Below are 549172 nucleotides of genomic sequence, written 5' to 3'. Positions count from 1 at the left end.
TACATGATTTAAGGTACTGATTTCCATCATCCTCTCTTTATATTTCACCCATGATGGGTGGAAAACATGAAAGCTGTCACAGATAACCATCTAGTCCTCCAACTGCCAGTGGTCTGTGGAAAGATGAGCTGCTCTTATCAGCTCCCTCTGTGTGCAGCCTTCACCTCTGCCTTATACAAACCGGTATCTGCCTTTTGTCAAATAGCTACCCTTATTTTATGGCTTTACCACCCTTTGTGTATGTCTCTTCACCTGTGACAGCGTTCAAAGGTGCATCCACCTAGAGATAACAGTTTACAGTAGTTAATTGGTAATTAAACGAATAGATGTCCTTGTAAAATGTCGCTACCTGCGCTGTGGTGTTTAAAAAAAGGTTTTGAAAGATGTAAAGATTTTCATTGCGTTTTAAAAGGACTTTTGTTTGTTTTGAGGTTGTTTATGGGCTAGTAAACAGTGATACAAAACACTGTAAAAATAAATGTCACGATATGATATATTGGACCTCTTAAGAGTACACAGCGTCAAGAAGAATGACTTTATTACTCTATTTAGAACCTCAAGTGAAATCTCCAAAGTTATAGTGTGGAGTTATATAATAGTGTGGAGATTTTGGTATTTTTGATAATTGTGGAGCTGCAACAAACAACCTTTTTTTAAATAATCAATTAATCAGTTCAGTTCAATTGTTTTTGATGAATTGATAAATCAGATTTTTACAGCACAATAGAGAATTTTGTTTTCAACATTTTACAGTATTCTCAAAATAGAAACCTCAAACAAGTTTGCTACACATGTATTAATGTTTTCTCTCTGATGACATTTAAACAGCTCTTTTAAGTTTTATTACTTTAAAAAATGAGCTTGTTTATTAGAATTTCACACTTAAAGCAAAAGTGAGTGGCACATTAACCCTAATAAAGAGACATGCTTTCAGACATGCACTTGAACATTGCTAGACATTACCCTGGTGATCTTGATGTAAACATGCAAATGTCCAAGGAACATGGACCAGTCATTACCAGGAATCTTCTCATGTGAGCTCCTTTGTAAAAAGTCTGCGTAGTGTTGGACATTTCCCATTGGCTTGTGGGTCATTTGGCCTGCCGTGGACATTCAACTTGTCCAGCGATAACATAGCAGCAGGAAAGGTTAATGGACTCTCGCATTTTCACTGCGATGCTGAAACAGACGTGATTACATCTCTCTGCAACGCACATAGCAACCATAGTGCATAGCAACTGTCCACCTGGTTGTTCACCAATACTGTTTGCATTTATATAGTGACCTAGGATGGAGTCAAATTCTTGGCCTGAATCAATGTTTCAGTCTGCTCTGGTGTGAGCTGCGTTGTGTCTCTGGCTGTGTGCTTCATCCAGCTGTCTCTGGATGTGTGATGGCATTGTTGTGAGTTTATATTTGAAAACTGTAACATTTAATTTACAATGACTCTGACCTCATCAGAATCACCAGGTTTGATTGTTGTCTTACTATTAAATAGGCATTTTCAGCGTATGTCAGTCCTATTTATATAGGTCAGTAGGTCCCTACTCACCTACTGGGACCTACTGGTAGGTTCAGTAGGTTGTTTTTATCCCATAGATCTTCATTGTCGTCATTACGTAAGTTACGTCCTTAAGTTTAAGCACAACAACTAGTCAGTTATATTTAGACATTAAAACATGTTGGTTAGGTTTAGGCAATAAAACGAACAATACTAATGCTAATCGCCATTGACTCGGATTGTCTCCAGTTGGTGAGTAGGCTCCGAACGACCTATATAAATAGGACTGATGTATGCTGATAACACCTATTCAATAGTAAGACAACAGTCAAATCACCTGTCAGAATAGTGGCGTGTCTGTTTTCACTGTACTGACATACTGCCAGAGGAAGTGACAGGTCTCATGCCTGTGTCAGAGTCAGTGTGGACTGACTGAGAACTGCAAACATTTTACTGGATAACTGATTATATGACCACATAACACAAAAACTAGAATAAGAAGGCACCACCACTATCCACATAACAGTATAAAAAGTATTTTCTGTTGAAAAAAAATGTGTGAAAAAACACTTCTCCGCTTCTGCTGTTTTTAACATGTGCTGTTGAAAACAGCTACATCACTAGACCTAATCATTAAATTCATTCATTGCCAACTATTTTAAAAATCCATTTTTGTAGATTGGTTGTTGTAAGTTTTAATTGGAAGTTTAATATAACTAATATACCTATATCTATCAACGGCTGCAGCTTGTTAGCTTAGCACAAAGTGAAAACAGAGGGAAGAACCGGTTCTGTCCAACAGTAAAAAAATCCGCCAAACTCTTTAAAGCACACTAATGTTATAACTTGTTTGTTTAATTGCCAATTGGCTGTTTTATGGGGTTAATGTGGAGAGACTCCATGCAGTTAATGCTCTCAACCAAGAAATAGTCACATCACCCTGTGTAAAACAGTAATTTGTCATTTTTTTGTTAAATAAACAAAAAAAAACATGTTAATTTTACTGTGCTGGAAGGTGGATTTTTATTGTTGATCAGTGACAAGCAAGCTGTTTATGCTAAGCTCCGCTTGCTTAATATTTAATAGACAGATAGGGGAGCCGTTATCTAAGTCTGCCCCAGAAAGAAAATTAGCAAAGTTCCCAAACTGTCACACTATTTCTTGAAAACTCTAGAATAACTTGATGAAGCTCATGGAGCCTGGAGCTCTTTCTTTCTTTCCACTTCCTTTTAAATGGTCAGCAGTGACATGATACTAATCTTCTCATCCACAGCACAGCTCCCTCCTGCTGTCATTTTCAGAGGCAGACTGATTTTACACTAGGAACAGATCTGCCAATGTGAGATTAGCAGCCACCCCAGTCTCAGCCAAAGCTCTAAACCCATGTAATTACACTTTAAGCAGCGTTGGCTGGTTGAAATACCTCAAGTAATTAGTTTTGTTTTTCCACTCTTCTTATAATCTTCTTCTTTTGTGTGAAGGTTTGGACCATGAGCCGGAGAGCGAGAACAGTACGAGTCGGTAGGTAACATGGAATGAATTAAAATAAATCTGACGTATTTAGATGTGAGAATAGAATGACCCCCTCCGTCCCCCTCACCCACACAGTCACACAGACCACCTGAAATGTGTTTTGGTTGTTTCCTTTGATTAAGAGTGTTATGGGAGTGTTGTACAAATATAAAAGCTGTCCAGACAGTTTTACAGTGTTTATTTGTGGTACCACCTGTGTTTCCATACAGAAGAATGAGCTTGTGATGGTGATGAGGAACATGGAGTGGAAAGGAAGTACAGTCTGTGCCATGCTGCAAGTTCGACCTGCCATCCAAGAGCCAAAAACATGTTAGAAAGTGCATCTTAATCTGTTCCTGCTTTGAAGAGACCAGCAGCTCCTCAGCTTGGCATGCCTTCTGTTAGAAATCTCTAAATCTCTGTTGTCACTGGGCTTTCAGAAGGTCCCCGAGACACCCGTGCCACCCCACTGGCCCTGAATGACATGTTTCCTGTCTTTTCCTTTCTTCTCATTTCTCCCTTATCTGTCGAATATTTATAGCTGATGGTAGATAAAAGTATTTCAGTGTCAGACCTGTCAGTGCCAGCTGCTGCAAACCTTTGCTCACAATAAACCCTATGATGCATTTTCAGGCAGAGGGAAGATTTTGTTTTATTTGGAGCTCACCCTTTAGGTGCAGTGTTAGTGTAGGTGCAGAAAAGCAGGAAACCGTATGATTTCCTGGCACAGTGCATCATTTACTCTTAAGGTTTTTTTTTGTTTTAAAGACACACGGGGGCAGAGGCAGTTGGCTTTGACCCTTCTTTGATGATGTTACGAGGGTGAAAAACACAAAATCTTCTGTTGTATCAAGAGGAAGTGGTCAGCAGTAGCCCGAGTGCCAGATTTTTATAATTTCTTCTTTAGCGCGAGATATTTTTGGAGACATATGATGATGATGACTTGCAGAGTGTATGTTCAAGCTGACCACAGCATATTAAAGAACATTCCAAGAAAGACCTGATTCATAATTCAACTAGGATACCTTCTTTTTGTAGCTGTTCGTTAGAAACTATTTGCCGTGACTGTAAACATCATTAAATGAGCTGATGTTTGTCTATTTTGCAGTTTCCTAAAACAGGAAATGTTATTATGGGTTTAGACATGAAGTGGGACACAGTTTGAATGTATTTTTTTATACGTGTACATTTGTCAGAGTGAATCCGTGTCAGCGTCTCTTTATGTAAGGGATAAATCAGTGTGATGAAATGCCAAGGCTAATCCAGCTGAACACACTACAACCTGTCATAGTTGGACAGCGAGTGGTCTCCTAGCCAGTCAGCTCGTGAATGGAAAATTAATCTTGTTTAATAAAATCAAACACCAGCTGGGCTTTGCGGTTAGAATTGTTACAATATGTGAAAAAAGTTGTCCCAAAAAAGTTTTATTAACCTCCAGGAACCCCAGAATTTGTGAGGCTGCGCAAACAGTTTGGAAGCACATACTGCGGCAGACATAGAAAAGAAAATGATAGTGTCATTTCATTAAGATGGCTTTCAGCTGTGAGCAAATGCCATAAAACAAGAGCATGAAACTCTCCAGTGCATCTTCAGTGTGTACAGCACAGTCAGCATAGTGATTTCTAATCATATCTTAGAATTTTATTCTTTACTTGTCCTCAACCAGAGTTCATGCAGATAATAGCTGCATATCAGCAAGTTCAGAAGCAATGTGAGGTAATATGTGGGTGTTGGTGTTGTCAGTCTTATCACCTGTTAAGGGCTGACAGCCCAATGCGACAACACAAACGTACACAAAAGGGTCCAAGACAGAGTTCTCTTAGTTTTACCAGCAACTGAAAAGGCGGTTGACAAACTTTGGCCTAATTCTCAGTTGTTCTCTTATTTGCTGCATATCAGTCTTTATTGTTGACATGTTTAGAGGACAAACAACAGCAGGGGTGCCCTCTAATGGTGAATATGTCTAAAAGCAAACAAACATGAAGCACTGTGGTGTTATCAGGGCTACTGTTTTATTTATTTCTTGGAATGATTCTGAACTCTTTTTTTCACTCAGGCTTCCTGAATAAATGTCTCTTGCATTCATCCATATCTTCGAAATAATGTCTTTTATCAGTTTCAAGCCAGTATATTGTTTTATTACTGTTATTAGATTTACCCTAAGGATTGTAAAATTCCCAGAAGTACCTGCAACGCTCCATTGAAGACTTTACGGTGTGCCTAATTTATATAATGCCTTTTTTATCCAATTCCCATCTACATATTGTTTGTATTTATTTTACATGCTAGTTCATACATACTATTACATATTAGGCCCTTTAATGTAATTAATTATTTTTGAGGTTCTTGCAGTGTGTACTTTTGGATTTCTTCATTAATAAACAGTCACACACTCAGGTAGAGTAGAGGATATAACAAAGATTATCAAGTTATGAGCAGATGGTATTGGAGTTTATTAATGTAGGCTGTAAAAAGATTCCACATCAAAAGAGATCCTATCGATCTCAATCTCAAAAATGTTCAATGCATTTAAAAAATATAACTTGTTACATACGAATCCACAAACTATTCCTGTACACAGAAAACAGAGCTAATTCAATAGCTGTGCTGTGTCAATAGAGACAGAACCTATATGACTCCTTCCTGTTACAGAATTACTGTGTGTATGATTTTATGTTGGTGGAGTTTATAACATCCACACAGTTTCTCTTGCAGACTGGAGCCAGCCATTTACCCTCACTGTCTGCAGCTTGTTGACTCTTCTTATACATCTACACTCTCACCAGACAGTGTAAGAGTGTGACAGCGTTTATATGCTTGTGTTTGTATATGTGCAGCTGCTTGTCTACGAGCACATGTTGGTAGGTGATATGGATTTTTTTCCCCCCAATATACGTATGTCAGAGTGATGGACATATACTCAGCATTTGATGATGACATCACCATATGATGTCTGTCATTATGACCTTTCAAAGAGCAATGGCTGGAAGCATAAAAATGAGCTGACTGTGGGCCAAGCAGGACAACACATCCTCTGTGTGAGCAGATGCCTGTGATAAGATAATGATAAGGCTGCTATCTGACCTCCATATCAATGTGCTGACCATATCATAGTTACCATCTAGTATGTGTCCCCTGTGGCCGATGGTTCAGTGTTGATGGCACAATAGCTAACAGGTCCATTAGAGCAATGAGGCCTGCCAGAAAAGTGAGTGGTGGGCAAACAGGGTTCAGAATATAAAGTGCACCTGTTTAACTACTCTTCAGTGTAGCTGAAGCTATATAATATTGATTGTGATGTGATAAGGATGGGCTGTCATGTCAATAAACAGTCTCTCCTTAATCCTCTGCATGCCAGTGACTGCTGTACCAAGGAAGGGTTTTTCCATATTGCTGTGCACATTAACCTTCATTTATTATTCCAAAAGCAATCTTTAATATCAACTGCTCATTGAAAATGAGTCTTGTGCTACTTTGTTTATCTTAGCGATATAGTATACGTAAGCACAGCATGTACTGCTGCTCTATGTTCTTCCTATCCCACTCTCATTTCTGCATGTGCCATCACCAATACTCCCAGTGTCTGCTCAGTCCAAAGGTTAAGTTTATTGCTGCTATTCTCCAACTTCTGGAAGTCACAGACTGCTACAAAATGAAGGCATTACTTATGATTTTTTCAAATGTAGCCCAGGATCCTGATTACGGCTGAATGATTAATTGCATTGTCACTAATAATATAATATGATGAAACAACGTTTTCTAACTGCAGAGTGCGATTACACTCTGGTCACATAACTTATGCGTTATGAGTGTAGACCAATTGGCAGAGGAAGAATTAGTGTGGCACACCAGACTGTACATTGACCCGTTGTACAATGACCTCTGGCTTGACAGGACCTGACACTATGGAAACTTTAGAGTCACAGAGGAACAATTCATCATTTCAGTGGAACTATTTTGGCTTTAAAAGGAGATGCTGCTGTGTCAGGTATTGTACAAAAACTGCCTTGCTAACGTTTCTGCCTCACGGGGCAACACAACAACCTGCGTCAGCACTTACAAAATAAACAAATAAATAAAACACCACAATAAAACACCACAGTACTTGGCTGAAACGCCAAGCACCGGTGTGCCAAGTAAGCCAAATATCACCTGACAGGGATCCCTGCCCGAAATGTTTGAAAAGGATAACTCATATGAACATAATTCATAATGACACATGGAAATACAATAGAAAAGATAAGGAGCTTTAAAAAATAATTTGCCAGTGCCAAACCTGTGTGGTTCACAGCATTAACACTTATCTTTATACACATGTTCATGTGTTCTTTGCTCAGTTTTTATCAGCGTGATCACATGCTCACAATGTCACTTGCAACTTCAAATTTACAACTGACGATGGTGCTGGATGCAAAGTCAGAAGATCAAAGTGTTTAGAAATCTTTCTGAGCACATGAAAGTCTGCTCCCCTGAGAGCATGAGTGCCTGTACAAAACTGTATCTGATATCACATAATTCACCGAACACAAAAAATGTCAATCTGCTGGTGGCACTAAAGGGAAAAGTCAGTAAACATCAGTAAACAAGTAAACATCCTTCTCTGGGGACTATGGATGTCTGTGACAAATCATCCAATAGTATTTTAGTTTAGACCAATAGTCTGTTCCACCCCTAAACATGAAATACATTTAACTAATAACAAAATAAAATGAAACTATCATGGTCAATAGTGTTTTATTCACAAGCGTAAACATATTTTGGGCATGACTGAAAACTCACACTCACATATTGAAAATGATACCTTCTCTGAATCAGTATTTGAAAAGCAGCCAAAAAAACCACACTCCTCAACTACATTCTTATTTTAGAGTGCATTTGGAGAGAAATTCAGATTAATATTATATTAATATTATATTTTAAAGAAAAACAAAAACGTCACTTGCATCATACAGTAATTGTAACAACTACTTTTAATCTGTTTAGAAGGTGAAGCTTGAGCCTGGCGTGTGTGCCTGCTTGGTTAACAACCACAGTTGCTCTGCTGTCACTGAGGGTCACTTCACCCTCAGTCCTTGAGCCTCTGTTTGTGTTCTGGCTAGACATTGTCTATAATGAGCACTGATTAGTTAACTTGCTTAAATGCCTCTGCTATTTCAGTCTCCACTGCCTAGACATCCATCCACCCATCCATCTATCCAGGCCCAGCCCTGCCACCCTCCCACATGGGTGAGATTCTTTAGAGGTGTCTGAGCCAGAGTTAGAGGCTACTGCTATGCCAAAGGGAGCAGCCGTGGAGTTCATGTTCAAAGTCATGTAGCATACAACTTATGCAAATGAAAATACGAGTTTGATGCAGTAACCACGTTTGTCATTAGAAATGAGCTATTCATGTTGTCTTGTCCTCTTGTCTTACTTTGTCCCCCAACTTCCTCCTGAATCCCTTTATATTCTGACAGTTTACAGATGTGAGGTGGCGGTGGTGTGGCCCTACAGTCACCCTCCTGAAGCCATCTACACCAACTGCACCTCACCCTCAGCATGTTTTTCTTTCCACTGGGGAGGTGCATAAATGTTAGGGGGGGGGGGCTTGTCTTGGCCTCTGCCGTCTGGGTCTGTGATGCTGAGTGGTGTTTATTTGCCATGTTCACCTCGTCTTTCCCTTCCATCCAGCGGAACCAAAAATGTCAGCGACAGAGTGGCCAGAGATTAGTCTATTTTTGAAACGAGTGAACTGCTGTTCACCTAGAACTTGTGTAATGGGTCATGTGCCGGCAGTCTGGACTGAAGTCAAGGTTATGACCCTCCAGTGGACTTTTTTTTAACACAGTACAAGTTTGCAAATGCTGGTAGGGCATGTAATAGCATCACCTAAATGTCCAATGTCCACTGACAAGAGCACTAAATCTAATGACTTCAATACAAAGCAATCTGAGGTTAGGTTTACAACATTACAAGAAGCAGGGAACCTTATCTTCTCTAGTTCTCCCAGGTTTAGCTGTAGTGTTTTTCTTTTGAGCAAGGCAAGTGTTCTTTGAGCTCTTGCCTACAAGTGTGTTCTCCAGCACACAGTGCTCTGCTGTAACCGCTGCCTCCTTGGTGTTTGTACGCAGAATAAATAGGTTTTATCTGATGGATGGAGGTACGTGTTGGCTAGTGCAGGGAGGTGGATGGGGGCCCGCCTCCAGAGAGGCTTTAAGCAGGCCAAAGATAAAGACTCAGAAGTGATGGACTCTCTGTGATGCCCTTTTGTGGGAGGAAATTTAATGGAAGTGGCTACATTGGTAGCAGATGGAGCAGTTTCCTGGATCTAAGTCACGGTAGAAATATTAGACTGCCCCACACACACGCAAACACAAGCTTAAAAATGCACACACCCCACCCCTTTAAATTTACTCACCAGATTTACAGTGCGATAGAGATGGAGGGATTGAACGAAGAAGTGTTTATTTGCCTGGGACCTCAGGCACCAAAGGGTCATATTTTTCTGCACTTTTTTCTGTCTTCTCCTTGTCTCTTTCTCTGTTTTGTTTACTCATGTGTGTGTCTCTCATACCCTCCTTTTTCTCTATTTTTCTTTCTGGCAGCATGTTTTCAGGTTTCCCACAGTCTCCTGGTATATCCTATGGACATTAGAGCTGCATGTTGACAAATTTGATGATTTGTTGAAGAAAGGTGCTGGTAAAGTTTAAGCTTTTACAGGCGTGTGTGTGTGTGTGTGTATGCCTGACCATGTTTGTATGTCCATATGGATGTGTGTGCACTGCAGGGGAATGAGCATGAATCTGTATGTGTATGTGTATGTGTGCAGAACAATGAGAGAGTAGTAATTTGTCTTCTTGTGCATGTACATGCATGTGTGGGAGGACCTGTATGGGTATGTGCGTGGGGGTCGGCTGTGTGTGGGTGGTTCAGCTGAGGGTTGAGTGAGAAGACAGCGATGAGTTCATTCTGATTGCATCATCAATCACATCTACCGATGAGGACTTTAGCTGACAGACGTCGGAGGCCTTGTTCCGCTGCAACAACCCGACTCATTCTGCACAACAGCAGCTAACTGAGCAGTGACTATCTGTCAACTGCGTGGTGTATTTGGCCACATAAGAACAAGTGATACCACACTGAGGTATCTATTACCCCCCCCTGGGGTCCTCCCTCTCAATCTGAATTAAGTCTGAGGTTTCAAGTTGAGGGCCGACACATAGCACAGCTTACCCTGCCCAGTGCCAGAAGCTGAAAATAAAGTCAATGTTGTCATTGGAAAAAAAGTTTCTTTAATGAAATTGCATGCAAATTTGGTGTGCTGAAGGCAACAACCATGGGGTTTGTATAAGTCATGGTAACGATAAGCGAGATGCAGTTTCCCCCTGCTGCAGTGCCTTTGTTTATACTACGGGAACGGGGCTTGCCAACAAAATCCAGCTCTGAGTATTTGCTGATGAAGATGATTAAGCTGAAGAAATTAATTGTGGTATTTTTTGATGAATATGAAATAATGGAACAAACTCAAAGAAAGAGTGAGCCACGGAGCTGATTTGCTCTGACAGTTTGTGCGCTGTTGGGCTGATAGTTGAAGTTGTTTGCCCTGACGTGGGCGAATTCCACTGTGTTCAGCACAGAGCTGCAGTTTAGCCCCAGTTGATTTTGGCTAATTAAGCCAGACTCCTGAATGTTTTGATGTAAGTCAGTGATTAGAGAGCTTTGAGAAGGTTTTGAAATTAAAGCCAAACAGTTGTGCCCCTGTGCTCCCTCTGCAGTAATGCGTGGACTTTGGTTTAAGCTCTAGAAAAGGTGCATTTCACAGATCATTGCAGGAACTGGGCACCATAGTTAAGCATGTCAGAAGGACAATAAAAAAACTCCCATGTTTAAAAAAAATGGATGATCTTATTTGCATTGCATTTTCAAGCATTAATTGAATTGCACTTCTCTTTTATCAGAATTAGGTCAGAATGAGGTTACTCTTCATTAGTTAGATACAAGATCTGCTGTTGCAGGAATAGAACATTAACCACAGTTTTAGTAATGAAACTTAACTTGTACACGCTGAAACTAAAAACACCTGCCATGTGTCTGTGAAACTTCCATCAAAGGTCAAAATGTGGCAGTCATAACCGGGTTAGTGCTGTGATATATGGCAGACACTTAGGGCAATTTCTTATCACATTTTTAAGGTGGGCCTCCATTTTATTGACTCCTGCTTTCAGGCATTTGACCAACAGCCATCAGCACTCCTCTCCCACTCGCTATCTTTCCTTCTCCCCTCTTTCTCATTTGTTCTTCCTCACTCCCCTAACCCCCCACTCCTCCTCCTCCTCCCTCCCCCGTTCCTTCTACCTCGTCACTGGAGGGAATGCCAAACGTGTAACCCTGTGATGACCTCTCAGGGAGGTTATAAATTTACTGATGAAAGATAGTAGGAGCAAAGATGTGGAGGAATGAAAAGATGGTAGCTTGGTGATTTATCAAGTTCTTGCTCTTGTAAAAACGTCCAGCTGCCAACCACTTCACTGACACAGCTGAAAAGGTGAGGAATTAATTTAAATAAATGCTTTTCTACCGTGTCACAATAATTAATCCTACGAATTTTGGTGTCACCATTCATTAATATACAGCATACTACACATCAGTATTCATATACCAGATTAAATAAAGTTGGCAGTATGTTTCCTGCCAGTGATTTAAAAGAATCGTCACTTATGTCTTCTCCTTATTGATGTTCACTTCACTGTTCCAGAGAGATCCACTGCTTTGCTCAACTCACCTCATCAGATGAACTCACTGGCCCAAGCACGTATTATGAATAATTTGACTGCCTGTTGTGTATTTGAGAGTGCTGATAACTTTAGACAGTGTAACAGTCTGAAAATGCAGCCAGGCCTGTACGTAACACAGTGGCTGGCCAACTCCACAGCAGAGTCCAACCATTTCAGCCCCTATACATCACAACCCAGCACGTTCCCTGTTTGCTCCCAGATAATGCTATCAGAGCTGATAACTGGCCCTGACCCTCCTCCTCACTTTGGACCCCGTGGCATCCCCCATATGCTTCCAGCATCAGCTGGAATTCACTGGGGTGAAGGAAAGAGCAATGCCTGTCCCCCGTCATCTGATCCCCGTCCATCCCATCCTTTAACACCTATGTCTGTCCGAGCTGGCCAGACTTGCAGAACAGATAAACCACAGTATTAAAACTCATTGCTGCCACACCCTGACTTAATCAGCCACTGTTGGTCAGAAAGAACCCCCAGGACACTCTTCATTTCCCCTCCCCTGTCTTGTTTGGATAGCTGCTGATGTCATTCCATACATTTTTTTACAAATTAGGAGGCTGAAATTATGGGGCCGCCTCGCCTTGCCATGTTGTGCCAGCCAGACAGGAGCTTAATCTCTAATATCAAAGTTTGGCTGTTGGCTTTGAGCGTTACAGAATAAGGTGACCTCTGTCCCAACTCATCTGCCCACCCGGCTGGTATTTGAAGTGACAGAAAGTTGAGTCTGCGTTCCAGCAGCAATGATCTGTAAGGTTGTTACAAATCACCAAATTGTAGAAAAGCATTTTGGGAGGGTGGGTCAAAGACAACAGCGTTTCGGGGATGTCAGCTCTGGTCAGCTGCTTTTTTTTTTCAGGGGAAAAGGATATAATGATAGGAGATGATAGGATTACCAGGGGTTAGTGGTAGCTGCAGTGGTGGTGGGGGTGAAAAGGGGCGGAGGTATCTGGAGGCTTGGCATTTGTCATGGGGGAAAGCCCTTGGTTGCCTGGAAACCAATGGGAAACATATGTAAATATAGCCATCGTGCATTCTAGATCCTGCTGCTGATAACAGCCTATTTACAGTACGTGAATGGTTTTCACTATGTGGAGAACGAACTTCAACTATGGAGATAGAAATGATGAAACAGAGGACAAAAAAAAAAAAAAAAAAAAAAGGCTGAAAAGCGACAGGCATATGTTCTAATTAAACAAACATTTGGTAACTTTTTAGTTGGGGATTGAACCCTAATAAACAGCATGACAGAAATGTTCACTGCACACATTCAGACACACTTCTCAGGAAGACCAATGGCTCCTAGGGCCCCTGAAAGCCTGTAATTGCGGTCATCTTTGATATTGACTTTGTCATTTTTACAGCTTCTCTGGATGGTTCTCATGAGCACTTTGCCAAGAGAGCCTCATTGGAGGCACTGCAGTTAATAGTTTTAGACATTTACTCTCAGTGCCCTGCTACAATGTCAATGCCAGAGCTGTCTCTGTCTATTGTGAGCATGTCTGTGTGTGATGTGTGTATGTTGGAAATGACTGGCTATAGTTATTATCAGGGTAATCCTGAAATTGGAGACAGCATTAGAGCTGGGCATGTCATTTAAGGGTGGGATCCTGCCTGTGTATTGACTACCGTCGCATCCAATTAGACAAAACATTTCCTCAAAGCCTTGCAGATCGAAGGGACTACCACACTCCTCTTTGAATGTTCACAGGCTAAATGGGCTCTCTCTGTAATTCAGAATACAGCTTTGTCCTTCCTAACCTCCATTCTCCTCCCTGCACTCCTCTTTTCCCTCCTTACTCATCCTCACCTTTGGCCCCAGCGGTTGTTTTCCCATGAATCCATGTGTAATAGGTGTGGATATTAGACTGGTCGGAAAAGTGTCAAGTGACAGTGCACTCAGCTTTGGGCTGTATGAGACTGCAGGTCTGTCACTGCAGCCGCTCTAGACGCTGCTGATGGAGTAATTTGTTTTTGCACATTAATTCAATTCTGTCCCCAGACCAGGGTCGGACACCTGCTTTCCATTGCGGCGGAGCAGTGGGAGGAAGGGAGAGGGGATGGGGTGGGCAAAGGGCTAGCTGGGCCACCTGCCGATGTTATTACAGTAGAGCAGCACGCAGAAGGACACACACATGCATGCATGTACGCACGCTAGTTATTAATTTTATTGTTCTAAAGTTTGTAATGAACTACACAAAACTGCTTGTGTGCTCATATTGTGTATATATTACATAACCTGAGATATCCATTAAGACCTGTGTAATGTGTGACTGTTCTAAACAAGCTGTCTCAGCTCACACATGTTTAGGTAACCTTTTAAATCACTGTACAACACTGTAACTTTGAGAAGTAGATGGATTTTACTGTTACAGAGCACGGAGGCTGCCTCACTCAGCACTCTGCCAGTTGTAGAAATTCCGTCAGTGATTTCCGCTGGTGGAGGTGAGGAGAGCTCTGGCTCTAACACTAACAGTCAGTCTATTGTTAGACCTGCTCACCCAGGTGGAGCGTTATGGACCGTGTGGGCTGGTTCAACCCTACAGTACACTGCCCCCCAGTGCTCGACACATCCTTGTGCCAGTAAAAGATGACTGAAATCAGATTCAACTACCGTTCACCGATTCACTGACTATTTGGCAACCTTGTATTTTTCTGGAGTCACTCACAAACACACCAAAGTGAAGCACGTAAACACAAAGACACTTGCAAAACACTCAAAACACATGCCTCTGTGCTTGCGGTGTTAGATGCAAATTCACACAAAGATACACATATACAACCAAAACAGAAACACACATGCATGCCCAGGTAAACACACACTGAGGAGGCACAGGAATTACACATTAGAGTCTATTAGATATGGATCTGCTCATCACCAGTAACCTGCAGCTAGAAATTCAATAGCCAGTTATATGATTGAAATCTGGCAGTGCTTAGCAGTCTGATCCAAGCTGCCCAACGTAGATGTGTGTGTATGTGCATACTTTTGCACATGTGCTGCAGTGGATATATCTCTGTTAAATATTACTGTATAATAAGGTCCTTTGCATGAAATATCCTCAGGTTAGGCAGAGCAAAAGGTGTGAAATAGAGATCTATGTTTTTAATCAGGTCCTGCAGAGGTGTAAAATAAAGATAGTCATGGATCAAGTTTAAGGTTAAATGTCCTCACAGTATGAGTGTGGATAAAGTATTCCCAGGTTCCTCCACTACATTTGTATGTCTGAGGGAAGGAACAGATTTTTTTTTTTTTTGTATACCTGTTGTATATGCCTGCAATCAACAGATGGTTATACAGGCAAGTAAACTGTGGTAAGCCAAGAGTTATACAGAGTTTCCCCATTACAAAATACTCCACTGTGAAGAGCTGTTCTGTTCAGACTTTACTTTAGGGGGCCCTCACCCTATAATTAGTAGCATCAGTGAATTGTGTAGTTTCACATTCAAGGACACTGTAATTGAAATGTTCAGCCTGTCTGCCTCCCCATTCACTTTGAAGCTGCTACAGTATATACCTTTCTCTTCTGACATAAGGTAAATAGGAAACTAAAAGCCGATGTAACGTGTTGCCCACCCTGCAATCAGCCCACTTACTACTGGGACAAACTCCAATCAAAGCCTGCCTGTCGGCCCGCCTGCCGCCCAGATGTAGCCTTTGTCTTAAGCCCCTGCTTGTTTAAGAAAGCCTTGTCCTGGAAGTAGGTTTTGCAAACCAATGTTTCCCCTGGAAATGACCAATTAGGGCGTAATATGGACCTGGTTTCCTCCATGCCAGTTTGAATCGGTGTGCTGGCGCTATAATGTGATATGATCTGAGAGATACATGGATGGAAGTGGTTTGGAGTAGCATGAAATGGTTCCTCTGCCCTCCATCCCACCACACCCCACCCTTTCCACCCTCCAGGAGTAAATTGGAGTACATAATTACTGCAATACCATGTGAGCCTAATTGATTACTGCTCCCCCTTGGCCATTGGCAGTGGATTGCGTGTCTGAACAAATCTTTAGTGACCACACATCCAGTTAAGGCTGCGCTGATCTGCCTAGGATGTAATTTCAGTACCTCTGTTTCTTTCTCAAGTACATTCTTGCTTCAGTTTAGCTACAATGCAGCAGATACTTTGGCCTGTTGTCCAAATAAAACTGAGGTCAAAATAAACAATCATGACCTCATTTAAATACTTTTTAAAAGAAGAGTACATGGTACAAAAGATTGAACTGTATTTTTGTGAATCAATTTTAAGATCATAACGATGATTTCCGTAACAAATTGTATTATTAAAAACATCCAAAGACTGGTTCAACATTTTTGTACTAGTATCACATGTCAAGGTGTACTACAGCATGTCTGCGTACATGATGGAAGATGACGGGAAGAAGAAACGTGGTTTTAGCCCTTGCCACCAGTCTTCATGAATGTGTCAGGCATCTGTTCAGACAGCTGTCCAGTCAGGACGACAGATTCCAGGCCCCCTGCACCCAGTGTTGAGCCCAGCACAGGGGGAATCCAGCCGGTGACGAAGCTAATGAGCCGAATCTCCTACCTCCATCTCTGTTGCACTTATACAGTCATGACACATATAATGGTGCATGCATGATTACACACAGGCATAAGTCTGTGTGTATTGTACAGTAAATACACACACATATACACACATGAGAGAGTTGTGGAGTAGCTTCAGCTGTTATAATGGGTGGATGAATGCATGGGAGCTGTGGGATTTTATTATCCCTAAGGTATATTAATAAAAAATTTTGACTTATGATGGATTGCTGTAGCTTCCTGTAACAAGAGCAAGGTTTGAATCTGTAGCCTCAAACAGTGACTGTTACCATGACAATGACATCATCAGACCTGTGCTCTCATCCCTGAAGGAGTGAAAAGAGCTCTACTTTGTGAATCTCATCAACCTAGCTGCATGCAGTCCAGCCAGCATTACCCACCCCATCCCAGTCCGTTCTTCCCCACTCAGTAGAGCCTCAGCCAGATTATCTCCACTCAAGTTAGCTCAGTCCAAAACAAACATAGCTGCCTTAGCGCTTTCATCCAAAAAAAAATGCCTGCTCATTAACCCCAGACTGCCTGTTTTAGTGTGGATCATTCTAGTCCAGCTCATCTCACCATTAAACCCACCTTGATTACCACATTTCAGGTCAGGTTTACAATGTTGAGCCTGGGACAACAAACCCAGCCAACAATAAATACCTCCCACCACCTGCGTCAACCACAAGTTGCAGTATGTTTACAAGGGTGACCCTCACAACTCGCTTGCCATCATTCTCAAATAGAACCAGACTTCAAGCAATAGTGAACAGTGCGAGCTGCTTGCGCAGCCTTTTCACACCCTGATTGAGTTTCCATTTAAAGTCAGCTCCAAACTGCCTAATGGCCTTTAAATGTTTTTTTTCCTAAACACAGCAGCAGTAGCAGTTGCATCAGAGCAACTTCAAATAGCTGTAGGCAGAGCCACGCTGTCAGTATTCAGGAGAGTAAAAATCCCCATGCCCTGAGATGACATTGTGATTCAGCACTGTGGCTTCTGTAGGAAATAGAAAAATTAAGGGCCAGTGTGGATGTTGCTGGCCCGTCTTCATCCTCTAGTTAGCACAAATAACGATGCTCATACTGACCACTGCTGCCTGGATGAGGATAGGCTTGAATCTGAGCTAAATGACATTACCATAAGCATTCAATCTGTAGAAATAGAAAAGCAAGTCTGACAAAACAAGAAATAGATATGTAACAGCTGATGCTTGAGAGACTAAATGAACTTATGGGTGAAAAAAAAAAGAGAAGATGAAGCGACTGATGCCACCAGTCAACGTTTTAGAATTGTCTTGTATGCAGGAAATTAACTTCAGATCACAATTCTTCTGCAGAAATCACTCACAGAAACATACAGAGTAAAAAGCAGAACAAACTTGACAATGTTGGATTAAACGCTGCAAAATGGAGAAGCAGTTACTTGGATGAGACAGAGTTTGGCGACACTGGTTAGAAATGATGACTTAGAGGAAAGTAGACCTTGAACAATTTTACGAGTCAGCACAAATACGTAGAGGGACTGGCCATGTTATGAACTTATTTTGGAATATCCCAAAGTAGAGGAGCCAGGGGTCAAGACAGGCAGACACAGTTAGCCTTCATAAAGAGTCATGGAAAAGTCACCGCTGCCTTTCCATGGCTCATTGGACCTACAGTATGATGAAGTGATTCTAAATAGCTGCTTTATTCCTGTGGAAGTCATCATCTTGTTCTGGGCATGATGGGTGCTTATAGAAGCTCAGACAGTGGAAGGGCAATTGGGAGGTTTGTTCATTTCATGCTCATGATTCAACAATGTGTGCACAGGATTGGTTGCATGATATTTTTAGGTGCAATTTAACTCTCCACCATTAGATGTAAGTGTTGCACCAGCTGTTTCCAAAATCCTCCTCTCCAGCTTTCCCTCTGGCCCCTGGAAGTCTAGATAGAATGAGTTTTACCTTTTCAAAATGACTGTGATTGACCGCCATAGGTGTCTTGACAGCTGTCTGTGAAGTGGCTGATGTGATTTAAAAAAAAAAAAAAATTCTGTGGAAAACAGAGAGAAAAGGCAGGGATGTGTGAGTGGGAGAGAAAGCACAGCCTGATGAAGGTGACAGTGGGCCGCAGAAGAGAGGAAGAGTGCATAAGAGGGAAAAGCCAGTGAGAAAAAGCAAGGGTGGGAAACATTTCATCTGTCTTCAAATCATTGCTGCTTTTCCTTTGTTCTTTGCCTGTTGGCCCACAACTGCTGGCACTGTGGGCGTTTCATGACAGCTGTGTGTTAAGAGTTCCTATTAAATGTTAAATGTGTAGTAGAGTGTTTGTTTGCACCAGGTGTAAATGACCCACTTGGGTAATCAGTGTGTCCTCTTAAGTATGACAACATGATTACTTCACCTACCACCTCTCATTTAAGAAAACAAAAGTTACCTCATTTTTCAAAAATACCACCCACATCCATGCTGTCAAGTACACTGGTTTGCATAATGAAACTGCATAGTTTGGAGCACAATGATTTAATTGTCTTCTTTGATTGGGTAAAGAACTAAAGTTAGATGATGAGTGACAGCATGACAAGCAATGGAAGATATTCTTTTACATCTGAAAGACTTGTGTGAGAGCCTTGGCTGTGTCTAGGCTTCTTAGAAAGAGGTGGAAGTCTTCCAGCAGATCTAGTCTGGCCTCTGATAAGAAGGTGATCTCTACACAGCAGCTTTATCAGTTTGAGAGAAATGGACAGTGACAAACTGTTGGGGGTTGACAGTGCGACTGGGTTTTCTTCAGAACTGCTCTGTCTTCTGGGAATTTTGCAGGAAAAACAACCTTTCCTTTAACATGCCTAAGCTGCTGTAAACTTTCCATTGGTAGTTTCCAAAAGTATAATAGTTAAAGTTAACTGGGTTGGTCGAGGTCAAGAGACAGATTACACTATAAAAAGAATGTGTATGTAAAACGATCTCTTCGGATCTATGCAACCATTCAAAAATGATTTGATGAACACTTTAGGAAATCTTTCTTAAACTGAAATGGAGGACAGATTCTGCATGCAAAATGGGATCTGTGGCAACCAGTGAGAACGCCTCCTACAGCCTCATGCACCATGTGGAGGAGTAGGATGCCAAGTGGGACAGATATATTAATCATCACAGGCTTCCCCCTAACTAATTATTTTGGGTTATGTTATCAAGCTGTAAGTCTTTGAAATGTTACAATGAAACAATGAAAAAGTTACAAGACATTTCACTCTAAGTCACGAATGTTAACATTGTGGTGTTGCCAGAGGAAATGTCAGGGAAACACCAGTGTTTTTAGGACACATCATCTTGGAACCATAAATGTCTGTGCAAAGATTTATTCCTGTCCATAACTTAGCTGGTGCAGTGTTTAACTGGAATAAATTAACCTGCTGTAAATACGAGAATGGCGAGGGAATGGCCAAAGTTACAGTAATTCATCCTCTGTGCACCATAAATTTTTTGTGCCAAATGTAATTTTTACCAGATTTCATGGGAATCCATACAATAGCCGGTATGTCAGCCTGAACCACAGTGGGGCACTGACCGACAGATTGCCATCCATAGAGCCATGATGCCAGCATGGACTATAAATAACCAGAAGGACAGAGTAGATATAAACAACACATTTTTATGAAAAGACTATACTTCCTTTCATCTTCAGTCCACTCACAAAAAGCTGCCTGAGAAAACGATGAATCATTCATGGGTAACATCACAGGAGACTAATCTACCTGCAATTTTCTCTGTCAAGCACGTCAGCTTGGATCCACCTGGTCTCTCTCTGTCAGAGTCCATCCATGGGGACAGGAAGACGTCTCTGAGATCTCAGGCCCATTACATCCATGTGAGGGACTCTCAGGCTTTCATAAGCATCGCAGGCCTTGTTAAAGCCACTCGACTCTGCACTGTGCTGATACAGAAGGAAGCTCAAGGCCTCTGAACGGATTACCAGCTGGACAATAAGAACGAGGATCCTGTTGTATGGCAGATATTTTGGCTTATGAGACTGCAGTTTCATTTATATTATATGCTTTTGTTTTATTTTGGGCATGTTCCATGTTTATGTTCCAGCGATGTGAAATGCACTTTAAAACTGTGGTTAGCTTATTGTTGAAATAAAAAGTTGATTTACAGAGAGTAAAATCAGATTATGCTCAACTGAGAGCAAAATGACTGTCAACGGTCATTTTGCTGTCCACACTGCAAATTCAGACAACATTTAGTTTAGGATTTTTATCACACTGTTGATATAAATACCCTACACCTTATTTACAACAGCCCTGCAGACATGGTAGTGCATTATTTACTGTATACTGAGTGCCTGAGTGTGAATAAGACACTGATCTGATTTACACCTTGTGTGTAGGTAAGTGAATGAGTCTGCATGTGTTGATACATCCATGGTATCAGTGCCTCTCCCCCTGTAGGTTTGAGTCACCGTTTAAAGTGCTTGTGCCAGCTGGCTAAGGAAATGATGTAAATGTTCATCCCAGAACAGTTTGATGGCCTGTCCAAGCTAACACCTTACGTACAGAAGTGATATACAGACTCTGGCAACTCACACACTGTCAAATCACCACTATTACGCAGCAATCAGGAGAGCTTCACCTCAAAGTCACATTATCGCCATCAGATTGGCATGGGCCCAGGAACATGACTCAGAGAAACAGAAATGGTTTGAGCGATGGTTGGAAGGTAGGAGAAGGAACAGCTTGGGAGAAAGCTCTGATCAGAAGTGGGCTTATTCCTCTGATGCAGTATATGCATAGATAAATTACGTATTGATTTTCTCTGACACACACACACAATACCACTGTTTTAAATCTCACTTGAAGAGCAATTAGCTGGCACAGCTCAATAGAAGAAAGTCAAGGTAAGAAATGGTAGACAAAGTGACTTTTATACACATACACCATCTATTATGCAGTATGATGTCGACAAAAGTGCCAAATGTGCTTATGGACAAGCATCTTATGAGTTGCTCTCCAGCACCAATATGAAAACCAAGGTCAGAAGCATTCTGGATGAAGAATTGCTCTGTACTCCTGAGCATAAAGGAGAAGAGCTGACAACTGATTTTTATTGCAGAGCAGAGATTTACCCAGGTATTAGAAAATACTGTATCTGTAAAAACTGAGACCTTATTTAAAAAGGTTTGTTTATTTTGTCCTGTTATCAACCTGTACTATGTGCAGTTTTCCATTTGTATTATTATTTGTTTATTTTGTTAGTGCTCAACAACTGATTCCTCCTTATAAAGTTATAACCTCCCCTTTACAAAAAGTCAGCAGCATACATTCAAAAACTACAATTTCAAGAAGTAGTACATAACCTACACACCATAATTGTTTTACATTTTGTTAGTTAAAAATGTAAAGTTGTTTTTTTTTAACAAAACTAATGAGGATGTGGTTTAAAGTGAAGAAGATAAACAATTCCATAAACAGTCCGCAGAGTGTGGACTGGTTAATAGCGATTCTACGGTTTGGATCTTTGGGTGACAAACATAGCAACCATAGTGCATAGCAACTGTCCGCTTGCTTGTCCACCAATAACATTTGCGTTTACAGAGTGGCCTGGGATGTAGTCCCAGGCTTGAATTATTGGACTTTCTCCTAGGACAATCTCCCACTGTGTGCTACATGTGTTAGAATGACAACTCCAGACTATCTCTTGAATAAATGGATGCGATTCTAACAACACTGTCGGGAGCTTATGTGTAAAAAAAATATTTAATCCACACCAACTCCGACCTGCGTTCAGTGTAAGTGTGGAACGAGACCAGATAAAGCAGAAGTCTGTCTGCTCAGTGAGATCACCAAGGTACTGTGTCAATCGGCCTGAAAACCATAAACATTTTACTGGATGACTGATTATCTGATCAAATGACAGAAGACCTAAAACAACAATGGACCACCACTATCCACATAACTGTATGGAAAACGGGACTTTCACTCTTCTTCTCTTCCACAATTGCTCATGTCACTATGTGCTATGGCAAACTGCTTCATCACTTTTTACTTTTTAAAATAATTTGTTATTACAGCCCTACATTATACATATAATACACCTATGCAGTGGCTGTCACAAAGTGGAAGATTGTTACAAAGTGTGACATTCAAGTCCATTTTTCTTTCTATGTCACAGTGTGATGCTGGGTAAAACTGCATGTATCAACAAACTGTCAAGTTTTCTAGAAGAGAAATAGCTTTGTTTTAAGCTAGACAACTATCCCTTTTGGGCTCTGCAGGTTTTTCAACAAATATTTTTATCTGACAGCCTTGAACATGTATCTCTATATTTTGTTTACACTCACACTGTTCACTTTGATCAACATCTTCCCATAAGGTTCGTTGGGAGGTGGCGCAGTGGTGAGTGAGAGTGAAAGTTTCTGACTGAAAGAAAACAAGATTCCAGACAAATCAAATCAAATAAAGTGGGATGTTCAGAGAGAAGGGAGAGAGGGATCGAGAGGGAATGAGCAGAGAAATGAAAACAGGCATCTGAGGTGAAAACTAGGAAACAAAGTAAGCCAGAGGGGTGGAGGGATTAATGTAGAAACAGGTGAGCCACTATATTCCTTCTCTAACCTCATCTATTGAAAAAGGTGTAAAGAGCAACCATCTCTCAAAAGACAAAAGCTATTTCACACAAACAAAACAAACAAACTTTAAAACCAGGTCAAACAGTAGACAGGATGTGATATGGGAGTAGGAGCCTATTATATATTGTATATTCCCTTGAAAAGATCTGAAACTGCACCTTCAATGACATCCAACCATGCCCAGAACATACTTTCATGCTATTTTATAATTGGACAGAGGAACATACGAAACAGGTATTTTTACCCCAAGCTGTTAACACTCTTCATATCCTCTGAGAAACATTCAACACACTCTCAAGATCCACATACTATAAACTTGGTAGGATTCTCTTTTGTGTGTAGAAAACTCTAAACTAGCATCGATTTAAGACAGTGGTGGAAAACTTCCACAAATTTGTACTGCTGCACATATCCCACTTTAATCATAGCAGTTCTTAGGTAGAGATCTAAAGATTGAGCATGAATTTGGAGGCAATTAGTCTCTGTATTCATTCTCTTGACCATTATCTGTTATGCTGGCATGAAAATCTCATCAGATCACCTGTATTCTGAGAAGCTTTAGATCAGTTGGTCTGAAAACTATTATATCCCTAGAGAATTGCATGCTGAGATCTATGGCGCATTGTTTATATGGTTATTGAACCCCATCACTCCTGAGCTAGAAGTGTGCTCACACCGCCTTTCTTATCTAAATTAGTTTAGTACATGACACAGCCTTAAAATAAAGCAAAGCGTATTCTTACAGAAATCTCATGCAAAAAGGATGACATCAATGAGGAGGTAAGCAATTTTCTCTGAGGCTTAGCTGTAAATGATTTTTTCATGGTGATACTGTGCAATAGGAGAAACGTACGACTGAGCAGCCAAAGTGCTGTGCAATACCAAAAATTAGAAACAGAACACACATGAGGCAAATTTCTAGGACACAGTATAACCACATGAAGTGAAACCACCCAAGTTAATGTTATGGGAAGTAGAAAGAAAGCAGATGAATGCATCAGTCCTTTCACCAGTAAGGTACTGATTGGTGGCACATTATTGCTGATGTGGACAAAAACATAATTCTAGTCCCAACACTAGAAACTCCTTTAAATTTTGTCAAGCATATTTGCCTAGATGTGTTTTGCTGCAAGTCCTGCTAATAGGTTAAAGGCATTCACATAAATTAAAAATTAAGGCAAAGCTTGCTGTAGATTGGCCAACATTTGTATAGCTATAGGAAATTATTCTGTGGGCATACAGTAAGACCCTCACTATTAGGTAAAGAGCCGACTTCAATGGTCCAAAGATAATTCTCTTCAATTCTTACAGCTGGAAGTTTGCAGAAGCAGGAAGCTAATCAGAAAGCTGAGCAGGGGCTATCATGCACGCTCAAACATATTAATCATCCCTTTTCTGACATGCATCAATAATTCAACTGCTGAAATATAAGTTGTGTTTTCATTACGGGTTTACCGAATGTTTCTTGAATGATTAATATATATATTAATAATGGTGAGCTGCTGACAAAGAGGCTTTATGTAATATGTCCTGTCAGAGAGTCTGGTCAAAATGAGAGTTTCCACATATGTATGAAAGGTTTCCTCAACATTGGAGCAATGACATTACAAATTTATGTGTCCACAGGTTCTCTGCAGGTTGCACGTGATAACTAAGTCAGATGCACAAACCATTATTTCATGAACAGTATTTCCATATAGGTAGCTTAACACCTGCTACAATTTATGTTGCCTCTGGTTCATATATCCTCAACGCTCACTATCGTGCTCCTGTTTTGTAGTGAGTAGGCAGTGTGAAATGGGGGGTGTATGTGGGTTTTGGCGGTTAGTATAGTGAGGCTGACTGAAGGCCTAGTAAAAAAAGCATTCTTATTGTTCATGAGTTGATACAACCTATTAAGGAATTTATCTCAGAAAATGTCATTGCATTTGGTAAATAATATCTTGGTATGGCACTTAGTAAGGGAAAATTTAGTTTAAGCTTTTGTTTTTATTTGTATGATGTACCTAGGACACAATGCTGTGATCAACATGAAGCTCTGCAGCAAATAGGGAACATTTTTTATGTATGTATTTTTTTTTGTCTCTAGTAACATTGCTTTTTATGGACCACCCTCACTTTCATGTAATGTAATGTCCTTTTGTGTCATAGGATCTCATGACAGCAGTGTGAAACACAGCAAATACCACAAGATATGGCACTTTTGTTATTTGTTGGACAATATGCTTAAGTATAATTAATATATTTGCTTTGATTGAATTGAATATTTGCTTTGATTGAATTGAAACCGATTACCTTTGTGTAAAAAAAGTGAACTAATTAAATTTAGCACTCTTGTGCAGCATATTTGCCACTGACATGCAAAGATTGTTGTGCCGAGGAGATTTCAACTAGAGATGGGCCCAATATAGGTATTGGGTCTGATATTTATGCCATTTGCTCATCAGACAGACAGGGCCACTTCTCTTACTGATCCATATTCCAATCCGCAGCTTGCCCTGCACTGAGAACCCACTGTAATGTAACATGAGTTGCATTTCTAATTATACTAATTATAGGCTAAATTAGCCCATGTCTTTCATGGTGTGCATTACCAAATTCATTCATCTGTGTCAAGTAACGTAACTCCGCCAGCATCAAGATGGAGGGAAGAAGAAACAGCGTGTCCTCCTCCTCTCTCAGGTTGCCTGAATTGCGACACTCACTCCAAACTTAGTTTGAGCTGCAGACTTTATTACCTGCACTGTGAAGTCTGCAGTGATGCTTTTTCTTTATGGCAGCATTTTCATATGTGTTACACTAATTAAGAGTTTAGAGTGAACATAAGCGTTCTTACTTTTTCAGAGGTATAATATTATCTTCAATTGAGTCAAGAGTGTCACCTAATGCATGTGAGTCACTTTGCTATAGAAGTCACAAGACAAGTCAGAGGAGTAAAAAAAAAGTGTGACTTATAGTCCAGAAAATACAGTACTAAAATACCTGCTGCTGAAATTTCATGTGTAAAAGTACCAGGAGTTCATGCTAGCCAACAGACAAGACACCAAAAGGCAGCAGACTCTTGCTGATGCTTGCCAGAAACACAGTGAATGTAAAACCAAAGGCTAACTAAAGGGATTACAGAAGTTGTCTAATTTCAATATATTTGATAACCAATCACTATCTATAGTGAAAACTGTTGGATTTCAATGCCTATTGGACGATTAGGGGCGACACACATTTCAGAGACTGTATATATATAGACAGACTATATCTGTATATAGCTATACAACCAAGCATCATTCACAGTTAGCAGGGCAGTTATCTAGATGTTAGCGCTGAATACCACACTTCAATAAGAAGTATTTTGTGGTTTATTTCAGCATAATGATATAAATTTAAGAACATTACTAACAACAATACTAAAGAGGCTCTTGTATTAGAATCAGTATTGGCATCAGCGGTTCTGTATATGAATTGGATGAGAACTAAAAATTGGGATTGGCCCATCTCTGAATACAACAAATGAAGCCTTCATTTCTCGAAAAAAGGAAGGTCGCCTTTGTCGGCCGCATCGGAAGAAGCCTAAAAAAAAGGTGGCAGCCAATTTATCAGCTGGCTGATCAATCAGGCCAATTTCTGCCATTTTTAACTAGGCGTGTGAACATTTTCGTAAATGAGATCTTTTATTTTGGGATATTTTTGAGGTGTGTACATGTGTGCACCTTTTCCACATAAGGGCCTAATGTTTGCCTACTACCCAGGCTGCAAATTACAGCATGCCCAAGGGGTCCATGGGTGAGATACTGCTGAGATATTGGCAAAGTTGGAAAGATTCTAAGTTCCTGGATCAATGAGTCATTAGTAAATCACTGTTATAACCCACATGTTGATTTTACAACCATCATAAGGCAAATGAGCTACAGGCCAAATTTCATTAGAACAAGATGTCCTCACACTGGAGAATGTCCCGTGCACTCATCTCACAGCCGGCTGAACATAAAGACCAGTTTGTCCTGCACCAGTGACGGCTTGATTTGATAAAGTTTAAATTGTAGCTTGTCATCTGTCTTACTACAGGTGGAACGTGAATATTTTTCTAACTTTACTACAGTGCTGCAGAACTAAAGTGCACAGTCAATGATAATCACTGAAACCACACAGTTCTCTGATATGGTAGCACTCCCACCTAGCAGTGCAGTGCTTTTAAAGATGAAGGTGCTGGTAAAATCTTTAACATTTCACTCAGTCACTCGCTTTGCTTCTGGTCTGAAAAGACAAAGACACATGTACTAGGACTGGCCACATCTACCACATGGCTGGATGGAGTATCGATATTAGGGGCAAGAATGTCAATATTGTAATGTTTCAAAAAAATATATCGATGCATATCTATATATCAGTTTTTTCTCTCCCACTGCCTTACTGATGTGTTCTTTCATAAATGGAGGTACTTTTTTTTTCTCCAATGAAAACAACCAGTTTCAGGTGAAAAAGAAAGGTTAAAATGACATTACCTCATAGGACTGCCCATAGCAACCCAGTAATTAGAATAGTGCTTTGAATTAATATGGATGAATTTATATGTTTTACTAGATTACAGATTCTGTGACTGGATGTAACATTTGCTATGTGTTTGACCACAGACAGAGGAAGAGAGGAGGACTGAGAGGAGAGAAGGGGAGAAAGCAGGAGGGTGTCCACAGAAAGAGCACTGGGCGTAAGGTCCTGTATAAATGTTACTTTCTGCTTAAGAGCTGACCACCCCTAAAAGGCTGATACTAGAATCGCCCCTGACTTTAAGACAGAAAATGTGTATACTGAGCAAAAGAAAATTGGCCTAATATATAGGCCAAAAAAAAGTTGGCATCATCAGTCATTGGCTGCCCTGATTTCTAAAAAGAGGCAAAACCATAGGAAAACCCACATCGGTCAACTTTTAAAACTTGTCAAAACGTTGTTAGGCAATCAGGCTTCAAACGCAGCCTTTGAAAAATTCAGACCGTGAACTGGGACACAGCCCTTGTGCTGCACTGCATCATGCCTGACTCTTTTGTATCAAGTCATTTAAATTTAACAAAACTGTCTCATATTTTGTATTTATCCTGTTTTCTTGCTTAAAGTTAGATGAGAAGATTGATATGTGCCACTTTTGATTCTCTACGGTAAATATGAAGCTGGAGCCTCCTGCTTGTTAACTTAACTGTTAATCTCACTGTAATAACAAGAGGTCACTCTGCTTCTTAAATTTTTGCACAATGTTATATGTTGTTTATTGTTATTGTTCTTTTCTCTCTCCTCTATCCACTCACCCCAACTGGGTGAGGCAGTTCTGATTGTCTAAACACACCTGATTCGGTAATGGGCAGTAAGTAGGGCAATCATAACTGGAAAACAAGCAGGACAGTTGGCCTAGAGGACCTATTGGTGACCCACTCAGTAGATATATAAATACGATAGAGTGCATGGAAAAAGTAAAAGCTGTTTAATGACACTGGTCAGAGACGTCACAGCCTCAGTGGTAAATGTGGAGGAAAGTGGGGTGACTATGCAACCCACATCTTCATATCTCAGCAGTTAAGAGAAAGAAGGGGTATGAGAAAAACATCTGTGCTCTACTTTTCACTTAACTGGGGGTCTGCACTGATTAAATGTAATACAGCTGCTGTATAGATGTTTACTTCTCATCAAGCAAATCCAAAACCAAATTACACTGCCATTTGTCAAAATACATGACATTTTTATTCTGTTGATAAAGAACATAGTTACTTCCTAACTCTAATTTCCTCTGCTTTATGTGAACATTTAGCAGAGCAGAACATCATCTGCAGCAGTGAGTCATAGATCATTCACCTGCTGCTTTTGAAAACATTGAAATAAACCACACAAAATGTGAAATACTACTAAACCTTTGATCTACTCAAAGTTTCCCTGGTAACAGAGAGGAAAAAAAGATTCAAGTATTTAATTAATTATAAATGTCTGTATTATATTACAATCTTTTAATTGTTTGTGGATCCCAATCAGAAGCCTAATTAAACATCAAAGCCAAATGATAATGAATTTATCCTCAGCACATTAGCCAGTTCTGCCCCGGTGGGGATGTGCAGGTACAGCAGAAGTTCTTCCAGACACAGTGTCTGTTCACCAGCTTATCCCATGTTATCCTTGTCTGTGTGCACCTATGTGTGTATATGTATGCACACTGTGTTTTTGTTCTTGTATTTCTATATAGTACATAAGAGGATGAATTACAAAAATGTGTTTTTATTTGTCATGCTCACAGCATGTGAAAAGGTTCATTTAAAAATCTTCAGCAGCAAAATATTTCTGAAACAGCGTCATTGTCACTCTTAATAATAGCGTACAGTTTTCACTGCAATACAATTGCCAGACTGTAATTATGGTATTAAATAATTCTACAAAACCCTGAAATGAGTTCAGTGACTAGGTTCTTTAAAATTCTTGGTACAATACCAGTTCCTGGCAGCTGCAGTATGGCTAAAGTTTTGGGAAATCTCAAGAATGGCAGATAAACTCCGGTTAAAATTAAACAAAAGCGGCATCTGGAATCAGGTTTTAATGGAAAGATCAGTGTTGTCATTAAAATAATAAGGAAAAACATTGACTGCCAGTCTGTGACAGGACATAAATGAGTCTTGTGAAACATTTCACATGCTACACCAGTTAGACCTCCACATCCTTCCATTCTGCCTCAATACATAAAGGCACAATTCTTCATTCATTGGCACTAAAAACCAGAATCGGATGTATACCGTGAGTAATAAAATTACAATATATTTATAATGTTATTTATTTTTTGCATCACAAAATTCTCCTTTGTGTTAGTGTGAAAATTTCACAGTACACTTCCCAAAACTGTGATTGCAGAGTCAAAAGCTTTGGCCGCCAAATGAAGCAAATGAACTAAACAAGAGCCTGTGTGAGGCTAGTTAAAAGCTACTTGATTAACTGGGAAACAAGAAGGAGCTGTGTCTATGAACTTCTCAAACTGGGAACAAGTATCTACTGGCAGGTTAAGTGTTCTTATAAGATGATGCTCCTAATCTTCTCTACTCTCCTCTCATGCTCTCTCATCTGCAGGTCACTCATCTCATCTCCACACTGCTTGCAATGATTTTAGAGGACTAACACCCTGAGCACTTACCCCGGATCTCTTCATTATCTCTGGCCTCTTGTGCGCACATGCTCATTCTGTCAACCTACAATGAGCCTCCCACAAACTAATCAGCAGCACTAGAGAGAGAGTTAAAGGGTGATGGAGCAGTCCTGGCTTAGTGTCTTAGTGCCCTAGGGAGCCTTTTATTTATTTTTGACTTTAATTTTTAATTAATGTTAACTTTTTTTTTTTTTTTAAACTGTTTTGTCACTACTTTTGTCCAGTTGGGGGAGACAATCGGACTCACGGTCAGTACTCTAAGTTGATAAGGTTAGGAATCTTCGATCTAAAGCCAATTGGGTCAGGGACTCAGGGGTCAGGAACCCAGGCGCTTTAGTGTTATCCTTAGAATATGGGTCTAAACAGCTGTAGACTTAAATAAGGGGTTTGGAACCTCCAGCTCCAGATAGTCTGTGTTGAGGTACTTTTAGTCCATCAGGGATGGGACAAACTGAAAGTAGGGGACCCACAAATATGGGTCAGTGTGGTCCGATAGTCGATATCATAAGGGGCAAATATGGTGACAAAGCAGTGGCATGCCTTTTATTTTTATTCTTGCTTATGTATTTTTAACCTGTGTTTTATTTCTGTAAAGCACTTTGAATTACTCTGTGTATGAATTGTGCTATATAAATAAACTTGCCTTGCCTTGCCTTCAGTTAGATACAACCACATTTATCAGTATTTTATAAATGAGTTTTACTGCCTTACTGTATATTTCTTTAGCTCTGACCTCTGTGCCTTGTGTAAATGCAGCAGTGAAATGTCATTGTAAAATATAATTTTAAGGGAGCTGCATGAGAGGCAGATAGGACAGCAGATGGACACACTGTTATCAGTATTCATGGAAAAATGTTTGAAGAGCGATTCAAGCAAGATCACTTGAGTTAAGTCAGGTCCAAGTGTGAGTCAAGACGAGTCCAAAAGTAGTCCGAGTTAAGATCACAACTCTACCACTGATAACGGCAAGGTCACGTTGCGTCATATGTGGAAGGCTTGGACACCATTGTGCTGGAAAAATATTTAGAAAACATAGCTGATAATTTGAAAAGTCTCATCTGTCCACAGGTTAAGTATTCCAAATGAAAAGGACAATCAGACACAAAAGATGAGCTTGCAAACATTTCATAATTGATGCTGTCATTTATTCGTTTTACCACCCACCTTCTTATCTCCTTGGGCATTTCACGATTCTGTGCCTCTGTTTTACACTACAGAGTCGAGGCACTGTACATACACCTCTTATAAACTAACAAACTGAATCCCAATTTGCTTATTTTTATCATTCCTCAGTCAACCCTGAAGCAGTTTTTATTACATAATATATTAAGTAGGTGAAACGTTCCCAACCAACAGCTGCCTTTCTCTCATCAAAGAAAATATAAACCCAGTGCAATCATGACTTAACCTCTGATCATTTCAGTTGCTAAAATCCCCAGAGTGTGAGTCCAGTAAGGGATACTGGACTCCCTCTTTGTTGTTTTCTGGAGCACCAAATGCTATATTTTACTGCAGTAACAAAAGCCTTGAACACAACTGACTGTAATCTTCTGTGCATGAGCTGAGGCTCAAGGCACTTTTTTCATGTTAATGAATTTGAATGTAAGAACACTGAAATGCACTTCATTTTCATCCTGTGTGAGAATTATGTGCTGAATCTTCAATATATTGGATGATTAAAATAGTTTGTCAAGTCAATCACCAATACACTCTCGATGTGCCTGCATATTATTAGATTATATCAGTGGTACACAGCAAGTTGTATTATTAACACTATTTTTTAAAATTTGTGGTAATAGATGTTGAGTATTGGCATGTATACGGCATTACTTATATTTATATATATATATATATCATATTGAATCCTATTGTACTGCATTGTATTGAATCTCGTATCATGACTCATGCATCGAGGTGCATATCTTATCGTGATAAACTTACTGATACTCAGCTCTGTTATCCCAACCTGGCAAAACAGTGCTGTTGATCTCTGCACAGGTAGACATGGGAAGTTGAATCAAGTATCACACATTAAAAGGCCACAAGCATGTATTATCGGAGCTCCTTTTGGTGCTGGGTGTGTTTTGAGTTGCTACCATGTTTGTGAGGCAAAGTACGCAACATCTGGTTGCCGATGTTTTCCGGGGTGCTAGGTCTCATTGGCAATTGAGGGCATTCCACTGAAGCCTCCCTGACAAGTGATCAGCTCAGACCTGATCAGGAGCAGTAAAATAATCATGTTGACACCACACGTGAGGATTGTTTAGACAAATAATCAGTCGTGACAAGCCTCAAATCAGGCCACACCCCAATGATCACTGGAGGGGACAAATCAGCCATAAAAAAAAAAAAAAAATCATACAAAAAAATGTGTGGCCAGTCCTAATACACAGAGGACATTGTTGTTTTCAAATGGTTTTTTAGGAATGTGAAATTGCAGTGTGGGTGACTCAGAGCTCACTCTCAGGGATTTTATTTAGAGAATCCTCTTCTACCAAGATCAGTCCCTATGGTGTCCCAGGCCTTGGTTGGCAAGACACTTCAAAAGCTGACAGTCTGTAAGAGCATTTCACAAAGTTTAATATCTGATGAAACAGGAGGAAACTGTATGATGCTGGTTATATGTAAGTCATTATGAACGCATTGCTAATTTGCAAGATTTCATTATACAGCATGAATTAAAGCTCAGAGAGAAGAAAAAAAAAAAATCAGCAGAGGATGAGTCTTCATCAAATCAAAGAACAGCTTCCAAAGCAAAGAGAAGAAAATATGACAAGGCATATATCGCACTCAGCTTCATCAGTACAACAGTGGGTAACGAGGGTCGGCCACAGTGTGTGGTATGTCTGAAAATACTAACATTAGCTTCTGACAGTTTGAGAGTGAACAAGGCCTTTACACACCAGAGAGAAATTTCCTGAGTGATTTTTTCACGGGAATAATATTTTTTGAGCTTGTCACTGGACCATTTCACAACAACGATGGAAGTTCATTGTGGATTTGTTTTTTTCACTCCTAGGTCGGTTTGTCCAACTTTCTGCTGGTGACAGGAACACCTCAAGACCGATCACAATGCAGCTTGTTGGAACATAACTTAAAAACATTCAATCTGCCAGACCGTCTTAACTCTCTTTAACTAAGAAACATTCAACCTGTTCTGTCATACTGTCTTCTTCTCCAAAGGACCAGGAAAATCTTCAAAGACCACCTGTAGTGCTCGCTAACACAGCAATACAAATATCATCATGCGCTTAACCAGATTTTCTATATCATATATCATATAGCTAAAAACACTGAAACCCCTACCACTGCCTGGTCCCTGAACCAGTAGCCTACTACCTATGAGCCATAATTCAATTCAATTCAATTCAATTTTATTTGTATAGCGCCAAATCACAATACAAATCATCTCAAGGCACTTTACAAAAACAAAAAACCCAACAAATCCCTTATGAGCAAGCACTTGGCGACAGTGGAGAGGAAAAACTCCCTTTAACGGAAGAAAAAAACCTCCAACAGAACCAGGCTCAGTTTGGGCAGCCATCTGCCTCAACCGGTTGGGGTGAGTAAATCTTGGTAAACATCAACACAGCATTTGCTGCCACAACCCCCTTTTGAGAAATCCAGTAGTCTTATGAAGAGTCCATTAGCACAACACAAATCAGTAGCAGGGCCAGCAGACTGTTTATGTGGATTCAATTCTAAGGCATTAAATGACATCCAGGGTGCACAGTATTACACAAAAGACCTCCAGCACACTTGTTTAAACCCTGCTGTTTTCATAACAAATTATTTATTCATTTATTCACTGACAGATGAAATAGACTGGCATGTAGAAAAATGAGCAACACTGCACATGTACTGTGGATGGGATCTTTGGGAGGATGTTGCGCAACTTCCAGGTGTCACCAATAAATTAAGACAATAGCTTGATGACATCCTTTCTGCACAATATGAAAAAATGAGACTACACAGGGAAAACACAAGCATAACATTTACACATAGAGAGTAAAGCAACAAACAGAAGAAGAGAAAGGGGGAGACACAAGGACAAAATGAACACAGGGAGGGAGCGAGAGACAGAAAAAGAGGGTGGGACTCCTGGGAGATAAAAACCCAGACATCTGGAACGAGGTACCAACAGCCATGGGAGAGAGAGAGAGATCCCAGGAAGGCCAAAGGTCCAGCACAGACAGTCTGAATGAAATGAGAGCAGATGGAAGAGAGAAGAAAGAGAAACAGGCACAGGGTGGAGATATATTTTGTAAAAAGTTATCTTGCTGGCCAAATAATTCCATATTTGACTTATGTACAGTGATTTTTCACAACTCTTCAAGTGTCAGTGTTTCCCCTTGCATTCATTTGCCACCCTGCCAAAAAAAAAAAAGAAAGAAAAAAGAAAAGCACAAAGCAGGCACATCGTACATGCATTTCATCGTTCAACACTGTGACTGTCATTCTCTTATGTTCCCACAATGGCGTGGCTTATCCAAGACAAGCATGAAGGTTGATTGATAGTAACGCTAGCTGGAGACATGCATACAGCACCTTGATTCAAAGCTGATATGAAGCGCAGAAGAAAAACTGAGCCTAAATATCAACATTTTTCAGGTCCATTAACCTAGGGACAACAACGCAGTATCATAATACCAAATTCTTACGCTTCTCCTGTCTCCCCTGAAACATGATCTATTTTAAATATATTTATATTTTTAGACATACAGCACAATAAAAGGTAGAAGCAATGAAGGAACAGTATTTCTTTTATACTTGAAAACTTATCACAGTTACCAGTGGAGTGGAATCTGCTTAAGGGAACATATCAGATAGTAAGACCTGCGTACTGTTGAGTGATTGAATGTGTGTGACATATGCAGCCGCACTGATGGATTAACTGTGTCTTATGAGGCTTTTCTAATTTTTAATGGAATAATTGATCACTGTAATTTAATTCCTCAGGGAACAGTGAAAGATAAGCATACTAAAGGATAATCCCTGAAAATGTAGGACACAGCTGGAAATCATTTTAGTTACCAATCTGATTATCATGAGCTCATATAGATGACATATTCACAGTCAATACAATGTATTCTAACATTTTGAAAGTCTTACTGTTGAACTGTTATTTTTCCTCTGCTGAAATGCTCAATATCTGGGTCATTACGTATGAACACCAAAAGTCCAAATTCAAGGGTAAAACTTTTTTTTTTTTTTTTTTAAACTGTAGGAGTTGGCTGCCTTTGAGAGTTAGCTGTCATTATGAAAGGCTTTCTCATTTTTATGCAAAGTAGCTAGTTCACCTTCATGCAGTTTTTTTTTTTTTTTTTTGCTGAGCATAGTGAAAACAAAGAAAAGGTCATCCTCAACATGATAAGAATCGTACAGTCATCTGATAAAAGAAGACATCAATTTGCAGCATGTCATCTGAATTCTATCAATTTGTAATGCAGATGGTAAATCATGCTTTTTTCTTCTAAAAACTAAACATGCCCACACACAAAAAAATTAGAATTTCCTCAATATGTAGCCTAACCTTAACCACCACATGCCTAACCCATATCCTAAACTTAACCCATGATGCCACACTAAAATTGAATATTTTGCATTTGGGAACTTGCCTTTTGTTCCCATAAAGATGTCAACTCACCACATAACTGAGATTTACTGCCCAAACACCATGAAAACATAAACACAGGAACACTAATGACAATACTGTTTATAAAATTATAGCCCTACTTGACGTTGTTTTACGCAGGTGCTATAAAACAATAAATCAAATACTTCAACAATCAAATACTTCATTCAAAATCACACCTGTTAATCAACTTCCCTGCTGATACAAAACATAATTTTAATATCAATTTTTCTGTCAAAATTTAAAATCAAGGATAAACACAGCAGAAGCAATAAAACAGAACTACTGTGGTTTTCCCTTACTCGAATCAAACAATCTAAATGTTAGAAGTATAGGCAAGGCCATAATTTATCTGTATATTCATACACAAAGTAATTCAAAGTGTCTTACAGAAATAAAAGACAAGTTAAAAGTACATAGGCAAGAATTACAATAAAAAATAGTAAAATATAGACTTTAAATAGAATACATCCATCCATTTTGACTTTAAATAGAATAAAAATTTTAATTGAAATAAAATTAAAGGAGAATGAGTGCAGATAAAACACTTTTAGTTGTCATATGCAGAGCTAAAAAGAAAACTTTTTAGATTGGACTTAAACATTGCCAGAGTTGAGGTTTGTCTAACATCATTAGGAAGACTTTTCCAGATTTTAGCTGCATGAAACTGAAACGCTGTTCTCCCTCTGGGCACGAGCAGAAGGCCTGTCCCTGATGTTCTAAGAGTCCAAGATAGTTTGTATGGCACTAACATGTCAGAGATGTACTGTGGTGCTGAGCCATGAAGAGACTTATACACAAGCAGTGCTGTTTTAAAGACTATTCTCTCAGCGACAGGAAGCCAGTGCAGAGATCTGAGAACATGAGTAATGTGGTTGTACTTCCTGGTTCTAGTAGGTACCCAAGCAGCAACGTTCTGAATGTACTGAATGTGAATGTACTGCAGCTGCCTTACAGCTCGTTTTGAGAGCCCATGAGCAGGCCATTACAATAATCTAACTTGCTGAAGATAAATGCATTGATGAGTCTCTTCAAGTCTTGTTTAGACATGATCCCTTTGATGCTTCTGAGATGGTAAAATGTTGATGGTGTAACTGATTAAATGTAGCTGTTAAAATTCAAATCTGAGTCCATAATTATCCCTAAATTTCTAACCTTTTTAGATTTTAGAAAAACAGACTCAAAGTGACTGTTGACACTTACTCTGTTTCTATGGCCCAAAGATTATTACTTCAGTCTTGTTGTTTTGCATCCACACAGTGATCTGTTCAGTGCAGTGACATAGTGTATAGACTGGCCTATGTTCACCTGCTGTGAGTGAAATGTAAACGTGAGTGTCATCTGCGTAGTTATGGTAGTTACTGGTAGTTATGGTATGGTAGTTACTGCTGCGTATTAACTGGCCTAGAGGAAACGCAGATTGTACAAAAGGGGTCCCAAGATGGAGGCCTGGGGGACCCCACATGTCAAGGCCATTTAGTCTGAGACACAGTTACTAATTTCAACAAAGTACTTCCTATCTTCAAGATAGGACTTAAACCCTTTAAAGGGCAGTACCAGGGATGCCTACCCAGTCCTCTAACTTTTGTAACAGGATCGCATGGTCCACTCGGTCAAAAGCATCACTCAGATCTACCAGTACCAAGACAGACAGTCTACCAGCATCGTTGTTCAGATGAATTTCACGTGTCACCTTGATGAGTGCAGTCTTAGTGCTGTGATGGGGCCTAAAACTTGACTGAAAATCATCAAAGCAGTTGTTTAGCAGGAGAAAGTAAGTTGTTGGTATACAACTTTTTCAAGGACTTTAGCTAAAGTGGCAGTTTTCAAGACCCTTGGAAATATTCCAGACTGTAATAAGTCATTAACTAAACGAGTGAGTTGTGGTAACAAACTGGTTAGTACTGATTTCAGAAATCTAGTGGGTAAAACATCGAGGCAGCAGGTGGATGAACTCTGGAGATGATTCTGTGATGCTTTGGTTTGGCACTAAGTTTATGCCAGATGGCTTCATCCTGATCAATTCCCACTTCAGAATGTTTTGGGAAAGACACAGTATCCATATCTAGAGCAGCATTTTGGTCATTCAACAGCATTCATTACTGATAGTTGGTTTTGCCTTTTTACCGCTGGGTCTGAACAGGAATGTGTTAAGTGCTTTTTCAGTCGAGAGTGAAAATCTTCACTTGTAATACACTGATTTCCTGACAATATATCCTGCAGTTTTTGGCACAATAAATTCCTTCCTTTTCTTTCCCAGACATGTTGAAAAATAAACAATGGCTGCAGTCATCCCTCACTAAAATCTCAAGTCCGGTTAAAAGAGGGTAAAAATGATGTTGAAAAATTTATTATAAGCTCATTGGGTAAAAATAAAAATGAATAAAATCAAAAGTAAAGCTGACAGAAGCAGGAGCAAGCAGAAAAGTCTGCAGTCTTCAGTGGCATGGAGGTGTTTTATGAAGAAGAGAATGATGATAGAAAAGAGCCTTCAATATTTTATTGTTGGAATATGATTTATTTGATCCACTAGTGAAGAAATTAATTTTATTCAATTCATGTGTCCAGGGAGCCAAGAGCAGCTGAGACACTTGGCACAAGTTGGCTGGAGAAACATGCAATGATGTCACCAACTAATTGACAATTAAAATCTTTGGCAACTAATTTTTTTTTTATCAATTTTAGTCAACCACATTGATTTGTTGCTCCCCTAACTGACAATGATACACCTGACACCTGCTTGTCAAACTGTGTCACAATGAACTGGAAGCATGTTACTGAAATTAACATATTTACTTAATTATACTGACATACTCAAAAGCACTTTATTACTGCAGCCACTGGCTGCATTCATCATCAGCTCTTGCATTTTGTCAAACCAGTGTTATAAAAGTGTATGTTGCTGCTTTGTATTAAGTTTTTTATAGTGGCACCAAAAACCAAAACACACACAAACACGCAAAAAAAAAGAAGAAAAAAGAAATGGCCTCCTAATTCAGCCAAGCTACAGACACTAAACTGAAAGCTCAGTCATTGAGACAAATGGTCCTCAAAAAATTGCATCAAATGCTAAAGCATAAAGTAAAAAGTAAAAATGCTAAACATATTGCATAAATGTGTGTTCTGATTTGTGTGCCTGGAAAGACTTAGACAAAGGCAGAGACAGAGAGAATGAGAGAGAAAGAGCTGAAGTCTGTCAGGAGAGCTCTGCCAGAGTCAGATAAGACATGGATGTATAATCCTGCTGCTGTTAACTCAGCAGTCACTCTGTCTACATGCCAGACAAAGTGCATGGAGCAGCCACTCTGTAACTTGACATGATATAAACTGCTTTTACATTCAAATCTTAAAGTCTGATTTGCAGGCCTAAATGCATCGACATGATTCCTGTGCAAATTCATGCAAGTCAGGGGAAGTAAAGACATGCGGCTAGATGATTAGGAAAAAAAAAAAATCTTATCACAATAATTGTTTTCATATCAGTCGAAATCGATATATAGCACAATATAAATCAAAGCTCTATTTCAGTCAAACTTAAAGCTTCTTTTGTTGATCCTAAATGACATGTAAAGATATAAGGTTAATTTTGATTTAAATATTTTTTTAACTGAACATGGCAAACAGTACATTATAAAAATGTATTTCAAATAAATAAAAGTTATGTGTCAAAAGCCTGCTACAGAACACACTTACTCTAGTCAACTCCAAATGAAAAAAATCTTAATTCATAAATCTTCAATCTACAACTAAAATATTAACATTTTCGCATTTTGTAGAAGAGAAACTAAATTCTTTGGTCACTTCCAAATAAACAATCTCAGTCTGTTGTGCAGAAGGTGTCATCCTTGTTTTAAGGCACCACCAACACTTGCCTGGGGGTCTGGGACTGTAAAAAGGTCAGTGGTATTACCTGTTTTTAGTGAAACATTTGTATATTATTGTCATATATACATCCATGATTTGCAGTGCGTCTGTGTGTGAGCAACCAACCCTGGATGTTTTCTTTCCTTTCACACAAATTTATGCCACTTTAAACCTCAGCCCATCAAGACCAGGATGAGAATGAATTTGTGCTGGGAAAAGAAAGAGAAGAGCCATATAATTACTGTTGCATTTTGTTTGTGCCATGATATAATTACAAGTTTCTCTAGGAGATGCCAGCTTACAGGCGGATTGGCCAGGTGCAGTGCACAAATGCCAGCTGACCATGCACATTCTTACAGCAGTTTCTGGCAGCCCGGCTTAGTGAGCCAGTGCTAGGTCGGCAACAGGAAGTTGTGTCAGCCAGTTGTTCAGTCAAGCAGGGGCACAGTTGGGCAGAGGTGGGCGAGGGCAGGTTTTAATAGCATATTGATTCCACAGACCTCATCAAGCTGCTCTCTACTGGTGCTTGTTTTCACTCTTAATTTGTTTGGAAATGAGGTGATCAGAGTGACTCATCGAGACAGGCATACTTCAGCATCTGGTAGAAGAGAGCCAACAGTTCTGTAATCCCCATCACTTTCCATTCATTTCAACCCCCCAACCAGTCTTCCTCTCCATTTCTTAATGACTAAAACTATGTGGCATTTATGCTGTTAAGATCAATAGTCAAGAGTTCTACAACTATTGTATATCCACTCTTCTAAACATGCTGCACTCCACCTACCCTGTAATTTTAACACTTGAGGTGGATTTATAGTAGATGAAGTTACAGAGAGTTTTCGGATAGAGCTGTCGATCTATCATTATTCATATCAGTATTATGTGAACACAAAAAAGAAACAATTTTTAAAAATGTTGGTCACTAATTAGGTCCATGCTCTTTGTGCCTGAAAATTGACCTTGCATGCTCATATTTTCATCATCTTCATACTCCTCTAACCCTCAGGGAAAGGGGCTTCTCTACCTGGCAATATTAAATCTTCTCAATTATATGGTTGGGCTGCTGCCAGCTGCTAACCTTGGATAGAGCCTATTGTTTTGATGAAAAATGTAATCAAGATATTCTCTCTCATGCTCAGCAGTTGCCTCTTGGCACATCCCTTTGGAGAAACGGTGAGATAAGAGAGGTAGCTGATTAACTGCCTGTCTGCTCCCACTGACTCTTACTGCTCAGTTCACATACACACATACAGTAGAAATTGCATATAATGAGTTTTTAGAGTTAATTGTAATGTATAAATATTGTACAGGTTTAATCTTTAATCTTTAATCAGCTGATGAGGAACAGGGGCTCTGGATTATGTTTCTATTAGTTTAAGCTTTAGGCTGTCCAGGGTTGCAGCTAACTGAAGGTCTTGAGCCTAGTACTGTGATTGAAGTTTTTCTTCCTTGTTTTGAAGATTTTCTGTCTCATTATTGACAATTATATGAAAATGGTCCTTTGTCAGCTAACAGTTTCAAACCACACAGCACCAGCTCTCACACGAGTTGCAAAAGAATTTCAATTCAATTCCAATTATTTGTATACGGGTTGTGATAATGTATAAAAGTATATGTGTACACACTGGCCACATCATATCAGGCAACAATCCACTTGTCCTAAATGCTTTTCAAATGCTTGTTATAACAAGATCCTTTTCTTGTTTTATGAAATATGATTTTTTTCTCATTATTCCCACATACTTTATTTTCTCCTTAATGACATTTTCTCATAATGTGAGCCCTGCACAGACTGCGCCGCATGTAATCACTTTGAGCTCAGCAGCCTCTCTCCCAAAACCTATATTTTCCAGTGACCAGTGTTGTGCTAAGGACATCCTGGAGAATTGCTGATCTGACATTTAAATCCACACACAATAATTAGTTCACAAAGTAACACAAATGCAACTCATGAGCCTAAGTGCAAAAAACGTCCTGGATATTAGTAATGTTAATCTTTCGGCACTTAACTGTTGAATCTATTGACATGACAGTTGTCAGTATTATGGTTTTTACTAGAGAATTATGAGGCAGACTCCTCTGTCAAATTTCTTGCTGCCTCACCCTGATATTTGGTGGCTGTTTAAACAGGTTTCAATGAATGTTCCCTAATTAAATGTTACATCCTCTCTTAGTAATAATTTCACCTTTGGAGATATGGACTGCAAGAAAGGAGTCAAGGTGAGGGCATTCAGTTACCAAGTCAGGAATGTATTAACACAAATCCAACAATTGCATGATTTATATGTCACTATTTATTTATTTATTTTTATTTATTTATTTAATTATTTTTTTTTACACAGAGCAAATGGCTTTGACCCAAAATCGCCTGGCTCAGACATTATACAGCCAAAATTGTTACCCATGATAAGAGACTGCTGCCTGCCTTGTTAATGTATAGTCTGCAATGTATGTCAACTTACATTCTTTTAACCATTTAAGTACATGATTGTAAACTAAAAATTCCACATAATTCAGGTTAAGTAGTCTGACCTACTTACTTCTCTGCTCCTCGGTCAGTGCCAACACCAAATATGCCACATCACTGATGAACTAGTGGAGATCACTGGCCAAATTTATGGATGACCAGTAGGAGGCAGAGTTGTAAAATTCCCAAGTGTGGAGTTTAATGGTTGATGAGATTATTGACATTTGCAGAAGGGAGTACCATACCACATCAATTACACCAAGACCGCTGGATCAATCTTCTGGTTCTACCAGTCCTACAACAACAGAGCCTATTTGCACTTCAAGAGTGGAAGTCAAATAAGGAAGCAACAGAAGTAATGCACCTAATCCTGCCTGTTCTCACTGTAGACCTCTCATTCCCAGACTGGAAGCAAACAAGCAAACAACTCAAGAACTGTAATCCTTTGTAAAGGATGAGCTCTTCCCCTCTGCCGTGTGCCTAAGGTAACTTGTGCATGAGAAGGTCCACTGGCAGCTTTTCGTTTTTCCACATGTGAAACCTTTATTTTTCTCTCAGGTGGAACACGAGGAATGACATCAATAGCACTATCTTTGGTTTTCCTGTCAAGTGAATAATATTCCTACCTGAGCTCTCATAGTTGACCTCAGGTCACCAATGCTTAAGACATCCCTGACACAGCTGAGAAACAGTTGGTTGAAATCCCTGTACACTTGAAAAAAATAAATCAATCAATCAATCTTTGCACTGAGAGCCAATACCCAAATATTTGCAGTTTGTTTGTGTTTACTGTGTTATTCCCCCAAATAAGATTCTGACAAACTCTGCAGAATATACTGACAGAGTAGCTCTCAACATTGAGTGTCTGACCTAAATGCTCCTATAGTATAATACTCTCCGATAGAGAGAGTAAGAAGTCCAGATCTGAAGTGTTATATATCAGATACACTAACTCCACCACCACCACTACCAAACGGTTAAAAAAAATATCTCTGTTCTCACTTTGCTCTACTTCAGATGAAATCCCTGAAGGAGTTGCTTCTGTGGCTTCTATGTTCAGAATCCTCTGAGCTGTATCCCATACTGAGCCTTGTTGATGCAGTCGCCCTCATGGTTCCAAATAGCACATATGGAGAGTCTATTTTCTGCAGTCAAGATTGTTATATATGCATGAAAATTCATCATTCATATCTGTATCGAAATAATGCAGACTTTTTAGTTCATGATTGGACTTTTAAAAAGTAACAAAAAAATCTTTGCACAACAGGCTACAAGAGGTCACTTGGGTGTGTGTTGCAAAGTAATGATCAATGAGCCAGACCAGGCATTGGACTGCAAGGAGTCCATGAAAAAAAGGAGCCTGAAATGTTCTGCCTCTGGTTGTGGTTGCTTTAATGCAATATTCAGCTACCCTGTCAAGGTAACATCTTGCTGGTTGTGAAATGTTTAAATGAAAGAAAAGGCTTGTATGTGGTATTTATGTTCAACTACCCTGCAAGAGCGCCCCTGTGAACTGGTAAATGTAAAAATGAACACACTGTTTTTAAGTTGTTTAATTAAATCTTGAATAGGCACTTAATGTTTTTTAAATATACTTTAAAGCCTGCTCTTAGCATTCTGAACTGCAACGCTACTAAATATGATGCTGTTTAAAGGGTTAATCCTGCTCAGAGCAATTAGCCTGGCATGTTGTACTGTGATCAGAGTTTGTGGAAATGTTGGACAAGTGACAGTCACTTCCCTCTGTGTTCTAGCTGTAGTCCATGAATGGCTGACCAGTCAGACAGCTGAAACCAAATATCAATCTTCAAAAATCCTCCTCTGTGGATACCACTGCAGCCCATTAAAGCCAGAGAGCAGACATCCATCCAGCTGCAGACAGTGTGTCGATAGCCATGGCACAGCAGTGACAGACTGTGCCAATTTTAGGTCAATAATGCTTTAGGTCTTTATGGATTCCCAATGATCAACTGCTGCACATTTGTCCCTTAATGAGCCTCAGTGTGTGTGTGCGTAGTTTGAGCCTGGGTCTGTTGGTCTGTCTGATCGCACAAGTATGTGTCGCCCTTTTCAGCTGTGTGTCTTACAGTCTTAATTTAAATTCTTGTATACATTCTGCAACATTTAGAGACTAGTTAATAAAGATTTCTAGGCCATGACCTCTATTAACAAGCTCAAAATAACTTCATGACCCCAGCAATCACTGAGCCATCAAGCTGTCATGTATATTTCCACTTTCAAAGGCATATTCAGCAGCTTAAAAAACATCTCAAATTATATAAACCAAATATCACAATGAGATTTAGTAATCTTCAGTGATCCCATCTGCATATGAACCCAAGTAGGGTCTGGACCCTAAGGTTAATTAACTCTGTATGCAGTGTAATGATGGTTGAAATTCCTGTAAAAACAAACACTCTGTTACACATTAGTGATTGGACTTTGAAGTAGGTCTTGCATTTAATAACTGACAGGGCTTGCCAGAGAAAAACCTAATCTGACTTAAATATCTCCAAAAGAAGAGTGTGGTTACTATGAGCAAGGTCAGAAAAGATTCAAAGTCAGACCACTCAGAACCGGCCACAGTGTTTTAAGTAAGCTCTAAATTAAGCAGAGGAAAATGTTACAGCAAAGACTACAAAATAAAAAAGTGACACCATGATTGTAAAATGGCTCAATAGCTCATTACTTCAGTGATGTAAATGCTGAGCCTACAAAGCTGATGTCTATGCTGAGCATTAGTGCTGCTTGCATGAACCCTAGAAACTTCAAATCCACTGCACTCTACAACTGTAGAAGTCTTGAGAGCCAACTACAGCATCATACTCTGTCAGTAAGTGTATATATGTGTCATGATTATTTGTGCCATACCTAAGCAGTCTGACCCTTTTGATCCCCACTGACCTAAGCGTCTTCTTTCATGTAGGTTTAAAGAGCATATGGGGTAGTTTCTAATCGGCTGTATTGATTATATGAGTGTGGATGATGTTCTGTCCTACATGATAAGAATCCAATTATTCTCAGTGCCCTTCAGCTAAGAATTAGCATTGATGTGTTGACTTAGTATGTTAATGACCACATTGTCTAGAGGGACTGTACAAGTTGTTCACTCAGGTTTGTTACTTTATCACCATTTATTATTATTTATTTAGTCAGCCAAACTGTCAATGTTTTGTGTTGTCATGATACCAAAACTATGATTTTAATACCAACACCTGCCCAGGTACTAGATACCAATATACTAACAATATCCTAGCCAGTGAGGTGCTTTGTCAAGTTGGACTGGTTGGCTCCATTTGTGTGTGTAGGTTATCTTTTACAGACAGGCTTTGCAGTGTCAATGGGTTTGTCCTGATTGTCAACTACATAAGTGAAATGATGCCATATTTCATTTTATGCATCTGCTTTGCCTACAAGCTACAGACTGTAGGGCTGAGCAATATGGAAAAATAAATCTTATCACGACAATTGTTTTTATATCAGTTGATATGGATATAAATCAAAGGTCTATTTCAGTCAAACATAAAGGTTCCTTTTTACTCCTAAACAATATGTAAAAATATAAGGTTAAATTTAAAGATTAGATTTAAATATTTTTTTTAACTGAACATGGCAAACATAGTACATTATACTAATGTATTAAAAAAAAATAAAAGAGTTTTAATAAATTAAATAAATCCGTATTCTGAACAGTCAAAACCCTGCTATAGGAGAACACACTTAATTTGGTCAACTCCAAATGAAAAAAAAAAAATCTTCATTCATAAATCTTCAATCTACAACTAAAACATTAAAACTTTCACATTTTACAGGAGAAGAGAAACTAAATTCTTTGGTCACTTCCAAATGAACAAACTCAGTCTGTTGTGCAGCAGGTGTCACTCTTGTTTTAAGGGACCACCAACATTTGCTCGGGTCTGGGACTGTAAAGTCCTGCATTTTATGCGCTCTAGTGGATGGCACTGCTTTAAATGGTAAAAAAATCAGTGGTATTAGCTGTTTTTAGTGTAACATTTGTATATTATTGTCATATATACATCTATGTTTTGCAATGCATGATACTCTGATTCTTGTCCAACTTTAAATATCTGAAATGTCTCCACACTACTAAAGTCCTCAGACCCTTGCTCTCAACAATGCTCTCGTCTTTTGAGCCCTGGGCTGTGTCTATTTGGTTTTCAACATTAACTCTGCTCTTCCACGCTCTGTGCTGCGTGTCAACTTAACTGACATGCTCTAACTCTCATGCTCAGTCTTATATTCCTGCTGCATGACTGGCTGGAAGATCTGTCCATACTAAATAAAACAAAAATGGCCATCTCATATCATTAAGATCGACCTCAATCTTATCACAACGCAACATAAACTTCAATATTTGGCACACCCCTAGTTGATGGTCATGAAGAGAAGATTTTCAATTTTAGTCCTTTAGCACCAATTCTCTTCCTCCACGTTGTACAGAGAGGGTGACCATCTTTAACAAAATTTTACTTTAGTCTTATAACAAAAAAAAAAAAAAAAAAAAAAAAACCATATCATATTCCACACCTCAAACTTTGTTATCTCAGAAGCCTGAAAAATCCCCAGATGTCTTCAAAGCCTTCTGCAATGTTTTCTCTGACGCAAAACAAACCCATGCCGTCTTCTTGCCTGCGTCTGGTAGACAGCTGCCAACTTTGATTCATAATAGCAGTAAAAAACTCTTAAATGAGGAGTTTTTAAAGGAAAATGCTTCAGTTAGCATCAAGCGACTACCACAAAACTTTAAAAAGTATCGTTAATATAATGGGTTTTAAACTCACAGTTTGTTTAGGGTCCACACGCACCCTTTAAAATACACCCAAACTAAAGCAGGCCTAGATAGCTTGGCTACAGTGTGAACGACAATGGAAAAACTTACTTACAGTTTAGTCTGCGGACATTAAAAACATTAACACATTTCAAAGGTACGACAGAGAAAACCATTAAGAAAAATAGATTTTCAATAAAGTAGAAATGTCGAGAATACAGCTGAAAATGCTATTTCAAAAATAAGGTTACCGCTGCATTTCAGCTCTGTCCATTTCTACCTTCTGACTTTCTGACTTTATTCTGAAAATTGTATGTCATTTTATTCTCTGCATTGATAGCTATTTATAGCCTTCCTTAGTTAATCTAAATAGGTTCTAGATTTTCTCAGCCTTACTAAAATATTTTCATCCTGATCTATTATTAGAACCTAAATTGTTTTAATCCCTTTTTTGAATTCCCTCACCAGGGCTACAACCCTTGTATTATTCTACTGGCTTTATACAAAGCTACAATAATTTTTAAGTACATTTCTTTGTTGTATCATCCAACCCTCCGTTTTCATTAAGAGGTTGTGTTATTACCTTGACTGATTTGTTAATTTTGATTGCAGGTTAAGTGTCCGTAACCTATTCTTATTGATTAGGGTACAACCCCATACACTGCAAACCACTGATTTAGAAAGAAAATATATTACATTTTATTCTGTGTCAACAAGCTTTCATCAGTAATTTTACGCCTTCGCAATGAATCTCAACATGGACATTGAATTTATAATTGCAAATCAAAGATAAGCATGGGCTGTCAGAGGCAGGAAGTTGTAATTGGTACCAAAAAGAGACATAATTTGATTTAAAAAAAATAAAACTGCCTCTCACAGAGAGGTCTAGCTTATTTAGACTATCTCAGCCTTACCTTTTGCTGATTAAGTGGATAAGGTGCGTTCAGTTAGTCAAAAGATGGAAGATACCATCTCAGATGAAGGTTGAAATGGATTAAGACTAATCTTTCATTTTATGATTGGCTGAACACATCTGTCACCCCTTAGCAAGAAGGTTCTGGGTTTGAATCCCATTCAACCCAGGGTCTTCCTGTGCCTTCTCAAGCCCAGATGTAATAGTAGACATACTGGACATCAGGACTTCACCCTGCCCTGATGGAAACCCCACTGTCCCTTCAGCTTCTGGCACTGTGAGTAATTGAAATGGACTGCTTGCAGGAGGCCAACAACAGTGGGTTGAAGCCTGGCACCCGATGTGCTCCACAGCACAGGAGGGATACTCCACTCCACAGTTGCGTTCGTCTACCAATGTTCACAGCTACAATGCTATTTTAGACAATTGGTCCACCTCTTTGGGCCAGAGAGTAATATCTCAAGCTTCTGTTGGATAGATTACCATGACTTTTCCATGTTTAATTCCCATGGTGCACTTTAATAATACTACCCTAGAATCTTTATTGCCATGTTTTTCATTTGGTTATTTTTCCAATATTGCAAACCTTCCTGCAGAATTCCTAATTAAGAATAAGCGAGTATCGATTATGGATGGATGAATAATGGCTAAAGCAGGATTGGTGTACAAATAAATACTTAATGTATTAACAGAATGCCATACTATTAGTGAAAGCTCAAAGAGACAGTAATAATTATTGCAATTCTTTTAAATGAGACTATTCTAAATGATAAGTGCACAGCATTTTTACTAAAATTATTGTATAACGCAACAACCATTGTTGCAATTGTGTGAGAAGCTGTCCTATTCTGATTGAAACGAGGCCATAATATTGGGTCTTAGAAACAATGCAGCACAGTGCTATTCAAGTTGTTATCTGTTTCTATTTTGGCAGGTTTTTGACATTAATTAATTAATTTTATTTTGAGCATGAATATCAAAAATCCCTCATCCATTCACCATCAACCATATCCCATGTTTGAAAAGGAACTGGATGAAGAAAATCTTATGTTAACCAAAACAAAAATCAAAACATTATATAAAAATATATCTCCAAAAATATCTCCAATCATAATGGACAATCAAATTTTCAATAAACATTTTTTATACATTTTTTAAACTGATAAATACGTTATTCTTTTTAAATCCTTATTTAAGGAATTTTTCCAAGAACAGTTTTTAACAAAAAAATTTTCAAGTATTTTAGAAAATTGTGGTAGCAGTGATACTGCTCTATAATCTTAATGTTCCATTTTTCTCCTGCTTTAAATATTGATATAACCTTTGCTATTGTGTGAGAAGCCATACAAAATGAAAGATTGAAAATATAAGTCAAAAGTTCAAGTATACAGTCAATTGTTTTCTTTACTACTGTCATATCTAATCCATCACTGTCCGTTGATGTTTTATTTTTCATTTTTTCAACAATTTATCTTATTTCATTCATTTATTCATAATCTGTAGAATAACATCTTGCCTTATGGGCAATTTCCAATTTTAGTCAAACAGCATTTTGTGAATTATTTTCATATATCCACAGAAAATTACTGTATGAATTATGTTAAAAAGGAGCAAAAAGATTTACAGATAAGGAGAGAGGAATGAAAAAAACTTTTATGATTATTGTGAGTGAGGGCCAGCCAGAGAGGATGGAATTATCACAATGGAGCAATATCCTTGGTATATTTGCTTTTAGATAAAGTTTGTGGGGCAGATGAATCCTTGGTGTGGTCTACACCATACCATGTCTACAAGATACAAGCACTGTTCTCTTTGTCTTTGTTTTTTTTTTTTTTTGTAATTTATTCTTGATTGTTCTTTCAAAAATAAAAGTACAATCCAATATGATAAAGAATAGAAATAGAGTAAACTGTAACTGGTAGCCTGATACAATCTTTTCCTATCCCTGGTTTTCCAATACAAGTTTCAGAAGACCATAAAAAAGAAAGTATTAGTACATAAAATTAACAAAATAGCATAAACTTTGTAAATATAAAGAACATCATAGCATTGAACCAGGGTGTAAAACCATTTATCTCCTGTCAGAATCCAACAAGAATATTACATCCATAATTCTTCTTATATATATTTAAATATGTATATACATTCACGTATAATATACATGTACTCACACACATTCCTCATACATATATTATACTATACAGCTTGGATAACAAGCACTAATCTCACACAAATTCAGGTCTCAGTTGCCATATATATTTTAACAATCCTTTCCAAATAGCATTGAATCTGTCCAGTCCCAATCTGAGTCATAATGTCAAATACTCAGCATAGCTTCCACTCCTTGACTTTAGGCACTCGTCCGCTTTTCCATGTCCTGGTAATCACCTTTTTGCTAGCTACCACTGATCCTGAGCATTTTATAGTCCTCACTTCTCCTTAGATTAATCCCCAAATACATAGTTTTAAATCTCCAGGACAGCATCTATGCGTTTTTTAAATCTCTGTCCAGTAATGCTCTGTTGTCTTAAGAGCACAGTGGCACCCCCATACAGAAAAAAATGGATTCATCCTTCTGTAACAAGAAAATCAGATTCCTGGCTGACTGCCCTTTCCTGGAATCCACAACAGAATGAGCTTTCTACAGAAATATCAACCATCCATCACCATCTCCACAACTTTGAGAAGCTTAATTAATAGTGACCCCACGAATGAACGTGTGAGAGTCCTCTCTTGCACTCAGAAATGATGTGTGTGCATGTTGTGTGTTGAGAAGTGTCAATGAAAAAGTAATGAGCTCTTTCTAATGAGGCTTTAGTCCCCCGTGGTTCTAAGAGATACGAGAGGATCTGGTCCTTCACACAAGGCTTATTGGTGTGGCATTTTACCAGAAAGCAATCGTCACAATCTGTTTCACTAAGGTAGTGTTTCTTCCTCCTGCCCCCATAGGAGCGTAGGCGAGAGCATCATGGGAGTCCTCATAATATAACAAAAGTATGCCTCTTTCTAACCTGTCCGGTGTCCATTTAGTTCACTTTGCTACAGGTGGACTCCAAGCATGCTGTAGACACGTCTCATGGGAAATTAAATGCAACTAACCATAATTTGGAAGTGATTCACAGGTAATGAGCATCACTGGTAGAAATGGGAGGAGAAGACTCAGATGGTGCTCAGGCAAAACAAACAAACATCCACATTTACAAACAAGTACACCTAAGACTTTATTCTCATATCTCAAAGTCAAAGTGGCAATGACTTTAACAAAGTGTGTCGCATATATTGTGATATTGGAAAAAGTGGGAAAAATGACACATTAAATCACAGACGGGCAAAAACTGTGTTACAGACAGAAAGTTTATGTTTTAAAATTTCTAATAACAATAAAAAGTAAGAGCAAAGAAACATAACGCTACGTGTTATTGTCATATAACGCTCTGGTGGCAGAGCTGGTTTTGGACCTAGTGAAAACGCTGTCAAGTATTTTTATACTGGCTGTGAGGAGGTCAAGCGTACTCAGTAGCGGCGACCTTAAGGCCAATTTGTCTGACGCAGTCATTTCTAAGGTTCTGGACATCAGAGACCATGTTGAGTGTGAACGTGCACAGCAGCTGATTGAGTTGATTTATGTGGAGGCTATAGAAAATGTCAATTCTGCCTTGTCCTCTGCTGTGCCCTTTACTGAACCTGTAATTAGTCGTTTTACTCCCACCCACAGACTTAATAACATGATTAGACATGGCTTTGATCTGCTCAAGACTTTCATGGCTAAGATGAAAAGTCTATACCCGCTTATTCCTAACCAGGGTCACAGGGATCTGCTGGAGCCTATCCCAGCTCTCTTTGGGTGGAAGGCAGGGGTACACCCTGGACAGGTCACCAGTCCATCACAGGGCCACATAGAGACAAACAACCTCACACACTCACACTCACTACTATGGGCAATTTAGAGTCACCAATCAACCTGACATACATGTTTTTGGACTGTGGAGTAAACCGGAGTACCTGGAGTAAACCCACGCAAGCACAGGCAGAACATGCAAACTCCACACGGAAAGGCCAGGTTATGAACCCAGGACCATCTTGCTGAGAGGTAACAGTGCTAACCACTCACTGATGATGATGAACACCGGCTGAAATTAGCAGAGGAGATCTTTGAGAGGATGGTCACTGCTGTTGTGGAGGACATTCTTAGCAAGGAAGTGGAGAGACTCACCAAACTACTTCTTTTGGATGGTGTGCCAGACTCCGATTATGAGCTGCTACAATCTGAAACTTCTATGAAGACTAAGGTTTTTGCAGATGCCATTTTTGCAGATGCCATTTCTCAGTTAATTGTTGAAGATGCTTGTAATTTGAGAAAGGCAGATCATGCAGGACCAAGTTCCAAACCTAATCAGAGGTCCAAACGTACTTGGAAAGGCATTCAGAACAGGATAAAGAATTTTTTTGCGAAGCAGTTTGCCAAAACATCGTCTAGTGGCACAAGTAAAGACAAGATTCCACCAGGACTGAAAGTTCTGAAAGCAGGGAGTCAGTCCAGTCACTCATGGCTGGTATTGACTCTCTACTTCTCAAACTATGGTCAAGAAATTCAAAAACATTTCAACTTCCAATACTGTGGTATTCGCACAAGAACTTACTGATCTCCTCTAAAGTCACATCACAGATAAGAGGATGAAGAATATTTCAGAACCATCAGAACCATTTGAAAAGAAGACAACTTGCAGAAGTGCGTCTGTCCCTCAGTCACATGCTGCTGTGTATGCTGACATAAGAGAGAAAGCACTTCAATTCCTGCAACTGATGAGCTGGTGGCTGAAAAGTCACGCTCGCAGTCAATGTGAAAGGGTGACACATCTTTTAATTGGCACAGACTCACTGGCAACAAAACAGGTCCCAGAGTCTATCGCTGTGGAGGAGACAGCAGCTTTGGCACTGCAGGCAGATGAAAACAAAGTAATAGTCATGTTCCTCGTGAACAAACTTATTTTACAGATTTCAGAAAAGGCAAAACCATATGAAATTATAATCCCAGTGACCATCAGTGAACATCTGTTTGAAAAAATATGGACAAAAGTTCAGAACATTGAAATTCCTATCACTCAAGGCTTCTATGAAAACCTCACAAACATAATCAACAAAGACCTGTGTAAGAGGTGGTGCTGTCCAGAGCATTTGCTTTTTTCCATGTGCTCAAAGTGTCCTGACCTAGAAGAATGCATTCTCTCTTTTGTCAACGATTATGTGACAGCACCAAAGCTGAGCACCATGTCCATGTTCTTCTCCTCTGTGGACAAATCCATTTCCAAGTTTTTCACCTTCAAATAAAACAGTATAAATAGGAACTCTTAAGGCCACCTCAGCAATTAAAAGTGTAATCTAATGGCTAAAAGGTGAAGGGTCATTTAATAAACAGTCCTGAGCCTTTCTGTCTTGGTGTGGTGGCATGGGTTTACTCCAGATGTTCTGGTTTCTTCCTACATTTCTGAATAATCAGCATTTGGCCATACAAATTTAAATAAAATATATTTCAATCAGATTTAAATTGTGCAGTAGTGTTTGTCTACAATCTACAATGCTATGTCAGGCAATTGGTCCACCTCTTTGGTCCACCTCTTTGGTCCACCTCTTTGGTCCACCTCTTTGGTCCACCTCTTTGGTCCACCTCTTTGGTCCACCTCTTTGGTCCAGAGAGAAATATCTCAAGCTCCTGTTGGATGGATTACCATACATTTGGCACAGAAGTCCACAGAGGATCATTTTTAGTGATTTACGATCCCCTGACTTTTCTACTAATGCCCATGGTGCACTTTAATAATACTATCCTAGAATCTTTACTGCCATGTTTTTCACCTGTTTATGTTGTCAATATTGCCATAAGATAGGTATGGTTATGGTATATTTAAGTATAATAATCACCTCAACCTCATTTGAAGATACAGTAATGGTACTTTTTGCATTAGCATGAGTATCTGGATTAATGTTTATATACAGATTTTTGATGTCTTGGACATAACCTGTAGAATAACAGTACTTGCCTTATGGGCAATTTCCAATTTGGGTCAAACGGCAGTTTGTGAATTATTTTCACATATGGAGAGAAAAGGGGTTTTTCTTGAATTATGTTAAAAAGGAGCAATAGCTGGAGTGATTCACAGGTAAGGGAAGAGGAATGACAAAAAACCTTTATGGTTATTGTGAGTGAAGTCCAGACAGGATGGAATTATCGTGATGGAGCAATATCCTTGCTATATTTGCTTTCAGATCAGGTTTGTTGGGGAAATGAATACTTGTTGTGGTCTACAATATATAAGCAGTGAAAGAATGTCATTAATTCCACACCCCCCCAGACACTATTTTCTTTGTTGTCTTAAGAGTGCAGTGCCCCCCCCCCCCGGATAGAAACAAATGGAATCATCCGACTGAACACAAGAAAATCAGATTCCTGGCTGACTGCCCTTTCCTGGCATCCACAACAGAATGAGCTTTCTGCAGAAATATCAATCATCCATCACCATCTCCACAACTTTGAGAAGCTTAATTAATGGTGACCTCATGTGTGAGAGTCCTCTCCTGCACTGGAAAATTTTGTGTGTGCATGTTGTGTGCTGAGAAGTGTCAGTGAAAAAGTAATGAGCTCTTCCTAATGAGGCTTTCGTCCCCCATGGTTCGACGAGCTACAAGAGGATCCAGTCCCTTATTCAAGGCATATTAGCGTGGCATTTTACCAGAAAGCAATTGTCACAATCTGCTTTCACTAAGGTAGTGTTGCTTCATCCTGCCACCACAGGAGCGTAGGCGAGAGCATCATGAAAGTCCTCCTAAAGGCAGACTGTGATGGCCCTGTTGTGTGTCTTCACTCCACTGCAGTCTCCATAAGCCTTGGCACAGCCTGGGGTGTAGGTGCTTGTTTGGTGCATTGCTGTGCATGTGTCTGGAATCTAAATAGGGTGTTAGGATAGACACCTCATCAAAAAGCAGAACATGAATATTCAAATGTGTGCACATGGATGCACCAGCTGAGCAGCATTGGTGTTTACAGGACACTGTGCGTCTTGTTTAGTTGAGTCTACTTGGTTGGAGCTGACATGTAAACCCAGACTAATTCTTCAGAAATGTCCAGGGTGAATACATTTGTCTGCTTCTTTCCCTCCATTGCTCTTTTCTACTTGATTCTACTTTATACAATGCACCCTCACTGCTAAGGAGACTATAATTTTAGTTAAATATGACTATTGCTCCCCTGCCCTTCACCCAAAAGAGAGCTGGGATAGGCTCCAGCAGATCGCTGTGACCCTGGTTAAGGAATAAGCAGGTATAGATAATGGATGGATGGATGACTATTACTCCTATGTTTCAATTGCACATTTGATAATAATGTGTGTTACAGGTTTAGCTTGATATTAAACTGCCTCAGTATTTATGAACAACCATATAAAGCCACTTTAGCAACTGTTACAACCTTTATAGGTATTGACTAAACATAACAAAAAAAAAACGACACTTATACATTGTGACACACTCACATTAGCAGAAATGTGGCCCAGAGGAAGCTATAATGATCCATAATGGGATGTCATCTATCTATATACTTCAGTTGTTTTCTAAGATGCTTGTTGCCTCCAGTGGGGTAATAATGAATTAGAGGCAGTGTCTCCCAGCTGGTCCCTCTTTTATCTTGGTTAGTGAATCACCCTAAATCCCCTTGGAAAATGCTCCCAGTAAGTGAATCTCATTAGATGAACTGAACATTTTTTTTCACCTTTAATTTCTATCAACATAATCACTTTCTCACACTGGCATTTGCTCTTTTTGTCCAATCATCCAGTTCTCTTACTTGACCATGCTTTGCTCTTTTCCTACTTCTGTGTCTCTCAAATAAACCCAACATCTCTCTATGTGCATTTGGTCATTCGTCCTATTTCGTGGTAGCAGAACAGTGTGGTGTAGAAGCAAATTTAGATGTGTTCACCCCTCAAATCATAAGCTGATTGTTACACTGAGCTGCAATAAAGCTAATAGCCAAAAACAGACATCATAAAGACAATAAAAAGTAATATGTTCAGTGTGTTTTCACTGCAATATGTCATGTAATACAATGTTATTAGTGGCAGTGCTTATAAGAAGAAAGGCTCCTTATTGTGGTGAAAGCAACATGGGAGGTGCTGAATTAGTTTCTGTGAATGAATTAGTTTCTATTTGACTCCCAAATAGGCTGATTAAGCAGTGAAAACATAATAGCAATTAGCTTTACACTTTTGTAAAACTTTTGCTGCCTAAAACTCAATCAAACAGCAGCTGGCTAATACTGTTTTGCAATAGCAAAGAAACACAGAGACTGTCAGTCACCCATAGAGATTTACGTTGTTGTAAGGAACAGCAGGCCCCCTTACAAACTGCCTGCACCTGAAGGTGCCCTGAGATTAGCTATAATGAAAAACACAGGACCCCTCCACTAAGTGCAGAGAACCAGACCAAAGCTCGGTTTGTTTCCATAATCAGATTCACTTAGACCGTGCATTCTCCCTAGAGTGGCTGCAGTACTTTGCACAGTATAATTCTAAAACCAGGTGGATTTCAAAGGCAATTAATCCTACCAGACAAGGCACAACACTGTAATCATAACAAATTAGGCAATTATCACCGTTCCCTAAAACTATACAGGGAATGCAGTCTATGGCATCTAGGGAACTGATGATCAGGGAAGATTGATGAAGCAAAAAGGGTAAAGGGGCTGAGGTTCTAAGAAACAGAAATAGACTCATTATGCTATTATATGCACATGCTTTTTTCACAATATGTAATCACAGCCTCTGCTAGTTCCAGGAATTTGCTTTTCACCTAAAGTTCCTCCCAACAGCTGATTTTTTTTTAAATCCAACCTCTATATTCTGGTGCTTTTTGTGCTTGGTCTTCACTTCAATAGAATACAAGTATATATTTCTATCTAGCCTGTGGCACTGAGGGATGTACGTTAGTTAACCTTTTTTTTTGTCTTTCCTTCATTATTACCTTTATTACCAGAAGTTTTTCATCACACTTGGGAGTGTCACAATCTTTATGTTTGAAGGCAGCTCAATAGTCCTCCACCTTCGATCATTTTTCTTGATTTATTGCCACAGAATCTTCCACGAAATAGTGCACTTTTTTTTTTTTTTTTTTGAGATATTATTGACATCATTCCATTGGGCTCAGGTGGATTGCCGCCAAGGCTCTCAGACACACTCCTGTTTGAGCTTTATAAATCAAACTGTCTGCACCACTGTCCTTGGCACATCCTCGAGGAAATTGATTCCGAAAGGAAGTGAGCATGCACACACTCACCCTTTCTGCACCCCCCCATCACACACACACACAGACTGCATATACATGCAAATACATATCTGTACCACCATATCACACACAAAGATAAATGGCGATGTGTGTGTGTCTGTGTATCTCGCAACCAATTCTCCTCTCGCTTTGAAGTTAGGAGAAGTGTGTGTCCTCCTACCTCGACCCCCTGCCACCCATCCAAGTGCAGTAATGGCTCCAATCTGGGTCTGTCTGGTTTTTTGTATCACCTGTGGGTGTAGAGATGTCTGAGAAATAGTTGTAGTTGAATTCCCTCTCAAGCTATGTATGTGTGGTGGTGTGTGTAAGTATCTATGGTTCTTAACTTTCAGTGAGTTTGCAAGTGAGGCGGTGGGGGTGGTGGGTAGCTTGGCCCAACTGCTAGGAAAGTATGTTTAGAGTGGATAGTAAATCCTCTGCACAGTTGAAAATATCCAGGCAGATCAAATGAACAGAAATTGCTTCCCTTTCTTTTGGCAATGATGTCAAACTACCCTTGACTAAGCCAGTAACACCTGAGCAACATCACTGAAACTCCAGAAAACCCTGCAAAGCCCTGCTTTTTTCAAGTCCAGCTGCCACAGTCAAGTATAAAATTCAACAGCTGAAGTAAGGGTTAACAAAGCCCAGCTCTGCTCCTCTGCTTACACTTGGAAAGTCCTAAAATACAGGCTTATAGAATTAATTTTTTTTTCTCTTCCTGCTGTCCAAGTGAAACAGCCAAAGTACACCATTACGCTTCTTGGCTGTTGAGAACAAAAATGCATTTCCAGCCTTTTATGCACTTTAAACGGGACTTGATGTAAAGTTACAATACAAATCTGGGAATTGATTTTCATAAAAGTCATTGGTAAAAGGTAGAAGAGTGCTCACGCAATCTTCTTTGGGAACAGTACTGTGATTTATATCCAAAGACTTCTACTTCTGTCGATGAGTCACTTAATGGTGCTATTTGTCCTTCAGAAATTCTTTGATTAGTGAGTGACGGTAGAGGGTTTTTTTTTGTATGGCAGGCCAAGGCCAACTTTAAATGATGCAAGTTTCTTTCAGGGTGACAGTTTTTATACTACACTATAGGATAGGATACTATACTATAGGATATTTGATTCATTTGAAATGTTCTGATTTTAATACATTTAACACAAGAGAAATAAATAAAATGAGTCACAGCAATAGGAATGGCAATGTCATTCTGTTGGTCAACTTCTCAACTTCTACTAGATACGTTGGAACAAAAACGTGTGCAGACATTCCTGATTCTCAGAAGATTAATCCTAATCCTAATCCTAATCCTAATCCCTTTTCATGTAACTCCTCCTGATATTCACATTTTGGTTTATAACCAAACATTTGCAAAATTAATTCCCATGAGCCTCACCTGAACTTCTGTATAAGATTAATTAGCAAACATTATGGTAAATAAGGTAAATGCTATACCTGAGATGGCGAAAAGGGTAAACATACCTGCTTACTGTCAGTTCATGCACGTTAATATGCTGATTTTAGCATTTTGCTCAAAGCACCACTGTGCTTATGTACAGTCTCATAAGGCTTCTAGCATGACCTTTGCTCTGCCAGTCCTTTGCTCTGTCAACATAATATCCCATGCAATTTTCACCGTGGCAGTATTTTACCATCACAGACGTCTACTTGGACTTCATAAAATAAAGAGAAACCCATTAGACCCAAATTATTAACTCCAAACAAATATGCCAATGTGGCAAAAAATAGAAAAAGCCAAATTAAAAAAAACAAAACAAGTATGTCCTGATTTTACTCCATAAACCAGAGTAGCTTCTAATCATGGCATAAAGCAATGTGATCATCCATCCTTGTTCAGCATTACCTGCATTCTGCATTTGCGTCAGATCTGTAGGTGATAATTAGCTATGCCATGATCCATGTAATGAGAGGTTATTTTTGGAGATGTTCACACATCAGACATGGTGGGAAGATGCAGAAAAAGGGGAGTGGGGGGGACAAACAAGCACACTGAAATGATCAAATCTTCCCACACAGTTTAGAGCAAAGAGATAGTAGCAGATGGTAATGTGCAACAACACAGAACGCCTGCTTAGTAACAGAGTTTTATACCACCAATATAGAGCAGACTGGAGATGATGCTTGTGCTGCCAGCTTCAATAAGTTTCCCATTAGACACGCTGTCTGGTACAGTATGTTTGTGTACAGTATGTTTGCGCGCGCACACACACGCGCGCGCACACACACACACACACACACACACACACACACACACACACACACACATACACACAGGCAAAGTGCATACACCGTTTAATTTTTACTGCCTGTCAGCTCTGCATTAATAATCTGGGTATTTTTCCCTATATTTTCATGCACTTCCTCTTTTCTCTTTGTTTTTCGCAAATGTGAAAAGAACCAAAGGCTTTTTCAGCTTTACAGGAAGCCGTTTTTGCATCAGAAAACATTTGGATCAAAAGGAATTCTTGTGATTTGTTAATTCATCATCCAAATGAAATCATTTACTGTGATTATCAAGTAAACCTGTGAAAGCTTTGATGATTAAATGTAACACAAACTGAAAAAAAGTCCCAATGTGCCTTTTTTTCTCTCTGCATGAGTCACAAATGTGAGTGTTGCCAATCCAAAGAAACATTTGGACTGGGTTTAAATCTTGCTGTTTGCAGGTTAGGAGGAAATTACACTTTTGCCCTGGCCTTCCGTTAACAACATGAGCTACCATCTGTACTTAGCTGCGTGCCAGGCAGGCCCTGGGCCTTCGTTTCATCCATCACCACAGTCAAAGGGTAATGATACAGGTGACCCAAGGGAAGGCAGCAGAGAGGCCAGACATCTCCATTTTCATCCTCACAAGTCACAGTGACCTACACACAAATATGCACAGAGAAATTCCTGGTATTTGTCCAAATCTGCTAATCCAAACCCTACATTTTGATCTCCGTCCCAATTCTATAATTCACTTAATTTTCTTTCTCTAAAATGGAAAAGATCGACTACTGTTTCATTTTTCTTTTGGTATGCCACTGTTGATAGGTTGAAATGTCACCTGCTGTCACTATGAACTCACTGATTTTCCCATACTGGTTTGGCACTGCCTTGGTGATTTGGATTTGCTGCCCTGGGAAAGGCCTTTAAAGGTTTAGGAGTCAACAAAAGCAGTCTAGTATAATTGGCCTCTGAGGGTAAATATTTTTTCAAATGAGCTCCCCAGAAATACAACAATTTCTCATTAAGGCTTTCCAAGGGAGCAATACCTTGTTGCTGAATTACATTGAAATTACCTCTGTGCCACTCAGTTCATCTCCTATCATCTCTGGACTGAATCAAAACTCAGTATTAGTGCTCTTTGGATTTTATACATATATAGCTATTCTTTTTCTGGGCTTATTCTTACAAAGTAATCAAACATGACCTCTGACAGTCTGTAGCTTTGTGTGCTCAAACTAAACTGTTGTGAATATTAATATACATGATACTTTCTCCTACCTACACATAATAATCTGGAGTCAATGAATCTCAAATTATCCCTTGACCACTGGAGCAGATTAGTTCGATTTTTCAAGTTATTTAAATATGCATAAATATATCAGTTATTTGTAACTGGAAAAGATGTTGCTGTCCTGTTTTTCCGATCACTGCGATCTTAATGAGAAGACTTGAGTCAAAATAATAATAATAATAATTTTTAGTCATGGTTTTCAGAACTGGCTTGCTGGAATGCTCTTTAACTTAAACGTTGAAATCAATGTAGCTAACTGTACAGAAATATGAGATGACAGAAGAATTGACTTTTCAGAGCAGGAGCCCAGTTGTATCAAATAACTCTTCATCCTTTAAACTGAAATCAATCCCACCAAGTGAAGGTTCTCTTGAACGGCAGCGACTGCTACTCTATCCCCTCACAGAGTAGTCTATTGCAATGCTAATCAGAAGCCAGCAGAGGGGTACAAAAGCTTCGCTCGGTCCCAGTAACAAAACATATTTTATCCAGATACCTTGAGAAAAATAAGTCCTGCGCAGTTTTTTTTTTTTTTTTCTCCTGGTATTCATCTTCTAAGCTCACTGGTTGGACACAAGGAGGCAAACTGCTTGCAGAGTAGGAGATTTAAAAGTAATTAAACATTGAGAAAAACAAGGACTACACCTCTGTACTCTCAGTAAGCAGCGGTTACGACACGTTACATCTGCATTTATTCCTTCAAAAACTGGGAAAGGATGTGCACAAAACGAGCATGTAAATATGACATTTTCCTTTGACCCATAGTTTGTTTTTGCTACCAATATGATAGCAATGACTATACCTGTCAGTTTAATAATTAACAACAAACTGTTCTGCCAACCAAAATGGTGATGCAACCAAATAAACAAATAAATAAATAAAAATACTGAGAATAACTTTATTCAACGTGTCAGCTGTGAATGGTTGTTGCTATGTCTGTCAAACTGTTTTAAATATTGTGTCACTCATCATATAAATCCCTTTTTCCCCCTTCAGGCTTACATGTATCATGTATCACTTCACTTAGTAACCCACACTTTGGAAGACAGCGAGACCCTGGCTCTGTACATTAAAAACAAGGAAGGGTGTTCTGTATTCTTTTTTAATAGGATTTGCTTTGACCACACAGCTGAAGTAAACTTGTTGCAACACTACAATTACACATCAACACTCTTTCAATAAGGATACATCTGGAGCTACTTGCAGACATATTTGATCACAACAAGTATAGCTGGAGGGCACAGGGTACAGAGACTACAGAGTGCCACGGTCTAGGACTGTAAACAACATGAGCATTCTCTGTCTTTTTTTTTTTTTAATCTGATTTGGTCAAATTCTGTTTGTTTAGGGGGCCATACTTATGCACAGTGAGATAATATATTCAGGTCGCCCTGTACATTTGCTTGCTTTTTTCATTGTGACTGGCACATAGATGAACACATTATTGCACTGAGCTACAAAGAGGCAAACACACATCGGTGGAAGGAAGTGGGCTTTTTGGGCCAGAGTTTTTCAGCACCCCGGACAGCTCCTCATGCAGCCACGCTGAACGGACAGCGTCACCCACCCTGACAGGTGTCCTTCAGAAAACTGTTTCAGTGTACGGATTCATTCAGACTGTGTTCACTGGGTGAACTACGACTCATGTTTGATAAGCTCGCCATGAGGGATTTGACTTTGTGTGCGTAATAGTTCCTCAGGTTGACCGAGGGCACTTCTTTTATCCCTTCGTCGAAGTCACAGCTTCTCATTGCGATCTCCAGCTGTTTTTGTCTCTTGTAGAACAGGGAGAATTTATTGAAAATGAGCGTAATCGGAAGGACAACTACTAAAATTCCTGCCAGGATACACGCCGAGGCCGTCAGCTTGCCCGCTATGGACACTGGCACCACGTCTCCGTAACCAACGGTGGTCATGCTGACGGTGGCCCACCACCAGCACGCCGGGATGGTGGAGAGGTCCTCGCTGTCCTCTTTTTCCACCGTGTAAGCAATGACGGAGAAAAACGAGACGCCCACGGCCAGGTAGAGAAGCAGAAGGCCCACCTCTTTGTAGCTGTTCCTGAGCGTGGCCCCCAGGGAGCGTAGCCCCGTGGAGTGACGGGCCAGCTTCAGGATGCGGAAAATCCTCATAAGCCTCAGCACTTGTGCAACACGTCCCAGGTTGGCCAGCGCCGGGCTGCTTTCTACCACCAGATTTATTAGGAGTGTCAAGTAAAATGGGAGTATGGACACCAGGTCTATCATGTTTAATGGGTGTTCGAAGAAATGCAGGAGATCTGGCGCAACTATGAACCTGGCAACTAACTCCAGAGTGAACCAGCCGATGCCAAAGTGCTCCACAGTCTCGAAACGGGGGTCCTCTCTGGGTTGCCCCTCGCTGTCCATCAGGCTGTACTCGCTCATGCTGTTCATGCACATAGTAGCGATGGAGCCAAGGACCACCAGGATGGAGAGGATGCTGATGATGCGACTGGCCACGGAGTAGCCGGGGTTATCCAGCATCAACCAGATGCGCCTCCGTGCGCTCCCGAGCAGCTGTTTGTCGAACTTGGTCGCGTCGTTATAAAACTCCAAGAGCTCATCAAAAGATGAAGTGGTGCTTCCCTCTTCGCTCCTGTCATCCCAGTCCTCCCGGCACTGGTCCATTTTCCTACAATGGTAGGCGCTGCTGCAGCAAGAGTCAATGAAGAACTCGTTGATGCCCCAGTACTCGATCTCCTGGCTGAAGGAGAAGATGCACAGCTCGGCCATGACGTGTAGCCTCCCCGTATTGTAGAAGTTCAACACGTAGGGGAAGAGAGTCGGGTTTCTGTCGAAGTAAAATTCTTTCTCTGTGTCGTCGTAGTCATCGCACAGCTCCAGTATGGACTCTTTGGACTGACACTGGAGTAGACGCGCGAGCCTCGTCTCGGGGAACCGGGAGAGAGTATCGGACTGGAGACGCTTCTTGAAGCCGCCCACGTTGATGCGGATGGCGGCGTTGTCGTCCATGCGAGCACCGGCGCCCGGTTCCCCCAGGATCTGACCGGTCATGTCTTCAGAGAGGGGACAGAGGCAGACGCACAGCGCACAGAAAGACACAATTAACACATCAAGTGTCACAGCGGCACAAAGAGAACAGAGAGAGAGAGAGCGAGAGAGGGAGTGAGAGAGAGAGAGACAGCACAAAGAGACATAAAGCGCACAACCAAGGAGAAGAGCAAAAAAAAAAAAGAAGGAAGCTATTTTAAACTGGAAATAATAACCAGATTTGATCCTTTCAAATGAAGCCACTGCCACAGACAAAACTAATGCCCATTTGTGTTTTCTCCAAAATAAAGCCTGTTCAGAGCCGTGCATGCAGCCTCGGCCTCACTGAAACAAAGACACATGTATGAACTTACTTCACAGCGCTGCCACTTCACCGAGTCCTCCTACAATAAGACTCTGCATTTCAACTCCAGTAATGACACATTACAGTCTGTGGAGCAGCGGTGGCCCTATAATGAAGACAGAGACCCCTGTCCCCCTGGAGTCCAGACAGACGCGTCTCTGTCAGCTTGATTTTCACAGCTCAGGCAGAAGAGAAGGAAGCCTCTTTCAAATACGATTATGCCTCCAGACAGAAATAAACTGGCGTTGCCCGAAGGCTTGTTGTAGCTTGTAGTCCTTACATCTTTTGTTCACCTCCATCAGCTACAGGTATCTGTTACGTCTGTTACAGTGAATCTGGGAACCCTAGGAACTGATACACGCCCTGGCGGCCGCTTCTGTTTGTGCGAGGGAATTCCTCTCTCCCGCTTTCTCCCTTTCTCACCGTGTCTCTCCATCTCTTCTTTCTATCTGTTGCTGCGCAGCAACATGTAGCTCTCCCTCTGCACCGCCCTCCTGGAGTGATCTCAGCATCATGGTGCTGAGGGGCGAGGCACCAGCTCCGGGAGGAGAGGGAGTCATCGCCAAACGAACGCGCGGACAGCATCCAGACAGCGGGAGACAGGGGTTGGACTGACACCCCTTATCGAGTGAAAATAAACTGTGACACGTTTCCGCACTCACGGGAAAAATAATGACTCGGTGCTAGAAACTTTAACACAATAAGCGTGATTGTAGGAGCCACTCTGTTGGGTTTACATGCATGTTGTAGCAGAGAAACGGTATAAGTCCCCAGAGAAGCATTAGAGTGAAAATGCCGTTGTTTTTCCATACGTGTGTTTGTGTGACCCATGATTTCATGATTGTTGAGTCTGTGGTCATTGATCAAACACATTCAGTGTTTTCTCATCTGAAAATCCTGTTTACTACAGACAGAGTAGATGGAAAGCTATGCTGTGTGAGTCCAAGAGCGTTAAACACTGAACCCCCAGCACCATCTCCACCACCTGAGTCTCCTGTCACTTCAGAGGCGACATCATTGACAGCCCAGTCTGGCAGACATAAAGCCACTGTTAAAGCTGTGGCCTTGCAGAGCTGCTTTGCTTCTATTGATTAAGTGCTGAAGGTTTTTTTTTTTTTTTTTCCAAACACAACCCAGTGTGTCTAATGAAGGAGACAGCAGACAAAAGCTGCCTTATGAGAAGCCTCCTGGGTGCAGGCTTGTGAGGATGTCATCAGTTCGCTCAGTCAAAAGTCAAACTGTTGATTACAACCTATGAGTTCATGGCTAATATAGTGTTCATGCAGTGGGAAAACATTAGTGTACTATTTTCTGTGCCATTTGAGCATTTGGCCTATTTACAGTTCCAACACACACTTCTTAAGCAGCTATGATAAATGTTACAGCATTACCACTTCACCTCATATTGTTGAATGAGAAGGTTTAAAGTCAGGGCTATAATAGCAGCTATTGCTCCCTCAGGTTGTTCCACTGTGATTGTTTGTCTCACTTCTCACTGGTATCATTTACTGGAGCCCCCCCTGTTTAAGATACCAGCTTTAGCTGCAGTGGGAAATACAATTAGGATCAATGGAAGCAATTTCATATTCACTATACTGCGTTGCAATACTTGTTAGGAGAGTTAACCCAAGGATCCAGTCTGCACTGGAACAATTTATCCCAAAATAAAATTGTTCACTTCCAGATTTTTACTCCCTGCCAGTACATTAATATTTCATCACTACTTTCCCTCCCAGCAGTGCCTATAAGCCCATGAGATTGCCTGTTTCCGAAGGGGTCTTTACAGTTGTATTCACACTCACCGCATCCTCATTCTGGATGGTTTAAGGGGTTTAATAAAAACTCAAATCTATGCTCTTCAGGTACTCCCAATATGATGGTATTATAGACCATCCCACAGGCCTCAATACAGATTGTCTGCACTGTCACACTGCAGAATTGGAGGATTTGGGAAGCTTAAGCAAAGCCTTAAAAAGCACAAACAACCACTCTTTGCTTATTACAATATGGTGAAATTACAGATTATTAAAGATTCTCTCTTGTGGGATCCATTTGTGGTTGTATGGGAATTGTGTTATGACTATAATCCTATGTAGTTTACTTATTATTTTTGATGTCCAGCAGGGTCATACTGGCTACTTCTGCCTCCGTAATTGTTTGCAATCTGTATTATTCTGATCCTGTTTATCAACGTATTTCCACTCCCTATAGGAATCTTATAATCCCATGTAGGCAACAATATCCCTTTTCTATGGCACATCTGAATAGTATTTAAATGTTAGAGCTCTTTAGATTAGGTGACAGTTTGTCTTTATCCTTCACCTGCTGCAAAATGCAAAATTTTTGTGTAGGAGATCTGACATAGGTGAAAATAATGGGTTTCTTCTCACTCTGCAAGCTCCATCAGTCCTGAATGGTATCTCTCTCTAATGGCATGCAGCCACACACACATGCATGCACATACTCACACACACACCTCCTCAGATTTCATTAGTGTAGGTGAAAAAGCTTGATGTTTCTAACACGACTCATCAAGACTTTGTTCAGGATTACTGAGGTGGTTCTTTCTCAATTATTTGTGCTAGCCAGACTATCATCAGCAGATTATTCACTTTCTGATTTCCATTAAACTTGGCTGCTTTTTGATTCATTCTTCTCTTACAAGCTTGAGTTTAATGTGCTAAAGGAGAAACGGCGCCTCATCGCTTACTCTTCAACAGGTCTCCTTCGATCTGGGCCTCACTTTGCAATGAAATCACTTTATCGTGGAAAGTTTGCTATATCATAGCATTATAATGAATAACAGAAGATGTATTCAGATCCTTCATGTAAAAATACAGTGCAAATAAAATTACAATTGAGTTATTGCTATGTCATGTTTAGGGAAAAATGTGGTTTGAGTTAAAATAACAGCTTCCTTGAGGATTCAGGACCGTCATCATTATGGCTACAATAATAAACATGCAGTTACAGTCATGAATTAAAGGAGTACTTAGTTCCTTTCACAGTACTCTAAACAGCACTGGAATTTTAAGAGCAACACAGAGCCTCCAATTTTTTCACTTTTTCTAATCTGCTGTTCACAGGCTAAAATCAACGATGTGGTAGGCTTTTACATTCCTGGCAGGTTTTGAGAAGAAAGAACTAGGACAGAGAAAACACTTTCATAAAACGCCAGAATTTTAAATCACTATCATTTATACTCTGCACATTCCTGGTTGACTTTTATTCACACTTCATTTGTTTTGATCTGCACAACAACCATATAAATTTAATCATAAAACAACAGACAGCTTTATTGTTGTTTCTCAGCTCTGACAGCTGAACAGTAGATAAAGTGAATAAAATGCCTGTATCAACATAAAAATGATCCATGGCTTGGACTATGCGTCTTAAATTATAAGAACCAAACTTTTGTGTTTTAAATTAATTGTACATTTTCAGTCTCAAACAGTTAAGTTTCAATGTCTACCACATATATTTTAGTTCAAATGATTTCCAGAGGAACTTTAAGGGGATTTATAGGGGGTGTTATAAGATAGGGATACATAATAGAGGTTTGACAACTGTTCTTGGTTTGAAAGTAGAAACCCACTGTAGATTTTTAAATATTCTGTAATCAAAAATATTTTGGAATCATACCACACGGTATGAGACAGTCAAGTGTCTGTTCCCGCAGAGAGTCAAGATGACATTTTCTTCAGCCTTTTAATAATTGAGTGATATGACAGAAATAGAGAAAGGGGTAGATAAAGGGTGGATGGAGAGAAAAGAATGTGAAAGAGACAGAGAAGAAGTTAGTAGAAAAAGATGTGGATAGCGCTCCTTTCTCTTCCAAAGCCTGAGGTGTAGGCTCAAGTAAGAGCGTGTAGGAGTTTTTGTGCCGACTAAATCTGCTGCTCACTATCTTTTGCTCAGCTACCTTTATCTGTCTCTCTCCTTCTTTAGCATTCTTCCCCCTCCTTCCCCTCTATCTTTGTGTGCCTCTTTTAACGTTTTGTATCCACTCTTCTTCCTCTCTTCTTTCTCTTTTATTCTTCACTCCATTTACTGTCCAGCATCTCTCTCCATTAGAGGTCAATGTTCAAAATCTTAATCCTTGACTGAAAACATCAGGGTATCATCTGAAGCATCTCTAGGGAGTCTGTAACAGGGGGGAAATGCCGCAGGCCTCTAACCATGACAAAGGCTGCCAGTCAGAGCCCTCTGTAAATGCCTGCCAGCACTGATGGATGGACCAGCAGTCTCCAGAGGGATTTATAAGAAAGAGTAAAAGAAAGAGAAATCTGTTTAATTGCATTGTTCCACCATGTGAAATAATATGCGCTTAACGTTCATCTGCACTCTTCCTCTTCACGTCAGAGTAATCACATAAAATGGGTCTTGATTATTATGGCAGAGAAAGCATGCTGGCTCAGGACAGAGCACAGGCACAAATGGAGCAGAATGAATACAGATGGAAACTGGAGACGCAGATTTCTCCAGTTTCCAGCTGAGCGTCAGACTGAGTCTCTGTGCAGTAATAATACATGCAGCGCATTAACAAAATATCACTCACATGTCCATCTGACTGGAGAGTATGTGCTCGCCATGCTGAGTCCTAATTGGCTCTCATGTCAAGCAATATTGTGTAACAGTTAAACAAGGTGACCTAAATACAGAGGCAGCTCCATGACAATAATTGGAACAATATGATCTGAAGGTGGAGATGGCACTGCATTGCATGGCTACTTGCAATTTATTTCTCCACTTCTTCTACTCCTGACAGGCGTTTTTTTAAACCTGGGCCACTGTGTCCTTCACATTTACTAGTGAAAACTCAGAACTATGCTGTGACTGACACTCTGGGGATGGAAAACGTTCTTGGACAGGGAGGACACTGATCTCCCCCTTTCCACCTTCTTCTTTAATCTGAAGTGATGTTGTTCATCACAGTTATCTGGCTGCTGCACCCCTGGCTGAGTGAGAAGCTGACAGGTCCTTGGCTTGCCTCTGTAAGTGACTGTTACTGGCAAGTCAATCAAATGACCACAAAGAGACACAAAAGAGCTACAAAGATGAAATGTGAATGAAGAGACTCACAAAACACGCAAAATGGCTATGCAGACATGCAGTATTTCCACAGGCAGACACATAGCAACCACAAACAGATGCAACAGGTGCAGCCTTGGCATCTTAAGCCATATCATCATCATCGTCCAATAGCTGCAGGCTGTTTGAAATTGCAAAATTGATATTCTGGTTTTGTTTTAATAGTCTATTATGCTGAATAAATAATATACTATTCACATACTGTTCACTTTGTTATTGAAGCTAATGGGTAATCTCATTTTGACTTACTCTTACTTACCTCAGGCTATATTGGTGTATCAAATAAATATATACAGTCAATCAGAGCCTTTTAAAGTCTGAGGCCTGTTTGAAATGCTTACTGTGTGAAGAGCCAAGCGTTCTTTTCTTTGGAATATGAAATAGTAATGCGACTGTTGGCGTGTGGCCCTTATTGCCAGTGTGTGTTTGTTAAGCGTACTGGTGTCATGAATGGCTGTTTAAAGATAATTTGGTTTAATGCTGAGCACAGCGGAACAAACAGGCGTTCATCTACTGACAGGCAGGAAGCAGGATCAGTGGGATCCCATGAAAAACAGCGCAACAACGTAGCTCGCTTCATCCCTTTGCGGACACATCCGCAGCTGGAGATCAGATGCGGCCCTTCTGATGCCTTGTTTGTTATGGTGATTCGTTTTCCACCTCCCTTTCAGCTGTTGATGAGGTTTCTCAAAAAGCGACGAGATGAAAAAAATAAGCAGAAACACCCACATGAAACACCTGTGCTTTGTAGGTGAGAATATCATCAGTCTAACAAGTGGGACATCATTACTCAGATTTCCCTGCCATCTTTGTTGTGTGCAGCCGGTGGCAACTCGGGCACAGGCCAATTCACGTTTCATTTCAGACCAAACATTATAAAACTTGTAGCCAAGTAGCTCTTTCCTCTGACCTCCAGTCAGAAGCCACAAACAGACCCAGCATTCTAACCAGCTGATTAGTATTCTGCTCCTTTCTAGTCAACATCGCTCAATAACCAAACAAGTGCTGCATCAAAATGATTGTTCAGTTCATTACGTGCCCGGTGCACTGCAGGAGTCCACTATATATCCACAACAGCAGCCGCACCTGCTCCGACATGCTGCCTTCAATTACACCGTGGAATGTTGTACATCAGAGAACCTGATCGCAAGTGAATATAAACAGTGTGCGAATGGAAACAAAGTAATTACACTTAGAATCTTTTTTTTTTTTAATCACAGCAGGCCCTCTTATATATTAATAACTTAACAAAATGACCTAGTGAACATAAACACACCAATACATTAATATAAGTCAGCGTCGTTAGAATCACTTTTTTTCCCGAACGCAATTGAAAGCGTCACAAACTCCAGATCCGCTTTCCAAGAATGAGGAACTTTTCCCTCTGAAGCGGAGGCGACGTGGGATGGATGGGACGGGATGCGGTGCAAAAACAGCTAACATGTGAAGAGAGGGAGAGTTGTAATCTAGGAAGAACACTGGCTCCTTAATATACGATACAGGAAAAAAAAAAAAAAACATGGCGAATTCAAGTTCTTCATTTGCGGCTTCTCGTATGACCACCGCTCTGGCTCACCAGGCTGAGATCATGGAAAACCCGCTCCGGGTGAGTTTATTTAAGTTGCATATCAGCCCAGATGTTCGGTGGGATTTTTAACTTTGAAGAACTTCCCTCACAAACTTTCATTTGGAGCAGGAAGTTACACACTAATGCACAACAGGAGATAAAGTTAGACTGTAAAAAAAAAAAAAAAAAGTCTTGGAAGTCAAACTACAGCTCTTTAGGTAATGAGCACTCTGTGGATGAGGAAGCCAGACAGCACAGAGATCTATCGCTCTTGGCACCTGTCAAAAACTATTTCCTAAAGTGAATGTGACTAAATCATTGTGGGGACAGGCTTTTCTTTCCTATGAACTTTTAACTTTGCAAAGTGGAGTCTGGATCATTAAGGTGAGTGTACAGTGTGTGCCATCTATTGGTGTAACCTATAATAAAATCTTTATTTTTCAGTATGCGCAAGTGTACAAATCTGTGTGTGTATGTGTGTGTGTGTGTGTGTGTGTCAGTCCTTGTTCTATGCAGAGAAACATTCTCCTCATGCTCATCTTCCCCTGTCAGTGTGTTTCTCCTTTTCTGCAATGTTTCCCCTGTGACATTACCAGTGGGGGGCAGAGAGAGATAGACGGAGACAGAGGAGGGAGAGGCGTGAGTAATGAGTAATGGCACATGGGTGGGCTGTGAGAGAATAGAGCTACTGTAAGTGTCCTGAACAACTGGCTAATGGTCCCAGCTCCCTGCTCTGTCCAACGCTACCCACTATCCCAGAGAACATCTTGACATCCAGGAGACAATCTGTGTCTGTTTCACACTTCACTGCCTTCTACAGCTGAAAATGTTTTCCTCGGTGTGACTGCAAATGTAGATGTTACACAAGTACTTAGTGTTTTTCAGAGTTTATGCCATTGGTTACCTACTATCAATAGATAACTGGTTCTGGTAATCATATATTATTAGAGTTCAACTGATATTGGTTTTTCTATGGCCAATATTGATACCAGTCTTTATAAATGCCTGGTAATTGGCTTAATATGCTTAGCTGTCGACCACTGGTAATTTTAAAAATAGCTAAAATTATCCAGGTCGACCTCTATAGATGTTACCTGACAGTATGTTTTCTAACAACGTATGTTGTCTAGGCATTTTTGGCCACAGCATGCATTTATTGGGCAGAGTACAGTGGATAGATGACTAACAATGAAGGGAGGGTCAGAAGGAGAGTGACAAGTATCAGAGGTTCCCCAGATCTGGAGACATAGCAGTTCTTTGAAACATGCACCATGTAGCGTTATCTTAATATGTGACAAATTAAACCTGAAGCAGTTTAAAAGTCAGTCTGAAAATTATTTAGGAAAGTTAAAGTACTAATACAATAAGGTAAAAAATAAACAGGAAAACAAGTGCAAGTACGTTACATTACAAATCCTGCATTCAAAATCTTACTCTGGTTACTGGCTCTGTAGAAAAATACCACTGTGAGTGTTACATCATTATATGCTGTACTATTTGATTGTTAATATTGATGCATCAATGTGGAAACAGCAATACTATTGTGTACATTTAGACAGTTTAGTCAGGTTTTCCCAAACCACAGGCTCTTGTTTCTTGTCTTCATGTCTGAGAGGCTTTTTGTAGCTCACTGCTTAAATGTGAGCTGAGTTTGCTGCAAGAGCTCCTGCACTACTAAAGGCAACACCGCTAGTTTCCATAGGGAGTGAAGGAGGTGGGTGATGGGAGACTGTAAAGCTAAAAATAACTGTTTAGCAGAAACACTTCTGCAACAAACTTGGCCACAGTACTATGCCTCATCCTTTTCTGATAAGAGCAGGACCTGAGGATGGTGATGATGGTCAGTCTGACGCTCTCACACTTTGGCCCAGTGTAAGTAATATATATAATTAATGACAGCAGACAGTCATAGTACACAGAGGATGAGAGCAAACATGTTGATTGTACTCATGGTGCCAACATCAGGCCAGACTATATATGTTGTACACTAGATATATGAATTAAATGGAGATTCAGTTATTTGCTGAGTATGCTGCTGCTCCCAGGGTAATAAATCATTTTAATACTAATGATGGCTTTGCACTGATTACTGTGAGTATACAAAATGGTACATTAAATAAGTTTTTCTCCAGTTGGTCTTGACCGTAATTATAGTCTCGACCGTACTTCAGTCAACATGTCGGTTGAGGTAAAGTGATAGCGTGGTTGCTATCATAAATAGTCCTCATAGTCGTCTGTCTCTGCGCTGACTCTACTCATGTCCATGCTTTTTCTGTACCCACCACCTCTGAGCAGAAACTGAAGGGCTTCATCCAGAAGTCAGCCCATCCCAGAGACAGACAGATCCCCATTGTCACTGGACACAAAGGGCAATGCTGTCCGTGTCTCTGTCCCTGGGTCAGTGTGTTAGTGAGGAGGAGGACGAGGATCAGTGCTGTTGGTCTCTCTGTCAGCTATCAAGGCCATTCAGCTTCTATCTCTTCAGCTCTAGTTTCGACTTATTCAGGCAGGAGATTCAGACATGAAGTTGGGAGCAGTTGAACATGCCCTGCAGGTGGACTAAAGTTTTGGTGGCCTGTTCTAGTAGTTATAGTTCACTTTGTGTACGAATTTACACAGTGCACTAACTGCATTTGAATTGAAGACATGCAGCACTAGAGTAATTCAGTAAACTTAGAAACACTGTGTTGAACAAAATCTGACACCACCGATTGTGTCTGGATGATGAATATGCTGACGCAGTGTAGACTTTGTGCTAGCTTTTGCTTTTCTTCATATAAATATTCAAACTCACTCGACTGGTGCAGTAGGGTTGATTTTGTTGCTCTGACTTTTGAGCACAGGCTTGAAGAAACACAGAGCTTTCTTTGATCTGTTGCCTAGTTTCCTCAATCTATACCAGTGGCAGGTTAAAGAATCTAATTACCTTCTCAGATTTTTATAGTGACTTTACTGACTATAGCAGTGGCATATATAAGACTATAGCAGTGGCATTAAAAATGTACCTACATGGTTATATATTTTTATTGTTCTCTTAATTTGCAACCCATGTTACAACCTATAAGTCCTGCATTCAAATTTTACTCTGTAAACGTAAAGAATGATCGGTAAAATATATTGAAGTATCAGAGCTAAATGTGCTCATAATGCGCAATGACTGTCCTTTAAAAAATTTTTTTTAAACTTTCTTTTTTTACAACATGAAATCTAACAGAAATGCAAAACAAAAACATTAGGATGAGGATGGGTCATTAACACAGGCTGGCACACAGGTACAGTTCATTACACAGGAACAAGTAGGAGAAACAGTGAACAGTGCTTTTTTTTTTTTAAAAAAAAAAAAAAAAAAAGGCATCAATCTGTGTTTCCCCAGAGCAACAATTCCATTTTATGTATTCAGTATTTCTCACTTTAGTATTTTTGCAATCAAACAGTGTAAGTCATCGTTTTCATAACAATACTGGTATAAAAGGTCACTCAAGCTGGCAAATTTACTATTTTCACCTTTTTTTTAGCTGCAACCATTAATCAACCCTTGATTCTCTAATCAGAATACTTTTTCATTCTATAAGGACGACCCATCACCGTGTAGTGAAGTTTAACAGTATATTCAGTCTAGGGAGTCTCGTGTTATAATATCTCTTACTTTTGTTGCTATAATGTTTTGTGGCGTGTAATGTTTGCAAAGCAAGCCAACAAGCCAGAGGCACTCCCAGTGAACCGGCCTCGCCTGTCTCAACTGCTCTGTTTGTTTTTCCTGTGACCGGAAAACCGTCTAACACTCACTCTCACTCTCACTCTCACTCTCTCTCTCTCTCTCTCTCTCTCTCTCTCTCCCCCCCGTTTCCTTTTCCTCACACCGTCCTGAGTGGAGTTGTCTCCCTCACTGAGTTGAGAATTATGCTCCTGCTGTGTGGGTGAGGTGCTTGATTCCTGCTGTGACCACCTGTACTGCAAATGCATGCGCTGTCTCTTTTCACCAACACAGAGACAACATAGAAAAAAAAAAAAAAAACAAAAGAATAATTTACTGTAATTTGGCTGAAGTCACTTGCTGCTAAGCTCAATTTGACATGTATGAATAAAAGCTGAGATGAAACACTCCTTACACTTCGAATTGCTACATCTCCTGTGTGAAGTCTGAAGGGTCCTCAGACTGAACATCTTTCTCTTTCTCTCTCTCTCTCACACACACACACACAGTCAAACACCTTATTCTGCCCTTGGCTCCTCTCAGTATTAACCAGCAGCCTCCTCCTGGGCTCAGTAACAGCAAAGCAGCCGACCACTTACACTCTGTCCTGTAAAGCTTGACGAGGTTATTGATCTTGGTTTAGTGAACAGAGCGCATCTGGCCTGAAAGATGACACCGTGTGTCTGATCATGAATTACCACAGAGCTGTAGTCATCTCTTATGCAGGCAGCCCAGCACACACTCTCTCGCTCTGTCTGTCTGCTTCAGTGTTCGAGTCTATCACTGCACTCCCACACACACGCACTTTTTTACCTTGATGTCCCATCAGTCCCCTAGGAATCTCATCATCAAGCCGCCCATCTGCTCCCCACTACAACCTAGCTCCTGTTTACCTCCGATAAACTGAAATCATCACATACATACAGATAAACACACACACTGAAGACATAATCCTGTTTACCTTTGCGTGGTATCTCCCTGCTGGAGATTTGTTAGAGGTCAGTGGATTCATCAGACTTAGTGTCAAGGTGCATGTGCAGAAAATAGAGGCAGATTGTGAAATGGAGCAGAGGACTGGACTGTATGTGGTGGTTTTAAATTTAAAATCACCCATAAATCCACTTGGCTTAAATTCTTTATTATTATGGCAAGGAGGAGAGTTGTGTTGTGCAACAAAGGATAGTGGCTTCACGGTCAAGTGCTGTTTAATCAAGTTATACTGGGTGTTGATTGAGTAGGTGAAAGTTAATTCAGGATAGTAGGTTAGTATATTAAGGAGAAAGTGACAGCTATATTTTCCCTTAGTTTTGTACTGTTTTTAGAAGAGGGGAAAGTTTGTTTTGGTGCATAACAGATTGTTTGGCAGCAGATGTAGATGTGTTACAACCATCACTACATCAGTGCCACTATTAAGTTGAGCTTTGTAGTTTAGAATGAAGTATCTTAACAGATTTCATACACACATTCGTAGCTCACATTCATTCAGAGGGAATGCTAACACTGAATCCTGTAGCACCATCATAGAGTCACAGTTTCAATTTACTTTTGTTTGGTTTATGAGTAAAATACCTAAAAACTAATGACATTCCCATCAGCCTCAGTGGTTATTAGCAAATGTTAGCATGCTAACATTTTATAGATTATTTCACCTAATAGTGAACTGTAATTTGTGCGGTTTTCATCTAGGTAGTAGATGTTGTACTGCTACCCCTGCCTTTCACCCAAAGAGAGCATGAATAGGGGCTACAGCAGATCCCCATGACCCTAAATAGGAATAAGCGGGTATGGATGGATGGATGGATGGATGGATGGATGGATGGATGGATGGATGGATGGATGGATGGATGGATGGATGGATGGATGGATGGATGGATGGATGGATGGATGGATGGATGGATGGATGGATGGATGGATGGATGGATGGATGGATGGATGGAATATGTTGCACAGTTTATCACACAGCGCAGTGAAACATAGTTAGCTGGCAACCTTGGAGGTACAGAAGAAGTGCAAATGTGGTTGGTGAGTCATGGCACGGCCTGTTGAAAATCAAGGTTTATGCCAAACAATTTCTATGTCTAAATGAAGGAAGCAGGTAATGGTTTGTGTGACCTATGTAACCCAGTGCGAACAAAATACTTCTGTATCTGTCAGATATTTGATTTTACATCTTAGACTTCATGCATACCCTTCCAATTTCATATTTCACCTCTGTGATAAAACATGGCCTCAGATGAGGACATGCTGGTCTCATTAAAAGAATGGCTATTAAATTGTGTAGACGTGTACCATCATTACTTTGTGTGGTGCTGCTCTATACACTTCACTGTAGTTTCTGAGGAGAATCGGCTTTTCCATACCGACTTGAAGACTAAGCCATAACGACAGTGTGAAGAACTGTTTTTTGTTATTTCTACTGTTTATGTGTAATAATGTGTTCAGACAGAGCGAAAGATGACCTCTGGATTATATGATAGTGATCAGCTGTTGTGTTGGAGACCAGACGAATTAATTTACCACAGTGCCGTTATCTCACTGTGAACTGTATGGATGTTATTGACAAAAACACAGTGCTAGTCTTATCTTTCAGAATGGCCCACTTAACCTGCACACTGAATGCCTCTACTCTGTGTAACTACACCTTCTTTCCCACCTTTCCCTTAATCCTAGCTCCTCCTGCTCACTGTTTCACTTTGCTTCATATCCCTTTGTTTTACCTCCCATCTCTGTTCTCTTTCTCACCACCCTATAATGTTCTTTCAAGGGATAAACACTTGGATGGGCTTGGCTCTTCGTTTCTCCCTATACAGTGATTGAGTTTCTTTTTTTAGCGTTTTATAATTCACATTCCGCCCCCACTGGGTGCTCTTCCATTTCTTTATAAACTTTGTCAGCCCACAGCCACAGGTATGTTTATAAGCCAAAATGAAATTTCCTCTTGGCAATCATTTTCCTAGTATAAGGAAGAAAGCAGCCTCACATATTTTTGGAAACACTTAAATCAAATGGATCCTATTTCTCCTTCCATCATTTGAACACCAATTATTCATTCCCCCTGAGAGTTGTTTTCAAAGAGAGGACCACATGAGTTTTCCTGGTATTAGACACCCTGTTTTCAAACATGAGACAATAAGAGTCCTATGATACAAGGCGTTTATGATAGGGCAGCATTTTTCAAGAGCTGAACATACTGTCATCATGGACTAGCAGCGTCTGGCAGTTGGTCCTCCAATATAGTTTATTAAATATGGTTTATGGCCAAATACCAGCAGAACTAAGAGATTCTCATCAGCCTCAGTCGAACTTTGTGTAGGAAATGTTGGCATGCTAACACAACGAGCCAACATACTGAAAACTAAACATTGACCTGCCACCCATTACTAGGTTTGTGATTTCAGCTTCATTCATCATGCAAAAATGTTTAAATAAACTTAGTGAAGCGTGAGCATTTCACCACTGTCACTGATAGCATGTTGCTGTTGTCACCCTCATGTATCATGGTGAGGGTATTTATGTGTCTTTATGTATTCTCCTTCAGGAATTCTATATCATGGGAAAGTTGGGGGATGGGGGGTGTTTTTGCATACATGTGTTAAATGTCTGTGTTTGTGTTTGGGCATATTTGTGAGAATGTGAGAATTTGATCATTCTGAAACCTTAGTAGTAGTAAACCTTAAGGGGAATTTCCTTGAGACTTAGTCTAACCTTAATGATAATTACTACTTATCAAACCCTAACCTTAAGCTAAGTCCAAGTCTAGACACACACTGAACAGAGCACTAATGGGGAACATTGTTCTCTGTGGTTGTCATGGAAATGACAGATGTGACAGATGGAGGGTGGACTTGCTGGGAGTATTGGGATGTTGGGATGTTTAGAACTGTTGTGTGAGAACTGGAGCATCACCTAAACTTCTGTCTGTTTGCTGTCTGTTTCTACAGTCCTATCTCCTGGGAATCATCATCTCTATATGTGGCAATATCCTCATCAGCATTTCACTCAACATACAGGTAGAAAGCCCTGGAATCCAGCTGTGCAGCACACACTCAGCACAGAACTGGCACTTAATGCCTGCAAAGATGCAATTTTCACCACTTACTACACAGCCATTACACTTATGTACAGTACACTTAGGTGCTGACTGACTGAGCGTCTTTCTAATAAAGTGGTTCTGAATTAAAAATTATAGTAAGAATAAGTGTAAACATAAGAAATAAACATATAAAGAAATAAAGCTTTAGAGACTATGTAAGTGTCTGTCTAAAATGATCATTGGGTTTTTTTTTCTATTGCAGGAATAACCGATTTCCCAAAATACCCAAAAAATGTCTGTTTTTTGATCAGATGCAAAAACTGCAAAAGGGACTATTCTGGCAGCGGCATGCACAATGTGTCAGACAGATTTAGAGGCTGAGACAGCTTCAACTAAACATGAAAAAGTGCTGGAAAAGGGTGATGTTTATTAGGCATTGCAAACTGACAGTGATCGAACTGGTAATGACTCTGAAGTATACATCTGCATATACCTTGTACAGCATCCCATCTCATTGATTTGCTTAATTGGTGTCATCCCTCTTTTGAGATCAAATGCTAATCAGCAGAGAATATTGGAATTTAATGCTGTGCAACAGCCACTGTTATAATGGCTGGTGGCAGCAGTATTATCTCATAAATTGCACCTTATTTTTCAAGCATTGTGTATTTGACTGCATTAGCATAGTTAATATCCATCTTATCCTGTTGCCAGGTCCACTTAATCTAAGGTCCCTCTCTCCCTGACAGAAATATGCCCATGTCCGTCAGTCTCAGCGTGGCTCCAAGCCCTACTATACCTCTGTGATATGGTGGTGTGGTGTGGTTCTCATGGGTATTGGGGAACTGGGGAACTTTGCGGCCTACGGCTTTGCCCCAGCCTCACTTATAGCCCCACTGGGCTGTGTGTCTGTCATAGGTAAGTGCAACCATTGTTCACTTATTCATCACACTGGTCTCCAAATTTTGGGAAATTATTGACCTCTGAGATAAAATGTGACAATTCTTGCATATTTTAATTAAATGAATTCCAAAACAGGTGATAAAGGTGCTGGTTGGCTAAAGTTTTCAAGATATTTCACGATAAAGACTTATAATTATCTATGTACAGGTAAGTATGTTTGCGTACAAGGGAGAAGGGTGTCTGGGAATCATGATGCCTTAGTTATGGTGTATAATTGCACCACTATTAATGCAATTTTGACCTGACCTGATCTTGGAAACTGGAGGCAATTAACACTCAGAACTTAATTTTCCTTTATTAGTGACCCAATTCTGGTCAAACTTAGCTACTTTCATTTCCGTGGCTTTCTCCTTGTAAACCAGTGTTACCATGCATGAAAGCAGGAGAGGTTGCTTACACAGGAAACAACAGCCCGTGTTGCCATGTGAAGCATGCTCTTGCAGTATCAATAAATAATGAGAGATATATGGTATAGCCATGATCCATCGATCCAGCATCTGTTCAGTTTATTCCTATCAGAAATCAGATTCCAGCTGACATTGGGTGAGAAGTGGGGTACACCTCGGATGGAACACCAGTCTATCACAACAAAACTCACTATTCAGTTATCACTTAAATTGTTTTCATCAGTTGTTTTCTGACATCTCTACCTGCTCCTGATTCATGTAAAGCAACAATTGCAAAAACAACTCTTGAAACAATAGTGGTTATTGCTCTAACTCAACTCTTAAATGCTTTGAATATCTGTGCATTTCCAGCACAATACCTTGCACAAATAAAAGGGCAAGAAAAAACGTTTTTTCATTTCTATGTATCACAACTACACAAATGCCAGCACTGGTGAATAGGTCTTAACCTCATTTAAATGGGGTCTCTCATTAAATGAGATCTTGGGCTGGCGTCAGTGGCAGTGGTATTTGTATCCACTGCTAGTATACTACTGCACTTAAATCCAGGAGATGAGTATGCACATTTTCACATTTCAAATTTTATAGATGCTTTGAGAAGTCAAATTACTCTTGACATGATAAATACAACAGCCCTCTCCGGAAATGGTCATTTTCACAGCCCACAGCATGAACTAAGCCAGATTCATTAGCCAATAAAAACAAAGCTGTTTGGTTGCTACAGCTGGCAGCCTCTCAGTGCAAACACTCTACACGCAGGTTAAATATTGAACAGGTTCCTTTCTTTCTTCCTGCCACCCATTGCTCAGTGCACTGGAGGTGGTGGCGAGTCATGGATATTAATGACAGCTATTACTCTGACGTGTCAAACGATTTTCCTGTAGTCACCACAAATCTTGTTCAAAAGGCCTTGTCTTGTTCATGGTAGTTTTGTGTGGTCTTGTACTTGTTTCGGTGAGCAATTACTTCATAAAATGCTTTTACCACAATAAACAGGCCTTCAGTGCTGTGTTCTACTGAAAGCAGCAACGTCTCACTGCTGTTTCAGTGTGTGTAAACCTGCCATTTACATGGGAGATTTATGTCGCATTGAGGTGTGCTTTAATAACAATTATTAAGGATGAAGCCAGAGATGAAGAGGTGAAAAGAAAATAAAGGAGAGAAAGGTGCGACATGGTCTGTCCTCCTCAGAGCTAACAAGTGGAGCTGAGGGGATAATGTGCAGGTTGCTGTCTGTCACTGTGACTCCACCTCTCACCTCACACTGACTCACACTATATGCAAATGAGAAAACACACACACACACACACGCACACAAATGCTTGTGTAACTGTAGTGGTGTGTAAAAACACCCAGGTCTAGCAGATTGTCTTAACCAGATATGCACTGTAGACTAACACACATACATACCCCTGTGGCTCTTCTATGCCCATTGTTTTTGCACACAAGAGCTGTGTAGGCTCACTGCAAGAGAGGGGGCAGACAGCAGGAGGCCGTGGGTGAGCAAACATGAGAGAAGCAAGTGGATTGGTGGGTAGAGGTGGATAAAAATGAGGTTGCATGCTGAGAAGCGAGTGAGGTGAGAGTAGAAAAAGAATATGAATGAGATAGCACAACAGGCAGAGATACGCAGTACAGCATACAGGGTGGGCAGCAGAAGCAGAGAAACGGGATCAGGAGAGCTGATGATGCTGCTGTCATCCGCCTATCCGAGCATGTCTCAGTGGCGCTCTGACGCTCCATGGAGAGCAATTACTACTGTCCCTCATCCACGGAGTCCACCGGTCTCTATTAAAAACGACAGCATCATTCCAAATGCTGTTGTATAGAGCAAAGAATCAGCACTCCCTGTTAGATGCAATGTCATCACATGCAAAATAAGAAGACTGGTGGGAATAAACACATACCTGATTCACATACTGCATCCGCATCACTTGCAGATGTCAGACCTGCAGCACTGTAGCTCTCACTAATATGTGTTGTTTAGCAGTCAGGTAGATCCAGTAGATCGTTGTTTTTAATTGATAAAGGGAAATGGAACATTTTTGAAAAAGACGTTACACCACAGTCCTTATGGTATTTCTCGAAGTCATTCAGACTCAGAACGTTACATTTTAAACGTCTAAATATTACAAATATTACAAATCTCAAAACTCCTGTGCAGCACCTATAATACATCTACCCATCAGCTATAGCTGCTTATCTTTCAGGGGGTTGCTGGAACCAATCCCAGCTGACACAAGGAGAGCATGTAAACACCACGCAGGAAGGCCCCGGCTGGTCGGCAGGTTTAAACGCAGACCTTACTTGCTGCAGGCAACAGTGTTAAACACTGACATTCACATTGACAGCTCACTACATTCTTTCATTTGTGACACTGTGGCCATACAATATGTGCGGTGTAGTAAGAGTTCTTACACTGGTGCTTCTCTGGCAGCCAGATATTTATTTTATTCATGTCAGATCTGTGTGGTGAAGCGATGTTTGATGTGTCGTGTTTTTCCACAGGGACATTCTCATTACCACACATCTGAGAACACGCATATAGAGGGCAGTACTGATCTGATGCACACACACACACACACACACACACGCACGCGCCTCCATAAAAATGCAGAGGCAGTGACAGAACTGTGTACCCCAGAGGTTCTTCTTGCCACATTTTTCATTTTATCAAGCCGTGTGAATCTCACTTTGTATGGAGTTGCTATGGTTACTTGTTGGATCCAGCTGGTCCCAGTGGCAAAGGAGTCCTAAATGTGTATAAGAACATGCTTGCAGAATGAAATATTTAACAACTGTTTCATCAGAATTCCAGCAAGACTCATACAACAAGACTTATAAATTTCCATGTTTCCTAGTGAAGACACACTATTGGCATCATGCTGTATATAGTTACAGCCAATGGTAGAGTCATGGTTGTTTGTAGTAAATCTTTTCATGGCTTGGACGAGTGCTACCTGCTAACATGTGTGAAACCATACCGCAGTTGAGCTGTGCAGTCAGTGTAACATCCTGAGAGCCTGCCAGTCATGCCACCACACCACAGTAATCCCAGGCGTGACATACTGCGTCTCTGACAAATTCATCTGTTTATACTCTGCAGCTAATCTCGTTATTCTGGCGGGAGATCCTGTACACAACCTCAAACTGCCTGTCTGTTTTTTTTTTTTTCCTGTATTTTACACCAATTTTACTATTCAATAATTGTGTGTGTCTGAGTGGCATCACCTGCATGCCTGTCTGGCTGACTGGCAGTGGCTCACTGTAGTTGAGTCCAAGCAAACACATCTGCTACAGCTGTCTGTGCTGAACTATTGGTGACATAGCATCAATCCAATAATTGAAGTGAACTGAGCTACTGTGCAAAGTCATTTGAGTGGTAAGGACCTCCACCATGTCTGCCATGTTGTGTTGTGTAAACTGACCTCCTCTCTGTGACAGGCACTGTCACTTGCATCTCTGTTTGCCCCCCCTGTCAGCCTGTCTGCTGCCTGTTTGTTTTCTGTCTCAGGCAGTTAGTCCGCCTGTGTAGCCATCCATCTGCATGTCTGCCTGTTTATCAGCATGTCTCTGTATTCATGCATGTGTCTCAGTGACAAACCAAATGCTGTATGTTTATGCATCTCCCTCAGTGTATATCCTGGGGAAACATTAAGAAGACTAATCTGAGGCTTAGCTCATGTGACACTGATTGCTTTTCAGTGTTGCAGTTTTTGACAATAATATTGATGCATGGCTTCATGAAAAACGTGGGCATGGAACAGCACCTCGCTGTAATGTGATGCTGGTGTTGAAGTCCTTAAGAGTTCCATTTGTCTAAGATTTTATCATCCTGATCAATACAAACATGGCGAGCATTGTGTGTGAAGCAAGTGGACATGTATTTATAGTATCACTCTGTGCACATGTGAATCGCTGAGTCCTTGTGTACATATAATACTAAATATAATATATATGCACATTTAAATGAGGAACAACAGGGACTATCTCACACTGCATACTACCCAGTAAAATCAGATTAATGCTCCTCCAATCACAGTACACAGCAGTGAAGTCTGTTTGTAATTATTTTTAACAAGTCAGTATTCAGTCAAGTATCAGACCTTGCTGCTGATTAAAAGTAAAATAAATCATCCAGAATATGAGGTCATCTGAACAACAATTATGTATTTATAGTCATGAGATATGCACCGATTGTGATGTTATTTGGATAAACAAGTTGCTTTCATGCTACAGTTTAAATTGTATTATGCCTAGGTTATGTTAAATGAAACATGATTGTGTTAAAAAGAGACTAGACTGCAGCAGTTGTGACTGGCAGTTAAACTAACGGGCATATATTTTCACTCTCCAGCCAGTGCAGTCATATCTGTGGTTTTCCTCAAGGAGACGGTCCGGCCCTCTGACATTGTTGGTAAGCAAATACTTAGTTTGAGTCCGCTCAGATTGCTGCTTTGAATTCAGACATAACGTTTAGATTTCCCAAACTAACCCCACAGATGATTCTCAATGTGGAAAAAGACAAAACAAATCAAGCATACTTGAGTTTCGCTAAGATCGAAATCAAACATTTTATTCACAGGCATTCAAAAGCCCAAATCCATTCAACACACCGACCCTGCTGTATTGTTTTATGGAAAGCTATTGTCATAATTTGTGGAGTCTCCTCCTAAATGACGTGCCTGTGATGGTCATCACAGTAATGATCATTACAGCTTCTTGATTGGAAATTTATATAAGCACCACACAGCTCTACATATTATTGTATGAATGTTTTATTTATAAAGGTGGGAATTACTAACAGCAAGCTCTGTTTATTTAGTGCCCTGCTTATACACCAACAATAAAATATAATTAAAATGACAAAAAGAAAACATACTAGATTGAATCGAGAAACAGGATTATCACATTTACCAGCAGCAGTAGCTCAAATGTTAGGTGGTTATTTTTCACTACAGTCTCACAGCTTTCTACTCTTTCTTCCTTAGGTGGCACCTTGGCAATAACAGGAACCTATGTCCTGGTGACCTTTGCCCCCCACACTTCCACGCACATCACTGCTCACCTGGTCCAGTATTTTGCCATCAGCTGGCACTTCCTGCTTTACATTGTATGTCAATCTTTAAAACACTTCCGAGTTCTTGTATCCATAGGGCCGGAAAATGACGAAATTAGTCCATGCACCCCTGACAGATCTGGTTCTGACTTGTGTTGTAGCTCATATTGTATGTAAGACCTCACTTGTTTTTGCACTCAGTATTAAAATACTGCCCCCAGCTCGTGGTCTGCAACTGCATTAACACTAACCAGTGTCCTCTCCTACTCCATTTACGCCTCAGGGAGGACTGCCATAAACATAGCCGTTACCATAGTTACACATCTGAAGCAAAGCACAGAGCTGAAACAAAGTGTTTTTCTCAAAACCTACTCATCACAAAAATGTAAATGTTAGCTCCAAATGTGAACACTAGTGTTGGTCGTAAGCCCACCTTAGATCTTTGAAGGAAGATTTTTGCAGCTTGAGGTCATATCCTGCTATTTTTCTAGCTCTCCCATGACAGCAGTAAAGTAGCACAGGCAGCTTTGTGTTTTCTACCTTTCAGGTTAAACTGCTCTGGCAGAAATGCAATGCTTTGAATATTCAAGTGCCGAAACCCACTGTTTTGTAATAGAAAGCATGACACCTCCGATTTGTTATTCATGAAACTACTGGTAGAAGTCTTGAATGCCACAGAGAAAATCTAGCATATTGCATTCATGACATGCATATATATTTTTGCATTTATTCTCTATTCAGGTATAAAATCTTGCCTAAAAAAGAAGATCCTATAAAACATATATTGATTTTGTTGAGACTAATCAGAGAGGTGCTGATTTACTCTCTTTCAAAACCTTGAATATTCTGATAACCTGCACATAATCCATCAAAAAAAAAAAAAAAAAAAAAAAAAAAAAGCAGAGACAAACCTACTAGGATAACAGCTAGCAGCTCATAAGGGGTGCTAGACAGTGGTGTAAACAATGACTTTGTGTCCGGGTAGCAGTGCCATCATTATTCAGGGCACAACATTTCTCTCAACCTTATTTCCCCATTCTATGATCAATCTAGTTCTGTTTGTGCAACAGATGCAAACACATTCAGAGACAAGAGCAGTTATTGGATGAAAAATGTTCCAGCAGATATAAGGAAAATACAGCTGGAGAGACAGACACATTTTTTCAGTCTGTCTGCCTCTGGCTGCAGTAATGGATGATGCGTAAAATACCATGCTGTTTTCCATTTCTGGAAATACATTGTGAATACGGCTCAACTTGCCAAGGAACAACCTTCATCAAGTCTGGGATTAACTCTAGGTGGTGATTAATCAGGTGAAAATGAAATATCCATCACTGTCGTCTCCTAATTTCCAGAGGTCATATTATCAAATCATTTTATCTAGAAAGGCTGCGTGTCGTTCACAGTGTGCGCTGTGTTAAATGGAAGCCTGTCTTTCTAACAAGAATAATGAAATGTCACAATAAGCTCTCTGTTTAACATACTTATAGAGACACTTAAAGGTCAGCTTACCCTTTTTTTCCCTTAATTCCATTCTGTACTTCCCTCTTATTCTCCCACCATTAGTGCTGTGTCGTGTTAAATCAGAGGCCTTTTAAACTGTTGAATGCTGTTGGACTCACACAGACAGCCCCAAGCCCTTCTCATTACAGACCAGCATTTCATTTCATTTCTCTGCCACGGCCGTTTGTTTCAATTAAAGTGTGCCGCTCCCTGCCCGCGTACACCACAGTGTGATGCAGACGAGATGATCAGTAAAAGTGCAATCTAACACCTATTCACACTTTAATTTTCTGTGCAAAGTTTGAGGAAATGGAGTCTCTGTTAATGACTCTCTCACGCTCTCTCAACAGCTTATTGAGGTCATCATCTTTTGTATCCTGCTCTACCTGTACAAGAGGAGAAATGTGAAGCACATCGTCATTGTGATGCTGCTGGTGGCCCTGCTCGGTATGAACAAGTGGAAGCTGCCTGACTAAGTGTAGAAGTTATAGATTGAACCGTTTTAGGATGTCAGAGGTTGCTTTGTTGCCTGGCTACCAAAAATGGAACCATGCTTTTATCATTCCTATGAAGAGCTGATGCTCTGGGTAGAGCATGATGGAAGAAAATAATTTGCTGTAACTCACTGAGAGACAATTAACAGCCTCCACAAATCAGCATGAGCCAGTGAGAAAGTTCTTCTTTGCTCCAGGGTGAAGTGATTTTTTTGCTTCTGTGTTGCTGCAGCCTCCGTGACAGTCATCTCAGTCAAAGCTGTGTCAGGGATGATCACAGAGTCGATAAAAGGCCAGCTACAGCTCATCTATCCCATCTTCTACGTCATGCTCGTCGTCATGGTCGCCTCCTGCGCCTTCCAGATCAAGTTAGTTAAAGTTTTCTGTCTCTACTTCTGTTCGTCTTCTCTTCTTTCACTTTTTAGACTTTTATTATTGCTGAAATCCCACATGTTCGCCACAACCTACATTCAGTTTTGCCCTTCCGATTCCTGAACAAACTAAAGAAAATAACATATTCTACATGGTGACAGTGTACAACACACCTAGAGGATTGTGATGGATACTGTAAATAAACTGCTACGTAGTGCCACTGTAATCAAGGTCACTCTATTCACTGCATCTCTCAAGACCCCTTTTCTCTTTTCTCTCCACAGATTTCTCAATCAGGCAATGAAAATGTTTGATGCCACAGAGGTTGTTCCTATCAACTTTGTGTTTTTCACTGCAAGCGCCATTGTTGCAGGTATGCCACCAATAACACTGCTTTTTGTTTATCAGCTTAAGGTATAGGGCAATGCATACATCTCGATTGTAAGTTAAACTCCTGAGGATCCATCCTGCAAAACTCTGCATTATGTAATTTCACCAACCCACCAGTGGTGGGGACCAATCAGTATCATTTAGGGGTGGGACAAAGGTCTGTGGTGAGGACAGCCAGAAGTGACTGTTTCAAACAGTGGCAGCAACAACAATGCACAGTGTTTAATAACATGAATATTTGACTTACGAAAAACAACACAAGTCATAAACCGACATGTTCACTAATAATGGTAGCAACCCATGGCCCCTCAGCAATTTGTTGGTCTTAATCTTTGGCGCAGTTACTATGTTAGTGACTTGTTGCTTTAATTAGCTGAAATTAATTACTGTTGGCAGGGTGACTGACAGATGGCTTACCCAATCGCCTGCCAAATAATTGTTTGAAAGCACCTGCCCTTTCCAAAAGGTGTCTTAGGGTGTCCTCCTACCTGATTCTGTGTGACAAACCATCTGGTGTGTCCGGCTAACCAAATTCCACTACTACTACTACTACTGGTAGTTCCTGTGTAACCTCATATAGCTTACTAATAGCCAAAAATAATTAGAAATGTCCAAAAACACTTAAAAAAACATCAGTGGCCCACATTTTTGCACTGGGTGGGTTGTTTAACCCTTTAACATTCAGATCAACCATTTGGTAGAGCACATTCTTGTTGAGAAAATCTGTCGAACACAGGACCCATACAAACAAAATGTGGGGTCTAAAAAAAAAAAACCCACTGATTATTTGTTGTTTTTACTGATTGTTATTATTTCCCTATGGAGATAGAAAAACAACAACATTGTTTTTCTTAGTGGGGATAGTGTTTGTTTTGTAAACAACCACAGCTGCACTTGCCTGTTAGGAGGAATGTTTGCCATGATCAACATCCTCAGCATCTTATTAGCAGCAAACACAAAGTGCAGCTGAGGGGAACGTCTTTGGTTTTGCATGTTTGTGGCTATAAGCCAAAGTAGGTCTAGTTCCTAAATTATCATGTGTTTAAAATATTTAGTCTGGACCCAAGTGGTCTAAAAGAAAAAGAGTTATGTATTTCAGGTATAGTACAAATTGCACAAGAAATATAAAAACAGTGTTCAACTGTTTGATTCACCAAAAATATATCATGTATAAGGTATGCAGACTGCAATTACATAAATTCTTCTAAAACTCAGCAGCAGGGGAAAGCACAGTAGAGCATCACTGCTTAATGGATTCATTCATGTATAAGTGCGGATCAGCAGGGCACGCTGAGGGTAAAAATAAAAACAGGTCCATACCTTTGATGAGCTCTCTCAATGGAAGTAAACATAATGTCTTTTGTGCGCGTTGAACCTTTTCATTAGTCCTTCCATTCATTCTTGAAATTGTGACTCAGACCAGGGGCGGTTCCAGGATCAGACTTTTAGGGGTGCTCAGCTCCTCAGCAGAACTTGACGTTTATTCGGTTCCTTATACCCAGTGCTCTTTCTGCCTCCTCTCTCCTGGACACTGCTTTGGACAGTGTCATTTTATAGAAGCCCGTTTCCGTCACTGGGATGAAAAATAAAACGACCCCCTGAGTCAGAAATACTTTCTCGACATTCTCACTTAGAACTCACAAATAACGAGAACTCGCGGGATCAAACGTCACTTCGTTACGCACTCCTTTTCATTGTCGGTCCTATTGTAGTAACGTTATGTCTTACACAATACGTTAAAAGACACTCATGTTGTTGGCGTAATTCAACAAGCTTGTCTTCAATGAGCCCTTTGGCGCGGGTTAGTTTTAATTTGCTACCGTGAGGCGGAAAGGTACACGACATCCGGTTGGTGACGTTTTCAGGAATGCTCCCTCTCATTGGCTACTGGGGGCATTCTGTTGGCGCGTTCCCCGATCAGCAATAATAAATATATTATTTCTATTTATGATCGCGGCTCCTATACGGAGCATTAAAATATTCATGTTGACACAATGCTTAGTTTAATCATAAAAAGGATATGGGACCAATATTATAAACATCCATCTACTTTTATTGCTTTTTTTGCACTTTAACATATTTTATAATAATGTCTCACACAAAATAGGGATGTTTTTGTTTCATTTTTACTATAAATCATTTAATGTGAAGTGTATTTGGGGGACAACCCCCCAAAGTCTGCTAGTATATATTGCTCATTTCAATATATGATTTTAACACTGCTGCTGAAATACAGTAAATTAAAATAACACCAGCCTTATATGTTAAAAATTGTGTGCTGGAATAGGTAATTCATGACACAACACAGTGGACCATGATAAATGTGACGATTCACTGCTATAGTGCAAATAGGAACCACACAAGACTCCTTACTCAACGAAAGGCTCCTGGATAGTGTGCCATCAAGAGATGTCATTTTGAGCCATTTTCAGTGCTGCTGCTCCAGCACTCCTAAACATCAACAGAAAATAGCAGCTTTTTGTGTCAGTCTCTTAGAGTGATAAAACAACAGCTTCTTTCCACCATTTTGCACTGATGTACCATACAGAAAGACATTTATCAGAGGGAGGATGAAGCCACAAGGCGTGTGACATTTTAAGTTACTCACCTTGTGAAATTCCCGTTCTCCTGTATTACTACTGCTTTCTCTGCCTACACATATAACCCACAACTGACTGCTTTGAACAACAAATTGTTGATGCATTATGTCTGGCAGTATGAAAACATCTGGAGGTGGACTTCTGCAAGATTAGCTTTGTTCCACTTTGAAGAAAATAACTGTTTTGGTACTAACCTGGTCATAGCAGCAGACTTGCAGACAGTAAACAGAAAAAGTGAAGATGCGGAATGTTCTTTGCCGAGTGAGATGGTCATGGAGAAGAAAATAATTTGGATGAGGAGTCATCAGTGATCCTAAAATACTTCTGAACTGCACCATTCAGTAAATAATAACACTGTTTCACCCCATTGCTAAGTTTGCTCAACATTTTCAATGGAGCGTTTCACAAAAACAAAGCACTACAGATACATATTCTGTTACTCTGAGTGAAATGAAGTGCGCTTTAATAGACTTTTTCATTTTGCAGGGATAGTATTTTACCAGGAATTTGAAGGCTTGGCTTTACTTAACATTTTTATGTTCCTGTTTGGGTAAGTATCCCAAAACACAGCGGTAATTCATTTTGAAATGGAATAATTATTTTATGATGACATCACTTCTCCCTAATTCTGTTTTCCAGTTGTCTTCTCTCTTTCATTGGAGTGTTCCTGATAGCACGAAACAGGCCTAAAATAAAACAACAAGACCGCAATTTCATCGCGATGGACAGGATCCCTGGTAACAACTTTTAATCAGCTCTCTTCATAACAAACTATGTTGCATTCTGACCTATTGGTATTAGGTACAGTGCATTGATTAGCCAGCAGAGACAATATGAATCTGCTGGCAGTGACCCTTTATTTATCTGACCGCTGCAGCCCCAGCAGCAGGGTCCATCGAATGAGCTGTGCTGTTTGTGTTCACAGGGAGAAGGCACACAGACAAAGTGCAGCCTGAGGCAAAGACTCCAACATACGGATCGCTGGCAGCCAAACTCATGTGCAACAGAGCTGGCCAAACAGACGATTCATAGGACCAACTCCATCTGCAGGGACTGTAATTTTGGTGGATTTGTGTATTTGTGTATGCCTCCTGGGCACTTTAAAACCATCTCTATCTATAGAAATAAATAGTCACCAGCTCAAACCAGTGTCAGTAAAGCATCAGAATTCTTGACAACATTGGTGTGAAATTTGATGCCAAAAACGACAAGTACTGTATGTCTCTCAAAGAAGCTCTATTGACCCTAAAAAAAACCAAAACATTTTGTCAGTATTTCCAAATGAGTACTCAGTAGTATGCAAAAAAATATGCTATGGATCAAATTGCACGATCAGATGCCTCACAAATGAATGATGTAAACTAAATCAATTTATCAGTATCAGTAAACAAGGTCGTGGTAGTCCAGTAGTCTAAAGATTTCAATTCATAAAGAAAAATAAGTGCTCTACCGCCCTCTAATGGTCAGGGAAACTCAAAGGTGACCACCCAATTATAAATCAAGTAAATCTGAGATGATGTAAATTTAATTTCAGTGAAATGACAAAACAGCACAATATTAGCTTTATAAACCATTCTTCACTGTCCATCAGTTACATTTGCTCACTTTTGTATGGAAACTTTGAAGAACAACTTATACAATACAAATCATCTAAAAAGCATTAATTTGTGGCCTGCCTGTCCATCTTCACCTTAAATAAACCTTAAACTACATACTCCACTGAACTGCTACCAAACTTTAGTGTTGCCAAGCAACAAAACTCTTATCTGCCACCTACCCATTATGGGATGTGTGGGAAACCACTGTTCATGCCAGTGTAACTATAAAAAGTATGAATCAGCTTTTCAGTGCATTTACTATAATAGCCAGGCTATAATGTGTAGTTTTACAGGGATTAAAGTGACAGTAATTACACAGATGACATATTCCATCGAGTGCGGTACTGGAATTTTATTAGCTTATGTTCAAACAAAACCTTTTCAGTGGTGTGGCATTTTTTTTAAAACAGAGGCAGACACATCTCTCCAAATCAAACAATTATTTTTTTTTAATTAGCATGACACCAAGATAAACACTCTTGGCATCATTAAGTCTGAACATGGCATAAAATAATCCGTAAGTGACTTTCTTTTAGAAACTGAGTTGATAAAGGGCAGTAACTAATCTTTCCAAACAAAACTAAGGCTTTCATTCAGTTCCAGTATTTAAGTGATTCCTTCCTGGAGCACTCCTGACAAAGGCATCCATATGAAAATAAGAACACAAAAACAACCTCGTTCAGCTGAAACAATAAGGATGTCAAAGTCAGACAACTAAAAGTTGCCTTTTCAACGTCAGTCACTCAGAGCCCTGCCAATTTCAGGAAAATAAATCTTCAGCCAACACTGCAGAGTAAATGATGGCACCATACAAGCAGTTACCAAGGCATGATCCTGTCAGATCACTAAGTTAATGAAGTGTACTGCATATAATATAATAGTAGGCATCAGGTTTTATCTTTTTTGATTCATGTGGAACTCAGGATTTTTTGGAAATCAAGTTCTTCATATGTACAGATGTTTGAATCAGACCTCTATGTTAATTTTAGCAAAGCGGTAATGCAGGGAGATGGGGTTGCGCAACAGCACCATTCCCCTGTGTTCCACTGGCTGGCTGAGGAGGGTGTTGAGGAGACCAGCAACACTGACAAACCCAAGAGCCTCTCCACAGCCAGCAGATAAGGAGAAGTCACCCTGCGTAACCCAGCCCAGGGTCACTCGGGAGCAGTGAGAGGTGATGCTTGGCAGAGGATCTGGCCACAGCCCAAAGATCAGATCTGAAGAAGACTGAGAGTGTAACTTGAGATCTTCAGCAGTAGTGAACTGTGGTTCAGAGGCAGGTGGAAGGTTTGACCCTTTAGCCTCAGTCGTACCAGAGGACATAGCCACTTTCTTCGTGCCCTTCTTACTGCGTTTAATTCTGCTTTTAAAATGGTTTCTGTGTGGTGGCTCCTGGGGGCCGCAGCGGCCGGATTCTCTGCTCAGCATATTCAGGTCCTCTGTGTTCGGCACACACACCATGGCATGGAGCTCGGGCTTGCCTTTCGACAGCAGCGACACACGCACCCACACCAGAGTCATCCCATGCTCTTTGAGAATCTGAAGCACAGCTGAAGAGTTAAGAGGCGTCATGTCGCCAGCACGACACGACCTCTGACCTTTAGACGTGGTGGGTCTGCACCAACCAGAGAGCAGCCTCAGACATTTTCTGTTCCTAGAAATGACAAATACCCATTTAGGAGAAGAGGTTAGTTTTCAAAGGAATAGCTGCACTGGGTGCCCTGAGGAACATAAAATATTGTTGAAGGACGTAATTTAATTCCTAGTGTTAAAAACAAAAAAGGAAGTGGGTGATGAAAATCAATCAATTTTTTCTTCATAAAGTCAGTCATTACTCAAAGCTTGTGTGATGGTTTTATGGGTACAGATGCAACTCTTCCCCTCTACTAATCTCTGTGATGTATTACAGCAATCTACAGTGGGATGTATTTGAGGTATTCTCATCAGAGATATTATGATGAAAGGGGGTGGACTGGAGAAGCGCCATGCATTAAGCCTGTCAAAAGCTGCACTCGGGTAGGAAGGAAGAAAGAAGTGAGTGATGATTGCAGTTCAAAACCCTCAAAACAGTGCATATTTCTGCTCAAGAGACCTTTAAAAGTCCACTGCATTAATATTGTTAGAAGTGTGATTTAGATGTACAGGATGTTAAATGCCTCAAGGGACCTCAATGTAGACCTGCAGTTCGTGTTTACTTTCAGTCAAAACTGATGAGTTCCTTTTTTACTATGAGTAAAAGAACACAACAAAAGGAATAAATCTTTCATATAAATCAAAACCAAGACTATAAAATTAAGACAAAGCATTTACCTCAGCACAATGAAGCGGCTCTGAGGTTTCGTTACAGTGATATCTGGATGTAATGTCATCTCTTCCTCTGTAACCTTGTCAGTGTCTGTTGTGGCTTGGGTCTGGCTGTCTCCTTTCCTCTCCTCTCTTCTTTCCTCTGTGATAAGCTCCCACTCCTCAACCAGCTGTTGCCATGGGCAACGGAACGGAGCCAGACAGCCATGTTTAATGAAATTGGTCCTTTTGGCAGGCGGACGCCTACAGAAGAGGTCAGAAGGTCAAACCCTTGTCAAACTGTTGGGGCAACAATGCCAATTTATGTAACAAATCATGCCTGCAGAGCAGCAGATAGGAGGGGATGAGCAGCACGCAGCCTTATTACCATCTCATCAGCATGGCAGAAAGATCTGCATAATGCAAACTAACTGGGGTCAGAGCTGTGGAGTGCTTCCCTCTGTCAAAACCTCTAATCCACTGTAGGCTAAATAATGTTGTCTTTTCATTGCAGATGAATGTACGGTTGGCAACAAACCATGAAAAAACAGATCACATCAACTTATTTTACATTTACCTAACTGAAATGTTTCCTCAGACTCTACACTATACATTTAAGTTTGCTAATGGATGATTAAAATATATTGCAGAAATATGTCCATCTGTAAAATGGGCAAGTTCTTAAGGATCTGTTTTGCATCAATCAACCCTCATTACATGGTAGATAAATAAAAAGGCCTAGCAGTCCCAGATGTCTGCACTGAAAGCTGTTACCATGTTTTTGATATGAATCACAACATACTAACTGCCATTTTGGTTCCTTCAGTTTTTGGCTGACCTCTTGAACTTGTCCAGGAGCTCAGCCTCCTGCTCCTCCTGAAAGCCAATGCCTGCAGGGCAGTCTGGGTAATCATTGGGGAAGTGGGGAGCTCCTTTATTCTGAGAGTGTTTCAGGCTCATATTCAGGCCCCCAATGCGAACTCCTCTGTACACCTGGCAGAGGGAGGAATAAGTGAACATTGTTTTATTTTTTGTTTGTTTGGTTTTTTTTGCAACTTGACAAATGAAGCAAACCTGATGGCTTCCAGGCTTCCTTTAAATTTCAAGGTATGGTTACCATTTTCACAGTGCTTTAACAAACAAAACACAACCTGAATGAGGCACCTACATAATGAAAACATATTTCATTGAGCGTTCCATGCTGACATCCACAGTATTATATTAGTGTATACGTGTGTCATTACAGCAAAACAAAGTAAAATAATTCTAAAGCACACACGTCGCAGGTTGTAATAAAATCCATCTGACCTGGGTCTTCATTTGAATTCTTACAACTTTTGGATGACATATACTAGACAATGAATCAAACTGTATAATTCTGACAAAAGGACAATGCAATCTCATCTGGACACTAATGTTTGCAAGCTGAGAAGATTTAAAAAAGAAAAAAAAAAAATTTAAATACAACATCTTGTTGACACAGCAAAACTGCTACATCTGCTAAAACTACAGAAAGAGTCAAAGCGCTGTCCATGCTACCTACCAGTGGGACCCAAAAGGCCATGCCCCAGCCTTTAGGAAGCAGCAGGTCCCATCCTGCACCCCAGGAGCTCATCTCATGTCCCACCTGCTTGCCAGGCTGATGAACCAGCAGGATGGGGACTCGTCCCTGTGGGGGAGTGGGGCTCAGCTTGGAGCCTGGCACCAGTACCTCGCTCCTCATACGGTTCAGCTCCTGTTGTCAAACACAGAAAAGCTAAAGGTTAAACTGATATCTAAGGTTTCAAAAATAAGAAATACTGGCAAAAGGTGTAGAAGAAAAAAAAAACTGTAAATACAGATAGCAAAGACAGCACTTTTCACTATAAACAACAACAGCTGAAGGTTACTGTGACAGGTGGTGAGACAATAAGTTACCTGCTCTGATATCTTGTTATCAGTCACATTGTCCCGAACAGACTGTTCCCAGAGGGAACTCTGACAGCAGTGTTCTGGTACTCCTTGCAACATCAGCTCCCTTCTCTTCTCCTCATCCACCTCTGCAACAAGCACACAGCACAAACGCATGGCACGCTCCTGTATGACAAGCACTAGTCTAGTCCCCTACTTTCAATTTATAACCCAAAATCCCTATGAGGTGTGAGTTTATCCCTGAGTATTAAACTCACCTATAGCCCTAAATACAATGCAGAATTTTTTTTATTTTTTAAAAATCAGCCATGTTTGCTCGGTTTCATAATGAAAATTGGCCTAAATGAAGCCTGTAGTGTCCAACCACCCACTCATCTTTTAATATATCAACATAATCAATCTCCAGTCACCTCAAAGCATCCATACCCTTTCACTTTTTTGTATTTTTTGCATTGTGTATTTAATTTTACATCCCATTTTGCAAACTGATGAAGAAAAAAAATGCAACTATATCCACTTAAAATGAAATTAGTACTAAAGCATAAAGTGTGTATTTATATTCTGACTTGAAACTGCAGTTCTTTGAAATGACCTTTCTCAGTTTTCACTCAAAACCAGAAAAACCATCTGTAAACCAGAAATGTGCAAAGTGCCAAAAGGCAGCAACAGGAAATAATATTTTCAAAAAAACTGATTATGATGGAAAAACAAAAGGCTTTGATTGAAAGCCGTATTTCCTAATCGCCAGTAAATCAGCTGTTATTAGTCACTGAGGGTGTGCTTGGAGTACAGGGTCCTGCCAGGATTCGAACCTGGAACATCTGCATGGCCAGGCAGAGGCCCCCTGGAGCACAGAACCAGATGTGTACTCACGGAAACAACCTCAGGACACACAACAGACTGATCCTATGCTTAATGGCAGACATGTCTCATTTAATGGTCAGGATTGTGCTGGCATGTACGGTATGAAAAGGATTTTAATTTCCACCTTGGGTGCACACAAAGAAACAGAGGCAATGACACGATGACCATGACTGAAGGATTCACATCTGGAGCAATAATAATCTTTTAACCATCTCTCTCTGTAAACAAACTGCCTGTTCCTTCCTGTTAGTCCGACAGGTCAGACTTTACCTTGTGCCTGCTTTACACAGGGCAAAGCTTTAACCTTCTTTGTTGGTAAAGTCATTCTGGGGTCATCTACAGTCAGACCCAGCACTGTGCCTGAGGGGAGCTCTCCAGTTGAAAAGATGCCTGGATAAATTAAAGGTTGTGGTTAGATGAACATGCATATCACACGGTACAAAGAAATAATAGGCTAATTAACACTGTTAATGAAGAAACAATCAAACCTTTCAATATGTGAAAGATGTCAGCCTGTTGTTGATGCAGATTCATCTTGCTCTCATCTTTGCAGTGCTCAGGCCACCAAAGGGGAGATGGCTGGGATTCCTTCACAAAAAAAAAAAAAAAAAGAAAAAAAAAAAAAGAGAATTTTATTCAGTGTGACATCTCAGAGGCTCTCTGCTTTTGATGGGGATAATGCTACAATTCTTACATCACAGCGTGTAGCAGCTTCCAAAGTTTCAGCCAGAACAGAATGGGACTGTGGTCCAATCAGGCGATAGCGTACAATCTCCATTGTGAGGTCACTGCAACAGTCAAAACACAAACACTGCAAATAACACAACCACCACCAGTTGCATTAAAAATATTCATCAAAGCCATACATTTACTCAGTCTGTATCTCAATTACACTTGGAAACTAAACGAACTTTATAACTATCCCAGTTGAACTGGACTTCCAGGTGACAGGGGTGGTAGGAGATCTGGTTCCATCTCCCAGGATCTTCTTAGCAGGAGGTCCACTGACATCCTTACAGCTCTGCTTTCTCTTTGTCCCAGAGATTTGTACGGTGACAGGGGTCTTTTGAGGCTTATGTTGGGTCTCTGGGGTAGAAGCTGTCTCTGCAGGTCTGACCACAGGTTCAACTGGTGGGACTACAGCCTCGCAACACTGGCACACATTTTGTAATTCTGAGAGAAGGTCCTGGAAAGAATGTACATTAGCTGGAGTTAACCATTTGCTGACTTTGTTTCTGTAATTATTTTTAAGGTTATGCATCAGCTAACAACAACCAGGCGGACACTTAACACTCAGCATACCTTTTTAATAGTGGGATGAACCCAGATCCACAGCTGTCTGAAAGCTGAGCCCTGTGTACGGGGTCTCCATAGAAAGGTGACAGGGCCCAGGGGCTGCAAGGGGTAGTTTCCGGCTCTGTACACCACCACACTGCCCTGTCTTCGCCCTGATACACACAGTGCTGCAGCAAATGTGGGACCTGAAAACACAGTATGCATATTTTTCTCAACTACTCAAACTAGACCAGTACGTGCAACTTGCCAGACTGTGCGATTCAGTAAACAGGCTCCAGCAGAATTACTCTGAAAGTTAAAAATGCCACCTCCTATTAAAGAAGAAGGACACATGAGGCAAAACCTCCTGATACTTTTGAGTATAAAAGCATGTATTTGTTGTCGAGTTCAGGAATCTTCTTACCAGCCTCCTTGCTGGTCAGTTGTGACAAAGAAGCCAGCAGCTTGTCCTCCTCTCCTTGTAACTCTATGCAGCAGTAGTATGAAAGATCCTGAGAGGAAGGAACCAGAAGAGTTTTATTAATACTGAAATCCCCTTCAATAGCAACCTAAACCTGTGAAGTGAAACACATTCTGTGTGGTTACCTGCAGCAAACAGTGGGTGCTCATGGCTCTGTAGCAGGGGCGATAACATTTGTATGTGGGTCTGTCACCGAGACAGTAGCCCCACTTTTTAACCATATGGAAGCGCTTGGCGTGCCAAATGTGGGTCTCTAGCCAAATATTCTTCCTCTGACGCCGGTTGAACTCCAGCAGCAGGTTTCCGTGCCGACGGCGGGCCTTGCGACTCTTGCTTTTTGCCTGTTCCTTCTTTTTGGCGCCTGACTGGAGGCTCTTCTCCCGCTATGGGGAGGAAGGGAAGAGAAATGTCACTGTACATGTTATAGGTATTGTAAGTGAGGCATTAGGTGTTAAACGTAACATGCTGTGAATTTTACCATTCTGTTGGCCACGTCTCTCAGCCTGCGAGGGAGGCGCTTAGTGTTGTGGCTCATAGCGCGTCTCCTCATGTGTTTGGGCAGGGCTCCAAACACATGGCAGCTGCCTGTTGTCTTGGTGACAGCTTTCAACATAGCGCTCACCTCTGCTGCCCTGGCCCGAGCAAAAGCTCCACCTGGATAGGAATGGGAGTGAGGGAAAACTTCATTTAAAGCTGCACCACATTGGTGGGTGGATGGATGGATTTTAAAAAAGGGCTAATCAGGCTAATCATTTTTTATGGCTTGGCTTATAACAGATGAACACTTACACAAGGAGGTTAGGCTATTGCACAATAACAGTAACAGACATGCAAATTGGCAGAAGCAGTAATTCATCTTTACCAGAGATGTACTTGGGCATATCCTTAGTGTAGCCTCCACCATCTTTCTGGTGTCCACGGACCCATCCACCTCTTTGGTGAGGGGCCTTTGGCCTTCCTGCAGATGGATGGACATCGGATGGACAAGCACCACTGCCTTCGCCTTTGTGAAGATAATCATTTTATCATTTCACCATCATCACAGGCAACGACAAGGACGTGTTCAGTGCAGGATTGCCAACCTGGCATAAGAGACAACTGCCCTGGGCCTCCAAACCCTCAGCGGAGTCTTTTAAAACTTGTTTGGTAATGAAGAAAAGCATTGGGCAGCACCAAATCCATCTCTTTGTTTTTGTCTTGACTCATCTCATCCTTCACTATGTATTATTAAAGCTGTCTAGGCCTCCAGAGCCTTTCATGAGTCAAACACTCCCAGTAAATGAGCAGGAATAACACTGGCTGTAATGACTGTAAGGCCACATAAATAAAATAAATGTCTTCCATCAATGTAGTTTACAGCAGGAGAGTAAAACATTGAAATGGCCTACACATAATAAGCACTGTTATTGTTGAAGATGTCTATCCTGAACCCACAACAGAGAAACAGTGAAGACAGAGACACAGACACAGAGCGACAGACAGAGAGAGAGAGAGAGACAGAAACAGAAACAGAGAGAGAGAGAGACAGAAACAGAGAGAGAGAGAGAGACAGAAACAGAGAGAGAGACACAGACAGACAGACAGACAGACAGACAGAAACATACAAACAGAAACATACAAACAGAGACAGACAGACAGACAGACAGACAGACAGAAACATACAAACAGAGACAGAGAGAAACATACAAACACACAGAGAGACAGACACAGAGACAGTACCTGAGACCGAGGCGTCTTGTCCATTCCGAGTGCTGCTGTCCACATTTAGGGCAGAGGATGTATATTGCACACTGGAGGGCTGGTTTCTCATCTTCCTCTCCCGCATCTTCACTTTGGCAGAAGACATTTTCTACAGAAAACACGGCGGCTGATGGCTGTTCAGTTAGCGTTGCTGTTAGCTACGTTAGCTAACCCCGCTAATCCACGTAAAGTTCAGATGTTTACCTAACAACAAGAAGAATAAAACATAGCTGACAGTTAAGGTCGGAGCAGTCCCGTGACTTGTATTCACCTCTAAATTTCCCAATATGAGTGTGCATCACAAAACATCTATCAAACGCCAGCCTCCTCTTTTTACACTTAGCTACCATGTGAGTTTCCTCATGGAGACACGCTCAAACGTATGACTACTTCCGGCTATATGGTGTTCATGGGATTTGTAGTGTATTGGCGGAACGGTCAATATAATGACAACCAGCATGCGTTCTCTTGAAAGTATAGCCTCCTAACTCACGCTTTATTGTTCACTTATAAAATCCTTATATAATACTAGCAAAAACAAAAAGATTGCGTGTCTAAACCGTAGTTTACGGTAGACGGAACAGCGCCTCCACTTCGCTGGTTTCATGCACAGTTTGACATAATCCCAGTGAAATGGCTGCGCTGCTCAGGAGGATCGTCAACACAACGAAAGCTCCCGCTGCCATTGGCCCATACAGGTGAGTTGATCACGTTGAAACCTAACGCTGCTGAAACAGACAGGATCTGAGCCCGCTTCAATAAAGAAGAGCACCAGGGACAACAAAGACTCTCTGACACCCGCATCTGGTGTAATGTGGACCATTGTTCATGTTTGTGTGTGATCCCAGCCAAGCTGTGGTGGTAGACCGGACAGTGTACGTGTCGGGACAGCTGGGGATGGACCCTGCCAGTGGACAGCTGGTAGGAGGTGGCGTTCAGGCTCAAACGAGACAGGTGACCTTTCTAAAAACCAGCCAGGAGCCCTGCTAAATGCATAATCATATTCATAGTAATTTAATATCACTGTGATGTTTCCAAGCATGAGGTAGTTACTTCACTTAATCCTGGTGCTACATAATAAATAAATGCAATGTGCAGGCTAAACTGAATGTAGCCTGAGGTACTTTGATCAGAGCTCCCTTTCATCTCATTTTCTGTCAGCGTGTCTCACAAATGATCAAATAAAAGTTTAAGGCCTGAAGAATAAATAAACTATATATTTTATAAAAAAGCATCTTTCTCCCCAGGCTCTTATGAATATGGGTGAAATCCTTAAAGCTGCTGGGTGCGGTTATGAGAATGGTGAGGAAAACTTTATTGTCTGTAAAGCTTTGGGTTTGGAACAGATCATTATAGGAGGACTCTACTTATTATAGTCTACATCCAGTGTTTCCAAAAAGTCTGAAATCCTAACTGTGGTCACCAGAGCCAGCTAGTGTTGTGTGTTATAACTTAAGCAAATACAGTCCCATGAAATGGGAATAATTGACTTCACCATAACAACATTGTTGTTGATACTGTTGAATGCTGGTCATTTTTATTTATTTATTTATTTTTTGTTACTCAGTCTTCATTTCATTGTAAGGAGATGGTTTGATTGATAGCTAATTGATAACCTGAAGACAAAGGGCCTATATGTTCTATTCCCTTGCTCTTTCTATACTCTTTTCAGCCCGTCTCACTCTGGTTGGGAAAACATGACCCCCCTTTCCTTTTTCAAACCTGAAACCTACCATAAGCTTACCCCTTGATACAACAGGTCAAGCAGTTTAATCAGCTTTTGAACAAGAAAGATATTAGACAGCAGAGAAAACCTACAGAACAGAAGCTACAACAAATATTTTGCATCTAAGTTTTTGTTGACAAAATGAAAATTCCATCTACAGATTAAAAAAAAAAATCTAATAATAAAAATGTATAAAGTGGGAAAACTGACATCAATAATAATTCATCAGTCATTGTGCTGTTGTTTCCTGCAGTTGTAAAAACCACAGTGCTCTTAGCTGACATGAATGACTTCACCCATGTCAACGATATTTACAAGATGTGTAAGTATTTCTCTTTGTAGTTTTTCATTTTGACCAAGATACCATGAACATTATTTGTCACAGTCTAAAACCTGTCATCACCGCAACTACAATTGCTCAACCCAGATTTTGCCACTGGGTGTCAGCACAACCCAGACACCCTGCCTGCATAAGGTGTAGCTGAAAAGCTTGCTGACGCAGCAATGTTTCACTTGGTTGACTCTTGTGCACACAGACCCTGCCTGATCATTGACTTTGTACATACTAGCTTTATGATTACCCAGCGTGGGCAGTGTATGTATTTATTTTTTCTGGGTGCTTATGTGTGAGTACACAGACCGAAACTCACTTTTTTCACTGTGCTCGTCCTTGAACTGCTGCTGCCAACACATTAAGACCTAAAGTAAATGTAGATAACATGCCATAGCTGACGCTCCATAACAGACAAGAATTACTTTAATTACAAAGGCCCCACAGGAAGCCAGAAATATCCAACATGGAACCAATGGGATATTGATCCAAGTAGTTTTGTATTAGTTTTCCTTCAGAAACAATGCAGGGGAGTATTCCAGAAACTCAAAAATTAACCCTGAACTTTGACCTAAGCAACCCTGAAACTCAGCCTCACGAGAGTCAATCTAGTGAACTCTGAGTATGTTTATTCTGATATAAGGACACATGTGATGGTTTTAAAAAGCATTATCAGTAGAGCTCCTACACTACAAATTATCATGGAAACAAATACAGAGAACATCCACAGTTTTAATCCAGTGTAGCCGGAAATATTAATGATAATAATGTGAAAACTGCTGCCCTCTAGCCATGGTACCTCCTGCTGGTTATCTGGACCTACCCTAAAACCCTACCCACACTGCCCCCTCCTGCTTTCAGCCATACTATGCCAGTAAATTTCACCAGGCAGCTTTTAGCCTGACTGCACTTAAACAAGTTCAGCAAAACTAACAGAAGGATCAGACACATTTGAATGAAGCCTGGTCTGTACATGCGCTCACAGTCCACTGTAGTGATTTAATTCAAGCAAAATATGTAGGAACACCTGTGTGGGTGTATCGAGGGAATGCAGAGCCTTTGAGTACATGCTGCTTTATTGCATAACATATTCAATTCGATAATGTGGTTGTGGATTTTCTATTGGTGGGCCAGTTAGTGATAGACCATGCTCAAGCACATGTTTGATTTAATGTCACCATGTTAAATTGTGCCTGATGTAACTATAACCATGTGCTACTTTTCTCTAGTCTTCAGCACTAACTACCCAGCCAGAGCTGCCTACCAGGTTGCAGCTCTTCCTAGAGTAAGTCTTTTTTTTTTTTTTTTTTAAAGACTTTTCCATAAATTCTCTTGTGAATTTGCCTAAACCAAAAGCTGTGTCATGCATTCTCTCAATTCCTTTGTAGGGTGGACTGGTTGAGATTGAAGCAGTTGCAGTTTTGGGCCCTCTGACTGGTTCTTCTTAATGAGACCATTTATGAATTCAGACATGAAATCTCATAATCACTGATAAATACATGTGCCTAGTTTTGTAGGCCAAGCAGGACTGATGCAACATAAAATGTAAGTAAGTAATGCAAATATTTTTTAAATTAGAGATTGTCATCAGTTTTTAGGGCTTTAAGTGTTTCCCCTTGCAGACTAACAGCAGTCAGGCACAGAGCACTTTCTCCTTCTCATTAACATTGATGAGACGTGTTTGGAGACAACACTGCATTTAAAATTGCCTCTGCTCAGATTTCACTGACAACAGCTGACAAGTGTCTAAGCTTGTTTGCTATATTGAATTACTCTACCAGCTCGTGTTGTCACAAGTGGTGCCATGATAGTGTATCCTCTTTCATTATGTCTGATAATCAAATACAACTCAATAATGCAGGTTTTAATTTACTTTATTGGTGATATGTGCCTTTCATTTCAATGAAACCACTTGTTGATTATCAATTAAAAAAAAAGCTGACTTTTAATATGTTTTGCTTTTTGTTAGTATTGTACAGTGTATTAAGAGATGAGTTGCATCCTTCAAATAATGGGGAAAATAGAAGCTGAGGCAGCACTTACGCAAACAATTAACTTGCATTGGCATTAATTGTACATATCACTTCTTATTTGAATTACAGGGGCTAATATCCAGGTTTCTGGGAGAAAGGTTAGGCAAATATTTCACATGTATAAATTCTGCATCTATAGGCCATATGATAAAAAAACAACACTTTTAAATGTGGATTATCTGGGTTACCTGCTACCGTTGTGTTGTTTTAAGTATGCCTAAAACATATGCAGTATAAATTATGTACAGTGGAGACACGGTTGTTGCCGTATGCTATAAGACATTAACATTTCAGTGAAAAAAGCACAAGTATTAGTAAAACTTTATTCTGTACACTAAAAGGTTAGCAGAGTCATAGTCAAAGCCCAGAGAATGAACTTATCACAGGTAAAGGAACAGATGAAGGAATGAAAATATCAGACATCAAAGCAGTTCCCACATTATGCAAGATTTCATACACAGTTAAAAATAATTTTCTTGAAGTGGACTCTTTTTAACAAAACTGCAATTAATTTAAATATAAAGTTCACTAGTGATATTGTACACCAGTGCTGTCATCATGTTTAAATGTAGCTGGAAACAGCCTATATGAACATCTGCCAGCTGTAATGCAGCTGTCATTGCTCATCTTTTGCACATGCATGCATTTTTTCCATACAAACAAAAAACATTTGATGCATTATTTATCCATGTAAACCAATCAGCATTGTTGTACACCACATTACTCAACACTTTGTACTGTAATTTCTATTATTTAGGAGAAGCTTATTAGAAAGGGTGCAAATAAATACTCTGTAAACACCAGAGGTTGAATTTATATATAGACATGTATATGTAAACACATTGCATCCATCCATCCATTATCTATAACCTGCGTATTCCTATTTAGGGTGATAGGGATCTGCTGAAGCCTATCCCAGCCCTCTTTGGGTGAAAGGCAGGGGTACACCCTGGATATGTCACCAGTCCATCACAGGGTCACATAGAGACAACAACAACCAAACCTTCACACTCACTCCTATGGGCAATTTAGAGTCATCAATCAACCTGACATACATGTTTTTGGACTTTGGTTGGACACTGGAATACCTAAAAAAAAAAAAAACCCTACACAAGCACAGTTCATATACAGCAGGTATTGTTCATTGAGCCAGGTTAGTGTTTGTCATCATAATCTGTATCATTTTATTCACAGTTGTGTTTGGCTTGTTTTCCTCAGAAGCAGCTATTTTACACACTCAAAGCATTGTTCTCTACAATTGAACTGACTGTCACTGCTGTCACTGATGAGTTTACAGTCTCTACATCTTCAGAGTACTTCACTATCTTATTTCGTGTTAACTGTCCCAAGTGTTATCATAGTACTTTGTCCACAACAGCCTACATGTGTAGTATGTGGCTCCAGTCACTAAAAGACAAGATATTAAGGCACTTTGTAATTGCTAGTGTAATATGGTGTAGTGAGAGCGGGTCTGACAATACTGGAATGTTTTTGCTTTGTGATGTTTATCTTCCATAAGGTATTACATTTTTAGTTTTGGAAGTTTTCATTATTTTGGTAGATATCTTCCTCCTGAAAAAGAATAAGAGAAAAGGAAGAACAGCTTTGAGACATCGGACATAAAAAGTGTACAAAGTTTGACTGTGTTCCTATACGTGTAACTGCTCCCCTCCAATAGGAAGTAAAATGAATCCCATCATGCACTAGTCTATTTGTATCACGTTGAGTGTGTGGTGTGCTCTTACCAACTTAATCCTCCTTTTTGGTTTGAGAGGCATCTGTTGCAGTCGCCACTGTGCACACAGACAAAAGAGAGAAAAACAATACATGACATTTTCATTCAGCACAAGCCACATTCCAGTGTTTCATTCTCAGGGCAGTTTGAGCCTGTTGACTTTGCTGTCACCAAACTGCAGAACTAAGTGCTGTCACAAAAGCCCAAAGAAGCAAAGGGGTTTACCTTCTTCCCAAATCACATCTGGTTCTGCTGAACTGATTTACAAATGATTTTACCTGCTATCTGAACCCTCAAACACACATACACACACACACTGTAGAATAACTATTTGCCTACACACCAAATAGCCTCCAGACAAAGACAAAAAAAAAAAAAATCTCATAAAGGGTATGCAGTGTCTTCCACATCAGACCAGTATGCTGCATGTGTTGCCTGGAGGGGCCACTCTGCAACATGTCAAGTGTGACTGAGAACCATGAGTGTTGGCTCTCACAGAAGGAAATAGATCACAGTAGGAACATTTAATGAGGAAATACATTCAATACACATTTGGAAATCTACATGCTGTCTCTAAATAGCAGACTTTCCTGACAAATATGTCAATAACTTAGTGGATACTTATATTTTAGATATTTTATCCAAAGAATAGCATAACACATTAGTTTCAGTACTGAATCCTACATTCATACATATTATAAAATAGATAAAACAGATATAGTGGTACAGTTGAATGAAGGTCTGGATGGATGCATGCTGACTGGAAGCCAGTCACGCCTGTACATTTACATTGTCTTATGTAATTCGAAGCAGCAGGGCATAATCGTTCTGTAGGCAAGCTCACAATAGAGCACAATGAGTGGGAGCTGCATGACTGCAGCTGCTGTGGTGACATGTTCCTGCTATGATTGACACGCTCAAGACAAGCTACCCATAGTGTTCGTGGCTGCTTTCTGCATCTCACACTGCCTTATCTGTCCGTGTCACGGGCCCAACAATATTCTGTTCATCCTGTCAGCTCCAAACAATCACGGGAGCACACACACAGGAGCCTGTGTGAGGGACTGTTTGGTGCTGCTAACTGTGAGTGTGTTGGATACCTGCCTGGAAGCAGTACTTTGGTCATATGTGTGGCGAGAAGACAGACTGTCTGTCTGTCTGTCTGTCAGGGGTCTCATGTGAATGACTATTATTTTTTATACCTAGAGATAAACAGGATCTTTTTTTAAGCTGTTGGATGACCTGAAGTCACAAAATGTTCACTTTATTCTCGTTTTGAACATCTTTCTGCTTGTTTGCACATGTTTAGTGCATCACACATGTTTGCATGTATTCCTCAAATATTTCAGCCAGTGGCAATCCTGTACTGTTTGACCTCCTCCCAGAAACTGTCAGAATATGTTATTTCATGCCTTCACAAGTACATTAAAACAAGCCATGACGCCTCACTGTTTGCTCACAAAAACAATTCAGTGTTTAATCAAGTAAATCACTGAGCACAATAAAAGCTTGTCACAAACTCTCATGACAGACCCCTCAGTCATTAACAGCTACACTCTGGAGGAAATGTGACCGAGCTAAAGTGCACTTTGTCTACTGTCGAGTAAAATATGAAGTAAATCTGCTTCAAATGGCTAAATATGATTCGAAATATAGATTCTACTCTGGGAATATGCATGTTTCAATATTTGCTCCAGGAAGCTAAAATAAAAATGGGAGCTAAGAGTTGTTTCTGTATTTGAACATGCCAAGGTGGGATGTAAAATTTATAAGATAAGAACGAGAATCCTTATGAGATGTTAGTATTTCATACCTTCAGGTAAGGGTTCAAAGGCTGGATCAGCAGCAGGGCCTGGTGCTGAGGGTGCTGAGGGTGCTTCAGAGTCCGCTGGGATGGGCTCAACCACAGGGGCCTCTTCTGGGGCTCCATCATCCACCATGGAGCCTGAGGTCATTGTTACTGGTGATGCCTCTGGGGCTAGTTCTGTAGGGCTCTCTGAAATAGGTGGTGTGGAAGCCAGAGTCTCGGCCACCTGGACCAGCTCAGCATCAGCAGATGTAGCTTCTGGGGTCAGAGCAGGAGTGGCCACTGTGGAGCAGGGTGCCTCTGCTGGTGAGGCAACAGGGGGCACGGGAGGTTCCATGGCCTCTTCAGTAGAAGGCTGGGGCTCAGCTTGGGCTTCGAAGATGACTGGAGGTAATGGAGGCATCTCTGGAATAGTTGCCACAGCGATCTCAGTATCTATTACAAGGTCTTCAGCCTCTACAGGTACTGAGCTTTCACTTGGTGCTGAAGCCTTGTCTAGTGCTAAAGCTTCACTTGGTGCTGGTACTGAAGTTTCAGTGGGTGTTTCTGAAGAAGTCTCTGGTGCCACATTGTCAGTTGGACCCTCTGCCTCCACAGGACTCCAGGCTTCTTTAGGGGTCTCAGCTGTCACAGTTAGTGCTTCTTCCACAGCCACTGCAGCCTCTGCTGGCTCATATTCAACAGGGTCTTCAGCAGTCACCTCCTCAACCACCGCTGGGCCTTCTGCCTGCCCTGCTACAACACACTCCACATCAGGGGCTTCCTCTGTGGCCTCTGCAACGGCTCTCACCTCAGTGACTACAGTTTCTACAGGGGCAGCTTCCTCCAGAGGGGGCTGTGTCTCCACCCCGTCTACAGCAGCCTCAGTGCCAGTAGACGCTTCTGCTGGGGCAGCATCTGGAGCCTCGGGAGCCGGCTCGTCAAAGACAGCAGGTCCTGGCTGTGGTTCAGGAGTGGCCAGAAGGTCTTCCCCAGAGCCAAGGTCCTCTTGGGCTTCCAGAGCCACTGACACAGCCTCTGCCTCGTCATCAGTTCCTGGTTGAAGATGACCCTGTGAGTCAATCTGCACAGGCAGCTGAATCTGGCCCTCGATGGCTTGTGCATCTTCTGTGACGATGCCGTTTATGACTGCTGTCGATACAGACACAACAAGAATTTGGAGCTATATTGCAGGGTGTTCATGTTTGACTCATTCCCTGAATAAATAGATGACATATATTTCTAAACTGATCTTTAAACAATAATGTCCTGATTAAAATGGTACATTACCAAAACTGTTACATAAAACATTATAAATAATACATTTTATGTGCATGTGGAGAATGTGGATTATTGTAACTCGTCTAGTACATAAAATAAACAAAAACAAGGAATACAGGCAAGATGAAATGAGCGATACAGGACACATGGAACGCGTGCTGAAGAAACATCCTTTCATTTCCGTAGCTGAGAATATGATTACTGAAGGCTGTGTTTGTCTGACGTCCTGAGAACACGCAAGTCATACTAGTAGGAAATAAAATACATATGAGAATGGCTTTGATTTCTTTGAGAGATGCCTATATTGTTGCCAGACCCCTGTTCTAATAACTATTGGCATGAACAAACTTTGGGAGAAACTATAGTAGATGAGGAACAATAATGGGCTGGGATACTTTAAATCAAAAGTCAGGAACTTCCCTGCAAATCTAGTTCCAAGAATCATAACTGCCTAACACAAGCTTTTATGTGTGTGATTATTTTATCGCTAGCTGAGTGGACATTGTTAACAGATGAGACAAATTAGAGGGGTTCAGTTGACTGAATGGGTGGATAGTTTGGACGCTGCAGCTTCCTGATTTTATTTGTCTGTCACAAGGTGTAAAATGAACTGTGAGTGATGGGTGGAAGGGAATGTGACAGCCTGAGGACTCAAATGAAAATGAGCCAATGGAAAGTATTTGGGTGCATGAAATACTTACAGTGCTTACAATCTTAAAAGCTATCTTGTTTTTGTTTTTATTTCCAGTGAGTTCTCCATCAACTTCTTCTCTGTCTCATAGAATAGAAAACCTTTTGAAGATCTGGCCAAAACTGGTGTTAAAAAGTCAGAATGTGTGTTTGGGCTGGGACTGAAACAGCCTTCCCAGGCATGGATGACTTGTGTGTCAACATGATTTTTGCAGCCAAAGATGACAGAGATCCCAGTCAAAACAGTGGCATGGCTGGCCAGAAATATCAGGTGGGGGGGTGTGGGGGCCAGACAAGGGGCCCAGACAGGGGATGGGACCATTGGTAGCTTGGCTGGCAGCTGGTTTGTTAAACAGACCGTATACTGTATGATTTCAACCCTAACCCATTCAGCCACATTTAGAGAGGCCATCCCAGAGCAAAAACAGAGTACAATAACTGGTTTTCTTGTTGGGGTGATGTAAGGGTCTAGGAAAGACTGGATAGAAAGACACTGCTCTATACAAACATTATACAGTGACACACTGGAAGAAGGAAATGCTGTACACAGAGAATCTATGACATATTAAAAGTACATTGCTTTTTTTTAAGCAACTTGTTCAAGAACCTTGTGCTACTGTACATTTTCTAGAGGACCCTGTGTTTTACATGGACTAAAGAAATCAGATGAAAGAAGAAACACTACAGGGGGGTAGCAACTGTCAGTTGTGTTTAGGTGGGGAGATGCATTAAGACCATACAGTAAATGCAGACATACGGTGTTGAACAGACAATCATGATGACAAACTAATTCTGGAGCAAATTTCACACCCAAAACATGCAAATATGAAGCCAGTGCATGTTTTAGATCACATTCATTTGAACTTGTAAAAAAAACTTTTTGTGTGTGTGAAAGTTTAAAAGTAAGTTTAAGTTTAAAAGTCACAGTGGCAGCAAACAGGTTGGGCTGCACCACTTGCCTCAGGCTACAAATGAATTAAACACTCCCAGCTGTGTTTCACACAGTGCTATTGCAGGAGTCCTAGCTAGGATCTACCAATCTAGATTAATCAAAATGTCCAGTGAGGTAGAGATTTAAATCCAATCATATAAGTCAGCTCCTTCTGATTTCAATAGTAAGTCAGGATGTCCAGCAAAGGTGACTAATAACTACTTCCAGTGGCTCAACATGAATAGTTCTATCTATAGTGTGCTGTGCAGAAGAGCAGGAAGAGAAAACACTTGAGGTAGCAGTACTGGCAGCGCGCACGCGCGCGCGCACACACGCACACACACACACAAAAAACACACAGCCCTCAGCAAGATTTGGCCAAATGAAAGTGTTTTAGACCAACACAGTGAAAAGTTTTGTGTTCATCAGTTCACACAAACAATCAAAGATAAATGGCACTTACCAACTGTATCTCTATTGTCCTCCTCTGGCTTTGTACCTGGTTTTTTCTCTTGATCAACAGTCTGTGCGCTGGATGAGGAGCACCCCATGTCTGACGAAAAAAACTGAACAAAAAAAAACAAAACAAAACCTTGGAATCTATAATACAAGGAAACACCAGTCTCACTGCTCTTCCTTAGCAAAGACAAAGACTGTCTGGTGGTGAAAACATAGACAGCTAAACTCTCTTTAGATCCTAGCAGCAGCAGGGCATCTCCCCTTGTCTGTCTGTGTGTTCATGCATGGCCTGCTGCCCTGTTGGCCCAGACAACAATTGCTTGTGAGTATGCAGCCAAGCAGCACAGGCCCTACTGCTCCATGTTCCCTGACTGCTCATAGTCACACTATTCAAACGGGAGGAGGAGGCAAACATGTATGATGATAGTGTGGTTCCTCCCCTGTATAGGAGTTTTCACCTCTGGAGGAGATCTACCACCTTGTGGCAATGTTTAGGGTAGCACATGTTTGATGTATTTCTACCTAAAATAATTAGCATGTTTTTTAATTGTATTGACTGCAAAACCTTTATTAAGCTCCGTACCCTTTGCGACAATAAGTTCAAAAAGACCTGAAACTAGTTTGAAAATTCACTGTAGAGACTGTCACAAAGTGAATGGCAGTTTACCATAGAGTTATTTATTTGAACTGGCATTACATAACACAGGCCATTACAGATACATTTTGATGATGTTGAATACAAAAGCATATAAATAGCTCCAGTAGAAAGAATATGTCTCAGTGCAGCTTCTTGAATGGAATCTACACGTGGTTTGCTGCAGGTTAGAGGAAGGATGGACAAGTCTCTGCCTTTCATTTGAACACAAGCTGATTCTCGAGTGTCTCCAGCTTCTTTGACATGGCTTCAAGTAGACATGTTAAGGAATGATGCACATCCAAATGGCAAAAACACAATTTACCAAGTTGGGAAGTGTTTTTGGCATGGGCCTGAGCTATTTTTTCTTAAAAACTTGGAAAACAGTTATTTCCTGAACCAGAAAAGAACCTTTCTTCAAAGAATGTGAGATGAGACAAAATATGTATAAATGTGTAAAGCCCCAGTCCCATTCCAGTTAGGTGCAGAGGTCGACCATTTATTTTTAGGTGAATTTGGGGTCTAAAATGAGGCCTGCTGTGACCGGATTAACAGAAGTTAATTTTTATATATTCATTCAATCACTAACCTTAATTTTGTCAGTAGCTGATGCTTGTAGTAGTTAGTTGTCAGTTTCATACATTATACTAATGTCTATTAAATTTATTTCTTTATTTCTTTGAGATTTTTCTATCATGAGGATATAACTATATTTACTGAAATGCTGCACTTAAGTACAAATTTGAGCTCCTTATATTTTGCCTTTTATTTATTTTTTCTGATACTTTACCACATTTTAGAAGCAAATATTCTATATTTTGCTGCATTATATTTAGAGGTGCAATATGTTAAATAAAGATTTAGTGGTATGTTGTAGTGAGAGAGCAGAATTCATGCTCCTCCCAAACCCCTTTTCCAGGCATAAGTGAGGGTTACGCTGGCTGTCAGCTTTAAAACAAAATGAGATTCCCTGTCTAGAGCCAGTGTTTTATTTGTCCCTTCTTGGCTACTGTAGAAACATGGTGGTTCAACATGGCCGCCTTCATGATAGGAGACCTGCTCCCTATGTATATTTATAAGGCTCATTCTAAGAAAATGCAACTGTTTTCCAGTATTTTCCAATGTTTGCACAGTAATGACAATATATTTATGAATAATATATTCTGTGCATCCATCTATCCATCCATTATCTATATCTGCTTATTCCTATTTAACCCTTTGCCCACTTGGAGTCCATGTCACTAAACCTTTTACAAATTCATCAGTAGCGAAAAAATAAATTTTAATATTATAATAAAATCCTTAAATTGCCTTGCTTGGTGTCAAAAGACACATTGTACAGTGTTTCACCCATGCTAACCTATTTTAGATGTTTGTTTTTTTAGTAGACACAGTATTGGCTGTAAGTCATGCACAGGATTGGTAACTGTGGAGTCAAAAGGTGTTCAGAAAAGGATATTATTCTGCACCAGGCTCTTCAGCTTCTCAGTGACCTGGTTTTGAAACATTATGACGTTCTCACACTGGCACATACTTTCATCAGACGCTTTGTCTGTAGGGAAAGAATAAATGAGATCCTTGGATCTGTGTTTTTCCTTACCTGAATTCCCCGACCCTTTCTCTCAGCCTGCGTTTTTAAACCTTTCCTGTGACCTTTACATGAAACAGCACAGAGCAGTGAAAGGAAATACCTCTAAATACTGTTATCATCTTTATCTACTATATGTATTTATATTCAATATTAGCATAGTTAACATAACACATTTAAAATTAACATAATTCTAGACTTTAACTTAGGGAACTTTAACACATTTTGTTGGCACTTCTTGTTTGAAACACTGCTTGTTTGTAATGCAGACGTGTGGTTTACCTCTACACATGCTGGACTTGAGCTTCTTTGAAATTTCTCCCATGTTTTCAAAATTCTCAGCATAATAGACATGCTTCTCCTTGGGCTCAGAGGCTATTTCTCTCAGCTCTTGTTCAATGGCTTTGCCAACTCCCACGGCATAAATTGTGACTCCTAAAAGAAAACAGGGTAAGTAGAGGAAACTACCATTTGAATGAAATTTATTTATTTAAAATCTGTAATACAACAAATTGTCAAGCTGCAATATGAAGGGCATTGAAGATCATGTAACCTGCTAATGTAAATATAAATGTACCAGAGCTCTTTGCTTTATTTGCCCACTCAGAAACATCGTCCTGTGATCTTCCATCAGTGAACACAATGCTGACATGTGGGATGTTATGCCTGGCACCTTCATTGGCTGAAAAGCTGGATTCAAACATGTGGCGTAAGGCTGAGCCAGTCATAGAACCCTTCCCCATGTACTGTATCCGGGACACAGCCTGTTTGATGTCCTGAGCTGTGGTGTACTGGCCCAGGGTGAACTCCGTGCGAACCTTGGTGGAGTACTGAAGAAGGCCAACATGTGTGCCTATCTGGGAAATATCCAGTGAGTCCACAATGCCGTTTACAAACTGTTTGACCAGCTCAAAGTTGGCAGGACCTAGACTCTTAGAGCCATCAATCACAAAAAAAAGATCCATGACTCCATCACCACATTCTGCTTCTGTCAGAAACATGGACATAAAAATATTTATTGTGCATTATTATGTAAGTGAATCAAGGCAAACATCTATTACAAATAAGTTTAAGATCATACTTCTGCAGCTCTGCCCATCTTCAGCCAGCATAAATCCTTCAAAACACCTGCAGATGTAGGAGTCAGTGGTGCTGACACACAGGTGTTCACAGCCATGGTCCACTGTCTGACACAGATCCCGACCTGGAAGTTTCATTATAGAGAGACCAGGGTTAGTATTCTCTCTTGTAGTCATCAGTATTATTAACCAAGTGATGTTTTTTTTTTTCACAAATAAAGGCCACAAATATGCATAACAGAGTTAGAAATATGAAAGATCAAAATGTTCAGCATATTCCCCTAATCTGGAGGGAGGGGGAAACTGTTTTTATAAGAACTGGGATTAAGAGTGACCGGCCAACTGGTCCAAAAATTCCCTTAAAATTACATAACATGCAAATACCAGAATGGAGAGAGAACAGAAACATTTGTCAACATGCTCATCATACTGATTATTCTCTGACTTTTGTTCATGTCGTCTCACACAAATATCATCTCTGTCTTTTTATATCATTAACAGTTTGATCAAAGCTAAAGTCTTTTTCACAAAGTGAGGCGATTGTACTCTACTGTAGCATCCCATGATACTGCAGTTGAACATCCAAGTCATAGTGTTTAAGCTCAGTTTAGAATAAATATGCTCAGACTCACTCTGACATGTTTTGCCATCGGGTCGGAGTGTGTATCCTTCTCTGCATTTACACACACATGAATCTTCCGTGCTCATAAAGTCCTGCTCACAGCCGTGTTTCCCATCTGCACAGTGGTCTGTCTCTATGGGAACCAGACAGATCAAGGAGTCGTTACTGAGGAAATAAAAATAACTCTTTACTGCTGCCAAACTGTACCATCAGGGCAAAATTACATATATAAAATCTACCTAAAAGATTATAGGCATTTACCAAGTACATTCATGATCCCCAGAGGATGAAACCTACTGATAGTGCTGATTCCTTCAGACCAGAATTTCTTGAACTTCTGTCAGTATATTTAGGACAGGTCACATTAAGGAGGAATTATTTGCTGTTGAGCTACCCTGACCAAGATTTTCATCTTTAGATTCAAAGTGTCATGGACAGAAAAATTACTGATCACATGTTCCAGAGGATGAACTGCTCCAGGCTTCTTGTAATGGTTCCTATTATTCCATGTGTCAGTGGCCACAAAAATCTAACTTCTAAAAATTCTTGAGACCGCGAAACGCCCGAAATACGTCTTTCCAAGAGTCATCAGTTAATCAGGTTTCCTTGTTTACACTTGATAACAGTATAGTTGCATTGATGCTCCACTTTGGAAACAAACTGTCAAAGTCCTGTATGTAAAATGACAACAGCACATATGAATGTATACAGCACTACACATGTTGTAAATTAACAACACATAAACACATCTCTCTGAAAATAATAACATGTAGGAAAAAAAAGCATGTGACACTTACTCTTGCATGTTTTCCCATCGGGTTTCAGTGTGTAGCCTCTTCTGCATTTACACACACAAGAGTCTGCAGTGTTCATAAACTCCTGTTCACACCCGTGGGTGCCATCAACACAGTGATCAATCTCTGGGTAACATCAGATGAAATACAAAAAAAAGCTTTATTAGCACTATTCTACTCAATATCTGTGGCATCTTAATGTGGCCAGACTTCAGCTAATTTAGCATTCCTCTATTATCAGTAGTTCATAACTGAAATTGTATGCAAGTGTGTGATCAAGCTGCAATTAAACCAAAATCTCTTACTAGTGTTTGAACTGTTGTTTTATGAATAAGGTCAACATATATATAGCTACTGCAGTACAGAATATATCTATAATAATTTTCCTCAAAATAGGAATGCAAGTCAAGTTAAAAAGTAAAGTTACAGATCTGTGAACTCAGGATAGGAAAGGTCACATGGTTGTTCTTGTTTTGATTTGATGATGCTATGACGCACTTCCCCAGCTGCTCTGATGATTGCAGAAACACACTTTCTCCAGGAAATCCTCCCCCACTTCATTTCTCTTAAAATCCACCAGAAGAGCAAAAGGGCCATTTACCAACAGTGGGTGGAGGAAGATCTCTGGTAGGAGGACTGCTGGCTCTGATTTGGATTGGAGGGCCATCAAACACACATGCTGCATAAAAACATCCATCCATCCATCCCTCTATACCGCTTATTCCTATTTAGGGTTACAGGGATCTGCTGGAGCCTATCCCAGCTCTCTTTGGGTGAAAGGCAGTGGTCCACCCTGGACAGGTCACCAGTCCATCACAGGGCCACATAGAGACAACCTCACACACTCACACTCACTACTATGGGCAATTTAGAGTCACCAATCAACCTGACATACATGTTTTTGGACTGTGGGATGAAACCAGAGTACCTGGAGAAAACCCACACAAGCACAGGGAGAACATGCAAACTCCACACAGAAAGGGCCCTGCTGGGTTTTGAACCAGGAACCTTCCTGCTGTGAGGCAACAGTGCTAACCACCATGCTACGCTGCATAAAACTTTAAAAAAAAATTTGTATGCATATTGTGCCAGCAGTGACACTCATACACATGAGGCAAGTTGGGTAAGAAGTGTTCATAGCTGTGACCCACCGCCACACACAATGCCTCATACAGAGAGACAACATGGAGAGAAAGAGAGAGCCCTGTGACCAGTCGAAACAAGGACAAACTGACAAACTATTATTTATCATGTAAAGTTGATGTGGCTAAATTGTTGGCAAACAAAAACACCCAGCTATTACACAGCAATATTAGCATTCGTTTAGAGTTTTGTCCACTAGATGGATGCACTTTAAGTCATTAAATGTGGATTTCTTACCTTTAATTGTTTTTTTTAAAACCACAGATTGGAAAAAGAGAGTTCCTTCACCTTTGCATGTCTTGCCATCAGGGTTGAGGGTGAAGCCTTTCCTGCACTTGCACCTGTATGAGGCAGGGCTGCTCACACAGACGTGCTGGCACTGATGGTCCACAATCTCACACATATCTGAACCTAACGCATGCAGGGACACACACAGACTCAAACAGATTGCAACACCACAAAGAGAGACAATGAAAAGTAGATAAGATTTATCACCTCCACACAGTTTGGACTGGAACACAGAGATGAGACTTTCTATCTGGCTAAAGTTGGCCACCAGGTGCACATGCTCAGAGTGTGGCTCACTCCCTATGGCCTTCAGAACATCCATATCTACTCGGCCCACTCCAATAGCAAAGATCTGAATGCCGGCCTGTCTTGCCTGAGCTGCAATCTCCTCCACTGTGTCCTGAGGCCTCCCATCAGTCACAATCATAGCAATTCGTGGGATGTGCAGGTTTGCTGGTCGTGCTCCCTCTTCTTCAGTAAAGGCGGTTTCCATGGTGTACTGGATGGCCAGGCCAGTCATGGTCCCTGTGGCGAGGTGCTCCATGTTCCTGACTGCCTGTTCCACTTCAGCATTACTGGTGTAAGTTTTGAGGGAGAACTCGGGCTGGACCACACTGCCATACTGAAGCAGGCCAACCCGCGTAGCATCAGGACCAACCTTGAGGAACTGAAGCAGGTTGACGATAAAGGTCTTGACCTTCTTATAGTCATGGGGGCGGATACTCCTGGAGCTGTCGATGACAAAGACGAAATCCAGAGGGATGGCTTTGCAAGGGTTCTCTGTGATCAACAACACAGAGGTATTTTGTGATCAGGGAATTAGGTTCAGGTGTAAACTTATGTTTGACATAACAAAAATTAAAGTACAGCTGACAAAACCCACATTCTGTTCAGTGACTGATCACTTACTCCCTGCTCTGGGTTTGACAGTAGTGTCATTTTGTCTCCTGGCTGTGATGGGTCTGGGACGACGTCTGTCCAGCCGAACTGCATTACAGCACAGCAGGCAGAAGAGCCCGAGGGCCAGGGGCCTCATAGTGACAGGATACTACTGCGGCGTGCAACTGTAGAGATATATGAAAGTACAAAAACAAGAAGCGATTAAAACCCTCTTACAGTTTAATGCAATCAGCTGCAACACACAAGCACAAAACAGCAAATGGGAGGCTCCAGATTATACAAAATAATAAACAAACCAACATTCAAAAAGAGAACGATGTGGTATTGATCAGCTTCTTTAAAGTAAATATGAATAATCATTGATAATGATTATTGTTATCAAGAGTTTGACTGAATGATTGGGTTCTATCACAGAGGAACCCCTCTCACATTCCAATGTGGTGTGTTTACTATGAAATACAAAAACAGCTTGTACCTAAGTGTTTTATGGGACCCAAGGTTTCTGTTTTGATGGCTTTTCATGATGCCTGTGACGCAGGGTGCATGTGACCAGGCTGGTCCCTAATCTTAGGTAAATACAAACAGATGACTCGTGGGTCCACTCTTTACCGTGTTTTCTAAAAAGCGCAAGAAAAACAATTCTTCTACAGACAATATTGTAAATATGCAAGTAAACTCTGCAGCAAGTAATCAGACACATTCTAATGAGAAAATAAATCAAGTTACTTACCTTGTTTATCAAAACTGATGTCTCAGTTTCTGCTGCAGTCTCTCAAAATCTGTTAATCTGGTAGTTTCTGACTGTAAATATGAACGTATCCCACTCCTGTCTTTTTTACATCTGTGCAGGCTCTGTCATTGCACTGCCTCTTACTCCATCCACTCTCTGTTGCTCCATTTACTCCCCCTCAGACTCCAACCAAGGGGACGCCTCTTGTTCAGCTCAGTCTGTTGATATAACAGGATCTCTGTGAATTTCATTTGTATTCAGAAAATGTTTTAATAAGAGGCAGCTGGGATTGAACCTTTTTAATTTCTAACCTTAGAATATACTTAAACATTTCTAAACAGAATCTGGTTTCAGAATTTGTTCTTACATTAAATAATTAGGAGTTTACTTAATTTCAGTTTTGTTTTGTTTTGTTTTCTATATTTTGAAAAGGCTTCAATAACCTTTGAAAGTTCAGAATCTTCACTTGTGTTGTATTCACTTATATCTATAGTGAGTCATTCATAAAAGAGAATTAAGAGAATTATTATAATAATGAAATGCTATAAAACTCTGGTGTGGGGATTAACCTGCAGTTTCTGCAGAATACTAGGTCATAGCCACAGTGAAAGAGATGTAATTTTACAAGAGGTGTTTCAATAAACTCTCTACACCCCCCAGTTAAGAAGCCCTGCAGCCACAGTTTATGGAAAGACTGAGTTAAGTATAGTCATAATACCAACACTCTGTGGATACCTGCCTACCATAATCAACACGTTTATACATGTCTGATTATTCAAATACTGTCTAGGGGCTTTATCTATTATCTATACACAGTTATTCCTATTTAGGCTCACAGGGATCTGCTGGAGCCTATCCCAGCTCTCTTTGGGTGAAAAGCAGGGGTACACCCTGGACAGGTCACCAGTCCATCACAGGGCCACATCAGAAATACCTTTCACTAAATAATTCATTGATAATGAGTGGTGTGAAGCATATTTGAATAATATACTGTACCAGATTTAGCTCATACAGTGAAAAATCAATTTTAATGGACAAATAAATGTTACATCTTCATTTTTCGTACAGCAGCAGACCTCAAGTTTGACTTTTGCATCCTTGCAGAAGATTTGGTATCCAGTGAGTATCTGGCAGAACAAACTCATGCACACAGACCGGAAGATCCAACTGGCTTAATTGAAAAACCACAAAAAGGGTCTTTACTGAAGCCCTAAATGTAGAGGCCCAATCTAGAGTTGTTGTACCAGGTTCACTCAAGCAAATCATCTCGCGACTTCAAAGAGCAAACTGATTCCAGATCAGTGCGATTACTCTGCTGTCAAAACAGGTAAATAGCAGCCCAATACATGAATCATCAGTAGAAACACACAGTCACGTTCAGCCAGCACAACCATAATACTCCTGATTTTTATAACACAAGACACAGTTCTACCTGCAGTCGAGTAGAAGAGTAAAACCATGTGATGTGTTTTACACTCGATTGCTCGTGGATCATGTCAGAATACAGGCAGATGGATTCCTTTGGAAAAACCTCCAGTCAAGGTGACACGAGTCTATAAACGTGCTCCATCAGAGAGAACATCATGAATGATCGTGATCCAGCCCTGACCACGAGCACCGACACGACAAACAGCAAACATGCGTTGACTCTTAAATAAATTTGTTAAATATGTATAACAAAGTCACAAGTCACAAATACACAGAGCATAAATAGAGTTCATAAAAATATATATCTATATAACTTTCTAATACTTTCTTATGTTTCTTCACTCAGATTCTAATACATTAAACCTCACAATGTCTCTGAATTTATAGTAATGGAGACAGAAAGGATACTTGGGTAAAGGAAGAATATGAGTTCACCAATGAATAACAGGAAGAGGTGAGAGGTCACTGTGGCAGTAGTAGTGTGTGCGTGTGTGTGTGTGTGTGTGTGTGTGTGTGTGTGTGAGATGACTTTGTATGTGGCAATGTGGCAGTACATATGTGAGTGTACTGTGTGAAGTTACAACACCCATCATATTACATCACACTGGAGAGGCAATGTGGAGCATACATTTTACTGGGGTTTTATTAACAGCAGCTTCCTGGGAATGTTTTCATGCTGTAGCGGTGGTGTAGGATGGAGGAGCCTGCTTTGGCGGGACACCGACGCTGTCGTCATATGGTGGTAGCAGCACCTGGAGATAAAGAAGAAAGAAGAGAAAAAAAACTGTTTTTCCTTGGTGTGAGTCTTTCATTACATTTTGCAAATGAGCAGGTAGCATTCAAAATCAAAAGCATCCAAATCATAGTGCAATATAACGATAGTACTGGGAATGTCTGGGCATGTTTTTTGCTAAAGTTGCATAATATTACAACCAGCCTTGATTCAATTCCAAACAAAAGAATTAAATTCCAAAAACAGGATTTTGGATTAAGTGAAATATCTGAAAGCACAGAGCAAAGAAATGGCACAAAGCCACATTTGAATTCTTAATAAACAGGCTAAACTGCAGGCTTGAACCAAATATGATATGTAAATGAAGAAAGACAGATCATGTATTTTGATCTGATGATGGCGCTCCAATAGTAGTTGAAGAATTGTCAATATCAGTCATGGAAAATGTCAATGGATCATTAGGAATGACTGGACAATATGTCATGACAATCCATCAGCGATACAGTGGGTACGGAAAGTATTCAGACCCCTTTAAATTTTTCACTCTTTGTGTTATTGCAGCCATTTGCCAAAATCAAAAAAGTTCATTTTATTTCTCATTAATGTACACTCAGCACCCCATCTTGACAGAAAAAAACAGAAATGTAGAAATTTTTGCAAATTTATTAAAAAAGAAAAACTGCATCACGTGCATCAGTCTGATTGTTCTGTCCAGATGTTTCTGCTCAGTGTTCTGTTCTGTGCAGATCCAGAAAGGTCTCACTGTGAGGAAAACCACACTGATAAACTGACAGGATATTATAAAAGATCTTTGATATTTCCCCACAGGTTTACACTCCCAAAAGCAGAAATGTGTCAGTGAAAAACTGACCTGTTCACGTGTCTACAAACATTTCCTTCCAACATGTGTGAATCTCTGCTCTTTCTCAGCGTTAACAGAGAATTAAAGCTGATGTGTGGAGTCTCAGCGTGTTAGCTGGGACTCAACGCCCAGAGGTTTTAACACAGGGGTTACAGCAACACCATGGTCATCTGTGTCTCCCATGGTTTTGAACAATGAACCATGGGGCAGCCATTGACACACACTTAACTAAGCCATGTGGATCTTTTATGAAGGACATTGACATCAAATAATCAACAACTTTTAATGCCTCCGCTGGAGCTCTAATCAAATGTGTCTGGTTACACTGTTTACACTATGTAGGTGAGGCTAACATTGGGAAATAAAACAGGCATTTTTCACTAATGATGTTAGTGAGTTAGAGAGTGGCCTCCTGTTTCTTTCTTTATAGTTCAGGGTTTACATGCATCAGAACGTGTGGAGGTTTTTGGGGTCTGTATAAACCCTAAACACAAAAAAATAGGTTTCTCAAAAATACCCCTGAAGCCCAAGATATACAGGGTCAAATATCAATCTGAATGGAGCCAGTTATTAACAGCTCCTTATGCTGAAGACGTAAACGTTCTCACAGCTTAACTGCATTTTGTGAGAGTCAAAACAAAGTCATTAGTATTTTTTCAATTCAATTTTTCTTCTCCCTGCTGTTAAAACAGCAGCAGTCACAGGACCAAATCTGGGCAACAGGACCCAGACAGTACCGCCAGATACAGCTGCTCACTTACTGTACTACTGCAGCTGGGCTCCAGACACCATTGTAATGGCTTTGCCAGCATGGAGCCTCATCCTTCCCTTCCAGATCTGTTCATCCATCTGTGCTACCATATTGTAGAAAGAGCTGCTTCAACAGCCTAACTTTATACTTCCTTCCTCTCTTCAGCATGATGGCTTTACAGATTCCAACTGGGCTGAGCATAGGAAACCTACACAGCTTTGTGTTTGCACTCTGACGACTGTTGATCTCGGCACAAAGATGTAAGCAACAGCTCAGTGGAAAATGTGATCAGTGTTCACACAGGTGGTCTGGCTGAGAAAATACAATAAAAGAAATCTATTTTTTGACCAGGTTTGTTTAACTGTGGTGCCACTTCTCAGAAAACAGCTGAAGAGCTAAGCTGAGCATAGACTCAGCACAATGTGCATGTCACCCGTTGGATTCTTTGACTCACACAGTAAGGTTAGGATAGTAAAAATAGTAAAAAATAGTAAATAGTAGTAAAAATAATTTTAAAAAAAAACAAACTTTCCTCTTCCTTATTACCACTGACCAGCAGAACAGACTGTGTGTTGTACTGGGCAGGTGGTTCTGGGTGGGGATGTGTATGGGGTTAGGGGAAAGAAAATAGTCCCTGACAAAACGCATTACTGTTTGAACAAACTTTTCAAAAGCAGGTAATAATTTACTGAGCCTATTGAAATAAAAGTAATGTGTGAGAATTATTCAAAGATTTACTGTTGAGTCATGTTGCTGATTTTCAGTCTTTTCACTGGATTTGTCAAAACTACAGGCCACAGCGCAGTAAAGATCATCGGAAGTGACTTACTGTGGTGTCATTGGTCGTAACATAGAGCAGGATTTCAGAAGTGCCTTGGCCAGTCACATATCTGTAGCAGTTCCACACACATGCTATAAGGTAGGCCTGATGTCAAGAGGAAAGAGAACACAAACAAACATCACATGCCTGAAGTGCATAATACAGAATATCCAGTGTCATCTATCAGTAACAATCGGTGTTATTTAATGTTAATGAATGAATTATCCAATACCTCTGTCTCAATATATTTGTCTTCATGCAACATATGGCTGGTATTTACAGTATTTGAATTCTATATCTAAAAACAATAGGTTTTAAACAAAGCTCCTGCACTATGGCAGTTTCAAGAAAACATTCTTATAAAAAGAAATTGCACCCAGGTGTTTCAAAACATAAACAGGTCACCTACTTCCCTGGGAATTCATTTCTACAATGACTTTTTTGCATACAGAAAGTTGCAGAATACACCATGAGAACATGCACATCAGGTCTTATAGTACATAAGAGGCGTTCTTGTCCAAGACTACGTTCCTACTCAAAGAAACTCTCATTTACACTGAGGAATACACATAATAATCTATTTCCTCGCTTGCTGAATTCAGACTCTTTTTGTCAGGTTCGATGTGAGGATTACTCTACATGGCTTCAGAGTAACAAATATCATGTTCCTGATCTGCTATCCAGAAATCATCAGGCACTCAGTCAGCACTCAAGCCTGCCACTGGAACTTCCCGGCCAAACACAACACCATCTGCTACAGCCATCCTCCAGTGTGGGCGCTCTTAGCTCTGTAGTAACACAAGCTAAAGAGCTACTGTAAAGCTCTGACAGCTCAGCTACTGTAACTGCCCCCTGAAGAACCTGCAGAGATCAATTAGCTGACAAACCTGGGCATGGATCCTCTGTAGTTGCACTATACAGTACCCCATTCACATTAGCAAGAATATACAGCTATGCTTCGAGGCTGTGGTGCTTTAAACTGCATGTTAAATGAGTCTGGCAGGTCTGCAAAGAACTATAACTGCTGCACAATCTAAGGAGAAAAAGTGTAAATAACCTTGAAGCCAAGAATACAGCCGATGAAGAGCAGCACAACCAAGACCAGGCATACATTACTGAGAGCAGCAATCTCCTCTTTGTAGGGGAAGTTCTCAGGCTGTACAGGAGGCAGAAAAACAACAGTCAGGAAACAGCAAAACAGTTCATTTGTGACTGAAGGAGAGGCACATCTCACTACATACTGACTGACAAAAAAAAAAAAATCTTTGTGAACTCACAGGAGTTAGATGTCAAGAGACTTCACTGAGGTTTCTTACCAGTTGCTGCAAGTAGTCCTGTACCGTGTTGGGGTAAACCACGATGCTGACAGCGACCAGACTGTTGAGAGCGAAATCAAAAATCTGGTAGCAGAAAAATGGGATGATCCAGGCGGCACGTAGCTGAAACAAGAGATATTTATTTTAGGCTGATATATTTATCTCAGAGCGGAGAATAGAGCAGAACTCTTTAACAGGGTGGACGCAATTCAAACTTCAACTGGGTCACAAGGAGATTACATGTGGGTTTAAAATAATAACAGGAGGGGATGGTGCTTGGATTGGTTGTGTTTTCAACAATTCAGAAAAGTATGTAGTGTAGGTGTGTACAGCAGCAGATTTCTAACAGCAACAGTTGGAAAACCATTTATGTTGCAGAAACCCAACACTCAGTGCTTCTCAAATTTCTAACTTGACAGGACATTCAGTCTTAATCAGCAGCATGTACGAACAGAAAAACCTAATCCATCATTAGTTTACCTTGTATGCACCATATGTTGCCATCCCACATATAAGAATCATCAGTAGAGAGATCGCTGAGGCGATGCACATGTCTGAAACGGCAAGAAAAGCAAAGTTAGACAAACAAACCGTACCGTCTATTTCAGTCAGTAAGGTCACTTTGGTCACTTTGGTCGAGGTGCATTCAATTCCAAATCCCATTTCTGAAAATGTTCACAACATCATGTTCAGATTGTGTTTAGAAAATAAATGACATGCTGCATCTGTCAACCAGACAAGGATTTAACTTCTATTCCATGATTCATTTCATGTCAGCCTGACCTCACGTCAACTCAGCGTAACACAACTAATCACTCTGTTACGTAAGTATGGAAACCAAGCAAAATAGTTTAGCAGATAAACACTTCTATATCCTTCCACCCATTAAAATGCATAACATATGCAGTATATTATTAAGTTACAAAACATTGTTGCAATCCTGAGATACAAATGTATCTATAATCTATAATAAATTTATACGAAAGACCATATGAACCGGGATTCAAACTTCTTTTTTTGAGATTGTGACTACAAGGCCAGCCCCCTGAGGGAATAACTGAGCTAAGGTAGGTTTTATTTTACCACTGCAGCCCTGCATTTATTTAGTAATTAAATAGTAGCAAAAAAACAATACATCATGTTTGTCAAGTTACTTTCTAACCAGATGGAGGGACAGAGGTTTAGAAAGAAGGCAGCAACTCTCACTTCACCTCGTCAAATCAGGGCTTTCAAATCTGCTGAAGCTGCCACACAATCCCACTTCCCTCATCTGATCGTTGCTCTTTGGTCCAGGTTTAACGTGGAAACGGTTCCAGAGATAGGTCTGACAGGGCTGTAAACACAGCTACTGCAAATAATGTTCTTACAGCAGTGACGTTTCTGTTTGTCCTCATCACAACATGTTTAAGTCCAGTACCATCACCTCAGCCATAAAGGTTTCTGAAAAGGTTTACTGGTCTGCTGCATTTGAGAGGAGTTCAAACATCTAAAGTTATTGGCTGCTCCCTCCCCTCTTAAAGTCTTCGCTTTAGAAAGTTCAGCTTTACCGAACAGCCTTAAACACAGTTAAGAGGCAATTCTCACCCAGAAGCTCCTTTCTGAGGAACTGCCCTGAGGTTATTCGACTGTTGAACGCTGAACCTCTGCCACTTTAAGCCACATTTTGCCTTTTTATCAGTGGTTTGAGTATTTTTAACATGTTAAGTTGCATGTCTTAATGGATATTTTAAGACTGAACTTATCTTTAACATTTGTGTATGATTTTATTTGCAGTATTTTGCGTTACATATTTTCATGACTGTGCTGCTGTGATACGCACGTCCCTCACAAACTGGTTGTAATGGGGGTAGAGTTAACTCCAAAGTGAACAATGTCACAGTGCTCTTGTTACTGCCAGCAGAAGCCATTCTGTGTGTGTGTGTGTGTGTTTCTAATGCGGGGGTGGCAGAGGCTGGCCCAGTCTGCAGTAATGGATCACAGGACGCCCTAATCCCCTGGAACTAGGACAATACAGTCATTCCCAGTGAGAGGCCACCAGCAGCATATGCTGTGGCCCACCTCTACTCACACTCTGCACCTGATCTGTTATTAAAAAGGCTTTACAAATGCTATGGGGGTTTGAGTTAAAAAGAAGTGCTAACCACTGTCCAGACAAATGTCTGAGGTGCCTCTAACAACACAGTAAATCATTCTATTAACCAGCCGACAGCCCAGTTGAGCCTGTCGCACCGCAGACAGACGTTAAGTCATCTGTCATGGTCAATTTAAGGAGAGCTGGGCTCAGACAGAACAGAAACAATACAGGAATCAATGGAGTTTTCTCACACAGTGCAACCAAGCTGTTTACCTGACATAATGTAATAACATGCTATAAATTCAGAAAATATATTAAAATACTAAATTCTTAGATTCCCACTGGTGTCTCTGGTAGTCTGCTAAGCTGGTTTAGACTACATGCTTTGGGGATCTGGACTTCTGGGCTACTTACTCGCATCATCCATGACATCCAGGTCATTAGCCAACTCTGCGCTGGTCAGGTGGTACTGCTCAGGATCACTGAGCGCCGTGAGCAAGATGAGTAAGACCACGGCATTGATGAGCTTAGGGTGAGAGGACATATGAGCAGATAAAGGCAAGAGTATGAGCAGGAGATAGTAGAACAGGAGAATGGAAAAGTGCAGAAGCTGAATGTTTTCCTTTACGTTCTGCTCTGGAAACCTGTCACATGACACGTAATGGACCTCCATCTGTAATCTTAATAAGCTGTGGAATGAAAACTCTTTATGCCCCTTAGATTTTAATAAGCAGTGACTGCACAAACCTAACATGACCATTTAACCCTTATCTTAGAGATAGGAAGTGACATATTGTCACACATATATAGGCTCGGACTTTAGGCAGATGACTCGTACTTTCCCCCTTGTTCAGGTGAATATAATAGGCACAAAAGCTGCAACCTGAAGAGGCCCACTGCTAATTTATTCATAGGGAGCAGAGAGAGGATTTTTCCACAAGTGGTTTTTAGTTTAGTTAACCCTCTCCTGTCTATTCAGGTAAACAGACCTGGCAACTCATTCATCTTCCATAGTAAGATTTAATAACAGACAATCCAAAGTAGTACAATCATTTGAAAACACATTATGAATTATTTCTAAACTGAAATGTTCCCATTTTAAGTAGAACAGAAGGAAAACCCACCTAAAACTGAGAATGACCTGTTTTACTTACAGATGCCTTACTCTAAAAGTACCTCAGTAACTTAAAGTACACAAACTGCTAGTAAGAATTTTTCAGAAAACCCTTTTCTAAAAGTAAGGATTTGAGTGGTAATATTGTTGCAGTACATTACAATCCCCAGCGTAATGTTAGTGCTGCATACGGCATAAATCCTCTCAGATGCTGGACGTCTGCACGGAAGCAGGGAGTGACAGCCGACAGGCGGTGCTCACCATGTACCAGACGCCCAAGATGATGGTTCCTGTACGGACATGGCAACACAGGCAGCAGCTCGTGGAGTGCCAGCGGTCCCACGGGGAGATCACCATCATCGTGTGTTTCAAATCACGCCAGCATCTACACACAGTGTCTGTTTGTGAAGGACCAAAGTCCGCTCTCCAAACAACCTCCGCCAGGGGCCCACGCACAGGATCCAAACGGCTGTGACCTGCCAGCTCCTCATCACCGGGAGCAGCTTACCGGAGCGTCAAACGACCGGCAGGTACACACGTAGCTTCCGGTTACACAATAAAAGCCCTAATCGACTTGTGTTGACAAAGTGTAGTTGTAGCTATTTATTGCTGTCAGATATTTTCTAAGTTCGTTTTTTGGTCTACAAAACGAAAAGCAATTGTTAAATTGTACACAATTTATTCGCCCTATTGAGTCAAACACTTGTCAGTTTCTGCCAGTCTGATAAATAGTTCAGCCTGCTTCTAATATTATTGTAAAATATTTGCAGTTTGATATAGCCTATATAATGTGTATGATTTGTTTACGCGGATACGTATATAATAGATGTCACTAGAAAATGAAAAATGTAAGCCTACTACATTCCTGAACATATGAACATAATATAATTTGACTCCAAGGCATACAGTGCATCTGTTGTTACCATTAGTTTTATACGGTTTTGACTTATGTACACAATGGAACTCCGCTTAATTGTTGAACATTAAGCTTTTATTTTGACCTTGCTTCCGGTGGCGCTCTGATGAATTCTGCGCGCTTGACAGCAGGATAAAGACTCATTTGATCCTCCTGCTGCTGATAAACAGAGCGTGTGTCAGACTAGACAGGCTCAAATCCGATGATATAACGTCTAATTTCCAGAAAGGTGCTGACTGGGGGCTTAAATTAAACATGAATCTGGAAGTTACAGCTCTTCTCTTTACACGTCACTGCAGTATTGTTTTCTCACTCCCTTTAGAAGTACTGGAGTACTTCAAGGCCTTTTGTATTTCACACATTCACTTTTGTTGTCCAGACATCAAGCACTTATTGTCTTTTCCGGTTTCCCCATAGAGTTATGCTGTGTTGGAGCCTGAAGATTTGTATTTACTAAGACAGACAGCTCATATAAGCCAGTCTGATCTGATAGCTGAACTTTTAGAGCAACTCCATTATTCATCATCATCATCATCATCATCATCCTGCCAATCACTGTGGAGTATTGTGTTACTGACCTAACAGTTTATGATGAAGAAGTCCACATATAGAAAAACTGGCCTTTATTTAGTCTTTTTACATATGGCTTTAGCTTTTCTTTCATTACAAACAAGTTTTACAAAAAGGTTCTGAAGACTTCCGAATCAACCACTGGTGGGGGGGAAAAAAAAAAAAGAAAAAAAAAAATGAAGAGGTCATTGCAATGATACATCTAAGATCAAAAGGTCCCAACATAGCTGCGGCCACAGAACGGATAGTAAAAACAGCAACAGTGGTCTCAACATACGACATCAGACGAGGGACAGACCAGACGGACTGATAAAATGTTGGAGTCACACATAATGAAGCAAAATACAGCCATAATTCTCTCCTTTCCTTCGTTAGGTCACAACGTTATGCCGTGTTAAGCAACTGACATGAAATTAACACAACCCCACAGCTCTTTTCACCCAGCATCATGGCTCTCACCTGTCAGAGAGAGAAACTGCAGCCTCGGCCTGTTGACTCATGGCCCAGTATTGTGTGACCTGATGCACGGTGACTGTTTTCATCCTCTACACAGTGAACTCCAGCCATAAGCCATCACAAAATCGATTCCCTAAACATGATCGGTATTTTCTACATGTCTAATCACTATAATACAGATCCTTCACTTTCAGTTATTTGATTCAGTGGAATTAGAAGACACAATCAGTATCAAATGCATACTTAAAAAATCATTAACACCGCGTTACATTAGATTGCACTGCATCTAGATTCAGTTTTCAATGACCCACCGACTGACACTTGAAAAAAAAAAAAAAAAAAATCATTTTCGTTTTCCAGACAGGTTTTAAGTCCATCAGAGACTTTACTTCAAAGTTCTTGTCACAAAAAGGTGTTGCATAAACAGGATATGTAGTCTTTTGCATACAGAAGTCTGGACTCTCGTTTCATGTCTCTCTCCGCGCCTTCTTCTTCTTTGCTGGTTTGGGCGCTTGGTTCTCGTCAGGTTTTTCTGTGAAGGGGGAGGTTAGTCGTACAGTTAACATGATTCAGTTTTCACAACAAGCTGCTTCCCCACAAGGAGAGTCACATGGCTTTGGCTGGCACTAAAAGCAAGTTTCATATTTTTATCTGTGAACTAGGTACAAGTGTTAATAATCATGTCAGCTAGTGAGATGAATGTTGAGTATATATATCTGGGTATATGCAGTAACACACAGGGAGTGTCAGTGATGTGACATTTCATTAAATGGAATTGAGTAGATGACTGGTCTGGAAAGGGAAACGGAGGACGGCCAGCATGTCAAAGAACTACACACAAGTTTGCACTGTAATTTCCTTTTTTCTATTTATGCTCTATAATTGTAACTAAACCTGAAATTACAATTTTAGTCAAGACGGTCGTAATTAGTTTCCACCAAATGATTCAGTGCCAGTGTGAGGTGGTGTTAGCTTTACAGCAGACAGTCTGGTGTGCTTACTTTGCTGTGTTGGAGCAGGAAGGGTGTTCTGCTTGGCAGTGGGCTCTCCATCAGTTGGCTTCTGTGGCACTTGTGTGACAGGGGGTTTCTGAGGAGTGATGTCCCTCACTGACCGTTCCACTCTTGCCTAAAGGAAAAGCACGGCGCAGTTAGTTTTGCTAATTGGTCGTTGGCGCCAAGCAAATTCACTGTGCAATCAAGGGCAAGGTACCAAACAATGAAAACGTATGTGTCTGTTATTAAGCTGGAGAGTTTAACGTGTATCATGGCTAAACAGTGAAAAGAAGTTTAGATGTCATAGGTTGTGCGAACCTCGGCAGCAGCTGTTTTGACTGGCTGGATGGCTGCAGTATTCTCCTGGACGGGTGGCTGCTTCTTCGCTGAGGGTGCTACCTCCTTCTTCGGCTCCTCGCCCTTTATCAGACACAGCAACGTATACTGAGCTCACGTTCAGCAGTCTTGTGAATTCAATGTTCAGACTGAATTTGATGGACCCATAGGACAAGTTCATATGCGTGTCTTTTTCCTCACTAGCAGTTACCTGGCCGGTTGCTCCATCCTCTTCTGCAGCTTTCTTCTTCTTCTTTTTCTTCTTTTTCGTTTTAGCTGCTCCATCAGCAGCGGTCTCTGCTTTGTCCTTTTCAACCTCATCATCATCCTCCTGAGCAGCACAAATGGATAGGATACAACTCAAAGAGAAAGTAGGGAACAGACATAATTTTGAAACAGGGCAAGACCAGTTAAAGTAGTGAATATCTGAACAACTGAGGTTTACAGAAACTGCCACAAATGGGATAAAGGGACAGTTCTGCATGTTGTAGCGCAGATTTAAAAATTCCCAAGTGACCACCATCTGGTGGTCACTTCAGAAATAACACTGGAGCACAGTAATTACATGGCCCCAGGCAGGTGAAAAATCAGGTCAGCTGCCCTGGGGCCCAAGCTTACAAGTCATCAATTTCTGGGTACCAGGTTACTCCCATAATACTTAGTTTTGTACTTACAGTAGCTCTGCTCAGCAGATTAACTTTGGCAGGCTCAGGGAGGGGCTGCTCCTGAGTGGGAGGGGGCTCAGGAGTTGGCTCTTCATAGTTGCCCCAGGCTTCAGAGGGGGCATTCCAGTCAGAGCTGGGGTCAACTGAGGCACCATCTGGAAAAAGACACAGGCCACCAGAAAACAGAAGTGTAAAAAAAAGGAGCCAGAAGTAGAAACTGGCAGTAAAACTGAACAGAGCAGTAAGAAGAGACATAGAGAGAGGAAGATCGATGATCCTTACTGAGCCCAGACCACTCGTCATCCACTCTGGGCTGCTTGGGCCACGACAGGTTGCTCACAGACTGGGGCTCTGCAAGAGACAACACAGTGACTCCACCTGGCAGGCAGAAGGGATCTTTTTTCAGTACAGATGGTGTCGACACATTACTTTATTGAAAACTTACCAGCAGTACTCCCTCCCAGTCCACTGAAAGACAGTTTCATCTCTGTTGTGGTCACCCTTCTGTCATTCACAGTCCATGAGTCTGAAACACCCGTTTCACAGACACTAGTGTCACTACTCATAACAATTAGCTCTGGCTCAACAGAAAACAGTCAGGCAGGACTAAAGCTTGATACAGTTTCAATCAGTTAACTTTGCAGGTGAGATCAGTTCCAGTTCCTGTAATGTTACATGTCTTCGTATATTACTGGATTATTATAATTTATGTTGATGCATGTGTTGCTGTTGGATAAAGGCAAGGCACTTTCCACTACTGAAATAATTTGGCAGCTATACCACATAGTAATTTGGGATCTGAAGATGGTCTGGTGAGCCTGTACCTCCTAGTCTGCAGGTTTAGATGGCCATGAAGGTGCTGTTCTTGAAAAGATATTCTGTTGGGGGCAATCCAGAGTTCACCTGTAGAGATTCTAAGTTCACGCTCAGGCCTTATGATGTCCTTATGCCCTGCATACACACTGAGAGCCCTACATGATTATATTAAAATCAAAGTGCCTTTAGGTCTGAGCAGCTGTTTGTTCTACAGGCCATAAAGATGGAAACCTACAACCCCCAAGCTGGGGCTCCCTGCTCATCGCACCACACTGACAAACCAGGATCACACAATAAGTAACCTCAAGTTTTAAAACAGCAGCTAAAAACTAAACTGAACAGGGATCCCATCTGATCTATTCACTAAGGTGAACCTTAGCATCACTACCTGTGACAGAGCAGCTGACAGACAAGTTATTGGGCATTAACTGCTTTGTGAAATGCTACAAAGCTTTGAAATGTTTCGCCAACACATGAGGGGTGCAACAACCGACAGTTACGTGGTAGAGAGGAAACATTTTTACCCTCAATCTCTGCTCTCCACAGCGACGCTGCTTCCCTACTGGCTGTCCAGGGGCCTGTCTTCGGAGGACCGCTGACAGCAGGAACCTTGACTGCCATGTTGCTCACACCGGCATGCACCGCTGCCACCTCGCTGCTGTTAACTAGAGAAACACCAAGTACACACAGATCAGTTCTGGATCTCCCCAGTAAAACATATGACTTCTGATAAACTGTTTCATAAAGGAAAGCTGTTAGTGCTTTATTAATCAGGCATTGGTTTAAACATTAGCTGCTGGTCATTACCTTGAGATACAGCAGCTTCCACCTTCTCTGCCTTCACCTTTATGGCCTCGGCTGTAAAAGCAGATAGAAAGGTTGATAAATGCCAGGAACGCCGGCACTGGGAAGTTGTTTTTGAAGACGGCACATACACAAACACAGCTGTGACACTTAGAGGAAAACTCACTCGAGACTTAGTTCAGCTCCCATAGAGCCTGTATTTATAGTGTGTCCTCTCAACCAGAGACCAGACACATGTGGCAACAACAACTTGCACAGAAACAATATACAGATCTCTCTAGGTGCCAAATGAGGTTGTTGATGAAACTGGTCCAGAGGTTTTTGTTCTTTGTGAGCATATAAGCAAGGTTTAAAATAAATAAATGAATAACTTGCTAAACACCTTCACTCTCTTCAGCTGTAAAACTTCTCAAATGCAAATCAACACGATCAAACCCACCTTTCTTTTTCTTCTGGGCGGCAGGTGCCGGGGCTGCAGAGGCCTTGTAGGGCTCCGAGGCCACACTCACAGGTGTCTCCCCTCGTCCAGGACTAGCTGAACCATCGCTGGAATTTTTGTCCTTCTTGCGTTGCTCGCGCTTCTCCTTGTTGCTGACCTTGGTTTCCCAAGTGCCTGGAAAGTAAAATTGCAAGAGCAGTGTAGAATTAGCTGCAAAAGGGGTTTGTTGTGGGATTACTGAGGAAATGTGGTCTGGATTAGCAGGATGAAGGAATGAATGGAGACTGTCACATATAAGTCCTGCAGACTGCTCCTATGTTACTACAGTGAGTGAGATATAAATCATGCTTTTGAGTCATTACAAAATCAGTGCAGAAGTTATTCTCTGTGTCGTTCAACAAAATAAAAGTCTCTACAAATATGACCAAAACAACTTAAAGATGTGGTTCATAATATTCACCTTCTTCTGGTTCTTTGCCATATGTAGTGACTGTCTTTGTCTCCTTTGCTGCCTGTTTGGCCTTCTTCTTGGACTTCTTCACCTGGAAAAGGAGTAACCATGAGCAAAATATATAAGAACAGCAGATCCTGGAATTGTGAAACTAGATGGCATTAAAAAGGGGAAGGGTTACAGTGTAGTTAATATGCAGCACATATGATTCCATGTGCAAGAACAGGAACCGGGCAAGGGCCTTCATGCTGACTGAACCATGGGACAGTCAACCAAATCTGCATGCTGCAGCCCTCCAGTCTATTTATAAGTGAAACTACACCCACTGCCTAACACTCCCTCAATCTTTTACACATCCTTTCCATAAGCACTATTTTTTCATCTCTTGGTGTTTGCACAAGATATATCCTGACTCCAGCACCTTTAGGACCTCACACTGTGTTCTTGTGTGGTACCCACAGGGGGATATTAAACAAAGGGTTTGCACTTTGTGCTGTTCTTAGCCACGAGTTACGTTATGCTCTGGGATTGTGCTGCATCTGCAAGTTAAAGGCTGTAACCTAACACTGGCAGCTGGTCTGGTTGCATCATCGCAGTGTGACAGTGGGAAAACGTGGTACTTTCTCAGCTCCTTTTTAACTAAGAAGACCCCAGACATAACGCTGTGATAGTATTTTGGTATAACCACTACAACTGCACAAAGATGTAACAGTCACAATAAATCATGTGGTGTGTGTGTGTGTCCACATGTCTTTATATGCTGTGTAGACACTTTTTTTCTCTTATGCCATTCTTGTGAGGACATTTGGCCCCAAACTTAAAATGTTTTTTTTTTTTTAGGGATAAGGCTTGCTTATAGAGTTAGGTTATAGTGAGACATGACTGTGTGTGTGTGTGTGTGTAAGCTGCCGTTGGTGCGAGTTACCTCTGCAGCCTTTTCAGGCTTGACCTGTAGTGGCGGCGGCGACTGATGATGTGGCACTCTCTCTTCAGACACTGGGGCTGCTTCCTGCGGCTCAGCTACAGCTCTGCCATTAGCCTGGGCTTTCTAAGCGAAAATGTGAACATGAGATGTGTCGACGTTACGTTACAGCGGCCAATAAATAACACCACCGAGTCCAGCATAGCCAGGTCGTTAGCTATAATGATAGCTTCAGCTGTCAGCGGAGGTGTTAGCATGTAGCTAGGCCGGCTAAGGCTGAGGTTCAGGGTGTAACTCGGATTGGTTTCGTTTACGCACCTTGTCTGCTTTCTTCTTCTTTTTCTTCGGCTCTTCGGATCTGAACGCTTTATTGGCACCTCGCTTCACTTCGATACCGTCGTCCGCAGGGCGTACAGCGGGTCTTTTCTTGAAAAGAGCCCGGCACACCGAGGCCCACAGAGCGACCATCAGCACCAGCCCGCTGCACGCCGCTAAGAGGATCACCCATGACGGAATGAGCTCAGGCTGCAGCCCCAGATCCACGCCGAGCTCGGAGCGCAGCAGCCCCAGGCCTTTAGACAACAGCTCAGTCACACGGTCTGTAAGCAGCTTGACCTGCTGAGAGGCCGCGTCCTGCCACTGCTCCATTCGTACCGTTTTTCAGACAACACAAGGATGAGTCACGCTTTGCTCGGCGTCTGCCAGCCGCGCTAGCTGCAGTGCTAGCTAAAAATAAAGGAGCGAGTTCGACATGATGGAAGACAGCAAATGTATCCCCCCTTCCTCCTCCAACATCGGCCTACTCACACAGCTAGCTAGCTAAATCCAATCCAAGTTAGCTAACATTAGCTAGCGCCTGTGATCGTGTGATAATCCGCTGCCATTAGCTGGTCACCACCGTGGACCCGCTGTGGCCGCGAGTGAAGCGGGTTAACCTCATATGGTGCCGTTTTCACTGAAGAAGAAAGAAGAACGGTGCCTTCACTGACGCTTGTACACTAGAGATATCAGGCCTAAAATCGCGACTTTATTGAGCAGTCTGTGGTGTGTGTGTTGCTTTTTAGCAGCTGTTATTTTAAATACAAAATATTGTAATATGTTGTCGGCAGATTGAAGAGGATGACGATGCTGAGGACATAGCGGTCCTTTATTTGCCACTAGTTGTCCATCTTAAATGACCGGGTGGCCGATATTCCGTTTGTCAGAGTAACATGAAGGCATCAAATGGGTGGGGCCAATATTTCTTGCATGCTGATTGGCCAAAACCGGTTTAAAAATGTGTCCAGTTCACTTTAACCACCAAGATTGTTCTGGGTATTTCGACAAATGCATGAAGAAACAGTATTACATTTCCTGTCATTGCCATTTTTCCGAGAACACAGATATATTTAGCTGAACTTCATTTTTTAAGACTTTCCTCCTACATGTTTTTTATAATGCAAATATACATTTCCTTGCTCAACAAATCCAATGCACAGTGGTAAAAACTGAGGTATTAAAACACTTGAACTAAGGAGTCATGAGCTTGGGATATATTAAATAGCTTCTAACAAAGGAGATAAACTTGTAGAACGAGTATAATAAAGCTCAGCACTAGAAACAAAACCAACCAGTGCATATTATGCTGATTCAGAATTTAAACTGCTTTTTATACTTGACAGAAACTCATCTGAGACACCAACATAAGCTATTAAGTTTGTGCTACTTTCAATGTTCCATAACCTTTTCTTAGAGAATTTCTATTTACACTAAGTTTTTATTTGAAAATGACTTGTGTTTGGTACAGTGATTAAATTGGATGAACTGTACATTGATTCTCAAAATATTTTGTAATTGTATTCAAAACATAAGAACCTAGAATCAAGGATTTTCATTAAAAGGTACCTCCCAAAATGCCTAGTGTATACAAAGCAAATATTTTTTTCAGTAATCACTAAGATCAAGCAACGTATTTGCATCCAAGTTTATTTTGAAATTCCCTACTCCCCCTGTACAAGAAAAAAAGGACTTTCCACAAAGGCAGCAGTGAACTGTCAGTGATAGTACTTCTCTAGGGAAGGAAAACCTTATAATCACAGTGCGTCTTTTCTTCTTTTAAATAATTATACTGCTGTCATCTTTGGCTGGGTTTCGGCAGACAGCTTTCTGTCAAACCAAATTCCTGGGAAGCAAAGGTTGTAGCCAATAGAGCAGAGCTGTGGGCTGCGGACATTTTACAGTGCCAATGCAGGAATGTTCTGGACTCTATATCTCTTCTTCATTAACACAAAAAAACAAAAAAAAAAAAACAATAAAAATTGAAATAAAAATAACAAGCCGTTTGTGTTCACAACACAAACTTTTTTTTTTTTACCACCTGGGGAGATTGACAGTATGTTGAATTTCATAAAATTGTATAGACAAAAAATAAATCTACAAAAATGGAGCTAGGTAAATATTACACAACAGTAAACAGGTTTTTCTTTTTTTTCCTTTTTTAAAGTCTTCTTTTAAACCTCTACACAAAACCAAAGTTCTTGGTCTTGATGGCTAGCAGGAGTTTCTGTTTGAGTATCTGTTTTGAAGAATAGAGTGGCACGTAGAGACGTGAGATGCAAGTATTGGCTGTGGGGAGGTGCTGGTCATCAGGAGGTCGGATGGTGATGGAAGGCATCGGCTGGAAACCCTCCTCGCTGGCTGGTAGAGATGGGCTGGAGGTCCAGAAGTACACCTGAGGACGAGTAAAACAGTTCTGTTAGACACCAGTGGATTTCATTGCAGCTGGAAGTTTCTAAATTTGAAGTACTTGCTTGTGTGTTATAAGGACAAGTATATTTTACTACATAAAGAGTGTTTTTTGCCATCTCCCTCAGAACAGATCAAGTATTTAATCATTCTGCCAATTATAATGTATCTCCAACTGAAATAGATTTAAAGATGGAAAGACAGACTTACCAGATCTTGCCTCTCAGTCATACTCATTTTCTCCACAATGGACCAAAACCAGCGTTTAAACTGCAGTAGCTTGTCTGCATTTTCCCCTGTTGGATTAAGATGAGTCTTTGCTCAGTGTATTGCATGAAAATGTACAACACTAAATCACAGGATCAAACACAGGAAGTAGAGACAGGACAGGAAAACGAAGAGGTGCAAATAGAGCAGTTGTACCAGATTCATCATTGAAGGAAGTGAAGCTGATCAGCATCTGGACGTTGACTTCTCCACAGCCATTGACCAACAGCCTGAAGTCCTCAGCTGTCAAGTCCTCCAGGGCGTTTTTAGGAAGCACATCCAGCAAACCCTTCCTCATTGCCTAAGAAACAACCGACAGAATCCACATTTTGGGTGAAGACACGTTTTGGTGAGAGACAACACATTTGTCTGTGTTCAAACAGACACCACCTGAATTGAAGCTTACATTGAGAGGCTGCTCAGCCACCACCAGCATTCTGTGCTCAGCATACTTCCTCACGTACTCGTACACATTGAGGGGAGTTACTGGCATGTTGACTCCACCGGACAGAAGTTCCACCTGAACCACAAAGAATAAGGTGACTAATAATCACTGTTTAAGGAAAACATTTCAGAATACATGATGGGGCATCTGTTGTTTTGATTCTGAATTTTTACTGAAGTCTTAAAGATTGCTGAAGAATTTCAGATATTTTTTTTTTTCCTTTTCTGTAGAAACATTTACTGTGCACTTACATCAATGTACCATGTAGCTTTGTACTAGATCAATTCAAATTTCCACCTTCTCAGCAGAGCTTGTTGCAATGCTCTTAGCTCAGTGTGTTTATTTAAAATAATAATTACAATTTTTTTTTGTCTGACCTAAAAAGATGTAGCAGGAATTTGTGAATATTCAGTGCTAAAACAGTGTAGTCCATTACCTGTCCAGCTCCTTCCTCTTTGCAGAGGTCAATGGCAAAGGCCAGGTCCATGGCAGCAAATACTGCATCTGCTTCACCTGTCTGCGAATGGCGGATGAGCTGCCGCAGGCTTTCATACATGACTGGGTCAAAGAATGCAAAGTCATGCCAGTTCACCTGTAGCAACAAACAGGCACTTTTAGCAACTTCACTCTGAAAAAGACCAACAGGAGCAGTTGCAAAACACAGATTATAAAAAACTATTTTTCTTACCTTCCTCCCAAGCAGCACTTTAATGACATGTCTGTTCAATGTGATTGGACAGAGTTCATTCTGCAGCAGACATAACCCCAATATTCTGGAAAAAAAAAAAAACATTTTTCATATTTTACCCAAGTATTAATGTCCTTACCTTATCTCTGTCCGTTTCTTAAGACTGTGGGGAAATCTTGTTTCTATTGATGATAAATATAGTTGTCCAGTTCGACAAAACTACTCAATTCATTACCTGCCGATGTTCCTGAAGCAGTTAAGCCTGGCCTCTGTGTTCTTGCCAGGCCGTGGTGAGTAGAAGCCTCGTTTGCCAGGTTGGTAGAAGAGAGGTGCGTTGTCGTCCCCATCGTCTGGGTCATCCAGCTCCATGTCCACCACGCTGCGGGTTGAACCATGACGCTTACGGTTTTCCTGCTGCTACAACCACATAAAAAAAGAGGCAGGGCTGTGTTAAACATAAATATTTTTTTGTGACTTGTGAAAAAACCTTTATATGCCAAATTAGCCCCGATGTCTAACTGTTAGAAATGAAATAACTCCCCATAGTAAAAAGCAAAACAGAAATAGTGAGTTTACTTGTGCTTTCTCTGGAGCCTCCAGGAGACCTAGATCCAATATACTGTCAGCACCATTTTCCCTGAAAGACAAACAGGTGAATTTACTTAACTTGTCACAAAGCAGTGTGGGAATATCCACAACTTTCTGTTCTACTGCTTCCAACGTCTGTACAAAGTTACATTTGATATGATACAACACCTATGTGGTTCATTAGAGTGGGAAAAACATTAGCATCTGTGGCTTGTGACGGCATCTATGACTGCTATTTCACCTTCCATGTGCGATGAGAAGCTCCATAGCCTCCTCTACTCTGGCTCTGAGAGAATCCTCACTGGCCAGCAGCAGCAGCAGCTGTGCCGGAGACAGCTCCAGCAACATGCCTGTGATTTTACTGGCAAACGCCTGAGGAGACATAAACAGCTGGTTTAAGTACAGTTAAGCGAACTTACTAAATACAGACACGAAGGCATTCAACCAAATGCAAAAATAGAACAAGCCTGTCAGTAAGCAAAGAAATTATCATGCAGTTCTACCCATTAGCTGAAAAGATCAGGTTGGATAACAGAGATTTAACAGATGCAGATGTTCGTTTACCGGCTGCATTGCGTGAACACGTGGATAGAGCCTTTCGCCTAGGGCTTGTCTGTGTGCCGGCAGGGGGTCAGGCTCATCACTGGGGTTGCCCTCTGATGAAGGCCTGAAAGGCCTTGTGTCTATGGACAGTTGCCTCCTTGAATCTCTGTGTAAGATACACACACAGGTTTACCTCACACAGCCTAGACTCTTCTAAAATATATAAAAGGGTAATACATTGAGCTCAAGCTTACCTGTCTCGGTCTCTCCGAGATCCCGCTCGAAGCCCTCCGCTTCTCCTCTCCCTCTCCCGGTCTCTGTTTCTCAAGCGCTGCATTAAATCTACACAAACACACAAATCATAACACAAATTCACTTGTGTGTCATTTTATTATGTAAACAATTTTTTTTTCATTCATGTGATTTCAGAATAACAAAAGTTCCACTGAATGTAATATTAAAAGCAAAAGTATACTGTAGTTTCTATGTATTGTCATACTTGAATTGTAATCGTGATGACACGTACTGCTGGCCTGCATGCCCTTGCTGACACTCTGAACACAGTCCAGGTTGGGCAGTTTGTCATTGGACAGGAGGGCCAGGGCGATTGCTGTGTAGAAACTACGGGCCACGCCGCTGCCCTCGCCCGGCTCATCTTTGAATGTGACCTTCACCCGGTGTACGGCCATTGGTGTGGTTGTGCAGCGCCTGCCAAAGTGCGTATTTAGCTGACGCATGGTCTGCTGTATTAGCTGGTCTCGATCCCGGTCCACCTCCAGGGCCAGGTCACGGGACTGCAGGTTCCTCAGCTTCTCCATCTCCCGACGGAACTTTGATTCCTTTACCTCAAAGCCACCGAGCTCTGTGAGAATCTGTGATAAAAAAAAATGAAGAGTGAAACTATTCTTAACCTCCACATCACATTTAGTTGAAAAATAATGAACTTTTATAAAAGGCATAAGTAAGGCTAACACAGAAACAACTGCTGCTTTAATCAGGTTAAATGGACACCAAGATTAAACATACAGATCCAGGCTCAGCTCCCACATCCTCCATGAAAACACGACCAAAGAGCTCCAGTGACAGACGCCAGCGGCCTAATAGCATGTCATGTGAGATCATCATCCCCATGAAACTACAGTGGGGCCTGGACAGACAAAGGAAACAACACTCGGCATTCCAAAACTATTTTAACAGTGAATTTAACCATAACAGCACATTACAACAAATGTACAACTTCTTGAACATTAGGCTTTAGGCTTTGTGGATAATTCTGCATAAATTACAAGTTAGACTCCCTCCACTGTTTGTGTAATATATAGCAATTCATACTAAGACTTGCTTCTTAATTTTAATATGACAATACAAACAATGTTTCTGAAAAACTCAGACAGCAAACCATTTCTGGCATTTGTATTTATATTTGAGGACAGTTTCCGCTGCAACTCCAGCTAACTCTAAGGTATAGATCAGATGCTCACCTGAACGATGGGAGAGGAGGTCCATCGCTCTCAGTGAGGCCGATTTCAGCGAGCAGGCTGCTCTTCAGCTGGGCAGCAAGATCGTGGGGTGAAGGGCCTGGTTTTGAAGCCTCCAAGTCCTGGTCTGCCAGGGACTGATTCTCAGTGCTCCGCTGGCCAGTCTCCATACTCATAACATTCTTCAAGTTGGCTGAGTACGACATCTTGGTTGGCAGGATCTGTTCAGTGTGGTTCACAGTTGCTCTTAGTAATGTGAACAATTATTTGACTTCAGATGATGGCAGTGTGATGATGAAAGAATGGAAATAGGACACAGAACACAGGCTATGTTCCAATATCCACAATGAAATGGCTGTGTGAGCAGAAAGACTATCCAACATCCATTATTATCTTCTATCTATTATTACCAATGCATCCAAAAGCAGTGGCAATAATGAACAGGAAATGATGAATTCTGGATAGTTTTTACAGACTTTTATTTAAAAGCTACACTTCTGTGGTGTTTGTTATGTGTAGATATTAGAACACAGCTGCCAGCGTGTTTGTCCAGTGGAAAGAGGTGGTATACCTGGGAGGGGGAGGGTAGAGAGGAGCCCATGTTTACCTCCAGGCAGTTCCTGTCCATGCTTGCCTCAGCCAGGCCTTTGGTTGCCATGTAAGAGGAGGAGTACAAGCCCTGAGAGGGACGACCGAACAGATCCTCCTTCCTGGCATTAGGCTGTGAGAGGAATAATAAAATTAAACTTGAAACCTCAGTTCAAGCAACTACAGCTGCTTGTACCACAAGTGGTGTATGGGCATACCATCTTTCATGCTAATACGCTGCTTCTCAACAACGAACACTGATGACAGATAGTAAGTGGCTACTGTTGGGCTTAAATGATCATATGTATCCTTGACAATTTTCTATTAGGAGGTAACAATTCCTTTGATCGTGGAGAGGTTTTCTATCATTCAATAGTAGCTATCACTATCAGTAACATCACAACACATTTTTATGTGAAAGTCAGGACATCATAGCAATTAACATTAGCTTTTTAAGGAGGAACCTGTGGGTCACAGAGAGGGTCCTACCTGCAGGAGGTGGGGCTGGTCTGCCAATGGAATGGCCTCGGCCAGGGGAACGTCAAATGGGTTGGGTGGGATGCAACCCAGGAAAGTCATGGAGTCAGAGCGACGAAAGAAGGGGTGGTTTTGGCCCATTTCAGTTGGGACTGGGTCCTCATCCTTGTCCTGCAGGGTTGAGCCTAAGGTGAAAGTAGTCGATATTAATATTAAACATTAATAAGTCAATTTAATAAATCTGAACTCCAAGTGAGCAACTTTCATCCCATCTGCTCATCTTATGTGGCTGCTTTCAGATAGCCTGGCCAGCCAGACCCACTCCTTTCTTAACGAAGGAATGTGAGTCTGGAACCCCTACCATCAGATGCCTTTACCCTCCAGTTTGTTATTATTATTATGCATTGAATATTATTGATTATGTGACATACTTTGATTGGTGTCCTCATCATTCTCATGTTCAGAATCTTCATTGTCCAAACCCAGTTCCAAGATCTCTCGATTCCTACAAATATAAGCACAATATACTGAATAAACCCAGGTATACAAAATAAAATTCAAACACTAAGACAGACTAGCAGCCATCTGTCTGTCAAGCCAGGCACTAGACACGCTAATGTGAACAGCAGATGAAGTACAATGAAACCGTTAAAATAAGGTCCTAAAGGTTTTTATAGCAGCAATCACATGTAGTGCAGCTGTATCATGTCAAATGACAGCATTTCCTTCATTTTCTCAGTGTACCTCTTTCTGTCCATTTGCGGGGTATCCAGCGTGGTCTGCTGGTTCATGGCCTTAATCCAGTAGATGAGAGCCTGAAAGACGTAGGCCACATGTTTCAGCGAGCACACATCCAGCACAGGAAGCACATCAGAATGCTCATCGTTGTGTGACCGCATCAGTGATAGGGCATAGTTCAGGAAATCGCCTCGTGCTGACATCATGCCTTGGCGAGCTGTAAGCAGAGTGGCTGCTCTCCTGAGACAAAAACAAGTGAACAAAAACAAGTCACAATATTATATTAGGACTAAAAAGCTGGTTTTAAAAGGAGCTTTTCCTAATGTCTTCAGTGGCTTACTCAGGTCTTCTTGTGAAATCACTACAGTACACTTAGCCTTGTGCCAAGCTCCACAGGTGTTCTATACTTATTTTAACAAAATATGCTGATATAATAATTAAAAAATATCACTTAATTGATCAGACTAAGTAGTGTAGAAAATATGCATTACATAAATGAAATAAACAAGCTCACAAAAGTCTATTCCTTTTACCTGCGTCCTTCCAGGGTGCGGAGGCTAGCCTCTTCCCGAGCGGTCATGCGTTCCCTGCGTGCTGAATGCTGAGAGGCGTGGAGTGGGTGACTGGGGTGCCCGGGGTCTCCAGCAGATGACAGGGCTGAGCCATATCGCAACTGAGCCTCAGTGGAATCCATGATGGACACCATCCAGTTCCAGGTGGGAATGAGCTTTTCTTCCACATAGGTCTGGTTCAACCAAACATTTCATTCTTATTCAATTCATTGGGTAGCTTTTTTTTAAATTGATATTTAACAAAGATGGAAAGTGGCGTTGATTTTTTTTTTTTGTAATTTTGATCATCACATAATGGTGCTGTATGTTACCTGCAGGTTTACTGCATCCTGAAAGGTGAGCTTTACAGCAGCAGGGTACTGGGAGTAAACTACATGGTTGTACTTGGGAATCAGACTCATGAGGTCTGAGATCTGCCTGATGACAATGCTGTAGGCCCGGGCCAGACTGCTGGCTGATGTCAGATAACTGCTGGAGTTGCTGGCCTCTAGCGCTGCTGCAGCTGCAGCTGCACTGGAGCTGATGGCGCTGGAGCGACGCAGGTTGGTAGGGTCAATATATATCAAGCCTGTGGAGCTTGCTGTAATAAGGACAAAGATCATGATGAGCATAATCAATATACACAATTTCTGTGACACTAATCTGGATATGCAAATGGTGGTTTGAAAAAAAAAAAAAAAAAAACCCTGCAGAAATGGGCTAAGCTTTACTGACCTGCTGGTGCTGAGGAGCTGGAGGGGGCACTGCCAGTGGCCCTCTGGCTGGGGGTGTTCCTTACAGCCCACTGCATGGAGCGAGGAGCCTGGGCTGCACTGTTGGCGTGCGAAGTGCTGGTCGTCCTTTCCAGTGGCTCATCCAAAAGAAATGTTTCCTGGTCAACATCGTCGCTCTGACTGCTGCTGCTGTCAGAGTCACTGGAGTCGTTGGACTGGGAGTCATCCTCTGAAAAGAAGGCAGGGACACTGCTGGCACCTTCAGAGCAGAGAAGAAGGGATAAGAGAAAAGATCAAGGAGACGGGTTTAATGGCTTAAGTATTCATTTCACATCCCTCTCTGCTGTTTTTCAGATTTATCCAGGCAGGAGTGCAGGTTAGTTATCACACCACTACAAGGCCAGACAACACAGACAATGGTGAAAACACAATGAAGCTACAAGTCAAAACAGCAGCTGTGCTCTGTTGATAAGCTAGTGCTAATTTTTCTCCTTCATTTAAGAGACGCAGATATTTCATTAGAACTACAACACTTCAACTGCATTTAACAGTCTGAGAAAGAAAAAAAAAGTCACCATAAGAAGAACTACACATTTCAGATGACCAAGGAGAAAAAAATACCACTGTATTTGGAAAGGCTACAGGCTGATTAGTTTGTTATTAGGTCAAAGAACAACACAACTACACTGGTGATGAGGAACAGTATTAGTTAAAAATGACAGACACAATAACTGTGAAATGCCAGGGAACAAACTGGAGGGACTCTCAGATAACTGTGTATGCAATTTGTAAATTCACTCTTGCCCTGAAATCTGTGTATGCATTGAAGTAAAGAGGAGCTCATACCAAACATAGGAAATGCCAAGGACACCCTACTGCCTGCAAATGAAATACATTGGGTATTCAGCCAGGGACCATTTTGTCTGCTGTATCATTAGCTCTACAAACATAAATACCCACAATCTAAAAATGCTGACTGTCAAGCACTAGTGATTCCATAAGGACTGAATTAGTCAGTAACAAGGAAAAAATACACCACAGCCCAGCAAGACAGAAACACTAGTTCTACTTAGTAAGCAGTTGGAGCCTTACAAAAATTTGGAAAGATATCAGTTAAAGGAAGTCAACAGCACTGGAGACAGCATTTCCACGAAAAAAAAAAAGCTCCAAAAGGAAAAGTACTTTGAAATGGAGGAAGGGGTTTCATAAAGGATTTAGAAGAAAGTCTAAAATGAATTCTAAACACAGATTAAAAATTTGTGTTGACTAACCTGCTTCAGAGCCAGCTGTAGCTGCCGTAACAACACTCCTGCGGCCACTAGCATTATCCTGGTTGCTGTGGTTACTTTCACTGTCGCTTTCTGTTTCAGCTGCTGCTAGCAGATCTAGTTCCATGTCACTTCCTGAAGGCAGGAACAAAGAAAGAGGTGTTTCGCTCGTTTCTGGTTTGACTTAAGTGAACAACTTTGGTGTCACTACTTCCTTGCACTTATAAAAATAAAGAATGTATCTCACCATCCTCATCATGTTCATCGTGCTGTCCTTCTGCCTCAGCATTTTCCTCTCCCTGTTCCTCTTGGTCATCATGATGGTCCTCCTCTCCTGCTACACCCTCTACAACTTCAACCTGTGAGACAAGCATGTCAGAACATAGCAGATCAGATCTAAAATTATAGTGCAACAGGAATAAAGTAAAAAATTATTCATCCAAAAGTTAACAAAATCTCAGAGTAAATAAACACCTTGAATTCTAGGGATCACTACCATCTTGGAAACCCTATCACCAATATGTGTGCAAAGTTCACATGAACACATTGATTTTACAATGATGCTCCCTACCTCTTCCACATCTGCTGATACAATGTCATCCTGTTCCTCATCTCTCCCTCTAACAGGCTGAGACTGGCTGCTGCGTCGAGGCTGGGGGTTCCTGATGATATAAGAGGCAGTTGTCTGGCTAGAGCTGTAAAAAAAACAAAAAACAAACAAAAAAAAAAAAAAAACAAGCATGAGTCCAGAACTCTATTGAGTAAGAAAAAAAAAAAAAAACAAGCATCTTTGTTATTTTGGTTTCCTCTATTCAGATAACATAATATTGAATGACTTGATGACTTTGAAACAAAATATGCACATTTTATTCCTCCATAACTCAAGCTCTGGAATGAATTGTCAAACTAGCATATGACTCCAGCTGACAGGAAAATTAAGCCACTAAAACCAACTAACCTGCTGGACTGGTCAGGTGAGGGCCTTGGAGGCAGAGGTTCAACAGAGAAGAGCTCCTCACTGCCCTGAACAGCATCAATGCTGGTGCTAGCCAAAGTAAAAGGAGCTGTAGGTCTTGCGATGCCCATTCGCACCGGAACAATAAGTGATTCTGCTACATTACACAGCTCTTCCACAGCATAGGGCAGCAGTGCCTGAAACACTCTCCGACATTTCCCGATTGGCTGGGGGATGAAGTTGCTATGTGGAAAGACAACAGAATTAGTGTTGTTTCATGTTTAAATCTAAAAGTTCATGTATACACTGATATGAACGTTAGACAAAGGTTCTGGGAATAACTCATTTGTAATTGTATTGTAATGTAATCAGTGATGCAGCTAGGGTTGCATGATATACTGAATACAAAGATATCATAATACTCTGCCATTAAAAATGGATCTATACCTTGTTTTGTAAGTACTGTTACTTGAATGACAGTTTTAATAAGAAGAGTATATCCCAGGTTATCTTGCTGTGTGACAGCAGGCAACGCTGTGTGTGTGTGTGTTTCTGTGCGCAGCAACTTGCCCCACAGTGGGCGTGTTAACTGTGTTTTATTCTCATGCTACATTCACCACTTTCATGACATGGTCAAAATTTGTTTGCTTTGTGTTTATTAAATTCAATGTTCTGTCACATTTAACTCCTTATTTCAATGATTTTTTTTCCCCCCATGGTATCATTTCAGATATTTAGGCAGGTGTTGGTATCCAAGTCAATTTTGGTATCGTGACAACAGTAATTACAGTTCAATTTTAAATCTTTACTTGAAAACCGACATGCTGCATGATCTTACTTTTTCTTCTTGGAAGATGCCATCTCCACACTGAGGATGACAAAAACACGGGCTACAGAACGTAGGAACCTCCTAGTGACATTGACTGCCTCCTCTCTCCGGCCTGGAGTGTACTTGTTCTGGAGCTCCTTCACCAGTGTGCCCAGTAAAGTGTCTATGAACTAATACAGGACACCCACATCCACTTAAGACCAAAATATATTCAAGTGCAAATGTGTGATAACAGCAAAAACTCTATCCCAATTACTGGCAATATTTTGGTGGCATCATTGGTTGGTAGTTGAAGCAAAGAATAGAGAGACATGTATACACTTGGAGGTGTATGTTATGAATATAAAAACTATGAAGGAGCAAAAATAGAGAGCTAGAGGAAAGGTTAAGTGTACTTACAGTGATGTCAGGAGCACACTTTACAATGAGGCAGTGGGTGAAACAGTCAAGGCGAATGGTGCCACTTTGCTGGTTTAAGTAGACCTGTTCTTCAGGCAGGAGGTGGGCAATTCTACTGCTGGCACTAAGTCTAGGAAACACAAAAAATACAAAACTACTGCTTTGTATACAACACTGTCAATGTGAACAGAAATAAGGTAACATGATGCTGTAACTACATTCAAGTATCAAAGCAGTCTTCAAGCTCTAATCACCAACCCATGTTAAATCCTGGGAGTGCTGTTTTGCTGCGATACTCACGGGTCTTTATTCTCCTGGGAACCGAACATGATCATAGACTTTAGGGCATTCCAGTCCTGCAGGACCCTCTCCAGAGCCAGCTGAGCAAAGCGGGGAGGTTCTAGGTCATGATCAGGCATATCAGAGTCTGAAAGAAAGGAAAGAAGAATAATGCTGTCATGCAATAGGTCTTCTAGAAATAATGTGTTACTCTGCTAAAGCCTTGACCAGTGAGATCAGAGCAGAACATATATTCTCAAATGAATGTTTGTAAAAATGTAAAAATTGTTAGTCTACACTGATGGATAAAGTTGATAAACAGAATGATGGTGAACTTACCTTCTGCATTAGCAGCCTTGCGATTCCTGTCTTCTCTGATGCGTGGCGGCCTGTACTGACAGTGCTCAACACTCTGCCTGGCAACAGTCTGCACTAAGAACAGTAATATATGCTCTCCCCTGTAAATGAAAACAACAGCCACTCAGCATATACACAAGCATGCGAAAATAATACAGTTAAGATAATTCTGCATTAAAATGTTTGACAATTTTTTTATTTTTTATTTTAAAGAACAAAAAGTAGAGGCCAGTACAGCATAGGGGTCTTACCTGCTGTTTGGCGTTGTTACCAGGTTAGTGGTTGTGAGTAACCTGTACAGCAGATCGAGGCGTGCAGCTTTCTGGCCAGCTATCAGCGTTTTACACTTACATTTCTCCCAGCAGTCACAATATGCTGTGGGAGAGGTCCTCTTTAGCCTGAGAAAGCATAGAAGCAAACATATGCTCAGACATACAGTTTGACTTGAGACAGAGATGATGAAAAGCAGTAGTAAGAAAGTTTACAAAATTAATGAAGGTCACATTCAAAACTAGAACTTACTTGCAGTCATGCCCTTTGTGACACACCCTTGCACACTCGGTACAGCAGCAGAGGGACTCCAGCAAACCACAAGTGCGACACTCAAAGATATCCTAAATACAAAAGCCATGTGATGATAAGTGTCAGTGAGTCAGCTCTTAACTGAACATCATATAGTACATAGAGTTTCACATGCACAGCTCCAAAATGAGTTACACTTTAGCAGCAAGTCGGTACACTACTATAATTACTACTAAACACTAACACGCTATGGACATTGGTTTGACAATTTTAACACGATCACACCCAAGGCTGGGTGAGGAAAAAAAAAAAAAAAAAAACTATTAATAATTATGACTAGTTAACAACAAGCACACAATAAAACAAAAATGAGTGACTAAGTGGATGACATTAGACAATGAAATATTGGCAAAGAAGTCATGCATTTGGAAACTGCTTACATTTCGAAAGATGGACGAAAAGCAGAGCCATATCTGCTACAAAATATACAGGCCTTTCTAAAATTTGAAAATGCTGCTTTTCAGTCTCACTAATATAAATAGAGTGATCAAAATAATATAAATATCTGTCAGTATAGTGCAATACTATTCAACACCACCACAAACTACATCCACCAAAAAGACCATACACCCTCTAGAGCTGACCTGGTTAATGTGCTCAGCTCCAGTCCAAGTGAAACTACAGGTGTCGTTGCAGCAGAGAACATACAGGGGCGAATCATCTGGGTTGGTCCCCGAGGGGCAAATCATTTCCATGAACACAGAATCTGCATCCTCCTTCTCTGCAATGCCTGGGTCACCCACTGTGTTCAAGACATTTTAGGAGCAAAAGGAAAATACGTAAATCGAGTAATGCAGTTACAACATAATAGTTGCAAGCAGGGCAGCAAAATAGGTCAGTCTTCATATAACTCCTCCATATAAAACCTTCCATGTTAGAGCTGTTAATGAACCTGTTAAAATAAATATGCTGCTTTTTCAGAGTTTGTTTACAAAAATGGTGGCAGGTTGTCATGTAATTTCTTCTTTCTGTTTTGTATTTTCATTGTGTCAGGAACACATCACAGCAGAGCATGCGCAATGAGCTGCCATTTAAGTTCAGGTTTACAATCATAACCACCTCCCATTAAATGAAAACCACTTAACAGCAGAATGCAGAAAGCTGACATTTTAACTTACCCTTGGCCATTTTCTGAGCTGCTTCCAAAACAGTGATGGCTGCTGGGTAGGCTCTCCCACTGACAGCCAGCATGAATGGGGTCATTCCACGGGCATCCCTGTCAAACAGCATCAATAACATTGTGTATTTTATTGGGAGAGACACCAAATAAAAATAAGAATTGCAGATAAATTGGGACAATTTAAGGTACACCAAGTGCAGACTATTTGTAAGTATGTAAGAAATAAAGAACAGTACTTGGCAGAGAGCAGCTCCCGTAGGTGTGGCCTCAGAACAACACTGTCACACATCAGCTTTAAGATAAGGTGAGCGTTGGCCTTCCTGTCTTTAGACTCAACCACAGATGGCTCAGTGGATGGCCCTGCTCATTATGGGAAACACAACTGATAAGAAGACAGATCCCAAATGTGTCTATGCAGAGTTTGAATACCACCAGGTTTATGTACATGGAAAACATAAACATGTATCAACTCTACTTAAAACACACAATACCTAGTTTTTCTGATTCTCTACAACATTTTTAAATCAGCATATGTTTAATAAGGATTAGCAGCCATATTTTGAGGTGTGAGACTTTCCCAGCAATGTAACTGTATCCTTACCAAATACAACCTATGTGAGCAGAAATCTTCATGAGAAGCAAAAGTATCATCTGGTTCTCTATAGTAAAGATGATTTGTACCTGGTATGGTGGAAGTGCTGGGTCCCTGGCTGGCCCCAGTGGAGGCAGTGGTGAGTGAACCCACAGCTGGTGCTAGAATGAAGTCAATGTCACCATCTGTTGATTTAAAAAGAAAAAAAAAAAAAGAAAAAAAAAAAAAAAAAAGGAAAAAAAAAAAAAAAAAAAAGTGGCTCTGCAGTATTTCCTAGACTGTAAATTTCAATGACCTTAAGAGACATATGACCGCAAAGTCATTTACTAAGGCAAAGGAAGCAGAGTTCAGCTTCATGTTTGCACACAGACCATCCAACATAATAGCACAACGCAGCCAAGTGTGTGTGACAGGTTTTCCAAAACAACTCAAAAGGTTATACTGCAGTGGGTGGGCAGCTACAAGGTACCAGTACAAAAAGGAACCTAAACCTCCAGTTTAAGATTTATAGCATGACTGTTTACACTCTTTCATACCCTCTGGTTTGATGCTGTCAAAGTAAACTGCAAATTATCCCAATAATACAAGGTAGATTCTTGTGTGCGTTTCTTTTGCAATCTGCTGTTACACATCATTCTCTCTAAATTACAGAACCTGACCCATTAAAGTAAATTCCGAGTCCAAGCCCATAAGTGTAACATTAATTAAACACACAGACTACCCAGTCTCTCACTCTAAAACACATCCAGATTGTATTTACATATTTATTTGCATGACAGCTGGTGTAAGGTTATCTGCCATTTTGCATATTGTACTGTCCTCATTCAGATGGGCAAAGGACTCATTCAGTCAGGTCCCACTCGTTGATATAATGCAAAGTGATACTAAGATAATTGATTTAGCTGTCATCATCTGTCCATAATTCAGATGTTTAACTTAAGCCTGCATTTGGTTTGTTTACTTCACACACACTGCACCTTATTTTCTATATATATAATATATATTATATATACATTTTTCACAGTACTCTACAAGGTCCTAAACAGCAAACAGGAGACACTTACCTGGGTCCATGGGCGGAGGATCAGGAACCCAACTCGGAGGGGCGATGGGTGGTGACACAGGATCCTGGTGGTCACTGGATGAAGGGCCAGACTCATGTCGGCCAAGACCTGCTGCTCTTAGAGACCTGCGCATCATTTCTCTCAAACGAAGCCTGGAGTTGAGATATATAACACGGTACTTAATGACAATACTTGTGTTTTTGTATTACTGGACACCTGCTCCCTGAAACTGGAAAACTTTCTCATAGAGAGCCTTGTGTACAAAATGAGGTGTACAGAAGCTTCAAATTAGTAATTGGTTATTTACCCTCTGCTGCTGGAGGAGCCAGTCCTATTTCCAGAGCTGTTGCTTGAAACCACAGAGATGGCATTGGCAATCGCCTCCACAGCAGACAGACGTTCTGCAAATGTGTTTCTCTCTGACCTTTCAGCTTCTGAAAAGAAACAGCATGGTCACTTAGCATGGGAGGACAGTCAGAGGAGAAAACAGGCAATTAAACTGATCCAGGCGAGCAGACTATAAATAAGCTAGAATAGTGAAGGTAAAAACGTCATTTCCTTTCACAATGCTCAAGTCTACATTGGAAACATTAAGAAGAGGAATCGAACTGTAACCAGCAAATAAAGAAACTTTTATGATCTAATGAAAATATTAAGATTACAATAATTTTGTCATTGTTTGGCCTAACTCTTTAAGGAAAATCTAAAATGAGCTGTCTAAGACACTAGCTTACCTTCCTCCTCTTTGGTCTCTTTGTTACTAACAGGGAAACACACAGAGACAGCAGCATGGAGAATGTTGCGGTTTCCATCACATCGGTGGCCCAGGAGTGCTCCAAGGGCCTGGCTGCCCTGATCCAACAGAAATGCCTGCTCAAGGTTCACCAGGTACTGTCGACATGCTTCATAGTCACAGCGCAGCACATGCTGCATCAGTGTCTGTTTCTGAAAGCAACAAGACATAAACTAGTACTGATTATAATCACTCATTTGAACATCAGTGGTGTTTAATTGTAACAGACAGCACTGTATTTTGGTCTTTCAGATATTTGTATGACAGCAACATGTTACAATCAGGGACAAAATGATCAAATCTACCACTAAAACGTGAAGTGGACTTTGCAAGGTAACAGTACAACTGAGGGCAAACTTTCAAGTTTTAAGTTTTATTTCAACTGATCACAGTACTAATCTATTTGCTCAACCTGTTATACATGCTTAAGGTCATTTTTACCTCAACAGCCATAATAATAACAGCAGCTTTCTTTTTAATAGTGGAGTTGGAGGGGAGATTGGCCAGAGAGTGCACCCCCATTCCTAGACTGTTTATAGGTGGCAGGTCAAGCCAATCAGGATCTCGAATTCCACCCATGCAATCTTTGGCCATAGGGTAGATTGTGCCATTTCCATCTCGTAGGATGATAGGAGACTCCTGGAAAAATCATTTTAACATTTAAACACACAGAAGAGAAGGCTTTGTCAAAAAAAAAAAACAAATGTGCAAATGTACATAATATTTAGGAGGTTGTCTCACCTGTCCTGCAGTGTAGATTGCCACATTGCGTTCACTCTGCCCCAAGAATGCCAAATTACTAGTAGGGAAGTTGTTTTCCTGCTCAGCTTTGCCTGTGGCCAGGTCAAAGATACAGTACCTTACCCAGTTACCAGTTTTCAGCACTGCATGGACTCCTAGAAGGTGGAGAGATGCTTAGGGCTGGAAATACTCCATACATAAACAGAAATTACGGACACTAAAATATACTGCTAAAAGTGAACAATGACGGAGAAAGACAAACATATAGAAAGGACCCACCTTTGGAGTCAACATTCACAGCCAGAATCTCAGCCTTTTCTGGGATGCAGAGCTTTTTGGGTGTGCGCTGAAAACAATCTGGAACTTTAGGAGTGCCACCAGTTTTGACCACCTGTCAGGAACAGATTGAAGGAGACAGAAAGTTAAAGAATTTCAAGAGAATAGCACAGAAACATACCTTAGGTATTAACTAACTGCAAATGCTGAGATGAAGACAAGCAGCAGTGGATTAGGTTTTTTGTATCTACCTGCAGCTCATCTATTCTAAGGAGTCGACAGTCCTGCAACAGTGAAGATGGGTCTGGGTCTGTGGGCGCTGCAGTGCTCTGGTTGCTCATGTTGCTTGATGTCCCTGGAAACTTCACAGCGACATATGCACCATCCACTTTAAGCACCTATTGCAGAATATGAAGAGCACGTCATGAAAGACAGAGACACAGAAACATATAACAACAAAGAAATTAATGATCAGAAGAATGAAACACTCATATTACTTACTATGCCAAGGTATTACTAACTTTAATTTAACACCATTTTTCAGATAAACTCACCTTTCCCACTGGAACATTTTTAACGTCCTCCACAAACACCACCTCCCGGAGAGGCCACTGCTCCTCATTCACCTTCTCTTCCTCTTTGGGAGCTGGAGTAGAACGCCTTCGCTCTGCAAGCAGTATGGCATATTAATTTAGCCCCTTTTAAAGCTATATTCAAATTAGACACTTCATTATTGTTTACACTATAAAACTGTAAATGGTTTAGAATTTTACTCTGATTAGGGTCATTAAATATACTGCTGAACTGTAATGTGGACTAGCGAAATGTTATTATCAATACTGGCAGCTACAGGTTCATGTGATAAGAGGAGGTAAAAGCCAACCCAGTAAACCACAGTATAGAACATGAGGTGGCCACACTTCCTTGACAGGAAAAGAGGCAGGGGAAAGAGTTGCTGATAAAAGCCTGTGCACCATCTGTTTCAAAGTCAAAGGACTAATGAGAGCACAGAGTGAGGAAGAAATTGCTTCTGTGCCTGAGAGATAGAAAGCAAAGTTGAGACTTAAGTCCTGTTGACCACTAGAGGTTAAAAAGGAGAGATCGCAAAAGGAAGCTGACATACTGTAGGGCAGTGAGGCACTGCTAGCAATGGAAGAGGTATCACTGCAGGTAGATGCTGGGGAGGGAGGAGGACCCATCTCAGTCTTCACCAGTTCTGGCTTACTTTCAGTCCTATGGGTAAGGCCAAGCGAGCAAGATGAATTTTATTTTTAGATTTATGAGTTCTAGTATAGCTATGTTTACTGCTAATTGCAGTAAAACTGTCTACTTAAAATAACTGAAAACAATGCAGATCCTAAAACAAACAGATATTTGCTAAATAAAAAATGAAACTGACTTGATTTCCTGGGTCTTAGTGGTCTTCTCCATGCTCTTGAGGCTCTCTGGTGAGCGCAGCTGGAACCTGCAGCTGTCATTCATATTCCACACAGACTCCAGGAGGACACCCACTTTGGGAATCCCAGCACTGACAGAAAAGGCCACTGCGCCAGCATGATAGAGGGGGTTATTCCTCAAGCACACCTAAGGAAGAAACCAGGTTATCTATTAGCAGGAAAAATGGTAAGACTTACATAAACCCTCAAATTTGCAAAAAGATGTAGAAGACTCCTAAAAGAAAAGCTTCTGATGGCACTTCTATCATACAAACCATGTAAATTTAAAATTTATCTCTTACTTGTGTTCCCACGGTGATGTTGGGTATCGAGGAGATGCCAGCGCTGGACTTTGGCTTTTTGTTCTTGGCTCTAGCCTTTTCAAGCATCTTCTTCCTTTGACTAAAAGGCACAACACCCCTGCAGACAAACCCGAGCAGTAAAGTGTCAAAACAACAGACATTCATATCTTTCCCTGAAAAACAACATCCCTTTGCAAACCTTACTGTCCTTATCTCAGTGATGAGTCGCACTGTTTGCTACATGATCACAGTACATTTTGGCAGAAGATAATTGAAGACAGGTAATACAGATTTGATGATCATAATTTGATAAACAGTGTAAGAATGAAATAGAAATGTGCAGCAATCCACCATCGTATGACTTGGTTGAACCCTATAGTTGCTATGGCAATATGTTTAGCAAGTTGTTAAAAACTCCATTCAATGAAGTTCAATGGAAAAACACTTTTTCTTCTTACCACCAGTAGAGGCTATTCTCCAGCTGTGCACATGTGTAGAGTGCACAGCAGTGTAGTGACACCATGCGTTCCCCCTGCAGCTCAGGGAAAGCCTGAGCACTGTGCTCCAGCTTAGAGGCCACTGTGCTCAGTGTGTCGTCCACCCAGGTTGCCACCTAGACCCCACATATACAAACATAGGTTAATGAACAATACAATCAATAAATATGTATGAAGTTAGTCCAGCTAATTACTAAATACAGAAACATTTATTTATTCAAGCACACTCTTAGCTAATCACAAATGATCCAGTGATCAAAAAGTGTTACCTCAGAAAAGCAGAACACGCACTATCATAATCTACCTTATTGGTCTCTGTAGCTACAGTGGCTCTGATGCTATTGGCTGACAATAAGGTGATCTTCTCATTTGCTAGACCCAAGAAGGATACACGTGGGTGATGAACAGAAGGATTCTGAAAGCAGAAAATACAATTATACAGTAAGTATTAAACCCGCAGTGCTTACTATCAATTAAGGGGTGACAATAACGGCACATTGTATTTCAGTATTATTAAAATGCAGAGTCCCTGGTTTCTCCACCTGTGTATTTCTGTAGGGTTCAGGTTCATTCCACTTCCACTGATAGAGCTCTCCTTTGGAACTGACAGCCACCAGCTCTGAGAACATGGCTCCAATGCTCACAAACTTCACACCATCCTGGAAAGGAAGTTTGAGACCTTGATAAATGCAAATAATTGTCAAGCAAAATTTTACATTGCCATGAAATGAATTTGCTTCTAGTGGACTCCAAATTTAAAAAGGCATATAACGATGACCAAAGGAAATTTAAAAACTCGAAGCTCCTGCAATGTCAAAATGAAGGATCCGTACAGTATTTATGTGTCTTTAAATAGACAATACATCAACAGCTCTGGACATCAACTGCTCCACAGTTTGTGGTGCACCTACCTTGTCAGGCCACCACTGGAGCTCTTCCCCCAAGGAGACAGGGCTCTGGACTGGGATGCTCTTTTTGTCCATGCTGGGCTCACCTTCACGGCTGGTGGAGCCTCGCTCCGTGTCGAACGAGGCTCCATCCAGCCACCGGCGCTCGCGTAACCTCAATACAGACTCACGCTCACGCAACAGCTCTGAGTCACGCTCTAAGGGAAGAAGGAGAACTGGTATGCAATAAGGTCACACCAGTGGGACAGAAGTAAGCCACTCTCTGGGAAAGACCCGTCAACATAGTTTTAAGAATAAAGAGAGAGAGAGATAGTCTTTAGAATTATTGTAAATCAAAATTGCAAAAGTGACTAAGTGGGAGTCTAAATTATACTGTTGAGTGAGTCAGTTTGCACGCTCATGTTAAAATGCAAGGTAGAAGAGAAAGTGGATAGGCAGAAGCATGCAGGCTAAAAGTGGGCTAGGTAGGTTTTTACAATAGACTGCCTTAAAGGGTCCCTATTAAGACAGATGGGCCTAGCGGGCCTTTCTCAGAGAGCTCACAGTATGTGCTACAGCCATGCACCATAAAACACCAAACATTTATAGCCTGTAATGCCAAACATTCCTGTTACAAAACCATACTGAAGAAAAAAATATCCCAGCAAAGAAGCTAAAACAATTTCACATTAATTTGCATAAATCAGTAGTGTCTATCAAAGAGATTATTTCATCTCGAAAAACATACGGGTTTTTGGCCTTTGCCCAAGCTGTTGCCATTTGTGTGAGAAAACACTGCTTGTAAGAGAATTTCTGATCAGTTTTTTCCAACACACACTGTCTAGAAAAATACAGAAAAATCTTGTCTGCTATGTTGTCCATTGAAGCACCATCCCCCACAAACAAAAGCCATCACCAGTACTGCCACCAAAGCCTCTCTAACACCCTGCCTTTCCTCCACTAATCAGAATTGAGTTGTTGCGTTACCTCTGGAGGATCCCAGGCGAGACAGCGAGGAACGTCTAAAAGAGGGGTAGCCAAAGTAGCTGATGTCCTCGGAGAACATAGCATCAGCATCAATAATCACGCTGGGATGGGCTGAATGTATGTCTGCATCCAACAGGGACATCAGGTCCTCTGCATGGAACATAGACAAGGTTAAAGAAAAATAACACAGTCCTGTTAATGATTTTGGAAAATGCCATCTAGACAATTTTACTTAACATAAATAAAGGATTTAAATAATTTGCCCTTGTAGGAAAATGTGCTGAAATGCTGTGAAGTTCAGCTTGATAATTAGATCTCTTCTATCTATCCCTATCTCCAAGAAACACACACACACCTCCAGGGAGGTAGGATTCGCTGGCCGTATCATCGCCATCATCTCCATCTTCATCATCCCGGCTCAGCAGGTTGTTGACAGCAAGGTTTACATCCAGGTTGGTCCTCTGGAGCTCCCTAATAATCACACTCCTGGACTTCCCCTGAAGGACAACCTGGGCCTGTAGGCAAGCACGGTTAAATAAGAAAACCATTTTACTGACAGTCATTTATGACTTCATATTTAGAAAATAAATGCAAATTATTAACTGGACAATTAGTTCTAGAAAAAACAACAGTGATTGTCGTAAAAAAAAAAAAAAAAGGTCATATACATTGAGAATTCCGTACCTGAGTAATAAGTTCTTCAGGGATGACAGAAGCTGGTATGACAGGCTGCGGTTGGCTACCTAGAAGGCCCGAACCACGATCCCTTCCTGTACGGATCACCCTGGTCTGTCGACGTGAATCACGAGCCGCTGTTGACGACCTGCCCGATGTACCACTGCCTCCACCTCCTCCTCCGCCCCCTCCACCTCCACTGCTGCCACCTCCTGCTCCACCTCCCCCTGCTCCACCTCCACTTCCACCTCCTCCACTGCCTCCGTTTACGCCAGAGCTCCAGCGACTCCTGTTACATACAGTACAAGGCCATGATCAGACACAACTGCCAAAACACCATGTGTCCAACAGAGCAGGTTCAAAACACGTGGGCATGAAGGGATCCAGTCTTTATGATAGCAGAGACAGGGCAGTCCAGACTGAAAATGTTGCATCAGTGGTATTTGGAGGAAAGAAGAAATTAACTGGAGCCCTTTTCTAATTTGATGAGGCAGAGCAGAAGAGAAGCTGCACTACCGACCAATAATAAACATGTTCTGTGCATACTTTGGGTATTTAAACAATTTTGTTCAATGCAGATTTACACTATAAGGCTACAGGACATTCTGCTGTTCTCTTAGTTTCACACAACTTCAATGAGAGGACCCACAGCAACTACATTTTTTGAGGAAATCTATCTTCCTGTGGTTGCCAATAATAAGGAGCACTGACAAAACAACTGCATACTGTAAATTTAAAAGAGGTGATTGTATGTCATTTGGTGGGCACATTTATCCATTTTATTTAACAGCACCATGAAGCTCTCTCTTCAGAATGTGTGCCACTGAAATCTGCGGACATACCCCTCAAAGCACTGCAGCATCAGGGCTGTGCTCTAAACACTGAGCTTTCACAGGACTATTTTCCTCTGTCAGCCCTGCCAGAACTTACCCAAGGGTGTTGCCTGCCAGTCTGCCCAGTGTGTCAGAACCAGACAGGAACCAGGGCGGATCACTAGTCCTGCCTGGCCTGGAGCTCCTTCCTGTCCCTGAACCACTGCTCAACTTTGAACTGGAAACAAAAGATGGGAGATCAGTTACAAACCTACAGAAGTCCCAGAAGGACCAAAAGACTTTCTTTTATTACCTGGGTTTACAGAAACTAAATTGAACCCAGGTATTATTTAAATTACATCCTTTGGTTCAGGATTCATTTTACTTCAATATTACATTATGAAACAGGATGAGGTATGTTGGAGACCAGCATGGCAACACCCTTGGGAATCAGAATTGGCTGCAACTCATTCCTCCTTCAAGACTTTCCTTTTTAAAAGTTCTTGGGGTTTTGGGGCTGCAACTGCTTTCTCCTATTTCAAGATTTCTGATAAAGGCATGCCTACTGAGTTTAACCAAAAGTATTTTACAATAATATTTTTTAACCAATGTGTTCCAAGTAGGCAGTTGGTGTAATATGTGTCTTGCTGTGGCAAAGGAAACTAACAATTACAGTGGATATGAATTTAAATATTTTAAAATTTACATATTAAAATATCATATTCTAAGATAAGATACTGGAATACAAACATGAAAAGACATTGTTACAGTTTCAGTAAGCTGACAAACTTGCCAAAGAGAATCTGCCATATTTATTTCTGTAGGCTTCCCAGCAACCCACAATTGTTCTGACTGAAAGGCTGTTAAATCTTGAAACATTTTAACTTCTTTTGCAAGTCTGTGGCAGGAAAAATGCATTCTGAAGAATACTGAGAAGGGAGATCCTCTGTGTTTTAAAGCCCGATTCACATGCGTATTTAGCAGCTACTGAGGCACTGAAATCACTGCTGGATGATGATCTGCTGGCAGTATTATCAACAACTATCAATGAGCCATTCATCAAAAATACATGCTCATGGCCAACACACACACACAAAAAAAAAAACTAGCAAAAAAATGTTTTTATACCAAAAAGTAGCACGACAGACACACACACACACACACACACACACACGAAGGCAAGTAGCTTTCCAAAAGTTACACACAATTTTGAGACTTTTACAGTTGGCTGTTCAGCAATATGATTAAAATAAGGAATTTTGGATTGAAGAAACAACTACATCTCTGCATTTCACTTTGAAATGAAATAACTCTAAAAAGCAGCACACCAAGGCATCTGTCAATCCAGCCTTGCAGAAGACTTGCCAGGAATGGACACGTCTCACTCATGATAAATGGAAATCTTTGCAGCAGCTCTGTATTATTCTAGAAGTGAAACCATGTGCAAATGCTTCACACGCAGCCAAAAAGGGCACAAGCACCAAATGGAATTGAAATCACAGCAACCACTATCAGTAAGCCTGAGCATGTTCAGTGCATGATCAGCTAGACATCTCCACAAGCCATCTGTTTTCCAACTCAACTCCAAATCTAATACAGGTTCCGGGACAGATCCCATCATAGAGAAGTCTCTCACCCATCGCTGCCATCCGGTTTGCTGAGCTCTAGGCGATCAGGCTGCACAGCAAAGCTGATTCTACACACACGTCCATCCTAAAAAAAGATGCATTCAATATTTTTAGTGTCAGACCTTTCACAAATAAAAATAATGAAATGAATGAATGAATTTTGCATTGCAATGGAATATATTGCAGTACTGTAAAGTATCAGATCAGAGAGTGAAGCCTGTATTAATACAAGCATAAAACCACTTCTCACATTATCAGAACAAATGCCCCAAAATTAACTAACAACTGAGTGCATCTGAGTGTCAAGGCCTAAATAAACAAACTGAGCTCAATTAGTACATGCCTCTCCAATGGGTCTACAGCCCAGTTTAAGTCCTAACAGCCACAGTCGGGTGATGTTCAATATATATATATCTAGCCCATACTACATAAACAAGGAGAGATACACTGAAGCAATCTGCCTAACGGTTTACAGCAAAGTCAAAGGTCATCTGAAAGTAGTGATCCCATTCTATGAAATGCTTTGAGAAGATAAATGTGTACTCTTGATGACAATTTATAGGATTACCTCAAGCAGAAATCCGGCATGGTTTGGGCCAACGACGCATTGTTTCAATGTAGCCTGCTCCAGCAAACTAAGGTGTGGGTGACTGAAGTGAAAAATAAAATTACAAAAAAAAAAAAAAAAAAAGACAAGTGAGAAAATATTCAATTTAATAAACAGTATTCTGTTTATAAAAGCAGATCTCATTGTGCAAAGCAGCCTGTAATTACATTGTTGACACCTACTCACCTGTTATAGCTGTATTTGTTGAGCTTTTCTGAGACCTCACGGAGCCTGAGAAGATGACCAAATTAATGGAGGTTAATACACATTTATGGATGTAATTTAAAAATGCAGTGCTGGAAAACTAAAACTATAAAGCATAAATAACATCTTACACAATCATATAAATTTTACACAATCAGCTTTCAACATATTTCAACACACCCTTTAAATTTTAGGTGCAAACTTATGTGCACCTTTTGAATTGAATCTGGTCAAACATAATGCCAGGACATTTAGCACATATAACCTATACAATCTCTGTTAAACAGATTTGTCAAATAAGGCAAGTTAGGAGCACATCATTATTAGTCCTACAATAGTTATTAATTTTGTGATTGGCAATGACTGCAGTGGTTTAAGACTCTGGACAATGTTTCTTTGTTACAACATCACTAGTGAAATTATGGCTGAGTGTTTACTTCTTAGCAGAATATGTAAACATTTATGTCATAAGCTGTTAACCAATGCTGACAGCACACAGGATAAAAGAGCACAGGACACTATTCTGCCAGTGAAGAAACTTTTCAGCAACTGAACAGAGGATCACACCGCACAAATGTATTCTGTTAAAGCAATCAGTTGGTGCATTAAATTTTTCAAAGCTGCTTTTTCTGTTAGTTTGGTATGTCAAGTCTAAAAATTACACTACCGCTAAGCCTCAGTGTCCATTGCTAAGGAGAAGATGCCATCCACAAGCACAACTTCTAGAATATTTTAAACAGTCACAGCATTAAGGCCACAAATTACTGCACTGTTCCAGAAATGAGGCAGAAACTAAAGCTGAATAAGTATTTCCATAGTTACAAAAAGAAAAATCATCAGAATAGCAGTCAGTTACTGAATGTTTCTCACTACATTATCTTCTATCTATCTTGCCTTATTCACAATTGCCCATTTAATTGGAAGAATGTCTGTTTGTTCTTATGATTCAGTCAGGAGTGTTGTATGCCCATATATGCATTGAAGCATGCCAGTGGCTATAAACTTTAGATTGTCCATGTAATAAATTGACTTCCAGAACTGAAACTGACTTCCCTTCCTACATCACTGCTGTAGTGCAAAGTAAAAACCACTTCATCATTAAGTGTGTGTACTCATTTAAAAACAAGAGTAATGAGTCCAACAATGAATTTAATCTCCTTGCTGAAAATTGCAAAGGAACAATAAGAATAAGACATTTAACTTATTAACTCAAATATAGACCGACAAGCTCCTTCTTGACAAAATGTTGGTTTTCTAAATAAAGTAATACGGACCTCAGAGATTGCAGTTACCAAATCACACCTAAATACATTATCTTAAACGTACCATATCATGACTTTTCTCTCATGTCTTGTCAAAAAACATACATCAACCTTCCATTTTTCCCAGGTATTCCTCTTAGGGCTGTGCTGTTATGTTAAATCTATAGTAACCTGTTTTTTCCTTACATGGACAAATGACACAGATATACAAGTACTGAGGGATCTGTTGTGATGAATGCCCTAATTCAAACTCCAACAAAAGGAGGGCAACAAATGCCAAATGGCATTCTGGGATGGAGGCAATTACATTCTTACCTGACTTCAGAAAACTCATCTTCAGCATTAAACCTAAAGGTAGTTCAGCTACAGATCAGGTATGCATGTACTTTTCAGATACAATTTACATATTAATCCCAGGTCTAAACATATAAATCTTGCTCATCAATGCACAAAAACAGGCAAGTGAAATAATTTTTCACAGTCATAGAAAATTTGTATGCAAATGTGCATGTGTTTATTTTCCATGGTTGATATTATTCGTTGCAATAACACACAAAATTATAAAGGCAAACAGCTTACAAACTGACAAAATACAAGTTAACGGTACATTTTCTTAAGCTGTTAAGTACTGTCCTTGTGAATTTTGTCTGGATCAGTGAGATACAAAAGGTAAACTGAATTCTCCCCACAATACAGAAAACCCATGAATCAATGCAAACACTGGTAAGAAATATGAACTCACAAAGCATCAAAGTCAGTCATTCAATAACTTACCAAAGAAATGGCATCAGTCTAGCACTAACAAAGTCTTCATTTAAATAGAAAAACATAAAACATCCATCAGATTACATGGCAAATCCATCTCCCTTTCCACTGTGTCATATTAATGTGCCTAAGGAGACATCAGCTAAACAATCCACTGGCATTTGGCTAAGGAAATCTGACCGGGTGTTCATGCCAAGCTAGCAGTTCTAATAAGCCAAACTGAACCAAGCCTTTTTTATTTTAGACAGAAGCACTTATTTGGTTTGACAATTGCAAGTTCCTTCATGGGGAAGCCAGAGGGGGCCCTCCCAGCTACTCATGGTGACCGCAGCATGCAATGGCATGCATGCCTGTGGATGAAACAGCCGTGACCTCTTTAAGAGACCCAGTGGTTCATGCTACCAAGATGCCTGAGAAACCTAACCAGCAGAGTGAACTCTGCTTTTGCTCCAGCCAGACCAAAACTGCTCCCTCAGAGATAAACAGGACATGTACCTGCAAAAAGTGTTCAAACACTCTGAGCCTATATCCAATTCTTAATCACAAGGTCATCCTACAACACTCTGACTTCTCAACCTCTTTAAGTAGTGCAGCTCATTAATCAGTCCAATCTCAATGGATGATATAATTAGGTTGATCATAAACTAGATGTCCTGCCAAAATACAGGCCGCACACAATTCCCTGGACCTTTCTTGAAACTAATGACTAAGAAGCCCTGTTAAACTCAGTTTCATGCTTTCAGCAGCATGTCAGTACTCAACAGTGCTGTGTGCACTCAAATGTACTGTGCGTGTTTGCTGTGGCCACTTGGCATTTTGATAAAGCTGGAAATAATTAAAATGATGTGTGATCCTACGAACCCTGGTGAAGCCAGTGCTCATCATACACACTTTAAAAGCCTCAGCTTGACTCTTTTTAAAGTCCATAACAGTATTAACTCATTTGAATGCAATGTTGATAACTGAGCTTCGCTGCATATTTTAGATATTTAACTTAATACGCAATGATACGAACAGACAAATGAGGTCATTATTTTCGATACCGTCAGCAAACAAACTGTGTCACTACATTTTCAAACCCATCCTGACACAAAACACCCTCAAATACAAATATTTGGCTTTGTCAGGAACGTGGTGGCCAGTTAGCTTCTGTTAGCATTAGGCGCTAGCAATCGGTTAGCTGACGTTAGCTACTACATTGATCATGATAAAGAGCGAGACGTCCGCAAAACAAACACCGACACATGTCAAAGCAGTATATATGTAATATATACAAGGAGACTCCTTGATTTTAAGCAACGTTGTGTTTTGCGACCTTTATTTCCTTTTCCCCATCCCCCAACCCGCATTGTCTATCTCAACTTTGACTGGGAGCCAACGCTACGTTAGCTTACTAGCAGTTAGCGCTTAGCACCGGACCGACAGTTGAGCAGCAGCGAGCTAACCAGGATTGTTTAAGATGCCGGGCCTTGTTTCAGCCGTGCGGCGGTCATTTAAATAATTAAAAATCGAATGTAGACGCGTGACAATATCAACCTCACTAACCCATATGACTTGAAATACTCCACACCGCACCCTACACATAAATATTGCTCTAAATTCTTCTTTTCCACGGGCCGCAATGAAATACCTGTCATTGAGCTGATCCTCGGTCCCGGGCAACGGGTGAACCACGAAGTGTATAGATGTCATGAGGTCAATCCAAGATCACACACAAACGTGTGAAAGACGTGGAAATTGATAATCTTTCGATTACTGTGTATATTTGCATTCATATGAATCGTTTAATGGCGAAAAAACCTCGAGTTGGGATCCCAGCCTCCTCACCCACACGCCGCCATCTTAACTCTACCCAGCCTCTGCTGTGTGTTGATTAGTGCACATGCAGCTGCCTGACCGACCACAAACAGCTACTGAGCTGAATTGGTCGGGATTGGCCTCGAGAAGAAAGGCAAGACTACTGTAATCAAAATAACCACACGTTCACGGCTCAAAAGCCTTTGTTTTCATTCGGTGCAGCCAATGCATATTTGTAATTTCAAGCACATGCGGCAGTTTTGCACCTACTCTGCTGCACAATAAAGCCCAAAGAAAGGGTTAAATATTGCCAGGTCTGCTTACAAGCTGAAACAATAGGATATCGAAACACAAGCTTGATTGATCATTGAAGGGTCTCGACGGAAGAAAAACCAGAAAATCTGGGTTTGGGTTCAATGACAAGCCAGTAATTGCACATGGTGTCCTATTTTATAAGTCAGAACTTTAAATAAAACGCACCAATTGAGCGTTATTCTGTGCTTCCTCCTTAAGGAAATGTGGTCGTTATAAGTTAAATCACCAAGGAGATTACGTTTTGCTCATTTTTTTATTTTCCTAGACAGCTGCATTTTTGCAAGAAACTTAGTAATTTTTTTTTTAAATTTATTTTCCAACTACATCCATTTGCATCTAATATATAAACATACATAACATTATGGCGGCAGCCATAAATCCTATAGTTGTAGGATTGTTGTTGTATAACCTTAACAATTATGTTGTTCATTTGAGATGTAAAGTCTCTGTTATGGTGCATGGTGGTGGTTTTTGAAGTTTGTATTCAAAAAAAATCAGGCAAAATTCAGGAACCACCTAGAATCATGTCACCAAATCTCGAGGGAACAACACTGTTGCTTGGCATATTATCAGCATCACTTGGGGAATGGAAAAATTTAATGTGGGCCCCTCAATTTGATGCTGCTATTCTTGCTCTAGAATTACATGTAAAACTGAACCAGCTTGAGTTTCAGCTCTATAAAGGGAGAGAACTGAAAAAAAAAAAAAAAAAAAAAATCTGTCCACATTATTTAAACCCTGAAGCTGAGGAAATGGTTTAAACAGCAGTGGTGCAATTATTCCCATCTGGTACAGAAAAAAGAAAAAGTCATGAGACAGAAATATCTGCTCAAGACTAAATTCGTTTGAAAGAGACAAAAGAAAAGTCTACTTGGAGAAGGGCTTGTTTCTTGCCCTCTGCCATGGATGTGTGTGGGGATGATGGAGGGGATTGGTCTTGACGTGATAGCCATTAGGGAGAAGAGGGAGCATCACAGCATGGATCGCTGATACTTGATAGCTCCAGTATGCCGATATTGCAGAGAGTTTTTTGTTCCCCTGTGCTGTTTCCTATGAGTTTTTCAATATAATGTGCTCGTATAAAAATACCTTTATGCTGGTTCTTATTCAACTTAAAAACTGTCTGAATAAAGTAATTTTTAGAGTGATTATACAAAATGTTTTAATGTAAATCAAAATCAAGAAGATATGGAGCTAATCATTTGCTTGTCCTTCTGGTCAGACTACATCAATCCAATAAAAGCTTTTGTCTTTATACACCAGCAGATGGCAGGATCTGCCTTCCATAATAAGATCAGAATTACTCTTAGAAAGTCATACCAAATCAGAAAGTATCACTGTCAAATAGATGTTAAAAAATGTCATCCAAAATTCTTTTATTAAGTCTGACCTGGAGTTGACATAGTAATAGTGAGGACTTTTATTTGAACCAATAAATGCATGAGAACGATGGCACTGGGCAGCTCTGGCAGTGACAGACTATGCCATTCCAAGTATATTATATGTTCTTATATTACATTTTAAAATAATATTTCTATTATATTCTTATTGTATATAGCTTTGGGAATACCTTTACTGATATTTTTCATTTCAGCTATTTCTCTTTTGCTGTTTGTAACATTTGGAATTTCCCCACTGTGGGACTAACAGGTTTATCTTATCTTAATGTTCAGTAAAGTACCAGGTGCTGGTGTAGAACAGAACAAGAAAAATGTCACTTAGCTTGATTACTTTAATGGTGCTTTTTTTTTTTAATTGGAACCATCTTGTGTTTAAATTATACTAAACCCAAAATGTTTTTTATACACTATGTTAATTTTAGGCATTGTTGTTTAAGTGAACAGTGGTGCTTGAAGGCCTATAGTTACATTAACATTAAGTTAAAAAACAGTGTTGTTAGTAATAAAGTAAAATAGGAGGGAACACTGCAGATATCATTATATCATTATTTGGAATCAAAGTGCATTTAAATTTTAAGCAGCAGTGAAGCAGTTACAGTTTTTTTTTTTTTTTTTGCTTACTGAGTTCAACACAGGACAACGGAGCATGTTCCACTGAACTGAACCTGTAGCCTTTTTTTCAGGAGTGAAGTCAAACAGAACTTCTGAAATCTCCAAAGCTATTTTTAGGTAGTTGGGTACAGACTTATCAAATGACCTCTGGTGTTGTTAAATAAGGGTACAAAGATTCAGAGCCAGGAACCTGCACCATCATCAGGGTAAGGTTAGTGAATTTGCAGCTTTAGGAACTGAGAGCATTTCAGACTGACATATGAAATTTGAATTAAAATATGCCTTTAAAACAGATAGACACACACGAACTATGTTGTTTGAGTTGCATCTGCAATTAGAGCCCAAACTGCCTCCTCCATTCATTCACTGACCAGACAAGTAGCACAAGCTCCTGTCACTCAGACCCCGTCTGGAAGTATAACTTATTTCAAATGAGGTAACACGATCGCTGGCTGGAGATTAAGACTTTAAAATAACTCATCTTAGTGGCCATGACATATCTGTAGTGGTCCGGGGCAGGTCAGACTGACAAGGCCTCTGACATAACCCCTCTGCTGCAAGACAGACAACCTGTCACCAATGTTGCACAGTTTAAAAGACAGCAGCCACAAACATCCCATTACTTCTCATTATTCTTTACACAGGCCAACCTAATGACCTCAAAGATGCTTTTTGGAGAAAGACAAAAGCATCTTAAAACACTTCTCCATTACACATTAATTGTTAATCAATTCTGGTCAGTAGGGCAGGGGTATTATAACACTGACCAAGAATCTAGGTCTTTGTTGCACCATTCTTATAAAACTAGATCAACCCGATTGACCAAAGACTAGTAATCTGGCATGGAGCCACAAAAAATACACTATGTCCTTTTCTACCCTGACTGCTTAATATGCGTTATCTAATAAGCTTATAATCAAGTCAGAATGGCTATAGACTAAAACATGAAAGACCACAACTCTCATTTTATAATCTTCTTTCACATAACATTTTATATATAAGAGGATGTCCTGTAATATGAGGTAAAACATGTCATAGAATATACTCACCAAACTCTAAAGTTACTTGGTAGCAGAGGCTTTTAGTCTATTCTGGATTGTTGTTTTGGTTTAGATTTGCCAGGTCACCAGAAACATGACTAAATGTTGATGTTGCTCACTATCTTCATACCTGTTAGGTGACGTCAGTGTTCTGTATTTAGCTTGTTCTGCTGTCACACTTTGACAAAGTAAATCACTAAATGCAGCTTTATGTCTGAACCTTTTGGTGTTTGCAATGGCTCCAAAGCCTTTTTTGATGGTAATTTCAAATAACATCAAATTGATGCAAACATCCTAGATATGGTATCTTTAAATATACCTTCTGTGAATGAATGCATTCATTTGCCAGTTTAATAATTCACAATGTTAAAGTTGAAGAACTACAGCAATATGTCAGTGAACTTGTATATGACTGAGAGACTTTTGACAGATGGATAAAGTCATACTTCCATTATGAAATGTATCTTTCATTATATCTTCAATGTTTGATTTGATCCACCAGTTTGTTTTTTTTCTTAAGAAACTTAAGAAAAAAGACATTACATTTATTAGACTTATCTTTAATGTGTTAAAAATAAATGTTAAAACAGTGTTAAAACAGTATATGAATATATGAATATACCCTCCTGTTTAATAAAACAAAAAATGGAAAATTTGATTTATAGTACATATAAAAATGGGATATTCCTCAAACTTGAGTTTTGCAAAACATGTTTTAATAAGTTATACAAACAGTGCAAAAGGAATCAGGGCTATTTAACATATAAAAGCATTAGAACACAGTGTTTTATTTAAAATACTCATCTTTCTGCACAATACATTGTATTACAGATGGTAAAAAATAATTAAATATCTAATGAACAGAATACTGAATAAAGATGAATTATGATATAATTAATTATGTTAAATGAGTTATATACGGATATGTGGATTATAATAATAATAACGAAGTGATACAGAATGCTGTCTTTATGTCGCAGACTTTTTCTTTTATATTAAATCATTCCTGGATACACTTTTGAGGAACATCCCACAGTGGCGGACACAATCAAAGTCTGCAGAGTCTATGTGTATTTTTCTATTGTTGGTCTACAGCCGCCCTTTTGTTCTGGTTCTCTGTGCTGTGCAGAAAAGGTCTAGACAGCTGATCTAACCCACAGGGGTGCCTGAGCCCATCTCCTGCACCTCCTTTTTCAACACATTACAAGAGACCAAAAGTAAAGTAGGTGAGAAAGTGAATTCTGCTCAGTTTAAATTTTTTCTCACTTTCTCCTGAAATCGATGAGCATGATACACAGAAGAAGAACAAAGTAAGGTTGAAGTGTTTGGAAATGATAATGAGAGGAAAATGTAAAATCCACCCTCCTCCTTCAAAATGTAAAAGCATTTTAGGCTAAAAGTAGCCGACATATAAAGAATGGATAGGAGTATTTGGATATTCTGCAACATGTTTTGTCACTTTTTTGGGGGGTCTCACTGAGAGTTATTGTTAAAACATGCAATGATTTCTCTGAGAAATACATTCATAGGTAATCTATTAATGACATTCTGAGAAAGAGTGGTATCTCACTGAATTAATGCTTTCATGTAAGACCTGCATCCAAAAGCATCCAAAATGTCTTGCAGTATCTTTTGCAGACACATGCATGTAATAGAGCAAAACTTAGAAATCAGTTCAGTTAATATTTCTGTGGAACAATCCAGGCAGTTCCCCACGGCTTGGTTATTATTTGGTCTATTACTTTACAAATTATTCTAAAATTTTATCTAGGTCTGATATTAATTGTTAAACCATGACCTGAACTCAGTACAGGCATATATTTGGAAAACGTATATAATACCATAACCTCTCTTCTAAAGCTAGTTTTATATGGAGTGGCCTATGTTAAGAAGCCACAACTTCCTAAATGATGACTGCAGAGTGTCTGTTTCTTTAATTTCATCCCTCCAAAATATGTCATAACTCATAATACAATGAATACAATGTGTGCGTCTGCCCTGGCTGATGTACTCGTGTATGTGTCTGTGTGTGTGTGTGTGTGTGTAGCTATTGGAGTGGGTGAGGGTGCCGTTCACAGGAATGCTTTCCACCATCCCATGCGGTTGTGTACCATGCTGCTTCCACGGTGCCGTCAGCCACCGATCACGCACCGAGTCTATCTCACATTGGTTAGTGCCTAACACACCTTTGCGTCCCATTGGTAGACAGGTTAGGCCACGCCCTGTCCCGCCCCTCTTGTGTGTGCAAAGATGAATGGGAACGAGCCTGGGGGAAAGGAGGGGAAACATAATTTTGGTTTCCGACGACTAGCTACGGTTGAACCAGTGTCCTGAACAAATACATGACATGTAAGTAAATAACCTTCATTTATTCAGTGACATCAATTATATATTACATGACATGTATTTTTATTATTTTTTTTATGTTAAGTGTTTTTTCTAAGAAGACGAGTAAAACAAAATTTAAGATTCTGAATGTGTTATTGTTTTTGTTGGCTTGTCAGACGTTTTCTTTTCTGGCTCATAGCACAGACTGACTGATTTACCACCAGCTGATGGTGGATGAGGACTTGGAAGGGTAGCTCTTTTCTGTGTTGGTGGAGATGGGGGTCAGGGAGGGGCTGTTAGGTGTTATGTGACTGTGTAAAGTAGTGCACAGTGAGGGGGGGTGGCTTCTGTCCTGGGGAAGTAGGTGAAAGGGCACCAGCAGCTGATCATGTTGGCTTGACATGTTCCTTTACATATTCTGTGCATGTGGATCAATTGCAGGATCAGCAGACTTTAAAACGTGGATAGAACATAAAAAATGCATGGACTAAATGTGTAAATCTAACGAAAGACCAGTTCCTCTGTCTTATGTTATACTAAATTTGATTTGAATTTATTTGAGGTTAATAAAGTTAATCTTATTTGATCTTATCATATCTTCATTCTTTTACCAGGTTTATAACATGGAATCCCAGCATGGTCTTATGGGTGTAGGTGACATGGAGGCTGTAGAGGCTCTGATGTCCATGACTAAGCACTGGAAAACCAGAAGCTTCAGACCCCTGACTCCACCCTCAGACACCTCAGAGGATGACTCTGGCTCCCCTAGGTTTTCTGACCTACAGGATGCTCCTTTGGTAAATGACCATACAGGATAAGACATGGCGTTTCTCAGTGCACTACTCCAGCTTGTTCCATTTAGTTTGTTGAATGGTATAATATCAATGACAGCAGTAGTTCAATAGGGCTATTTGCTGTATCCCAACACTATTACCCCGCACAACACATTAAGGGTTAAACACACATAGACACACATAAGCAGCATATGTATACTGATTCACATGCATATACACTGCAGTTTTAAAGAAGGATTTTTTTTTTTGGTAAGCTTGAGATTGTCTTTTCTTTCAGTGTATGACACCTCCGTACAGCCCACCCCACTGTGAGGCCACCCACCCAACTTCACCTGCAACCTTACATCAACCTGCGACAGCTCGGAGACCAAGCAGGCACCCAACAGATGAGACTCTGCACATACATACTGCTGCTTCTCAGCAGAGGTTTCAGTGCATCAGTGTAATCCGCCACACTGGAGATAGCCATCACAGCTGCTGTAATGTCCATCCTGTCTCAGAGGAGGAAAGATTTAGTCAAGTTCATACAAAAGACTCTGAAACACACTTTGAAGATGAGCTGAACACCACAGGCTCCAGGGAGATGGAGTCTGACTCTAGGGCTGATGTGTTACAGAAATATTTCACTGAAACTTTGCCAATTGTGGCTAAGGACAGCCAGGCCCAAATGAGTCTCTCAGATCCAGGTGATAAATCCAACACACCTCAGTCTGTCTCCTCTGTTCCAGTGGGTGTCGCTAAGGTCTCTCATGGGCCTGTCTACTGTCATGTATGTCCTGTCTCTTCTCTTCCCTGCACTAGTGTGCAAAAGTCTGTCACAGCCTCTAAGGGCCAACAGCAACACCTACTACCTACCCCATCGGCAACCACCACTGTACACGCACTAGAACAGCAGCATTCATTACAACAACCACAAACCCAAGCAGCGTCTCCTGCTCAGATCTTCCTCCTTGGGGAGCAGGTGGCAAAGGCCTCCATAATGCTCCTTGTCCCTCAGCCAGCTGTTCCCACTCTCTATATTCAGCCAGCATTGGTGGCCACCGCTGGCACCAAGTTACCAGCCATTGCCCCTGCACCTGGGCCTCCCATGTTGGAGCAAAGACAAAGCCAGCTGTTGCCACAGGCGTCTCGTGCACGCAATCACGTTTGTCCCCATGAGGACTGCGGCAAGACTTACTTCAAGAGCTCACACCTGAAGGCCCACATGAGGACACATACAGGTATGAGATAAAAGACATAAATAGTGATTGTACTTGTTGTGTCAGGAAAAAAAGGGATTTTAATTATGTAATTCAAACATCTGCAGAAGGGAGAAATCAGAGGTTCCATTGCATTATCAAAAGTCATCAATTTCAACTTGACTGTCTTGTGTTCCACCAGGTGAGAAGCCCTTCACATGCAAGTGGGAGGGCTGCGAGCGGCGGTTTGCTCGCTCAGACGAACTGTCTCGCCACAGACGAACCCACACGGGAGAGAAAAGGTTTGCCTGTCCCATGTGCCTCAGCTGCTTCATGCGCAGTGACCACCTGGCCAAGCATGCCCGGAGACACCTAGCAGCAAGGAAGACACCCTGCTGGAAATTTGGGGTCACCCAGTCTGGTGACCTCACTGCCTCCACAACACTCAGTCTCTCTTTAACAAGCTCACTCTGAGATACCTAATGAGACCCCAAATCCCATATTTGGATCATTGGAAATTGAGTTAATACAATCCAGCATTTTTAAATACCTAAGAATTTAATTAAATCAGACAACTGATCATCATACAAAACCCATGTTGAGCACCTTGCTTTAAAATTAAAAGTTCAAATGGAAATAGGACTTGCTTCTCATAGAGACACTCATTCCTCTGGCAGCATAATGGTGCAGTTGATACATGTCTCTGTCTCCTTGCTTTTTTACGTGAGTTCCTTCCTGTGGCTCCCACAGTTCAAAGACTTGCAAAAATTAGGTTTGTCAGGTGTGTGATAGACAGGTAACCCAATGTAATCTGGGATTGTCTCCACCCCCTGCCAACCCAGAAGGATATGTAGGAATCGTTAATGGAAGGAAGGCTACTCATTCGTCTAAGACACTTCAAAGCTATACTATATAATATATGGTTTTATTTCAGCTCTGTGTGTGTGTGTAGGATGATGTTTTGAATAATCTTTTCTTTATGTAATTTGTTTTTATTTCCTTTGCAAAAGAGATCTTGGTCTCAGATTTCCTGAACAGATAAAGCTACCAAATAATATGAGACTGTTTACATGGAACTATCTAGTACTATATTGCAACAACACTTAAAGTGTCAATTGCAGATAGTAATCTATAAGTCATTTTTTATAACACTTTTACAAATTATACAAAATGTATGTTTACATTTTTTTGATTCTTTGACCAAAGAATGTTGACTTTTGTGCCATATGAAAATTATGCAACAATTTTGCACAATGCTGTTTACTAAATAGGGAAGCTAAATAGGTTTGTTTATTAAACTTGAATATGTGCTTTTTGTGATAGTCATTATTCAGATGTGTCCAGAATCTCTGATCGTCCTGTATCTGAATCTGAAATGTATGTTAACACCCGTGGTAAGCGGGAGCCTTAGATCAGATGTCATGCTGCTAACATACAGCTTAGCTTGAAATGGATCTAACTTCTTGTCATTCAGCATGCTGGTTACTGATGATGCTTCACCTGTATGGAAGGTTGTGCTGAGGGTTAGGATTAGGATTCTGGGAGAGGAACTAATGATCTTCTCAGTGTCATGGGCCCAGCTCAACACCAACCTTTTAAAGCAACAGGGCTTCACTTTGTACTGTTTGATTATGACAAGAAAAAAAATCACCGATCTAAAGTCTTGTCAATGAGGTGTTTATTACTGTCCACACTGAGAAGCACAGCTACAGATTAATAAAAGGCAATAGCCCAATAATTTAGACTATTTGAATGATACACTTTGCAAAGATACCTGTGCAGTCAGAAATCACCTTAACATTCTTTCAACACATTCCTTTACATACATTTGTAAACAAATACAATAGCAAAAATATTGGTTCTACCATTGTAAATGTTGCTGACAAAAACACTTCGTCCCATGCAAGATGATTAATTGTGGATTAACTCTTCCCTTATTCCTTCTGCAACATGTCTAATAAACCTGCTTCATTCTGTCCTGGCATAGCAGGAGGTCTCACTGTTCAATTATCCAGGAGCAGGTTTCATGGCAACCCTGCACACTGATCACGCTGACTTTATTGCGTCAACTAAATGAGTAGACACTCATTCATATGTGTAGCAATATAGTGCAGCAAAGCTCCAGTTCAAAACACTGAGAAGGATGAGAAATCTTAAACACAACGGAATCAAGCTTTTAAAACAAAAAATAAACTATACAACCAATAAAACCATAAATACACATCTACAAGATCTCCAAACAGTTTCTGCTTAAATACACTGCTTCACTCAGGTATATATCTTTTCTTTACAAAACTCGCAACAATGGAGATACAGATCATACATTTGTCATATAATCACTTCAAATCATTGTGTCAACTATATGAGTGTAAAATGTAGTGTCACAGGATGCCTGAAGCAAAGGGCACATATATATGTTTAACTGAGTCATTCATTTTGTTGCATACTAAGTAATAGCTGCATGGCTATTCCAGGTTTAATCACATACTACATTGTACACTTGAGCTTTAGATAAAGTTGTCTGGTCCCAGCAATTTCAAGCACTATCTGCATGGTTGGTTGAAGTTCATCCCAGGGGAATGTAGACCAGAGGAAGCAAGCAGCAGAAACCGGTAGGAAAAGCGTTCCTGGCTGATGGCTGCTAAGCTGGGACAGAGAGTGCAGCCTCTGTTTGGCAGGAATTGAGGAAAAAAGGGACCAGTGAGAAGTTCTTTAGGGTATTCTCCTGGGTGATTCCAGTGTCCTGCATCTCAAACCTGATGAAGAAAAAAAAACCCTGAGTCAACTACACATGTAGCAGGAAATAACGTTTCTGTCAAACTGTACAGTGCACTTCAAATTTAAAAACATCACTCCTGATTTCCTTACCAGTCTCTAGAGGAGATGACATAGTATATATGGGGTGGGGGTGAGTCAGTGGCAGCGCATAGTGGCTGACCCAGACTGCAGGCCCCAGCATGGCTGAACATGAGCCAGTCTCCGATGTTGAGCTCAGGTAACAGGCAGTGCTCCACGACCTGGTCCAGGTCATCCCCAGAGGGACCCCACAGGCTACTGCTGAACAATGGAGTGCCCCGGGATATGTTCTGCTAATAAACAAGAAAGAGATCATCTGTTTGTACAGGTAACACATTTGTTTGGTAAACTACAGTAAGATGTGTTTGAAGGACTAAACATGACACACTGCACACATGAAAAACCATAAGTAAACTATTGACATAATTGGGGGGGGGGGGGGGAAATAGCAATTGAACATGCCATGCTTAATTGTAGGACTTTTTAAATAAACAATCTACAAGATACATTTTGACTTTCATCAAACTCATCTTCTTGACTGATATCGTGTTCAGTCTATGTGTATAGTAAATTACCGTATTTTCCGGACTATAAATCACACCAGATTATAAATCACTTTTAGCAGAAACAGCCTTGTTGAACAGAAAAAAAAAACCACCAAAAACATATTTCACTTCAGTGTACAAGTCACATTTCTAATCATATTAATTATAGTCTAAAGTAGCCCATGAACAACATAGACTAGGCATAACAACATGCCGAAGTGCATTACCAAATTACCAAACAACTCTGCCAACATCAGGGTGGAGGGCTGGGGAGAGGATGAAACAGTGTGTCCCCCTCCTCTCTCAGGTTGCCTGAATTACGACACTCGCTCCAAACTTAGTTTCAGCTGCAGACGTAATTACCTGCACTTTGAAGTCTGCAGTGAAGCTTTTTCTTTTGGGCAGCATTTTCACTTGTGTTACACTAGGAGTTAAAGAGTTTAGAGTGAACCTAAGCTTTTTCAGCAATATAATATCCTCAGTTGAGTCAAGAGTGCCATCTCACGCTACTGACTACTCGACAAAATGACCATAAATAATAAATATACACATAAGTCATTTCACTATATAAGTCGCACTACAAGCCCGAGGAGCTTAAAAAAAAAAAAGAAGGAAAAAAAAAAAAAGTGCAACTTATAGTCCGGAAAATATGGTGTGTGTTTATTTTCCTGGACACATCACGCAAGAAAAATGAATAAAAGGATGAACTATGGTTAAATATTGATCTAAAGAATTTTTCACAATCACCTTGTGAACAGATGGAACAGCAACCAGTGTTTCAGAGAGTTTGCTGGCAAATGATCCATACACTCCCTCATTCATGTAGTACTGGAACTCCGGCTCATCGTTGGGAGATGGATCATCTGTTCAAGGAAATAGCAGTTAACAATCTATTTGAGTTTAATAGGTTTATTGTTAAACTTGCTGATTATATTTTGTTTCATGTTATCTTCAGTTTTTTACTCCACATTTGCACAGTTGGGTGACATTATTTAATGCATCTTTTACATAATAGTATCATTCCTAACTGGCAGTAAATGAGCTGTAATGACTTAAATATCAGACCACCAACCATTCGACGACTCTGGGTGATCTCGTGCCACAATCTTCTTGGAGATGATGTTAACAGCCAGGGTGAAAGCAGAGGACACAAAAAAGTTGCCAGGCTCAGCGATGATGGAAACTCCAGTAGAAGGAGAAAAGTATAGGTCCACCATAGACATGACTGCACTATTGATCTGCAAAAAGATGGCAGTGATAAACAGTCTAAAATAAAACAGGAAGGCCTTTAAAAAAAAAAAAAAAAACATCTCTAAAAATTTACTTTTTAATTAATCACACTGTTAATCTCAAAGAGTGTTATAAATCAGACTCCTCACTAGCAGAAGCAGTGTGTCCTATGACTGGATGGTTTGAAGTAATTCAAGTGCAGAATACATGGAAGGCTGTGGTAATGCATGGAGTGCCCTCGTAATGTGACATTTAAAGCAAGCTAAACGTACACAAAGAGGCCATGGCACATTTCTCTCTACCAGTGTGTTATTTATAAATGTTACACCACCTACTCCAACTACATCCAAAAACAGTGTCACTGACCAGTTCCAACTGAGTGTCAGAGCCACTGAAGCCACCTCCAATGTCCAACATTTTCATATCGAAACCAATTTCCTCCTGAGGCAGAGAAAGGATTGTAAATGTGGAACTAAAACCAAAGTGTTTCTGGAGATGTCACATGTGTCCATGACAGCGTGTGATACCCGGTAATGAGTTGTCAGAGCTGAACACTGGAACAAGCTACACAATGATTACTTACTCCCATATCAAAGATACAACGGGCATCAGAGATCGCATGAACATAAACCTGGACATCTTCACAGGAGCTGGAAATGTGACACCTGTAGAGGGGGACGGACAGGGAAAGAAGTTACTTAATTGGCACTTTACCAATATGTTCTATTTCCTTCTATGGCAAGATGAACTAAACTATTACTTAACAGAGCTACTGAGGTCTTTAAATGATCTCTGCTAGCAATTCTTCACACTGGTTAGTAACCAGTCACTGTCTGCAGGCCTCACCTGACACCCACCACCTGAACACCCAACTCCTTAGCGCTCTCCAGCAGATGCCTGCAGTCCTTTAGGGAACAGCCAAATGTGATGCCTATCTCATCATCCGTGCTACATGCTTCTGTGGACAGTTGCACCAGCAGCCTGATTTAACACATGAGATTAAGAACCTCAGTAAGTGCTTTAAGAAAGAAAAATATCCAGATCATTTATGGTACGCATATAGCACACAATCTTTTTGTTGCTGATATTAAGAAAACAAGTGAGATGCTGTAACAAAACATAAGTAATTGCTGACAATGCAAATTAATCATGTTGAAATGTCAGTTTTCAAGCAGTACACTTGTTGGCACTGGAACAAATCATTTTTAAAGCACTTACTTGGCATTGGGGTGAGAGCGAGAAATCTTACGTAGCTCTGCCTCATTATCACACACCAGAAGGTCAATGCCATTCTTAGCAGCATATTTAATCTGGGAGACCTGTTTGCAAATACCACTGTAGATGATATCTTCAGAGGGAATACTGTGGCTCTGCACCAGCTCCAGTTCAAACTGAAATACAAAGAGAGAGAACTATATCCCATCAATATACTGCACATGAACTAGGGAGCAGACATCTCATTGAGGCAGGTTCATCCTACTAGACAAACATTGTGCAATACTGTTGTAAATGTTCTGGTAGAGAAAGGAGGTGGGACATAATGGTCTTGATTTAGAATTCCACAAACTAAGGGTAGTGAACTCCTGTCCACTGCCCACAAAGTATGCAAGACTCTACAGCACCGCGTACAGCAATTGTAAATATTTTCTGTGAAGGAACCTGAACAGCCAGAAGTGACCCATCATATTTGTGAGAGGGTACCTTGTTGTTGCATATGAATCCAGTGCCAAGAGCAGCCAGAACTTCAATAACAGCTGGACTACTGTTGCATTTGACAGTATAATAGGGTCGAATTTGAGCCATGTGAGTTCGCCAGCAAACATGCTGTCTCATTATAAGTCCCAGGTCTGCTACAAAGAATGCATTCTTTTCAGTCTGAGGAAGAAAAAAAACATGTGGAGAGTCACAAAAGATTTAATAAAACATGCCTGTAAGTAACACTGCCATATGCTCAATGTACATGACATTACAGTGAAATTCCTTACCAGAGTTTGTTCATAGATGTGATTGTCAATCACGTCAGAGAGGCCCATGCCTCCCTCTAGTAGCCCAACAGAATACTGCGGTTCATCAACAATACCCTTCATCCTCTCGACTGTTTCCCTCTAAACCAACAGGCATAAAGAATGTGGCTAGTCTGAAGTGATCTTCCTTGTTCACTCTCCAGCCCTTGGGGTCCTAGACATACGCAACAAACTGTATAAAAAAAAAAGTTTTACATTAGTTAACATTAGACATGAAGTTTTGGAAGAAAAACAATTTAACTGTACTTCAACTCTTATGTTATTGGACTGCAATTTTTCAATATCTGGAAGCTAAACCTTTCTAATGGGAACCCTAATCACAATCATTTTCAGTGAGCATCCAATCAGTGCTCAGAACAGGTTCTACGTAATGGAATAACTTTGCCAAAGAGGCCTATTCTTCTGAAGAGCCACTGTGAAAACAAAGTCTGGGGCACAGAGTTCATTTACTTTACCATCACTTACTCCCAACAGTCACCATTAATCCCTGAGCTGGTGACCCGTAAGGGTTCTTTTTGATGGCATTAAGTAAGGTACAATACTGGCGGGACAACTTCACTCTCAATAATGTTGCACCATACGTCAGAGTAACTCAGTAGCCTGGACTGCATCAAATGTGAAATGGCTGTGGTTTTGAGAGGTTAAATGGGCAGATTAACAATATGCCTAGAAAGTTTGCTGTGTAGTCGACAAGTGTGACTAGGCTGACATGAACAGAGAGAGGGACAATGGACAATTCTAACTGTGCCTCCTTGATTTCAATGTTTAGGCAAACTAAAGTATTGTAATTACACAATAATATGTAGTAATGTTCAGAAACATGAGGTAGAAAAATGTTGGGAGATGGTTCAACCCTATCCTCACCAAAAACAAAAATAATAACTTTTACTGTCTGTACCTTTGAAAATGCTTAACTGTGTCACTCATATTATTGCCTTGATGAAATCAAAAGGCAGAGAAAAGCCACTGCAATTAAAAGCAGCTCTGAACACAGGGCGCTGTTATTTTGAGAGAAGTGTTGAAAATAGATCTGAAATGCTAGATCTAAAATAACTATAGTGTGTTTGTGATTTATCTAGGACATGCTACTCACTTTAAATATTTTAGTCAAAACTTTTGGTGAAACAATTTGCCAAAGTATTTATATATGATGACACTTAAAAACGTGCAAAGAAATCCCTGCAGAGACAAATGCAAAGATTTGTTTCTACTGTGAAACTACTGAGAACGCTGCAATCAAAGGTGCCTTAAAAGCATGCAGTCCACACCTTATTTACTCACATGGATGAGTCCTGGGATGAACTCGTCCACTATCAGCTAGGATCCCAGGGTGGCTCGGCGTTGAAGTCAAATGACTCTCTGTATAGAGCTGCCCCTAAATCCTCTGGATAGTTGTTGTACACCTGCAAAGGAACAGGTGAGGACACAACACACAGGAATCAGACAACTCTTGACGAGGGCAAGTACACCCTCTCCAATGCCACAAGCCCCAGTCTAGCTCAGCGTTTTTTTTGCACCGTGTATTGTCGTTTCTGCTGGTAGACAAGACTGTGGTGGATAAAACACTGGTCTGCAGTTGAGCAGGCAAAATGAGTGCCGAGTCTTAAAAGGCAATGGAAAAACCATGGCAGGTGCACATTGTATCAAAGAAAATCTATGGTTTATTGTGTTACTACATATTTTCTCTTTAAACATGATCATGATAATTTGACCGAACTGTGTCCATCATGGACATACACAGATACCAATCATCAAATTAGCCGACTGGCATTGCCCAACAACCAACAGCATTCACACTGCGCTGTTTAGTTTAGCATTTGGATAGCCACACACCAAATCGTCTGCACAACTCCAACACATTGTGTAACATCGCTAACAAGCTAACTCACTCGTTGTCCCAACATGTCAATAAAATTAAATAGCACTGCTAGCATTAGCTAACTGCAACCTACAATGCAGATGCTGTTGTGTAGAAATGTGATACTCGTATCGTAAAGTAATATTACTAGTTATAGTTTTATCGTTTACCAGCGCAGACAGACTTGAAAGCAATGTGACGCAACGAGAGACGGATAATTTAACACCACACTAACTAGCAAGCTAATAACTCGGGTAGCTAAGGCTAGCGTTACTTACGTCTGTAGAAAACCCAAACAGGGGGACAGAGCGCTTTTTCTTTTTAGGCGGAATGTTTAAAGAGTGGTGGGGTTGCACAAAGAGAAAAAGATAACTGCCATGAACGAGGTGGAAACGGCCGAGTTACTCTCGTCTCAGGGTTTGTAGGTGCGAGCTAGTACGGATAAATTACTTCAGCCAAGCAGAAGGCAACAACACAGGTTACGGAGCGGCGGCACACACCGCAGCGTTAAGTACGCCAAAATTAACTGTGACACATCCGGTTAGACTGTCAAAATAAAACGCAAATTGCGAAGTACATTGCAACGTTATTAAGTAAGGCAAACACAACACAGCGTGGAAATAAAATACTTTGTGGAAAATATGGACTTAATTTCTTATCGACTCAAAATTTCTGTCGGGAATTGTCACGGTTAATGTGGAAGGTCGCATTATAATAACGGTCTGATTACTCGCGTGTGAGATGTGCGGAATTTAGAGCCGCCAAAACCCAAGATTATCTCAGTTTTTCCAATGTCACTGGCAAAGTAATTTTAAGCAACAAACTCACATATTGACTCTATCAATAATCACACACAATGCACTGTGCACTCAAATCTTCCACGAATTACCTGTTGATTGTGTTTCCTATGGTTAAGGACAAAATTCAGTCCAATAAAATTTGCAGAATTTCCCTTTTTTGTAGCCAAAATTAACAATAGCAAAATATCAGTTCAATCACTGATGACTTTAGCAGAACGCATGTATTTTGTCTTGACGATCAAGGTCAACCTGTATTTTCCCGTCTCTTTGCCGTTGTGACTTTGAGAAGTTGCGAATGTCTCTAAAAAGCTGGGTCTGGGGCAGTGTTTTGTTTTTTTTTTCAAGGAGATAAATTTGCATGTCCTTAGCGGTGGAGGAGGAGTGTGCCATGGAAAACTGGTTGCCGTTCCCTAAACAGACATGAATAGTTTTCTCTAGGGCTGTTTTTAATCCACATCAGTACTAACATCACTCTGGTATTAAAAGGTCAACATACAAACACCAAATACTATATAGGCATGTATTGATTATGCATTTGGGGTGTGTGTTCATTAATGTCTCAGTATCCCACTGTGACAGGGACATAAAGTACAGTTGGCCATTAACAAAGATGCACCAACATTTGTATTCTTAAAATGTACAATAATTGTTTCTTTCTAAGTTCCACACAGTGTGGGGTTTCTGTGAGTTAATGAACGTTTAATCACACAGTCTATTCAGAAGCCTTTTCTGCAATGGAAATGATATGTTAACCAAGAACAGCCAATACTGCATTACTCACCAGAGCAGTTGTGAACATAACTGTGAAATTATTCAGTGTTAGATGAGCTTTGAGCAGTACTTTGGGAAAAATAAACAATAGCAGTATTTGTTTCGCTAATAAATCTTTTTCTCAGCATCCATTGTATAGGCTGGAGAGGCAGTGTCTTTTCCTATGACTGCAACACAAAAGGTGTTCCGTGTTTTGTGCCTCTTTTCTCAGACATTAAATGAGCCTATGTATGTATAAATCTAATCACACATAGCATCTAAAGTGGCTTCCAGTAAAGCACAATGTTTGATTTCCATTGTTTGGATTAGAATAGCCATCGCAGCCTATGGGTAGTTATGCGACAGCGAGACATGTGTACCACCCACTGTGAGGGCCAAATACTCCAGTGGCTGCATTGTGCAGCAGGAATTCTTATTAACAAACATTACAAACACATTACATCAACACACAAAAATCCAGGTTAGATTAACCCTAGCTGACCAAAAGTCTCCAGTCAGAGAGGAATAAACAACAAGCAAATTATAAAACACCATCAACAAATTACCCTCAATATGTTTAAGCAAATGTTATAAACAAAAGTAAATATATACAAATAGAATCAGCCAATGCATCTATAAATCTACGGTTTGTCTCTATATATGGAAAATGCTAACTAATCATTAAACCCACTTTCAATTAAAATGTAACAGAGTCTACTGTGTTAAGTGTTGTTAAATCACTCATCAGTTCTTTCAGCTGTTTGTGCCAAAGACTGTTGCTAAGTGAAAGAAGCACCAAAACTTCTCCTCACACTGAATCTTAAGCAGGACGATTTAAAGTAGTTGGCTGCAGGAATAAGACAAATTTGGTTGTGCACTCTTATAAAAAGACTTGAAGTATAAGTGTGTGAAAATGATTTTTCCAGAATGGTTGTACAATTTCAAAACAATCTGTTTCAGCACACCCAAAAATGTATTGCAAAATGGTTTGAATCTACAGTTTACCACCTAAGAGGAACTATCTTTATCTCTGGGCTTTCCCACAACATGTCATTTAAAACAATAGTATCACAGTGGTGGAAAGATACAGCAAGATATACCCTGATGGTCAAACAATAACGGCACTTAAAAAATGATGCACATTTCACCCTCATTTCCTTTCAGCCAAGACAGATCACACACTAATTAATTACAATAAGTTCATAACATAACTTGAAGGTCATATTAATGTTTTATTCAGGTCTGAAATTTATTTGTGGTGGTAGGCTTCCTGCCAGCAAAGAAATGCTCTACTACATATGGTGAACAACAAATAGACCTTCATTTGATCTTTAACGCAATATTTTGATTTATTGGTTATATCAATTCATTTCATGTAATACAGCCAATTTCACAAATCCATTTGTCTCATACATATGATATAACAGTCCAATGTTTTAAATGTGCCAGTTCACACAGAGTGTAGTATACACACCTCACCTATGTCACCTATAGGGTATCTTGCATTGAGACAGACATGTCCATTGCATTTCACATTTTATTTTTATTCCTTAACAAAAAAGTGAAACTTTTCATAATTGTTTTCGTTATTGTTTTCAAATGTTGCTTTTTTATTTAATTTTCTAGTTTTTGCTGTGCAAATTATCATGTGTCAACATAAAATTTTTTACTTTGAAATCTGCCTGGACAAAATTAACACTGTCTGGGACAAATAAAAACATGTCATAATAAAAAAATGATTAGCTATAATAATATAATTTAATTGATCATTTTTAATTCAAAAATGTTTTAGCCAACAACCACCCATAAAGCAAAGAGGTTGGTTCATTTTCTACACTGGGTGTCATTCAATGGCAAGTCAGTGCCACTGACTCACTTACTATATTGCTCACACTGGGTGACGTGACTGACTAGTTTCTCAGTCCGGTCCTGACAGTAAACTAAGTGCGGGTAGTTTAAATGTTAAACAGGTGACCTGCAGTGAGACAGTGCAAACAAAGCACTTGACAGTCATTCATTCTTGGGAATTCACAACTCTGCTGCAAACCTCTGTGTTTCACTGAGTTACTAGAAGAAAAACACACATCCTGGCCTAATATCTCTATTCTAATGGTGTAGAACTTCTAGGCCCTTGTTCACATACAGAGAACTCTGAGACAAATGACAGGATAGATGCTTCTAAATGACAGTCACTTCCAGAGAGCTATGCATGGGACTCCATGCAAGTGCACAGTGTTGAATGATGTGCGTGAGAAAGAATAGCATTAAGCAAGGAAGTAGTTACCTATTCAGTTCTTTTTGTTGACAAAATAACATGTTTCTCTCTCACTGAAGCTGAAGCAATCATGCACCAGCAGTAGCCCGTGTTCTGGAGACTGACTGTGGCGTGTGTGTGTCCTGATAACGTCCCGGCAGACTGGCCTCTAGCCAGCCATGGGCAAACTCACCCTGGTGTTTGATGTCGAGGGTTGGCTCCAGACAGACCAAGCATTGTGTCCCAAACAATGAACCCCAGACCCACTGAACTATAAACATGTCCCTTTGGGGGCGTTTTCCTTAGATTCTGTAGAGGAGACACCCAAAGTCAGGAAACCTGACCCGGCTTATCCAAATTTAGTAACTCTAAAGCCTCAAATGCTGCTGACCTAGCATCCAAGACCATCTGTGTGCTGCTCTGTTAAGGTAATGATGTATTTGGAATAGCTGACTGAGGTTCAGGTCTAGGGTGGAGGTCTTATAATTAAGGAAACTTGTTGAAATTCCATCTCACAAATAAAAATGCTTACCTAAATTAGCTTTTGTCAAATTGACGGTGGTATGTCAGCCCCATTCTACAAAAGAAAGCTCTGCACTGCTGCATAACTGCAGTAGATTACAACAGTCACAAGAAAAGTACTGTATGTTTGCTGTGGCTCTTCCTTAATTTTAACTAGTCTGATCTGAGGATCTAAGGATAGGGGCTGCCATACAGTCTTCATACTGTAACGCTCCTAGAGAAAAAAAAATGTGATCCTGTGACTTGTGATATTGACCTGTATTGATAAAACTGACTTACACTGCAGTACCCCCTGTCCACCAGCGGTGGTCGCTGCTGAGTTTGTCCAGCGAGCAGAGGCTGCCTTCCGGTTGTTCCGGCAGGTCAGCTGACTGATGCCGCTGTCAGGAAACCTCGCGAACCGTAGGCCTGTTGGATGGCAGCTATGAAATTTATCACGCATTAGAACCAACACAGACGGCTCGATTTTTAAAAACTATCTACGCCCATTTTAATAAACAGGTGAGTAAAAATTTGTTCAACAGTCACAGTGACCGCCTGTGTTGCTGTGTTTAAAGCTAAGTGGCTAGCTGTAGCTAATCCCTGCTGTTGCTTGACCTTAACCATCCTTTTTTGCCTGCTCCGTTTTACGAACTGTTTGTTTTTGTTCGTGGCTTACGAAGTTTATTTAGCTGTTAAAGAGTAACACTGAGTGCTGGAAACACATTATTGTCTGTTTGAGCTCCTGCTATTGTAGTAGCATCATCCTATTAGCCAGCACAGTGGTAAACAGTGTGAATATACTGCATGATAGTAGCTGTCCATGCTTAGCGTTACTACGCAGGGCTGCTGATTAAAACGACAGACGGTGAGATAGTTCTTCTTCTCAGGTTTCTTCAGCTGCACCAGTGCTGTGACCATGACAGAGTTTTGGTTGATCTCTGCGCCTGGAGAGAAGACTTGCCAACAGACATGGGACAAAATGATGGCAGCCACCACACGTACCAACAACCTGTCCACCAACCACAAGTTCAACATCCCAGATCTCAAGGTTAGCACGGATGTGTGCGCCATGCTCTTTAACCAGCACACAGCCATAAAATCATACTCATTTAGATTCTGTGAGCTTCACGTTAAAGTGTGTTCATTGTGGACATGATTTTGAAAGATGTTTGATGCTGATTGTAGGTATAAAAGTAGACTAACATCAAAATCACTCACCTTGTATATCCACTGTCAGGAATAAGCAGACAGTTTGTATGGAAAGCAGCCTTTACCCAGATCAGTTGCCTGCATGTTGAAGCAGTGGTTAGGTGAAGTTTTCATCCACAGAGCAGCCTTGCTCGTCTGAGTCGTCTCTGCGCTGAAGGTGAAGTCACCTCGCTGACCTTGTTACCACATGGGGCTGCAATGTTGCCCTGGAACTGTTACCAATGTGTGAGCAGCTTTGGACAAAGAGGCGCCATCCTAAGTACATAGGGCCCCTGGATGTCACTGTAGGCTGATTGATCCCCAGATGTCACTGTTTAAACACAAAACTGCTGGTCTCAGGACGAGATGAATCAAAAGTCATAATATGGTGATGTTTTATTTATTGCCATTTGTGTCTAAAACAGGTTGGGACACTAGATGTCTTGGTTGGACTTTCGGATGAACTGGCCAAATTAGACTCATTTGTTGAAAGGTATGCTATCTGCATGATTTTGACTTGGACTGAACTTTGCTATTCCCTTTCTTTGCAAGATAAGAATTTTTACTGATTACATTCACATTTTATAGAGCTTTTATAATCATATGTATTTTAAATAGCATAAAAAAATCTACCCTAACCCGTGTAGTACTCTGATGAAGCCACTCCATAACCTCTTTCCTTACCTTATAACAATGAGGAATTTCACAGTGGTCCGAGCCCAGTGAGCCTTCCAGTCTAAACTTAGCAATTTACACTTGGGTGACACACCAGCAGCTCTTTCTTTACTCATATTTATACTTGATGACTTATGTACCACAAGTACGTTTGACAGCAATTTCTAGTCTTTTGGAAATATTGACATCCAAAACTCACACACAGCCATTACTGGCTGAGCCTTGCTTTGCTGGCGCTGTGGGTATTTCCAAGACTGTGAGAACGACCAACTTTGCAACATGGTTTCACTTGTTTGACCACAGCCTGACTATAATCTGGTTCCTTTTGAAGTTTCCATCCAGCATAGTATATATAGAAAAGCAGAATATTTAAACCACTCAATTCTTTAAAATTGCACATAATAACATATTTCTTGTTTTATTGGAGATTTGAATTGATTAGGTTGTTTTCATTTGTCATTATATGAAGAGTAAAAAGGTAGTATGCTTTTTTTTTATGAACTCTTTAGCCCTGATGTGTGACTAGCCAAGTCTTTCCTCAGCTTCTCTAATGTAGACACGGTTCCGCTTTGATGTCCTGCTGAGCAGTATGGTTAAAAGTCTTAAACGCTAGAAGCCTCCCATATTATATATTACCTTGTCAAGAAATTACCTTTACAGGAATATGTGAAACCTTTTGATGTGTGTGCATGTTCGTGTTAAATTTGGAGTCGGAGGCCACGGTGCTTGTGTGAGCATGTGCAGGCTGAATGTGTGCTTTACTTTGGTTTTGTGAGTGCAGTTTGTGTTGGCATGGTGTGTTTTGATATACTCTGGCTGTTCACAGTGTGGTGAAGAAGGTAGCTCAGTACATGGCAGACGTGCTGGAGGACAGTCGAGATAAAGTGCAGGAGAACCTGCTGGCCAATGGAGGTACAGTCATGGCTACAACAGTGTTAATTATTTTCATATTAAAACATGGTAATTAACAAGTGGACAGTCATAATAGTTCACATATCTCACACATGGTACATTCCCTTGAGGAAAACACAACTTGAAGAATTGATCTTGATCAAAATGTTATTTACAATCTTATTCTCAAATCTTGTACAGTCATGTATAAAGAGTCAACTCACTGAAATTGCAAAACGCATTTTTGATGGGCAAATCTAGGTAAATACAAAATTATGTGTCTGGATGAAAACTATATAAGATGTATGTGAAAGACATGTAAAAATTAGCTTTACCTAAGGTTTTAAAAGGCAAATGATAGTAAGACAAGTCTTTTGCTATCTTTTTCAGTTGATCTTGTCACCTACATCACAAGGTTTCAGTGGGACATGGCAAAATATCCCATCAAACAGTCACTTAAAAACATTTCTGAAATCATCTCAAAGGTAAGTCTGTCCATTTGGTTGGAAAATATATAGGCAATAGTAAAAAAGACATTTAGATTTGTAACACAGTTATTCCTGTGAAGTTAGCTACGTTATTATTTGTATAGCTCAATCCCCAGTTAGTTTCTAAAACTCTATGGCTTCATTCATCTGTCTGTATTTCAGTTATAAATAATTTCAGACTTAATGTTTTTGTTTTTTTCTAGCAATTAACCCAGATTGACAATGACCTGAAGACTAGAGCTTCAGCTTATAATAACCTAAAGGGAAACCTGCAGAACTTAGAAAGGAAGAATGCGTAAGTAATCCACATATAGTAAGGATAAGAAACAGGAATACAAAACCAAACATGTATTTTTCCAAGTTGTCTATCAACTACCATCAGTGTAACTATTGCATTGACAGGATTTCTAATTGTCTTCACCAGGTAACTCCAAAACTAACACTCCTATGCAATGTGTGACACCAGAATATTTTGTCAAAAAACTCCTTGGTTAGATCTGATCTCACTCTTGTTATTATCATCTTATTCTCTTGTTTGGGTTTTACAGATTTACAGTTAATTTAATGTCTGCTTATTTGTAAATCTGATTATTTGTCATGTGAAGGATCAATGGACATGTTTTCATGTCAGCATTGTCTGAACTTGCACAGGTCAGCCCCAGTCACCTTCACTGTTATATCCATGTTTTTGTAACTCCGGTGTGTGCCACCAGGGGGAGCCTGCTGACCAGGAGCCTGGCTGACATTGTGAAGAAGGAAGACTTTGTGCTTGACTCAGAGTACCTCATTACTCTGCTGGTAGTTGTACCAAAGTAAGTGGCACTTCTGTGCTTTGATATGTATTGCAAAAATGCCTTGATGCAAACGACTGAAATGGAAACATGTGGCTGGAACATTTTGGAGACCATTAAATCAGATGCCATCATTGCATCTCTTGGTCTTTTGTTCTTTCAGGACGGCGTATGCTGACTGGCAGAAAACATATGAAACACTTGCTGAAATGGTAGTACCCCGATCCTCAAAGTAAGTCATGTGTAGGTGAAACAGAATTTTAGTCAGGAAGACACTGGTATTAAATATGTGTATTTTGATTTAATCTGTAAATTGTTTTTGGTCATTTCTTGTATTAAGTGCATAAATACCAGGAGGTTAGAGTTTGATGAACCAGTGTCATTACAACAGTATAAACAGTGCCTGCCTGTGTTGTCTTCCAGTCTGCTTTTTCAGGACAATGACAGTGGACTTTTCAGTGTTACTCTATTTAGAAAAGCCATTGATGACTTCAAACACAAAGCCAGAGAGAACAAGTAAGGACTGTTATTCTGTGTTGGGAGTTAACACACTCCACCATCACACAGCACTGTATAGCTTAATTTCAAAATATGCCAGACCATAAGAAACATTTGAATTGCTGTAACTGAACACATCCATGACCACAAAACATATGTCTTCATTTTCATAGAGTTGAATCTAGCTCGTATTACACAAACAAAAAATATCTCACTGTCCTCCATCGCATTTCTAGGTTCATAGTGAGAGACTTTCAGTACAATGAAGAGGAGATGAAGGCAGACAAAGAGGAGATGACACGGCTCTGTACAGATAAGAAGAAGCAGTTTGTAAGTGAAATGGACACTGGAATCTTCACAACTGTTGTTCAAGTTGGTTATTTTTTGCAGACAGATGTGCCTTTCTTTCTGAGGTTTGTTTTTGTCATGTGCTCCCTGATGTGCAGGATATGTTAAGACCTTGTTTTGATCTTAGAAGTTATTATTATTTAAAGAAGAGGTTTGGCATGATTTTTTCCCATTATGTACTGAACAAATGTGTGCACACAAGGCAGCACACTGTTCCTTTCCCTGAATTTACCGCTTTGAGGCATAGTTTAGCAAATTATTGTCCTGAAATGATTCCAGAACAACTGGCTGCTTGGGAGTCATTTTAAAACGTAGTGGTGACTTGTGGAAATTTGTTTACAATAATGCAAAATACAACAATCTCTTCTTTGGATTGTCACCGTAGAGATAATATAATTTAATAACTAACTCTGAATAATATGAAGAATGTTTAATGGCTGATGATGCATTAAAACTGAACCACAATGCAGAAGATTCTATCTTACTTTAATATCTTATTGTATTGTGTCTGCATTTATTTCAGTGGGTTGAAATGTTTCCACCCTGTGTTTAAAAAATAAAAATAAACAAAAATGATGAATTACAGCCTGAAGCTGTTGGAAATATAGATGCTGTACAGCCAGCAGCAGCAGAAAATGCTCAGCACACAAATCAACTGCAGGGCTATAGCAGAAAATGGATTTGTTTAGGACAGGATGAGACAGGTCCGGTCAGTATTCGAAAAGCCGATTTTGTTAAGAAGCAAACCTTCTAAGTCACTACTTCATAAATACAAATGAAGTTATGATTCGAAGACTGCCACATCCAAAACAGTTGTTACTGTAGAAGAGCCTTTTTTTTTCTAACCCTATGTTGCATTTCCTTCTTGCAGGGGCCGCTTGTAAGATGGCTCAAAGTGAACTTCAGTGAAGCCTTCATCGCGTGGATCCACATTAAGGCTCTAAGGGTCTTTGTGGAATCTGTTTTACGGTACAGCGATCATACAGTACCATTCTTATAGCATATAGAACTACTGTAGTATGCAAATGTTTGGACAACTCCAGGCAAATTACGTGAAAACAAAAGATAAAAAGAGGTAAATGTAACCCCTGCAGTAAACAGATATTAAGTCTTTGTTCAAATGGTCCTGGATTGTTGCTTTATTAATTGTTATAGTGGAAGGCTTTCTGTGCAGTGGATGGTGCACCACTACCTCTGTATCAGTTAAACCTTCCTGCAGGATTGCTGCCATCATGTGAGGCTTTTGTTTTGCCTTTCTGGCAAGAAGACTTGCAGTCTTCCATATGCTGTCTTGACTTCCACTGTTCCCTTAAAGGCCATTTCAGACAGAGGAAATATTAAACTGGAAGGCCTTTGCAATCTTTGTTTAGCCTCTCCTGTTGTCTAGGCATCAATTAGCTTCATTATCAAATCCTCAGTCAGCAGTACAACTTGTATAATAAACCTGAAGCATAATCTCTTTGATACTGAGGTAAGAGCAATTAAACTGTTGTTTAAATGGTGTCCTGCCCATTATAATTTGTGTTTATGTGTAATGTGTTCCTCCAGGTACGGTCTGCCGGTGAACTTCCAGGCCATGCTGCTGCAGCCAAACAAGAAGACCATGAAGAAGCTGAGGGAGGTGCTCAATGATCTGTATAAACATCTGGACAGCAGTGCAGCAGCTATCATTGATGTGAGTCCTTTGCCAATACTATGTACAGGCTCTAACTGCTGGGCCCACTACAAAGCCAGCACATCAAGGACACTGCATATCTTGAAGCAACAGACGCATGTGCTACTAGAAAAATATTATCTCAGCAAATATTTAATCCATAACTGACATTATACAATATGATGTCTTAATTTAAACACAGAAGCTTCAGCATGTCCCAGATCCATATGGCACGCCAATCCTAAACAGGTTTTGAGTATGTGCTGTGTTCACGCAGAAGATTAAATGTCTAAATTTTCAGTTTTATTGCACTAAAATCTGGAATTGAGGATTTTAAAACTCAAGCTACAGTTTTCTAGTAATTAAAGCCATGAAAACAGATATTTCATTTATCCTCTCATTTAAGAGATGATTCCAGATAAACCTCCTTTGTACATTAAATCTGCTTCTTACACACGTTAACAATATTGTTTGTCGTTTCTTATTCGCAGTCTGCGATGGACATCCCCGGTTTAAACCTGAGCCAGCAGGAATATTATCCTTATGTCTACTACAAGATCGACTGCAACCTGTTGGAGTTCAAAGTTTAACACTGTCTCTATTTTGTTTTTACGTTGAGTGCTGATTAAATTATGTTTCTCATGGTACAGCCCCACCCTCCCCTTGCTGTCTCCGCGTTGTTCCTCTCACTGTTGACGCTCCCCATCAGCTGCTTGAATGACAGTGCTGCATGTTCATTCCTTGTGGTGAAAAGGCTCATAAACCAGCATCTACCACTTCTACAGCCAAGGGACAAAAGAGACTTTAAATTATTGTTTTTGTTTACAGTTTGTTTTTCACAAGCCACATGAGTAATGTGCTTTTTTTAAATGTGAAATGAATCACAAAATCATACTGGAGAGTTGTATATTTACTACTTCATTCCATTTGTGCTGTTCTGTATTGATAGCTACATCTTCTCTATTGGTGTTCGGAGATTTGTGTTTACATATGGGTAATTTTATCACTGTACCCATGGCAACCAGGCCTGTGTGTTTCTGAGCTTGTGGGCTATCCCTGCAGACATTGTGAAACGAAGAAGTTAAATAGATGTGTGTTGTTGTCTCATGTTGTGTATATTTGCTGTCAAAAGGAAATCTGTATCTGAACAACGTGTGTTTGATGAATAAATCATATCAAATATGTGTCAGTTTGTGCATTGATTGAAAAAGCTATTGCTTGTTTATCATCCACCCATTCATTATCTATACCTGCTTATTCCGATTTAGGGTCACAGGGATCTGATGGAGCCTATCCCAGCTCTGTTCGGGCGAAAGACCTGTGGTGGTACATCCTGGACAGGTCAGTGTTTATTATTCCCTCAGAATTCAGATGTTTCTGATTGTGGCATGGTGTGGACATCATATGGCAATGTTCATGTGAGTGAAATGAATATCAAACATGTGGTTGATGCATCGGAGAGAAGCCTGAAACCTTGTCGTCACTTACGATCATTTGCAGAGCCACAAGCAATTTCGAGGAAACCTCTTTTGGAATCTACATAGCTTCCAGAAAAATATGAGTTTCTGCAGCACAGGGCACCAAACAGATACTTGAAATGAGGCCCTTGCATGGTATTTCAGTCTGTATGAAGTGATATAACTACTACTTGATATCTAGAAGGTGGGACTCAAATGTAAAAATGGGAAGAAACCAGCAAGTGCATCTACACAGTTTAATAACATTTCTAAAGAAATTGTACATGAATGTTACTGAAAAAAGTATTGCCACATGGTAAAAATACTCCACTGCAATTCCTGTTTTACAAAAGGATATTCATATGTTTTATAAAAAATCTTAATCTGTAAAGTACTAACAAGAGTTATTAAATATTATTGTGAAAGAAGTAGTGTACAATATTTCCAACTAAAACACAGTACATGTAGCATAATATGTTAATACTTGGCAAAATACCAAGTATCAAGTACCTTAAAATTTTACTTATTTACATTAAATAAGTACACATACTCCACCACTGTATATATGTGCCTATGTGTGATGTACATTATGTTGCAAGTTCTGTGATTGTAAATATGGCATAAAGGCTTTAATCACAGAAACTATACATGAAGATGAAAATGCACTGCAAACGGAGCATGTGCTATGTCAGTAGAATTTCATGCAACTGATAGAAAACTTTTATGCCCAAGGCGCTCCATATACAGAGTAAAATAAATACACACATTGTATAATTGATATAATAAAATAGCCTCCAAACAAAAAGTGGAAAAGGTCATATGTAAAGAGCAAAGGATAGTGGTGCTGATAATGAGAAGTATTATCATATTATTATTATAATTACAAGCAGTGAATAAACTGTATAGAAGATGCACCTGTGTTGCTGTATGCACATGAAATAATAAAACTCCCTCTGTGTGTGTGTGTGTGTGTGTGTGTGTGTGCGTGAGAGAGAGAGAGGGAGAGAAAGAGAGAGATCATGTGATGAAGGAGTAAGCCTGGTGTGCATGGTTGGGATGTGACAAACACACACACACAGACACACACAGTGCAGGCTGCCAACACACACCGTCTTATGACTGCTGCTGGTACCGAAACCTGAACGAAGCGTCGGGGCGGGCGGGGAAGCGACCAGCTGTTCCTCCAGCTGCCCGCGGAGCAGGAGGGAAGCATCGATGCCTCCAGGTCTCCCCTCACGCACTGGCTTGGACCTGTTCTTGTCGTCGGGCCTCCTGCGCTGAAATAATGAGACGATGGCCGAGCAGATACGTGGGGACCTACTGACGGATGCTGCTGCAGGGACTCGCCGAGACCAGAAACAGGATGCGGATCACAGCGCGATGAATTCAGCGGAGGAAGCGGCAGCGGAGGAGCTGTCTTTGGAGGAGATACTGAGGCTTTATAACCAGCCCATCAATGAGGAGCAGGCATGGGCGGTATGTTACCAGAGCTGCAAGACGCTGGCGAAGGTTCACCGGAGCAGGAGGAGCTCCTGTGCCGCCGCCGGAGCAGCATCATCAGCGGCGCTGCCGAGGAGGATATCCGGAGCCGGGGATGTTCGGATACAGAAAGATGGGTCTGTGAGGGTGGAGCACGGCTGTGGAGGTAAATCACGATGGGAGACGCTGTGCGCCTATAGCTGCTCAGATCTAGGCCACACCACCTCACTTGCATTTCAAATGGCACTTAGGTGTTGCGATTGTTCTTAGGTAAAGACTGAAAATAAATTCCTGCAAGGCAAACAGCAATGTCCATAAGACCCAGTGGAAGCATTATAGGGATATAGCCCGTTAGAGCTACAATATGATAAATACATTGTTGGCCTAAACATGTACATATTTTCTGTAACTGATAAACAAAAGAATGTTTCATCTCCCACCAAAGACCCTTCTGCTCTTCCTCATACAGTTTTCAATCTTCAGTATTTCTTCATCACTGTGGGCATGTGTGTATCATGTGGCTTCATCTCTTATTAAAAAACCTCCCAGCCTGTTTGCCACTTCAGATCAGATCTGGCTGCTCATTCTGCTTCATCTGATTAAAGAAAGTGTTTACCAGTTGAAACGTGGGCCCTGACTGGACCAAGGTGTGAGGTGATGGATGTGGTTGTGAACTGGGAAAAACAGACGTGAGGGTGGATGTCGAGCTATGATGAATTTTCAGTGAGCAGTGATTCACTTCTGCATGTCACATGCATATTTATATGGGCAGATAGCTGTTCCCAAATACCTGTGGCGTGGGAGCCCATATTGATTGCAGCTAGGATATAATTAATAAAGTGCTATAAAAATGAAGAGTTAGAGCCCTCCTGGTATGACAGTGTGTTGGATGCCTAACTGAAAATATCCATAACAGGAGCCTGCAGAAAGCGTGCCAAGTGACAAATCACAGCAAGATTATAGAAACGTCCCTTTAGGGATTTACAGTGTGTCAGTGCAGCACTGTTATCACGACTTTATTGTCGTTTATGGTCATTTCAATCCAATATGGGAAAGAGTTACAGTGTGACCATGAAATGGGATTCACTCCAGATCAACTCTATGCTATGTGAATGGCAACGTGTGCTTGAACCCATTACGCTGTCTTGTCAAGGGCCTGGCATGTTTATCGTCTGCTCTAATCACATTTGCTCACAGAGTGTAGAGCAGACTGACTAATTTGTCTATCCATCTATCTCTGAGGGGAATGAACTACCTGAGGGATGGGCTCTTAACTCAGCTGCAATGTAGGTTACACACACAATGCAGAGCACTGCTGAGTCAACATTGAGGGTTTCGATCCAATAACTGCACCACATGATTTGTCTTATGATCCACTTTTATGATCAGATCTGATAGGGACAGCTGGGATGCTAGTTGTTGCCTGTAGGTCTATATGGTAAGAATGAATGGGCTATTTTTAGGGGCATGGAAGCAACCATTGTAGAGGGGAGTCTGGGCTTTAATTCCTCTCTTGCTCATGTAATTTCATATCATGCAAAATGTATAAAAATGTATTTACTGTTGCAGTATATTTTTGGCATTTGTATTTGCAATCTGCATACATATACTGTATGTCATGTTTTGTTTTTCTTAGTCTTACTTCAGAGACCACGTCACCAGTTCACAGATTAACATATTGTCACTATCCGTTTTTCACATCTAACACTGGATGTGAAACGCTTTAGACACTTGATTATCCTTTGGATAGTTATCCCACACACAGTTGAGTCAGTTACTTTCAGAGAGCTCATTTATTTTCACCATCTATCCTTTAACCTCAAGCTATTTAAGCCATGTGTCCATCATTTTCAGTTTACTATTTAAATTATTTAGCTGGCGTTTATATTTAGTTACTCAATCGATTTACAGACTGTCTTTGTAATGTATTAAGTAGACAAAGTCATTAATGTAGTAATGAGATAAATCTCTGACCAAAGGATTAAGGAATTAGGAATTCTGCTGCTCTCATGTACTAAACTGAGTTAAAATTAGGTTTAGACCTTGCTTTTATGCAGAATGACCACCACGTAGTATTCTTTTCTCTGGTAGTTTATCTGGCTTGTATCTAAACACATAAAGCAGGACTCTTTAAAAAACTGTTAACTATGCTTAGGGATTTGTTTTGGTTTGTTTTCATATGCTTGCGATACCAAGTGTTTGATATTGAGAAAGCACATAATATTATCTGCTCAACCTGTGTGAAGTACACAGACAGACAGACACACCACAAATGTTCGTCATACATGGCATTCAAATCTGCTGATGCAGGTTAAGGCTGTTGTGATGTTGAATTATTTTGTGTTACAATACAAAACAGTCATTTGTTGAGAGGTCAGGGTGTTTGCTTTGGAGGGATGAGCTGGTGTAGCCTGGAGAAACATTAAAATAGGTTCTTTTTAAAGACTACATGCATGCGTCATGTTTATTGGAAGAAGTTTTGTCATCATCAGTCACATGCTATTAAATTACTAAAGTCATTAGCAACAAAACAAAAAAAAACAACCTCTATGGGTATTCAACACCTATGTCAGTATGTGCCACCTTGAATGTAATAATTAGGCTTATATCTGCTGCTTATCACAACACTGCTTTCTTGTTTTCCTGCAGGTAAACACAGCCCGTGCACAACATCCGAGGTGAGTGATACTGTTTTAGTTATTGTATTTGATTAATAGTATTAGCAAAATACCTGCTCTGGGTGAGGGAGGAAACAAGAGCAAATATTAAGGAAATGGTGACTTAGGGATATTATTGTCTAATTACCAGGACTGCTCTACCTTTTCAGCTACTAGAAAGTCTAGTGAAATTCAAAACAGCTTTAAACCATAACCCTCTTTTACTGCTATTTACCCATCCCATCCTGTTTTGCATCAACAAGAACTTCAGCTGCCTGGTTATAACAAAAGGTGGCTTCCAGTCCAATCCAGTATAGATGCCTGCTTGGAATTAACACTTCCTGTTCTAAACTAAGTCTCAAGCCCAGGCTGAAATTCCCATGATGACATTATGAGGGTTATTTCTCAGACTTAACATAGGCCCTAGTGGTGGGTAACATAATATTGATGTGTAATAGGTGATCTTTCAGCTTCCAGCTGGCCTCTCTGATTGACTGGTTGGAAGTGTTACACAGCAATGGCTTAATTTTAGGAGAAATTAGATCTAATTAAAGACCTATGGAAAATTGTCTCTCCTCACCCATTCTCCATTCGATCGACTGCTGCTAATTTTCGTGATAATAGTTTGTTGTAATAGTTTGATTACCTTTTCTGTTTATCTTTTCAATGTTGTGGATGGAATCACTTTAGGTTAAGCTGAGGAAATATTGTCATCTGAAAGCATTGTGTGTGTGTGTGTGTGTGTGTGTGTGTGTGTGTGTGATGTTGCACATTGACAGAATCTGTTTCAAGTTCATTAGAGATAGTGTGCAGTAGTTTTCTGGGAGTTCTGGAGTTGGATTGCTGTGTAATAGAGCTGCGATAACAGAAGGACAGTCAGTGAATAACTCAAGCACGCTTACACATGCTCTCTCTCTCTCTATGTCACACACACACAGTTGACTGTAGAAGCAGAGAATGTAAAGCTGTATAGACAAATCCCTTCTAAGCAGCTTTGCACTAGAAATCAGTTCTCACAATACAGTGTTTTACAGACTGGCTGATGAAACCACTGGCATGTTTTTTGAGCTGCTTGACGCTTGACAGCACGAAATCCTGTAGCACAGGTGTTCTGGTAACATATGTAGAGTTGCATTAGCCCAGTGCTGAATGGCCGAATGAGCAGGAACACGTGTTCTCATAGCTTACACAGTTTAGCTACACATGGCTTCAAACAGCATGAACTTTTGAGATGATGCGGCCGAGAATGTCAGATGATGCTGTTTTCACCATAGTCAATTAACCAAGCTCTGGGCACAGCATGCTACAGCTTCAGGCTATTTGTGCAGTTAATCACAGTGGTTGAATTCACTGGAATTCAGTGATATTTGTTAGAAATTCTGCATACACACAAATATAACAAGTCAGAGTTCAGCTATGCATGACCTATGCTTTCCTAATACCAGGGCTTTGATGTCTGGGAAGGGATTAGAGTTTGACGTCATTGTTTTCACTCAGGAGTCACGAAGTTACGTTTGTTAGGTGACTTTTCTCAGCTGATATAGTATTAATTTGCTTTTATGATTCCTCCTGGCGTGGTATGTGAATGAGAAATAGAGAGATAAAAAGAAAATACATGTGCATTTTTTCATATGGTCTGTTTTTTAATGCAAAAGCTATGAGGGTGCTAGGTCTATCAAACAGCGGACCAAAGCATCCATGCTCAGTCATATGACAGTCGGAGGTCACTACAGCAGAGTCAGGCGAAAGGAATCTCTCTTAAGGAAATAACCCATGCTTTTTTTTTCTGTTGTAATGAACCAACTTACAATATTATGCCTTGTGATTATGGGAAGGTTTTTATATAAATAGTTTCAACCAGATTACTGTCTGTCATTATTATTCAGTAAGTTCTTTGCAGTTCAGTTAACTTAATGCCATCTTGTTGCTGCTGTGATGCATCATGACACAGGATGATGATGAAGCTCAGTCCTGGGTTCGTACAGTGCAACAAATATGTCTGGATGAGACATTAATGCAATAAGAGAGGAGCTGCTTTCTGTTTTCTTAGCTACAGTTTTGTATTTAACGCTCAATACTTCCGCATTGTGCTGATCACTGAGGGTTCAGTAAGCGTAACATTGTTTTAAGAGCATGCTGTATGAGACTAAACCTCTCATTAGTATTACATTCATTAACAATTATGTGCTTTAAAGAATAAAAATGAAAAGAAAACATATGGACTGATATTGATCCTAATAATAATAGTTATATTTTCTAAAAACATAATGCGTAACATAAATGTATAAAGGTAACGTATTTGTGGCTGTAGAATTCCACTGAGTTGCTGTTTACTTTCACTGCCATGACCTAATTCCTGTGGACCCACTAATGACGAAATATAGATGTTTTAAATCCCCCACATTGTTTTTACAATCTTTTAATTCTAAGCAGTTTGTGCTGATTCTGCTAATTCTCTGCTGGTTAACTAATAATGATAGATGGAAAGCATTTGCATATGGGAGAGTAGACCTGTCAGATTACAGTTAGTGTTTAATCAGCACAATTGGCTCTGGTGTCTGATCTGGGAAAATTGCATGAAACTATGTTACTGAAACTAATGTGATTCGGTCAGTAGTCGCTGAAAAAGCATTGCCGACCGCAACATCCATCAACCAGGGTATAACATGTTAATTACTGAGTTTTAGAAGTGCAGGCCTCTGGAATTTGTTATTTTAGACAGAGCCACTTTCCTCCTGTTTTCAGACTAAGTTAAGCTAATGGACTCCTGGCTCAAGCTTCACATACTGTACCTACAGACACAGTCTTTTTATCTAAGTCTCAGTAAGAAAACAGCTGAATTTCAATTGCCCAACCATCATCCTATTCCTTTCAAGATGCCACTGTGGATATTTTCACTATATACTGTTGGTCTGTTATACATAACACTGTAGAAAAGTGTAGGTTTTAAATAGCAGCATCTATCTAATATTAACCATATTAAATCCTATTACAGCACATCATTTGTTATGTTATTTACAAGGACAAAAGCTAAATGCTACATGTGCTCCTGTCAAAGCTCTATTGTCATATCATATGTTGCTGGTGTGGGCTGAGATCATGTTAGTACAGTTGCTGTTGGAAGCTGGAGTGAAATCCACCCTTCAGAAGCTGACACCTGAACATAACACTCGTGTGTCTGCTTTGGAATGACTTCAGTTTGTTACAAAAAATACTGCCTTGTCTCTGACGGATTATAGTAGACCTGTAGGTGGATGGGAGGCCATGAGTGTGATATAGTGTTGTCTTTGTTTGTAACAGGAATAATTTTCTGCCATCAGATAACTGATTTTCTAAGGAAACATAGACCTGTATTTGTGATAGTACATTGCATTTTCTGCCATCACCCTTTCAGTGTCTACTGATGTCAGAAAGGCAATCGTGGCAGATGAAATAAAATAAGGGTTGGATTTGTACCTTTGTTCCAACAGCAGTTGTGACTAATTAAGATTAAGGAAGGTTACAAGGAGAATGCTAATTAAGTGACTTTGTCACAATGGTTTTCTCACCAGTGTTCTCACTGTGACAGGAATGCTGAAATTTGAGCAAAGCTTTTGGTTTTGACTCTTGCCTGTGATGATCTTCAGTTAACATTTTCATCTTCTACCCACTTGTTTCTTTGCTTTCCCCTATTCTGGTTTTCTCTTCTGCCCACCCTTCCATTCCATCGCTCTGCTCGGTCACCTGGAAGCCTGGGAACCAGTCAGGGGGGATTTTAAAGTAGAACAGAGGCATGCTTGCTTCAGACTGCTTTCATGTTCAGGGAAGAGCTTTTACTTCCTGTATCCAGTCATTGTTTGTAGTTAATTATTTGTGAAGACTCTGTGAAGCTCCTTTATACTTGAGTGGCAGCTGAACTACAGACAAGATTCTGTTCCATGCATTTTTGCCATTAGTTAATACAATAGCATGCTGCATATTTTTCATTGTAACAGTAACGTTAATATCAGCGGTGAATGCAGAATGTGAGAATGTGACAAGGGAAAACATTGTTTTGAGATGGAGCAAGGCTCAGATAGGTTTTGGTCTGCTACAGTACGCAGGCACCCCACCACACAATGTCCACTTCAATGTTGTAAAGTAGGGGAGCAAAAACAGAAATCAATACATGCAGTCACAGACAGTACATATACAGTATGTACCTTGCAAGAAATATAAATACAAACAAATACAAAACATAAATTGAAATACAAAGTGTGGTTTTGACCCAGCAACACAAAGGCACTGGGTTAAATAGGACAGCTAATGTGCTGAATGCATCCTAATGCATTGTAAATTTTCTCACCCCATAATTCCGATGCCTTTAATCTTGCAGGATGCATGTGTGTACAATGTGTGTTTGTGTGTGTGTCTCCATGTTGTTTGATATCAGTGCATGTGGATCCGAGTGGAGCTCAAACAAAATGGTCACATTCAGCTGTTCCTGCCTGAGGAAACCCAGCTGTTATGCACTGATGGGGAAGAGAAAGATCAGATCTCTCATATGACTCCTTCTCCCTCCAAGACTGTTCATTAATCAGCTCTTGATCTTCACGTCTGACACACACACACACACTACTCTTGATTTTGTTTCCTCTTGATCTCGCCTTTACCCACCTTTCTCAAATTCTCTAATTCAGTTGGTTAACTCTCATCATTTTATTCACTGACACATTTTTGTCTCTGATCATTCCCTCCACTCTAAACCCCCCCCCACACACTTCCCCTTTCTCACAGTTTCTTTTCTTTCAGTGGTTTATATGCTGTCTCCATCCTTTAGTCTTCTCTCTGTGCTCAGCACGGCATAATAATCCCTTGTGTTATTTCCCACTCTTGACTTTTGTCCTGACTTTGGCATTGCTGGCTTTATCCACCATGACTCTACAGGTTTAGGTCAAACTATAACTGAGCATATCCTAACATACATGCACCTTTCTCTAGAATGAAATATTATAATGTTATATTTTGACACTCTTGGAACATTTTTATGTATGTCTCATATATTTTGAATGAACTAACCATTTGATACTGAACATGTAGTCATTGCTTTTTGTCAGTGCCATTATTTCTGTGTGGTATTGCAGTTGAAAGGAAGGGTTGTACTAAAAGCAACAGGGATTGGTGGTGGTGAAGTGCTGGTGGAAAGCTCATTGTGAGAGACCACCAAACCCAACGGTGCATTTCCCAGACGTTTTGCCACAAAGACTCTTAAACCCATTTTGTTTAGAAATGTGCAGTTACTATGGTTTCATAATAGCTATTAGTATTTTTTATAGTTTATATAAAATCAGAAAATCCAACACTGGGTTCTTGCTGATTTCATGGTGTTGAGGGTTTTCGTGGCGAAACAAGCTTCATGTTACAAACACTTTGTTTGGTTGTTTGGTGCCATCTCAGTTGACAAACACTGCCTGGTTTGTTGGTTACAAAAATGTCAAACTTTTAGGAGTAAAAATATTTAGCCAATATTTTTGCCAAAAGAGTGGGACTGTGTTTTATGGTTATGTGCATTGTAAATAATTTAAGATGTTTAAGTCCTTTACTTCCACCATAAAATCATGTCATTGAAATAATTAATAATTTTGAACTTTTTAGAATGATAAAAAAAACAACTTTTTATAGGCACCTTTTAAGTCGTTGGGTGGAGTAATATTTTAAGATATGACATCTTCAAATTCTAGGAAGACTCGTAATAAACAAATAGCAGATGATCACAAGATCAGCTATCAGTAATGTGCTCCTGGGGTCAGCCTATTTGTCTGTGTATATGAATGGCGGAGCACTTTCGTCAAAGTCTGAGTCATGAGGTTGCCATAATACAACTGTTCAGATCAGGCTTAGCGCACAAAAGATGATCAGATTGCGTAACCAAGACAGAAATCTATTTGTTTTATATTTACTCAGATGAACAGTAGAACAACGTACAAAGCAAGACGAATTATTGTGACGTTTGGATTAATATTTGTACATCCCATTTTATCATCACACACTGATTATCTATGTACATTGTAATTTGTTAACACTGTTAGCTCTACAGATGGAAGTAGCATAATGTTAATAGAGAAAACATAAGGAAAACAGATAATTATGAATTTTCAAGTAGAAAATACACCGACAAAAATTTGTCTATATGCAAAACAGAATGTATGAGCAATAGTGCAGACTGTCTTAAGATTTTTTTCGTTGTCTTTTGCTTTCTTTCAGGTGATTGAGTCTCTGGGCATCATGATTTACAGGGCTCTGGACTATGGGCTAAAAGAGAATGAGGAGAGGGAGCTCAGCCCTCCCCTGGAGCAGCTCATCGACCTCATGACCAACATGGCCGAGAGGGACGCCTGCCCTGATGAAGGTTATGAGGCTACGGAGGAAGAGGACGAGGTAGAGGATGGCCCTGGTGACATGTCCACTGTTCACGGCTACAGAGACATCCTCAAGGTAGGGGCATTAGCAGGGGAAGTGACTGTGGTTCTTTTCTGTCATTGCTGGCTTTTTATGCTTAAACAAAATGGCCTTTTATTAGGAGGAGCTAAGACACCTAAATTAAAGCTGCACTCGTCAATATTTTTATAAGCACAATGGACCAAATTACAATATCTAATGTGACAGATGTGGCTCAAAGCAATAAACCTTCAAGAATTATCGACCTCTGCCTTGGTTCTACAAAGTCTGTTAGTGTCTGTCAGCTCATTATGTTGTCTGTACATCCAGCAGCTTCCTGTTTTGGTTGATTCACCTCTCTCACCCTCACTTGACAATATTAAACATGGTTTGGAAGACAGAGATTACCTAGACACGATGCAGGTCACCTGCCAGCCTTAGTCTTGCTGGAAGTCAAGTATCCACGTTTTGTTCAGTGGAGCACAGAGTCACTCTGTCAGTCCTCACTTGGCCCCACACCGTTTACATTATGACCACATACCCTGTCACACACACATGTACACACCAACACTGCTCTCCAGGGAGCTGTACCAGAGCAGTGTATCACAACCCGTTGTGTTTTATTGAAGAGCAAAGTTCTGTGAGAATGCAGCCTTAGCCGACAAATATTGACCAGCTATGTTTTTTTTTAAATAGGATATGTTAGGTATTTATAGCTACCAGAAAAATAGTTGTCCGGGTATTTTCAGTGCTTTGAGAAATTCTCCCTAACTGAAATGCAGTCAGACACACAGACACCAAGAGCATGCCGAGCCATGACCCAGCATACCTTCTGTTCCTCTGAGAAAGACAAGGCCATATTCACAGCCATCACTGTGTGTGTGTGTGTGTGGAAGCAGCAAGTCGGACCTCAGGCATATCTGTCTTTATTTTCCTGCTGTATGTTAGTATGTTAACTGAGCACTGATAGTTAACTAGATTAACTAGTCAAGCTGTCCCAGCTTTTTCAATCAGTGAAATTTCATGTGATGAACACGGTGTTTTAAAATGCAAATATGCCACAGATGTGTTGACAAGGCACTGTGGGCATCCAGCATAGCTGCCAGAGGTTGCTTTGCATAACCATTTTCTGAGTATATGGTTGTAATATTAAAATAACATGGACATTGATAGACACTGGTTTCAAAACATTGGACTGCACTGCACTTTGACTCTTCAATGTCATGATTAGAATAAATGTAGCTACAGCATGTGAACTGTATACTGACATTGTCTCTGTCTCCCCTGTAGCTGTGCACAGCTCATCTGCCCAGCCTATCAGACGCCCCCAGTCACTACCAGGCAGTGTGTCGAGCTCTGTACACAGAAACCAGAGAACTACGCACATTTCTGGAGAAGATCAAGAGTGCCAAAGAGGTGGGTGCTTATCTACGTCATCATCATTGAAGATTCAGACACATTAGTTTCATTTTTAGCCATCAGATACGTGTTTAGTTCCACATTTTGACACAGATAGTATTATTTTCGGATAACAACAAAAGGTATCACATGAGGAGATTTAGCAGTGTCAATTTACTGTACATGCCCCATACACCCCACCAATCCACATGATGCTCACTCTCTGACTGGGACAATGTGGCACTGCTGGTTTAATTCAAAATCCATCAATATCCTTTTGTCAGATAATCTTTGTATTTTTAAAAATACAAGTTTATACAGGTCATAACATATAGAAAGGTTGGACAAAGCATGTAAAACCTCCATTTTAAGCAGGTAATCAAGTCAACAATCCTTAATCAAAGCACATGCTTCCAAATAATCCACGGGTCCCTTGAATCTGTGAATTCAATAAACATTTTCTAAATGTGTTTTAGTTCTAATGCTTTTATCTGTTTGTGTTATTTAAACCTGTTTTAGAGTTTGAACTGAACCTCCTCCTGCGTGTTAGTAGGACAGTATTTACCGGCTGTATTAAAATGATTACAGGCAGAGAAGAAGTGAGGAGAGGGGGACAGTATTGGCTGGTATTGTCATCTGGTTTATTTTAGTTTTATCCTAAATAGATATTTTATCTCATTTACAAAGTGCTTGAAAGTTAGTTCAGACTTGTGATTTACTATAACCAGGAGCTGTTTTGGAGGCGTTTCCAACCTGGTAAAAGTTCAAATATAATATGGCATAGCATATGGACAGCTGTGGTTTTATTTATTTATTTATTTATTTATTTGCATGAATGGGGTGAAGCTTGGTTATTAGTAAGTTTTAGTACAAACAACCAGCTATCAGCAGCTTTGACATGAACTGGCCAAGTGTACATTACTGTAGTGTCCTAAGAGTCTGAGGCAGCCATGCACTCACACCCTGCTGACTGACAGGCTGAACTAGGCCACTGTGAAGAAGAAGTGAGTTGTTGGTTGTGCATGTCAGACATAGATGACAATATCTGGAGACATGCTGACTCTCATTCTGCCAGAGCTACTGAGTTCAGGTTTTTGTAATGTTCAGACAGGCATTACCCTCAGTGCATACCTGGCAGGCTGTCTCTTATGATGTACTATATACTGCATGTTCATATTCAGCAAAGGGGCTGGCAGGTGATTTCTAATCACTTTCCTCAGTGAGCTGTGATCAGCAGGGACATAATGTAGAATGCCAAAGTCGGGCTTCATTTTCAGATAATGTGCAATACTTTTGTGCAGTTAGAAAGCATCATAAATATTGCTTTTTGTTTGGTGAGACAAATTGAAAGGTGGCTTGGGGGAAATAAATATGAATTGATAGTGTGATTCTTGCATCACAGATGCATTATGGACATCATTCCAGTTCACATTCAGGCTGTTCCTCCAAACAAACAAGTAGGTCTTGTTGTACAGGGTCCTAATGTTTTGTTCTCATACCCATTCATGAAGCCCAAGTGCAGCAGTCATTCTGGGCTTTGTTTTTCCTCTGGAGCATTTTTGAGCTCAGCTGTGGGTAGGAACATTTCCCACAAAGAACGATGTGTGTGTGTGTGTGTATGTCCCACCTCAGGGTTCCTTCCTGCTAAGCACTACTGCTGCTGCCCTTTTACTGTGCGTAATGCATCTGAATGAATAGAGGGGATTTGGTTGGTTACATAACTCTTGGCTAGGAAAGAGAGGACACTTATTGCAGGGTTGAGAAGGCTGACAAAGAAGCTTAAAAAATCTGGGGACTGCAGCCTTTTAAACCCTACAAGGTAAAGAAGTAATAATCATCAATACGTTAATCAATTTATATAGCACTGCTTAAAATAGAGGTACATGTTCTTGTATATTATTTTAAAGAACCCACTAGGCAGAAAGACAAAAATAAAGATAACTGGATGAACTGTGATTCTTAGCAAACACTCAACAATTATCATTATTTATCCTGTTTTTATTATATCTGTCATCTACAGTAGCACTGTCCTCAGGTCAGTTTCCTAATATTTTTATGATCAAATACATGCAGAACTACAATTTCCATCAGCCCCAACTGTACTTTGTGTTTTTATTTAGCAAGCATACTACAATAAAATGGTTAACATGGTAAGTAACTGTTATACATCAGCATGTTAACATTGTCAGTGAGAATATATCGCACTTAAGCACAGCCTCACAACGCTGCTAGTGTGGCTGTAGACTTGTATTATTCCCTCTTTAACATAAGATTGCAATAACAATAACATAACATTGCCCTAAGATACAATCGTCATATGACCTCACCTCAGTGCCATTATCAACACAGGTGGAAGAGTAAACTGTTATGAAACGTCATGGTGAACTGGTGTATGTCAGCCAAGGTCATTTAGGACCAGGGTGTGTGGGTGTTTCTGTGATTGTATATTCAAGCCCACATGGATGCACTCACAGATGAGTGGGACTAGTATGTGTGAGTGTGTATTTGTTATTTGATTTTGTCATAGTATGTATTTGAGTCTGTGCATGTGGTTATCTGAGCTACTGCTTGTGTATTTGTGTGTAAGATACCCCTGTGTTGATCTGTATTGCGGTGCAGTTTTGACCCACAGGGGGCTCCATCTTCATCCCTCCACCACAACCAGCCAAAGAATTGCTTGGTCTCTCCACATAGACATCTCCAGCTGCTGGAGATTGACAGACAGGGAACTAATTCTCAGAAACAGATTCACGGAAACAACTCTGACTCTTATTTGCTCCCAAATAACTGCTTCTCACAAAGTGAACAACAGAGAGAACAGAATTACTGGTTAGAAAACTGAAGTTGAGCTGTAAATGCAGTTAATAATTTTTCCTAATTCATGTGGACTTGTGTTGCATGATTTAATCAAAAATGCTGGCTTCATTGGCCTTTTGAAATGGAGCTATGTGGCTTTGATGTGGAGTCATGCTGCTCATACCAGTAAGATAATGGTGTTTAAAACACAGTGAACCAATCTCTAGCCAGATTAGCAGTGGTTTAATTTATTGGGCTGTTAAAAGCCATTAAGCACTTCAGTATTAAAAATGCACTTCTGTATATACTGTACTGTACACACTGATGCAGCAAAATGCATTATGTTGTGAGTGATATTATGTAACTGCTACACTGAGCTATGTTGAATAGTGATTTCCCTGGTGGGCTGAGGTCTTATCACTGCAGTCATGCTGGGCATGCTCCTGTGACTGTCTTATCAAACTCTGTTCTGCTGTGACTGGGCACAAACAGATTTACCATGAATATTAACCAAAGAGAAAATATATTTTTGTCTGTGAACTGTGAACTTAAAATGTTACTTTTACACACACACATTGACATTGTCCTCTGTTGAACTTTGAAATCAGCAGCAGAGGAATGCGGCTCATGCTGTGCAGGTTCACATAGGCGGAGAGCCTGGCCTTACTGTTGACTGCAGAAACTGCTTTGAATTTGTGATAAGGTTTTCTTCCTTCACAGATGATTCTGGTTATTCTGTCTTTCTGATTTCCTTCCTCTCTCTCACCAGAACCTTCGTAAAATGGAGGAGGAGTCATCAGAGGAGCCCGGCCGAGACCTGAATGAGCTGCAGAATGCTGACTGGGTAGGCAGCAAGACAAGACCCCTGATGTCTGGCCTAAAGCTTCTACTCATCATTTCTCCCAATCAAAGTCTAAATGATCTACAGCTCAGGAAGAAAAAAAAATCAAAGCCACTTTTTGGTGTCATATAGAAGATTTTTTATAACTGTATGTTTACAAAAGAACTTGTCTGGAAACATGTTGAGATATACGGAGCCTCCCTTCTTCAACCCTCACTATTCCCCTATTCTGTGTGCACAGAGAGGTCAGAGTAGAGATGATTGTTACTGTCTGTTCAACTCATATTTAAAGGGTCATGGTATTTTCTGTTTCTCTGTTACCATGCCACCCTTTGCTTCTGCTGTCAGGCCCGATTCTGGGTTCAGGTAATGAGGGACTTGCGTGAAGGAGTCAAGCTGAAGAAAGTGCAGGAGCGACAGTACAACCCTCTGCCCATTGAGTACCAGCTCACCCCGTATGAGATGCTCATGGATGACATCAGGTCCAAACGCTACAAACTGCGCAAAGTCATGGTGAGTTTACAACCGGGTACTGTCCGGCGCTTATGCTGCTCTATTGTACCAGTTTCTGGGGACATTGCTTGGAAAATCTTGCACCATGCACAGTTGTGTAATGATTGCAGGCTAAAATGATGCTATGTTTGCTATCAGCTGGATATTCATTCATTAGGTGGCATGAATGAAGTACAGTGATTTAGTTTGACACTTTGAGGTGCCAGTATTTTAGAAAATAACCACATGAAAAAAAAATGGATATGTGAACTAGATCTACTTGATGGATTCCAGGGTAGTTAAACAATTTTTTCTTCTCATTATGTGTTTTGTGTGTTATGTGTCTTCCTATTTTATATCATGCTTTCCTAATTTATTGTTTTAGGTAAATGGAGACATCCCACCCAGGTTAAAGAAGAGCGCCCATGAAGTCATCCTGGAGTTTATCAGGTCCAGACCACCCCTCAACCCTGTGAGTACAACTACATGGACTGGTTTTAAATATCACAATAGGCACAAACTCTGTGCAGCCTATGAAAACTTTTGTTTTCACATCACATCATTATCACATCCCTCCTGATATAAACCCTAAAGCAGAAAAAGAAGATGCTGTTTCAGCTGGGCTTTGAACTCTAGGTAACGACGTGAACAGTCAGAGGAAATGAGGAGGTGTTCAGGAGCAGGCCCGCTGGCTGTTTATTCGTGTCAGATGTTGTCTTTCACTCTATTTACTCTCTTTTATTATGTGTTTGTCACCCATCGCGATTGGTGCTAGGTGTCAGCTCGCAAATTGAAGCCACCGGCTCAGCCTCCTCCCACCCTGCATGAACGGATCCTGGAGGAAATCAAAGCAGAGAGGAAACTTCGCCCGGTGTCACCTGACGAGATCCGCAGGGGAAGGCTGGGTAAGACAACTCAGTGCCTCTTTGTTCCACTTGTTATTTTTAGACTTCTGTTGTGCACACACATGCACACTCGAATGCACATGAAAACATACTTCACTCTTTAACCGAAGTATGAAGCTGATGCTTGCACCTTCTGAGCAACATACGCAACATCAACTGAAATCAGATGAGAGATATGTTGTAGCTTCATTATTCTGAGCTACGTTTTAGTTAATTTACACTTTACTATGCTATTATTTGTGTGTCTGCTCTTTGCTGTCATAGCTAATGCTGCCTAACTGCTCCTATTTGTGTTGCAAGTAAAGCCTGTTATTGTTTTGTTGACTATATTGTTTATCGCAATAAAGTCAAAATTGTATGTGAATAATAATGCTAAGTGTCTGTAATTCAAATCATGATAACAATACTAAACCCACTACTGCTTCTTAATGTAAGGACTTTTCCCTGTTGTCTGTGGCTTATTTGGCATGAAGTCAGTTATACTTCAGTGCTCTGAAACTCGGCATTAAGCATGTTACACCATAATACAAGAAGATGACTTCCTTTTTATGTGCGTATTAAGTCTTTCTATAACTTATCTCTTAATGTTGAGCAATAACTGTTCGATGCCATGACTGTTTCTCATTGCAGTAATTCGGCCACTTAGCATGTCTTTCAGTTTTGATGCGTCAGGTAAAGTCTTCTTTGCTGCTTACCTGGCTCTTCATTGCTTTCTGTTATTCTCCTTGTCATGGGCTGCTCATCTGCTCTTCAAGCTCACACACGCACACACACACATCAGTACACTGCACACACGTTTCATATCCAGCTTCAGTGGTTGGTGATGTTTGGCTGTGCTCTGTGGAGGTGAAACACGGTGAGGTGAGACACAGGCTGGTAGGAGGACACTGATGACTGACACAGAGACTGGTACAATGGACACAATGGATTTTACACAAAGACACTTTTTTTTTATTTTCCAGCAGCAGTTGACCTAAGTGCTTTACAGACAAATAAGGAAAGACATGTTACAAAAGCAAAAAAGCAAGAAATAGAAGACACGAGTGTCAAAATCTAAAACATACATCTAGAATCAAAAGGCTAACGAAAAAGGTCTGTCTTTAATTTAGATTTAAAAGTAGCTAAATAGTTTAGAGACTGAACAGTGACATCTAACACTATGTATTGAGTACAGCTTATGCATATGTAAAGTTCTGTTGGAAAAGCATTGCCTCGGTACACTGCATTTCTTTGTACAAGACCATGATTTTGGTGTTGATAACATATTTGTCATGATTTCGATATCAATTTTTATGGATCGTAACCTCGTCTACACAAGCAACCAGGAAACAGAAGCAGATTGAAGCAAAGTTTATTTAACACACACAACAATGAAATGTGAAGTGGGATGCAGGCCAGTAGTGAAGTGTTGAATCCGAGGGAGGTCGACAGGAGATGGTTTCTCCGACGGCCAGTTCCGGTACCGCCGGGCTGGTCCTCGGAGATGGAGGGGGTGGCAAGTCCGAGCCGGGTCCGTAGAGCAATATCTGACGAGACTGGTTCCTCTGGGGCCCACCAGAGGTCGGGCGTTCTCCGAACTCAAAAAAACAGAAAGCAGGAAAAAGCTAGGTTAATGTAGGAGTGACAACAGCAAGACCAACAGTGTTCACCCCCGAGACTCAACAGGAGTGAGCGAACAGGAGGTGCTAAACTAAAGGCGACCCCAGTCAACTAGTAATCCAAAATAGAGAAAAGCGTCCCCCACGTCGAGTCTATTCCTCTTCGTGAGAGCACAGTCAAAAGTTAGCTCATCCGAGCTACACAGGGCAGGCGATGCGAAAAAGGTACAATGGCCTTGAGCTCAAGTTTCCTCCGAACAGAGCCTAAGCAAAACACACTAACATAACGAAAGTAGTTACTTGCCGTAACGAATCCTTCGGGAGTCCAGGACAAACAATCCGGCAATCTGTGTCACCATGAACCCAGCTATTTAAGCTGGGCGTACAGGTGACACAGATCAGCAATCACAACACGCTGAAGGCAAGTACCCCAAACACTTCCCTTTGTCCCTTCAAAACAAAACCCCTGGCACCGGAAACCTAGTTTCCGGGACCTGACAGTATCCCCCCCCTCAACGGTCGGCTCCCGACGACCCACCCGGCTGGTCCGGGTGATCCCTATGAAAGTCTGTAATCAGGGTTCGATCCAGGATGTCCCGTCTGGGAACCCAAGTACGTTCCTCTGGACCATAACCCTCCCAGTCCACCAGGTACTGAACCCCCCTTCCCCGCTTACGTGACTTCAAGAGGCTCCGGACCGTGTATGCTGGCCCACCGTCCACCATCCTAACCGGAGGGGGCGGCTTCACGAGCGGAGACAGGGGGCAGGAGTTCACCGGCTTAATACGGGAGACATGGAAGGTGGGATGTATTTTCATCGTGGGCGGCAGCTTTAGTGTGACCGCCACGGGGCTTAACACTCGGGAAATGGCAAAGGGGCCCACAAACCTCGGGTTCAGCTTGGGCGATGTGGACTTCAATGGAATGTCCCGAGTGGACAACCATACCCGTTGTCCCACACGATACTTCGGGGGTGCCAACCTCCTCCTGTCAGCCTGCGAAGAGTAGGAAGAGACGGAGCGGAGGAGCTGACGTCTGGCCTTTCGCCAGGCCAGGTGGCAGCGCCGCACCGCCGCCGCAGCGGAAGGGACCGTGGAGTCCAGGTCCTGATTCTCGAACAAGGGGGGCTGGAAACCATGTACCACCTGGAACGGAGACAGGCCAGTGGCTGTGGTGGGAATGCTGTTGTGGGCGTACTCCACCCAAACCAGCTTCTCCACCCAAGAGGTGGGGTCGTCCGCACAGAGGATCCGCAGCCCCGTCTCCAGCTCTTGGTTGAGCCTCTCCGCCTGTCCGTTGGTCTGTGGATGGAAACCGGAGGAGAGGCTTACCGAGATCTGCAGGAGCCTGCAGAACTCCTTCCAGAACCGGGCGATGAACTGCGGACCCCTATCCGAAACAATGTCTTCGGGCAGCCCGTGGAGCCGGATCACGTTCTCCACCAGGAGCTGGGCCATGGCTGGGGCAGAAGGCAGCTGTGGGAGGGGCACAAAGTGGACCATTTTAGAAAACCGGTCCACAACCGTTAAAACAGTGGTCATACCTCTCGATACGGGCAGTCCAGTAACAAAATCCACAGAGATATGAGACCACGGGCGTTTGGGAGTCGGCAGCGGGCGAAGAAATCCTGCCGGGGGGCGATGGGTAGCCTTGGCCCTCGCGCAGGTTGTGCAGGCGGAGATGTAGCGTCGGACGTCCGTCCGTACCGTAGGCCACCAGAACCGTTGCGCGAGTACCTTCAATGTACGGTTGATGCCCGGATGGACGTGCAGGTGGGAGTCGTGACAGAGCCCCAGGACCCTGGAACGGAAACGGGCTGGAACAAACAGGCAGTTAGTCGGGCAGGCACTTGGTCTAGCGTTACCTGCGGCACGAGCGATGTCCCGTTCCAGGGGGATTCTGGCGACCCCCAGGCGTGTAGGAGCCGGAAGGATGAACTTAGGCTCCTCAGTAGTCTCAGGAGGGGCGTGGATTCTGGACAAGGCGTCCGCCTTACAGTTCTGTGACCCCGGTCTGAAAGATAAGGCGAAGTCAAAGCGTTCAAAGAATATAGCCCACCGGGCCTGGCGGGCATTCAGTCTCTTTGCGGACCTCAAATATTCCAAGTTCTTATGGTCAGTGAAGACAGTAAAAGGGTGTTTGGCCCCCTCCAGCCAATGTCTCCACTCCTCTAAAGCAAGTTTAACGGCTAACAACTCCTTGTTGCCCACGTCATAATTTCTCTCTGCTTCAGAGAGTTTCTTAGAAAAGAAAGCACAAGGGTGAATCTTGGAGTCCTCCGGGTTCCGCTGGGAGATAACTGCCCCTACCCCAGTGTCTGAGGCATCCACCTCCACCAGAAACGGCAGGTCCGGATTCGGGAACCTGAGGAGAGGAGCAGAGGTAAACAGGTCTTTTAAAACATCAAACGTCTCCTGGGCCTCTCTGGACCAGGAGAAGCGGTTCTTGGTGGAGGTGAGACGGTGAAGAGGGGAAGCCACCCCACTGAAATTCTTAATGAATTTCCTATAGAAGTTTGCGAAACCCAGGAAACTCTGCAGCTGCTTCCGAGAACTGGGAGTTGGCCAGTCCTTGACAGCCCGGACCTTGTCTGGGTCCATAGCGATCTCACCAGGCCGGATAACGAACCCCAGGAAAGAGGTCCTCTGGGTGTGGAACTCACACTTCTCCAGCTTAGCGTACAGGCGATTCTGCAGCAGCCGCTGCAAAACAGCCCGTACATGCTGGATGTGTTCGGCCTCAGAGTTGGAGTAGACAAGTATATCGTCCAAATAAACAAAGACGAACTTGTTCAACATGTCTCCAAGTACATCATTGACCAGATTCTGGAACACGGCGGGGGCGTTGGTTAGCCCAAACGGCATTACCAAGTACTCGTAATGACCTGAGGGAGTGTTAAAGGCCGTTTTCCACTCGTCCCCCTCTCTGATACGTACCAAGTGGTAGGCGTTCCTTAAGTCCAACTTGGTAAAGATTTTTGCCTCCTGGAGGAGCTCAAAGGCAGAAGCTAGCAGCGGAAGGGGATATCTGTTCTTTACTGTAATGTCGTTCAGCCCCCGGAAATCTAAACAGGGCCGCAAACCCCCGTCCTTCTTATCTACAAAGAAGAACCCTGCCCCTACAGGAGAGCGGGAGGGCCTGATAATTCCAGAAGCTAAGGACTCCCGAACGTACTTCTCCATAGCCTCCTTCTCTCCTCGGGACAAGGGATACAAGCGGCCCTTAGGGGGTACCGCCCCGGGGAAGAGGTCTATGGAACAGTCATAGGGTCTATGGGGTGGAAGGGACATAGCCCTGTCCTTGTTGAATACTTCCTGAAGGTCGTGATAGCACGATGGAACCAAGGACAGGTCGGGGGTATACCCGGCCGACGGCTGAATCCGTTCCACCGAGACCGCATTGTGTAGACAGGTACCGTGGCAAGGTGGGGACCAATTCAGTACCTTGCCCGAGTTCCAGTCTATATGGGGGTTGTGTTTCTGTAGCCACCCGATCCCCAGCACCACCGCAGGCCTGGGGGTGTCGATAACATGAAAGGACACCTGCTCCTGGTGATTATCTATAACTAAAAACACAGAGTCAGTAACCTCGGTAACACGGTGTAGCTTGGCATCGTTGAGAGACCTCACCTCCAACGGACGTGAAAGTCTAGTAGTACCCACCCCCAACCTGGGTACCAGCGCCCTAGAGATAAAATTTACGTCAGCCCCGGAATCAATTAAAACCTCCCACCTTAACTGTTCAGGTGGTGTTCCTAAGAACACAGTAGTAAGGACCCGGGTCCCAATCCGAGGGCTTTCTGCGTGGCTCAGCAGGACCCCCTCTGGTCCCGCTGAGCCTGCCCTTTTCCTGGACAGGTGGCTGCGGTGTGTCCCCCCCCACCGCAGTAGAAGCACAGTCGCAGCCTACGTCTTCGGTCCATCTCCTCTGCCCCCACACGACCTCGGTCGAGCTGCATCGGCACCGAATCCGCGACCGGAGCTGCTGAACCCGGTCCCGGCCCATATGGGTACCAAACCGGTCGGCGTCTTCCAGACCCCCGAACCTCCAGCTGACGCTCCAGGTACCGTTGGTCTAAGCGTGAAGCAGTGTCGATGAGGGCATCCAAACTAGCAGGTTTTGGTTGATGGGCCAAATCGTCTTTCAATCGCTCATTTAGACCTAAATAAAAATGGTCATAGAGGGACGCCCGATCCCAAGGGCTCTCCTCCGCCAACAACTGAAACTCAACAATGTATTTGCGTAAAGGCCGATCTCCCTGTTTGAGTCTGGCGAGTCGTGTGGTTGCCTCCACCTCCGGCCGAACCGGATCAAATATGCGAACCAACTGTAGTCCAAACGCCTCGAACGAGGCACAGCACGGTGCTCGGCGTCTCCATGCCGCAGTTCCCCACCTTGCCGCCTCTCCGTCCAGGTAAGATAGCGTATAGGCTACCTTAGTTTGTTCATTAGGAAAACTTGAGGGCTGCATAGAAAAGTTCAGTTCACACTGGGTTAAGAAAGTGCGACTCACCCCCGTTTCCCCACCGTAGCGGGCTGGATGAGACAACTTAAGGTCGCCAGTTCCTCGGGCGCCTCCCTCCGGTAGCGGGGCAGGACCCCGGGTAGCTACCGGTTGCTGAGCGGAAAAATCCCGAAGCAACTGGGACATCTGTCCAGCTATCTGCTCCACAGACTGGGAAATGCTACTTAGTTTCTCCTCGTGGTCAAAAAGAGCTGACTCCACTCCAGATTTCCAGGGTACCGGTGCAGGCGAGGCGTGATCCATTTTCTGGCCGGATTGTTCTGTCATGATTTCGATATCAATTTTTATGGATCGTAACCTCGTCTACACAAGCAACCAGGAAACAGAAGCAGATTGAAGCAAAGTTTATTTAACACACACAACAATGAAATGTGAAGTGGGATGCAGGCCAGTAGTGAAGTGTTGAATCCGAGGGAGGTCGACAGGAGATGGTTTCTCCGACGGCCAGTTCCGGTACCGCCGGGCTGGTCCTCGGAGATGGAGGGGGTGGCAAGTCCGAGCCGGGTCCGTAGAGCAATATCTGACGAGACTGGTTCCTCTGGGGCCCACCAGAGGTCGGGCGTTCTCCGAACTCAAAAAAACAGAAAGCAGGAAAAAGCTAGGTTAATGTAGGAGTGACAACAGCAAGACCAACAGTGTTCACCCCCGAGACTCAACAGGAGTGAGCGAACAGGAGGTGCTAAACTAAAGGCGACCCCAGTCAACTAGTAATCCAAAATAGAGAAAAGCGTCCCCCACGTCGAGTCTATTCCTCTTCGTGAGAGCACAGTCAAAAGTTAGCTCATCCGAGCTACACAGGGCAGGCGATGCGAAAAAGGTACAATGGCCTTGAGCTCAAGTTTCCTCCGAACAGAGCCTAAGCAAAACACACTAACATAACGAAAGTAGTTACTTGCCGTAACGAATCCTTCGGGAGTCCAGGACAAACAATCCGGCAATCTGTGTCACCATGAACCCAGCTATTTAAGCTGGGCGTACAGGTGACACAGATCAGCAATCACAACACGCTGAAGGCAAGTACCCCAAACACTTCCCTTTGTCCCTTCAAAACAAAACCCCTGGCACCGGAAACCTAGTTTCCGGGACCTGACAATATTGGAGGATAGAACTGTAGTAGCACTGATTCAACAGCTCATGGGCAGTCTAAAGCTCCTGTCAAACAAATGAACAGGGTTATATAACTCCTGAAAAAAACAAAAATGCTCCTGGTTGTTGGTGCTGACCTCTGAACACTCAGAGAAAGTGTCACCTTTGCTAAGTGTCCCTCTGACATACTACTGAAATGTGAATCTTGGGTAGAAGGGTACAGCCAGGCGACTTACAGCCAGCAAAGTAACTGCCACCTCTGTGTCTTCAGGAGTCATCAGTTTCATACAAAAGAGCCTTATATGTGTCACAGTGACTTTGCAGAATTTTAATCAGGGTGCAGGCGGATCAGTGTTCAGCCTCATGGTTTGCACAGTGTTGGTGTCACACATTAAACTGCACAGTCTAACACAGCGAGGCACATCCTCTCAGCAGCAGCGTGTGTTTTGCTTTAAATGCAACTTCACGAGACCGTTTCGATCGATCGATGTGACGAGGAAACGCTGCTGAGGCAGAACAGTCAAAATAACGCTGTGCTCCACTTTTCCCTCCCACTGCAGCCAGTGTCTCATCACACCACAAGCTTTACTACCTCACGCTCACTCATTCATCCTGTCCAATAATGTATGTGTGTGTGTGTGTGTGTATGTGTGTGTGTGTGTGTGTGTACAAACTTCCCTCTATAATTGATCATTCTTGTATGGTGTGAACAGTTTGATTCTCCTTGGCTCTGTATTTTATGAGACGGTGCATACCCACTGACACTTTAATAAACATGATTAAAGCTCTTGTCAGTAACTAGAAAGTTTTAAATTCATTTGATTTTTCGGTGGTGCTTTCTTTTTCATTTCCCAAAAGTGGCAAAATGGTGATAATGAGATGACAAGTTACAGAAATAGTTTGACATTTTGTGACTTTCTGCTTATGCAGAATGAGAGTTACATTATGAGATAGTTACCACTCTCTTGTCTAGCAGATGATTGGAGTAGCTTAGCATAAAACCTGGAAGCTAGCCTGACTCTGTTTAAAGATCAGAGATAAAATATATGCCTGACCTCCTGTCAGTCATCACAATCCTCCAGAAGGACACGGCACCTGGTCCAGGCCCAGACACAGCACTGGGCTGCGAAGCCACTTTGGCATAGTAGCCACATATTTCCCATAGACGATCACAGCAAAAGAGTAAATACATTTTTCTAAGACTCACAAATACTTTGTAATGACATTTGGATTGTCAGAGATGTGATTAAATTCATTTAACCTATTTGTGTTTGTGGGGAGCCAACAGGAAGTTGGCCATTGTGGCCAGTGAAATATGCAGCATTTCAGCTGGCTCTGCTTGTGTGGTTGGACGCTCCATGCACCCAAATTGTATAAGTGGTAGTTTGTATAATCCCAGTGAGAGACCTTTATGGGAATGACTGGGGGTGCCATGTTTGTAAGTGGTATCCTGGTGTGTCTAATACGCCCACCACCTGGCTGCTGTTCATCAAGAGGTAGTTACAGTAATTCCTCTTAAAACCAAAACTCCCCTTACATTTGTTTTTATGTACAGTTTAAATGTGTAGTCAACTTTACTGCTGTTGGTTTTATTTATTGTAGACACAATGCAGTGTAGCTGTGTCCCTATTTATTGTCCTATACTAAGGTAGACTAATGGCCTCTTGGGTCCATACATGAGACCTTTCAGAGGTGAGTGTGGTATTGATTTTATTAATGAAAAAATGAAAGGTGTCTTTACAGAGCATCATGTTGCCATTAATCAGCCCAGACCAGAATGCATTGCAGCAAGAAAACATGTTTTAATATTAATGAAGTATCATGACTGCATACAAACTAAGATAAGATAACCTTTATTTATCCCCAACAGGAAATTCAGGTTATAACCCGTATAACCCACAGCTGAAAGGTCACACTTTTGTGTCACAGACCTTGACGCCAATTAAAGTGAATTATGAAAATGCAGAAAAACATTACAAAATAATCCAATTACTAAAGAAAGTATTGACTGATTATTGGAATGGGTGTCATTCCCATTTTCCCTTTTAGGTTTTGGCAAAACTCGCAGTATGCCACAGGATTTGTTCCGTACAGGAACAGGTAAAGTATGAGCACTGCTGTGGTTTGGAAGGCATTTTTCACCTTTAACCCAAAGGCCCTGTCTGTCTGCCTACCTGGCTGTAAACTAATATCTCTTCTATTTGAATATTTGAACACTAAGACCTAGTTAGGACCATTTAATTATAGCTAATTATGTCTGGCTTGTTTGTGTCTAAAGGGGTAAAGAGAGCTCTACTTTAGAAGCAGAAGCACTGCTCCTGTTGAGAAGATGAGTTCATGTGGATGCTTTCCCGCAAACAAGAGAAGAGACTGAAAGGATCCCATAGATCCCAATAGCTGTTGTTCTTTATCTGTTCTTCTGCAGAGCTTGCCTGTTTGCCCTTCCCACACTCCCTTTCTTTAAACCCTCTTTTCAGGTTGTTTTGTACTTTCATCATTTTGAGCAAATCACATTTAGACTCAGCCATTTTGGTAGATGGTTGGTCTGTGGATCGTTTTCTATCTTTGAATCAGTGACTCCTCTGGCAGTGCACGGTGACCTTGGTAATGAACTGAGGTATTTGGTTTCAAGAATTTAGCTGCCGCCAGAATATACCACAGGGGCTGCTATTTTATTAGTGCAGTCTGAATGTTTTATGAAAGGTATCCATGCTCTGTGTGTAACACCAGCCTGCTTCTTTGCCTCCCCTCAGACCGACTTACTATAACTCTCCCTTCCTCAACTTTTCTCCCTGTGATGGATCTCAAACCTCACTCTGAACTGAATTCATTGCATCATTTTATCTTACTTCACATTTATGCAACACTATGTGAAAGGAGTCTGTTTCCTATTTTAGAGGTACAGGAAAGTCCAGATAGATTTGAAAGAGTAACAGATTAAAGATGCACAGAATCATGGGAGTATGAGTTTTGAGATTCATCTCATGTGCCCGCCCTCCCTTTGTGTGAATAACTCTCTCTTGTGTGGCTCTGTGCAGAGGACTTTAGTCCATACATGGGTAGGAGGACGTCCAGCTCTCTGTCTCTGAACAATGGATCAGCACTTGCCAGGCTAGAACCCTCTGGTTCTCAGTCTGCACCCCAGAGGAAAAGGCTTCTGAAGGCTCCCAGCCTTGCCGAGCTGGACAGCTCTGACTCGGATGTCAGTATGACTTTGTGTGTTTATATTGTGTGTGTCTGTCTGTGCCTTTTTTTTTTTTTTTTTTTTAAATTTCATCTAGCATGTGCAGCAAATAATAACTACTCCATATATTCAGGATGAGATTGTCAGCCGCAAATCAGCCAGCAGCTCCAGTGTGGCTACATCTTTGATGGATGATACATCCCCAGAGTCTGCACTTGGGAAAAAAAGTGAGTGAGGAATTATTTCTGCGTTCCTGTCACAGCCCAGTCGCTTCCTCAACTAAACCACATCATTTCATTAATCACTGTATAGCATGACCAGCTAAGATTTATTCATTTATTTTTTGTATCTGTTTATTTTCTCTCTTCTACATCTCTTGAAATATGTCTCTGGACACCAGCTCCCCCTATGTTCCTGCCCATCTCCTCTACACCTCAGCCAGAGAGGCGTCGGACCCCCCGCAGGAGACACTCTATCGAGAAAGAAACCCCAACTAATGTCCGACAGTTTCAGCCACCCTCCAAACAGAGTTCCAAGTCTCTGGTGAGTCAGGTATTGTTTCTCATATGGTCTTATGTACCATCAAAACATTTTTGAATATGTTGAAGTCAGTATAAAACATTTAACCAAAGCAGCAACTATTAGAATAGAAAATAGGTTTAGAAGTATTTGAGGAAAGTACATGTATCGCTGGGTGAAATCCAGTTCCCTTAAATGATCGGATGCTTTAGATGATGAGTCTGAGGAAAGGATGTCTCATGTCTCTAAAAACGTGGTTCCTCACTTCCTCTCTCCTGACATATTTTTTCTTGCATCACCCTTTGTGTCTTGGGTGGATGTGACTAAGATACAAGTAAATGAGGGAAAGGTGGATGCAAATAAGGGATGTGCTCACTGTTTTTCCTCCTTTTTGTGGACTGTCTAAAGGCAGTGCAGCCTCAGTCCATCTATGGTAACTTAATAAAAGAGAGAAATAGAGGAAGATCTGGGGGTATGTAAGGGTAGCATCAGGACTTGACTGGAATAGAAAATGGAGAGATTGAAAGCAAAGGCATCCTGTAATGTCTCCTATCCTTTTGTTTGCATGGCATGTCTTTTCCTGGTTTACATCCCAAATTGACCATGCCTGATTTATCTCTATCTATCAGTTAACGTTCATTTGCTGGGATGTTCTTCCCTTTTGCCTCTGGAGTAAGAGTAAGACCAATGGTCTCATTTGCTCGCAGGTGTATGTAAAAATACAATTAATATTATTGGTATATCATTAAGGAAAAGCGGGTATAGAAGATGGATGGATGGATGGATGGTATATCATTATTAGAACAAATCCAGTATTTCACATGCAAATTGATGAAACTAACAGATTGCAATGTCACAATTAATTTATTATTTTAAGTATAATAATAAATGATAATATCACCCACAGTAATGTCTGATGAGTATAGGACACATTTTTGTTAATGATGCTTAGACTGACACAGACCTCTACTGCATTGGGTTGAACACAGGCTCAAATTCAAGGTTTGAAAATCAACAATTTTGATTACAGGTGTATTTTTGTCTGACAAAGCTCCACCGGGTTGACACAAGGCATTACATTACTTTCACAGGATGTGTAGTAGAAAACTGAATATGATTAGAAAACTGGATGAATGTAAGTCCAATATTTACTATCCTCTTAGCTTTTTTCTACCAACCCCTGTGAGGAACATGTAGCAGCTAAATACTCCATAGTACACACAGGCGGCTCTGAAAGGTGCAGAGACATGGCTCTTCGTACACTGACTAGGTCTGATATGTTGGATCTGCTGTTGCCAGGATCACTCACTGTGGTGAGTCTGAGCCTGTGTTGTCATTGCAGGAGGAGTTCTGTTTCCCTGTGGAGTGTCTGTCTTTGACTGTGGAGGAGGTGATGCACATCAGACAGGTGCTGGTTAAGGCAGAGCTGGAGAAGTTCCAGCAGTACAAAGATATCTACAATGCTATGAAGAAGGGAAAGGTCATTATTTCTTGTACAACATGCATTTTACATATCACGTGCAATACAGTATGTAACACTGAAGAACGGTGACCCTCTTCGGCAGAGACATTATTGTTGACAGTATTTATGATTTAGTCACCTATTTTCTTTCTGACATCTCTTTAATCTGTTTCTTGCAGCTTTGCTTCTGTTGTCGAACCAAACGGTTTTCCTTTTTCACCTGGTCCTACATCTGCCAGTTTTGCAAAAAGTAAAGCACTGTCTTAATTTTACACAAAGATTATTCAGATCATCTAAGAGCAAGAGCGTAAGATTAGGGTAGAACATGCTTAATTCATCACTTCATCTTTGTCCTTTCTTGCAGGCCTGTGTGTTCACAGTGCTGCAAAAAGGTAAGTCATAGAGAAATAATTAGCCTGGGCAGCACAATTCCCCCGCATCAAATCCAACAAGAGCCCATTTGAAATGCAGACACTATAAAAAATACACCCTTTCCCAGACAATTAGTGTATAATATGCCTTGCATTGGTTAAAATATTAAAAATCCTTATTGTGTTCCTGATATTCAGGAAAGATGTCTTTGGCATTTTACAGATTACATGTACAGTATCAGACATATATTGAATTAGTTTGACCTAAAAACATAATCTCTCACCAAGTTGTGAATGAAACTATGATAGATCATAATTAAAAACACTTCTGTATTTTCTCAGTAATCATTATTATTTACATACATGTTTCTTTCACTAACAGATGCGGCTGCCATCCAAACCTTATTCCAGCTTGCCCATCTACTCCATCGGCTCGACCAACACTCTGCCAAGGGAGAGGATAAACGCAATGGCTGCTGTAGGCCAAGGGCTCTCTGTGGCTGCAGGGCCGGAGCTGTCGGAAGTGGGAGGGACCCCGGCGGTCTCCACTTTGAAAGGAGAAGCAACAGGATCTTCCAAAGGGGCTGGAAAAGCCTCTGGAGCAGCAGGAGCAAAATCTGACAAATCCTCCAATAGCGCACAGCGCCACAGCATCCAGAAGACCATGTCCAAGTAAGAAACACAATAAGTCATTTATTCAGACTCACAAAAGCACGTGCTATGTCCTCATCTGGATAAAGAGGTTGCTGTGTTTATATATTTAGTACTGTAACAAGGAGTTGGTGTATTTGTTTGTGTATTTGTACAGGGGGCCCCAAGAGAGAAAGCCCAAAAATTTACAGAACTGTGTTCCACATGGTGCTACTACCTACACTTTATTTATAAAAACTGAAAACGATGCACAGATTATAAAATGCTAAAATTACTAAATCATGTAAGAGGTAAAAAGGCCCTCAGCTGGTATACTTGCTGTTTGGGTACAACTTGTCTTCTTCATGCAGTGTATATCTTTGGACTAGCAGTACGCGGTCACTGACATCTAGTGGATGAAAACACTATTACCACACCAGGATTGGCCACACCACAATTGCATTTCCTGTACAGTGCTTATGCTTTGAGCTATGGCAGTTATTTGGAGTTTGTTTTTTGCTTTATAATTCTTCTATATATTTTGTCTTTAGGTGCCACTTGTATTTGGACTTGTGGGTGGTTTCTTGAAATGATGGAATTATATCAGTTAAATTATCTTGTCTAAAAATCAAAAACTAATTTAAAGAGTCACTTCAGTGTTTTAGATTTTATTGACCTATCTGTCTGAGATTTATGCCATTGCACAATAATTTCTTCTGTTCTTTTTAGGTTTTCGAAGCACGGTTCTTTAAAGTCTCATGAAGAACTGGAGCTTCCCCCAGAGCTCACAGAGGACTGGGCCACTATGGAGGTGTGCGTGGACTGCAAGAAGTTTATCTCTGATATTATTGCCTCCAGTAAGCACAGTCTGTCCCTGGCCACCAAGCGAGCTCGCTTAAAACGCAAGACTCAGTCTTTCTACATGTCCTCCCCTAAAGGAAGGGAGGAGTACCGGCCCTCGGAACGGACAATCAATGAGATCTAAAACTCTGCTTGCAGCTCCAATAGCAGAATTATAAAGACTCAACACTGCATATGCTCTTACTGTACATGTATATTCAGTCAAAAACATGGCTGTGGTGGACAGGATGTTTTTGTGGCTGTGTCCTGATTATCGTGAACAGTTTCCAGCATAATATAGGTCCTTTTCTATTATATCATAGAGGATCCCTTAAATTCTAGCCACAGATTTTTGACTAAAGAACAAAGTGATGGGACAACAGCGTGGTCCCCCTATTCAGATCAATAAGCACAAAAGAGAAGATGGTCTGATGTCTGTTTGACTTGCTCAGGTGCTGACAATGCAGGTGACATGCGTGTAGAGAGGTCGTGTTGTGACACTGAAGTACTTATGGAATATTAAACCTTATATTTTGTATGGGTTTCAATTTAGTTTTTTACATATGTATGTACAGTATATGATTGTTCGATAAAAAAATAGCTCTTTGTTTTGAACTTGTTTCCTCAGTTTCCTCTGTTCTAAGCGTACTTGAAAGAGGATCTGCATTCTTGACGATGCAGATAAAAAGCATTTTTTCTTCATATCATTTTCTGCATCACTGAAAACACCATCTGTTTTTAAGCAGATTTAGTGCCAAATAACTTCTTTCTCATTTGTATGTGACCCACTGAAGGTTCATGTCCCTTCATCTACAGCAGTGAACCTGCAACAAATGATCTAATGTGATATAATGTGCAGGATGGACCTTTGCTCATTAAAGCCTGCTGACAAATTTGAAGTTATTAAAGACATTGTTAGGTATTTTGTATTAGTAGTTTATTACTCATAAATTATTTGATTGATAGTGGTCCCAGGCTCTAATGATTTAGAGAAATTAGAAAAATTTGACTTGTTCAGCAAATGTTTATTTTAAAAAATGGTCAAAATTGTTGTAATTTTTAGTCCTTATGAAGAACAGGATCCTAAAGCTATGAAGCATATAATTCCTATAATGCAACTTCATACTGTCTAAGCCTGACAGGTAAATGCAGGTCTTTCATTCTCCATAATACCAGGCCATAAGAAATAACCTTTGCTGACATCAGGGGTTGTTTTTGTGACTTTGACGATCTTTCAGAGCAAAAGAAGACACAAGCTAACTGTTCCCAAAGGCTGAGTAGTGATCCTCAAGCAAACATATTGACAAAATTAAAGTCCCCCCCGCCATAGCAAGAGTGCACTCACAACAAAACCATAGACATCTCGAATGTCAAGTGACTAAAATTGTTAAACCAACATGGACAGAAAGGACCCAATCACAAATAGCAAAAAGCTGGCTTACTGAGTCTTTTAAAACACATCACCTAACCATACATTCATATACAGTATGTTTTTGGAATTACTATTTTTCATTTATGTCACTCACATATGCAGGAAAATAGGCACAAAAACAGTATTACCTGCAGTACCATGTGTAGAATTTCAGATATGTCTTTTAATAATTTACATTAAATACCTGCAATTTTGTTTTCATTTTTTAAAATGTATTTTTATGCTGATAAATTCACAATATCTGTTAACATTTTCATTTATGTTGCTGTATTTTATTTACCATGTAATTAATGAAAAACCTCATTTTCATGTTTTTTGTACACAGGTACAGAAACCCATCTCAGAGTACAGGCGAAAAGGATATGTTTAACACACAGAATAAATCATATTATAATGCCTGTATATGTTTTCCACTATTCAGAGTTTCATAGGCAAGAAGAAACACCAGATTTCTCCCGATTTGTTTTTCATCACATTGATCATCTTCCTCCAGATATTTTCTGTCCGTCGTAGATATTTCTGCCTTAAAAATGCCTTTTATGGTCACGCTCACATGTTGAACAGTCATCTGCTGTTACTGTACATACTTTCTTTGTAATGGTTTATTACTAGATCAGGTGTGTAATGCCTAGATGATATCTATCCGTGTCTCTGAGAGGGAAACTATGCCAGCTCACAGTGAAGGGTAGGATTGGGAAACCTCTCAGTGTGACAGACAGCATCATGCATGTACTACAGTGTAGCTTGTACTGTACCTCCAATCTGTAAACCCTCAAACTGTAACTCCCTGCAGAGTGCAACGTGATTGCAACAATAAACTACTGCATTACCTGGCCAACGTGTCTGCTCCATCTTTGTCTATTAAAGAGCTACTCTTCTGTTCAAATTACTTTTTCCTAAGAGGAATTTGTTGGCAATCACTGTATAAAAAAAGCAAACAAACATGTGAGTAAACTTATACAATTAAATAAAGTTACCAAACAGCTGTTAATGTGATGGTTTCGCTCTGTCAATAAAGATGATAGAAAAAAAACGGTGCCGTCTGTCCGTGACGTGTTGCCATGGTGATAGTAAACAATAGCTAGCTAGCCTTAGCTGTTCGATAAAGTCAAATGTTTTCTCTCCACTCAGACTGAACGCTGTTGTTACGGAGAGACATGGAGTAAGGATTTTTACCACATAGCTACAACACCACGAGAAATACTTCCCAAATAATACATGTCTGTGTGAAACTTGCTATTTTAACAAAATATATGTCCCGAAATCTGTACAGGACATCTTTATCCCGGATTCAGAGTCTGAGACTTGCAGCTGTACTGGAGGACTGCTCAGACCAGCTGGACTTACTGGAGTACAGTCTGACAGTCCAGATGAGCAGGAAGCAAGGCACTGCAGCCGTCACATGTTCACAGGCGAGAGGAACATCTTTCAAACAGCTTTGCTTTGGCTTGGTGATGATGTGAACGATGATTATTCAGTAGTTATTTCATTAGATTATTGGACAACACTGTGTGTGTGTGTGTGTGTCTGTGTCTGTGTGTTTAGGAGAGAGCCAGGCTGACCAAGCTAAGAAGAGACTGGTGAGTGGTGTAGACAAGCAGACAGGAAAACATCACGTTTAATCGTTTTTTCTAAGCGTCTCTGTCTGTCTGTGCAGTCAGTACACCTCACATCAGGTTTTAAAGCTGCGTTCGGAGCTAGAGGAGAAGCAGAGCTTCAATTCCATGAAGGATGTTGTGGAAAAGGAAGAGGAGAAGAAGAAGGCTGGGGACATGGAAAGGTTCATCACAGCATTATTTAGAAACAAATATTAAAATGCAATATTGTCTGATTTTACTTTTCTATTTAAAAAAAAATTAATATATGTTAAGTGTAAATACTTTGTTTTAAAAACAAGTGTAGAAGAGAAGAGTAAAAGAAAGGAGAAAGTTTGTTGTAGCAATAATGTGAGAGTCTCTCCATCTAGACAGGCAAAAAGAGAGCTGCAGCTGAGAAAACAAATGCTACAGAGACAACAGGAGACCTTCCAACAGAAAAATGAGGAACTGAAGGTGAGAAACTAACAGCAGCTGTTGCTCTTAGTGTTAGTGGTGAGAATCTCTTACTTCTCTTGATTTATCAGAGAAGAAAATCAAACATGTTAATCTGCAGGTCTGTGAAAGTCCCAGAGATCCATTACTTTCTGTGCTCCTCACGTCAGGTTTTGCACCAGCTCGCCAAGGACCTGAACCATCAGCTGAATGAGCAGACAGCAAAGACAGCCCACACGAAGAAGACTTTGGAGAAGGACATGGAGCTGCAGCTGACACAAAAAGAGAGCAGCCAGCCTGAGAAGCTCCTGAAGGATCAGCGGGAGGTGGGTGCAACAGTGCATCTATTCAAGTACAGGCCCGGTTAGTCCATCTACTCACTATGCACACAGAAAAAGATGCTTTCAAATTGAATGTAGATATGCCCTCCATCTCCACATACTCAGTTCAAAATCAGACAACATGCACCTTTCTCAGTGTGCACTAAAACAAGCAGAAAACCACTGTTTTGTGTTCTTCTTAGATATACACAGTAACTGATATGTTGCTCATAGTGTTGTCCAAATCTTGTTTTCTGCTTTGTGCAGAAGCAGCGGAAGGAGGAGGTGAGAGTCCATGAGGAGTCAAAAAAATTCCTGCAGAATCAACATGAGGTAGCATTAACATCAGACTACTGTATACTGTTATGTAATTGTTGCTGTTGTAAGCTGTTACTCTGTCATTATCTCAGCTGCAGTTTAAGGTTAAAGAGGAAATTAAATCTTGTCTGGAGCGAAATCACATGGTCACCTAAACCACAATGCTGTGTCCGTACAAGCTGTGGTTTATACTGCACTTAAACTCGGTTGGTGAGTCCTGTATAAATCACCTCAGTGCCACTAGAGGTCACTGAACCTTCTACACACATGGACTAAGATTTAAGATGATAGAGCTTAAATCATCCATAGGTATTATTTATCATCATGAAGTGTTGAGAGTGAATTTCAAGCCTTCTCTGTATATCTACAGAAACATTAATAAAGCCCTCCTCATACTATTCAATGCACCAGCTCAAATATAAAATATACGACAACCTGTTGATCAGTTGTGCAGATGGATATGCCTCTGGAATTGTGCACTGACCTGAGACTATAAGTCCCAGAAAAGAAAATAACGTATGTGTTGGCCTATATCCACAGAAATTTTAAGGTTAATATTTATTCAACTGTTATTCATTTTGTTGTTGCGCTTGCTGTTGATCAGGAGTTGCAGCGGCAACTGCTGCAATGGCAGCAGTACACCAACCAGATGCTGCAGGAGAAGGTGCAGCAACTCAACAGTGTGTGCTGCAAAAGAACAGTAAATGCAGACAAACTGTTAGAGATGAGGAGGAAGGTGAGTGGCTGAACGGGGCGCACAGTCACTTTTAGAGTACCGTTATTTGAATGTTGATTTATGTTCAGTTCAGAGAGATGGAGCAGGTGGTGATGGAGGACAGGGAGGAGAAGGAGAAACTGCGCAAACAACAGGACGAGGCCAGAGCTGCTACCAAGGTAACCCCATCCAGTCAGAACACACACCCATGAGCATTACCACCTCAGTCTATGAGATCAGCTGTCCTGGTTGTTTAGTGTACAGATCCCTTATTCTAAATGTTGGCCTGTGACCTTTGACCATACAGCTGCAGGCCTGGTGGAGAGGCTGCATGGTCCGCAGAGGCCTTGGCATGTATAAAAAAACAGATGAAAGCAAAAAAGGCAAGAAGAAGAAAGAAGGAAAGAAGAAAAAGAAGAAATGAGTTTTCTCCAACACAGCTTCTTAAAATAATGAAAATCATTTTTGTAACCATAAACAATTAATAACCAACATCTCTTTGTTTTTATTTAAAATATGTGCTTGCCATTTCAAACATACACAATTCACAATTCAACAAAATCCAACTTATTATATTTTATGTACAGTACAACCTGAAAACAAATGAGAAACAGATCAGATGTTTATAATATTAAACAATATGAAATATAAAAATTCCAGTAAAAAACTACATGGCTTCCAGCAACAAAAACTACTAAGTAGTCAACTGTCAATTGACCATAGGCCATACATCTTGAGTTAGTCAACACCTGACACAATACAGATTTCAGTCACAGGCATTTCAGTACTGTTCATCTAAAAAAATCATAGAATATACAATTCAAGAGTCCTACAGCAACCTAGTTAACTGACAAAGTCGATCAGTCAATCTGTTAGACCACTGCACACCCTGATTACAAAAAGACAAGATGATCACACAGAGATGAGTCATGAGGAAGGCAGAGCTGCTCCCAACTTCATTCCTACATGTCTGACAGAGAAGAAGATCTGCTATTGCAAAACAGGAAACCCTCTGACATAAGAGAATTCTTTCTGGATAAGGTTTCAGGAGCTGATGGTTGTTTGTGCGTACTGGAACTATTGCAACACATGGAGATGTGTAATTGACTTGTCAGAGCTGGTAACAAGTCAGGTCAATACCAAGGCCACAAAAACCAAGAAACAAAAAACCCTGATGAACCATAATAGTGATGTCACTCCCAATATAAAAATAAGAGGAATAAAAATATTAGTCAGTTATCAGGAATTGCAGATTAATTATTTAGGTTATTTTTAAGCAAAGCAAGTAAATTAGTAAAAGTTAGTTTCCAACTTATTAAATGCAAATAGCCTATCTTGTACTGTTTTTGAACTCTTTGTACCCTTTACTATTTTACAAGTCGACAATAAATTACTTAATAGAAATATACAACTGTGAATTATAAAATGTGTTAGCTGGGAACTGGGAAGAGTGATGCCCTAATACTGACAGTGTTTTTAAAATGTGTAGTGTGTCAGCTCTTTGTGGCTGAAGCCTCACACTCTCAGCTCAGCCAGTCTGATCAGCTTGCATGTAGTTGTTGTCTCCAATGATCACACAGTTGAGGTGAGAGCCATAGATGCTGATTCTGGGAGGCTCTTGTGCTGGAAGGGGAGGACAGAAAGGAGGCGGAGAGGTCTCTGTTGCCCCCTGCTGACCAAGGCTGCAGGTGCACCTCATCTGATCTGTAACACAAAAAAAATAAGATGTTTTTACTTCTCAGAAAACAGCTTGTGATGTGTTTAATGCATGTCTAAGGAAGTAAATGCTAATAATACAAGAACACAGTATAAATTACTGCTTAAAATGTTTTATATTTTCAGAGGCATGCTGTTAAAAGGGTTAGGCTCGTACCACTGTGTCCATGGACCTCCTGTCCCTGCATTAGTGGCTGGTTTTCAACCACTGCAGATGGGTAGGTGTCGTTCCCAATGACACAGTCGATCAGGGTGGAGTTGCTGATGTTCACAATCAAAATGGTCGAAGGCACGCTCTGGATAGCCCCTGTTTACGTGTGCGTGAGGGAGAGAGGGGAAAGGGAAGAGAATATCAGAATGGGAAGTTGTTGTTCCAGAGTGACGTAACAGCAGTAAATGCGTCACTGTCACAAAAATCCTGAAGATATGGGAAATGTTTTGCTGAACTACTTCCTGCACAAAAATCCACAACTACCCACAAGTAGAAAAAAAGGTTCGAGGCCTGACGCTCAGTGTGTTACAGTGAAAACTGAATTCTGACATAAGATGTAGAAGTACCTTGTGTAGTTTTATCCTCTTTAGGTTGATGGTTTTGACCTTTAAAAATAGAAAGATAGATGATGTTCAATTTCTACTACTAATAAATTGCCTTTGGGCATGCATACCATTGCCATATAAGTATCAGTGCAGATTTTATTTCCCAACTATCCCTGCCCTACCCACTCAGGTGTCTTCTGCCATCTTCCTGCTTCTGAATACATCTGATCCAGGTGATCAGCAGTGGGTAGGGCAGGGATAGTTGGAAAACAGGGCAGTGTCCGCCCCTGCACTACAGCATGTGAAGTAATGAAGACAGTACTGATGTTTGAATAACAAAAATCCTATTAAAAACCTTGTTTTACCTGTCGTGCATGTGTCCTCACACAGCAGAGCATCCACCGGGCAGCAAAACAGCTGAAAGACTTTTCTGTAGCTCTTCTGCGCCACCCTCTGCACCACCTGCACGATTCTCTGCACGTTGGGGGGTTTCAAAGTCGCCACCTGGAGAGGAGGAGAAAAGGGCACATTTTTCCTGTAAGGTTTCAAACTATGAAAACATCCTGCGCTATGACCCGGCAGCGCCAGTGGCATTTAAATACAAACCACAACTCAGCCCGTCGGACCGGCTCACCGCTGTTTTTCTAGGTCACATGCTGCTCTAACAATAGCAGGTCGCTGCACAGGGGGAATTTTTCTATCGCTAAACACTTACACCGAAACTAACAATATACAGAAATTAGGACCTGATGAAAAAGTTTGATCACAAAAAACATTGGATATACAGTATTTTTCAGTATACAGTATTTTTAATCATCCACACACACAGTTTGCAGTTCGTACTATCTATCTGTCTATCTATCTGGATATCTATCTAGACAGATAGATAGATACACACACACATCTATAACCACCATATATATTTATATAAATATATATAGTCTTACCTGGTTGGCCGGCGTTCTTTCATTCATTTTTGATAAATTGCTGCTGTACAGAGGGTCAGAGCTGTTCATCGTTCGTGACCCGGTACGTTACTCTCCTCACTTTAAGAATAAGATCGACTCATATATTGGTTTTCAGAAAAACCCCGGTCAGAAAGGCGCATGCGCACTTTACCTCGGGGTTTCCAGTAGGTTAGGTTTCTGACGGTATGAACTGAAACAGTGAAAGAGTAACAGGTCCCATGATCTTATTGTGATATACTTTAAGATGTTTTACATGTATTTAAAAAAATGAAAAGGTGAAACAGTAGTATGCATTCATTATTTTTGCTTGCTCTGTTGTCAAATATGACTTATTGTGTCTTAGTATAAAGGCCAAGTCTACCGGGACACCAACACATTTCAGCCTGACCCATCATACAACATATAATATGTTGTATATAGCATTTACCATTGGATGAGAGCTATATGGTGATGTGAATATAGGCTGTTTCCTGAACATGTAGTGATGCAATAGGTGTGCACCAAAATGTAAACAGGAAGTGCATCTATAAAGAGCTGCTATAAAAGAAGTGACACAAAAAAACACAGATGAGACGTGAGAACAGTGGCAACCGACTAGATTAGTTATATTGCTCTTTTACAAGATAAGTAGCCTACTGATACAACAAGGCAAAATACTACAAGGTCATGCAGTCCAATGTTTTTTAGTAAATGTACATAACTATTATCAGTAAAATGTAAATATACTTGTACATGGCATAGATAGCTTTTACATGTTTGATGTATAAAGCAGAACTTGTTTCAACTACTTCTCTTTTCTAACTACACTTTCTAACTACAAGCTAAGTCTAGTAAGCATTAGCTGTTGTCTTTTAAGGAAGCTGTTATATACTACACTGAACACAATCTGTATCTACGCAACAACTACAGTACGTATAACTTATGTGATATTCATTTTTACGACTGCCTCTGAAAGCAGCACCGGTTTAGCGAAATAACCAGCAGGAGCAGATCAGGGCTGGAGATGAATAGAGCAGGCACAGCTTCCTGGATGGAAACAAAACGCAGGATAACTAACACGCACGCACATGCACGTGCACGCACGCGCGCACGCAGTACAGGTGCCAGACAGACGCGAACAGACGTCCGAACATGTTTTTAGTTTCTCGGTAAGCCCGGTACGTGTCTGAGAAAGGCGGAAACGCGACGTCGACGACATTAGGTGCTGACGGCGCAGGTTATCGCAACCAGTGGATTGTATCGTCACATGTGTCTGTGCTGCGGGGATAATAGCACTGCGGATGTGGATCCGGACCGAGGCAGCTCTTACACCCAGTGGTCCACAGACAAGGTAGGCTCCCCGCAGCCCCACATCTCCTCCTGCTCACCTGCCGTTTGTCTGCAGCACATAGAAGGTATCACACGGTGAATGCGTTTCAGTTGGGACCTGTGTCTATGCAGATGTAGATCACACATTTATTTTATTTTATTTATTTATTTATTTAAATATGTCATTCTGACCTCAGGCATGTATTGTACTGCTGCACACACACCTATAACAGGTACAGCTTCCACCACACTGATCCTGTGTAAACTGGCACACACAGGTTTGCATTTTTCCACCCCATAATTTCCTTCATGCTGCTGTACTTTCACTTGACCTGCTCTTGGTTTAGGCTCTCTTCTAAAATAAACGCACAGGTTGTTGGTCCAGAAACCCAGAGAGAGGGACAGGGCAGTTAGGTAACCAGCTGTGTAAACGATACTGTGTGAATTCTGCTCCACACACCGGGATAACCCCGTCCCTGCTGCTTCCTTCCAGGTACAGTGGCAGTCTGTGTAAAACCAGCAACAGCTTTTCACTGGGCAGCTCTGGTTTTCCATCTCTGCCTTTCTGGTCAACAGTCATGTTTTGACCCCCGCCTCTCTGTGGCTGGAATGCTGTGTAGACTGCTAAACACCGAACGGACAACTTCACACCTAAAAGGCCCCGTTTGGACTCATGAATAGCTGTAACGGTGCAGCTTCAGGGTTGAATGGGGGCTCTTATTCTCAGCAGGGACTGCAGTGCTTTTGAAACAGAAGACTGTTCAGTTCTCAGACTCACTGATGGAAACTTGGATACCTCACCTGTCGAAAGGGGGATGACACCGATTTATTTAGTCGTTCTTAGATAAAAAAAGACTTCATCATTGTATCCCAAGTTCGTCTAAAGTTTTAAGTTGTTCTGAGATGAAAGCCTTCACTGTCTTATTCGCAGCAAAGCCAGCTGCTGAGAAACCTGTTATTTTCCTATGTGACACCACGGGGCTGGGTATGCTCAGGCAGGGCAGGACGGGACAGGCTGAGCGCATTATGGGATGACGACTGCAGCTGGCTCAGCTCTCCTGTCTGAAAGCAGTGCAGGATCCAACATGACTGTGCAGAAATGCTAAAGTGGGCTTCTTCATGAGCTCCACTATCAGGGATCTGCATGCATGGTGCCAGTGATCAATAGTACAAAAATAAATGACACTGTCGGGGGGTGATGGCTGTATTGACTGAACTGTTCTAAAGTTTTCCTGCCGACCTGAACTTCCTGTTGAATTGTGCATGGGGATGCTGTGTGATTTCAATGGCCACTCAGGCTGCAGAGTGTATCTTCAACGCCGCGTTCATGGCTCCTGGAGGATGAATCCTAATGACTTTGGTGATGTGACGTTTCCTTCTTCCTTGTGATTTAAGTTCATGCTCTTCAGGATGAATGAACCGAAACCTCTGGTCATCCTCTGACTTCGCTTGTAGCCCCAGCTGTCTTTAGTGCTAACTCTGTAATGAACTGTAGTTTATGTGTCCCATGATGGTTAGTCTCTCTTTCCTCTCATTGACTGTAAAGTTTACTAAGATGTTCATTTTATTTGAGGGAACTCCCCTCATTTCTCTTCCTGTAATTTTGTTCCACATTGACATTGCATGCTAAACTAAAGTCCCACCTACTGCAGCTCCATGACCTTCTATTTACCCTGCTGTGTAAAAATGATTGACAGTTCATCAGGTCAGGATAAATGAGGAGCTGGTGGATAATTGTTGGCTCAGTAAACACAGAAACTGGACTTTGGCCATACAGTTGACATCCATTTATGGAGAAACAACCGACAGAATGAGTAATCAGTATTATCACAGTCATTTCACATAATTATATTTTGCTTGGACCACACAGCTTTAAACAGTGACTAATTCATCTCTCGGGTAACAAGACAATGACAGTGTATTGCTTCAGGGTGAGGTGAAGTCACCAACAGTTAGTGTAGCAGTTACCAGAAAGAATGGCAGCTTCCAGTAACAGTGTGCAGTGTTGTTAGAAGGCCGGCACATGTGAGAGCTACAAGGGTTATACCTGTGCTGAAGAGATAAACAGATTGTTGTTTATGCTTTCAGGAACATGGAGGCTATAGCTCCTCTCCGTCTCCAGCAGACGGGCTAAGAGCAGCCTGATTCCTTTTTACGTCCATCCCTCACTCTGTGACTCCACCATGGCCAACAGGAGTCCCACTCTAGGTCAGGAAGCAATAGACTCTGCACCAGGGATGCCCGAGGCCGGCACTGACTGCCAGACAGGACCCAAGGTTTTCTGCAAACTGTGTCTCAGTGAGCAGCCATCTGCAGCCACCAGGGAACTACAGGGCTGTAACTGCAACTTCTGCACAGCGGTAGGTAGAGACGCATCCAATTCATTCCAGATAATTGCAGTAGACAACGCTCATATCCAAAAATTTGTTTAAGCAGTAGCTGTTGTGTGTAAACAGTATAGGGTGTCTCCAGGCTCTATTTAGTTCATCATTTTAGTCATTTTCTGTGGGTGGATTACACAAGAGTTATCCAACACCAGACTTTTTTTGGGTATTTAAGGGAAATCTCTTGGATTTACTTGAAGTGGGATGCTTTTCTTTATTGCAGTACCACTTCCTGCTTTAGGACCTTAAAATAGATCCTTTTATTGGCAAATCTTGCATTACAGCTCTAGTGAAACCAAGCAGTTTCAACACACAGTTGACTTTCTTGTACATTTACTTAGTGTTATTTGTTCTTGGAATGTGAAAGTTTGGTTTGCTGACATCTTGGAACACATATACAGTATTTCCTGGAAGCTTCTTGACTCATTTTATGGTAGAAGAACTAACCCTATGGGTTGTATGAATATTTATTACAAGATCAGAGGTCTAAGACAGGTCTGCCTCTACACTGTTCCCACCTAATACGTACCTGGCTGGGTGACAGCAACTGAGCTGTTGGCAGGTATAGGCAGGTGTTAATCTCTGGCCCAGCTGGCTCTGTTGTTGACTGACAGGATCACACAGATAAAACACACATGCACAGTGTTGCAGAGGAAGAAGGAGACAGATGAAGACTGTAAACAGTGCTTACCAGCTAGACAGCATTGTATAAACCTGAAACATTTCCTGCATTCAACACAGAATATTGCTTGTGTGTGTGTGTGTGTGTGTGTTTTAAATTCCGTAGCATTTATGGATGAACAGTTGATCATGCTTTTATGTGAACACATGAGAAGCACAAGTTTGCATTCAAAAATGCCTCCCAGACTCATGATTGATATTTTTTTTTATCTTCCACAAGTGACAATTTTACTTTCTGTTCCTGAAAACTGCCTGCCTTTGTGCAGATTGTACATAGTTCCTGTGATGCGTCCATATTTCATGAGGCAACATGTGACTTTTGACGTGTGACTGCTGATAAGCAACTTGTGTTTATGTGGCATTTCGTTTGCCCTGTTTGCACAAAAGCTCATTTTTCTTGTTTTTTTACATCTTGATGTTAGTAGAAGGTTGTCACACTTTCATATACAGCATTGCATTTGTTTATTATTTTATCCAGGGTGGTAAAGATAATGTGCAAGATTATGATATATGGTTAGATGCATTGCTTTTTGCAAGAGCATTAGATGTGATGTGTTACAGTACCATATATGACATTCAATTTATAAAACTGCTGTGTTGTTCTTCCTTCTCCAGTGTTTGCAGCAGTATGTTCAACTAGCCATCATGGAGGGTGGGGGTGCACCCATCACCTGCCCAGATTTGGCCTGCCAAAAGACCGGAGTGCTGCTGGACTCTGAGGTCTGCACTGTTTAAAACTAATAACATGTAGGCCCTAGGTGAAAGCAACAAAGGAAAGAGACCATAAAGGACAAAAATAATGTGTATGCACAAACATACAGAAATAAAACCATGTGTTAGGCAAACGCTTTTGGAATGTTCCTTGAATTTCCAAGCCTCCAGCTCCACCTGTTTGTTTCCAGTCCAGGGTGCAGCAAGCAAACTTCTATAGAAAAATGAAGTTGGATTTTCATTCTTGCGTTTTTAAAATGGTGTGGGCTGAAGTAACCAAGATCACGTGAAAATGTAGTGTATCCACTACACTGATGACGTTTCTGAAGAAACTCAGTCAGTCAGAAACTGAAACACCGGCTTTCCACTTACTGTGGTAAAGATGTCAGAGGATATGTGTAGACAGATGGAAACTGTCCCTTACTTCCTTATGGTTTTCCTGTCTGAATGCAACCGCATTAAGAAACCTACCGTAAAAAAAAAAAAAGTGAAAAAGAGAACAATGCATTTGTCAGATGTTTTCTTTAAGCTAGTAAAATACCATCTTAAAGGACTGGGTATAATGGGGCTAACTGCAAGCAAATTAGATTTAATGAAATATGTTATTTGCAATATCTTGCTCATAGATTGTTTTCAAATGTGGTCATGCAACTTCTACCATAGCATAAAAATACTATTTTCATTGTTTTAGAGATGTTGCCGCCAACCCAGTTTATCTCTGAGGTGTCTTAGAAATAATACAGGAATATGCAGTTGCCAGGTGACCAGCTGACATTTGTCAACAGGCATACATACTACCTTCATTTTATCCCTAACCACCATGTAGTTTGGAATTTATCCATTAGTGTTTAAAAAGCCTGGACTTTTCAAACTTCTCTTTTTTTAATGATACTGAAGCTGCATGAAAATTAAAACCATTGTGTTTAAACCCCAGTGACCTCTACATTAATGCATGCGCACAAAATTTAGTGTTATTGCTCTGACCGTGCTGTGTGATTGCAGATAGCCAGCCTGGCTGCAGCAGAACAGGTGGAGCTATATCAGCGTCTGAAGTTTGAGAGAGGTAGGTACTGGTGACTGGCTGCACTTTTGCAGCCCCATACAGCGTAGCCCAGGAGGTTACTAAAACTTACGTTACTTTAATGCCTTCAAGAAATTCAATAACAACTGCTTTGAGAGGCCCATTTTCTAATAAATGTGAAATGTGAATGTCTTTTTTTTCACAGTAAATGGATTACATGACCTCTGTTTAATTGATTGCACTTATACTGTGGAAATGTGCATGGGGGCATATTGTGTCTTGATGTTGACCTGGCTTGGGAGCAAAAAGTATCTGTTGAAATAGATTTCTGCTGGCATTTACAAATTGCAAACTGTGGTTAGTTTGCCTTGCAGCTATATTAGTCTTTTCCAGCTACGCAGTTATCAACATGCTGTGAAGCCATTAATAGATATTGTTACCTCTGATCATAAATCGTAAAGCTCATAACACTGAAAGTCTGAACATGCAAAGAGGAGACTACTTTGCAACAGTTTGTTAGGTACTTTCCTTTAACAAACAGAGAATGAGCATAGGAGTTTTAGTTGCAGGGAGTAACAAAACAACACGGAACCTCGGAACAACACGAAGGACACTGGCTATGATATGATACAAATTAATACAGGTGAACAGAAAGAGGAAGCATCTTCCCACTGCAAGACATCTGGGTCTTTATCAAAAAGTCAAGGTTAGAGCAAATTGTTCTCACTGAAAACATATGTTATGTCTACACAATAGGCTCTATTCAGCAGTGTTTCGATTATGCTAGAGTAAGGTGGATCACTTGATGGTCAAACATTTTCTTAATTTGCCATAACACCCTTTTTTATGCTTCACCATGAGGGTCTGATTCAGCACATGGAAGCTCCAGTTTTTGTTGTCTAGTTGTGAAACGTCAGATTTATTGTTTGTCATTTATTCTCACATAAACAGGTGAAAAAGAGAACAATGCATTTGTCAGATGTTTTCTTTAAGCTAGGTTACGTTGGCAACTTCAGTCAGCCAGTCAGCATTTATTTAGTCTCTCATATCTGTGCTCCTACTTTGTTAGTATACACCCACATCCCCTCTTTGTTTTCTGCAGGAGTGACGTTGGACCCCAGTAAAGCTTGGTGCCCAGTGCTTGAATGTCAGGCGGTGTGCAGCGTGCAGCGAAGCACAGAGGGCGAGCCCACAGCTGTGCCCTGCCCGACCTGTCACACTGTCTTCTGCTCTGGGTGCAGAGGGCCGTGGAAGGACAGCCATACCTGCCCCGAGCGACAACCCATGATGTCCTCCTCAGCCGCTCGTGAAAGCAGGTCAGTCAGCTGGTTGCTTGGTCGGTCACATAGTGCTCGCAGCTACAGACTCTTTGAAAATGATGCTGTGCTGTTACTAGAATGAGGGTGTCTACAAAGAAACACTTGTTATACTTGTGAACTAACTGAAGACTAAATGATGACTGCACTCATAAAAGGTGACTCCTCTATAATTTATCCTCATTTATCTGGTTTCCCTTAAAGCTAAAGACACCTGGCAGTTATTAACACTGCATTGGTTTGATGGGTGAACTGGTGGCAGTAGAGTCAGTGAGCTGAATAATAACATTGATATGGGATTAATAGCGTGGTATTCCTCAGCAGTGCCCTGTGTGTAGTCCATGTTGTACAGCTACGCTACTGTCCTTGCCCGAGCCGGACTGACTGATGACACTGGGGACTTACTGAGTTATATTGGAATTCCACTGTTTCTGTGCCAAAGGGAGGAGAAGGATGGCACAGAGCCAGTCAGGTCACTGTATAGACAGAGCGTGTGCGTAGCAATGAAGCAGCGGTATCTGCAGCGTGCTGTGGAGAATAGAGCAGGGGTGGGGAGAGTAGAGGGAAATCAAATTCAGATTTGAACTTTAAAGCATGATTTTCCACAGCATGTGGTAGCAGTTGCTAGGAGCACTTAGAATATGCTGTTGTTTTTCAACCACAGTGCACTTAAAGCAATCTCTGTGGCTTGTGGTTTCATCTACGCTGATGTTGTTGTTCTGGCTTCGTTGACGGACGAGGCTTCTGTTCTTAATGTTTTCAGAGCCTTAATTGAACAACATCACAAATCTAAATTAATTACTAAAAAAATTCAGAGACGTGGGCAGCGATCTCCAAAGTGCCACACACCGAATTTAAAGCTGCTCTCATGAATGGTTTTTATCTTAGCAGTGGATGAATGCAGGTTTAGTGAAAAATGAAAAACTGAAAATCTGTTTGTAATTGTAGATCGCAGATCGAAACCCTTAATCAAGACTGCACTCTGTTAATAGCAGCTACGGTCCTGAAATATACCTATTACCTACCTATTAGCACCGACCCTATGGTCTGCCTAGAGACACTTGAGACTTTCATGGGTCTGTATTCTAGTGTGCCCCTGACATCTTGTGCATCTTTCTCCCCATCTGCAGGACCCGTTCCAGCAGCGACTCTGACATGGCCATCAAACAGTGTCCTATGTGTGGCGTCTACATCGAGAGGAACCAGGGCTGTGCGCAGATGTTGTGTAAGAGCTGCAAACACACCTTCTGCTGGTACTGTCTGCAGAATCTGGATGTGAGTCTACTCCTGATATCTCGCAATTAACAGATATGATGCATGGCACGTGTTTAGACTACTCCTTGGTTCCAGACACTTCAGCCTGTGTTCACTCTCTTCAGTTTGTGTTCTAATGTCCTCAGTGATTACTGGGTATTTAGATTTTCTGTTTCAGTGTGTGTGTTTTGTAAATGCAGGGTGATATCTTCCTGAGGCATTACGATACAGGACCCTGCAGAAACAAGCTGGGACACTCCAGGGCCTCTGTGATGTGGAACAGAACTCAGGTAGGGCCGCTCAGCAGAGCAGACATACTATTCATTTCAGGCTTGTGGTTTGTCTGAATGGATCAGCCTGCAGAAACACCCGTCTGTCAGTCACAAGTTATTCCTCCCATGGTTCGAATAGAGTAGAACTGTGCCATCGCACTACCAGGATTGGATGTTAAATATTTTGGACTCAATCCCAGCTGCACAGTTTGACTCATTGAAATACATGCCAATGAGGAGAAGTAACTGGTAAAACTCACTGACTCTAGCATGTCATGTTTCAATCCAAACAAAAGCTTTAAACAGTCTATTCCTTGGTTCTCATTCAGTGTCGGACCTGTGAAAGCTCCATCAGCTATGCACTGTGTGTCAGCGGCTACATTTATTTTCTTGAATTTCCCTGAAACAGTCCAATAAAGTCTGTGTTGGTTGGATTTGTTGTTTGTGTGGGGTTTTTTGTTTAGTTTTTTTACTAGTGTGCCCAAATAGTCCTTTATCAGACGTTAAGCTAAACATAATTCCAGCACTAATCTCAAACTCCTGCCCCGTAATAACATTCTGCATTGAGTTAAATGGTTACAGTTGGCCACCAAACCTGCCATCTTGGTACTTTCCCTATTCTGATGTCATTATCACATGATTAGAACCGTGTTTAGAGTGAACTCCTGATTGTCTGCTGGGGCTGTTTGCCAAGTGTCTGGCAAGTGGCAGAACAGTATAGCCTTTCCTTGAAAAACAACTCATGACACTTGGCTCCACCCTTACCTAACAGGTTCTTTAAGTCTGGCAATCGTCTGGGGACAAATTCGTTTCACTGCTGTAACTGTTTCCTCTCTGTCTCCAAACATTGCTGGTGCATAGACTACATGGCCAAAAGGATATGGACAGACAAACGATGGCCTTTATGATTTATCTTGTCATTATCCAAGTCCCATGGTGTACATACAGTGGGTACGGAAAGTATTCAGACCCCTTTAAATTTTTCACTCTTTGTGTCATTGCAGCCATTTGCCAAAATCAAAAAAGTTCATTTTATTTCTCATTAATGTACACTCAGCACCCCATCTTGACAGAAAAAAACAGAAATGTAGAAGTTTTTGCAAATTTATTAAAAAAGAAAAACTGAAATATCACATGGTCATAAGTATTCAGACCCTTTGCACTGACACTCATATTTAACTCACATGCTGTCCATTTCTTCTGATCCTCCTTGAGATGGTTCTGCTCCTTCATTGGAGTCCAGCTGTGTTTAATTGAACTGATTGGACTTGATTAGGAAAGGCACACACCTGTCACACACGTGTCTATTTTTCTATTGTTTCTTTTTATCTTCATATTCCACTGTTTAACTACGATGAAAGTCTTATCTTATTAACTTGCTGTAACAGTACAGTTTACTGTCACACCCATATAAAATGGGTCGTGGCTCACAGTTGGCACTCTTCGTCCTACAGGATGGACGGGGCTGAAGCCAGTGCTTTGAGCAAGGCGGGTTCTTCCACGCCAAACTTGGAGAACCATGTTTGTGCATGTGGATATTGTCATGTTGAAACAGGAAAGAGCCATTACCCAAACTGTTGCATGGTTTAGTATTTACTTTTATGAGATGTAAGGAGCCCTGCCTAAAAATAGAAAAAATAAAACAGGCGTACACTAAACACAAAAAATATGTGAAGGGTTCCCATATATTTTTGGATAGCAAATGTACATGATACAAAGTGTTGGAAGTGTACACTATTTTTGCTCTGTTGTTAATATGGAACTTCTGATTAGTGGAGCTTTTAAGATGTTGCTGTGTTGTCCTTCAGGTGGTGGGGATCCTGGTAGGGGTCAGCATCATCGTGCTGGTGACCTCACCCCTACTCCTGCTGGCTTCTCCCTGCATCCTGTGCTGTGTCTGCAAACCCTGCAGACACAAGAAAAAGAAGAAGAGGAAGAAGGACCTCAGTCAGTGAGACTGATCCGTTTCATAGCAGCTCCCCCTGTCTTTGGCCTGGACTAGGATCACTCGCAAAGCCCAAGGAAACTAACAAAATGCGAGTTCTGCATGGAGGAAAAAGAAAACATTTATGGAGCAGCCAATTGCTTTTTCATGACTCTTCAGACTGGGATGGTGGAAGTGTGCCAATGAAGAGTATGAACCTAGTTGTAAGGAGAAGGTGGAGGCCATGATAGATCTTTGTTTTTTCCCAAGGGGGCCTTTTTTCTCTGTCACACAGATTACACATGCAGTTACACATGCTACCCTCATGTGCCAAATTTCATGATGCCAAACCACCGGTGTTAGGTGCTCAAGTGCCTCACTCTACAGTGCCTGGTGCTTGTTATATTTGCTTTGCCTTCCATTCTGTCTTATGCAAAAATATATTAACATTATGAACATGGACAGCCATCAGGATCACACAGGGTTGTACAGTAAATCCTCCAAAAACAATGCAGAATGTTTTTTTTTTTGTTTTTTATTTTTCATAATGGGTGATGGCAGATGGCATCAGGTGTGCACTCTATATTCTCTACTGACAGGAAATATATTTGGGCTTCAGCGGTGCACAGAGGACTCTTCTGCAAATGTTTGTTTCCACCAGGTGTGTGTTGCAGGCTCTAAAGGGTACTGTGTACTTTTCTAAAATCTGTTAATATGTATTTATGTAATATGTGTGGATGGTACTCTCTTATCATTTCTACATTTCTGTCAATGTTTGTGCATCGGATATTTTATAAAAGCTTCACTTTAGTTGAAATAAACACAAAGTATTGAACATGCAACAGATGGGATCCTGACATTTACCGTTTCATGGCTCATTGCTCCACTTTTGTCTGGAGGAGACAATGAAAGCTTTAAAAGCAACAACTGTTCAGGCTGAACCGCAGGTAGATCATCACGTATCCGCATCAACGGGCTGAAACGAGGACAGCGTCGTGCTTTAAGGGGATTTAGTGACACCGTGTGTATGAGGAGAGAATTGCACAATGTGTGTTAGAGGAATGACGAAGTAGCCTGTGATCGAAAAAATGGCAGCTCCTGGTGAATTCTTTGCTGGTAAATAGTTGTTTTTCATGCACAGAAGAGTCGTATCCTGCCGCGTGTGAAGTGTGTGTGTGTGTGTGTGTGTGTGTGGGGGGGGGGGGGGGGGGGGTGTTAGGTGTGTTAGGTGTCTGTTGTGAACAGCTGTGAACAACGATCGGCTGTGCGCTTTGTAAAACTATTACGTTTGTTTTTCGTTTACTAAAAAACACGAGTCCTCGTACGTTTAGCTGCTGCGCGCGCGCGCGCACACACACACACACACACACACACATACATACAGCTGATTAAGCGGAACAAGTTTCAAGTTTCATGGAATCTGCCATATCGTTGCGTAACCTGTTGCACAGGCATTCCCAAGATCACGTATCTCCCCAGCGCTGGACCAGCAGATGTGCTGTGCTTCAAACACTACAATGCAGAGGAGGTGGGTGTGACGCACGCACACACATGAGAACAGGACCCCTGTGACGTTGTTAAGAAGTGTGCGGTCTGTGCCATGCTGGTCAGGGCTCAGTGTTCTTCTGCACAGGTGCTGATGGGCAGGAAGATGGAGGACTGGCTGAGGTTCTCAGTGTGCTACTGGCACTCCTTCTGTGGAACAGGTACTGTGAACTTTGACCCAACTCTCACTATAATCCTCACAGTAGATTTTTAATTATTGCCTTCTTTCTTCTTTTAGGAGCGGATCCTTTCGGGGATCAGACGCACCAGTGGCCCTGGAATGAAGGGACTCCTATGGAATCAGCCAAGAAGCGACTCCGTGCTGCTTTTGAGTTTTTCACCAAGCTTGGTGTGAGGGAGTCACGTGCAAACTGAATCAGAATGAGCATCAGTTTCTGTACATTGTACAGGTTCTTTGTGACACCTGCTTGTTTTCACAGGTTAAATATTACACATTCCATGACAGGTAACTGAGTTTTTTTGTTTAAGTTGATGCCAATCAGGTGTTTACTTCTGCTGCATAATCAAAGGACATATACTTTACATCTTATACTTGGTTAAAATCAGTAGAGCTATGATCAGTCATGGTTTCTGTTATATTGCAAAGTCCAAAGCTGTTCTCTGTTTCCTGCAGAGATATGGCTCCTGAGGGCTCCACACTGGAGGAGTCCAACAGGAATCTGGATGAAATAACAGACCTGGCTCTAGAGCTGCAGAGCCAGACTGGAGTCAAGGTGCTGTGGGTCACCTGCAACCTCTTTGCCCACCCGAGGTCAGACCTTGCAGTCAAAAGATGCCTGTAAAGCTTTGTTTTACCAGAGTAGGAGATTGTATGTCCAAATGTGAGAAGCATTATAATATAAACATATGTAAACTTAATGTGACAGGTATATGAACGGTGCAGCCACCAACCCTGACTGCCATGTTTTGGCCTATGCTGGGGCTCAGGTCAAGAAGGGGCTGGATATTGCCAAGAAGCTGGGTGCAGAAAATTTTGGTACGTCAGACATGATGGTTTCTTTGTGTCTGCAGGTAAAATATTGAAAATGATCAATTTAATAATCAGTTTATTTTTGTCTGCTCAGTGTTTTGGGGAGGAAGAGAAGGTTTTCTTTCCATCCATAATACCGATGTTGCTGCTGAGCTGAATCACATGGCCAGCTTCTTCAGAATGGCTGTCCGTAAGTGAAGCAGTTCTCAGATCTGGGTTTTGGTCAGTCCGCTGTCATGTATTAAGTCAGTTTCATGTCTGAATATTTGTCATCAGAGTACAAGGAGAAGATTGGCGCCAAGTGTCAGTTTCTCATTGAACCAAAGCCTAAGGAGCCCTGCAGACACCAGTATGATTATGGTAAACGTTCCTAAATGTAAACAGTGAAAGCCTGCTATTTAACCTTGCTGTTATAATAATGTCACTCTTTCCTTCAATAGATGCTATGAGCGTTATAGGGTTCCTTAAGCATTATGGTCTGGAGAATCACTTTAAGTTGAACATTGAGCCCAACCACACCACTCTGGCAGGACACTCCTATGAGCATGATATTGTCATGGCCTCTGCGTAAGACGATTTAACTGCTAAGAGAAGTTTGACTTAATTTGGAAGTGAAGATTATTGCTAAATGTTGCTGTATCACAGTTTAGGCACATCCAGAGCATCTTTAACATAGTGACCTCTTTACCGTGCCATATGCTAAATGTTGCGCATCGTCTTTGCTTGCTGGTGGACAGGTTTGGCATGCTGGGTTCGGTTGACTCGAACACTGGTTCACCTGACCTGGGGTGGGACACAGATCAGTTCCCTATGGACATCAGGAACACCACCATGGTCATGAAGGTGAGTTCATTACATTGTTAATGTAAAAATATGGATTAGCACGACTTTAATGTTCATATAGGTGTCTCATTACACTATTCTGTGGCTTATAAATAATCACACAGGTTACAGTCTTTTGGAAAATCTTCGTCTTACTCTAGTAGTATGCTACTGGATCTAGTAGTAAGATACATTTAGATGCAAACATGGAATCCAGCTGTTCCTCACTCTCTTTTTCAGACCGTCCTTGAACAAGGCGGTCTGCAACCAGGGGGCCTGAACTTTGATGCCAAGGTGCGCAGGGAGTCCACGGACCTGGAGGACCTGTTCATTGCTCATATTGGAGCTATGGATGCCTTCGCAAGAGGACTCAGGAACGCTGTACACATTATTGAGGACGGGCTTATCGCGGGTATGGTGAGGGTACGTGTGCAGCTACTTCAATTTCACGGATAAAGAGGTTTATATTTTTTATTAGTATTATTAGGAAACATGCTACAGTCTGTTGTTTGATTTTAACAGGAGCGATACTCGAGCTTCAGTCACGGTCTTGGACAGAAGGTGGAGGATGGTTCTGCCACCTTAGAGGAGATGGAGGTAACAATCAATATGCAAAATATAAGTGATTTGTTTATTGATCTTTTGATGTCTTGCAGCTGATTACTTTTATCCACATCTCCTCCCATCTGTTCCTTCCCAGTGCAGATCAATACACGTTAAAGAGAAAACAGCTCTGAAATAATGACTTTAATAGAAATAAGGGAAAGTGGATAATCCCCAAACCAAAATGGCCCTGTTTCTTATTATTTCAGGCCTTCATCAGGCAGAATGGCGAGCCCAACATCACATCAGGGAAGCAAGAAAAATACGAATCAATCTTTAATCACTACATATGATAAAGTTTTTAACTTCCTGTTTCTGGGTGATAGCATTTGATATTAAACAGTAGCTGATCTGCTTTAATGGTGGAAACAGTGGAGAGCAGATCAGACAGCACTGACAGGAAGGAATTTGATGTAACAAGATTTTAGTCATACAGTTTTAGCTGATGACTAATTTGGTAAAAACTTAATACTGTAATAAAATATTTTCACGATGAGTGATCATGTTGCATCTCACAGTTTATACAAATGTAGACTGAAATTATTCAACTATGAACAACAGATGAATAGTCAGAAACATATTTTTTGATTTTTTTTTTTTTCCATATTTTCCTGAAAGAGCAGAAAATGTCCAATGCTTCTACTGACACCCTAACAACTTAACAGTTATATTATTTACAGTAATTGTGGGCCCCATACTTTACCATTTCATAGACTCGGATTCTTGATATCTGATTCTGCCTGTTATTTTCTCCATAACCAACATTTATATTTCCTGTCAGTTGAGATTTTGACGAAGCTGGGCTAGTTCCTGCAGTTCCCAGTTTCTTAATCAAAGTTCTAATGATCCCACAGAATGCTGTAGATACGTTTCTAAAATATAACACAATTTTTTACTTTTTGCTTAATTCTAATTATTTTCCTAATCAAAGTGACAAGTGATTGGCAGTAGTTTGTAGCTCTGGAGGTTGAGACAATTCATGAGTTCTGTTCTTTTCACCATTATAATATTTAACAGTTTGTATTTTAGGATGTAATAATTCATCTTTATATGCTACTTTCCTTTAGAACTACTTCTAGTATTTGGAGTAGACTGTCAATTCTCCAGGGCAGTGTGACTTTTCAAACAAAACTTATGCTTCACCAACAAAGGAGCTCTCACTCTATTCCTATTTCTGGGTGCAATAAATGTCCCCCTGGTTCGCATGCATTCACAAAACGTGCTGTACAAATGCAGTACATTTGTCAGAAATGAAACCTTATACTTTGGCCCTGTTTCTTCTGTTACAAAAAATACAGAAATGTATATGTTGCTATGGAAACAGGTTTTCCACTCTGCTTGAGACGCAGATATGGCTATTTGTCTAAAAAAAAAAAAAAAAACAAAAAAAAAAGCTGGTCCGGGTTTTGCCCCTCAGAGTGAGTTCAGGTCTAATTTACACGAAACGTACATCTCTACACTGACATCACATCATACTACCATCCTGCCCGCCGACTGGCCAATCAGCGGATGCGGGAAAGAACATTGCTAGGTTGCCTGTCTAATCAGAGGATAGCGTGAGCTCTGCTCACCGTCACTCCACTCCTGATTGGAAGGCTGGGCTGCAGCGGGGGCGGGATGTGAGAGCACCCAATCCGAAGTGGTCCGTGTTTACAATTATCATAAATTATTCAGCAGCCTCTCTCTGACTGTCCTGACTGAGTTTGTTTAGAGGTGGGCTACCTTATTCTTTGAACCCGAAGAATTATTAATTTGTATTGCCTGGTGTATTTCCTTGTCAGCCTAAGAAAAGCAGCTTCACAGTACAGCTCTTTCACTATCACCATCAATTTGACCCTTTGTTGTTTTGAAACTAAGAAGATGTGGACCTTCCTAGGAGTAGCGAGCTTCACATACCTTTACAAAAAACTGGACACGGCTTTGCCTTTCTCCAGCAAAGAGCTGCTGGTGGCCTTCTTTCTGACAGTCGGGCTGTTGCTCTCATATATCAAGTATTTCCATGGCCAGAAGCTCAGAGCCTGTGAGCTGCTTCAGTTGCCTCTGAGCTTCCTTTCTTTTTTACCTGTTATCAACCACTTCATCCCTCCGACGTGCAGACGCAGGAGCAGGAAAACGGAGAACAGCTGTAAGAAGGTAATTATGAGAACAAAGAAAGATAAAAGACTGAAAACTTTTGTTTACAGTCCTCTTTGAACTTACACCGTATGTAACTTTACCCCACTACATTGTTTCCAGAGCCAGAGAGCAAAGAAAAGAGTACACACAGAGTCCTCTGCCTCAGAAAGTACCACAGCCACTTGTTCCTCTGTGGCCCCAGATCAAGATGTGGTGATAGTTGGGGCTGGGGTCCTGGGCTCTGCGATGGCAGCTGTTCTGGCCCGGGACGGGAGGAGGGTGACGGTGGTGGAGAGGAACCTGAAGGAGCCCGACAGGATAGTGGGGGAGCTGCTGCAGCCTGGAGGATACAGGGCCCTCAAAGAGCTCGGGCTGGAAGGTCAGTGATAAAAACTGATTTGAAATGGGCAGGATTTAGCTGGAAAATGTGACAAGAAAGAAAATGATCTAAATGCTTCAAAAATGTTTTTTAGGTACTTTCCATGTGTCAAAGATGAGTTTACAGCAGTCAGACTATTCATACTTAATATTTTCATATTTTTTCCATAATATCTATGCAGTACCTTTTTTTTTTTTTTTTTTTAAAATGCCCATCTTAACTACGTGCAATTTCTTGGTAAATACATATTTGAAATCTTGTTGATGGTTTTAATAAACCATTCTCAGCTCTGACAAGACTTAATTATAAATTCTACTTCAGATGTAAAAGGTGCCCAAGAGACCAAATACTACGGGGAAATGCTTCTAAGATGATGTCAAAGACATCTACTATATTTTTATTTGCTGGGATGGTGCTGACATAAACAGCAGCAAGTCAAAGGTTTGAATGTTTGATAAAGTTCTTATATCAGAAAGCTGACAGGACTGAACAAACACATAAACTGATGCAAAGATTTAGGCCACATCTCTTTATCATCATTTCAAACCAACTATTCCCCTCACAGTAGTGGCTATTAACATGTGCTCTAAAAACACATACTGTGTGCAAACAGTAGTGGCCTGACACAACAACGTTTGTGTGCTTTAAAGCTGTAACCTGCTGTGTGTGTTTGGCCTCAGGTTCGGTGGAGGGTCTGGATGCCCATATTGTGAAAGGATACGTGATCCACGACATAGAGAGCGGTACGGAGGTGGAGGTCTCCTACCCTCAGGAGGGGGAGGGCATCCAGTCTGGATGTGCTTTCCATCACGGCCGATTCATCATGGGCCTGAGGAGAGCTGCCCTGGCTGAGCCAAAGTGAGTAGAGTCACGACAGACTGCCCCACGTGCCAACTGGCATGTGGGATGTCGTGTTTTTGTGTCAGAAGGAACACGACTATCATTTAAAATCTGCTTGTTTCTTTCTGCCTCTCCTCAAATATTTATTTAATTCTTACTCTAGTCTATAATTCCACATAATCCCTATAATCTTCACTCAGGAATCACCGAAAGGCTTTTTCTGGAACCTCCTATTGCTCCTATCAATAGCTGGCCTTGTGCTGCTATTTCAGCAAAGGTGAATAATAGTTGATTGATAAGACTCTTGTTTAACAACCTGAATTTGTCGTTCCGATCACATGTCAAACAGACATTTGTCTTGTGTCAATACTTTAAGTTTCACATTACTGTACTGAACTGGCTGGAGAGGTAGAGGTGAAATAATTAAATGTGTAATTGCTCCCTCTAGTGTCACATTCATAGAAGGCACCGTGACCGCCTTACAGGAAGAGGATGGCTGTGTAACCGGAGTACAGTACAAGGAAAAAGAAAGTGGAGACATTAAGGTAACAACAGGAAGTTCTGCTACACATGCCCCCCCCCCCCCCCGAAAGAAACACTGTGTGTAATGCAGAAGTGTATGACGTGTGAACCTGTGTCCTGTAGGAAATCCATGCAGCACTGACAGTGGTAGCTGATGGCTGTTTCTCCAAATTCAGAAAGAGTCTGGTCTCTGGGAAAGCTAACATCTCCTCACACTTTGTTGGATGCCTTATGAAGGTAGCAGCAACAGCACCACACTACCGTAATGACCACACTACACTGACTGAATCAACAGCCCGAGCTCAGCGATCAGTTCGGTGACTGTTTCAACAGCCAGTGAATTGTTTCATATCTTGAGAAAATGCCAAATATGATCTGGTTTCAAAATTTCAAATGTGAGAATCTCTTGTTTTTTCGTAGTCATATATGAGAGGAAAGATTCTTTTGGCATGTAGACTATTCGTTGGACAAAACCACCCTGGACACTGGAAAATTGTAGCAGCCATGTTTCACTATTTTCTATCATTTTAGGGGGAAAAAAAAAGTGATTATAGAGAAAATGACTGGCAGCATAATTAATGATGAAACTCATTTAGTAGCCCTGAACAGTATACTGTATTCCACTGAAAATGTGATGTGTGATTGATTTGGGAGATAAATAAGTGTGCAGCCCTTACAAATGAACGTTTTACTGATTTTAAATACCAGAGCGAAACACAAAGCCTCCAGATCTTAATCAAAACGATAAGTCACTGTGGTAATTCAGCTGGAAACAACTTCTGTCCATCTGAGTTAGCACCATGCTTCTCCCCCAGGACTGTCCCCAGTTTAAAGCCAACCATGCTGAGCTGGTGCTGGCCAACCCGAGCCCGGTGCTCATCTACCAAATCTCATCCTCACACACCAGAGTGCTGGTGGACATCAGAGGGGAGATACCACGCAACCTGCCAGAGTATATGTCTGAGAAGATATACCCACAGCTGCCAGGTAAGAGGAGGGGGACGTGTGCCTGAGTCTTTATTCTTCTTCTCTTTAATGATCCTAATTAAACAACCATGTTCTGGAATGATTTTGCTTTTCAAAAACTGGTGGTAGGAATAAATCGAGTTATACAGCTGCCTGTGTTGGTGTGTCTACCACCCAGGAAGCCGCAGTCGAAGGGTTGGAAATTCATGGTGGGCTCTTGTTATTCTGCTGAAATATCAAACCCACGTTTTCAAAGCAGCAGCTCCGGTCAAGCTGAAATAGCTGCAGTCACTCACACTGATGCATTGATAAACGTACATTCAGACGCCAGAAGAAAAGGCTCTTTCTTGTGCCTGTGCCCAGTGTGCACCTTTGGGCTTTCATCCACAGAAGCGAGTGATCGACCACCTGCTCTCTCTCTTTCTCTCCTTCCTTCAGAGCATTTGAAGGAGCCTTTTATGGTGGCGCTGCAGAACGATCGACTCAGGTCTATGCCCGCCAGCTTCCTCCCTCCCTCCCCAGTCAACAAACCAGGTACTCAGGTGTTATTGACCAGAGGGACACTATTCAGCTGGTTTCAGCTTGTGTAAAGTTCGATGCATGTCTTTGAAAGCGGTGCAGTTTGGTCATTGCTCCACAATAGAGCACAGTAACACCATTCCTTTGTGGTCAACTCTTTTGCATGTGTTTTTAAGTTGAGAACTTTTGGAAAAGTAGGACTTTGCTACAACGGTGTGTGTATTTTGGCAACAGCAGTCTGTCTTTTGCAGGTGTGCTTCTCCTGGGCGATGCTTACAACATGAGGCACCCTCTGACAGGAGGAGGCATGAGTGTTGTTCTCAACGACATTCGCATCTGGAGGAGTCTACTCAGGAACATCCCAGATCTGTACGACGACAGAGCCATCCTGCAGGTAAACACAGGAACGGTCCGATCTCCAAATTATTGACCAAAAACTTTATTCCAGCTAAAAGCGGCTACACAACAAACCAGTTCCAGATATTTTTCTTCATTTCTCACTAGTAATGTGTCATTTTATCACAAAATATATTTGAAACAAATAATGCATAGTGACACCCATGGCAGTGCTGCCTTTTTGTTATTGGTGCACAGCTGCTCCTGGTGTTATTCTTCAGTGTTTACATTTATTTAAAGGAGATCAGCCTTGCTATAATTATAGTGCACATATAGTATGGCTCTGGTTACAGGAAGTAGTTTAGTTTGAGGTTATGTATACAGATACAATGAGTAAAATTGTAAATAATTCATAACACTAAAAAATTTTGATTGAGTTTTGGGCACATAACACCCAGCCCTTTTATAAACTGGGAGATAGAGGAAGGCCCTTTTTGTTTCTCTGCAACCCTGCAGTATATGACAGGTGGCAGAAGCTCTATTTGGAGCCTCTTCTGTATTGCATTCACCTTATCCTTTGTTATTCCCTCTGCTGTAGGTGAGAGACTGCAGACCACTGAGCAATATTACACTCAGCTTTTTTTTGTCTTCTCAACAGGCAAAGAAAAAATTCCACTGGGAACGCAAGTCATCACATTCGTTTGTGGTGAATGTGTTGGCTCAGGCCCTGTATGAGCTGTTTGCAGCCACTGACAGTGAGTCTCTGCCTGCCTCTGCAGTTAACAACACACAGAAAACAAAGGCGAACAATTTTAAATATTCATGGATCAGTATAAACAGAAAATGTTCATTCTGATCGTCATGACGTTTGTACGGTTTGGTTTGTGTTTCCCAGGTTCTCTTCATGAGCTGAGAAAAGCCTGCTTCAGATACTTCAAGCTTGGTGGGGAGTGTGTTGCTGGACCTATTGGACTCCTCTCAGTGTAAGTGTTTACATAATGTTCTCTGCATTAACAGGGTAGTGCATTGTCCTTATGGCATATTTGCTTTCTTTAGATGTGGCAATACTTTCAATTTCAACAGCAAACTGAATGTGAGCGCAAATGCAGAAATGAATTATATATAATATAGACAACAGAGGTCAAATGTTTTTATGAAACTTATGTTGTCTTCACCCCTTCTCAGCAAGGAAACACAAGTGTATTTCCCAACATGTTAAACTGTTAATTTAAATGCACGATTAAATATGAGAGATTTAGAATTTTGAAACTGAACGAATCATGATTTTTACCAGGTTGAATCCCAGACCCATGACCCTTATTGGACACTTCTTTGCTGTGGCGCTGTATGCAATCTACTTCAACTTCAAATTCGAGCCATGGAGCACGAAACCTCGAGCTTTATTGAAGAGCGGCGCCATCCTGTATCGAGCCTGCGCAGTTATGTTTCCACTCATCTTCTCTGAACTTAAATATCTGGTGTACTAAAGGCCATGGAACCAGGACTCCATTATAAACACAGATTCTGATTTATTTGCAGTTAGCTTAGACTGACATTTGCCAATGTATTGATTGGGCTTTGAAGAAAATTTGCAAAAAATTATTTGACAGTAACTTCTTCCATCTTTGCCCTCCTGCTGAAAAAGGCACAACTGCCAAGCTTCTTTTATTTGAAAGGATTTTCTACATTGTGCTCCAATATATCGTTTTAATGTCTTAATGCCTTGTTTCACTTTGGACATACTATGCAAAAATGTTTTATGCAGTTTGTGCTCACTCACAGTCTCCCTTAATGCTAGAAGAGTGCAGCATACTGTGTGTGTGCTCACAGCCTGAGCTGTATCGAGTATTTGTTACTGTGGACTTGCCAAATAGACACACCATGTGCAACATGGTGAGTTTTATAATAATTTCATCCTTATTATTTAGCAGTAGAGCCTGTTTGCTGCTGCTACTTTTCCTGTCGAGCGTTTATGTGAATGTAATGATATGAGTAATGACATGTTTGCTGACATGTTGCCTGAGAGAGCTGACATGGAGATCCTGACGTTTAATTCACCAGAGCTACACTCTGTCTGTTGACCCGTGCCTGTAAATAAATCTCACAACATACTTTATAAAATCTATATTTTAGACAAAATTGTTTTGGCTGATTTGTATACTGAATCCAAGACTGTTGCCTTACAGCAAGAAGGTTCCTGGTTCGAAACCCAGCAGGGGTCTTCCTGTGTGGAGTTTGCATGTATTTCCTGTGCTTGTGTGGGTTTTCTTCGGGTACTCCAGTTTCCTCCCACAGTTCATTGCTCATAGGAGTGAGTGTGTGTTGTTATTGGTCTATATGTGGTCCTGTCATGGTCTGGTGACCTGTCCTGGCCTTTTATGAGTAAGCAGGTATAGATAATGGATAGATAGCTGCTACAACTGTGGATTATACCACGATTACTTAGGACTACTGGACCAACACTAACAAGCACAGCCACTAGATGGTGCTAACTCCTAGCTGTTTGGATTGAAGACCACTTTATCATTAGCTTAGCTCTCAATAGTTAGGATTAAGTTAACTGCTGTGCTTTGATATCAAATGTTCTTGGAACATAAATAGTTTTCCTAATAGTTTGATAGTAGTTTTTGCTGCAGCTTTCTATGCTGGAGTTGGTTGTAACATGATTTATAGAAATACTGAAGCTGAATAAAGTAATGGGAATATCATGCTTAGTGTCAGAAACTTAAAAAAAAAAGAAGCATCACAAGTCAAATCCCAGGTTACAACAATTAATTCAGCTTTATTGTTATACATCACTGTTACATTGTATTCTGGTGAAACAATTGGAAAAATTACCCATATTATTCTTTGTGAATCTCCACAAGGACACAAATACTGGTGTGGAAGACCAGAAAGGGGGGTAGAAAGCTGCTTCGGGGAGGGTTACATACTGTACACACTTCCCTACACCCATCATCATCTGCCTGTCAGACATCAGTCTGCCCGGATACCTACCTGTACCTGCTGAGACTCACCTGACAGCCACATGAGGAGAGAAACCGTGCCCTGCTCCCACGGTTAACTACAGTCAACCCCCCCTTCCCACCTTAGAATTATCCTTTGTAGACACAGAGCGTTAGGGCATACCCTTAATGATATTGGTAGCAGCAAGCTCTCTACTAACAGTTAACATTTTAATGGTATAAACAAAAAAGTACTGTACAGCTACTGCTAAGAGAATCTAAGAACCTGGCCTTGACATTTTTATACCAGATTAAAGTGCTAGAAGCAACCCACCAATCCACACTTTATTTTATATATATATATATTCATATAGCATTATGTATTTATATATATATATAGGAACAAATCTACTATTTTAACATTAATTTACAAGGTAATATACATTATAATGTAACAGCTGAAATATCAGCACAAATAGATCACTGTCACACTTAACAGCAACATATATATGATTATATAAATCCATATATAACCATATATACCAATATATAATTGTCATATATGCATGTAAAACAGTTAAACCATGTCTCAGGCTTTTCAAATGATACCCAGAAAAGCAATAATGTATCAAGACGTAAAAGCTTTACAAGTTTCTTTCAGGAAAGAGTTGAGAGGCGGCAGCAAAAGTGCCACGACCCGCGGGTATCTGAGGTCACAGGACAGTTATTTGCATATTCCACGAATCTATTGCAACACGCTACTGTCTACAAACAGTACAGCCAGCGTCCTGCGAGAGGAGCTGGTGTTAGCTGGACTCACACATACACCCACTGAACAGAACATTACAACGATGGGTGGTCTGATTATAGCTATGTGCTTTCAGGTGGTGTGCTATGACAGTGAACAACAGGAGGACTACAATACACGATACTTTATAAGTTTAGCCTCAGAAGACAAACCAAAAATGTACTGTACTGTAAAAAGACTAAACCCAGTAATCTCTGAGATAAGTGTCATCGTATCCTGCTGCTGACGTGTTTTATGTATTGTTTTTTTTTTTTTTAAACCACAAATCACAACTTTATTTGACACTCCGCCTTTACCAAAACTAATGGAATGTGTTCAGGTTGTCTTCTTTCTTTCTCTCTAACTTGGGCTCTCTCCGTCAAAGTTGACTGCACGGTAAGTAACATCCTACCGAGTAAGCAGAAATCTAGGGGGTCTGAGAGGGTGGCAGGGACTGCTTGAGGTTCTGTAAAGTTCAGATACACAATCTGGACATATAGGGAAGTTCTGTCTTCTTGCAGCAATCCCAAACCACAGTTGCCATCATCTTTACCACCCCTCAGCACAGAGGAACTCCAATGGTCCTTTCCTCTTTCCTCTGATCATCCCTTCCCTGCTTCCCTCTCCTGATCCCTCTGATACAACCTCATTTTAAGATCTTCTCACCATGATTTTCACTGCTTTACACACTCCCCTTACTCTGCAAGGACGCTGCACAAGGCTGTAAGAAAGTACACACAAAAGTAATTTTTCACAAAGAAAAAAAGCTCCATAATAACTGCAGTAGTAACGCACAACAAACATCCGATAGTTGGCCTCCAGCCTGGGGAGTCCTGGTGATGTGCAGTTAGGTTTGGGACGTTGCCGTTGTTCTAAAGGAGGAGGACTCCAATTTTTGCTCTTTGCAGGAATTGTTTTTTCCTGTGGTGTACTGCTTTATTATTCAAAAGACCAGACCTCTATGTCCTGAACATAGAAATCCTCCTTTTTAGACAGCATAGGGTTCCCAAATGTTTTACAGGAGTGACTCCTGCCATGGTAAAGGTCTCCATCCAGCCACAGGCCAAACTCACCACTACAAGAGAAGAAAAGCAAATACAAACAGAAAGCGGGCTAATCAGATTCAGTGATGGAGAGTAATCATGTTGCTATAATTCTTAGATTTCTGTTCTTCTGTATCAGTCAAAAGCAGCTCACCTTCCTCCACCAAAAGCTAAGGAGTCCATATCTCCCTTGATAAAGAACATGTTGTCCCCTGTCCATTTGTATACCTGTTGCAGATAAAATGGAGCACACCTCAGAAAATACTAAATGCCATATTCAAACTACTTGTGTTTGTAGTAAAATGAGATGATGGTGCAGTCGATGTGTTACTTTCAGCCCATTCATCCCAGTGTCCCTGAGCTGAATACACTACGTACAAATCTCAATGTTAATACACAACACGGCAGATTCAGGAATGCAGATCAGAAAACATTTAAAACACAAATTACGCTTTAGAGACAGCAAATAACAACCCAACTGCAATTATGTAACATGTAAGGATCTTCACATAGCTTTATCATAACATGCTTAACTGTTTAAATCTGCCCACAAACATTCTGCCAGTCTTTTCCCAAACACTGTGTGTTAGATGTTGCCTTAAGTCCAGTGTACCACAAAACTATATTAGTATTTCATTTCAGATCATTTGCATCCCCTTAAGAAACTATCAACATATTAGCAAACAGTTGCCTATTTACAAACTCAGTACACCCAGTAACAGTCCCATCCTCACACTTTTTGCACATCTGACATATTAAAGTCTGATAATGATTCTGCTTAAAAGAGAAATAACCAGCTCTGTCTCTGCCAAATGGTTACCTGCTAGATGCTAACTGTGCTTGCCTTTTTGGTGCTGTGCAGGTAGTATAGAGTCAGCTTGTGTGAGCTTTTCTAAAGTTCTATAAGCATAAAGTATACTTTAGATTAGCAAAAGAAAACAGCTCACTTAAATAAGTTTAAAAAGCCAGGGAACACTAACATTTCACAAGAAGTCAATATGTTTAAAATGCGAGGGGGACTTACTTCAAACTCTGGGTTGAAGGTGAAGAGAAAAGTCTCTCCAGTGCCATAAAAGCCATCACTGATTTTAAAGGGCTCCGATGCTAACGCACCAAACACCTGGAGAAACAAGATTACTGTAGGCTCCAGACACAACTTTTACATTAATAGGACAGTTAATAAAAATGATTAAATGCTAAAAACTCCTCAGAGCCTGCTTCCATCATATTACAGTAAAGAACTCCATTATGTTTCTGTTGAATCTGCACCTTACCTGGCCATCGCTGTCCTTAATGACCATGAGCACTGGGGTGTCCTGGCCCTGCATGGCTCTGTACAGCGTCTTAATGCTCATGCCATGCTTTGATGTGCCAAAGGCCAGCGTCCATGGGTACCCAATGGTCCGTGGTGGGAGATTCTTGGCAAGCTGTGTAGGGGGGTATAATAATGAAAAACGAGGGATGGAGGAAGGAAAAAAAGGACATGAAACACTGAAAGGCCACAGCTGCCAATGCTCAATTATATCTGTGGTGACCTTTTAACATCATCTGGTGTTTAAAGAAGAGTAACAAGGCTCCAAACACACAGAGCAGCCTCGAGAGAAAGAGGTCCAGCACTCCCTGAGAGAGCCTGCTGCCCTGCCGCTGACAGACTAAAGGATTAACAGTGGCACACAGGGAGATACAGCCAACATGTACGCTGGAGGAACGGTACACTGTATGCTTCATTTTAATGAAATGATAAGAGACACTGACTAAAATATGAAATTAAAGTGATTTTTTTTTTTTAGGGTTTTACAGCACCATTTTCTGCTTTATGGTAGAAAGACCTTTAAATGATCTATTTGCTCACCAATAATTCATCAGTCTCTTTGCTCTTTTCTTGTTGGTTCAGCACATCCTCCAATAGCAGAATGAAAGCTTTGTGTAATCCGCAGGCTGGAAACAAAGCCATGAGGGGATGAACCTCGACTGGGCTCACCTCTGACATGCTGAGAGCCATGCCTGAGCTCAGAGCTCCCCTCTCGGGGTGATTTAAGGAAGCCACATATAGGCCATTTGTCATTTGGAGCAGTGTGTGTGTGTATGTGTGGGTTAGCCTGTAATTCGAGGTACACACCACACCTAAATCAACAAAGTTAATAGCTCAGAAATCCTTGATTCATGTGTGCCTCATAGGTAGTCTTTTTCTGAAACTCTCTGCTGCTGTTGTCTTTAAATAAATGACAGAGGCCATATCCATTTTAAATATTTCACTATGTATATAAAAAAATCAAACGTGTATGCACATGCTCTCTGCTGTAATAATGAATTATGAATCCTAAGGAAAGTAGTCGTTGGCTGTAAGTCAGCACAGAACCTACCAACCAGTCTCCAATCCTGGTGTCCAGATTACCCTTTAAGGTGTTGTTAGCATAGTTCCAGTTTCATATTATTTGGCTGTATGTTTGTTGTTGCATCACAACAGGTTTGTACAGTAGCATCTACCTTTTCTATCTGGTCAGCCTCCAGGAGGTCACTGGGTTCTTTGAGGTTGGGTTTGAATGTTTCGGGCTCCAGATCTGTCTTGATGGACATACCATGCTTGGAATTCACCTCTTCCTTGGTGGTGATCTACAAGTACAAATAAATGTCAGATATGGATTGCACATCAACAAGGAATGGTTTGACTCAAAAGTGCATCAGAAAACACTGATACTGGATGGGTAAATTATAAGCTACTGAGTTAAATCTACAACTTTGTTTTGCATCTTATCAGGCCATAGATACAACCGGTAAAACTAGTCATGCTATCTACAGAAGCAACCAGTGACAAGCTGAAAAATGTGAAAGGAGACACTGACACTGAAATATGTAAAAATAAAGATAAACATTGGCTTCTATAGAAAGGGTTAGTCTGCACAGGTCTAGGATAAATACTGGATGACGGGGATAACTTAAGGAAACCAGAAACCAAACTTTAACCACTACCTAACATCAGCAACAAAAACTAAATTTTCAACACTTGTGAGTTCTGAATCAAGCAATTTCCCTGCCAATTTATAAATAATGTGTTTGCTAGCACCACACTGGTAATCCAACAATTTGATGATGACAGCTGAATATTTTCCTGCCTCTCAGCTGCCAGATGACTAGGATTAGTTTGGGAGGACTAGGAGAGCATGCAGAGACACTGTCTGAGAAAGGAGAATAGAAAGTTAATAGGAAATGAAGCCAATGAATAATTTGCACTCTGCTGTTTGACATTTTCTCTAACCAACGGTTTGGGTTATTTATGTTTCTCGATAACAGAGGCTGATTGAGGAGTGCTTTGCCACTGGTGGCTAGGCTGCTCTCATGTTTCAGTCCTCATTCAAATTCGGCCTACCTGCATTGTCCTCAGGAAGCATCGTTCACCCAGTCAGGGAAGTCTCACCATACTTCAATACTCTGACTCTTTTGCTCTTGCTCAGTGGTCACACAGGCCACATTCTCTGCACTCAGCTCATTTGATCATCAAACACAGTTTTCTTAATAAAAAAAGTGCCATTTCTGTGTGGTCTATAATAAAAGCTATACACAGGAATGCTCTAAAGCCAGCACCAGCAGCTATAGTATTTAACTAACTGCATCAGGATAAGGCACTAAACACATCTTGACCCTGGGTCTAAAAAGGGAAGGCTGACACATGGAGATAAGGCTGCAGTCAAGTGAAAACAAACAAGCCAACTTTACTGTAATTAATTGATAAAAAAAATACTTTCAGTGAAATGCTTTAGATAACATTCACAATTTAGACTGTATAAAATGTTTGGAATAGGTTTGTACATAAAGCCATGAAACCTATTCAGCCTTTAATTTAATTTAAAGCAATGAAAACGTGTTTTTAATGTTAGTGTGTGACGGCAACAGCTGCTGCAGCTAAAGCCTGCAGTACGGAGCCTAAGGAAACCATGCTGGTGCAGGTAGAGCAGAGAGAAAGGGCAGACAGGGCTGGTCAGGGCACCTGGAGTCGTTTGCAGAGTGAGCGGAGATCTTCACTGTTTAGAGCATCAATCCGACGGTGGTACTCTGTCAGAGACACTACCTGGTAGTACAAACATAGGAACAGGTGGAACATAAAACTTGGGCAGTTCTACTGCTGGCCAACTTGGAGGAAAGGATCAGTTTTGGAAGGAATTATTTACACTAAATTGTGTCTTTCCAGCAAACTTAACACTTACTTTGCGTCAAACAGAAGGGCATAGGGTAGAGCACTCATTTTGCATGTTTGTGTAAAATGTTTGCTACTCCTACAGAAGCTTGCTTTAGAAGCACTAACCTTGTATCTAAACCAACTTTGACCCCAACTCTCCAAGATGCTGCTGCTGTCTTAGGACAACAGAGGTTCTTAAAGCTCGCTCACAAAAACCACACATTCACACAGCCATACACAACCTCATCTCCATGTCGACCTTTCAGCTCTTATCAGACTGTCTTAGTAAACACTACCAGGCCAGTCATATGCTGCCTTTCGTGACTTTCTTTGGAGCTGAGACAATCTTCACTCGCCTCGTTGCTGCTGGTGTGAGGCTAAATAACTTTTTCTGTTGACAAGCTGCCTCTTCACTGCTCTCAATAATAAAACAGAAACTACAGCCCTCATGCAAAATGCATCTGTGTCGCACTTCACCTTCAGCTGAAGCACATTTGTCCCCTGCAAACAGCTAAGCTAGCCGCATGCTAACCTGCTGCCTGAAGCCCATCAAACCTTTTACCAGACCGGACCGTGTGGCGAAAAAAAAAGCTCAGTCAGTCAGATACGGTGTCTAATTCACATCCATGTAACCGGCTAACGTTAACGCGACATGTTGGAAGCGCCCGGTCCATAAAGCGCTGGTGTGGCTGTGGACTGGAAACTTTCTGATAGCCCGCAGAGGAGAGCACCAGGCTGACCATCAAACCCAGGTCCAACAGGAGCCGCTTTGTTCACCACCAGGGACCGGAAAGTCCGGAGCCGCTAAAGCCGAAGGCTAGCAGGCTAGTTAGCTGTTCTAGCGAGCTAGCAGGGCTCGCTAACAACAACAACAACAACAACACAAACAACAACAAGAAGAGAATATATAGAAGTACAGCGTGAACTAGACGTAACAACGTACACATGTGTACTTAGCGGTCAGCCGCTTCTCTTGGTTATTCACCCTCCTAGAAAACATGTCTTGCTTTCTGGACGAGGTTGAAACTGGAAAGGCACATCACAGACTCTCTGGTTTCTGTCCTGTCGCCCGAAAGAAGCAGCCCGAGTTGGCTTACAGCCTGGCAGCCTACTTGGCTAAAATACAAACACTTCTTTTCCAAAGGGGTCTACAAATCGAATGATTTGTGATTTGTGTGACACCGATAAAATCCAATAACAACCCAAGACAGGAGGGAAAGGACGACCCCCCCTCCGGCTCCCTATTGGTTAGAAAAGATGGTGCCGCCCCACCATGACCCACATGATTTAAAGATGCAGTAACTTCACTCACACATGGGACAGTTCTCTTTTGGATTGGTACAGATTGTTTACCTTAAAGCTGGATAGATAAATAAATAACTAGGAAACTTGATTTGCGTTTCAGTTCTACTTGGTCAACATTTTGTGAAGCAAAACGTGTTTTGTTAGAACTCTATCCTTAAAGCTCCACTAAACTGCTGGTTAAAATGGTGTGTATGGTTCACAGGAAACAGAAAAGCTGGAAGTTACCAATTCACCTTGTCTTCTCCCAATTCACCCTCATCAGTATCTTCCAGCTTCTGATCCAGGTAATAATTGCTCTACAGCAACAGGTTTCTATTTACTTATTCAAATGTAATGGATCATGTAGCCTTTGTCTGCCAGAAGTCCTGGGACATACAAATCAGCCCACTTTGTTTCCTACATCATTCATTTACATTAAAATTTAAACCAAGGCCACTGTTACCACCGTATCAATGTCTTAATACAATGAATACATCATTTCCCTTCTCCACAGGCTCAGAAACAATCTTGTTTGACCAAAACCCATCCATGCTGTGCTTTTTGCAGTAATGTGCACAAGGACAACCCTCATCTCTGCTTCCTAGTCTTACTTTCATATTCTGCAACGCTACAAAAGCATGTTGAGAGGTCAGTTTGAAAAAAAAAAAAAAAAAGACCCACATCAGTGACATGATAAATAAAAATTCAGCTGCTCATTTATGTTCTCTGCATATGTGATAAACTCAACTCAACACAAGAAATAATGTAAGACTTTGCCATTCAGCAAATAAATTGCTAAATGCTGGCCATCACCAGTGACAAATCACACAACATATGAGGAAACTACAATAAATGACTAAGAGGAGTTAACAATTACACAAACATGCAAAACACTTTGGTTGGAAGTTCAGTGAAGCGCATTTCCAAGCAAAGCGAGTGTTAACACAACTAACATGGTCTAATGCGAAAGAAAGTTCACAGAAACAAATTAACAAATATGCTGTGGTACACAGAAAGTACAGCAGCCCAATACAAAATTAAGACTTGTGCTTATACAGTTCAGATCAGCACAATACATTTACACTATGCACTGCATAATGAAAGCAACAATTATTTAACATGTAACATATAACAACAAACTTAACAGTAGACCACACAAGACTCTGGATTCACAGGTTATGGATTAATCTATAGTGGAGAACTATAGTTAATCCATATCAGTGAAGGTTGAGACAACACAATAGGTTCACTTTAAGCACAGTGACTGAGCAGTTTTAGCTCTGCTGTCCTTACCTCCCATTCCTTGACATTGAGGTCAGTGATGGGCTCATCCTCAGCAGTTTCTGACACCTCGTTCTTCTTAACAACCATAAACCCAGGCTCTTGTCCCATTCCCCTGACCCCCTCACCGTACATGTCCGGGCTCCACTGCATGAAGAACACATATAGGTGGTCTGACCTGAGGGCATAGATGGACAAAAACCATAAGAAAAGAGGCTTAGTTCCTGAATGCAGCAGAAATTTTGTAAAAAATCTGAAATATGTCATACAACTATCAAGGCCCAGTGGATCATCCAGCTGATATAACCCAAAGGTTGTGAGTTACTTTATACTTTATATGAAATCATTTTTCATTAAATCAATTTCTAAAGCTGTTACAGCTGCTATGTCTTTGCCACACTGTTGTTGTCTGATATCCAGTGTTTTGCAACATAAGCCATCATTTTGTGTAGGCTTATGAAGTAGAAATGTAAGTACTTCACTCTGGAACATATATAGCAAAGAGTTAAACCCACATTAATAGAATTTGCTGTGGTACAACAGGCTGTAAACACAACAGGGACATATTATCTTAAGCTGTTATGCCAATATTCACATAAAGCAGACACAGAGTAAAAGCATGTATTTGGAGTTATGTTTCTGGACACCCAAGAAATTTAAGCCCAATACTCACTTTCCAACACCCAATACATGTATTTCTTTAGTTGCTAAATGCTACAGTAGGTTCAGCATTTAAATGCTTTGGCCTAATGGTGAGTTTCCTTAAACCAGGGAAGCCTAGTGATAATGATAAGACAAATGTCTGTAGCTGTCCCCCATTTCATTGAGCAGAAGAGGAAGTTATTTCAAATAGACTAATTCATTAACAAGTTATAAACAAACGGAGAACACTGCCTGTCCCACACACTGGGCTGCTCGACATGAACGAGCTTTGGCAGATTCAGTAAGTGGAGTTGTACTCAGTGTCACCAGCCTCCCTTTCTTCCCACACTATTGCCAAAGAACTTCAAGACACATCATACAGGTTGCTTCCTATCTAGATCAATCTACAGAGAGTCTAGCATGAACAAAAGGACTGTAAGCCACTGTGTTGTCATTCCAGTCACTATGATCCTCCCACACACCTTAGCCTCCCTGCAGTACCAAGAGAGAAAAATTAAAAATAATGGATAGCAACATGTGCAAGCTCTGTCTATTATTACTATATCTAAATCTGCCCTGTCCCTGGGCTATCATTCCCAAGAGTAGCGCACATCACCATAAACTTGTTCTTCACATGGGAAACGCTGTAGCTAAGCAACCTGTGGATGGAAACAACAAGACTATAACAAGCAAGGCTTCTGAACACCATAGTGAATAGTGTAGCGAGGGGGATTCCAGTGTCATTACTGCACTCAACACATCACATAACCAAGAAGCATTTATGGGACTATGACTAAAAATCAAAATGACATGTTTGTCATATTCAAATATGATTTACATCCTGAGAAAAAAAGGAAGGGAATGGAAGCAAATTTGATTTGGGGAAGGTAGTGAATTTGATCTATTTGGACTTTCCTGTGAAAGTCCAAATAGATCAAATTCACTTTGTATTTCACTTTCTGCTCTTCTGAGAAAGATGGTGAATGTAATCATACTTAGTTGGAGTTAAAGAGAGCAATGACTCAGCTATGCTCATCACTTCCAAATTTGGCCGAAATCTTAGATAAATGAATCATCACTTTAAGCAATTTCTGCAATTGGGATGAGTTCTCTAGACAAACACATTACACAACTTATGTGGATGCAAATATTTTCTTGTGATGTATCTCATTCCAGTGTGAAGAGCTCAGATCTTGTCATGACGACTGCTGACATGGCAACTCTATATTCAGACTGAGCAATGCAACTTGGAAAAATGAATGAACAAGCCAAGGTTATTTTCAGTTCATGTGAAATGCCACAAATTTCAGTGCAGGTCAGAAAAAGTTCATGAGCATCTCAGTTGGTGAAATCCATTCTGAGGATACACCATTTAGAAAATCATGAGCTTTAGAGATACTTCACAGAGAATTTTGCTGCAGCAGTCCCCTCTTGCAAAAGCTGAATATGTGCCCCAGTGTAGGAATGAAATGTGTGTGTTTCCCTGCAGAGCGAATGAATAATAAATAATTTTGCTGTCTGGCAGTACAGAGAGATGGGCAAAAGCTGCAGTGGGAGTGACACCTGACAAAGAATGCATGTTTGATCAGTTTCAAATATTAATAGGATGGAGGTGAGGTGCCTTGCTAGCTTGGCTGGATTGTTAGAATCACATAGGTTCACTTTATCTTAAATTTCTTCCATTTTAAATGCTTCTTCACAGCATCAGGTGTAGCACAGGCTTTATGACTTTATAACCATGGACTAGCACAAGAATGATTTCTTTTCATTCAAATGCATAGAGCCCAGAGTTTGTGGGAGGTGGGGCAGAGATACTGACCTCTCCTGTGGCACAGCAAACCAGTATTCATGCTTCTTTCCCTGTTGGGCATACTGCTGCATGGAGGCACTGGCATTGGAAACAAATGTCTTCTTCATGGGCTTCCCCACACGCAGACACAGAAACTTGTGAGAGCGGTGCTTTCGTCTCTCAGCAGAGGGCATACCTAGTAAAGGAAATAATCACATGATCACAGGAGTGTAAATATGAGAAATGATGTGGATTCAAGGCTATGACTGCAAGACAAATGTTTTAGAAACAGTTTTGCATTTTTGGAAATAAACTTATGTTCTTCTTGCCAAGAGCTAGATGATATCATTCTCATACTTGTAAAAAATAAATATGAAGCTACAGCAGCCCATAAGACTGGAAACAGGGGAAACAGCCAGCCTAGCTATGGTTTGTACATAGTTTTTGTATGGATCAAATAAGATGTAACATGAACTTTTGACAGAGCCAGGGCTGCTATTCCACTCTTCTCCAGTCTAGATGCTGAGCTGAATTTACCAGCTGCTGGCTATAGCTATTCATTCAGCCTTCAGCAAAAAAGCATATTTCCTCAAATTGCCAAACCATTCCTACAAAAACACCAGCATTTTGTTCTGTAGCAAATGTCTACATCTATCTGCTATAAAAGAAACAAAAGACATCTTCTTGATTAACTGTGTATTGTCATCATAATATTTGCTTTAGGCCTACTTATGTGACCTAGTTTTCTAGTATCTTCTATTTATTGGCTACTTCAGCTGGCATTAGTCATTTTGCTGCAGAAGCACCACAGATGACAGAAATAAATGGGGTAGCACACCATAATTGATAGTAGCACTTAGTCATCTGCCAATGGTACATTATCAGTGGCCTATTATAAGGTCAGTCCCAGGAAGCTGAATGGGTTCACTGTGCCAGTGAACTGGCACTTCCTGTCAGCTCCTGGCTGGGCAGCACTACACAACTGCTGATAAATAAGACTAAATACTTCAAATCTGGTTAGAAAATACAGCTCAAGTGAGATAAATTTCATTTTCAATATGCATTAATTTGGAATTAATATAGCTTGTTTTTGAAGTTTCTGCTGTGGACTGGTCTAATGTGCACAGAATAAAGGGCATCCCTGCTGAGAAGTCTGGGAATCAGAAGTGCTTTTGCAGTGTGTGTGACAGTAATTGCCACAGAGAGAAAACAGAATATATTACAAAAACAGTCTTGATCCATGTTTTTTTTTTTTAGAGTTACTAAAGTACAGCATATGAAGCAGCATATGCCTTCGGTTTCTTTCAGTTCATTGAGTATCAATTAATCACAGTAACATCCTGCTACAAATGTTATCAGTGTGGTCATATAGTTAAAAACTGTTGCTGTGTTTAAGGTAGTTCTCACATACATGATCTGAAAGTCATTTGCTTAACAGTAATTAGTAAAAGTAAAATTCAACTCAAATCAAACCTTAAAGATGAATACAAATTTAACAAGCACATCTTTTGTTAAACAGGCTGCTGATGAGCAGATACCAGGCAAGAATGTAAAAATGGTTGCTTGGGGGGGTAAACAAGTAATTATAAAACTGTACTGTCCATAGCACTTAACAATTTTATGGTGGATGAGATAAATTGAGCCATGAGAATATACAGCATTAACATAGTACAGCTGTTTATGTGCGAATCAATTAAAAACTGTTATTAGATACATTTAGTGCACAAAAATATGTCCCACAGTTGGATAAAGTGGGAGATAAAGGCTGGGAACTGATGTTTACTTTTTTGTTTTGAATATGTGTTTCCAGAAGATATCGTTGATGTCTGATAACAAATGTGTAAAGGAGCAAATGTTTGACATGACCGGAAATGCAACTTTAAACTGACTTACTACTTTGTGAAATTCAGTAATTGTCTAAACCCACATGAAACCAGTAAAAGATGTGACATATAAAAAACTCTCCCTTGAATTTTGTTTCAGAAGGTGGTTTTATGTGTGCGTTTAATCGTCACTGAGTATCCCCTTTGTGTGCTGCTGTATGTGTGTTTGTGGCATTGTGATGTTTGATGGGCTTTGGCTTATCACTCAGAAGAGTCGCCCAGACCACCAGAGCCAGAGATCAAAGAGTTGCGTAAACCCCATAACAGCCCAGCCAGCTCTGCCAAGCTGATAACACCAGACAGAGGGCTACTATTTCCTTTCGTCTTTATATTCCAATTACTAGCACCAAGGCAGAGAGGAAGCAGAAAGGTTATCAGGAACCAACACGAAAGAAGTGATTTTGAAGCAGCCAGAGAGGGGACAAAATCAAACTATTTTACAGAAGAATATGGATGTAGAGCTGCATCTGAAAGATCACATGAGGCCAGAGAGTCAATGCCTAAAATGTGCATGGTATAACTTCTAACTGTAATTAAGAGAGTGTGTTTACCCTCCACAGAGTTCTGTGTGTCATCCTTTTGTGTTTTCTCTACATTCTCCTTCTCCTCCTTCTCTTGTTGCATAGTGTCCGTTTTGGAGATATCCATCCCCCCGTTGGCTTCCCCCTGCTGGCTGGCTGAGACAGAAGTGGTGTCTGTGGCACCAGGGGTGGCTGAGCTTTGGGACACAGTGCGAGAGGTGCTGCTGCTGGGACCCTGGGCCTGGCTAGTGCTGCTGCTGGTGGTAATGGGTGTGCTTGGTGGCTTCTCTACACTGTGCCGCTTTGACTCCAGGGGGGACTTACTATCGTGTTCTGTGGCAGTGTCTGTTGGACTGTTCTCTGCTTTCACTGTGGTGGGCTCCTCTGGCTGGCTGACTGAGCCGTGGGTACTGTGTGGAGCCTGGGAGCTGGTGCCAGCTGCCTCCACCTGGGTAACGGTTTGCACGGACTCTGTGGAAGCGCCAGAGGACTTGTCTAGTTGGAGGTCCTCATTAGACGCTTGCTCCTCCTCCCGAATGGGGGACAGCTCAGATTCAGTGAAAACATCTTCAGAGATGGACCCTTCAGTGCTGCGTGGGGCCGTGCTGCCACTGTCATTGGCCCCCGGTTCCCTCAAGCGTTGCTCTGCGTCCTTCTGCTGGGAAGGATGTCTCTCAGCAGAAAGAGGCTCCAGGTTACTGGAAAGATGGAAAAGCTTGGGTAAGTAAAAAAGGAACATTTTACAATTTGACATTTCCCTACATGCTGTACATGTAGATGTACTGACTATGCATTTCATATAAAGCTTCTTTTTTTTATGCACTTCACTGATTTTTCATATGGATATCAGTTTAATTTCATAGGTTGCACTATTTTGTAAAAAACAACTGTACTATGTCTGGGCTCTGATGAAGCTGTCTAAAACAAAATATCAACTCTAACTTTACATAAGAACAAATTAGCTGCATGCCAATAAAAGAGTTAGTTGTCATTTCTGAAACAGCCTGCAAACAGACTAAACATTTACATAAATCCATAGCACTATATGAAATCAAAACCTGCAGCCACTTGTTGATCAAGGCAATTGTGTGCTCAGCCAGAGGGAGGGAGGTCAGCATGGAGTGACAGAGGGAGGCAGAGACGAGACACAGACAATGGACCACAGCTGAAAAAACAGCTGGGACTGTTACAAAAAAACTGTTTGCCAGCACAATAATGGCTCCATTGGCAACACACAACCAGCTAAATACAGCTCTGCTCAGAGCCCGCTAACACCAGAATAAAGTGAAAAAGTAATTCCACAGGGTTCCTAATGATACACCATATTTGTCCTTGGATAAATGTGGCTTAAACAACAACATTAAAACAGTCAAAGTGTAAAAGAAAAACAGTCAGACAGATCTGTGGGAGGAAACAAGTGAATCCTCTGAAGTAGATGCTTCCGAGCGCATAAAGAGGTGAGCAATCAGAATGTAGGAGGGTGAAGGCATACTTCATTAACCCTGATGTAACTGCTGTATCCTTTTTAATTTGGTATGTGGAGGGAAAAGAATGAAACTGTCAGTTGGTTGCTGATGCAATCTAACCACGGGAGCAGCAGAGAGTGACATTGATTACAATGAAGATGCTGCGTTTTTGTGAGGGCAAGGGTGGGAAAATACATGGCATTGAAATGTGAAGGAAGATATTAAGTCTAGAAGCAACTGCAAGATTTATTATGTAGGTTAGAGGTTTGTGTTGACTTTTATAGCTTCAGCTGCTTTAAATAATTATATGTGCAGTCTTCTTCTACTGGTTCAGATCAGTATATCTATACTTTTTCTTACTCAGGTACAGCCTCTCTGATCTTGGGGTCAGTGATCTCCTTGTAGATGGCAGCAGACTGCACTTCCTCCAGAGGACACATGATGCCGTACTCTTCGCACCCATGTTCCTGGACCAGGGGGTCCATCCGGTGAGGGTCAAACATGATGTTGTTGGGTGTCACCAGCAACACCCCGCTCACTGCACCCTGAAAACAACACAGTAGAAGACAGGGATGAGTGAACAATGAGCACCATCTGTACTTTTTTTAAGAAGATGAAGCTCAGCATGTTTATCTACCACAAAACTAATCAAAAGCACCTCTATCACATAAACAACTAGGGGCCAAAAACATTGTTCACCACAAATGTCCTAGTGGAAGTTACTGACTCAGGCTCAGACCTGACACACCAAGTCTGACCAGTAAGTGTGTGTTTTCAGGGGTCAAATGTACCTAAAGTAAGCATTAAGTCTGTGTTTTATATGATTTTTTTTTTACCTGTCAGGCTACACATGAATGGGCACTGTATCTTACCTTTACATCAGTGATGTACTTGCAGTTGATCTTTAGAAACTTCTCTGTGAGAGCCTCTTCCTCCTCGGAGGTGGATGATACCACTCTGGACTGGCGCAGGGCAGAGAAGGCAGGGGGATGAACACTTTCTGGTCTGGGGGGGCCATCAGAGTCCTGGAGGGAGAATGGGTGGGAGCGTTGATGTTGGTGTAGTTAGTGGACTGTATGAAACACACAACTTGTGTTAGCAATTACCAAAGGCCACATTTTACAGTTAAGTAAAAAGAAGTGTTGAATATTAAATTGACAAAAGCAGAAACGCATGACATTATATTCTGGTGCCTACAAATAAATATCTTTATGGATGTACCCTATCTAAATCTGTAAGTAGCATTCAACCAAACAGACAATTAATAAGCACAGTCAAACAGGCAAGGCTTGGTTCACTTGGTAATACACAGTGTAACTAATTTATGTCTCATTTGAGTCTCTAAATGTATTATCTATATAAAAACAGATATTTTTGCATGACATGACAATCATATTAAAAGAAAGAACCTAATGGTGAGCCAAATAAAAATGCCTCCTTTGTGTCTGAGCTTCACAGTGCTAATTAGGTGAAAAATGTTCATGAGACTGAAGCTTTAATAATGTTTATTGCCTTGTTAAAGTGTTTGAAACTAGCATGCCCTTGTGGGTTTACAAATATCTGAATGGGAGGTTAGGCTAAGACAGAGTTTTACAGGGGGGAGGCACATTGGTAAAATTAGTGAAAATGTGTTAAGACTCAAACTTAAAGTCCTTGTTCTTGGTAATAATAAAATGTACATTAGTAATACTTACATTGTCTATTCAGTAGGAAACAGTAAGTGCTAAATAAACAACTTTAATTTGAAATATGATAAAAAAAATGTCTGTTTTTTGTAACTTCCAACAGCTTACGGCCATGACCTGTACATGGAATAGACGTTTGACCTGGGCTGGGAACATGGTGTTTCTATCAATGAACTGTTGCCATTCAATGTCTTTAAGGGGCAGGGGATGGGCTCAAGTCTGTCTGAATAACAGTCCGCATGGACAAATGTTTGACAGGGACACATTTTGTAGGGCAAAGCTTACTGAACAATGCTCCATAGGATGGACTATCTGTGACACTGAATGACTGATGCGAAAGATGAATTGGATGGGAAGATGAGAAGAAGTGAGGGACAGGAAAAACAGGGATGAGAAAGACAAAAATTTATGGGAAATAAAAAGCCAATGAGATAAGAGAGCTAAAGGCAATGGAAGAGAGTGACTGGTGTGTGGACAGAATAAACGGGAAAAAGAGGACAGAGAGGAGAGTGTGGGAGGTGCTGTCGAGGGGGGATTTCCACTGGGATTGGAGGGCGACAGCAAGCGATGGAGAAGTGGATTGAAGAGCAGTGAAGAGCTACAGTAACAGTGAAGAGCTTAGAGAAGAGAGCCAGAGCCCACAACTGTCTGCTGTCCTCCTGACTCCCACCCCCACGCCTCCCTCTCGCAGTCTCCCAGTGCAGTCGACAAACTGCCTGCGGCTACTGACCCACACCGACACAAGCAGCCCAGACACCGGCAGCCAGGGAAGGCTGAGGGGGCCGGTCAATCTGTTACAGCCAAAACAAACCTCACTGGAAAAGCAGAGAAGGAAGTAGACAAAAAAAAAGTAAAAAACAGATAAGGGGGAGAGGGATTTAGCTGAAAATGACGTTTCAACAACACCTCTTTTGTTTTCCAATCCGTGAGGGCATCGACTGTGAACGAAGCTGAGTTGATGCGATCTGAGGCTCAGCTATTGAAGGTGAGGACGGTGTGTAAAAAACTAAACCACCAAGTCTTGCACTCAAACTAAATGTACCTCACCTACACTAATGCACCTCTCAATGACTTTCAAAGTTTTCCTTCCTGTTCCAAGGTGAATTCCATCCAAAACATAAAAGATAACACTAATGAAGACACACCTGGGCACAGGAACACACATTCAGCCCACATGTGCAACACACACCTGGGCTGAAAATAACAGTTATGGATGTCAAAATATGTCTGCTCTCATAGAACTGCATAACAAACACTGTCTTGAATTCCCCATAATTTAATCTCGAACATTTCCAAAAGGGGGTGTTATGTGTTAGTTAACAAAATAACATCTGTCACATCCCACACAGTCTACATGAGAGAGGGCTCTGAAGACACACTTGCAATCCATTGGCTGATACTTGTAAGGGAAGACAAGATGACTGGTCATTTCCTTTCTTATTTTGCTAAATGATGGCATAAGCAAAAAAAAAAAAAAAAAAAAAAAAGAAAAAAGACAATGCCAGTCACAGCCAAAATTTATCACCTTATACAACTAGTGACAGGGTGTACCCCTGCCTTACACCCAAAGAGAGCTAGGATAGGCTCCAGCAGATCCCTGTGACCCTAAATAGGAATAAGTGGGTATACATAATGGATGGATGCATGAATGGATGGATATTGTAACTGCCAATGGTGGTGCATTTGCAGACATTTTGCCAGTTTGTTGACTCTGTAGTTGTTGTCAGCTGTGACATGATGACTCAGAATTAAGCTGGAGGCCTGCATGAATGACCTTTTTCACCCTGCTGTTTATAATTACAGTATAAACAATATGATATGAATGCAACAAACAGTGCAGCAACTTGTTTTGCAGGTCATGAACCAAAGTACTGGACCTTCCAGTTTCACCCAGGGTTTGAAAGGATCAATACACCATTCTTTAAGGAATGTCTGTACAAACTTTCCCAGCAAACCATCTACTAATCATAGAAATACAGTATTTTCAGTGGTGGCCTGATCTACCAAGACAGGAACATAAACATTACAGAGGTGTTTTGTACTTATTTGAGGTGTTACTGTACAAGAACTGGGTAACACTAATCTGAAATAGTTGCAGAGGCCAGACATGGGCCTACATCAGTTTTCTAAACTATTGCTATAGCATGCTTTATTTGTATTGGACTCTGCATCTAGTATATTTTACACTTCCTAACTAAATTGCAATCTATTAATGTTTTGTCAACTTAACACACTCAATATACATGGTAATAACATATTTCATACAGTGGTGGACATACAGTTGACAGAAGTTAAGACAAAATCATGTTGTCATAGCCACTTCACATACTTCACATACTTCACATACTTCTGATACTTTCTTACTACTAAAATCCTCTAATATATGAGGCACTGGCCTGACTAAATTCCTTCTAGTCTTGAAAACAGGATTTTTTCAGCGTGTGTGACATCAAAGCAAAAGAACGAGCACAGTGCAGCGTAGTGGAATGGCTGCTGGACTAAAATCCAAAGATGAAAGAGCTGCTGTGCTGGCTTCACTGTGAGTAACTGCTGGGAGGGGTGATGAGGATGACATGATGGAAAAGAATTGAAATGGACATACAGGAAGAGAATGACCGAGGTGAGAAAAAGAAAGGGGGGTGCTGGGGAAAATAAGTCCTTATTTGACCACTAGGAGGCTTGTCTCTGAGGATCTTGGGAGGACAGCATCACAGTAGTCTAAAATAGAGAGAGACACTTGATGATGGGCACAGGCGATGGGTGTACCAGTTAGATGAAGGTTGTTGTGGGACAACAGAAAATCCGTATCCTTTCAGTTAATCAATATTTCTCTCCTCACTCACAGTTTAAAGTAGGGGGGGAGAAAAAGATCTGAAAAGAGCCTGTGGCCCCTGCGTCCAGGCTATTATGTCGTACTGAAGGACAAAGAGAATATTGACCATACAAGAGGTAATGCATAATTAAAAGACACTGTCTTAGTCCATGTAAATAAAAAGGTTAAAGTTCCTTCAACATCTGACATTTCGTTAACAATTATGGTAAAATTGCTTTTAAATGTGATTTATATTAGTTGCATTTGCTTCTGTGTAATAATAAAGATTTCAGAGAGAAAGCCTACAGACACCCGGCTTTGACCTTGACAGTGAAACATGGTGCAACAAAAAATCGATCCACAGCTCCACCTTGTGGGCATGGTCAAGTTCTGCAACAGAAAGCACTTGATGAGCGATTCATCAAACGTCTGAGGCCAGAAGTCCTCAAGCACAATCTGTACTGTTGTTCATATCATTCAAATATGTAGGAATAAAATTCAGTTGGTGCATAATTTCAGGATATGAATCCTGTTCAAATATGTACCAGCCATAAACAGTATGTACCAGATCTACATCCTCTGCTATTTATTTTAGTTCACGCCCCCGCGGAAGAGAGGAAGGAAGAAGGGAGGCCAAAGAGGTGCCAAAAGAGGAAGAGCAGAGAAGGTCACAGTAGTAGCTGTGCAACCATGGTGAGTGTTTGTGTTTGTGTCTGTGCGTGTGTGTGTGCATGAGTGTGAGGAAGGTCTGGATAGGACAAAGAGGACGCGCTTGGCCACACAGATGACCAGAGAGCAACTATGCCACTGAGCCGGTGGCTGCCAAATAATCCTATGACAGCAAGACCGCCAGCCGGAAAGTCAGCCAGCTACCAATGTGAGCACACACATACACACACACACACACACACACACACACACACACACACACACACAGCCAGTCAGCCAGCCAACGATCCATGCCTACAATATGTGTTACTTTTTGCTTCCAATACAAGCAGGCCAGCAGGAAGACCAAGAGCATGTAGACACTTCAGAGCTGCCTTATCTTGCCTTTAGCTTTTTCACAAAAACACTGAATAAAATCAAACTTTGCTGGTAGTGTATAACAAGTGCATTAAAGCACATGACACAGTAGATGCTCTATTGGTGTTCTTTCAGACCTCTATGTCCTTTATTTCATGTAATCTACTATGTCAAACAGTATCTCCCCCATTATATCACTGGACAACATGAATCTTATAAGATATACTGTTTAAAGTTCATCCATCACGGAGACACATAAATTATAGAAAAAAGACCCGGATGAAAAAATGTCAACAGTCTTTGCCATGTTTGCATTCTGCAAGAAGGAGCACTGATTGTGATTCATCAAACGTCTGAGGCAAGAAGTCTCGTCATTAAGTGTTATTAGTTAATTATTAACAGTTGCTGAGTAATTTCCTGTCAAATGACTAATCGATTAATCAACTGACTGTTGCAGCTGAATTTAGCATGATGTTTAACTGTTCATTGTGGTCCTGTTTTGCAATGGTAACATAGAACACATGGGTTGAATGCACAGCTTAGTACCTGTTTTAAGTTCAGTTCAGCATTGGCTAAGTGAATTGTCAGGTAGAAGATATTAACTTGTGCATTCTCCTCAGGACCACTGCTCCCCTTGATCAGAGACCTGAAATGACTGACTAGTAAGCTCCTGATTCCTGCACTAGCTGAGGCTGCGTTCATGGTGAAGAAAGAAATGGAATTTCCAAATGGATGCTGATGTGGCATTAGTTCTGCTTGCCAGGTCTGTTTTGTACCCTTGCTATAATATCACAATGACATCCTGGGAGGAGTGGACTGATGTGAGGTGTCATGCTACTGCTGCTAGATGGATTCCCAAAAGTTGCATAATTTAGCTTTAATTACACTTTTTAAAGGTTCATAATTTTCTATGTTCATTTGTGCTGGCTGAAGCATGTCTGTGTGAACTTCAATAAAAAAACCTGATTTCAGACTTGAAGTAAATGAATAACATTAACACTGCAGCAAAAAAAAAAAAAAATCTCATGTAATGAGTTTATCAAGCTAAAAGGATTTTTCAACATCTGGTGCTACAGTAGATCTAACTCTTTTTAAATGCAAAACTAAAAGCATTTGAAAGTAGTTTCTCTTCAGAGCAATCGTCTTCATCAGGGTTGTACTAGCTATTTGCTGCTTGCAGTGCTATTACTGTATACCTCCAAGAGCCATTTATTTGGATTATATCCTCACTGAGATGTGCGTGCCGAGCACCAAAATAGTCTTGTAATTAAAAGATGCTGGGGATTCTAGAGCTGGATAAAGGAAGCAGAGTGAGTTATTAAGGCTCTTCCTGAGGTTTAAAAAGCAAACAGCACCTGGATGTTGCCTCTTTCTATATGCTCAACGCACACACACACACACACACAAGAAGAGAAAAAGATTGGAGCATGGCACACACTAACATGCAGAGTTGACAGATAGAGACACGCATTTTCACGCACAGATAAACACACACAACGCCTCCACAAACACGTACAGAGCTGACACATTGGGTGAGGTAATGTTCCCTCCCTTCTGCCTTCCAAGCACACTTCCTCTGTCTGGAATAATTGCTGCTTGGCCGCTTGTCTGGGAAAGCAAGCAGCTCTGTTCATTAGTTGATCTAAATATCAGACATGGCATCACTTTTAAAGGCTTAATTTCTCAGCAGTCACAGCCCCGCTCTGTGATCCTCCCCCGTCGAGAGCCCTGGAATATGCTCATGTTCTTGCAGGCATGACCTAAATAGATAAGTAGTAAATGAGCAGGGGCCTTTATTTTGGCAACAGTGGAGAAATTAAGATGAGATGAAAGCTGGGGAAAAGGCAAAATGCTTGTGGAGGGACGGCATCTAAACTTAAGTGGAGCGGCACTGACAGTGATTGTGATGGAGAAAGCAGTATCCATTTTCTTACAAAGGTGGCAAAACATGACATCCGTTTCCATGGAGACCAGCAAACAGTTCTCTTTTTTAAGGGACCACTGATGTTCCTGTGGTGCTTAATGATTGGCTCATTCAGATGCTGCAGACACAGTCTCTGGGGGACTGGTCTTAGAGCATTGAGGACAGCATGTACATGGCTGACTGGGCCAGACCTGAAGCCACTTTAGACACCAACAACATGCAGCCAATCTCCAGCCTGTCTTTGTTTCACATGCGACATCAATGAAACTGACAGGGACAAGTGGATACGCAGCAAACAGCCCTGTTATATAGCACTTTTGTGGTACTCCATATTATGACAAGAACTGCTCAACTAAGTAAAGAGAAAGGAAAGTCAATCATTACTTTACAACAGTCTAGTCTGGACAGTCTGGAAACTGGAATATTTGAGAACTTCGAAAGTGCCTTCAAGTGTAATTGGAAAAAAACTCTCTTTAATAAACTGACTCTCATGAGTTCCATGCAAGGAAAGAAAGACCAAAAGTAACTTCTGCTACAGGGAATAAGTTCATTAAAGTTATCCGCTTCAGAAACTATCAGTTAAAGGCACCTCAGGTTAAAGTCCTCATCACTGTTCAAGTAGCAGACATATGGAGATTAGAAAAGTGGGAATAATGAGTCCAAATTTGAGAGGTATGGTTCCAGTCACCATGTATTTGAGTGATGCAGAAAAGGTGAATGGATGGTGTATGCCTGTGTGGTTCTCACCATGAAGCATGAAGGAAGAGGTGTGATGATGTGAGGGTGCTCTGCTGGAGAAACAGAATTCAAGGCACACTTAACCAGCACAGCTACAACAACATTCTGCACAGGTACTCCATCCCACCTGTTTGAGCTTAGTGGGCCCAGCTTACGTGGGTCACTGTCAACAGGATATCTATTTCTCCTTCCACTGGTCAAATGTTAATATAAAGCAGGCACATGAATAGCTAAAGCACAGTTTGTGTGTTCTTGGATGTATGTATGAAAGTACATGTATAAATACACTACCTTCTTAAGACAGCAATGTAATAAATGTAATACTGCATTTTTCAAAACATTATTCTGCATATCAATAAAATGGGTAAATAAATAACAGACGGGAACTTCCAAGATTTACTAAAAGATCACAAAACGTGTGCTTTTCCCCACAAAAAAAGTTCAATTATACCTTTAAAAACTACATCTACTCCTGATATATCATGGAGAGACATACACAATGTTACCTGCTTTACAGAAAAGTCCACACTGTAAGTTACCAAATAACGCTCTTCCAGGTTGCATATGCCTTGCCCTTGTGAAAAAATCTGTACACATATTATTCTGCACAGTGAGGCCAAACATCCAAGCGAAGAAACAAAAGCAAACACATATTTGAATGGAGGGTTACATGTCTTTGTAACCAGCTGTCAAAGCAACAGAAAATCCTAGATGGCCAGATGTCTGCAAAACCATCCTTATTTATCTTCAATGTTCATCAGACAGTAGACCTTTGGGACCATGAGCAACTCAACTAGGGTTTTAGCTAGAATGTCTATTAATACCTGGGAAGGGAAGTCTAAATTTGTGAGCTGTTTTGTTTTTGAGCTTAGTCTAGGAAAAAAAATGGAAAATGTAGCCCAACAATCATAAGCCTAATATCCTTTGTATTGTCTGATTGGTGTGACACTGTGCATCAGATTTGTTGTCAACATACCGTCACCTTCTCTAAATCAGCCTCTGAGGAGGTGGGAGACAGTGGGCTGATAGGACTGAGGGAAGGGGAGCTTCCAACACTGGAGACGTACTCGGGATCAGGAACGTATAGAACCTGCAAACACAATCAATGTCTGTATTTACACAGGAGCTGCCTTTGTGCAAACACACACATTACATCACAGATGGACACACAGGGAGAGAAACACTATGTCTGACAAGGCAAATAACATGACACTGTGATTACTGATAGTCTTGGGTCAGTGACAAGTACAAACAGAGACTGGGTAACTGTTATGATGGTAAGTTAATGTGTCCATCAGAATTCCACTGCATTTTCTTAACATGCATATTATTACTAGCTGCATTGATTTTACATACAAAACATACAGACAACATATAAACATAATATGATGAATTATTACATGCAAACAAGCATCTTGAGTTATTGTGGCTGATGAGACCCACTCAGGCTGGAGCTGTGCAAAGCTATGTATGGTACGATAAGGACGATCAAATAGTGATAAGTTGACTTAAACTGTCTCTGATACAAGATGTGGGACATCTACAGTGAATACATCTATAGGTACATGGACCATTGCTTCATTTAGACCTGTATTTTTTTGTGGTGTGACCTTTAACTCAGTCAGGGAAGAAGAGGTGAGATAACAGTTCAGTAAGGGTTCTCTACAACCCACTGTTTGGATGCAGCTCAGCTCACTTGCAGAGATCTGAGATGCGGGATGCCAACTAGACTGGTGTATATGGCTCGTCTCCATTTGTCTGGATTTCATTTGATGCCAGGAAATACAGCGACAAGATATAATTTTGGATATTTGTCACTTTCCCCTCATTAAAAAACAGATTTAGAATTCTGAAAAAGGAACAGAGAAACGCAAAAGCCAGGGAAGCTGGCAGTATGTTTGGCAGGCTAAAGACGGGTAGTTTGCGTCATGTTGTCGGAACTAAAGCATCTTTAGGAGAATTTAAAGATCACACATATTATTATACCCTTTTAGAAACAAAATAGGTCATTTGCAATGAATTGTATCCTAATGGGACAAGTGACACTGTAATTAGCAAGCAATTGAGGATACAGATAGTTGGGCTGTGGTTAGTGAGTCAGTGAGTCTCAGAGAAAGGATGAACACATGCAGCATGTGATGTTTCCTAAAAATTTTCTATTTCCAATGTTTCCACATAAATCCCCACATCTAAGAAATGATTAGTGATTGTGAGATCAAAGAAAACCATTGAAAATGCATAATGAAATATCAAAAAGAGTTATACGAGACTGAGCAGTTAGTAGGTTGCTGTAGATATAAGGTTGCTGAAGGACAGTGATGCAGATAAATCAGCAAGTGAAGATCAGCACGGCGGTTCACACCTGGCCAGGCACCACTGCTCTGGAGAACAGCTTGTTCAGCTGAACCAACTCGTTGGGTGTTGTGTCAAACTTGAGCGCAATGCTGTTCAACGTGTCCCGCGAGTCCACCTGGACCACAAAACAAGAGAGAGGACACAAAATCACATGCCTGTGTTTCTTCAGGGCGCTTGCTTAGATCTATACAGAAAAGACTTAAAAATGTGACACAGAGCGTGAGACACAAGGAAAAAAATCGGATGAACAGAGCTGTGCAATTGTTTTAATGTGGCTTCTTTAGTGAATGTTGGATTTTGGGATGTTATGCAAATGTAAACTGTCAGCTGTTAACCAAGAATACATTCCCATGGGATGCAATGCTGCTAGTAGAAATATGAACTGACAAGGATGTCAGTAGCAGTCTTGTGCTATCTTGTGAACCACTCGTAGCAACATGCATCATTTTTTTAAAATTTAAAATAAGAAACATACTAAGTAAAATGAGCTGCAGCGTTTACAGTTTAAACCAAGCAAGAATCTGGCAAAACTACCATGTAGTAGTTCCCCACTGTATGGAAGCTGTTATTGTCCTTAGTCTGTAAAATAAAAGCTGTGAAGAACTGAACAACTGTCTGATCTTACATTTTTCTTATACACACAATACAAGTATACAACTAAATGCATACTGCAATGCAAGAACCATAGTGCTTCTTTATTTCCATGTCTCTTACATGGATTATTATATTCTGTAGGGAGCAGGTCTCCTTTTATGGAGGAAGCCATGTTGTACCATATTTTTTTACAGAAGCCCAGAATGGACAGATCAAACACTGGCTCAAGACAGGGAATCACGTGCCTGGAAATTGGGGGGTGGGATGTGAAGGTTACATTCTGCAACCTCACCACTAGATGCCACTAAATTTTTCACATTTTACACTCATTTTAAGCGTTCTTATTTTAAAACAGGTCATCTAGAAACGTTCAAAATTATAGGTCTTCATGAAGCTAAAGTTTGTTTATTTTGCTACAGTAGCTAGCTAAACCTGATAAACTATCCCAGTAACCTCCTTCTGAAATCAAGGATTAAGTGTTTAAATAAAATTAGGTCATAAATTTGCCACCATTATGCTTATATGCTGTGCAAGAACAACAATATCAGCAGTTGTGGTAATAAGTATCATGTGGGGGCTTAGCAACTATCTTGTCCAATAGATCTAAACCTAAAGATATTCAGATTACAATGATATAAAACTGAGATAACCTGCATATCACAGACCCAAACAACTGTTTGGTCTTCTTGCTTAATGAATAACTTACACAACTGTTTAAGTATTGAAAATTGTAGTGAACAAGGGGTTAAAGCATGTTTATTGAGGTTTTATGTGGTTCTGTTTTGGCTACACCCTGCTATGTGACATAGGTGCACTTGCTTGTCTTCACCAGTTAAATTCCATACAGCAGAGATGTGCTCCATGTGTCTGAACTAGTTAAGCATCTAACATGCCCAATGCGATTTTCTACCTTCCAAATAAGGATGACAACCATGTCAGAAAGGGCCCGTGTGGATGGGAAATGTGGTATAAGTGAAAAAACACGTCAGCTCAGGGGACAGATCCCCCGAGAACCAGAGATCAAGGCTAACTATGACCAGTGTGTAATTGGGGAAGGGTTAATGGCAATATGTCTGTTTAGTGCAGCAGTCGTGGGACTGCCTTGGCAGTTCTCGTGTGCGTGCGTGCGTGCGTGCGTGTGTGTGTGTCCGTGCAAAAACAGTCCAAAAACACCAAGCAATAACAGCTTCTCCAAATTCTTGACATGACATATTATTTCCAGGAGGATATTCTTGCACAAACAGACAGACACACACAGGTCATAGTTACAGACAGGTAGTTGAATAAGAGGAACCAAGACAGACAAGCTGGAACATTAGTAACACAGAATCATTGCATGTGAGGCAGTCACATCAGTTGCTTCATGTCTGAGGCTGCCCAGAAGGACACACAAGATCATGGAGGGGACCAGGCAGAAAATATACAAACTCAGAACAGCTATTAACAACCACTAAATACTACTACCATTTTATCAATGACATGCACTGAGCTACAAAAACAGACTTATATCTCCAGGTAGAACTCAAAAGGATTGGTAAAATGAACAATAAGAGGTTTTTGCATCTTTCACTGGGTGTCAGGCAGCCTTTCACAAGACAAACGCACCTAGCAAAATAAAAAAGAGAGATGAAGTATGGAGGATTTTCACGCATATGAATTACGCAAAATGTGCTTGATTTAGGAAGTACAACGAACCGATATGGGATTATATTTTGAATCTGTGGCTCAGAGAGACAAGCAAGTCAAGCAGTCATCAATTAGCCAGGTTTGGAGACAGGGGCCAAGGCTGGGGACAGGAAATATAGCTGTAAATAGGTTCTATGATAAAATGTTACCAAGTTAGGCATGACATTTGCCTTAAAAGCAATCTTCATTACATGGAGATCCTCAGCAACACATTTTCTAAATATGTAAGAAATCAGTGTTCCATGCATGGTAAGGCCGAAGTAAGAACACTACAGGGATAAGAGCAACATTGATACAATTCAAGTAAAGTGTTCTGTCAATAAAGTCACACAATAAAGCTAGTAAAGCTGGCAATTGCTGAATCTTGCAGAAATAGCTTGTTTCAGACTGATCACCATGAAAGTTCAGTGACAATAATAGTGCTGTGTCAATTGTTTTGGCTCCAGAGCACAGCTCATTAGCTTTTTGGAGCTGAAAAGGCTTCTAATGCTGGTCGCTTGATTTTAGCACCCTCCTCAACTGATGACCAATTAAAAGTGGGGTAATTAGTTTGTTTAAAGTCCAACATAAAAGCAGTTTTGGCTTTGCAACTCAACACACTCTGCGCAGTGTGTTTTAAGATGTAATAGATTACAAAATAATTGTTGTAGATGATTTGTCTTGTCAATATGATTTATTTTTCATTTCTAAGAAAGTTGCTAAACCCAAACCCAAACCCAAATTGTGGGTCCCCCAAACTCCCCATCCAATCCAATAGTGCAATATAGAATGGATGGGGGGCAGTGCTGAGCTGAATAGGATACACACATTTTCAGTTGTGGTAGAAAAACACTATGTAGAATAAGTGCAGTCCATTTGCAAATTTATTAAAATTTAAAACAACTTTTACTATTCATCAGTACTGCAGTCGAAAGTGACAGCTGATAGATGACATAATGCATTTCAAGATCCAGAGATCTATTTATACCCATTTTACAGACATTTCCCTGAAGGGTCACAGTGGAGATACACAATAACTGCAGTTTATTGCACTAATTTAATTGTCCAGCTCGATTAAATGTTAATTAGATTTTATCCTAGAAGCAAATTAAATTAGAATGCATCGTTCATATTTCAAATGCTATTTGATAACCTTTAGATTTTTACTGCCTGTTCATCAGGCCAGCTTTAACTCATTTGACCAAAATTGAGATTAAGTTAAATGGAAGCTACCCAGCATCCAAGGCAGTGAATGCCATGGACTTCATGAACTCATGACTGTGAGGTTTAGAAACATGAAGTGCAGTGTTTTCATACCACCTCATCAAATCTTCTAACACACCAACAAGATAATTATCACAGTTATCATATACTGTAAATACAATAACTGTTTACACACATTACATTTTCCCAGTTATGATTAGGTTTCCCTACTATCCCAGTTGTATGCTGTGTATGTTAACATCATATAAATCAAAAATAAGATAAATAGCTGGGATAAGCTTTTATTACTCTACTGTGATATTGCATGTAAACACCTCATGTGTTCTAATCACCGTAGGTAAAACAACAATGGTTATAAATTCTGAAATTATAGTCTACATGTTTAAATTAAAGTCAAGTAAATTATACTACAAGAAGCTGTATAGCCAGTTTGGTCTATGTTGAAGGTAAGCAGATATGGTGAAAATCAAGGTAAGAGTCTAAATACTAGTTTTCATGTCATCACAGTCAGTGATGTGTGGTTTGCTTGGAGTTTAGATATTCAGATCAAGTTAATGTTGTCCAACCCCAGGGCAGTTCGGTGACAATAGGCAGCGTGGTACATTCCAGTTACTAAAAGAAATCAGTGAAGCAAAACCACAAACAAGACATAAGGAGGCCAACAGCATTGTCTCCCATCTAAAGCATTGAAAAACTGTTCTCGGGCATTTTATGACAGTTTTAAGAACCTACATGATTTATCATATCACTTGCACTGTTCATTCAGACAACTGCTGCATACCAGCTTGATAAATATCATGACAAAAATAAGACAGGAGGTTTGATAGAGATTGGACCCATAGTGTCAAAATCTTAGTGACATGATAGTAACACACATTCACCATGTATTTATACCATGACCATAAAAAACAGGACATCATCATCATAATATATGTGGTGTGTCATAACTGATCATCAATCATCAGTCATAAAGTATATCCAAACCGTGTTCAATATTTGGAAAAGAATTTTAGGTTTTAAAAACTCTAAGATTTATTATAAGGGATGAACTGATTTTTTTTTTGTTTGTTGTAGCTGGGAAGCTCCTATTGTGTCAGAGCCTTGAATCCCAGTACCAGGCATAAATTCTCCCTAGGTTCATTTTGCTATCACTTCTTCCATGAACTATTTATTTTTGGCTCTGTAAGTCATCTGTTGCAACACAAAGCCAACCTATAGGACATTCAGGTTTACAGGACAGTTAAAGCTACTAAAACCTTGTTATATGTTCTTGTTTTTTTGGTTGTTCTTAGCATTCTGCAATATGAGGTTGCATGTTTGGCTTATATGAAATAACATCAGTTTTCTGTTCTATAAATACATATTTTAAAACTAAACTAAACTAACCTATGACATCTGCTAGCTCCATAGCTGCTCTGGTAGTTCTTATACCAGGAGCTCAGCCAATCAATATGGGTAAAAATATCCGGTGTTCAATGAAGTAAACATTGGCAAAGCCAGATAGTGGGCTGCTCTTGGCACCAAACATGGCATAATAATAGTATGATTCAAGTATGCCTCTTCAGAAAATTAAATACTTTATCTATATAAGCCAGCAATATTAACAATGCTAGAGTCAAGGCACCACTAAAATACACATTTTACTTTACCACACTTCAAATACAGCCACTTTTTGCACTGTAAAAAGATCTAACTCAATTAAGGGGAAGAGGACAGGGGACTTGACCCACTGATAAAGACCCGTTATTGACACATTGACAGTAGAGTGAGGGTGGGAGAGAATGAAAGTAAAAGAGAGCAATCACAACCAGGATCATAAGCACTAATGACAGGTGGACCCTATCTTCTTATCTTGCTGATCAATAATACCCATTATTCATCCAGAACTGGGAATGAATAATTAAGCTTCTTCCTATTAGTGTGACATCTTCTACTTTGAGGAGAAGGGTAGAGAAGGACATGGCAGTCATGTTGCATTTGACTAACATCTAGCTAACGGTCACCTTGTTGAGCAGGAGACAAGACATCCAGATTCAACAAGGGCATTTGGCTGGATGGCTACAGACTAATAGCACCACTAAAGAATCTGTGGCCTTCTTGGTAAGAACATTGGCTACATGAGAGCAAATCTATGAGAGCTACTGGAAAAGGTCAACCAAGGATGATGCACTCTTGGTTACATTTTTGAGGACACTGCATTTAAAAATTCACCAGTCATCGGCTAATCCGTATTTTTAAGTAGGACCTGCTTTTGCACTGAGGCCACTTCAGATTCTCAATGAAAGCTGTGAAAAAGGAGTGGGACAAATGAAATGCCTAGAGAAGATTAAGAGAGAAACCATAATCAGCACAATGAATTGATTGTGTCATCATCAAACTGGAAACTCCAACGTACAGTTTAATCTCACATAATATCATATCAGAGCCACTATCGCTCCTCATTTTATAATAAAGTATGAAGCCCAGCTTTAGCATGACAGTTGCCATAGCGACTTTGTCTCTACTACCCTAATAACATGTGTATTGTGTGCAACTACCCTCTTGCAGGGTTCATTTGCAGACCTAAACTTAGATGCATTATAAGTGACATTATTTTGTCCCTTTCTGGCAACACAGAGCAAGTTTGCTGTCTCACTTTCAAACTCTTGTGGATTCCTCTTTGTGCCAAGCTCTGGCCTCCAGCTTTTCAGGCTTTGATAGTGTCCAACACTACACAACGATCTAATGAAAGAAATGGAGGTTCACTATGCCTTAGAGCCATGACTGTCTGGAGGAGTTGAAATGGGCCCATTAGTAGTTTTTTACGGGGCCACATCTCCATAGAAAACTATGAGAGTCAATAAACAATCCAGTACCGTTAATTTGCAACCTACATTTGATTGGTACTATAATGAGAACTGATATTGGACATATTATATTAGACATAACTAATGTTTAAATATAAAAATGATTTAAAAGACATAAAATCATATGGACAGAATATATGGTTAGAAAGTACTCTCTGTTCATAAGGGCTTAAATGTGCCATTGACAGATATTTCAGTCACATTTATCTGTGTCTAGAATACCACACCATTTACTGTTATTCGCATTAGAGGCAGTCTGTTACTGATATACCCTAAATTGCCTTTCCATTAGCCTTATTAATTTATTATTGCATGTTTTAATGGGCACTGTTATGTATTTTTACACTTGTATGGTAAAAATGACTGCTGTCACATCTGACAATATAGCTGAATATATCATCTACACTGGTTCCACTGACAGCTGTCTCCACTTCAGCTGCTGAACTAATATTAGTTAATGTTACAGATTCACAGACTGTTAGGAAGCTGCTGCTCAACTCCAAATGTCCAAATATTCTAGTAAAAGTGGTTAAAATATTAATACAATATGCTTTATATATAACTAACACATTTTTACCAATATCTACTGAAATGTCTAACACAAAATTGTTTATTGAGTTGGAGAGCCATTCTGACCACCAAGCACACTATCCATTCTAACTTTTTAAAGATCAAAACTACGCAGACTGGAGTGTCAAAACATTTTTAGCTGAGCATTGAGACTGACCATTGCTTGAGGTGCATATTATGCCATAACAGCCAGTTATTTTGTAGTTAGGCTAACTAGCAAATCAAATTTTGATACAGCCAAATCAAGAAATTAGAAGCCTGCTCAGATGATGGATGTTATAATCTCCCTAGATGCATGTTCACCCTTCAACCAGTTAGTATCCCAGGCTCTAACATGTACCTGGAGCATACTCAACTCTAATAAGAATTCTTTAACTAAAAGGTAACAGTGAGCCTCTGGCAATTAGGCCATCTATCAGTCAAGTGACCCATCAGTCTACATCTTCTCCACATGCAATTTGCTCTTTTTCCCCCTCCATCACTTTTAACATCGCCATCCACACATCCGCCCAATCCCATCATTTCTCCGTCACCTATCGACTTGTTCTCCTACTCTCAGACAGAGAGCTGTGAAAGAGCTGAAACAGTGGGATCTGAAACCACTCTCCAAGCCACTGGTGAATAATGCAATCAGAGTGATTGATTGTCAGGAGGGTGTGGAGTTAAGATTGTCACCAGTGTGTATATACATGTGTGCATGCACACACACACACGCCCACCTGATGCTTGGCATATGACTCATCTAATGTCTGCAAGTCTTCTCATGTCCACAGTGCTTCCTCGCAGCCCAGCAGAAAGCCAAGCAACCTGCAGACTGGTGACACTGACCATGGCTTTGTCATTAGAAGCCTTTACCTTCTTCACATCGGTGGAATTGTGACATTTTTTTTTTAATACCAACCAAATCATGAAAAGTCAAAGATTCATCCACTGGGCACCATGAAAGGCTGCACAATATGTCACTGTATCCATATTCTTGTAAATAACCGTTGCAACCACTCTTTCACTATAATCCAGTAGAACATATACAGTTTATATTGCTGTCTGACTAATCGTGCTGCTGGTAAGAATGGCAATGCTCATGAATGCTGACAACTTCATTCTTTCCTCTACAAACTGGAATCTAGACAGCACGTCCCCTCGAAACTGCCCTCCAGTGTCACTATAGAAAATATAATAAGAGTATTGCTATGCTGTACTGTGTGTGTAAAGAAGTTCAGGCCAAAACTGAGCTAAACATCAAACAATAATTGCAGTAGATGACATAACACATGTTATTTTTATTGTTTTTAGTGGTTTCTACTGGTAATGATGAAACTGAACTCACAGAGTTCATCCTCTGATTTCAGACTGTAACTGTATCACTAAAAATAAGTCAACCAGGATGTATTTTTGGGGGACAACAAGCAGTAAAGAGGTGCTGGGAATAAGGACGTTGTAAATGTATGGTCAGAATCTTAAAAGCCCGGGGCTACTAACAATGTGATTTTCAGACATGTCTTAGGCCATTCCCTCAGGTCAGCCAAACATTAATGGATCAGTATTGTCTAAAACAAAGTTAGTCAAAGTCCAAGTCTCTCTAGTGCACTCTACTGCTATATCTCCTCTCTTGTTAGAAAATAGCAGTGTACAAAATAGCCAGACCTAGCAGCTACTCATTTTTAAAATGACAAATACCACAGGTGGTAGCTGTGAGCAAGTTCACACTAGGCCAAAATAAATCTTGTGGCTTTATTTGCTGTCTGCAAGCCACTATCAGTACTCAGTCAAAGATTGTTTAAAATATAAAGGCAGGCTTGTAAATATAGTATTAGATTAAATTTGGTATTGGTAGAAACCCAATATTAGAAGTTTAGGATCAGGATTAGTTTAACAAAAACCTGATTAGGACATTTCTAATTTCAACTCAAAATCATCAGACTAAACTTCACAATCTGTCTCAGCACCTGAAAACCCATGTTTCTTTCAGCTGTTTAATTTGTTATTAACTATGCCACCATGTTTCAAGATTAATTCCACTTTACTGGAAGAGTGCAATAATATCATTAACAATAGGAAGTTGGTTTAAGGGCAAGGAAGTAACACATGGTAAGTTCTAAGAAAAGCAGCCATCTGCATGTCGTTCTGCATGCGCGCCCTTAAAGTTCAGTCCTTGACATAATAACACAGGTGTGTTTGGAGATGAACGTGTGGCCCACATTTTGTTTGATTTTGACTGGCTGTCCTTTTAGAGGGTCTATGGGAAAAGCTCACCCCTTGCATTGCTCAACTCTGCACTACTTGCTTCACTCTGTCTGTGTCTTTCTGTCTCCTCATCTATCTCTGTTGTTCTCAGAGACTTCAAACACTTCTTTAATTGGATGCAGGTCAGCCAATAGCTGGACTTGGCTGAATAGACTGGTGTTATCAGTGTCTAGGCAGATGGGTTGTAGCTGCTTGGGTTATTTCTCAATATGAAAAAAAGAAAGAGGACACAGAAAGAAGCCTGTGTGTGAGGTAGCAGGGTGAGAGAAGGAGGCAAAGGAAGAGGGAGGGAGATTGTTTTGATAAGGCATTATAAGAGGAAACCCTGCGTTTTGCTACGGGTGCTGGGTGATCGATTATAAACTTATCTGCTGGAGAGCGAAATAAGGAAACATCGCCGGCCGCCCTCCTAGTACAGGAGATGTGTTTAAGATAAAGTTGCTTCTCAGTCACTGGGACACTGTTGGCCATGTGTTGCAATGTACGGGACCGCTTGGTTATGTCACCTAAAGCACTCTTAAAGGCCTGACGTGTCCTGTAGCATGTCAGGCCACAGGACACACAGAGCACTGGCAATGTTCTATGCAAGACAGAGAGAGAGTGTGATGGCTGACAAGAAAAGGGTTGGTATGCTTTGTGACCCCTCCCTGCCCTTGCCCAACTAAATGTCAAAGTTCTCCCTCTTTTTAAAATTTTGTAGTACTTTTGTCCATCTTGCTGATTCTTTCTTGCCTTTCTGCTCATATCAGGACCATGACACAGTGCTTTGACTCTAACAAATACCCTGATGGGTAACACCTGGTTTAATGTGTTCAAGACTCAGAAAGGTAAACAAGAGCCTTGTCAAATAGCAGAATTTAGATGACTGACAGGTTGGGGAGGCAGTGGAAGTGATAATGTCGGTGTTGCTCTGGTGTGGAGATGGGGGAAGGGAGCCAATCACCGTAAAGCCTACAGTATCTTCTGGAGCTAGGAGCAACAATCAGAGACCCCATGGTAAGTAACTGTCAAAAAGGGGGAACGGAATGAGAGGAGGAGACTGGAATGCCAGTGTAACACCACAGAGCTTTCCTTCCTTCAGTATTTTCTCTCTCTCTCCCCTTCCTTTTTTCATCTGCTCTCCTCGACAAACAGTCGGAGCTGAGCTGCAGCTATCCCACTCCTCACCGTTGCCATGAAGAGAGAGGCGCGGAAAGGCAGTCTGATTGCAGCTGGATTTGAGGGTCATTTGAAGAACACAACCAGGCAAAACAGAGCCAGGATCCATTTTCAGTTCATACCAGGGGACCAGAGCCCTTTTTTTCTCTCTCTCTATGACCCCCACTCCCCTCCCATTCTGCTACACAACAGCTAAATCAATAGAAATGACAATGCAGTTGGAAGGTCATTCACAGCCGGCTCTGTGGTGGAATGCTCGCCCATACGTGGCACAGACAAAACAAATACACAGCCTACCAGTCGCTCTTGCCTGTCTGTCCTGCTCTGGTCCAGCTGGAGCAAACGTGCAGAGCTGCTATAATTCCTATCCAATTCCTATACAACAACATGCAAAATGGAGCATAGCGAGGATACGTGTTTCCATAGGCTTTCTGTGAGCTACCCTGCACACCTGTCTGTCTCACACACATGCACTGTTTATGTAAACAGTTCAAGAATGAGGTACACGTGTTAGCAAATTCCACAAAATGCTCTCCCCCCTCACTAATTGGATACCAAGCATGGTCAGACACAGTCCCTACACTACCTAAAAATATAACCAGTAGAGCCAGAATATTACTGGAGCTAGTCAGAGCTACAGAAAGCACCAGCAGCAGACACATACACAGCAGAAGCATGGGATCAGAAAAGCATCACAAACATGTAACAATATAAACACAGGAAGAGTTGCTCAAGCATTACTCACAGAATATTCGATGGTCCCTTTGGGTCTCTGGAACGACATGCGTCTCCCATCCTTCTTCTCTGGAGTCTTCTTCTGGCCGGTATCTGTAAGCAATCGAGGCAAGGTACGCATTACATTCATGTTCCTCTCTCCCCAGCTTGTCACAAGCTGCTGTTTCCCAGCCCTGTGGGTAGACAGCTCATTCGTCAACAGTGAGCGAGCCAGCCAGCGATTTGAGCTGTACGCGGCGGACCACTTTCCTTCTCTCCCTCTCTCTCCTTCTTGCTCTGCTTCTACCCTCCTGCTCTTGAGCTCTCTCTATCACGCTGTCTTCCCCTCGCTCACTCTCTCTCCCATCTTCTTCCTAGCCGACTGTACAGCGCACTGACAGCCACTGAAAGCAGTTCACCTTTCCTTCCTCCCCCTGTTGCCTCTGATGGCAGACAGGGACCAGGTTGACCTCCATCGGGGCACCACTGCCTTGGATACAAGACAGAGAGGAGAAGAGAAAGACGAAATCAGTTGGAAAGCTCAGGATGGAGGAGGGGGAAAGTGGATTCTGAATTGGAGACTGGATGGAGGAAAAGGGAGGGTTCAATGCTACGTGTTGGATCGGTAATGTAATGGGAGGATGTTGGAAGACAGCTGAAGACTGGAGGTGTAAAGTGTTCGTTGTTGTAGCTCTAGTTGTTTTAAGATATTTTTAAGGGAATAGGTTTTCCTGCTTTTGTAAATGAACTAGAAGGTTTGGATGGTCGGAAGACATCACAGCAGAAAATGGAGAATAAAAGAGGTCACTGATGGCAACATGCTTGAGAATAAAAAGAAGTGCAACAGATGGATATATATATATGGGGTTATAGAAAAGGGGTATATGGGGCTGAGAATAGGTAAAAATATAGCTAAAGCTAGATAAAGGTGGATGGAATAATCAAAATCAGGTAGATGAAAGAAAAAACATGACTGGCAATCAAAAGAAACTAGAAGGACACAGTCGGGAACAGAGAAGATCTAGAAAAGGAGCTAACATTGGTTTTTGCCCTGGGGCTCACAACAAGGAGCATGGGAAAACAGACTTGAGAAATGGATAACTTATTGGGTAATGTTGATTGGAAATGCAGACTGTGAAGCCCAAGAAAGTGGCTTGGGGGATGTCATTGTGAATTTATATAAAGGATTTTATTGAGGAACAATGAGTTCTTTACTGAAGTCAGAGTCAGAGCTGTTTCAGTAGAGTAAAGATGATACTGTGGGTTACAATATTAAATGTTGACTGTGTTAGCATAACATTACTTCAACATTTCCTGTGGTTTTAAAGGCTGCATCATCTTAATTCGCTTTCCTTCCTTACTACCTTCCTCGACTCACCCACTTATCATATTTACATTCTCGGTTTCTCAGCATTATATTCTGTGTTTTACTTTTGGATAGGACCAGCAATATCTGAATATTAGTACTTCATTTAATATTAAGGCACCCTCATGGAAATACAATTTGATTGTGTGCCCTGCTAGACTATTGTCTAAATCAACCTGTAATATTATGAACACAATGACTATCGAGTATTGAGATTATCCAGCCATGGGCATGTGCCAAATCAATTATTCAGTATCCAAATGAAAACCTTGGAAGGATGATTACTTGCAGTGGGTGATCACAAATTGGACCTGTGAATTGTAAATGATTGCATTTTAGTTGCTACTTGGAGGAAACACGTCATCCCTGTGATTGCCTGCTTTCCTGTTATGACATATAATCCAACATGTCTCTGTTTAATTAGAGTACATACCACTGTTGCTGACTGCAGGTAAACTGACTGACTGTAAACAGTGGAGGTGTTGGGCCACTTTGTGAGCTGTAGATTTGTGCCATGTTTTTGTTGTAGCTTAATGTGCTTACACACAGTGTAAACACCAAACTGGTGCAATCTGAGTATGGTGAGGGTTAACAAAAGATCACACAAAAATGCCTTAGATATCCAAATAACAGAATAAAAAGAGTGAGAGCGAGTGAAAGTGCAATATGAAGATAAAGACAGACTGAGAAAGTGAAAGAGAATAACAGATATGCATTAGCAGCTGCAGGGGTGTTTGCACATGATGTGCCAGTGACTGGTCTAAAATTAAAGCTCACCGTGGATGGTGGCACATGAATTGGGCATTTTTTTCACACTCTAGCCACACAGGAGAACACAGCACTGTAGCATCTTCAATAACAAAGGCTACGGTTTCATCCCACTCCACAGGAAACCAGGAGCATCTGTTGTCTCTAAATTAGCCCTGTTTCTATAGAAGGAAGCTATGTTTTAAGTCCACCAATCACAGCCTGTTTATTTCATCAAAATCTGCCCACATGATGATGTGATGAATTGTTATTTTCAGTCAAGCACGTTTTTGTCATCAATATGCAGATTGTATTTTAACCCAAGTTAAAATATAATCTGATCCACAGTTTTAGCTTGTGTACTCTAACAGTAAGACGTTGCACATCACACTCTGAGACAGCATGATATAACATACTCAACGTGGCAGAATATGAAGCTGTACCGGACAGGCGTGAAAAAATGGGCCTGGGGCCAGTGCCAATCTAGATAACATAAACACAGTTATCTCTGCTGAACAGCACAGTGGAAGAATTTCTAACAGAAGTGAGCTGAGGTCTCTAGTTATCTAATTTGTTGTTCAACCAAGTAAAACAACAGTTACCACATTGTTAGCTACTGTACTTTACTGTTGTCATGCCCCATACAGCAAGATTTTACTTGACTTTTACTTGGCTGATTAATACAATAACTCTAGGTCAACTGTATGGGAGGAACTGTGTGACCCACTCAGACGTTGAAAGGAGCTGCTGTGTCTCAGGAAGAACAAAGGCTGCCTCTCACCAGTCTGGGATGTTAACAGTCACAAGACGTCATGTATATCTGCACGAACTAATAAAAAAACATGTATGACACTGGCTGGTCCACCACACTACACTGCTGAAAGATGCATGGTGGGTATTAGCGTGGGGAGATTTGTCCACTATCTGTTAGAAAATATGTACTGTGTGTCTGTGATGTGAAAACACATTGACAAATATCTTCAGGACAAAAAAAAATACTAAAATATGTAATTAGTATCTTTTCTCTCTCCAGAAAGTGAAAAAAAGAGAACTGGATTAAAAAAAAAAGTTTTTCAATGGTGTACATCTATCAAATTAAAAGTAACCTTCTCTCTCATTCCTTATTTACATTATTTGGAAACACCAATGAAACTCTCCTCAAAAGAATGTCTTAGTCAACAAGTATGAGGCAGTTGTGCAATAAAGCTCTCTAGCAAGGACATCACTATGAAATGTTTGTGAAGAACAAAACCATGGCAAGTCAGAGATGTCCTTCATAGCTGACATTAAGGTGTGTCCTTGGTGATTAAACATAATAAAAAAAGCAAACAATAAAACACGTCTCTATTAACACGAACTGCAAATATGCACACCACTAGGACTTTGATACGCTTAACAAATCCAGCAGCTGCCAAGGCATGCAATTAATCAGAATGATTCTTGACAAGCGCTAAATGCAAATGCTACTGTATTCGACTCAAAAAACACGCTGTGTTTTGTACCACTGCAATCTGTTGCATATGAATCAGCTGCTAAATATATAGTTCACTTTGTACAGAGCCATGACAAACCGAAGCAGGCAGGGAATAGGGAGTGTCAACAACGATTTGACTAAGATTCCCTTGTGGTCTGATAAAATACACAAGCAGCCATTTTCCCTCTACTCCCTTGTTTTCCCTGCCTGCTGGCTATACGCAATGTTATTTTTAGAAACCTTCTCAACAGTAGAGGAGGCAAGAGTTCTGCACTACAGCCACACTGAACAGGTGCTGTGCTGGACAACTTAGAGCTAGAGACATTCCTCAAAAGTTTGTAAGGGGAGGCGGATTGAGATAGCATATACAGGGGATGGGCACAATAACAGATACACCCTTGAAATATAACTGCTGCACACTGTTTCATAGAGCTTAGACTAGTTAATACTGTAAGATCTGTGGTAATTTAAAAAAAACATTTCCATCGTAAAGTTATGGATTCAGTGGACAGAGAATTACAATTGATTACTATCTACATGTTGTATTGAGGGCAGCACAGTGGGTTAGTGGTTAACACTGTTGCCTCATACCAAGAAGGACCTGGGTTCGCAACCTGGTCAGGAACCTTTGTGGTGTTCGCATGTTCCCCCTGTGCTTGCGTGGGTGTAGTCTGGTTTCCTCCCACAGTCCAAAAACATGTATGGTAGATTGAGTGGTGACTCTAAATCGCCCATAGGAGTGAATGTGAGTGTGTGAGGTTGTTTGTCTCTATGTGGCCTTGTGATGGACTGGTGACCTGAAGGTTTATTTAGGAGAAGCAGAGTATGAGATCAGTACCAGGCTTGGCTCAACCAAAGCAATGCAGCATTGTACAAAAAACAGTTCGGTCTGGTTATACTTTGCAACATAATGTAATTTCTGCTATTTACCTCAAGACTGTCATGATTACTGATTAAATAGTTGGTCCGGGAACGACTTACTAGAGTTTTCTAGAATTTTGTCTGTGAGTTTTACAAATGAACATCCTGTGTTTTTATAACTCCAGTTTCTAACTGAACTGGTCTCACTGGTAAGACAGCTAACATAAAATAACACCCACCACCCAGTGTTGTTTTACCATAGGACAAATGTTTGTCCAGTGGCTCTTTGTGACTGTATTTAGGCAAAGCCATGAGCTAAATACTAATGACAAACTTATGCTGATTTTAAACACGTACAGTATTTTCCATTTTACCATTACAATTTTACCTGAATTTCCCTTTAGAGATTAATAACATTTACCTCATCTTATCTCATCATCTGATCTTAGTTTACAATGTTAGCTAAATTTGACATTATGATAGTACTATATGAAAGGTCAGAGGATTACTAAAGGTATTTCAGTTCATCCTGACAGGTGAAAGAAGGTCTATATCAAATATCATGGCAATTGATCTAACAGTTGTTGAGTTATTCACCTTTGTAACTTTGTTGCTGAGAGCCTATTGAATTTCAACAAAGTAGTCTTCATCCACTTTAATGTCTGTATAAAATGTCATTGCAATCCATCAGCTAGTTGAGGATATATTTTCATCTGGAACGCAGGTGTAGACTGACAAAACAAAAGACCGACTGACTGACAGTGCCAGGCCTAAACCACATCTTCCGCGAAGAGCAACGATGAGATCCTATGGCCACCCAACCAGAGCCCCTCCAACCCCTGACCGCGCCTAGAAATTCTGTCCATAAAGATAATGAACAGAATTGATGACAAAGGGCAGCCCTGGTGGAGTCAGTCACCAGCAATGTGAACCAGTCTCTCACTCTGGTCATACAGGTGCCGGACAGCCCAAAGCAGTGGGCCTCGGGGAGCACTCCCCACATGAGTCCCCGAGGGACACGGTCAAAATACTTCTCCAAGTCCACAAAACACATGTAGACTGGTTCAGCAAATTCCCATGACCCCGGTGAGAGTATAGAGCTGGTCCAGTGTTCCATGACCAGGACAAAAACCACAAATGAGGGGCGTGTCGGTGGGGTTGAGGAGATTTTTGAAGTATTCCTTCCCAAAAAACCCCAACTATGTCCCCAGTCGAGGTCAGCAGCATATCCTCTCCACTGTACACAATGTGAGTAGCACACAGCTTCCCCCTCCTGAGACATTGGACAGTCCGGCAGAATCTCTTCGAGACCGACTGAAAGTCCTTCTCCATGGCCTCCCCAAACTCCTTCCACACCTGAGTTTTTGCTTCTGCAAGTAGTGCTAACTGTGCTGTGCACCGATTGGCCTGCCGATACCTATTAGCTGCCTTGGGGAGTCTCACAAGCCAGCCAAGGTCAGGAGGACTCTTTCTTCAGCCTGATGGCATCCTTTACGTTCAGTGTCCACCACTGAGTTCGAGGAATTCTGCCGCAAGAGGCGCCGATGACTTTACGGCCATAGCTCCGTTCAGCCACTTCGGCAATGGAGGCATGGAACATAGTCCATTCAGAGTCAATGTCCCCAGCCTCCCTCAGGATGTGTGAAAAGCTCAGTCTGAAGTGTCTCTGCCAGACGTTCCCAACACACCCTCGGTATGCATTTGGGCCAGCCAGGTCTGTCCAGCTTCCTCCCCCACCACTGGATCCAATGGTATTTCGTTACTTTCCACTGCTGAGGTAAGGTTTTTCCACCTGAACATGTATTGATTCTCTGGCACCTCTCTCAAACCATCCACCTTCTCTGCCCAAAATATGTACATCATTGTCTTCAAATGAGGGGCCTGTGTCCTTTAAATTGTTCACCTAACAAGCCTATTCAGGCCAAGTGTGAAGTGAAACTAACTCAGATATGTCCGTCTGACGACTCTCGCCTCAATTACACAGTCCACCTAACAGGCTTATTCAGGTTCGTGGAGAGAAACCAAACTTAAAGATAAGTTTGATTGATAAGTTCCTACCAGCTTTCCCTTAGATTGATGAAGCTACTCGGATGAGTGGTGAAACATTTCGACCTAAATAACTAGAGTCCAGTTGCCATGACTCAGTTCCTAGATAACTTCATCTGGATGACTGAGAATCTTCACAGACTAGGAGGAGGTGGTTAACAAGCGATGAGTATGGGTCTGAAAGTGGGTTCCAAAGCAACCAGCACCTGGCTGGGTGATGGTTGGGTTACAAATCGTTAGTTATGAAATCATACTTTAAGTCAAGAGTCTGCGTAAAAGAAAGTATACACTGTAAAATGCTTACTCAAATAAAACAGGAAAAGTGCTGACTATCACACAGTGACAAGCTCTGCCTTTAAAGCTTAGCTGGTGGTACTCTTATCGTGACACCCAGTCATTAGGCAGACAGGACAACTTTACTGCAGTGAAGTGGAGCTACGAGTTTCATGGGCCTCTTTCTCGTGTGCTGAAGAAAGTCATCTATTATGTATCATACGCTATAGTACAATACTTTTATCATGTGTTGTAAGAAAAGAATCAATATAGTTTAGTAGTGAGGTGAGTGGCCAAGTTCCCTGATGTAAAGACCATGCTGTTTGAGAGAGTAATCCCTTTCCTAATACTTGACTTCATTCAAAAGTATATAGACACTGCCCTCACTGATCCCTTGCTGACAGGACAGCATACGAATTGTTTATCTTGCTGAATGCTGTCATTATACTAAAAGAAAGAGCATGGTTTTTATTTGAGGTTGCTAAAAGACAGGGGGAGTACTTCAGTAAGGAGGACATACAGTTAGTTGTACCAGTCTAAAATGGCCAGATCACAGTCAATAAAGTCATTCTGTTTTTCTATACACTTTTTAATACTTTAAATGTCTCCAAATAATTACACTTATGGATCTTCTAATCACCTCTCATATTGCAAGTTGCATGAAGATAAAAGCAATGTATCAAACCAACATCTGCAAATGTCAGTTTTCCTAATCAACAGTCCTGCATTCTCAGAGGTCTTATGAATACCACTATGTAGTAGAAAATTGCCAACAGCACTTTATTAAGAAACATTATTGCTCTGTATCTATACTATAGTGCTGGTATAAGTGAACACAGTGTGTTTGTATTAGGCTACGTCTCTGTGTCAACACTCTCAGTACCACTCAGTTCTATATTACACTGCCAACCTTCACAGGGCATCCTATACTAAGCTGTGGGCAAGTCCATGCTAGAACAGGAGACACTGGATCTGCCCTGTCCTCTCATTAACACTTTCCCCGTGCTGACTAAATGTGCTCGTGTAGTGCTGCTAAGTTTTAGTTCACACTGCAACATGTTTCTCTTTCCACATAAAGAGGACTCCAGTCTGTACAGAAGGGTATTAGTGTTAACGCACACTCATTTTCAATTTATATTCTGACCGCATGTACATGGCTGTCGCTATGGATAATTAAATAGGAGGAAGTATTATTCAAAAAATAAAGAGGGGTAAACCTTTTACCTGTCTGCATTAAGAGTTTGTGAGATTATGGGCAAACTGCTCCACATCTTTGCTCTGAATGAAAATGAGTTGATGCTCCTGTAATCATGATAATCTATTAACCATAACCTGCCAGGCTATAATGATAATAATAAAAATAATCATAAAATTATTATTACTACTACACAAATTAACAATACACTTAGTCTCCAAATTAGTTGGCTCCATTTCATTTGTGTTATTCATATTTAATATCTTACAAAAGAATATGCAACGCAGAAACAGACATTATTCTTGTTCTCAATATTCAATATTATTCTTGTTCTGTATTCACAAAAACAGTTTACTAAACTTATAAGTCAATAGTCCATAGGCATAAACTGATGAACTGTTTCCAGCTTCACAGTTGTGATGAGTTGCTATTTTCTTTGTTAAATACCAATGTAAAACAATTACCTTTGAGCATCACACTGTTTTGTCAGTACCATAAAACAAGTACTATTTAGATGTATCCTTTGGCTATGACGTATTTAACCTCTGTTTCAGCAGATGTAATGTTTGTAAGCCTAGAAAAAAAAGAGGGAAACACAAAATTCAGGTTTCCATATATGAAGAAACAATATCTTCCATCCCAGTAAAACTATATGTGACAAGTAGTTTCTCACTAAATCACAGTGGACTTTGAACTTTTCCACACAGGTTCATACAGCTGAAAACAGGAGGTCCCACCTGAGCATCAGACTTCTTCTAGACTCACTAATCACACCGTGACTCCTCCAACCTTTGGCACTTGCGGGTTTTGCACTTTGAGCAGTATTTATTTCCAAGCCAAAGTTGGGAGTGGGAGGATGATGAATTCTATGGCTGAGGTCTAACTCTGCACTGGCTGGATCGATGATATATGTACATAATGTACACTGGCTGTAGATTCCACAACTCATTACCATGACAGTAATGCAGTGCCAGGTCTTGACTGATGTGTAATAATATGCTAAATGATATGATTATGTAATATGCCTTAATTAATGAAACAATCTTTGAACTGTCTCATGAGAAAACTTGTGGGAAAAAGCTGATGGTAGCAAACAGAGCAGCTTTGGCATGAACATCCTTGTGTTGTCCACCTCTATGTTACAAAAGCACATTTTTACTGGTTTACGTCACTCTTTGGAGACCTGGCGCTCTGCATCTCGACAGCAACACTAACCTCTCAGGTTACAGCTACAATCAATAGCCAGAGAAGTGATGAGCTCAGCAGTGAGAAACACAGACTCTGCATTATCAGACTGAGCCAAAAGCAAAGAAGTCAAGATCTGAGCAGGCTTCCATGTGCTAGAGGCCAGATGCAGATACAAGGAGAGAGTCGCAATACACTGGTGAATACTGGGGTTACATGCATATATTTATAAGCATTTCTAACACATGCATTTAAATCAGGGCTGAGAAGTAACATTTACTCAAGTACTGTACTTCAAAAAGGCCTGGGCCATCTTGTCTGACCATTGATCACCACCTTGTGGACTGTCGGTTGCATAAGTGTGCATAACTTTGTGCATCTGCTTTGTCTTCAAGCTGTAGACCACTGGTCCCCAACCCTGGTCCTGGAGGTTGGGAACATTGAGTCCAAATGTCCCATGTTCTCGACCTCCATTGTTCATGAGTGAGGGAGGAACAGAATGTGAGATTGACAGACGGTGCATCTGCAACAGTAATGTGGTCGATGAACCAGTCCACTGTGGTGAAGAAGGAGCTGAGACGAAAGGCAAAGATCTCAATTTACTGATCAATCTACGTTCCAACTCTCACTCATGAGCTTTGGGTTGTGACCGAAAGGACAAGCTCTCGGATACAAGCGGCTGAAATGAGCTTCCTTCGCAGGGTGGCCGGGCGCTCCCTTAGAGATAGGGTGACGAGCCCGGGCACCCGGGAGGAGCTTGGAGCATTGAGAGGAGCCAGCTGAGGCAGCTCAGGCATCAGTTCCGGATGCCTCCTGGGCAACTCCCTGAGGAGGCGTTTCGGGTATGTCTCAATGGGAGAAGACCTAGGACATGCTGGAGGGACTATGTCTCTCGGCTGGCCTGGGAGGAAGTGACATGGGAAAAGGAAGTCCGGGCATCTCTGCTTAGGCTACTGCCTACTGATAAGCGGAAGAAAATGGATGGATGGATGGATAACTTGGACTAAAATACTTTAATACTTTGAATTTTGTACAAATTTAGCAAAACTACATAACTATAAACTATATTACCGAGCGTTAATGCTTACTAATTTGACTACTTAGGAGGTGGATATTTTATACTTTTGGACAGGGCCAGGCTAACTGTTTCCAGCCTTTATGCTAAGCCAAGTTATCTGGCAGCAGGACTGTTTCCTGTATCATACAGACACTGAAGTGGTATCAATCACTATTAACCCTCAGCAAAAAAAAAAAAGACTTGCAATTTCCAAAATGTCAAACTATTCTCAAAAGATGTCACTAATCTAGTAGTAATAAATAAGTAATAAATAATAAATAATAATAATAATAAATAATAAATAATAAGTAAATCTTATCATTCTTGCTTTAATTGATTAATTTTATTCATTTTTAATTCTTATATAAACTTAATAAGCAAACGATCAGAAAATCTTTCCTACTGCTGCATTAAACAGAGGTAACATGAGTCAGTAGAATGTGCCGCAATGTGCACCTCCCATCTGTTTCACCAGCACAGACAGCTTATTTTCCATTTAACCAGACAGGTCTGCTGAGATCAAGAGGAAAAAATGAAGACAGCGTCTCCTCAAATCCACTCCCCTTGTGTGACTAACTATCACACAAGGGGAGTGAGACTCAGTCAACAGTTTTACTGCCAAATGTTTATACTTTTCAATGCACCAACCTTAGAGGGAGAAGAGGTAACAAGAATAATAACTCAGATGGGGGGAAAAAAAGTGAAATTCCTCTCATAATTTCCCTTTCCCTGAGTGACACATTTAAAACTATACAAAAAACAACATAAGTCAGCATGCTTGTCAAACATTCACCCCTGTTCAAAGAGGAAGGATGACCATTGACCTCACTACAGAAGTAAACCAAGTACTACTAGGAGTTACTGAAAGTGCAAATATTTCCTTTGCACTATTTTGTCATGCTGGTCTGCAAAAGTAGTTTACAGTTTAGTTTGCAATTCATATCACTCTCCCTCCCTGTGTTTGCTGTTTGAATGCAAAAAGACCAAGAACAAGCCAAACTACAAGCTAAATACTTCAACATGAACAGACATTACAAATCTGCATACTAGAATTTTGTTTAAGCAACCTGGGAGCTATTTATTTTAATAACGTTAAATTTGGAAGTCACATAGTTCTCCACTGGCTCCTTATTACAACTGAATATAAATTTCTAGTAATGGAAAAGCAGTCGTAACCATGGATCACATAAACCTGTTCACATAACTGGCTCACAGAAATCATTATCCTCATATCATTTAATCAAGAGTTAACTAAACTCTTGTTTGAGAAATGATAAAATATATAAAAAATACATATATAAATACAAATGATGACCTACTATGATCCCAACAGTGAAAACTGTTAAATACAATATGAACAGGATTAGGGGAAACTTCAAAAAACTAGTTAATGTCACATCCATGTAGTCTACAGTGTTGTTTCTATGTTTTGTCATAATTTGTGTCACATTTCAAGCCTTTCATTGTGTTGTTTAACATGTCATGGTCATGTCACAGTATGTCGCAGTCAGCTCTCCTCCATCATCATATCCACTTTCCATCAACAGTTGTTACTACTAAACTCAGCTTCTGTGCCTCTCTTTTCATTTGTATTTGTTTTTCTCTCTACACTCACGTCTAGTTTTCCTCATCCTGTTAGTGGGACAGACTGTCCTCATTTCAATGACAATGTCCTTGGAGAAAGTCAGTATGGCCATCAATACTGCTGCCTCCTGAAACACAGACCAGCTTATGTGGTCAAAGCATCCTTGAAAACAAAGAGAACAGTCAGGTTCAGACCCTGCAGAGTTCTGTCAGATCAAAGCAGGTGCACAATCTTGTGGTGTGGAGATCCCGCTGGGACTCATATCACTTAAGTTTCCTTGACAGAACCAAGACTGATTTCAGGACATACAGATAGAAACTGGCCAAGGACATTTAGGGATATTAAGGTAATTAAAATCATCTATTACAGTGCAGAGAGCTGCAGCAGATTGTACATTCTGAATCATCCTCATAATTGCAGCAGAGTTACAGAGTTGTACTGAATGTGAACAGTGACAATTAGGTGAACCGCCTGGGGACAGAAAGAACTTAGAGATGCAGAGAGGAGTATAGTGTCAGGAGGACAACACTGCTCTTGCTCCATGGTCCTGGTGAAACATCTGCTATTAATATACAACACACACAAGCTGTGTGTGTGATATTAAGGCCAATTCACAGCTGCAGTATTCCCAAAAAAGCTCATGTTTCAATCAATCTGCTGTGTTTAAATATGACAAAATGCATGGATCATAGTACCTAATCAGGAGGAGAAAACAATGAGTTTCCACCAGGCAAGTCTGATAACATAAGCTGTCCCACATTTTCTGCAGTGGGGCATCTTAGAGCCGCAGTAGTTCCAAACATGGCTGCTGTGAACCCTACAGGGTCACATGAGAAATCTGAGGTTTAGAAAGGCAATTAATGACAGGATATTTTTTAAAATGAGTGCAGATGCTCCGTCATTTTCCCTTGTTTCTTGCTTATATAGTGAATTACTAATTACTGAGTTCCATAAAAATGATTAGAAAATATATAAGCATATCTTTTTACCAGATGTTTTGGTGTCAACCCATTCATACGTGCAACCACTGATAATGGGTCTTAAGTGACATTGCTATATTTTAAGAGGCCTCAAGTTAAAGAAATATGATTGGGAAATACTATCGTAGAGCATCTTTCAAAATCTAACCTATAGCATGCTGCTCATTACATAGAAGCTACATGCAGCCTCAGCTGTGAACAAAAAAAGAAAGAGAAGTTAAACTGCACTCTTTCAGAAAGTACTTGGTATCACTTTCTGTAAATCCTTAATATACATGGACTTTTCCCCATCAAGTCTTCCATCTCCAACAAAGATTGCATCAGTACATCCTAACCTCAGATCACTGCATTGACTCTGCTTTAGAAATCCGAAGCAATATAAAATACCTGTGTTATGGATGAAATGACAGTTCCAGGGGATTCAAATAAAAAGCATATTATCCAGATGTCTTTCTAGTTTCTTCACACAGTGCCATGATCAAATCAGCAGAACGAAAGTGCATCACAAGCGCACACTACTGTACCTGTTCAACTAGTGTCAATTTGCAGGACACAGAGGGGAGGGACATGTGCTGCCGATTACAGCTGGTGTTTGTTGGAGGACAAACATCTGCTTGTGTTCTAGCATGTGTTTTTAAATGCCTGCAGATGTGACAACTCTGTGTTTAGCAAATTCTACCACTCTAGTACTATTTTTTAATCTCAGTGTCACATTTTTGCATGTAAGCCTGAAGGAATTTGTAGACAGCTTTTGCATGGCTGTTCAGATCAAGCACTACTGTTATGTGTAGTGTATCTGCCAGATAAACCAATACCAGAGGTGGTCTCTGTGATGTTGACAATTGTAGACATAGAAATAACACACTACTACAATTTTGTATGTTGCAATTCATCATGTTATACTGTAGGTGAAAGCAAATATTCTTTTGTCTCTTTTAATAATCTGTTCCAGTGATAGAGCCACAATGTCCCAGTTCCACTTACCAAAATTGTGAATTCAGACATGTGATTTCACAATAAATCTGCAAAAGCTCAGGGCTGTGTGAAATCGGAACAGGCCTGAAAGTTCCCAGACATACTTCTTTGGTTTGATAGAAGGAGTAGCCCACAATTTTTATTGTTTAACTGGAAACGCATTAAATTTTTGTTATAATTTATTTTTAAAAATTATGTAAGTGCTGAATTCACCTAAGTTTACATGCACATAGAAGCAAATACGGTGTCTAGGCTTTTCTATAAAATGCCTCTCTGGATTTCTGAAAATTTAGATGAATTTTTTTTGTCAATATTGTACATTTTATAAACCAAATACCATAATTCACTGACCCCACATTTCACTTCTTAATCTTCATTTAGTGTATGGAGCTCACTTAGGTGTCATCAGGGATAAATTGTAGAACTTTGGTCAACTAGTAACAAGTAATATAAAACGAGAGATTTTAATGCCCATCTCAGTTCAAGCCTCAGTTTTTTAAATTCACATGAACTATGCACTTCACGACCCGGCCCCGGATAAGCGGTAGAAGATGGATGGATATGCACTTCACATCATAACAGAAATGTCTCAGCAGTGACATCAAAGTCTGGTGCTTAGGACGGGCAGTGGAACTGTGTTCATCCTGTCACCTGTGGTTTACTCACTACCTCAAATGCCCACACTTGACTCTGTCATCTTTTCACTTCCACTACTTGACTCCATGTCTGCTTAGTCTCATTCTTCCCCTGGAGCAGGCCAGTAGCCCGCAGATACATGCTGCCCCCATGGTCCATTCTGCTATTGGACGAGAGAGGCACAGGGACTGCTAATGAACCCGACTGCCATCGGTTGCGTTTCATGAGCAGCAGAGCATGCATTTGATTAATATTTGTCCTAATTAGATTGAACAATTAACCTGCCTGCCACTAAGATCATGGGCCCAATGACTCTGCATGAGGCACAAACCCCAGTACGCTAAAACCAGAGCACGGTGTGTGTGTCCTCACACCGTGCCTTCCACTGTGTTTTCAGACCTTACTGCAAGCTCAGATCCGTTTCTATGTTTTTATTTCAGTGGTGCTACATTACTACGCATTTAATTCAAAGTCAGAGCAGGTACCGATGGGTCTCGTAATAAATGATATGAGAGAGGCAAAGCAGAAGGGTTAAATAACCAATCTTCATTAACATACTGAAAGATACTGAAAAGCCTTGAGGACACGCTTGGTTAAAGCATGTGCTGCCTGCTGATCTGAAATATTTGGGATTCCTCAGCTGTTACAGGCAACGTGTCTTCACAACAAAGTGGACAGACAGAGAGCAGCCATTGAGGACATATTAAGAGGCACGCTGAGAAGTTAGAATCTGTTGTAGAAATAGGAAATCAGACAGTGAAGCAAGCATCCAAACCCCCCAGTCCTGTGACTACACTGTCCAGGAAGTCTTCCACATCATGTGTGCAACAGCTAGTGTTGCATAATGCATCTGCCTCCCCTGTTCAGACTAATGCATATGATACACACGCATGACTCCAAAGTTACATATAATGTTGGTAAGTGCTGTGTAAAAAAAGAAAATGGGTTGGTGATTTGTAGACTTCCACATACTTCTTTTTTACAGAAAATGTAAAAGGACATTTTTTAATCCATTAACAGCTGTTCCTTACGTACTACCTGAGTACTACATAGTAAAGTTTTCGTGCCACAGACTCTAATATTGTTTACTAGTTTCAAGACGCTGAAAAACAACGTATGCGTGACTAAAGCTGGGGGTGTGTCTGAGAGTTAGAAACCTCGTCAAGTATTTCTCCAGCTGTAAATGTCACATGTTATATCATGTAGTACTAGTCTTTCTCTCAGTACTTTAAAACGTTGCTGCAGACTGTCAATAAACTTTGCATGTTTCTTCAGAAACAATGAAGGAGCCGTAGCCCATATTAGTGGCGGAAATAGTCAGTGAGGCGAAACTACTGTACATGAAGGTTAAAAGTTTTAGATCTACTGAAATAAGCAACACTGAATGACTAGAACTTGGCCGAAATCATTAGTGGCAGTTACTGTTTAATCCTAGACCATAAAATATGTTGTAGTGGGTAAGAAAAATATGTAAGAGAAAGATGAAACATTTAAACCGGACGATTTTAAAGGGGATCTGGAAGTAGACTCTGCAGGAAGCGTATGCATGCATGACTACGTGTTCTCCAGACCAGACCCGACCTGAATGTTAGACCGACCTGTTTTGGTGTGGACTGTGACGGTGTTACTGTGTGTTGTCCCAGCATGGTGCTGCTCAATCTGGACACTGTCCTGTCCCGGTGTCCCAGGCCATAGTCTCTGGATGATTCTTGCACCGCCGCCCGTAAAATAACTTAGGTAGTCCATAGCCCCCACTGCTGCCAGACCTAGCTCAGTTAGCTAACAACACAGCTTTAAAATGCTTTTAAAAACCCGTGCTCATTGCCCAAGTCAACTCGTTGGCACAAAGACACCGACTCCAACTCGTGGTGCGAAAAGCCTCCACCACCCGACACATTCCATAACAGGAACTATCTCAAATGCGTCAACGAGCGCAACTTTTTTTCACTCCTGTGTGCAACGCAGTTTGGCAATGGGCTGGCTCGGTTTACAGCTCTGTGGACTTTACTGACTGTGTGGTCGAGTGGAGAGGTTCTGTTATATCGGTCCCGATTTAAGGAAAACTTCAAAACAATTTTATAAAAAAAAAAACTATATAATTAATAATATAATATACACAAAAGTGAAATCATGTTGGTTTAGAAAAGATGCAATGAAACTATTCCTGCTGACGAGTTTGCTGAGGATGTTTGTATGAGAGTTTTGTTTTAACCATCGTGTGGTAATACTCTGTTACAAGTCAGTTACAATGTTTTGCATTCAAAATGTTCTTTAGGTAAAAGTAATCAATTAGCATCCAATATATTTCAAGTAATAAAAGTAAAAGTACTCAATGGCCTATTTCACATTAATGTATATATGATAATGATTATGATAATGATGCATATGACCACTCTAATGTTGTAGTTGGTACAGATGGAGATAATGTTAACTACTTATTATGTAATTCTGTATTATTCTTTGATACTTAATAAATTAACTAAAGTTATGAAAGAAAGTTAGTGGGATAAAAAGCACAATGTTTATCTCTGAGTGACATTAAAGTATGAATTAGAAGAAAATACTAAAAATACTATACAAATACATCAAGTACAGCACAGTAAATGCACAGCACACGTAAAACAGTTCAAAACTGTTTAGAAATGCTGTGCATGACTGTCTCATCTATAATGTGTAAGGTTTTGCTTTGATTTTTTTTTTATAGCTACAGGTTAGAGCAGACTAGTTGATTAATCAGTCTAAAAAATAATTGCCAAATATATTGGTAATCAATTAATTGCTTAAAATGTTTTTAAGTAAAAAAAGCCAAACATTTGATTCACTATAGGCTCTCAAATGGTAAAATTAGCTGCTTTTCTTGGTCATGCATAGCACATTGATTATTTTGGGGCGCCTGGAGTGTCATTTATTGATGTTGCCATGTGATGGACATTTGGCAGTGTTTTCTGTCATTGTATTGGCCAAATGATTATGTAATTAAATCTAGAAAATAGTAGAGGTAATAAAGTTTACTGCCCTTTTTGGTATGCAAAAAATCTCACAAAGGAAAAAACGATTCACTTCTTTATTCTATGTTTATTTATTGATTAATTGGGCCAAACTCATTCTCTATATTCTCTTTTGCAGCTATTTTCATACACCTACTACATGTCATTTAAAATAAAGAGTGAGTTACAGATTCAGTGGTTGATTGAAGGCAGACTTATAAATTGTTATAACTCAGATTAAGGATATAAAAAATAAACCTTAAAAACTCTTCACAAATGAATAGATAAATATATGCACAAAAATGCAATCCAACCCAGCCCACACTAATTCCCAGACTGTTGCTGGGACATTGCACAGCTGTCATGTGTGGGGTCAGGAGAAAGACATCCAGCTGACTCCCACCATAACAACATTGTGACAAATTGAGACTTTCCCATTCAGAGCCACAGTACACTTCAGCATCTGCCGGCAACTCGAAAGGGGCATTGGCAACTCTAAGACCTGTGACATCTAGCTGTCTGCTTGTCTAGTGAAGGGTAGAAGGAGATGGCATTTGTGATGCACAAATGAATGACCAACAGACCAGAACGGGGTGTAATAATTGGGCAGAAGAGTCAGGTAGTGAACTGGAAAGACTGTGATGCATTATTCATTTTAAGGCTAGAGCTGTGGTGAGACAGGAGTCAGAAGTGTAAAGAAATCCTTTAATGTTTCAAACAAATTAGAAAAGTGATCAGAATGGGTGACCCTGCTCCATTTTTTTCACTCACAAAGGTGAAGCTGGATTTTTTTTTTTTTTTTGCAAACTGTAATCTGACAGGAATATTGCCTGTGTTTCATTTCTGGCATCTGAGGTTGGAACAGGTTTTATAAGTGAGCATGTTGAACCAGTGTGATTTGAGACTGAGTCAGGGCTCAATTAAAACTGAATGTGCTCCATCTGCTGGTTACACTGGGCAATGCAGATTTGAATGTCTTTCCTCAGTGAAAGACACTGAACACATGAGACGGTGTTAACAGAAAAAATAAACTTTATATGCTTTATAATGTATTTATCCAGCATATATTTGAGTATGTAAGTACATCTGCTCCTCCCTAACTTGCTATTGACAAAGATCTCTAAAATGTGCAAACATGCAGGAATTTAACTAATGACTACTTTCAGCATTGATACTATCTGTATTTTTATTGATTAATCAGGAGCTAGTTAATAAATTGTAACATTTAAATAATAAAATAATTTAACAAAACTTGTCAATTTTTTTTTTATATTTAGCAGCTGACTTTCTGTAACTCACCTAATCAGTAAATCAGCAAATCACTGAGCACTTCAGCTAAGGTGGAGTTCTGTAGAATAAAATATGTTGTGGTTTTATTACCGTTTGAAATGATAGCATGAATAGCATGTAATCCAGCCAATCTAATTTCAGTGTTCAAAGCAGTTTTCTAACTTGAGTCCCTTTGTACAAAGTTTTGGCAACAGCTGTGTCATTGAAGTATTAGACCCTTGATGGACTTTCTGTTGGTTGATTTCCACTCTTAACTTGCACAGGGCCCTGCTGGTACACTTGGCACTCAGACAGTGTATCTAGATGGGGCTCAGACTGTCCAAGTGCCACCCCACAGGGCATTTAAGCTGCGTGATATACTGTGCTGCTGTACTGCTACCCAGAGCGTTCATCAAATCACCCATAACATCCTCCTAGACAACCAGAGCATGTTCCTCCTCTCAGCATTTCAGCATCATAAGTTGAAAGATACCATTTGTAGCAGTACTGTCCAAACAATAAAGGTTATTGTCGGCACAAAAATCTATAAAGACCTCCTCCACTCTGTAATTAAGCTTTAGTGTGACTAAATATGGTAAATGAAAGAATCCCCTCTGTGCATGTCCGACACCATCAGCCTCATTGCATGGAAATTATGTAAGTTACTTTGTTCTATTTAAGCTGTCATGTTTGGTGTATGTCTGTATGTCACTGTTTTCTGTGTTTCTCTGGTGATTAAAGAGACTTTGACTTTCTATTTCAGTAGATCTAAAACACAAGTCATAAAATAACCTTACTGATTAACTTATCTAACATGATCAAGTCAGCATTTTACAGGGCAGCACTGTACTAGTCAGGGAATCATTCGCAAAGTCTTGTTATCCAAGCACATGTATAAAAACCTCGTGGTGTCAGCAGCTGCCAGCAAAAGCCCTGAGAGGGTCTTGTGTGTCAGGCTTTGTCATCCTTTGGGAGCGCTGCACTGGGGAGTGACTGTTTATCTCAGCAGTTTCCCATTGAGAGCAAGGTAGGCTGCAGCATAATCCTGAGAAGAGGAACGCTTTCATTACAGAACAACAAACACGAAGGCCACTGGGGAGCTGCCACTTTTCCACTGTCAACGGCTGGACGGGCTGCACAGGCAAGGTTATATAAGCAGAGCTGTAGCTGTATGCTGGTGTGAACACTAGCATGTGTGGGATGGTTCAATTAACATGTGCGCACATACATACTGTACACACATTTTCATGCAGTCACAATCTGCTCTTTACTCCCAGATATTTCCAGCCTATGGGAGAACTCACCATGCCATAAATGCAGCAGAGTTCATTCAAAACAAATGCACCTGCTGGCAGACACAAACAAGCATTTCAGCGTGTGGTAATTGGGGAGGCTCATTAAAAGAGATGGCTTGAGATAGTTTCCTCAGAAGTGATGGATCTCACATGACATCTCATTGGAGCATGTAAATAACGATCATACAGCACACATTTTCCTGTGCTTCACAAGCATTGTGCTCTATTATCCTGCAGCCTGTGCAAGAGGTGTCAAAAAGATGATGACCAATAAAGACAGTAGGTTGCCTGAGGAATTGGGCTGAAGCATACAGACAATGGTGACAATCACAGGTGTTTAACAGCACTTGTCAGAATCTCCCACCCTCTAATTGAGAAGCTCTGCCTCTCTGTCAGTGCTACAGTAGATGAACATGTTTGTCACCCTGGCAGCAGGACCCAAATATTCATGAAGAAAACGTGAATCAAATGTTGTGTGGAGCCTGTTTAAAACTCTAACAATGCCAAACTGAATCACCAGATCATCTGGAGGAATAGGGCTGTTTAATTACTCAACACCATGTCTACATAAATCTGACTGCTGTCACTCAGACCTGTTTATCATGTTTCTTTATTATACATGACATTGTGCATTTCTGAGCCCTCAACATCTCCTCGCTTTGCAATTTAAGTGGGCTGAATTTAAATGACAATACCAACATTTATGGAGTTTGGCCCGTGGGTCATCATCCGATATATGATACTGGCACTGATGGTGAAGTCATTTGTGAGTCTCAGCTCTATCAATGAGTATGCAAATTGATGATTAACCTTATCTTAAAATTGAGAAAATAGCTTAGCAGCTCTGGTGCTAAATGGTTAAAGGAAGAAGTTCAACATTTTGAGAAATATTCTCATTTGCTTTCACTGGAAAATGTAAAATGCCATCACCAGCCAGAGATATGCAGTAGGAAAAATAAAGTCAGGCGAAGATAAGCCTTATCATAAAGTATGGGTGATACATGTAGCCTGCCTCTGCAGATTTAGTGGAATTTATGTGTTGTAACTACTTTAAAACACAAACTGATGTTTTTACTGGCAACCATTGCTATATATTATACCTGATCCTCTATTTCCGGGCTCTAACAGTCCAATTAAAACTATAGGCCAAAAATTATGTAAACATACAATGATCACCAAGAAAGGGTTAGCTGAGCTTAATGTCCTATACCATCCCAGCCTGAAGAGCTACCACAGCAGTGCTTCTTTTACTACAGTCTCACGGTTATTGTGTGAAAGCCCTTAGCTTCCAAAAAGAACAAAGAGCTACTCATAAAAAATAGTCCCAAATATACCAACATTATCCTTGCAGAAGAAAACAAGACCCAAGCACAAAAAACACAATCACATCAGAGACACTGTCCTAATTTTAGAAGATAAGACCTCTGTCAAAGGCAATTGTGCTCTTTTATTTCCCTTTAACCAAATCAGGAAATCCTTGCCAAGAGTTTTCTCCTCACTTTAAAACAGATTTGTGAGGAAGGGAATCAAATATATCATCCAGTAGTGAGTCATGTTTTGTTAAGTATTATTTAAAAATATAGATAATATAAAATATAGATAATAAAATATAGATATAAAATATCAGAGTGTGTAAATAAGGAAAAGAAAACAAGAAGGTGATTGCGGAGGTGTCGTGCAATCCAGTCAGACACTGATCTACTGCAACATTTCAACCCACTGTTATTGCCCAGACTTCTGTCTCAGGACAGTTCTTCCAGGGTGGCTGGTGGTGATCGACGAGCAGTGGCGTCAGCACAAGCTATCTTTCACCGCTGCCTCCACTGCCCCCGCTTATGGTCATCTATCCTCTGTGGGTGTCTGCACTGTCTGAGGCTGCTCAGAGAGGCTGGGTGGCCCAGACGACAGATGACCACTGGCTTATTGGGAGGAACACATTCATCTGCTGAGTGGAGTCCTCTCTCTGATCTTTTCATCTTTTCACCTTCCTCTTCTCCCTTTGTGCATGCATTTCATTTTATTCCCTAGAGAGTGCGCTGTTTAAGATCAGGAGCTGCTCGACAGCCTCCGGGAGATGCTTTAATTTCAGGAACATAAGAGGGGAGCAGAGGAAAAGCAGCAGTAAAATCACAATGTTGGTGGATGAAAAAGAAAGAGAGCGGGAGGGAGGACAGGAAGAGGAAGGGACATATGTCAGATATGCACCAGTGCTCTCTTTATACAAGGCAATTTGTTAAAATAATAAAGCCCAGCCTTGCGCTGAAGGTTGAGCCCACTATAAACCTCACAGGGAGACAAAAACACAGGCCACGGGTCTGAGGTATCTTCAGCCATATAAACAAAACAAATGCTCTATTATGTCAGTGTCCACTTTATTATCTGCGTTGAATTCTTTGGAAAGAGTTAATTGGTTTCTTTTAAACTCAGACACAATGATATATTTTATCATCATACTAAAAGCCTCTCATGAATCACTTAGCTACAACAGAAGCATGAAGACTGCTCTATGTAAGCCTCATCGCTTTCCTGGGCATTAGAATCAGACTGTGACCAGATACGCCAATGCATTATGGGATGGGAGGAAATTAGAGCCAAACGGGCATCCTAAATCTGACAAAGTTCATAAGAGGTTCTGTTCCTTCTGAAATGGATAATGACCCTCTCCCCCAGGACATTCAGTAAATGGATAATTTGTTGGTTAAATTCTGAGCCAGGAAGATATGGCATCATCCAAGGTGGGAGACATTTGTGTGATTAAACATTTCAAACTTTCTGGAGTCGATAGGAGTAACATGAGTGAATCACGAGCCAATGAAGAGGTAACTAACTGTGCAAGGAGAGATTCATTAATACTCACAGTGACATACCTAAGCCAAGCATGGTCCCAGAGTATTAATATAAAAGTTATGATGTAGTATTACTAAACAAAAATGTTTCTCTTTCTGTCACTCTTAAATTTAGTACTGCTGTTTTTGTTTCAGTCTACAAAAATTCAAAGCACAAATCAAGTCTAAGAAAGGGACTTCTTTTGGTTTCTTCCAATCTGACACAATGAGCATTACCGCAGTGTTTTATTACACAAAGAAAACTGAGACAATGCTGAGCAAGAGCTGAGTGTGTGATTTTTCTTTACTGACTTTGACAATTTTAGATTTCCAATAACAGTTTGTAAGAACTTTTTACAAAGCTTCTTATAGAGGTATTCCTACATGTTCATGTTGCATTTCTCACTGCAGTATGTGACAGGCGTCAGTCAAGTAAACCTGGCAGACAAACTGTCATGTCTGAAGAGAAGATTGATGTAATAACTGAGGCTTGACACAGAATCTGTCTGAGCACCGGGTGCACACCGCTATGACTCAGCATCCACCCGTATGATGAATATGTTGTCACAATAATTCAATTCAATGTTTTGGATCCCTACACACACTCGGTAAAAGAGTAATTACAAAGTGTTTCAGAATTGAAGGTATAAACAGATTTTAGATGAGGCAATAGCACAAACAAAGATAACACACTTATTCTAAATAACCCACTGGAATTCAACTGAACCAAATTGAATTTTCCAATGACAAGCCATTTTTATAGACTGTGTTCAGAACAAGTTTGTCCTTTAAGTTGTCTCTGTTCTCTCTCTCTCTACCATAAGATTTTTTTGCAGCCAGGGTGCAAGAGGAGACATTCAAACCTGATGTATGCAGCTTCTGCTGCTGTGCTTCTTTGTGACAGTTTTCCAGAGCCCTACCATGCAGTGAATGTCCAGAGCAATGAGCCATGTGCAGGAGACAGAGTACTGCACTGGCAGGCTAAATCCTGTCCTGCAGCCATTCTTCTTCTTGGATAAAGTGCTGCATAACAAACACTGGCCCTGGTGCATGTACAATACAGTCATCCAGATTCTAATATGAAGAGTTAGTGAAGGATGAGGAGGGAGAGAAAAGGGGCTCAAGGTGGATGTGAATAAGTTGTAATAATGCTCTGTTCGATGCACAACTCTAACCATATTTGACCTGAATCCAACATTTCCATCTTTTGTCATTATATCTACTGACTAGATAAACGTTACTAGTAAAAAAGGTCTTGTTCTATAGACCCATTTTAGATCAGCAATCATGATCAGCACTAATCTCAGTGAGGAATGAATTATCTTTCATGTGGCTACTTTACAATAAAGGCTTCCTTGTGTTTTGCAAGTTAAATGCTTTTAATGTGAAGCAGCAGCAGTATCAACTGTTAGGATAACATTGCAGTTCCGATATAATATAAAGAGAGTAAACATTTGGCCCGATATCACAATGAAACTAATAGGAGTTCATAAATTCTTGAATTAAGGGGAGACAAATATCAATGGTTATGTGAAGTGCCAGATCTTATTTTGCCTCTGCTGTAAAATCAATCAATAGCAGCAGCCGGTCCTGGTGTTCGACAGTGGAGAACTGCTTACTTTTCATTTGAACTGTATGTAATCAATCCCAGCCTGAGAACGGCCAGGACCCTTTCCAAACTAAGTGGGGAAACAGTGGGATTACTAGCTCTGTAGCATTTATAAATTGAGCAGAACAAGAAGAGGGCCACCCAGAGACTCCCGCTCAACGTAATTACACTGGCTGGCCAATAAATCTGACCCAAAGATCTTTTACAGTACCACTGCATGCAGTAAATTCAGCTGTGATCCCCTTTTCCTACATCTCCTTTTCCATTACAGAAAAAGTTAACGTTTTTGTTGCTATCTACAGTGGAAAAAGCTGAACAACAGACAAACAGTGATTTTATACATCTACACTGTGTTGACTCATACATACATGCATGGCAGCACAGTGTGCTGGGAGTCTGCCTTTAGGAGCCTTGAAACGGGTTAATATGAAAGTGCTCTTGAAATCCATTTAATGTTATTCACATTTGAAAACATCAAGGACACATGAGCTCTTTAAAAGTCCAGAATTGACTTAAGGACTACATGCACTGTCTCTGGGGACATTTAGAAATGAAAAATGTCAGACAAATATATAAGGCCAGTTACTAATCCTCATGACATTGAGGCAGCCCAAGGATAAGTGATTCTGTTATCCCATGTGTGTATGCCGGTCTTTCATGCATACCGTAAGGCCACACAGAGCAAACATAAATCTTGACCTCTGCTGTAGTGTCTTGGCGGTTGCCTTGCTGTACTTCTCTAAATAGTGTAAATGCCTGTAACAGCAGCTGTCACTCTCTCTGTTTTGTTATTATTACAATAATAACAATAATGATCATAATAATACAATTATTACAACACAGTAAAACCTTCTTTTTCTAAGATTTGGAACAATGTTGCCCAAAATGGATGATCACCTAAATTAAGTCAAGAATCTCTGGACTGGTGAACTGTCCAGGGTGTACCCCTGCCCTGTGACCCTAAATAGAAATAGGTGTATATAGATAATGGATGAAATGGATCTTTCTCTGGATTGCAACCTGTTTAGTGTGAAATTAATGGAAAGAGAATTCCATGTGTATTTTTAATTCTCTAAAAACAAAGCCAACATAATCCAATTATTGGGTCTCTCTCCAAGGCTTTTTAAAATGAATAACCATCTCAGGTCGAAAAACAGTTTTTGACTCATGCTGTTTCTAGTTGCATCACCTTTTATCACTTATGATTTGCAGTTGTGATAAAAATAAATGTCTAGACAGCTCTATGGAGCAGTGATTAATTCAGGGGACCAGCTAGTCTGGTCTGGATAAGAGGGGCTCAGAAAATAATAAGCACAGAGTAAAAAGTCAAAACCTGGGAAAACAGAGGTGACATTGTTTGCCTGTAACCAAGTTAGTGTCAAAGTAGTTTCATTGCTATCTGTAGATGACTAAAGCATACTATTAACCTTTGTGGAAATGGCTTTTGAGCCCTCCCGGGGGGTGGTGGAGTGTGTATGTGTGTGTGTGCGTGTGTGTGTAAGTGTGTGGCCATCCACCTCTCTTTTTATTGCTGTGGGGATATTAAACTGAGCTCACTATGTGCGCACATCTAAACATCAACAACCAGGACTTCCCCGTCTGTGTCAGGCACACAAAGCTGCAACTTCATCAGACCTGCAGTGCTGCCAAACACGGCACCCGCTTCACAAGAAGCACCTGAGCAAAACATACCACAGATTTTTTTTTTTTTATTTTACACAGAAAGAATACTGAGGCATGTCTGCTATCACAGTTAGGATTTGCAAGAACAGTGTAATTTGGCTGCCTCTGGTGCAGTTTAGTGTGAATGCAGCCCTGGAGGCATGTTTGTTGTTTTTCTTATGAACAGCACATTGTAGACTGCAATACCCTGTGCGCAAACTCACTTTCGTGGGATTAATTGTGTAGGTTCTTGTAAAATATTACCCAGTCTGCTTTAACACCCAATATCGATGTGGGGGAAGCAGTAAATTACAGTTCGGGACTATAAAAATGACTCAAATAATACAGTTTACTTTTCGCTTAGCATGGTCATAACTCATGAGTCCCCCAGGCACTGGTCCACAAGCCCACAGGCTGTCCACAGCTGAATTTAAGTTTGCATTAACTACTATATCTTAAAATCATCTAAACAACAGCTCTACATTTGGGCTTGTGAAAATTAAGATCTAAAATTAGATATGCTAGAAACAATTAGTGATACATACTTGTATCTAATCTTTTATCTTTTCATCTAATTTTCAGGTTGTACTATAGCTACAAACTCTTGACATTCATTCATTAAAAAGAAATGTTTCTGGCTTTCGTTGATTCTTTTGTTATTTATATGTTTTATTTACTTTCGAAAGTTGAAATCTGAACCTAATTTGTTCTAATAAAAGATTAAAAAGGATTTGATAAGATGCTATGTCAACTCTATGTTATATATAAAGCCAATTCACATAGCAATGCACATCTTTCTAAATCAATCTATCATTTAGAGCACTAGCATGATGCTATTTGGTGTGGCTTTAGGTTTCATGGATTGAGGATTAGAGATTTTGGAAAAAGTCTGAAAATGGCTTTCCAAACGTCCATGTAAAAGTTACACTTTACATTTATGTCTCCTCATACATGCTGCTAGAAAGGGTAAATAGAGATTTTTCAAAGGAATATGGAGTAATAAAGTGTGATAAAGGAATAAAGACATAGGGCAAAATGAGAGACCTCAATAAAGATAGATAGTGAGGAAGAGACAGAGGAGGTGAAAGTCAGAGCAGGTGAGAGACAGAACCTCAGTTGGATTTGTAGTAAGGCTAGGCTGCCTTCTGGTGCTACGTGACCAGCCTACACCGGTAAGGCAAGAAGGCTTGGGCTTATCTCAGTGCACACAAGCAGCTCTGCTGGCAAAGGCACCATGGCATGACTGTGGGTGCTGTTGTCAGACCGTGACGAATAGCTCTTACTCTCTCTCTCTCTTCACTCACTTTCATTCTCTCTCACTCATTCACTCACTGCCTCCCTAGTTCTCACTCAGTAAGTTTGGAAGAGCATGTAAAGGTTTGATAGTGATGCACAACATGGGGATGATTCATACTTAAGGTGGATTTCAAAACACACGAGTAGTCTCTTTTGAGTGAGCATTCCACAGTGGCTGTAATAACAGCATGTGAGCACTGAATATTTCCATTTGTTCTATTTAAATGTTACGCTAATGCCCAAATGGATAAACACAGGGGTTCATTTCTATGTAAACAATGTTCGCTAAAACTCGAAATTTCTATTCTAACCTGCCTCTTTTAGGATAAGTAAAGCAAACATGATGCACTTGACCACAGCCTGGAGTGCTACAGCAAAGACTCTGAATTTAATACATTTGCAAAAAAAATTCCTCATAAAGGAATTTCTTATCTTTTGATACATTAAACTAAAAGTTAGCAAGTAAAAATTCAAATAATCCAGTGAATACTGCACCAATAAGGTTACACATAGTGTTCCCATCTCCTTTAAAAATTGTCACAGATATGTAAGTTGCCAAATCTCCATGGAAAAAAAAAAACAGAAAGGCATCCGACAGTAGCTTGTGTGTAATTACCACCCTTGGCTGCGATCTGAATGTTTAAGCACGAAAGATGACCCACCTGAGTTGTCAGACAAATACAGTACATCAAACACAAAAACAGAGCAACACCGACATATTGCCAGCAGCTACTGTCAACTGCCACTGTGATTAGCTCTTGCAGTATCATGTTGTAACTGTACAGCTGCTGCTGAATACTGGGAAAAAAATTGTTTTCAAGGACTGCGATGGACTCTCGGTCTGTCCAGGGTGTACCCCTGCCTTTCACCCAAAGAGAGCTGGGATAGGCTCCAGCAGATCCCCGTGACCCTAATTAGAAATGAGCGGGTATAGATAATGGATGGATGGATGGATGTTTTCCTGGATAAGTGCTCCAACTATGTGCTTCCAGTCAAATACAAATATCAGAAGTAAAGGAGCAACAGGATGGCAACAACCAACTTGACACAACCTTCAATCTATTGAATGGCTGCTAATTAAATTCCAGCCACCAAAAGTCCTTCTCATGAAACTGGCTTGGTGGGAACTGCAGTGAGTTAGTGTATTGCTACGCCAGCATCAGCTCCTCCGTTCTTCGACCCACCAGTGAAAATCCAATGAATAACTAACAGGGGAATAATCAGTCACAAGGCAGCAGTGGCAGGGGCTGCCTCTCTCAGGGCGTTAGGGTATGCCAACCTGTGTGGTTCTACTGTGTTTATTAGCATTTCCCCCTGTCAGGTGCTGTAGGTGCTGCGTTAGCAATGTCAGGCTCCTGTTGCTGCCTGCAAACCACGGGGCTGGAATAATTTCAGAAAGACATGAAATGTACCACGTTAAAAAGCACTTTATTTATGTTAGTTTCTGATGAGACTACTGAGTCTCTAAGTTTGACGCTGTTCTTTCAACAAAAGACTATCACTAATTCTAAAGTTTATCAGCTTGAAAATGTAAAGCCTATAGATATATGTTATCTATTATAAAAATGCTTTGCGATCGCAAATTTAGTGAATTTGTTGATCAAGGGCAAATTCTGGGTGTTTGCCTTAAAAACACATACAGTCCAAATCCAAAAAAAAAAAAAGATCGGTTTTGTTATGAGCTGGTTTTGTTATCAATAAGGAGCTCCTCCATCCTTCAAGTACCAGTCAGGTCATTCATGTGTATATTCATGCATAAGCAGGACTTTTGCTGTCTGTCAAGTATGGAAATAGCTCAGACCAGAGCATATTGTGATAAAATGCCTCTCCTGCAAGACTGCAGCCAAGGTTGGTGCCACAGTTTGTAGAAATCTCAAGTGCTGTCCAGCTGTCCTTGAGACAGATTACCCTTCTGCCTGTACCCCCCGGTCAGAGACATAGGAAATACATTAGAGGATAACAAGGTACAGAGTGTGAAGATGAAGAGAGTGAGAGATGAGGAAGAGAGATGAGGAAAGAGAAGGGGAATGGGTGAGGCATCAGAGGAGGAATTGAAGAACAAAATGGCAGAAAAAGCAGAAAAAACTAAACGGGGGAATGAAACTGTGGAGTGATGCATGGAGGGAGAGAAATGCAGCCGCTCTCCTCTTAGAAACCATTATCTGCAGTGACATGCTGTGAAGGCTCTCCCTTTTCAGCCATACAAACACATCTGCAGGAGGGACAGTGGAATCTCTCCCACCTACATGTGCTTACTTAATATAGTCATAAACTGAAGCCATAGTTAATGGTAGACCATGCACACAGAGAATCACTATCAACTGTATACACAGGCATAACGAGCACAAATCAGCCTTTAAAAAAGAGATAGAATCATACGACATGTTGCCAATGAGAACATGGTGTGATGAAAAGTTTTTAATGCAGTGTTTTCTGCAGGAACACTATATGTCATATGTGATGAATCTACAGCTGTAGAGACATCTGGTTCATCTCTGTTTTGGCGTTCTATTCCTGGGTGGAGCTGCAGAGTCGAGGCTACAGGCTGGCTATAATGATGTAAAGGTCAGGCATGGCGGTGGCTGTCAGACAGAGCTGCTGAATCAGTGGAGAGTTGGTGTCAAGTGTCACACTCTCTCAGGACACAACACTGCAGGCATCTGGGATATCACACATATTCCCTCTCTCTTTGCTTCCCTTTCCTTCTCTTCCCTTTCGTTTCCTCTGTTTTCCTTTTGTTTCCTGACTTTTTCTTTCATCTACTATTCCTCCACTTTTCATTCTTCTCCTTCCCTATCCCTTTCCCTTTTGTTCCCCTTTCTCTCTCTCTTTTCCTGCCCCTTTTTTTCCTTTCCTTCACCTTTCTTCCCTTTCTTGTTTGTCACATTTCCTGCCAACACATTTAATCTACAGTACTATACTCTTGAATTAAGACAAATGCCTTCACTCTGAGCTGTTCTGACAGCTTAAATATTGCCCATCTTTCCTCTTCCATCTTCCTTCAATCTTTGCTCTGACGACATCCGCATGGGCGATGAATGGCACTTATCACAACACGTTTAGATACAGCTCCTCTTCATTTTCATTTAAAGGGCACCGCAATGACTGTGAAAATGTAGCATGTTTAGTTAGAATGCCGTGATAATATCAATCAGCACTTGTCCTCAGAGGTGAGAACTGCAGTTGGTGTTGTCCTGGTAGGAGGCTCATTGGTGGGGTTATTAAAATGTCGGTACTGAATGTGCTCTGTACCACTAATGACAGGTCTGTCTGAAGCCTGGCAGACAGCACAGCAAGCTGCCTGCCACATTATTACAATCCCATTAGAATAAATTAGCATGATCAGCCCTGTAGGAGCAACTTGACCTGGGTTTGACAGCACAAATGACACAGGGCCCCATCTAGAGAGAGGAACTAGAGATGGGCCAGTCACTAATCACTGTCTCATTAGATGGTACAAAAGCATAAATGACTGACAGATGCAGTATTTCTGTAGTCATGGTGAAAACTCAGGCCTCAGCCAACGGTAGCGAGAGCAAATGATTAACATCTATGACTCATAGCTTTAGAGGCAATCGTGTTTCATTTAATGGCTGAATGACTGTAACTTGTGACCCTACACTTTTAAAAAGAGCCCAGCGCTGCCACAGAATGGATAATGGCTGATATGAATGAGCTAAAATAGCAACCTGTCCTGCCAAGCTTTTATCCCACAATTTCCATTATTGATTATTGCGAGCTGAACTGACTATAGATCACTCTATTCTCCAGTCAATGCCTGTACCCAGGAGCCAAGTCGATACATGATGACTCTGTAGAAAGCTTATCAGAGTGTGCCACCAGCAGGTTGGAAAGACACAACTTCCCCTGCTCTTGGTGATGACCCCATGTGATATAAGCTCCACTGACACAGCCCTTGCCATGAGAACAGCCATCACTGCTGTAAAGTTTTAAGCAGCTGCACTGATTTACATGACTAATCGCAGACTGGACAAGTTCAAGGACATGCAAGGAAATTCAAATTCACCAAGAACTTAAAAGAACAGTAAGAGTATTCCAGAGTTTGGGACCCACCACTGCAAAGGAACAATCACTGTTTGCACCTAGACCGTGGGACCTCTAGCAGATGTCAGCCAGCAGAACGTAGAGCTCTGCTGGTTTGGTGAGAGCTTGAAATCTCACATAACTATGAAGTTGCCAGGCCATTAATTGCACTAAAAGCAGACAACAGAAACTTAAACTGAAAAACTGAAATGTACAGGGAGCAAGTGCAGGGAGTACCGGACAGGGGTGATATGACCATGCTTATGACTGTTAGTCAGCAAGCGAGCTGCAGCGTTCTGCACAAGTTGCAAGCAATACAGACAAGCTTGGTTAATTTCAACATAAAGAGCGCTGCAATAATTGAGCCGGGAACTAATAAAAGCCTGAATGGTTTTCTCCAGGTCACTGTGGTTCAGGAAGGGCTTAACCTTTGCAAGGAGGCATAGTTAATTTGTTTATGGAAATTTAAGCTATTGTCTAAGGTCACCCCCAAATTTTTGACCGTCTGTTAAAGTAAGGGGTCAGAGAATCAAGACCAGGAGCTGCAATACTGGAGAGGTTGGAGGTGCCAAACAGGATACATTCTGTTTTGCTCTCGTTCAAACTAAGAAAATTCTGTGACAGCCACAGTTTGATGTCATCCAAACATCTGTGGATGGATGTGAGTGCATCAGAAGAATTTGCATACAGATCAAACATTGCATTTTGCAATAATCGACCCTAAAGTTAACATATACAGAGAAAATAGAACAGGGCCCAAAATGGAACCCTGTGGCACACCAGAGGTCAGGGGAGCTGGAGAAGAGGAAAGGTCACCAATCATAACAGAGAAATTTGTCCTATTTGTTAAATAGGACCTAAACCACTGTAGCACAGGTCCGTGAAAGCCAACTTGCTGTGATAAACGTGTCAGGAGGATGGAGTGGTCCATAGTATCAAATGCTGCAGTGAGGTCCAGCATCACTAGCAGCACAGGTTTCTTAGAATCAAGGGACAGGAGGATATCATTCTGAACCTTTAGGAGAGTGGATTCAGTGCTATGACATGTTCTAAAACCAAATTAGAATTTGTCAAAGACATGATTTCTTTCCAAAAAAGAATGCAATTGGATGAAAACAACCTTTTCTAAAACCTTAGAAAGGAAAGGTAAATGGGACAATGGTCTAGAATTTGACAGACATGCAGGATCAAGTTTAGATTTCATGAGGAAAGGCCTGACCACAGCATGCTTAAAACATCTGGGACAGATCAGGTATGAGGTCTAGATGCTGTATTTATAGTAAGCTTAACCTTATAGTAAACTTATTCAATTCAGGAAAGTACAACATGATTTGTTCTCAGGCATCAGAACATAATGTCCCAGTGTGGGCCGACGCAGTGAGATGATGCCGGGTAACCAAAACTGCCCAATCAATGAGTCACGCATCAGCCTGTCTGGTGAACAAGAAACTGCCTAGAGGTAACAAGGTCTAATCTTTTTTGGTAGTCTGGACACTAGGTGTAGAAGTGACTTAAATCACACATAAAGACAAAGTAATATGGAGAAATGATTGTCCACACATAATTTTTTTTACCTGACATGTACAGCACAGAGGTTAGTAAACAGTCAAATGTTCTGTCCTCTGCCACAATATAACAGTGTCAGATATTCAAACTCCAACACTCACACTGTTATTCATATCATCAAGGACACTATTAACTCTATGGTCATGAGCTTTGGGTCATGATCGAAAGGACAAGATCTCGGATACAAGTGGCTGAAATGAGCTTCTTTCGCAGGGTGGCCGGGTGCTCCCTTTGAGTGAGGAGCTTGGTCACCCGGGAGGAGCTTGGAGTAGAGCTGCTGCTCCTCCACATCGAGAGGAGCCAGCTGAAGTGGCTCGGGCATCGGTACTGGATGCCTCCTGGGCGCCTCCCTGGTGAGGTGTTCCGGGCATGTCCCACCGGGAGGAGGCCCCAGGGAAGACCCAGGACACGCTGGAGAGACTATGTCAGTCGGCTGGCCTGGAAACGCCTCGGTTTCCCATGAGCTGGAGGAAGGGTCCAGGGAAAAGGAAGTCTTGGCATCCCTGCTTAGGCTACTGCACCCGTAACCTGGACCCGGATAAGTGGAAGAACATGGATGGATGGATGGCACTATTAACTCTGAGCAACATGTTTTTGTTTTCTTCTGCTTCTGCACTTTTTAAAAATTTTGTGTGCTTTGTTCATTGCTTTCTTGTATTCTGATATTTTGTTTCATTCTGTGTTTTTCCCCTCTGTGATTATCCAGATTCTATTACCCTTAAGCTACAGTGACCCTATTTAACCTGGTTTTTCTCTTGAGTTTCTGATGTTTAAAAACATTTGTCCACCCTGTGCAATTTATCTTATACACTACACTATATAGGCACATTCTGCCAACATGTAGTATTACAGCAGCTCGCTTTTGCAGTCATTAAAAAGAAGTGAAGAGAAAAGTCATAAAACAGCAACAAGCCCTAAGAATGTCACTAGACATGCACAAGAATGAGCAAAAAGAACTTTCCCATTACCTTCAGTGATTCGGCAGCATTGAGAAATCCTGGTTGCCTATTCTTTTTTGCATGCTCATTCTTTCTGATCTTGACCCTAGCAGCTTTGCTAACCGAATCACATCAATGAAGTGAGAAGAGATGCACTGCATTTATGAGTTTGGAATTAGTTTAGCTCAAACTCATTTCATCATCTCTGAGAAGTCAGCTCCCTGAAGTGTACTTATTATCACAGTAGCAACTTACCCTCCAACACAGAAATACACCCCCACTACCTCCACCACCACCCACCAAAAATAGGATTCATCACGGGAATAAATCTCATCAGTCACGTAATTATGATTTGTAGGCAGGAAACGATTCAGAAGATGAGAGATCAGGGGAGTCAGCGGTGGAAGTAACATGGTGAAGTTTGCCCAAGTAAGAAGTTCAACAGTTCAGAGAGTGCATGAACTTTGAATGTCTGCACACACACAAACACACACACACACACACACACACACACACACACACACACACACACACACACGCTATAAAAATAACATTCCCCAGAAGGCTGGTAAAAAGCGATAATGTACTGTAATTGCTGGACATAAAATTCTCCTGTAAATACATAGATGAAATATGTATAGCTGAAATATGATGAAATTGTTTAAAAAAGAAGTGACTGCCACATGAGTTTGTGGATGCATTTAGATAATTTCTCTGGCACTTCTCTGCATTAATTGTTAGCATAAAGTTTATATGTGTATAAATCTGGTACAAGCGACATCATCAGTTGCTACACATACAGACTTACCTATGGTGTAGCCTCTCTTCAGCTCGCCACACCGGGGGCTGCGGCGCTGGGAGTTAGTGGTGTTGTTTTCCTGCACTGCGAGGACAGTGGTTGTCTTGGCAACAGGTGGTGCAGCCTTGCTGAGGGGTGAGGCTGGCACCAGGGTTGGGGAGAAACCCTGACTGGAAATATCCACCGACTGAGACTTCTTCTTCAGTCTGCAAGGGTACAAAACAGAAGACATCATTGTTATGCTTATAAGCCGTTATATCTGACTGTGTGATCAGATCTGTGACCTTCACTCTTCGAGGGCAGGAGGAATCAAAGCATATTTGCATCTGAGGCTGCTGGTGTCACTGTGTTGTGTCACAGAAATGTAATCATGCAATTTTTGCAGCAGCAAGGAAGTTGAAGGAAAGAATCAATAGGGTAATCACATCCTTGTTGAAGGAGAATTTATTAGCAATGCTCTGCTTGTACGGTACGGAGGCGTCTTTACAATAATAAGGGATGAAGCAGTGCAGCAGGGGGTGGGGTGGGGGGTGGGATGATTCTGTGGAAATGATTTGGTTTAAATTCAGCTTACTTTGTCTTAGGAAGACATCCAAGGACTTTTTACATAAGGTCCAGAATACTGGTCCAATGCTTTTTTCTAGGTCCTATAAAAGGTACAAATGCAAATCAGATTTGAATTTCTTTACACTTGCTCCCCATCGAACTCAAGATTCTTGTGTTGACACTGAGGGCTCTGCATGTCCACGCACCTGACACCATTAGCTCTACTGTAGGCCTTGGGATCAGTAGGAGCATAAAGTTCTCTGATTAAGATTTAAAATGCTGACATTTTGCAGCAATATGTCCTCATTTCAGTGGAATCATTTCAGAAGAAGAGTAGAAGAAGATTCTGTAGCTGTATGGCATCATTCACTTTTTGTTGACTCTTTTGTTGGACACTGTTCAACAAAAAGCTTGGTTTGGGAAATGTTATGTCACAAGAACTGATGGTAAAATATCTTATTTCTGAAAGCTGCATGAATATTTTGTCCCAGTAGTGATTGTACAAACACATTTTCTAACAGACTGTTAACAAGTTTGTTATCGGAGAGCTTTATTTTCCCACATCATTGATCTTTCATTTAACAAAATAAGTGTCATAGCTCATCAGCTGCTGCTGTTTGCCAATTTGCCCTGTGAGTTTTCATTACATTGGTTTCTGCATGAATGAGTGAATGTCACTCACTGTAAGGTCATCACAAAATTAGAATGCTAAAGCTTTTCGAGACACTACGCTGCTTTTGATGCAATTTATGGTATATTTATTTTTCTGCAATAGCTATTCAATGAAGTGAATTACTTCTCTGTACAGTAGTTTTCTTCTTTCTTAGGGCTGCAGTTTGTCTATGCTGGTATCAAATTGTAATATTTACTATACAGCATTCCTAAATAACCTTCCTTACGCATTGTCTTTTGCAGTAAAAGGCTAGAATTAGGTTATCCTAGTTAAAATGAATCAAGAGGTCAAATCAAACTGGCCAACAACAAAACTCAAAGTCTGTTAAAAGGATGATGAGAGCCTGGGTTCAACATTTATAAATGAGTTCACTGGGCTAATCTGAACAGCTAATCCCAAACCTACAGCAGTAGGTCTATCCACACCCAATTCCCCCACCCAGACAAACTGCACTCAAATACTAGTGCACAAACACATAAGAGAGAAAAAACAAACCAAGATCAATCTCAAGTGTTCCAGGAAAAACTTAGTGAAAAAAAAGTAAAAAATGGCTCCTGAAACACTATCTATCTATCTATAGTCTGAAAAAGTCCTGAAACAGCAATAAGATTCCCAGCAATCTACCCCTCGCACTCACTTTCAATCATTCCAGCAAAACTGCTGAAGTGAACAGAATCCTTCTGGCCATTTCACCCAAGTGTCCATCCTTTGATGGGCCAAAGCAACACACATGACATAATGTCTAACTGGCTAATGAAAATGCCTAATCTCTATGGAAATGCTGTCCATCACCGTATATCTTCTTTCTAAATCGAATAAACCCTAACAGTCTGGAGAGGGAGGCAAACAGAGCGGGCCGAGCTGTGAATAAACACCAGGAGAAATTATGTTCTGCTTCACAGAAGTGTTCCCTAAAGTCTATTCAGTTAAATCACACACACACACACACACTCACTCACACACACACACACACACACTGACCATTTTCTGTTTCTATAATCCACTAAAACCAAAAAGCCCCAAAAGGACCACGTTCCTTTTTTCATTGATTTTCTCATTTATGCTTTATCTTTTCTTTACAGAATTGCACATAGAGGAAGTTTTTCAGTAAGCTAAACAAATGAAGAAGAAGTTGGCTGGATATGCCAGATTGTGCTAATGACTATTTTGAGGAAGCTGTTTGTTTGGGTAGCACATAATGAGGTTGGAGAATGAGTGAGAGAGAGAGAGAGAGAGAGACAGAGATAGAGACAGAGTGTGTAAAGCTCTGTGAAGTCTATCTCCACTCCCTTAGGAGTTTGTACTAATTACTGTCTCATGAAGCTCCTCTTCTAGCTCTGTTTCACTGAGCCACAAGGCCAAACAGCATTAGTGTGTGTGTGTGCGTGCATGTGTGTGTGAGGGAGAGAGAGATCACATGGAAAGAAGAGACAGAATCGATGAAAGATGGAAACAGAAATGGGTAAACACATTGACAATGTATGTGTGAAAACAGAATATACAAGCTTGTGTGTGTGTGTGTGTGTGTGTGTGTGCAGCACGTGTGTACAGTTCATTCATGCTTTTCTACAGCAGCAGACAGCAGAGTTTGATCAGTGGATAGTTTACACATGGAGCACTTTTTTGCATCCATGTTTTATAAAGAAATTTACAGGCATAGATGCAGTATAACCTATGCACAATGTGACAATGCAGCACACAGCAAAGAAAATAAACATAGCATTTATATTATTTGTCACCAACACTAATGCAACTTTGAGCAGGCTAATATATGTTCTTAAACAGCACAACACTCACTTTTGACAAGGCTATACTAATTTAAGTAGCTACCTGTTGTGGTGCATGTTACCTACACTCAAAGAGCAAGCAAACGGTGTGTTTGAAATCCTAACCAGCAAATTTTAATAAGTCTGAAGACACATTGGAGTTTCTCTTTATGAGACCTGTGGTTTCATTTTTTTCAAGACTTATAGTAACTGTGCAAGTGCAGAATTTTATAAGTTATTAACATGTCGCTGCTTGTTTTATTATACACATAAAACATTTTATATTAAATATTTCCTATTCATTCCTTTCTGTTAAAAATTCTGAGTCTACAGATAAAGTTTTCCGCCTCATTCACTTACATCAGTTATCCCACTGCAACATGTCTAATAATAATTCTAAAATATGTCATCTTATCCTACTATAATAACACAATGTGATGTTTTACGAAAGTGACTGGCCTAGGTCAGACATGCCACAAGTGATAGAACTGTATCTACTGGGGTTTTTTTGCAGGTTGACACTTGCAACCATTTTAAAATTGCCACAGTTACAGTGCTCATTGAGGTAAATTGGTGCTGACATGTGACAAAGCTCTCGGACTCATTCCTGTAATCTCATGTCCGTTCTACCAGCAGAGAATCCTGCTTGTTTTTTTCCTCACTGTCCTCAAACATTCCACCCTTATTTTGGACCCTGCTGCTTTTTTATTTATTTATTTATTTTTAATGTTGCTGCAGTATATGTACTGTAAGGTCAGCATTTTCCTCTGTTTACAGGCTGTCCCCTACTGCCTCAGGCTCTGTACTGTGGTAACAATGTCCAGGTCACACTTATCACCTGTATGGAGCCAAGAGAGGCAATGGCTGTAAGAAAAATGCTGTATAGTATTCTGTTTTCCTCGTTTTTATTTCATTTCACTGGCATTTTTTCACACTTTGAAGTTAATTTATTTTTCACTTACCTGATTTAGGAACATGACTATCACAGCAGGTTTCTATTACGTTATTCTAACTTGTTAAGTTTACTGTAATGATAACCATGCCAAAAACTATCACGCGGAGCTACTAAATTTGACTCAGATAGCATCAACGGCATTTTTGAAAACCTCAGGTGTCAAATTGTGCAAACCGAATTGCTCACAGTTGCAGTTCATTTGAATTCCTGTCAGTGTGATTGGTATGCAAAGACTCAAAAACATGCAGACACTAGGAGGTTGCAGCGTCAGATCTACTGTGTCCTGTAAGTAGCGTTGCCTTGCTGTGCATCAAGCAAGAGAGATTGTGAGGGGAAGCATGCAGAAGGTTAAATGTCCTGACAGAAGGTAATGCATGTAATGATGTAATGAGCACCCTTACAGTCCTTTATCCACATGGCTCACTTTGTATCAAACAGCTTTGCCACCTCACTGATAATGCCACAAACACACTCCTCTCAAACCCAATAAAGGGGCCGTGGTGGAAATTGCAGCAAGATTAAGAAGCTTTTCCTCACGCACCAGTGAGGAACAGGCTCGTCGTGATGCCATTGGTTTAACGTTGGGGTGTTTTATTTTCTGGGTAAACAGGCTTCGTTCTGAGCCATGATTTCACCAATCTCCGTCTCCAATGCATCCACAGAGCTCGAGCACTAAAGAGGAATGAGAGGCGCATGTCAACAAAGCCAGCAGCTATGACAAATTCCTATCTATGAGTAAATGCTTATAAAAAGATGAATAGAGGGAGGGAAAAGCAAAGGCAAACAGACTTAGAAGCATTTTGTTTTCTACCCCACTGTTGTGATCTGACCTAAACTAGGCGGCAGCAGTATACTTGCAGACCTGCCAGACTGGCATCGCTAAGATTATCCGACTCTGCAGGGATCCACGTGGTTTGGCAAAGGATGCATAAACAACGGGAAATTTGGGGCTAAGTCAAAACATGCTTATCGCTCCCCTACTAAGAGGGATTAGACCTATAAAAAAGGGTGCTGCATTTGCATTGCCTTCCATTCCTCCTCTTTGCTTCACTTCCCACTCTTTGCCTTGCAGCAACAACATAACACATTTTTTTAGGGAATTGATGTTTACATATAGCTGCAGATAAGGTGCTGTGCTATATAAAGCCAACCCGGGGAAGGCTGGCTTGACGTCATTCTCTGTTACAGAGCTGGCAGCAGAATGACCTGTCTGACAGTAATAATGTCTTAGAGTCCCAATAGTCTGAATGCTGCTTATGTACCTTTGAAAGAAATGGGAAGAAACAAAATGTATCACATGTATTTACTGCATAGAAACCCTATTTAATGAAAACACATGGGGTATCAAAATGTCCCACATTGATTGATTGGTGATTGAAGGAATATAAGAGATCAATAGGTACTGCTCAAGGATCACATCTGTATTCAAGGTAGCGATGTCATCCTTATACACTGTACATATTCTTCTTTCAAAACTGCAGGAATTGATATTTTTATTGCTTAAAGGTGCACTAATCAGTAATTTTAATTGAAAAATGAACTAAATACCCAAATGACAATATGTAATCTCTAAAGTGTCGCCTATAGCAACAAACCCATAGACAACTGTCACCGAACTCTGCATTTCCCCTCAGCTGTTCTATTATCTTTCAGCTCATTGTTTTGATTTTATGGCCCACAGCTTTAATGCCTGGCTCAGTGTCACTGCCCTCATTCCTCCTGCAGCAGCTGTGTTCAAACAATACAAATAAACTGTAGACTACAGCAGTACACTACAGCAGAGTACTAAGACGCAAGATAAGTTTAGAGACTAGCTTTTGAACATAGTAGTCGCATGTACAAAAAGACGACCATCATCTACCACATCCAGGGTCCCATTGTGTGTGGCAAGGTACACTCAGGACAGATCACCTATCACAGGGCCGACATTAGAGACCGACATGCACATCCACACCTTCAGATTTTTTGAGACTCCAATTAGCCTAACCCCAATTTATATGTATTTGGACTGTCTGAAGAAACTGGAGTACCTGGAGAAAACCCACATAGAAAGGCCCAAAGTTGAAACGGGATTCAAACCCAGAACCTTTTGCTGTGAGGCAACAGTCTTAACTACCCCACTATTTTTGGGGTAGTTTTTGCTATAAAAACTTTGCTTGCTTGGTTCGCTCATCGCAAGTGCCCAAAATTGAGTTAATGTGGGTACTCTTGCATATTTATCATGCTATTACAGGATTTTCAGGGTAGGCAGAAGCTGTCTTTGGAAATGTACATTTCAACCTTTCATACAGAAAATACCCCCAAATGTTTATTATGGTTTGGAAATTGTGTTACCCAAATGAGCATTATCGCTAGCTGAATTAGAAATTTCACTTTCTGTCTGGCTGTGTATTGCTTAAAATTCTATGATATGAGGTGTCAGAGACAAAGATGATAGTTTCTCTGAAAACCTTAGTTTGAGGAGCATAAAGAAATGTTACTTCTTGTCTAAACACAAACAGGTATGCTAAATTATAATCCCACATTTGGCAAAATCATGATATACAGTAAAACCCAAACAAATATGAGTGTGTATAGAAAGCAAGAACTGAACATATCCAGCCATAGCCACCATGTTTGACAGCCCTAGTTAATCAATTATGAAATATAAAAACTTGTTATCCTCATCATGGAAACTCCAATAAATGCTCATCAGGTTTACATACAAGAACATAGTCTGGTAATCCCAAAGGAGTAATCTCCAGAGTATGTGCTAATCATCTTGTCAACATCCTCTCATCGTCACACTGTCCATCAAACACGGATCAAATTACTATTTGAAATGGATTGCAGGGATTTTAGTTCCTACAGTCTGCGAGGCAGCCAGGCAGGCAGTCATAACAAAGCAAATGGACAACTGTGACTAGCTTAAGCCTAACAAGAATGAGTCAGTCGCCGCTGAGGCTGCAGGACTGAAACTGTGCTGCTGATACTGACACGCACAGAGAGGACAAGGGCAACAACAACCTGTGGTCATACATGTTAATGAGACCCTCTGATGCATCCAGGCACCTAATGTAATACGGTTGGAGCTCGCCTCTCTCTGCTCCGCTGTCAGACACCTCCACATAATGATGTATGGAGCTCTACACCACATTACACCCATCTGCCCTTGCTAAATGCCAGAGCAGCGATTCTGTGTCAAGAGGTTATGTGGTAGTTTTGACCAATGAGGCTTTAAACTTGGGCTCCCTCAGTATCACAGTGGTGAGAGTGGCAGCTAAAGGAAAAGCCACAACGCGAATAACAAGTGGAATGAAATGAAACGGGATAACCTGGATTATCCTGGATTTGGGATTTATTGTGTGCATTAACTGGAAAAACAACATTGTCATATGGGATATACATGCCCTATAGAAACCACCTGTAAAGCGCCTGTCATTGAGCCAGAGACACATTCACAATGTAAAGCCCACCTCCCTTCTTTTATTTTACTTACTTGTAACACATTAACGAGCTTGTTCTTTATTGGAGAAATGACATGCACTGTTTCTTCACTGAGTGGGTGTCCATTTAGCATTCCACCTCTGCTGAATATCCACAGTGGTTGGATGTCATTTTTTATTCCTCACACATCTCCTGTTTGGCAAATTCTTTTTTCTAGTTTTTTTTTTTTTTTTTTTTGAGACTGCCAACAATCTCTGACACTTTTTATATTGTTTTTGTTTCCCACTGGTGAAGACTGAAAAAGGCCAACTTTTCTACCCTGGATAGATGGGAAAATAAAAAATTGAGATGCTCCGTGTGTGTTCCAGTCATCACTGTATAAAGAAAGCAAAATTGCTACTGGGACAAGATGGAAGTGCAGCTTACAACTAGGGCAAACCTTTGAGTGACCTTGTAGCTGACTGACAAAGCGCTGCTTCTTTCTTTTGGTTTCCTGTGCTATATCACGTCTAATACACATAATGATGTACCTTCATTTAATGGATATGAATTTGCAATAAGATGATAAATGTTCATAATTGTAAATAACATTCTACATTTAATTTAATTATTTATATTTTATGCTAATTTAAACCTATAATCTATTTCATTTCAGAGTGACATGTTGTGCTTCTTACTCTACCACCTTTATTTGCTGTAGTTACTTAATTACTTTGCAAATTCAGATGTTAAAAGCTGTTAACAAGTATATAAAATATGATTTACTATATTATATGAAATAATTCAAATTAGAATGCAGTTTTTAGATTAGTACAGAGGGACAGGGTGGCAAAATTCTGGAGACAGCTTCAATAAAATAACTGTCTGCGGCACAAAGAGGTGAAACTAATATTTCTGATGAAGAAAAGATTACTAGAAATTCTAAAACAGTGTGTAGCAGAACATTATTAATCTATGTGTATGTATGCAAATCTATGTGACCCTTCTAGAGGGATCACCCCTTAGGTATGAGAACAAGTGAAACACACCTCCTGCCTGAATGTGAAGTAAACAGTACTTCCACCTCAGCTAACAATAAACCACTGATTTCAGACTGTTACATCAGTATAAGACTCTAATAATTACCTTTGCATCAGTCAGTGGCCATTTCTCTGCAGACAGAGGAGTCTCACTTTTGATCCACTTGGCTGCTAATATGGATATTCAATAAGGATGGTGAGTGCAGGACTTTTAGTCTACATATAATGAAGCTGTGTAAATGTCATCAATGAAGATTGTAACAAAGTATATTTGTTTTAAAGTATGAGTCTCATAATGCAAAGTCTTATTCAAAGACCTGCATAAACTGCAACGCCTGATAAGTAAATAAAAATGTTCCTTCACAGCTGAGAAGCTCGATAGATGCAGACACTTGATGTGTAGCACTACCATAAATAAGACACATGATACATTCTGTAATGTTCTGTCTCTGTCATTTAAAGTTCTAGGTTTTTGGAGGTAATGGGTTTGTGAACTATAAAGATCCACTCAAATTACTATCAAAACCAGGCGTCAAAATGAACAGTGAAGAATTGAAGAATTTGTCACTTTATTAAAATACCTAAATGCCAGAGAGTATAACAAGATTCAACAATTGTACCTGAGCCAATGCTTCAGTTTATAAAATGGAGCCTGTCTGGCTCTGGCTTGAAACAAAAGGAGTCTCCCACAGGCATCCGTCTGCACACTTAAATCAACCCTTGAGTGATCACACACAGCCCAGACACTAAAACAATACCAGATGAATACACCAGCACACATTAACGCCTCACCAGCTAACCAGCCCTTGAGCTAAATCTAATGATTTCCCTGCCACTTAGCGGCATGTGCCAGCATTGTCAAACAGCTCTATTCTGATCAAAAAACGGTCCATAAATCAACAGTTCAGCTCATAAGCACAAAGCTGGGGAAATGCTGCTATTCATTTTCTAACATATATCAATATCACACAGAAACACCCCTGAGCCACAGCTTTTCACTTGACTAACAGAGGAATTATCTTAGCTGACAAAAGGGAGGAGAAGAAAAGAGAAAAAGGGGGAAAAAATCACTGCTTCATTATGTTTCTGGCTCTGACTCCTGGGCATGTTTTCTCCCTCACTTTCTTGCTCTTGTGTCACTCAAGCAGATACATACAAGAAAAAAAAACAAAAAAAACATGGGTGCATGCTCTCTTTGTCCCCATCTTGATGACAAACACACCTCATCAGCCGCTCAATCATACACAGGCTTCAGTGTTTGATTCACTGAGTATCTGCGGGGCCTCAAGAGTGTTTCTGCTGTTACTGCAGTGTTCCCCTGTCCTCCTCCTGATCCTCCTCCTCCTCCTCCTCCTCCTCCTCGTTGCTAGCCTCAGTCCTGCTTTTGCCCTCTCATTTGCCGAGCGCCGTCGTCAAGGAGTGATGCGATTGGTCGGCAGAAGTAGTGGCTGCGACGTCACGCCACAGTGGCTGGTGGTGGTGCAGAAATCAGGCATTTGTTCTCAGTATTGGCAGTTTTCAACAGCTTGTGGGGTATCGCGTCAGATCATTACAGAGCGGGAGGGGCAGAGATGAAAAGGAGAGGTTTAATTATCACAGTTATTAGCTCCCGACATTGCGTCTAATTGTTAGAAAGAATAACATGCAGAGGTATCTCTGAGCAACAAAAGTGATTTCAGGTAAAATCTCAGATAGAGTTTCCCACAAATACTAACCTCTACAAATAATGTACAACCTGTATGTTTCTGTAGAGATAACCTGATCCAGCGCGGGTGTCTGGTACACATCTCAAATGCTGTCTTATTTACACTACAGAGCTTGTTTTAGTCAGATATCAAAGAAATGTCAAAAAAATGACAATGCTCAAGCTGTTCAGAAAAAAAGTGAATTTATTCTGTTTGTTGTCTTTCTTGTTTAATTAATTAGCTCATATGGTTGTTATTAGTGAAGCTCTGACGGCAGAAGGTTCAGTGAGTCATGGTGATCTTGTGTAACTGATGACCTTTTTGGGGGGAAAACTAAACATGGGAACTAAAAATGTTAAAAACCTTCCCACACTCTGTCCTTTGCGGACATCTGAAAGACAGATAAACAAGACCGCCAGTGATCCAAACATCCCATCTGACCCAGGGCAGAGCCTGGTGTGAAACCATGCTCATTTGTTGAAGCACAAACCTTTGATTGGCTGCCTACTTTAATTAGCACAAAACCCCCAGCGCCCATCCCAGTCCATCTCATTTTCACCACGTCCTTTAAACAGCAAATAACAGCCTTACTGACTCTGTGTGGACGGACTCAGGCTCTACACATGAAGGACACACAAGACTGACAAAATCCCCACCTATCTTGTTCTGGCATTACATATTTGAACTTTTACCCAGTTTTCCAGCTGAACTCAAACACTTTGAATCTGACAGTCCCTTTTGATATATATTGATATACTGTAAGTATTTTGTAAAATCAAAGCTCAGTTCCACTAAAAACATGTTTACTTCAGTCCTCAATAGAGAGAATTCATTCTTTAAAAAAATTCCTGGCGCACTGCCATGAAAGGTTTTTTAACATGTATGCATCTGCATGCCGACAGCCATAAGATTCATGCGCTGATTGTGTTCACTGCTTTGTCAGCAAGTGCTCTCACTTTCTCTCAACATCTGTTCATTGCAGGAGAGAAAGCGGTGACTCGCTGGAGGCACCAACATCTGTCACCACTGGCACCAGCTGAGCAGGTCACACAAATCTTGCATGTTGTAAAGGAGACATATTTGCAATGGACTCTAAATCAGAATATCTATTCATGGGGTTTAATTGAACATTTGAGTATTAATGCTTCTTGGTTTAATGCTTTTTTTTTTGCTGCAGCTGCACATGGGCTTGTTTCAGAAATAAGTGTAACTAGAATAATGCTACGCAACCAACTGACTGTCCTTTCCCACTTTCTTCTCTTGGCATCTTAAAATTCACTGCACACACATTGGCTTAGTTCTTGTGTTGTACAGTGAATGCAAAAACCTGATTACAGAGGGGAGTCTGAGGTGTCTGCAAGACTATATTGCCGTCAGTGTCTGCTGTGTGTTCTCACACTCAAATCTACCATCAGATTTAATATAAGGTTGATTTCTTTATACGAAGACCTTGTAGATTTGTGAGGTAAAGTGTAAGATGTTGTGGCAGGTACTTAACCTGAGACAGAGGGAGGACATAAGAAGTGTCAGAGGCCAGCTATACATCTCACAGAACACGAGGAACACAAGGCAGTGAGATGGAGTGGTGAGAGAAAGAATACCTACTAAATGGAAAGTGACAGTTGAGGTGGACATGGCAAATGAAGACATAGCCTCCCGGAGGCTTTGAGACAGCTGTCAATCACACCAAATAGATTCTCACACTAATTCATCACAGAGAAGCAGATGTCTGTACTGTACATGTGTAAGAAAAATAGGCTGTTACATGTATTTAAAGTTTAATAAAGGTCTGTTTTTTCTTTTCATTTTTTTTTTGGTAAATAAAGAGTAATACTTTTTTTCACTGTTAAAAGACACAGAAGTGAAAACCAGTCCATGATACGACAGCAAAGCCCAAGCCTCCTTGTAATAATGAAATAAAAATAAAAATAATACAAAATGATCTATCAGAAAGCAGGATTACCAATACAGAGGTTTAGATGACACGTCTTCACTATATTACTGCTATTAAAGTAGAGTAACCCACGTTACTAGTTAAATGCACAAGAAATCTAGAGCTTATGACAACCTTGATGGATGATGCTTCCGTATACTGTTTTGGTTTAATCTACACAATGACAAGCTTAATCACCATGGCTGTATTAGTCACCTAGGTATACCATGGCTGAAAAGAGCACAGCATTAGTTACTCCATTAAAACCAACAGCTGTAAATGAAAAACAAACTGAATTTATGCAACAGATTTACAGTACAATGTGTTAAATTCACCCGTGCACACACACACAAACACCTCTACTGTACACCCTCATTAATAGCCTGCATCAGTGAGGGTGGGTAAAGGACTGTTCAAACGCTTAACATGACACTTATCACTGGACTGCACATGAAGATATTCAGACAGAATTCTTTACTACATCACAAGAGTAATTGTTGCACATAAAAGTCATAAGATTCAAACAAACCTATCAACACATTTTTTTTAAAGCACTGCCTTAAAAGGTTGGTTTAAACGCTTTGGAAAACATGCTTATTGCCTTTGATTTCTTTGTTGAGAGTAATTTTTACCAGACGGACATGAGAGCAGTATTGAACATCATCTAACTGTCACCAAAAAAAGACAAAGTTGTGAGGCAAAATGTTAAACTATTCCATTAATATTGTATATTTCGTGTTGTTAGTCATTTTAGCTCCAAATTTAAGCTACATTTCAAACTTGAGGTATAAATTATTAATATTTAATCTCTAAAGGTGTTAAAAATGTGTTTACTGCTCTGTTGCCTTCAGCAAATTAGGCTGAAGGTTATTCTCTTTGCTAATGTGAAGTGGAGTAAACTATCTTGACACCAATCCATCTGAGAAACAACGTGTGGAAGCTTGAAAAACTGTGGAGGAATTTAACGCTGTTGACGATTGGCTAATCTCTCAGTCAATAAAGCAGCAGAGGCAGAAAGACTGAACAAAACAATGTCGGTTCTCCAGGTTTGAATGGGTGGTGATACGTTAAAGGGAAAGTGTACGCTTACACTCTAACTGTATGCTCAAAGTGCAGCAACAGAAGCAGGAGTCAAAACAGGATTTAATACCTATTTCATATGGACTGAACAATGTCATACTATTTTTATTAACAATTCACATATGCACTTAAGGAAGTTTGTGAGTCATAATAAAATAGCTTTCCAAATGAGACTACAGGTCATCGTGCGACTTACAGTATGGTGTCAGAGTAGGCTGACGGGGGGAGAAAGATGACTAATCTGTCCCGCTGAGCAGTGCTTAGTGAACAGCCTGGTCTTCCTGCTACAGCAGCCAACTATCGCCATGCAGGCAGCTCTACTTGGTATTCCCAGCCCAGCTCAAATGGGACATCTGTTAACTTCAGTATTCACAAACACACCTCCCTCACAGAACAATAAAGTATCATCAGAGTTTTTTTTTTTGGATGAACTGCCCAGTTGCTTCGATATTAATTAGCAACACAAACTCAGGGAATTCAGTTTAAAATAATATTTTGGTGAATTGAGGTGCACTGGTGTAACGTTTATTTATGTGTTATTTTTAAGAGTAGCCAGGCTTCTCCCTTTGTGAAATGTACTCAAGAAAACAGAGATATACTACAGGGTAAGAGGACAAAACGTACCAGAGCTGCAATTGATCCAACAGCTATGTGTGTCATTTCTTTAAATCAGGTGCCCTGAGGCTGCTACATCTGGTGCTTCAGCTACAATAGATGCTTCAGACAGCTTTATCCAGTTCAGTACCCTTTACTCCACTCCTCTGTTTCGGACAAATGTTCAAATTGCTCCTCCTATGGCAGTTGCCACGCTGTCTCTCCTCACCCTGCTGATGCACAGCTCAATAATAGGTCTTCAACTGAATGCTGATCTCCAGCTGAAGCTATCAGTCCATCCAAAGAACCATTGTCACTGTGGTGCACAGGGCTCTTCAGACAGAGAGATAGACCATTCACATGCAAACATTACTGTTTTCAAAGACCTGTCATCATTCGAAATGACCGTGTCCATGTGAGTGGCAGAGAGAAAAGGCCTTGTTCTCGTAAAACCTCTGTCTTTTTACATATCCCTTCTCCAGTAACTGGGCCTTAGTACGATTCCCTGTACATACTGTCAGCAAGATACAACCAACTTACTTGAAAGCCATTACTTATGCTGAACCACTATTGTCACTGGAGCACCGATGAATGCACAAATACTCAAAAGAGAAAATCTATAAATATATATATATACCGTCGGCTTCACACACATAAATATGTATCAGGACACGCCCAGCTCTGGCAGATAAAAATAAAAAACACCCATGCTCTGTACAAAAACCACAGAGTATCAGGTCTAGATGCTAAGTTGGCAGCTTGCTGTAGCTTTACATTTATATTTTCAGATGTGAACTATTATTATTACTTTAGCAAATGATTACTTTTTACTTGGCACTGTGTTGAGTAGATGGTATAAGCCGTAGTGCAGCATGGCTTCTGCTGCCCTCTCCACCCTCCCATCATAAAAAACACAGTCAGCTTGTGGCCTGTCTTTGCTTTGTCCTTGTCGTGTTGACTCTCCCTCCGCTCTTTCCTTTTCCTCTTCACCCCACGCTTCCACCGAGTGAGTGAGTGCCAGTCTGCCCCAGCTGGGTTTTTGATGCGGGGAGTCGAGCACGACGGGATGGAGCAACAACTTCTTTCTCCTCTCTCTCTTTCGCTCTCTCTCTCTCTTTCTCCCCCTGGGCATCTTCTGCACCACTGCTCTGCCACCATTAATTCATCAGTGCAAATCTCCTGCTAACTTCTTCAACAAACAAGTGTGTTGACTTCTGCTCACACACACACACACACACACACACACACACACACACACACACACACACACACACACACAGGTCAACCACAGCTCTCCTCAGAAACAACATACGCACTCACTGCGTTGCTACCCAGCACACTGAGCCACGCTGTATTGATATCTGCTCCGTGATGTAAATGGAAACTGACAGATACAGGCTCTTTTTGTGCTCTTCCTATTAGCTGCTGACACGAATACATGTTTTCTAATTCAGCACCCTCTAAAAATGGAAGTGCAGATGTGAGTCTGTTTAATGATAAGTTGCTAATGAATTTATCCACTCCATGATTCACATCTGTTTTGTTTACCTCACTCCACAATGAAGACCCTCAGGGAATGTGCAGCTAACACCACTGGATCCGTCAAACAGAACTGACTAAACAAATCTAATGCTCTTGTGTTAAATTAGTGTAGTAGATAACATTTTTCAGCTCCCTGTGTTTACTTTCCATCCATCCATCTATTTTCTATACCTGCTTATTCCTTAACCAGGGTCACGGGGATCTGCTGGAGCCTATCTCAGCTCTCTTTCGGGTGGAAGGCAGGGGTACACCCTGGACAGATCTGTGTTTGATTTGCATATATAAAAATACTGAATTCTGAAAAAGGAAAGACTATAGAAATCCACTGATACAATGAGACACAGATTTAAAACTGTAAAACATAACTGTAACTTCTACTATTGCTGTTTTGGCTTCAGGGCATAAATCCTGATTTCAGAATTTATAACTACAACATCTGACAGATACTGGACTTTTGAGGCTAGAGTGGATCTTTAGTTGATCCCAGACCAGTGGTTTTGGTCTGGAACTACAGGTGTTTGTGACAGGGCTGAGGTGTGGATATCAGCAATGACCGGTAAAGGAGCCTTCATAACCACAGCTTTCTGTGAAAACAATGCAGCCCACTTGTTCCCAGTAGGGGAGGCAGATCAGAGCACTGCAGAAAGAAGAAATGCAGGGCTGTCTAAAAAAAACTGGGCCTGGGTCAAGTTTTCCTGGACAGCAGCACAACATTGTTCAACGAGGCACTGTGCCGACCCATTCAATATATTCAAGCAGGTCTGTAACTCCAGTGGCAGTGGCAATCCATGATTTTCAAAGTGTCAACGTGCATGTACACTGACAGGAGCATCACACATCAACATGCGATGTACTGTGTTAACTCACTTCAACATACTGAACACAGTTACTGCATAATTCTTCTTTAATTCTTTTCACTAATACAAGCAAAGCATCCAACCCTCAACTGTGCACTTATCCCTGTTCGCAAATCCTCAGTATTTATAGAAGCATATGTCATGTTAATGGAAAAGTTCATCTAAACAGATTTATGGTGGTGATCCCAGCAATCATTGAGTATAAGTATGTGAAATATCTGTGGACTTCACACATGCTGTTGATGGCCATCCAGCTTCAGGTCAATATTACTAAGCCACAGGAGTGTTACATGTCAGCAAGTTGACTCTCCTTGCACGTCATGTCATCCTGCAGTTGGAAAGTGTCCTGAATTCTGATGATCGTTCCCTTTTATATGACAAATTTGATTTCACATTCATACATGCATCTTATTCATGTATGACCTGTGGCTATATTACCAAAGTCAAAACTGTCAACTTAAGTGATTTTCATGTTGCTTTGCATGGAAATGTGTCTTTTGGACTAGAAAATTTGGAGTTATGAGAGACAGCGTGCAATTTCAATTAGCGTTAGCAGTTCACTGTATCCCATGACCACACGCCCACTTTCTCTCCTACACTGTACCTGGTCTATCTGGGCCACCAGGTTCCTGCTTACATCATAACACCAAATCCACTATTTCTCATCAAAGAGGATTAAAGGTGAAGTGGTGAAGATTAGAAGCATGTCCTGGAGTGTTCATTTCACTTGCGTAGGTGTGGACACAGACCTACCTAACACACGTGCACCAGCTCCTGACTAAAACATTAAGACCAAGATCCAATAAGGTGCCAATAATAAGAATAAAATGAAGATGGATGCTTTGCTGCAGTTTTCTGGTAAATTGAGTCATGGCTTCCATGTTGATTTATCTAAAGCAGCGGTGGTACAGGGTTCAGTATATGACCAAAGTTATCCACTATTACGCATCCATAGCTGGGACATTAGGGTCTCCACTATCTATTCTATTTGTTCAGTATGCGCCAAAGGAACTAAGGAAAAGTGTTAAAAAATATTCACCTGCAGTGTTTACTCAGTTTTCATCAGATTGTTGGATCATAGACTTCGGCCCTGAATGCTGGGAAAAAGTTAACCAGAAAGGAGCTACTCAAATTATAAGCTACTCATTATATTAGCTACTCATATAAATATAACACTGTGGCTAATAACTTGTTTTCCAATTTCATAATCATCATTTTCTTAATTACTGTAGGTCTCTGTTCCAATATGTCAAATACTGCTCTGGTGTAGCCCGCACTGCAGCTTTGTGATCATCGAGCCAAATGGTCCTGATTCTGTGTGATCATACAATAGCAGAAAGATGATCTTGCAAATGGTTGACGTGTCTGTGAAAGGCTAGTGTGGAAAGTGACGCAAAGCTCGTTTGCTCCGCATCAGAAGGCTTATCATAGCAGCCTAATGATGACTGTACCATCTGGTGTCAAAAACCAGAAGGCTACTTTCAAGTGGCCTATTAAGACGCTATAGCCACTGCTGAAAAATTATTTGCTCCTTGATAAATGTCTTCAAGACCATGTCTGACAAACCAATAGCTTCCTCCACTATCCCACTAATCCTTTCAAATCTCTCCATCCTGCTTTCTGGGGAAGAAATGCAAGTGTTAATGTCTTTTCAGTTAGAAATAAACCCTCCCCAACCAGACCCCCTAGTAGAATCAGTTGCGAGTGATTTCCAAACCAGTATCAGGAAGAATTCAATGCTTTAAGCCAAAAAGGCTTGTAAAATGCATCATAGGACTTAAATTGAATGGTTCAAATCTCAAGCTTTGGTAGAAGTTCTTACCAGAAAATAATGTGCCATTAGTTCCCTTTGGATTTACTTGATAAGCAGACCCAGTACAACAAATGAGCGTCTCCACTAATTCTCTTCAAATCCTTTCCATTTGCAGAGGAAAATGTGTGACTCTGCTGTGGTGTTCTCTCATTATGCCTTGTCTTCTTTCAAAACAAGTCTCAATTTAAAATAAACGTTTTAGGCACCATTAGGGAGCGAAATTGCGTTTTGGTAAAAAAGAAGAATCCAATGAAAAGAGTTGGTACATACCCAGCAAGTTTCTGAACAGGTTCCATTGACTCTAATGCAGAGGAGTTAATAGAATCGATCTGTCAAACTGCTTAACTTAAGCATAGGAAAAGGCCTGTCATGTGACCTTGCCCTCATTAGGAGAGTGGTGTGCTACTTTATTTACCCAATATAACCCAGACAACCAGAGATGCACAGACACAGATAGGAGGAGGAGATGGAGTTTGAGCAAGCCGATTTGAGCCTGTTACTGATGCCTGAGCCAAGATCTGAGGAGTGAGAGGAGAGGTGTGTGTGTGTGTGTGTGTGTGGGGTGGGGGTGGGGGTGGGGGAGTGTACAGGGAGCAGAATGACAGGTGAAAAGCCTAAGATGGGCAGGGTGGAGAGGAAAAATATTGAGAAGCTGGTAAAGTTAGTAAGACAGAGACAGGAAGCTGGTAATGTAGAAGCAGCAAAGAAAAGAGGAGGGGAAAAAGATCCAGGCTGGGTGCAATTATGTTCGGGGGTGTACATAGACTGTATTTTGCCTGGTCCCTAGCTGTGTATCCTGTGTGGCTCTGGGTCTGTTCCAGGTGGTAAAAGCATAAGGGCTCCTGGTGGCAGAGATGTGCCACACTCAGCCATCTGGTGATGAGTCACTGTCTCTGCTCTTGTTTGCACTGACTGGACAGAAGATTACAGGCTGTGTGTGTGTGTGTGTGTGTGTGTGTGTGTGTGCGTGTGTGTGTGTGTGTGTGAGTGTATGTCCCTTCAATGCATTAACACCCTGTTTTGCGAGCTCAGCAGAGACATAGTGAGTAGATGCTGAAAGTATCTGGATTCCATCTGTGATATGTTGATGAGAAGACTTGACAACTCATTTAATTTAGCAAGGTACTTAGTCTCTAAAATGAAAGTCCTGTGCATAAAACAGAAATGGGTGAGTACTACCAGAAGGCATCATGAGTGCATTCTAGCATTAGAAACAGAGAGTAAAAACATGGTAACCGAGATGCTAATTTGGAAAAAGGTCATGGAAGTGAATGGTAGGAAGATAGAAATGTGCGTATGATGCATGGCCTAAATAGCAACCGAGCTTAAAATGAGTCTGTGTGGAGCAAATAAAATGCAAGAAGTACAGGACATAGGCTCCACATGCCCATAGTAATTTCCCCAGTCCTGTCCATCCCTGATTGTGGAATTCAAGCTGCCTCCTACATAGATACAGCCAACTAACAGACCTGCTCCTGTGTGACAGTTCCCATCCTGTAGGACGCAGCTGACCCACATCTATGGCTTTCTTTTTGCTCTGCTTTATCCACAATTCCACATCCAATGCTGGGACATCAGGCTGTCCGTTATCTCAAACACCAGTATCACTGCACATACAATCATCATGCTGGGGAGAGATTTAGCAGTCATACCTCTACTGCCCCCTATCCACCAACATGTGGCCTTACTTCACTGTACAATGTACACTACATAAATGGTGTATAGTGCTTTTAACACAGAAGCAGAATTTATCTTCAGATTGCAGATTTCATTAAAAAAAAAAAATCAAACCTGATTTCAATTTATTTTATTTAACCAAATACATCTCACTGGGGTTACTGAGCCATGAAATAAGTTTGCAAAGATATTAAGTTTTTTCTAGAATGGCTCTGAAAAAAAAAAATATAGCAATGATTGAACAGCACACAGAGAAAGATGAGGTGTTGTGTTGGTAAGGGGATTTAGAACATGTAACTTTTTAAATTATTTTTGGAAAATAAGGCTAAATTACAAACAAAATACACACTGCATATGAAATTACATTAAGATTAGATGCATTTTGCCCATGTCTGTGTCTCTTGGCTGTATGTTCTGAAACAATCCACGTCGAAGGTCAAATTCTGCAAAGAAAGTCCCATCTAATGTTAATAGGCCACATCAGGCATTTTGGCTTTTAACACATCAGCCACAGTTTTGGCATGGGTAATACCTGCACACAAACCTGAAGCAGCTAAACTGACTTCAAATTTTTCTAAAGACTTTTGTCTGTACAGTTGCCTGGCTGTGAAAAAACTCAAGACATCTGAGACATCTGAAAAAAAGATGACCCTGAATGCATTTCTTTGGTTTATTCAACTGGTGTACTCTTACTGTAACCACAGTAGTAAAGATCAAGACACTATTTTTTCTCAGAAGCAAAACAAATCATAGTAATGCTCTGATGTGGAGTCTTAGATCAGCGCTCCTACTGTTGATATTTTTTTGATGTGGGTGCTGAATAGTGCCTGGCCTCCTATTATGCACTATAAAGACAATCAACATGATGTAATTTGTTCTTGTGCAGGGATTCAAAACCCACAGCTTTTCAGAATAAAAGACCGATCACACTGGGTCAGACGATGTCAAAGTCATGTTTTGTTCTGAAACAATATTAGGAAAGGTAGGCGCCACATCAGTCTGTCATTGTCATGGGAACTCAGTAGAGCTGCTGGCAAACCCAAATACTATCTTTCATATTTAGCAATATGAAATTTGGGGCATTTCATATTCCCAAATTAGGGATTGTACCATGTCTCTACAAGATGTCTAATTAATCTCTTGTATGTAGCAAATATGAGCAACAGCTCCACAGTATAATGTCCATTATTGATCAAGCTGCTGAGCTTATACTTCAAAGGAATTTTGGGAAATACACTTACTTGCTCTCCAGCTGAGAGTTAGATGATATAATCAATATTCTTATATTTGTCCAATACATATCAAGATTGAGCGGAAAGCCTGCCTAGTAGCTCCTCTAATGTTAATTAAACTTCATATCTTTTGCATAATTGTACAAATTACTAAGGGTAATGTCAGCTTGCAGTTTTAGAGGGTGTTTTTTTTTCTTAGTCAGGAACAATGAATTCTCATCTGTTCATCACCATGATGTTGCCAGTGGAGACTAATGAGTGAGCTTTAGAGGTAGGTGATTATTTTTCTTTTCACTGTGCCAGACTAGATGTTTTCCCCTATTTTGAGTATTACTGCTGAACTAGACAAACCGGCTGCAGCTTCAAATGTATACAAATAACAGAGCTGTATTAATCCTGTAAAGCTTGAAAGAAAACTTCATAAAAGTAAGTATGATTGCTCTACCCTTACTGCTTAATATTGTCCCATTTGTGAAATTAGATCAGTATGCTAATGCAGAGTATGCAGAAATATACCGGCTTTTTATATAATTACTTAATCTGATTAACTATTCCTACTTTAGAAAGAAAAAGCAGATTCAGTTGAAGTCAGTCTGTGACGTTAAGTGTGGCTGGTAAAAACACATCCTCTTTACAACTCAATTCTATTGTCTTCATACAGGACATCGCTATCCTGGTAAGAGTCATATGGCTCAGCAATTTTTATGGCTGACTAAACCACAAGGCTCTCTGTCACTGTGAAGCCCTGCCAGGGAGCTACACGGAGCAGAATGAAGAGGTCTGTGTCTTTGTAAGAAACTCCACTGCCACACTGAAATATTTTGGGCAATGAAACTTAGCCCCGGCCCATCTGTATTCTGGGCCGCTTTGAGTCGGGCAGTGCATAATTATGTTTCTGAGCAGAGGGTGCAAAATTGCTAAGCGCTGTAATGTCTTCCTGACAGACAAGCACTGCAGAATACTGAACTACCTGTCTGGATGTAAATAACTTAGAGGAGGAGGTTTAAAAAAAGAAACTGACTGTTAGAATACAGGAATAATATTTAAACAAATGCACACAGGGAGACAATGATAAGCATTTACTTATGTTAAGTATTACTTTGCCTAAGTATGATGAAACAGGTTGTAATTAATCAGTGGAGGGTGACTAATACAAAAAAAGCAGCGTAGCAGTGTGTTTCTTTGTAGAATGAGGGATACAGGGACACAAATACTAAATCAAAAGATCTTTTGAACAAATGGACTCCCCATGCACACCTTACACGGACATCCAGATTGAGAGTTCAGCAATGAAATCTATACCTCACACCATTACTCTCTCTCGATTGTTGACTCCCTGTGTTACAGTATCTATATAGAGCCGCTCTCAGCAGACACTGGACGGGCTCTCTGTCTTATAAACAATCAAAAAGTGGTGCAGAGGAACAGATGGCTTTGTTGTGCTATGCTTGGTCTATAGGCACACTTTGTTTTAAAGGTGCCTCAATTCAGAGACAGGAGCTTGTCAAACAGTGTTGTTTACAGCAGCTGTGAACAAGACACCATATGTCTTGATATAGAGAATAATTGATATAATGGTTGATGTACTGGATGTGTAGTGGCTGAGTGGTTAGCACTGTTGCCTCACAGCAAGAAGGTCCTGGGTTGGCAACCCGGCCTTTCCATGTTCTTCCATGCTTGAATGGGTTTACTCTGGGTACTCTGGTTTCCTCCCACAGTCCAAAAACATGCATGTTAGGTTGATTGGTGAATCTAAATTGAGTGAATGTGAGTGTGTGTGGGTGACCTGTCCAGGGTGTACCCCTGCCTTCCACCTGAAAGAGAGCTGGGATAGGCTCCAGCAGATCCCTGTGACCCTGGTTAAGGAATAAGTGGGTATAGATAATGGATGGGTTGATGTAGTGAATTAGCAGAGTGCCTCCACACCAAAGAGCAGTTTGGATCTACATGTCACTATTTTTTTAGATCTGCATGACACATTACACATAATGTATTTCTTGCATTTGCGGATAATTTGAACCTATTTTTGTATATGTGGTGTTTCTGTAGATTACTGATCATTTTTAGCTTTTAATTAAGTAATTTAAAAATTCCAGGAAAATAATTTTTGGATAGATTGGCTAAATTATATTGGCATTAGTAGTACCTAAGTAAAACCTGAAGTTTGTATTAATTATTTTAAATACTATTAAATGCTTTTTTAGTTAGATGATTTTTAAAAAGTGAACATCCATAGTAAAGATTAAAATAAATCCTCTCTTGGCAAATAGGAACGCACAGAGCTTTATCTCCATCTCTCTCTCTCTCTTCCTGTGATATATTAACAAAAGCCTGTGACAAGGGGGCAGTGGAGAATGGGCTTTTAATCAGAAAGGCCAAGGCCTGGAAAGGAGGAGAGGGTGGTTGGGTTTCGCAGCATTACATAAATAGTTATATGCTGCATCAAAGTTCTATCAGACCAGACATTAATCTTTTTTTTATTTTATCTATATTTAGAAAAGGGCTTACATCATGATGTGAAATCAGGTTAATACTTCAACATGCACAAGTACAAAAACAATTGTTTATTTAAACCACAACAACTATGAAGTCAACAATATAAGTAAACCATGGTTATCCTTTTCTTACTGGCCTCTATGGGTGACCAAAGAAAGTGCACTGACATTAATAATAATAGTTAATAGTCTTTAAAACTGTAAAGGTAATTTCTCAAACAAGGGCTTTAATTATAGCATCTAAGACATTTTGCCGGGAAAAATGCTGGAACTCTAATATAGTAATCTTAACTTGAAATCAATCAAAGCAACTAAAGCTTTGTGTAGTGACACTGTCAAAATCATAGGAATTTGTAATTAGCATGATTTTTGATGTAATTAGTAAGCGCATCTTTCTACCAGTGGACGGTGTGGTGGAGGACACATGAATTTAGATTGCAGGAGGAAACACACACACGCAAGCACAAATGACACGATGTCTCCATGCTCTGCAGCTGTTTGACAGCCTGGAACAAAGATGTTCAGTGACAAACCAGCTCTGTTCATCATAAAGAGCACACGCTGGAGATTATAATGTCTGTGTCCCTGGGATAACCAGGGAAATACTGAATTGTTTTGACATTCATAGCTGACACCCAGAATCACACAGACATGAAAAGCTCAGGGTTTAAAATGTTTTATCTTTTGTACACAATGTTTTCCCTCATTTGCAGAGTAAAACTTGTGTGTGTGTTTATGCTCATTCTGCTTGGGTTCCCTCTCACTCACACCCCAGAGCAGAAGTGAGAAGAACATTGTGTGTGTTTTTCCTTTGTTTACACACTTGCTGTACACACACACACACACACACACATACACATACACATACACATATACACACTTCTTCTCACAGGTACACTAAGAGATGAATCTTCATTAGCAGCATCGATCACTCAACTTGAGACAACACACATTAAATTAGCAGTTGCAATGTTTCCTGTTGAGTTTCAAGGCTTGGATAGTCTTAGCCAAATGCTGATTTTAAAGACTGGATGAAGCATTAAGCTTTTCCCATTTCTTTGAGGAATAATTCATTGTAATTATTTCTTAGATGTAAATACAAAAAAGAGAATTTTATAAAGACTAAGGTTATTGTTTCCAACAGCCGGCACACAAGAACTGTATTAGAGCGCACTTGATGTGATTATTTAACAGTCAATTGTATGTTTTCCTCCTGTATGAGTCATCAAACATTACCTCCAGGCAAAGTTCAGTGGTATAAGTGCTGATGCTATGGGGTGAAAATTGAAGGCTAAAAACTCTTGCATACTGTGAGTCAGGCACTTTTCTGTGAAGGCTCATGCTGCGTCCTTCACCCATTTTGATTCTGGTGATTGTAACAAAAACTACACACCACAGCCTTGAGCACAGCAGCACAACCATCCTCTATCACTTAACTAGTAGCTAATTTATGTCAATAAAAAACAAAATGGGCTTGAATGAGGTGCACTGCATTTGGCTGGCAACAGAAAGAAAGGAAATATATTCTACCCCTGAGCTCGTTCTCCTGAATTATGTATGCAACAGAGTGGATGCACCGTATTCTGCTACACTAAATGACCTTTCACAATAATTGTGGCACAGTGTCCTTGGGCTTTCAAGCCTGGAAGTGGATATTATGCAACTGAGATGACTATACCAGACTATATGTTAGTTTCAAATGTCAAACATGCCAAGGATAACAAGGCCAGATACAAAAGTGTTCTGTTTGTTACATCTTTTTATGGAAGCAGGTACAGTATGCTGCTGGTCTGCAAAGTAAATTTTCACCATGGCTCAGCCACTGGGATTATGTTACCTCCAAATGAAAAGATGTTGATTGCAATTATACACAAGGCTCTGGTAGTAATCAGTGTGCATACAGGTCTGTTTTTGCTTTTATGCTTTCTGAACGCTCTTTTTTCTATGTTACTTTTAAATCTCACTTTTAGTCACTCTTCTTTGTTTATATGCTCCTACCAGACAATTTTTCTTTACAGCAATCTATCTTTATAACCATGATTGATATTTTCCTATGTATCTACCTACATACCCATTTGTCCAAACCTATTTATGCATACAGTTTTGTACAGTACCTTAATTAGTCAGAAGGGTGAAGTCAGATAACAATTATGTATCTAATTCATGCTCCTTGGGGAAGCTTCATTCATCACTGAGGCTAGAACGGAAATCAAGCCATCTAATTCCAAAGTCTCCATGATCAGAAGCAAACTGACAGCCTAAAGGTTAATCAGGAAGCAATTCTAAGTGTCAAAGAAGCCGATAGTCTAAGTCACAGATTTGAGTCCCGATCTCTGGAAGGAAGTGAAATGTCAAGAAAGTGGCACAGTAGTCAACACCTGCCTAGACCATGGAACATTGTGAGCCAAGTACATGTACAAAAGCAAAGAGGTGGACTGTGGTTAGGTGAAAAACAACCTTGCTGGAACAAGGCACCCTCTTTAGACTCTTAATAACAACAGAAGCCTTGGCCAAAGTTTATTGACAGAGGAGTTGAAATGCACTGAGGTGGACTCTAGACTGAACTGGGCCAGCGGATAAAGTTTCTGTACGGGTACACCCTTCACATCCTTTCTAGTCTCCACCTGGGTAAGCCTTCCAACATCACAGGAGGCAGAGAATATAAGAGGTGGAGGCATTTTATAATTAAACATCATGACCTATGTAAACAATATGCCCATGATATCCATTTATCCATTAATCTACCTAGACAGTTGATGACTGGTAGCTTTATTTTGAAGCCTTCCTGCTGTCTGTGCAACAACATCTTTGCAGGGAAAATGGTATGAATGCACACAAGGGACACACAAGGGACTAGGTTTCAGCAGCCAATTCCATGCACATTCCTACTTAAATATCAAAAAGGACCACGTCTGAGAACATATTTGTATAGTGTGTAAATTTGCCATCAGCAAGACTGTTGATGTTATTTTGATCCCTTGATAAAAAGCTGATGCAAGCCAATATCACAGCATTAGCACTGTCAGCATCACCTCTTGACAGGTTGATGTATAGCTAGGTATTGCATCTTTCTATTGCTTCTGCGTGAGGCTGAACTTGGGATAACCCTGTGGATGCAAACACAATGCTCTCATGAAGTGAGACCAGGACCTGCAGCCTATACGTGATCTAATCAAACTCTAATATGGTTCTGCATTTCAGGGTATATCCTGATGGAACATGTGAAAACATTTGATCAGTGAATTTTGCTGATGGTTAAAATGAGGAAACCTTGGTTTCAGTTTAACCTTGTTTAGTTGACTGACAGGAAAAAAAGCCACTTCTGTTTAGTTTAAAAAACATATGAAGCAACTGTAAAATGCTGAGAAATGTTTGCTACAACAGCAACAGTTGCTTCAGAGGTTTAAATACGAAGAAGTGTTAGCTTTCATTAACAAGGAAACTCCTCGGTGGGCCAATCAGTAACAAATACAGTATGTCACCTTCTTTTGAGCTGTAATTCACACCCTCAACTTCTCTGCCTGTAGGCCAATTAGGCATTATTCTCAAAACACGGCAGTTTGATTCATAATTTCTTCCAAGTCAGAGCTTGGTTAGCTTTGTCCAAAATATCAGGGCTGAGAATTACCTCTGATCACTAATCTACACTCCGACAAATTCCAGACCAGGCAGGTATGCACTGTAGGAACACATCAGTTTAAAGACTGTACTGGCTAAAAATAAGTGCTTTTCTGGAAAGGTGGGTTGTTCTGAAGCAAATAATTTCCTCCTCTCACATCAGGCAGGGCCAGCTGTGCCTGCAGTTGTCACATGTCACCTTCCATACAGCCATATGGCAACACACAACGACCTCTGGGCCAGCTGTCTGCAGCCGCACGCTGTGAGCAGTATAATTATTAATTGTTGACATCTTGACTTCAGATCTCTCAAATCAATACAATCTCTGATTGTAATGATTTTTAACTTTCTAATGGGTAAAATCTTCCTTTTGTATTCCTAGTTATGCTAAGAGCATCTCATAATATTGTTTGACACATTAATTATTTCAGAAGTAAGTCACTGAGATTCGACAGTACGAGCTTGGCTCAGCGTCCTCTCCTATCACTCTGAGGACAACTGTCCTGCAGCTCTTACATTGTATATTAACTTTAAGGTAAATTACTCTTTTAATAGCAATGGTCATAAACGCCTCGATGGTTTCACTGCATTGCTTTTAGCGTCTGCTTCCTGCACCCTTCTTTGGGGTCAAAGAACACACCATTTATCAAACCTTGTTAGAGCGACTGTCACCAACACACTGGCGAGTGTGCGTGTGTGAGTGAGTGTGTGTGTGTATGTGTGTGTGGGATATGGATTCTAAATGATCAAACTTGTGCGGATGACAAAGAAACAGAGCTAGGTAAAGGTTACATATTATACTTGTTTTTTTCACACTATGAATACATATGTTGGTTTTAGAATTGTTGTTTCTGTAAGCCAATAATAACAACTGCTTTTACATCTGCTTTTATTTTAATCAGAAGTCAAATCAAAGATGGGACTGTCACTATTTAGCAACGTAGAGAGACACATTCTTAATCATAAGCCCGAGGCTTTGATTGCTTTTCTACTACTGGAAGTAATCAATCGGTATAACAGCTTAGCTCTTTGCATATATTCAATATGAGCAGCAATTCAAATGAGTTAAAGACCTTAACCTCATCAAACAAGCAACTTAAACTGGAATGCCACCTGCAAGCCAGACCCAATGGCTCCTCAGCAGCCACTAGCCAGTCTTGTGCTCTCGAGCGAGACTGATGGTTAATCCCTGAAACCAGGTTCTAACATTGTAACAGCATCTTGTGGTTTTGAACTGTGACAACAGAATTACAGGTATAATGTAAATACAGTGTATGGACATTGTTTCTTTTTTGATTCTTTTTTTTTTTTGTGTGTCAGCAATTACAATCCTATGTCATTACACGATAAACAATGAGCCTGTATGAGCCTGTAAACAACAATAAAACAAAGGATCCAAAGCGAGCAACAAAACAAGCAGCGTACCTAATTATAACCCTGAAGATAGCGGTTAAACACTTCTTTATGGGGTGAGTGCTATAGTAGAAAACAGAATTATACAAGACCGAGAGGCGACTGAATACTATGAGTCATTTCCATTCCTTGAGTCTGGCCTCTGTTTTGAGCGGCTGATTAGTGAGATCAGCAGACAGCCTGGTCTGACCTCTCCATTCTCCCAGAATCATTAAAATTTATGCCATCTTTCTTTCTCACAGCTGAACAAACCTTATTACAGCGGCGGGTGTGTGGGTGTCTAAGGAAAAGGAAGCAGTGACATTGTTTCTAAAACTGAAAATTGTCCACACAGCACTGAATCTCACTCACTGTTAATCTGTCAGATGTCAACATTTTTAAGTAATGCCCCATTCAGGAGGCCATCAGGCAAAACGGTTTGCAAAGATATGCTGATACGTAGACAATTTCATTCCTGAATAAGGGAGAATAAGAATAAGAAGCAGTAGATGTGCTGCCATACAGGGGACACTGTTTTAACATAACCTGTAAGTCCATATAGTTAGCTATTGAAATCCTCACTGGCCTATAGAATCAATAGGGGTTAAGTTACTATTTCACGTACTAAGCTAGCAGGTCAAATAGGTGAACATTTACGATTTACTGCATGGGGCAGTGCAATGGATTATTGGTTTGCACTGCTGCCTCACAGCATGAAGGTCCTGGTTTGAAACCCAGCAGGGGACTTTCTGTTTGGAGTTTGCATGTTTTGGGGTTTTCTCCAGGTTTCCTTCCACAGTCCAAAAACATGATTCTAAATTGCCCATAGGAGAGAGTATGAGTGTGTAGGGTTGTCTGTCTTTATGTGGCCCTGAGATGGACTGGTGACCTGTCAGGGGTGTACCCCTGCCTTTCACCCAAAGAGAACTGGGATAGGCTCCAGCAGATCCCTGTGACCCTCAATAGAAATAAGTGGGCACAGATGGATGTGATGGCAGAAAACCACTGTTGAAGCCCTTCATTACACTTATGGTTGCTATAGTAATTTATGATTGGACAATGATTAAAAGTAGGTTTTCCTAACAACCATTTGCAAGCTATTATACTGTAAGATCATTCTACAAAATTCAAACAGTTAATGGGGAAATCCTGCGATTTCTCTGATTTTATCTATTTCACCGTAGAACTAATTCATCATAAGCATCACAGATGAGCAAGCAGTTGCTGCTGACTCTGTGGCCCATTTACTCCTTTGTGCAAAGTGTTAAAGCTGGTGATGACAGGCCCTATCTCACCTCCCCATTTTATTTTAGCTCTGGCTGGTGGAAAACAACCCCCCCCATGCACTTAATCAGCATCATAGGACTGTAAACACATCACAAGCTGCAATCAAACTGCACAGCACTCAAGGTCCAGAGAGTGAATTACACTTCAGTAGAATTAGATTTATGATAAACGTACACGTACATGTACACCACATACAACACACATAACTGATATAGAAAGCAGCAGCGTAAGGTCAGGATTGTGCTATAACAAAGGCAGTATTCATGAAATTTCATAGAGAAACTAGCAGACTCCTATAAGGAGATTTATTTTACCATCTTTAGGAGAATGCAAAGGCGAACAATATGCAATTCACAAAGTACACATACAGTAGACCTGGGAAATCTTTTATACCCAGCTCATGTTTGATAAATGTCAAATGTTCTTTGGTCTAACACTCTTTCAGATACAGAGTTGAAAAATAGTTTCTGTTTTACAACAACACAGTTCCCTGATTTGAAAATTTTTTGTTTTGACAATTGGAAACTGCAGAGGCGCATCTTCTGTAACATGATTTATTAAGGTATTTCGTGCTTATTTACAGGGCACTACAGCATAGTATGTGTTCTGCACTATATAACATCAAGTCCTAATGAGGAGCATATATTACATCTTGATTGCTGCAAATTACCCAAATTAAATCAATCGACTTAATTATGTACTAGAAGAGAAGTGAGACAGTTTAGCATTAAGGACACAAAAATGAGCATATCTTATAATGTATCATTTTCCATGTTAATATAACTTGGCAGAACAGGTTAATGGTCTCAGACATAATATAGTTTAGTATAGAAACTGACCCTCTATATCATAAGTGATTATAGCTAATGCATGGTTCCGTGGATGTATTTTGTAATCACTCCTAATCCTGCTAAACACATAGTCTCATTAGTATGATTCTCCTGTACAGGAGGCTCACCATATATGAATTCACTTAATGTCCACAGAGCACCCAGTTATTGAACTTGACCTTTTGTCGTTACGCTAATATTGTATTCCTTTCCCTGTATGTGTGGGCATGGTGTTCAGGGTGACACCATATTATCCAACTCTCTCCTCCCTTTATGATGAGTCACAAGCCCAACCTGAGGCAACGGAGCTCAGGAAAGGGGGAGAGATGTGATTTGAATTCAGCAGTAGTCAGGAGGAGATAGAGGGAAAAGGGCAGTTTATTTTAGGATGCCTTTGTACCACTGGGTAGATTTGTCAGAAATCATTTGGAGATGCTTCGGTGGAACTTAAAAAATAAGAGATGTTTGGATGAATATATATGTGTGAGTGTGTGTGTGTAAGTGAATGAGTGTGTTTTATTGTTTACCGGATTTCATAACCGTGCAGTTTTTTAAAAAATGCCTAAATGAAAAAGAACCATAACACGTTGCACTTTAAAAGTCTTCATTTGTTTTGAAGCACTATGGTGCCTGTATGCTATTTCTTTTTTCTAATGTTAACCTAAGATAACTTTCTAATTCTCTGCAAATAAGTAAATAAGCATAACTACTGCAGAACTACTGTTTTGTAAACAATTTTCTTCAAACGTACTGTAGCGTATTTCTTTTGGTTGTTTTGAACTATGTGAATTAAAATGCACAGCACTTTCCCTCAACAAAACCTGTCTGCCTTCTGAACAAGGAAAGCGCTTTTCTTTAGTTTGGTCAAACTAAAACACACTGTCCACTTTAGTCGCACTACTTTAGGGCTGAAAGTGAAAGAGAAAAGCCAGGCTGCACAGCGGAGTGGATGTACTGAGCAGCCGGCTCCGTGTAGGAGGCTGATGAGTGCCGACGTGTCGTTGATGCTGCCACAGTATCCTTCCTGTGAACCCTGTGTAAAATGAGTCAAACTGGCACCTTCTTCCCTCTGTCCTAATACCCTTACTAATCATAAATATGACTCAGTGGTCTGATTTCTCCACAGCTCTTATGCTGCCCATCAAACTATACTTCTATACTTACAATTGGGTGAGAGGCTGGTAGTGGTAGGAGGCTGAAGGGCTTTTTATGTCAAAGGATTGTATTTGATACTTCTTTTTTTTTTTTTTACCAATGCAATCAGCTGAAGAGCTACCCAGGGCTGATATGGGCAGAATGTTTCAGCTTCATGATGAGGCTTCACTTCCTCCATCTTCAGTTATATCTAGTTTTGTTTTGTGCATGTGTGGGGTCAAGAGTCATGCACTGGTTATTCCACTGGAAAAAAAAAAGTGTTTCAAGATATTAGATGAATAATGACATTGAAAATGTATTATGCTATCTGTTGAAAAGAAATCAGAGTTAATGTTACACTGGGCTACTTCTCAATGAACAAATTCATGTGACTTTTAAGTTTCAATAGCAATCGCAGACTATTGGATCTCATCCACATTGATTACAGAGACCTGTAAAGTCAAGCTCATAAAAGCATCTGCTACAAGCTGTATATCCACAACTACCCAAATATAAACACATCATGGACTGCAAATCCTGTGGTGGCAGTACAGGACTCCAGACAATTACAGAATGTTCATAATACATCTGCCAATGTCATGTTATCATGGCAGCGCTGTACTTTGATACTAGATGGAATAATCTGACATGAGTCTGTATTGATGAAATGACTTTCTAAAGCAAATGGTCCATGACTAATATGAGAGGCAATAAAATGACTAAATATTGCAAGCTTCAGAAGGTGATAATACACTGTGCAACAGATATTGGACAGAGACCGACCTATAAACACCATGGAGCAGCTGCCAGAGTGAGAGAATATGGCAAAAAGTACTGAGAACAGAATAGCTAACAGATTGTGGCCACCCACAGATAAAGCGAATAATGGGGATTATTTCATAATCACGGTAGGCTACAAGTCAAGAGTTTGGGATTTATGGTAAATAGAGAGTCTGTTCTTACAGTCAATGTGTTAGATTCAGGAGAAATAGGCCAGTGCAAACACTTGAGCAACTTTCACATGGGCAAATCATTATGACTGGACCTCTGGTTGGGAGCATTTTAGAAACTGGAGTTCTCCCTATTGACAGCGGTTGGAGATAAATAAGCTTCTTCCTCTAAAAGTCTTGAAGAGTCATTGCGTGTCGTCACTATGCTGTAAATTTTCATTTATGGAAATTACACTCCTATAAAGATGATTCCTATTTGTTTTACATGGCACTCTATGCTACAGTAAATACAATGAAGTCCTTCTTTTGAGTCACTGTGATTTTGATCACCTTAAATGCCATTTCCAGTCCCAGAAAAGCCAGCAAAACAAATGCTATGATTCATATTTTAATGTTTTCTGCTAGATAAGGATAAGCTCAGCACATTCATCAAAAAGCAGAAGCCCTGTAACAATAAATTCAGCCACTGCACTTTTCCATGATCACAAAAAATGTCACAGCAGTCAGCAAATTGAGTTAGATGTAATGGCAGTGGGAGATATTCATACATGCTGCTATCTGACTCCTAACCGCTGGCTGCTTGTTTATTTATTTATTCATCCGTAATCTGTCCTTATGTAAGATATGGAATAGGATGAAAGCCCATCCAGAGAAATAACTGCACAGTTACAGAGGCAGCTTTTGGAGTGGTGGCAGTTTTTTTTCTTTTTTTTTTTTTCTATCTGGACTGCTCCCTACAGTGCATTACCATACTTAACAAACACATCCAAATACCCAGTCGGCCGGAGGTGCTCTCTCTGCTACTAGTGGTCTGTTTGCATGACATAATACTGTACTTTTCTGAGATGAAGAGACAAACATGGCATTACAAACAACTACAATACATAGAAATTTTAAAGTAAACGGCAGCTTTGCCTATAGTTCTGCAGGTCCAAATTTATACAGCCTTCTTGTGCTGTGATGGTGCTGTTGATCGGTTTTGTTGTTTACCCCTGGATTAGCAGCGTTTGCCCTCTGGATGACATTGAGAGCTGCTTCCTCTGCTGGGGTCTTGATGTGAGTAATGAAATCAAACGTTAATCTGACTGTTCTTTAGTGTTCACCCCGGGTCAGCCATATCCTGGGGCACCACCTGCTGCGCCTATGTAGGCTGCGAGCCTTCCATCCAGCAGGAGGAAGAGGGAAGAGAGAATGGAAGAGAGGGTAACGGACAAAGAGAGGGAGACTGCTGTGAGGAAGGAGAAGGCCAAAGGTCAAGGCTAACTGTAAGTGAATGCAGCGAGGATATTTAACATATGCCAAGAACTGCTGTGTGACCACATGTTCTGCATAGTTAAAATCTATGATTGATCCAAGCTGCATACAATTTACTGAGGACTGAAGTCACAGTTTTCTACAGCTCACAAAAATGATTGATTACTTCATTAGTTAATTGGTTTTAGGCCATTGGTCAGCCAAAACAAGCAGTTCTAAGATGTTGCATTAGGTTTTGGGCCAGGGTAATTGGCATTCAAGGCTTTACTGTTTATTACAGCACTAATTTGTATTTGCAATTAATTAACTGATAATGAAAATAATAATCAGCTGTAACACTACCATTTTCTAATGAAAAAAAAAAATTCTAGAAATCCATACTGACTTCATGCAGACAAACAAAAAATATGATCATTATTGGCCCAAGCACAATACTTTGTTTTAAAGAAGTGTTTATATTTAGCTGCAGGGAACAAAAAAATTGTCCATACAGCCTGTATAGAGAAAACAGCACATTAGTGGGCTGCTTCGGTGCTCAGTCTATGTCAATAAAGGATGCGTTCAGGTACAAAAGAGAAACTGAGATATCAAAAATAGTCTTCTGGTTGTGTTTCTGCATATATTGTGCAAGTGAAACATGATTTGTTTTCCAGTCTCTTCAGACAGCAAAATTTATTTCAATAAGTGTGCATCTGTCCTGGCTGATGTGTGTGAGATGGACAACTGAAATCTGAATAGGAAATGCTTCCTCATGTAAACAAGCTGTAACTTAGCAACTCAATCTAAGTCACTGATTTACAGTACTTTAGAACACTGCTAAGGAACATGGTTCGTGTGCAAAATTAAAAATTGCAACTAATACAGAGTTCACTTCTAGTCTGTGACCAAAAACACAGTGACCCTCTCATGAAAGGAGACTTGCTGTGATGCAAACCATTCTTCCACCTCCCAGACCTGTTTTGGTTCTGTCTAAAACAGTTGTTCATTGTCTTAACTACTGCTCAACACTTTAAATGACTGTAACATTAAATCAGGTAGCAGAACATCAAAAGTGGTTAAGTGTTAATCCCTTAGCAGTGACCAAACACATGAGAAAAGTAAAATATAGTCTCTTGAATTTCCATAAATTAAAAATTAAATTATGGAAATTAATTTCCATAAAATTTCAGGTGGTTACGATTGCACAATTTCATGGTGATATATTTGCTACACTTATGACATAACGTACTCTGTAGTTTATAAACTTTACATTTATTTACATCAACGCTTGCCACCTTCTTTCTGCACAGTTTTGAAGGAGAGCTTGGGAGCACTTGGTTAGATGCAATAGGTCTCTCTACTAATGGAAACACAGCAGAAATGAGCAGCAAAAATGAGATCCCATACATATCTAAATATGCAGCCACTGAGAAGTGGTCATTTCAGGTAAGGGATAAATATGAGCATTAGAAATATATAAATGTTCATACACAGCCCATCATGTATTTATTTTGAGTTAAATCTGCCACCACTCCAGAATCATCTAAATGAAGATCACTGCCAGTTCTTTAACCCTCCCTCCCATCTCATTTGGCCACAAGTGATGAAAGCACTAATCTAATCCAAATGAGAGGGCCACACACAGACCCACTGCATAGCTCATTACATGGATTAACAGAGCAAAATCGGTAAAGGGTGGAAAATAATGGACAATGGAGGGAGAAACAAAAACCCTAAGCACAAAACTGTCAGGAACCTTCCTGTTCAGTGGTGCCACCACTGTAGACTTGCTACCTCCAGCAGTGGTGAAAGCTCACCTTTGAAACTGAAACAGAGCCTGGAATGTAATCCTGTCAAAATATAGTTCTATATAAAGGTGCATAAAAATTTTATTAGCTGGTGCCCATGGCCTGCAGGCTCACTTTCACCAATTTCACTTGGTGACATTCAGCCTCTGTACATTGATCTGACGTGTGAGACAGAACATTTGGAATGACTAAGTCTGAGGATATGTGTAACTTTCTTTCGTTTATATCCCCAACATACTGTGCTTGTTGGTCTGCAGCTGAATACAAAGTAAAACTATTCATTTAAAGCTAGAACCATTAGTGCATGTAATGTTCATATGAATCAAGAATTATTTAGCCAGTGTCCTACATTGTAAGTATGTACATGAATTCTACTTTGGGGGTGTATAGCAGTTGTCATGCAGCTGTCAAGCACAGAAAGGTCACAACAACAACAACAACAGGAAGGACTAAAAAAAAAAAAAAGTGACCAGTGGACAAGACCTGTTTAAAAAACGCTGAATATTTCTGTTGTTTCCTTTTCTTTTTGCAGATTTATGGCCTCCAGCTATAGCTGGACAACAGACAGCTCATCAAAATGAGTGACAAGTGCTGGGGTGGAAACAGAGGAGAAAGAGGGTGGGAACACATCTGCCTCGAAGACAAAACATTCATGTCAGATCCTAAAAAAATATGTGACCTTCACACAATCTTTTTTTATGTTTCTGTATGCTGCTTGATTATGAATGTGGCTCGTGGCTCAAACGTGTACTGTGTATACTGGGAACAGCCTTTTTTAAATTAGGAAAAACCGTATTTTGAATATTCTTTATCTTCTAACCACCATCCTCAAGTTTACCATCATTTTTCACCACTACAGAAAAATCTACTTATTACAGAAATAAAATCCAATGAAATACATAAGATAAATAGTTCACACAAGAGATGCCTAAACTTGCCATTTAAGAAAAGCTTTTTTTGATAAAATGTAAATGGTTACATCCATCAGTCCACAATGTATACCCACTTATTTCTATTTAGGGTCACGGGGATCTGCTGGAACCTATTCCAGCTCTCTTTGGGTGAAAGGCAGGGGTACACCCTGGACAGGTGACCAGTCAAATGATTACACGGATAATAGAAATATAAATACAAATACTTTGATAAACCTTAAAATGCTGGATTTTGGGGATGCTGGGTCCTAGCACAAACAAGAAACTATCCTTGATATGGTCTCAGAAACATAATTTATATAATTACTGATTTCCATGCACATGTGTGGGTGACTGTCACTTCATAGCAAGAAGGTTCAAGGCTCAAACCCTGCTCAACCCAGTGCCTTTCTGTGGGGAGTTTGTCTGTGTGGGTGTTCTCCCATGGTCCAAAGACATGCAGATTGGGATTAATTGGTGACTCTAAAAGGTCTGTAGGAGTGAATGTAAGTGTCTGTCTCTATGTGTCAGCCCTGTGATAGACTGGTGATCTGTCCAGGGTGTACTCTGCCTCTCACCCACTGTCAGCTGGGAGTGACTTGAGTCCCCTGTGACCCTAGATAAGAAATATAAATAATGGATGAATGGATAGGGTGCATATGTGTAGCTGGTTTGTGCAGTGGCATTCACATAAAAAGATAAAGCTATAACCAGTAATTTAGACTAAAATATATCATTTTTTAGATGGACAAAATTTTTCAGTTTTGACTGAATTCACACACATTGGTCTCTTGCATGTGTTAAAATTACAGGTTGTAAAAGGTCAGGGGTGGTATTTTGCTACATTTTTAACAGAACAAAAAGAGCACCAATCGGTAATGTGTTCTGATCAGAGAAGAGCAGAGCAGCCTCTTGTAAAAGTTGCTAGAGTGCACTCAAGGCCATGTGCTTTAGTCACGCACATCCTACATCTGCTGTTGTCACGGGGACTAACATTTCACCTAGTGATGACTGGAGGAGAGTGTGTAACATATGAGGCCATGTTTTTAACATTAATGACCTGCAGTAAGCTGCAACCACGTCTCACAAAAAGAGAGAAAAAACCCAAACTGTGTTGCTATACAGTCCGCACGTTAGAGCAGAGCAGGAACTATGATTTTATCTCTGGCCATCGACTGGTGCTCCATTCTTCTCCACATCAAAATCACTAATTCTCTTTAAATAGCATGGAAAATCAATAAAGTGGTTGAGCCACTCAAATTGACTGCCTTCGGTCAATAACAGAAGTTAGACTGGACAATACTTTCATTGAATACAGAAAGTGACTTCTGCAGTTACAGAGTACAAGGTGATGTAGAAAATAAATTAGAGTGATATCTAATATCAACAATGGATGTAAAGATGATGAATTGAACTCCTGAAATGTACACAGATACTTTCTATGGCATCTGAAAACATGTACACAAACACCTACAGTACAGTTTACTCCATGTTTATCTGGACTCTGCAGGACCATGAAGAAACAGTAGAATTGAGATGTGATACTTTCCCTTTTCCCCTGTGCCAGCAGAAGGCTCTGTCCTCATCACTTTCCTGTGAAGTTTAGCTGTGCACGGCTCTGTTACTGATACTGTCACTTCCTGTGTCCAGGACCTGCTGCACTGATGGCACACTGATCCACTAGCCTTCTGTATTCATCACAGCTAGCAGAGCTCGTGATGGAGCACTCCTTTTTTTGATTGTGGATTATCAAAACTAAATGCCAAAAACCTGACAGCTTTTGATTTCTTTTTTAGGTAGTTTAACTTTCACTGTTAACTAGTTAAGTTAAGATCTCAGACACCTATGAATCGTCAGCATTTTATATCCTCACCTCTCACTTTATTTTAGCCACGTTATTGGTTCCTTGATCTCAGAAACTACTTTGGTGAGTACAGTATAGCTAATAGACATGATGATCAACACTACAAATATTAGAATTTGTATATAGATACAAAGTTTAAGTAATTTAACTTAAGTAACATCCTGTAGCTTGTGCCTTAAAATGCTGATGGGAGCTACTGAAGTGCTCTGTTATTTCATTAGAATGGAAGCATGCCAGCTACTCACATATTAGTATTTTGCATGCTGGTGCTAAAATTAAATCACTTACTATTCAACTAAATCAATCATGCACAGCCTAATCTGATGTATATTCCATTAAAAAGTACTCAAAGTTCAAGAATGATGGATATGTCTTTGAAAGTATGGCTTTTATGTACATGAGTCAGCGCCACAATGTTGCCATCCCTCTAGGTCAGTCCAAGGACAGTCAGTGTACGGCATCAGGACAGCAACCAGTTCATCATGATTGGATCGGCAGGCCTTTGTGAGGGGGAGGGGGGTGGTTAACACATCGCAGCAGGCTCTCTACTCCCCAGACACCATTCTCTTCCCACCACATACATAAGTAATCAAATGCAAGGTCCCTTGATGTCAATCAACAGCTCAGAGCTAGAGACGCCCAGATATCCAATTACTCTTTATGAAGGTCAGAAGAAGTGGGGGCTAAACGTCGAACCTGATATTCTGTTAAGCTGATAATTATCAATGTGTCATTATAAGCTTAATCATAATGAGAATGTGACATATTGATTGCTCTATAAATGGGGGCATAGGTGCAGGAATATGCACACTATGTCATCACGGTACAAGAGTATACCAAGGGCAAACAGCATGTGCACATTGCATGTAATGACAGAGTCTGACAGATAGTAATAATGGTGTTTACTTTCTTTATTGTTTGCATTGTTTGTAATGAGTCATTCAGTGGAGCTACCCGGGGAAGGCACATTTTCCCGATCCATCACTGTAATGGGACATTGTATGTTTAAAACATTTCCAAACTGCACTATAAACGAAAATTTGCTCTGAAACTTTAAATACGGAAAAAAAAAACCTGAAAGATATTTGGAGGAAAACCTTCTCCAGGTTTACATTGTGCCACTAATGAGTTCAACTCATATTGCAGTAATTTCATTAGAGCTCCCACTGGAAGCAATTACTGGTCCAGTCGTGACACCTTATGCCGTCTCTGCAAAATCTCTGGCTGAGCTCCTGCCAGCATGACAGTTATTTTCGTTTTCCTGTCTGAGCATTTTCCAAAAAACAGCTGTGAGAAAATAGTTTTAAAACACTGCTGGCAACCAAGGGCAGAAACTGAATTACTCTTTGTGGCGGCCATTCAAGCAAAAACCTTAAACAGCAGGAGATAGTGCCGAGTAACTCCAACCACAAACCTGGGGTCAAACTGAGGTTGTGTTACACATTAGAGCTGGAGGTAAAGGAGATCTATACCTGAAAAGAAACAAACAGAACTATGCAAGTACCAGAATACACTGTTACCACTACTACTACATTGTCAATACCCATCGTATTAAGCAATGTGTTCTGGTAGCCGAAAACCCTTTTGGTGCTATTTCCAGATGGTGCATCCATGCAGATGACATGAAGATCAGAACAGTACAGAAAATGACAGGCTGGAATAAACAATAACAGTCAAACGGCTGACAACGTTCCTCTGCATCTCAAAAACAAATCCTCGTTCACCCACAGTGATTGACAAATCTGCAGCCAGAAACCATTTTGGTTTGGGGTAATCATATAAATAAAACAAATCTTATGCAAACATTGACAAAAATGTCTGGAGTCCCAAGTATTAATTCCATTTACTGATTCTACTTATTAATTATTGCCTCGATTACTTGTTTCTTTGGTGTTTACACTGGTTGCAAACAACCCCCATTTTCAACTTTTTGGAAGTAAAGAAATGACAAAGAAATGAAAGTAAATATGAATATTATCTGTTGTATAACTTTAATTTTAGATGAAGCAGTGTGCTGGTGTGGTCACAGCAATTCAGGTACAGTGCCTGTTATTTTCATTACACAAGGGGTTTGGATAAACTGATTGAACTGAACAGTTTATTCCCAGCTTGTATGCTACTCTGTACTACTTGCTGCCAGTTTCTCACAATAACCACTTGTTGTACTGTACCGTAAATATCATTAGCAATAGTAACAGCATTTATCTTATCTCCTAAAATGTCTGTACTCATAGACTGCCACTAAACACAAACTCAGGCTACAGCTTATGGTTGAGGTCACGAATATGCCGTACAGATACAAACAACTCATACCTCTGACTCTTTATGCGGCAAATATACACAAGCAGGCAGAAAAACAGGACAGTCTACTGAGAGAGAGTTTAAAATGAAATCAAATCAAAGCTGTGGTGCATCACTTCTCATCCACAATCAAAGACTCAGATTAACAGCACGCCAGTCACGTTTAAATCAGCACGTGTCGACACAAACAATCAAGCTGTCGATATGCTGCACTCTCAGCTTATCCATATCATCAGAGTGCACCAAACAAAGACAGAAGCAAGTGTTAACTTTTTGGATTTATTATCTGTGTCTCGTTCCATGCTTCATTCTATTCAAATCAAAAGTAAACTGCTATGTTAAGACGTTTGACTGATTAAATTTTAATGAAAAACTTAATTATGCTCTTCCATTGTATGTGAGGCTTGCTAGAGATGACTCAAGGGAACCCAAGAGGAAACTCAATATTAAAAACCCACAGATAAAGCCACAACAGTACGTAGCAACCTCTGACAGAAGCACAGATGTCCTCAGTCACTTTATGTTTTGTTCAGCAGTTTAGTGAGAGAAAAATGTTTTGTTTCATACTCAGCAAAAATGTGAATAAGCTTTTGGGAGTCTTTGATTTTCAAGATGGCAGCCTATTACAGTCATTTTGAGTGTATCCGTGTCATAGACTATGCTGACGCAGCTCCCTGAAGATAGAGAGCTGGCTTGGTTTAATCATCTTCTAACAGAAGATGATGATCACACACAAATGCACGTACGCGCCCGCACACACACACACACACACACACACTGGGAGGAGACAGGTGGATGATGCACCATTGTTACAGCACTCAGCCCCATCACATTATGTTATAGCATAACCTTATGTAAACACATACCTTCATTTTTAGTGTTATCAAATCTTGATAACCAATAACCTAGATAAATCTCATGGATCTTTATTTGCTAAGGTGTTACTATCAGAGAGCAGGAAGAGGAGTGATCCATATATTACTAATGTAGTGGTGTTTCATCTTTGTCAGTATAAATCAGTACTTGAGAGGTGAATGTCAGTTCAATCTCACCGTGTGGTTCCTACACTGTGGATTGTGCCCCCATCCATATTAATGTCTTAACATCCCTGTGGGCTAGGCTAGAAATAGCAATTCTGTGTGTGTGTGTGTGTGTGTGTGTTTCTATGGTTTTGTTTATCATTGTGAGGACATCTTTGAAGGCTAAGGCTAGGTGAGGTTAGGGGTTAAGGTTTAGGCATGTCATTGTGATGGTTAAAGGTAGGGTTAAGAGGAGCAGGGAATGCATTATCTATTACAAATTTGTTTACAAGTTCAAGCGTGCCTAACTGCACAAATACAAAAACAAGAAGTATTGTAGAAGAGGTGTGTAATAATAAAAAAGTATTTTTTATAATCTAAGCCTTGTTTTGGGATGCAAACAATGAGAATTTTTAAGTCATGCCCAGGGACTGCAGGCTGGGTGCTTCTATCTGATGAACTCCAGATGTGCCAGATGACCTGTCAAGTCCAAAGAATAGGTAACGAGACAGATTTCAATGTGTACAGAAGTAAGACTAACGTTTCGAAAAGTGAACCGCCATAAATAACTGCTTGCCAAAGCCCAACTGTAACAGAGCCATTATAATAACCTTACACTCTCTCTGTGAAAAACAGTTTCTGCCTTTGAACCCCATTAAACCCAAGACTGGTGATCTGTGCTGTGTGTACCCTGCCTCTCGTCCAGAGTTAGCTGGGAAAGGCTTCAGACCCCAGAGAGACTGAATAGCAGTAATAAGCAGTAGATAATGGATCGATGCAGCTTTTTACTTGGAAAACACATCATACTACATCATGCTATGTTTTTTTTCGTAACATAACCTGTAATCTCACAATGTAATGTAGCATGAATGTTCACCTTGGAAGAAATGTTGGGCCAGGTTACCAGTGTACATACATACAGACACTGAGGCATTGAGGTTGAGGTTGACATTGAGGTTACAGTGAAGACAGACCTACAAACTTCGTTTAACCAATTTCTGACACTTTTGTTCTTGCACTATTAGCTTTTAAAAGTAGGAAAGAAAGTGCAACCGTAGAGAAATTTTTTTTTTTTTGTAACATCATACTATAATGGCTGTATTTACATATTTTCAAAATGTTTCTAATTAGGGTTGAAAGGTTGAGGTCAAACTATATCTAAATCTATCCATCATCTAAATCTAAAAGTTTTTATGTTTTACATGATTCAAATACATCATGTGGCTGTTAAGGCACATCTATAGCCCAATCACCCTTCGTTCTACTGCTCATTGTGTTGCAGCTCCCTATCATCTACATGTAAAATTTAAATTTCTGGACAATTTGTGCACATTTTCCTAACATGATGTCAGGACTTGGTGTGGTGTGGTGATGAAGGAGGAGAGGTAGGACCCACGTGCAGGACACAAACGCACTTTATTGCCAGGGTTCAGGTACAAACACAAGATATCACCGATATCACAGGCAGGCAGGCAAAACAGAAAACACCGTTCATCACATACCTTGAACACGCTACACATACGTTACATACACCGTGCAAACACCGTGCAATGCTCCGACCGAGAACAAAGGAAACCCGGGGGTACATATGGACAGAACTGGACACTCATTAACTCAGGTGAAAGCACTTTAACTAATAACCAAGGCTACCTGGGAACAACACGGACAGAAACCGGGATTAACCAAAATAAGAGACCAACAAACCGGAACTCAGAATACACATCCTAACACATAACTTTCTGAAAATTTCTAAAATAAGTTTTATAAGTAACCATGAAATTAGCTTTCATGGTAATAAGTCCACATATTGTAGCCATATTGATTCAAGATGCACTGTGCTATTAGAAATCATGCATTTATTTATTTAAGCAAAAACTATTCATGTTTTCACTGAGAATGACTGTGCTTCCCTTAGTAATGTATCCAATACCAAATACAGTGAAATACAAACCAAACCTAAGATGCAAATTGTTCCACCTAGATGTCAAATAACAAGAAAGGAAGAACCAAATGTAGTTTGTTTTGATGCACCTAACCCACCTTACTGGCTGAGCAATGTGACCACTTCTACCTTGCAGTCAACATTCAGAAAAGCCAGAGTGATAAATGATTTATGCAGACTGTACACTACCACAGGCCACATTAAAAATACAGTGTACACACAACCAAACGAGACTGTAAACAGGGTTTTCTAAACTTCCCCCAAAGGCCTGAATGACAATATCTACACTTCTGTGTAAAGGGAACGCATGGTCTACCTATTTGGAAATATGGTAGCTCAAAATATCAGTTCAAAAGGTGCATATGAATAAATACATAATATCTCATTTTCTAGTGTCTGGACTTTATCCTGAACAAAGAGAATGTTGTCTGTGCTGTGACCTGTAACCAGCCATCAGCTTTCTTCACAACGGTGTCTTTTCACATCCAGCAGGCCAGACATGTCAGACATTATCAGCAGAATGCATTTTAGGATTTAAGCAGACTGTTTTTCAGAACAGATCAAAAGTGACATTGTGCTGACCTTTTGGTGCTGAACATCATGGCAGCGTCTTCTTTCTCCTGCTCAGTGGCTCTGGAAGGGTCAAGGTTTGATGTTGATGATTCGCACCTGCAGGAGGAATGCGCGCACGCACACACACACACACACACACACACACACACACACACACACACACACACACACACACACACACACACACACACACACACACACACACACACACACACACACACAAACCAGGGGACAGAAGGAGATAAGAGTGAGATTTTCAGCATCACAGTCAGGTTGCCCTCGAGTTGTCGGGATGACTTGGTCACGCTGAACTCAAAAACCTCCATTAGCTGGCCTCCAGCTGAGCGAGTCAAATTGAGTGGGCAAGACAGGAGGCAATAAATAGAGCATGGCTCAGCCAACATGACAAAAACAATGCATGGATTCAAATGGCAGTTTTAAAAATGATTTGCTGTACCTCCCCACAGCAGCACACAGGAGAACAGATTAGTTTGTGTTGAAGCTAAACTGGAGCAATGAGAAACAATTAAAAGGCAATTAACAGAAGGAACTATACATCTGTTTATGTAGGCAAACATGTCACATGCAAAGCATTAAGTAGCACCATCTCTGAATGGCTAAATCCCAGAACTGAATCTCTCTATAAGGGTCTGCTACACCTACCACACTATATAATGACAGGGATTTAAGCTTTGCATAAAAGAGCGGAGACTAAGAGAGACTGTGGAGGAGGAGCTGGAAAGAAAGGAAGATAGGGTTCAATAATTAATGCTGAGGTCTATGCAGGCCTCGCTTTTTCACCCTATCCTGTCTGTAATAAGATGAGTGGCGGGCCAGAGGAAGGAGGGAGTGAAAGAAAAGGAGAATGGGGCGATTAAAGCACACAGCACGGCCCCATCTACCATCTTCTCCCCTCCATCAGTTAGACATACGACCAACACACATACACACCATCTCATCTCATTTATAACACCTGGAGTGTGCTCCCTCTCCACTACGCACTGGCAGGGAGCAGAGGGGAGCTGAATAAGCAGGCATGAAGGTTAACAAAGTAGTGTGACACTGGAAACATCCAATAATTCATTCAGGTGACATGGAAACTGCAGCTGTACTCAGTTCTGTAAATAATCTGAGGCAGTGCAGAGGCCAGGTTTGTGGCGTCTGTAATCACAGACATTAACAGCACAGGCAGGTTGCCTTAAAAATACACAGTTTCATCAAGTTAAGTTTGGCTGACAAGAAAATATTTAAATACAGCCTACAGTTAAGATGAATTGTTCTGACAGCGCATCTACTCTGAAAGTATGACATGCCTGATAACCCAATAAACTGGATTACAGATTAGACAAACAAAAAAAAACACAAAAAAGCAAGATTTTCATCTTATTTCAGCATGTTACAATGCTACATTTGCTAGTTAGCGTTAAACAAAAATTAGACATCTGACCTAATGATGTCATTGGACAGGAATTAAGGGATCATCAAAGTGGTTGCAGTTCATCCTAAAGCAAACCTGAGGTGTCCATACCAAATGCAATGACTATCCATCCAATGCTGGATGGGATGTTTTACTTTAAATGCAAATGAAATAAATTACATGTTTTTACTGAAACACAACACATGTAATCCAGTGAACACATTAGAAATCTACAAAGCCCAGTTATGTGTGCACAGAATATTAATGCATGGATCTTGGACATAATTTGGCTGTTAAACACAGCCATGTTTTATCTGTACCCTCCTTAATGGAGCAACAGACTATTTCGCTATTAAAACTTTAACAACGGTGCAGATGTCATCCAGTACATAAAGATGCAGCTCCTTGGTCATGGAGCGCTTCATGGATACAGATGGGTGCACAAAAAACATGATGTTCCGAGAACGAGACAACTCAGGAGGAGAGTCTACTCCTGGTTGACTGTGGGTCAGGCAGTGAAAGAAAAGAAGAGAATAATATTACATTATATAATAATAATTATATATTACATTACATAGAAAGTCTGCGACTTCACCCAGTGGAGTTTGCTGTGCCAAAGGTATTTGCATACCCTCTACAAGAGGGCAGGTATATAGTTTAGATTTATAATAATAATTGACAGCATGAAATATTAATTGAAGAACATAGGTAAACTGAAAGCACAAATTAGGTACGCAGCAGCATGTTACTTAAGGGTCCTTACCAGACATACACATGAACGTGTCCTGCATTTTAGCTTGTTGAACAATTCACCACACAAACATTCAGCAGAAAAAAAGTGCTCTAACATTAGTGCACTCCTAACATTAGTTTTCAGACTGACTAGCCAATTAGCAGGTCAACTATGATTCAGTACCACTAACTGCACGCTGTCCATCACACGTAGATACAGCACAGGTCTGTTTACATTTGCTCCTGCTCCCATGCCTTTTAACTGTTGTCACTCAGACACCAACACACTCCCCTAAGGACCACTCTTGTACTTTTAATAACAGGAATATATTAACAATTTAAAAAAATAACTTATGTCAATCTCATGGGGGTGCTAAAGAAAAGTCAGGAAATGATCATCCTCTGGGGACCATGAATGGCTGTGTGCACTGCGATCCGGTCCATCCTGTAGTTGCTGAGCTATACTAGTTTGGACCAAAACATCCCCAGAAAATCTTTATAGCAGCACACCACATCTCAACACGCTCAGTTTTTACATGTCCACAACAGTGCATTTCACACAAGGCCCTGTTTGCTGCAGTGATATGACTTATCTTCCCTTCTGTTCTCCACCTTTGCGCTCTGGTTGGCCTGCACACAAAACCTGATATCGGTACGCTTCCTGAACTAATAGGGGTCACATTAACCTGCAGAAAACGCAATGTCATTATGGAAATGCTCAGTCGATTACTGGGCAATGAATAAATACCTTCTGTCATATCTGACTTGCATATTTACATTGGCCTAATGGTGGCAATGCACTTTTTTTTTTTTAAATCTCCTCAGGGGCATCTTGTCTGTTTCTGTGGCAGTATGTTCAAGGTCAGGTGTGTGAGTTTTCTTTGATTGGAGAGTTTCTCTTGCAAATGACAAATCCATAGCTTTAGTACTCCTGTATTGACACTAGTGGCCTATGTTTGACTTTGACAAATATAAATAACTGAAGTGTCTTTAACAAGAAAGCAGCAAATATCATAAAATATTCAGGTCAGGTAGGACATTAACACATGTATGGGCTTACTGCAACTAATACATCTGAGTGTTAAAATGGGTGTCAGTTTGTCTTCTTCGTTCATCATACTGTATGTCTCACTGTTGTCTGAAACATAACAGCTATATCATTTATAGAGTAAAAATCTTCTGGGGACCATGAATGACTATGTGTACTGCAGTCCATTCTGTATTTTTTGAGATATATCAGTTTGGACAAAACGGCAACACTGCCATTCCCAGCAGCACATCCCATCTCAAGAGGCTCAGTTTTTACATGTCTACATTTCATACCATTATTATAGAAGAGAAATATTAATGAGATGAGAAATGGCTCATTATAAAAGGTTGTATGCACAGTGAAAGCCAATTATTATAAAATATTTCATTTTGTTAAAACAATTTTAGGGGAAAAAAAAAAAATCAGTGCCCAGGGACTACAGAGAGATCATTTCCTTTTCCATTGCTGCTACAATGTGACTCATCTGTCTGTTATTCACAGTATTGCAGTGATTTAAAATGATTACACAGAGCTTATTACCAAGCCCAGCACTCACCTCACAAAAACAGAACACACACCTCCAATCTTTCAAGGGTCTATATGAAACCAAGACAAAAACGGAAAACACTCTATTTGGACCTGAATGAGGCCTGGTATAACTGTGAAGAGGGTTATGTACACAGCAATACCCCCAGCAAAGTACATTACATCAAAAGCAACTTACTCACCAAACTCAAGAAGATATAGGAGACAAAAGAAAATAATTTAAAAACATGACTGAATTACAGATTAAAGCAGATCTGTACAGTACTAAGAGCCCAAAATGACCAGTGTTGAAACATATGCTGAGTCTAAATTTATAGATGAAGTATGTCTTAAGTGGCACAGATTAAGATATAGTCTCCAAAACATTCTGTTTGATATCAGGATAGCCTTAAATTGTGTGTTTTCTCAGTCTTTCTGCACTTTAAATGGTGCATAAACTTACACCACAACCAGTGCACCGGCGGAGCCTTGTGGTTCCCCCTGACATGACTGGACCTTGTATACTTCCATCTCTACGGAAAAAGAACCTTGTTTGAGGATGTGTTTCCTGCCGAGCTTCATTAAGTCAGCCTTGTGTTTCAGCTTAATTGTCTCCGGGCGTGCAAAGCATCCTGACAAACACTATCAGCATCCAAGCATGTAATGGATTGAGGCGAATCCCTCAGACAGATACAAGGACAGCGGGTATCGCCGGGTCTGCACTTTGGCTGAAAGCTGCCGACCGCACAGCGACACAGCGGTGATGTGTGGACGGGCAGCTTCGAGCTCAGGGCTGACAGAGCCGTTTCACAACAAAACAAAGATGAGCTAAGCATATTTATTCAGTGTACTGTTAACACTATCAGCTGCAAACATGGCCACTAATGCAATCTCAGTAAAGCAGATACAATAAGCTATATTCACCGTATCAACTCCATACTGTTATTAAATAGAAATTCGTATTCTCTCTGCCAGTGATTGACAAGAGAAGCTAAATAAAGAGATTGTGCTGATTCTTGGATGAACTCCAATGTGTGAGCAGAGGAAGTAGAGTATTGATCAGCGGCAGGATTAGCTGGCCCAGCATGCAGCTAAATCAGTAAGACCCATGAAGAAGCACAGAGGAAAGAAAACAACACAACACCAACAGTGTACTACAACAAATAGAGCTGAAATGTTATTTTGAAGCCAAAGTCAATTTTTTCAGAGGTATATCTCAGCAAGTAAACTGTATTGACACTAGTGACCAATGTTTGACTTTGACAAATTGAAATAATTGGATTACCTTTGACAGAAAAGCTGCTAATACGATCAAATATAAAAGTTGGACATTAACACATTCAAGGGCTTACTGCTAATACATCTGAGCTCTTCAGTTTACTTCATTACAATGTATAAGAGAGCACCAGGAAGCTCATTGTAGCCTGAAACATAACAGCTATATCATTTATAGATTGCAAGCTCTGGGTGATATCAGAGTCGCAATCAATGCTTATGGGAATGCCAGGACAGTGAGGTTAAAATTGGAAGACTATAAATGTTTCTTAAATTACTATTTCCCCTAAACAGAATGCAAGTTCATACTGGCTGAGTTCATTTTATATCTTTTATGAAACAGTGTAAATCCAGTCCAATAATGAATTGAAAATACAATACAACAATGTTAAAGGAATGTGCATGTAAAGTGAGCTCCCTCTAAAACTGATGGTCTGAAATAGATACGGCATGTAATGATGGAGACAGTGAGCTGAGGTACAAAATGACCAGTTACCTAGCTGGTATGGTAGGAACCTTACAGGAACTGCTTACAGAATAAGGTTGTTCATGTTATTGCCAACCTGTCCAGGGTGTACCCCTGCCTTTCACCCAAACAGACCTGGGATAGGCTCCAGCAGATCCCCGTGAGGAATAAGTGGGTACAGATAATGGATGGATAGTTAATGCCATGATTTAACAGTACCATACTCATGTCACCTGTATATTTCCTCCATTATTTTGTATTTTGACAAGTGGAAACAAGCATATATTCAACAGTAGATAAATAAGACAACACATGCCCCTAAATACTGCAAGACAACAATTCTTGTATGTCCCTGAACCTAAATAGAAATTAACATCCATCAAAAATAGTTTGTCTTTATAAAATGTGCATGGAAAATGCAAAGGAATTGAGCAAACACACTCAGTTTGGGTAAAATCATAGATGTCTGCAGACAGAGCCAGAGGTGAGGGAACTTCCTGAAAGTGAGCAAAGGATCAGTTTCAGATTTTCTACACTTATTTGTTGTTCTTCAATGAGTTTGATATAAGATTGTTACTGCCCTTATATCAGCACAGACTAAGGAGCATTTAGCCTGTTTTAGCATAAAGACAGGGAGTCTGGGTCTGTCCGAAGGTTGAAAGTCACCCAGTCAGCACATTTACAGAACATTAATTAACATGTTGCAACGTGTTTGTTTACTCCCTATAAAAACCAAAATGTGAAAATAATTTGTAGTCTCTTGGTCATTTATGTGCTTGTTCTTAGCTAAGTGGATATTTTTGCCGTAGCTTCATCGTTTATAAATCTGAGTTAATTTGATCTTCTCATCTCTGTTTTGCTAAAAAATCAAAAATGTCAAATTATACCTTAATTAATTTCTTATTATGCTTAAATTAAATTAAAATGTGGCTCTGCACTGCCAACGTGCCAAACTACTGATTAAAAATAACATTTCACTAACCATTTTGGCCTGATTGATCATAAAACATATAATAATAATGCAATAATCAGCCCATCAGTTATACTGTGTCCACATCTTTAATTTACCTTTACTTTCTGTGTAAAATATAGAAAGCTGCAAAATCCTACAAAGTTGCTACTCCGAACATTTTCCCACAATGCCTTTTCTAGCCCACTTGTGCAGAGCTATCTCCTGCACATTATATAAAATATTCAAGTTGATAGGGTCAAAAAAAGGTCAATAAAAAAATGAACCACTTAAAGAAATATTGACATGAGGGCTTAACAACAAAGACATTCCCCACACCAGGGACCAATGACTCTCTGCACTTGCTTGCTCGTACAACACAACATTATTCCAGTCAGGAGCAACACAGCACAGTGAGAATATATAATAGCAAGAAAACTAGTGAGAATCTCTTCTTCACAGTTCACCATTTACTCCGAAATATACCTCTGTCTTCCTGGTTTGATGTATTTCTGTCTGTCAGTGTTTTTGAGGTTTGTAGGTGTATAGAGGCTATGCATGATGATGACAGCGGTGGCAATAAATGAATAAATAAATAACTCGGCTTTCCTGCAGAGTAGCTCGTAGCAAGTTGTGTACAGGAGCTGGAACACTGTCAGTTTGAGTTAAAAGCATGTACAGTTGGGTTGAGGAGCTGCTCTCCGCTGAGTCACTTCCCTGCATGACATTAGACTGACAGAGACAAATGCCTGTGTAGTGTCACTCAGAAATGACCGCGTGCCCTTTTATTCAATTAGCCTTGAAATAGGGTCCCAAAGTAGAACTAAAGGAAATATATAGCTCAACTTTAGGGATGGAACTAAGTCACATTTTAGTTTGCTGACAGCACTGCCATCTTCCCATCAAGTTACGCGGCACAGGTTTTGTGATGCATGTTATCTGGCTGTCATATTTTCATTCCATTCACAAGGGAGAAAATTCACTCTGAACCTGCCCTTAATTTACCCTGGCAGCTATTTGGGTGATTGTGTTGTTGTGAGTGTGTCGTGGTCTTGTGAAGTTTTGTCATTAAAGCGAAATACGCAGATTTTTTGGAAACCTCAGGCTCAGCAAAGGCGAGAAATTGGAGAAAGCCTAGATTCATCCATGTCAAACTGATTCAAGGGAAACAGATTGAATCACTTTATGAAACATCAACATCCCAAAAGTCCCTGCACCATCTTTTATCTTATGCATACAGTATAATCAGTGATTTGGGTCAACCACCCCCCACTCTTTGCCAAAATAGACTGGGAAGAGAGGAATGAAGAGGGTGATTTGCTGCTCTCTTCCAGGGAGGAGGAGGTGGAGGAAGAGACATGAGGGGTCACTGGATTGGGTTCCTGTGGCTTACAATGGTAAATCCTCCATAATCCTCCAACCAGCCCTATGGCACTCTTTACTGTATGTACGTAAAGCTGTGGTCCCAGACTAAGTCCAGCTCACTACCATATCAGCTACAACTCCTACATATTAGACCTACCCTATTGTTCACATCATCTTTATTTACGTGGACTGCTGAGGATGTTCATACTCCATAAATCTCTTTTGATCATCATTAGATGGTGGGAAACTGTTAAAGGGCCTGACAAAAGAGATGAAGCTCACACAGAGAGGGGTAACGAAACAAAATACTCATGAGGGTATTTATACCGAAATGAAGAGAGGGCTGGAGGGGGCTCCTTTATGGCCCGCAGTCTGGCTGCGTGATCACAGCTTAATTTTAGAAGCAACGTAAAATTATTATGGATAAGTGGAAACCTCTTAGTGACTCCAAATCAACATTTATAACAAACTACAGCTCCCATAAAGCATCAAAGTGGCATAGCATCATCCTGTCTCTGAGTCGCTGGAGTTTCTTTGTAAATAATGTCTGAAGCCGGTATAGGCCCAAAAAGCAACATAATAGAAGAATGTATTTCTTGGAAGCTTTAAAATGTATTTTCAATTGGATTCCAGGAATCACATTACAAGAGACGGCAACAAATCACTGTGTCACTGCCCTTGTCATAATCTAATCTCTTTCTTGTGGATTTCCCCTCTCTCTCTCCCACAACTCCCTCTCTCTATCCTTCTTTCTGTCCACAATACCAAAACATACAGTCTGTAAACGACTAACCAATGCAAATGCATGAAACGCAGAACGAATTCCTTCATTTTGCAGTTTCATTGCTGCACCAAGGCTGAATTCAAATGTACAATCAGCAACCTGCCTGTATTGGATTTCTTTTACTACATTTAATATTAATATTAGTAAAGTTTAAAGAAATGAGGAATTTCAAGAAGAGTTGTGACAAGTAGGCAATTAAATAATAATCAAAAAATGAATTAATAGTTATTCTGGACTGATTGAATTGTTTCCTAAGCAAATATTCCTCTGGTTTCAACATTTTACATATGGACATTTTCTATTTTCCTTGATGTAACTCTAAATATCTCTGGTTGTGAAAGATGGTGAAAGATGTTTGCTAATCTCAGCTTGAACTGTTTTTTGATGTTTTAGACACCAAAAAAAAAAAAAAGAAAAAAAGAATGATAGCCCTAGTTATCTTAGAGCTTCTGTGCCAGTAAACTATAATGCATTTTTCACTATTTCCTGACTTTTCATAGACCAAAGGACAACTCATTTGATTGAAACCATCAGAGAACATCTAGTGTTGTACTGCAGAATAAATCATTGGCAGAATACTGATCAAACTGGCTAGTCAAACATCTGTTGTCTCTATAAAAGTGACATAATCACTGGAAATAATCCATCTGCCTGCTATGTATGAGTAGCTTTAAGTGCAATGTGCCCACCCATTTCATTATATTTAATTAATAAAGCAAAGTTTTTATCCTACACACAACTTTGGCCTGTAAAATACCACGATTTGATAATAAGAAGTCATTGTGAGCCTGAAAAAAGTGCTTAAGAGTCAGAACAATAATCAGAGGGAGGTGCCGTCGGTCCTTCTGTTACAGATTTACTGTTTAAGATTATTATTCTCACATGGCACCACGCAGCATTATTGTGCCTGAAATTCTTCTTTTATTCTTTTTCGTAGCAACAACTTCCTACAACTTGAACTCCAGATCAAGTCAGGGTTTGAACATGGATTAGTGCCAGTTATAAATGCAGATCTAAGGCTCTGTCTCCAACTGCGATGGTCGGCCCCTCTGGTCCGTCTGACTTAAGAGAGCTCAAAGAACCACTGGAGAACTACATTACAAATACTTGCCCTCACTGACTACATGGCACTACTGAAGGATAAAGGAGAACCTATTTGTGACCCAGGGGGAATGTTTTCCAGGACTAGTCATTTTCACATAGAACTGTCTCACTTAACTACAAAATCCCTATGGAACCATTTATGCCTGCATGGAGCCTCTCAGGGTTGTAGAGCACCACTAATTTACCCTCATATTCATAAGATCAAACAGCACAAGCTCAATGTAAAAGCAGTTTGTATTCGAAACACCTCATTTAAGAGTATAAAAACAGCAGCAGCGTAACACTCCAAAGTAATTTTCCACCAAGTGTATTTTCAGGAAACACTCTTGCCTGGCAACAAGTCAGATCTGACGTTAGTAATTCAGTGTCTGTATTCCTCAGGGAAGCACCAGAGGTTCTTAGGTCTACCTGAGAGCTGTGTGTGTGTGTGTGTATTAATGAGGTTGCAGAGACAGATGAGATAGCTGTAATGTTAAAACAGCACATGGCTTTATAACCTTTCAAAGATGAATAAGAGGGAGACTGAATTTTTTTGTCACATTCATCTTGATAAACATCAAGCCCCATCTCTCTCGTCTCGGCTTAACAGCAGAAAAAAAAAAACATCAAAAGCATGAAAAGCACAGTTTGATGTACTTGAAATACAGATAAGGATTTTTTTTTTATTAGAAGTCCACTAATTGCATTTGTTTCTTGATAAAATAACATGTATGCAATAATTTTTGCTAAGTGAATATGGTTCAGTTTCATCAACATGAATCTCAATGCAGTAATCAATTGGTAACAGCAAGCACTCGCTGATGATGGCAGTGTGAAGGATTATCAAACCCAGCAGGACCATGCATAATTAAATCATGAGAGTCATCATTCAAGGTGTGTTTGTGTTTGTGTGTGTGTGTGTGTGTGTGTGTGTGTGTGTGTGTGTGTTGGTGCCATCCCTTACAGTAGTGATGCTCTTGTCGTCTCACTAACCTGCCAGGCTTCTGACATATGGAATTTTATTTCATCCTATGAGGTTAAATTTCTATTTAAACCTGTCAAATCAATCAGCCCAAATTTATTTGGTTGCACTTTTCTTACAGGTTAGTGCAATTTAAAGTGTTTTACAGCTGACTGACAAGTTGGGAATTAGATGATGTAACCATTAAGGCACTTTGAGACTAAAGTACATGAGAAATACAATTTTAAACATTTCAAAATAAATGTTATCCTATAAAATGATATACACACGTGTGCAGTGAGACATTTTCATGAGCATGCAGAACTTGGAACATTTCACCTCAACTCTGAATAAACTCTCATCAGCAGAGCCGAGCGTGTCTCTGGACAGTACAGCTCCCCGCTCACCTCCTACCTAAAAATGCTGACCCCACTCTGTACTGATACCTATTATTAGGATGGAAAATAAGACATTAGGGAGCCTTGACAACAATAAGTACAGGAGATAGCTTATTCTTTACCTTATGGGGCTATACCTTACTGCATTATGCAACAGTGTAATAGGCTTTGCTGCATACTGTTCTGCAGGGGGAGTTTTGGCCACACTCTGATGACTCACTTCATTAAGTCTACCTTCCTGAGAGCTTCCTAGGTGCTGAGGAGTGGACTTTCCACACCCCCACAGAAACAATGACCATAGATAACAATTAGAGTAGACAAAAGAAGACTGCTATTGGATTACCAAGTCATCATAACAAGACCTACTTTTTATATCTCGATTTCTGCCTTGATAAGCGTTGATGTTCAGTTTCTGACAGTTTAGTTTTACTTCTATGTTTTTCTTTTACCTCTGTATTACTCAGAACAGTCTATAGTAGTATTACTACTGTATTTAATACTATCTTAATGCTCCCATAATATTAATGCAGAGTGTTCCAGCCTACTTTCGCTGGGGCATTTACTCACATAACTTATAAAAAGGTAGAGTACAGACCAGATGTATTTGTCACTAGTAATGTTAAAGGTAAAACATATATAAGGTACACGCTGATGGTAGTATAACTACAGTTAAAGATACAGACAGCACACAGCGGCGTGTTTGGGAAGAATTACAATAATCCATCATCTGAAAATTCACCTGCACCGCCTGGACTCATCGCAAGAACCAGCATCCTAGAAGAGCTGTTTTTAAAACCCGGTTTGCTCCTCAGCTGCGCCACTGAAACACAACACTTTACAAACATTAAACCTTTATAAGCAAACGACTGAATCGTTGTTTTTTTTTTTTTTTCCATTTTTCTCTGGGAAACAAAGCACACGGCGCTGTACTCTACTTACTTTCAGAGGGACATAGTGGCGATCAGCCGCTTCAGATGCTCGGAAACATGTTCGGACACAACGATTTAGTGTTAGAAGTGTTTCTTCGTCAGACGCGCACCATAGCAGGAATGTACACAGAGCCAGACATGCGGAGTCATTTGACCTTCTCCCAATAGAAACTACCATCGGTGAGACGTAGGAGAGGGGAGGAGCGGACCGTACCAAGCAGGCGTCCCAGGAAGGCGAGGAGGAGGGAGAGCTGTCATGCTGGGATGTACCGCAGGGACGGGGGATGACACAGTAGCTGTGTAGTAAAGGCAGGATGAGCAGCATTAAGTTTATTCTGTCACTAATAACACAACCTTAACATTTCACACTCCTTTTTCATTTTATGCTGAAAAGTGAATGCATATACAAGTTCAATCCATCATCTATACCCGCTTATTCCTTAACCAGGGTCACAGGGATCAGCTGGAGCCTATCCCAGCTCTCTTTGGGTGGAAGGCAGGGGTACACCCTGGACAGGTCACCAGTCCATCACAGGGCCACATAGAGACAAACAACCTCACACACTCACACTCACTCCTATGGGCAATTTAGAGTCACCAATCAACCTGACATACATGTTTTTGGACTGTGGGAGGAAACCAGAGTACCTGGAGAAAACCCACACAAGCACAGGGAGAACATGCAAACTCCACACAGAAAGGCCAGGTTGCGAACCCAGGACCATCTTGCTATGAGGTAACAGTGCTAACCACTCAGCCACCATGCTGCCAACCATATACAAGTAAGTTACTCCAGTGAAATACATACAGGAGTATTTGACATAGTTACTGTGAGTGAGTATAATCATAATCAAAAACATGCTTTCAAAGGTGTCAAATGCTAAAGTAATCATTATGCAGAAGCAGTCTTTATAAAAGGTGTTCAATGTTGTACATAAGGATACTTTGTGTGAGATTAATGAAATAGTATTATTGATTAGAACATAAGCAGTATGTTTTGGCTGGTTTAACTGGAGGATATTATTCTGCAGAATGCAACTACAGCTAGAACTGTCCCATAAGTGTAGTTGAGTAAAAGTACAATGTTTTACTGTAATGTTTAGTCGAAGCAGAAGGAAGCGTGAAATATAAGTACTTCACTCTTCTACATGTGTTGGATGTTAGGAAATAAAAAACATTCAATTATATTTTAAGTTGAATACAAAATGAATTGAACTTTAATTAAATGAATTGACTAACAGCTACTAGTCCCTGCATTACTATATAGACAATACAATACAAGACATTTATAGTAACACAGTGTATTGCTACAATAAAATAATATAGAGGGTATAATGATAATCATAACTTATTGTTAACCAGTGTAAGTTCTAAAGTGCATGTAATGTGATAACGCTGGACAGAAAAGTCTCTCACTTGCCTCAGAGATGTCCTACATCCTGTCAGAATGCCACTGGATTATACTGTAATAAGAATATTGAGGATAAGAAATATTGAATATTTGTCAGGTGCTAGCTGTTCTCAGGAAAATACTCTGCAAACCTACATCAGTATTGGCCTTCAAAAAGAGCAGTATGGTCCTGGCAATGGTAAACTGAAAACACAGTGTTGCTTTACATAAAGCATGTGGTCTTAAGGGGACATGTACTCTTATAAAACTTATACAACACAGCTTCATGTCCTGTGGGTCGCCCTCATGACGAGACATGGCCCAGAGACCAAAAACAGAGCTTTGTGACCCTGGCTGAACAGACATCACCACGACTTCGTGCCTACTGAGATGGAAACTGCATTTCTGAAGTATAAATGAAGACTTGTTACTGTATTGATCGATGGTGCACTTCAGCAGTGAGGGGCTAAAATCGATGAACGCCGCATGGAGCCTAAAGACTGAGGACTGAAGACTGATGCCTGTGATGTCTACACTCCTGAACACCCCAGAGTTCACTCATAAATAAATAAAGGACACAGTGCATTTCCTGAGAAATGGCTTTTTTGTCAAAGGAAGTACCTTTGTATACCTTTTCATACTGAGTCATAAACAGAGCAGAAAAATACCCATTAAGATATTAGAGATTATATACTCAAGTACACTCAAATGGCCTTTCATGGACCAACAAATCCATTCATCTGAAATTAGTGGTTAGAATAAGAACTCATTGCAGCAATAACATTAAGCGTATGTGTATATGTGTGCTCTTTCTCAAACCCATCATAAAACTGTAAACGGATGTGAACAAATTAATTTGGCTGGAGACTTATTGCAGTAAGGGTGGATTTCTCATCTGTGCCAGTCTGAATGAAATTAGAAAATGTGCTGTATATTGCCTGTAATGGTAGATAAAACCTAATAGAATGGTTGAAAAGAGAACTTTATGCTTCTTTTAGGGAAACTATAACGTAATATCTAGGACAATATCTTAATATGTTGCTGAATGTCTCATGTTGGCAGTAATGGTGGCAACATTCAACCATGGCTCTTTTTCCAGCAATTTATTGTCACCAAGTGCATTTACTGACGTACTGTTCTGTTCAATTTTGAGGTACTTATACTTGAGTGTTTTCATTTTATAATATTCTATACTTATACTCCACCACATTTAGTTGGTAAAGTGTTTTTGCTCCACAGCTGACGGAGTATCATTGCAGATTAAGATTTTACATACACTGCAAATGATCACTTTGTAAAACATAATGCATTTCTATACATTGAACTACTATAGCTATACTTCAACCAGCTTCAATCATACTTATTAGCTCTTCAGAATAATATAAGTACTTCTAATGTGATGCTTTGAGTCCATTTTTTGATATTTCCCTATTTTTACTTGAGAAAGCTGCAGGCGGTGAAGGTGAAGGTTAGCCACAATAGTCTGGCAGTGATTATCTACATTTAGTTCAGTGTGCTGGGTTGCTGACATGATAATTATCCATAAACACAAATCACAATAATAATATCAGACAAATTACACACTAGATAAAAATTCAGGACATCAGTTCAAGTCTTTAGTGTTCATCATCTGTGACCATAGAAATCTGGAAAACTTTTAATGGCAATTCGACAAATAACTGCGGAGACATTAAAAAAAAAAAAACGGTCAAAACCACTAAGCATACTGCCATCCCACACAGTGACTGTTTACATAGTAGGTTTCCTTTGGACTGGGGCTGGAACAGCATAGTACCATTCAGTCAGGTGGATTTAATAAAGACAAGCCAGGATGTTCTGTGATATGAATGCCCCAGAGGTATTTGTCGATGCCTTTGGTGATAGAGATCGCCTGGTGTGGAAATGTCACTCAGTTAACCTGCTCTGTGTGACAAAACAGATAAGACAAACAGGAAATGGCTTTTTATCCACCTGCCATGCTATCTCAATTATGATTTGATTCCATGTACATGAACATGTGCATCAGGGTCCATGTGTGAGGTACTTTTTTCTCTTTTTTTTTGGTAAGAAATCAATTTGCAGTGTCTGCGATCAAGCAGAGAGTAAGCAGTAAGCAGCATCGCTGGGGAAAAAACTGAAACTGGACAGGGAACAAAACAGCAGCAGAGGCATGTAAGACATGTTAAAATAATAGGTTATTATTTGCACTCAGGCTTCACTCTGCTCGCCAATTTTTAGTGGCTGTCGAATGCTATATCCGTATTTTGGGAAAGCTGGCCTGTAACTAGAGATGAAATGCATTAAGTCTCTTTTTAAATGTCAAAGAGAGTGTCAAGGTGACTTGGCACTGAAGGAATGGCTCTTCATCTCTGTGCACTGGGGGTGTGGAGAGGTTACAGGTGGCTTGAGGGCAGATGTTGCGTAAGAGCAATATCTAATTAGAATTGCAATAAACAGTAAAGAACATTCTCTGCACTGTGGTAACATCATGTTAATCCCAAACAAACAGATGTTCTTTTTATTCATTTTTGCTTCAACAAACTACAGATAATGTATAAGGAATATTATGGCAGCATTTAAGGGATTATGCTGATAATAGGTTATTTTAATAACATCACTGGTTATTTTTGATATAACACAACATCCAGCACACTTTAAAGCAAACTTCAAACTACATCATGCAAAGACATCAGGCATCATCATGAGTTTTCTGTTTCTGTGACAAATCTTGTTGTTAAGTCTGAATCTTTGAAGGAATTAGGTGTCTGTGATTTCTCAGAGAGGTCAGACAGCAAAAGATATGTGCTCTGTGTCCTGCTGTTCAGTCTAACAGGCCACCTAGATGTCACCGACACAGTGACTTGTTGGCATCTGCAAACTGTAGCGGGAAGGTACAGTTGACTGATTAGAGTATCCTTCTCTCCATCCTAATTATGTGGAGCTGGAACAGACACAAGAAGCTGAGAAGACCCTGTATCATTAGCTTTAATCAGCCCCGAGACGAAAACAACACAGACGCACACACACACACACACACACACACACACACACACACACACACACACACACACACACACACACACACACACACACACACACACACACACACACACACACACACACAGACAGACACACAGACACACGTACACGCATACACAGACACACATGGCTTCTGATGTCCCCTGGCTACAAGCTGTCAAATTCAGTGAGCAACATGATGAGGACCATTATCTGGTCCCACATTTAAGATAGTTTCCACAAAGAGAGTGTGTGTGTGTGTAAACATGTTCCCCCCACTGCATACACACACACACACAGCCTGAAAGTGCGTCAGTACCTGACATTCATCATTTTGGTTCAGCCAGGCTTTTTAATTACTGCAGTGAATTACCTACATGACTTCAGTCTCAAGTCACCCGCTATACAAACAAGGTTTATTGTTGAGGTTTTGCTTTGTCTAGACACTGTTTAATGAATAAATGGCCAGGTGGTCTTGCTTTTGTTCTCTCTGGGAGAGAGAACAAAAGCAAGTGGGAAATATACAACTTAGAATCCTGAATCCCCTAATAACAATATAATTGTAATGTAATGGACTGTCTAAAATCTGAATCTTTTGCTGAAACAATTAAGCTTTATTATCTGCCGTGTGCTAGATGATTACAGACAGGAAGCACAGCCAAGCTGGAGGATCAATCCACAACAAGTGGATGTGTGGAAGTCTCTGTGAATGATGCTGATTATCATCAGTATGGACGTCACAATCCCTGAATGGCGCAAACCAGCCCTCTTTGGCATGCAGCACCAGTATGACTGCATAAAACAGCAATTTGCATATATTAGTTGTCTTAGAAGCAGCTATCCTGCCCACCATAAATGTGTTATTATACATGATGAGGGTTTGACTGGCCTTCCTATGAGGAGAAAGGAGAAATGCAATCATGGTAGTGGGGTACAGCGACCCCTGCAGGCCAGCACAGCTACAGCTGCAAACCGAGATGCACAACATAAAAACACACACATGCTGTTGGTTATAGCAAATAGAAAACTAAACAAAATAAAATAAACAAATTAGCCAATGAAAAACAAAACAGAACATAACTACATATGAGTGCATATCCTAAAATAGCATAATAATAATATTAAAAAAACAATAATGTCTTCATGAGATACAGAAATGATCAAACACTAGTTTGTCGTTATAGCCTGATTGTGTTTTGACGATGACGTGTAATAAAATTGACACACCCTAAAAATGGTGTAACTTACATTAAAAGTATCACGTCTGTAACGCGTAAGACAAATATTGTCTCTTCTCGGCTTCTGTAGATCCAGGAAGTTGCTGCATTCATTCATTCTGTATCACTTATGCATGTTGTTTAATAACAAACATTGTTACCCTTCTTTATTTCAAAATGCGGAGAAGACCTGAAGCTTCAGCGTCACCAAACAATGAACCGAGCAAAGCTGATAGAAAGGTAATGCAAATGCTAACGACATCCAGCTGCTGAGAGCTACATGTGACAGTTGTTTGCTAATAACTTTTGCCTCTTGGCTGACTGACTCCAGGAGCTAAAATGTTCGTTTGTTCGTTGTCTGTCATCCGGAAGAGGGGGAAATCTTTCATTACAATACACCGCATCCTGATTGTCTCGGGTCTTTCAGACGACAATCGAGTATTGTTGTAAGGCACGGACTGGTCACTGAAATGGCTAAAATGACAACAAATGTAGCTGGTCACATAATCCCACACTGGCTCCATGCTGCTGTGATCACGGCTCTTTTGTGTTGACAGTTTTTTATGACACTATATTTGGGTTGTTGCCATGGTCCAGGATGAATTTGGATCCCAGCAGACACCTCCCTGATATAATGTGTGATGGATAAAAATCTAAACATCTAAAACATACCTAGGTCTATGTCTGATTTATCATCATATTTCCTTTTACACTAGGATCTTGATCAGCCACTTCAGAGCCAAGCTGAAGCCAGAGGCAGACTGTCCTACACCTCTGTGCTCCTAAACATTGGAAAGTGTTTACTTTTAATCATCATCATCCCTCCGTTCCTCAACTATGCATCGCTGCAGAGAGAAGGACAGATGCTCTTGCCCAAAGGTTCTCTCAATAGTCATTATTTTTTCAGTTTAATCTTCTATTAACATGGAAAACAGGTTTATTCAGTGTGAATTAAACAGCTTTTGCTGAGAGTTTTATCACTGGATTTATAATGTTCCACAAGACAAGTGAGAAAAAAAATGTAAGATTTGTTTCTATTCTTTTCTCTTTTATGTACAGATGGGCAAATCGTTGATGTTGGTTTGGGTCAAAAGATGCATCTTTTGTGTAAAGGACAAGGAAAACCTGTTGGTAATAAGATGTTTTGCTTAAATCTCCCATCAAACATGTTCATGCAGCTTGTTTGTGTCTTTTAACGGAGCTCAGTCTAACCATTTTGTTTCCTCCTTCAGTCATACTGGACGGACCAACAGGAACATCGTCAGACATTTGGGTTCACGTCCAAGAAAGTGTGGCAACACTAACAAAGGTGCGGAAATGACAGAGGATTGCATTGAATGTTGCTTTGTTGTCTTTGAATGATTTGATTTATACTTTTTTATTACTTGGTTAAGATGAAGCTCCTCGGAGCTGAGTATGTCAGCTCAGTTACATTGGTAAGATACAGTGAGGGGGAGTTAGCACACTGCCATTGGTTTGCCTTTGACAAAGAAAATCCGCTGTGTGTGAACTTTCTGTGAAATCAGCTGCTGCTAATGCGGCTGTGTTTGTCATCAGGGTCATGTAGGGACAGTCCTCAACACATCGCCTCTGCTCAACAAGGATTCTTCACAGCAGAAATTCGGGGCTGACAGCCTGCCCCATGTTGTTTGTGTGAAATGTGACCCAGATGAGGTTACACTCTTGTCAGGGAAGGGCTTACAGCAGACACATGTAAACAACTGCATCACAACAACACTTCCAAATATAACCATACAATGCTCTGTTTACACAGTAAACACAGTACAGTATCTTATTTTGCAATGGTACTTAGCCATCAAGCATTTTTACCTGGTTTTACTGGTGAGGTCTCTGGCATCTCGTGTAGGTAAAGCACAGTATTATTTTTTTTAAATCTGTTTGTCCCTGTTTGTCATGTTGCTCAGGTCTGTACCTATGACAGAATGGGACTGGGCTTCAGCAAACGGCTGATGCAGAATGAATCCACAGGAACTGAGAAAGTTTGGGGGATGTCAACAACTGGACGGTGAGTATCCTGCTTTTGTTTGCAGTCAGTACATGTGACATGTAGGATAACACTTTCTATACTCACTGTACACAAGATCTGTGTGATTTGCGTTGTAAAGTAACACCGTCAGTTTGAAATTTGTGCTTTCATTGCCATAAAGTGGTTTCTATACCACACAAAGCCATCTGTGTCACTTACCGGTTGTTGCAGAATGAGTAAAATTCATTTGTGGAAATTTTAAATTAGATGTAAACCAAATGTGCACTGCTATAATGCATGGGGCTGGTGAATCTTCCTCTGACAGGTTCCAGGATCTACTGTGAAACATACATTCATGTGGCACTTGTTCTGTTTCTGTGGTGTACTATTTGGATTGCAGCTATAGGAGAACAGTGTTTTGGGAATGTGTGTGTGAGAGGAGATGCTGTTGACTGTGATACAGTAGATCTGATTATTTTTTATTATTGATCAAATTATGATGTCTATAAGTGCCCTGTGGGGTTTTCCAGTAAAGAGACAAAGTTATGTTTACAATCAGTGTTATTCACATTGTGTATTGTCCACCTTGTGTACTTTGACACCTCATGTACTGCTGGAGACACCACAATACTGCCCCTCCTCTTACTGCTGTTGGACCGGGCTGTAATCTTCCCGTCTTTGACAGCATAACGCGTTTTTCGAGCCTTAAATCTGCTTAAGGGATGAGCAGGCATGGTTTGCCATGGTCAGCAGTCTAGTTTACCTTGGCATCTGGCCCAGAAAATGAGCGGCTGCCCATTTGAGATACAAGCAATCAATTTTCCAGAATTCAGTATCTCAAGGAGTTTGATGACTACCTAACCTTGTGAAATCTCTTCATGTCAGCGTGACACCTCAGGTTTGATTCATTAGCACAACAAACCTGGGACAGCAGATGGCTCTCTTAGAGAGGAGCTGCTGCATCTAATGTAATGATGATGCACCCTCTGACGATAAAAGTTCATGGGTGATTGTTTTTCCTGTGGTGTTTTGCAGTGGAGATGGGCCAGCGGTTATTTGGGCTTCGGCGCTGTTGTTTATTTTGGTGGCATGTCTGGAAAGTAAATGAGAATGAAAAATATTGCCGATGTTACATTCATTTGTTAACATTATTGTAAGTTATTTTAGGATAGAATTTGTAACACTTCTTTTCTTCTCCCTTCAGGTCATTTACATGTGTGTGTGTGTGTTAATAATGACTCTCCAGATGGTTTTTAATAATGTTAAAAAGCAGATTATAGATTAATGATGGCTTCTTTTATTCATTTTTCATGTTGGGAGTCCTAGTCCCAGTGAACAGAATAAATAATCTTCCTGGCCCAGTTTGCAGCATGCTACGTGCGGAGACAGATGAGTGTTTTTTGTCTTCCAGGATGGTGGATGATCTGCACCGACTCCTGCAGGCTGCTGGGATAGCCAAACCCTTCATTCTTGTGGGCTCTGAGCTTGGTGCATTCAACAGCAGATTCTACAGCCACATTCATGATGTGTAAGTATTGGAAAGGGAAATAACTGAAGGGGTGAGATCTGGGCATTTACTGGGCCAGTTGTGCGTGATGAAAGGATGTAGCAAGTTGTGGGATGCGACATTTTGCTAGTTACTAAAAGCTGGGCTAAGTGTAATACTAAATTACAGCCCATTTAATTCTAATTAAATGCAGAGTGCCGTAAAGTCTCAGATCAGTTACGCCAAAATTACAGCTATGAAACCAAATCAATTCAAACTGGAGTTAATTTTTTGATAATATATTATATAATAATATAATATAACAGATATCTCTAATATATTCTATTATATATATCCTACCAAAATAAAAATACTGCCACAATCTAAAATTGTATTTTATTAGTCTAAGAGGAGCAGGAAGAAACTTTGCTGTAAATGCAAATAAAAAGGCAATTTTTCATCTGTTGTCTGTAAAATAAATGTAAGATTAAACTACAAAAATAATTTATACAGTAGGCATGTCTAAAAACAAAGCAATATATAGCAATAAGATAGTAATAGGGGACAGTTGATCATAAATACACAGTTCTGTCAGTCGGTAGACAGCACTAAATAAATAGTATGTGGTGGGACAAAGTTCCTTTTATCAGCTTTAACAAAGAATACATATTGACCAAACACACAAAACTACAGTGAAATACAGTAAAATACGTTAAAGGATAAGGCTGCAGTTAGTCTCTTTTTTACTCATTGTTGATAAATCCCATAAGAAAGCTATGTTAGCCAGTCTGTTAGTCTCCTCACTGCTTTCTGACTTCTCTGCCACGAGCCCTCTGGTTCCTGCTGAACACTAAATATCTGAAAACATCTAAGACAGAGATTGAGTAAACTAGTGTGTTTGGTCACGTAATAAAGGAGCATTTTGCACAGTGCTGTGATTTTAATAGTTCTGTGACTAGTTTTTTATTTCTTCTTTTGTCGTTTCATTTGATTTTCTGACAACAAAAAAGTGTAGAATATCACCAGACTCAAATATTTAGCCCTGATAAAATTACATTTGAAAATTGCTTTACAGCATATGTTATACAGTGCCTCTAGAACCTGTCAGATTATTTTCCAGTGTCCATTCCCATCATCCTGCATGGCTGAGCCATCTCACAGACAACATAGTGATTACCTTGACATGTAGCCTGCACCAAGAATGAGAGATTTAGTATTTAATCAGCCGCAATGTTACTGCTGAAAATGAAGTAGAGGTGAGTGGATGACACCTTTCCAAATGAAAATATTGCCCCTGGATATAGTGTATGGGTGGTCATATGGGTGGTGGGGACACAGGGCTGACAAATCTACAGGACGACAGACGGGACGGCGCCATCCATCTCACACTCATTACGGCCTGGGCCAGGAGGGTAAACTGGACTAAGATAGTCAATGAGCCTTTCTTCATCTGAGTGTGTGTGTGTGTGTGTGTCCATGTTCATGTCCTCTTTTTGTCCTCAGGCATGTGTCAGACCTGGTGCTGATTGATCCCATCCCAGAGGACATTTTTGAAGAGGACCAGTGGAAGCAGCACTGGTGAGTTTGTAGGTGATTTCAGAGACATGGGAAGGACAAAACTAGGGGAGAAGAGGAAAGGAGGAAAAAGCAGAAGAAGATGAAAGGAAATAGCCAAGAAAATGGAGAGATGTTGAAGAAGCAGAAACTAGAGAGAGATTTGAAAAACTGGAATGGAAAAGGAGACTGAGCAAAGAGGAACATGGAAAGGAGCAAAAAGGAAGATAAGGAGCTCTGAGGGGCAGAGAGGAGCAGATAAAAAGCAAGAAAATGTATCAAGAAAAAAGATGATTAGCAAGAGGAGAAGTGAGGCAGATGAGCCAGCGTCTTTCATGAATCACACTCCAAACCCTTCACTTATTGGCTTTTATGGTGAGAATAGTTGGTTATCTTTGCTAGGCGGGGCTCATTATCATGATTAATTAGCGACCAAAGAAACTCATTAGATGATCAAACTCTTTTAGCATGGATCAGATGAGAGCAGAGCGAGGGTTGTGGTCGGGACTGAGTGACAGAAAGTGTAATAACACTGCTTTAATGCTGCAGGGGTGATATATGTCAAGTAGTAGTCATTGTCACAGTATATACCCCATTATACATTAATTATCATACAGGCCCCCCGTGGCTTGTTATTAATGATAATGGAGGGTGCAGAGAAGGAATGTTGGTAAGGCTGTCAACAATACAGTACCTCACATTGTTTACAAGTAAGGCATGTCATGTGTAATCATTAAAAAAGCCTTTCATTGCTGAAGAGATAATAATTAATCAGTTCTCTAATTCAGCCAACCATGCTAAGCTTTTAGATGAATACTAGATAACAGCCCAGCAGTGATGGCTACATTATAAACAAATCCCTGGGGTGCAGCTATGATGTGTTCTTCCTTTACACACAAAAGATTATGAAGCAGATCAAAACTTTTTTTTTTCTCAAAACACAATAAAGACCTGGGGAAAACAGCAATATCTGTTGTTTGAAGTTTGAAATGTACTGGGCACAAAAGAAAAATCCACTTACTTCCAATAACACAGTGCTCTCGAAAACAAGATTTTATGACCTATTATTAAACATTATACCTGCTTATAATGTCATTGTATGTTAGGATGCCAACATTAGCCTTTAGCACTGTTCTGCCCAAGTGCAGCACCACACAGAGCCACTAGGAAAATACATACTTTTGAAGTACACACATTGATTTGTATATGAGTACTTACACAATAAGTAATGTCTACGTAGTGTGAGAGAACAATACAAAGTGTATTGTATAATGAAGTTGGATGCAAGAAATCACAGACTTGGTTTGATACAATATCCAGCATAATTTATCTGCAACCCATTCTTTCAATTTCAGCATCTCTTATTAAATGGTAGTGTCACAAATTTGTTACCAATACCAAACATGACTAATGTGGTCTTACCTAAACTGAGAGATAATTTGTTAAAATCAAATAGAACCAAAACAAAAATTATTTCTCCACATATTCATATTTTCAATGTATACCACAACAGAATAAATTTGTATCAGCTGCATATAGAATAAGCTTTTTTGTTGTGGGAAATTTTACTCATACTTTATTTGTAAAATAAACTGCAATGGCACTAAGATCGACCCTTGAGGTACCTCATAGTTAGCCTGCAGTTGTATTGCTTAAAATAATTTATCTGTACATATTGATATGATATGCATTTTCAATAAAAGTAATTAAACAGGAGTGTACATCTACTCTAATGGCATATCTTTATTGTTTAACTAGTAAACCATGATGGTAGTAGGCCTGTGTCTATCAATGCTATCAAAGTATTTCTTTTTGCTCAAAAATTATATTACTTTTCACACTAGTACTAGTACATAGTATTTTTTAATGACATAGACTCACCAACAAGGAGTTAATTTGTGCTCAGATATAAAAAATATGGTAAAATCAATTGATCTCAATTCTAGCCATTGCTCGATGACTTAGTGCATCAGTAGTCCACTAATATTAGCTTGCAGCTTATATAACCATGAGTCAAGTCAGATAAGAAATGGATCCTTGAAAATGGCCTAATTTGTACATGACTCAAAGTGGAGCAGCACCATTTATCAGGGGTATGTGTCCAATTATCCTCTGATTAATAGGCATTCATTTCACTGAGTTACATGACAGTGCAGCCACAATCGAATTACTCTGTGGAGAAGCAGGGGAGAAATGAAATGAACCAAAGACTTACATTTACCCTATAAAAACTGTTTTATCTTTGCTGTCTGATTTCCATGGGGCAGTAAAAATAGAAACAGGGATGAGATATACAGTATGAAGATAATAACAGATGCAGCACACCACCATGCATCTCAGGGCCACTTCAGCTTGCCTTTCTTTCTTTCTTACCTCTTTTTTTTTGTTTTGTTTTGTTTAGCGGGGTTGCATGTAGGTGTGTATTTCTCTCCCCTTGATATGGGTTTATTAGCTGTCAGAGGTCTTACAGTATTTGGTACACAAGATAAGTAATGCAAAAGGGAGCAGGGGTGTACCTGAGCAGGATTGTGGGGAGACCGTATCAGCTTTGCACTGGGACTGGAGGATTTACACATCAAAGACCTCCTCATTAACAGAGGCTCACTCCCAAAATTAGCTCTGTTACATCGTACAAAATGATTTGCCACCATCTCCTGAGAACAAGTATTTCTGGGTGTTGAGTGTTTCAGTGTGATTGTGCATGTCTGTGTGTGTCAGCGTTCACTTGTGTGCACTTTTTGCAAGGGGTCAGCTTTGTTATTTGGGATTTTCCTCTGCAGACGTTGCGGCCTGTGTTTGATTTCCTTGTAGGCATAGATAATGCTTCCTGATGAAAAATTGGGCAGAGGGTGTAACATCAGAGATTAGGAGTAGCCCCAGTGTATGTTTGGACAAATTGCATTCAGGACATCAGCCAATGGTTTGAGTCCTTCTGCGCTGTCAATCTTTGTTTCACCAGCACAAGTGTAGGAGGCTCTGGATCTCTCATCTATCCACCTATATTTGATTGTGGAACATCCTATTCCAAAGTTGATGGCTAAATATATGCTGCTACAACAGCAGCACATATTTGAACACAAACTTGCTTATATGCATCAGCTTATATTAACAATAGTAAAGGAATTCCACTGATAATTCTTCATCCTGTGTTTAAAGGAAAGAATTTAGCCGTGGGTTTACACACACATGTTTACACCCGCATGTATGTGTCCTGTCTTTTCCAGCTGACTGTGTGAGTGGGGTATTAAACTAATTTACCCCATGGGGAATTTATTTGCTCATAGAGCAGAAACAGCGGGGAATGCTCTCGTCTAATGGGATGGTCTTTACAATTTAATGAATGCTGATTGATTGGCAGACTCTGTTTTAATGTACCATTACTGTGTTTAGTGCAACTCAGTTCTCACAGGAACACCACTTGAAAGTCCCCCCATCCATTCGCTCTGTGTGTTAGTCATGACTAGTTTTTTTTAACTTTAGTGGTAATTTGAATAATTCGGGTTTGATGCCGAGACATAAAAAAAACTAGTTTGGTGCGAGTTTTCAGGTATTTAACTGAAGAATTTTAAGTCATATTGTTTTGTCTCATATGTGTGTGTGCATGCTGTATGAATCCACAGTGTAGTGTGTGCCATCTTTTTATGTGCATAAATGCATGGCTGCTGAGAGAGCATGTGATGTAATGAGTCTCTTATTGTGGACCTAAATGCTGTGGCTGCAGGCCTGAATGGAAGCCTGATTGAATTATGAGTCCCAAAATGAAAATGACACTTTCTGTCACATTCATCATCCTACCTGTCATTAGTGTGCTCTGCAAGCCCCGCACACAAGCACACACACACACACACACACACAGTCCTGATTGCATAAACATTTATACAGGTATATACTGTGAGTATCAATATCACACACACTCAGTTACCCAGACAGCTAGTTGCAGTGTGCAGCAGAGAGAGAGTTTTTGCAACTCACCTGGAGTCTGCTCTGTATGATAGGCAGCAAATAGCTGTCACTTTGACTGACGACCATTCAGAGTCACACAACTGCTGCATTTAGGTTGATTTATAATCCCGACGGTGCTTAATATAAAAGACAAGAAAAGTGTTTGTATCCTCCCTCACAGCACTTTGTTAGCAGATAGATTTTACAGACATAACAGACCTCTTCTCATATTTTTCTAATCCTAAGCGTCTGTACTGTAGCTTCTATTTCTGCAACATTTATACATTTCAATTATACTCAGATGCGACAGTAGTTAATTCATCACTTTAAGAGGCATTATGTAATATGTGGTCATTTGATTGCTCTTTCTGTCTCCTCTGCCTTCATTGGTAAACAGTAGCAGCCAGTGATGACATGTCCAATCTCTCTCTCAGAGCCCATTTGCTTTCACTGTAAGCTGCATTCAATAACCCAGTGGAGCACAGCCCTGCTCTAAACCTCTTCAGGGATCCTGGGCTGAGATTGGCAGCAGTCACCCGACCATGGGCCGACACATGGAGGGAGGGAGAAGGAGAAATGGAAAAAGAAAAAGCAAGAGAAACGGGAAAAAAAATTAGGATATTGGGAAATAAAATGAAGTGGTGGAAGATGACACAGCCTGACAAAAGCATGTTGAGGGACTAATGAATGAGTTTCATTTGAACTGGAAATGAGAAACCTTGTAAATGTTCATGTAGATCGTCCCTGTCAACCTTTGCCACAAAAAAAAAAAAAACAATTTTCAGTGGTTTTCAATCAGGATATTGAGAAATTTTGATTAGATAAAACATTTAAAATGTAGAGTAACTTTATGAACTACAAATTCCACAAACATAAATCACACTGTATGTTTAAACAGGGTTTGCTGTATCTGACCCTGCAGGCTCCCAATAATATGTGGTTCATTATGCCTCACATCATTTGTGTGGTTCTGTAATGGCTCCTAGTGTGTCCCTGTCTTCCCTCAGGTCTCTCCTTACTCTCTAGATCCTCCCTCTTTATCGAGAGGCGCCCAGACAAGTCAGGGTTGCCAATTAATTGTAATTAGAACCAGTGTAAGCGTTACTATTGCTATGACACTCCACTAATGAAGCAGGGCTGCTGTGGCCCCTGTGTATTTCCCCCAGTGTAATCTATAGTATTGATGCAGCGAGGAAGGCTGAGAGCAGGTGGAATGCTGGACTGTGGTCTGGTGCTGGCTGTGGTGCGATACTGACACCTTGTGTTAGACTTTGGTATTACACCACTGAGTTGCAATTATTCTGTTATATTTGGTAGGACCCAAAGTTGACATATAACTAGGTCTTCTTTCATCTGTAGGAAGCCACATCAGTGATTCAAATAATTTCTGCACAATTGCAGTCACAAAGCTACAAAAATAGAGTATAAAATATTGAAGGTATGCAAACAAGCACAGTTGGCAATTCGCACACCTGGTTTAGAGAACTGCATGCTATAGTCACGTGTGTGTTCTTTTTAATTTTAGATAGCCTTCTAATTTTCTTCATATTAGTAAATGTGATATTAATACTAGCATCTGTGTTTCAAAGTATGTCACTCTAAAACAGCCAGTGGTGGGAGAAGTACTGAGAGCTTTTTCTTATTTAAAAGTATTACCACAGTGTAAAAATACAAGTAAAGTTCTGCATTCAAAATTTTACTAAAGTAAAAGTGATGTTCCAAAATTAAAAGTACTCAGTAGCATATTGGTTCATATTTATTGGTGCGTTACGACTTTAATGTTGCATCTGGTAGAGGTGGAGTTAAGGTAGTAACTATTCTATGCTTATTATTTTAATTTCTTTACATACTGCTGGGAAGTTTGCACATTTTCCAGCAGGGAAATATACTGAGTTGTACTGTATTTTGTTTTATTGTTTTATTCTTTTATTCGTAACATCCATCCATCCATTATGTATATCTGCTTATTCCTAATTAGGGTCATGGAGATCTGCTGGGGTACACCCTGGACAGGTCACTGGTCCATCACAAGGTGTAACTAAAAAAAAAAAAAAAAAAAAAATTAGTGGAGTAAAAGTACAATATTTTCCTCTGAAATATAGTGAAGTCAAAGTATGAAGTAGCAAAAAATGGACACACTCAAGTAAAGTACAGATGGCAAACAGGTTGTACCTTGTGAACGTAATTCACAACTAGAACAGCAATTAAATTGAAAATAAAATATTAGCTCTTTTTAATTTGTGATTCAGCATAAAACAATATTGAGTACTAGTCGGGGCTATATTGGAAAAGCTAAAAAAAAAACTAAGCATGTTTACGTATCATCATTTTTCTGTTATGTCAAACTTGGAGCTGCAATCACCTCGAATAAATGTAGCAAATAGGTGTGAGAATAGCCACACATTTTATGACCTGTTAAAATGATTGTAGTATTTTTTTTTCTTCCTTGGATTATGCTCTGTGCTAAACTGAGTATAATATTTTGTCTTTGTTGTTAAAACTTTCAGCTGTGATGAGTCAGAGGCCTTGTCACGTACCTGTCCACATCTGAATATTCTCCTTATTGTAATAGTCTCAGCAAGGCTTTGCAGTAACCAGTTTTTCTTTTCCTTTGGCGTAATAGTTAGTTGAGCCTCATGTAATAGTCCATGTTTAAATGTTCTCTACTCATTGTAATAGTTGGCAGAAGCTCGTGTAATAGTTCGTGTTTTGTGTGTGAGCAGGCTCTCAGGTAACCGAGGCCCTGCATATGAAATGAGATGGTAATGAGGAGGAGGAGGGGAGCCTTATCACAACAGGGCCAAATTCCGACAGTGAATTGCGCAGTTGTAACAAAAGTAACAGAGCGTCCATTCAGCCTGCACTAATCCAGATGGGAAAGTCAAACAGCAGAAAGTCCACGGCACAAACTCATTTCATCACTTTATTAATTTAGATATTGCCTCCTCGCTCCTGTGGGGAGAAAAAAAAAAAAAAAAAAAGACCCCCACTGAAATGACCAACATTGGTGAGGCGTTTTGCTCTACATGGTTCCCCCACTTCGTCTCCTCCCGTTATCTGTTTAATTCATCCCACCAATCTTGGCTGTCTTTACCCACTAAATTTTCCTTTGACACGCATGCCTTGCTTCGCATAATCCTCACTCCGGGGCAGAATTAAAAATGGAAAAAAGAGGAGGGAATAGGACAGGTGGCTGGAGAATCCTTGAAATAATGTTCAATGCCAGACCCAGGAATGATTTGACCAGATTCAAACCGCGGGGCTGATAGGGAGAGAGCTTTTTCCCTTTATTTTTGGAATCAAGGGGTGAGAAAAGGGTGACAGGTGGAAAATGTGCAGAGACTGAGAAGTCCCTTAAGAGCCAGGTCAAAAAGTCTGTTCTAAATTGTGGTGCCAGAATGACTTCAGGGAGAAACTGTGGCGAGGAAGATGAAAATGTCAAAATGTCACTCTGTGGAGGTCTGATTTGGAAAGTTTTCTGTCTTCTGAAGCCTGAAAATGAGAACATTTGATTTTCTTCCCTTCCCTCTGCCTATACACATTGTTGACCTGTAATTTTTACACAGGCAATTGTGGCAGGTGAATAGGCCTCCTCTGCTGTTTCTATCACCTTTATCTGACCAGTCAGTGCTGACATGCATTGCCAGAGCAGAGCTTGATATTTCAAGCTACAGTGTTTTGTGTGGCAACAGGTCATATCAACAACAGGCGGAATGAAAAGTGAATGTATAAGATGTTGATTTGATATGAGCAGAATAATGGCAGTGAAGCGGTGCTGAGGCCTGTCTGTGCTACTGAGACTGAATATACTCTGTCAACTCATGTTTCAGTGTTAGAGCTGAAAGCATTAGTCAATTAACTGACTCCTCGATTGGAAGGAAAATCCATCAGTCAATACTCAGGTACAAAGGTGCTTTAAGCTAAATGCTAAGATCAGCACAGTGAAATGCTGACATAACAGTATGAACATGCTGATGTTTAGAAGGAAACATTCACCCCATTCAGCATGTCAGTCCAGCGTATTATGTTTTGTTAATGTTTGTTAATTGGCATTAAACCCAAAGTACAGCTGAGGCTGATGGGAATATGACTTGTTTTGCGAGTGTTTGGTAATGAACCCAATTTGAGAGGAAATTAATAAAGTGAAGAAAAACTAAATCAGCTTTGTAGGGAGCTTTTTTTTTTTTTTTTAGTTTTACAGTAATCCATCTAATATCTGTTCAGGCATTTTACTTGAAACCACAAATGTCAGACTCTGAGTTGTCTAGAGTGAAACTCAGAATCTCAGTCAAAAGGTCTTTATGAAATTTTGCACCAACTTTGTTGAAGATGACATATGTCAGTGACCCCATCAAGAGTAACATCAGTAACATGCCTAAAAACAAAGTCCACACATTCACTGGCTTTTTGACTGGAACTAGAATATTAAAGGCAATGTGTTCTTTAATTGTTCTTATTCTAAACTATTTAACAATAAAAAATCATTAGTGAAAATAAGAATTTGCATAATTCCTGTTACAGTGACAGTACTGTGCCTTATCACGTGATTCATACTTATTGATCAGCTGCTAAAATGTCCTGTTGCAGTGAACACAGCACAGAGACTGATAGGACACAGAGTAAGACTAAAACAGGGGCGAGTGTCTCCTGGTGCATGGGGGCTGATCTACAGTGTGTTGGCTGCATGTAGGGGCAGGCTTCGCGGCAAGACGATGGCAGCAGCAGGCGCGGCACTATTGATTGGGCTCCTCAGGCTGAGACCAGCCAATTCAGAGCACCAGTGAGCCGAGACCGATTGGGCCTCCTGAGTTACAAAATCCCACAGCTCTTCTTCTCTCATCTGCCAAAAAAGTGTATTTCTCATTCCCCAGGCAAATGTTTTCAAGGAGAAAGTTGGAGATTTTCGGTTGAGAAAGAGTTTTCTTCAGATGCCATTCCAGTCCTGAAAATCATCTCGTTATAATAGCAGCATTCAGCGCTTTAGGGTGTTAAGAAGCTCAAATTAAGACTGATTTGATTTTTTTTTTTTAAGGTTTAAATACATTTAACATTAGAAAAAAACTTTTTGATAGAGACTAATTTGAAATGATGTTTAACATTTCATTAAATGATTAAATGATAAATGATCAGCTTTGTAGCCTGTGGCTGTTTTCAGTGGAAAAGCTTTGATAAACTCAATGTACATATTTGTACGACAGACTATCAGTATTATCTAGCTTGAGGACAAGAAAGTGAAAACAGCAGAGTGGATGTTAACTTGCATTCAGCTGGTAGACAGAAATGTAACTTTAAATAGATGCTTACTTGTTTATGCTTAATCCATGCCTGCTGGATTTGAAAATAAGAAAATATCTGCTAACACATCAAGACAAATAATGATAAAAACAGTAGTTCAGACTGTTAAACTTTAGTTTGGCTTCTGCTAAAATGTGTGTGTGTGTGTGTGTGTTCCAGGTATGGTAAACTGTTGCCGTCACTCCAGGCCAGGCAGTTTTCAGCAGCTACTGGGCTGAGCCGCATGCTGATAATCCTGGGGGTGATCGAACCGACTATCAAAGGCGAAAATGTCTTAGAGGACGTCATTCAGCGCCAGGTCAGCCTACTGTACTTAGCCCCTCCCCTCCCTCCATAGCCTTGGCTTTGTTCCTCATGGCCTTAGACAGTTTCTGGGTTTTCCTTATCCCCTTACCATTCCTGTGAACTTTGACTAATAAAAAGCCTTTCGAAGGAATACCTGATGAAGTAAATTGATGGTTTTTGGTGAAGTAAATTGGTCAGACTGCGGCTGCCATCAACACGAACTTAAATCAACAATGACAAAACAGTTGCTGTTAACACTGAGGGCTCTTGGAATAGTAAGGATTTAATAAAATTATAAAAATCAAGGGAAATCTGCCTTTTTTCAGCCATTTTAAGATGTTCTCTCCTTTTTCTTCTACCGCCACAGGATGGTGCTAGTGTGAGAATAATCATGTCTCCTCCTCAGCAGATACAAGTGGATGATGATTGCAGGAGCATTTGTCTTCATATCATCAGAGACTGTGAATTTGGCATGATATGACACCAGACGTCATTTTGAAATAAGTGAGAATTGAACCCATTTCTGGAGCTGACATGATGCCGCAAATGAACTGTATCTTCTGATGCCTGCCATATTGTAAAACTCAGCCTTTTGACAGGTCATACAGTTTGCAAGGAAAGAGCTTTTAATATAAGCTACAAGCTTTTTTCTGTCTATTGCAGATGAGATTTTCTGCAGGGGTGGGATTCTATTTTGCACAACTCAGATCTGCAGTGAATCAGTAAAAAAAAACAAACAAAAAAAAACCTAGTTGTGACAGTTCTGCGTGTCATAAAGGCTATAGGCATTTTGTTTTACTTCCTGTGGAAACAAGCTTAGTAATGGATTCTGGTGATGAACAACAGCCTATATCTTTGATAACATGGGTGGTGCACTCTACACAGTGACACCTTATTTTAGTGGGAAACCTGACAATAATGTAGAGTGTGCTAGGGACAGAGAAAGCAAATTTGGTAAGCCTTCATTGCATTTACTCCAACTTTAGAGGTTCTCTGTGAATGCTCAGTGACACTTCCAACATCCGTTCAGCATTGAATGTTTTTCTGCAGCTGTCGGCGTGATGTGGTGGTGACGTCTGCTTGGGGATGAATGTGAACAGTTCATTAAGATGCCTTGTTCTCTGCTGCCAGCCACCCACAGTGTGATGGCAGTAGTGATGAGGGACCAATTTCAGCTTTTCAAGCATTACAGTTGTTGCCAAGGAGATAAGGACATCATTGTGCTTGAATTCTCCAAGGACAGAGAAAGGTTTTGTAGAACGGCTAGTGAAGGTTATAACGTACACACTCGCCGAACTCAATAGAGCATGCAGTCCATTTCTCAAGGGCATGTTCTGTAACCACTGCTTAATTGAACTGGAGCAGAATTGTTTGCTGCTATGTTAACAGCTGCACAGCTATCTGGTCTCAGCACATGTGGGTGATAGATACAGTTAAAGGTGGAAATCTGCTCAGTTTGAGAATTCACATCTATTCTGGTAATGTGGTGAACTTTCCCCACCCTCAGCTACGAGATCAGGCTACCTGGACTGAGATTTCAAAAGTGACAACAGTATTCTACTTGGAGCTGCTTCAGTGAATAAGCTGGATTTTGCTGTGTGTATATTGTCTCAGTATAGCAGTAGTTTGTTGTTTTGGCAGAAGATGCTAGCAGTCCTGTGGTGATACTGTATCACACTCCGGTGCAGTACAGTGTTTTGATAAAGAATGGCTGTAACTAAGATGGGCTGAACATGACAGGTTAACATGCCTGACGTCTTAAACAAAGCTTTTATTGGCTTTTATATAGCTTTTATTGTTGAATAACTAATGCTCAATATCAATATATAAGAGTGCTTATAAGTTTTATTAGTAAAGTTTATATTATGGTGTTTTTGTTTCATAAGCACTGTCTGACTGACTGTATAAAAGAAACATATCTGTTCATTCATAGATTTTGTTTCCGATTTGTTTTCTTTTATCTGTGTCCCTTATAGAAATACCTGCTGAGTAACCCCGCCCATCAAAGCAGCGCTGTGGACGAACATTACTTTTTGAATGAAAGTGCAGCTCAAGTGAGGTATGGCAAGCACACTTACACTATAAAGCCCCCCCCCCCCCCCCCAAATTTCTGAATAGGCATGCTGTTTTCATGTTGGTTGTGGAGGTCAAAACAATGCATAAAATCACATATTTACTTTTTTTGTTGTTTTTAAAGGGATATCACAAAGTTTAAACCCCTGTCGAGCAGGACATCGGTGACCGTGATCATTGGAGATTCCTTTGACGAGCAAATACCAGAAGACCTAAACCAGGTATGAATGTTTACTGTTGCTGCACAACTCAAGCCTTGTACAGTGGCTGAACAGTACCGCAGTAACTGTTCTCTAAAGCCCATAGTAAATCACCTTTTCCCTGCACCAGATGGTAGCTAAGCTTCAAAAGAAGTTTCTGGAGGAGTCCTACCCATCAGCCAATCACATTCACATAAAAGGAGCAGACTGGCGAATGATCTACAAGAAGCCATCTGCCATCAGCCAGCACCTGAGGAGGTTACTCAATCAGCGACAAGCCAAACAGCAGAGCGAGTGACCCATGGAAAAATGTATCTATACCCCCGATGTGGACAGTCTAATAGCTGAGTATGTTTTAAATAATTAAGGAGGCCATTTTGAAACCTATTTTCAGCTTTGCTTCACTGTAAACATTTTAATTGAAGATAACTGTAGGCTATTCAGTGGGATGAACTATTTGCAGGCTCAGATTCTGAAAATCTTATCTCTCAAGTTATTTCACTCGCTTTACCTGATTGGTCAGGGCCATAAATGAATACATTGCTCCTTATCAATGGAAAGGCCACACACACCTTCGCCCAACCTGGTACTTTTTTTTTTTTTTTTTTATCTCATTCAGTTCTGTCTTAATATTTTGCTGTGTTGTAGCCACAGGCAAGGGAACATTGTGTGTGCACTCATGCAGCAGACAGAGGCCTTGAGATGATTTTTTTTTTCTTGTGATTTGGAGCTTTGCAAATAAAATCAAATTCAACTGAACCAACTTCAGTCATTTGTTACTTTCATATAATTGAGTTACATCATAACCAGACATACATGTCTATTTTTGGACTTCTGTTGATCTGATTAATTTGACAAATTTGCAACAAGCCATTTTTGTGCCCATTTTTAACTGTAGCAGACATGAGCTGTTTTGTAAGTGAAAGAAAGACCAGACAGCATTGGTTTATCCTGAGGATTTAAGTTTAATTATGACACCACACCAAAATAAAAATTTCCAACAGATCTGGAAGTTAATTCCATCCATATACATGCATAGCAACAACGTTTTAAGAAACATTTTCTCCCTTAATCAGGACATTGGAATGATCATTTTACATCAGTATCCCCACTGATCTCCCACCCACCTTGTTCATCAGCAATAAACTTAATTCTTGTACAACTTCTTTTTTTTTTTTCTTATGGGGTTACAAATAATTATATGCACAATCCCCATTTCATAATACTGCTTTCAGTAATTTCCCCTCATTTACAAAGTATTGCGTTTAGAGCAAATTTCAAAAAGGGAGACCAAAGTGTATCATCAAACAGAAATACGAGTACTATACAAGAATGCTGCCATCCTCATGAAAACATCCACATCTGAGTTGAAGAAAAGAGACAGGGACAAACAGCCACATATGTATGCAAAGCCATGTGTATTTGCCAAAATGTGAGATGCAGGGTTGTGCCTGTTATCACCCCCAAATGGTGATTTTTAAGGCTAACAAGTCATTAGTAGCAATCTGCAAGTCACATTTTGCGCATATACAGAAACTGGTACAGCAAAAAGGAATACACAAGTGCCTCAGTAGCTATTTTTGTGTCTAAAATGCATCTCATTTTTGTATTGTCTATTGTTTCATTGAGCCTACATTACAGTGTAAACAATATGTGTGCTACACAAGAATGACTATACAATAACATTACAAACAACTCTGATATAAATTTCATTTTGAATTTAAATTAAAATCACTACTTCTATTAATACTGATTGTAAAATAAATTGTGAAAGTGGCACCAATATTATTCTTGATTCATTTTTCTTTTATTTTTCTTTTTTAACCAATGGTTTTGCATTTTTAAGTCTTAAAACGATGAAAGAAGAAGCTTCTCTTGATTGTCCACAAGCAGCGTTTAGCACTGCATGATGCACTATTCCAGACACAACAGTGTACCAAAACAAAGGAGAAAAAAGGGGTAAAAGTTAGGGGGGGAGGTATGGGAGGTCTTATTCTTCTCAACTTATTTTACATGCTCTGCAGCATGTGATGAACAGTAAAACTTCTTATGGGTAATAAAGTTTGACAGGTTGTTGAACTGGATATCACAGAGGCGGCAGTACTTGCCACTTCCAGAGTTGTTTACACCTTTATTGGCTGTGGGTGCCGCCTCCTCGTTTGGGGACTTGGAGGTAGGTGACATGTTCTCGTTGGAGTCAGCCTGGTTCTCAGTGGCCCACGTAGGTGAGGGATTTGGGGGTTGGCCGTCTGGCTGGGGCTGGTTCTCCTGCTGAGGTGGAGCCGTGCCTGAACGCTCCTCGGGCTTGTGCCCCCCGTTGACGATGACCATGCCCCGGTTTTTGGGCAGTAGGGGAAGCGGCTCCTTGCCAGGGTGGGGGCAGCCATTGGCAGCAGGCTGCTGGGTATGCTCTCTGGTTGTTCCTGTCTCTCCTCCTCCTGCACCACCTCCTCCCCCATTAATGCTTTGCTCCTGCTCACTGGCCTCTCCCTGCATCACCGGTCCCCCAGTCACATAATCGGTTGGCTTTATCCCAAAATACGGTGATATTTGCTCAGGACCTTTCACCTTCTTTATTGCTCCAGGATAAAGGCAGTGGGGCAGAAACATATTCTTGTTCTCATCTTTTGCTGCGATGAGCTGGGGCTCAGCGAAAGGCTTGTGTCCTGCCACAGGCCCCAGGTGAGGGGGAAACATGCCTCCATTCTGTACCATCACCTTACCATTGCCATTCTTCTCACATTTGCCTGGGCTCTTATCGTAAACATCATCAGGGTTGTTATTGCCTTCACTCTTCACATCTGGGAACATAGTTGGCTCCAGGCTTCCAGTCTCACTGTGCTGCTGCTGTTGTGGCTGCTGTTGTTGCTGCTGAGCGGCGGCAGCAGTGGCTGTGGCGGTTGCAGGGCAAAAGTTCTGTTTGTGTGCCAGGTAGTTCTCCACTTTATTAAAACTTATCTTGCACACTGCACATTCATGATAGTCCAACAGTCTTTTAGGAGAGCTACATGTCTTGTCAGGAACTGGCGAACACTTTTTGCTGAGATCAATGGGAGCGTCCAGCTCCTGCTGCTCCCCACTATTACCTTTAGGAGCCAGAATAGGTTTAGTGACAGTCATAGAGGCCTCCAGGTGCTTGGGTACCATACCTGGGAAGATGTCACAGCGGGGGTGGAAGCGGTCTGCTAGGCTTTCTACAGCTTCTTGTGATGTACAAGCGTTCATAGGTGGAACTCCAAGGAAACCTGGTTGACCCATCGGGGGCCTCTGGTCCTGGTCAGGGAGACACATCTCGTACATCTTCCTGCGCTTGCGGGTTCTCATGGTTCGCTGCATTGAGGGCACCTTGTTGGTGGACATACGTTTCATGGGGGGATCGTGACGTGTGGCACAGTAGTACTGCTTGTGAACCATGTAAGTCTCATGACGGCTGAAGGTGATATTGCAGGCATCACAGGTTGTCTTAGTTGGATCATTGTCACTTTCAACCAAACCTGTACTGGGGCTTTTACCCTCCATCTGCTTGCCATTCAGCCTCTCCTCAGCCCCGGTTGGGGTAGAGACCTTCTTCACCTGTCCTGCTAGGTCCTTATCAGGCCCTTTAGCCCCAGCATTGATCATGTCCAACATATTGGAGTTCAGACAGGCAGACTGCATGAGGTGGCTGTCGGCCTCTGTAGGGTGGCAGCCGGCCAACATGTTAACAGAACTGTGGCCACTGTTGGGGCTCACTGCCTCAGGAACCTTATCTGAGAGGGCGGAGAAGTCAGGAGACTTTGCCATGTGTTGCCAGCGACTGTTACAGTAGTGCTTTTTATGGACCAAATAGTTGTCCAGGTTGCTGAAAGTGATATTGCATTCGAAACAGGTGGCCCCTTTGGGCATAAGAGGACTGTAGATGACAGGGGGGTAGCTGTTCCCTCCATGGCGCAGCCTCCGGTGAACTAGCTCTGACATTTTAGCCAGAATCTCAGATGCCTGTGGGACTACTGAAATGTCTTGGGAGAAAGCAAACTGAGACAAGAAAGGGCCCATGGGAAATGTAGGCATGTTATGCTGCACAGGGGAGGAGGCCAGCCGGGGGCTGGAGGGCTCAGACTTGATCCTGGTATAAGAAAAACTGGCTTTGCTGCCTGGGTGGGCCTCTCCTTTCTGAACCGACAGCATGGGCTTCTTCTCAGCCTTGTCAGCCTCTCCGTCTGTGCTGGTCTCCTTGTTGAGGGCCCCTTTGGGACTTCCCAGCAGAGCATCCTTCCTGTTGGCCAGCTCAGCGCGGGCCTGCTGCTGCTGCTGGAGGCTTTCCTCAGGCCCCCTGGGGGAATGCTCAGTGCCGTCGCCTTCCCTGTGAAGTTTGCTGCCGTGCCCATGTAAGTCCTGATGCTGTAAGAGTTCCCTGTGGCTCTGGAAGCTGATATGGCAGTGATTGCATCTGAAGGCCGCCTGTGACAGGTGAGACATGATGTGATGCTGGAATGTAATAAGAGAATCTGCCGTGTAGTTACAGATTGTGCATTTCAAGCTGGTGCCAGGAGGGAGGCTCTCTTCCATTTTGACACCTGTGAAGGAGATAAAAGGGAGAAATGCTCAGAATCTCGCCTCCCACTTCTCCTTTAGAGTTAACTGTAGAAATCATCAAACGCTTATGCATTATGCCAGGCTTATTCCCATCCACTAGATTTTTTTGCTTAAGGATAAACTGTCAACTGTGCTAGCTGACAGCAGGATATGTCTATTTCTGAACAGAAATGAAAGTCATTTTCCCCTAACTATGTAAAACTGTGTTGTTTCTTTCTAAAACAACATCATTACCACCTTCTTCCCTTTTAAAATGAATGGAAAGTAGCCATCGAAATAAAAAAAAAAAGAAATCTGTTGTTAAAATCTTCTTTCTGGATGATTATTGTCACTCACCACTGTGTGAGGTGCTCAAGTGCATTTCCAGAGCCCTGGCTCCAGAGAAGCTCTTGTTGCACTGTGGGAAGGGACAGATGCTGGGGGTGTGATGGGGTCCGGTGTCGTTCTCCTCCACTACTGTCTCTGGCTCCCTCTGGCGCCCGCTGCAGTAGTACATCAGATGGGCCTGCAGGTTCCTCTCACTCCGAAACCAGATTCCACACGCCTTGCAAGGGAAGATGTCCTCTGGAGGGACACAGAGAGGGACAAAGGGGACATGATATCAGGATACATACAGCACTTTCAAATTAATGCATAAGTATGAAGATAAAGAGCTTGCACGCATGCATACACACATACTCCTCCTCTATACTTTTCCAGTTCTGATTCAAAGGCTGTGTTAAAAGGCTTTTCCACCAAATCCTCAGCTGCTGCATATCGCTGTGTTGCTACTGGGTTGGTGCCCTTTCTCAAGGGCAAACAAGAACACTGGACCATCTGCTTACAGAAGCTTCCCTGTTGAGCTGAACCCAGATAGCCCTCGCTAAGTAAACAAACACACTATTTGCATGAGGCGTGTATTTTGCAATTAACACGTTAGTTCGAGCATCGGTGTGTTTATGTGAACCCAAAACTTGAAGGTCGATGGCTCTTATCTCCAGTGCAGAGACTCATCTGGGTTAATCTACGCCCGTCGGAGACGATGTTCCTTGTTAAGCAGGTGACTGAGTGCAGGCTGTGGGCTGGTGTATGTGTGTGTGTGTTGGAGGGAGAGAAAGAGAGAGAGAAAGAACAACAGCATGCATGTGTGATTGTGTGTGTCTAAACAAAAGCGCATCTCGTTCCAGCTCATGCACGTGCACTCGTTTTGGTGCACAGACACTCACTGTTGACGATGGCAGTGGGAAGGATGGAAGCCATTGCGGCCTGCTGCGGCAGGAGCTGGATGCTGTCCAGCAGCCTGGCTGGGTACATGCCCTCGCTCAGAGACATGTGGTTCACCGCCTGCAGACGTGAGTCAAAGTCCACTGCAAACGCCACCAGCTCCTCGCCCTCCATCATGTTCTTGGTAGTAGTGCACCACAGTTGGCCACCTGGACAAAATAGAGATACAGGAGACATTTAAAAAATTTCTGCAAGAGAGGAGAAAGCTTCAACGCATGTACACATGAGTAATTCTAGTCTTAGAGAGTTATGCAACATAAAACAGTACTTTTCTCTGTGTGCCTTTAAAGATGCAGTATTTCACTGGTGTGCTGCATAAGAGTATGTAGTTGAAACGTTCCTGGGTAGTACATAAAGTGAAAAAATGTATTATTCCACAGACAACATACTGTATTGTCACTAGAAATAAAACATAGGGGTAATAATATTTTTACACACAGAGCCCCAAGTAAATAAAAGGACAGCTCACCAAAACTACAAAAACATTATTTTCTCACTTCCTTTTTCAGATTTCTACTGTTGATATGCAGAAGGTGAATTCATTTTGTGGTCGTAACACAAATGAAAAATCACTTTTAGAAAATTAAACACCTTTTTTCCAAATCAATGCCCACATTACTCTAGATGATTGACAGAGCATGCTATCACTAGATTTTATGGGGACTAGTTTTTTCTGCGGATCCAAAGAAAAGTCTTCACAGTGAGGTCTTGTAGGTTATACAGTCTAATGAAGACACCGTTTCTGGAAAGACACACTTCTATTTAACTTCTTCATTTTTCACTGCTGTGAGCAGTGGCAGTGAATGGAATTCAATTCACCTCCATTGTCTGGGTTGTTAGAATTTTGGAGGGAGAAAACTCACACATCTAAAAATCTGTCAAAAAAACTACAAGTAAACGAGAAAGATAAGAAAATGTTTTTCAATTTTGTGAATAAACCTTTTAAAAAGTATTTTCTTTCATTCACTCAAATGTCATTTTAGGCAACTAAAACCACAACCAAACTGCAGCTGGAGTAGCCTACAGTGCTGTTGTCAGCTAGAACACTGAGACAGGTCCTCCATATTATTAGATTGTTGTGTTTTGGGATTAAGGATTCCTCTGAAATCTTCTGAACATATTCATTAAGTCAGAAAAAGGGGGAGGGGGCAGGAGGAAGGAAGGGGGGCTAGAGGGAGAGAGTGAAGGTTTTAGCTTAGATAATATTTATCTCAGCACATGACAGGCTTTTCAGCTGCACTTCATTTTCCACTGAAGAGATTAAAGTTTTTAATATGACTATTTACAGAAATCTGGCTGGGGAGATAACAACAAACTATGATATGCTCCTGCTAAATGGCAGAATTAGGACATTGTTTCTGAGGAAAACTGGACAATTAATTAAAGCACGCTGTTAGCTTTCAAAGATGTGCAAACATACCGACGGAGTGTCAGGCTGAGAGGGGACATGTGTTTTGAGCCCTAGCTGATGTGGAATAAAGAGAGTCCTGAGGAGAGGTGTGAAGCCAGGGAGATTCGGCTACAAAGCCCCCGCACATGTAGAACAATGATTACTCATGTTTTCACAAAACCTATGAATCACCGGGTTTAAAACCGCCCTGTAGACATGGTGAAGGTGCTGAAGTGAAGCTGAAAACAGTCCGTTTTTCTGTGTATTTATTAGACCTGGAAAACTAGGGAATGGAAACAGTGCCATCGTGTTTTTACACTATGATGACATTGTGTATAAATCATTAAGTTTCTAGAATGAATTGCCCCCATTATTTCAGTTCAAAATTGAATGTTTCAGATTTCAAATCACTGTTTTGATTAAAACCTTTCCAGCCCTTCCTATCTGCTGGTGAAGCACTGAATATTAGACCTGCACAAATGTGTCAAAGGAGTGAAATAGTATTAAAATATGCTATCTTTCAAAGTCCCCATTTGTGTGCAGGCTTCCTCCCTTTACGTGTGTGTGTGTGTGTGTGTGTGTGTGTGTGTATGTCTGTGTGTGTGCCTACGTGTTCATGTCAGCGCCACTTTAAAGAGCAGTGCCTATCTGTCGGCCAATCTGCTGTGACGAGACACACACTTCAGGCCGCTCCACTTCATCGTTTTGATTCTGTCATACCACACAGTGCCTGGAGAGGCCCTTTGAATTTTTATCTCCTAATTAAAATAACAAAACTCCTCTCCACTGTCTGCCCAAGTTACCATCAAGGTAGATACAAACTGCCACTGACAATGGCAGGGAATGTATCGCAGTCATAGCCACAAAAGTTTCTCTCCTCTGTATGGATCTCTTAGTTCAGATGCACTCGGCTTACAAAGAGAATTATGAACTAGAACCTGAGATACAAATCTGTGTTTTTTGGATCAATCAAAATCAAAGAAAGTATGCTCACTTCAGCTAAAAGGATACAGATTACGTGGAGTCTGATGAAAATGTTTTACTGCATTTTGACAGCAGAATATGCACTCAGATTGGATCCCTTCAGCCAAGAATGCTACAGATCCATCTGTTGTGTGCGAGAATGCTGGAAGTGAGTTTAGGACTGCATGTCCCAGTTTTTACTGAGCTGCACAAAACACTGAGGCAGCACTCTGCTTGTTACAGTCACTCAACCAAGACAAGGTAGTAGGGTACATGTGCTCTGGCTGCAGGATTATGGTTTAAACTGCACTTATATTGTCATCCCAATTAGAAACCACAGCTGTTTCTTGCAGATTTGTGGCAGATTTAAATTGCAGGTTCATACATTTATACATTTCGATTTTGCCAGTTTCTGAAATATATCAAAATCCTAGAATCCTTCTAAATTAAAAATACAAATAAATGTGACAGTGCAGCCTTTTATGTGTTTGCTCACAAACAGAGAACACATGCACATTGGGGTAGGGAGGGGGAGGTCAAGAGTTAGAGCAAAAGACCAAAAGTGTAAGTGGTGAAACTGGGGGAAAAGGCTGGGAAAAGTGCAGCTTGTGATTTTCACTTGTTTGCCTGCTAACTGTCTGCAGTGAGCTGCCTTTGTGCAGTGGCCAATGCAGTTGGAATGAAGGCTATTGTCTAAATCCTCCTGCAGAGCACCTGATAAAAGAATAAAGAACTATGACATATTCTAAAAACAATGGAGGAATTAAGGGGAGACAATAGGCCAGCTGCCTCATTAAAACAATCAAAAACGGCATCCTGTACGTAGTCCAGATAATTAAAAACCACTGCTTCCTACAGTCTCTCAATACCATATCCACCAGCTCACTGAGGCCCTGAGACTATGGCTCTGCTGGCTAAATGCCCCTCTCTTCCTTTGATTAATGGTTCATTTGAACATGCAGTTGAAGATGAACATATGAAGGAATTCATGAAACAAAATTATAAAGCAAACCCCCCCCCCTCCCCCTCCATAAGTACTTATAAACTAATCAAACGTCTCAGGATGAATCGCAGGGACTCAGGGCGCGTGTCCCCTCCCCTTTTCCTAAAGCCCTGAGAGATTTCAAAGTGCAGGCATCACAGGGCATTTTTTAATTTTCCCACTTTAAATGACTTTATAAGAAAACTGGTGTGTACAGTATCTGTGTATGTATGGGGGAGGCTTGGAGAATAGAGTATGAGATACTTGAGCAAGAATAATTTTTTTTTTCTGCTCCCTGCAAACCGCTACCACCACCATATCTTAATGAAGCCGCAAACAAATCTCTCATGCCTCGTGCAAAAGCTGAGAGACAACAAAGCCGCAGAAATAACAGAAGGGCCTGGATAATTAAACTGGCCTGAAGACAGGTATTCAAATGTTGGTGTGTAAACAGCACAACTCTTTAATAGTTGAGCTGTAAAATGCGTAGTTAAGCACATCAGCACTTGCCTCTCCCATCTGTCCAAACACATTACCGTTGCAGAGGCCATTACAGCACTGGAGTACAGTCCCACTGCACCAAAGCCACATATTATGGGAGGGGTTTAATGGTTCTTCTGGGAAAACTAACACTGGTCAATTGGCATTATCCTAATGCATCATGGGGTCATGTATTATAAAAGCATCATGGTGCACTTTGAGACATGGGAGCTTGAGAACAATATATGCTCTCTACCATCACATGGAAGTGCCTGAAACACGTTTAAATGAGTGACAGATTTAGTGTGAAAGTCTCTTCTCTTTATTGTCAACCCCCTTTTATCCTTGGTCCTTTAAAGTTGTCGTTTCTGTCTAATGGCTCTGTGCTAACTGCTGGTCTTAATTGTGAAGTGAGGCCAGTGGTGCCTGAAGTCACAGAAAGGGTTGTAATTAAAGAGCTCTACTCTTCTTTTTCTTCTTCTTCAAATCAGATCTAACTTCTCCTGGTCCAATGAGAACAAGCTCCTCACACCTACGAATGTCAAGTAGCTGAGTGTTGTTACCGACCAGTCTTTAATTTAATTACATTTTTTAAAACAAAACTTTAGCATAGGAGAAGTCAAACTCAGTGCCACGCACCGAACAACTTCCCAGTCAACCTCACCGGATTGTATGAAAATATCAATCATAAATCGTGGATGAATAATATCTGTATCCGCACCTGACAACAGATGGTGCCTGGGACAAACACTAAACAAATCCTCCTCATGAATAATGATAAATATTTGGACTGTTTCTGGAACAGGAGAGAACACATTTAGGATGAGTCATGGCTGTCAAACCTGCTCTGACAATCCCAAGCCGGAGCAAGCAAGCGGGAGAAAGGAAAGTGCTGAGTTAGACCTGAGTGAGAACATCATTCAGGGGGTCAAACAAGCTTACTATTATTGACGCTACACTAAACCAGAATTAGCTGACTCTACTATTATTTCACTTAGGCACTGACACAGATTGACTCTCTTCCACTCTGTCTTTCACTCTCCTCCTCCTCCTCCTCCTCATGCTTTAGCTCAGCCACTAGGAGGCACTCTTCTCATGCTCAAGCTGCAGACCGGTGGCTGTTTTGCTGTGATGATGCAGAGATGTGTCAGACATGGCACAGCAGCATAGACGCCAGTCTGCCTATACATCCTCGCAGGTAGGTGCTAAAGATCTTACTCTGAGAAATGTATTTGGATTAAAAGGCATACTTCTGACCTGATTCTGACTCAGTCTTCACCTGGAAATTATGTACCGCATGATTACATATGTGCGACTAAAGTGTGGTATGAATTCGTCTGTAGTTGCTGCATGGCTGTAATTACGATTTCCAAGCATGACAGGATGTTTTTGTCACTTTTTCATGTTTTCTTTTTTATTTCTAAAATTTCAGAAATGTAGCAGACAAAACAATATTTTTCTATTTTCCAAGAAATTAAATAGTATTCAGTAAATCTGTGTTTACAGAGCCCTGACTTGCCTTGTCTCGCCTGACACCCCAAACCCCTCAGATTTTTCTCCTTTTGCACTACAGTGTCCCCACTAATTATAGCATCAAGTGTTTTTGCAGATATAGCCATTTCCGAGAGCTCATGCATGGCCTTGAGCGAATGGCATCCAGGTCAGAACTCACAAATTAAAAAGTCCTCCCAGGGGAGCCTCATACACGCTGCTCTCTCTACAGTATACAGTCACCGGGAACAAAGACATAAAAGCAGCACTGCACACCGAACGTTATCCACCACACATTTTTGAATCGTTTGAAGACAAAAAAAAAAAAAAAAAAAGAAAAAGAAAGTAGCAATAATGTGATTCAGCAGATGTTTTACTGAGTAAAAATTAAACGTTTCACTTTGAAATTAAAAGACTTTTATTGTGGTTGGTCTCAGGAGATTTGTGGAGCTTTTCAATGCTGTGAGAACGATACTGGCAGGGGGGCTGTTTGCCTGGTAATAGTGTTGTAATAATTCTGAGGGAGAAAAAAAATGAAAATGCGAATTAGCAGCTATTTTTGCTCTGTTTTTTTTTTTTTTCTATTGAAATGTACTAAATTAAAGCAGGAATAATTCAGGAATTCAGAAAGCAGGAATAATTCACCTGTTTCATTATGATGTTTAAACCTTAATCCTTAGCTCTTAAACAAAAATCCCATAAAATCAGCAGCAAAAATAGTTTGACTTTTTTTTTTACTACAAACAAATTAAATATCCTCCTATAAACAGTACATGCCTATAAATAACATTTGACACTCTGGATAATGCAGGTAACTCATACGAGTTCAGTTCTGTCAATCTGAGACAATACCAGACACAAATTCCTCCAGTATTAAGCTGTTCTCCCTCATTAGTTGCCACACACAGTCAGCTCCTCCCTGTCCACAATAAAGTGGAGTAGACTAATAGAGCTCTGACTGGCTCCTCTCCTCCTCTCCACACCGCTCTGCTTTATTCTTTATTTGGACAGGTTTGTCCCACTGAGCACTCTATTAGCTCTCCTTCTCTGTGGGTAGTGCTGGTTGTCCTGGTTGTGGCCAGTCGACATGTGTTTACTGTGGCCCCTGCTGCGGCAGCAGGCTGGTTGGGGGCCCGTCCTGACCAAGCCCTGCTAATGGGACCAGAAGACCCCTCATGACAAGATGCCGCTGTGTTGAGCACCCCAGCAGACCCTACCTCTCCCTACTCTCCAGCTGCGGCCCCATGGCACATGTCCCCCTACCCATCATGCCTCGGCAGGAGCAGGTGAACGGCGGAGGGCCAACAGTGGCGAGCTCAGTTTTCCTGGGAGAATAGCGTGCCATCGCCATGCGCCTCAGAGGTTCCTCCAACATGGCTCCGGCCCTACGCCACATGGGCTGGCTGGCCAGTCTGCGTGTGTGTTTAAGTGTGTGGGTGTATGTGTGTGTGTGTATGTGGGAGTGTATGGTGGATGCCAGCCCTAATGCAAATGCTTGCCGTTTAAAAAATGGGAGCCTCTCTCTCCTCTGCCTCTCCTCTTTGGAAAAGTCTATTTTGGCCTTCTGGTGCTGGCAGTTATTTTTTTCCTCTCCAGAAGGACAGAAAGCCAGAGAGATGCACCTGTCATCCATTTTGGAATTCAACATTATTGATCTGGTCAGGAAAACTGGAATTTACCAAGTTATGTGTTTCTGTTCATAAATTCTCATCGATTTGTGCCTTAAAACATACATTTTTCTCATTTGCTAAGTAATTCTGTGCCTTATTTACGAGCATACTAATTTAGTATTCACAGCACAGCATTACACCAAAAGAATACACACACACGCATACACTGACACACATACTCACACCAGTTGCCAATGCAACATCCCAGCATGCCCTCTGTCTCTGCACTCCTGTAATTCTACATATTGCTTAAAGTATGTGCTAATTAAATTTTCTGTTGGTTTGCAAGAGAAATAAATAATCTGCAGCTAAAAGGCCTAATTGCGTTTGTCACATTGTGTCTCGGTGGCTGGTGCATCGGGAGCATAGCCGCTGCCCTTGCTCATTGCCATTCTGTCGTCCTGGCAAGCCCCTGTGCTGCCCCAGGTATCACCACGCGGCCATCTGGAGCCGACATCTGTCTCTCTATTGATCACAAGGGTTTAGCACTTGATCAAACAGACTGCGACAGGAAATTGCTCTTTTCCCCACAGAAAAGGCCAATCGCCTGCATGAGGGTAATAGAGTGGAACTGAGATGCAGCACCAGCGCGGTGGGCAGGCGGGCACGGGCACAGCCAGGCAGGCAGCAGCACGGTGGTTTCGGCCACTGCGGAGGTGGCAGGGAGGTTTCTGAGACCATGTTCCTAACCTTTCTTTTATTGCAGCAAACTCAAATTTACAACCATGCAATTTTAGAGTTTTGTGGTGTGGGCACGTGAGGGAGTCTCTGAGTGTACATTTAGTAAATGAGACCATCACTGTTTATCTAAAAAAAACTGTTATTTGAAGAATTTGTCTTTCAAGTTAGGTCAGGTAACTAAATCAACAGTTATCTGAAAATTCAGTGTAATGTATGGGGGAATATATGTATATATGTGCTCTGGAAAAAAAAATTAGAGCATTAACACCAGGGCTGCATTCTGATATCTGAGAATCTAATGTGGATCCTAAAAAACAATAAAGGGATAATAAACAATGAAGTCCTTTTTGTCAGTTTTCCTGATAATTAATATGTTACTGGAGGAAATTCTAGCAGTGTACAAAAAATATGTGTTTAATATGTAACAGAGCATCTGGGTATAATGTTTCAATAGTGGGAAATCCCTGACAAGGCTGCAGTTGTCTGTAGCTCACTAGTATCCCCAGTGGAGTTCAACACACTATTAGTGCCTGAGGTGAATAGCTTCTGAATGTGTGTTACAGTGTGTTAGCTGAGGCTGTGGTCCACATCTAAAATACTGGTTTCTGGCTGCTCTGGCATGCTTTCGAGGCACTCACTGTAACATCATGTTTAGCAAGTATGGACAATTTGATACTGAAGGTGACATTTACTTAGCATTGTAGAAAATATTTAATTGTTCCTGCATGGAGTGAGATATGTTTCCCCTTGCCTACAGTGCTGGGATTGTCCTTTGGAATATGATGCAAATTTGGGATGAAGCAACTAATTCCTTCCTTGCACCCCTGTATACCCCCTCCATCCCCTCCCTCAATCTTCTGCCAGCCTCCATCCTCCCCAGACACGAGGATTCTGATTAATCGTGTGACCGCCCCTCGTTTTGCATTTTACACAATCTCGCGGCACCACGGTGAGATGTGTGAGGTGTTTCGCCACTTTTGGCAAGCTGAAAAGATGTAGCCCAAGGAAGAACAAGTCGAAAGTATGAGGGAAAAAAATATGACCAGGGGACATGATAAAAAAATTATCAGCCAGTGTGTTTTCCTGTTTGGTTTTAATCTACATTTAATTAAATTCTTATCTGCTGTGTGCTTATGGCTGCATCTGAATGGCGAGGCTGCATTCATTATGAATGGTAAAATTGAACTCAGTACATTGTGTGTGGCCCAATAAAGAAACAAGACTCTTATTGCAGTGCATGCACAAGCTCCGACAGACATGCGGAAAAAATAAGTCAATTAAGATCGCTCTTTAAATTACTGCTGTATCAAAACAAGGGGCGGGAGCATGCTCCATAATAGAATCCTGACAGGGGAGAGCACAGTTGACTGTTGTTAATATACATCCCATTTGATACAGCCAATTGTATTAGCCTGTTTATGGAATGCACACAGTTGATGCACACTAGATTTACTAGTCTGTCATGATAGTTCATAATCGACAGTGCTGGAAAAAAGTTGACTGAATATGGAGGTCAAATGTAAAACGGCTAGAGCAGTATAATAAGAGTTCCTCATAAAGATTCTGCTGGTTTATCTGAGTATTAGAGGTCAACAGCAAAGGTCACTGACAAAACATGCAGACAATATGTGGGACACAGCAGATACTGAAGAGTTAAATACAAAGGAGTGCATAAAGGGAAAATAAAACAGATTCAAAAGTCCAGATCCAAAATTGTAATAGTATCGACAAAAGACATCTTACAAAGGGCAGGCGGTGCTTCATGAGCTAAGAACAATATCCTATAGAAAGCATCCCAGAAAATGTCAAAAAAAATAAACACTCTGAGCCGATACTACAAAGTTGGGCCCCAGCAAAATCCCTAAATCTTTCCTTTTGCTTATTCTGAGCAGCGTGGGGAGAGAGGGAAGCTCCCTGCTGCCCGCCCATGTTTACAGAGCTGTTCTCATCTCTAGGCCTTGCTCATCCACGGCACTGACACACGGTGTCGACATGATTAGGGGCCTGCCTTTGCATAGGGCTGCGTGTGTGTGCAGGGGGTGGCGGATCGGCAGATGAATGACTTTGGTGCATCGGAGAGGGATCACAGCAGATAATCGCTCCCGACTGCTGCGCCAGAGCTCTCAGATCTGGTCTTTAAAATAATGTTCGGAGTCAAGTCTCTCCAAAGCTTTTTCACAGGTTATCTTCTGCATTTTATGTTTGCTGTTTAAATCTTAACAGGACACAAGCAGCAAGGGAGAGCAAATATGTCTGGAGTCGGGGGAAGCAGAGTGGAAATGTTATTGCGAGGGGTTAAGATTAGCTGTAGCAGGGACTGACGAGATGAAACGCCTCTCTATTAGAATGGCTTTCATTCCTCGAGAAAACGTGGAATGTTGAATTTAACCTTGGGAGGCCGGATTCCTGTGAGAAGCATTGAGGGGATAATGAATCTGACCTCTTGCTAAAACTGACATCATTCAAAGGCATTTACTCAAATGCAAGACAAACACCAAATCTGCTTAAGTACATTTAAATACAGACCACCACCAGCACACAGCCAGTGTGAATACAGTACAACATAAATTCCAATATCATAAATACTGCTATCACACAAACAGAGGAGCCATAAAGTACGACTGGCTGTGTCTGGGACTATAAACCTCTGGCATTACTCATAGGGAATAAACACACATGCACAATTTACTGCACTAGATTCCCCCTTTGTTTATCTTTTAAATAAGCACACTTTATCACCATTCTGCATAAGCAAATTGCATGCAATGTGTGTTGTTTTAACATTTGATTTGCTGTCCAGAAGATTCATTTCTCCCTATGAATTCAATTGTCTTTGCAATATCCTGCTGCCATAGGCATCAGGCCCCATCACCTGTTCGTTATCACTGGCCGTCCTGTTTGGGAGCTCTTGAAATGGTGCCATGGCATTGACTCTCAGTTAACAGCAGGTCTCTGAACTTCTCACGGTTGATGGCGGAGGCAGGAAAATTACGCTAACAACTAATTAACATCATAAAGAGCGTTTAAATGGATGGACGACACCTGCAACCTTCATTTGCACACGTTAACGCAGAATTACCTGTGTTTTTATTTTTGTAGATAACGCATGCATTTTTTAAAAAACCTTTCAGAATATTCATTTTTCCAAGGCTGGTTTTAGAATTGGCACTGTCCTTTTTTTACTATGTAGCGTAAAAAGAAAAAGAAAAAAAAAAAAAAAAGAGGCCAAAATAATAATTGTCAAAACAGAGGGCTGGCAGAATTCCTGTAGCAGTAACTTTTTCTGAGTTTGTATGCATCCTCAAAAAAGTGCACAGCCATATTCTGTGACTGAAATAACACATTCCATTTGTAATTTCTATTTGAATATCAAATATTTCCATGCAGACATGGACCCTCAGTTACTGGTCCGAATAACAAAATGCTGCCTGTCACTCTCAGAGACTAGCTGGCTGGCTGAACTAAGCTGGTTTAGACTGACAAGTCTTCAGCGGTGGCTGCCTCAGCTTCCGCTGGCAGGCCTCTAGAGTCCTGTCTAACTCCAGCACCCAGCCTCAGTCTTTCACAGGAGACGACTACAATACAGTCAAGTATCCATGTTCCTTAGAAATGCTGTCTCCGTGTCTTTCCTTTTTGAAGGTCTGAAACAGTGGCTAACTTCCAAAGGACGGTAGTGCACTCACACCTCATTACAGAGCCACATTATAGACTACAGCAGTAATATGGCTTTAATCTTCTCCAAATCGTTATAAATGTCAAGCTGGGGCCAGGGACTTCCCAGTCTACTGCACCAATGGCTTAGTCTGCGATCCCCTCTTTTCTGAATTAGCAGGAGCCAGAGAATTACATTCATTGCCAGATCCCCTGGAACTTTCAACCCTTTTGTTCCAACATTCAATGCACCATTAACATACCCTTTGAAAATTGTCTTTGCACCCCCTCCTCCCTTTCCCCAAAAAAGCCCAAACAGCTAAATATGAAAACAGTTGAACCCATACCCCCCCAACACACACACCGCCCATACCTCCCCCTTCTTTTCCTTAGCCTCTCCTAATGAGACGCAACATCCCTGTCTCTCCACTGAAGGATCCAGACTTTCTGTGTGATAGAGAGACTGCGGCTGTTTATTAATAATGAATTTGGATGTTTGCGTGTGGAATGTTATCTGCGTGCACACAATCCCACCAATAGTTTGCCCTGATGGGGTAGCTGGGTTCCTCATTAGCAGAACATATTTAATCCAGAAGTTTCTTATCAAATGTCACACCTGCATCTCTAAATGGCATTTTCACATTCATTCGCCTGTATTTGGGAGATGAGGCTCCAAGGTGCTTTGCAGAGATTAAGAAGGAGAGAGAGTGCAAGCTTATTTTATCATTTAGCGGGTCTGGAAGGAATCCAAGGAGTTTTTGTCTTGTTGTTGTAATTAGAAAGCCTTTTAAGTGATAACGCCTGCATAGGAATATGAATATGTAGCGATCAGGCCAGTTCCCCAACACCCTCACCCACCCACCCCACCATCTTTCTCTTTCTCGCTCTCTCTCACCCTCTCTCTCTGCTTTTTTATATTGTTGAATGCTGAGGTTTTGTTCTATGTACAGCAAGGATTAACTCGGAAGCTTCAGAAGTTTAATGAAAGACTTGAAAGTACTCACTTTTCCTGTTTCTGACTGTGACAGTGTTTTTTTTTTTCCCTGTGTGAGAGCAGACATGACATGAGTAAAATTTTTGTTTTTGTCCCCTAGAGCATAAAAAGATGGACTGCACTTTACTTGAGAACACATTTCAGCAGCAGGACATGACCAAACCTAATGTAGGGTAATAAAACAAAAACTGGACTTTTTTGACACCTATCCAAATATAAAAATGTGTGTTTAATAAAGTGCAGTACTGTTCTATTGAGTGTTATAAAAAGAAGTAATACTAGAGAGCTTTCCAGCCTTCATGGAGCCCAGGAAACCATTTGAAGAAATGAGCCCTTCCTTGCAAAAAAAAAAAAAAAAAAAAAAAAAAAAGCTCAGATATTTAACATTTCCTGTTACAACGCTATTCTCTGGTTATAGAAAGCGGAGCTGGCAGTGTCCCTCTTAGTAATGGCATTTAGTCCTTGTGTATATCCAGAAAAGCTGCTGCTAACCATCGGGCCAGAGATAAGTGCAAAACTGAGAAGTATTGATCCAGTAATAGTGGTTCATGCTTTGACTCTGACACCTTAACCCTGCAGACATAATGTCATAGCCTCTTATCCTTTCCTCTTAACACAACCTGCCTATCTCCCACAAGCTGTCACCTCTAGTAATACGCTTCTCAAAAGCTCCCCTAAATCACTGAAATCATTGCACTTTTAGACATTATTTATTTTCCCAGCTCTTAAAAGTGAAGCATGATTTACACTTTGGTAAAAGGTCGCTTTTTTTTTTTTTTTTTTCCTTTTTCCCTCACTTTCCTCCCATTCCTCCATTCCTCACTAGACCTACTAGCCCTTTCTGTCAAGGTAATTCCATTTCTACCATTGTAAGAGCTGCTACTTAGCAATTACTATGTTAGGTCTGCGTAATTGTGTTGGCTTACAGTGCATGACAAATACAGTCGAGCTAGACCCTGCATAGCGATCCCAGTTGTATGCTGGTTTAGACATTTTCATTAATTGAAAGCGTCACTGTGTAACAGTGCAGTGTTACATTCTGGCAGGTATGAATGAAGTCTAATACAGCTTAATTACTCCACAGCTAAATATGTATTGTAGGGATTTCTTATTGTGGGACTTTTTATCTGTTAGAAATCACAGGTTTAAACCACTGCAGGTGGGAGTGATAATTAGTGAGGATTTAGGCATCCAGAATTCTAATAGGAAAAAAAAAAAGCCTGATTGAATGCAAAACTCTCTCACACATTCAAAAGACTGTACAGGATCAGACATTTTACCCAAACTTTTTTTGATAGATGTGCTTCAAAAAGATGCCATGAGAGCGGAGAGGCCATCACTGAAGGGTGCCAAAAGTTGACATTATATGCAAATTTTGTTTATTATCTTGCAGGCAGCACAGATCCTGCCTTGGTTGGGGCTGGTGCTGCCCACAGCAAATTCCAAGCAAGGTTTATGCACAAGGGTTTCTAATTAGCTCTCTGAGGGCTGCAGTTAGTGCAGCACTTCTCACAACAGCCTTTGGGAAGTTGAACACTAACTTGGAGGGCTCCATATGTTGCCCAGGAGGCCTGAGAGACAGACTGATCCTGTGTGTTTCACATTAGAAGGCACTATGTTCCCTCCTGAGAGCAGCTTTCCATTCTTCTGCGGAGGGCGAGGGAAAAGTAGCCAAACCAATGAATGGTCATTAGCAATGTGTCTTTGGGCTGCCTTCATTTAAAATATAGCCTTTCAAATAACAAGTCTTTGATGCATAAGATATTGATTCAAACAAAGAAAATCAGGCATCTATAAATACACGGATGGAAATGTGATTTCTAGAATGTAACTTTAACTGGTAGCCAAATTTAGGCTACCAAAACATTTGGATTCATGACTGGGAAAATGTTTTGTTTGTATTAAATGCGAATTAAGTCTCTTTTTAACACGAACCAGGGACTGACATGACCCACATTAAACATTCACAACATTACGTGTTAACATGCTTTAGATGTTATGCATTGCACTCCATTGTATTGCACGATCACATGGGAAAACTAACATGGTAAAAAAAAAAAAAAAGAAAACGTCCACTATCATGACCTCTTCCCTAACAAATTAAAAACAAGTATATTTAACATACTTAAGGAAAACTCTTTCACACTACCAGCTCACTCACTACTGCCCTTTTGAAGGTACAGCTATCTGAGCTCAGACATCAGCAATATCCATGTCAGTGTCTTCCCTCACAGGCCTCATCATAACCCTCATCTCCAAGTACTCACTGAGCTACTATTACACAGCTTTGATGATCTTCTATCTCCTTCAGTGGCTGATTTTTACCGGAGAATCCCCTAGTTCACCTGCCTCTCTGTTCTTTTCTGAATTGCCAGCTCAGTTTTCTTCTCTTCACTCTCAATCAGCGGGTGTTCTGCTTTTGACCCCGGCGGCGCTAAAAAGACGATGTGCCTCATTAACTGAGGCATCACACTGGCTTTTTCAACTTATTGTCTCTCACACCTTATCCGGCCCTTCATCTTAAACTTGGAATAAATTAGAACGATAACGATCGCGCGTGTGCCATTAGTCACAAATGAAGTGGTTAACGCAAAAAAGGGGGGAGATAAGGCCAAGATCTGATGCCGATTCATAAAAGGGAAGGCAGATTGTTGTAAAATGGCAGATAGACCGTGCAAATTGGGTGCCGACATTGTGAGGCAATGTTATTACCAAATTAGCTTGTGCTTTTTTCCCCCCACCCATCCAGTTCACAAATGCGGGAGGAATGGCAGGGAAAGGACATTATTGTATGGTGCTCACAGACTATTCTGTCTTATACATGAGTCGTTAATGCTTCCTTTACCTCTGAGATGTATTTGCTTTTAATTCATACATTCAGTTGAGACATTTTAAACAATTTCTCTATTGAGACTCGCAGCATTATGAGCCAAATGAGAGTCCTGAGTAAACAGAAAATGTAAAGGGATGGAGTCTTGATAAGAGAATACAGTGTTTGTTCACGTTGAGTCTGTTGGCTAAGTAGATTTTTTTTTTTGTTCTGAGGTGAAACCTCGTGTGTCTCTAATGTTTAGTCCCAGCCTTACAGATTAATGCTTCTAGTATTTGGTGGAATAATTTGCATCAGTAGGAGTTTTTCAGAGGAGAATCTTTTAACAAAACTTGGAAAAGAGAGTGAGGACAATAACCCAGTTCAGTGTAGGGGACAGTTATCATGTAAAAAAGCAAAGCAGCGACACATCGCAGGCCGAGGTAGCATCACTCCTTTCTGAAGAATACAAACTGGTAGATTGAAGGTCTCTTGAATCTAGGCTGTCGCTGGGGGTAGGGGAGCTCTTGTAATTTGCAGAACTGAATCCATGGAGCAGGCATAAGGGAATAAGTTGGAAAAGGAAGAAGACAGAGAACAAACCTGGCAGGCACGTTGAGGCCATGCCAGTCCTGCCTGCGCCACGCGGTGTGGCAGGGGGTTAGTGCCAGGAAATGTGGCAAGAGGAGGAAAGATCAAACAACAAGGGCTGCAGATCTCCACCAATCTGCTCTGTATTAATGTCAGAGCCAAGGAGCAGCTGAACCAGACGTGATCCACAATGTGTGACAGTGATGCTGTGTGTGTGTGTGTGTGTGTGTGTGTGTGTGCGTGTGTCTATATGACCACTCGCCACAAACTGGACCAAATTCATAATGGCCTGGTGGTATGAGAGACAACTGAAAACTGTCATAGAGTACTAAACATTTTTCCAACTTGTGCTCAGAATGAAAAAGAACAGCTGATAGTCAAGAATTTGTTTTTAAATTGAATTTTTAAATCTTTACTGATACATTTCTAAAATCAGCAGCATCCAAGCTTTCATTCTGAGGTATTTTGCATGTGTCTCTGGATATCAGACACACAGTAGCCCATGATAGAGTGGTGGGAACCTGGTGCCTGTATCGACACGCCTCTCAGCTCCAGTGGGCTGCACACCCGGGCTTGCATCCTGCTCCAAAAACTTGTTCTGTATAGCCGCAATAAAGCAAGCAGACGGCAAATGAGCTCCATGCTGCCATCGCTCCCTCTCGGACAGATGGCAAAATTAGACAATATGCTTTCCAAAATTACACTGAAATCACATGGCTGGGTGTCTGTCTGCCTGCCTGTCTGTCTGTCCATCCTTACACCAATCCGTCCCGCATGGCATCCCAGACATCTTTGCTGGGGTGTGGCGCATGGACATGGGAAGCGTTGTTTGGGATGATGAGGAAGTCAGAGCCAGCCTCATTGCTGTTGATTGATATCCCAGCGCTGCGATGGGATGTAGGGCCAGCAGGAGCATCAGTAGAGATGAGGAAGAGACAGGGGGGTACATGGGCAGGGGGATTTGAGAGGGGGGAGGCGGGGCAGGAGAATGAGCCTGTTCTATGACAATGCATGATGAACAGCCTGCTATTTGGAGTGCATCTGCAGGAGCCAGTTTGTAGTGCCGGGTCCTTAGAGAGATGTGGGAGGAGAGCAAATGTTTGAGGAACGGACTCTGCAACTGCTGAATCTCCCAGTGCTCCTTGTATTTTGGGAGAGACACAGAGGATGTTAGGACAATATTACCCTCTATCCCCCCCTTGTCTTTTTGAATAGAATCTTGAAGCAGAAACTGATAATGGTATCTCAAAATGATACATGAGTCTTTGCTGGGAACTGGGAATCTCTCTTGAAAATCTTGTTTGAGGGAAATTACGTTATTGCTTTCTATCTTGACGCAGAATTTGGCAGCTTCACTATCTTGTCATGTAAATAATTCAGCAGAGGGCCTTTCCCCCTGTCATCTAAAAAGAAAACAGCAATGAAAACAAAACAAACACCTCATCCATAGTTACTGTACTGCAAGTGTACTGCATTACACTTACACTCATGCCTAATGGGACAGTTTAGCACAAAATACAGATTTATGAAAGACTTCATTTCACTTCTAATTTCATATGCAGACAATCTAAAAAAAATGGGCCAATCTGACCCCCCCAAAAAATTACAAATATAATGATGCAAATAGACTTCAAAGCTTTTAATTATATTTAAAACTCACCTCAAGCTCAGCTGCAATGATTAAAGTATCAATTTGATGTTGAAAAATATCCTCTAATTAACTAAATAAACATAAACACAGTCATTACTGGTATGAAAGTGGAGCTGCAGATGGCAGGATAGTCTGATTCTGGCCTGAGTCATCAATACAGTAGCCAGACAAAGTGAGGAAAAATTAGGAAGTTGCACAGTGGCTGAAAGAGTAGAGGCTTTCCAACAGACCAATGGTATATATTCAGTAGAACGACCACAACCACAGACTGCATATTGCCGGCATTAATTGGCCTCATCGTCTGTCACTTGGGAGAAACCCCCGTCCCCTTGGTGATGGCTCTGTCTCCGTCTTTGTGTCCCGTTCAAGCAATTACACCCAGCTTCATGTTTTCATATGGGAATGGATGAGGTAGGGGAGGGTGGTGCTGGAAAGTGGGGGGTGGGTTGGGGGGTGGGTACCATGTGAAAAGTCATTTTGGCACTGCACTCTTCAGTTCCGGTCATGCTCTGTACCGACGCAAATTAAAACCCCCCCAGTAGCCTATGTAAATATGCTGCCTACTGCGCTGCGCTTTAATGAGCCATGATATGAAAGACATCTAAAACCAATGGAAAATAACTGGCCACTTAAAGGTGGGGTGCATCTGACAGGTGACAGGTAGAGCCAGTTTCAAGACAGGGTTGGGTGATGGAGGGGTAGGGGGGATTTGCAGGATGATGGGGGTAAATCAGCTCTGGCATTCAGGAATAATCTGGAGCTGTGAGCTGAAAGCCAGGGGAGAGTAACCAGCTTTTTAGCCTCAGGCATTTCAAAGAATTCTGGGTGGTGGTGGAGAGAGAAAAGGGGCAGCATGTATGTGTGTGTGTGTGTGTGTGCGTGTCTGTGCGTGTGTGTCTGGGTACCTGGTGTGTGCTCATTTTTAAGGGAGTGGGATGTTGTTAGGTGAGAAGTGAAAGGAGACAGTTACTATGTCTCCTGCCTTGAGACACAGCTCATTGTCACCAACTTAAAACATGTACATAATTTTCTTCCATGCGGACACACACGCACACACACACATACACACACACACACACACACACACACACACACATACAGAACCCTCAATCCTCTAATAACCTGTCTTCTAAAAACCTTACAAGGATTACCTATCTGGAAATCTGCTTTGTATGCAGAATGTGGTGGCGGAATGGAAATGAGCAACTGTTCAAGATGGCGCCTACCAAAAAGGGAACCACATCTGCACAAACCGATTAATCCAAAACATTCAGAGGAATCTCAAGTCATTTACAATATCACAGAATCCATAATCAAGATTCACTGCCAGAGCCTGAGTCTGCGGCACAGAGTCTGTGCCCAGTTCAATGAGGGCTGATGGAATGTATAATTTCATGACAGATGCACGCATTCATGGGGGAACATAGGGTCATTTTAACATTCACAGGAAAAAAATACAACAACTTGCCCTAGAAAGGAAATGCACACCCAATTATTAATGGGTGACAGAAGGCAAGAGCAAATGAAACGTGAAATGTTTGTTCACTGATACTACAGTTTTCAAAAAATGCAAATTTATCATTACATACAAATATGTGTGTTGCTTTTAATAGGAACATTTATGTCTATATAGCAATTTAGAAACACAGCATCCTATGGATATAAACATGTCTCTAATTGGACAAATCTCTGTGTATGCATAACATTAATTAGGATGATCTTGTTTATTGTAAAGATTATGGGCTTATTTGTTCTAACAGGTGACTCACTGAGAAGACACATTAGAAACAAACCACCGTGGACTTGGACACATAGTGGGAGGAGACCAGTTTAATGTGTTGCTACTTGAATGCAATGCATTTCAGATGTGAAAATGGGGCAAACAGATATGTAGATTTCTTTTTTCATTTTTTATATGTGTGGCATGATTTGTTGGTTTGAACGTTGCCAAGCCATGCTAAATCCAGTCTTTAAAGCAATGCAGCGGGCAATGAAAGGTAGGAGGCTGGCTGATAGGCTGGTGAGATCCATTGTTGTTAGGCCATCTGACAGTCTAACTTGTGAGGAACGGGGAAACAGAGAAACAAGTCAGTGGGGTGCCTTATGAATTTAGACTAAGTTGAGATTCACCATTTGGCCAAAACACACTCTCTCCTGTGAACTGTCAACAAATGCAAACCAAACCCAACAAGTTCCACACTGGTGAAAAACCGTTCTGTTTGTGGCTCTTTGTTATCTTTCATGTGGTTTTACATGGGGGCCACTTTGACAACATATGCCAGATTCACTTATCTGGGGTTGATGAAAGCAACAATGTACAGAGAAATAAATAATACTTTGCTGTAATATGTGCTAACTTATATTGAGCAGAATAGTAACCAACCAATATTTTTTTATATTTACTGCTGAATGAAGGAACTGTAAAAGGTTTTGCTTAAAGTGACCAACCCACAGAGAATAATGACCCAGTTCTGCCTAAAGCCTCAGATCTATATAGCTTTTTAGTGTCTTTCAGCACATTGTTTTGGTTTTATGACTCATAGATGCTACTGTATTAAATATATATACTATATTAAAGTCAATTCACTAGACTCTGATTAATATCACGTTTCCTTCAATTCATCAGTTCACAAATTTGTGACACTGAAGTAAAGCTCATCAATAATAGCTGCTATTTGAAGATGACGAGACATCTCTCTGGCCAGTTTGGATCTCTCTATCCTGCTTCTTTCAGGCCTCCTTGCTTTACAAAGAGTCATCTTTGGCAACTGGCAACTTTGTGTGACCTTGTGGGGCTGAATAAAACTGTAAAATTGATTCAGCTCCTGTAATAAAAGAGCACACACATTATCAGCATTCTAATTATAATTAATACAGGCAGCAGCGGCAGAGCCATTATTTATGATGGAGGCCCATGGTAAGCAAACACAATAATAATCTACTCCATATTTTTATTGATATGTTGATGAATGGCTCTCTTTCACACAAAACACCAATGGAATGTCTCAGTGGCCGATCATACAAGTGCTGATTATTTCACTGCCAGTTTCTGTCTCCACTGCTCCCCTCCCATCTCGCCTTTCCTCCAACCTCTCCTCTTCAGTCTTTCATTAGCGCTTTGTTTGGATCACCTTAAGTCCCTGACTCCAAACCCCATTACCGAGAGCTGGGTCAGATGATAGAGTCAACTAACCTCCAGGAGGTGAATTACTGTCAGAAATAAACAGTCCAACGGCAACATCATGCAAAAGTCTGTCTGTCCTGCAGTGCATTGTTGGTGAGGAGACCAAAGCCTAAAATGAAGCAGCGACGGACATTTTTAAACACTGAATATTCAATTCTGTGTCAGTAATAGTTTGAATTTACCACTAAGGCCAAACAACCGTCATGTATTTGCCTAATTTAAACCATACAATGAAACATTCTTCCACATAAGGTCCTTCAGTGGCTTTTAGACCTGCTTTTTGTACAAACCAGTGTTGTTACACTTTTTGGATCACGTAAGAGAATAATAATTGTAATGATATGCATTCTTTTCAGTTGATTGTTTGTTGGCTTTATCTTAAACCCAGAAAATTATCTGGCTCTCCCTGTGTTAAAATACTGCCCCAGTGGTTAAAAAAAAGGCTTTTATATAAAGTTAAAATCATTGCTTCTCTCAGTGGATTATATACTCACTGCAGAGTGTAGACTGCTGGCAGAGAATTACAGAATACTACCATATTAAACACTGTGAATATTCTCTATCCAATCAATATCTGGTATGCTGAGCACAAAGACCCTCCTGCCTCACAGTCTAAGTATGTAAAATAAAAAAGACAGCAACCTTCATATCTAGGTTATCCTTTATAATTAGTCGTCTATGTAGCTTATGCCATTTCTCTCGTTTGGTAATTGTAGTCCATCCCTACTAATTTTGCTGAGAGTCAGAAAAAAAAAATGCTTATTTGTGCCTATCTTCCTTATTAATTCTCTTCACAAATCCTTGATTATTTTCCAATCCTTTCCTCTGATATCTCTGGCTCTGTTTGTCTGTTTCACTCACTCCTCCACTGAGCAGTCTGCCTTCTTTCTCAATCGCCTGTTTTGTTTCCCGTTTTAATGAACAGTTGGATTCTTTTATTTCTCTACAAGTGCTGGATTTGCCTTATCACCCCCCGTCCCTTTGAGGGTTGCCAATTGGTTTTATCCATGGATGTATCATTTCTTAGGCTTCCTCTTTTTTTCTCCACAAAGAGAAAGAACCACTCCGTCAACAAGCCTCTCCGGAGCCAGAGATTAAAAACCTCAACATCACCTACCTTCCAGCGCTACTCCCAACTGGTTTGTGTAAAACTCAATTAAACTTGTCCCCACTGAATTTCACATTACAGTACATTAAAAGGAAATTCTTCAAGCGTGATGACAAAGCTCAAACCTAGCTTCAGAGCCGCTATTTAGGAGCTTTCCTAAATGTTGTAGTCTTTAGGGTTTTAGCCTCATGTCGACGCAAAAAGGAGCTAAACACAAAGACAAAGGAAAGGTTCCTTTTGACTTGGGAGAAAAACAAACTTTTTGATTTATTTATTTACAGACATGCTAGTGTGAAGGTAAACCGCAGCCTTTTGATGATTAAAGTTAAACGCTTTCAAAGATAACCAGGACATGATGAGAGTTGTCAGCCATGTGACATTAACCATCTTTGTAAAATACAGATGTTAATCTTTGGGGAGTTTGCAGATTTTTGATCTCAGTTTCAGAGCATTGGTGAGTCGATAACAAATTATTCCACCGCCTTCGTACAATCTGTCTGGGTGAGAAGGGGGTGTTCAGTCAAGCGTCGCACTGATGCAAAGAAACATAGCAGGTCGATGAGCGTTAACTTCGTTCTCAGGTGATAATGTGCTTTCAACTACAAGATGGTAAACACAAGATTCAAGTGGGAGAGGGGGATTCTTAAGAGGTCGTCTCTTTATGAGGAGCATCTTTTTTTTTATAGTTTGTGTATTTCTACTGAGTGGGAGCGAACAAGCACAGATAGCCAACATGGAGGGTTTCCTACAAAGCCAAATAGGAAGGAGAAAGGGAGGCTTGGCTTAGTTTCAGCCAGGTCGGCTTTACAAGAGGAGAATGTGGAGATCCTCCCCCCTCTTCTTCACTCTTTCTCTTGTTCTCCCACGTATAGCCATCCCTCCCCGCTGCCCAGGAATTTCAGGGCAGCTTTGAACTGTCTCCGTGTTCTTCGACATTCTAAAATGTATGCAAGCTCATCTCTAATCAGCCACCCAAAGGTGTTTTCGTGCTGAGATTAGTGGATGAGGTGCAGTCTGTGTTTTGGGCCAAACATGCCCATCCTTTGACACAAGGGCGAACTCCGACTCTGACTGGGCTACAGACCAAGTTCACTCCCTCTTGTCTCCTCTGCTTCCTCCTCAATCCTCTCCAACACATGACATGTGTCACTGCCACAGATCTGCACTGGAAGATACGAGCAGTTCAAGGTCAGGACAAATCCCCAAAGCAAAGAAAAGCATTGGGAAATCTCATAACCCCCCCCCCCCCCCCCCCTTTTTTTTTAAACTGATGGACTATTTAAAAAGTTCACTTTTCTTAAATGCTTAGCATATTTCATGGTGCTATAATGTGAGCGCTATAATGTGAAATCTCCATTAACCAAAGATGGGTGCCGCAGTAATGCAATGGATATGTCAATTTTCTTGTTCTGAAAAAAAGAAATTTTGTAGGGATTTAAAACCCATGTAATATTCATATTTTCTATTTCACAGCACAATAGCCAGTGAGGAACTAAAGTGATTATACATAGCCACAGTCAAACTCTAGGGCTGTTATCTATTATAGTTTAATGAATCAACAGAGGGAGAGCAAATTCTGGTACCCCATTGGAGCTGTTTCCTGAGCCAAATATGTTTGATGAGATAAAAAATGGATAAGAAATATTTAAATACAAGATTATTTTACATGGAATTAGTTGGAAATATAAATCATGCATCTCTACATTCAGGTCCTGTGCAACAAAACTTCAATTAACTCCAAGTTTCACCAATGACAAAATGTTATTCAGACAAAATGTATTTTCAAGACCAGGTTAACTCAGACAGGAGGGGAAAGGGGCCACCATGTAATTATTTTGCACTTACAATGTCCTACACTTCAGATTTGTGAGGATGGCGAGCAGAAAATCTGTTTACTATGGAGCTGAGCTCCTCACTCTCTTCTGTGTAGAAGAAGCCTTTGAATAATTCATAGTGAGAGCCACGGGCATATGCAATGGAAAAGTGTTGGAGAATATCACACCAAAGATGGCATCCTCCATTATGTGCACTGTGCCCGGTGTGCCCACAGACCTCACGTAATGTAATTGGATAAAAGTCAGATGCTGCATATTGAGAAGCTACATAAGGCATGATATTCTTCAGGCACTCTGAAATGTGCTAATTGACTCAAAAGCAGCTACAGGAAAAGGACTGCATGACTTATTGTCTTCATATATTTATCTTCAACACCTCATTACTTTTTTTGTGCAGTTACAAGAAATAAGTGGAATAAATTTACTTAGTACAACTTGTGTTCAAAAAGCATGACCCCTGCCTCCGTCTTAAATTAGAATGTCATTATTCCGATTTGGTCCAACAAAGATGTTTTTGTTGACATTTTTCTTTAGCTGACAACTTGTCTCATCAGGATGTTACTGAATGAAGCAGTGTGACATGTGTTTTACATATCAAAACTGCCGAGCCTTTCATTTAAAGAGACTTCATCTTCACTAACAATATTTTTATTGACGGGTAAAGCCACTGAGATTAGACGTGGTGGTCTAATTAGTCTACTTCTCCACTGTTATATTTACAGTATTTACACACCCTACACCATGTGAAAGGAAAGTAATTCAGACAAAACCAAACAGTGGTGGAAAAATATTCAGACCCCTTACTTAATTGAAAGTACCATCACTACACTATGCAAATATTACATTACTAGTCAATTATTCAGTAAAGGTTTATACAGATTATCAGGAAATATTTTTACTATTGAAGAAAAGTAGATGAAATGTACCTATGGATTTATATAGTGCCTCTAATGAAACAGAATATTATAGATTATTAGAGGTATAGAAATTGATTATTATTATTATTGTAGTCATTATTTTGCTTATGCATTAATGAATAAACAGTATTTACACCTATAGTTCATAGGTGCACCAAATAATTACATTTATAATCTGCTGATTAATTGCTTGATTTGTTTGGTTTGAGAAATGTTGGGTACTTTTTACAATGCAGCACATTTCCAAAGGTCTTTAACTATTTTCTATGTAACTTCTTAAAGTATAACTGTCAGATAAATGTATTGGAGAAAAAAATATAATATTTCTTTCACAAATGTAGTGTAGTAGAAGTATAAAGTCCCATGAAAGGGAAGTAAAAGTACATCTTTACAGGTTTTGGAAATGTACTTAGTTACATTCCGGGACCGAAGACGACACTGACCTGGAACAGCAGGCGATGATGGATGTGCTGGATGTCTAACTGTAGAAGGGAGATGGTGGGTAGGCTTGCTTAATTCCTGACATGAAATATTACTTTCAGCTCTCGACAGAGCAGACCTGCTTGGATGGCGGGAGAGATAGCATCCATCCTTTCAGTATAAGAAACAAACAAACAAATAAAAGCCCCAAGACCCCTGACCCGACAAAGGAACTACAACTGATAAGTTAGTACCAATTTCTCCCTCTTCTCCTGCTTCTCTCTCTTTTCTTTGAATAGCATTTCTCTGCCTTTGGCCCCAGTTTCACCTTGCTATGCCTGCGCCCTTCTATTAAAGGTGGTAATGGCTGCCAACTTCCCTCAGGCCTTCTTTTTAATATTTGTCACTCATGAAAGAAAGAGGGGGGTAGGGAGATGATAAATCTTACTTTTGCCAGCTAAGGGCTTCTATCTCCCAAACAGAATAAAATCCAGTCCAAAACACTGCTGTGCGCATTAGGAAGCTGTGGGTTTAAGCCTTGTCCGCCATGATCAAACCAGGATTTATGAAGCATCATAACTCCCGACAACATCCAGCGGCTTATTAATTTTATATATTTCTGTCCATTCCCTGATATTCCCAGCCTTGACAGTCACTCAAGATAAGCCAAAAGCATTCTGACAGGATGGAGTGTGTATATATTTTTCACTGTTCTGCTGCTCCCCTCCAGCTGAATAGGTCTAGTAGAAACCTTGAGACTGCTGTGGTGTGATTTGTCTCCGGTTTTTGTCTTCACTTGCAACCTTCCCATTTGTAACGGCCCTTAAATCAGCCTTGCACTCTACTGAGCCATAAGAGCAGGCCAGACAGAGGCAGAGGATGTGAGGATTTGTGTCTATATACGCATGTGTGCACACGTCTCAATGTATGTTTACGCAAAAAGAGACAGGAGGAGGAGGGAGAGAAGGAGGTGATTGGCTCCAGCAGAGTATTACACGTGGCTGAATTTTAATCAAAACACTCACTAATCACCATTTACAGGCCTTCTATATAAAGGCCTGTTCTCTGATATGAGAGGGCAACATGATGATAGGGTTTAATTTAACTAGACTCTAGGTCGGAGGCTTGATTTAATGTGGCCCACAGGAAAAGTGAGCAGGAAGGAGAGCGAGACAGAGAGAAATGGTACTTCTTTATGCAATGATCACATAAGTTCACATCAATAAAGCCCTAACCCATTAGCAGAAACACTACATGAAAGAGGAGGTGTCCTCTGTGAGCACAGACTGCTCCTCAGCATAACGACAGCACTGGCTCTAACTTTCCTGATGGCTGTTTCACTTCTCTGACATGCTATGCAGAAGCAGAACAGGATCCTGACAGGCTGCTTCCAGATAACTCCCTTTACCTCTTGAACCCAGACTTTTTTCTAAAATAAATTATATTTGCAGAAACAAATTTCTATACCTCATGGAAGCATCGCATATGCATTTTTCTATCTTGTTGCTTGACCTACAGAGTTTCAGCTGCCTCTTTGAAGATATATGTTGGTTATACTGAGTAAAATATTAAATGTAACCCAGTGGTTTAAAGGCTGCATCATTATGTGCAATAAAATGATATAAATTATGCAAACTTCATCATAGTTTGACAATGGAATATATGACATCTAGACTACATCAAAAATTCTAATTTCAACAATTCTATTTCATATTTTAATTTTATAGCAACAAAAAAGCAAGAGATGTGATTTTTGAAGATTTGTGAAACTAACTTGATGTAACTTTCATACTTCTGACATTTATTGCTTATTAGCAGATTCAGACATTTTAGTGAGCTCAGGTCTCACTAACGTTTGATCTTATATTATAATGAGCAAGAAACACAATAAGCTAAATAACTTAAACAAGTTAAATAAGTACAAAAAAATGTGTAAAACTGTTGTATCTCTTTACAGAATGATTTCAAATGAGTTCTTGAAAACAAATTTATAAATTGTATAAATATAGTTAGACTTATTGTTGTGTTCTTTTTACTCTAGTGAATAAAAAATGAGTTTTTGCTGGTTTACTTTCCAGTCCAGTACCCCCTAGGGATGATGCTTACATTATAAAAATCCGCACCTCACTAACTGCATCCAGCGCTGACATTCAAATCCTTCAGTCTAACCTTAACCTTACTGCACTGTTATGCATAGATGCTACATTTTAAGGGCTGATGTAAAGATGAGTTGTCTCTGAATTCAGAAAACCTTGTCTGGTGAGTGGGCTGGTAGAGGAAGAACAGGTCTCTACTGCTGGCCACTGAACTGATCTGGTGAAACAGCTGAAGGTTAGCCGACTCACTCAGAGTCATTTAAAGAAATGATCAAACACTAGTGCTCATGCATTTGCCCAAAATCTCTGATGTTTCTTTCTGTTTAAATAAACTTTTGGAAGCCAAAGTTTTCCTGAGGGTCCCAAGGCTACTGTTCTGTACCCAAAATATCTTCCTCCACTTTCAATTCTCTTCCAGCTGTCTGCACTCTGGCTACGACTCCAAGCAAGCTAACTAGCCACACTGGCTATCACACCCAGCAGTGTCTGACTAAGACCCTTGCATGCACTAGCCAGCTACAGCCACAGTGACTGAATGCACGCAGCAGTGAGGAGGCAGACAGGATGTAATCTCCAGGAGCTGTTGATACAGGGAAACACACAGGGTTTGGGTCAAAGGGATTAAAATGGTGGAGGTGCTGGTTGTAAGAAGGAGAGGGGCTGAGAAATAGTGGTGGGAGCAGCGGGCGAGCCACCCCATAACAGAAAGGAGTGGAGAGATTACAGGGAAAATGGCGCAAGGGGGATTCCTGTGAGGAGAGGGGAAGAAGTGACTCCAAATGGCATTGGAACACAGCATTAGTAGCAACTATTCAACAGCATACAGGCTTAGTGAGATCAGGGCATCAGGAGAGGTGGTCAGCAGAAATGCAGTGGCCAGGTGATGCTCAGTTTCTAAAGGTGACAGATGTGAGAATAAGGAAGACAGGATGTGGAAAGGGAAAAGAAGTTTATATTATTCACAGCCCCACTTGAAGACTTTGCCTGTGTTACTCAGACGCCCTGTGTGACTGTGATTGTCTAAATATTGTCAGTGCCAGAAAGAGAAAAAAAACTCTAATCTTAAACAAAGAAGGCCAAGTCTTCTGGGTAACACTGAGTGAGGAGGTTTTAACTGAGCCCTTCATGCCTATGCAAACCTCACATGGTTTGGATAGAGTTCCATCAACAAAACATGTCAATCACTTTCCCATGAAAAAGGGAGCGATACGAGACTGAAACCTATCTCACACAGACCCAAATACTGTACTCACGGCTTCCATTTCACAGTCTGTGGGAGAGCAGGGTTCAAAAATCTTACATCAAAAATTTTTTTTCAACCCAGCTATCCAAGGGCTCAGATTCCAGTTACATTTCACGTTGAATAGACTTGTGTTTCCAGCAGTCTAGCCCTCTTCTAGTATGCTGGCTAGTGGAGCGATGACAGATTGGTTTCCACTCACTGCACGGGGGAGCACAATGGAGTGGCTTTGACAGAGTTAAGAGAAACAGTGCATCAGTGCCCCCCCACTCACCCACCCCCCAGCTCCGTTTTCTATACGCACATGCACACTTCTCTCTCTCCTTTTCTTCTTTCTCGTTCTCTCTCTCTCTCTCTCTTCCCAGGGGCTTTGAAAATGGATGGCCCTGTCTGACCTGGACGACACTGATGTCTAGTCCTCTACACTACTGTACCTACAGCACGCCTGCCTGCTCGTCCGGCGGCTCTGTTCACTCTCTCTCTCTCTCTCTCTGTCACACACACACACACACACACACACACACACACACACACACACAGACAGCAATCGCACAGGAATAAGGGCACCCATCTCTGTCACCCAGCGCGGACAGGCAGAGGTCAGCAGAGCTCAGGAACTGAAGCAACATAGTGGCGGTAGAGTTTAGCTCATAATCAGCCGATATCACTGTAACAGCGAGGAGGACGGACACAAGGCTCAAGTCTAAGACCCTTAAAAATGTTATTATTATTAAAATCAGATCAGGAAATCACAATATTTCAGCTCACATAACTGTTTTTGATCTGACCCATCATCTCTAAGAACTACATCCCTATTAGATGATTCCTCAAATCAAAATTGCCTCTGCAGGAAGAAGTTAGCCCTGTGTGATAATGCACAAATAAGCTTAGGGTTTACTGACTTGTCCAGCACCAAAGGGCTGCAGCAGGACAACTCACAACTATGGTCAAGGACAAAAAAAAAGGCAACCCTCTTGGCATCTATTCACATACGTCTACAGTATTCAAATAGAAGATGACACATACTTCTATGAGGATTATTCACAAATTGACCCCATATCACATTTCCAGTTTGTTACAATTACACCATTAAAGCTCATTGCCAAACCCACCTCATTCTTCCCTGTGTCCTTATGCATGGCATTGGACTTTAAAAGAGGTAGAATAGCTAGGATCCCTTGACCAGATCACATGATAAAACACCCCACAGATAAGGGACTAGCACTAGAGGTGGCTTGCTGTTGTGCTCCTTCTTGCACTGCAATGAGAAAAGAAAAACTGCGATATCACACTGATATGGTGCTCTAAAGACAATGGGACTGTGTGTTTTTTTTTTTTTTTTTTCCACGCAGGTGGATGTACAATCAATAAAATGGATTAGCTGCAAAGGTATGTATAAAGGTTATCACTAAGTTCTCCTGCATGAACACAGTGGCGACCTCACAAAACAAGTTTGTAATGTGTTGAGCCATTTCTTCAGAGAAAATCGGATTATATTTAGGCCAACCAAAAAATTGATTTGCAGGGGTATACATTATCAAAAGAAAAATAGACCCCGCACCGCTAGACACTGTGAGGGTTGAATGGAATTGTTCTAACTCTAGTCTTTACAGCAACACTACAATAACACTGCTGTGCACAAAACAGCACTAAGTTTCAGAGGTGCATCAGTGTTTTTCTTCCACTGTCATTTTCTTTTTTTCTTTCTTGGTGGGATTTGTTTCATACTCTGATCATCTGCTCTCTCCCTCAGTGCATCAGACTTTCACCTAGACTCAGTTTCACTTGTTTAGTTCCACTCGCTGCAGTCCTGTGTCACCCCTCAGAGAGACTTTAACCGTGTGGTTTTCCATCACGCTGACTGACGATCTAAACCCCCCTCCACCCCAGTGATTCTTCTATCTCTCTCTGTCCATCTCCCTCTCTCTCTGTCTCTCTCTCTCTCACACAAACACATACTGTGATGCCCCCTCAAGCCTGCTAAAAAGGCAACAACCTTTCCCCCTTCCAAAAAAAAAAAAAAAAAAAAAAGTAGCGTGGATGTGCAGAAAGGCCCCTCTCTTAAGCTCTCAGCTTTTGTCTCTGATTATCCCTGTGCACACACACACACACACACCTCTCTTACCACACAGACACACTCTTTCCCAACCTGCTCCAGGATCTTGTGTGTGTGTGTATACGTTTGGGTTGGGGGGGGTCGACTCTGACCAATGGCATCCAACAGCAGGGCTTTATCCTGAAGCACACTGACAATGCTTTTCACACCTACTTACCACAGCAGAGATGGGGGCGGTGGGCTGGATCATACCCAGGCCTAAAAGCAGGCTAGGGGCTTTTAGAAGACACACACAAAATGGACTCTTTAATTACTTACTCAAGATCCCACAGTAGATTAAAAAACCTTGCAGAGACTTATTTTCATATCCGCAGAATTTTTCAATGAATATAAAAACGGTCATTGATTATGCTGTTAAGGGAGGGGAGTTAAAAAGGGAAATATAAAGTACATATAATCACATTAACTTGCAATGATTAATGTAATAAAATGTGATCTTTTTTCCCCATCTGTATTGCGCACACTTAATACTTAGAAGACATGCTCCAAATATAAAGAAACAGCTCCTCAAAATCCACTTAATCAGTTCAGTGTGCAAATATATCTGAGAAAGCAGGGGAGATAACTCATATAACATGCTTATACAGTGCTGATAAGGACAGTGCACGTGCATGGATGTAAATGTGACAAAAATAACAAAAACAATGATTCATGTGTGCTTTTGATGCCTGCACACTAGCAGTATTTTGAGCCCGGGTAGCTGCTATGTGTGTGCTTTCACTCCCAGACACACAATCAGCTCTCCTGCATGATCAGTGCCAATGCATTTCTCATCATTGATTATACAATTATAGAGAAGTTGAATCTGTGACACACACACATGTAAGAGCATTAACCAATGCAGCGGGCGGTGAAGATGGAGAGGAGAGAACAAGCTTCCTCTTTACTCTCGTTTTTTTTTTTTCCTTTTTTTTTTTTTTTTTTTTTTTAAAACATGGTGCTTAAAGCGAGCTCAGTGTAGTCCAGGTACTTCACTCAGATGATTATAATGCCACGAGGGTGCAATACATCACTCTTATTAGCCACACTGGAGCACAATGGTATCATAATTAATGGTCGCAGCAGGATTGAACGCTGCCCTGACATGGAAAAGTGGGCCTACTTAAGCTCTACAAGGCATTTAAATATGCAGAGTGAATGGCACAACCCAAACCCTCCTGCTCTAAGGACAGCCCACGCTCATTAGCCTGACACCCTCTGTGGCATTGATACAAGGACGAACAGCTATACTCATCTATACACACACACATACAGGCCACACAAATCGCAAGCACATACTCAAAAATGCACGTGCAGGCCACAGCTATAAAATGTTACATGGCGATATTTCAAAAGAACCTTGTCCCTCATCAGTGCCCATCACTTCCTTTGCATTTCCTCCCTGTATTGTTGTTTTTATCTCAAGGCTTAGTCTGCACTGAATGCAGATGGACATATATGTGTCAGCAGCCATTATGTGAATATTTGATAATGGCGTTTGGTCTGTGCGAGTGTGTGTGTGTGTGTGTGTTTGCGGTGGATGTGGGTGCTGCTGTGGCACAGTGTGGTGTCTGGTGCCCGGGAGAACAATGCACAGAAGAGGCTGTCGGAGGATGTGTCTGGAGCTAACGATTTTCACATGGCTCTGGATGAGTGTGCGCATGTGTGCTTATGCGTGAGACGGAAAAAATAAAAATAAATAAATAAACAAAACGCCCTCTTACATATATTTGTAAATAGACAGGGAAAATAATAAAGAGTGCATTCCCATCAATGTGTGTGTGTGCCTGAATGCCTCCTGAACACGTGTGGGATGGTTAAGTCGTCTCAGTTCGCCGTATGGTTTGGATCTGGCTGTCACAGTTTCCTCCACCTCCTCCTCTGCTCTCCATAATAACCAGCCAGCTTCACAACTTCTCCTCACTTCCTAACCGCAGAAGCTTCAGCTGCAAGATGCGCCTCAGCAGGCGCTCCTCTCCAGCCTGACCGCACGGAGTTATCGCGGGGCTCAGTGCAATCAATTATTGTTGCAGTGGAATCATTAATAATTTCCTAATGAAAACGATTCTGTTGATCTCTGTTGTCTTTTAATTAAACATAATTAGTCGGCTGCTCGGAGCTGTGGTTGGGACTCCTTTAGGGTACAATTTTGTTTTAATACACTGATAATGAAATTTTTTACATTGTGCCAGTTGTTTAGTTATTATTCAGTCACACCATTTCGCTATGTTCCCAGATAACAGATAATAACCCCTCGCACCTCCTATTCACCGCAGTCATTTTAAAAGAGGAGTGTTGAAATGAACATTTTGAACTGTAAGAATCTTCTCCTCTCAGTGTTTAATGCTGCATGCTGACAGTTTTTTTTTTTTTTTTTTTTGCTTTCAGTTTTGGTGAAAAAAAAAAAAATCAAAAGTGATTTTATTTGAAAAAAGTAAAATAGATACTACATCTGTCCAGGCAGGTCATGCTAGTTCATCTTATGCCTCAGAGGTCTACAGCTCTGGAGCAGTGGAAAGAGCAAATGAAGAGCATAGAAAAGGGATCTGATTGTGAGGACTTAGAGAATATGAAATAATACAAAGACACAGTGAGTTGGCTAATTCTGCACTGTCCGGGCTTATGTAAAACAGCCCAGTTACATTGGTCAATTTCTGCACGAACAATGGGCTAAGTTGCTCTGGAGACTTATTGGACATGCTGTATCTGAATGTGGTCTGGCTTAAGAGGCTTACAGTTGAAAAGTTTAGGTGACCTCTGAATAATGGCACATAATGTGGTCACACTGAGTGTGTATAGTTTCAATGGGCTCAGATATCAGGTAACAATGGGCTAAGCACAATGAAGGCTCCCATTACAAATGAATTGAGTCATGTATTGTACTGTAGACCTAAAATGGCACTCCTCATTTTTTAACTGTACACTCTGTCAACAAGTCCAATTTAAAAAAAGACCAAAATCGACAATGACCCAATCTAACAAGTGAGAAAAATACATAATGCAGCCAGTGCCAGTGCACTGAGTGACATGTTCCTTTGTTGCAATGGACATGGGCACTGTAGTTTTCAGGCACACACACATACACACATACATACACACACACACACACACACACACACACACACGCACACACACACACACACACACACACACACCATCTTGCTGCTGTAAACACAAAATATGAGCATGTGAAAAAAACCAAAAAAACCCAAAAAAACCGTCCTCCTGATGCATAACATTTGCTTAAATCTAGAATGCCCAGATGTTTTCCACAGAGGGATAAAAACACAGAACACCTGTCTCACCCCTAAACAAGCAGTTTGACTACAGTGCACACATCATGACTGGGTTTGCTAAACTGCTACTAAAATCCTTCTAATCAGACAGGTTTGCAGCATTTCCATCGGTACCATACTCAACTGGGATATGTTTGAAGAAAAATCGAAACAGTAGATTTTTTTTTTTTTCCCCCGGCTAAATCTCTCCTACTTTCCAGCTGTATTGTTTATCAATCTGTTGTTTATCTGCACAGAAACTGCTTCACTTTCTGTATCTCTGGGTCCCTGTCTGTCATTCTCTCTCTCTGTCCTTGATTTCCAGCATTACTGTAACATATAATTACTCTACAGACTTGCTGCCTGTTTCTATAACTTCAGCGCTTCAAAGAAACTGTCGGAGTGTGGAGGAGAGCATTGTGGGAGTTCCAGGTGGATTTCTCGATAATGAGTTAGCACAGTAGTAGACTTGAGAGTTTTAGTAATGGCTGGCTGCTAAGGCTCTCTTCCTGGGAGTTTAATGTAAAACAAACAGGGCCATGCTGACAGCCTGGTAAAAACAGATATTGCACTTCTCATTTCCACTCCGGGGCTCTTACTTCATCTTGTTTTAGGAATGGGGATATTTAAAGAAGAATTTGGATTCACGAAATGGCTCTGAATCATAATTTCAGACATTTAAATGCCTCAGACATTACTCATAGTCTTTGACTTCAATTTTTTTTTTTAAAATGCTGCTGCTGTCTTTTTGGTCATCTGGATAAAATCATACAGACAAGGAAACAGAAACAAATATGGAAGACATAGTTTTGCTGCCAACAGTGTTCAGAAAATAGGCAGAAAAAAAAAATCTATATTTGAAACTAGAGGGTTAGCTTGTCTTGGTACTGATGACCAGAGGCGTCCTGTGGGGGACCTGACTACACCACCCTGCTGCTTGTTACACACTCCAGTGCATGTATTATACATAACACACTGCTGGAATACAACTCTCAGAGGAATCATTTTGCTGAATCCTGTCCTCACTCCCTCCCCACATATTGCCTGAATGACAAGTTTCGAGCACTGAGGATGAGCAGTTGTACAAAATGTAATGCAGAAATCATAGGACAGAACACCCAACAGTAAGCTACAGCCACTCAAACCAATCACCAGTCCTCACTTAGAGATACTCCCCCATAGATTCACACTGGCAAGCATCCAAAGTCAACTGCTACTATCTTTGCAAGCAGCCATAAAGAAAGCCGAGACCAGTGAAACGTGAGCCAAAACATATTCTGCAAGCGTGCTGTGTATTGAGATATTCACTGTTTTCCATAAGTAACGCATCTTAGGGAGCAATGAAGCAGCCGACAGAGGGGGAAACAGCACAGAGGTGAAGATATAAACAATCTGGGCCTCAGCTTTTCGAGGTGGGAAGAAAGTTGCTGTTGGACTCTGAGGAGCCTTTTTCCTCAGTCGATCCATGCAAGTGTAGACGCGATAAACACAACTCCAGAGCTGCCTCAAAACTGCAGCGAAAAGACCAAATTCAATATTGAATTGACAAAGATTTGATATTTTCAGCACGCTGACGTTCAATTTCAATGTCACCTCCAGAGGGTGCGCACACACGCAGATTGGAATATTTAACAGGAGGCGACGAAGAAGAATGAGCAGTATAAATCGTGTCTGGACTCCAGAGTCAAAGAGCTGAACGGCATCAAACACTTTCTGAACTTAGTCCAAGTCCACCTAAAAAAAAAAAGTTGCCAGGAGCCAAATGTGGAACAATTTTGGTTAGAGAGCTGAGAAAAATGGACACCCAACCAATTTATCCCAAGCAGCGTGGCAAAGTTGCTACAAAGCTGCTGAAATTACACCGCCTGATTTTTTTTGTACCATGTGGTATCATGGTGTTATCAGTTTTTTAGTATTTATTGTAACATCCACTTAGAAGTCTAAAGTTTTCATGATACTAAAACTCAGGACAGGTTTTTTTTTTTTTGTGTGAACTTATTCTTTGAAGAAATTAAACTGAATTAAAGGGCGTCTGATGTATCTGATTTAGTGTTTTTCTTCGGCTCATTGGTTGTCTCACAGCTACTGTGGAGTGACAAGAGATCGCTTACATCTACTCTAAATTAATTCTTTGTATTCCATGTTCCCTCCATTATCATTAATCATCGGTTGGTAAGCATGTGCTGATTCTTTTGGAGGATTTAGCGTAATGAATTTATACAGTACAACACAGAACAACCCTCACAAGGGGACGTGTGGAGATGTTATTGTGTTTAATTTAATAAGGTCAAACAGAAAGTGACAAACAAAGGCACTGTCAGCGATACACAGCTGAGGTGGTGATGTATGAGTGATACTATCTTGAGGATACATGTATGAAAAGTGGGAGAGGAAATTCTCCAGACTTCACACACACAAAAAAAAAAAGTGAGAAATCCTGTTATTGCCCCTTTTTTTGTTTCATACAGTCAGTCTATGAGCAAAAAGATTAGAAGATTTTAAAGAAGTGCATAATCTTCTTTAACAGCTTATCAAAACTTTAATGATTTGGTGATAAAGAGCACAAAGTTAAGTAGCCGGTTAAGAGGATAACTCCCCAGTGCAGTCTAGTGATTAGCAGATGAGAATTGGGAGACCGAAAATCCGGGTTGCAAATCCCACTCCTGCCACTTATTCACTTTGAGGGAGAAGAAGCTCTATTTCAGCTTTGGGGGTATTGTCACGGGGTAATCATTTTTGAAAAGTGATAAATGAAGCCCCTTTCCTTCACCCTTTGGAATCTGAAACACATCTTTATTTACGTATTTATTTTGCTGTGTCTCTGGTTAACACCCTTCAAGACCCAATTATAGCTGCAGAAGCCTTGTGCTTTCATGAGAAGTGAAGTGTCAGGGCTGTATACAGTTTAAGCATCTCCTCATACAGTCTGCAACAAACTGAGCTCTCTGCAGTTTCATGTTGGGCTGTTTTAATGAGGGTTTTCTCTGGGCACAATGCAGCAGACTGAGGAGGTTATCTTGATGACAGAGGGTCATTTGAGTTTTTGGGCTTTTAGGGTCAATTCTGCATAAACAACATGGATTTTATGACAGATATGTTGTATTTTTTCCCCTTCCCATATTTACATAAATCCATATCTAGAGGGGGTCTTGTATATAAATATCTGATTTATTAAAGAAATACAGCAACGATTTTGCTGAGTTAAAAAGAACAAATGAAGCCAAATGAAGCAAAACCCATCTCCACTCGTGCTTTGCTCACAATCTACTCTGAGATAGGGATTCACTTAGTATAAAAGAGAAAAAAGGGGCATTAATTACCTTGTGAAATCTAAAGACCATTAACTTTGTGTGTCAAGTGATGTTTCTCAGTCCCTAATCAGAGTTTTAGTGATATAAATGGCTCTTTGGATGAGAAAAACAGATATAGTGTGTGAGTATGTGCACATGTGGCTTTTTGTGTGTTGTTGCAGCTGTGTACATGCAATTATATGTGTGTTTGTGACTGTGAGAAGCTATGAGTGTAGGAAAAACGAGAAAAAGTAAAAGAAAGACAGAGACAGAGAGACAGACAGACAGACAGACAGACAGACAGACAGACAGACAGACAGACAGACAGACAGACAGACAGGCAGGCAGGCACAGTGGATGGAGAATTGTCAGTGTCTTTGCAGCAGTGGCGTGGTGTGTTGCGCTGCGGAGAGATAACAGGATGCCGGCGTTGCCTGCTTACCTTTGCTGTACACCACACAGTTGTTTTTGTTGTCTTCCGCTCCTTGCCAAGTCACATCCAGCAGCCACCTGGGGCCAGCGCTCAGCACCACCGGGACTGTGCTCTTCGTCTTCTGGACGGGGACAGATAACAAACACTAATCATTTGCTTATTTTGGTGATTAAAGAAACATTAATAGCCACTGGGTTACGCTCTTCTGCTGTTCTGAATGGCCATAAATAGACAATTTCAGAAACTATACAGCATGCAACTCGAGTCCACCCAATTCCATTTTTTTTTTAAACTGCTGAAAAGATTTGAAAATCAGGGCATGTTTTGTGTGTCTATGTGTGTCTGTGTGTGTTTGTGTGTGAGGGTGTGTGTGTGTGTGTGTGTGTGTGGTGGCCTACAGACAAAGGCTGCAGTAGTGGCTGGAGTGGTGACAAATGAGCGCAAGAGCCTGTACTGTATCATAAAAGAGGAATTATCATCCAGGATTGAATGATTCAGCATCAGATCTCTTAGATTAACAGGAACATCTCAGGTGTCTGGGATTTATAAAAAAAAAAAAAAAAAAAAAAAAATGAAAGGGAAAAAAAGGGTGGTGACTTTCAGAGAGAAGGAAGCGAGTGTTCAGGGGTGAACTTTGGGCACATTGTGCCTCGCTATCAGCAAGATCTCACTATTTCCTGAAACAAGCAGGGAAGAATTTAAAGAATCAGTATCCATTTCTAAGGGCGATTGAGGTTGGAGTTTTTATAATATGCTGGAAAATTATTCTGAATGTGTAAGGTCATTTTTCTTCTTGGTCAGAGGTCAAATGTGTAGTTTTATTTCACAGGAAGAAAAAAAAAATAAAACAGGGAGATAGAGTACAACATCCACCATAATAGATTCAGATGGTGCAGTGTCACCAGATTTGCCTGCTCTGTGTATTCTCATATGATATTCTACTCAGTTTTATTTCATTTCGGTGTTTTATTTCTTTAGCCTCTTGCAAAATGTTGTGTTGGTGGAGTTATGTGTTTGTGGGAGGGGGCAGGAACATCTCAGGCAGCTGGGTACAATAGACTATTACTCAAAGGCAAAATGTCAGTATTCCAAGGCCATTACTTTTGAACCCTAGGGCCCTCCTTCATTAGGATGTTACAGAAATAGTTTGGCTAGGAGAAAATGGGTTGGGGTGCAAGCTTAACACATTTCTTTTTCTGAGGCAAGCAGCGACAGGACACTGTCCATCTGCCTAATGCAGAAAAATACTAGTTCTATCCTGTGCTTTTCACTTAGGTTGCCCCCCCCACCGCAAAAGGCAGCAACCTTTAAGGATAAATGCAAATGTCACTTGAGCATGTTAAAGGCCTGAATTGGCACAGATATGCACAAGAGATGAGCACTGAGCTCTGGCAGTGCACCTGCAACCCCTACCCCTCGTCCCCCGTCCCCCAACCACCCCCACCTTTCCACTCGCCCATTTCTCTTTCCATGAACTCCATCTAGTCGGGAGGTTGGAGGACATTGATTTTTTAATTTTTTATTTTTTAACAGCATTATTTACAAATGGCAAATACATTTCAAAAAGATGATAGGGATCTGTTTGGATTTCGTCTGCAAAACAATTACCGATTCCTAAATAGTCGCTCGCACACACACATGCACACACACACACACACACACAAACATATATATATATATATATGATCAGACAGATACAAACTGATCAAACACAGACAGTAAATTGTGTCTGTTGATCTTTTTATTCCTTCCATTGGCATCTTCTTATCCCATCCTGGCAGGAGATGAGAGAGAGAGGACCTCTGTAATTTAAGTCATCCGTGATTTCACATTTCACATTAGCTTCACAATAAAGTCTTCTATCTGCCTAACCTGAAAACCTCACACCCCTGTCAAAGAAGCAGAGCAGACTGGCCGATTGTTGCTAGGACAACTATCTGAAATGGGAATCAGATTAACCCTTTCTTAGATCTCCAGACTAGACCCATCTCTTATTCAACTGCAGAGGCCTCTCTGCCTTCACTCTGAGCCTCTGGGAATTCACGATATTCCAGCTGCTCTTAATGTAGCCAACAGGGACAAAATACCACACTGACTAGACTTCTTACAAGTGTAAGAAATTAGAAGAATTTTGTTAGAAATAATTGCAGTAAATAAAAATATTAGCTACTACATGGGTGAAACTGTTAAGCTTCTGACTAAAGACTATAGCTATAATGCGTTATTTTGCTTTATTCTTGTTCAAAACTGAGCAGCAACAACAAATGACAGGCTCTCAGTGCAAATTTACATAATAACATCTATAGTTACAATGGTGGTCTGTGTGCTTTGTAAGCATACTGCATGTATCAGCCGTCACAAAGACAAAGAGAGGAGCAACTGCACTCCACATATTTAGGATTAAGATACGGTGGCATCACTGCAGGGAGGAGCGTCTGAAAAAATAAAAACATTTGTACAACCAGATCAGTTGGCCTAAGTGGCCGAAGCCAGAAGAAATGCAGATTGACAGGCAGAAAATTACGATTTTCCTGGAGCATGGAAAAATATGATGAACTGGTTTTACAGAGACAAACTCCCTCTTCTACCCAACAATCATACAGCCAGGCTTTCCTGTCCAAGTACACTGACCGCTAATGGATAAATATTTGTGTTAGCTGCATACATAATATGCATTTTCATCTTTGGTATATCCATAGTGGCTAATCTTAACTTACATTTTATTTAATATCAGTGCAAACATGAACAATGCCAAATATTCCTATTTTCATAGCCTATTTATCATATGCTCATTGCAAATATTTGTCGTTTTCAAATAAATAAACAAGCAAATATCTGATTCATTTATAGAGATACCGTGTTTAATATCAGTTTCCAGTCTATCATCTCTGTCAGAGCCTGTAAAAACCCCTCTGGCCTTCCTTTCTGTGCAGTGTGTTATGGTTTATCCACCCTCTGCCTTCACTCCAGCGGTTTCAATACTCTCCCGGTATTTTTATTTATTTTTTTATTTTTTTCTCTGAGCTCTGTTACCGTTCCTCGTGTAAGAGATACAGTGACCAAAACAGTGTAGTCAGCGAGGAAGTGATTACAAACTGATGCTCCAAATTCACTATAAAATGAAAATCAATATTTCCACAAGTTGCTGCAACATAAAAGATAACCTTCATTGATTTTTCTAGACTTAGGCCTCTGTGATAAAATCTAATATAAATTTTCAGCCACACGGATTTGGATCAGAGCGGAGCAGGGACTGAACGATAAGTTCCGTGCACATCTCTCAGACTTAGATTTTTTTTCCCCTTCCTCTTTCCCTTTTCCAAGGCAGTGCTGTGCTATTTATAATTGGCCCTGTGTGAGCAAAAGCTTCTATCACGAATCTGTTCTAATTTTTATTACTGAGAAGCTAAAGCCTGTTCCAGATAATTTGGAAATTTCAGGGGAATTGTGATAGAGCTGATGGCGCAGCCGGACTGACTCCAGAAAGGAGCTAACCTGTAATAGCCTCTGTGACTGCGCTGATTAAATGTTGCCATAGATGAAAGACCTGCCATCACCGCAATAAATTAACCAATCACACAAATCCCAAGTCGCTACTAATCCCTCCTTGATACCATGATCCTCTGATCAGCTGAAGGAGGTGAAGAAGAAAGTGGCTTGTGACACTCAGCCTTCTTCTAACTCCCTGCTTCCCTGTGTAAACAACAAGCTAATGATATCACTGCTGACCATTTCACCACCACTGGCTACTCTTAACCCACTTCATGGTCAGGACAGGTGAAATCGATACAAACCTTGGTGGGAATGATTATTTTCCTCACCATCCCCCTCCCCCTCCACCAAGGTCATTGACTGGCACCGTATCCGTCTTGATCCCACAGCTGCAGGATTTAGACAACTGAGAGATCAAAAACACTGTCTGAATATCTCAAGACATTCATTGGTTTTATACGTTCCACTTTCAACACCCACTCTCTATGAAGTACTGCCATTTTGAAACAAAAACACCAGTTGAAATACTCCAGTTAATAAAGGTATAAAAAAATCTTTTGAATGTCGCCTGGTTTCTCCAGTTTTCTTCAATTAAACTCGACTTTTTTTCACTTCAATTACATAACAGATTTCATTTTCTCTACCCTACGTAACATCTGACCATGTGCTAACATCCCAGCAACATGTCCCCAAATCATTTTAAAGGGCCATGTCCATTCCAGACACTATTGCAAGCAGCATAAATCTATCAAAAAAAAAAAAACAAAAAAAAAACAAGCATATGTATGGGTTATGTCAAGTTTATATGTTCTCTCTATTTCTAACATGGGAGTGAGGATAAAGGACTCGTACCTGTTTTACCAGTCAGTTTACAGCAGACAGCACACTCACACCTTGATAACGTCCATTGCAATTAGTTGTTCACTGCGATGAAACAAATTGCATGTGGTCAACTGGAAATTTCATTAAGGGAGATTTTCCTCTAGCCCTCGTTATCTCTCTGTGTATTAATATTTTCTTAGCCTCAAGGATGGTTGGGTTGCAAGGGTCTTTTTTTTGTTGAATAAAATGGCCAAAGCTAACCTTGCAGCCTGTGTTCTCCAACTGCTGAAAATCTGTGTGTATGCTTATTTAGGTGCTGCCTATTTTTCATTATGGCCTGAAATAAGTATTCTCTGTCAACATCCGACATAAAGTGGGAAATACCTCCATTCCTCAAGTCTGCTTTTGTGCCATTTTTCCTCTCCTAAATGGCAATGGTTACATCTGCTGAAATGAAAAGATACCTACATACTGCTTTCATTCCTTTTTCTCCCCCCTCTCTCTAAGGCTATAGCATCTGCTATTGGAAGACTAAATAACAGAAATATGCAGGAATTGCACACTAATTCCCTTTAGAGATAGATCTTGGCTGGTGCCCTGTCATAAATCAGAGAATTTCGATATGAAATGAGGCAAGCTGCTCTAATCATTTCTGCATTTCAAATTGGATCACTGGCTCAATCGCTTGGCTTTTAAACTGCTTGCCTAAGAGCAAATGTGAGGTGGGAGATAATTCAGCTGAAATCTCTGCCTGCTCTGTGCGGCAGTTAGTTTACTGCTTGAGTGCAAGAGAATGCTTTTTTCTTCCCTTAGCCCATCTTTCTCTTTTCAACTTTGTTAAATTGACTTTTCATTTTAAAATCGATTAAATTGAGAGAGTCACTGCTGTTCCCGGAATCTTTAAAGGGACACCCATCACTGTGCGCATGTGCCTTTATTTGGCTGCTGCTATCATGGCGGCGCTATGGGGAATAAATATTTTCTCATTTAAATCACCTTTTATCCTGCTGACTGGACTGTAAGCATCAAAGCTCATGTGCTGCATGAGCTATTACTTATTTGACTCCATTGAAATGTTCACAGTTGGGTATGGGCGGCAATGCATGATTACTGTACGTTCAGTTGCTTAAGACATAGCAGAGTGGTAATAAGGCAGACTAATGACTGGATTCTCTGGATTCTGATTTAGGAGCAATGCTAAATTATTAATAGACTCGTTTGTAATATTTTTAAACAAAGCAGATGCTGCTTACTAAACTAGGAAGGAGATGAGTGAAGAATAGAGATTCGGAGGGAGAGGGATTCAATCCGTGCTCCATTCTTCAAGACCTTCAGGCACACTGGGGTGCTCCAACTCTAAAGCCAAACAGTTTAGTGTAAGCTGTACCTGCCCTGAAGACAAGAAACCCCTCTTCTCCACCCCTGCATCCTTTCCTTTCTGTTCTTTGCTTTCCTCTTCTTTCCTCACCTCCCTTTTCCCTCCCTTTCCTTTCTGTGCCCCTTAATTTCCTCTCCCCTTTGCACTCATCACCTCTGTCATCTCTCTTCTAATGTTTATAGATCACCTGCACCACTCTGTACTGGTTCAGTCAAAACTTCTTCCTACCATCTTTAGCCCTTCAGCTTCAGACTACAATGTCCCCAACTTTCTTTGTAGTTTAATTCAGCTTCACAGGTAAATGCTGGTGTACTGCAGTGACTGTGTATAATGTGTATGTCCTGTGAACTATCTGAAGTTGTAAACAAGAGAAAGCTGAATTTGTAATGCATGTGCTCCTAGACTTAATCGTGTCTTGGAGGGAGAGTGCACATATACACATGTGTATGTCTTGTGTTTGGCTTTGGTCAGGGGCCAGAACAACCCTGTCGCTTCAGTACTCGCAGTTCGAATTACTCAAAATTTCCCATTTGAATTCAATTGAGAAGGACTTGTTTGATCTTTTGCATGTAAGTTAGGGTTGACTCCCCAAGCAGCAAGAAGCTGTGTGAGGGAACATAATAGGGAACCCGGAGCCAGTAATGCTCACCTATATGGATATTACCATGGCCCCTGAGGGTCAAGGTGGCAGGTGGCGTATTCTCTGGACTGATCCATGCTGTCTGTGCTGGGAAAAAAAAAAACACATGGATGGGGGATTTCTTCAAAGAGGAGGAAAAAGGGAACTCAAGAGTCAATCAGTCAATAGGGTCACAACAAATCCCTGCTCTCATAACCACACATGGGAGACTAGGATCAGTCAGAAGCAGCAAATAAAGACAAACAATAAAATAGCAGGAATGATGCTTGAATAAAGCCCCTGACTTTAGATAAACCTCTGCGCCCCCTTTAGGTACTGGATTCTAATATTCCTATGAACTCCCCTCTCATCTTCGGTGGAGTTATACATCTCTACCATCTACTGTATGTAATTTTACATTGCACAAGACTCTATGTTTCTGTGCAATCTCATTTCCTGATTCAAAAAATGAGCTCCATACATACCTGGGTGCATAGTAGAAAGTACAATAAATTAAAAAAAAAAACACATGAGGCAAAGAACAAAGAGAAGAAACACTTGAAATGCATCAAAAATATCACTGTTCTAATGCTGAACAAACTTTTAAAAGGTATCTGTGATATACATGCCACCTGTTCATCCACATAGAGCCACTGTGTTCACTGTGATCTTTGCATGCACTTCAGAAAAATGGGTTCTCACTAAATCCATGGTAAAAGACCAACAATATTTACACCAAGTTAAGTAAATAAGATAAAGATGGTGAACTTGCCCCTCACTAAATGCATTAGACGTGAACTCTCTTATCAGAGTCTCCACACACGCACTGTTAAAAGATGGATTTCCTGAGCTGGTAATGGTCTTTGTTACCCAATTAGTTTGCTGACGACCCCCATGGTATAATATTCTTGTTTTGACAGCCAAATATGCATTGTTCTAATGAGTTGCTGCTGGACCACCATGGAGCAAATGGACACCTTCCAGATCTTCATCTCATCCAGCGCCTATCAGCTTTCTTATATCCAATGCTAAGCTTTTTTTATTGTTAATATTTTGGCTAGAGGATTTGAATTTTTTGCTTTGTTTTTCTTTCAACGAGAGTCATTTTGACAGGGCTTTGTCTTTGGTAGGCCCCAAGGCAACTAGGCTGTGGATGACAGGGCTAAGGCCAGGACAGGGGACAGTGAGGACTTATCAAGTTCTACCAGTAGGGATTTACCTCCCTGTAGGGTGGCTGTTCTTCTTTCTCTTAAGAAGGTGAAGCAAGAAAAGCCTCTGTGCTTCTTCTCTTCCCTGCTACCAATGTAATGAAGACAGAAAGTGGAGAAAAATTGTAGATTTGTTACAAGAGTCATGGAGTTGCCACTTATATAAGATAATATATGATATGATATGATATGATTTTATAGATATTTGAAGCTTGTTTCGCTTTATAACAAGCTAAAAACATGAATCTCAAAAATTCCAGATTATATAGACAGCTGTGATTGTAGATCACAGCTGAGGGACTGGTCAGCTTCTACCTCGCTTCCCCCAAAACCCCGCTTTGGACTCACGTTGTGCTGGAATACCAAGAGGAGTATCAGGGGCTTGCAAATGGAAACAATCGAGGATTATCTACACCACTTCTCAAGAAAGTTGTTTCAACATTTCATGAGTAATGGCCCTGACAGTGACAGATGGCAAAGCAGCTGGCACCACTCAGCTTTGTTTCACTTTTCTTTCTTTTTGCTTCTTCTTTTCCCTCTTGTGCCTTTGCTGCAATAGAAGTCTGTTGTGTATTGAAGTGTTGGATAAGCATTCATTTGGGAAGACATATTGTGCACTGTAAAACAAGGCAATATGTGTGAAACCAGGACTTCTGAGCTTGACTATTGTTGTCTGTCAGACTAACATCCTATAAAGGCAGAGACCTAGCATTGTGTATTTGCTAACACAATCACAGCTAAAGGAGCATCTCCCCGAATCCGCTACAAGCAGTCATTCAAAATCAGAAAACTCTGAGATAAGTACGTACTGAAAGTGGTAGTGTGTGACTTCAGTGTTATGTTATCCTGAATCAAACAACTGTTCATGAATGTTAATGTTCACATCAAGCTGTTCGTGTGTTCGCGACATACAGAAACCATAAGCATGCAGATACTACATCTCTTCAGTGTGACAGTTTGCTATCGAGACTGTATCGCGCCCTGATGGGCCACTGGCAGACAGCAAACACCCAGACAGTTGTGAGGGAGGATGGACACCCAGATCACCCTGTGGGTGAGAAGAGTGCCACCCTCCCCAGGAGGTTGAGCCTCACTGGGGCTTTCAGTCATCACTGGTCCTTCTCTGCTGCTGCTGCTGCTAAATGGTGCCTGAACAGACACTGGTCTATCTATGACACATAAAATATACAGTATAGTTGTAGTAGCATGGCAGCACTTTCAGCCGTTTCAGCACTATTGTAGCGATAGTAACTGAAAGTTTTTACACCAAGCTGCGTTGGCATAAAACTAAATGAAATTTGAAGAGAAATCTGCTGCATTGTTTTTACTTTATGATGTATACCAGAAAATAATACAACCCTTTCTCCATTCAAATTTTACTTAAATAAAATCAACTAAATGTGAGTATAAACATAAGTGATATATTATTTCATATTACATTATTAGCACCAGTAGAAAGAAACATCAAAGTACACTTTCTCAAGTACTGAGCAAGTTTGAGGTACAGTAGTACTAGTTTACTAGTTGTACTAGTTTATGACATAATTCCCCTTACTTAAAATATCATGTTTACTAAACCTGTTTTGAAACATTTATTATAACTTTGATTTTTACCATACTGTGGCTGAATGACAAAGACTTTAAACAAATAATTTGGATTGCTGATTTAATTAGAACAATATAACAGTAAAAGATTGAAAACAGTTCAAATTATCTCCACCCAAGCTGACATAGTCAAACGCATATATATATATTAGGTGGAGTAAAGGATCTGAGGGGTGAGGATCTACAGACAGAAGATGCTGTAAGCTGTATTGTGTGAAAAGCCTTGAGAAGCAAATTAGTGATACTGGACTATATAAATCAAAGAGAATTCATTGAAATACATTTTCCACCACTGATTGTTAGTACCTACCAACTTTTAGTTACAGCTGTTTAATACTAATTAGTGAAGTAAAATACACAATATTTCCCTTCAAAATGTAGTGAATTAGAAGTAACATAAAGTAACATAAAAGTGCCTATTAAGCTGTTGCAAGCTAAAGTTATAGATGAGTGATGGAGTGAAAGGACATTACAATAAATACTATCAAACTAAATTTGTTCATAAATTCTGAGGCGAAAAGCTTTGATCCCTGTGATATGATCAACAGGATTAATGAAAAAAATATGGTTTATTGGTAATATTGAGAAGTGTCACTATCATCCCCCAGTGTTGTTTAATTTTCAGTACTAATTGTTATAGTAATAGCAAGACAATGGAATATTCATAGATTCTGTAAAATTGCTAGACCTAAAATTCAAAATTAAAAACTGTTGGATATTTGCAGTAAAACTTCCAAACCAAAACTGCAGTTAATTATGGAAATAATCCCCACCATTGTATCGGTCTCTTGATCCAGTCACTTTATCCTCGGCTTGTTTGGGGAAACCATGGGGCCATTACAGTTAGCACAAAGCAAATCAGTGAGTCCTGCTCTGCTTATCAAGGGACCTGCCATATCAGTTTGGGTAGTTGTGTTGTGATGTAAGGACAGCAAAATGTCAAGTTCACTTGTAGATCAAGTGAGCCATGCATTATCTCTCAAACAGTGGAGCTTGGCTGTGGCCATAATAGCTCTGGCTAGCTGATTGACTGAGTGCTCCATGGGTAACACTTTCATGAGTTTTAAAGCCATGCACACTGAAACTTTGAGAATGCAGGATTGGGAAAATGTAAATAATAAAAATGATGGCCATGTTTCTGTTGCGACAGTCTAACACTCATTCTTCATCTGACTTACAGACAGTCATCAGTGTTATTTTGATCTGTGTTAAAAGGCCCAGATTTAAAGAGCTACTTCAATAGAATGAGTTTAGATATTTCCCTGTTTTAATGTAAGAACATGAAAACCATGGATAATGCCATCGATAAATATATGGATGACATTGAGCAAGGGAAAGCGGGCCAGATAATTACCATTTTACCCATCTGAAGAGACCCCAGCCCCGATATTGGTTTAAACCCAAGAAATAATTGATGCATGCAATCACAAATTGGTTCTCCGCCTAAAATTTGGGCCCATTATTTCATTAGATGAAGCCACATTCTTTGTGCCAAAATTATTTGTGTGTCCAACACAGAAATTTAAATCCTGTTAGTCCTGATAATTCCTGGTCTTTTTAAACCATATCCAAGACTGTGTGACTTTCAGATAGAAAGCACAGACCACCTTTAAATACAAACATAAATCAAAATGTTTGGGCCTCAAATTGTTGATTTTTTTTTTGAATGGTTTGTTTGTTTGTTTGTTTGCATATGCATACATATTTGATGCTGTGAATATGTGTGTGTCATTTAGCGGCTATGCTACAGAGAGGTCCTATCCTGGGGTGCCGTCTTGCATATGTAATTGGATGTTACTGTAAATAATTGCCTGGGCATGTGCCAGTGTGATGATGGCGATGATTTGTGTGTGTGCGTGTGTGTGTGTGTGTGTGTGTGTGTGTGTGCGTGTGTGTGTCAGCTCATATGCTGTATGTGTGTAGAACGTGTGTATCATTCTGTATGTTTGTGTGAGTCTGTATGCATGCGTGTGTGTATCTGTGTGTGTGCGAGCGCATCTGCCCCATCCGTACTCCACTCTCAAGTCCCACTGATTCTCCTTTCCAGCCATGTTGAATCCTCTTTTCCTTATCAGGCGAGCCCAGGCCTGCATCAGGCTCTCCTTGCTATGACAGAGGCTACAACAATAGGCCTGCGATACCGCTGCTTAGCGCTGCGTTTCGGAGGGGAAACCTGCCACGGGCGCAGATTAACTACAACACACACACACACAAAATAGATTGCAGCCTCCAAAACAAAACATTTTTCAGAATGCCTCCTCTTGATTAATGAAGCAATGACAAGAAGAAAAATATAATTTCTGAAACAGAAAAATCCGCCACCACTTGTTAAAGTTTAGGGGTACCTAACAATAAACATATTGGAGGTAGAGGGTGGGCAAAAGGGGTGAGATAAATAGCTTGAGTGATGGGCTGAATAATTTCTGCAGCTTTTTTTTTTTTTTTTTGGTTGCACAGGCCCATATTCCTACCCTTGTACTAAATTGCACAATAATCACACTCCATCGGTTGACAGCCTCTGCCTCTCTCTCTGTCCAAGGTAAAAATTAGGACAGTATCTTGACATTTTTGCTCTTCTGTAGTCTACATGGTAAAGCTTTCTGTTCACAGCTAAAAGCAAGCACACAGTGTGCACTTGCAAGCTGATGCACTCATGCCCTCCACACTTAAATGCATGTACACCCAAATACAGGAAAGCACTTGTGCATATGTGTAAGCATGCATGCATTTGATAGCTATCCTCTTATGCACAATTCCAAATGAAGGAATTAGACAAAAAAATGTAACAGAGGTTGTGTCTTTGTGTTGTTATATCTGCACTGCTACAGATTTCCCTGAAGTCACTTTAATCTTGCACAAGTTAAAAAAAAAAACAAAACTGAACATTCCACCTAATGTTAAGAGAATAAAAATACATATCACACAGTATCATTATGATTATGATGATGATGATCTATGCAAAGTAATATCATAATACTGTTTAAAGACTAAATTGGGTATTATATGTAATTGGCCAAAAGCGGTTACTGACTTATATTATGTCCTTGTAACATGTCACTGCCCTAAAAAACAGATTGCTGTAGTAGAATTGTTTTACCTATGCTTATAGCTAAATTAACTAATATACAGCAAGTATATTAAGAAGAAGACAAGATACAATCTGCTTTATAATCTTAATCTAGAATTAAGCAAGTATTATGCATTTCAATTACCATGTAATTTGCACTAAAAGGCCCTCAAAACACATACAGACCAGAATTCTATTGAATCCAGACTCATTACAGTGCACCTTGACTAAGCCCCAGTAATTAGCATTGGTAAGGCATTGTACAAGAGGCGGCAACACCCTCATCAACACACATTTACAACAGAGCTCTAAATCTGCTGCTCATTAATAGCTTGCCTCCCAATCAATTATTAACACCTACAATGGAAGCCAGGCTCATTGGGGCCAGGCCTCTTACTCCAGGCAAACTGTGGGCCACCTTCTCCTCCTGGTTCTGTCCAGAATAGGTAATTACTGCTTTTAAAGACACCTGCTACTCAATAGCTTCGACCCAGACTGTTAATTTAGACCCCTGATTGCAGACATTTATGTCGGAGTGTCACTATTAATTCGCGTTAATTTGGAGAGTGTGAGGAAGCTGGGCAGAGGCGTTGTCGGCAGCCGGTTGAATTTGCTCGTTGCTCACCTGCGTCAGGGCTGCGGCTGTAATTGGAGTCTAATGGTCTGATTGATCAGTGAGAGAAGTGAGGGATGAGATGGCGCTCTGGCAGCTCCATCAGTCAGACAGAGAGGAGAGGGGAGAGGAGGAGGAGGAAGAGGAACGGACCAGGGAAAGCGGCTGACAGCAAGAGCAAAACACTAGATCTTGGGTATTTTATTCTTTTTAGAGTTTTTCTCTCTCACTGTTTTTGTCTGTGTCTGTTGCCATCTTTCTTCTGCCTTTCTCAATTTCCTGACTTGTTATACGAAGTGCACTGACTCAGGCTAGTTGCTTAGGTTTCAGTCCAGACTCTGTCTGTCAATATAGCTGCATCCTTTCTGTTTCTCCGATTCAAGTTGAGTTAGCTCCCCAAGCTGCATCCTGTTACAAAATATGCCATGTGGAAACTAGTTTAGTAGCTGGATAAGCAAGTAGGCGATCTAAGAAATGATAAAGTGCATAAAAAAACAGCACAATATGAGCTGTCCGACAGAGTTTTATGTGATTGTGTTAACAGGTCTGCAACAGCAATAACTGTAACTCCAGTCCCTCATGCTAAGCTGAGCCCCTGGGGCCTACAGACCTGCCTCAGCCGACCCATCAGCTGTGAAATCTGCTTTCCTCTTTGATAAACGGTCGAGATGTGACCCTATCTCTGTCCAGCAGATGCCCAGATTTCCTGTCATGCTTTTTCCCCTCTGTTTTTTTTTCCTGCCTCTCTCTCTTTTCATTCTTTCTTTTTCAAGCTTTATACTTCTCTTTCCAGGCCTGCCTGGACAACTGCATGTAACGCTCCACTCGCCATTCTTTCTCAGTACCATCCATCACTCTGCTCAGCTACTGAGGCCTGTCGTCCACCAGCAGCCAAAGCCACATTGGCTCCCATGCCACAGCACATGTAGCTAGGCCAGCTCCAGCTTCGGCTCCCATTTACTGCCTCTAGGGACACTGTTTCCCCCACACCACCCTCCACAACCCACCCCCACCTCCCCAATTTCCCATTCTTACCTGAACAGGACTACTCCCCAGACGCCAGCCAGACCTAACATACCTTCCTCCTAAATGGCTTTTCTTGTGCCAATGTGCTTCTCTTGTGCAGTTTAATGCAAAAACTGCTTAAATTCACAGTATTTTCATTATTTACTGTGAATCACTTTAAGGAGTCATTACACTTTAGGCCCTCGCTGAGCATCATGCCAAGGATTGAAAAATGGACCTATGTGCTGTACGTAGTGGCTTGACAAAAATAGCTTGACCTCTAAAATGTCATATCTTAAATAATGTGCCTGAATGAAGGGATAAAATATGTTTGATTTCAGAGAGGGCATATCAATATCTCACCAGCGGGTCATGTGTTTGAAGCATGAGAGAGGTGCCACTCCTGCCATATACCTGGCTGCCTTCGGCTAATTCATTCACCTCTGTGGTTTCAGAAAATCTAAGAGAGTAAAAGGAGATTTAATAGTCTGTGGAGGTCACACTTCATGAGAATGACTGAGAGTGCCTCGTAGCTGAGGTAGAGCCCTGTGAAGCAATGAGCCTTTATTTCTACCTCAAACACTTTCTACCGCCTTCTGACCCTGGTCTGCGGCACTGGCTGCCCTGACATGCATCAAAACTACCCAGGCTTTTTTTTTTCTCTCTGCCCTCCTTCTTCTCCTTTCTCTCTCCTCCCTTTCCTCACATTCACATTGGTTATTTCAACTTCTCCCTCTTTCCCACTCCAGGTGAGACATCAGGGTTTCTTCCTGTCTTGATGTGTCAGTGTTTGAAGATTTGCACGACTCCCTCGCCTCCCGCTGAAATAACCGAGATAAATGTAACACCATATTAGGGATGTTGCCAGCAGCTGCATGTTTAACAAGGCAACAGCTTGATGAATAGAAGTCTGATTAAAAAAAAAAAAAGAAGAAGAAGAACTGTACTAGTGTAAATGAGACTATTCCCTAATGATAAATGCAAGAAGTGATTGACTGAGTTTCTGGTAGATTCAGCAACCAAGAAAGAAAGTAAAAAGTTACACTGAACCCTAAAAGGAGGCTCAGTAAAACAAAACATGCCAGTTGGGTTGACCTAGCCGTTAATGAGAGATAGTGAGAAACTGCTAACAGCCAGTACCCCATTTGAGAGATGAAACTTAGAAGAGGAGGAGGGCAAGCATTGAAAGGGTCCCCATGAGAACAGACACACATGAGATCCTTAAAGGCAATATGCCAGAGCTTCTTCCTCTGCTTTTAATTGCGAGGGAGGTTTGGCATATTCTGTGACCCTTCTACAGCCTATTACAGGTGATGGCTAGCACCTGCTCACTTAAAATACAAAAAAAAAAAAAAAAAAACCTGAAGAGGATCTGGAAAGTAGCAATGAATTCCTCAGAGGGCTGTTAGTTAAGAACTTATCAACTTGCCAAAAGCAACAATCAGTTTATGCATTGAGTAGCAGCTCATGTAACGAATTTGTTTGCATTTACTGAAAACACCTAACAGACAATTCAAAAAGATCTTTTTCGTGACATCACTTGTTAAGTCTGAGGGTCATTTGAAGGAGAGCCGAAGGCTGGTTTTTCACGCCTTTCAGGGAAATTCATGCAAAGATTGCTGGAGAACTATATGGAGTGTGTTACTGTGGAAGGCAACTTGAGGTGTTGCTCTGTCAAATCACTTTTCCACCCAAAGATAAATGGCTTTACCCTGAGAGAAGCCATATTTCATGGCTATAATGCGGCCCGAGTTATTTAAAGCCACTGATGACTTCAAAACCATGGGGGGTGGGGAGCTTAGAAAACAGACAAAACTGCTCTGAAATGATTTAATAAAGTTATGCTTTTCAGGAATCTGGGAAAACGAGGGTAGGGCCTCTGAGTCCAAAATCATTGCGGACTCTTCCTTATGTGTCTTAACAGGATGAATGTGAGTCTGGTTACAAATTTAATAGGAATTTCTTAATTATTACAAATGCATAACGGAGTATCAAACCCATGGAGGACCTGTCACACCACGAGAGGAGTAGGTCAACATGAGCCGCCGCTCAGATCTTTGAAACAAGAGATATAAAGCTGCTGTGTGCAGGGTAACATCAGAAATAATGAATTAAGACTTCATTCTACTGAAGCCTGGACTGAGCTCAAAATCCACCAATTAAAGCATTTTCTCATAATATATGCAGATTAAATGCTAAAATGGATGCAATTCAAAGGCGTTTGTTGGCGGACAGTTGGAAGAGTCACCTCAGTAGGTTTGAATATCATGGGAATTACCAGACTTCAGATGTAGGGCTAATAATCATGTTCCCATGGCTGGTAAAGTTTGACCAAGTAAAGCGACGTTATTACAGGCTTCATGTTCCTAACAGTTTCAGCAATTAGCTTTTAGTCCAAAGAACACATGGTAGCTTTTTACCAACACATACCTTATAAAGGTAGTAGCTAACAAATAAATAGTGGTTAACAGATCAAAAAATGCTTTACAAATTGATAAACCATTAGTGATACTGTTTGGGTTGCCAGTTAGTTTATGTATTTTGCTTGGTCCCATTGCATTTAGCACACTTTGTCTGATTTAGTTAGTTTTTTAATTCATTACACTGTCCCACTCATGGCAATTTGACAAAATCCGTGCATAAAAATGTGTTTCAGGACTTGTAACACCTTATAAGGCTACAGTTCAGTCTTCCGTGAATCAGCGTAGCAGCACTGCAAAAAGTGGACTAATGCTTAGATTTAAAGACACAGCTACTGTCGCACATGGCTTCATTTCATCACTTCTTGATTATTGTAAATCTTTTTTCAACTGTTGTGGCATGTTTTGTACAACATGTAGCCACAATAAAAACTGACAGATGGGACCGCATGTCTATACGCTTTACTTTGTACTTTTTTTTTTACACTATATGCCTGTCTGATTTTGAATTAATTTTAGGATTTTACTGGTTAAAGCACTGCATAGCCAGGCAAACTGAGTTGAGGCCAAAGACCAGGGGTGATTGACTCGGTATTCTGTAATAATGTCACAAACAAGATATGCTTAGCTTAGTATGAATCCATTAAACCAAGTCGCTTTTCAAATTTTGCATCATTTTGCTTATGAGTATTACTTTGTAACTACTGTGTTTTATCTTGGTCTTGTATCATTCTTGTTTGAGTTATTACAGTTGGTTAAAATTGAAAAGTGGTGCTTAAATGTGCAAAAATAATAAACTAACTAACCAAATCAAGAACATACCAGTGCAGTGTTGTCAGTGCTCATCTCAATCTTCCCCTCAAAGGGTCCCCAAGTTGTCCCCACAGGGAGCTGCTGCCGGCTGTGGATCCGACGCTCGCCATCTTTAAGGAAGGCATCCAGCTCTCCTAAAAACACACCAGAGGACAACACAATCAGTCATAATGCTCTATATACAACAGAGGTTCCCCATCAAATCACACTGACATTCTTCCATTATCCTTTGCCTTCAGATCTACATGTGCAAGCACATTATTGGCTCGAAGCCCCACAGTAAACAGCGAAGGTTAAAGCCAAACAGTTTTTAAAATAGATAAAACAAATCAAGTGAGCATCCATCAGATGATGTACCTCAGACACATGGTGCGCTAACCTGACTTGAAAGGTGTCTTGCGTTAAGATAATCTTTGTGAAACAGTGCAGGCTCACTGGCTGGCAAGGGCAGCTAGAGGCAGGCCTATTTCTGTTCTTCCAGGAAGGCATGGGTCCTGGTTAGTGCTGTGCACAGCTCCAGTTAATTAACAGTGAAACGGGATAGCACTGTTAGTACTACCAGTGCTCACCGCCCTGACACCCCCTGCAATCTTATCTCTTAGATTCTGTGTACTTTTTCAGGATGGTGATTAATCAAATAGTTATGATAACTATGGCAAGCTGTGACATAGTTTTCAGAGGAGGATGTTGCCCTGTGTGTGTGTGTGTGTGTGCGTGTGCATGTGTGTGTGTGTGTGTGTGTGTGTGTGTGTAGGGGTTTCTGTATTGCAAAGGGAAAATATGCAGCTCTCAACTGTACATTTCCGACCGGTTGCCTTGACAACCCTAAGAAGTCTTGCTAAAGTAAGTGTGATAATTCAGACATCTGTACTAGTTATATAAACTTTCAGGACACAAACATTTCAACAAACTTAGAACACAGTTTTTTATCAAGACTGAGTCATGTTTGAGGTTCCTTTTGGGTCTGAAATGTGACTGTCTGAATAGAGTGTTGACTGTTTGAAGGTCAGAAATCTGGGTCACAGAACATCATAATTGCTCTTGGACACTGAATAAAGCAAGAAATCAAATGGCTGCCTATAAATGACTTAGCCCGTCTAATAATAAGAATGTACATGATTTCTTAGCAGTGTGTCTTTAACTTACTGGTTCACACGTGGTATTGAATGGGCTGAATCCAGTATGTGGTCTAACGACCTCCCTGTTCTACTCCGTTAATATCAGCCGTGTATCTGCAGCACATTAGTTGTGCCCATCTGTTGTGCTCGTATGGAAATTTGCACTCATGTGCTCCTTCACATGCATAAATATCATCTAAGCATCCAGCCAGTGTTATTACCTCACACAAATGACATATAGCTGATAATAAACTCAACAGTGGTCACTCTATTATTAATATAAGGCTAAATGTCATCCATATTTTAAAAAAATCACTTAACAAGGTCTTTGTTATAGTTAGACAAAAAAATAAAACTATGGAACACCAACACACCTAATGTTTAATTACTTTTTAGAGAACGCATATGGATATTTGGGGGAAAGGCTCAAAAATAAGATAATCTGGATGGCGTTATCTCATTCTTCTCCTTACTCTGTCTCCCCCCCACGTTCCTGCTGTTGCATTCTGTCTTCCTGGTGCTGCAGTGGAAGGTGGGTAAGCTCATTACAGAGAAATAATTAAACATTGGTGCACAGCTGGTCGTCATCACTGAGAGCAACAGCCACCGCTTGATGCATTCTGTTTGTCCTCAGATAAGACCCACGGCCTTTAACCGCTTGGATGCAAGTTCCTGTTTAGCCTCGCTTGACACACAACTACAGCCTTCTCCAGCCAAGGATTCTGAATTATTTCCCCTTTTCTTTCTTTTTTTTTTGGGTGGAGGCTTGGAGTAAAAAGGGGGTAACAGGTAGTGTGGTAGCACGAAAAAGGGGGGTGGGGGGGGAGAGGCTATGATTCGATTTGTGCAGTTTCTGGTCCACCATGTTTAGGTGCCAGTTGTGTGCTTCTCACACCAAATGTTGCCTGAGGACCTTGGCTCACAGATGGCTTGTCACATCTGTTGCAGATACTAGTGGAAGATCTCTACAAAAACACCCGTAGATGAATAATGAGTTCCCTTTTTGGACTGTCTGTATGTTCTCTACGAGCATTTACAGGTTTACTAATATCGCAAAAATATACAGCCAGATGTGTTCTGTTATTAACTTGGCTACTAACAATTTTTGTAATTATGGCTGCAAAAAAAAACCGTCTATTACCTATAGTCGTTACAAATACATTTAGAACAAATACAAAAGCCACAGTTTTTAACTCGTAAAACCCCAAACAACAAACAGAATCACGAGGAAAGCTCATAACAGCCTATTAGGAGATTTAACAAAGCCAATGCCTGTTTTCTTTTCAGTGCTCCTCATCATCCAATTCTCAAATGCTACAGACTTGGCAAAACATGAGCTCATGATGTGGCTCAAGAGCCATACCCCATTCTCCCAATCCTAACCAACCCATCTCACCACCTTCACCCTCTACACCCGCTCTACCACCACCACCTACCCCATACCACCCCCCATCACTCCCTCGATAAGATCATCATCTGTCGCTAGACTCTAGGGTCTGTTCCTGCACTCCACAGATACTTGGCAGACCAATGAATGTCCCTTTGTGTGGAGAGATCCTCCTCAGATAGCACCCAAGATGCTCCACGCTGGCATCTGTTTGTGTTTTTATGTGTATGTGTCTCCTGTCATTCTTTTCTGTTATGGTGCAGAGGAATAGGGAACCTCGTCCCTCTCTTCAGTGGCATACGACTGAATGCTAATGAGTTTCTCCATGGCAGGATGCCAGCCTGGTATAATTTAAAGAATAAATGGGTGTAGTCTATTGACAGAACGAGACCCTAAAAAAGATGAACTACCACTTTTTCTTTGAAATATATTTGATATAATGAAACACTTTTCAACAAACCTCTTATCATGCAGTTTCCCAGATTTATTTCCTGTTAAGGTTGGAAGAATCATCTCACAGTATCACATGTACATTGTTTATCAGCTTTCTGTTCGAACTTAATGAGGTTTCTACTAGTATTCAGACCCAGTAACATACAATCAAAAACTCCACATAAAAAACGTGTGTAATTTAAAAATGCAACTTTAGAAATTGCTATATTGCCCAAACAGTTGACCTAATTTAGGACCTTAACCCAAATATTATTTCCCTTAACTCTAAAGACAGATTCACATTTTATTGCAAATGTTTTCAATACGACACAGGAAGCACAGGTCCAAATCTTCTTAATATTACTTCTGGCCTTGAGTAAAGTCTCTGCTAGTGGTCAGAGATGATAAATGACATCATCATCTCACTACTGCAGATTAACATTTGCTAAAGCAATGGATCTGCTCAAGCTATTTTCTACATGAATTTGACTTCTCTAACTATTTCAAAGAACCAACTTCAAGGAAGAAAAAAAACTTCCTGCAGCACTAAGAGAAATACTCAGATTGCTGACCCATCTTATGGTTTACTTCACCTTTTATCATTAGTGTATTAACAGTAAAGGCTGATGTTAAAGGGAAACAAAGAACGACAGAATAGAGAAAAGGAAAAATATGCTTGAGCTTCGCACGCCTGACGATCCCCATGATATCAAGCAGTAACTTTGAATCAAAGCAAATAAATGACTCCTGTTCAAAGTTCAATAATCTGTGCGTTGCAATTCACAGGTGTCCTACTGAATCCCAGTCATCTCCACTGATAGGGTGTGTTATAGAGCCAGCAAATGGGCTATAAATTAATATACCCTGAGAGAGGCATATGGGGTGAAATGGAATGTACTATATCGGTTCAACAAAAGGTGCCACATCTTTAAAGCAGATATGTGATATGAAATTTTACAGCTGAAGGAGAAATGTCACAGAGCTTTGATAAGAGAGCGATGAACTTTCTGCCCCCTACCCAAACTGCTATTATCAGGTCCTAGTGAGCAAAATGCATCATTTATATCCCACAGCCTGCACTATTATCTCAGAGAAAGACGGCCGTTTTAAAACAGTGGAGGAACCCAACCACCAGAAACACTGCCTCTTCTCCTCCTCACCCTCTGCGCCCACCTCCCTCTCCCCAGCCCGCCTTGACCCACATACACTGGGTGCTTCTGGTCTTCAGCAGCTGAGAGAAAGGTGAGCATTTGCTAAAAAGCAAGTTTCCAGGCAGCGATGTGAGTTGGGCCACATGGGTACGGGCCACTGTGGGGAGAAGGAGGAGTGGGGATTTGGTAGTGGGGTTAAGATCAGGTTTGTTTTCAGGAGGTTTTCATGGCTTAGGGGGGAAAGAGTTGAACAAGCCAAAGGGATTAGGGCACTTTAGCTGTGACACTCTACAAATGATGAGAAGGGGTAGAGGGGCGTCGTGGGGGGTTGTGTCACTGAACATTAAGACTGGACATACTATTGGAGTGGAATTGTCCAATATGGACACATATCCAAGTGACACTGGGCGAGGTCTTTCTGTGAAGCTCCTATGACTAGGATCAGGCCGTGCCCATGTGTAACACCATGGTCCTGTTTGAATCTGAACTATAGGCGATAAAGTTATGAAGAAACATTTAGAACAGTACAGCCACACACCAACACCCACTCACACACAAGAACTTGGTGCTGCAGTACATTATCAACACGGAGACTGTTGTTTGGTGTCATTGAACAATTGAAATATACCAGCTGTCAAGCTCTCCATTTCATCAAAAGCCTGGTGAGGTTAGCAGCAGGCTCAGTCACAACAATCTCGGCGACATCCATCTTTAGAGGAGCCCTGCAATTTCTATTGATAGCATGTAAAGGGAGACAGCAAAACTTAAAGAATGACTGTCCTCACACAGAGATATCGCTGTATCGCTGACAACATCTAGAGGACACACACCACACCTGCTGGAATCTGATTACTTTAAATGCTTTTCTTTAAAATTTCAGAACCATCAAAAGGACATTTCTCCACCTCAGCGTGTCAGGATGAATGAGTAATTGATGGTGTGTTCATTGGAAATGCATGTATTTCAGATAGATGGATGAAAAGACTAAGAGTATAGCTGCAAACGGAAGATGCAGTTTTGTCTATTCAGGCATGTCACCAATAAAACACAGCATGACATGAAGTAGTTATTTTTTGAAAAAAATATAGGTAGAGATTAGTTTGACAAATCTTTATATGACTGCCCTGTGAAATATCAAGACAAACAAGTTTTTAGCAAGAAACACAGGTAAACATTGCTACCTCCAAGACTTGATATTCTGCTGTTAATTCAGGAAGAGACTATTTTAAAGCACTCCTGTATCTCCTCCCAAGTCAATTACCAGGCTGCAACTTCCCCTGGGTAACGGGGAATTCTGTTTTTCCTGGGTGACCTAGTTGTCTTTTGTGAGTAGGTTTTAGCCGGAGCAGTTTGACAGTCAACAGATAAGATGGATTAAGCTTTTTTTTTCATCCAGTTTTGATGTGAACAGCGTAAAAGCGGGTTAAATCATTGAGTTTCAGGAGTATTTTTAAATGCCTGGAGATAGTGTGATAAAGGAGCTAAACCTAAGTCTTGGGCCGGGAAGGTCAAGGTTGCAGCTTTGGAGAGCAGCTACCCGGTGACGGAGGCCAGCTCTCGTCTCTCTCAGAGCGAGCTGAGCGCCACAGCCGAGCCCACCTCTCATCACTCCCAGAAAAGATACACGAAGGGAGTGAAACAAAATCCAGTGAGAGCTTGACGGGCGGCATCAAAGAGCAGTGCACCCTTGCCTTGTGTGGGTGCCCGCGTGTATGTGTGTGTGTGTGTGTGTGTGTGTGTGTGTGTGTATGTGTGTACATAAGCATGTGAGCAAGTGTGGAGGAGGGTTATTTAGTTCCTGCTTGAATTTGTGTGCATGCATGAATGAGATGGGGATGCGTGTGTGTTTGTGTGTGTCTACACACTGTAAAATATCATTCCTCCATGAGCAACTAGCTCCATAATTATGTTTTGATTATTTGCAAGTACTAAAATAAAACAGCAATTAATCTGTTGATGTAAGACAGAAAATAGAAATAGGATGTACATATTAAACAACCCAGTTTACAGAGCGAACATTACACATTAAAACAAAATCACATTTTGAGAATATAATTTGTACAACAGCCCCCACCACCTCCTCTTCCTGCCTCTCCCAAACCTGTTCTCAGGCATGCTTAACATGCGCACAGTCCGTACAGTCACATGACGCAGCTCAGCCAATCCTGAATTCATTTGAATTTTTAAGCCGTTCGATGATGAAGCCACTTGAGCAAAAGAAAAGGTGAAGAGGCGACTGAAATAACAAACAAATCACAACGATATGCTCAGTCAAACGCTGCGTGTAACATGTTTGTTTATCACATGTCACATCTGGCCGACGCTGAGAGGTTTTTGGTTAGAAACATTTCTGAGGGGACATATTTAGACACATTTTGTGGATGTCTATTCCCCCACTGCTCCCCATGTCGGTGACAGGGGAGAGTAATCCTATACACAGGCTGCTATTGTGAAATGAGAAACTAGCCTCCTTCACTGCCAGAGACCAGATGCACCTCTCTCCCTCTCTCTCTCTCTCTGTCTGTCCTAATCTGTAAACGACTTAAAGGAGCCTTATCTCCGGGCTCTTCTGCTTCATTTCATGCTTGATTTACTTTAATTTGTCTGATAGGGCACAAGGATTTGGAAATGGCCCATCTTTCGGTGGAAAATGTTCTGATTTTTCTCCGGCATTGTTATGTGGAGGTTTTTGACTTTTCTCTCCCCCTCTCTCCCACTCTCACTCCTCCTCTTTCTCCATCTCCATCTCTCTCCCACTCTACCTCTTCCTCTCTCTTTCTTTCTCCATCACCTCTGTGTTTTTTTTTTTTTTTTGGAGGAGGGAGGGGGGGATCCTGCTCTAGTGCAACAGTCTGTTTGAGTGCATTTGATTTGAGCTAACACAGCAGAAATAAGTTTTCTATGAGGTGTGATTTTGTGATGGACGACGACGACACTGGAGTCGTGTTTGCCTTTCAGATCCACATTCGGCGCAGAGCAGCCGAGTGCTTCAAACCACAAAGATCTTATGTTTAAGTTAAGAGGCAACTGGCCCTCCAGTTTAGCAAGCCGGTGAGCGGCTGGTGCTGATAAAGTTGCTCCACAATGAGGGACAGGGAGAAGCGACATGTCTACAGATGCCTCGAGTTCTTTTTCTGCTGGCAGAACTGAAGTACTTGCATGGCTGTCTGGCTGCTCCTGTCACCAAGACATTTTCCCCACTTCTATTTAGTGACTGAATGACAGTAGAGGCAGTGAGCTATGATTAGAGAGAAGCCCATATCTTACCAAATCCTGAATAATCTCCATCCCCCTCCCACCAATGAGCAAGGCACAGAGGCGGCACAAAAAGCCAGAGAAAAAGAGACAAGGAGAATGAGCAGAGCTGTCCTGTGTGTACAGAGATGTCATATAGTTCCACTGGCCTGCGCTACACACTCAGTGTGACCACTGAAAGGCAAAGGAAAAAAATCTAAATTCATTCAACCTCAGTCAGTCTGACTAATCTGAACGGTGGTAGTCATAATCAGAGAGAGCATTTCACATTCAAATCTGTGCAAAAGAGGGGGATGATAAAAAGAAAGACAAGAAAAACCTACCACATGAATTGGAGGCCTGTATTAAACAATTAAGCTCATTCGGAACTGCTGGTTACATGATCCAAGATTTCAATTTCCCACACACTGTGACATGAGACGTCACTAACCCCACCTCCAAAAACAATGTGCATAAATAAATGGTTAACTACACACACACACACACACACACACAGGGAGGTAGAAACAGGGAGACCATTGAAATTCATCTCACAGCCTGAATTTACTTAACTGCGGGTCTGTGCGCGGTGATAAACGGAGTGATGATCCGGCAACACGTCTTTATCCATGCTTTGCTTTAATTAACGGAGGCTTGTTTGTTGAAAAGATGATTAATATGCCAATGAAAATTGCATAATTGAATACCACAACACTCGCACAATCAGGGAGGAACATGCCATTTTTTATTAACTTTTTATTATCATTATTATTACTATTATTTGGTATTTTAATTCACTTGACAAGTGGGCCCCACCCCACACCACCCCCAAACAGAAAAAAAAAAAGGAGGTGGAATTGGCGTGACCAGCGGGCCAAGCTGGGCCCAGCTGTTCATCACCAATCGGGGGGGGGGGGTTCACAGGCGTGGGCACTGTTCTGATATCAATACCTATCAATGTGATGGCTGTAAATGAGAGTGTGAAGAACGAGAGAGGGGGAAGGACGGGGTAGGTGGTTGGGGTTTTGGGAGAGACACTGCATGGATAGGGTTGTGTGCATTCCTGTGAACAGCAAAGTGAATGAAAGTTAAACAGTACCGCTTAAGAAACTAAGCATTAAAAGCAGCACTTGCACCCAGATTTGACGGAAAGCCTTACAAATACACACAAAGAACTACAAACTAAATTTATTCAAATATATGCTATAGTTTTATTTAAAAAAAAAAGGATCAAAATTCCACGTTCAAGTTTCAGTTGAGCAATCCAGAGTTTACCTAGTGTTATATCCCCTTACACAGCTTGTATGAGTGTCTCCATGTTAATGTTAAATACACAAATCAAATATTCAACCAATTACAATGATACCTGTTAGAAAAAAAAAAAATGTGTGCAGCTACAACACTGCAGGGTAAGCACTGCAGAACAAACATATTCAGAGAGCTAAAGAAAGACGTGATGGGTGTCAAGTCCCTTGGGGGGAAGAAATATCATCTCCAGTCACATTTTTAAGTCAGCTTCATATTTAGAAGCAGCTCCAGTTTTCTAATGAATTATCTGGACTTGTTCATGTGAAACAGTAATCACAGTAAAAGGACGGCATTGTAAGTGGACACAAATTCATTTGAAATGCAGACAAAATGGTCCGAAGTGAATTATCTTATTAAGGACAATCTCAGTGTGCCACCTCCCACATACTGTATCCACACAAAACTAGAACTGAATATAGTGACATCTTCCTCAAATGATAAGAACAGTGATTGCATTTTGCCCTATTTTAGATTATATAACTAACAACCATGAAGTTCCTTCATAAAGCCTCTTAGTATAGCGGATCAGTGACTAAATTTGCATCAAGCCGATGCAGCATAGGAAGTACAGTGATTTGTCTAATCTCTTGTTGCACATTTCATCATTATAGTCACACATTGTGACTTTATGTGTGTGTGTGTGTGTGTGTGTGTGTGTGTACACTGGGGGAGGGTGTTTTCTCTGCATGCATGTGATCCATACAGTAAAAAAGCCTTCATCAACAGTCTCTTAAAGAATAAATGTATTTGGAAAAAGGCAGACAATGTTTACACATAGCACTTTGATTGCAATTTAATTTTACACCACTCAGGGACCCAGGACTCACAGAGAAGCTGATGATGGACTTTCATCATCAGTATCAGCAATCTCAGTGTCATTCATGTTTTGTGAGACTTGTCAGAAGACTTTGAATAAACCCCTGGAGGAGCGAGATAAAACCTTCTTTTCTAAGGGAGAATTGCCATGATGCACATCCAAATTTCTTGATTACAAGACGAATAGGGGGGAAAAATAAAACCTTGAATGAAAGCCGGTGCTGAAAGTTTTCAGTTTGCTGATATAACAGTCAAGTGTGTCTATAAGTCTACTTAAAACGCTTAGGTATCAGTGGAGACAGCTGCGACACTCTCGTCTTATGATTCTGTCGAGACAGTACACTATCAAACCTTTCATACCGTTCCCAAGCTACATTTCCGGTGACAAAAGCTTTGCGAAAGCCTCCTGAAGGATTCATCTATATCCTAATATTTCCAATCCAATTTAACTGGAGCAGCGGAATGGTCTGAGCACTAGTTTACCAATCTTTGCTTTCCAAGACTCTGTGTGCTGAAGGCTTGAGGGGTTCAATCAATGGCGCTTTGATCTCGGCTGGAACCATAATTATTTAACATTGTTACAAGGATTTCTCTAATCCATCCTACCATTAAATCCCTTTTACACCCTCATCTTCTTCAGCCTAATCTGCATCTGGGTGCTCCGTTTGTCTCTCTCCCTCATTTCGCCTCGCCCCTCCTTCCTTGACGACACCCTGACTTTATATTGGACTTGGGTGCCAAGTTAGAAAATGCCTTGTTTACTGAGAGCAACCTGACTGATCTGTCCTCGGAATGGACTGTAGCTCTGCAAGAATGCATAAGTTTTACTCTGTGTTTGTATTAAGAGTTTTGGTCAGTTCAGTTCATTCAGCGCCAAATGGTGAAAAGCTTCTGCAGTTTAAATGGAAGGAAATAGACAATACATTATGAACTGTTGAAGGTAAATTGAACCTCCTGGTACTTCATCTTACTGTTTTCCACTAACTTTCTTCGGATGATTGGGAGTTTGAGCGAGTGCAGGTAACTGATGCCCAATAGGTTAAATCCCATCTGTTTATTTCAGTGATCACTTTGACTCCCAACAAAAAGGGCCCACTGTCCTTTTGCAAATATTTGCGTGTCTGTGTTTCGCCATGATAAAAATAGCAGCATGGGCAACTGCAAACATTTGTTGAGGCACCTGCCACAGTATCGTGGCCATCTGGCCCTCCAATTCTCCTTGCATGACATATGTGCATTAAACCTAAAATGGTTATTGTGTCTTTTTCTTTCTTTTTTTTTTTTGTTTGGAGACTGGAGGAAGACGGAGTGGCCACAGACCCTTCTGGGTTGGCTGGAGTCAAAAATGAGACTCGAGAGTTTTTACATCTGAGTGAAGCTGTGTTTTTGGTGTGTGCATGTTTGATGTGTTCAAAGGCAAATGAAAGGGGTAGATGAAAATGGATATTGTTTTTCAGAGGTGTAAGTATGTGTGTGTGTGTGTGTGTGTGTTGGGGTTGGGGGGTTGGGGGGGGGGGTGTCCCTTTGTGCTTCATCCCTGTTTAACCGTCAGGTAGATTTTCTGATGGCCACTCCTTTAGCTGACCCCGGCTTTGCCCTGGCTAAGGCCCAGCTGGCACCACAAGCTGAGCAAGCTGGGCCACACCAGCCGTCAGGGACAGCCAAGAGAAGAGATTTGTGGACAAGGTGATCACTTCGCTTTTGTTACCTCACTGTCACAGTCATCTCCTCCTTCTGCATCCCTTCCTTTTCCAAAAGCCTTATTTTAAGTGTATTTCCTGTAGTGTCTTAGACTCTGATATTGGTGTGTATAATGCAAAGGCAGCAATGCAAAATTTCTTTGCTATTAAAAGTGAACTTTGCTCTTATTACAGATATTGTTGCTTTATGTAGGTGTTTTTTTTTTGTAGGTCAGAGACCAAAATAAAGATCACTTTAATTGAAATCAATGTTTGTATGAAGTTATCTCTAATATTCTACATGTTAAATGGAGCCGTCAATCAACTTGATGGTGTATGTTCATTGAGGTGTGGGACAAATTCTCGAAAAGAATGGTCAAATGTGAGTGACTGTGATTTGAGTGGCCCATTGTATGACAAGTAAACTGAATGTTACAAGTAAAATCAGGGCATGACCTTTTAAGATTGGTTATTACTGTGTGTGTGTGTGTGTGTGTGTGTGTGTGTGTGTGTGTGTGTCACATTCCCACTACAGTGTTTTATGTTTGTTGCAAAAGTGTAGTCACAGATGATTTTCCTCTATGGTTGAGAATAAAGTTGTATTGCATTGTAAGAAATTGTTAGTATAACCACTGTGGCATTCTTTAGTACATAATAAATGTAATCATATCATATGGTTTACTAGTTTATCATAATGGATTCAAAATGAATAAATGACTACCACACTGAACATAGTGCTATATTAAAGAATAGACACTACTTGCAGAAATGATCACACTTACAGTGCTCTTAATGAAGCCTAGATTCTGATGAGAGGGTGTGGTTTACATGAGCAAGTATTTAGATAAGGATGAGAAGAGTTCATTAGCAGAGTTAGCTTGCTAACTAACACCATTCCCAATTAGCCTTGAGGAGAGCAAGTGGGAAAGAATGAGAGTCAGATTCCTATCACCGCCAGTCCATAAAAATGAATAGAATAGCATAACACACTATCTCCCGAATCAGCGGCTGATTGCAAAACATCCGTGACGAGAAACGAACACGAGACAGGAGATCAGTGTGCAGATTTGCTTAAGGACATACTTGTAGAGACGAGGGGAGAGAAAAGGGAACTCGCTGGGTGTTCCACATCAGAGACCCAGCACTCTGAACAACAGAGAAGAAGAGCCAGCTATCAGATTAATAGTGAGTCATTCAGCACAGTTCTCTGCTGTTCCAGGCAGAAAGACAATCAGAGAACAGGGGGCAACCGTGGACAGCACTTGACATGAGTAACTAAAGTGGAGATGAAATGCAGGGACAAAAAAAATGTTCAATTACAGGATGTAGATTGTAAAGCCTTTTGTTGTTACTCAGCAAAAGGGAAACGGTATGGAGGTGCTTCAATCGAATCACCAAAGCAGGTGGGCATGTTCCGAGTTAGCCCACCTCATTAAAAGGCTTCACTCTCTTTTTATGTAACGGCCATTACACATCCTATTCAGATGCACACGCGCAGTGATTAAAAATTATCTGTTGGTGATCATAATCACACCTGCTTAAACTTAAGCCAAAGAATAACAAAGAACTTTTGAATGCTGAACATTTACAAAGAGATTAAAGGGTAGACAGTCTCAAACTAAATAAATTTGCTTTTAATCGCTTTGAACAGGAAGTCATGTCATTTCAAATGTTCCTATCTGATTGTCTGATTCCCCTCTTTAGTCAAATTACAACATGCCCATCTGACTTTTCCAGCACAATAGGAAAAATTAAAAAGGGAAATGACCTTTCATGGCAGCCATGATGGGAGAGTGAATGGCATTATTATGCACCAAGATTAATTTCTGCCCACTCTATGCTGTCCATTGAGAAAACAGAGGAGGGGCATGAATGCCTTGGTGTAAGTCACTCACTAATTGGTTGGTATATCATAGAGATGTTGAGAAACTTACATAAGTGGTAACAGGTTGATTATGAACATGTTGTGTTTCCCTGATAGTCCAGGCTGCCAAACTCCAGCTTACAGGACATAAACCAAAGCACTAGTTTCTTTTAAGTTGGATGCAGCCATGTGCTAAGTGCCATTTTTCAGTTTGTAATACAGCAGAGATTAGGACACAGTGTTGATGTCCTCAAACTGGATGTCACCTGATAACTTGAAACCACTCAGGCTGTGGTTTAGTAAAACATCACCTCCTCTGCAGTTCAGCCGTCCCCACTGTATGCTAGAGACACTTCACACGTCTCCCTCCTCTCCCTCTGCTACCTGTCTAGCAGTGTGTTTCTGAGCCTCCAATTCTTATTTTGATGGCTAAGTAGAACGGGGAACCATAATTACAGACATACATCTAGTCATGCAACATCCATCCCTCCTTTTCAAAGCAGTATTTTTAGGCTCAGCATTTTCTCGCCCAAAAGGGCCTTTTTCCGCATATGATGCCTTCTTTTTGTCATGGCCTGCATAGTTCTGAGCTGACCCCCTCAGCCCTGTCTCCTGACTGATCACAGTGATGGTTTATTACTGTCGTCCCAGCTCTCTTATCTTTAGCCAGCAATGCTCATTTCCTTCCCCAGATTTAAATGCAAATGTGAAATTTAATGATAAATGCATTATCTGATAGGTGCGATAACACTGATTCACTGTCAGTATAAAATACACACCCCGGGGGGCTTCATGCTAGCAAGCACAACTTGCCCAAATCCACTTTTCTCTCTCTCTCTCTCCCTGTCTGTCTCTTGCTCTGTCTTTTTTTCTTCTTTTTTTTACAAACTCATGTACCTGCAATAAATTCTTGAGGTCATTTTATGTGCTGAAAGGAGTCACATTTTGTGTGTTCAGCAGTGTGGGTGCAGGGTATTGCTGAGCAGTAATTGCTGTGCAAGTATCTTGTTCAATGTATTATCCATCAATTTGATGAAGTTGGTTTTGGTAAAAGGGGCAAAACAAGATAAAAAATAAACTCTCTTAAAAGCTGCATCTTCATTGCATTTATAAGTATTATGTGCTGTTAAATTAGCTGGTTATATTTCGTGCAGACTTCTGACTCATTTTGTCCATCTATAGCTGCTACACAAGATATAATGCATTGCAACATTTGAACCAGAAATATATATAAATATCAGCGCCCTCCTCATCAAACTACGCAACATGTATTGCAGTTTAGTTAGAAAAACTTGATTGCCATCTAGAAATAGGATATGAGGACTTTTCTTACTTGGGCCATCCCATTCATCCGGCACCACTGCAGCATGCCTGGTCTTCTCGCCCTGACTGTCCATCTCTGACTCTCCCGGTTCTCGGCTGCCATCTTCCTCTCCTGCAAGACAGAAAAAACATAAAAGGTCTGTAAAGCACATAAGACACAAAGTGAGGACCACTCAGTCTACATTTAATGCTCACACACCAAATGCAATTAAGCCCAGCATTATGGACTGTGCTACCCTTTCAAAGGGGAGACTGTGATGGACATATTATTCTAGCAAATTTCATTTAGTTTTCAAACCCTTTACTGTAACATTCGAACACCGTGTTAGCTATTGTCTTTGTATGTTTCTGTGTATATATAGGTCTGTTCATGTACATTTGTTATGAGCTCACACGGTCCAGCTGCATAGTTTGATGAAAAACAAAAAAGAAAAAAAGAGTTCCCATGAGTACTTGCAGGAACAGGAGGAAGCCCCATGGAACAGGAAGGAAAGCAATGTGTGGGAGAGAGGTGGCTATTTATTACCGTTTGATCTATTGTGGAGTGAGCTAGAATGTGTGTTATAGGATGTCGGGCTGATTTACAGTCTCAGGACTCGCACAGACCATGCTAAGGGATATTTGGGTATCTCTCTCCAGGATGTAAGTGCTTAAAGGCCTTGTTAAACAGACCCCGCCTCTCAGTGTGCAGCTTTAACACTGAGAGTGCTTGTGGAGCATTCTTAGATGCTACTGTAAAAAAAAAAAAAAAAACTGTTTTGCATGTCTACAGCAAGCACAGTTTGTGCTCAAAGTTTATAGGCCCATAAATCTGAGCTTAGTAGGTGCCCCTAGTGTGGTGCTCTAAATAAATCCCATGCCAATGTGGCTGACACAGTGGTAGCACAAAGTGTCTCTCCAAAGTTGGGAAAACCTGCTCGGGGCATGTAGTGATAGTTTGTGGACGAACATTTCTCTCACTTTTGTCACCATATCGTTTCCATCCCTTTGATGTTTTAAACCTCATAGTGAATGGTCAAGGACAGACCTGGATTACTACAATGGATTACTACACCCCAAATACTTTACAAGGAAAAAAGGATAGAGTATAGATTTATATATGAAAATTTTAAAAGATCAACTTCTTAAGATGTGAGTTAGAGAGTGCACTAAAAATCATACCCATCACCAAATATATGTCATGCATACATGCTGTTGTCATGAGATTGTTTAATACATCAGTATCCCTCCCTCCACCCCTTCACCACCACCCAAAATGCATTTCAGAGTGTTAGTTATCACATTTCCAGTGACAACTGCCACAGGACACACACCACTTCACTTCACCGCTGTCCATCCTCAGTTAGGTTAATCTCCACATCAAGCACACACACCATGCTTGTTTAGCTTTTTTTTTTTGGCATGGCTCACTTCAAAGAAGGTATCAAACATTGCCAAAAGGATGTCAGCTTTTTGCCGTGCACTAAAAGAGGAGATGTATACGAAGGAAAAAGTGATACTGAAGTGAAGTCTGCAGAAATGTCCTACTTACAGTACATGAGGTCATTATGACCCACTTTTGCTTATGCAAGTGTCTGCTTGGGCTGGCGATTTCTCCCACTCCTCCTCTCTTCCAGTATATTATCAGGCAGCCCACTCAACTAAATTCCCCCACTATTTATTGTTGGGCCTGGAGAACCTCTTTAACATACTAGGCTCGTATTATGATGAGGATAACAAAGGCGTATATCAACAGTTCCTTCCAATGGAGCGTAGTTTAAAAAAAGCTGGCGAGATAACATTAAAGGCACTACCTTGATCTCAGGCGAACATGTTAAGCCCTGTAACGAAACGTATTGGAAGTGTTTAATTACAGCCCGGGAAATGAAGCTACAAGATGATTCCTTAATTAAGCAGTGATTAAGGATTTTCTGCCTTCTATCTAACACAGTTTGCAATGCATTTTAAACACAATCGCCCAGGCAACCTCACAGGGAACAATGTCACAGGGCTTTGATGAAGTTTCCTGCACAAATGTCACTAGAAAAAAGAAAGCTGTGCAGAGGTGCTGCAGCAGCACTCCTTTATATACAGTATAGTTTGATATAACCTGAAATACAAGGAATGTGAAGACCTATTTTTATGGCCTTATATGCATATGAATTTTGACCTAATGTAGAAAAAGATTCTTTGTCTCGTTTTCATTGTTTGAATTGAAACACTCTGCAGTCTTAATCAAGACAGACAGATCGCCAATGATCATCCTCTACATTATCGCCTAGATCATAATTTACATCTGTCTTACTTTCCTTTCCCTGCACAATCAAATGGAGATACTCAAGGCTGAGTGAGAGAAGGATGAAGAGAACAGAAGGGACAGGGAGGGCTGGGGAGGCGAGGCGGCCTGCTGGGTGCAGGGTTGGCGGGCATGCAAGAGGAGCCAGTGAGCTGTTAAAATCAGCCCTATCGCTGCTTTATCAAAGGACAGCTCTCTAGCCAAATCGCAGTCACACGCAGCGTGCCACACATTCAGGTCAATAAGCTTATAGGCGATTTACACAAACAATTCCTCGAGCAAGGTAGCAACAAAGTCATATTGGCTTTTTCTCTCCCTTTTAGCATTGTCTCTGCCAAGAAAGCCCTTGAAAATGTCAATCTCTCATGTGTGACTTTAAGGAGCTCAGAGCACCCTAATCCTGACCACTGAGTCTAGAGACAGGTTGCAATTTCTGCAAAATGGAGTCTAAGTATTTTTAAGTCTATATATGGGACTGCAAAGTTCTATATGTTACCGAGTTTGAGGCTTGATGACTTTAACCCACTGCTACTTTTCTAAACCCATCACAATCTTACTAGTGTTGGAGCTTGCAATAATTTTCAGAATGTAATATTAGGTGGGATGGCTGCTGTCCCTCCAGCAGTGGTAGTGGTAGTCAGTTGATATTGCATATTTGGTTGTTGATGCAGATTATGCTGCAACAGATAAAGTCAATTCCAGGAAGCAACCTTTTTCACCAAAGTCAAGCATAGCTGTAAGACTTCCCTGCTATCTGAAAAACAGGTTTGAATTGCATGAAATTTGCAGCAGGCAGAGCACTCCATTGGAGGGAGGCTATTAGTGAAATGCCTTGCCACTGTCTCTTTAAATGCCAATAAATTCCCATCATTACAGAATCTGGCAGTTTTCCTCCCTGTCTGCAGCCTGGGTCTTTATCTCGCTCTGCCTCAGTCTCTGAGCATGTAGATCTGGCCCAGTTAGATTGTCATACTTAACAAACATTAATGATTAATTTCCTCCACTGAGTCAAATGGGGCTAAAGGGATGACTCGATTCATCTTATCGCACCACAAATTAGCATTTCCCCATATTCTCCAGCATCAACTGTGCATTACAATTCCACATTTACCATTCTGGGCACTGGCAGCTGTGGCGAAAGAGCCAGGGAGATCTTTCTCTTCTGTTGCTGGAGATTCTGATTACTTTGTGTTACAAAAAGAGTGGCATAATTAATTCTGCCACTTTCTGTTTGTTACTGTATGCCCCTGCCTGCTGCAAGTCAAATTACACATTGAGAGGTTACTTGAAGGGTCAAGGTGGGTTTGTTATTTGCAGCGCTGAGTCCTGCTATGGACTACTGAGCTTTCACTCATGTATTCTGGCAAAATGTTTCTGGCTACATTATAATTCTATAATTTTAAAGGGGAACAGTGCCAATACTCACATTCAGTTAAAAATTTTGAAAAACTTCACAATTACACAGTTTGAGCTGAAAAAAAATTAAAAGTTATACAACTTTACAAAGCGATGTTTTACATGTAGGAAATGATACACGTGAAATGACATGTAAATTTACTGTCAGAGCAAACTAGGGAAGTCATTTTTCATCAGACAACATTTGGAACTGAGAAGGGGAACAGCTTGTGGCGACACCCTGTGCTGAACTTCACAGATAGCCAACAATAAAAGAGGGGGTAAAACAGCAAGGTGAAATTTCACAATTTCAGTAAAAAAAATAAAAGGATGCCATTCAGTGTATAAAAAAAGGTATCTTTCTTAAAATTATGGAGCCAGGTGTGTCAATATTGTATAAATCTTTGCTGTGGAGTCGGTGTGTTCATCATCACAAGCAGAACACCATAAATGTGAAATTGACCAAGCAGCAGAAGTTGTTTGAGGTGAGATTCTGTTTTAATCACTAGGGAAAGTCAAGGTTATTTCTTTAGACATGTGGCTTTTTCCTCACGGAGCACTCGGCAGGTAGGCAGGTCCCCTCTAATTCTACATGTATTAAAACACTGTTGCCTCTCTATGGGATTCCACTATTGTAAAAGGCTGCTTCATTCCACATCCTCTATGTTCGTTTGGAGTGTCACTGACAAAGAACTCTTTGCTAGTGACACTTTGCATTTAATGGTAGATGATGTCTGCACAATGTGGTATTTCGCTATTATTGATAATATTGATGTGTGGTTCTCAGGTTTGGGCTCAAGACCCCCCCCTAAAGACCAGAAAGGTAGTGACAGAAGAAGTGCTGAGATATAACAGCAACTTTTTCATGTGCAGCCTGGTTGAGTGATCTATAAAAATGGTTCTAGTCACCGGTTTTGTATCTTAAATCTGAACCTGCAGTGCAGCTTGAGCTAAATGTACTTGAGTGAATAATGTTTCCCTCTGAAATTTAGCAAAGTTGAAGCTTAAAATGGTATAAAATGGATATTATCAAGCAGGAAAAACATATTTCTTGTACACTTATTATTTTTCTATTATACAACAATTGTATCATGTTAGGTCTCTGAAAATCCTTCAAATAAAATCCACCAAAGACATCACACCACAGAATTGGCTGACCATTATTACATTATTATATATGCACAGTTTGGCATACATGAGATTTACCTTGACACCATGGACCAAGCCTCTAGATGTGATGCCACCAGCATATTACAAACCACATCGAGAGACACCAAAAACCACTGAGAGCCATGACACCATTAACTAAACAGGTTAGGGTGTCAACCATCACCCACTTTGGAGGTTCCCAAATCTTAGGCCAAGATGGGACATCAAGGTGCTCCATGCACTTATCTGGGGACTCCCTTTTCTGCAAGGGTAAGGCAAATGCCTGAGTCTTTGGTGGCATTCAACTTCTTGACCTTTGCGCCTTTAAGCGGCTTTGCTACTTCACCGCACTCTGATCAAAGTTAATAAGTGCTTCATATGTTAATGAAAATTGGTACTCCTCTTTGTGTTCCTACAGCTTTTTAATACCTATTATAGACTGAAACTTTTAATGGAGGTTTTAGGTCCCCCTGACAAGCCCATTTCAGAGTGACTACACAGATACAAGGCTAAGCTAAGACCAGAGAGTCACTGCTCAGTGGAGGAACCTTACACGGGAGACCTTATTCTCCGGAAAGCAGCAGAAGATAAAGGCCATGGGATGAGTGCCTGCTTTAAAACCCACGTTCAAGTCCGCACAGGGCTAATTACAGCACGCCATCACATTTGAGAGGGTTTAGTTAATCAAGGGGGCTCTCTTTTTCCTCCTATAGTCGAGGAATAACACACTTAAACCATTTAATGCTGCTAGGATTGCGTCCGATTTAATTCATGGCAGTCTCACATAAGTGGGGTAAATTTAAGCCACTCTGACATTAGTTTTAAATAGATCTAATTGAGGAAGGGATCATGGGGAAAATGGCTACACCTGATGATTGCACACAAACTTGCCACAAGGAAAAAAGAAGTGTGGATAGTACATCATTTGGATTTTAGAAGGCAATGGGAGACTTAGCTACTGTTAAGCTTAGATAGCAAAGTAATAAGGACCAGAAAAGTAGTATTTGACATTTCGGATTGCTATTTAGTGTTGACTTTATTCCTAAACATGGGGAATGGAAAGAAGATTTGAGGCCCAGTTCCTTACATGGTTTTATTCAAAACAATGGAAATATCTAACTGCTCTGAAAAGGTTCTTTGAAGATTTTACAAGAAGTTGTACTTTTTTTCTCGCCGTAGCCAACAATGTATACTGCACCATCTATTGCGTAGCTACTGGGTTGTTACGAGAACATACATTGTACTTTGAAGTTTAAATGAGGACACATTACGAAAGAGACAAAGGGTAAAGCAAACGAGGCGTCTCTGGTAATTGCAATTTCCGAACAATTGTGCCGTTCAACTTTTCCCAGAGAACAAAAGGAAAACATTATTGATACGATTACTGGGGCATAGCCTACCTGAAACATGAAAGATTTATTTTTCTTCGGTAATGTAATCCCACGAGGCACATCAGTTTAGAAGTGTGAAAAAATAATTCTAAACAATTTTCTCTTTGAAAGGAGAAAGAAGAGGCAGACATTCAAAGCGCTGGTTCTTCATTAAAAAGTCAAATTTATGGCAACCATGCGCCAATAAGAGCAGGGACACCTGGGGTAGTGAGCACCATGGAACCAGGGGGTAGAAAGAGGTGGGGGGTGAAGGGGAGTTAGGTAGAGAGAGGTGGGGCAAGTCTGTCATCTTCACACTGTAACCTGGAGCAGACCACAAATTAGCTTCTGTGATGGCAAGGTGTGACCGAAATGAAACAAACATACAAAGAAGCAATCTAATTGAATTGGAGTTCAAAGAGGACTTGGGCGCATTTGGCGATGCTGAGGCGCTTTATAGTGCTGGACCTCCGAGCAGTAGCAGGTGCTGCTGAGTGTCCACAGAGCTTTAGCGCCGGCTCAAAGGGATGTACTACATTCTCCAGTGCATTGGTGTACCGTAGCACACCTTCGCAGCACTATCACAGAGGGAGAGCTGGTGCTGCCAATGCCATCGCCCTCTCAGATCAAACCACTGCTCTTGGGCAGATTGCTGGGATCAAATATCAAAATGGATAGTTCCAACTCAAGGCAGTGATGTAGGAGAAATTCTCTTACGGACACAAGTTCTGCCAGGTTTGATTTGAACATGGTGAGGAATTTTATTGGGTGCCATTGGCAGGAGTTTGACTTATCTTTGATGCTTGGCACAAGGGTTGCTTAACATATTGTCTCGTATTAGGCGTTAAAAAGAACACTGTACACTGTTTTGTGGAAAATGGTTTCTGCAGTTTCAGTGTAGAATAAGTTAGCGACCCTCACCTTTGTTGCAGAAGTACTCCATGTCTTCACAGCTCATGTTCTCAGTCTCAAACTCTGTGGTGAAGTTCTCCTCCACAGAGAACTCGTCTTTGGCCAAGAGCTCATTCTCCTCAGAGACACACTCCTCCTCCTCTTCCTCCAGGCCATCCTCCAGAGGACCTAAGGGAACACACAGACACAGACACAGACACAGACACAGACACAGACACACACACACACACACACACACACACACACACACACAAGAGAGATGTTCACCAGTTTCATCACATCCTTCAGGCTTCAAGAAAACAATTGTCTGCCTTGCTTCTTTTCCTTTCTCGCAATAATGCAAAAGCAGATTTAGAGCACTGTACTGTACATACACTCCATGATCATTTAGTGTAGACAAATATAAAGCCATGTCAATAAAGTATACAATATTAATTTACCATAATATTTCAAAAAGGTCTTTCTATTAAAGCTCCAGAAAAAGCCCTTTGAGGTTGTGTGAGTTCGGAAAAAAAGCTGACACGCAGCCAAGGTGAGCGTTGATGTTAATCCTGCTACCTGCTAAACAAAACCCCACACAGATGGAGGGAAGCGGAAAAAAAAAAGTTCCTTTCCACACTTTTCATACAGGCATCAGCATGGGAGGGGGAAAGAAAATACTTTTATTAATTTGTTAGCCTTATCACAGGGTACAATGTTGATTTTCCATTTACATTCCATGCCTCCGGGTAATACACCAGTGCAATCTTAAAGGAGACACTTTTCCGTGTGATTAATTTTTCCCCCCTCTGTGCAATATTATTTCTTTAAATCTAAATGATTTCAGAGTTTTGCTTGTAGCTGTACATCTCTTTTGGTATTTGCATATTACTGTTTTGCTTCAATCAAGGGCATTGATGGAAATACTGCACTGCTACCTGAATTGTATTAGTTCTGAAAAACATCTCACTCGGCATTTGAATGTTATTAAGATAATGTGCATCTTGCATGCCTCTCCTTCACACCAAATATGTCTCCCCTGTCTGCACATGAATTACCATGGCAAACGAGTGATGGAACACAAGTTTAAGTTAGTATATATTTTAAATAATGCACTTCAAACTAAAATCCTGTGTGACTGTCAGAATAAAATCTCCTTCTTGAGTAGTGTTCAAACTGAGTAGTCATATCAAAAGTGCTGCCATCAGTGCCTGCTAGCTCGGGATGCTGTCTTATTTTCTGCCTGTCACACATGAGCTATGTTGCAGCCTTCTGCGCATCATCCTGGGTCTCAAACAGAGTACACTGATATCCTCTCGACACCTTTCAATGTGTTTGTTCTATTGTAGCGGGAGTGATTCTCTCAGCTTTAATAAAGCATTAATTTCAGTTCACAAAGTGAGGCTGGTGTGCCTCTCCTGTTTCTCTTTCTTCCCACACCAAGCATCATAAAAGACCCCCCTGATGTCCACAAACTGTTTGCTCTTTTCATTAGTCTTATAAATTACTCCTTTGTAGAAGTCTACATCTGCAGGAGCCGCGGACATGAAAAGAATTAGCACACAGATCTCTAATAGACACTGTGGAGGCAGAGTGCTGCTTTTAAATTAGGATACAGTTTTATGATCTTATCTGATGCCTTCTGCTGATTCGCTGAGGAGTGAAGTGAGGCGTGAAGTGACTCGATGAGTCTACCATTGCTTAAGATGATACTGAGAGATAAATATCGCAGTATCAAGGGGAGATTGTATGACTGGCGTTAAAAGCTCCTGCCAAGGCAATTGAAGACAGTGTGAAAGAAAGTGGGGACCTACATTTCTATATACACACTCCGTACACATTCCATTACACAGCTGAATAAGAACTGTGTGTACAACTAAACGATTCTTCCTCTGTTGCTGGCAAAATACAGCAGCGCTACTGCACCACAGAAAATAGACCTACAGTGCTGTGCGATAATAAGGGTAAAGGGAGATTAAAGATAAACTTCATGGTCAATAAGACACAAAGATTAGGTAGATAAGATGAGATAGAATTGAGGTTTAATAGACTCAGAATAAGGGCATCTCACTTCCCCACTCTAACAGATAGCAACTAAATGGAGCATTTTTAAAGGAGAGATACTGGAGGCCTTACTGAATATGGAAAAATGAAATACTCCACCCAGTCAGAGACATTAAAGGGGGTCTGATGGCTACTTCTTGGGGACCGCGTAGATTACCAAAGTTTGTTCACATTCTCACATGTTTAGTTTATTATACAGTATTCATTGCATAGAGAGACCTGAAATTATTTCAGAGACAGCAATGATAAGAATAATGACTTTCTAAACGACTAGCACCACACTCCTAACTCATTTTCTGATAGTGGCGTTCCTGCTATATTTAGTTGTGTACTGTTTAAAATCCTGTCACATTCACTGTGTGACCCGCGCTTGTTGGTGCATTTCTATAGGGTATGCTGACGAATTGGGCCAGAGGAATGTCTGCCGCTTCACCCCATTATCAAGCCTCCTCGGAAGTTCAGATGGCCAATGACACTGCGGAGAGCGTTTGCATTTAACTTCTCCACACAGACTACAACACAGTCCACTTTAAATGTTTCTGTCTTTACAACAGCCAAAACCAAGGAAGTTTAAATGAAGGTGGTCCTAGAAATGACAGCCGATCATAACAGCACAAAACACTATTTTAGACAGCCACTGTACTTGAAAACATTTAGGGATTCGATGCGGTAGCAAATTTTTAGATTTCAGCCTACTGCAAATGTCTCACTTGCATTACAGTGTAATCTAATCTAATGTTCTTCTCAAAGTTTATAGAAGAAGCCAAAATAAGCAAATTAGTGCCACAAAGACAATTTATCCTACATATACAGGGTAAATTGTCCGTGTGGCATTATATATATCTTACATATATATATATTTATATCTAAGATGTGACAAGTAAAAAAGGTGAGAATTGCTAATCTACATGAGTTAATCACAAAAAACAGTCATTTGATTAATAATAATCAGCCCTGTAACTTAAAACATGACACCTGTTCTAGAGAAAAGCTAGTTTTTTTTGTTTTGTTTTGTATTTTTTAAATCATCCCAGTACAAAGACTGATAGCTGCACAGTTTTATGGGGATGTTTTAGGAAACTGCACCCTGCCTGAACTTCCTCTCAATCAGACTCAATGTCCAAGTGTCCCTGCACTGATACAGCCTTGTCATCCACACCCTTCACCCTGAACTGTATCATCCACATTCATCAGACTCTTCCTCTGACGACAAGAGAGAGAAATCTCAGCACTGTTCAAACAGTCATGCAGCAGAAGCAGCAGCCAGGAGCAGCCAATACTAATGGAGACATTGGTAGCTGAATGCAGGCTTGATCACAGTCACTCTTTTGTTCATGGCATGGCCTCTGTCTGATAGGGATCGGCCATGCGGAGTGGAGCTCCAGAGAGGGATATGGTAATGCCCCCGCCGAGTCTATAAAATGGGGTGATACTCTGAGACCATATGATGGACAGAGGATTAATGAGTCACAGAGGAAGGGGAGCAGGGAAGAGAGGAACACAGACAGAGGTGGTGGAAGGAGCATATCTTTCAGGAAAACAGTCTGTAAAGTACAAGAGTGTGCCTCAGTGGACTAACACAGAAAATGAAAAAACACACAGATGTGTCAACCTTCCCTCACAAACTCACTTTAAAAAAAGACGATCTCTAAACAAACGTGTGCATGCGCAAAACTGTTTGAGTGACTGCTAATTTCATGGCATGCTTTTTCAGCCGTCTGCAATGTGGGGAGCTTGTGGCCGGGCTGTGATAGCGATACCTCACATTATCAGCAGGCTCCACAGTGTGATGTGTGGATCACAAACCCAGCCTCCTCTATAGCTCCCTAATTAGAGGTGAGGTAATTGAATCTGACAGAACAAAGCGGCAGATCTCTATAAGCATGGAAATCATTTTTACTCCCACCTATACAGGTTTTCATCCAAAAGGTCCATTGAAAATGTGTCCAAGCTGGCCTGGGGATAAAACGTAGCACCTGAGACTAAACATGAATGCATAATGCAGCCCTAAAATCCAACAGGGCCACACGGCTCAACCTCTGCCAATTCTGCTCTCTATGTCTCTGCCGTTGTGCCAACAGTGATACTGGGCCTTCCTCACTTCCAGGTGAACACACACATGCTCTGCGGGACTCTTCAAACTTCTGTGGGGGAGGAGATGTAGAAATACAGACTTCGTCTCGGGTTGCAAGTAGCTCTACACCCTGAGCCAGGTAGACTAAGATACACATTCATATGTTTACCCCCACAGCTGGAGAAAGGAAACGGAGAAACACGCTGACCGCAAAGTGTGAAAATAAAACAATTTCAGCTCATCTTGCTAAGAGGGCTGGGAAGTGTGAGGTAAAAGAGAAAGAGAAGGAGGCGGAGTGAGGCGAGGGGAGACTGGGGGCCATACTCTCTCCTCAGCTATAATGACCTTTGGGAAGCAGAGGGCTTCCTCAGTCTTGGAGGAGACTTAGTGTGTATGTTACAGGGCTCAAGCCTCTAATTTAATCCTTGATCACTGTAATGAAATAGATACCATTTATGCAACTCTTAATAGCTTAATATGCTACAGGAACCCTCAAAGGAATTTTTCATTTCAAAGATTTTTTTCGTACTGTATAAATGTTACAAAAAAAAGAACCTTTCTCCAAGTTGTTCACTGTGATCAAACTAAATGTGAAGCTAAGGCTGTAACACAAGTCAAAAGAAAATTACCATTAATATACTGTCTGTGAATGGCAGCTTGTGTGTAAGTGTGTGCTGGGAGGAGCATGGAACAGCTTCAGCAGAGATTGATGTGTTCTCAGAGCTGCAGTCTGTGACCAAGAATAAGCGATGGTATTGTTTAACTTGATTTTCCGGTTGCTAAGCAATGTAATTCTCATGATTAGAAATGGCTGCCTTCCTAAATTCTGGCACTTACAATCAACAGTCAACAAACTGCTTGAAAACTCAGCACCAACGCTCGCCTGGAAATTGTGGTGAAAGAAAAGGGAGAGCGGGTTCATGGCCGGGCGCATGGGGAGTGGGGAGGTGGAGGGGGTGTGTGAATAGATGCATTCACATCCCTGGAAAACATACACACATGGAAACACATGCTTTTCTCTGAGGTTTGAGATGACAAGGCATCTATGTGTAATCTGATGACATCATATATTTAGACGGCCCACACAGTTTACATTACTGCACGTTCATGCTTTGTGCAGTAGGAGGGAACACACCCGTTGGCTGGGTAAAGCATCACTGTCACTATCACTGGCTGCATAGCTGCTGAAAGTGTTACCCAGGTGCGGAACAATGTTATGCTTTATTTTTGTTCATATTTTCAAATGCTGTTAACATAACTCTGCAGAGTATCTTATTCCAATCAGACACAACGTTGGATCCCAGCATGTTTGCAAAGTTGCTAAGCCCTGTGTTGTTGTGCCCGGTGTTTCTGTCTGGACTGTTGAAGGGGAATAACATGCTCTTACTTCTTTATCCAATGAATTTGAATTGGAATGGCATGAAAACATGCTGGCATTTGACTATGCCATTAAAATGCTGGAGGCACCTCTGAGCATGCCCGAGGGCTTCAGCAGATGCCAGCCAGTTTCTCTGTGGAGTTAGCTGGGTCCTGCTTCACTCTACTGCCTCTACTCGTCCCTCCAGAGCTTACAGACACACACATATACACACACACGGAGGTGGACACTGGTACAAATTTTGGTCCATAAAAATCAAAAAGCTTGTCCTCTAGGTAATATGGGCTTTTCTATTTCCTCTATATCAGGCTAACATTTGCTTTGCCGGGGCAACAAACAGATTAAAACACTGTTAAAATGACCAGTATGCTGTATTTAAGTCCTCGCATCTCCTCTGGCTGAATGATTTATTAGTGTCATTCTGTTACTTATAAGGAAATAAAAGTTAACCATGTGCCTTTACACCGAATGTGACAGCTGAAACAAAGCAGGTAAAATATGTGTGGTCTTAATTAGTGGTTTATAAGCAAGCTTTTCACTAGAATGTTCACTTTTAATGAAGCCATTGAGTGAGGCTCCTCCAGGGAGCTATCATGGTTAAGTGGGGGCATCCATCTTCAGCCATTGGCTCGCCTGCAGACGAGTGGAGGCTCTGTCTACAGCACACTCACCTCATATTGGCTCACTTTATCTCCACTAAGTAAAGTCTGTTGGAAGGTGCTAACAGTAGTAAGAAAAGACTTTTCTTCAGCAGCTCTGATGAGGCTGAGGGAGTTTTCATCCTGTGGAGGCAGCAGGCACTTCAGTGTGTGCTAAGTGCCTAATAAGATGCTGCTGTTTAACCTGAAAGCATTTTATTCATCACATTCAGTGGCCGGCAAGTCTGCGGTGATTGAAATAAAATATTGTAAATGCTAAATCTGCCTCTGCAACAATTAGCTTTTAGTTGAGCATCATTTCAAAGAATTGAATGAAGCTCCTTCAGAAAAGGAAAAAATTATTACTGTATCAAATAATGTAGATAAAACAATATTTTCCCATCAAGGAATTTCTATGAAATGGATATATCTAAGATGCCAATTTCATTCCAGTATTATAAAGGATGGGTGGTGGGGTGGGGTTCCTTTTGCAACAAATTCTTCATTAATTCAATTCTAATTTGCCTCTGGTTCCTATTTCTACTATTGATAGTTCAGCTTTTTAATACCTCGGATAAGGGGGAGAGAATCATTGCAACAACTCAGTGGAGACTGAGCATCAGATAGGATCTAAATATTACCAATGCCAAAAGAAGTGTGAAGTCTGATGAACATTTCAAAGGAACAATTCTTTATGGATCAGCTAAATCTTTTCCACTTTTTAATTAAAAGTAAAGAAAATAGAAGTTAATTATCCTGTAAAGATTAGCTGGTGGGCATCTTTCTGTAAATTAGTTCTAATTAAAAGGAAATTGTCAAATGACATTCAAAGCACTGTCCTTTAAAACACAGACCGAGATGGGCTTTTTTTCCTCTCCCTCCCCCCACCCCAGCTTCCCTCCTAATTTTGGTTCTGGCCATGTGAAGCTACTTGCTGGAAGATTAGGATTCTGCTTGTGCATCAGACAGCACACACACACACACACACACACACAAAAACACACACAAACACACAAACCATGCTCTCAGGATAGCAGGCCTCTAGCACACTGTGAAATACTGCTGCATCAATGGGGAACTAGTGGCTGCTGGAGATAAATACTCTTCATTGATAAATGATTGCAATGATCAGCAGCTTGGATTTAGGCTTAAACTCTTACATCAGGTTGATATTTTTAGGAAACAGCAGATACTGGTCACCTGCTCTAATGTACTGTAAAAATCTGTAAAAGCTGTAATTTTATTAATCCATTTTTGCAGATTGAGTCAGATTGAGACAATATCAGTAATATCAATTCAAATATGTAATTTCAGGTTGCAAAAGAAAAAAAAAACAAAGTAAAACTTAAATTGAATTAATTATAATTTTCTGTTGATAATGTAAATGATCATTTCAGCTCCAATGTCGTTGTCAAGTCTTCACAGTCATTATTATTGGGAACCCATATGAATGATGCTTCCTTTGCACCAAAACAAAAGAACACTAACCTACACACAGTATTTAGCCCGATCTCTGCTATCATCACTTCACGAATAAATGATGAATCAGACTGTCTTCTGTGTGTACTGTTGCTTTCATCTGATTTCATGTGGATTTCATCATTTATTGTCTGCACTTGGCTGTTGCTCATATCCACTCGCATTGTATGAAACCAGATTCCGGCAGTGTATTCCGACAGAAGAGAAAGGAAAACAGTGCTGAAGCTCCTCCATCTGCTCCGGCTAATGATGATGCTCTCCCTGGCCTGGAGCAGAACTGTGTGAGGGAGATTTACACCCATAATACCCCTGGGGCACTGGAGCTGCAACACGCTCCAAAACACCGTCACTCCATCATTTTCTTTATGATAGCTGGCAGAGCAGGTAACAATGGACCAGCAACAATGTCTTTTTGTATTACTGACAACTGCCTTATTTGGTTGACATAACCTGCCTCGGTGTCTGAGGAGTGGCACTGAGCACATAGGGGAATGGATGACAGCTACACCATTGAGACATTGTGCTGTTGCAACAATCATACCAGACTATGTTTTTAAAAAATACTCAGCAGTGTGTGAGATATAAAGCAGGCATGAACAGCACTGACTGAAGGAGAGGTGGCTGTCTTTGAGATACACTAATTGGAATGATGGCAGGAGAGAAAATCAGGCATCACAGTGAGCTAAAGTGAAAAGAACTGCCTTTTTCTATTCACTCTATTATAAAGGTGTATAAGTTGTAATTGCCCTTCAATTTGGAATCGTAGACCCACTATAAAGCTCTGTGTGAGACTAGCCTTGACATCCATCTCCCAAAACAAGTGAGTTAAATGGTGAGAGGGAGAAAGAAAGACAGTGTGTGTGTGTGTGTGTGTGTGTGTGTGTGAGAGAGAGAGAGAGAGAGAGAGAGAAGAGAGAGAAAGATAGACTCATGTAGAGAGCTCCACTCCTCAGGGATTGAGTGTTCACACACAGTAAATGGAAGTGGCACAGCTCTGACCTTTGTGCAGCAGCATACGAGTAAAGTGAAGGCGCTGTCAAAATATTGCTTCAGAAATGACAATCCACCGCACCAGTCCCAAGTCTTGACATGGCAGGCAAGTGGAGAGCCGTAACCTGCTGATCCCGACATTACAAATGAGGGGATTATCATGACAACAAACCGCAGCTCAACACACTGCATACCCTAAAGATATTCTGGCACTGCCCCTTATTATCGGCAATGTCCCACACAGATATCCAGCAATGACACTTGGAGCAAGCACCCAAAATTGAAAGGAATAGGATTCGTCATGTATCAGAATCCCAAATCAGGCTTCATCAAATAACATCTCCTATCAGCATCTACATTGCTGTTATGACATTTCCACAGTTTTTGAACTTAGAATCTGGCAGTTAAGCAGGTTCTTTGCATCTTCATTCTCACCCATGTAATACTCAAGTCCACAGAGAATAGCTCAATCGTAAAGAATACTAAAATATCACAAACAAATTACTAGTGCTCCGAGAACAAGTGTGGAGGAACAAAGACAGGCAGCCATAATTATATCTTGGCATGTATAGCATGTCAGTGGGCCACCTTCGTTCTGGAGGGCATTCCCTTGGGCCCCTCCAGCATCAAAATGATGTCCAAATTATTTTGTGTTCTATTGCAGCATAGCATGGTTATCATATTTACTGGTGGTGCATTATGACAGCATCGATGTTTACACCTGTCTTTGTGAGAAGGCAAGGTTTACACTCTGTAATTTAGCAAATGTACAGTATGCATATGAGCTTGTTGGCAGGGATTTAAATTAGGTCAGAAATGGAATACATCAATAGCAACCCATATGTGCATCTTTCTTTTTCTTTTTTCTCCCTCCCCTCCCCAGCCTTCTTTGCTCAGAAGCTTGGCGATGAAGCAGCTTGACGACTGCAGAAGTGTGATATGTGCAAATCACATTTGCAGATGAGCTTGAAACTCCCTTTTAATATTCAGATATCAGACATCCCGCACTGAGAAGCTCGCTAAGACGCGATTCGGAGGAGAAAAGCAAGATCCACGTCATTAAGGGAATCGTTAAAGGCCTGGTTTACATTTTACATATTTCGCAAAAATGTACAACCAAGTAAAAACATCACCAGTTATCTCTGATAACAATGCAAATTTTTGTCAGAGAACGCATGAAGATTCTGTCAAAACCCAAAGTCGCTCAGGTCTTTCTTTTCTCTTTTTTTCCCCTCCCTGGCTTAATACCCTCAGCTTATTGGTGCTTTGATTTCTTTCATATTTTTCCCTGAGAAGTCACACAGGCTTGTGGAGTCAAAGACGGCGAAAGGTATATTTGCCACGAGGCAGGGGAACACGTGTCCCCATAGCCTGCCAATAGCTCATCAAACACACAGGCCTGTGGATGGATGCAAGCCCGGCTGGCATTTAGGACGTCTAAACAGCATCCTCTCTGCCACACAAACCGTCCCTGACTCCTGTTTACTTGGTTCAGTCAGAGCCACAAAGAACAACCCCTGTTTCCTGACCGATTCTGGCACATAAATACAAAGGCGACGACAACAACGCCACCACAAGGTAGCATTTTATTTCCCTCTTATACCAGCTTCTCCTTTGTGGTGTACAGTAGTACTCTGACAATATTATTGCCGCTTTATAGCCTCAACTTTCTCATTGGATGACAAAACATAGCCCCTGCAATTTCCCCCTACCTCTGTCATTTCGCCGTGTCTTAGCCCTGCGCCAAATTTGTCTCTGTGCCATTTTAATTACAGCCAAGGCAATCTTTATGGTGGTATTCTGCGAGAACACCAATCTGCAAAAAAGGTGATAAGTAGGACCGCCACCCAGCTTTGGTATCAGTAATAAACAGACACTTAATTGAATAATTTGACCTAAGAGGCTGATTCTGTGAAATAGCATGTTGGAAAAATTATTTTAAATATTGAAGACCTTTCAGTGTTTTGCATGACGCCTGCAGTAGGAGAACACACAGTGGATTTGGCTGGATGCCCGACAACTCGCCAATGTGGGCCATGGTGAGTCTTTAGAGAACAGATAAGTGAGCCTTTGGTATCCTGGAAGCACTCAGTTGTGTGTGTGTGTGTGTCTAATATGTACGGTGGGGGTGGGGGGACGAGTATGAAGTGCGCACACTCAAGGTCCATTTCCAGCTAGCAGACACATGGGTGCATCTCCCTACACCACTCTAACCCAAACCAACACACACAAAAAGACAAATACACACACACGCACGCACACACACTCTCACACACACACACACACACACACACACACACACACACACACATACCCCACACAGCAGCTTTCCTCAGAGCCTTAGAGACAATGACTCGCAGCCCCTTCCTGTTTAAGGATAGCTGTCAGAGGATGATGGCTCCGATTCAACACTGCAGCAGGTTTGCACAGAGCTCCCTGATAAAACGGAAAAAAGCAAAAGTCTCCACTCTCCCCTCTCTCTCTCGCTCTCGCTCTCTCCCTCTCCCTCCACAGTTCAACACTGATTTGACTGCTAGCATAATTTTGCAGAGGAGACTATTTGCAGATGCAGCAGAGTTATCAATCCGAACAGACACACAATCCGGGTCCAATGTCACTTCTCCTCATTATGTTAATGGTTAATACATGCAAATGAAAACATTCCGGCAATTTGATTTCTTTGAAGATAGTTTGCATATTGTCTTAGCCATAATGATGGTACACTTTCTCCCCAGCTTCGATTTATGCAAGGCTAGTTAGTTCATTTTTATCAGCTCTGAGTTCATTTCTAGGGCTACTGGAATGTGTTTTCCTCTTCCCCTCACTATTTAACTAATTAGGATTCAGGTACCATAAGCAGATTTTTCACGCTATTGGTGTTTTTCTTAATTAAGAAACAAATGAATTCTCCCCAGCAAAATAGATGGAACAACGGGATAGGGTGCCAGGGGCCAGATGCGGCACTTCTTAATTAGAAGTCACTCCATTGTCTGAGGTTTTTTAATGAAGCTCCAATCTAAATGGATATCAAAAAAGCTTCTAGTGAAGAAAAAAAAACACACACACACACACACACACACTGGCCATTTAAAATAATAAGGAAATAAAGATAATGAAAGACAAAAGATATGTACTGGCAGCCCCGGCTCACACCTCCAGTTCAGTGCACGCAGTGCTCTTGTCACCTCTGGCTGAGCCCTATTAAAACAGCTCGATCCCTCGACTGCCCCTGCCCGCCTGCAGCCATGTCTAATGTTCTGCCAAGCCAACAGTGAAGCTCCCTTTTCAACTTCTCATCAAAAGGTGCAAGTTTATCAACTTTTTTCTGAAAACTGTTGCAGCTGTCAACTTCCTATCTTGACTTGAAAAAGTGTGTAGGCTAGCAGAATTCATTCTCATCGTATCACCCGCTGTTTGAGATAGGCTGATGTTTTGTGCAGTAAGAGCCCATTGCAAAATTTCCAATTAGGTGGAAGAAATTGTCACCTGAACACAATATGGAAGATAGAAATGGTGCTGTGCAATTAGATCGGAGCACCTGGGATGTATATACACTAGAAAGAGCAGAGCAAAAGTAAACTCTTTGTTTTATTTTGAAGTTGTAGTTTTGTTTTTTTTTCCCCCATCATCTCGGTCAGGTTTGGTGACGTTGCCATGTTGTCGACTGAAGGCGATAACATCAGGGCTGTTTTTGACTGAAATAAAACCCCTAGCATGCCCATATCTGCTGCCAACCCCATCAGTTCTTCTTCAGACGGCATGGCTTAGGAGCTCCCAGAGGATGGGCCAGTGCCCACTGATATGGGCCCAGCAACCATCTTGTTCAGGCCAAGTATCCCTGTGCCCAGGGGCTGTGCCATCAATGCCATGACTTGTGCCAGACTGGATCCCACCCAGCAATCCATTTCAAAGGCTTTTTTATGGATCAGGTATGCAGTGTGATTTTCCTTTCCCTTTGTAATATACCGTGTCAAAGGCGAGCTAGACTGACTTTAAAGTCATATACTAGTTTTTTTTCAACCTTTCATTTGTGAAGGAGACATAATTGATTTCTGACTTTCCAAATGTCAAGCTGGAAGAGATTATAAAAAAGAGAAATGTCCTAAAAATCAATCAGGGCATGTTGATATGGAAGGTATTTGTTCTTTTGGTCTTTCTTTTATGAATTATCACCCAGTAGTAAGCTAACACTAAAGTATCTATATCATCTAAATAATTCCCAAGGGAATTTGACTTCTATGGAGTGATACTTTTTTTTGAGTAACAAATTTAGTAAGAGTTAAATACATTCTTTGTGTAAATAACAAAAATAATAGAAGATCATCATTTTGTCATTTACTTATGCAGAATACTGGAGAGAAAACAGATAAAAGAAGTTACTTATCTAATAAAAAGTCACATGTCTTTTAAAGGACTCTGTCGATCCCCCAAATTACCATAATCCTCTGGATGTTCACTCATGTGCTCTCTCTCATTTAGAGCATTACTTGTTTATTTATATCTGTGAATGAGATTAGAGGGGAAGATTACTTAGCCCAGACACATGAATAGCGATCAAAGACTTGAGGATAATGTAAGTCTTTCGGTGATTGCTCAGCTCTTTTCGAACCTACCAGTGGTGTATTAGAACAATACAAGTGGCTGTGCTCCATATAGTATGACAACAATAATACAAAATCCTCAGGGAGTGAAGTGCATGTAAACACTCCAGATCAAGACAGTACACTGGAACTCAGTGGCCTCTAATGCAGCAAAAATTAGCTTTGATCACGGCGAGGGCACAGCCACGTAGCAATCAGTTCAGTCGAATGACATCACTTGTCGGACATGAAGGGGGTTTGAGAGCGGTCTGGTTCTGTGTCCATGCATAGCAATGTGTTTTACTGCCTGCACTGTTTCTAGAAGCTCAGCTGGGGAAACATCAACCATGGGTAAACAAGCAACATTATGTCCTTCTGATTCTTCTAAAACAAAAATGTGGACACAAATATGACGCTCGCTCATCCAGATGATTTATGAAGAACATTATGACAGATGAATTGTCTGTTTTCTCTGCCTGTGCTGCACACATTTGAGGAAGCACTGGTCCTGCCAATTATCAGTGCCTGGACAGAGAAACCTGTCATTCGGATATACATGACAAATGAATGAGGCTGTTCCTCCACAGCAAAACACCAGCAAATGGATCTTAAAAGGCACACATACATGCAATCACAGCAAAAAAAGAGTCAACAGCGTCAGCTTGCAGTTTTGATGAAGAAACTTTGCAAGGAGAATTTATTTGCAGCTGCAAATGAAGGGACGGATCTTAGGACCAGTTGGCTAATTATTTATCCTGCTGGCTTTATGGCTCTCATTAATTTCCCCCTCTCTCTCTTTACCTTCCATTGAAAGTCTGAAGTCAACCTGCATCTGGTGCTGATAACGCTGGGGTCTCAGCAGCCTCCCAGCCTCCCCTCTAACCCACCCACACGCACCTCCACAAGAGAAAAGGAGCCGCTTTCATACACACCTACTGCATAATGCCATTAGAAATAGCATTCTGTGCTTCCAATTCACAACGATGTGTTCGCTCAAGTAGAAAAACATCCAGCAGTGTGTACTGGGAAAGGGCTGTGCTGCATTTCTTAATTCAGTGGGTTAATAGCAGGAATCTTGTTGTCACAAGGCAAAGGAGGTGCTACACAGAAGGAGCTGGATGGAAAAGGAGCATTTGAAAGATAAACTGAACTAAGAATCTGATTCTTAGTCTTGCGTACTGTCATAGATTTTTCCCCTATTTAAATAATGAATTTTGAATATAAGAAAGTATTTTTGAAAAAAACTTTTTGTTTAGGCAAAATTAAAAATTAAAGTAAATTTAAAAATGCTTTTGAGAGGTTTCACTTAATTTATTAAGGTGATTAGAAAATATGTTAATATAGATAAAAGGTATATTGACAATGTATGGAACCACTGTCCAGCCCTAATAGTAGTAATTAGTGATTAAATGGAGAACAATGAGTCAGATTATAGTTCAGTGAGTGATTGCCTGAATTTGTCTGGCATTACAGTTGCACCTTCCCCCATTTCTTTCTCTCAGTCCCAGTTTCTGATGGTGTCCCTCTCCTTCACCCTCTGTCACTTTTTTTGGATTGGGTTGTTGACTGTGATTGGCCCATTCTTGGCGCTTCGGTGAGATCGCACCCCAGCAGGTCTGAGCACTGACCATCCGCCACTTCTTAATAACCCAATCTGGCTTCCTGCACCCTTCTCCCTTTCTATTCAACTACCCCCCACCGACCCCTCCCCAACCTTACACACACATAGACATCACCACCCACCTCCTCCTCTGCCCAGAGATGTCCATCATGTTCAACAACAACAATGAACACCAACGCCTCACATGCAAGAACCTCATCATCAACCCACTGACGCCCAATTTAGGCCATTCCTCCCAAGGAATGAACTGATAGAGGCTCCACACTGGTCACACTTTCAAATGCAACAGAGAGACGCAGTGGGTGAGAATTGCTGAAAAGCAAATATTGTCAACTTCTGCTGACTTCAAACAGCAGTCAGATGGCAGAGACTACCTAGGCAGTAAAGAAGCTGCATTACACACACCACAAGAGAAAGGGCCTAAAGAACTCTTGGTGATTCCTTTCATGTTTGTCTTTACAGGGAACCCAGAGCATTCATTTCTCTTCTTCTATGCAAAGGAAAGTAAACATGGCACTCTGCAAGCTCATGAAATTGAACACTTCTGAGCATAACGGCTAGTCCTTTCTTTCTTTCTTTTTCTTCTGTTTCAGAATTAGATGTGTTAGCTCCACGGCCGCTTTCGCATATTCTATATATACTTTTAAAATGCTTCAAAGATGAATTTGCATTTTATTCATAATACATATTTCATGCTAAATCTGTCACATTTCATGTGCCAGACTAGTAAATTTTGGTTTTTTTTGGGAGGAGGAGGGGGGGGGGGTCTTTTTTTTAAGTTTTCAAACTTAACTTTTGCTCAAACAGTTCAGAAGACACACACGTGCAGGTCAGTCACTGAATGAACACACATGCAAAACACAAACACACAAAACTAGTGGGAGAGAAATCTTAACCCAGTTAAGTCCTGCTGCAGTCTCCACAGTGCCCCGGTGATGCTCTTGCAGTCTTATTGGCCTATCAGTGCTCAGAGGTCATGGGCCTGGCCAGTCAAGATAAAAGAAACCCTGATGAAATGAAACGTGTGGGAGCAGAGAGAGCTGCTCTCCACTGATGGAAGAAATCCAGTGAGTCTGAGAGGTGAGACTGTAACAGTCTCATATTGACCTGAGTGACCTGGCTCACTGCTTCAACTCTGCAGCACTCTGTTCAGACGAGATGGGACAGACAATGGGGTTCTATTGATTTAACAATTACATCAACTGATCACAATCGATTACTAGAACGTTAATTTGTTGATTCTGTGCGTACATTTGATTGAAATATATTTAGTCATTTCAGTTAATAAATTAATTTCCCTAAAAAATAAAATTATGGCTGCAGTGATGAACTACATCAAGTACATCTACCCTGGTACTATATTTAAAACATTTTACCACAAGTAGTTCTATACCTATGATTACTAACCATCCTGTAATACTTTATACTTAGAGGAATGTTGAACATTTTAATCTATGATTTTAATTTGACAGTGTTACCTGCAACCATGGTCATATCATCTTATTCTGGGTAGTATAAGAACACTCCTTTACATATACTTCTACTTAATGTATGTGACTACATTTTGTCTCTGATATTTTCATCTTTTAATAAAGTTCTTTTTGAACGCACAATTTAAGAGAGTACATCTATAGTGGTGTGTAACCACTTTTAACCTTAATTTCTCATTACATTTCTTCCTGTGATTGATGGGGTCCTACTCAAATATGAAATGTTCTACAGACAGATCTTTTTGTTATTTTACGTAAGAAATGTCTGGATTTGTGTTTTTCTCAATGCTCTTTGGTTTGATTACGCTTCTAGGTCAGTCTAATTAAACCACTCCCACTCAGTCCTGACGAAGCTGATCAGCTGACTTTCTGAGTGTTTAACTAAATATAAGGATGGATTTTTTTCCTGAATTTTAATACTGACTGACTGCTTATTTTGACAGATGCTCACCATGACTGTACATATATATACACATCAGTCTGATAACTGCTCAAAAGCTTGTTTAAGCTGATTTGATTAAATTCTGTTGGACTACTTGAATGACAGAGTCATTCTGTTCTAGCACTGGCCAACTGCTGTACCTGGCACAAAAGAAACTATGTGTCTAAGGCAGTGACATTTTACATATTCAGACTCAGTCAGACTAAGCTGAGACTGACAGCGAGGGCAGTTTTCAATATTCCACACCATTCGATTGAGTTGATGACACAAATAGTTATTTACCACTTTCAGATCAGAGACATGCACTGTACTGCTATCACTGAACTGGTCAATATACATCACTTCTCCCAAAAGGATTACACCTCTTATCTGAAATGATATTCAATAACGTATGACCGCAGTAATACAGAGTGGAGTGTTCTTGCTTGCGTTTGGCTTATGCTGTGAAAAAAATAACACTTTATTGGAATTAAGATCCAAGTCAAGATTACCTGAGAAAACCAGCAGTTAGATTTCTGTTCCAGTGCCACATCCTACACTTTATTCTCCACTGCTTAGAGACTAGACCACAGTGTACTGCTCTCCACAAGCTGTGGGGGTGTAATGGCATGCCTTTATGACATATATAGAGATGCCCCAGCACCTTCCACAGATCACAGCTTGTACTGGGACATTTGGTGAGCATAGCAAGAGTTTCTGTGTGAGTGGAGAGAGAGGAAAACTGCTGTGTTTTGAATGCCTTGTTGAAATGCCTTAAAATCCAAAAAGTAAGTCAGGCAACAGCAAAACTTTCCCCTCAGTCCTTCTCTGATGCTCCACGACTGTAATATCCTGGTGCCCAGGATGATACCACTCACATATTTGTGCCTAATTAGCTGCTGCAGCTTCCCTCCCCACTGCTTTGCTATCCATTCAGAGTTTCGAGCAAAGCGATTGTCATTAACTACATTAGAATGGAGTGATACCACTATTTACACTTTACTGAATACAGTCTGGAACAGCAGCAAGGTTGTTTCCTCTTTAAAAAAAAGTCAGGTTATTATAGGTTCAACTTGACAGCTATCATTAGATTATCCCCATGTGGGCTGTGGCTACTGTATATAGATTGGGATTCAAGTTTTGAAGTTTTTACGAAATGCCTGCTGGTATTATATATTCTCTTATATATATATATCCCCCTCTCCCCTCTCCCCCCACACACACACACACACACACACACACACACACACACACACACACACAGCCTCCACCTACAAGCCCCAGGCCCAGCCCTGCACTGTATAGCTTTTCTTTTCTTGTCAAGAATTTGATAAAGCCTTCAGTGAGTGTGGTTAGAGCACTTGGACTGAAGATCTGATGAGAAGTGTGGGGTCTGTCACACACAAACACACACATTGTAAGTACGTTCTAATTAGCTGATGTATGCAGGACCTCATCCACGTTGGAGGGGTATCAAAAAGCAATCAACGCCCCATCCCTGATGAGCTCAGAGAGACACAGAGATCCACATTGTCTACGGAAATATGATGCGTGGCTGGACCTCAACTCAGCTTTCCAAACCACCATAATGCCATGCAATCACAAGACATTATGCACAGACCAAAACCCCAAAGCCAAGGAATAGGGGGAAAAAAAGTAAAGGGAATATTGAGTTCATAATTCAAAAGCCTGATTATGATGGCTGCTCTCATGAAAAGCTGCTGTTGAGAGCCAAAAGTGGGAGAATTGGCCTGCAAGTGCCACAAAATATGGTTATAAATGCAAAGGAGAAACATGTTTAAAAAACTGTCATGATCAAGAGCAATACAGCACAGATAGCAGAGAAATCAGAGTTAAGATGACAACTCGTTGTCATGGAAATCTGAAAAATTAAGTCAGCACTGAGTGTGTGAGGAGAATTTATGAAAGTGATTCTTTTTAGTGAAAGGAAATCAAATAGAAATACAGTATCAACCACAGCACAGCTCTGCGTTATCAGCATGAAATGCTGGAAAAAATATCCTAAACATGTGATCTAGGATTTTGCCACCCATTCATAATCTAATTTGACCTGAGGCCATACAGCCGATTCATTTCAGTAAAGACCATAGGTGTTTTAGCTGCAAGCTCCAACGGAGAGAAGCATGTGTGTCACACAAAGACCATCGGTTAGCGACGTACCGAAAGGGACTCTGTATCACCATCTTATCTTCAAAGGACTGGGCAGGGGCTCAGGGGAGCTGTGCCACCGCCTCGCCTCCACACAGACACACACAGAGGGGGATTTGGACCTGCAAGCAGGAACCAGAGATCTCTCGGCCGGCACCCAGGCCTGGACCCTCCTCCAACTCGCCCGCGGAGAACAGGCAGGGTTCCTGCACACACGGCACGACATCAGTGAGCTGATCCCCACACACCACCACCCGCCTCCTCCTTCTCTCTCCCTCCTCCCTCCTCCCTATCCCCTGCAAACTGCCTGTCCATTTGCTTCTTGGCCTCAGCTTGACGAAGGGGATGGGATCTGAACTCAACTTAGACACAGAGTTTCCACATTTCACAGATGGCCGGGAGAGGCTTTGCATGGAGGTGAGGAAACAGAAAGAGAAAGAGAGAGAGGGAGCCGGTGCCGAAGCGGGGCCGATTTCACACTGTGGTAGAGTGCGCTAAAGCAGGCCGCCGTTAATCCACTCACTGAGGGGAAGGCCTGGAGCTATTCCGCCACCCAACTGCCATCTCCCTCCACAAAGCCATAAATGGTGCATTATACATCTGGGCTTCAGAGACACTGCTGATATGCTGATAGGTGCCGGACAAAGACCAAAGCAACCACAGGAGCGGAGCCACATGCAGGACTGAGGAGCAGAACAACACACAAGTATTCAAGCATGATCTCTCAAATGCTGTACCTGCTGAAGTGTGGACTGTTAGAGGGCTATATCTACACTTTTCATCAGGGTTAGTTCAATCTCTGGATTCAGCCTCGAGACAGAGATGGACATGCACAAACACTGCTTCTTCTGCTCTCCAACAAAATAGGTTTTCTTTCTCCCCACTGTGAAACCATATCTGGAAAGTTACCAAAAGTCTTGAAGATGAGTCTTTGAACTTACAAAAGGCAATCATTCTGAATGAAAGGAGACAGGAAATATATAAACATGGGGGAATTTAAATAAATTGCCACAAAGAAAATCATGAAGAGGGCAGTGAATTATGTAATGATAAGACAGCCACCAGCCTAAGCCACAAAATGAGATGTTTTACATGAAACGAACAGCGGTCTAGATTAGAGAGCCATCCTGTTTAGACATGAAGTCAATTGGGTTGCTATCACATGTAGAGAAAATTTGAAAGATAAGTGGGAACTATGAGAATTGTTATAATCCAACTGTAACAAAAAGCTGAAGTATATTGGCTTTTCCCCACAGAAGCACTGCATGATAAACATCTTTGATGAAAGAAGTTCATTACTTGTGCGCAGTGTAATGTAACATGCTGTATTAGAGTCTATGCCAACCTACAGCGAGGCAGGCTCTAAATGAAGCCTCAGGCATTTAATGGACATCATTAGGTGAAAACATATAAGAGATAATTATGGTAATTACAAATCCCTTTTATTTGCCCTGAGTCTTTGACAAGAAGGTTGTCATATCAACCACTTCAAACAAACAAAGAGTTGTTGTCTCTTTTCCTCAATGCTGTCCAGTTCCATTTGGATGGGAATTGTCTTCGGATTATCCTTTTTATTGTTTGGTTAGTGGCTCTGAGTGGAAGCTACATTTCTTTCAATAAAAAACTTGATTAAAACAAGTGATTCACAATAGTAGAATTTAACTTGCCACTTCATTACAAGTGAGACCTTGATCTTGAAAAGAGTCATATACAAAGCTGATGGACATGTTTATTATGCCTTTTAGGGATGGACCCTCAGAGGAACCAAGGCCTTCTATTTAATATCAACACTGTAGGCAGCAACGCTGGTGTTATTAAATTTCAGCTTCATAACAAAAACTGAAGAACCAAATAAAAACACTGAAAATCTTATGGCTGGTTTTGAAGAAAAAAAAAAAAAGTATGTTTTGGTTAACCCTAACCCGAGCATTACTGTTTTGCCACAAGGGTTCAAACCCAGAGCAACCCTTGTCACTTCAACTTAGTGATACATAATCTATGCAACAAGGACAGATAAAATGTTGTATGGAACTTCTTTATGAAGAGGTCGAAGCTGAGGCAAATCGCAAAAGACTTGGGTGTTTATTTACAATATGCATCGAGTCATCTTTTGTGGTTTTGGAAAAAGATGAACATGGAACCGTGACAGAGATACACTCGCTAGAGATTCCATTTTTGGCCTCTTTGCTACACGATCTCATAATATGGTGCTGCCGTCTTATCAGATCCTGCTTACAATAACAGATTCACTCTGAGTCAAAGCTGTTGTTTAACTTATTCAGTACCATGGGAAAATTCAGTTCAAACAAGTCAAGAGACATCTGCCAGTCCACAGCAACTGATGATGTCAGCGGGTCCCTGCTAGTACCAGATTCCTCCAGCACTTTCAATCATTCCTTGAGAGATTACTGCAATAGGATATTACTGTACAAACTATGACCATGTGTCCTGCTGCCACAAAGCTTAGCAACATATTACAGTTTGTCAAAGCAAGCTATTGCAAGGGAGAGATAGATACAGAGAGGAGGAGAGAAGCCATTGACCTTTGTGTCCTTCATATTTGCCTAGCTTCCCCTCAACCCCAATCTTAAGAGTGAAATCATCTGATCCCAAACTAACTGTCAACTGGCTTGTGATGGTGGCAAAGCCAGCAGACATCAATCAATCAGATTTTCTCCTCGTCTATCAGAGGAGGCTTTTTTTCCTGTTTTGCCCGGGCTTATCATCTGACCCAGTTGTTATCCTGTTTCTGAAGCTTAAAAAAAACTTGATTATGGTCAAATGTATTTCTCTGAGATTCGCGGAGACATCCTAGGCTAAGGCAGAAAGGCAAAAAATAAATCAGTATTTTACCACTACAGCATGTTTTTTTTTTTTTGTTTTTTTGTTTTGTTTTTTTTAAATGAGTCTTTCAATTTCTACACTTGCTGCTGGAAATAAAGAATTTGAGGCAGTTATCTTTGGTTTTCAGGAACGCGTCATTGCATGAACCTTCGATAAAAATCTAATCTGATATCATAAGACAAAAAAGCATTTCAGTTGGCTACAGCACTTGCTCAATGTCAACAGTTTTTAGTAATTACCAGATAAGCATACTCTGAAATATACTGAGAGAGAAAATTGGCAGATTCTGAATTAATGCGTTTCTCTCTGAATGTTTACTTCACAAAGCCTGCTTTGAGATAATAAGAAGCAGGAGACATGTCCTCTGCAACACATCGCTCCTTTCGTCACTGTCCACTGTGGCACACGCTCTGTCTAATCTGATTTAGACAATTTTTTTGAACATAATCAATCATCAGAAACCTGTTCCAATTAGGATATGGCCCCATTATGACTATTCCTGCAGCAATGCTCCCTGCTAATCACATGGAGCCCGATATGGCCTCTGATCACATGATGTGTAAGCTGTGCTGTCAACAGCTTTACCAGCTTTGCAACGGTGCAAATCAAAACACAGCCTCTTTAAAGTATTAACATGTTTTGAAGTTTGTTTTATATTTTCCGCATATTTGACATAAATTGTTTATCTATTTACAAAGCTTTGTCATTAGTGATTTTCCACTGAACCCTTAAGATGCTACGCGTTTTGTGCCATTCCCCTGGTGGAAAATGCTGATGTACAAATTGAAATGAAAAGCTTGTTACTTAATCCTCTGTTGCCACCTATCCCTTAACTATACAGCCTGGTATATTTCAACCCAATGTAAAGTTCTTCATTGCACTGCCCCCCACAAACACATCCTCAGTAATTCCTGCCAAGCTGGAGATTTAGAGTGAACAGCTATTAGGGTGTCACTTTGTGTTGTGCCAGCTACTATCCTGCTCTGAAAATGGTCCTCATCACATTATTTCCTTTCATTAACCTCTTTTTTTTTTCAAATCACCATTTCATTTATTTTTTAATTACTATAACATTTTTTCACTATGTGGGTGAAGTCAAACTCAGTGATTGGCCAATAATTTTACTATACATTGCTGACAATCCCGGCTGCAAAATGTGAGCCACAGTTCCAAGGAGTCCCTTCCCTTTTTGTCATCCAAGATTTAGTGAAAACCCTAATATCAATTTTGACATACCCCATGAAAATATTTTGATTAAGTGTAGCTAATTAAATTGCAAAAAAAAAGAAAAAAAGAATCTTAATACAGACATAAAGGTTATTTATTCCTCTGCAGTGGAAGAGTGACAGATTTCCACCCCTGGACGTCATTCTTTGAATATGGCAGAGGCAAGTTCCTGTTGTAGGCGCAGAGCTGTTTCCCTCCTGCACTATGGAGATGTCAAAGCATCACACAAATGTGATGAACCCAATATCCATATCCATGATGCATCAAAACCTCGGCATGGCCCAAAAATAACCGCAATACCTCAGGAGCAACCTCAGAAATCCCCTTAATTGAGCAATATCTTCATTCCTGATCCATGTGCATCACCAAGGTGAAAAGGGACTGTGGAAGTTAAATGAAAGAAGAATTCATGATGTGTGGCGGCCTCTCTTACTCACCCTGGCTATTTCCCCTCTTGGCAGGGGCCAAATAGAGAATGTTAAATGAGGCAATTGTGTCCCGGAGGCAAAAGAAGGAAGAAAAAAAAAGAAAAAGAAAAAAAAAAAAAAACAGGCAGTACCCCTGCTCTCTGCTCCAACCCTGAGGAGCATTCTGCAGCATGATGAGGTACAGCCAAGCACCCAGGCCTGCCACTACCCAAATAGCTCAGATCAGACCTATAACTTCCCACGAGAACAGCCCACCACATATCTGTGCTATAAAATACACATCTAAAATCACTACTCATTAGTCAAATTCCTAAGCAAGCTGGTGTTTCACTGCTCAATGCACAAAAACGTGCAGGTAAAAAAGACTGTGAAACCCTGTCTGGTAAAATAGTGAGCCAAAATTTCTACTATTAAATTTCAGCTAAATCTCAATATGCTCAGACAAACAACACAACTATAATTTTGTAATGGAAAGTAAACACATTGGACTTTGAAGGGTTCAAAAAGCATAAGTGTTAGATTTCCACATCTTATGAATTAAGATTTTTAATATGTTGGTATTAGTATCATATTTCCATACACTTATGTAATACCTCATTTAAAAGTGCACATACTCAACCTTGAAAACAATGCGATAGTGCATTTTTGGATAGAGTTTATATTATAAATATGACATGGTCAGCATCTAAAAGTTAGCGTCCAACTCTCTCTGCAGTAAAATATGATTTGTGGGTCAAAAACAAACACCTATGAACAACTGTAGGCTTGTTTTAAAGAACAAAAATCCACAGAAAAATCCAACTCATCCATGTCGACACAATAATAGAAACATGAGTAGTTTGTTTCCATAGTTTCTACATGTTGTCAGCAGCATGCAGCCATTACAAACACCACAGATGGAGAATTCAGGGGACTGTCAAATTAATTGACCAATAATATTTAACACTGTAGGCATTCCACTGTAGGTACACACCCAAGAGCAAAGCAAACCAATCAGCAACTTTCTCTGACCTAATATGACCCACCAAGTAACGGATCCGAGAAATGAACCTTTAACATACCTGCATACCTGCTCTGTTGTACATGCCCCACATTGGTTTTATTGACACACTATAAAGAATCTGAATCAGAAAAACCATTCAAGGATTGAAGCCAATACGCCTTTGTAGCAAACAGCCAAACCAATTATAATACAACCATGATTATAAAAACAAAGTGCATGACACAATTTCGGCAATAATACAGTAATGTTAAACAACAATTTAAGCAATATTAACATATACGTACATTTTCAGTGATGTGCTTACTTTTTTGGCCAGGTCTTGTAATATGCAGTGGCTTCCTACTGGTGACCAGATTACTGTGCTCTAGAGCCATAACTCAGAGTCACTTTGGTCAATCATCCTAAAATTTGTTACACATGTTACTGACAAAGACGTGAATTTCACCATTAAATTCTGTGCCATGACCACTTTGCTGCATTTGTAATATGAAATTATACAAAGACTAAAAACCAAAAAAAGCATCTATCTATTTCTGTGTTTAAAACTTCACCAACTTAACTGTCATTGGACTAGGAGCAAGAAAAACACCCAAAATGAAATTCCAGAGTATTGTTTTCAATGATATCATGGCCATGTATGAGCCCTAAAGGGTTTTAGAATTTATAATTTATTTATTTATTTTACAAATTAGCATACAAAATACAGGCAGAAATGCAATTAACTCTAAGGGGCTGGTAATATACGTAGGTCCTCGTACTTTAAAAGAGTATTGAAATTTCATGGTTTAATATTTATAATTCACAAAATTTCAGCGGGAAATTTGTTGTTTTACTTCACTGCATTTAAATTACATCTACACATAAATACTTTAAAGTATTCTAAGATTAGCATTTTCATCACAGTCTTGTAGACTGGACCAACTTGACCTGTAAAATTCAATGTACACGCAAATACTTCAGTAATATTAATATAGCTGATGAGTAGTACCTTCATTATATGTTTCTCTGAAAAAAAATGCCAGTAAATAGGAAAAAAAATGCCCATCAAAGTTCACAGAGTTCAGGTGTATGTTTAATTTTGTCCAAATAACAGTCCAAAACCAAAATATATTCAGTTTTAGGTATATTTCTATTTTTTTAAACGTATTAAAGAAAAATTATGAATGCAACTTTCTGTCAATAAACTAAATTTAACTGATCATTCAGCTCTATGAAACTTCGTATAATCGCTATCATGAGCCCCATAAATACTGTATCTCCATATACAGTGCAGGCTTAGGCCTGTAGACAAACCAGGATGTAGAGTGCGTTGTGTTAACATTCTGTGGCGGTGGCTGCAGGAAACTGATCTCCCCTGCAGTTTCACACTGTCAGTTATACAGACATACTCCATGGTGACACCTCTGATAATCAAAGCTTTGTCTGGGTCTTAAAAGGACGTACTTGAACAACAGCGAGACCAGAGGCCCTCTTTGCTGTAATGGCCTTTGGACATCAATATTTAAATCTTACATCTCCGTTGTGATTAGAATGCTGCCTTTCTCTGTTTTTTTCACCCCCTCTCTCCTGAAACAACAAGGTGGTGGTGAAAAAAGGCTTAAATCGATGATCTTTGAGTCTAAACTAGATTTCTAAGCAGTTTGCCACTCTCAGCGGCAGATAAGATAAACTCTCTTTGACCTAAGAGATGAAGTTGCCATGACGATCAGGGAGTCCACTTTCTCTATTGATATTTTGCTGATGTAACAACAAATGGAACTAGATCCTGCTCTTGATAATGGTGATTAATTAATACCAATATTGATCCCTACAAGCAAGAGACAAGGCTATTAACTTAAAGCAGGCTGAAAGTCAATTGTTACCCAGGGGCTCAGTGGACATCACTGATATGAAAATCTAAATAAGGAGGAATATGTTTAGGGACTAAAACGTAAAATTGAAAAGATCATACACACAGACATGGTCAGTAACAGCAAGTAGTATTCCTTTTTGACCTGCACGTATTTCTAAAATTAACATTATTTTCACACTGGTGACAGTTACAGCGCCTGAATAAAACAATGCTGACAGCTTGAACCAGCGGTTATTGGAATAATAGCAGTGGAATTCAGGAAAGAGGAAGATAAAGAGGAAACTGCGTAAGGAAGTGACCTCCACCTTTGCAGCAACCCTGCCCACATTTCACACTGCTGTCCAGGCACTGCAGGCAGCGACAGAGAGGGCAGGATTAGGCACCAGCAGTCCATCGGCTGCCAACCCCAGCTCATCCAACACATCACACAGCACTGGTTTTCAACAAAGGAAATGGCAGCTGCTATACGTTCCTTTCCCTATAGCAGCAGAGCCTGTGACATAAGCAGTAAAAGCAGCACTGTAAGTACAAAGCCTTTTGCTATACAAAAAAAAAAAAAAAAAGAAAAACATTTTACTTTAGACACAATAGAAAAAAAATTACATGGAGATGACATTCATCTGCATTGTTGTTTTGTGTCAAAAGTGAGGAGGCAATTGGGGATCCTTCAGCTAAGACGAAGCAACAGCACAAGCTGTTATTGGCAGGGAACAGATGTTTGAGGGAAAGTTGGCATTCAACAACCATTCTTCTTCTGACAGAAATCAACAAGAGAAACACAAGAGACGGGGCGTGATTGTCACCCAATGAAAGAGAGACCCTTAAATATACAGGCAGACTGGCATGCAAACATTTTTTTGATTTTACACCCCCAAAACATCTGACTGCTGGAGTTGCCTCTGTTTGAAGGCCAAGGCTGAAACACAGCGTACACAACTTCCACAGCATCAGTATGTCTTTCCATATACAACAAGAGCAAATCAGAGCTAAGTTGTCGGAGATGTGGACAAGGAGTGTGTTTCCTGAGAGAGAGAGAAAATACATCAAGCTAACAGCTCTGATCCCTCTGGTAAAACACATTACCACATGCTCATCGCATATACTGTACATGCATTCATGTATACACAAGCAAATACACACAAATTCAGATACAGGATGTTGGCAGTCAATTCAGTAAACACTCCCCTTATCCCTTACTCCTGTAATCTGCCTCTGATAAATGCCCCTCAAAGATAGAAATGTCACCTGATATGATAAACAGCATGCTGACATTACATAAAGTGGCCTTATGCTAAGGAGTCTGAGAGATTAACTGTGAAGCAGAGATGGGAAAAAATGGTGGCTACGATAAAAAGGAGACTTTTAGCTCTAGCAGTGAACCTTGTTTGGCTGTAGTTCAATTCCAAACTGACTAGTTGAGAATAGCACAGGGCTTATTGTTATAATCGAAGAGTTGTTTGCACATTACACTGGATTTAAGGTGACTATAAGGTCAGTACATGATGTAACAGTCAACATTTACAAACAAATAACACCCAGTCAGATGCATGAAATGTTTTTTTTTTTTTTTCCAGGATTATATTCCTCACAGGGATTGGAATAGTAATATTTACCAAAACATCACTAGCCCCTTTTCCAACTGTATCCAGTATTATGGGTAAAAAAAAAAAAAAGAAAAATAACAAACAGGCATTACTGTAGACTGCAGTGGACCAGCTTTACAGATATAAGATCACTATCACATGAGCAGATTAGGCATTTTGACAGTATGACATAGCAATAAGCTCTGGGGACTTGTGCACTTGCCGTTCGGGTGCGAAACTTACAGTAAAAGAGCAGTATAATCACTACAGTACGGTGTCTGAGTATGGCCGGACAGTGTCGAGTAAAACAGCCAGAGGAAGCAACATGAATTCTCAGATGGTCCATATGGTGAAGACAACAGTAAAGGGGAGAACACTAAGTCAGTTTAATAAGCACATTTGACATTAGATGTCTGCACATGGCCTCAGAGGGCCGCTTCAATATGTTCCCATAAACACTAGCAGAGGCACGCTCCCTACATCATCCAGATTCCCCTTTACGCTGTGAAACTTTGGGGGGCAATTTTACAGAAAAATTACTCTGAGGGGCCTGGTTTCAATTCAGCTTGTTCATATCTTTCCTTCCTATTAAGCATCAAAATGTTCTCCTCTCAGTACGAATAGAGGTATGGACACCACCAGCAGCCGGGGAGAGGAGGGAGGAGGAGGAGGAGGACAGAGAGGAAAGGAGGGAGGGAGAAGAGAGGATAGAGGGAGCTTGGTGGAATTCACACATCATATTACAGCAGCTAATCGCAATCCGCAGAGCATCAGCGATATTTTCATCATTCCTGTCAAATACTACTGACCTGCCTTGGAACGGCTAACAATCTGGGCAATTTATTGGCATATTGGCACAGGGTGATAAGGCTAAAAACAACAGCAGCTAGCAGCTGGCCCTGGGAGATGAGCTGATAACACTGATATGTGCTCCCACACAAAACACCTCCACCGCTATCTCCTCTTTCGATCAAACTCTTATTACAATAAAAGTGTATGGGGTTTTTTCGCTTTCTTGGAAAAGCAACAAGAGGAGGGGGTTACGGAAAGGGGGCCAGGAATATGTATTTGTGTATATAAAAAAAAAAAAAAAAAAATCAGATGTAACGTTTCAAAGAAAAAAAACAAGGGGGGAAAATACATAATTTATCACTGTATTATCGGGATATCCAGGCAGCCTAATCAAGGAGCACTGAGTGACTATTTTTTGCCTTATCATCCAAAGTGGTGGAAACGGAGAAGGAATTATCAGCCAGCTGCAGATTGCTGGGCTGGAATTTTAATGGTAATAATCGGGTTTCTGATGGTATATCTTCTCTGCTTATCTTTCCCATTATCTGGCCTTATCTCCCCAGTCATCGGAGCAAATTAATGGTGCTCTTTCAGCATCGCCTTTTTATCACCGCTCAGAGAGCACCCAAGGGGAAAGAATAAGCAAAATATTAAAATACTGCATAAATCACAATTTTAGATAACAGTCCAATGTATGCAGGGGAGGGGGGACTGCGCCCAACAACCTTTTTGTCCTTTAGAATGACTGTCTGTGCTGACTTTCTGTGCAATGCCTCGTCTGCCTTTTTCCCAGAGTTCCCAGGGTAGCAGAGAGGATCTAGGCTTCCCATGACCTTTCGGTTTCTAACTAGAGCTTGATTATACAGTACGGCTGCACACCAGCTCCATATTAACAAGATCTTACACATGACATACTAATTCAAACAAGGCCAGGTCACAATGATGAAAGCGCAACACAAAACGTTAGACTTCCTTTGCTCAACAACAAAATTTGGATGCTTCGATGGGATTGGTCCAAAGATGAGTGGGCCTATCACGTCATATACACTCTCGTGCTTCTTTGTCGATTAGAAATGGTTTTGGGTTTACGGTGGACGCCAGCAAAGTATCAACTCAAAGACAGTAACGCCAAAAGGAAGTTTCGGGAATACAATGGTTTACTTTCAGAGTTTAAGGCAACTATATTTTACCAAGCTTTTCAAAACTGCATGAACCGTAAGTAAAAAAGAAACACAATATATTTTGCAGTAAAAATATTTAGTCAAATTGGTTCTTGATAAATAATTTGATTTTCGTGAAAATCACTGTGAAGAAATGCTCAGTACATTATAAAAAAATTCTGATAAATCTCACAAAAAAAAAAATCCTTCTAAACAACTAGACTTTAAAACCTTAAAAAAAATATTACCCATAAATACTGAAAATGTGAATGTTTATTATTATTTGAGGAATAAAACACAAAATGGCATAAAATGCCCTCTGTCGCTGAATCTACACAAATGTAATAAAAAGCTCTTGTATACCAACACACATATGGCCTCATGAATTCATGCATGAGAGCTCACACCTACATGCAAACACACACCTACTCATGGACACAACACACAAAAACAGTGTCACCTTATTTCTAATTTGGTCATAGGGACTTAAAGCACACACAAACGGTGTGATACTGACCTCCTGCAAACTGCTGCCTGAAGTCTGATGTTTGATATTTTGACATCAAACTAACCACAGTGTGCTTTTAGCCTCTCACAGCAGCATCATAGCACAGGACAAACTCAATACACACACACTGTACACACACACACGCCCAGACATCAGCTGTATTGGAGATCTGAAAGTGTGTTTATGCCCATGCGCTGGTGTGTGTGTGTGTGTGTATGTGTGTGTGTATAAATCCCCATATATTGATAGATGATCTACAGGCTCTTTAAAATCATGAAAATAGAAAAAGTTGTCTAAAACATTTTATTTCAAAAAAATATTTACTGTGACTAAAATGTAATAATATGAAATTGACACATTTGTAAATTAATGCAGGCCACAAGGTTATAGTCCATTCAGATTTTCTAGCATTAAAAACTACTGATAATCCACAACATTTCTGTCAGGACCTATTTAAATTTTCATCTACATTTGAAAAGCAAAAACCTGAGCACTAGGTTGCTGAGATGCAAGGTCAACAGTCTCCCCAGAGCATCGGTACAGTCAATTCAAATTAAAGCATGCCACAACTTGCCACACTCCTCTTTTCCTGAAATACCACGAGATACAACTATCACCACCCTAATCCCGATTTATACCATTTATAGGCTACAATTAGATGTTGAAAAAGTGTGTGTGTGTGTGTGAAAGAGGAAAGAAATGAGGAGTTGGTGTGTGTGTGTGTGTGTGTGTGTGTGTGTGAGAGAGAGAGAGAGAAAGAGAGACAGAGACAGAGAGAGGGAGGGAGAGAGAGTCAGAGAGAGACACGTGTGTCAAAGTGTCAAACGTAAATAAAACTAACAATAATTAACAACATAATTTCAAAGCCAGTCAGCCTCTGATTTCCTGCCTCCTTGTTTTGTCTTGGCCTGTAATTTAGAATAACTGCTGATTAAATGGCACCAAACGTTTTAGGAGAACACTGCACATTGTGTCAAAGTGATGCACTGAAAGCAAATTCTGCATGAAATCTAGCAGCAACACCAAACAAACCACCAAATAACTTGGTTTGGCTACAACTTGGCAGCGGCGATGAAACTTTTCAGCCAGCAGCACCGAGGGGGGGTTGTGGGGGGGGGGGAGGCTTGGACTGTAACCATCTCCTCAGAAAACACGACCTATCTGCTGGGGGGGGAGACCGAAGCGTGCGGACCGTGACAGGCAACGCATGAGTGGCGATAGTTGAGCGCTGCTGAATCAGCTTCGGTGTGGTCACTATCATCACAATATTGTGCGAACTCTAATGAGCTCGGAGACGCGTCGTAGCGGCGAGACAAGATTTAAAAACAAAACAAAACAAAAAAACTTACGTTTGATCTGCCTGGGGTTGCTCTGCTTCCTTCGGGACATGCCTGCTGCGCGGCTGGTCAGTGAATCCAGGTGTAGTACTGACAGATCGATAGGTTTTGGTTCATCCAAGCAGCCGGTTTGGGTTTTTGTCTGATGGAAATTGAGAAAGAAAAAGGAGAAGGGGGCACCAGTACTTTTTACGCACAAGTCTATCGTTCCGTCTGTCTTTCCTTTATCTTTCTCGTCTCTCTGGCTCAGGCTCTGGCTTGGTCGCTCTCTCTCTTTCTCTCTAACACACATGCACTCTCTCTCTCTCTCTCTCCCTCCGTCGCTCCCTCTCTCTCTCTCGCTCTCTCTCTCTCTCTCTCTCTCCCTCAGCACCGTGAAGAGGCTGCGCTCCGCCGCGATCCGCACGGACTGACTGGAGGTGAAAGCTTTTCGCGCTTTTGTTTGAAGATAAGGTTTGTTCCTCCCCGGGTACCGTACCAGCGGCTTCGTGAACTTCACTTGATCCACAATTACTTTTAACTTCCAGTTATTAATTAGCGCCGCCCTCAATTAGCGCCCCTGTTTTGGGGAAAAATATTAACATAGATGGAGACAAACTGAGGTCCAGCCGATGATTATCATTACGCATCACTGACACGGTTTAAAAAAGAGAAGAAGAAAAAAAAAAAACACATCTGCCTCGCCTGCATTTCAAATAAATACTATTTCACATTTTTCTCTTCGCCATCAGATGCTGCTGCTTTCAAATGATTATTAAGATATTTTAAAGTGCTACATTTTTTTTAAATTTTATATCTAGTATTCACAAAAAGGAGATGTTTAGCGGAGATTCCAGCACTACATCCAAAAGTAATGTAATACAGCATGTTGTCCTAGTCCTATCACCAACAAATCTGAACCCATACTGGTTAAATACACCCGGATTAGCGCAGTAGCTGCTTGGCCACTCATTCTCTCATGATCCACCCTGAGAGATGATCTGCACTGGGACGCCATGACCTCAAATAACTTGACCTCTTGTACAAAAGCTGTAACAGGATGCCTATTACATATTAAAAAAAAAAAAAAAACATGCGCAAAATCTACTATACGAAATTCTCCATGTGTTATATATTCAAATTGGCACATAGTGAATTTCCAGTAAGGAAAGCTGCTTTTTTTTTTTTCGCTTCACTGTTTATTTATCAATATGTGATAAACTGTCAATCAGAAAGTAAGCCGCTTCTTTTGCCTACAATTAGTCTGCCCTTAGCAGCAGAGAAAAATATTCAGAACATTAAAAAAGAGAGTGTGTGTGTGTGTGAGAGAGAGAGAGAGACCTCAAATCATTCAGATTTTGACTGCCATGTTCTGAATTGTTGCCCAAACTGGAAATCACTCTCTTCAATTAGCCAGTTGGACTGCCAAGGAAGACAAGCAAGTGGCCTGTGAAATTATCTTGTAACCCAATTCCACAACTTTGGAATGGAGTCTGAAACTACAGAATAATTTATGTGGCAGATGGGTCAGCGGTGGTTCACCTTGAGGAGAGCATCTGTCTTGCGAGCCTCCTTGGTTTGTCTCTTCCTGCATTTCCTCCTGTCCTCTGGTGACTAAAGTTTTTTTTTTTTTTCATTCTTTTTTTTCTTTCTTCCTTGCATGCAGTACAGCTTTAGTCATGATCCAACACAGTGATGTCATGGAGCAGTGGTAGCCACAAACAATGAATCATTTCAGTGAGAGATTGAGGGTCTATTGAAAACAGAGAAACGGTTAAACAGACAAAAAAAAAAAAGAAACAGTGAAAGTTAAATTGTCTACACACTAGATAAACTCTTCAAAAGGCACAAGTACAGTGACATTGAAGCGTATTAGACCAGTAAAATGAAGCAATACTCCCATACTCTCTAAAATTACCATGTTAAACAGCCATAAATAGCGTTTACTGGCCTTATTAGGAACCCAGCACAAAATCAATAATGATTTGTGGTAAGAGTAACAACCTAGTGAGAGAGGAGAGTCAAATTGCCAGCTGAAGATTAATTTAACGCCACTCCTAAATCCTCTGAGACTGGAGCGTGGTTCTTCTCTGCTGTGCCTCAGCCCCAGTGGCTTGTTTGAAGCCGTCTTTGATTGACAGGTACAAATCTGCAAGAGGAAAGAGAAAGCTTTTTTTCACTGCTCGGACCAGATGGTTGTGATAATTAACATGATACTGTTTCCATCGCAAGGGAAATCACTGACACAAGGTTGGTCATATTAATAGGTTAAGGTATACTGTATGCTGTGGAGACGCTGCACAGTGCACTCACATAATCTGATTATGGGGGGGAAAGGTTGATTTAATGTGCTAAATCATTTGATTAGAACTGCCAAGTCATATTTGGGGGATGCCATTCAGTGTTGGGGCAGTGGAGGTGGGCTGTCTGGTGGCTTCATCACATCTCATTCATAAAGAAAATATGTTCCTGAACAATACACGTTTCAATAGGATACCTGACAACCTTCTGAATGAAGCATGACGACTTCTATATCAAACTGGGGGCCTAAAAATATTCTGTGGTAATGTTGATATTAAAAACTAAAAAAAAAAGTTTCGTATTGACTGGCAGCACTCTCAGAAATAGAAGATTTTATGTTTTTTGAGGGCAAAAATTCTCTGTATTCTCTTGTTATAACTTTATATAGGGCAGGGATCTGGGCAGGGATGATGCAGCTGGAACTTATGGTTCACTTTTTTAACAAGAAAGACCCTTAATGACCTCATTCATATTGTTTTAGAACCTCCACTTGACTTGACAAAAAACATGTCTCCAAATATGTCTAAATGTGATATTTAGACATAGACACGACTCACTCTGACAACAGTCATTTAAAGTACACAAAGTATTGAAGAAGTTGTATTTCAGTTTACAATTTAATGTTGTGGCATATTAATTAAAATAGCAGGAGTGGAATTTGGAATTGCCAAAGTTATGGAAAACATAGCCAAATATTGTGTTTACCAAATATTAATGAATTTTTTGCTCTATAATGTATGACCCATTATTTAACTTCACTGTAGTCCTGTTTTCTGTTAAGAAGTGGAATGAAGTGAAGGCCAAACTTTACAGTAACTTTAAAGTTAAAGTAATAGATAAAATGTAATACAGAGGCACAGGATTGTTGTCCAAATGCCCTGTTGAACACATAAAATAAAACTTGTTGGAGGAAATATTTGATTAGTTTCTCATTCATTTATTTGCAATAAATTTCATTCAAAGGAAGAAAAATAAATACATTTTACTCAAAAAAGACAAAAAAGTTGTAATGTCCATTCTTCAGTTTCCCAAAAATATTTTTGCTTTATCAAAACCAATAAATAAACAAAAACATAGCCTTCTAAGTATTTCTAAGTATTTTCCTATACTGCCTAAATGACATGTGATTGCATCTTAACATTACAATATCACAGTTATCCGACTGTTAGTGACTTATTTGTGCAGTAACCTGAAAGGTGTTCGCAGTTGTTATAAACAAAACAGTGGTATCCACATTTTGTGTTCATTTTCTGACAATCCTACATCAAATTATTTCCTTAATATCAGCTGCAGCCTTCCTCTTACACTGTTTAAATGAGCTGCTGTGCTGACTGAGTAATATCACAGGTTGTCTGGCATGACAAATTACTGGGCTGATTTCTTTAAGGGATCACACATGTCCAGTGGCTCTGGGAGTGACAGCCATCACTTGGACAGGTACTCCATCCTTAAAGAGCAGCCTCAGCAGCTCAACTTGGACATCAGTGTTATGGGTTTGCCTGCTGTGGTGTCACCCTCTGGCTGTTGGGGATTGGTTTGTCTCCAGAAGATGTGAGGTCTATGTGTGTGTGTGTGTGTGTGTGTGTGTGTGTGTGCGTGTGGTATAAACTGATGTAGGGTGCAGAGTGGGGTGGCACATGTATAAATGTATATCTCCTCAATGTATAAGAAACTGAGAGAGAGGAGAAAGAGAAAGATTTTCAGGAACTGAATGACACAGTTGTCCAGTAACAAATCAAAGTGCAACATAACATCCCATAATTCTTTGTAATTTTTTTAATTAAATCTAGCTAAATCCTAAAAATAGGTAAATCCTGAAAATAAAAAAAAAAAAACAATTTTACTGTAATACTGAACGCTCTTCTGCAAATTACTTAACACCCTATAAATATGATTCAGGACTTTAATAGCTATAATGTTATAATGTTGTTGTCTGTTCTAGGTAAAATGTTGGTTCTGCTCCTGGATGTGGCTGAACACTCCAGCTCTCCCCCTCCTTAGACCAGGCCATCCAGCCAGCAGCTTCAGCAGCAGTGAGCAAACAGATGTCTGAGAGAGTGCCCACTCCGCTGACCGAGCTGCCAAAACCACCCGCGGCCCTAGAGGCCTCAACGCCAGCTCTTTCCAGGGAGGCTACACTCTCCGCACCGCCATCCAGTGCCCCACTCTCCCATCTCCTTCCCTAACACATCCCTACTGTTAACCAGGGACATATACTATATAACATGTAATGTGCTTTGAAAGAAAACAGCAAAATACACATCAATAAAAAAAAATTAAAAAGAATGAGATCTTAAAAAATGGAATCAAAATGCCACACAACCCCAAAGCATCTTAAGATTACACCACAACATTAAAGTCTGGGTAAGTGGTGAAAATACTAAAAGAGGGCGGGATGAACAAACTATGCTCCTCCCAAAGGGAGTGTGTAAATCTGTAAATAAAGGCTTTTTGTAGATGCGGAGAAGGAGGAGAGAACCATGAGGCAGTATATTCTTACTGCTAATCTCAGTGTCTTTTTATGTGGTCAAAAGCTGAGATTGTGACACCCCTAGGGGATAACTAGTGAGCCTTTTATGGATTAAAATCATAAATATCTCTTCTTGTTTCAAGGAGTTCATTTCTTAAAATAATAGTGTTGCATTATTAAGAAAGGGGGAAAAATTATCTGACAGTGGGGGGTGAGGGAATGCAGCCTGTAGAGTGAATAAATGTATAAAGGACAATGCCCCAAAATGACCTACTAACAGTCACCTCTGACAGCCATGAGGAGATTTAGAAGCTATAATTCTAGTATAAAATTATAATTTTAATACTATCTTTATAAATATATAATTAAGAAATGAGTCACAGAAATGACTTGTCATTAGTATTTTGCCCTGTAGGGGCTTATTAAAGGGTGAAAGTGAGATTTGATTGAAGATATTTGCAAAAATATGTCTGAAACACAACGTTTTAATTAATGCAATGTTTTAATTAATACTAATTTGTAATAACATAAGACTTCTGTGTAAATATTTAGTCTAGAATATAATGAATTACACATGCAAAAAACGGTTCCTGGTCTATATATTAAACTTGGATATTTTCTAAAAAATATTACCAAACAAGCCCAAACATAAAGAAATCCAGCTCAAAAATCTTTTGCAGTAAAATCAGCAGATTATCATGTGCAACAAAATCCATAAATCGCTCATGAACACATTAATAAAGTAGACACCTGCTTTGAGTGAATAATGAATTTGGTTTACTTTTCAAAGCCATACATTTTTGATATCCATTTTACAGATAATTACAATCTGTGGTATCCTGCAACAATGTTGGTCTAAATCAATGAAAAGCAGCTGTTACTATTTGAGTCTTATTCTGGCTTCTAATGCATTACATTATAAGTGGCAGTACAGTTCACTGTAACTGAATGCTTCCTTCAGTGTTTCACTGACTATATGTAAGTAGAGGTTTGTATGTCAGATTTCCAAATAATATATTCTTTGCTTTAAGCATGAGGACCTCATGTATTTTAACATCCTGTGATTTAATATTATTCATTTTTTATGAGGTCAAGTAAATTATATTTGATATGTGTAACTGTTTTTCCCCTTTTCCTATGAGCATTATAATACAGTCTGTTGATGTATTTTATAAGTGTGTCTGCTGGTTTATTACATATGCAAAGGCATCAGTGCACAACAAAATGGAAAAATGCATCAATATATTCACAGAAAGGCAGTCTGTAGACAGCTCAGAAAATAAATCTACATCTGCCAGGCTCCATGCAAACAGCAGAGCCATCCTTAATGGTGAAACCATTGATGAAAACAGATAAAAATATTAAATATTCAGACGTTCCTTTCACCCAGTATCAAAAGCGTCCAGATGTGGAAAGCTGAAGTTGTTATCATGAAGCCAACGACAGGCATTGAAAGAAATTCCTCTGAATTTTCAACCATATAAAAGTATTTTATGGCATGCAAATAAATGGTAATTTCTGACTATGGAGAAAAAAAACATGCCAATAAACCCTATCATTTGGGACTAAAACTCCACAAACAGGAGACACTTTCAATTTGCTTTGCCTGTCTCCCTGCGTTAGATGCTTGCGATTGCCGCGAAATTAATCCATTTAACAATCTGTGGCTTAAATTTGAGGATTTCCAGTTTTTTTAGAATATCAATAAGTTCCAATTGAAGAGAGGATTCTTTTGCAATTCAGGCATGTGCAGGCGATAACAGCAGAGTTGGCATGAAGAGAGGCAAAGATGGATTAATTATGCAGAGAACATGGAAATTCTGCTTATCATCGCTTAGCAAAGGAGCCCAGCTCACATAATCAGAAAACGAGGATGAAAAAAATAACAATGCAATGGCACCTTCCAGCCCATCATCTTACAAGTTAGATTTTTCCTGTAATTAAAAAGTAACATACAATTATATTCATATCTCATATGCAGACTATGAGTGGGTGTATATTAAATAATTGCATTGGGATATAAGGGTTGAAGTTAAAAAAAAAAAAAAAAAAGGACAGAAGTTTAAAAAAAATGTTTTTCACAGGGGTATAGCTCCCCTGGGTTGGATTGAACTACTTATAAACTGAAAACTTAAATTATCTTTGCAAAGCAAACAAAGACAAAGGCTAAAGAGACCTAGTATATATTTACTTATTTTTAGTTCGGTTTTTTTTTTTTGTTCATTTTTTAAATATGCTCTTGGTACATTTTGCAAACAAGAATAATAATGTCTAAAGGCAGTTCTGGTAAATCCTTTCAGAAGACCTATGACATGGAAAGATATAGGCTGCATTTTGTTTCTCATTTCATGTCGTCTTCAGATTTCAGCATTCCAGGATGTCGAGGAGCAGTGTTCAGCCTGCCAGTTCTGTGAGCTGCAGCTAATATGTGCTAGGCTTATGCCTGCATTTTTCTTATTCCATAAAGAGGAGCAGATTAAACTGTTAATGTTCTACTTGGATACAAACAGGCGAGAGGTTTAAAACCTTCTTTTCTGTGACACCTCTGGTAAAAAAGTTAAAAAAAAAAAAAAACACTGTGTGAAGGTCAAAGGTTAATGCCATAGCTGCTACTGCTGCTGCAGATGAATCCATCATAGGAATTGGAGATTTAGTGTATTACAGTAAATATAAGTGAAGAAAGCTGGTTTCAGTTGTCTATACATGTTATATATCTTTTCTAGGTTGTGGCTAATTATAGTGTCTACAGAGCATAGTAACTAAAATGTAAGTTAAAGACTAGCAGCAACACAAGACATAAGAGCACTGAAAACAATAAAATAAGAGTAGAACAGAAAACACACAGGAGCTGACATGTTATGGTTTGGTCTTAGGCTCTAGTTTCAAGTCAGTAGTTACATCTTTAGGTAAGTATAGTACAGGTACAGTATGTATAACAGAGTCACTCGCAGCTTCTGTTCTGTAATTATTCTATCACATATTTTTTAGTAATTTATGGACCTACTTCAGCATCTCACCCCATCCTGACTTTTTCAGCTGACCACAAGAAGCAAATCCCTTGAAAGTTCTTGAATCAGTCTATTTTACCCAAGATAGCTTTCCAGTTCACTTGCAGATTGCGGCAGCCTTTCAGATGGCACACCTGTTGCTTGAGCCTTGATTTCGCTTTTTGATCAGAGGGCCCTTTGACAAAAGAGGGAAAGAAGAGGCTGAAGAAGAGGGAGAGGCAAAAGAAAAGATCCTTATCGAATGCTCTCCACCGGACAATGAATTTTCCCCACCATTCAAATGTATCTGCAGAATGCTTGAGTGATTCATTACAGCAGATTCTGAAGTGTGACAATGGACCTCAGAAATGAGTGATGGTATCTTTTTGCTGATTTCATTTCCCTGATCCTCCTTATCCCTCTGGCCTGTGTACCTCTATTAATTAGAAAGTAGAGATTTCCACTCATCAACTGATGGGTTTCATGCTCTGCTCTGTCACAAATCTCCTGTCCACGCTATCTCTTCCTACCAACCCATGGCTGCCTAGAAAACGTACAAACTCCGTTCCGGCTTCAATCTCAGCTGCAAGTCAGGGTGGCTTTGCCTATTCATAAATATTTATAAACCGATTAAGAAAGAATAATAAAGTTATAAGACAGTGGTTGGTTACCCTTGAACAGTGCTGCGGATGACATTCTAAGGAGAGGAAATGTGATCAAATTTGCCACAACCCACTCTCTGGCTTATTTTTTGTTCTTCCTCACTGTTTTAAACATAGAAATCATGAGTTAATTATTTTATTACTCACTTGAGCAGCCTCATAAAACAATTGGTAATATGAAATGTATAATGAATAGCTGCCATATGGTGAGAAGATTCACAAATATGCAGCCAAAGTGCAGCTTATAAAACTACATACTGATAATGCAAAGTAGAATCACGATGACAAACTAATGCTGAAACTGTTGGCACTGACCAAACATATGGGTCCCCACATACTCTATGTAACTGCAGAAATAAAAATAACAATGATAATAATATTCAAAAATCAAGCAATATGTAAATATATGTTTTTCCTTTTAACACTCCATATTATAATCTAATATATCAAAAAGAACTGACCTGTTAATGGATAACTAACTGTGAAATAAGATATTGACCAAATATAGAAACATTTAATTGAGATAGGCTTTTCTCAAAAGTTATTTACAAACTAAGGAATGGTTATCCTACTCAGTGATATTCTCTTATGAACAAACTCTTATAAGACAACATTAAAAGCACTAAGATAGTTTTACTTGAAGTGTGGGGGCATAGCACTGCATAAGCACCAGCAACCACAGATATAGAACATGTTGGAGCCTATTGTATTGATCCATGTTTTTCCAGCTTACAGAAGCAACACATACACAAGTAATATGTCAGTTTCTGTAGCAGACTCCTGAAATATGTTAAAGTATATGGGGCTATAATAACCAAGTTGTCAATCAATTCTAACTTTTAACACGTCAAAGCTGACAAATTACTTGGTTATGAAGAAACTATGCTCAGCTATAAATATAGAATTACAAAAATCTTCAAAATGGGAAATGAATTTCATCTGAGTGTGTTTTTTAAGTACGGGCCAGGTGTTTAAAAAGTGACAAAGCTTAGGGCAGCAGTTATGTCTTACTATTGAGCATCTCCTAAAATAAAACATTTGCACGAGAAGTAAAAATGCTCTGCATCGATGTAACGAGGCAAAATTTGCTATCAGAGCAAATGACACATTGCGTAGCTCCAGAGGCACCTCTTGCATGGGTTTTTAGGGACATTCTGACTCTTGAAATTGCCATTAATTATTAATGATACCCAGCACAGCAGAAATGGCCAATTTCCCTGTTGTCTCTATGACTAGAAGGGTGCTTGAGGGCGAAGACCTGCAATTAGCTGTTATATGTGGGTGGCCATTCTAGACAGCATCAACTCTTGTTAGTAGCATGACTGCAGAGGAAAGGAGACAGAACCCCAAGACTAATTATCCTTTCCCTCTCTCTAAATATGAAGACATTAAAGTTGATTAGTCTTTCTAATTAGGTTATGCTTTTTGATACCACTTATATTTTTTGCTTCTGGCTTTTATGTATGATAATCTTCTGCATAGTTGCCTACAAAGTTGTTCCATTGCAGCCATACACACTGGCATCAAAGTGAAGATGAGTGTGTCTTCTTTCACAAAATATTTGGAGCGTTGGAATGGGTCGTGCAACGTCCCTGCGACATACAACAAACAGTAAGGTGACTTGTACATGTATTGAGTTTACAGAGAAACGAAACTACAAGAGCCAGCTAACCCAAGATGCTTCTTTCAAATAACAGCAAAATCTGATATGCCAACCCTTCTCCCCATTCACAACCACACACAAGGACATGACTGAGCAGAAAAAGGAGAGTCCTCATCTGTAAGATTAGGTTTGGCAACTCTACTCCTCTCCTCTGGATGTCAGAGCAGCAGAGTAAATTATATTGAGATCCTCTCAGAGATGACAGATGAAATCTGTCTCTTTGGGCTTGACGTGGAGCTGCAGGTGATACATGATATGTGATAAGGCAGTGATGTCACGGCCGCAGGTGGCTTCCCCTCCCCTACCTCCTATTCTCCTCGTCCCCTCTACTTGTGTGGAAAATGGCAGCACCGTGAGCATCTCACAGATAACTTTTATCTCTCCCCATCTGTGTGGTCTCAGGCACGATGATCTTGGACTTCAGCCATCTCAACCTTCATGCCATTTAACAAAAAAAAAAAAAAAAAAAAAAAAAAAAGAGGGGGGGGGGGGCGACAGGAAAGAAAAGGATGGAAAGGTGGGGGGGAAGCTGTCCAACCCTGCTTTTAAATTTGAGTTTTAGGGCAAACGGGCAGCTGTTTAGCATCTTTTATTATAAGCATATATATCTAGATATTCTAATTTTCTGGCCCTTTGTCTCTACCTTGAATTTCTTTTTAATAATTTTTGTATTTGTTTAGTGTGGCTATTTTCTGAATTATCATTCTAAGGTATATCGCTGTCCTCACTTCTTACACTTTGTGTATTTTATGTTGTTCTTATTTAAATGATGGGGTTTTTCAAAGTTTTACTGTCTTTCTAGGATGATTTCACCATCAGTGACTTTTATATCAACAATAAACCTACATCAGCTCAAAATGAAAATGAATTAGAAAAGCAATGATGATCAAATAAAGCATGTTTATTCTGTACTATCCTTCAAACTGAACTCAATTTAAAAGCAGGTTCATTCCAGAGCAATCTTTCCAAACAATCTTTCTGACCTATCCCGAGTCTTATCTGATAAACACCAGTAATGTTTTTAAATCTTTTCTTATGAATGGATTATAAACAACATATTAGTATACCATGTTATGCCATAAAACCAAATTATCAGTGTTTAGTGTGTTGTTTAGGTGTTTGTATACCACTTGAAGTGACTGAAAACCTGCTGTATCTTTAGTTGATAATTACATACAATACAATTACATTTAGCTGTTTGTTACTTTTAGCTAACTGAATAACCTGCCTATTACCTTTAGCTAACTATTCAAATTGCATATTGATTACTTTTAGCTGTTTAAACTGTACATTATTTTTAATTTAGCTAACTGTTTGAACTTTGTCCATTACTTTTAGCTAACTATTTCAAGTTTACCCGTTAAGCTACTTTGTGCTAAGATTAACAGTATGTCATTTAGCTGTTTCTGTTGTTAGCTTGCTAGTTCAAAGCTGTTTATCATTTACTTGTTGATAATTACTATAAAGCTTCAAGCCATTGCATTTTTATTCCAGTGCAGTGAAGTAAGATATGAAACACAAAAGGATCAATCACGAATATGATGTGTTCAAAAAAAACAACAAAAAAATAAAATTAAAAAAATCAAGTTAAGTTCCTTAATGGCTTCACCCAGTGCTCAAACAGAAGGTAGGGCATTTTCTTGCCAAGCCTTCCTGAACAAACAGGTATGCCTGTAGTTTTTGATAGGGACATCTTCGCACTGCAGACATTGAGTGGAGCTTGAAGGACTTATCATTTTGAAATGAGGAAGGGTAAATATATGTTGCTTGTCAATAATTAGAAATGCCTTGCCTTTTGTTTCTATGCAGCAACTATGTATGTTGTTGTCACCGTGCCATTTTGGACTCAGCTGCACTTCAGAGATATAGAGGCTGGGCATGTTGTCTTCCCTGTGTTGTGATATTACAGCTTGGCACAGTTCTTTCATGTTAATGGATAAACACTAGCTAACAGTATATCAACTCTTGGTTTGTGTGTGTAACTTTTTAATATGGCCTATAACATCAAATATTGTTTAAGGTTACTCCATACAATAATGCTAGAATTTAATTAATTTCTATGATTGTCTAAGCAAAATGAGACAAAAGAGCAGCAATAATGCACAACATTCAGCTAAATAGCTTTGAAATACAGATAGTTTCCATTAATTAAACTGTTTTGGAAGTTGTTTAATCAATTTCAGAGCCTTAATTGACAATCTACCTGCAGTTGGTGTTTATGTGCATGCGCACGTGTCTATATGTGTAGGTAAGTGTGTATATGTGAGTGTGGTCAAAAAAAAAAAGAGACGAAAACGAAAGCATTTGTCTGTTTGCAATGCTACCAGTGGTGCTGGCGTATAGGGTCTTACTAATTAACCTCCACGTTGATAATGTGCTTAATTACTTTATTCTGTGATTTAGTTTCTTCCTAGAGGTTATTCTCTCTTTCAGATTGCAGAAATAATCTTACATGCCTCAAAGGTGTTGAGCGGAGAATACGATGCCCCAGTGAAACGCCGGTGCAAGCAGGCATCTGTGGATAGACTTTGTGATTACCGCCGCATTGACATCAATGGAAACCGTTTGACACCTGGCCCAGAGAGAGGGCAACATCAGGCTGCAAGAACTTTGATTAAATGAAAAAAAAAAGACAAGCATAGTCGAAGGGGAAAAACTTGATGTAATTTTGTCTGATCACTACATTGGCCTTGTGTCCTATCAGGCAGAGGACCTCTCATCACCTTTAAATTTCTCTGGGCTCATGAAAAGACCAGACGCAGGCTTGATAAAAAATGAAAGAAAAAAAAAAACTATGGCAACACAAAATGGGGTGAAATGAGACTCTGATCCACTGCCTTTTGATATCTGGTGGAGTTACTATGCAACAATTTGCTTGTAGTACAATTTAAAGTCCTTTGAATTTGAATTCATACGGACTTGCAGAGCAAAGGTGACAAAAGGAACATACTGAACTTCTATCGAAATATTGTAAAAGCAAAAATTAGAATGCTATATCAGTGACATCCACTACAGATTTTAACACATTTTTCTCACATAAAATACAGACTGAACACACACATCAGAAAGCTAGTAAGGAGGGGTCTAAGGAGGACAACACATTGTATTATAATGACAGCATCCCAGCACTGGACATATTAATTCATTGCATTGTGGTTTATTTATGGAACAATACACAACAAATTACCACAGTACTGAAACTGAGGAAAATCAGCTAAATACACCTTAACTTAGTAATGACATGGGATTGTTCATAGATAACAACACACACCTGCAGCTCCTCCTCCCTGCACGAGCACACACAATGCATACATACACAATCACCCCCCCTCTCTGTTTGTTTTGTTTTGGGCAGTGAGGATAACACCTGCCTCTTCCCAGTTAATGGTCTTTTTAATTCATGGCTCAAACCCATTTAAAGGCAAACCCTTTCACAATTTGCTTAATTTCTGATGTCATTTCCACCCTATAATTACTGTTCTCTTCCTCATATTTATCAGTCAGTGTACCTGCAATGAAAATATAAGACCTTGACACCACTTTTGCAGAATCAAAATAGTATTTAATTTGATGTCTCTGGCCGTCAAACAACATTGTTCAGGGACGTAATTAGGACAAATTTATCTTTTTCTTTATTTTGGGGATATTGCCAAGACATGTGGGACCTTTATGATAAGAAGGGGGAAGAAAACGTTTGAACACTGCTGCCCAGTATCTCATAGTTATTGTGAATGGCTTTCAGTAAAATTAATGGTGCAGGGCAGATTGCAGTGTGGCCATGGTAAAACAGGATGCAGATGTGGTTACAGGGCATCCAGGTAAGGAAGCAGTCATTTCCTAAACTCAGTGAGGACATGCACTTACACAGGCACACACATGCATGGTGTAAATGTGAGAGGCAAAATAGGAATTTAGATCATTGTGTGTGTTCCTATTACTCCCACCGTTCTCTCTTTTGTCATTTTTGGCTCTTGACCCACCTCGCTTTTCCCTTAACATGCAGACGTTTTGTCGTTTGTTAGACTAATCTGACTTTGTTTTTTTTATTTTCTCAACTGGGTACACCCAGAAATAAATTAGCAATATACAATGCTCTTCAAATTTTAAAAATAGAACATGATGTTTATATGAATAAAAAAGCTAATTGTAACAATGGTCACAACTCCCTCCTGTGGAAATAAAATGGTTCTTTACTTCTCCTACTTTATGGGTCTACACTGATCTATATGCACACGAGGAGTAATATGTGCTAGACAACTGCTCCCAGCAGAGTGAAAAATTACTCTTGGGGGACAAACAGATTTTTGTGAGGTTGTTCTGCTCCTGTGTACAGCCAGATTTTGTGTACACAACCTGCTATATGTTATGTTGTCAAGACTGATTTTTTTTTTTTTTTAACACAGCAAAGGAAAATTAATTGCAAAGAGGGCCGAGAATTTGTTTTCATATTGGCTTGGTAGAGCTGAGTGCCAGGATGGAGAAGGACAGCTGTGGGGGAAGGCTGGCCGACCCGCTGCCTTCTGCCTCTCCCATGCCTAGCTGCACAGAGTCTGTGACAAAACAAGCCTGCAGGAATACTGGGCAAACACTGAGAGGCTCTCACTGAGAACCACACTATTTTCTGAGAGCATCACAGCCAAAAAAAAAAAAAAGCTTCACACTACCAATACTATATCCACTTCTTTCACTTAATTGAATTGTTGCTTTCATATCGCACTTCTATCGAGGATATAAAATACTCATCATCAGAAAATGTCCTTTTTTCAGTGACTTGTAAATATCAGCAAGGCATCACTGGTCGAGGTCCCGAAATTACAAACAAACATGGTCTTTCAACACACTTTAAGAACTTGCAACAAGAAATAAGGTCAAGCATGTTGTAAGTGATTCCACCTCCTCTCAATCTGCGTGTGCTCTCACTGTACGAGACGGTTGAGACTCAGCCAGGGGAGATGAGCAAGATAGTGCAGGCTGAGGTAGGAACCATTTTCACACTGCCACAATTACAGGAACCGTCATTACATTGCTCACTCTTACTCAAATACAGATAGAAGCTCCAAAAAATTATGCGCAGGCTAGGAGGAGAAAGTGGCTCACTTCTGTTTGCTAAATTAATCGCTTCCTAAATGGCTCCAGGCCAGGCAAAGTTAACATTTGCAGTTTCAAAGGTTTTCAGCGCTTGCAATGAGCCATGAAATTACTGCATGCCGTCGAAAATGGCAGCTGATGAAAAGCCTAAGGAGCAGGTCCCACAGGCAGAGAGAGCTTGGAAGTGAAATCTTAAACACAAAGTCTCATTTCTGATTCGGATCGTGGTGAAATTCAGAACCAAAACTCAAAATGGGTGAGCCAGTGTCTGAAAGCAGGACAGGTAAGCGGGACAAGCAGGACAAGACACATGACGAGCAGCTGTGTGCGGCTTAGGAGTCTTGTCCAGGATGCAGAAGAGGCGAGCACAGGGGTTGAGTTGAAGGTGCATAATGATAATATTGAGGTACTCAGCTGCAGCCAAAATGGACTGACCCAAATTAGGTCTGATTAAATCACAGGGGTGACGCTGCAGTTATGCAGACATCATTAACATCAAAATGATTATGGCAGAGCAGTTTGGCTCAGCTAAACCGAACCAATGCTGATGCTGAAATACTCACATTTGCATATTGACAAGATTAAGCTGTAAGCATGCCCATGTACATCTGTATCATAAAGGAATTCATTTAGGATCTAGTGCTGCTCTGCCTTTTCTTTAGATTTTTGGGAGTCACACTTTCCCAGCAACACTATATGATATGTATTTCAAAAATAATCATTTATTACTACAAGAATGCAGATAGCTAGACTGACACATTTAAAGACTGTTATTTCCCCCCTCAATTTGACAACAAATACCCTACAAAATCCTTCTTTACTTTTACAATTTCTTAACTTTTCATTCCTCAGTTAAGTCAGTTAAGGCATACTTCAGAGATAAACATTTCCTCAAAAATCCTTATGTGGTAGTAGTTCCTGCCTTGTCAGGAAAAAAAAAAAATCCCTCCCCCACATATCAATCTGTAATCATAGAGCCTAGCGGACACTTTGGATTGCAGAAACTTTGACCTATTTCTCAATGTTGGAGTGACCAACCAATTTAGGAGCCAATTTGATTTTTTTTTTTTTTTTATTAAGCATGTGTGACATAAAATTAGATCCTCTGTTAGTTGATATCTTGAAGAGTTGGAAGATAATCATTTGATGTCATATGTGTATCTACTCCAAAAAAAAAAAAAAAAAGTGATAGTCTACCTACTCTCAGGCTAGAAATACTCACGTGGGAATATTTCTTATTTAAGTCTAATTCCATCCCTGGCATGTCAGCTGTAATGTTAAATTAATTTTGAATTATTTTGTTCAAACAGGGGGACACTCTTTGTGGAGACACCGACTATTAGTTCTAATAGAATTTTTGAATATGTTTATCTTGGTGTTCATGTATTAATGACATTTAAATATGCTATGCCTCCACCATAAAACATTAAATACTCTATTGTTAGGTCAAATTTGGAGTGAGAGAGAACTGGTGGGTGTTTATATGGAAGCTTAATTAATTAAAGTATGCATTACATTTTAATAGTGAATTGTTACTCTCGCTGTAGCTTCGTTAATATGTGCCCCATGGGGATTTCAGTGCCATCATTTCACCAGCAACCTGCTGGCTTCAGGTCCTGTGGCTATTTTATGGTTCTGGAGATTGATAGTTGACAAAGCAATTAATCACATGGAGGGATGACAAGTCCAGAGTGTGGTGCAGCAGGAGGAGGGAGGGTTGTTTAAATTTTCAACAGTGGTGAGCTAATGCTTTTTGAGAGTTACACTTAACTGAGAAAAGTCTGGCACAAATGTTTTTTTCAAAGTAGGCAAAAAAAAAAAAAAAAAAGACATATAAAACAAATGTCTTTTTAAAATATAGGTTTATTGAGCCATTTAAATTGTTTTGGTTATATATATATCTGGGTTTGGATATTAATAGAATTTTATTGATGGTGCTCATGACATTGTTTTTAAAAACAAACGTGTCTCATGATTTGTTAAATTTCGGAAATAACGTATTCATCATCATTGTATTTACATGGAAGTTAAAATCAAGACAAAAATCTCTAACCTTAAACTAATTAACCCAAAATATCTGCTGCACTGCCAAAGAAAATATGTCATTCTACAACTAGGTAAACTTAACCTTTAATAGATTTCCGAATGCATAATGTGCCATTGAATGCATAAACCGGAATATATAGTAATTTTGTTTTGACTTAAACAATTTACAGCATGCTGCATGTGAAAAGATGTTAACATATCGATTGATGTGAAGATTTGAAGAAATATTCCTCATGATAACTGCTAAAAGATGTTGCTGCTAAATCAGTATAGATTTTTCAGTTCTCTGAGCAATGAAAATCGATTTATTGTCTCTGTTGTGTTGGTACAGTGGCAGGATCTTAAAAACCTTGGGGCATCCGAGAATTGATTTCGTCATTTTGGTGAACTTATCCGTGCACATGTTTCTGAATTTATATATCTATTAGTACTGTAGTTAGAGAACTAACAGCATGTCAATGTTCTTAATCATTAAGTAACATTAAAAATGTTTTTATAAAGGCTCAGTTCACCCAAATAATATTAAATAAAATAAATCCATTGGTTTTATTTGCTCAGCTTTATCCAGATATTCATGCCTGCCTTCACCCCAGCAAGAGAAGCCACACAGTTTTATGTTACCAGTAATGAAGAAATAGTGACTATGATATCTGTTGTATAGTTTATGTATTTTTTTGTCATCTGGGTGAGTTAACCCTTTAAGAGAATAATAGATGACACGGTCATTTGACCTGGTAGGAAAAGGCTCTTTATGTACCATGAACAATTTTGTGTTACAGCACTGATAATGTGGGGAAAACCTCACAGCATGTGCAAACATGTTAACATGAACATAACAATGCCATGTTAACTGGCCAAAGGGCATACAAGTCCCCGTGCCACTTGAATAGTGTTGTTTAAAGCTTCTCCCTGAACTCAGTTGCTCTGAAGCTGCCATTTTCTCTTCTTTCACTCCTAATTACCATAGTCTCTCCAGAAAGTCCTCTGTTGCTCCATCTGTCCCCTCAGCCACTGACAGAGATGCTCTAATCACCTCGCATAGCGCAGCTCACATGGGAAAAGACTACACAACCACCATACCGCCTCAGATATAGAGCCACTACTTGCTGCCAATACCTCACAGGGGGTAAGCTATAAACACTGGCCACAGCCTTATGTGGGATATGTTCAGTGATGTGCAGTGAAATGGAGCCATTTCATGTTACAGATCTCCCACACAGTCTGACAACACTAATGCCAAATGGGGTTTTGTATGAAGTATATGTGACATATGCCGGGTGCACGGCAGTTCATCAGTAGCTCACATCAAAATGACACTCAAGGGATGAAGTGCTGTTTCTGGAAGGATATAGCAGGTTTACATTAAGGTACATACTGTATGTGGGCTTGAAATATCACAGTGGGATTGCTTGAAACGAAAAACAGATTTTAAATTAAATGTTCAAGAATATGAGAAATATAGATCTAATTGACAGAGAAGGAGAAAGAAGAACAGCTTGTAATTGAAAATAACTTTATTTTAAAACCCTGCATGTGTTCTAAAGCCATACCTCCTCAGATCCATGCATTATTTAATCTTATTCTGTATGCCCTGCAGCTTGGTATCTCACCCTCCTTGTATTTTATTCTGTTATTCTCATCCAGGTTGACACTTTCTGACTTCTCATTTTTACTTTACCCTCTTCTCGATGACTTTCATGTGTTCCTTTGTGGGGCGCTGCAAGTTTCCTCCAAAACTTTTCCCGAAGCAAAAAGAGAAACTTTCCCGTTGTGCCAAAAGCCTTCTCATCTTGGCGGAGGAGCAGCCGAGGGAACTCTCAAATGATGACAGCCATCGCAAAAGGGCAGATAAGCCCGTGTGGCTTTGCCTCTGATTGTATGTTCATCTCATTCTGATCCGGCCGTGATTCTAAGCCCCTGTCTTGCGGTCCTCACTCTCCCAACAGTTGATCTTCTGCATGTCATTGAAATCGTCTTATAGGAGACAGGGGGAAAGTGGCTGTTTGTCACCCAACTTCAGTCTTGGCAGGGAAGACAAGCTTTGCTGTGTTTTTTTTTTTCTTTACAATGTGACTGACTGACCAGTTAGTTTTAATGGCTTGATCTATCAAGCAGAAATGATCAAAACACATAAACCACATTGCAAATAAAATTTTCTGGTAGAAAAATTCAGCCTGAAACACTCGGTATCATGCCAATCACCTATCCTAACTGCCTCCACCAAACTTACTCTCTTGAACTCAATATATTACTTTCAGACTACTTAGGTCACTGTACACAGAGCAACAGCACACAAAATAAAATCCATCCTCAACAACAGAGATTAAAAACAAAACATATAAGTGCTTACCTTACCTGCCACTGGGAACACAAGGTCCTCTAAATAGCTTGTTTCAGTGTCCTTGTGTTCACTAATATGTACACAGATAATGTAAAATAATCTTTCATTTCTAAACTGTGGCATATTCCATATACGCTTTAGAAAATATGCAGATTAGACCTTCACCTATCACTTCATTATTGTTTGGTGTAAATGATCACCAAAGTTGTAGCTTTTGAATAATAAGCTCAAAAGTCCACAGCACAACGGTTCTGGGAGACTGTATTTAGGCACAGTGGTGCTCAGAGCTAACATGCTCACAGTGATAATGTTAACATGCTGCAGGTACTGTATAAATGAATCAAAGTACTGGACAAATTAAAAATTTGACCTGGTGGTGCTACAGAAAGAGTAAAGGGAGAACCAAAGTCATTACGATTCATCCTCTGGGCACCATGAATATCTATACCAAATTTCATGGCAATCCATCGAATAGTTGTTGAGATATTTCAGTCCTGGGTGGGACCAATGTTGCCATCCCTAGAGCCATGCTGCTAGCATAGCTAGGGTTGTCAAGGCAACAAATTTGCTGCAATCCACTTCAGTTATATTTACAAATGCAAGATGGATCAGATTAGGTTTGCGGAGAATTTGAAAGCATTTCAAGAAATGCAGGGTGCTGTTTGCTTCAGAGGCAGTAGCTGAAAACCTTCACAGAAATGAAAAAAAAAAAAAATATATCAATTAACAAGAATTACTGCTTACCCAGAAGGTAACCACTGAAATGCAGTGAACAGCACAAACTGATGAGATCTAACAGTGCCAGAATATCCAAGGGTTGTATTTATCTTTAAGGCAAGCGGAAGCAACTCTAAGCTTCTGAGTGGGTGTAAAGTGATACAGTATAAAGAAATCTGAAAGGTTTTTCCACTTCAAATACCACTGCTCCTCCAACATGGTTATCAAAGCTTAATATTTGATTTAGTTGTCTGGTTTTCATTAAAAACATGATAGCCACTGTAAAAGTGACAGACCCAGGCAGAGGGAGCGTCACATTGTCAGGTAAACCCACACCCACCCCACAGGGAGGTACACACCCTGATTACTAAAGTGTGCAGACCCAACAGTTCTCTTCACTTAGCTTGACATTTCTAGCTGCACTGTCTGCAGCAGGTCCTGTGTGGTGTCACATCTCAGCCCCTACAGTATATGCACCACTGAACGCTGTGGGTCTTAAATGAGATCCCAAAGGGAAAGCAAAGCTGAGGGTGGGGGTGTGGGGGTCTTTATCTTAGCCAATAATGAACAATTGTATAATTTCTATCAAAAGCATTCCTAAAGCCTGCTCAGTCTTATGGTATCTCCTCCAAATACTGTCATGATAAAGGGATTGTTAAAAGAGGAGGGCTGGTGGAGTAGGTGGGGAGGAGGGGCCTAGAGCTGTCAAGAGGGGCCACTGTGGTCAGGAGGAGTGCTAGAAAGGAAAGTCTCTCTGCCTTTATCTGCCATTTCCTGCTCTCTTCCTGGCTACATTAATAATCTGTAAGAGCAGACAATCACACACGGCTGTGAGAGATAAAACACGGATGACAAAATATCAACTTCCTGCTACAAAACTCAAAGCCGTTATTAGAATATCAGGCACAGACGGTAATTAATTTCAACTTTAATTACTTCCACTATTCCTGTAGATTAGATCACAGGTTTGAGATGGGTTATTAAAACAACTGGGGAAATCTGCAGTATAAAAAAAATGCTAATTTCTCCAACCCTGTCTCTTAACCTGCTTGTTGAGCGATGCAATTACATCTTTGTGGTGCAGACATGGGTTGATACGATGTAGATGAAAAAGACACCCTATCACTTCGGGTGGAAGCTGGAAGGCCTTTACATACAACACTCAGTGAATCTAAATTGTGATGGTGTCCTCTGATCATGAGGGAATGATGACCTTATGTTTCCATCACTGACACATAATAAACCTGCTATAATTACCAAGCTTATGAGGACATTATGTCCTTATGAGGTGTCCTCTCACTTCTCTTTCCAAATCTTTTTGGCTGAAGCATCTTTGTTTTATCTTCTGTTAAAGGTGCTATAGGTTATGACACATCTTCAGTGATATAACCAATACACAACAAAAATTTAAATATCTTATTTTGGTTTTGTTTTTAGATTTGCACAAAAATCAAAGGGAATAAATGAGTGAATGTATTTCTCCAAATATGTATTCCAGCCCTTACTTATGTTACTGCATATTTATATTTGTTTTCCCTAAAGCTTTTGAGGGAACGATTTGCATGCCTGTATTATCATGAATGAGAAGTAAGTATTTTCTTCAATTCAAGGAAGTGCTACTGTTTTGTATCACACGTTTGCAGGGAGGCACACGTGGTAGATGATGGGCGTAGAAAGCGTAGGACTCTGATTCCAGACACCAGTTCACACCCTAAGTCCTGTCTGTGGTTTAGGCAACAACAGCAAGCAGTGAGCATGCAGCCAACGAACAGCCAGGGTGCACAACTGCTTCAATTTTATCGAATCAAAGTGAGAGCAATACATTCCACTTGTTTGTCTTCTTGCCTCGATGCTCATGGATGCACACTCAGTGATACTTTTAAATGTCCTTCTAACAGCATTCATGGTGTTATAAAGGCTCCATTCAGCAGCAATCCTCATCTATCAACACAACGGCATGACTTGTGTACAGCAGATATGAGCATGATGAGGTCTTGATTTCTTTGTTGTAAATAGGCAGCTGCATTCAGGCATGTGCCTTAAATCCCATCCTTGTTCTAATAGGATAACTCCGTATCAGCTGATTCAATGCACACTTTTCTTCATCAATCAAAATAACATCAGACCGCCTTTCATACTTTGCAACCTGTATGCAAATAATCTGCTGCAAATGGTAATATCATATTTAACAGACAGCATATTTGCAGTGGGATTATGAAATGAAAAAAAATGCATTGCAGATATGCCATTTCAAATTAAAAACACAGGCTTTTTTCCTGCTATCTTTCTTTAGATAGTCTAATTAATTTACTTCAGCTATAAATAAATATTTTGTTCCTTCCTAACACACAGGCCAGAACTGGTTTGGTGCATCAAATCTTCATTATACTGTAGTGTTAAGGGGTATGTGGGAACAGCTAATCTTAAAATCCCTGCCACACAATAAACAGAGTGACAGAAAGGAAGGATGTATGAGATAAGTCGCCAGTAATGAAACTGGATGCCAAAAGAAGAGGACAGTATGTAATGAAGAGAGAGCAGAGGGGAATGTTTAAAATAAGTTCAAGAACAAAGATAAAGCCCAAGGATGATGTTATCAGCCACACTGAAGAAAGCATTTCAGTAACAGAATGGTCACAATCACTTAATCAGACTCCACCCAGCACCGTCCCTGTCTTCCATCATATGCTATTTCCCATGCCCTGAACAGTCAATTTTCACTGTGCGTTTGTGTGTGTGTGCGCATGTGTGTGTGTGTGCGCGTGTGCATGAGAGACAGCGTCTGAGTAAAAGGGTTACAGAAAGCGATGATGGTGCTGTCATAGCGGAGGGTGGCCTTGCATTACCAAAACACAGCACTTCAGTTTGTTCACTTCAGCCTGTAAGACTTCCTCAAAAGATGAACCGTCTGAAACATGAAGCAAAAGTAGGCTGCAACAGAAAGATTTATAAATGTTTGTCTGAGGTTATGATGGATTTAGTCATGAATTCCAGCTGCTACTATACCCAAAGCACGAGGCAAAATCATTCAGTTATTTTTACAGTACTGGTACAGACAACGCATTCATTCAGTCAGGTGCTGTACAGTAGTACTAGTTTGAATTACATTTATTACTTTTACGCCACAACATCTCTGAGGCAAATGTTTAATTTGACAGATGCAGTTACAGTGCAGATTCAGCTACAAAATATGATACGCTTATAAAATATCATCCACTGTGACAGAGCAGACTAACAAAAAGTTTATAAACATTAAATTAAGTTAAAATAAGATAAACTAAAAATGAACAACAGTAACTGCCTTGTATGATGGCTTTGAGTTGTCAGACTTTTAAGGCTGCAAAGTCTTATTTATGTGGTGTGATCTATTTTTTGTTTAGGGAACATACTGATTTATGATTCAAACCAAGGTTTATTCTCATTATTATTATGATTATTTTTCACTGATTCCCTTCTAGCTTAAGAATCTAGTTCATTTTAAAACTTCTGCTTTCTTGTACCAGTTTCATTTAATTTCACAGCATAGCTGAGGGAACAGGTCAAGGGATAAAATTGAAATACTCAAAAAAAGATATGCTCTAGTCCGTTGACTTAAAGTAAGCTGAGTAAACAACTACAACAAATAGAGAATACATATTAATCATTTGCTACTAGTGTCTGTCCTATAATAAATTAGGCAAAAATAAAATATATATTCAGCAGCATAAAACCCACATGGACAAGTACTTTTATTTATTTTCACTGATTGATACTTTAAAATTTGCAAGTGAAGGATTTGAACACACACACGCACACACAACTGCTCAAAGACATAAATTAAGCTTGAGGTTGGTATGACCCCATCAGTGGTGATATATGAAGACTGAAATGTTAGATATCACAAAAACAGAACAAACAAGGTAAAATTTAAAGCACTGACTTTACCAAGGTGCCACACATGCAGTAACAAATGCTGATTAAACAGCTACATAGACTGTGTAGTCAGTGACTGTGGCTCCCTCTAAACTTCCCATCAGTTGACTGTGATCCACCGCTGTACTGTACAGTGCCGTCTCCCCAGCAAGCTTATTTCTAAAAGCTGCCAAAGCTCAGCTTAAATCCTCTAGATCTCAGTCCCTGCTGGGGCTGGACCACTGGCCAAACAGAGATCCTCAGACAAAGACTGGCCCAAAACTCTTTGCTTTGGTTTGATTTAGATGGGCACACAGCTGCTGCACTGTGCAAACACCATAACACCATCTCTGCACTCATTTGCAAGGCCTTTAGCTTTTCATGAGTTTGTGATTAGCAGCGCTTTGGTCTGATGGCAGCTCACCAGTTGTAAAAGTCGGCGCGGACAGCGGCCCCCCTCTGAGAGTGGCTGGTAACTCGGCCTCTAATGTGCCGACCCCACATGTACGAGGCAAGGCCCAGCCATGGCTACAGAACCAGGCTCCAATAATGCTGCTCTACAAGCATTCTGAAAGATAATGACACCACAGACTGCACAAATGTTGAGAACCAATGTAAATATAGCGCCAGAATGGAAGATAAGACGACATCTGTAGTCACCCATCGCTGCTACCTGCATTGTTGTCTGAAATCCGGCCCTAAATCACTTTCAAATGTCAGTTCCAAACAGTCATCGAGCATTTGACTTGACCTTGAACTTGACTCTGCACTGGAATTTTCTGTCTTTTGTATTGTTTTTGAACATGGAGTAAAAACATAATTTAACTTTGATGCTACACACTGTGTGGTTTAGAGTGACAAAAAAAAAAAGCCAACTTTGGAACAACAGCACAGAGTCATAGGTTCTCGCAGCCTGCTAAGATTCTCACAGTTGTCACAGTCCATTCAACGAAATCCAGCTTTCTTGTTTGTAAACAAAAATTAGACTTCAGATAATGTTATATTACTAACAAAACAATGCTACATGATATAACAAGGTCAAGAGCTTGCTTAGATCCACATGTGCATACTTCTCTCCATCTTATTAGCACCACTTTCTATACTGACACCACCTGTCATAAATAACAAAATGACATAGTTGTGCTCTGGCACACAAGGAAAGAAAAATGTGATTAATGTGAACACAAATGTAGCATAGTCCACTTATAATTCCTTATTCAAAGTAAACCTGTTTGAGTGTGAGAACATGTGATAGGATAAACAATTACCAAAATATGTGTTTAAATGGTTCCCAGATAAGGTAATAGACACTGATAATAAAAGGAAACTCATGTCAAAATGGAAAATGGTTCATTATGCCTGTATCATAAAACTTTATGTGGTGCTACGTGGAACACTTTAGGTTCATTATAACAGTGCTCAAATGACTCAACATAAAAAGTACATGAAATATTCTAAATGAGAAGAGTTGAGGTTGAGCTTCTAAAGAAGCGTAAAAATGTCTTTTTTTATTGTTTGCTATTATAAACCAGAAGTATCTGTTTATGGCTTAATGTGTTTTGACATTTGAAGCCTATTGAGTCCCAATATTTACCTCGTATGTTCTTTTCAATTAACACATCATAGGTACATATGCATACCTACACTTTACACACAGTACTTCTCTATTCACATCTGAGCCCTGTACATATACTGTATGCACATATACATATAAATAGTTATTTCTGTACATGCAGAATCACACACAAGCACAAACACACAAACTTCAAAAGGAAAAAAAAATATTTAAAGCGTGTCTATATTATCTATCCTGACATAAGCAGGTTTCCAAGTTATGTGAAGCTGAAATGCTTTGTACCTTTAGGAATATCTATTTTTTATGTTATGAATTTCATTAACTTATGAATTAAACAAAAAAATTTATCTTCTGTAAGTCTTTTTGTGAAAACTGCAGAAAACATGGTCATGTTTTGGTATTTTCCCACACAGATCCTGTAAGGTAACATGACTATTACTGCATGTCCATGTCATCCAATTTTTTTTTTTTTTTTTTACACAATCCTACATTAAAAGTTACGTATTACTTGCTAGGAACTGGTCAAGTTAAAACAAGACCAGACTACATGCTATGTGTTGTAGCTGCAGCCAACACATCTAGACTATCTTCATCAATATCTTGTATTTGATCTTAACAATTCCAAGTATCCTCTGGTTTATTAGACACCTTTCCCTAACTTCTGTTAATAGGTGATATCAAAGAGACAGAAGTGTTTGAAATAAAAAATTTTAAAAAAGCATAGGGAAAATCAGAGCATTGATAGCTGCAGAAAGACGAACAAAGACAACTGAGATTTCACTGTCTGGACAAGCAGTTAATAGCTCTATGCAGTATGGGCCAGCACAGAGCAGAAGACAGTAGATCATGGTGTTTACAGCTAGTTAACAGTCCTGGACTGGATCTGTCAGGCCTGGTGGAAGGATTGGAGGCCACCACTATCCAGGCAGGAGTTCAGGCTGTGTGCCTAAGGCTGCACCCTCCAAAACATGAGCTCCAGTGGAGACTGGAGGCTCCCAGTGTCCACATGCACTGCTAGCCATAAAGAAACCATTCGAGTGACTGAAGGCTGCATGCAAAGATTAGACTTTAACACTATATATTTCATCACAACGTGTTAATAGCAGCACAGTCTGAGACATGTGCTGTTGTTAACAAAGACAAATTCTGAAATAACACAAAATCTTTCCAAATTTCCAATCACAGGAAATGATGCACTGGTGCATTTCTGATACCTTTACTGAAGAAATATTATAGAAACACTGTACACAGCAAGCTCTCAGTCATCCACACTTCCTAATTTTTTTTGCTGCCTGGAAGAGAAAGGCTGCTTATTATATGAGTGCGATTTGATAGATCGTCAGAGTTGGGCCTAGTGGAATGTCTCCCCTCCTCTGTTTAAACAAAGCCCGAGATAAGATTTAAGGAGAATCCTTAAGGTGATCCAGCTGCCCTCCTCCAATCTGCAGCAGGCACAGAGCCATAATGAAGACTAGGGGAAAAGGCTCAGAGTCACACCTCCAGAAAGCAGTGCTGCAAATGAATACATTCCCTCTCACATGTCCTTACTGCTGATTTTCTCTCCAGAAAAAGAGACAGCTAAAGAAAGATGAGAGGAAGAGGGATGACTCTGTTTTACTTTTGTCACACTCCTCACTATCGTTTTCCTGGTTCGGATCATAACATCCACAGCTGCTGTCCACTGCAAATCACAACTTTTTGTCATTTACTGGCATTTTCTGTTTTGGATTTACATATGAGCAAAATCATGTGTGTCACATCCATTCCTTAGAGCACATTTTAATGATTACTCTGTGTTTGAATTTTCTCAATTATTCCATAGCCTCTTCTCGTCCTCCTCACTGGGGCCAGCCAAATGCATTTTGCTTTTTAATTGCATACAAAACTAAACCTGAAAAAAAAAGAACAAAAAAAAAAACAAAAAAAAAAACATTTCAACTGCCCAATTGCATGAAAAAGCATAGCATGCATATAAATGCATTTTGTTCAATTCATAATTACATTACATCAAACGAATGTTTAACATGTTGTCACATCGAGCTGTAATTAATGCAAAATATATTTGCAAGAACAACATATTTCAGAAAAAAATATATTAAATCATCATTCCAGTTAATACTGCATGTTGCTTAGGATAATCCAGAGAGAGGGAGAGGGAGAGAGGGGGAGGAAATAATTAGCAGAGAAAAGCGATTGCACTAATGAGAGGAGAATTTGACTAGGATACTTTACTTGACCCCCAGTGTTCCTTGGCTGTCCAAGAAAAAAAGGCTGATTTATAATTATACTCTGCAATGCACCATGAAATTGTTATTGTGGAATACCTTTTTGAAAATGTTATCAAACAATTACTTTAATTTTTCCCCCTGGAAACTGTTGCACATGTCTACCAAAATGAAATGGTGGAGTCTCCTGCCTGTCATCTACTGCTGTTCATGCAGATGAGCTCGCTTTTTTTTTTTTTCTTTCCTTTCCCCAGAGTCTCTGTTCTGAGGGATGCTGTAGCAAATAAAATAATACTCTGATAAAACTGAAATATTTTATGACAGAATGATAATCATTGCAAGCATACGTGCCACTGATATGGGGCTGTTGCAGTTGGGGGAGGAGAGGAAATAATCCTTTTTGTGGGCTTTAAAAAATGAATCTCAGTTGAATCACATCAGAGAAAAAAAACTCAAAGACAGTTCCAAGATGAGCCAACTCCAGGAGAAAATGACCTCCTCGTTTTGGTGATAAAGTTCTAGCCAAAATATGATATCAGCCTGCGACGTGACTCATTAGAAATGTGTGTATGGCGTGGAGGCAGCTCTCCCTATCTGCCAGTGCCTGGCTTCCCGACTGATAAGAGGCAAATGCAAATGTCCTGATAAGAACTGAATGCAAATATTTATGATATGATATTCCCTGGGAATTATGTGTGGATAAAACAAAGTGTATTATTTCCCTGTAATTCTTTCAGGTTTGCCAAAATGTCTTTTATTTATTTATTTATTTATTTTTTTGCTTTCGGAATTTGCATTTCTTCAAAATTGATTGGGCCTGCATATTATGTTAAGCTATTTGTTTGCCGAGGATGGTAATTAGTTACTGTAATTACAGCGATGACAGTTGCTAAATTGTTTTTAAAGCATTACTGTGTGTCTGTG

At 40.6% G+C, this 549172-nt stretch overlaps 21 protein-coding genes and 1 long non-coding RNA gene across 42 annotated transcripts; 10 read left to right on the top strand and 12 right to left on the bottom strand.

Annotated features, from left to right (window-relative positions):
• Window positions 1-62190: 62190 nt before the first annotated feature.
• Window positions 62191-63630, bottom strand: kcns2 (potassium voltage-gated channel modifier subfamily S member 2). The gene has a single exon (XM_026294033.1). It carries the CDS (start codon window positions 63628-63630, stop codon window positions 62191-62193), a length of 1440 nt encoding a protein of 479 aa, XP_026149818.1.
• A 6791-nt stretch (window positions 63631-70421) lies between these two features.
• On the top strand, window positions 70422-91248 carry nipal2 (NIPA like domain containing 2). The gene is made up of 11 exons (XM_026293881.1): window positions 70422-70667; window positions 78264-78332; window positions 79105-79273; window positions 84083-84142; window positions 84717-84838; window positions 86638-86734; window positions 87014-87149; window positions 87438-87526; window positions 90630-90693; window positions 90783-90880; window positions 91069-91248. Exons 1-11 carry the CDS (start codon window positions 70581-70583, stop codon window positions 91173-91175), a joined length of 1098 nt encoding a protein of 365 aa, XP_026149666.1. The 5' UTR covers window positions 70422-70580; the 3' UTR covers window positions 91176-91248.
• A 924-nt stretch (window positions 91249-92172) lies between these two features.
• On the bottom strand, window positions 92173-100668 carry pop1 (POP1 homolog, ribonuclease P/MRP subunit). Its single transcript, XM_026294269.1, has 16 exons — window positions 100643-100668; window positions 100275-100499; window positions 99418-99558; window positions 99034-99209; window positions 98681-98938; window positions 98499-98586; window positions 98102-98280; window positions 97711-97985; window positions 97494-97587; window positions 97288-97387; window positions 97070-97189; window positions 95942-96063; window positions 95568-95759; window positions 94863-95017; window positions 94052-94288; window positions 92173-93395 (listed from the first exon to the last, which is right to left on the bottom strand). Exons 2-16 carry the CDS (start codon window positions 100399-100401, stop codon window positions 92708-92710), a joined length of 2952 nt encoding a protein of 983 aa, XP_026150054.1. The 5' UTR covers window positions 100402-100499; window positions 100643-100668; the 3' UTR covers window positions 92173-92707.
• Window positions 100669-100725: 57 nt separating this feature from the next.
• On the top strand, window positions 100726-104301 carry LOC113122043 (2-iminobutanoate/2-iminopropanoate deaminase). The gene is made up of 6 exons (XM_026292950.1): window positions 100726-100993; window positions 101144-101249; window positions 101543-101597; window positions 102275-102343; window positions 103582-103637; window positions 103741-104301. Exons 1-6 carry the CDS (start codon window positions 100929-100931, stop codon window positions 103798-103800), a joined length of 411 nt encoding a protein of 136 aa, XP_026148735.1. The 5' UTR covers window positions 100726-100928; the 3' UTR covers window positions 103801-104301.
• A 1151-nt stretch (window positions 104302-105452) lies between these two features.
• LOC113122497 (skin secretory protein xP2-like) lies at window positions 105453-111624 on the bottom strand. Its single transcript, XM_026293896.2, has 4 exons — window positions 111272-111624; window positions 107934-109058; window positions 106131-106178; window positions 105453-105957 (listed from the first exon to the last, which is right to left on the bottom strand). The coding sequence occupies exons 1-3, from the start codon at window positions 111357-111359 to the stop codon at window positions 106135-106137; spliced, it is 1257 nt and encodes a 418-aa protein (XP_026149681.1). The 5' UTR covers window positions 111360-111624; the 3' UTR covers window positions 105453-105957; window positions 106131-106134.
• A 380-nt stretch (window positions 111625-112004) lies between these two features.
• LOC113122360 (matrilin-2) lies at window positions 112005-119176 on the bottom strand. Its single transcript, XM_026293658.1, has 11 exons — window positions 119046-119176; window positions 118325-118479; window positions 117623-118195; window positions 117416-117538; window positions 115988-116110; window positions 115201-115323; window positions 114571-114693; window positions 114067-114477; window positions 113772-113924; window positions 113361-113453; window positions 112005-112175 (listed from the first exon to the last, which is right to left on the bottom strand). The coding sequence occupies exons 2-11, from the start codon at window positions 118449-118451 to the stop codon at window positions 112120-112122; spliced, it is 1905 nt and encodes a 634-aa protein (XP_026149443.1). The 5' UTR covers window positions 118452-118479; window positions 119046-119176; the 3' UTR covers window positions 112005-112119.
• Window positions 119177-121098: 1922 nt separating this feature from the next.
• Window positions 121099-128578, bottom strand: LOC113122499 (lysosomal-associated transmembrane protein 4B). Its single transcript, XM_026293898.2, has 7 exons — window positions 128405-128578; window positions 127444-127555; window positions 125436-125509; window positions 124956-125078; window positions 124697-124795; window positions 123649-123744; window positions 121099-121225 (listed from the first exon to the last, which is right to left on the bottom strand). Exons 1-7 carry the CDS (start codon window positions 128501-128503, stop codon window positions 121145-121147), a joined length of 684 nt encoding a protein of 227 aa, XP_026149683.1. The 5' UTR covers window positions 128504-128578; the 3' UTR covers window positions 121099-121144.
• A 1087-nt stretch (window positions 128579-129665) lies between these two features.
• Window positions 129666-136478, bottom strand: LOC113122634 (protein LYRIC-like). Of its 2 annotated transcripts, none has more exons than XM_026294112.2 (13): window positions 135832-136478; window positions 135517-135639; window positions 134601-134682; window positions 134141-134314; window positions 133705-133755; window positions 133422-133562; window positions 132527-132607; window positions 132364-132432; window positions 132091-132236; window positions 131628-131747; window positions 131399-131500; window positions 131087-131213; window positions 129666-130617 (listed from the first exon to the last, which is right to left on the bottom strand). In XM_026294112.2, the coding sequence occupies exons 1-13, from the start codon at window positions 136159-136161 to the stop codon at window positions 130553-130555; spliced, it is 1611 nt and encodes a 536-aa protein (XP_026149897.1). In that variant the 5' UTR covers window positions 136162-136478; the 3' UTR covers window positions 129666-130552. The 2 variants fall into 2 exon arrangements, with proteins under 2 accessions (XP_026149897.1, XP_026149898.1); XM_026294113.2 differs by having other exon boundaries at window positions 131628-131744.
• A 983-nt stretch (window positions 136479-137461) lies between these two features.
• Window positions 137462-166523, bottom strand: ubr5 (ubiquitin protein ligase E3 component n-recognin 5). 7 transcript variants are annotated; one of them, XM_026293190.2, is made up of 58 exons: window positions 166282-166523; window positions 162607-162651; window positions 162382-162463; window positions 161822-161898; window positions 160304-160423; window positions 159383-159662; window positions 159054-159213; window positions 158699-158848; window positions 157736-157947; window positions 157367-157483; window positions 157129-157239; window positions 156786-156940; window positions 156328-156445; window positions 155989-156173; window positions 155713-155822; window positions 155144-155256; window positions 154841-154987; window positions 154593-154704; window positions 154314-154468; window positions 154014-154211; window positions 153514-153724; window positions 153087-153213; window positions 152780-152931; window positions 151805-151900; window positions 151360-151483; window positions 151122-151219; window positions 150588-150745; window positions 149944-150035; window positions 149673-149819; window positions 149404-149522; window positions 149086-149212; window positions 148786-148915; window positions 148396-148556; window positions 147561-147800; window positions 147174-147297; window positions 146850-146961; window positions 146606-146737; window positions 145336-145593; window positions 144933-145201; window positions 144583-144794; window positions 144056-144289; window positions 143743-143816; window positions 143324-143496; window positions 142818-142967; window positions 142250-142467; window positions 141795-141915; window positions 141268-141640; window positions 141023-141110; window positions 140790-140934; window positions 140467-140597; window positions 140214-140274; window positions 139873-140054; window positions 139638-139722; window positions 139386-139541; window positions 138911-139024; window positions 138661-138805; window positions 138448-138533; window positions 137462-138223 (listed from the first exon to the last, which is right to left on the bottom strand). In XM_026293190.2, the coding sequence occupies exons 1-58, from the start codon at window positions 166341-166343 to the stop codon at window positions 138011-138013; spliced, it is 8547 nt and encodes a 2848-aa protein (XP_026148975.1). In that variant the 5' UTR covers window positions 166344-166523; the 3' UTR covers window positions 137462-138010. The 7 variants fall into 7 exon arrangements, with proteins under 7 accessions (XP_026148975.1, XP_026148977.1, XP_026148980.1 ...); XM_026293192.2 differs by having other exon boundaries at window positions 139873-140051; XM_026293195.2 differs by having other exon boundaries at window positions 141295-141640.
• A 5527-nt stretch (window positions 166524-172050) lies between these two features.
• On the top strand, window positions 172051-175715 carry LOC113122485 (Krueppel-like factor 10). Its single transcript, XM_026293874.2, has 4 exons — window positions 172051-172164; window positions 172758-172940; window positions 173215-174157; window positions 174318-175715. Exons 2-4 carry the CDS (start codon window positions 172767-172769, stop codon window positions 174587-174589), a joined length of 1389 nt encoding a protein of 462 aa, XP_026149659.1. The 5' UTR covers window positions 172051-172164; window positions 172758-172766; the 3' UTR covers window positions 174590-175715.
• A 61-nt stretch (window positions 175716-175776) lies between these two features.
• On the bottom strand, window positions 175777-183647 carry LOC113122486 (antizyme inhibitor 1). 6 transcript variants are annotated; one of them, XM_026293877.1, is made up of 12 exons: window positions 183458-183647; window positions 181992-182113; window positions 180672-180882; window positions 180388-180561; window positions 179905-180077; window positions 179533-179667; window positions 179270-179351; window positions 179053-179127; window positions 178529-178694; window positions 178204-178319; window positions 176984-177204; window positions 175777-176871 (listed from the first exon to the last, which is right to left on the bottom strand). In XM_026293877.1, exons 3-12 carry the CDS (start codon window positions 180771-180773, stop codon window positions 176757-176759), a joined length of 1359 nt encoding a protein of 452 aa, XP_026149662.1. In that variant the 5' UTR covers window positions 180774-180882; window positions 181992-182113; window positions 183458-183647; the 3' UTR covers window positions 175777-176756. The 6 variants fall into 6 exon arrangements, with proteins under 6 accessions (XP_026149662.1, XP_026149661.1, XP_026149660.1 ...); XM_026293876.1 differs by lacking the exon at window positions 183458-183647 and adding an exon at window positions 182847-183097 and having other exon boundaries at window positions 181979-182113; XM_026293875.1 differs by lacking the exon at window positions 183458-183647 and adding an exon at window positions 182847-183097.
• A 3587-nt stretch (window positions 183648-187234) lies between these two features.
• On the top strand, window positions 187235-194593 carry LOC113122776 (V-type proton ATPase subunit C 1-A). Its single transcript, XM_026294331.1, has 13 exons — window positions 187235-187395; window positions 187764-187924; window positions 188490-188557; window positions 189566-189651; window positions 190021-190115; window positions 190322-190413; window positions 190832-190930; window positions 191073-191141; window positions 191333-191425; window positions 191644-191737; window positions 192627-192724; window positions 193304-193430; window positions 193901-194593. The coding sequence occupies exons 2-13, from the start codon at window positions 187793-187795 to the stop codon at window positions 193997-193999; spliced, it is 1152 nt and encodes a 383-aa protein (XP_026150116.1). The 5' UTR covers window positions 187235-187395; window positions 187764-187792; the 3' UTR covers window positions 194000-194593.
• A 1414-nt stretch (window positions 194594-196007) lies between these two features.
• spire1b (spire-type actin nucleation factor 1b) lies at window positions 196008-226400 on the top strand. The gene is made up of 17 exons (XM_026293938.1): window positions 196008-196511; window positions 198995-199023; window positions 205225-205455; window positions 206689-206814; window positions 210362-210436; window positions 210782-210946; window positions 211311-211397; window positions 211701-211830; window positions 221089-221139; window positions 222078-222241; window positions 222357-222450; window positions 222624-222766; window positions 224085-224222; window positions 224384-224454; window positions 224569-224596; window positions 224958-225247; window positions 225935-226400. Exons 1-17 carry the CDS (start codon window positions 196160-196162, stop codon window positions 226188-226190), a joined length of 2430 nt encoding a protein of 809 aa, XP_026149723.1. The 5' UTR covers window positions 196008-196159; the 3' UTR covers window positions 226191-226400.
• A 2130-nt stretch (window positions 226401-228530) lies between these two features.
• drc9 (dynein regulatory complex subunit 9) lies at window positions 228531-231338 on the top strand. The gene is made up of 10 exons (XM_026293666.2): window positions 228531-228639; window positions 228751-228889; window positions 229023-229057; window positions 229135-229257; window positions 229444-229528; window positions 229678-229833; window positions 230095-230160; window positions 230750-230881; window positions 230950-231039; window positions 231168-231338. The coding sequence occupies exons 1-10, from the start codon at window positions 228635-228637 to the stop codon at window positions 231282-231284; spliced, it is 948 nt and encodes a 315-aa protein (XP_026149451.1). The 5' UTR covers window positions 228531-228634; the 3' UTR covers window positions 231285-231338.
• A 3130-nt stretch (window positions 231339-234468) lies between these two features.
• rnf144b (ring finger protein 144B) lies at window positions 234469-245794 on the top strand. 2 transcript variants are annotated; one of them, XM_026293667.2, is made up of 8 exons: window positions 234469-235411; window positions 237478-237749; window positions 239070-239174; window positions 240168-240228; window positions 241289-241502; window positions 242633-242777; window positions 242957-243046; window positions 244837-245794. In XM_026293667.2, exons 2-8 carry the CDS (start codon window positions 237573-237575, stop codon window positions 244981-244983), a joined length of 939 nt encoding a protein of 312 aa, XP_026149452.1. In that variant the 5' UTR covers window positions 234469-235411; window positions 237478-237572; the 3' UTR covers window positions 244984-245794. The 2 variants fall into 2 exon arrangements, with proteins under 2 accessions (XP_026149452.1, XP_026149453.1); XM_026293668.2 differs by lacking the exon at window positions 234469-235411 and adding an exon at window positions 235449-235882.
• Window positions 245795-245988: 194 nt separating this feature from the next.
• Window positions 245989-249409, top strand: LOC113122792 (xylose isomerase-like). Of its 3 annotated transcripts, none has more exons than XM_026294360.1 (14): window positions 245989-246068; window positions 246404-246480; window positions 246586-246658; window positions 246736-246848; window positions 246938-246963; window positions 247132-247269; window positions 247385-247494; window positions 247583-247678; window positions 247765-247848; window positions 247929-248055; window positions 248226-248331; window positions 248551-248733; window positions 248833-248907; window positions 249011-249152. In XM_026294360.1, exons 1-14 carry the CDS (start codon window positions 246041-246043, stop codon window positions 249050-249052), a joined length of 1278 nt encoding a protein of 425 aa, XP_026150145.1. In that variant the 5' UTR covers window positions 245989-246040; the 3' UTR covers window positions 249053-249152. The 3 variants fall into 3 exon arrangements, with proteins under 3 accessions (XP_026150145.1, XP_026150146.1, XP_026150144.1); XM_026294361.1 differs by having other exon boundaries at window positions 249016-249045; XM_026294359.1 differs by having other exon boundaries at window positions 246041-246068; window positions 249123-249409.
• Window positions 249410-249523: 114 nt separating this feature from the next.
• On the top strand, window positions 249524-256716 carry sqlea (squalene epoxidase a). The gene is made up of 11 exons (XM_026294358.2): window positions 249524-251046; window positions 251149-251407; window positions 252088-252265; window positions 252696-252792; window positions 252893-253006; window positions 253585-253756; window positions 254174-254269; window positions 254506-254648; window positions 255249-255345; window positions 255486-255573; window positions 255885-256716. Exons 1-11 carry the CDS (start codon window positions 250774-250776, stop codon window positions 256075-256077), a joined length of 1710 nt encoding a protein of 569 aa, XP_026150143.1. The 5' UTR covers window positions 249524-250773; the 3' UTR covers window positions 256078-256716.
• Window positions 256717-257347: 631 nt separating this feature from the next.
• Window positions 257348-310328, bottom strand: oxr1a (oxidation resistance 1a). Of its 6 annotated transcripts, none has more exons than XM_026292996.2 (15): window positions 309939-310328; window positions 293992-294074; window positions 282953-283060; window positions 281567-281680; window positions 273278-273430; window positions 272766-272950; window positions 270970-271637; window positions 268566-268731; window positions 266117-266282; window positions 263351-263431; window positions 261853-261978; window positions 260640-260792; window positions 260390-260485; window positions 259520-259593; window positions 257348-259397 (listed from the first exon to the last, which is right to left on the bottom strand). In XM_026292996.2, exons 1-15 carry the CDS (start codon window positions 310084-310086, stop codon window positions 259262-259264), a joined length of 2457 nt encoding a protein of 818 aa, XP_026148781.1. In that variant the 5' UTR covers window positions 310087-310328; the 3' UTR covers window positions 257348-259261. The 6 variants fall into 6 exon arrangements, with proteins under 6 accessions (XP_026148781.1, XP_026148782.1, XP_026148783.1 ...); XM_026292997.2 differs by having other exon boundaries at window positions 281573-281680; XM_026292999.1 differs by having other exon boundaries at window positions 257353-259397; window positions 271264-271637.
• Window positions 310329-328733: 18405 nt separating this feature from the next.
• On the bottom strand, window positions 328734-384837 carry LOC113122067 (uncharacterized). Its single transcript, XR_003294824.1, has 3 exons — window positions 384710-384837; window positions 372795-372881; window positions 328734-328836 (listed from the first exon to the last, which is right to left on the bottom strand). It is a non-coding gene; the product is annotated as an uncharacterized LOC113122067 (long non-coding RNA).
• A 5571-nt stretch (window positions 384838-390408) lies between these two features.
• LOC113122770 (uncharacterized) lies at window positions 390409-408855 on the top strand. The gene is made up of 11 exons (XM_026294321.1): window positions 390409-390564; window positions 391041-391203; window positions 391384-391455; window positions 391557-391633; window positions 392250-392350; window positions 393723-393839; window positions 395301-395375; window positions 404748-404886; window positions 406850-406932; window positions 407071-407167; window positions 407277-408855. Exons 1-11 carry the CDS (start codon window positions 390502-390504, stop codon window positions 407442-407444), a joined length of 1155 nt encoding a protein of 384 aa, XP_026150106.1. The 5' UTR covers window positions 390409-390501; the 3' UTR covers window positions 407445-408855.
• Window positions 408856-408967: 112 nt separating this feature from the next.
• LOC113122690 (zinc finger protein ZFPM2-like) lies at window positions 408968-419665 on the bottom strand. Its single transcript, XM_026294184.2, has 4 exons — window positions 419518-419665; window positions 412927-413133; window positions 412058-412285; window positions 408968-411702 (listed from the first exon to the last, which is right to left on the bottom strand). The coding sequence occupies exons 1-4, from the start codon at window positions 419663-419665 to the stop codon at window positions 409151-409153; spliced, it is 3135 nt and encodes a 1044-aa protein (XP_026149969.1). The 3' UTR covers window positions 408968-409150.
• Window positions 419666-429395: 9730 nt separating this feature from the next.
• Window positions 429396-520558, bottom strand: LOC113122688 (zinc finger protein ZFPM2-like). The gene is made up of 6 exons (XM_026294183.1): window positions 520315-520558; window positions 488695-488853; window positions 481595-481696; window positions 467282-467406; window positions 450240-450351; window positions 429396-429904 (listed from the first exon to the last, which is right to left on the bottom strand). The coding sequence occupies exons 1-6, from the start codon at window positions 520352-520354 to the stop codon at window positions 429396-429398; spliced, it is 1047 nt and encodes a 348-aa protein (XP_026149968.1). The 5' UTR covers window positions 520355-520558.
• Between the last annotated feature and the right edge of the window lie 28614 nt (window positions 520559-549172).

The sequence above is a fragment of the Mastacembelus armatus genome, chromosome 16 (assembly GCF_900324485.2).
Source record: "Mastacembelus armatus chromosome 16, fMasArm1.2, whole genome shotgun sequence".
In the NCBI taxonomy this organism is placed as follows: domain Eukaryota; kingdom Metazoa; phylum Chordata; class Actinopteri; order Synbranchiformes; family Mastacembelidae; genus Mastacembelus; species Mastacembelus armatus.
This window is presented reverse-complemented; position numbering and strand designations above follow the sequence as displayed.

What these genes read in the sequence shown, in the direction of transcription:
- kcns2 (XM_026294033.1), bottom strand. Translation starts at nt 63,630, where the DNA reads ATGACCGGTCAGATCCTGGGGGAACCGGGCGCCGGTGCTCGCATGGAC.
- nipal2 (XM_026293881.1), top strand. Translation starts at nt 70,581, where the DNA reads ATGGCGAATTCAAGTTCTTCATTTGCGGCTTCTCGTATGACCACCGCT. An exon ending in GGCACTTCCTGCTTTACATT is followed by an intron (nt 84,839 to 86,637) that starts GTATGTCAATCT and finishes CTCTCTCAACAG; the next exon opens with CTTATTGAGGTCATCATCTT. An exon ending in TCCTGCGCCTTCCAGATCAA is followed by an intron (nt 87,150 to 87,437) that starts GTTAGTTAAAGT and finishes TTCTCTCCACAG; the next exon opens with ATTTCTCAATCAGGCAATGA.
- pop1 (XM_026294269.1), bottom strand. Translation starts at nt 100,401, where the DNA reads ATGTCTTCTGCCAAAGTGAAGATGCGGGAGAGGAAGATGAGAAACCAG. An exon ending in AAGCTGCTACACGCTGTGAT is followed by an intron (nt 97,388 to 97,493) that starts GTAAGAATTGTA and finishes TTTTTTGTGAAG; the next exon opens with GAATCCCAGCCATCTCCCCT. An exon ending in AGCCGCTTCATTGTGCTGAG is followed by an intron (nt 93,396 to 94,051) that starts GTAAATGCTTTG and finishes TGTCATTTCTAG; the next exon opens with GAACAGAAAATGTCTGAGGC.
- LOC113122043 (XM_026292950.1), top strand. Translation starts at nt 100,929, where the DNA reads ATGGCTGCGCTGCTCAGGAGGATCGTCAACACAACGAAAGCTCCCGCT. An exon ending in TTCAGGCTCAAACGAGACAG is followed by an intron (nt 101,250 to 101,542) that starts GTGACCTTTCTA and finishes CTTTCTCCCCAG; the next exon opens with GCTCTTATGAATATGGGTGA. An exon ending in AGGTTGCAGCTCTTCCTAGA is followed by an intron (nt 103,638 to 103,740) that starts GTAAGTCTTTTT and finishes ATTCCTTTGTAG; the next exon opens with GGTGGACTGGTTGAGATTGA.
- LOC113122497 (XM_026293896.2), bottom strand. Translation starts at nt 111,359, where the DNA reads ATGGGGTGCTCCTCATCCAGCGCACAGACTGTTGATCAAGAGAAAAAA. An exon ending in GGACAATAGAGATACAGTTG is followed by an intron (nt 109,059 to 111,271) that starts GTAAGTGCCATT and finishes CTGTATCGACAG; the next exon opens with CAGTCATAAACGGCATCGTC. An exon ending in CTTTGAACCCTTACCTGAAG is followed by an intron (nt 106,179 to 107,933) that starts GTATGAAATACT and finishes CTGTGTGCACAG; the next exon opens with TGGCGACTGCAACAGATGCC.
- LOC113122360 (XM_026293658.1), bottom strand. Translation starts at nt 118,451, where the DNA reads ATGAGGCCCCTGGCCCTCGGGCTCTTCTGCCTGCTGTGCTGTAATGCA. An exon ending in TGTCAAACCCAGAGCAGGGA is followed by an intron (nt 118,196 to 118,324) that starts GTAAGTGATCAG and finishes TGTTGATCACAG; the next exon opens with AGAACCCTTGCAAAGCCATC. An exon ending in GAAGAGCCTGGTGCAGAATA is followed by an intron (nt 112,176 to 113,360) that starts ATATCCTTTTCT and finishes TAACATGTCTAC; the next exon opens with TTGAAGCCATGTCAAAGAAG.
- LOC113122499 (XM_026293898.2), bottom strand. Translation starts at nt 128,503, where the DNA reads ATGATGGTGATCTCCCCGTGGGACCGCTGGCACTCCACGAGCTGCTGC. An exon ending in TCTTGGGCGTCTGGTACATG is followed by an intron (nt 127,556 to 128,404) that starts GTGAGCACCGCC and finishes TCTCACCCTAAG; the next exon opens with CTCATCAATGCCGTGGTCTT. An exon ending in GCTGTATTCTTGGCTTCAAG is followed by an intron (nt 123,745 to 124,696) that starts GTTATTTACACT and finishes TCTTGACATCAG; the next exon opens with GCCTACCTTATAGCATGTGT.
- LOC113122634 (XM_026294112.2), bottom strand. Translation starts at nt 136,161, where the DNA reads ATGGAGCAGTGGCAGGACGCGGCCTCTCAGCAGGTCAAGCTGCTTACA. An exon ending in TGACGAGTGGTCTGGGCTCA is followed by an intron (nt 132,237 to 132,363) that starts GTAAGGATCATC and finishes GTCTTTTTCCAG; the next exon opens with ATGGTGCCTCAGTTGACCCC. An exon ending in ATCTGCTGAGCAGAGCTACT is followed by an intron (nt 131,748 to 132,090) that starts GTAAGTACAAAA and finishes TGTGCTGCTCAG; the next exon opens with GAGGATGATGATGAGGTTGA.
- ubr5 (XM_026293190.2), bottom strand. Translation starts at nt 166,343, where the DNA reads ATGACATCTATACACTTCGTGGTTCACCCGTTGCCCGGGACCGAGGAT. An exon ending in AGCTCAGAAAATGGCCAAGG is followed by an intron (nt 150,746 to 151,121) that starts GTAAGTTAAAAT and finishes TCTTGAACACAG; the next exon opens with TGGGTGACCCAGGCATTGCA. An exon ending in AAGAGGAAGGAGCTGGACAG is followed by an intron (nt 139,025 to 139,385) that starts GTAATGGACTAC and finishes TTTGTGGTTCAG; the next exon opens with GTGGAACTTCTGTCCGGTGG.
- LOC113122485 (XM_026293874.2), top strand. Translation starts at nt 172,767, where the DNA reads ATGGAATCCCAGCATGGTCTTATGGGTGTAGGTGACATGGAGGCTGTA. An exon ending in ACCTACAGGATGCTCCTTTG is followed by an intron (nt 172,941 to 173,214) that starts GTAAATGACCAT and finishes CTTTTCTTTCAG; the next exon opens with TGTATGACACCTCCGTACAG. An exon ending in CCACATGAGGACACATACAG is followed by an intron (nt 174,158 to 174,317) that starts GTATGAGATAAA and finishes GTGTTCCACCAG; the next exon opens with GTGAGAAGCCCTTCACATGC.
- LOC113122486 (XM_026293877.1), bottom strand. Translation starts at nt 180,773, where the DNA reads ATGAAGGGTATTGTTGATGAACCGCAGTATTCTGTTGGGCTACTAGAG. An exon ending in CGCTCTCACCCCAATGCCAA is followed by an intron (nt 179,668 to 179,904) that starts GTAAGTGCTTTA and finishes GTGTTAAATCAG; the next exon opens with GCTGCTGGTGCAACTGTCCA. An exon ending in GTTGTATCTTTGATATGGGA is followed by an intron (nt 179,128 to 179,269) that starts GTAAGTAATCAT and finishes TCTCTGCCTCAG; the next exon opens with GAGGAAATTGGTTTCGATAT.
- LOC113122776 (XM_026294331.1), top strand. Translation starts at nt 187,793, where the DNA reads ATGACAGAGTTTTGGTTGATCTCTGCGCCTGGAGAGAAGACTTGCCAA. An exon ending in AACTTAGAAAGGAAGAATGC is followed by an intron (nt 190,414 to 190,831) that starts GTAAGTAATCCA and finishes GTGTGCCACCAG; the next exon opens with GGGGAGCCTGCTGACCAGGA. An exon ending in GTGCAGCAGCTATCATTGAT is followed by an intron (nt 193,431 to 193,900) that starts GTGAGTCCTTTG and finishes TCTTATTCGCAG; the next exon opens with TCTGCGATGGACATCCCCGG.
- spire1b (XM_026293938.1), top strand. Translation starts at nt 196,160, where the DNA reads ATGGCCGAGCAGATACGTGGGGACCTACTGACGGATGCTGCTGCAGGG. An exon ending in TTTGTTCCGTACAGGAACAG is followed by an intron (nt 221,140 to 222,077) that starts GTAAAGTATGAG and finishes GGCTCTGTGCAG; the next exon opens with AGGACTTTAGTCCATACATG. An exon ending in TGGACAGCTCTGACTCGGAT is followed by an intron (nt 222,242 to 222,356) that starts GTCAGTATGACT and finishes CCATATATTCAG; the next exon opens with GATGAGATTGTCAGCCGCAA.
- drc9 (XM_026293666.2), top strand. An exon ending in ACCAAGCTAAGAAGAGACTG is followed by an intron (nt 229,058 to 229,134) that starts GTGAGTGGTGTA and finishes CTGTCTGTGCAG; the next exon opens with TCAGTACACCTCACATCAGG. An exon ending in TCCTGCAGAATCAACATGAG is followed by an intron (nt 230,161 to 230,749) that starts GTAGCATTAACA and finishes GCTGTTGATCAG; the next exon opens with GAGTTGCAGCGGCAACTGCT.
- rnf144b (XM_026293667.2), top strand. Translation starts at nt 237,573, where the DNA reads ATGGCCAACAGGAGTCCCACTCTAGGTCAGGAAGCAATAGACTCTGCA. An exon ending in ACTGCAACTTCTGCACAGCG is followed by an intron (nt 237,750 to 239,069) that starts GTAGGTAGAGAC and finishes TTCCTTCTCCAG; the next exon opens with TGTTTGCAGCAGTATGTTCA. An exon ending in ACTGTCTGCAGAATCTGGAT is followed by an intron (nt 242,778 to 242,956) that starts GTGAGTCTACTC and finishes TTGTAAATGCAG; the next exon opens with GGTGATATCTTCCTGAGGCA.
- LOC113122792 (XM_026294359.1), top strand. Translation starts at nt 246,041, where the DNA reads ATGGCAGCTCCTGGTGAATTCTTTGCTG. An exon ending in AACCTCTTTGCCCACCCGAG is followed by an intron (nt 247,270 to 247,384) that starts GTCAGACCTTGC and finishes TTAATGTGACAG; the next exon opens with GTATATGAACGGTGCAGCCA. An exon ending in CTTCTTCAGAATGGCTGTCC is followed by an intron (nt 247,679 to 247,764) that starts GTAAGTGAAGCA and finishes ATTTGTCATCAG; the next exon opens with AGTACAAGGAGAAGATTGGC.
- sqlea (XM_026294358.2), top strand. Translation starts at nt 250,774, where the DNA reads ATGTGGACCTTCCTAGGAGTAGCGAGCTTCACATACCTTTACAAAAAA. An exon ending in CTCCCCAGTCAACAAACCAG is followed by an intron (nt 254,270 to 254,505) that starts GTACTCAGGTGT and finishes TGTCTTTTGCAG; the next exon opens with GTGTGCTTCTCCTGGGCGAT. An exon ending in ACGACAGAGCCATCCTGCAG is followed by an intron (nt 254,649 to 255,248) that starts GTAAACACAGGA and finishes TCTTCTCAACAG; the next exon opens with GCAAAGAAAAAATTCCACTG.
- oxr1a (XM_026292996.2), bottom strand. Translation starts at nt 310,086, where the DNA reads ATGGACTACCTAAGTTATTTTACGGGCGGCGGTGCAAGAATCATCCAG. An exon ending in CACTCTGCAAACGACTCCAG is followed by an intron (nt 261,979 to 263,350) that starts GTGCCCTGACCA and finishes TTGTACTTGTAG; the next exon opens with ATCACCACCAAGGAAGAGGT. An exon ending in TTAGCTTTTGGTGGAGGAAG is followed by an intron (nt 259,398 to 259,519) that starts GTGAGCTGCTTT and finishes CTTCTCTTGTAG; the next exon opens with TGGTGAGTTTGGCCTGTGGC.
- LOC113122770 (XM_026294321.1), top strand. Translation starts at nt 390,502, where the DNA reads ATGCGGAGAAGACCTGAAGCTTCAGCGTCACCAAACAATGAACCGAGC. An exon ending in ACAGATGCTCTTGCCCAAAG is followed by an intron (nt 391,204 to 391,383) that starts GTTCTCTCAATA and finishes TTTTATGTACAG; the next exon opens with ATGGGCAAATCGTTGATGTT. An exon ending in GGGATGTCAACAACTGGACG is followed by an intron (nt 392,351 to 393,722) that starts GTGAGTATCCTG and finishes TTTGTCTTCCAG; the next exon opens with GATGGTGGATGATCTGCACC.
- LOC113122690 (XM_026294184.2), bottom strand. Translation starts at nt 419,665, where the DNA reads ATGTTGGAGGAACCTCTGAGGCGCATGGCGATGGCACGCTATTCTCCC. An exon ending in CATGGGGCCGCAGCTGGAGA is followed by an intron (nt 413,134 to 419,517) that starts GTAGGGAGAGGT and finishes TATTTTGTCCAG; the next exon opens with GTGGCCAACTGTGGTGCACT. An exon ending in CTTGAGCACCTCACACAGTG is followed by an intron (nt 411,703 to 412,057) that starts GTGAGTGACAAT and finishes TCTCCTTCACAG; the next exon opens with GTGTCAAAATGGAAGAGAGC.
- LOC113122688 (XM_026294183.1), bottom strand. Translation starts at nt 520,354, where the DNA reads ATGTCCCGAAGGAAGCAGAGCAACCCCAGGCAGATCAAAC. An exon ending in CAACCCCAGGCAGATCAAAC is followed by an intron (nt 488,854 to 520,314) that starts GTAAGTTTTTTT and finishes GTGTTCCCTTAG; the next exon opens with GTCCTCTGGAGGATGGCCTG. An exon ending in GGAGTACTTCTGCAACAAAG is followed by an intron (nt 481,697 to 488,694) that starts GTGAGGGTCGCT and finishes TCTGTCTTGCAG; the next exon opens with GAGAGGAAGATGGCAGCCGA.